Source organism: Dendrobates tinctorius, unplaced genomic scaffold (genome assembly GCF_039654945.1).
Source record: "Dendrobates tinctorius isolate UK_male_01 unplaced genomic scaffold, ASM3965494v1 ptg000011l, whole genome shotgun sequence".
Taxonomy (NCBI): Eukaryota; Metazoa; Chordata; class Amphibia; order Anura; family Dendrobatidae; genus Dendrobates; species Dendrobates tinctorius.
The window spans coordinates 7,611,599-8,157,694 of record NW_027361679.1 but is presented as its reverse complement, the minus strand read 5'-3'; the positions used below and the strand labels follow the sequence as shown (position 1 = coordinate 8,157,694).

At 44.8% G+C, this 546,096-nt stretch overlaps 2 protein-coding genes and 1 pseudogene across 3 annotated transcripts; 2 read left to right on the top strand and 1 right to left on the bottom strand.

Annotated features, from left to right (window-relative positions):
- Window positions 1–50,368: 50,368 nt before the first annotated feature.
- On the bottom strand, window positions 50,369–51,719 carry LOC141051270 (piwi-like protein 1 pseudogene; annotated as a pseudogene).
- An 8,400-nt stretch (window positions 51,720–60,119) lies between these two features.
- On the top strand, window positions 60,120–542,077 carry LOC141100922 (venom factor-like). Of its 2 annotated transcripts, XM_073589701.1 has the most exons (42): window positions 60,120–60,248; window positions 88,261–88,456; window positions 99,115–99,280; window positions 100,103–100,173; window positions 134,891–134,979; window positions 149,013–149,095; window positions 168,198–168,285; window positions 168,396–168,495; window positions 215,691–215,808; window positions 231,618–231,733; window positions 236,197–236,337; window positions 238,560–238,760; window positions 244,685–244,891; window positions 261,779–261,937; window positions 289,614–289,743; window positions 304,480–304,554; window positions 313,417–313,608; window positions 313,793–313,898; window positions 318,464–318,549; window positions 327,443–327,582; window positions 328,107–328,316; window positions 340,837–340,891; window positions 341,676–341,762; window positions 357,272–357,475; window positions 392,153–392,207; window positions 403,319–403,481; window positions 407,816–407,899; window positions 410,086–410,239; window positions 410,431–410,600; window positions 411,451–411,609; window positions 412,098–412,157; window positions 416,136–416,217; window positions 420,031–420,070; window positions 421,278–421,365; window positions 485,050–485,136; window positions 485,218–485,323; window positions 492,731–492,820; window positions 517,301–517,379; window positions 526,078–526,112; window positions 534,947–535,030; window positions 541,591–541,732; window positions 541,838–542,077. In XM_073589701.1, the coding sequence occupies exons 1-42, from the start codon at window positions 60,166–60,168 to the stop codon at window positions 541,944–541,946; spliced, it is 4,890 nt and encodes a 1,629-aa protein (XP_073445802.1). In that variant the 5' UTR covers window positions 60,120–60,165; the 3' UTR covers window positions 541,947–542,077. The 2 variants fall into 2 exon arrangements, with proteins under 2 accessions (XP_073445802.1, XP_073445804.1); XM_073589703.1 differs by lacking the exon at window positions 526,078–526,112 and having other exon boundaries at window positions 517,301–517,378.
- LOC141051181 (uncharacterized) lies at window positions 334,334–335,989 on the top strand. Its single transcript, XM_073548048.1, has 2 exons — window positions 334,334–334,498; window positions 334,609–335,989. The coding sequence occupies exon 2, from the start codon at window positions 334,844–334,846 to the stop codon at window positions 335,987–335,989; it is 1,146 nt and encodes a 381-aa protein (XP_073404149.1). The 5' UTR covers window positions 334,334–334,498; window positions 334,609–334,843.
- Window positions 542,078–546,096: the final 4,019 nt, after the last annotated feature.

The following is a 546,096-nucleotide window of genomic DNA, read 5'->3' as shown; positions in this document are numbered from 1 at the left end:
ATGTCTTGAAGGGCTAGGCCTATGTACTGATGCTAGCCTTAAGCTTACATGCTGATGCTAGGCCTAGAGCCTCATGTTTTGAGGTATGACTTCAGATACGTAGGTAGGCCTCTGACCTCTAGGCTGTCGTTAGGCCTCATGTCTGGATTTAACTTCAGTTAGTTGCATGTCATGGTTTCACAGGGCTTTAGGATTGGGCTTGGGAGAGTGCCTCATGGTGCCTCTGGCTTTGTCCCTCTGGCTTTGTGCCTCGGGACGCCGGCAGTGTACCTTGTGTCTCCGGCCTACCACTTTTACACTTGCCTCAATTCTGGTTAAAGTCTTCATGTTTCTGTAACCAGGTTCAGCTTCTCAAAACAAGATTCACTAAATCATCCCAGACAGATGTCTATTCAGCCTCTTTTTTAAAACTTCTATTGAAGGAGAACGCACCACCACTCGTGGCAGACTTTTCCACTCATTGATCACCCTAACTGTCAAAGTTTTTCTAATATCTAACTGTCTCCTCCCATTCAGTTTCATCCCATTGCATCTAGTCTTTCGTTATGCAAATGAAAATAAAAATGAACCCTCTTCAATGTGACAGCCCTTCAAATATTTGTAGACCGCTATTACGCCTCCTCTCAATCTTTTTTGCAAGTTAAACATTCCCAAATCCTGCATCCGTTCCTCATAGGCCTTTTTTTGCTGCTGCATCACACTGTTGACTCCTGTTCAGTCTGTGATCTATTAGTATACCCAAGTCTTTTTCACATGTGCTGTTGCTTAGCCCTATTCCTCCCATTATGTATATGCTTTTTTATTTTTATTGCCCAGATGTAGTACTTTGCATTTTTCCCTGTTAAAAACCATTTTGTTAGTTGCTGCCCACTGCTCCCGTTTACTTGTCTTTTTGAATTCTCTCTTCTCTAGTATTAGCTGTTATGAATGAGTCACCGTAGGAGGCAAAAACAGAAATATTAGCTAAGTCCAGAAAACCAGAGAAGTTGACAGCTATCGGATTGCAGACCCCTGAACCTATCAACAACAACTAGTAGTAGCCGTGGGGGGTTCCTACGGTGCCCTAGACCCCTCGATCACAGCTGGAGAACTACATAGCCTAAAGACAGAAAGGGAAATCTAAACTGCCCCAGAGCAGACCCCAAAGCAATAGGCAGCTCCCAACATATAATGACGGTGAAGCAAGATGAAAAAACACAGGCTGAGCAAATGATGGGGCCCAAGCTAACTAAATAGGACAGGATAGGAAAGCTGCTGTCTGCAATCCGCCAAAACCCTATCAAAACAAGAGCCCACAGGCTGATAGGGAAAAAGGCCCTGAAGACGCTAGGCTTCAAAAAGACTATATCAGTACTCAGGTATTTTCTGAAGACAGCAAAAAGGAATTCAGCTCACCCCAGCAGGGAATGGCAGAAATCCAGAAAAACAAGGCAAAACAAAACCAAATGCAAAAAGCAGAGCAGAAAACTTAGCTTTTGAGGAGCAGGAATCAGACTGGTCTCCTAGAATCTCTCAGAGAGATCACCAGCAAGGCAGAAGGGCGTCGGCTGCCTTATATCCAGTCAGCAATTCCCGTCACCCAGTCATCATCATCCTGCTCATGTGCTTAGTAATCAGCCTCACTACCTTCCTTCACCAGAAGAGGGAGTTCATCAGACCTCAATGGTGAAGGGGAAAATGAACTCACAACAGTACCTCCCCCATGAGGGGTCACGAACCCTCATCCACGCCACCAGGGCGATCAGGGTGAGCCCGATGAAAGGCACGCACCAATCTTTTGGCATGAATAGCAGAGGCAGAGACCCAGGAATTATCCTCCTGACCATAAACCTTCCATTTAACCAAATACTGGAGTCTCTGTCTAGCCAGACGGGAATCCAGTATCTTCTCTACCTCCTATTCCATGTTACCTTCAACCAATACAGGGTCCGGAGGTGCTACCCCAGGAACTACTGGTTCAACAAACCTCTTCAACAAGGACTTATGAAACACATTATGGATTTTAAATGTGACAGGAAGAGCCAAACGAAAAGAGACCGGATTAATAATCTCCAAAATCTTGTAAGGTCCAATAAATCTAGGCTTAAACTTAGTAGAAGCCACCTTCATAGCGATATTTTTTGATGATAACCAAACCATATCACCAACCTTAAACTGGGGACCAATGGTACTATGTCGGTTGGAAAACCGCTGGGCCTTTTCCTGGGAGAGAGAACTTATCCACCACTTGGTCCCAGATCTGGTGCATTCTCTCCACCACAGTGTCAACACCTGGGCAGGCAGAAGGCTCCACCTGCCCTGAAGAAAATCGAGGATGAAACCCAAAGTTACAAAAAAAAGTGACCTCAAAGTGGCAGAACTATATTATTTAAAGCAAATTCGGCCAAGGGCAAAAATGAAACCCAATCCTGATCAGCGGAAATAAAACATCTCAAATACGACTCCAAGGTCTGGTTTGTTCTCTCTGCCCATTGGTCTGAGGGTGAAAAGCAGAGGAGAAGGACAACTGAATTCCCAGCTTGGAACAGAAAGTTCTCCAAAATCTAGACACAAATTGAACTCCTCTGTCAGATACAATGTTCTCAGGAATCCCGTGCAAGCGAACCACCTGTTGCAAAAACAGGGGCACCAACTCTGAGGAAGATGGCAACTTAGGGAGTGGTACAAGATGAACCATCTTAGAGAACCTATCACAAATCACCCAAATAAGTCATTCTCTGAGAGACAGGCATATCAGAGATGAAATCCACTGAAATATGGGTCCATGGCCTCCTGGGGACCGGCAAAGGCATCAACAACCCACTAGAGCGAGAACAAGGTTTAGACCGGGAGCAAGTCCCACAGGACTGCACAAAATTCCTGACATCACGAGACAAGGCGGGCCACCAAAAAGACTGACTCACCAGATCTCTAGTACCAAAAATACCTGGATGACCAGCCAATGCAGAGCAATGAACTTCAGACCTCACTCTCTTCTTCCACTGGTCAGGAACATACAACTTTCCACTGGGACAACGCTCAGGTTTGTCCTCCTGGAACTTCCAGAGCACGTCTCAAATTGGGCGAGATGGCAGAAAGAACTACCCCTTCACCTAAGATGGTAGCAGGCTTGGTCACCACAGGAGAATCAGCAAAGAAGCTCCTAGAGAGAGTGTCAGCCTTGACATTCTTAGTGCCAGGAAGAAAAGAGACCACAAAATCAAAACGTGTAAAAAACAAGGCCCACCTAGCCTGTCTAGGGTTCAAGCGTTTGGCCGACTCCAGATAAATCAAATTCTTGTGGTCAGTGAGGACCACGACTTGATGTTTAGCTCCCTCCAACCAATGTCTCCACTCCTCAAATGCCCATTTCATGGCTAACAGTTCCGATTCCCCACATCATAGTTACGTTCAGATGGAGAGAACTTTCGGGAAAAGAAAGCACAGGGAATCATTTTAGATGTTACAGGATCCTTTTGGGACAAAACAACTCCTGCACCAATCTCAGAAGCATCCACCTCTACCTGGAACGGGAGTGAGACATCAGGTTGCCGCAAAACCGGGGCAGAAGTGAATCTTCGCTTCAGCTCCTGAAAGGAATAAACAGCCTCCGGAGACCAATTCAACACATCAGCACCCTTCTTAGTCAGATCAGTCAATGGCTTGGCAATACTAGAAAATTTTGCTATAAATTTCTGATAAAAATTAGCAAAGCCCAAAAACTTCTGGAGGGCCTTCAAAGAAGTGGGCTGAACCCAATCATAAATGGCCTGTACCTTGGCCGGGTCCATTTCAATAGATGACTGAAACAAAATAAATCCCAAAAATGAAATCCTCTGTACCCCAAAAAGGCATTTCGATCCTTTGTCATACAGGGAATTCTCCCTCAAGATCCGGAACACAGTCCGAACATGTTCCACATGAGAATCCCAATCCTTGGAGAAGATCAAAATATCATCCAGATAGATAATCAAAAATTTATCCACAAAGTCTCGGAAAATGTCGTTCATGAAGCACTGGAAGACAGAAGGGGCATTAGTGAGCCCAAAAGGCATCACCAGGTACTCAAAATGTCCCTCCAGAGTATTAAACGCCGTCTTCCATTCATCCCCATGCTTAATGCGGATAAGATTATACGCCCCCCTGAGGTCAAGCTTGGTAAACCAGCAAGCACCTTTAACTCTGGAGAATAGATCCGAAATCAGGGGTAACGGATACTGATATTTAATAGTAATTTTGTTGAGGGCACGATAATCAATACAAGGCCTTAAAGAACCATCCTTTTTGGCCACGAAAAAAAACCCAGCACCTAAGGGTGAAGAGGATAGTCTAATATGACCCTTCTCCAACGCCTCCTTAATATAGGATTGCATAGCCTCATGCTCGGGTACAGATAAATTGAAGAGCTGACCCTTAGGAAATTTACACCCCGGGCTCAGTTCAATTGCAGTCATAACTCCTATGAGGAGGCAAAGACGCAGACTCATTCTCACTAAATACATCATAAAAGTCCGCCAAATAGTCAGGAACATCATGTGACTGAGGAGAGGTGGAAAAAAACCGGAGCCTCACTAAGGGCACACCGACAACCCCAACTCACCACACACACAGATTTCCAATCCAAAACTGGATTATGAATTTGCAAACAGGGAAACCCCATAACAATGGTATCATGCAAATTATGCAACACCAAAAATCTGCAATTTTCTTGATGGTCTGGGGCGACCCGCATTACCACCTGGGTCCAAAACTGAGGTTTATTCTTCGCCAACGGAGTAGCATCAATCCCCCTCAAAGGGATAGGCGTCCGCAGAGGTGTCATCGGAAATCCACAACGTTTAGCAAAATCCAAGTCCATTAGGTTCAGGGCTGCTCCTGAATCCACAAAAGCCTTGGCGGAAAATGTGGACAGGGAGCAGGTCAGAGTAATTGCCAGAAGAAACTTAGGTTGAACACCACCCACAGAAAACGTGTGTGCAAAACGTTTCTCTCGTTTAGGACAGACAGAAATAATATGCGAGGCATCTCCACAAAAAAAACACAGCTTATTACGCCTTCTGAACTCCTGACGTTGCTCCCTGGACAAAACGCTATCACATTGCATAGGTTCAGACACTTGTTCAACAGGTAGCAACACCTCTCGTGCAGTCCTGCGTTCACGTAAACGCCGATCAACCTGAATGGCTAATGACATAGAATCGTCAAGACCAGAGGGAACAGGAAATCCCACCATAGTATCTTTTACGGCTTCTGACAAACCCTTCCGAAAGAGAGTTGCCAAGGCATTATCATACCAGGTAGTAAGGACCGCCCACTTTCAAAATTTTTGACAGTACAATTCTGCAGAATCTTGACCCTGGCTCAATGCCAACAGGGTCTTTTCAGTCTGATCAATAGCATTAGGTTCATCATAAAACAACCCCAAGGCTTGAAAAAATGCGTTCACATTAGTCAGAATAGGATCATCTGGTTTCAAAGAAAACTCCCAATCCTGGGGATCGCCACGCAGCAAAGATATGACAATTTTAACCTGCTGCGCGGAGCTCCCTGACGAGTTAGGTTTCAAGGCAAAAAATAATTTACAATTATTTTTTTGGAAATTCAAAAATTTAGGCCGATCCCCAAAAAACACATTAGGAGTAGGGATCTTTGGTTCAGCAGCATGTGAATGAGCAAGGTAGGCGGAAATTCCCCGCACTTCCGCAGCAAGCTGCTCCACACGATCAGACAATTGCTTTATCTCAATTGAGAAAAAAATCAATTCCCTCTACGGCCTCAGAGATATAGAGGAAAAAATATACACACTTTTTTTTTTTTTTTACAATTCTTTCCTGCTATTGAGTACCCTAGGATCTACGGTATCGCTGGTGATTCTGTTATGAATGAGTCACCGTAGGAGGCAAAAACAGAAATACTAGCTAAGTCCAGAAAACCAGAGAAGTTGGCAGCTATCGGATTGCAGACCCCTGAACCTATCAACAACAACTAGCAGTAGCCGTGGGGGGTTCCTACGGTGCCCTAGACCCCTCGATCACAGCTGGAGAACTACATAGCCTAAAGACAGAAAGGGAAATCTAAACTGCCCCAGAGCAGACCCCAAAGCAATAGGCAGCCCCCAACATAATGACAGTGAAGCAAGATGAAAAAACACTCACACAGATAGAAAGCTAGGCTGAGCAAATGATGGGGCCCAAGCTAACTAAATAGGACAGGATAGGAAAGCTGCTGTCTGCAATCTGCCAAAACCCTATCAAAAAAGAGCCAACAGGCTGATAGGGAAAAAGGCCCTGAAGATGCTAGGCTTCAAAAAGACTATATCAGTACTCAGGTATTTTCTGAAGACCGCAAAAAGGAATTCAGCTCACCCCAGCAGGGAATGGCAGAAATCCAGAAAAACAAGGCAAAACAAAACCAAATGCAAAAAGCAGAGCAGAAAACTTAGCTTTTGAGGAGCAGGAATCAGACTGGTCTCCTAGAATCCCTCAGAGAGATCACCAGCAAGGCAGAAGGGCGTCGGCTGCCTTATATCCAGTCAGCAATTCCCATCACCTAGTCATCATCATCCTGCTCATGTGCTTGGTAATCAGCCTCACTACCTTCCTTCACCAGAAGAGGGAGTTTGGTGAAGGGGAAAATGAACTCGCAACAATTAGCTATCCCTCCTAGCTTTGTGTCGTCCGCAAATTTAATCAGTTTACCCTCAATTCCTGTATCTAAATTATTGATAAAGATGTTGAACAATGCAGGGCCCAGGACAGAGCCCTGTGGTACCCCACTTGAGACATTCTTCCAACTGAATGTGCAGCCTTTTACGACCACTCTTTGGGTCCGATCACTAAGCCAGTTATGAATCCACCTAACAGTTGCCTTGTCCATTCCATACTTAGTCATTTTCTTAATAAAGATTGTGTGAGATACTTTGTCAAATGCTTTGCTGAAGTCAAGATATGCTATATCTACAACATTTCCCTGATCCACCCAGTCTGATTCTGTCACAGAAGGAAATTAAGTTAGTCTGACATGACTTATTGGTTATAAACCCATGCTGACACTGGTTAATCATTTCATTCTTATCCAGCTACTTGCATACATGTTTAATAATTTGTTCAAGGATTTTGACTTCTATACCAGTAACTCACTGGCCTATAGTTCCCTGGGTCCACCTTCTTGCCCTTTTTGAAGATAGGAACAACATTTGCTCTTCTCCAGTCTTCTGGGTCTTCTCCTGTTCTCCAAGATTTTTCAAAGCTTGTGGAAGGTGGTTCAAAAATTTCTTCTGCTAGCTCCTTCAGTACTCTGGGGTGTAATTCATCTGGACCTGGAGGCTTGAATTCATTTAGGTTAGCTAAGTGTTTCCTCCCTATCTTTCTGTTTATAGATATCCTGGATTCCTCTATTCCCTTAAAGGGAACCAGTCACCCCCCCCAGGGCGTTTTTAAGTAAAAGAGCCACCTTCAGCAGCACTAAGGCTGCATACTGTGAAGGTGGCTCTTCTGTTTCTGATCCCTAGTAACGCCGCAATATTGACTTTTATAGATTGCTCCCCATACCTGTATTGAATCCCATAGGTATGGTGTGTCGCCCTGTATCAGCCACCTCCCAGCCGTCCATCATGCCCCTATGCGCTGCTGCCTCCTGTGATGTATGCCGATGCTTGCCGATGCTTGTGCTGTGCCAACAGTTCTCGAGCATGCGCAGTGCACGCTGCCCGGGAACTAACATCAGGCTATCGCGCCTGCGTGTTGTGGAGGCCCTAGATCCCGCCCCGCAGTGTGTTATGATGTATTCACACTGCGGGGCTGGGAATCTGGCGCCTGCGCAGTGAGCATCTATAGTTGCGCCTATAAAGAAAGAAGGCGTGATATGGGGCAGGCTACGGACCAGGAGAGACGTAGCGCATCATGTTTGGCACCATTAAATGTCATGAGGCGTCATGACGTCTTGTGCCGGAGTTGGGCGGGAACTGCCAGAAGACAGAGCAGCGGTGAAGCAAAAGAGCAGGAACTTATGAACTTTTTATTTCTATTTCTAACCATACAGGGACTAAAAATGGAGCACATTACTACATGAAAAAGATCAGGATGGGGACATAACTACTGGCTGTGGGACTATTCTAATTGGGCAGTTGCTGAGTACAGTAATTAAAAGATAGTATGTACCTATTACTAGTTTGGCGATTGTTAGCAATCTCAGCACCTGGACCGCCAGCAATCTAAACTTTTGACATGTCCCATTTAAGTTTTTTATATATTTTTTTTTTTTTTTTGGCAAATGTGGAGCTGCAGCAAATATATATAGATACACATATACAGATATATATACTAGAGTCACCTTCCACGACAGCAGCATCGGAGGGCGGTAAGACATCCTAATAGGGAACAGGAAACAAAAAAGGTTAAATACACCTCTCCTTCCTACAACCACAAGTGTTTTTTCCTGACCCCTATAGGGTATGAAGAGGTTTCCTGATGGTGCTGCTGTGGCCTGAAATCTAGAGCACCGAGGCTTACTCAAGGCTGAGCAGCTGAGGTTGGGGGCTCCGCGCCCCCATGTGCTACTCCCATCTCCATGGCCTACATGAGGCAGAATCCGAATGCCGCGCGTACTGAAGTGATGTTATGCGAAACTTCCGGTTCACTTCCAGGTGTGTTCCACGGTGGAACACGCTCTCCCGCCATACATTTTTTTTTTTTGGGGGGGCTTTGGAGCTGCCAGCATGTTGAGATGTTCCCATCAAGGTTCCCCCCTGACCTGGTGGAGGAGGAACATGAACGCTGGGACCTCGATTATTTAATCCTGGTTGGGGGATGCCTCCAGGTAGGATCCATTGTCTGTGTCTCTGTGACCACTGATGGACTAACCATGCAGAGACCAGCGTCCACCCTCCTACTGTATGTAGTGGATGAAGGTCCCTTGCTATCTGGGTTATGTCCTCGTGGAAGGCTTAGTCCACCTCTATCTCTTTAGAGAGATAGGATCACTTCCCCAAGAAGGATAAAGTGTAGTGATGAGCGAGTATACTAGTTGCTCGGGTTTTCCTGAGCATGCTCGGCTGATCGAGTATTTTGGCGTGCTTGGAGATTGTGTTTGACGCAGCTACATAACTTACGGCTGTTTGACAGCCTGAATACATGTGGGGGTTGCCTGTTTGTTAGGAATTCCACACATGTATTCAGGCTGGCTAGCAGCTGTAAATCATGCAGCTGCGTCAACAAACACTAAATCTCCGAGAACGCCCAAATACTCGGAGATCGCTCGAGCAACGGGTATACTCGCTCATCACTAATAATGTGCCCAGCTGCAAGTGGGGTGTTAAGGTCCCGTTACATTTAGCGATGCACCAGCGATCCCGACAACGATACGACCCGGTCAGGATCGCTGGTGCATTGCTAAATGGTCGCTAGTGAGCTGCCCAACAGACAGATCTCACCAGTGATGCAGCAGCGGTCGGTGGTCATTACCTGTCAGATGGCAGCTCTGACTACTTCCTCCCGCGTCCATAGAGTTGCTCGTCGGCGCCAGCAGGAAGCCAACGGCGAGAAATGTACCAGGACGATCTCGCGATCAATGATAGCCAGCAGGGGGGGGGGGGCACGGTCTGAGGTGTTACATGTAGCGATATCGCTGTTGCGTCACAAAATCGGTGACGCTTTAGCGATCTCGCTATGTGTAAAAGGCCCTTAAGTGTACCAAACTTCCCTCAGTGTATAAGAACAATCTTTGCCAGCCCTGCAATGACAATGTGTTGCGGGCCAAACAGCCCTCCCTGTTGGACAGCATTAAATCTCATCAAACAAGAGGTACAGTCCTCTGTCGGCCTTTTTCCAGACTCCAGTACTACAACCCCCTCTTTCCAAGAAAAGGAAAATGGCACCTGTGGAGTCTGATTCAGACTGAGGCTAAATCCATACCTCTGGTTTGGAGGATGTTTGGGAGACTAATGGTTCCACTTCCACCTCCAAGGCTGATAATAAAAAATATTATTTTTCCTCCGATGCGATGGAGGAATTCATTAGTATGTGAGAAGCACCATGGAGGTTGAGGAGAAGGAAGTTAAGCAGTCAGTGCAGGATGAGATGTTTGGGGGGCTGAAACCTAAAAAGCCAAAAGGCTTCCCCATACATGAGAACATTCAAAGCCTTATTCATTATGAATGGGACCTCCCCAAGGAAGGGCTTAGCGTCCCATCAGAATTAAAAACATTGTTATCCCCTGGACAGAGATTGTTCTAAATAGGAGATTCCCAAAGTAGATGTGCAAGTTCCAGGGTGGAAAAAAAGATGACTCTTCAGTTTGAGGACTCGTCTCAGCTCAAAGATCCCATGGATCATAAGATCGAGAGCTTACTAAGAAAATCCTGGGACACCTCTAATCTGCTAAAAACAAATGTGGCTTCCACCTGTGTCACTCTGGCTCCGTACACTAGAAGACCACCTCACTCAGGGTACTTATAGAGAGGAGATACTTGACTCTCTTCCCCTCCTTCATAAAGCAACAGGGTTCCTTGCCGATGCTTCTGCCAAATCTGTACGCATAGCAGTGAAGTCTGCAGTCAAATCCAACTCAGCTACGAGAGCTCTGTGACTGAAATCATGGAGTGGTGATGTTACCTCTAAGGCTAAGCTTCTTGAAACTAGATTTCAAGAGTTTTCCCCCCACTGTGCCACTACAGTCTCTACACCTTCAAGACTCCTTACGGTTAGGTCTTCAAGGTCTGCTTCAAACAAAGGTGATCCCTTGGGTACCCCTACAAGAGATAGGCAGGGGCCACTATTCTCGCCTCTTCCTAGTCGAGAAGCTTTCAGGGAAGCACAGAATTATCATCAATCTGAAAACTCTGAATCAAGTGATCACATACAGACGGTTCAAGATGGAAGCGATCAAATCGGCAATCACACTCATTGGACAGGATTAGGTGATAGCTATAACAGATCGGAGGTTCCTCGGATTCAGTTTCCCATGGTCACCGGGTCAGCTATCACCAATTCAATGTCCTCCCGTTCGGCATTTCATTCGTCATCGGGGGATTTGCATCATTCCGTATTTAGATGCCTTCCTCATCATCGCACCATCTATCCCTCATCTAAATCCAGATGTGACAAAGACCTTGGAAATCCTGGAATTCCTGGGCTGGATTACAAATCTGGAGAAGTCGGATCTTCATCCTTCAAAAAACATAAATTCCTGGGAGTCCTTCTTGCCCAGAGATCATCAACTCGATCTTTTTCAAAGGATCTCCAAGTTCAGAGATCAGAGGGCGCCAACCCTAAGGGACTTAATGTCTATCCTGAGATCACTGACATCATGCATCCAGGCAGTGCTCTTGGCTCAAGCCCATCATACACGAGTCCTTTAGACTCATGTTCTTTCGTCTTGGGACAGGCATCAAAATTCTCTGACCTGGAGAGTTCCCCTTCCCGGTCATGTGAAGTCTTCTCTTGTGTGATGGCTAAACTCCTGGAACCTCATGCGATCAGCTTCCTCTGCAAATACTTCAGATGCCAGTCAGAGGGGCTGGGGTGCTGTGGTAGAGAAAACCCACTTCCAGGGTTTATGGCCCCCAGACATCAGATCCAGTACCTCAAAGCTCAGAAAATGTATGCATTTATTCCGACAATATGATCATAGTTGCCTACCTCCGTCACCATGGAGGCATGAAGTACATCAGACTGAAATCGATCGCTGCAAGAATTTTTTTCATGGGCACAGAAACATCTGTCCATTACAGCAGTCCATCTGAAGGGGTGCGCCAATGTTCTGGTGGACTTCCTCAGCAGAAAGGACGTCCATCCAGGGGAGTGGTGCCTTGATCAATCAATCTTTCTATCCCTTGTGACAAGATGAGGGAATCTGGATGTGAATCTGTTTGCCAATGGCCAGAACGTGAAGGTGAATACTTTCTTCTCCCTGAATCCCACAGACAGGGTATTGGGAATAGGCACCTTTTCTCACCCTTGGAGGTTCAACCTGGCCTTGCCTTCCCACCAATCCTGATTCTAGCAAGGACATTACAGAAGATACGGTCCGATCATGTCACCATGATTCTAATCGCTCCCATGTGGCCGGGAAGAAGTTGGTGCAGCGCTTTGATGGACATGGCCCAGGAAGGTCTGCTACTTCTATCCCAGAAAGACGACCTCCTTCACCAGGGTCCCCTGTTACACCCAACTTTCACAGGTTGATCCTTGCAGCCTGGCTACTAAAGTTAGAATCCTAAGAGCTAAGGAGCTCTCAAATGAAGTGATACAAACTCTCCAGAAGAGTAGGAAACCAGTGACCAACGCCAATTTATGGCAGGGTTTGGAAGAAATTCTCATCCTGGTGTTCTCTGATTATTCCTATATTGTGAAGTTTCCACAATCAGCGATGGTTTGGGGAGCCATGTCATCTGCTGGTATAGGTAAACTGTTTTATCAAAACTTTGAGGAGTCCACTAAGATGGTGAGCAGCGATGACACCATAATTAGCGTCACCATCCAGCTTCTCTATTCTGAAAAGCTCACAATGAAAGAGGATGCATTGCAGGTAGAGCACAATGAGATGGAGCAAGGAGCCATACAGGGTGATTACACACAGCCCAGCTTCATGTCATCCCAACGTGGATTGGTTGAGAATGAGGAAGAAGAGGAGAAAGAACAGGAGCTAGTTTCAGGCACTATAGACAGTACTACAAGCACAACTGTCCTACCCTCTGTTCAGTGTGGATGGCCTAAGGACAGGGAGGAGGAGGACAGCATGATCAGTCGTCCTCTTGGTGAGGACACGGAAGTCTTACCTGTTAGCAATCTGGCACGCATGGCTTACTTTATGTTGCGCTGCCTTTCTCGTGACCCTCGCATTCTCAAAATTTTGGGTGACATTCATTACTGGTTGGAGACACTTCTAGACCCATGCTGCAAGGAGAACTTTCAATCTTATTCCAGAGGCAGACAGGTCTACTAAAATGGTGCAGTACCAGAGGGCCCTTGTTGCGGAATTAAAAAAAATTCCCATCTGAAAACGCTGGCGGCAGAGGTGTCAGTTAGTTGGACAACCAAGGAGTACCAGCGAGAGAGACACAACTCTAATCCAGCAGAGGAAGGGGAACACTGGCAAAGTTCTGGGAGAGTTTTCTCAGACCCTCCCATTGAACTGGCCCTGAGGCGCATGGTACTCACAAGGAGTGCAAAGTTTAAGAAGATGCTGAGGGAGTACCTTGCTGACCGTACCAACATCCTCCGTAATTCCTCTGTGCCTTTTAATTGTTGGGTATCCAAGCTGGACACGTTCCATGAACTGCATGAACTGGCTCTCTATACCTTGGAGGTCCTGGCCTATCCTGCCGCTAGCGTTTTGTCAGAGCCGGTTTTTAGTGCCGCTGGTGGAATTATAACTGATAAGCGCATCCGCTTGTCAACTGAAATTGCTGACAGGCTGACTCTTATAAAAATGAACAGGGGCTGGATTGGGCCAGACTTCTCTACACCACCGAATGATAACAATGAAACATAACCTCAAATCCATTGTCATTTTTAGGGAGATACGGTATATTCCCATGCACCTTTTCACACCCACCCATGGGTATACGCTTCCTGATATTGCTTATTTGCTGTTATCCTCCTCCACCATGGTGACCGTGGTCCATTATGCAACAGCCACGTTGTTGTGTTAAAGGGTGTTTTTGATGCTCGTAAAAACAATTTTTACACATTATGTTGATGTGTATCCCCCAGGGGGAAATGTTTGTCAGCTCATACACTAATTGTATGCGTGTTACAACCATAGGAGACCTGCTCATTTAAAATGGGAAAAGATTTTTAGCAGGCCATCCTCCACGTCTCTTCCGACACCACTAGTGATGAGCGAGCGCTAAAATGCTTGTTGCTTGGGACGAGCACATTGGAATGATCGGGTGCTCAAAACGTTGGAAATCTATGGGAACAGTGCTCAAATGACATGGGAACATCATGGGGAAGACCCTTGGAATCATTTCTGACTCCTAGGTCACTGCTGTGAACAATGTTGTCAGAAAGTTTTTCCACTTTTACAGGCGCACTCTAAAACATACAAAAACAAAACCAAAATGGATTTTCCTGGGAAATATGTTAAGGAACATCCTTTCCAGGGTAATTTGTATGTAAGGCAAAATAAATAAACTCCCCCCAAAAAATGTACTTCTACCACTTGGGCTATGTTCACACGTAGCATTTTTGATGCGGTTTTCAACTTTAGCATTGCTTTCAGCCAATACAAATCCATACACTGGGAAATGTCATTTTAACATTTAAGAACCTTAGCTGGCCATGTGGTGTGTGACGCATCATCAGACACATCCTGTTTCATTTATGAAGGAGAGACTCTGAAAGTCACAAAGCCTATGTTTATAGGGGCATCAGACGGCATTGATATTCTTAAAGGGCTATCAGCCGTCTATCCTTTGTTGTTCCCATAATTAAAGAGAATCTGTCACCTCATTTTTGCCCTACCTTCACCAGAAGAGGGAGATCCTCGGACACAAAAGGTGAATGAAGAGATGAGCTCACAACAGTACCTCCCCCTTGAGGAGGGGTCACCGAACCCTCATCCAAGCCACCAGGCCGATCAGCATGAGCCCGATGAAAAGCACGCACCAATCTTTCGGCATGAATATCAGAGGCAGAGACCCAGGAATTAACCCTTCCACTTAACCAAATACTGGAGTCTCTGTCTAGCCAGACAGGAATCCAGTACCTTCTCTACTTCATATTCCATGTTACCTTCAACCAACACAGGGTCAGGAGGCGCCGCCATAGGAACCACTGGTTCAACAAACCTCTTCAACAAGGACTTATGAAACACATTATGAATCTTAAATGTGACAGGAAGAGCCAACCGAAAAGAGACCGGATTAATAATCTCCAAAATCTTGTAAGGTCCAATAAATCTAGGTTTAAACTTTGGAGAAGCCACCTTCATAGAGATATTCTTTGATGACAACCAGACCATAACACCCACCTTAAACCGGGGACCAATGGTCCTATGCCGGTTAGAAAACCGCTGGGCCTTTTCCTGGGTAAGAGACAACTTATCCACCACTTGGTCCCAAATCTGCTGCATTCTTTCCACCACAGTGTCAACCCCTGGACAGGCAGAAGACTCCACCTGCCCTGAAGAAAATCGAGGATAAAACCCAAAGTTACAGAAAAAGAGTGACATCAAAGTGGCAGAACTAGCTCTATTATTTAAAGCAAATTCGGCCAAGGGTAAAAATCAATCCCAATCATCCTGATCAGCAGATATAAAACATCTCAAATAAGCCTCCAAAGTCTGGTTTGTTTTCTCTGTCTGCCCATTGGTCTGAGGGTGAAATGCAGAGGAGAAGGACAACTGAATTCCCAACTTGGAACAAAAGGTCCTCCAGAATCTAGAGACAAACTGAACTCCTCTGTCCGATACAATGTTCTCAGGAATCCCGTGCAAGCGAACCACCTGTTGCAAAAACAAGGGCACCAACTCTGAGGAAGATGGCAACTTAGGGAGTGGTACGAGATGGAACATCTTAGAGAATCTATCACAAATCACCCAGATAACAGTCATCCTCTGAGAGACAGGCATTGAAATGTGGGTCCATGGCCTCCTGGGCACCGGCAAGGGCATCAACAACCCACTAGAATGAGAACAAGGCTTAGATCGGGAGCAAGTCCCACAGGACTGCACAAAATTTCTGACATCACGAGACAAGGCAGGCCACCAAAAAGACCGACTCACCAAATCTATAGTACCAAAAATACCTGGATGACCAGCCAACGCAGAGCAATGAACCTCAGACATCACTTTCCTCCTCCACTGGTCAGGAACATACAACCTACCACTGGGACAACGCTCAGGCTTATCCTCCTGAAACTTCTCCAGAACACGTCTCAAATCAGGCGAGATGGCAGAAAGAACCACCCCCTCACCTAAGATGGTAGCAGGCTTGGTCACAATAGGAGAATCAGCCAAAAAACTCCTAGAGAGGGCATCAGCCTTAACGTTCTTAGTGCCCGGAAGAAAGGAGACCACAAAATCAAAACGCGTGAAAAACAAGGCCCACCTGGCCTGTCTCGGATTCAAGCGTTTAGCCGACTCAAGGTAGATCAAATTCTTGTGGTCAGTGAGGACCACAACTTGATGTCTAGCTCCCTTCAACCAATGTCTTCACTCCTCAAATGCCCACTTCATGGCCAACAGTTCTCGATTCCCCACATCATAGTTGCGTTTCGAAGGAGAGAACTTTTGGGAAAAGAAGGCACAGGGGTTCATTTTAGATGTTACAGGATCCTTTTGGGACAAAACAGCTCCTGCACCAGTCTCTGAAGCATCCACCTCCACCTGAAATGGAAGTGAGACATCGGGTTGTCGCAAAACCGGAGAATGAAATCCTCTGTACACCAAAAAGACATTTCGATCCCTTAACATACAGGGAGTTTTCCCTCAAAATCCGGAACACAGTCCGAACATGTTCCACATGAGAGTCCCAATCCCTGGAAAAGATCAAAATATCATCCAAATAGATGATCTGAAACTTATCCACAAAGTCCCGGAAAATATCATTCATGAAGCACTGGAAGACAGAAGGGGCGTTAGTGAGTCCAAAAGGCATCACCAGGTACTCAAAATGTCCCTCCAGAGTATTAAACGCTGTCTTCCATTCATCCCCATGCTTAATGCGAATAAGATTATACGCCCCCCTGAGGTCAAGCTTGGTAAACCAGCAAGCACCATCAACTCTAGAAAATAGGTCAGAAATCAGGGGTAACGGATACGGATATTTAACAGTAATTTTGTTAAGGGAGCGATAGTCAATACAGGGCCTTAATGAACCATCCTTTTTGGCCACAAAAAAAAACCCAGCACCCAAGGGTGAAAAGGATGGTCTAATATGACCCTTCTCCAACGACTCCTTAATATAAGAACGCATAGCCTCATGTTCGGGTACAGATAAATTAAAAAGTCGACCCTTGGGTAATTTACACCCCAGACTCAGCTCAATTGCACAGTCATAACTCCTATGAGGAGGCAAAGACGCAGACTTACTCTCACTAAACACATCATAAAAATCAGCCAAATAGTCAGGAACCTCATGCGACTGGGGAGAGGTGGAGAAAACAGGAGTGTCACTAAGAGCACACCGACAACCCCAACTCACCACAGACACAGATTTCCAATCCAAAACTGGATTATGGATTTGCAACCAGGGGAACCCCAGAACGATGGCATCATGCAAATTATGCAACACCAAAAATCTGCAATTTTCTTGATGGTCTGGGGCGACCCGCATTACCACCTGGGTCCAAAACTGAGGTTTATTCTTCGCCAACGGAGTAGCATCAATACCCCTCAAAGGAATAGGCGTCCGCAGGGGTGTCATAGGGAAACCACAATGTTTAGCAAAATCCAAATTCATTAGGTTCAAGGCCGCTCCTGAATCCACAAAGGCTTTAGCGGAAATTGTGGACAGGGAGCAGATCAGAGTATTTGCCAGAAGAAACTTAGGTTGTACACCACCTACAGCAAATGTGTGTGCAAAACGTTTCTCTTGTTTAGGGCAGACAGAAATAACATGAGAGGCATCTCCACAGAAAAAACACAGCTTATTACGTCTTCTAAACTCCTGATGTTGCACCCTAGACAAAACTCTATCACATTGCATAGGTTCAGACATTTGTTCAACAGGTGACAGCATTTCCCGTGTAATTTTACGTTCACGTAAACGCCGATCAACCTGAATGGCTAATGAGATAGAATCGTCAAGACCAGAGGGAACAGGAAATCCCACCATAGTATCTTTTACGGTTTCTGACAAACCCTTCCGAAAGAGAGCTGCCAAGGCACCATCATTCCAAGTGGTAAGGACCACCCACTTTCGGAATTTTTGACAGTACATTTCTGCAGAATCTTGACCCTGGCTCAATGCCAACAGGGTCTTTTCAGCTTGATCAATCGCATTAGGTTCATCATAGAACAACCCCAAGGCCTGAAAAAATGCGTCCACATTTGTTAGAATAGGATCATCTGGTACTAAAGAAAATGCCCAATCCTGGGGATCGCCGCGCAGCAAGGAGATGACAATTTTAAGCTGCTGCGCAGAGTTCCCCGATGAATTAGGCTTCAAGGCAAGAAATAATTTACAATTATTCTTAAAATTCAAAAATTTAGACCGATCCCAAAAAACACATTAGGAGTGGGGATTTTTGGTTCAGCAGTGTGTGAATGAGCAAGATAGGCGGAAATTCCTCGCACTTCAGCAAGATCAGACAATTGCTTAAACTCCATCAGGAAAAAAAAATATTCCTCCTACGGCCTCACAGAAAAAGAGGAAAAAATATACACACACACAAAAAAAAATTCTGACACTTTTTTTTTTTTTTACAATTCTTTCCTGCTATTGAGTACCCTAGAATTTGCGGTATGGCTGATGATTCTGTTATGATTGAGTCACCGAGGAGGAAAAAACAAAAATGCAAGCTCAGCCCAGAAAATCAGAGAGGTTGGAAACTAGCGGATTGCAAGCCCCTAATCCTATCACACAACTAGCAGTAGCCGTGGAGTGTTCCTACGGTGATCATAGACACCTTGTCACAGCTGGAGATCTAAATAAGCCTAAAGAGAGAAAAGGGAAAAACTGACTGCCCCCAGAGCAGACCCCAAAGCAATAGGCAGCCCCAACATATAATGACGGTGAAGCAAGATGAAAACACCAACACAGATAGAAAGATAGGATGAGCAAACGATGGGGCCCAAGCTAACTAAAAAGGACAGGACAGAAAAGCTGCTGTCTGCAATCCGAGAAAACCCTGCTAAAAATATTACCAACACAACTGATAAGCAAAAAGGACCCTCAAGTCACTAGACTTCAAACCCTATATCAGCACTCAGAATATTCTGAAAGCAGAGCAAAAGAGAACACTGATCAAGGAATAAGAATCCAGCACACCCCCAGCCGGGGATGGCTGAACTCCAAAACAAGGTAAACAAAACCAAAACTAATAAGTTCAATAGCAAAGCAAAAACTTATCTTTGGGAAGCAGGAATCAGACTGGTCTCAAAGAATCCAGCAGAGAAATCACCAGCCACTCAGAAGGGCGTCGGCTGCCTTATATCCAGTCGGAAGTTCATCTTACCCAGTCACAATCCACCTGATCAGGTGTTTGGTTTCTTTCATCCAAATCAGCCTCACTACCTTCCTTCACCAGAAGAGGGAGATCCTCGGACACAAAAGTGAATGAACAGATGAGCTCACAACACATTATATTGAGTGCCTCTATGCTTCATATTGCATTATAGTGCTGCTATGCTTTATATTGAGTGCCTCTGTGCATCATATTGCATCTATGCATTACATTGAGTGTCTCAGTGCATCATATTGCCTCTATGCATTATATTGAGTGCCTCTATGCTTCATATGGCATGTGGTACTTCTATGCTTTATGTTGAGTACCTTTATGCATCATATTGCTGCTTCATATGGCATTATAGTGCTATGTTTTATGTTGAGTGCCTTTATGCATCATATTGCTTCGTGGTGCCTCTGCATCATATTGCATCATAGTGCTTCTATGCTTTATATTGAGTGCCTCTATGGATCAGATTGCTTCATGGTGCCTCTGCATTATATTGCATCATAGTGCATCATATTGCATCCATAGTGCCTTGGGGCATCATAGGGTAGCATAGTGCCTCTGTACATCATATTGCGTCAAAGTGCCTCTAAGCATTATATTGAGTGCATCACATTGCATCATATTGCAGCATAGTTCCTCTATGCATCATATTGCATCATAGAGCTTCATAGTCCCTTTGTGCATCATAATGCTTCATGGTGGCTTTGTGCATCATATTGTTTCATAGTGCTTTTGTGCATCATATTGCATCATAGTGCCTCTCTGCATCATATTGCATCATAATGCTTCACAGTGCGACTGCATCATATCGCCTCTTAGTACATCATATTGCATCAGTGCCTCTAGACATTATATTGAGTGCATCAGGTTGCACCATATGGCTTCATAGTGCCTCTATGTATCATATTGCATCATTGTGCCTCTATGCATCATATTGCATCATTGTGCCTCTATGCATCATATTGCATCATTGTGCCTCTATGCATCATATTGCATCATAGTGCCTCTCTGCATCATACCATCATCAGAGTGCTTCACAGTGCCTCTGCATCATATCGCATCATAGTACATCAGATTGCATCATAGTGCCTCTAGGCATTATATTGAGTGCATCAGGTTGCACCATATAGCGTCATAGTGCCTCTATGCATCATATGGCATCATAGGGCCTCTGCGCATCATATTGCATCATAGTGCCTCTGCATATTGAATCATAGTGCTTCACAGTGCCTCGGCATCATATTGCATCAGAGTGCTTCACAGTGACGCTGCATCATATTGCCTTTGTGCATCATATTGCACCATAGTGTTTCGCAGTGCCTCTGCACCATATTGCATCATAGTGCTTCACAGTGCCTCTGTGCATATTTGAATCATAGTGCTTCACAGTGCCTCTGCATCATATTGCATCATAGTGCTTCACAGTGCCTCTGCATCATATTGCATCATAGTGCTTCACAGTGCCTCTGCATCATATTGCATCATAGTGCTTCACAGTGCCTCCGCATCATATTGCATCATAGTGCTTCACAGTGCCACTGCATCATAGTGCTTCACAGTGCCTCTGCATAATATTGCATCATATTGCATCATAGTACCTTCGTGCATCATATTCCATCAGAGTGCTTCATCGAGCCTTTGTGCATCATATTGCATCGGAGTGCTCCCTAGTGGCTTTATGCATCATATTGCATCATAGAGCTTCATAAGTGCCTTTTTGCTTCATATGGCATCATAGTGCTTCATAGCGTCTCTATGCATCAGATTGCGTCATAATGCTTCGGTTCATCAGATGGCATCATAGTGTTTTGGTGCCCCTGTGTCTTATGGTGTATCATTAGTGTTTCATAGTGCTTCATAGTACATCATGGTGCCTCAGTGTTTCATAGTACTTCGGGCGTGGTGGGTTTGTGCCTCTGGCTGGGGCCTCTGGCTTGGACCATCTGACTTGTGCCTTGTTGCGTGTCCGCACCCTATATTGTTGGCCTACCACTTTACATTTTGTCTCGGACCCAGAGTCCTTGAGTTTTGGACCCAGATCCAACTTCTGTTGCTTCATTCTTGGCATCCGGGATAGCCAAAAAAAAACCCACCTATGCTTGAATTGGACTAGTATAATAGCATTTCTTCCGTCTGGAACAGAACTCTCAGGGAGCTACTGCCTTGAGTGCTAAAGGCAAGTCTCTTTCATAATTAGCTTTAAAGGGAGACTACATCTTTGGGTTCATCCTACAAGGAACATACTACTGTTCTGGGAGCAGTAAATCCCAGGAGGGAGAAGGACAGAATCCTTCCCAGCTCCACATACAGCAATCAGACTAGTTGCCTTGATCAACATCCAGTAGACAGATTCTTGTCACATAAGTCTGTTGTATTATGCTTACCGGGGACTGCATCACTGCCTTTGTACCTTGTGGCGAAACAGCAGCACTGCCTCAGGTGGCAGATGATCTCACACCCACTGTTCTTACAGCAGTCAGGGCTCCGAAGATGAAGAATCGGTAACCAGGACTCTTACAGTCCATAGTCCCATTGCCTCATAGTAGGTAAGCCCCCTCTGTGATGGGGAGAAAACTACTCTCTCTAGCTATAGGGTATGGTTACTCCCACCATGGCAGTCTGGGTGTCTAAATATCACTGAGGAGATTGCCTTTTAGGCTATGCGGGTATATATGTGTGTATATATAGATATATAGATAGATATGTTGACTTGTATATAATGTCTGGACTAATGACTCGTATAGAGGCAGTTCGAAATAATCTCTCGTATTAGAGGATTTTTACCAACAACCCCCCACCAACACCACTTTCATCGATTCCAGAGTCCAGACTCCCTGTGTCTAAAATACTGTAAGAGGAGTGATGATCCACGTTTCCCTTTCCGTGCTTCTAATGAGAAGCACGATGTTGGTAATGGCAGGGGATATTACCTGCCAGATAGCGTATTTCCTTAGTTTCTATAATATATAAAACCCTTACTTGGGGGTGGGAGGAACGGCTCCCGTCGAGTGTCCGGGCCGGAACCAAGGGAGTCGTCATCTAGGTTCCGGGGGAAACTATTCCTTGGGGACAGAGTTCGAGGACGGACTGTTGTGACAGACAGCTGGGCTGGGGGAGGGGCCAGTATAAAAGGGGTGAGGAGTTCCTGGGATGATGAATCAGCAGACCAGGACAGAGGCAGCAGGAAACCTTGGAACCGACTGAAAGCTAGAGCGACTTACCAGTACCAGGGAAGACGCTCACTGAGGACTCCAGGGGGACGGCGCCAAGACGAACATCCGAGACTTGCTGACCCGCTCCAGCCCACGGTCACTGCGGCCCCAGTTCAACCCGCGGCCGCTGCCACCTCACCTCAGCCTGCGGCTGCGGCCTGCCCGCGGCTGCTGCCGTCTCGCTCCAGCCCTCAGCTGCGGCCTGTTCCCCGCCACCCGCAACTGCCCTGCTCTCACCAGTGGCTGTGGCAAGTACAACGCTGTCGGTGGCCACCACTGTCCCGCTCCGGTCCGTGGCAAGGGCCGAGCCTCTGCTTGCCGCGGATTCCCCGCCGCAGCCGTTAGCTGCGCAGGTGGCCTGCCCTCCGCCACCCCACATCGCTGCCGCTTGCCCCAGTCCGGGGGCTGCGGCCCAATTGTCCAAGGACTCCGCCGGGGCCTGTGGGGCTCCAGTGTTATCAGAGCGCCGAAGCGTGCGAAGACTTCGTCAACGCTTCAGCAACTGGGCCCAGCGTCTGCTACGCCGAAAGACCACCATCCCGACCGGCGAGGGACGTCTGGACGGCTAAGTTGACTATATAATTAAGGACCCGTAGTCGGCCATACCGCAGCCCTATAGTGACCGGCTATTGCCGGATGTAGTCGTTTTCTACCCCGTTTGTGTTTGCTTGTAAAGAGCCCCTGCGAGGGCAAACCTTGTTACCCCTTTTGATGATCAGGCCGTGACGGAGGAAAGTTCCCTCTAGTCCTTTTAGCCTCTCTGTGATCCTGTCCTGCTATAGGTCAAGGGAGGACTACCTCCTTGGTGCTGTCCTGAGGGACTACTGGAAACAGAATTACCGGTAGGTCTAATTCCCTTTTTCTTATCTTTCAGGTTACATTGGGGGCTTATCTACAGCATTACAGGCACATCTCATATCAGAAAAATGAGGTGACATCTTCCCTTTAAACAGTGGGTCTCCTATACTGTTAATGCCTATGCAGTGAGTGACTGGGCTACCAAAAATTAGGACTCACCCCACTACCACTTTGATGAGATGTACAGGAGGGCCTCAGGAAAAAATGTTCCCATTATAAGAAAGTGAGTCTCCCATAGTGTTTGCCTATGCATTGAATGCAAGGCCTGTCTTGCCCCAAAGTTACACACACCTCAATAACCCTTTGAACCAATGTACTGGATGGCCACATGAAACCAAAATTCCCATTATTATTTATTTGGTACTGCCACACTGTTTGCCTATGCATTGAATGCAAGGCCCAGCTTGCCATAAAGTTAAACGCACCCCAATAACCCTTTGAACCAATGTAGGGGATGGCCACATGAAATCAAAGTTCCCATTATGCTTATTTTTATTAATTTTTTTACTCCCATACAGTTTGCCCATGAGGTGAATGCAAGGCCTGCCCTGCCACAAACTTACATGCACCCCAATAACACTTGGAACACACGTCCTGTATGGCCACATGAAACCAAAGTTCCCATTATTGGAAATTTTTTACTGCCACACTGTTTGCCAGGGCCCGCCTTGCCTCAAAGTTACACACACCCCAATAACCCTTTGAACCGACATACTGGATGGCCACATGAAACCAAAGCTCCCATTATTTTTCATTTGTTACTGCCATACTGTTTGCATATGCATCGACTGCAAGGCCTGCCGTGCCCCAAAGTTACACGCATCTCAATAACCCTTTGAAGTGACGTAGTGGATGGCCACATGAAACCAACGTTCCCATTATTAGAACTTTATTACTCCCATACTGTTTGCCTATATTAGGAAGTTGGTGCTACCATACTGTTTGATGATGCAGTAAATTGCACTGTTAAGCCTGAAGAAACTGCATCGTAGAATTGCAGTGTTTTTGGATGAAGAAACTGCAGTGGAGAATTGCATCGTTGAGGATGAAGAGCCAGCAGTGGAGAATTGAAGTGGTGTCTGAAGAACTTGGAGTGGAGAATTGCAGTGTTGAGGATGAAGAATCTGCAGTGGAGAATTTCAATGTTGAAGTTGAAGAACCTGTAGTGCAGAATCTCAGTGTTGAGGATGAAGACCCAACAGTTGAGAATTGCATTGTTGAAGCAGCTGACCAACCCCTACAGTTCCTACTATTATGAACGGGGTCTCCTATACTCTTTGGCTATGCAGTGAATGCAAGGCCTGCCCCAAATTTGCACGCACTCCAATCCCCCTTGGAAGAAACATTGAGGAGGGCCTCCATAAAATTTTTTTCCCATTACAAAGGAGCGGGCCTCCTATACTTGTTGTAACAAATGGAAGCGGAGGCACAGATGGTGAAGCGAACATTCGTTTAATGAAATTTTCATGGAACCATAAGACCACTATCCGCTGGCTCCGAAGGGGGCGTAACTATGCGAACCCCAGATACCCGTAGCAAGACCACTCAAACAGAGCCAAGTTGGAATGCCCAAGGGACGTGAACCAGACAAATGGGGGCGAACCGGACAAATGGGAGTGAGGCATCTGTTGAAACAGGAAGGAGTTTCCCCAGTGCAGGACTTTGCCATTCCTCCAGTTTGACACGGGCTCGTGTGCTTCTAGCCAAGGTAAACCTTAAAGCAAGGGTGGAGACAAACCAGGCAAAATGTGAAAACAGATTCTCTCAGCATGTGTCAGACCCACCTGAAGTTCCTCTGGCTCAGTTTGGAAATGAACGGGTTCGGTCAGGGCTCTGCCATCCACGGAAGTCACCAACACGGGCTTCTGGAGGCACCAGATCGGAATCTGGTAACGGTCCATCACGGTTTGCTGAATGAAGTTCCTGACCCAGAAACCAGGCAGCCTGCCACAGAAAAACAGACATTGGCAAAGGACACCGAAATGGTCATCAGCAGGGAAGGAGAGAAATGGTCCTCACGCAGGGAAGCCTCTCCTACCGAGCCTAGGCTCTGGAGTTTCCCGACCTCTCAGGACAAACGCGGATCAAATTCTCAGAGCTGCCACAGTAGAAGCACATCTCCTCCGAGCGGCGTACCTTCTGGCGCTGCTTAGCCAAGTCCATATAGTCAACCTGCATAGGCTCTGGGGAAGAAGCAGAGTTATGAAAAACAGTCAGCCTTTGGAAGCTGGGTGCCAGGCGAAAAGGTCTCTTCTCCCGCTTAGTCTCCTTGGAGTGCTCTTGAAATCAGAGATCAATCCAGGTCGCCAGGGATAAGAGGTCATCCAGAGACATAGGGACGTCCTGACCTGCCAGCTCATCCTTAATTCTACCATCCAGACCCTCCCAGAAGGTGCCCACCAATGCCTCATCATTCAAGGACAACTCAGAGGAAAGAGTGCGAAACCAAACAACATACTGGGCCACTGTGAGATCCTCCTGACGCAGGCGAAGAAGAGAGGGAGCTGTCAAACTAGTACGACTGTGCTTGTCAATGATCCTGCCGAAAGCCCCTAGGAAGGACTGGAGGTCATTGACTAACGGATCTCTTCTCTCCCACAACGGATTTAGCCAAGCGAGAGCCTCTCCAGTGAGGTGAGACATAATGAATTCTACCTTAGCCCGATCGGAAGCAAACAGATGGCTCAGAAGTTCAAAGTGCAACATGCACTGATTAATGAACCCCCAGCACTGGGCAGGATCTCCATCGAACTGGGTGGGAGCCGCCAGACGAGGTCCTTTACCTGACACATAGCTGGGAGCCTGGAAACCAGCAGCAGAGGTGGTTGTGGTCGGAACGGATGAGTACACACGGCCGACAAGTTGCGCAAATAAGACGTGATCTTCTCCTGCTGGTCCTTCAAGTGGGTGACCACCTGGTATAACTCTGTGGCGGCCGGTGGCTGGGAGCCAGCGGGTACCATGGCCTGAGCAATCTGTAACAAATGGAAGCGGAGGCACAGAACATTCGTGAAGCGAACATTCGTTTAATGAAATTTTCATGGAACCACAAGACCACTATCCGCTGGCTCTGAAGGGGCGTAACTATGTGAAGCCCAGATACCCATTGCAAGATCCCTCAAACAGGGCCAAGTTGGAATGTCCAAGGGATGCAAGGTGCTATCTCCAGTTAAACCCCAAACATGTGGAAGTTGACCCAGCGGGATAGGCGGGCTGACAGGAACCGCAGGAGGCAGAGAAGTTGGCAGGTGGAAAATGGCTGGAGTGGGTAACGGGCTGTAGCTGGCAGGTACTGGCACAGAAGGTACTGGCATAGTGCAAAGAGATGTGGAGAGACTTGGCGGGCACACTGCGAAGACAACTGGAATTAGCAAGATGCTAGCGGAGCACAGGCATGCAGGCACAGAGAACCTGGGAATAGCAACAGGAAACACTTGTTGCTCAGGCACCTCCCTAAGGGCAGAGGTGCCTAAATTAAACAGGACACTCAGCGATTGGCTGAGACCTATTTTTGAAAAAGGTGTGCTTTTTTTTAAGAGACCGGAGTGCACCTGTGCATGCCCTCAGAGCCACTCCAGTATACCTACGGACCGCGCGCAGTGTCCAGGAAGCAGAGGCAGGAGCCGACATGGGACAGAAACCCCAGAAAACTGGCGTCCCTTGCTGGGCACCGTACTGAAGTGACGACCCTGAGGCACCAGGTAAGTACCGGGAGGTGGACTGGGCATGGGGAAGAGGCGCTACACTTGTAATGCCCATACACCAAGTGTATGGGCTGACAAACATTTCCCCCTGGGGGGGTACACATCAACATAATGTGTAAACATTTTTTTACTGGCATCAAAAACACCCTTTAACACAATAATGTGGCTGTTGCATCACGGACCACGGGCACCATGGTGATCTAGTGGTGCTGGATGATGAGGATGAGGAGAAGGAGGAGGACGACAACATAAAATAGGCAAAGTCAGGAAGCGTATACCCATGTGTGGTTGTGAAGAGGTGCATGGTAATGTAGTTCCCAAAAAAAGACACTGGATTACAGTTTGTTTCGCTGCTATCATTCGGTGGTGTACAGAAGTCTGGCCCAATCCAGTCCTTGTTCATTTTTATAAGAGTCAGACTGTCAGCATTTTCATTTGACAGGCGGATGCGCTTATCAGTTAGAATTACACCAGCGTCACTAAATACCCGCTCTGACCACTAGGCCAGGACCTCCAAGGCGTACAGAGCCAGCTCATGCCACGTGTCCAGCTTGGATACCCATTAATTATAAGGCACAAAGGAATAATAATAATAAATTTTATTTCTAAAGCGCTGACATATTCCGCAGCACTTTACATTTCAGAGGGGACTTGTACAGACAATATACATTACAGCATAACAATAATCACATAGATCATAACAGATACCAAGAGGAATGAGGGCCCTGCTCGCAAGCTTACAATCTATGAGGAAAAAAGGGGAGACACGAAAGGTGGGTGGTAACAGTTGCCCTGATTGTATGGACCAGCCATAATGTTAAGTGTGAAACAGTACGGATGCAGAGGGCTAATGGATGCATAAAGCATGTGGGAACATGATGCGGGGAACCTGGTTATGGTAAAAAACTTTTGGCCGTGCCACATAGGGATAGATTAGGTTAATGTGTTGAGGCGGTAGGCCAGTCTGAATAAATGCATTTTCAGGGCACGCTTAAAATTGTGGGGATTGGGGACTAATCGTATTGACCTGGGAAGTGCATTCCAAAGAATTGGCGCAGCACGTGTATAGTCTTGAAGACGGGAGTGGGAGGTTCTGATTATTGAGGATGCTAACCTCAGGTCATCAGCAGAACGGAGGGCGCGGGTAGGATGGTATACTGAAACAAGGGAGGAGATGTAGGGTGGTGCTGAGCAATGAAGAGCTTTGTGGGTGAGGGTAATAAGTTTGTACTGGATTCTGGAGTGGATGGGTAGCCAGTGTAATGACTGGCACAAGGTAGAGGCATTGGTGTAACGATTGGCGAGGAATATGATCCTGGCAGCTGCATTCAAGACAGATTGGATGGGGGAGAGTTTGGTAAGAGGGAGACCGATTATAAGGGAGTTATAATAGTCGAGACGAGAATGAATAAGAGAAACAGTAAGAGTTTTTGCAGAGTTAAAAGTAAGAAAAGGTCGAATTCTAGAAGTGTTTTTGAGGTGCAGATAACAAGAGCGAGCCAGTGATCGGATGTGGGGGACAAAGGAAAGCTCAGAGTCAAGTATGACCCCCAAGACAGCGGGCATGTTGCTGGGGAGTAATAGTAGAACCACACACGGAAATGGCAATGTCGGGTATAGGTACATTAGTAGCGGGAGGAAACACAAGGAGTTCAGTCTTTGACAGGTTCAGTTTCAGATATAGTGAGGACATGATGTTAACACAGCGTTTAGACAATTGCCGGTGTTTTCTAGAAAGGCTGGCGTGATGTCAGGAGAAAAAGAGTATAATTGGGTGTCATCAGCATAGAGATGGTACTGGAAACCAAATCTACTGATTGTTTGACCAATGCTGCCTAGCCCACGGTATAGGAAACAGTTGGCTGTAGGCGTTCGACCCTCCTCCTCCTCCTCCTCCAGATGCGAAAGCTCGTCCACAGAGCGCAGTCGTACGAGGACTCCATCTGCAGCTGCCACTGTTGCACACGAGGTGTCCCCCTATCGAGCAGCTAGTGGAAAGCGTCAGCAGGCTGTGTTGCAGATGATGTGTTTGGGCGACAGACACACCGCGGAGGTGCTGGCCGAGTACTTTCAGCGACAAACTGAGTCATGGCTGGGCAGTCTACATCTTGAGGCTGGCAATGTAGTTAGTTATAACGGCCGTAATTTTGTGGCAGCCATAGCCCTTTCAAAACTCAGCCACATACCTTGCTTGGCTCACACCTTGAACCTGGTGGTGCAGTGCTTCCTCAACAATTATCCGGAGTTAACAGCCCTGCTCCAGAAGGTGCGAAGACTGTGCGCGCACATCCGCCGGTCGCCTGTACACTCCATTCGTATGCAGAAGCTGCAGCGATTGCTCCACCTTCCCAACCACCACCTCATTATCGACATTGCAACAAGGTGGAACTCCACCCTGCACATGGTTGAGCGGCTGTGCGAACAGAGGCAGGCCATAATGCATTTGTGGGAGGATACACGGCCAGGCACTTTGAGGGCAGACATGGAGTTGACAGGTGTGCAGTGGTCGAAGCTGAAAGACCTCTGTAAAGTCCTTCAGTGTTTTGAGGAATGCACACGGCTGGTAAGCGCAGACGACGCCATCCTAAGCATGAGCATCCCACATATACGTCTGCTCATGCAAACTTTAACGCACCTTAAGGAGCAGGCGTCTGCAGCCAATGTTGACGAGGAGGAAGAGGAGGAGGGAATCCTTGATGACATTCAGCCATTGTCTGCTCAGGGACCTCTCCTGGATGAGGTTGAGGAAGAAGAGGAGGAGGAGGATGATGATGGGGATGATTACTTAGGGGAGGAAGATGCATCTCGTGGGGCAAGTGAAAATGTTGGCGTGGCAAGGTCTGGTACAGGGTTTGTGCATGACTGGAGGGATGTGGATTTGCCAGAAAGTGCTCCTCCAACCAGCACTCGCAGTGCATCATTGACACCGGGAACATTGGCCCACATGTCAGATTATGCCTTGCAGATCCTAAAAAGGGACCCCCGCATTGCCAAAATGATGAACGATGACGACTACTGGTTGGCCAGCATCCTGGATCCACACTATAAAGGCAAATTACAAAACATCATGCCACACAAGAACCTTGACCTAATATTGGCTAATAAACAAGCAACTCTGGTAAACCGGTTGGTTGAGGCATTCCCAGCACACAGCAGCGGTGATGGTTCTCACACGAGCCGTACGGGCCGGGGGCAGCTTGGCAGAGGTGTTCGTGGTGCACACAGCAGAAGTGGCATTGGAGACAGGGGTTTCATGACAATGTTGTGGACTGATTTTTCAAGTACCGCTCACACAACTGGTAATACTGCATCGATTGAAAGTGACAGGAGACAGCAGTTGTCAACTATGGTTACAAACTACTTTTCCTCCCATATCGATGTTCTCCCGCACAGGTCATTCCCCTTTGACTATTGGGCCGCTAAACTGGACACCTGGCCAGGAGCTCGCTTGTCCAGCTGCATGTGTGCTATCGGAAAGAGTCTTCAGTGCAGCTGGATCAATCCTGACAGAAAAATGGACCCGTCTGTCAACCCAAAATGTGGATGATCTAACCTTCATTAAAATGAACCATGCATGGGTTTCCAAGGATTTTGTCCCACCTTCCCTTGATGACACATAGGTTGCCAGAAAAATGGCTTGCTTTGGTCCTCCTCTTATTCCGCGAACTTGACCTATTTCGCCTTTTGCAGCAGCTGAATGTCCCACATCAACATATGCCACTTTGTAAACTGCCCTAACTGGGCTGCCCCCCCCATGGCCGTGGTCACCACCTAGCGCACGAAACCGTGCGAGTGCCGTTGCCCTGGACAGGTGGGTAGGCCGACTCTTGGGCGCGGGCACTGGCACAGGATCCCTCATAGTGCAATCAAGTGTCTCTGACGGTGGTGGTGCACACCCGCCGTCAGACACACCGCCGTACTATGAGGGGCCCAGTGCCAGTGCCGACTCCCACGAGTGTGCCCCCCTTGCTTGGGCATGGCCCCAGCATTTGCAATATTTACCTCTCCCTGCTCCTCCGCTGTGTAGTCTGGGCTGTCAAATCCTTCACTAGGTGTGCCACTACAAATTGATTGAACTGAAAGATGATGGTTAAGATGTAGCTATGCCCTGTCCTGCTGGCCGGGCTCTAGCTCCAGATGATCAATGGCTTCCATTTCTTATGGACGTCGACTCACAATGACATGCAGTGGTGGTTTATCATCAGCTTTCACAGTTTTCCTACTCACAAACGTGTGACATTCCGGTGCACATTTTAAAATGTGCCCTCTCATGCCAATCAAATAGAATCGCCTACGGACTGTGGCTTCTGTCTTTTGCACTCCAAACTTACGTGACAGATCATGATAGCCAGTGAGCACCATGTTTACATCGCTCCCTGTGATAAAAATTTGATTGAGATGAGTAACAGTGATGGAATCAACGGAAGTGCGATACAGCAAGACTTTATTCACAAAAAAATGTTTTCACTGTCTCAACACACAAATTAATTGAGGGTCAGCATCGCCTATGAGAATTGTGACGGAAGTTTTTCCCGTGAATAGTAATTCCTAGATTTCTGCAATCACTAGCCTTTATGTCAGTAATTGTATGCATCTCATTTCCTATTGCGGAGAGGCTGGACTGTATTACTGAGACAGAAATATATATGAAGATTTAAAAATAACACCAAAAGTATATAGTTGTGTACGCCTCAAATGCATTTCCTTTTTTCCACTTTTTAGATTGCTGTGTAATCCATACTGAGAACACGGAGATTTTACAAGTTTAAACTATGCTATATATACCTGCTATCCAGTGATAAAGTCCCTTTCTCAACTTTGTACAATCTGGTCAAATCCATACTGGGCCTGAGAACATCTGAGTCTGCCTCCTGATCTATAGACATATATTTTTAATGTGTTAACTAGGCTACATATATACGTGTTATCCGGTGAAACTGTACCCTTTATCAACTTTCTACAATGTTGTTGAATCTATACTGGGTCTGAGAACAGCTGCCGAGCTGTTAAGCAAGCTACAGCACCGGTGGTTTGGACACGTAATTTTTTCAGGAATGACGGTTAGGCCTAACTCCGGAATTGCGGTTGACCTGAACTTACTGGGAAATCATCGTTCGTTCGCGGGGAATAATCTGAATCCCAGATCCCCTTCACTAACGGAGTTCAGCAGGTTATCTGCACTTGTAAGCGACAAAAGCTGGTCCATTCAGTGTAGCGTGCATGCAGCCCTGGACATGTACGGGAATGCTAGACCTGTTATTGCTCGATCTCACGTGCCAGAGCCTCGCTTATCCCTCTAGTAAGCTTGACGCGTACTGCGGGGGCATGCCGGAGTCTCGGTTCTTAACAGAATAAAGCTGAGAAATCGCTAGCACAACTACAAACACACATACCACACCACACACAGAATCGACAAACCTTTCAAAGTGTGCATCTTTTCTTTAGGTGGCATGGTTGTGGTTTCCCGGGTAGAGTCCAATTAAGGCACAGGCTCCACTCCTGGTGGTGCCCTTTTGGACATTCCTTTAAGGTTCAGCTTTGCAATCATACTGCCCCCGGAAACCAAAAACTTTGCCTTCATGGACGCTGTTTGGAGGTTTGTGGGAATAACGCCGCCCGATCAGCAGTCGGCATATGGGTCGCCCTCCCAGGGCTGTGGGGTACTCGGTACCGGGCCGGTGTCAGTGGGATGTGTCACAGCAGCGGTGACCCGGACGGTGGCCCTGGGCGCCCATTTAAATGGCGTGGTATAATGGTAAAGAGTTTATATAGATAGTTTGACGCCACCTGTGGTGTTCGGCAACATAGATGTTAGGCCGACGCTGCATGCAGATCCTCTGGGACTGATGGTGTTGTGCAGCAAAGATGGTGAAGCTCCCCACAGGTGGAGCTGGAGTCCCAGGGAAGTGTAGATGTAGTGATGGGGCAAAGGCACAGGCGGTGTAGGTGCTGGTACCCAGATGCAGCGGTGCTGGAATAACTGTAGGACACCAGAGCGTGCAGTTCCAAAGCTTTACTCACAGTCTGCAGGTTACACAAATGTCTGCCTCCGTGCTGTGTCCTCCGGGTCAGGACCTCAGCCAACCTCCGGGACCAAAATGGAAAGCTCCCTTCCAACACTCCGCCAACATGTACCTTCCTGAACGTCTCCTTTCTAGCGCTTGTGGGGGAAGCACTCACAGGACCGTGGTTCACTGAAGCACCTCCAGTCTAACAGATGTTCCTCAGACTTTACTTGTATGGCAGACAGCTATAGCCTTTTCCTTCTGGCTCCCACATGTTGATGCTGGGGCCTCCGAGCCTTAGTTGGGTACAGAGCATTTATAGCTGCTACTTCCCCCGGTTTCTGCTGCAGGAACGTCAGTGTCCCTACAAACTCGGAGACCGGAATCGGGACCATGCGCTCCAGCTAGGAGTGAGCCTTAACTCTGCTCATCCTCCAGCTCCCCTTCTCACGTCTACACACTTCCCCTTCCCTGCACAGAGTGCCCTAACTTACCTCCTCCCGACCACAGAGAGCAGCTCCTCAGCAGTCAGGTTCAGAGGTCTCCCTGCTAGCCTGGAGTGGGAAATGTGTTGTGTGTTGGTTTCACTGCTAGAGAGATCCTTCGTTGCTCCCAAGCTTGACAACACACTCCCTAGGAGGAAGGTAATGCCACAGTGGCGACCGTACTCTTGGGGACGCCACAAGTGCACTGAGGCCCAGCCACTGCTGGATGATGCTGCTGGTACATTGACCCAGACCACTACATTCCCCTCGCACTGTACACTGCCAGAATTTGACCCAGAAGAAACTCAGGTTCCCCTTCCCACATACTATACCACCTTACACGGTGACAAAGAGGAAGGTGCAGATGAAAGTCTTAGTTACTCACCGGTTAACGGTGTTTTTCGGAGTCCATGACAGCACCACCTGAGAGAGGGGATCCGCCCTTCAGGAACAGGAAACCTACAGATACAAAAGGGCGGCACCTCTCCCACGCATCAGTTGGATTACAGAGCACAAGAGGACCACAATGGTTAATGGCAAAATTTATATGCAGTACTTTTACACAACTATTCCTTACCAGTGTACATACAAGAGGAAGAAGTGCACACCCAAATTTAAACTAAAGGGAGGGAATATACGGGTGCTGTCATGGACTCCGAAAAACACCGTTAACCGGTGAGTAACTAAGACTTTATCGGTCGTCCATGACAGTACCACCTGAGAGAATTACAGAGAGTAAAACTATTTAGGGAGGGACTACAGCCTGCAGTACCCTTATACCAAAAGAGAGGTTTGTGGAAGCACCCAAGTCTAGCCTATAATGACTATAAAAGGTGCTCGGAGAGGACCAAGTAGCCGCCTTACATATCTGGTCAATGGACACTTCTGATCTTTCGGCCCACGAGGTCGCCATGGCTCTGGTGGAATGCGCCCTCAGCTTCCGGGGTGGCGACCTGCCTTTTGAGGTGTATGCTATTAAGATCGCTTCTCTAACCCACCTGGCTAATGTACTTTTTGACGCTCTACAACCTTTCCTAGGGCCTTGATAAGAGACAAACAGGGCATTATCTTTCTTCCAGGGATCTGTAACTGCCAGATATTCTATGAGGCATTTTCTAACATCCAAGGTGTGAAGTTTCTCTTCCTTCTCATTAGCTGGGTTAGGGAGGAAAGATGGAAGGACTATCTCCTGTGTCCTATGAAAACTGGAAACTACCTTAGGTAAATACGCCGGATCGGGTCTGAGTATTACCCTATCGTCCTTGAACTGTATATAAGGAGGACGTCTAGATAATGCCTGGATGTCGCTTACCCTACGAGCTGAGGTTAGGGCTACCAGGAAGGCTACTTTGAGGGACAGGTTCTTTATGGAAGCTGATGAGATAGGTTCGAATGGGGCTTCTGTCATAGCCGTGAGGACTAGGTTCAAGTCCCATGGCATGAATCTATCTATCGCTATTGGCCTGGATCGACCTGCTGCCTTAATGAATCTACTGATCCAGTAATTACCCGCGATGTTGCAGCTAAAGAGGGCCCCCAAGGCTGATACTTGTACTTTAAGGGTACTAGTGGAGAGCCCCATATCCAGACCTTTCTGAAGAAACTCTAAGATATGGTTTACAGGTGCTGAGGTGCCAGCGACCACTCCAGAGTTCTGCAGGAATTTTTTCCAAATTCTGACATAGATTTTGGTGGTGATGACTTTCCTACTTTTAAGTAGGGTGTTAATCAGGCCTGGGGAGAAGCCTTTTTCTCTCAGCAGTGTCCGTTCAAACTCCACGCCGTCAGATGTAGGCCAGCCACCTGAGGATGGAACACTGGGCCCTGGGATAGGAGATCCGGGATGTCCGGAAGGACCCAAGGGTCGGACACCGACATGGTCCTGAGGCAAGAAAACCAAGCCCTCCTGGGCCAAAATGGAGCGATAACTATCACCCTTGCTCTGTCTCTCCTGATTTTCTTCATAACCGGGGCAGTAGCGATAGGGGAGGGAAGGCGTAGGCTAGCCTGAAGTCCCACTTTACCAGAAAGGCATCTACCGCCAGGGGGTTTTCTCTGGGATTTAGGGAGCAAAATTGTTTTAATTTTCTGTTTTCCCTGGTAGCGAAGTGGTCTACCTCTGGTTGTCCCCATTTTTGTACAATTAGGTCGAAGATGGAGATGTTTAGGGACCATTCTCCTTGTTTTAGTGGATTGCGGCTCAGGAAATCTGCTGTGATATTTTCCTTCCCTTTTATATGTAGAGCTGTTAAAGATTGAAAATGCTGCTCTGCTAGCTGGAATAGCCGCTCTGCCACATTCATCAGGGGTTTGGAACGAGTCCCGCCTGGGTGGTTGATATAAGCCACGGTGACCTGATTGTCGGAGAACACTCGCACATGATGGCCCTGTAGATACATCAGTAGCTCCTTAGCTGCCTGCTCTACTGCTGTCAACTCTTTCAGATTAGATGACATTTCTATCTGATGATGCTCCCATAGGCCCTGTACCAGAATCTCCCCCATATGAGCCCCCCAACCGGAAGGGCTAGCATCCGTGGTGATTATGCGGGATATGTCATACTCCCAGGAGACCCCTTTGGATAAGTTATCCTTGACTAGCCACCACTCTAGGGATTCCCTTGTGTTTCGGGACAAGGTTAGCTGGCCCTCTAAGTAACCCTCAAGGATTCTCTGATGCCTTAAGACCTCGCCCTGCAGTTTTCTTGTATGAAACTGTGCCCACTGGACTGCCGGGATACAGGACGAGAGGGAACCCAGAAGGGACATGGCTTTCCTGAGGGACATGGTAGGGTTATTGGAAGCGTTCAGGACCTGATAGTGTAGGCGAACAAGCTTCTCCGGGGGCAGACGGCATTCCTGTTTCTCAGAGTCTAGGATCAGGCCCAAGAATTGTTGGACTCTCACCGGCTGTAACCGAGACTTTTTAATGTTAAGCAGCCATCCTAACCCCTCTAGGGCAGACATTGCCCTTTGTAGTTGTTCCAGACAATGTTCTGCTGTTTTCCCTACGATCAGGAAATCATCTAAGTAGGGGATCGCCAGAATGTCCGATTCACGTAGATGGGCCATAACTTCCGCTACTACTTTGGTAAACACACGGGGAGCGACTGCCACCCCAAAGGGGAGGGCCGCATATTGGAAATGTTGGACTGACCCATCCAGCTGAACCGCCACTCTGAGAAACCGCTGATGAGCTGCATGAATGGGAATATGGTAGTAAGCGTCTTTTAAATCTAACACCACCATAAAACAGTTTTGAAACAGTAATTTTATTGTTAATTTAATTGTCTCCATCTTAAACGGGCGTATGACCAGGAACTCATTGAGGGATTTAAGGTTTATTATAGTCCTGAAGGACCCGTCTGGTTTGCGGACCAGGAACAGGGGGGAATAAAACCCTTTCCCCGTTTCTCCCTCTGGGACCACCGTTAGGACCCTCTTATGGCAGAGATCATGCACCTCGGCCTCCAGGGCAGCTTGGTGTGGAAGACCTGAGCGGGGTGACTTTAAATCGATCTTGGGGGACCCGGGCGAATTCTAGGCGTAGACCCGCAGCTATCACCCCCAGTATCCATTTACTATTGGAAATCAAGGACCAGGCTGGGTAGAAGGCAGCTAGTCTCCCCCCTACCGGGGCAACTAGTCATTGGGGCGGTTTTTTAGTGTCACGTGCTGGACCTTCTTGACGCCCCCCTCCTCCGAACATGAAACCTGTACCTCTCCTTCTTTTGTCCTACCATCTGCCCTGATCTCTGGATGGCCTTCTACGGAAATAGATTTTCCTGGTAAAGGGACGTCTGTAAGAAGGATTCGGTAGACTGGGGAACTTCTTTTTATCATCCCCGGCTTTCTCTAGGAGTTCATCCAAGACTGGCCCAAACAGATATTCACCCTCACATGGAATGGAGCAGAGTCGTGATCTGGCCTGGATATCTCCCGGCCAGCATTTTAACCAAAGGGCCCTTCGAGCTGCGTTAGATAAACTCGCAGTTCTGGCTGCCATCCTCGCAGAGTCCGCTGAAGCATCCGACAAAAAAGCTGCAGCACTTTGGATGATTGGCAGCGTTTTTCGGATAGAAGCTCTTGAGACTCCTTCCTTTAGTTGGGAATCCAATTGGTCTAGCCAGACCATCATGGATCTGGCCGTACATGTGGCCGCTATCGCTGGTCTTAGAGCACCTGCTGACATCTCCCAAGTTCCTTTCAAAAAGGAGTCTGCTTTCTTATCTAGCGGGTCTTTTAAGGACGCCATGTCGTCGAAGGGAATGGATGATTTTTGGGATGCTTTGGCTACTGCCGCATCCAGTTTAGGGGCTTTATCCCATCTGTCTACCATTGGGTCGTCAAACGGGTACCTCCGCTTGAAGGCCGGAGGTAAGGAGCCTCTTTTTTCAGGTCTCTTCCATTCCTTATCTATTAGGCTCTGGACCTTATCGTTTAATGGAAAGGCCTTCCGCTTCCTGGGATCTAGACCCCCGAACATCACGTCCTGAGCTGAAAGTTCCGTTTTTTTGTCTGCTACCCCCATGGTGGACCTTATTGCTTTAACTAGCTTATCCATCTGGTCTAAGGGGAAGCAGAATCGACTCGAGTCTTCTTCCGAAGAAGCTGAAGTGGAGGCCGGGGAATCTGAAGAGTCATCGATCCTTAGGGTGGTCGAGGACTCTGAACCTGAGAAACTACATTCTCTTCCCCTAGAGGAGTCCTTTTTAGATAGGGCCTTTATCTCTGTCCTGATTATGTCCCTCAGGCTCGTGGTGAAGTCCGGCGTTTCTTCCGCTACCTGTATGGACGGGGGAGAGTGTAAGGGCCTGTCAATCTACCCCAGGGCCAACGTCCCCTTCCACCCCTACCGTTTGTCTCACGCATGGCTGACACAACTTTTTAGGGTGGCCGTCCGGCAAGGGGCAACTACAGAGGGCACATTCCCTGTGCTTCTGTTTTCCCATAGCTTTCCTCCCCTGCGAAAAAAACATAAGGGAACACTGCATCAGGGTACATTCACGAAGATCTCTTACCCATGCAGATGAGGCAGGTACCGGATCACGGAGGGAGGCAGGAGGGTCCTTTGTCCTGGAGGAACTTCTGTGGCTCTGTTCGCTCGGACATTTCTGTTTCTTTTGCTGGCCACTCGCATGTGGTTTCACTGTGGCCTGTTTCTGTGGGTGCTCCTGCACCTCGTCCAGCTGCTCTATGGGGGCTTCTGTCGTATCCATCGCTGGCCTTCAGAAGCGCCCCAGCAGCATCATCTCCTGCCTTTTAAGGCCTCCTTGTCCGGATCAGCAGGGCTCTGGCGCACCTCCCACCCGGGACCCCCTCCCTCCGCAAGCTCCGGTCATCCTCCCCCCCAACCCGGCCACCGCGCGCCGCCCAGCATCGCCGTGCACACGCGGCGCGCGCCGGAAGCCGGCCGGCACCCGACTTCCGGTTTCGGCGTCCCCGGCCCCGCCCCCTCCGCCGCGTCACTTCCGCCGCCCGTCTGAGGCCTGCGGGGACGCGCAGAAGGAGTCGGCACGGCGCCCCCGGCTCAGGCCAGGCCACAGCCCCCGCTCGCGCCGACCTGCGCCCGTCGGCCGGGCGCCACCGCCGGCCCGGCCAGAAGAGGGGAGAACGGACCACAGGGAGAGCGCACCAGGAGGGGCCCGGGACATACTTACCTCTTGGTGCGGCAACATGGAGGCGGCTGTCCACCGGACCCCTGGCTCCACCTGCTCTCACCACCGTCGTGGAGACCTACCCGGCCCCACCGTGGCGCTTCCAGGGACCCGAGCTTGACCGAGGTAGGAGACCCCCTCGCTACCTGGGTCGGTCAGCCGGCCTGGGAATCCCTCGGCGACTCCATGATGGACGATCTGAAGGAAGTCCCGTCCTCTAGGAACAGGAAACCAACTGATGCGTGGGAGAGGTGCCGCCCTTTTGTATCTGTAGGTTTCCTGTTCCTGAAGGGCGGATCCCCTCTCTCAGGTGGTGCTGTCATGGACGACCGATAAAGTGCAGGTTCCTTGAGCAGGTGGGGGGCATACTCATGGGCGATGGCACTGGCACAGGGCACCGCATAGTACGCAAAAGTGTCTCTGCGGGTGGGAGGGCCTAAACAGCCAATTGCAGTGAGATGGAAGATGGGGACAATAAGGAGATCAGAGTAGTGCAGGGATTCCCTAGCAAGGAGACTTATGTAATTGTTTTCAATGTTGGGACAGCAATTTTTGGGGAGCACTATACTCTGGTGAACGATATATGGGGCCCACCATGCACTGGAGCATTCCAAAGGTGGACATCAGACACTGGAGTAGCATTTACAGGGCTCATTATACACTAGAGCAGTAGAAATGGGGCCCATTATATATGGAGCATTATTTGGGCCCATAAGACAGTGGAGCTTCATCCATTGGGACCAACATATACTATAGCATTATGTGGAGCTCATCATATACGGTTTGAAACATTATATGGGATCAATGATTCCATATGGAGAAATATATGGGCCTCATTACTCTGTATAGCGCACTAAGCGCTGGCCATAATACTGTATGGAGTTATATACTGTCCTTTTTTGGAGGTATTGGAGAATTTAAAATGGATATCAGTCATGAGATGTAAGAAGTGAAGTATTTTTCATTGTACTAAACTGCTATTTCTCTGCCGTATCGGAGCATCATGAGTTGTGGTATGTGTTAAAGGGGCGCTCTTTGGCCCTGGGCCCACGAAAACCTGGAGCCATCCCTACCCCCCCACAACTGTAGCCAAATAACCCCCATTTTTCAGTGCGTAACTAGTATTATGAAGTAAATTAAGGTTAACAAGCTTAAGTAATAAGAATTGATGCTTTTGGCATTCAAATGGGCACTGTAGGTGTGTTTCCTGTCCTCCTCTCACTGCCGACTTTAATTCCCCATTGACTTACATTGGGTTTCGTGTTTCAGTCAGAACCCCGACTTTTCCCTATAGTCGGCCGATTTTGCTCGACCCGACTTTTGGAAAAGTCGGGTTTCATGAAACTAAACTCGACCCTAAAAAACCAAAAGTCGCTCAACTCTAGAAATAACTATATACCATTATATATGCTGCAAAGATGAATGATAGAGGTTGAACACATGCAGGATTCAGTGAAGTTGCTGGAAAGAGTTAAATACCATTATATATGCTGCAAAGATGAATGATAGAAGGAATAAAAGAGGACATTGGTACGGTCAGCAAGGTACTCCCTCAGCATCATCTAAAACTTTGCACTCCTTGGCGAGTACCCCACGCCTCAGTTGCGATGGGATGGTCTGAGAAAACTCTCCCCGAACTTTGCCAGTGTTGCCCTGCCTCTGCTGGATTGGAGTTGTCTCTCTCCCTGTTCTCTTTGGTTGTCCAGCGAACTGTAACCTTTGCCACCAGTGTTTTCAGATGGGAATTTTTTTAATAATTCTGCAACAAGGGCCCTCTGGTACTGCACTATTTTAGTAGACCTGTCTGCCGCTGGAATAAGAGACATAAAATTCTCCTGGTAGTGTGGGTCTAGCAGTGTGACCAACCAATAATGACTGACACACAAAATTTTGAGAACGCGAGAGTCACGGGAAAGGCAGCAAAACATAGTGTAAACTCAGCCATGTGTACCAGACTGCTAACAGACAAGACTTCTGTGTCCTCACCAAGAGGAAGACTGATCATGCTCTCCTCCTCCTCTTCCTCCCTGTCCTCAGGCCATCTACACTGAACAGACGGTATGACAGTTGTGCTTGTAGTACCATCTAGAGCGCATGAAAGTAGCTCCTGTTCTTCCTCCTCCTCTTCCTCATTGTCACCCAATCCACGTTGGGATGAGATGAGGCTGGGCTATGTGTGATCACCCTGTATGGTTCCTTGCTCCGTCTCATCGATCTCCGCCTGCAATGCATCCTCTTTGATTGTGAGCAAAGAGCGTTTCAGAACTCAGAGAAGTGGGCTGGTGACGCTAATTATGGCATCATCGCCGCTCATCACCTTGGTGGTGTCCTCAAATGACACAATTATTAGCCCACAGATAGGTGAGGTGTGTAACGAAGATACTACACTTTAAAATATCTGGCCTGTGTGGGCATGGCCTGGACAGCAATGGAGTAGGGTGTGCTGTCCCTGAGCTCTGAGGAGGTATCCTCTCAAATCGGCAAACATCCACTATAAAAATCGTTTTTTTTCTCACTTTATCCTTGGATATCGTTTGCACTACCAGCAAGGAGAAATTTGAGACCTTTATGGACTATCTCGGACAGATTTTGAACTTTTCTGAGATCTGCCGCATGGTAGAGGCCTCATACTCGGCCCAACCACAGGGTATATCCTGAAACCCTGAAGCCCGTATATCTGGGCAGAAGAAACAAAGCTGGTGATTCCCCTCCACTACTCTAAAGGAGCTCCGGTGCTATCTTCGGCTGATCCCCTGCTCCGTCCCCCGACTGCCTGATTGCCTCGTGATCATCGGGCTTCCCCCCCTGCAGGGGCGCATGAGTGCCAGGATATTGCTAAGGCCTGTCATCGTCGCTGCGTGGTGGCTGCAGAGGCTCGTTCACCTGAAGAGCAGGGATCCTACACAGCAACGTGCCGGGAGTAAGTGAAGCCGGCCGTAGAGTGTGACGGCGGGCGTTGGGCTCCGGAGTGCCCGAGCGGCCCCTGCACACTGTTTTACAGCGGAGGAGCCGGACGGAGGGAGGGGGGCCCCCCTCGAGGGTCGCACCAGGAGGCTGAAGGGCTGACTGCAAAACGCGGCCACTGACGTGGAGAATCAGCACGAGTAAGTAGCCCCTGCGAGCCGCTGCGGTGTAACGGTGCCAAAGCACGGGAGGTTTTCCCCGGGGAGAAGGACTGAGGTGGACGAATACTGCAGCGCCATACAGACGTGGAGGTCCCCCTAAGCAAGAAGGCTGTAACCGGAGGTAAGAAGGCATCAGAGGATCAGGGGAGCGAGCAGCACTTAGATAACAGCCTTCATTAAAAGCTGCATTTGCAGGACTGTTTATCGCCCACGCTGTGAAAGCACCGATAATATCAGCGTTTCCCACTCTTTTTCCCTGGGGACTCTGGGAATTTGGGAGAGATCTCAGGGGCTGTTTTTTGTGCGCCAAGTGGGACAGAGACGTATGGTTGCAGCCGCAGACTCTGATCTCTCTATATACTCGCCATCCGTGAACTATTGCATCACTACCTGTGGATTTGGAACACGCTGCTAACTAAAAGTGTGGGCTTCAAAGTTTGTTAACAGACAAAGGGCATCTCTTGCCACTGGTTATCATACAAACCTATAACCCTACAGAACATTTGCTACTTACTATATGTGTGTTCCTAACTGTTAGCTTGGATAATAAGTCACTTTGACTACAAAGTATTTTATTTGATGTTTGTCTCTGACATGATTAAGCGTAAATTATGCTAGACACTCCGTTGCTATTTTGATACAAACCCTCATTCATTGCTATAGGTTGAACTATTTAGGGCGAGCGTGCAATCAGCCTACTGAATTTATTCTGCTTAATCCATATTCCTTCTAACATTTCTAACAATACCTTGCTCTTCTCTTTTCCGGGTTTCGGATCTGGGGCCACTTTTGTGGTGTTTCTACCATCCAATCTGTTGTCTTGGGACCAAACTTGGTGGCGATTACCACCAGTGTAAAATTCATTATCAAGTCTCCAATCTGGGACCACTGTGGTGGTGACCTCTATATCCAGTCTATTGACTAGGGGACCACCTCAGTAGTGATTCTCATAATCAATCCTCTGATCTGGGCCTTCTTCTGGGGTTTTTATTTTATTTTATTCGTTCCTAATCTTGATTTGTCAAAATGAGTCATAACAACTCTAAAAATAACTCCTCAAAGCTTCCTTTACCTAATACCCAAAAGGCCAATAAACCACATATATCATTTCGAAATCCTTCAGAGGACTCGATTAATCTCCCAAGCCCAGGTAGGTCTAGGTCACCAAGGTCACCATCAAAAAATCCTGGCAATAGGGCAGAACCTAAATTTTACTTAACTACCCAGCAGAGTAAAATTCAAAACAAAACCACTCCACTAAAGTCCAAAAAAGAACTGCAATTAACCACCGACAAAATGGATACTACCATTTCTAGGAAGAGGACTGATCCAGAGGATTGGGGGAGAGGCAGTAGGGGCCCGTTAGACTACTCAGGCTCTGAATCAGAGGACCCCTCCCCTAACGCGAGCCCTGCGAGAAGTAGATTCAAAAAGTCACAAACATGTTCAGATGACGTAACATCCCAAATTTCTAGCATAATGGATGCATACATGCAGAAAATAACTAAGCAAATAAATGAAGAAATGCAGACTAACTTCGAAAAACAGACTAATTATATACAAAGGACAATGGAGTCATTTACTAAAAAATTGGAAAAACAAGAAGAAAGGATTATAGGGCTAGAAAAAATTGTAAATAAACATACAACCGAAAACCGAGAACTTAGGTCCGAAATTGACCGTTTGAGAATTAAAATGGCAGATCTGGAGGACCGAAATAGACGCAACAATATTAAAATCCGAGGTATTCCTGAAAACGTTCCTCCTGATAAGCTTCTTGATTATGCCCAATCCTTATTTAAGAAAACAATTCCATCCCTCTCTGATCAAGAGCTCACAATAGATAGAATCCATAGATTGCCTAAGCCTTCTGGCATCGCCACTGACCTTCCAAGAGATACGATTCTTAGGATTCATTTTTTTCATGTCAAAGAGCAGATACAGAACTACATCAAAACTGAGAAAAAATTTCCTGAGCCTTTTGATAATCTTAAACTGTTCGCTGATTTGTCTAAAGAAACCTTAGAGGGCAGGAGGGCTTTTAAAAAGATTACAGCCCCCTTGAGGGACATGGGAATCCCATATAAATGGGGTTTCCCGTTGAAGCTTCTGGTGCAATATAGGGGCAAAACAATCCCCCTTATTACCCCTGCTGAAGGAGAAAAGTTTCTAGCTTCAATCACATAAGTTGAACCCGGAGAATAATGCCTAAAACTTTGTTAATTTAAAGTATATCCTGAAAGAGGTTGCTCATGGGGTTTCGGGAGTACTGTCTTAAACTTTGCTGGATCAAAAGTATAATATAATATTTTGGTAAAGTATGTTTATTTGGTTAAAAGATAGCCTATAAGGTTTTTTGTGTTACATATACTATATTTGTTAATACTTCTGTTTTTCTTCCTCTGAATACTACTTTTTACTTCGGAGGATACCTCAAATTTTGAGCTCATTCACGAACTTTCCCCCGATCAGTGAAGAATCCACTGGAGGGATTCTTCGGAGAGGATTTATTTTGTTTACTTATACACTGTATTAGCGTAAATTGTTCTGTTTTTAGTTGTTCAATAGTTCCACTTTTCGAGTAAAGCTTCCAACACCTGCTAATAACATATTGTTCTGCTTACACTAAACTTGGACATAGTTTACTTTTTGAACGTAATCTCCAACCCCTAAACCGATACTTAAAAATGTCTATTAAAATTATGACATATAACGTGAGGGGCCTCAACAGTCCGAGGAAAAGATTTACTGTTAAGGATGAATTGCGCAAATCCAAATCAGATATCATTTGTATTCAGGAAACTAAGTTTAGAAATATTGACCATCCAAAATTTGAAGACAAAAAATTTCCACACATATTTGAATCAAGTAGTGATAGGAAAAAGGCAGGGGTCATGACATTGATTGGACATAATCTCACCTTTGAGCTTCTGGAAGAACACAGGGATGTAAAAGGAAACTACCACATTCTAATTTGTAGCATCAATAGTCATTTGTATACGATTGTAAATGTCTATGTCCCGAACACAGGTCAGATTAAATTTTTGAATAAATTAGTGAAGAAACTACTAGAAATTAAAAAAGGGGACCTAATAATGATGGGAGATTTTAATGTAGTACCTGATGGCCACCTTGGTTCTTCAGCCAAAAACAGATACAAAGCCTTAACACTAAACAACTGGTTACACCAAAATGAGCTGTATGACGTGTTTAGATGTCTTAATACTACATCCATAGAATATACCCACTTCTCCGATGTGCATAAAACTGCTTCTAGGATTGATCTGATGATTTCCGATGTCTTTTCTCTGCCCAAATTTAAACAAATATCTATAATGCCCAAAACAGTATCTGATCATGCTCCGGTTATTGGTGAACTGATTTCCGGTCCTTCCTCTAAGAAACACTTTCTATGGAAGTGTAATGCAAACATTATTAACAACCCAACCCATAAGAACACAATTATTTCAGCTATTAAGAACTATTTCCGAGAGAACGGGTCAGATACAGTGGACCCATTTATTCTCTGGAATGCCCACAAGGCTGTGATTAGAGGGGCCCTGATTCAAATTTCATCTAAGGTAAAGAAACAAAATAGGGCTAAGATTAAAGAATTGCAATCGACGATAAAACTCAAAGTATCAGAACTAACTAATTCCTCAACTCATTCAACCACAATCCAATCTGAAATTATAAATCTGAGACAGGAATTGAGATCATTGATTTTTTCTTTTTACGATTCAGTTGTCAAATCATCCAAATTTAAACATTACGCCTCTTTAAATAAACCAACTCGTTACATGATGAACAGGTTAAAAAGACAGAGAATTCATAATAGAATTGCTAAAATTTCTTCCCCTAGGGGACAGTTGCTGACTCACCCGCAAGACATTGTGGATACGTTTGCTTCCTTTTACTCCGAGTTATATAATCTTAACCAAAATCCACATCAAATCCAACCAAAAGAATCAGAAATTAAGGCGTTTCTCTCAAATCTCACCTTGCCAAAACTTACGCTTGACAATCTGACTGACCTCACAGCTCCTTTTTCAATAGAAGAAATTATTGAAAACATAAAAGATTTAAAAGCATTCAAATCTCCAGGGCCAGACGGCTTCATTAATGAATATTACAAGTCCTTCAGTGAAATCTTAGCGCCACACCTATCCAAAATTTTCAACATAGCTTCCTCAACTGGCAAATTCCCAAAAGAAATGCTGGAGGCTACAATCATTTTGATCCCAAAATCCAAAGGAGATACAGACCAACTAACAAATTACAGGCCAATATCATTAGTAAACACAGATATTAAACTATACTCAAAAATTCTTGCCAATAGAATCAATAACTTCCTACCTAAATTAATAAACAATGATCAAATAGGCTTTGTTAGGGGTAGACAATCCGTGGATGGAACAAGAAGGATTATTGACTTAATGAAAATTATCAACTCTAGAAAAATCCCTTCAGTTATTGCTTCTTTAGATGCGGAAAAAGCATTCGACCGATTAAATTGGACATATCTAAACTTAACTCTACAAAAATTTGGCTTCAACCCACAGAGTCTTTCTGCAATAATGGCTCTGTACTCGAATCCCTCTGCAAAATTTTTTTCAAATAATCACCTTTCATCATCATTTCTAATCTCGAACGGTACACGACAAGGTTGCCCCCTTTCTCCCTTGTTGTTTGCACTGGCTATTGAGCCTTTAGCTCAAGCAATAAGGGAGGAAAAAAATATTTCAGGAATTCAAACAAAGTGTAGGGACTTTAAAATTGGCCTATTTGCCGATGACGTTGTTCTAACCCTGACAAATCCTTTAATATCCATTTTTGAAACCCAAAACATACTTGATTGGTTTTCTCGATTATCATACTTTAAAATTAATGAGGTCAAGTCTCAGGTAATGCATTTTAATTTGGACCCTTCTCAGATTGATGAGATTAAGAAAGTTATCTCATGGAGCTGGGTGGAAAAAGATTTCACCTATCTTGGGATTAAAATAACTAAAAATATGAACTCGCTTATCCCCACAAATATTGACATTTTAATTAGAAATATCTCACTCGATTTTAATTTTTTTGCGGGGAAAGATTTATCGTGGTGGGGGAAAAATATATCGGTCAAGACCTTCATAATTCCAAAAATTCTATACATTTTTAGATCCATACCTATTCCAATTCCCACATCATACTTAAATAATATTCAGTCATTAATTAACGCCTACCTGTGGAACAACAAAAGAGCGAGAGTTGCTACTGGAACACTTCACAAAAATAAACTCATGGGCGGAATTGGTCTACCTAATATTACGGCTCATTACTACACCAATCTAATTAAGCAAAGTTTCCACTGGTGGTCCAAGGAGGAAGCCCCTGCTTGGTTAGATCTTGAGACCACGCTAAATCTAGATTCTGCTCCTAAAGAACTCATTCTCAAACAATTAATGAACATTAAAAATATTAGTACCAAAACGCACCCAATATTTATAGCGGCTAGCAAGGCCTGGTCTAAATTGGCTAGGCCAAAGAGAGGCTTGGATAGATTTGAATCTCTAAGTAATCTTGCCATTTCTTTCATTTTTGAACTATATAACAAAGTGGTCAACCCTCTATGGACAGAATATAAAATCATAAAATTAAAAGACATATTTGATGGGAAAATTTTTTTACCCTTTAATACTTTAAAAAGTAACTTTGGTGTTCCTTCTTCTGCTTTTTGCGAACATCAGATTGTAAAAGATCAGATACAAAAATTTCTCTCCAATAGACCTTTTTTCTCAGAAGCAGCACAAAATATCATTTGTAACCCTGATCACAAAATCTTTTGGAGCTACAAGTATATATATGGATGGTTCAATCATAACATCGAATTTGCTAAATCCCCGTTTATGTTAAAATGGGAGGAAGAGCTTCAACTAATAATTGATGCAGACGAGTGGGAAAAGGCTCTTGCCCGTACTTATTCCTCTACTATCTCAATGACTCTACAAGAGTCGTATTTTAAGATAGTTTCTCGGTGGTATCTAACTCCCGCAAGGCTGTCTTTGATTGGCAGTCGTAATTCCTCGGACTGTTGGAGAAATTGCGGCCATAGGGGTAATTTACTTCACATTTTCTGGAATTGCCCTAAGATAAAACCGCTATGGAAAAAGATTTCCGATATGATTAACGTTCTAATAGATGGGAATATGTCCTTTCCCCTCAGATGGCATTGCTTTCTGTTGGTCTAAATTTTATACATTTCTCTCTTAGGGCTATTGTTATTCATATCTTACTGATTACAAAAAATGCTATTGCATACAAATGGAAGAGTACTACTCCTCCTTCCGTCCAAGAGATTGTGGAGCAGATTGTTCTTCACAAGACATATGAACAAAAGTTCTCCATTGCTAACGATTGTTTTAAAAAATTTTCTGATAAATGGTCCCGTTGGTCAGAGGCTTTCCCATAACATACTGTAGTTTGAACTACTGTTTCGATTTTCGGAGATTCGTCCGCGTAGAAGTTTAGCTTATGCTGCTAGGCGTTTATGTGGTACTTTGATGTAAATGTGTTTACTTGTGTATGCATATCACAAATGTCTTCTCACTCCTTTTTTTCCCTTTTCTTTCCTTCCCTCTTTCCCATTTCCCCCTCCCACTCTTTCCTTAACTTCCTTATCCTTGTTTTTTCCACCACCTTTCAAATTTAAAATTTCAATAAAGTTAATTTGAAAAAAAAAAAAATATCTGGCCTGTATTTTGCTTTAAAACAGCAAAATAGTGTCTATAACTAGGCTAAGACAGCAAAAAAAAGTTCAATGGAGCAACAAAAATGCCACAATTTTTAGCCCACAGATAGGCGAGTCAGTTACCTCAGTTGTTTTTGTCTTACAGCAAAATTGTTTCAATAAGTAGGCTAAGACACAGCAAAGAAAATCAAACGGAGCCCTCAAATAGCAAAATTTCTAGCCCACAGATAGATGAACCGTGTGACGAAGATACACCATTTTCAAATATCTGGCCTGTATTTTTTTTTTCTCACAGCAAAATTGTGTCAATAAATAAGCTAAGACACATCAAAAAAAGTTCATTGTAGGCCTGAAATGCCACAATTTTTACACAACAGATAGGTGTGCCGTGTGACGGAGATACCAGACTTTAATTTATCTGGCCGGTATTTTTTTTATAAACAGAAAAATAGTGTCACTAATTAGCCAAAGACACAGCGAAAACAGTTCAATATAGTTCTGAAATGCCACAATTTATAGCCCACAGATAAGTGAGGAGTATGACAGAGATACCACACTGTAAAATATGTGGCCAATATTTTTATTTTTCACAGCAAAATAGTGTCACTAAATAGGGTAGTGTGGCGTTCTTGTGTGGTGTATGGCTGAGGGTTGTACTCCTGACAGGGTATGATGTATCCTATGGTGGCCAAGCTTTCTGTCAGGAGAAGGGTCCTTCCTTCTCAAATTAAGCCCCCGTTACACATAACGATGTCCCAGCGATCCCACCAACGATCCGACATGATGGGATCGCTGGGACATCGTTAGGCTGATCGCTGGTGAGCTGTCACAAGACAACCCCAGCGATCAGGATCAGTGACGCTGGTTTCTAATGCAAACATCGGGTATCCAGGAGCCGCTGTTTACCTTGGTAACCGGTGTACACGCTGGTTTCCAAGGTAAACAGCAGGTATTTAAGAGCCGCGCGACTCCTGGATACCCGCTGTTTACCTTGGAAACCAGCGTGTACGCCGGTTTCCAAGGTAAACAGCGGGTATCCAGGAGCCGCGGCTCCTGGATACCCGATGTTTACATTAGAAACCAGCGTCCAGCGTCGCTGATTGCTGGTCTCTCGCTGCCACATGCAGCGATGTGCGCTGGCCAGCGGGAGACCAGCGATCGAAAAACAACCCAGGCCGATGCTGCATGATCAGCGATAACCGGCAGGGTGGAGGGGGGGGCGGTCGCTGATCCCCGTCACACACAGCTATCTCACTAGCGAGATCGCTGTGGCATCACAAAATCAGCGATCTCGCTAGCGAGATCGCTGTGTGAGACGGGGCCTTTACACACACAGGAAACTCCACAATACATTGTTTGCACAGTAACTGCCTCTAGGCAGAAGATGATGATGGTGGCAGTAGTTGGTGTATTTGAGCCCCAGTCATGAAGCAGCAGTAAGAATTTGAAACGGAAGTCTTTTTACAGAAGGTAGAGGGGCAAATTATTATTTATAAACAGCAGTAAACTCCAGTGAAGGACAGAAATTTACTGTCCAAACATAGTCCCCAATCCCAAAGTTCTTTCTGTACATTGTCATCTCTGTGAATATGGTCCAAAAATTTTCCCACTTGTTTTTCTCTCTGTTCTAGTACTAGTCGAGTGTGATTTGCTAGCTCTTTCATTACAGAATAAACAGTTCTCATTCTATCAGTTAAACCTGTTAAATTGCAGAATTCTGGACTCAGAATAATAGGCCCTGTTGGCATTTTTCCTGGACCTATTGCTTTTTAGGATTGTGCATGACAGCAGGCTGTTTCAGGTCTGTGATCTCCTTGTTTTATTGAATTTTGTAATAATCAATAAAACTGATTTCACAGCCATCTGACTGCTTGAAAGTTTCCTCTGGAGTTAAATCCCAGTTGATATCATCAATACTATATGTACAATTGTTGTATTTGATAAGAAATATCTATCCAATCAGTTCTTTACTGCAAGCATCATAGAAGGCATGTGATCCAATTTTCGAGTGCAAATTGTACATTACATCCAGAACAGTTTTATTTCGAAGGACATTGTGGCTCACATCAATGCATGACATGATACTAGTCTCATACTGCAAAATTGAGCTGGTAAATACTTGCCACACAAGTTGTGTGTTCTGACTTCTGTAATATCATTTGGGTGATAATATTTCAGACCTATTTGCTTATTATTCATTATCTTCAAAAGCCTTCATAATATAATGTTGTAAAAGTGAAAGCAGATTGGTGAAGTTAGTGGTAACTCATTTGTCAAAGTAATTGTAATCTTTACTATTTCTCCATTGCGTGTGTGGCTAACCACCTAATTGATCTTATTTAGTTTCTTTGGCAACAAAAGAACAGCACCATCAAAACCACATGCTTTTCCTATTAATTCATCATGCTGGTAAAGTAGAGCTGACCTCAGGGATATAGATTCCATCTGTGGACTATAGTCAACATGGTAGTGGTACAAAATCCACTGGGGTCTAGCAATCAATTTGACATAGTTTGTGCACACCTGAATAGAGTTGCCAGAAAAAAACAGATTTTGATTCTATGACATGTTGGATGGATTGTATAGTGGAAACACCCATATCATGGAAGTCACGTCTGCGACCACCACGCTCACCAATTGACACATCTTGAAATCCAGCCGAAATATCAAAATCTCTAGCTTCTGGTGTAGCAACTGCAGGGGCTCCTTTTGATGTCCTCGTCCAACAAGTTCAGTATTAGTAGGAGATGGCTTGCCAGAATCCGGCCCACGAACACCAGGCTTGGGCGGTTGCGAGTCCTGGCCCCATGCTCTTCCACGTGCTCTTGCTCTTTCTGTCATTATTTAATCTAGAAGCTTTCGCTTTTGTAATACGTTGACTGAGTATAACACCGCCTAAGCATTCATCCTCTGCTCCTCAGACTTTCTATCTACACAGTGACTGCCTCTAGGCAGAAGATGATGATGGTGGTGAGCCCCAGTCATGAAGCAGCCGTCAGAATTTGAAACAGAAGCCGTTTTACTGAAAGTAATGGGGAAAATTATTATTTACAAACAGCAGTAAACTGATGTACAGGATTACACTCACGGTTGATGATTGCTGTGTATCTGCAGACAGGCAGATCTTTGTAACCTCTGTTTTTTTAAGTCAGATTCTCTCTTCTTCAGCACTGTGCTCTGCTTCTGTCCTGAGGTAATTCTTCCTCCAAGAGGTGCAATGGTAGTCTTCCTCATACGAAGACTATTAGCTCCCCTTTTCATGCCAGTCCCCTTTTTAAGTAAAGCCGGCAGTGAGAAAGTAGGTAATTCCTTCACCTACAAAATGGCTTCCTCTTCGCAAGATGTCCGACCACCAACTGCTACTTCAAATTTAAAACTCTTCCCCCAGGACTTGGTTCCTCCCCTTCTATGTGACTGTAGAGCTGCAGTCATTGGCTGACTGGCTGCTCTAAGGCAATTTTACAAAACCTTATGCATATTAAAACAGAGCTGGGTCACCTAATCAAGCCGGGCAGAAGATTAACCCTTTTTGTGTTACCTGTCAGCAGGTCTCACAATGTATTTAAAATGCACAGACCACATAAAAATTCACAGAATTTATATGAAAACATACTATATATACGGTATCCCATAGAAATAGCCACTTTTTGGGATACCACAGTAGCACACAGCAAAAACAGTTCAATATAGGCCTGAAATGCCACAATTTTTAGCCCACAGATAGTTGAGGCATGTGACAAAGATACCACACTGTAAAATATGTGGCCTGTATTTTTATTTCTTTTACAGCAAAATAGTTGTGAGAGATCTCATAGGGGAGGGGGGTGTCGACTTCAGTCACCTCGAGGAAGGGGAGAGAAAGACCCACAGGGATCGGCTCCAGGTCAGTCAGGGAACTGCACCGAGGGCAAATAGTCTCTGGAAAGGCTTCCCTTATAGGTACGAGTTAGTGAGGCGCTCCCAGTGAGGGGCGATATATATCACCAGTCCAGGCTGGGGAGATATATATATATAAACCTCCTGGCTGTTACTGCCAGAGTTCCTCACTAAAATAATATGGCATTCTGCCACCAGTTCCTCGTTCGAAATAAGCCCCGTCCGACAACAGGCTTATATCGGGTCAGAAACCAACCCGGGTAGCGTACCATTGACCAACTGAGCGTGCAGACTTGGGGATTTGCGAATCGAAATAAAAGAGCAGCCCAAGATTAATTTTATATTTAATCACCGAAAAGGCGCACTAGAAATATACAGGTATATATTTACAAGAACAATATTCAGTTATACAGTCAGAAGTGAAGTAAAAGGATAGGGTATAGATAGGTTGCAATTACCGTGTTATGTAGCATGTGACCACAGGGAGGCGTTGATGGATCACAGGTCCAAATCTTAGTTACAGGCTTTTTGGCTGCGTTAACTAACGTATCCTCCGGCCATTAGAAAACTAAGTCCAAAATTAGGGACCGCCAAATATATCTCCTAGGCTGTTCCCTCCCACACTCTGCTGCCACCCCTGTGCTGGACTGCCTCCCTTCTCCCATGTCTGAGAATATGATTTTCTGCCCAGAATCATGGATGGCCCATAACTTTCTGCCTGAAGCTCTAAGTGGGTCGGTGGCGCCGCCAATGGGTTCCGCTGGATTTTTATCTGCGCATAGTGACTAAATATGCCTAATGTATGTAATTCCTGGTAGCTATGCTTTATGACTCAATAACGCAGAGTGCTACAGGTGGCTACCAGGCACGGGCGTGTGGGGGAAAGAACACTGATTCGGATTATGTGCTCGGCTAGGCTCAGAGATATTGCATTCTGTTATTATAGGTCATTTTCCAGATTCAATACCTCAGAGCCTGCTGTGACTTGAACGTTGGTGTTTTCATATGCTTCAGTCAGGCAAAGAGCCAGCTGGCTGCAGCTGCAAAAAAAGTTTGAACCCTTGTGTTAAGAGCTTCAAAGAGTTTTTAATTAAAGAAAAACATTGCTTTGCTTTTTATGGCCTGGGGGAATGCCAAGGTGGGGGCACATTCCAGGAGGGACATCTTCGTTGTCACTCACAATACTGTCAAGAACTAACTAGGGTAACACACAGCACAAACAGTTGAATGGAGGCCTCAAATGCCACAATTTGCAACCCACAGATAGCTGAGTCGTGTGACAGAGATACCTCACGGTAAAATATGTGGCCTGTATTTTTTTTACAGCAAAATAGTGTCACTAACTAGGGTAGCACAAAGCAAAAACAGTTCAATGTAGGCCTGAAATGCCACAAACTTTAGCCCACAGATAGATGAGGCGTGTGACGGAGATACCACACTGTAAAATATGTGGCCTGTATTTTTTTTTTTTACAGCAAAATAGTGTCAACAACTAGGGTAGCACACAGCAAAAACAGTTGAATGGAGGCCTCAAATGCCACAATTTGCAGCCCACAGATAGATGAGGCGTGTAACGGAGATACCACACTTTCAAATATCTGGCCTGTATTTTTTTTGGCCAGTAAAATTGTGTCAATAAGTAGGCTAAGACACAACAAAAACAATTCTATGGAGGCCTGAAATGGCACAATTTTGACTGCAATGATATGCGAGAGGTGTGGTGGAAAAAATCTGCCCTGTAGCTAAATATTTTTTTAGCAGCTAAATATTTTTTTGGCAAGAAAATGGTGTCAAGAAATTGTATATGACACTTCAAAAATTTTTTACAGTACCACAAAAATGGCAGAATTTTCTGCGCACTCAGATGTGATCGCTGGGACTGGCAAACCCGTTTAAAATAGCTGGATTTTCATGCTGTACTATGAAAAGGATCTGGCTGTATTCTGCAGTGTCAACAAGCAAATGGAGAAAAAAAATTTGCTCTGGATTGCTTTTGAATTAAATAATCAGGATTAAGATGCAAAAAAATTATTCCTGGCCACTGATACTTAGGGCTATGTGATATCTATATACCTGCATACACTGCCTGCATGCCTTACACTGATTTGTACAGTGGGGCAAAAAAGTATTTAGTCAGTCAGCAATAGTGAAAGTTCCACCACTTAAAAAGATGAGAGGCCTCTGTAATTTACATCATAGGTAGACCTCAACTATGGGAGACAAACTGAGAAAAAAAAATCCAGAAAATCACATTGTCTGTTTTTTTTTCATTTTATTTGCATATTATGGTGGAAAATAAGTATTTGGTCAGAAACAAGCAATCAAGATTTCTGGCTCTCACAGACCTGTAACTTCTTCTTTAAGAGTCTCCTCTTTCCTCCACTCATTACCTGTAGTAATGGCACCTGTTTAAACTTGTTATCAGTATAAAAAGACACCTGTGCACACCCTCAAACAGTCTGACTCCAAACTCCACTATGGTGAAGACCAAAAAGCTGTCAAAGGACACCAGAAACAAAATTGTAGCCCTGCACCAGGCTGGGAAGACTGAATCTGCAATAGCCAACCAGCTTGGAGTGAAGAAATCAACTGTGGAAGCAATAATTAGAAAATGGAAGACATACAAGACCACTGATAATCTCCCTCGATCTGGTGCTCCACGCAAAATCCCACCCCGTGGGGTCAGAATGATCACAAGAACTGTGAGCAAAAATCCCAGAACCACGCGGGGGGGACCTAGTGAATGAACTGCAGAGAGCTGGGACCAATGTAACAAGGCCTACCATAAGTAACACACTACGCCACCATGGACTCAGATCCTGCAGTGCCAGACATGTCCCACTGCTTAAGCCTGTACATGTCCGGGTCCGTCTGAAGTTTGCTAGAGAGCATTTGGATGATCCAGAGGAGTTTTGGGAGAATGTCCTATGGTCTGATGAAACCAAACTGGAACTGTTTGGTAGAAACACAACTTGTCGTGTTTGGAGGAAAAAGAATACTGAGTTGCATCCATCAAACACCATACCTACTGTAAAGCATGGTGGTGGAAACATCATGCTTTGGGGCTGTTTCTCTGCAAAGGGGCCAGGACGACTGATCCGGGTACATGAAAGAATGAATGGGGCCATGTATCGTGAGATTTTGAGTGCAAACCTCCTTCCATCAGCAAGGGCATTGAATATGAAACGTGGCTGGGTCTTTCAACATGACAATGATCCAAAGCACACCGCCAGGGCAACGAAGGAGTGGCTTCGTAAGAAGCATTTCAAGGTCCTGGAGTGGCCTAGCCAGTCTCCAGATCTCAACCCTATAGAAAACCTTTGGAGGGAGTTGAAAGTCCGTGTTGCCAAGCGAAAAGCCAAAAACATCACTGCTCTAGAGGAGATCTGCATGGAGGAATGGGCCAATATACCAACAACAGTGTGTGGCAATCTTGTGAAGACTTACAGAAAACGTTTGACCTCTGTCATTGCCAACAAAGGATATATCACAAAGTATTGAGATGAAATTTTGTTTCTGACCAAATACTTATTTTCCACCATAATATGCAAATGAAATGAAAAAAAAACAGACAATGTGATTTTCTGGATTTTTTTTTCTCAGTTTGTCTCCCATAGTTGAGGTCTACCTATGATGTAAATTACAGACACCTCTCATCTTTTTAAGTGGTGGAACTTGCACTATTGCTAACTGACTAAATACTTTTTTGCCCCACTGTATATACCCACATACACTCCTTGCCTACCTAGAACTGCAAACTATATACCCCATAATTAGTCCTTAGTGTCAGGATCCTGTCAGCGCCGGCATGCAGCCTCCGCTGAGCAGGGACTTACCCGCACTGTAGGGGGGCCCGGGGTCAGGTACAGCTGGAAAGTACAGATACACAGGACCTGTGGACGCTGAAGTTTAGCAAGCAGTCACAGGACCTACGGTCATGTGACTGCAAGGGGGCGGGGCTTAGCATCCTGCTTTCAGAGATGGCAGGACACTATACAGAAATACTCAGAGTCAGGCAAAACGGAGGTCATACACAGAGATATCAGTAAAGTACCAGGGATGAGACAGAATGGATTGTCAGGGCCAAGCAGAAGTCAAAACCAAACAGACATAGAAGGTACCAAGTGGAATCCAAAGCAATATAAAGAGAACAGACCGAGTCGTACACAGAGAATCAAGCAACCAGAACACAGCACAAACACACTCAGGGGTCACCACACAATGCCAAGGGCGAAAGTATAACTGACAGGGATGGGAGCATCCTGAGGCTATAAGAAGCCTCTCCCAGAACCAGGGAGAGGCCACAATCATAGCCCCAGGTGTGCAGGTAAGCCTGCACTGGGATCACAACCTTTAACCCCAGAAATGCCAGTCATCAGCAATGGTTCCAGACATTAACCCACACATGTGCGAGTCAAACCCGCACTGAGATCATGACACTTAGAAGGACTGTTGATTTAGCTGGATTTGTGTATTCAATTATGGTATACCCACACTAACTTTGAAGCCCCCAAATCTGACCCTATCTTGGCAACAACTCTCCCTACACTATCTGATTCCAGAGCAGGGCAACACCAGGTCTGATTTAGACCTGATGATGCTGTGCGGCCAGCCAATCACTTTTATGCCACAACCAACATGGCAGACAATCACTGCATGTTGATTGGTGCTCTAAAGAGTGCCAAACATGCAGGGAGGGTCCTGAACTTCTGCCAAACTATCACTGAAATGCTCGGTGCTCACCGAGCACCGTGAGTACAGCGATGCTCGGGCAAGCACCGAGCATTACCGAGTATGCTCGCTCATCACTAGACACCACCACTAGATCACCAGGGTGAACGTGTTCCATGATGCAACAGCCAGGTTTTTTTTTCAAGAGTATTTATAATGCCCGTAAAAAAAAGTTTGCACAGTATGTTGATGTGTACCCCCAGGGGGGAAATGTTTGTCAACCCATACACTTAGTGTATGCTCATTTCAACCATAGGAGACCCGCTCCTTTAAATTGGGAAAAGATTTTTAGTATGCCTTCTTCCATGTCTCTTCCAAGGGGTATTGAGGTGCATCCAAATTTGGAGCATAGTGAGGACAAACTGCTGTCCCTTTAAGAAGATTAAAGTCCTCCTGATGGCACTCCTCCTTTAGCAGTCCCTCTTTCAATAAATGAAACAGGATGTGTCTGATGATGTGTCACACACCACATGTCCAGCTAAGGTTGTAAAATGTTAAAATTACATTTCCCAGTGAATACATTTGGCTTGGTTGAAAGCAATGCTAAAGATTAAAAATGCATCAAAAATGCTATGTGTGAGCATAGCCTAAGTGGTGGAGGAACATTTTTGTTTTGGGTTATTTATTTGGCCTTACATACAAATCATTACCCTGGAAATGATGTTCCTTAACATATTTCCCAGGAAAATCAATTTTGGCTTCGTTTTTGTATGTTTTATTGTGCACCTGTAAAAGTGGCGTAAGACTTTGACAACTTTGTTCACAGCAGTGACCTGGGAGTCAGAAATGCTTCCAGGGGTGTTCCCTTGTCATTTCAGCACAGTTCCCATCGATTTTAGACAATTTCAGACCCTAAAAAACCCCGGGGGGTCTCGGCAAAAATGCTCGGGTTTCCCATAGACTTACATTGGGCTTGTTGCTCGGGTTCAGCACCCGAGCATTCCAATTTTCTCGACCCAAGCAACGAGCACCCAAGCATTTTAGTGCTCGCCCATCAGTAGTAATGAGCATTAGGTAAGCAAATAAATTCCTATGCACAAGTATGTAAAATATAGATGTCAATAGTGCCCTAATCCAGAGTTTATAACAGCAATCTAAAAAAGTTACCATCATCCCGTAAAGATGTACCACAAGGAGATTGTTTGCTTTAATGATCTCTCTTCAAACAGATAATGGAGGACCCCATGCGTATCGCCACCACCGTTTGTGGCTTCCTCAGGGGTAATGAAATTGCCCCTGAGGATTAGGACACTATTAGCATCTATATTTTATATACTTGGGCACAGGATTTTATTTGCTTACCTAATTCCAAGAATTCCGATCTTTTTACAAATAAACACGAAAATATTAACCTAAATTTACCATTAACATAAAGCACAACATGTCATGAAAAAACAGTCTCCGAATCACTGGGACCCATTGAAGCATTCCAGAGTTATTACCACATAAAGTTACACTGGTCAGAATTTTTTTAAATTGTCCTGATCAGGAGAGTTAAAACGGACTCTCTCATGAAATCTATATTCACACATCCATGTGATATGTCCTAGTGCTGTATGCTTTTTTCTGACAGCTCATTGCATTTTATTGACCCACACACACACATCAGATTTAGAAACGCATTTGTACCTTTGGTCCGTGAGACTCGGAGCTTGTTCTATTCTCATCCACTTTGCCGATCAGACTCGGACATTTAAGTGAATGGGGATCCATGGTAAACGGATTACGCACTGGCAACACTTACCTCAGTGCTTCAATCATTTTTAACTGATACATTGTAAAGAGTCAATTCTTAAAAAAAAAAATCAGTCTACCTGCTTCAGTGAAGACAAAATGGATGAGAAAAGCAGCTTGGATGTCACTTGAGAAAAAAACCGTTCCTGTTATATCAGATAGTGACACTCACAGATGTGTGATTATAGCCTTATCAATGAATTTGCAACTTTTTGAAATGTTGCAACATTTTTGCACAACTGTAATCCAGTGACCTTATGAAATACCAACTCTGGTTAAATACAATTTTCACAGTTAAAGACTAAAAAGACAAAAAAAAGAGCATTTTTGATTTTAGGTAAAATTCATCAACTTGTGTGCACCATTTTGAAGACTTTGGCACAAAAAACAGCAACTAATACCACTTGGAAAAAAAGAAAAGTCACATAGAAAACAGAACGATAATAGAATGATGAACGATGATGCTGTTAGTTTATGGGGATAACAGCCACATTATATGTGCAAAACCGCACTCATGTTGTACTCATCTGAATCTGGACCTATGGCCACATGCACACATTGAGTATTTGGTGAGTTATTTACCCTAGTATTTGTAAGCCAAAACCAGGAGTGGGTGATAAATACAGAAGTGCTGCAAATGTTTCTATTATGCTTTTCCTCTGACTGTTCCACTCCTGGTTTTGGCTTACAAATACTAGGGTAAAAAACTCCCCAAATACTCAGTGTGTGCACATGGCCTATTAAGCTTAATATTTGCGGGAACAAGATGCTGGTTAATGATTGCCATTTAGAAGAGAAATCACATGATTTTCAGTTTTTCAGTAGAAATGTAAACAACCTTTTGACTTTTGCTCTCCCCCTTACAGTTTGTTTGTATTCATAGTTGATTAATATAAAAGCTATTATTCTACATCAGTAGAAACTGAACAAGATCCTTGGTATAATCATGGGTCAGAATTTGCCAGTCTCAAAGTTGGCGGTTCTACTCCTGGTGCAGTTTTGTGTTGAACTTTCTACATCCAAACAGTTGTGAGTACTATATAGTATTATTTATCATATCATATCATAGAATCATTTATTTTAAATACCCTCAATGTGTATAAATCCCCTTAAATATGTAATATGTGACAGGTATATTGACACTATTATATGAGATATACTGTGAAGAAATGCAGTAAAAATATAGGAAAAAGCTCTGTTCATTCAGACACACCTGCAGTGATCTGGTGGAAGTGAGTGCCAGCCCTTAACGATATGTTCAGAACCTGAGATGCTGAATACACGTACCTTGATTAGATCATTACAGGTTATGTTCATTTTCAAACCAGTTTTTTATTGTACTGATATATCTTGCATGACAGTTACATATTTTTCCGAAATGTCTTTATTAAAATCTCAACAGCTCTGATCCAGCAGCAATCTCCTATCTATTCCTTACTCCTTGCTATCTTATGGAATTTACATTAGCTTGAAGCAGGGGACAGATGAAAATATTACTGCAGGATCAGATTACTGCAATATTACTGCAGGATCAGGTTACACACTGTTTGTTGTCTGTTGCCATAGATATGCATGGCATTTGTCTGCATGGCAGCTGAACATATGAAAAAGATCGGAAATGTAGAATCCTGTTGCGATGATGTTTAATTATTTCAGTGCAATAAAAAATATAGCAAATTTGCATGTAGATTCCAATCTTAATCTATCAGCACAAAATTAGCATGTGTCATTTTGAGATATACCAGTAACCCAGCTGTTTATGCCCATCACGCACTTCATGTTATTGGTTTATAGCCAGTCTACTATGACTACCTATGCCTCATTGCAATTACTATTCAAATTGGATTTAAGTGTCAAACATGTACATTTGTTTTTCACATAAACTCATGGCTGGTATGTGTCTCAGGGATCTTTGGATTAACTAGATGTGTATTTCCTGAAGGAAGTACAGATAGTGCTTTGAAATGGTGCCCGGGCTGCCCCTTTAAGAGAGACTTGCCTGCTGCCCCTGCAAGACTTTGAACTTTGGATCCGTTTTAACTGTGGGTGCCTCTCAGGGGCCACTTTGGCCTCAGGGTCTGATTTGGTGGGTGGGGCCCCTCAGGATCCGATTTGGTGGCCTGGGCTCCTCAGGGCTTGAATTGGTGGCCGGGATCCCTCAGGGTCCGATTTTGTGGGTGGGGCCCCTCAGGGTCCGATTTTGTGGCCGGGGCCCCTCAACATCTGATTTTGTGGGTGGGGCCCCTCAGGGTCCGATTTGGTGGGTGGGGCCCCTCAGGGTCTGATTTGGTGCGCGGGGCCCCTCAGGGTCCGATTTTGTGGCCGGGGCCCCTCAGGGTCTGATTTTGTGGCCGGGGCCCCTCAGGGTCCGATTTTGTGGGTGGGGCCCCTCTGGGTCTAATTTGGTGGATGGGGCCAATCAGGGTCCGATTTGGTGGACGGGGCCCCTCAGGGTCCGATTTGGAGGCCAGGGTGGCTCAGCCTCCGATTTGGAGCCTGGGGTCACTCAGGGTCCGATTTTGTGGCCGGGGCCCCTCAGGGTCCGATTTTGTGGGTGGGGACCCTTAGGGTCTGATTTTATGGGCGGAGCCCCTCTGGGTCCAATTTGGTGGGCGGGCCCACTTTGGGTCCGATTTGGTGGGTGGGGCCCCTCAGGGTCCGATTTGGTGGGCGGGGCCACTCTGGGTCTAATTTGGTGGGCGTGGTCACTCTGGGTCTGATTTGGTGGGCGGGGCCCCTCAGAGTCCGATTTGGTGGGCGGGGCCACTCTGGGTCCGATTTGGTGGGCGGGGCCACTCTGGCTCTGATTTGGTGGGTGGGGCCACTCTGGCTCTGATTTGGTGGGCGGGGCCACTCTGGGTCCGATTTGGTGAGCGGGGCCAGGGTGGCTCAGCCTCCGATTTGTAGGCCAGGGTCGATCAGCCTCCGGTTTGGAGGCCGAGGTGGCTCAGCCTCCGATTTGGAGCCTGGGGTCATTCAGCTTTCGATTTGGCGCGCCGGCCCTTTAACCCCTTCCTGACATGAGACGTACTATCCCGTCCATGGGACCCGGGCCCCTATGCCCATGGACGGGATAGTACGTCTACCGCGATCAATCACAGCTGTGTCAGGGGCAGTCACGGACCGCCCCCGACACGTTAACCCCTTGCACACCGCGATCAAACACGATCGCGGTGTACCGGGGGTTAAAGGGAAGCATCGGCAGGGACGGGGCTCCCTCCGTGCTTCCCTGAGCCCCCCACGGCAGCGCAATGTGCAGCGCTGCTGCGGGGGACTCCTTTCCTCCAGGCCCCCGAATCCAAGATGGCGACGGGGGCCTTCGGGGGCCTGCAGCAAGCTGGCTTCCTCAGTGCCTGCAAAGCGCAGGCAAGAGGAAGTCTTCTTCAATGCCTGTGACAGATTGCTGATCTGTCACAGTGATCTGTGATGTGACAGATCAGCGATCTGTCACAGGACAGTGATGTCCCACCTGGGACTATGTAATAAAGTAAAAAAAAATAAAAAAAAAGTGTAAAAATAATTTTAAAAAAATCGCCAAATAAATTAGTAAAAAAAAAATAAATATTCCCCAATAAATTCATTTTTTGAAAATAAAAAAAAACCAAAACAATAAAAGTACACATATTAGGTATCGCCGCGTCCGTAACGACCCGCCCTATAAAACTGTCCCATTAGTTAACCCCTTTAGCGAACCCCTTAAAAAATAAAAATAAAAAACGAAGCAAAAAATAATGATTTATTATCATACCGCCAAACAAAAAGTGTAATAACACGCGATCAAAAAGACGCATATAAATATCCATGGTACCGCTGAAAACGACATCTTGTCCAGCAAAAAACGAGCTGCGACACAGCATCATCAGCGAAAAAATAAAAAAGTTATAGCTCGCAGAATAAAGCGATGCAAAAATAATTATTTTTTATATAAAATAGTTTTCATTGCATAAAACCGACAAAACATAAAAAAACGACCTAAATGAGGTATCGCTGTAACCGTACTGACCAGAAGAATAAAACCGCTTTATCAATTTTACCGCACGCGGAACGGTGTAAACGCACCCCCCCAAAAGAAATTCATGAAACGCTGGTTTTTGTTCATTCTGCGTCCCAAAAAATCGGAATAAAAAGCGATCAAAAAATGTCACGTGCCCGAAAATGGTACCGATAAAAACGTCAACTTGTCCTGCAAAAAATAAGACCTCACATGACCCAGTGGGTCAAAATACGGAAAAATTATAGCTCTCAATATGTGGTGATGCAAAAACTATTTTTACAATAAAAAGCGTCTTTCAGCGTGCGACAGCCGCCAAACATAAAAACCGCCATAAATAGTAAATCAAACCCCCCGTTATCACCCCCTTAGTTAGGGAAAAATAATAAAATTAAAAAAATGTATTTATTTCCATTTTTCCATTAGGGTTAGGGCTAGGGTTAGGGCTAGGGTTAGGGCTAGGGTTAGGGCTGAGATTAGGGTTAGGGGTGTGTTGGGGTTCGGGTTGGAGTTAGAATTGGGGGTTTCCACTGTTTGGGCACATCAGGGGCTCTTGAAATGCAACATTGCATCTGATCTCAATTCCAGCCAATTCTGAGTTGAAAAAGTCATATGGTGCTCCTTCCCTTCCAAGCTCTGCCATGCGCCCAAACAGTGTTTTACCCCCACATGTAGGGTATCAGCCTACTCAGGACAAATTGCAAAACAATTTTTGGGGTCCAATTTCTCCTGTTACCCTTGGGAAAATAAAAAATTGGGGGCAAAAATATCATTTTTGTGGAAAAAAATGATTTTTTTATTTTCACGTCCGAGCGTTATAAACTTCTGTGAAGCACTTGGGGGTTCAAAGTGCTCATCACACATCTAGATAAGTTCCGTGGGGGGGGTCTAGTGTCCAAAATGGGGTCACTTGTGGGGAGTTTCAATAGTTTAGGTACATCAGGGGCTCTCCAAACGCACATGACACCCGCAGACCACTCCATCAAAGTCGGCATTCCAAAATGGCACTGCTTCACTTCCGAGCCCCGACGTGTGTCCATACAGTAGTTTTCTCCCACATATGGGGTGTCAGCGTACTCATGACAAATTGGACAACAACTTTTGGGGTCCAATTTCTCCTGTTACCCTTGGGAAAATGAAAAAATTGGGGACTAATTGATCATGTTTGTGGAAAAAATACGATTTTTTTATTTTCATGCCCGGGCATTATAAACTTCTGTTAAGCCCTTGGGGGTTCAAAGTGCTCACCACACATCTAGATAAGTTCCTTAGGGGTTCTCATTTCCAAAATGGGGTCATTTGAGGGTGTTTCCACTGTTTAGGTACATTAGGGGCTCTCCAAAGGCAACATGACACCCGCAGACCATTCCATCAAAGTCTGCATTCCAAAACGTCACTACTTCCCTTCCGAGCCCCGACGTGTGCCCATACAGTAGTTTTCTCCCACATATGAGGTATCAGCGTACTCAGGACAAATTGGACAACAACTTTTGGGGTTCAATTTCTCCTGTTACCCTTGGGAAAATAAAAAAATTGGGGACTAATTGATCATGTTTGTGGAAAAAATACGATTTTTTTATTTTCATGCCCTGGCATTATAAACTTCTGTGAAGCCCTTGGGGGTTCAAATTGCTCACTTCACATCTAAATAAGTTCCTTAGGCGGTCTAGTTTTCAAAATGGGGTCATTTGTGGGGGGTTTCTACTGTTTAGGTACATTAGGGGCTCTCCAAAGGCAACATGACACCCGCAGACCATTCCATCAATGTCTGCATTCCAAAACGTCACTACTTCCCTTCCAAGCCCCGACGTGTGCCCATACAGTAGTTTTCTCCCACATATGGGGTATCAGCATACTCAGGACAAATTGCACAACAACTTTTGGGGTCTAATTTCTCCTGTTACCCTTGGGAAAATAAAAAAAATGGTGACTAAAAGATCATGTTTGTGGAAAAAATGCGAATTTTTTATTTTCACGCCCGGGCGTTATAAACTTCTGTGAAGCACTGGGGGGTTCAAAGTTCTCACCACACATCTAGATAAGTTCCTTAGGGGGTCTAGTTTCCAAAATGGTGTCATTTGTGGGGGTTTCCACAGTTTAGGTACATCAGGGGTTTTCCAATCGCGACATGGTGTCCGATCTCAATTCCAGCCAAAAACGTCAAATGGCGCTGCTTCCCTTCCGAGCTCTGCCATGCGCCCAAATAGTGGTTTACCCCCACATGTGGGGTATCAGCGTACTCAGAACAAATTGCACAATAACTTTTAGGGTGCTGTTACCCTTGGAAAATAAGAATTGAGGGTGAAAAGATCATTTTTTGGAAAAAATATGATTTTTTAATTGTACGGCTTTATGTTATAAACTTCTGTGAAGCCCTTGGGGGTTCAAAGTTCTCACCACACATCTAGATAAGTTCCTTAGGGGGTCTAGTTTCCAAAATGGTGTCATTTGTGGGGGGTTTCCACTGTTTTGGTACATCAGGGGTTTTCCAATCGCGACATGATGTCCGATCTCAATTCCAGCCAAAAACGTCAAATGGCGCTGCTTCCCTTCCGAGCTCTGCCATTCGCCCAAATAGTGGTTTACCCCCACATGTGGGGTATCAGCATACTCAAGACAAATTGCACAATAACTTTTAGGGTCCTTTTACCCTTGGGAAAATAAAAATTGGGGTGAAAAGATCATTTTTGTGGTAAAAATATGATTTTTTAATTGTACCGCTGTACGTTATAAACTTCTGTAAAGCCCTTGTGGGTTCAAAGTTCTCACCACAAATCTAGATAAGTTCCTTGGGGGGTCTAGTTTCCAAAATGGGGTCACTTGTAGGGGGTTTTCACTGTTTAGGTACATCAGGGACTCTCCAAACGTGACATGGCGTCCGATCAGAATTCCAGCCAATTTTTTCACAAATAAACGCAAGTTATTTGAATGAAATTTTACCAGTAACATGAAGTACAATATGTCACGAGAAAACAATGTCAGAATCACCGGGATCCATGGAAGCATTCCAGAGTTATGACCTCATAAAGGGACAGTGGTCAGAATTGTAAAAATTGGCCCGGTCATGAACGTGCAAACCACCCTTGGGGGTGAAGGGGTTAAGACTCATTTCGATGCGCCGGCCCTTTAAGAATCACTTTGGTGCGTCGGCCCTTTAAGAGCCAGTTTGGCTCACTGGGCTTCTAAATCCACTTTGGCACACATTCTCTCTCAGGGGCATGCATCATGTGATGAAGCTAGATTTGCATTTGTGCTGTGGGTTTTGCTTTAAGAGCTGATATTATCTGCCAGAAACTCTGTCCTGAGGGGTCATGTGAAGTTCATAGGCGTTGGCATAGTAACTGGGTCTGTCTGCGCATATCAATGAGCTTAACTGCCATTTGAATCGCCTCAGAGCATGTTTTCCCTATGGCAACATTTTCCCATTGAAATGCATTGAGGAAAATGTTTTTTCAAACGCAAATTGCGCAAAAACTACAAATCCGATCTACACGAAAATTACTTAGCACACCACTCGTGGACGCTGGCTTTGAAACGACACCTCAACAGAGTCTGTGCGTGTAGCGGTTTGGGCCGCATTAATTGCGGAAAATCAACTGAATAATAATAAGAAGAAGCAGAAGAACTAGATGTGTATTTCCTGAAGGAAGTACAGATAGTGCTTTGAAATGGTGCCTGGGCTGCCCCTTTAAGAGAGACTTGCCTGCTGCCCCTGCAAGACTTTCAACTCAGGATCTGTTTTAACTGTGGGTGCCTCTCTGGGGCCACTTTGGCCTCAGGGTCTGATTTGGTAGGTGGGGCCCCTCAGGATCCGATTCGGTGGCCTGGGCTCCTCAGGGCTTGAATTGGTGGCCAGGATCCATCAGGGTCCGATATTGTGGGTGGGGCCCCTCAGGGTCCAATTTTATGGGTGGGGCCCCTCAGGGTCCGATTTTGTGGGTGGGGCCCCTCAGGGTCCGATTTTGAGGGTGGGGCCCCTCAGGGTCCGATTTTGAGGGTGGGGCCCCTCAGGGTCCGATTTTGTGGCCGGGGTGCCTCAGGGTCTGACTTTGTGGTTGGGGCCCCTCAGAGTCCGATTTTGTGGCCGGGGCCTTTCAGGGTCCGATTTGGTGGGCGGGGCCCCTCAGGGTCCGATTTGGTGGACGGGGCCCCTCAGGGTCCGATTTGGTGGACAGGGCCCTTCAGGGTCCAATTTGGTGGGCGGGGCCACTCTGAGTCTGATTTGGTGGGCGGGGCCACTCTGGGTCCGATTTGTAGGCCAGGGTGGCTCAGCCTCTGATTTGTAGGCCAGGGTGGCTCAGCCTCCGATTTGTAGGCCAGGGTGGCTCAGCCTCCGATTTGTAGGCCAGGGTCGATCAGCCTCCGATTTGGAGGCCAGGGTGACTCAGCCTCAGATTTGGAGCCTGGGGTCACTCAGCTTTCGATTTGGCGTGCCGGCCCTTTAAGACTCATTTCGGTGTGCCGGCCCTTTAAGAGCCAATTTGGCTCGCTGGGCTTCTAAATCCACTTTGGCGCACATTCTCTCTCAGGGGCATGCGTCATGTGATGAAGCTAGATTTGCATTTGTGCTGTGGGTTTAGCTTTAAGAGCTGAAATTATCGGGCAGAAACTGTGTCCTGCTGGGGTCATGTGAAGTTCGTAGGCGTTGGCATAGTAACTGGGTGTGCCTGCGCATATCAATGAGCTTAACTGCCATTTGAATCGCCTCAGGGCATATTTTCCCTGTGGCAACATTTTCCCATTGAAATGCATTGAGGAAAATGTTTTTTCAAACGCAAATTGCGCAAAAACTACAAATCCGATCGACGCGAAAATTACTTAGCACACCACTCATGGATGCTGGCTTCGAAACAACACCTCAACGGAGTCTGTGCGTGTAGCGGTTTGGGCCGCATTAATTGCTGAAAATCAACTCAATAATAATAATAAGAATAAGTTAGCAGCGTTCGGATTACAAGATAGTGCTTTCTTCAAAGCACTATAAAGAAATCAATCTCAAACTGTCACCGGTGTGTCAGATGCTACAGACAGTCACTCTGCATCTGACTGCAGAAGGTCTCTGTGTTTGGTATTGCAGACGCCTTCTTAATCCTTCTGTCTTTTTGGACCCAGTGGCAAACTCCCTCCTGGTCTAATTGACACATCTGGACCTGAGTGTTTATAGACTCCCAGTCTGCTTCAGGGAGCCGCTGATGATATTCACATTTTCCCCTTGTGAAGGCTTGGTGCTATAGCAGTTGGCTTAGTTACTCTCTGGTGTTACCTCTCTGAGTCTCCTCAAGATAAGTTGCTTCCCCCTCGTTTGTCTTCCTTCTCTTTAGTGTACAGTGGGGACCGACCAGTATTCAGGGCCTAGCTCTAGGGATATACAGGGCTTAGGTTCATGCTTGGCGATTGGTGTGGAGCCAATATAGGGACAGTTGGGGAGGCATGGTACTATTAGATCTGCTTAGGTGTCTCCACCCCTCCTTTCCCTAGCGATTGGGTTTCCTTCCCCTCTTCTCTCGTGTTCCACTTAGTCTTCCCACACTGTGCATGACACAAACACCTGTGGTAAATAATGCCAGGTGAGCACAATTAAAGGAAAACTACTTAAAAGGAGAATCCAATTTATTAAGTATCTACAAGTTTCAATCAAAATGGGAAAAAAGGATCTCTCTGCTGCTGAAAAGCATCAAATAGGGCAACACCATGGGCAATACAGCAATATATCAAAACCTTAGATATTTCACAAAAACTTTAGCGTTGTCATCATATGAAGAGATTTGTGGCTGATTTAGAGCACAGACGGCGTCATGTAGATAAAGGCACAATAAGGACGTTTTCAGCAAGACAAAATCATTGGATAATGAGAGCAACTACTAAAATACCATTACAAAATGTAGCGTTGGCATCCCAGCTTCATCCCTTCCACAGCAGGGATGGTGACTTACTCACCACCATGGTGCCCAGGACCAGCCAGATAGTTTACCTGTCCTGTACCTGTCTGTCTATACTTGCCTTTTGTCCCTGTATTCCTACCTTGCCCACCTGCAACTGCACCAGTCTGCCTGTACATCAGCTGTGCTGGTCTGTATACCAGATGTACCTGCCTGCACTAGCAGGGCTAGTCTGTATAACAACCTCTCCTGCCATGCCAGTCTATATACCAGCCGTACCTGCCTGCACAAAATGTGTCAATCTGTATACCAGCCGTACCAACCTTCATCTGCCGTGTCAGTCTCTATAACATCCGTACCTGCCATGCCAGTCTGTCTACTAGCCGTACCTGAATGCACAAGTCGTTCCAGACTGTATACCATCCATACCTACCTGCATCTGCTGTGCCAGTCTCTATACCAGCCATACCTGCCTGCACCTGTTGTGCTAGTCTGTAAGAATAAGGACAGCTGACTTTGACCCTGTATTGATTACAGGAGACTCAGCCAAATAATGGTCACAAGTAAATATCCTCCCACCGGTCCGACCTGAAGCACAAACATGTTCCTTATCATAGAGACAGAGAGAAAGACACAGACTGTTTGTGCTTTGGGGTGGCCTGTAGGCAGGTCTTTCCTTGGTTTTTCTGGCTTAGAGCAGAAACATAAGACCGTGCCTACAGACCCGCCCCGGAGCATGAGCATCTCATTAACTGAAAACTTCTAACACTGATTACACAAGAACCACAAGATATATTGTTCAGCCCAGGAACCATTTTAATCAGTTTAACACTGCCAAGCTGACAATACCTGTAGTTTATTTAGCAAAATCCTGCTGACAGGCTCGCTTTAAAGTCCCCGTTACATTTAGCGATGCACCAGCGATCCCGACCACGATATGACCCGGTCAGGATCGCTGGTGCATCGCTAAATGGTCGCTAGGGAGCTGCCAAACAGGCAGATCTCACTAGCAATGCAGCAGCGGTCGTACTCACCTGTCAGACGTGGCGAGTGTGACCATCTTCCGCCCGCGTCCATGGCTCGCTCGTCGGCACCAACAGGAAGCCGACAACGAGAAATGGACCAGGCCGATCTCGCGCAATCAGCGATAACCAGCGGGGGAGCTGGTCGTAGGTGAGTATCACATGTAGCGAGATCGCTAGTGATATCACTGCTGCATCACAAAATCTGTGACGCTTTAGCGATATTGCTAGCGATATCGCTATGTGTAAAGGGCCCTTAAGATTGCCCAACTTATACTCACAGCAGACACTAAAACCTGCCGCACCAATTTATAATGCCAATCACGTTGACTGGACTTTATTTTAACAATTTTCACCCACCTGCAGTTCTTATTTTGCTTTAAGTGCAAAGGTTGATTTGCATTAGATTCTTCCAGTCTGTGTAATCATACCTCTTCAAGGCTGATTCTCCTTGTAACTGAGACTACTGTGCAATTCAATGGAAGAATGTAGTGCAAAAAAAAAATCAAATATTAAAATCATCTGGTATTTTTTACTTTTAAGGGGCAGACTGTGAAGATAAATAATAAAAGTAAATACATAAATAAGTTAAATACAAAAATACACATGAAATGCTTCCAATAAAGTGAATACCTTCATCAATCATTGTTGCTTTGATTCAATCAACCTATAATAGACATTCACTATATCACAATTAATTGTAAACAATCACAATCTTGGACAACAACCATATATAATGACCTGAAAATGAAACAAAACGTAGAAAAACTTTACCATATGACTGTAAATTCTAAAAAAAAACCCCAACAATTGTATTATAGTTATTAAACTATGGACTAAAAATTGCTAAGCCATGTGTGACCTAAAATGCCCTGCACCAGTAAGCAGGTTACTTTTTATGTGGGCCCATTTGACCAAAGACATGGATTCCAGTACAAGACTAGCACAGTGATAGACATACAGTTGTGGCCAAAAGTATTGACACCCCTTCAATTCTGTCAGATAATACTCAGTTTCTTACTGAAAATGATTGCAAACACAAATTCTTTGGTATTGTTATCTTCATTTAATTTGTCTTAAATGAAAAAAACACAAAAGAGAATGAAGCAAAAAGCAAAACATTGATCATTTCACACAAAATTCCAAAAATGGGCCAGACAAAAGTATTGGCACCCTCAGCCTAATACTTGGTTGCACAACCTTTAGCCAAAATAACTGCGACCAACCGCTTCCGGTAACCATCAATGAGTTTCTTACAATGCTCTGCTGGAATTTTAGACCACTCTTCTTTGGCAAACTGCTCCAGGTCCCTGATATTTGAAGGGTGCCTTCTCCAAACTGCCATTTTTAGATCTCTCCACATGTGTTCTATGGGATTCAGGTCTGGACTCATTGCTGGCCACCTTAGAAGTCTCCAGTGCTTTCTCTCAAACCATTTTCTAGTGCTTTTTGAAGTGTGTTTTGGGTCATTGTCCTGCTGGAAGACCCATGACCTCTGAGGGAGACCCAGCTTTCTCACACTGGGCTCTACATTATGTTGCAAAATTTGTTGGTAGTCTTCAGACTTCATAATGCCATGCACACAGTCAAGCAGTCCAGTGCCAGAGGCAGCAAAGCAACCCCAAAACATCAGGGAACCTCCGCCATGTTTGACTGTAGGGACTGTGTTCTTTTCTTTGAATGCCTCTTTTTTTCTCCTGTAAACTCTATATTGATGCCTTTGCCCAAAAAGCTCTACTTTTGTCTCATCTGACCAGAGAACATTCTTGCAAAACATTTTAGGCTTTTTCAGGTAAGTTTTGGCAAACTCCAGCCTGGCTTTTTTATGTCTCGGGGTAAGAAGTGGGGTCTTCCTGGGTCTCCTACCATACAGTCCCTTTTCATTCAGACGCCGACGGATAGTACGGGTTGACACTGTTGTACCCTCAGACTGCAGGGCAGCTTGAACTTGTTTGGATGTTAGTCGAGGTTCTTTCTCCAACATCCGCACAATCTTGCATTGAAATCTCTTGTCAATTTTTATTTTCCGTTCACATCTAGGGAGGTTAGCCACAGTGCCATGGGCTTAAAACTTCTTGATGACACTGCGCATGATAGACAGAGGAACTTTCAGGTCTTTAGAGGTGGACTTGTAGCCTTGAGATTGCTTATGCTTCCTCACAATTTGGTTTCTCAAGTCCTCAGACAGTTCTTTGGTCTTCTTTCTTTTCTCCATGCTCAATGTGGTACACACAAGGACACAGGACAGAGGTTGAGTCAACTTTAATCCATGTCAACTGGCTGCAAGTGTGATTTAGTTATTGCCAACACCTGTTAGGTGCCACAGGTAAGTTACAGGTGTTGTTAATTACACAAATTAGAGAAGCATCACATGATTTTTCGAACAGTGCCAATACTTTTGTCCACCCTCTTTTTTATGTTTGATGTGGAATTATATCCAATTTGGCTTTAGGACAATTCTTTTTGTGTTTTTTCATTTAAGACAAATTAAATGAAGATAATAATACCAAAGAATTTGTATTTGCAATCATTTTCAGGAAGAAACTGAGTATTATCTGACAGAATTGCAGGGGTGTCAATACTTTTGGCCACAACTGTAGACGCAGACATTTCAGGATGGAGTCAAAGTTGATTTACTTTTTTTTCATTTTTGTTTGAATTTAACAGAAGTAACGGCAATCAGACATTTATGTAAGAAACCAGAGTTTACTTCAGTTTACATATAGGAACGGTGCATATGATCAACGGAGAGAAAAAGCAGAGACTTATCCTATACCAGGGAGTGACAATTTAAACAAGATAAACAGTTAAGATACACTACATATTATTAAGCATCAACAGATAAAACAGCCCCATCTGCTGACAGTGTGATGTAACTCCTCCAACTTATACAAAGTCTCTAGCTTGTTCAATGTATTTCAGCATTACTTTCTGTGAGGCAGGGAAGTGTATTGGTTACAGACTCCCAGTGAGGTCTCAAACTTAACAGTAGCACAATTTTTAGGCTTCAATTACAATTGAACGTATCATTCCAACTCTGAGCCGCTGTGCTTGGTGGTTACATACCAACAGGAGTAATTTCACAACTTGGCAGTTTTTTGAATGTATGAATGGCCCCATCATAGTCCAGACCTAAATCCCATTGAGAATTTGTGGCAAGACTTGAAAATTGCTGTTCACAGATGCTCTCCATCCAATCTCACTGAGCTAGAGCTAATATGCAAAGAAAAATGGGCAAAAATTTCAGCCTCTAGATGTGCAAAGCTGGTAGAAACAGATCCCACAAGGCTTGCAGCATTAATTGTTGCGAAAGGTGGTCCTATAAAATATTGTCTCAGGTAGGCTGAATATAAATGTACGTCACAATTTTCAAATTTATATCTTTAAAATAATTAGTAAACCATGTATAATTTCCTTTACACTAAACAAATACTACTTTGTGTGAGTATATCACATAGAATGTCAATAAAATGCATTTAAATTTGTGAGTATAAGGTGAAAAAATGTGAAAGTTCACGTGGTATGATTATTTTTTAATGGCACTGTATATTGGTGGTTCAGTGTATTGCGCCATCTGTGTTTTATATGAGTACTCTGTCTATACATGCTGATAGTATACAGCCCTTCTGGGCTAGCTGGGGCCTAGCATACGGCAAAGATACAGTTGAAACTAGAAGTTTACATACACTATATAAAAAGACACATATGCATGTTTTTCTCAATATCTGACATGACATCATAATAAACCTTTCCTGTTTTCAATAGGGTTGAGATCAGGGCTTTGTGATGGCCACTCCAAAACACTGAATTTGTTATCCTTAAGCCACTTTATTACCATTTTGGCAGTATGCTTCGGATCATTGTCCATTTGGAAGACCCATTTCTGCCCAAGCTTTAACTTCCTGGCTACTTATCTTGAGATGTTGCTTCAGTATTGTCACAATCTTCTTTTCTCGTGATGCCATCTATTCTGTGAAGTGCACCAGTCCCTCCTGCAGGAAAACAGCCCCACAACATGATGCTGCCACCCCTGTGCTTCACAGTTGGAATGGTGTTCTTAGGCTTCCAAGCTTCTCCCTTTTTCCACCAAAGGTAACGATGATCATTATGCCTAAAAAGTTCTATTTTAGTTTCATCAGACCACAGGACATGTCTCCAAAAGTTAAGGTCTTTGTTCCTGTGTTCATTTGTAAACATTAATCTGGCTTTTTTATGTTTCTTTTGGAGTAATGGCTTCTTCCTGGCAGAGTGACCTTTCAACCCATGTTGATACAGTACTCGTTTCACTGTGGATATTGATAAAATCTTACCAACTTCCGCCATCATCTTCCCAAGGTCTTTTGCTTTTGTCCTTGGGTTGATATACATATTGTGATGTATACTGACCATGGGTAGGTTACGTCCGAGAGTGGACCCTCTGGATCGCGGCACTGGAGCACCCAGGGGCGAGCGCGCTAGGTGGTGCCGACCCCTATACAGGGACCGTTAGGGGCAGGCCCTCGAAAGGCAGATGCCGCGACTGCTAGACCCAAGAGGGGCGGCTCAAAAGACTGAGTGAGGGGTGCAGGACTGAGCACGGAATGAAGAAGGGGGTAGCAAGTACAGAGTGGGAGCAGGACGGAAACACGGAGTATAGGACTGGGCACTGGAGTACAAAACGGAAACACAGAGTACAGGACTGGGCACTGGAGTACAGGACGGAGACACGGAGTACAGGACTGGGCACTGGAGTACAGGACGGAGACACGGAGTACAGGACAGAGACAGAGAGTGAGAAGGGGAAACCCCTAAACACTGGGCCAGGATACCATAGGAAAGGCACATGATAATCAGGCGTCTCCACCATGTTGGAGATGCCTGATATACCTCGTGCTGCCGGCTGATTGGGCGCCTAGGCTTCTGGGCGGGTGCTCCAGGCTTAAGAGACCTGGAAAGCGCGCACCAGCGGCCTAAGGTGCCCGCAGGAAGCAGGCACGCACCAGACAGAGGAAAAGGAGGAGGTGGGCACAGAGCGGGGAGGCGAGCGCCGGTGAGTAGAGTTGAGCGACTTTAGTTGGATCGGGTTTCATGAAACAAAATTTGTTTCAGATGAAACTGGTCCGACTAGGGCAAAAAAAGTCGGAGTTTCGTCCGAAACCCGACCCCAGTGCAAGTCAATGAGGAATAAAAGTCGGCACTGGGCGGATGACATTCATCCACTCAATGCCGACTTTTATTCCCCATTGACTTGCATTGGGGTCGGGTTTCGGACGAAACTCCGACTTTTTTTGCCCTAGTCGGACCAGTTTCATCTGAAACAAATTTTGTTTCATGAAACCCGATCCGACTAAAGTCGTTCAACTCTACCGGTGAGTATAGGCGGCGGCAGGCCCCGCTGCTGCTGGGGAGGCGGTGGCTACCGGCGCTGACGTGACACACATGTCGGACCAAAACATGTTTATCTCTGGGACACAGAACCCGTCTCCTTCCTCAGTGGAATGATGGCTGGAAATTCCCATCTTGTCTGTACTTGCGTATAATTGTTTGTACAGAGGAATGAGGCACCTTCAGGTATCTTGAAATTGTACCCACGAATGAGCCAAACTTGGGCAAGTCCACAATTCTTTTCCTGATATCTTGGCTGATTTATTTAGACTTTCCCATGATGCTACACAAAGAAGCAGTGTGCTTCAGGTGGGCATTAAAATACATCCACAGGTGTGTCTCTAACTCAAAAAAACAGAAGCTTCTAAACACATGACATCATTATATGAGCAGTCCAGAATTGTTTAAAGGCATAGTAATCTTAGTGTGTCAAATAAATATTCAAAACGAACATAATTGTCACATGTGGCCAGGAACCGGGCTAATACCAATAATGTTCCCCCACCCAAAGAGAGGACCAACAGGTAACAGTAGAGTACTCCCAACAACATGCAAATCAAAAGAAAAATGGAGTAGCCATAAACCACAAAGAAAAGGTGTAATATACATAAAAGTCAAATCTTTATTATAATATATTAAAAATTATCAGACATTTATAAATATACATGAGGTGATTAGGAGAAGCATTCCAGAAAAGAGGCGAGGGGTCACCCTATGGGTAATAGGACAAAAAAAGGGGGGGCAACGCATTCATAAAATAGTATAGCGGCAGAGCAACCCCTAGTGTACAATATATTACAACATGCCCGAGCTATCTCTGTAAACACAACACCACGGTGCTAGATAAGAGAGTCACAGTATCAAATCTGCAGCTGTACGCTACTCAAAGATCAGCACTGGTCACAAAGGGATAATGCCCATAATATTCAAAGTGCTATTGCCACTTACCCATGTTGAAAGTACAAAAAGGGGGACGCCTCGCTCTACCCCGACGCGCATTTCGCCATGGCTTTATCAAGGGGAAGTGTCTGTCTGGCATCACCTAGCCATCTAAAAGTACAGCGTCCCAGGTGCCGGTAATCATAGTGGCACATGCCCAGTGAGGCCAGGTGGCAATCGCGAAGTGACCCATCACCATCATAAAGTCGCACGCATGCGTGGTGAAAACACCAATTAGACGTCATCAAGATGCCTGCGTCTCAGATGGCCGGAACATTGCGTGCCGAAGCCGGATACACTGCACACGTGCACAAGACCAGCCCCATTTTTATGAAGACATGCTGCGGGCAGCCATATTGAAAGTGTCAGTCGGCTTGCAGTACCAAAATAAGACATTAGATACATAATACGCATATGAAAATGAAAAATCAGATAATCAAGGCATTAGTGCACAGTAGGATATACCCACAGCATAAGTATAGTTTGCAACCATAAATAAACATAATTACAATTAATGCATACCACGGAGTTCCTGAAACATAGAACTGATATACATACTGATATACTACATAAGATGGAAAAAGGGAGGGGAGGAGGGAAGAAAGAGGGGGCGGAAAATGTAAATAAGATCGAACAGAGATGTATATACAATTTGGCCATAACATACTAGAATACCTCATTTTACTTACAAGTACATCATCAGTATATTTATTCCTTTTTACCCGCCAAATAACCCATACTACCACTCGCTCATAGTAATTTTCCTCATTCCATCATTAGAGGAGTAGCAAAAAGAAGGGAGGATTTTCCACTCATCAACATCTCTAAATTTCCAGGGCATCGCTAGTCCATCTAATTGCATCCAATATGTTGATATCCAAGTTCTTCACAGTATTTAATGGAAGATAACATCCGCAGCAGGCTACAGGCTTTGGTCCAACGAGCTATAATAAAGGCACCAAGGAGCCAACTAATATAAAAATATGAGTATAAGAAGTATAAATGTGTGCTAACTACAAAAGACAAACACAAAAAACAACTAAAGTCACAGCACAAAAACCCATGCTCATAATGTTGTGTGTGGAACCATAAAACAGGATAAAGTGAGACCCAGAGTTACACAGGAAAAAGACGGGGAGGGGGAAGAAAGGATCACTTTGAGAATACGGTAACACCAAACCGGTCCCACTATTTGAACCTCCTATTTATAAGAAGGACACAAAACTATTAGTTTCATTCAGACCAGCGGGTAACAGAGTATCTAATGTCACAATCCATCTACACTCATGTTGAGCGAGGATTTTCTTGACATTACCCCCACGGATGCCACAATCAATTCCATGGACCATCAAACCCTTTGGGTTAGCATTATAGAATGACTTAAAATGCTTTGGGAGAGTTCTTAAAGTAGAGTCATCCTGGATATCTTTATCCCGAGATGTGAGTCCGACATAGATTTTATCGCACGGGCAGGCAGCATAATATACCACATTAGATGTGTTGCAAGTAATGAAATCCCTTATATGAAAAATTATTTTCACATCCGATGATGAGAAAGACATGGTTTTACAATTAGGGCATGCTACACATCTACCACAAGGAAAACATCCTTGTGTGCGAGCCGAGCTAATAAAAGATGTTATTATTTTTGGTACATAGTGTGACGGACTCAGCTTCTGCTGAGCTCATTTTCCTTTTCAGAGTGGACCCTCTGGGCCGTGGCACCCACCCACCTAGGGCGAGCTGACCTAGTGAGAACCCACCCCCTTTACAGGGAGTGTCAGGGGCAAGACCAAGGGGGTGAGCCACCTCGGCTGCTGGGACCAGACGGCCGGCTCAGGGGGACACTGCAGGAGTGTCTGACAACCAGGGACAGGCAGAAAACAAGACAAGACAAGAGGTAAGTGCAAGGTATCTTCATTAAGATCTTCAGGATCATATTCAGTGTAAAAACGTGAGAACAAGCAAAACGTGCAAAGTGCGTGCGTGGGCACGCCAAGGTCCATAGCATGGTACGTGCCAGGTGGCACACTTAGGTACAGGTAAAGGCACAATGGCATCGGACTCTGGACCGCTGGCAACGATCGACATGATCAAGGCATCAGGCTGTGGACATCAGCTCCGGACATCAGGCCGCAGTCATCCAGCTTACGATCTCTGGCAGCGATCGGCAGGTTCCGGGAATCCGGCAGGCAAACCAGGGTTCAGGCAAGGAGGCACGTCAGATATCCAGGCATGGTGCGTGTTAGGGAACACACCAAGGTTCAAGGCTAGATGCAAGGCAAGGTGCGTGTGTAGGGGACATGCCAGGGTTCACAAAACGAGACAGGGTGCGTGTGTAGAGACACGCCAAAGCACAAGGTAAGACAGAGTGCGTGTGTAGAGGCACGCTAGGGTTCACAAAACGAGACAGGGTGCGTGTGTAGAGACACGCCAAAGCACAAGGTAAGACAGAGTGCGTGTGTAGAGACACGCCAAGGCACAAGGTACTAGACAGAGTCCTGCGCGTGCAAAGGGGCACGCCAAGGTCAGGCGAGGCAGAGTCCTGCGCGTGCAAAGGGGCACGCCAAGGTCAGGTGAGGCAGAGTCCTGTGCGTGCAGAGAGGCACGCCAGGGTCAGGCGAGGCAGAGTCCTGCGCGTGCAGAGAGGCACGCCAGGGTCAGGCGAGGCAGAGTCCTGCGCGTGCAGAGAGGCACGCCAGGGTCAGGGTTCCAGGACAGGGTTAGGGCCCGTGCGTGCAAGAGGGCACGACAGGGGACATGGCAAGGCCTGCGCGTACTTTTACAGAAGCACGGGGAGGTATGCCATGGGCAGGCGAGGGCCTGTGCGTGCTTTAGAGAGCACGCAGAGCACAGTGCGGAAACAGCGTGAAGTGCAAGGGAGCACAGAGGGCACGGCTGGGGCACTGGCTAGCTGATCGGGCTGCGGCACTGACAGCTGGGCAAGACTCCAGCGAACCCGGCTGAGGCACGGCAGGCGACACAGCTGTCACCAACCGACGAGCACGGCTGAGGCACAAGCAGGTGGGCACGGCTAGGGTGGGCACAGCCGAGGCACAAACAGGAGGCCAGGAAGGCCAGGTGCATGCAAAGGGCACACGAAGAAACAGAGCAAGGGAAGACAAGACGAGAAACAAGGCAGAGCTTAAACAGAGTACAGAACCAGGGATGGAAGCATAGGCAGAAACACGGAATCAGGTCAGAGCAAGAACAGAGCTAGGAGCGGAGCGTAGGCCGAAGCCCAGAGCCGGGTCAAGGGAGAACCTTGGGACTAGCCTGGAAACGTGCAAGAGAGCACAATAGGAAAGAGTCTAGCAGCGGAACGTAGGCCGAAGCCCAGAGCCGGGCCAAGGCAGAGCCTTGGGACTAGACATGGAAAAGAGCACGAAAGGAAAGAAAGGAGGGATGGTGCGTGTGCCAGGGAGCACTACAGAGCACCATAGGAGAGAGCGAGGCAGAACAAGCAAAGACTGAGACCATAGGGAGGAACAAGGCAGAGCAAGGCAAGGTACGGAACAAGGCATAGCGAAAACAGGCAAGGCAGAGAATAACAGAAGGACTACAAGTCCAAGCAGGACTAGGACGAATATGGCACAACGGACAAACATAAGACAAGGCACGGGACAAGAGATGGAGTACGAGCACAGAGCATGTGCAGAGACGCACGACAGAGCAGAGTGCAAGGGCACAGAATAGAGGGAGCACCCCACAGACCAAGCAGCCATGCAGGGACACCACACAATACTCAGGCCCTCAGGCATAGCACCTCCTCTTCCGGGTCAGGATCAGGGGAGAACTTCCTAGTTCAGATGCTCCAGGATCGCAGAGCACAGTCACATGATCAGGGTTTCAGACATGATGAGATGATCACAGAACCAGGCAGTGCAGGATCTTAGGAAACGTCACATGATCAAGGTTTCAGACATGACGAGATGATTGCAGAACCAGACAGTGCAGGATCCTAGGAAAGGTCACATGATCAGAGTTTCAGACATGACGAAATGATTGCAGAACCAGACAGTGCAGGATCTTAGGAAACGTCACATGATCAAGGTTTCAGACATGACGAGATGATTGCAGAACCAGACAGTGCAGGATCCTAGGAAAGACACATGATCAGGGTTTCAGACATGACGAGATGATTGCAGAACCAGACAGTGCAGGATCTTAGGAAACGTCACATGATCAAGGTTTCTAGACATGACGAGAAGATCACAGAAGGCAAAGCAGAAACGCAGGCATCTTGCAGCTCAGCAGGCATGAGGTGAGTGTGCACACTGCTCTAGGGAACAAGCAGGATAGCAGACATGGGATGCGCATACACACCGCTCCAGGGTCATGAGGCAAAACAGACATGGCTGACATAGCAGACATGGCGAGCATGACACATAGTGGCTTTTATCCAAATGGTCTTTCAAATTCATGCTACATCTAGGGATTATCCTAGGTTCCATCAAAGTGGCATCAGTATGCAAGACAGGCCAACATTTTACCAGGATGTCTCGAACTCGATCCCATTGATAGTTAGATGTAGATACAACACAAATGGTATCCTCTTTCTTATCCTGCCGGGAAGTGGTGGAATTGGTCAACAAGTTGTTACGTGGAGTCCGTTTGGCCCTCCAATACCCCGCTTGATACATCTATTGCTGTATCCTCTATATCTAAACCCTTGCCCCAAATCTCTTGCCTGCTGCTCAAACATTTCTCCGTGGAACAAATACGTCGGGTTCTTAGAAACTGACCCGTCGGGATGGCGCGAATAACTGGTGGAACATGTGCAGAGGATGCGTGTAGCAAAGAGTTCACTGCTGTCTTTTTATGAAACAAATCGGTCTGAATTAATCCATCGGGGTCAACACATAATAGAACATCCAAAAAAATCAATGCTGAACCTATGCCATTTATACGTAAACTTAAGGTTTAATGTATTAGAATTCAAGTGCAGCATGAATTCCATGAGTTTAGATGTGGACCCCTGCCAGATAACAAAGACATTATCAATGTAGCGGTGCCAGCACTGCACATGGTCAGCGGCACGAGCCTCGTCCCCCTGGAAAACCTGCCTCTCCCAAAAACCAAGAAACAGGTTTGCATAGGACTGGGCACATGCCGCACCCATGGCAGTGCCTCACTTCTGCAAAAAAAAACGGTCCTTAAAAATAAAATTATTATGATATAGGACAAATTCCAAAAGTTCCAAGAGGAATTCACACCAGTGACCATCCCGATTCGTCATCTTCAAATAGAACCGTACTGCTGCCAGTCCTTAATCATGGTCAATGGATGTGTATAAAGATTCTATATCAATGGCCACAAGGACTATGTCATCCTCCAAGGTAATCCCATTGATCTTGTTCAATAAATCAGTGGTATCTCTGACATAGGAGGGCAGCGTCTCAACAATTGGTTTCAAATAGTAATCAATAAACTTACATGTCATATCGCATAACCCCCCCATGCCAGAGAGAATGGCACGGCCCGGAGGATTGACCGGGTCCTTGTGGACTGCAAATAAAAAGTTGGGACCCTTGGGTTTCTGGTCATAAGTCCATCAAGGATCTTCTTTGGGATGAGGCCAGCCTCGAATGCATTATACAGAATCTTTTCCAGAGACTGGGTAAATGTTACAGTGTGGTTGTTTGTCAATTGTTGGTATGACTCCTTATTTCTTAGCTGCCTAAAGGCTTCTTTCTCATATTTATCTATTGGCCAGATCACAACATTTCCGCCCTTACCTACTGCTTTAATCACCACATCATTAATTTTTTGTAGATCCTTAAGTGCTTTTCTCTGCCTAGGTGTAAGATTGTCCCTATGAATGTTTGTGGGAATCTTTTTAAATTCCTCAATCACCATTTTGAAGAATATCTCTACTTGTGGGCATACAGATAGGGCAGGAAATTTCATAGATCTGGGCATGTAAGAACAAAACCGTTGGCACAACCCTGAGAATTGTAGGTGGTGCCCAAGTAGGATCCCAATCCGTGAACTAAATATATATAAACTTGGCACACACCAAAGGTTTCTGATGCAGAAAGGTGATTTTTAATTATACAACAGTACATACATACACAGACGTTTCGGTCTAGGACCTTCATCAATGTACGATATATTGTACTGTGAGATTCTTAGTGACTGGGCTTTGTGAGATAGACCAATCCTGTGAGGAGGCACATGAAGCCATCCCACTGCGTGGTGATTTGTGGAGTGTGGACGCAGTATCCACCGCGAATCCCAAGTATATACTGCGTCCACACTCCACAAATCACCACGCAGTGGGACGGCTTCATGTGCCTCCTCACAGGATTGGTCTATCTCACAAAGCCCAGTCACTAAGAATCTCACAGTACAATATATCGTACATTGATGAAGGTCCTAGACCGAAACGTCTGTGTATGTATGTACTGTTGTATAATTAAAAATCACCTTTCTGCATCAGAAACCTTTGGTGTGTGCCAAGTTTATATATATATAGATCTGGGCATAACAGACTGAGGAAACATACCTGTGGTTTCAACCTGTTGTTCTCTAAGCAAGTCCTCAAGGACCATTAGTGCTTGGTGTTCAGTGTCATCATCCAAATTCGTGTGCAATCGACGCATATTGTGCAACTTGGTAAGTAATAATTTGCGGCGCAAAAGACAAGCCCAATGTCACGATGACCAGTCCTGTGTGACGCGACCCGCAGGCCGGTAACTAAAACAACAAGACGCGGCACGTGATACTGTCCTGTGTGACACAGCCCGCAGGCCGGTAACTAAAACAAGACACGGGGAAAGGGGAAACAGTCAGAACGGTGGGCCCTACGATAGGGAAAGGGGACGTGGAGACCTCCTGCACTCCCCTGAGTCAGTGTCCCTAACGCTCCTAACGTTCCCTATGCCTGTTCCGCACCGGGCGCCGATCAGGAACCTGTCGACCTAGCACACCCTACACCTATCCCTTGCTAGGGAGCAGGGTGGCGCAGGCACTGGCCCACCACTGTACTAATACACACTAAGGAAAAACACAAACAGGGAAACACCACTTAGCTTTACTCTGTTGCACTTTCTCCTGGCAACAGAGTCCACCACCAGAATGCAGCTCTCCTCCTGAATCGCTGCCACCAAGCTCTGTCAGAGCTACAAGGAAATCCCCTATGACTCCTTCCACACCAGGGCTAAGACAGTGCTGCAAGAAAAGCTCTCCAGCTCCTTCCTCCACCAAGGATGGTTGAAATGAACACTATCACCAACACTGATTGCAACACCTGTGACTCTTTTATAGCCGAGCCAGAGCAATCACACCTGCATTATAATCATATGCACTTAACTAAAGAAACCAGAGTGCAATGACGCTCACTACCACCGGGGGCAAACTTAGAACAGACGACTCCACAGTGCAATAATCCTAATGGCCACGGGGGCAAAAACCAAACTTAAGCACAGCTTAAGAAAAAAAAAGGTTACCTGTGCTTTTTATCAGTCCTGATCCAGCATGGCTCATGACACCCAAACCCAGGAGGTCAAGTTGATCATCAATAATAACAAGATTAGAAAGATTAATTACCTCCATGGTTTTGGACTTGGATTTGGCCCCGTGTGGGGATGATGAATTCGCCTTCCTTTTCCCAGCATATCGACTTTTGGTACTATGTGTATTTCTGCTGTAAACATTCCTCTCTTTAACATTCACCCCAAATTTCGATATCTGCCTCGATTCCTCTGCTGAGGTGAAGGATGACATTGATTCAGACCTAACAATAGATGGTGATCGATCATGCTTGGGGGTTGCTTTCCACCTATAGACTCTATTGTTCTGAAAATCGAGGACATCCCTCTGGAATTTCCTTGATTTATTCGTACAAATATCCTGTTCCCATTTAACAAAATCTTCATCCAATTCCTCATGGAGTTTTGTCAAAGCTTCAGTGCATAAATTCTTTTTTAATTCAGATTGGAGAACTTCAATCTCAGCCTCTAGAGTACTGAGTTTAGTACTGTCTAGTTTAGTTAATAATTCCATGTACTCCTTAGAGGATCTGATAGAGATCCTTTCCCAATTCTCTCAAAAAGGCATCATCTACGGGAAAAGCGGGGAATAATTGAATACGTAGCCCCCTAGGTATTAACCCTTTACTCAAATATTTCTCCAAGAAGGCTTTATTCCACCATAGCTTTGTTCTTTTTAATAAAAGACTTTTTAAACGTGTAGTTTGTTCCATGGTGTCCTTAAGCTGTGAATCTAAAAGCACAGGAGACTCCACCTTAAGCACCTCATTGAGCCGCGTAAGCCAAGATTGGTCGTGGGCACGGAAGTCCATCTGTTTTGAATCACCAGCTGTGAATAACAAGGAAATAACAATATCAAAAAAATATTCAAAACAAACATAATTGTCACATGTGGCCAGGAACCGGCTTAATAACAATAATGTTCCCCCACCCAATTTAAGGTCTTTGCTCGTGTGTGCATTTGCAAACATTAATCTGGTTTTTTTATGTTTCTTTTGGAGTAATGGCTTCTTCCTGGCAGAGTGACATTTCAGCCCATGTTGATACAGTACTAGTTTCACTGTGGATATTGATAAAATCTTACCAGCTTCCGCCATCATCTTCCCAAGTTCTTTTGCTTTTGTCCTTGGGTTGATATACACATGTCAGACCAAAGCACGTTCATCTCTGGGACACAGAACCCGTCTTCTTCCTGAGCGGTATGATGGCTGGAAATTCCCATCTTGTCTGTACTTGCGTATAATTGTTTGTACAGATGAATGAGGCACCTTCAAGTATTTTGAAATTGTACCCAAGAATGAGCCAAACTTGGGCAAGTCCACAATTCTCTTCCTGATATTTTGTCTGATTTCTTTAGACTTTCCCATGATGCTACACAAAGAAGCAGTGTGCTTCAGGTGTGCATTAAAATACATTCACAGGTGTGTCTCTAATTAACTAAAAAAACCAGAAGCTTCTAAACACGACATCATTATATGAGCAGTCCAGAATTGTTTAAAGGCATAGTAATCTTAGTGTGTGTAAACTTTTGACTTTTCAGTAAGTAATAAAAATGCTTTATAACATTCTCTATCATTATTCTGGCAATAGGCAAAAATTAATAATTATGGTAATCCTAATTGATCTAAAATGGGAAAGGTTTATTCTGATTTCATGTCAGATATTGAGAAAAACATGCACATGTATCTTTTTAAATAGTGTATGCAAACTTCTGGTTTCAACTGTATCTATGAGGCCACAGCTGGGATCTTGTCTACTAACGACCACCGATATGCCTTTTAACAGCGGCAGTTAAGGGTACTTAAACCACAGCAGCGCTTTTTAACGGCACTGAGGTTTAAATGTATAGTGCCCCCAGAGTCGGAATTTCTCCGGGGTCTTGGCTGCCAAGGGTAGCCAAGACCCCAGAGAACATGATTCGGGTTGGTTTTTATCGACCCCGGGGTTGCGATCGCCGTTATTAACGGTATAACAGCGACCACAAAATAAAGTCCAATTTGCCATTTAATTTCTCTCTCCTCTGATGTACCTCCCGGTGTCCAATAACCCTCCTGCTTCCCCCCACGGCCGCCAACGTCTTCTTCCGGTAAGAAAATGGCGGGCGCATGCGCAATGCTCCTGCCGAGATCTGCCGGCTGGTGGAACCCAGCAACAAAAGGAGATTTTCCTGTTTTTTCATTTTGATCACTGTGATAGACCCTATCCCAAAACTTCACTACTTTCTTGTTGAGCCCTGAAGTGTGCCCAAACAGTAGTTTTCTTCCACATATGGGGTACCAGCATGCTCAGGATAAATTATGGAAAAACAAATTATTTTTTATTTTCACGTCTCTGCGATATAAACTTTAGTGAAACACTTGGGGTTTCAAAGTTCTCACAACATATCTAGATAAGTTCATTGGGGGTCTAGTTTCCAAAATAGGGTCACTTGTGGGGGTTTCTACTGTCTAGGCACATCAGGGGCTCTGCAAATGATACCCACAGATCATTCCGTCAAAGTCTGCATTCCAAAATGTCACTACTTCCCTTCCGAGCCCTGATGTGTGCCCAAAGAGTAGTTTTCTCCCACATATGGTGTATCGGTGTACTCAGGACTAGAGTTGAGCGACTTTGGTCGGATCGGGTTTCGTGAAACCCGAATGAAACAAAATAAGTTTCAGATGAAACTCGTCCGACTAGAGCAAAACAAAGTCGGAGTTTCGTCCGAAACCCGACCCCAATGCAAGTCAATGGGAAATAAAAGTCGGACGAAACTCCGACTTTGTTTTGCTCTAGTCGGACGAGTTTCATCTGAAACTTATTTTGTTTCATTCAGGTTTCACGAAACCCGATCCGACCAAAGTCGCTCAAATCTACTCAGGACTAATTGGACAACATCTTTTGGGGTCCAATTTCTCCTGTTACCCTTGTGAAAATAAAAAAATTGGGGGCTAAAAATCATTTTTGTGGGGAAAATTTTTTTTTATTTTCACGGCTCTGCATTATAAACTTTAGTGAAACACTTGGGTGTTTAAAGTTCTCACAACACATCTAGATAAGTTCCTTGGGGGGTATAGCTTCCAAAAGGAATCACTTGTGGGGAGTTTCTACTGTTTAGGCACATCATAGCTCTGCAAACGCAACATGATGCCCTCAGACCATTCCATCAAAGTCTGCTTTCCAAAACAGCACACCTTCCCTTCCGATCTCTGCCATGCACCCAAACAGTGGTTCCTCCCACATATGGGGAATCAGCGTACTCAGAACAAATTGCAGAACAACTTTTGGGGTCCAATTTTCTCCAGATACCCTTGGGAAAATAAAAAATTGCAGGTTAATGGATCATTTTAGTGGAAAAAAATTATTTTTTATTTTCACAGCTCTACATTATAAACTTAAATTGGAAATAATTGGGGTTCAAAGTGCTCACCACACATCTAGATAAGTTCCTTGGGTGGTTTAGTTTCCAAAATGATGTCACTTGTGGGGGGTTTCCACTTTTTAGGCACATCAGGGGCTCTCCAAATGCGACATGGTGTCCGATCTCAATTCCAGCCAATTCTGCTTTGAAAAAGTCTATTGGCGCTCCTTACCTTCCGAGCTCTGCCGTGCGCCCCAACAGTGGTGCACCCCCACATATGCGGTATTGGCGTATTCAGGAGAAATTGCACAACAAATTTTGTGGATCATTTTCTGCTTTTACATTTGTGCAAAATTAAAAACTTGTTCTGAAGTAAAATATGAAAAAAAGTTAAATGTTCATTTTTTAATTCCACATTGCTTCAGTTCCTGTGAAGCACGTAAAGGGTTAAGTAACTTCTTGAATGTGGTTTTGAGCACCTTGAGGAGTGCTGTTTTTAGAATGGTGTCACGTTTGGGTATTTTCTGTCATGTCCACCCCTCAAAGTGACTTCGAATGTGAGATGGTCGCTAAAAAAAATGGTTTTGTAAATTTTGTGGTAAAAATGAGAAATCGCTGGTCAACTTTTACTTCCTAATAAAATAATTGTTTCCAAAATTGTGCTGATGTAAAGTAGACATGTGGGAAATTTTATTTATTAACTATTTTGTGTGACATATCTCTTTTATTTAAGGGCATAAAATGTAAAAGTTTGAAAACTGTGAAATTTTTAAAATTTTCGCAGTATTTTCGTTTTTTCACGAATAAACGTAAGTCATATCGAAGAAATGGTACCACTAACATAAAGTGAAATATGTCATGAAAAAACAAACTCAGAATCAGTGGGATGCGTTAAAGTGTTCCAGAGTTATTCAGAATTGTAAAAATTGGCCCGGTCATTAAGTAGCAAGTTGGCTCTGTCATTAAGGGGTTAAATTACCTGTTAACTATCCTGACTATCTTTTATTTTTCAGCTTTGTATTGCTTGCTCCCAATATCCTACATACTGGAAATGATGAGAAAATTATCGTCCAATGTCATGAATGTGTAGCTGAGAATTTGCAAGTGAACATCCTGGTGAACAATTTTCCTAAAGATGATAAAAGTCTTCATGAGACAGTCACTAACCTAAATCTGACCAACAATTATCTGGCAACAGCAAACATCAAAGTATGACAAATATTTTTTATTACTTTTTTGCATTTAGATTTCTACTTCTGCTTCACTGTGCTGACAGGCTGTGTAGACATTCAATGGTCTAGACTCAGTACCCTCCTGTAAAAATCAGTTTTCTAAAAGAGAAAAGAAACTAATAAAACTTTATTATTTAGAATTATGCTAAAGGGAATCTGTCACAGCATAATGTAGAGACAGAGATGTTGATTCAGTGAAATGTCACTGGTCTGATTGCTGTAGTTTCGATAAAATCACTGTTTTATAAGCAAATATCACTAAAGGACTAGTAAACCTGCTGCCGTGTAGTCTTCCATATTAATGAGCTCTGTATAGCTCCGCCCCCACCACTGATTGACAGCTGTGTACATTGCAGGCAGAAAACAGCCAATCAGTAGTGTGGGCGGGGTTATACAGAGCTCAGCATTCAGAGAACTGCTAGATCTGCAGCAAAACAAACAGTGATTTTATCAAAATGACAACAAGCAGCCCAATAAGTGGTACATCGCTTAGATCAGGTTCTATGTCTGTACATCATGCTGTTCTCAGATGGGTTAGCAAAAACATGGTGACAGATCCCTTTAATATTTAGGTGTGATGATGGAGGGTGCTGCCATGGATCTGTTCACTGTTTGGGGAATTAAAGTACTGGATGTGAAAGGCCTGAATTTATAAGCTCACACACACAACATTTACATATCCCATTGGTGTATTCATATTTTTTGTTCTTTTTATACAAGTTTTATATCTTCTGTCTTTAGGATACCTTTTTTCAACTATGTCCTTTTCTTATTTTAGAGGGTTTATATGAACCCAGATTGCATCACTTATTTTGTTTCTAGCCCTGTATTGTCAGAATGTACCATGCTGAAGTGCTGCTATAAAGCATATGTTGACTTTATAGCCTGATTCAGTAAAGGAAACCTATCAGCAGGCTTTAATACCCCATCTGATTTAATCTGTGTTAGGTCGCTATAATGCTGATTAATTCTGGATCTTTGTTTTTTTTGGTCATTTATTCTATTCCCGAGTAATTGCTTTTCCAAGTTTTATATAAATAAAAAGCGCAGGGGGATGCATTAAAGGGAATCTGTCACCCATATTTAGTGATATCATGTAAAGAGATCACCCAATTGTGCGTCCCATAAGGATTCTATTAGGGCTTTTGGCTCCCTCGACCCTGCACCTTTGAGGCATAAATACCTTTTTTATCTTGTTTGGGATGTATGCAAATCGCTGCGGTTCGGTCTGGGACCTGAGGTATAGAGATTGGCCCTCCACAGCGAGCCAATGGGGCCATGTTTGCTCTCCACACGACAGGCAAAACAAACGGCATTCACTGGTACCTCTCGTGTCCTGATCCAATCATCCTGGAGGAAGTTACCCCCTTTCTTAGTTATTGGGAATAAGTTCTGCAGGGAACTAAAGGGTGGAGATTATTAGCCCACCCTCTGACACAGGAGGGAGGAACCCAGCATGCTTAAGAACTGGGACCTCATGGCAGACAGTCTCACTCTGACAGAACAACCAGACGATGATGATCTATGAAGGAACTGGGGACAGATCTGCCAAGGGGAGCAGCGGCCCGCGCTTTGGGGTCTGTCCGGCAACTAAGATTCTTGTACCTGTGGACGACAGAGCTCCTGGCATCCACATGCAACCTACAACCTAGTAAATTGACCTACAGCTTAATATCTCTAAGTCTTGTACCCTTATTGTTATATTTTACTCTGACTGCACATCCACTGTAATTCCATTGTATAGCTTACTGTATATTTCTGTAATTATCTAGTGTGCCCTTAAGGCAATTAAACCATAAAATTAATCTTGGGCTGATGCTTTTACTCTGATTACGAATCTTAGAATACCCAGCGGGTAACAGGACATCCTCCCCGGCAGCCATTTGCTCTAGGTGCAGTTGCCTTACTGACCTGAGAGACAAAGGGGGCACCGGAGAGCTGTGCCTGTGTACAGTAGTTACGTCACATTGGTGACGTGGGAGGAACTGGTCTTTCCTCCACATTGGTGGCAGCGGTGGGATCAGAGTAATAGTGTGCGTGGGACCTCTACTCCCAGACACTAAAGACTACCAGCTGTAACTTTCACTGATGGGGTCTTAAGGTCAGCCCAGCACTAGATGGTCAGAGTGCAAATATAATAAGTTGTGTGCGAGGTCAGGGTTGCAGCTGTGTCAGTAACCAGAGTTTCCCAAGATGGCGGAAGGCACCAGGAGTAAGGCAAAGGGGGAGGCCAATGCTATGGTCTATGAGGAGGTGGTGGAGGACAATACCAATGAAGGCGAGGGGGAGCTCAGCCAGGGCTCCCCAAGGAGCCAGACCCCTGTTCTCAGTCCCGCAGTGGACTGTCTACCACCTGCCCGCCCCAGCCTGTCCAGATCGGAGGCCCTTTTCCAAGCGGCTATGGCACAGCTCGAGGCTGGTAACGACGATGCCCATGACAGACTCCTGGTGGCTAAAACTAAAAGAGAAAGAGCGCAATAGGGTCTTACCCAAGTATAAATAGATATAAATCAAGATGTTATACTCACCTTATGTAGGAGAGTTTCAGACACAAAGGAACAAAGGTCAGCCTGCTGCACATCCAAATGGCCACTCCGTGACCATAAATCATCAGATTTAGGGAAAAGAATTTTTGGATTAAACGTGCGCTGCTAGACAAATGACTCCTTCCAGATTGCGTACTTTATACTTTTAATTCCCAACGCGTTTCGAAGTTAACACTTCTTCCTCAGGGGATGATATGTACCCTACATGTACACCCTATGTACATATCATCCCCTGAGGGAAAAGTGTTAACTTCGAAACGCGTTGGGAATTAAAAGTATAAAGTACGCAATCTGGAAGGAGTCATTTGTCTAGCAGCGCACGTTTAATCCAAAAATTCTTTTCCCTAGACTCCTGGTGGCGGCAGAGAAAGCAGCGGAGCGTGAGCATGCCGAACGTGTGCTGCAGGCTGCAGAATGCCGTGAAGCTGCGGAGCGCCTGCACCGACTGGAGATGGCTCAGCACTGGCTCCCGCTGGACGCTCCAGCCCCACCGGGGACCAAGGCTTCCAAGGTCTGGGCGGAGGACTTCCCCCTGCTTGAAAAGGATGGAGACCTGGATTCCTTTCTGCTGGCCTTTGAGAGAACCTGCCTCCAACACCATCTGGCCCTGGATCAGTGGGCAAGGTACCTGACCCCCCGTTTGAGGGATAAGTCCCTGGAGGTTTTGCGGGACTTACCTGCCGGGGAGGAGCAGGACTACAACAGCATCAAGCGGGCCCTGATCCAGCAGTACAACCTCACCCGGGAGTGAGGTTGTAGTACCACAGGAAGTTCCGGCGCCTGCAGCGGGGCTCAAAGGACACCTGGACCGACCACATGCGGGCACTGCTAAGAGCTGCGGAGCACTGGATCTCGGGTCTAGAGCTCACCACCCGCCAGGAGGTTCCAGGAACTGTTCGTCACGGAGCAGTTCTTGTGAAACTGCCCAGAGGACCTCCAGCAGTTCCTCCGTGACTGGAGACCAAAGGGGGCTTCTGCTATAGCCGCCCTGGCAGACGAATATGCCAACAGGGCCTCCAAGCCAAAGAAGCCTGCCAGCAACACCTGGAGAGGGGGTAAGCCCAATCCTGCCCCTGTCCCCCCAGCCCCCAGAGTGCAAGGGGTGTACCCCCTGCTGCCCTCTCCAGGCCAGGAGCAGAACCCAGATGTTGTCATCATTGCAACCAGCCGGGACACTTTAAGGCTGCGTGTCCCCAGCGCCATAAGGCCCCATCCCTGTCCCAGAAACAGTCCACTGTTTTGTGTGTGGGAGGGGGTGGTGGGAGGTCCCTGGTCAATTACCAACCCGTCACCATCGGCCGCTCAGCGCTCATGGGACTGTGGGACACAGGCGCTGAACGAACCCTGGTACGTCCTGAGGTGGTATCCCCTCAAGATTTGGTGCCTGGGAAAACCCTTTCCGTCTCCGGAATTGGAGGCGTTGAACCGGCGCTGCCTGTCGCCAAGGTGTTTTTGGACTGGGGCGCTGGGAGGGGAATGCGGTAGGTGGGAGTAATGCCAAATATTCCTGCCAATGTGTTGCTTGGGACCAATTTGGGGTGGCTAGTGTCTCAGTATGTGGCCACTGAACCCCCTAGTCTGGCTCCCCAAGAATGTCATGACTCTACTGTGAATGCTAATGTTAATGTGTTGAATATGCCTCCAACAGTGGAGGAGGGAGTGAAACCTGATGGTAAGCCATGCACTGACACTACACACACAGGGCTCACAGTGAGGACAGGTGAGAAGACTGCAGGGGAGAGCTCAGAGGTGGAGGGAGGGGTGGCTATGGGCAGTGAAGGGCCCCTAAATGAATCCAGCCTACTGAGTCTAGGGCCTCTGCAGAAAGAGGAACAGGCCATGGGGGAGGGGGCGACCCGGGAGAGGAGCCACCAGGTAAGACCCCAGGGCAGGAGTTCCCCGCATCCAGGATGTCAGGAGGCCAGAGAAGTCTGTCTGACCCGGCGACTTGGTCAGGGGCCGAGGGGAAGCAGGCGCTACCTGTGGTCTCACCGGTCGTTGCCGCTGTTACGAGCGCCGGAGCCCAAGGAGTCTCGCGGAGGTCTGATGGTTTCCCCCTCTCCGACCAAGTGGCTGCCGAGTCAGACAGCGGCCAGAAGACATCCCGGCGAGCTGACAGAGGATGTGGCAGTCTCGTCAATTTTTGCCACATCGAGTCAGGGATTTCAGGCAGCGTTGGAAGCTGACGCTAGCCTGAAAGCTCTCAAGGAGCAGGCGGCACAACCTCCCCTGGAGTCCGACCGTGAGCGAGTGGTCTGAGATCAGGGACAGCTGTACCGAGTAATGGTCCAGCAGGGTTGACCGGATGCGTGGCCCAGGGACCAACAGTTAGTGGTACCCTATCCGTTCAGGGCAGAATTGTTGCGGATCGCACACGAGATTCCCATGGCTGGACACCTAGGGATCACTAAAACCAGGGCCAGTCTAGCTCAGCATTTCTACTGGCCGGGAATGAGGACCGAGGTGATTGCCTACTGCCGTTTATGTGACACCTGTCAGAGGGTGGAGAAGGCGGGGCAGCGCCCCAAAGCCCTACTGGTAACTCTGCCCATCATCGAAGAGCCTTTCTATAGGGCCACTGTGGATCTCATTGGACCTCTGTCCACTCCCAGCCGCTCCGGGAAATGCTTCATACTAACGGTAGTGGACTATACCACCCGGTACCCGGAGGCGGTAGCTTTGTCATCCATTCGGGCCGACAAAGTGGCCTTACTGGAGATTTTCTCCAGAGTGGGGTTTCCCCAGGAAATGCTCACCGACCGAGTGACCCAGTTCATGTCGCAGCTGATGGAGTCTCTCTAGAAGCAGATACAGGTGCAACATCTGGTAGCCAGCCTGTACCACCCACAGACCAATGGTCTGTGTGAGCGGTTCAATGGCACCTTAAAGCAGATGCTGAAGATGTTGGTTGACTCCCACAGGAGAGACTGGGAGCGGTATCTCCCACACCTGCTGTTTGCCTACCGCGAAGGTCCCACAGGCCTCAGCGGGGTTCTCCCCCTTTGAGCTCCTGTATGGGCGACGTGTACGGGGGCCCCTTGCTCTGGTGAAGGAAGCATGGGAAGGGGATTTGGCCACCCCTGGAGTGTCGGTCATTGAGTGTGTTGTGCGCTTCCGGGACAGAATGATGGCCTTGACACGGCTGGTGCATGACAATATGGCCCAAGCCCAGGCTGACCAGAAGCGGTTGTACGACCAGAATCCTTGTGAGCGGACCTATGAGGTGGGTCAAAAGATATGGGTACTGGTCCCCGTACCACAAAACAAGCTTCAGGCGGCCTGGGAGGGCCCATACCTCGTGCACCAGCGGCTCAACACTGTCACCTATCTGGTCACTCTGGACCACGCCCGTGGAAAGAGGAAGGCCTTCCATGTGAACATGATGAAGGCCCATCATGAGCGGGAGGCTTGTGCCCACCCAGTGCGCAACCTTCCCGAGGAGGGAGAGGTAGAAACCCTCCTGGATCTGCTCACCCAAGCCAAGGCGGGTGGATCCATCGAGGATGTGGAGGTTGGCCACCTGCTCTCAGAAGACCAATGTTCCCAGCTGGGGGTCACCCTACACACCTTTCGGGAGCTGTTCAGCAGCCTGCCCGGAAGGGCTGAGACAGCCGTCCTTGACGTGGACACCGGCAATCACCCCGCGATCCGGTGTTCAGCATATTGGGTCTCTCTTGAGGTGCAGCAGCACATGCGCCAAGAGATAGACGAAATGCTGAAGCTGGCAGTGATCCAAGCGTCCAACAGCGTGTGGGCTTCGCCTGTAGTCCTCGTCCCTAAAAAGGACCGAACTACGCGGTTCTGCGTGGACTACCGGGGGCTCAACGCTGTGACGGTCACCGATGTGTACCCAATGCCGCGCATCGATGACCTGCTTGATCAGCTGGCCGGGGCCAAGTACCTGACCATCATGGATCTGAGCAGGGGGTATTGGCAGATTCCCCTGACCCCTGGGGCATGGGAACGCTCTGCCTTTATCACCCCATTTGGACTGTACGAGTCCATGGTGATGCCATTCGGCATGAAGAATGCCCCTGCCACTTTTCAGAGGATGGTCAACACGCTGCTCGAGGGACTGGAAAGGTATGCGACCGCGTACCTGGATGACATTGCCATCTTCAGTCCCACCTGGGAGGATCACCTAGAGCACCTGGTGCAGGTGCTCGGGCAGATCCAGCGAGCAGGCTTGACCATTAAGCCGGAAAAATGCCAGCTGGGTATGAGTGAGGTCCACTACCTGGGGACACCGGGTAGGTGGGGGAGCTCTGAAGCCAGAGCCCGGGAAGGTGGATGCCATCGCATCCTGGCCCACCCCCAGGACCAAGAATCAGGTGATGTCCTTCTTGGGGACTGCCGGGTACTATAGGAGGTTTGTTCCACACTATAGTGCCCTGGCCAAGCCCCTGACGGACCTCACCAAGAAGAAGCTGCCCATCGCAGTCGATTGGACAGTCGCCTGTGAGACAGCTTTCCAGGCGCTCAAGACTGCCCTTTCTAGCTCTCCTGCACTACAGGCAGCTGACTTCACGCGGCCGTTCATAGTGCAGACCGAAGCCGGCAACTTCGGCCTCGGTGCTGTGCTCAGCCAGGTCGACACTACGGGCCATGAACACCCCGTTCTGTACCTGAGCTGGAAGCTCCTGCCGAGGGAAGTGGCCTATTCCACGATGGAGAAGGAATGTCTGGCAATTGTGTGGGCCCTGCAGCGTCTGCTGCCATACTTGAACGGAGGCCAATTCACCATGGAAACAGATCACAACCCCCTCAGCTGGTTACACACGGTCTCTGTGACGAATGGGAGGTTGCTACGCTGGAGCCTCGCTCTCCAGCAGTATCACTTCACCATTCGCCACAAAAGAGGCAGGGACCATGGTAACGCTGATGGGTTGTCCCGGCAAGGAGAGGGTGCGAAAGGGCGCATGGGGGAACACAGGAATGTGATACCCCCCTAGCGCCCTCTAAAGCAGGGAGGTATGATGAAGAATGCAGGATTTAGTGCGCCAATGTTGAATAGCATGCCTTTTAGTATGATAATGAGAGAAGGCCAAAACAGAACTTCAAAGCTTGAGTAGGAGCCACGCCAGCATGGGGCAGGAAGGTGCCTGGGGGCTTCAATTAGAATATATCTGTCAGCTGGACACAGAAATACACATCAGTTGTCTCTCCCAGCCATTCCGACTCCATCCTAGGATCATGGATTATGGGCACACCTTTCGAGTTATAGACTCCTAAAAAATATCCGTGTGACCCTGAGGAAATTGCGCATCTGGCAGTGCGACTCCTGAGTCAGTGAGGGCTCTGGGACCTGAGATATAGAGATTGGCCCTCCACAGCGACCCAATGGGACCATGTTTGCTCTTCACACGACAGGCAAAACAAACCGCATTCACTGGTACCTCTCGTGTCCTGATCCAATCATCCTGGAGGAAGTTACCCCCTTTCTTAGATATTGGGAATAAGTTCTGCAGGAACTAAAGGGTGGAGATTATTAGCCCGCCCTCTGACACAGGGGGGAGGAACCCAGCATGCTTAAGAACTGGGAGCACATGGCAGACAGTCTCACTCTGACAGAAGAACCAGACGATGATGATCTAAGAAGGAACTGGGGACAGATCTGCCAAGGGGAGCAGCGGCCCACGCTTTGGGGTCTGTCCGGCAACTAAGATTCTTGTACCTGTGGACGGCAGAGCTCCCGGCATCCACATGCAACCTACAACCTAGTAAATTGACCTCCAGCTTAATATCTCTAAGTCTTGTACCCTTATTGTTATATCTTACTCTGACTGCAAATCCACTGTAATTCCATTGTATAGCTTACTGTATATTTCTGTAATTATCTAGTGTGCCCTTAAGGCAATTAAACCATAAAATTAATCTTGGGCTGATGCTTTTACTCTGATTACGAATCTTAGAATACCCAGTGGGTAACAGGACATCCTCCCCGGCAGCCATTTGCTCTAGGTGCAGTTCCCTTACTGACCTGAGAGTCAAAGGGGGCACCGGAGAGCTGTGCCTGTGAATTTACGTCACATTGGTGATGTGGGAGGAACTGGTCTTTCCTCCACAGCATGTATGGATGGTTACCTTGTCTGCTTGGCCAAAAATAGAGCCCCGACAAAATAATTAAAAGAGAATGGCTATCATGTGCTACTCTTGCAGCATAACCCAAAAACATTTTTTCTGGTTCTTTTAACTGCCATGTGTTCTGAACAATTGTATAGGATAGGACCAAACCAAATAGGGTTAGGGCTCTTTCAAACGTCACTGATTTTGCTCATACACACAAACAGTCCACGTTTCATCAGTGTTTGTTTGGTCAGTGTGTTAGATTTTACCTTCAGTTTTTCTTGGATGAAAAAATTAACTGATGAAGGTTTCTCAAGCTTCTCATATTAAACAGTCTGTGAAGAACGGACCACAAACGGATAGCATCTGAGTGCTGTCTGATATTTTCAGTGAAAAACATGGATGGAACTTGTCCGAGAATACGTGTCGTCTTAATGAGACCTTACTGTTGACATCATAAGGTACTGTATATACTCGCATATAAGCCAAGATTTTCAGCCCATTTTTTGGGGCTGAAAGTCCCCCTCTTGGCTTATACATGAGCCATATACGCCAGGGGGTCAACCGGGGAGGGGGAGCGGGGGTGTCAGATCATACTCACCCCCCGACACGTCTCTGCAGCCCCCCGCTTCTCCCATGGTCTCAGGCTCTTTCCTTCAGCGGTCACATGGTACCGCTCATTAAAGTCATGAATATGCGCATATTCATGACTTTAATGAGCAGTACCACGTGACCACTGAAGGAAAGAGCCTGAGGCCGTGGGAGAAGCGAGGCTGCAGAGACCGTGCCAGGAGGGAGTAAGTATATGCAATATTCACCTGTCCCCAGTCCACCGCTGTGTGTTGCTCTGTCCTCTGCGTTCTCTGGCTGTGATGTTCAGGTCAGAGGGTGCGGTGACATAGTTAGTGCGCGCCGCGCCCTCTGCTGCCTGAACGTCACTGACAGAGGACCCAGAAGACAGAGCGGCAGCGGTGGACCGGACACAGGTGAATATCTGAGGTGTCGGAACCCTGAGCCAGCGGTGACACCGGCACCTGGCCCCCATAGCATGCTGGTGTCCCCGCCTGCTCAGGACACTGGCACCTGACCCCCAGCAACGAAAGTATGTCATTTTTTTATTTGTAGCAGCATATGGGGGCATAATCTATGGAGCATCTTATGGGGCAGTATATGGGGGCATAATCTATGGAGCATCTTATGGGGTAGCATATGAGGGCATAATCTATGGAACCATCTTAAGGGGCAGCATATGGGGGCATAATCTATGGAGCAGCCTACAGGGCATATTCTATGGAGCATTTTATGGGGCAGCATATGGGGGCACAATCTATGGAACTTCTTATGGGGCAGCATATGGGGGCATAATCTATGGAGCAGCAAATGGGGCATATTCTATGGAACATTTTATGGAGCATAATCTATGGAGCACCTTATGGAGCATCTCATGGGGGCGTATTCTATGGAGCATTTTATGGGGCCATAACCTTTATGGAATAGCATATGGGGCATATTCTATGGAGAATCTTATGGGGCAGCATATGGGGCATATTATTCTATGGAGCATCTTATGGGGCCATTAACCTTTGTGCAGCATTATATGGGGTGTATTTTGTATGGAACATCTTATGGGGCCATCATGAACTGTATGAAGCATTATATGTGGCTCCTGATTCAATATGGATATTCAAAAACATTTAACCTACTTATGTCTCAATTAATTGTACTTTTATTAGTATCTATTTTTATTTTTGATATTTACCCGTAGCTGCTGCATTTTCCACCCTAGGCTTATACGGGAGTCAATAAGTTTTCCCAGTTTTCTGTGGCAAAATTAGGGGGGGCGGCTTATACTCGGATCGGCTTATACACGAGTATATATGATAAATGAAAATCGTAATTTGGTAGTACAATTTTAATTCAGTCTCTGTATTGCACAATAGTCATATATTGTAAACAGTGATTCCCATTTTAATGTGTGGTGATGAAGGCTTGCTTTTAATTTTTTATTTCATTTATTTGTCAGATTCCATACGATTACCTTTCTTCTGACATCAATGAAAAACAATATGTCATTGTACATGCCAGTTCACCACAACTCTTCAATATAGAAAAAGTCATCCTCGTTTCCCCCCACACGGGTTATATATTCATCCAAACAGATAAACCCATCTATACGCCAAACCAAAACGGTAATGTAACAATTTATGATCATATTGGAGTCACTGACATATTATTCAAAATTCTGAATGTTAAAAATGTATATTGTATTTTATGGATTGTCTTGTTTAACACAAGGGTTCACATGATAAAGGTTGTTGTACCTGCTTTGATAGATCTCTTTTAAATTAAACCCTAACAAGTCTGACTAATTCTATTGACTTAAAGGGGTCATCCACCTTTGGGGGTAATTTTTTTTTACTTGGCGCAAAAAAATCATTTATTGCAATTGGGTTTCGTGAAAAATGTTGGACCATTTAGCTTCTATAACCTCTGCCCTGTACCGTCTAGTGCTTCCTGCACAATCAGTTGACTGAGGTTCTCATTAAGATGATGGAAGAATTTGTCTTTTATCTTGGTTTTTCTAAGCTCCCCTTAGTAGATTTATGGCCATAAACTTCATTACAGTTGAAAACACAGGGAAACAAGAAGCCTGTAAAAGGTAAAAAATTTTATGAAACCAAACTGCAAATAAATTTTTTTGCCCCAATTACATGTATTTAAGGAAAAAAAGATGGACAACCCCTTTAAGATGATGTTTGCCACGTTTTATCGCGATACCATTTTTGTTTAACAAAATAAAAACAGCCGGCTAAACTATTTGTACCATATACGGTAAATTGAGAGTACCCTGATAGAATAGAGAGCAACTCTCATGGATGGAGCCTTGAAATCACGGGGGTCTCAGTGATGGGTGGTCAGACAGTAATAACAAGTTTCCTATCCATCAGTGGAAGTAATCTTTTTTAGACAAGACACTAGCTTATGCTCGCTTTACTTTTATTTTGTTCCAGTAAACTACAGGATTTTCTCCACTGATCAAAACTTGGATCCTGCAGAACGAGAAGTCATTGTGTTATTTCAGGTATATATAATAGTAAAACCGAGAACATAAAACTAGTTTGTAAATCACCATTAGAAAGGTATATTTTTCCTTGAAAAAAAAAAACAATGTCAAATTCAATGGGATTTATGCAATTTCTACATAGTTATAAAGGCATAGATAAATTTGCTTTGGTCATTAAAGAGAATCTATATCAGCAGAGTTTTGCTATTTAATCTGAAAGAAGCATAATATAAGTGCAGAGAGCCTGATTTTAGGGATATGTCACTTGCTCAGCAGCTTCTGTAGTCTCAATACAATCAGTGTTTTATTAGCAGGAGATTATCGTTGCAGGAGAAGATGCTTTGTGTCTGGCAGTTCATCTAATCTGTATAACCCCGCCCCCACCGATTGGCAGCTTATTGACTATGGACAGTGTACACAGAAAGCTGCCAATCAGGGGGTGTGGGCGGGTTATATACAGCTCAGCATTCTGACCATCACTACATCTACAGCAGAGGAAACAGAGATTCTATCCAAACTACACTAAGCAGTCCAGTAAGTGAAATACTTTGAATTGGGCTCTCTGCCCCAACACCCTGCTGCTTTTAGATTCCATAGCAAAATTCTGCTGACAGATTCCTTTTGAAAGCAATCAGTCATAAGAACTTCACAATTTCACACCAGAAACTATTTATATGAACCTGTAGCTCTTTCAAAGATAAGTGCATCAGTACCTTACTTGGTCAGTACATTCTTCCATTCCTGAGAAATCAGCGTTTGAATTGAATCATAGAATGTCAGACTTGGAAGGGGCCTCCAGGTCATCATGTTCAACCCCCTGCTCAATGCATCGCAGGATTCGCTAACCATCTAAGACAGATATCATGTGTATCATCCCACCAAGTTTCAATGACGCCTATGACATCATATCTCTCTTCCAGTTAGCAGCTCCAATTCTCATTGTTTGTTTCCCATGCTCTGTGCATTTGTACACCAATATCAAAAGACTGAACGCAACTTTCAAACAGAAATCAGGTGTGAGCAGGTGCTTACTAAGGGTAGCCATCTCCATATATAACAAACAAAGTAGCACTCTGTAATGCTATAGCATGAAAACATGACAGCTATGAAATTTGAATTGCTTTACAGCACTATAAAATATTAAAAATTGAGAATACTTAGCACATAAATTGGCCAATTCATGTGTGCCCGGCAGCCACAATAAGATAATTCTCGTTGCTGAGACCTGCCTAATGTGAATTCTCTCTTAAGGCCCTTTTACATTTAGCGATGCACCAGCGATCCGACCAACGATACGACCCGGTCAGGATCGCTGGTGCATCGCTAAATGATCGCTAGTGAGCATCCACACAGGAAGATCTCACAGCGAAGCAGCAGCGACGCAGCGGACAATACTTACCTTTCACACACAGCGATCCAGATGTCCTCCCGCCCGCGTCCAGCGTCGCTCGTCTCACACAGCAGGAAGCCCAGCAGGAAGCAGACGACGAGAAATGGAGCCGCCTGATCTCGCGCGATGAGCGACAGACAGCAGGGGAGCCGGTCGGAGGTAAGTATCACACATAGCGATATCGCTAGCAATATCGCTATAACGTCACAAAATCAGTGACATTTTAGCGATATTGCTAGCGATATCGCTATAATAATAATAATATAATAATAAATTTTATTTTTATAGCGCCGACATATTCCGCAGCACTTTACATTTCAGAGGGGATTTTTACAGACAATAGACATTACAGCATAACAATAATCACATACAGTAGATTATAACAAATACCAAGAGGAGTGAGGGCCCTGCTCGCAAGCTTACAGTCTATGAGGAAAGAGGGAGACACGAAAGGTGGGTGGTAACAGTTACCCTGATTGTATGGACCAGTCATAATGTTAAGTGTGTAACAGTACAGACACAGAGGGCTAATGGAGGCATAAAGCATGTGGGAACATGATGCGGGGAACCTGGTTATGGTAAAACTTTTGGCTCTGCCACACAGGGATAGATTAGGTTAATGTGTTGGGGTGGTAGGCCAGTCTGAATAAATGCGTTTTCAGGACACGCTTAAAATTGTGGGTATTGGGGACTAATCGTATTGACCTGGGAAGTGCATTCCAAAGAATTGGCGCGGCACGTGTAAAGTCTTGGAGACGGGAGTGGGAGGTTCTGACTATTGAGGATGCTAATCTCAGGTTATCAGCAGAACGGAGGGCGCGGGTAGGGTGGTGTACTGAAACAAGGGAGGAGATGTAGGGTGGTGCTGAGCCATGGAGGGCTTTGTGAGTGAGGGTAATAAGTTTATACTGAATTCTGGAGTGGATGGGTAGCCAGTGTAATGACTGGCACAAGGTAGAGGCATCGGTGTAACGATTGGTGAGGAATATGATCCTGGCTGCAGCATTCAAGACAGATTGGAGGGGGGAGAGTTTGGTAAGAGGGAGACCGATTAGAAGAGAGTTACAATAGTCGAGACGAGAATGAATAAGAGAAACAGTAAGAGTTTTTGCAGAGTCAAAGGTAAGAAAAGGTCAAATTCTAGAAATGTTTTTGAGGTGCAGATGACAAGAGCGAGCCAGTGATCGAATGTGGGGGGCAAAGGAAAGCTCGGAATCAAGTATGACCCCAAGACAGCGGGCCTGTTGCTGGGGAGTAATAGTGGAACCACACACAGAAATGGCAATGTCGGGTATAGGTACATTAGTAGAGGGAAGAAACACCAGGAGTTCAGTCTTTGACAGGTTCAGTTTCAGATATAGTGAGGACATGATATTAGACACAGCGTTTAGACAATCGCCGGTGTTTTCTAGAAAGGCTGGCGTGATGTCAGGAGAAGAAGCGTATAATTGGGTGTCATCAGCATAGAGATGGTACTGGAAATCAAATCTACTGATTGTTTGACCAATAGGGGCAGTGTACAAGGAGAAGAGGAGGGGACCTAGAACCGATCCTTGGGGGACCCCAACAGTAAGGGGAAGATGAGAGGATGAGGAACTGGCAAAAGATACAGTAAAGGAGCGGTCGGAGAGATAGGAGGAGAACCAGGAGAGAACGGTATCCTTGAGGCCAATGGAACGGAGCATAGTGAGGAGGAGCTGATGATCCACAGTGTCGAATGCTGCAGAGAGATCCAAGAGAATTAGCATGGAGTAGTGACCATTTGATTTAGCTGTTAGCAGATCATTAGAGACTTTAGTGAGGGCAGTTTTAGTGGAGTGTAAAGAGTGGAAACCGGATTGGAGAGGGTCGAGAAGAGAGTTTTCTGAGAGATAGCGGATAAGACGGGAGTGGACCAGGTGTTCCAGGAGTTTAGAGATGAAGGGAAGATTAGAGACAGGTCTATAGTTAGCGGCACAGTTTTGGTCGAGGGATGGTTTTTTAAGTAGTGGATGTATGATGGCATGCTTAAATGAGAAGGGAAAAATACCAGAAGAGAGAGAGAGGTTAAATATTTTAGTTAGGTGAGGGGTGACAGCAGGGGAAAGGGACTGAAGGAGCTGTGACGGAAATGGGTCACTGGTGCAAGTAGTTGGGCGAGAAGATGCAAGGAGCCTGCTTACTTCTTCTTCTGTGACTGGTTCAAAATCAGAGAGTGAGTTCGATGCAGTGGGGGAGGGAGGACAGTGCATGGTATGAGGTGATTGGGAGATAATTTCCTGTCGGATCTGGTCAATTTTTTCTTTGAAGTAATTGGCCAGATCGTCAGCTCTGAGCTCCGTGGTTGGGGCCTGTACTCTTGGATTGAGTAGAGAATGAAAAGTGTCAAAGAGACGTTTCGGGTTATTGGACAGTGAGGTGATGAGGGTGTTGAAATAGGTTTGTTTGGAGAGGTGAAGGGCAGTGTTGTATGTTCTAAGCATAAACTTAAAATGGATGAAATCTTCGGGTAGATTGGATTTTCTCCACAGACGTTCGGCGCACCTGGAGCACCGCTGCAGGAAACATGTTTGCACCGTGTGCCAGGGTTGTCGCCGTCTGCGTTGTGGTGTTCTATTTATAGGGGGTGCAAATTCATCCAGGGCACTTTGAAGTGTTTCATTGTAATGCTTCAATGCAGAATCAGGACAGGAGAGGGAGGAGATAGGGGCCAATGAAGACAGCAAGTTCTTCATAAGTTTCTGGGTGTTAATGGCCTGTATGTTTCTATAAGTCTGGACAGTGGGGGTGACCTGAGCAGCCTGGCAGTTCTTGATAGAGAATGAAAGAAGATTGTGGTCAGATAGCGGGAGAGGGGAGTTTGCAAAATCATCCACTGCACAAAGCCGAGAGAAGACCAAGTCGAGGGAGTTTCCGTCTTCATGCGTTGGAGAATTAGTAAGCTGCGAAAGGCCAAATGAGGAGGTTAGAGATAAAAGGTGAGTAGCAGATGGTGAGAGGGGAAGAGCAATGGGGATGTTGAAATCACCCATGATGAGGGTAGGGATGTTACAGGAGAGAAAATGTGGAAGCCAAGTGGCAAAATGATCCAGGAACTGATGGGAGGGGCCGGGAGGACGATACACCACCGCCACTTGCATGGAGAAGGGGGTGTAGAGTCTGACGGCATGGACCTCAAAAGAAGGGAAGACAAGTGAGGGTACTTGAGGGATAACCTGAAAGGTACATTTTGGTGATAGGAGCAGACCAACGCCCCCACCAGCTCTATTGTCTGATCTTGGGGTATGAGAGAAGTGAAGCCCCCCGTATGAAAGAGCAGCAGCAGCGGTAGTGTCTGACTGCTGGATCCAGGTTTCAGTAAGAGCCAGGAGGTTAAGAGAATTAGAAAGGAAAAAGTCATGAATGAAGGAGAGTTTGTTACACACTGAGCGAGAATTCCAAAGTGCACAATTAAGAGAGATAGATGGCATGCAGGGAATATTAATAAGATTAGAGGGGTTTCTGAGTGTAGCAGTCGGGAGGTTTGACTTTCTATAACATGGGGGACCAGGGTTGGGAGCAATGTCTCCTGCGACTAGGAGAAGGAGGATAGAAAGAGTGAGCAGATGGTTAAGTGATTTGTGAGAGCGTCTCTGATGTTGAATGGTGGGACTGACTGGATCTGTGCAGTTTAACAACGTGAAAAGAGCATGAGTGCTATACATAGGAGAGGAAAGAAGCGAGGGGCCAATGTGGATGGAGTGTAGAGAGTTAATGCCAGGGCGGTGGATGTGTGTGAATGCAGTGGCCAGGATTAAAATTACACAAATGCATATGGTATATATTTGTTGTACTCCAAATGTACAGGGAGTAGATGTATATAAATGTCTTACCTGTCTCCTGCCCTGTCTAACTGCCATGTTATAACTGCCAGTACTTTGATAAACTGTACTTGGATAAAGTGTGCATAAATGCCCCCTGCATAAATGCTATCCCAAAGCTATGTCTGAATATATAGGAGGATAAGACTTAGAACTTTTTTTTTTTTTTTTTGGGCTCTCTCTCTTCTCGTTAATCAATCACACTAAATTGAGACACCAGGACCCAATAAAATGTTGTGGTCAAATAAACACATGTCCAGCACTACATGGATCATAAAGCACTTTGAAAAGTTTCTTGACTATCGCTATGTGTAAAACCCCCTTTAGACTGAAGTTTACCTTTTTATGGGTAAGTAGGCTCCTGCTGTAATTAAAAATGTAAATTTTAATGACCGCAGGATCCTACCTTCCCAAACGTAGACTTCAGTCTAAGAGAGGATTCATATTATGCAGGTCCCAGCAACGAGAATCACCTTATCGTGGATGCCGGGCACACATTAATTGACCAATTTATGTGTTAAGTATTCTCAAATTTTTCATATTTTCTAGTGCAGTAAAGCAATTCATGTTTCATATACAGTGGGGCAAAAAAGTATTTAGTCAGTCAGCAATAGTGCAAGTTCCACCACTTAAAAAGATGAGAGGCGTCTGTAATTTACATCATAGGTAGACCTCAACTATGGGAGACAAACTGAGAAAAAAAAATCCAGAAAATCACATTGTCTGTTTTTTTTTCATTTTATTTGCATATTATGGTGGAAAATAAGTATTTGGTCAGAAACAAAATTTCATCTCAATACTTTGTGATATATCCTTTGTTGGCAATGACAGAGGTCAAACGTTTTCTGTAAGTCTTCACAAGGTTGCCACACACTGTTGTTGGTATGTTGGCCCATTCCTCCATGCAGATCTCCTCTAGAGCAGTGATGTTTTTGGCTTTTCGCTTGGCAACATGGACTTTCAACTCCCTCCAAAGGTTTTCTATAGGGTTGAGATCTGGAGACTGGCTAGGCCACTCCAGGACCTTGAAATGCTTCTTACGAAGCCACTCCTTCGTTGCCCTGGCGGTGTGCTTTGGATCATTGTCATGTTGAAAGACCCAGCCACGTTTCATCTTCAATGCCCTTGCTGATGGAAGGAGGTTTGCACTCAAAATCTCACGATACATGGCCCCATTCATTCTTTCATGTACCCGGATCAGTCGTCCTGGCCCCTTTGCAGAGAAACAGCCCCAAAGCATGATGTTTCCACCACCATGCTTTACAGTAGGTATGGTGTTTGATGGATGCAACTCAGTATTCTTTTTCCTCCAAACACGACAAGTTGTGTTTCTACCAAACAGTTCCAGTTTGGTTTCATCAGACCATAGGACATTCTCCCAAAACTCCTCTGGATCATCCAAATGCTCTCTAGCAAACTTCAGACGGGCCCGGACATGTACAGGCTTAAGCAGTGGGACACGTCTGGCACTGCAGGATCTGAGTCCATGGTGGCGTAGTGTGTTACTTATGGTAGGCCTTGTTACATTGGTCCCAGCTCTCTGCAGTTCATTCACTAGGTCCCCCCGCGTGGTTCTGGGATTTTTGCTCACCGTTCTTGTGATCATTCTGACCCCACGGGGTGGGATTTTGCGTGGAGCACCAGATCGAGGGAGATTATCAGTGGTCTTGTATGTCTTCCATTTTCTAATTATTGCTCCCACAGTTGATTTCTTCACTCCAAGCTGGTTGGCTATTGCAGATTCAGTCTTCCCAGCCTGGTGCAGGGCTACAATTTTGTTTCTGGTGTCCTTTGACAGCTCTTTGGTCTTCACCATAGTGGAGTTTGGAGTCAGACTGTTTGAGGGTGTGCACAGGTGTCTTTTTATACTGATAACAAGTTTAAACAGGTGCCATTACTACAGGTAATGAGTGGAGGAAAGAGGAGACTCTTAAAGAAGAAGTTACAGGTCTGTGAGAGCCAGAAATCTTGATTGCTTGTTTCTGACCAAATACTTATTTTCCACCATAATATGCAAATAAAATGAAAAAAAAAACAGACAATGTGATTTTCTGGATTTTTTTTTCTCAGTTTGTCTCCCATAGTTGAGGTCTACCTATGATGTAAATTACAGACGCCTCTCATCTTTTTAAGTGGTGGACCTTGCACTATTGCTGACTGACTAAATACTTTTTTGCCCCACTGTATGTCATATTTTCATGCAATAACGCTATAGAGTGCTACTTTGTTTGCTGTGCATTTTAGTTTGTAGTAGGTTACTCTTGCTCCTCTATTTTCTTTCAGGTTTTTTTTGTTTTTTTATTTCCACTTCTAATAGTGGGGTTCATTAGCTGCATATTTCTTCCTGGCCGTACATTTCCCATCCCATATTGCACTAGTTTAAAGCTCTCCTGATGAGTGTATGAAGGCGTCTACCAAATATGTGTTTTCCTGTTTTCATAAGATGCAACCCATCTCTAGCAAGGAGTCCATCATACTGGTAATTCACTCCATGGACAAGAAACCCAAAACATTGCTCATGGCACCATCGACGTAGCCAGTTGTTGACCTGTAGAATCCTGTTTAATCTCCTTGGGCCATGTTCATCCACAGGGAGGATGGAAGAGAAGACGACCTGCGTTCACAGTAGCTTCACTTTCCTGCCTAGGTCTTCAAAGTCTCTGCATATACAAATGATAAGCTCTGATGTCTCAGCACAGAAGGTGCAATGATATCACTATACAGAGGGTCAGAAGACGCACTGCAGAAACTCCCAAACTACTTCCATTTAAGGTTTATGGAGGCCACTGTGCTTTTAGGAACCTTGAGTTACTGCAGAAATTCTTTTGTAACCTTGGCCAGATCTGTGCCTTGCCACAATTCTGTCTCTGAGCTCCTTGGCCCGTTCCTTTGACCTCATGATTCTCATTTGGTCTGACATGCGCTGTGAGGTATTATATAGACAGGTGTGTACCTTTACAAAAGTCCTATCAGTTCAATTAAACACAGCTGGACTCTAATGAAGGAGTAGAACCATCTCAAGAAGGATCACAAGGAAATGGACAGCATGTGACTTAAATATGAGTGTCTGAGCAAAGGGTCTGAATACTTATGACCACGTGATATTTTAGTTTTTTTTTTTAATAAACTTGCAAAAATGTCTACATTTGTTTTGTACAGTCAAGATGGGGTGCAGAGTGTACATTAATGAGAAAAAAATGAACTTTTTTGAATTTACCAAATAGCTTTAATGAAACAAAGAGTGATAAATTTAAAGGGGTCTGAATAATTTCCTCACCCACTGTAAACATTATGGACCTTGACTACTCAGACACCACTGAGCTAGGTTCATTTCACTCAAACAAAACTGCTGTCATCCATAGCAAATAATGATACTTGCAGTTTGGTGCATCCAAACTGTGTAGACTCTTCTTAAAGAGGTTCTGGCTTGTTTTTCTCTTCAACTTCAAGACTAATCCATTCTGCTCAGCCTCCCCAGCAGACTGACTTAGATGAACACCTAGCTTGTTTATTTACAGAGCTAACCAGGTGTACTAATCAAAGCCTACAGAGCTAGGATTTATCTTAGCCTACCTGGCATTGCTATATATACAGTACAAATAACAGAAAAACAGACGGCACATCAAGAACTAGTCTGAAAAGGTGCATACCAAAAAACAGCTTACATATCAAAATGAGAAAAATGGTTGCACTCAATTGCATTAAGACATGTCAATATGAAATATATGAAGTGTGAACAGCATAATGGCTTTTGAAATTTAGCAAAAACACATGAGATGCTTAACACAAAATTTGGCCAAAAATGTGAGCCCATTCACCTACGTCAAGGTAATCTCATGATCAAATGGGTCCCTAATCTAACTGCTTAGTGTGAACACTTACCTCTGGCTAATAACTTGGTAAAGCCTATATTTATAGGAAGATAGGAACCAAATGTGATTGGATGTAATTAAAATCACAGGTTGGTGAAGGGCGGAGTGCTCAGTCAGAAAGCTAGCATAAAAATATGTATATATACACTCATGGCCGAAAATGTTGGCATCCTTGAAATTGTTCCAGAAAATGAAGTATTTCTTCCAGAACATTATTGAAATTATATAAGTTTTGTTATACACATTCCTTCATTTCCTTTGTGTATTTTAGAACAACACAAAAAAACGGCAAATTGGACATCATTTCACACAAAATCCAAACATGGGTCTGATAAAATTGTTGGCACCCTCAATTTAATATTTGGCTCCACACCCTTTGGAAGAAATAACTGCAAACAATCTGTTGCTATAACCATCAACAAACTTCTTACACCTCTCAACTGGAATTTTAGACAACTAGAGTGAAATATACACGGGCGCTACCCAGCTACAAATTATAGCTCAGATGCAGCTGGTAGGGAGACAGGACTGTGTCGGTTCCTGTTTGAAACTAAAGAACTGTATAATTATGTACCTTACCGCGCTATACTGAGCAGATGTATAAAACAGAAAAAAGGTCTGTAGTGGACAAAAAAAAGGGGGGATTATAAACCAATACTTACTTTTAAATGAAGGGATTGTGGAATATTCTTTATAATATAAGGTGTTTATCTGGCGGATACCTCGCCCGTGGTGTTGTATTCGTGATTTCTTATAGTGGTCAGTGATGCTGATAAAAGAATATATTAATAGAATTAGAATATCAGTAATGTTAATATCCTTTACTAAAACTTAATATGTTAACTGTACTCACTATAGTTTTCTGACTATTGCTATTTCCTTCAGGTTGGTACCATGGTGCTTACTGATAGCCCACTTTCACAGTGCTGAACAAATAAAATTAAATATAATTAATGCTAGTAACCGTGATAATGTGTCACAGCTGTAAAGTTGCCTCTGCACTTATATTTGTATGAAAGAAGTGAGCTGGAACAATATCCTCTCATATAAGCGTTGTAATGGAGCTTTTGGCTGTAAAAACTCTTTCACTGATAGAGTGCTTGTGATATTTCCTGCTAGCTGAATAAAGCAGGAGCAAGGTTTGCTGGTTATGTCAGGCACTAGACAGAAAAAAACCACTTAATATAGTGATGTTAGAGTGATCAGTCAGTCCAAATAGGACTTATTTATCTGGACTTACTTGTACCGCTTGCTGAGTGCCGCAATCAGCCCAGGTGGTGGCTGTTGGCGAAATGATCACTGTACGCGGGGAGGATAAGGCTGCACCGCACGTAGCGGGGGAGCGGGTGAACGCCAGCACCTCGTGTGCTACGGCCGGAAGCAGCAGCGAGGACGCGGCGTGATAGGGGGGCGGAGCTCTGTGACGTCACAAGCTAGGTGAACAAGGACGGGTGCGCAGAGGCCACAAACCAACGCGTTTCGAGGGTCACAGACACTCATCACAGCCCTGACGAAGAGGGAAGCTACATACATACAAATATAAGTAAGTGCAGAGGCAACTTTACAGCTGTGACACATTATCACGGTTACTAGCAATAATTATATTTAATTTTATTTGTTCAGCACTGTGAAAGAGGGCCATCAGTAAGCACCACGGTACCAACCTGAAGGAAATAGCAATATTCAGAAAACTATAGTGAGTACAGTTAACATATTAAGTTTTAGTATAGGATATTAACATTACTGATATTCTAATTCTATTAATATATTCTTTTATCAGCATCACTGACCACTATAAGAAATCACGAATACAACACCACGGGCGAGGTATCCGCCAGATAAACGCCTTATATTATAAAGAATATTCCACAATCCCTTCATTTAAAAGTAAGTATTGGTTTATAATCTCCCCTTTTTTTTTTTTTTTTGTCCACTACAGACCCTTTTTCTGTTTTATACATCTGCTCAGTATAGCGCGGTAAGGTATAGAATTATACAATTTTAGACAACTCTTCTTTACTCTTCTTTTGCAAACTGCTTAAGATCTCTCATATTTGAAGGGTGTCTTCTCCCAACAGCAATTTTCAGATCTACCCACAGGTGTTAAATGAGATTTAGATCCAGACACATTGATGGCCACTTCAGAACTCTCCATGTTTCCGTGCATTTCTGGGTGCTTTTTGAATTATGTTTGGGGTCATTGTCCTGCTGGAAGACCCTTGACTGGAAATGAGCGAACTTTTTAAAGGACTTAGATAAAAACTTGGAAGAAGAGGAAATTCTGCAAATTCACACCCTTGGCAGTAGTGGCACAATCAAGTGGGGAGGACTGCTCTCTACCCAAGTCACTAGGGAGAACTAACGAAGAATGGGGTTGAGTACAAGACAAAGATACAGGTTTGCAGCAAGAGAAAAGCTGAGTGGCCCAGCGAAAAGTACCCAAAAAGGAAGAAAGTGCTGACCTAGGTTGGAAGTTTGAGGAGCTGTTCTGTACCGCAAGTGGCAACAGCCTCCTGAGACAAGGTGGCAAGTAGTAATCCCTATAAATGAGGTATGAGAAATTGCCAAAGAAGTTCATGAATTCGGGGCCCACTTACCATATATTGCCCACGGCTGGAGGCCACGGTTGAGGAGGTTTGCTGACAGTATGCAACCTCACCAAAAGCACAGAAAAGAGGGCACCCGTACACACTTTACAGACCAAAGAACCTCTTGAAATGTTAATGATAGACTACCTCCTTGTTGAACAATCGACTAGAGGTTCACAATACTGCCTGGTCATGACTGACCACTTCTCCAAATTTGCAGTGGTATCTCCAACTGTTGATTAGACAGCTGAGTCTGCTGCCCAAGCCATCTGTCAAGATTTCATCCGGGTCTATGGGTGTCCAAATTGGATCCGCTCAAACCAGAGAGCGTGTTTTCAGAGTAAAGTGATGGAGAAACTGTACCTATTGTATAGCATCGAAAGTTCCAGGACAACCCCGTATCACCCCCAAGGGAATGGGGCTTGGGAGCATTTTAACCAGACTCCAATTCAAATGTTGAGAACATTAGAGGAAGACAAGAAAGCACATTGTCCTGACTATGCTCCTGAATTGGTCTGGACCTATAACAATCGGGTCCACACCACCATGAGTTAAGGCCCCTTTACATTTAGCGATGCACCAGCGATCCCGACCACGATATGACCCTGTCAGGATCGCTGGTGCATCGCTAAATGGTCGCTAGTGAGCTGCCAAACAGGCAGATCTCACTAGCGATGCAGCAGTGGTCGGCGGTCGTCCTTACCTTTCAGATGCAGCAAGGGTGACCGTCTTCCGCCTGCGTCCATGGCTCGCTCATCGGCGCCAGCAGGAAGTCGACGAGAAGAAATGGACCATGGCCGATCTCGCGCGATCAGCGATAGCCAGCGGGGGAGCCAGTCGGAGGTGAGTATCACATGTAGCGATATCGCTAGCAATATCGCTGCTGTCACGAAATCGGTGACGCTTTAGCGATATTGCTAGAGATATCGCTATGTGTAAAGCCCCTTTTACACCCCAAACATGCTGCTGTTTGATAGAGCAAGCTGAGAAATCATTGAACTAAATCTCTAAAAGCCAGAGGAGCTATTGGAAAGATCTACCACCTCACTCGTGAAAGGACATTGTTGACAACTACAGACCATCCACCGGCTAGCAGGTCAATGGTTGCATGAGAAGACGTATAACAGCCGACCTCCAATACAGGAAGTTCCGCTCCAGCCTGGAGACCGGGTGCTGGTGAGGGAAATATGTCCCAAAGGCAAGCTGAGTCAAAGTTGGGAGGTGCAACCATACAAAGTGATCATGAGAGTGAACCCCAGCGGTTCGGTGTACGAAGTACAAGCTGAAAATGAAGAATCTAATTTGATAACGTTACACAGAAATATGTTATGGCCAAGCCGATCCGAAGATCACACACCTTTTGAGAGCTACTCTTCCTGTTCCTACATCAAGACTGGCTTTTACAGACACTGACTTTAGTGATGTAGGCCTTTCCCGAGACTGTGGAAGGTCTTCAGTCCGTGGATGCTGATATTCCTTGACACAGAACCAATGCCAACTGGCAGAGGAGAGGAACCTCCGGCTCTGTTCAATTCTTTAGCTGAAGATGACAGTCCTACTGTTAATGTTCCCATTGAAGACAGCTAAGACCTCCAGAGATCCAGTAGGCCCTTTTAAATCTTCTGCCTGAGCGAGTGTGAACGAGCTGAGTGTGACCTGTGCGTAAGTGCGAACTGTGGTAAGTGTGTGACTTGTGATTCAGTGAAGAGGTATTTGGAAAACCTTTAACAAATACCTGTGTGAGTTGCTGAATTGTGGGTTGCTGAGTGCTTTCTACCTGTTCAATTTTTGGGGGGCTTGTTTAACCTATTTTTTTCTCTCTACAGGGTTAATCTCTTATTTTACTATCAGTGTTTTAACTATATTGCATTTAAATATTGAGGTGTAACTAAATTCACAAGGGGTTAATTAAAGATGGGAGTTCATAATTAAGGGGTTATAAGGGGCAGCTGGTTGGGGCTCAACTCCTTTTGGAAATGCATTGAGCAGCTGGGTGGTGTGCTGGTAAAAGGGAAAAAAAATCTCTTTTAAATCTTCTGCCTGAGCGAGTGTGATCGAGCTGAGTGTGACCTGAGTGTAAGTGCAAACTGTGATAAGTGTGTGATTTGTGATTCAGTGACTTTGGCTTCAGGGAGTTTCCAAGGGAGGTGTTACTGAATTGCTGTTATATTTTATTAATACTTTTTAATTTATTTTTGCTAATCTTTTCTGTCTGGTGCAATCCCCATTAGGATGTGCTCCACTATTGCCAATGCCATCCAGTGCACGTCTTGCCGCATGTATGAAATCCTTGAACAGCCGCTCGAGGGTGCATACTGCTGTGCGAGATGTGAGCACGTTGTGCATTTGGAAGCCCAGATACTGGATCTAAATGTGCAGCTGGCAACACTGAGATCAATAGACAATATGGGAAGGAGTCTTCTGCTCACTGAGCAGACGCTCAATGGGATAGATGAGGGGGGGATGCTAGGTTGGAGCTGCAGGACAATGAAGCAGCTAGCTGGGTGACAGTTAGAAGGCGGGGTAGAGGGAAGAGCACCAGGGAGGCTAGTCCTGATCTGGCACACCCCAACAAGTTTGCTAAATTGGCAGATGAGGGGAGTGTTCGTGCAGGAGTAGCACTGCTGCCACAAGGCATGTCCTCTGAAAGCCGGAGGAGTGTCTGCTCCAGTAAGGTGGGAAATAGAAGAGCAGGGCAGGCCAGACAGGTGCTGGTAGTGGGGGACTCAATTATTAGGGGAACAGATAGGGCAATCTGTCACAAAGACAGGAATCGTTGAACGGTGTGCTGCCTACCTGGCGTTCGAGTCCGACTCATCGCTGATCGGGTTGACAGATTACTGGGAGGGGCTAGTGAGGATCCAGTGGTCATGGTGCACATAGGCACAAATGACAAAGGTAGAGGTAGGTGGAAGGTCCTTAAAGATGCTTTTCAGGGAACTAGGCTGCAAGCTTAAAGCAAGGACCTCCAAGGTGGTATTTTCGGAAATACTTCCTGTACCACGTGCCACGCCAGAGAGGCAACGGGAGAATAGGGAGGTTAATACGTGGCTTAGGAGTTTGTGTAGGAAGGAGGGGTTTGGGTTCCTGGAGAACTGGGCCGACTTCTCAGTTGGCTACAGGTTCTACGCTAGGGATGGGCTGCACCTCAATGGGGAGGGTGCAGCTGTGCTGGGGGAGAAATTGGCTAGAAGGATGGAGGAGTGTTTAAATTAGGGACAGGGGGTAGGGTATTCCTTTTATAGGAGGGGAAGACAGTGCAGATAGAGACCTGGGTACAAATAATGAAATTGGGGGTGGGGTTAGAACAGTTAATTTAAGAAAGAATAGAGGTACAGAGAGACACGCAAAGTACATGTATACTAATGCCAGAAGCTTCGCCAACAAAATGGAGGAATTGGAGTTAATGTTGTTGGAACATAATTATGACATGGTGGGGATATCTGAGACATGGCTGGACGAGAGCCATGACTGGGCGGTTAATTTACAGGGCTATAGTCTGTTCAGAAATGGCCGTACAAATAAGCGAGGGGGAGGCGTGTGTTTATATGTAAAATAATCCTTAAAACCCATCCTGCGTGATAATATACTGTATATGAATCTAATGAAAATGTAGAGTCCCTGTGGGTAGAGATAAGGGGAGGGGGGAAAAATAATAAATTACTGATAAGGGTTTGTTAGAAGTCTCCAAAAATAATGGAAGCAACAGAGAATATCCTCATAAAGCAAATAGATGAAGCTGCGACTCAAGGAGAAGTCATTATTATGGGGGACTTCAACTACCCTGAAATAAATTGGGGAACCGAAACCTGCAGTTCCAGCAACGGTAATAAGTTTTTGACAACAAAGGGTGGTTATTAATGGAGCACACTGGGACTGGGTCACGGTTAGCAGTGGGGTACCACAGGGATCAGTTTTGGGCCCGCTTCTTTTTAACATATTTATTAATGACCTTGTAGGGGGCATAGAGAGTAGTATTTCAATATTTGCAGATGACACTAAACTCTGCAGGGTAATCAATAAAGAGGAGGACAATGTTATATTACAGAAGGATTTATGTAAACTAGAAGCTTGGGCTGATAAATGGCAAATGAGCTTTAATGGGGATAAATGTAAGGTCATGCACTTGGGTAGTACGAAGAAGATGTATAATTATGTGCTTACTTGTAAAACACTGGGCAAAACTGTCACTGAAAAAGACCTGGGTGTATGGGTGGACGACAAACTCACATTTAGTGGCCAGTGTCAGGCAGCTGCTGCAAAGACAAATAAAATAATGGGATGCATTAAAAGAGGTATAGATGCTCATGAGGAGAACATAATTTTACCTCTATGTGTCACTAGTGCGACCACACTTGGAATACCTTGTACAGTTCTGGTCCCCGGTGTATAAGAAAGACATAGCTGAACTGGAGCGAGTGCAGAGAAAGGCGACCAAGGTTATTAGGGAACTAGGGGGTCTGCAATACCAAGACAGGTTATTACACTTGGGGTTACTTAGTTTGGAAAATCGAAGTCTTAGGGGTGATCTTATTACAATGTATAAATATATGCGGGGACAGTACAAAGACCTTTCTAAAGATCTTTTTACTCTTAGACCTGTGATGGGGATGTGGCGCCCCTGAGACTCAGTCACCACAGAGGTACTGCACCTTCTCCTAAGGTGTGGTGCCCCACCATCCAGGTAAGTTGGAGGCTCCTGACCACGCTCCAACACTCGCACCCCACACAATAGAGTAGTTCAGGAAAACCACATTGCGGCTCCATGCTTAGAGAGAAGCAGAGCACCTTTGGTGGTTCCCTGCTTGGAACACTAAACGTGCTGGGAGGTGGGTGGAGTTGAGAACACATATAAAAGAGCGGGAAGGTTTTAGGATTGAGGTCAGTTCAGTCGGAGAGTCAGTCAGACGGGGAGTCAGAGAGAGGAAGCCACTCGGAGAGGAGTGGGGATCCCTGGAAGAGGGATGGAGGAAGGAGTGCTGCAGCTGCCTCAGTGATCTGAGCCAGCTGGCATGGGAAAGGAAAGAAGGACATTGAACCGAAGTCTGAGCTTCCATAGAAGGGAAAGACAAGTACCGAACGTAGGAGTGAAAGGGAATACAGAGGACGTGAGTTAGAGGTAGAACCCTGCCTAGAAGTTCTAAGCGCAAGGCCGGGGCCCGGTCCCCGAGGTTGTATGGACACTAATAGTTCTGCAGCAGACACCGGTGGAGTAGTGGGCTGTAAATGCACTACTCCCATCTAAGACTCGGGGGCACAACAGCAACACGAATAGAGAGCCGGGACTCAGGAGTGGAGAGTCCCCGAAGCAGGCTACAGCTGTCTGCCGTACAAGTAGAGTTCTTGGGAACATCTGTCAGGAGGAACTCCAGTGTAACTCAGTACTAGGAAATCTTCACACTTAAAGGCACTATAGACGAGACGTTCAAAAAAGGCACATAAGTTGGCGGAGTGTTGGAAAGGAGCTTTCCATCTTGCCTGGAGGTTGACTGACCTCTGACCCGGAGGACACGGCACAGAAGCGGGCACTACAGACTGTGAGTAAAGCTTGGAACTACATGCCTATACGATGGACTACTTGCTAGAGATGGGGTGCACCTTACGAAGACTGGAAAACATGTATTTGGAAGTCGCCTTGCTACACTTGGAAGGAGAGCTTTAAACTAGAACAACATGGAAAGGGAAGCAAAAGACCAGAAAAAGCCATACACCTGACAAATGCTATTGAGAACTCTGCTATTCGAAGTGGAAAGGAAGAACAAAGACAAAAGAATCTAATTAATAAAAATATTGGAGAAAGAGAAACCAATCACTAACTAAAATGTTTCTATACTAATGCACAAAGCATGGGCAACAAACAAGGAGAATTGGAACTACTAACACAGGAAAAGAAATATGATGTCATTGTAATCACTGAAACTTGGTGGGACAATACACATGATTGGAATACAAGACTAGAAGGATACAACTTATTTGCAAGAAACAGACTTGATAAACGAGGAGGAGGTGTCGCATTGTATGTTAGAAACGCGTATATCTGCACAGAGATTGAAGCTTCAGAGACTGGGAGTTCTGTGGAAACTGTTTGGGTAAGAATACAAGGACAGAACAATGGAAAGGACACCATTGTAGGCATTTACTACAGGCCGCCTGTGCAAGTTGAAGATATGGATGAACTCTTTATGCATGAAATGGCCAAGTTCTCCAAAAAATATGACAGTTGTCATGGGAGATTTCAACTATCCAGACATTTGTTGGGAATCTCTCTCAGGCAAAACTAACAGGTCAAGGAAATTCTTATCCTCTCTTGCTGACAACTTTATCTTCCAAAAGGTAGGGGAGAAAACAGGGGGAACTGCTACCTTGGATCTAATTCTTATAAACAGGGAGGAAATGGTTGAGGAGGTAAAAGTGGCTGGGACCCTAGGAGGTAGCGACCATGCTATTTTAGAATTTTGGATAACTAGAGGCGGAAGACCTGTGAAGACTCAGACGTCAAGGTTAGATTTCAGAAAGGCAGATTTTAAGGGATTCAGAAAGAGAATTGGAGGGATCCAATGGCTGGATATCCTTAAAGACAAAAATGTCCAGGAAGGATGGGAAATCTTGAAAAATGAAATTCTCAAAGCACAATTGTTAACAATTCTGAAAAGAGGGAAGAATAGGAAGCATTTAAGGAAACCAGGATGGATGAACACAGAACTTAAGCACATGCTAAAAAGGAAGAAAAAAATGTTTACAAAATGGAAAGAGGGAGGCATATCTAAAGAAGAATATAAGGCTGTCTGCAGAACCTGCAGGGCACAAATCAGATTACTAAAGCTGACAATGAATTGAGGCTTGCAAGAGATGTCAAAAGCAATAATAAAGGATTTTGGGGATATGTCAAAAGTAAAAGAAAAGTCAAGGATGCTATAGGATTTTTACAGGATGAAAATGATGAAATGGTAAGACAGGATGTTGAGAAGGCCGAACTTTTAAATTCCTATTTTGCATCTGTTTTCTCTCAGAAAGGAAATGTAACATCAACTGTTCTTCACTGTCCTATTAAGGGAATAGAAGAATCCAGGATATCTATAAACAGAAAGATAGTGAGGAAACACTTAGCTAACCTAAATGAATTCAAGTCTCCAGGTCCAGATGAATTACACCCCAGAGTACTGAAGGAGATAGCAGAAGAAATTTTTGAACCCCTCTCCATAATCTTTGAAAATTCTTGGAGAACAGGAGAAGTCCCAGAAGACTGGAGAAGAGCAAATGTTGTTCCTATCTTCAAAAAGGGGAAGAAGGTGGACCCAGGCAACTATAAGCCGGTGAGTCTGACTTCTATACCAGGAAAGATCTTTGAACAAATTATTAAACATCATGTATGTCAGTACCTGGATAAGAATGAAGTGATTAAACAGAGTCAGCATGGGTTTGTAACTAATAAGTCATGTCAGACTAACTTAATTTCCTTCTATGATGGAATCACTGATTGGGTGGATCAAGGAAATGCTGTAGATATAGTATATCTTGACTTCAACAAAGCATTTGACAAAGTATCTCATACAATCCTTATTGAAAAAATGACTAAGTATGGAATGGACAAGGCAACTGTTAGGTGGATTCATAACTGGCTTAGTGATCGGACCCAAAGAGTGGTCGTAAATGGCTGCACATCCAGTTGGAAGAATGTCTCAAGTGGGGTACCACAGGGCTCTGTCCTGGGCCCTGTATTGTTCAACATCTTTATCAACGATTTAGATGAAGGAATTGAGGGTAAACTGATTAAATTTGCTGATGACACAAAGCTAGGAGGGATAGCTAATACTAGAGAAGAGAGAGAGGATTCAAAAAGATATAAATAAACTGGAGCAGTGGGCAGCAACTAACAGAATGGTTTTTAACAGGGAAAAATGCAAAGTACTGCATCTGGGCAATAAAAATGAAAAAAGCATATACAGAATGGGAGGAATAGGGCTAAGCAACAGCACATGTGAAAAAGACTTGGGAATACTAATAGATCACAGAATATGAATATGAGTCAGCAGTGTGATGCAGCAGCAAAAAAGGCAAATGCAATTCTAGGATGTATTAACAGAAGCATACAGTCTAAATCATGTGAAGTCATTATTTCCCTCTACTCCTCTTTGGTCAGACCTCATCTGGAATATTGTGTCCAGTTTTGGGCACCACATTTTAAAAAAGACATCAACAAACTGGAGCAAGTTCAGAAAAGAGCGACCAGAATGGTGACCGGTCGGCAAACCCTGTCTTATGAGGAAAGGTTGCAGGATTTGGGAATGTTTAGTTTGCAGAAGAGAAGACTGAGAGGAGACTTAATAGCTGTCTACAAATATCTAAAGGGCTGTCACATTGTAGAAGGATCATCTTTATTCTCATTTGCACAAGGAAAGACTAGAAGCAATGGGATGAAACTGAACGGGAGGAGACACAGATTAGATTTTAGAAAAAACTTTTTGACAGAGAGTGATCAATGAGTGGAACAGGCTGCCACGAGAAGTGGTGAGTTCTCCTCCAGTGGAAGTCTTCAAACAGAGGCTGGACAGACATCTGACTGGGATGATTTAGCGAATCCTGCTTTGAGCAGGGGGTTGGACCAGATGGCCCAGGAGGTCCCTTCCAACTCTACGATTCTATGATTCTATGCCCTAATGTCCTCCATTCCTTCCTGCGTCCGTCCGCCTGGCACTGCTACATCCCCTGCGCCAAACACTACACCATCTAAGTGTCTCCACATCTACACTGCCCTGGGACAACAGCCCTGCCTGTGGAGGGCTATAACATCATTGCTGCACCACACCATCTGTCCCGGAGGATCTGTCTGCAGCGTCGGCTTAACACCTCCCTTGCCGAATACCACAGGTGGCGTCACGAACTATTCCATTAACTACATCCCACCATTCACATCATCTCCGCCATTGCTTGGGCGTCCGGGGCCACAGTCCGGGTCACCGCTGCTGTGACACGTCCCGCTGATACCGGCCCGGTACTGAGTACCCCACGGCCCCGGGAGGGCGACCCAGGGACAAGGGGGCATCCTCTACGTCTGGAGGAAAGAACGTTTAAGCATACTCACAGACGCGGATTCTTTATTGTAAGAGCAGTGAGACTATGGAACTCTCTGCCATATGATGTTGTAATGAGTGATTCCCTACTAAAATTTAAGAAGGGGCTGGATGCCTTTCTTAAAAAGTATATTACAGGGTATATACACTAGTTTCCTTAACATTACGTTGATCCAGGGAGCTAGCCTGATTGCCGTATGTGGAGTCGGGAAGACATTTTTTTCCCCAATGTGAAGCTTACGATTTGCCACATGGGTTTTTTTTTGCCTTCCTCTGGATCAACATGTTAGGGCAAGTTAGGATAGGATATGGGTTGAACTAGATGGACTTAAAGTCTTCCTTCAACCTTAATTGCTATGTTACTAATGCAGGGGTTCCACCAAATAGGTATAATGTTGATCAGTTTATTTGGTCCACCTGTACACCTGTATGTATTGTGGGCAACGATGCACTACTGTGTAAACAGTTACATAGAGCCTTTCTCTTATCTTTGACTATACAGTAAGGCTGAGGATGGCCACCTTTAAGTGGGGAGTTATGTAGAGGCTCGGCCCTTGCTAGTTACTAAATTAAACTGTGATTATAAGAGACCATGCTCTACTCTGAGTTGCGTGCACTTTGACTAGTCTTTTCTCCCCTCCAGTTGGCTAGTTGGCTGTGTGTTGGTTTTGGACAAGAAGTGAGGAGAGCCTAATGTCTGAGGAAGTCTGACAGGATAGGTTTTTGCTGTGACAGACTGATAAAAAAGTGAACTAACAGATTCAAGGTAGAAGATAGTGCCTGTCACCTACAGGGTTTATCACCAGGACCATGTATAAGGGGTGATTGGGTATGTCACATGCCTCCCCCTTCTTGATGCTGTTCACATGTGTCTAATATGGCACCTTGATGGTTATTCTTGTACTGTAAAGCAAATGTATTGTGTGTTGCTGTAATGTGTACTGTAATGTACAGTTAGGTCCATATATATTTGAACAGAGACAACAGTCAGCAGGGAGATATAGCAGAAGCATTTCCTGGTTAGTGAGCAGTTCCCGGGCGTTCTGCCTGAAGGCAAGATGCTTGTTACTGTAAGGACTTTTATAGCCAGAAGAATGGGGCGGCTATGGCTGGAGGGAGTCCCAGGATAGGGACCAGTGTGGACGGCCACCGGTGAAACACAGGTCAACTCAAGGAGGATTCGAGGTCTATGACCGGGGCAGGTGGAGCTGAGAGAGCGTACCTAGCACCTTTTTCCTAAGGAAGCCGAGCCTGTGCCTGAGGGGGAATTGGTGAGCCTAGAACATGTGAGGAACAAAGTAAGTGCAGGAGGTAGAAGAAGTTGTCAGGAACAGATCAAAAGCTGATCATAAAAAGGATTTATAGGAACACAGTCCTAAGGATACGCCAGAGTTACTTGTAGCAGTTGGAAAAAGCCTGTCAGATTACCAGGGAAAGGAAGGAAAGTGCCACTGCATGTGATGTATGCTGCCAGAGAAATTACAGTTTTGATGTTCAGTAAAGTTGCACCATTGAACGAATCTGGGAGTACAGAGTGTTTATTGGGACTCTATTGTCAGAGGCTGAAACAGCAGTGACTGAAGTGAGTACAGTATTGCATACTGCATTAAAAAGACTTGTTGTTATTCATGTGAGACATCAGGGTGTGGGAACAGTTCTAACCGTCGCCAGCCACGACTACCACCCTGACTGTCTTACACGTGTCCAAAGAGGAGTCACATCATGCATCCAGGGCAGTTTTCCTGAAACACTTGTAACAGGAGAGGAAAATATCATTGTTCTTCCAGCCATCTCTCCACATTGGAACAGGGAATGAGACTTGAAGGAAGAGCTCAATGTAACCAACTTGGCTCAGCTGCATCAAGACCAAATAACAGCTACCAGACTTTGTTCTAAATCTGCAGACCTGTGAGTGTACACCAGTGTTAACTGTGGTAGGGTGTAGAGCAGGCTCCCTTCTGGAACTCTCTCTGCCTTTTTATATTCCCCTCCCTGGGAATTCCCTTCTAGAGTCCCCGTAACTCCGCCCACCATGACTATGCGGATTCCTAGCCTTAAGCTGCTGTTAAGCCCTTTTCTCACTGCTCTCTGCCCCCATCTTGTGGCCAAACCTTAGTACTGCACCGTCTCCTTTTCCTGATGTTTTTGGTCTCCCCCTAGTGGTCAAAACTCAGTACTTTACCTTCTTTCACTGTCTCTAGCTGTCTCCCCACATACATATACACCAGTTCGTGTCAAGTACTTTTACGGCACATTTTGTATTCACCTTCCTGCTGCAGACATGTCCATAGGTCAGTCCACTTCCCTACAAGTGCATACTCATCCAAACAGATTACAGCCCTTTCTCTTGGAGCAGACATCATATACAGAAAAGGTACGATCCTATCATGTCTGTGTCCCCTTCAGCCCAAGCACCAGCAGCTTCCAGTGCCAAACAGAAGTATTCAACTCCAGACACATTTCACACTGAATGGGCTGCAGTTCCTTAGCTTTCCTAGTTGACCAATGTAGTCTCCTTTTGACAGGTGCATCGAAACTAACCCTGCAGAGCTAGGACTTAAGCCTATCCTACCTGGCTTTACTACTATTTATATACAGGTGCTTCTCACAAAATTAGAATATCATCAAAAAGTTAATTTATTTCAGTTCTTCAATACAAAAAGTGAAAATTATATATTATATAGAGTCATTACAAACCGAGTGATCTATTTCAAGTGTTTATTTCTGTTAATGTTGATGATTATGGCTTACAGGCAATGAAAACCCAAAATTCATTATGTCAGTAAATTAGAATAATTAACAAAACACACTTGCAAAGCCTTACTAGGCATTTAGAAAGGTCCATTAGTCTGTTTCAGTAGGCTCTACAATCATGGGGAAGACTGCTGACCTGACAGATGTCCAGAAGGCAGTCATTGATACACTCCACAAGGAGACTAAACCACAAAAGGTCATTGCTAAAGAAGCTGGCTGTTTAATGAGTGCTGTATCCAAGCATATTAATGAAAATTTGAGTGGAAGGAAAAAGTGTGGTAAAAAAGGTGCACAGGGAAACGGGATAACCACAGCCTTGAAAGGATTGTCACAAAAAGGCCATTCAAAAATTTTGGGGAGATTCACAAGGAGTGGACTGCTGCTGGAGTCATTGCTTCAAGAGCCACCACACACAGACATACTCAGGACATGGGCTACAAGTGTCGCATTATTTGTATAAAGCCACTCATGACCAATAGACAACTCCAGAAGTGTCTTATCTGGGCCAAGGAGAAAAAGAACTGGACTGTTGCTCAGTGGTCCAAGGTGTTGTTTTCAGATGACAGTAAATTTTGCATTTCATTTGGAAATCATAGTCAAAGAGTCTGGTGGAAAAGTGGAGAGCCACAGAATCCAAGCTGCTTGAGGTCTAGTGTGAAGTTTCACCAAAAGACTGTACTGATGCATCACATCAGGGGAAATTCACCTGACACATCTGTTACTATCTGGCCATTGAGGCATCTCAGAAGATGGACACCTACCAGTTATGTACTCCATGATTATACTCCTGATGAACCTTGGAAGAGGATAAACTCTTCAAGTCTTATCATTTTGGGTTTAATTTACAGTTTGGTAATATCAAGTGGTTACCTATTATACTATGCAAAGGCTTTGCCTATATGCTAACCTTGTACATCTATATATGGTCTACTTCTGTGGATTTGTATAAGGTTTGATTTTTGGTATGGTTTTGAGCTATTTGATAGTAAGTGGTCATTAACCCCTTACCTACAATGGACGTAATATTCCGTCCATGTGACCCTGGACCTAATTACCATGGACGGAATATTACGTCCCAGCGATCAGCGGCGCCCACGTGGTGAGCGCCGCTGATCGCGGCCGGGTGTCAGCTGATTATCACAGCTGACACCCGGCACAATGTGTCAGGGGCGGTCACGGACTGCCCCCGACACGTTAACCCCTTGTACACCGCGATCAAACGCGATCGCGGTGTACCGGGGGTTAAAGGGAAGCATCGGCAGGGAGGGGGCTCCCTCCTTGCTTCCCTGAGCCCCCCACAGCAGCGCAATGTGCAGCGCTGCTGCGGGGGTCTCTTTCCCTACAGGCCCCCGGATCCAAGATGGCGACGGGGGCCTTCGGGGGCCTGTAGGGAGCTGACTTCCTCACTGCCTGCAAAGCGCAGGCATGAGGAAGTCTGCAGAACTGCCTGTGACAGATTGCTGATCTGTCACAGTGATCTGTGATGTGACAGATCAGCGATCTGTCACAGGACAGTGATGTCCCACCTGGGACAAGGTAATAAAGTAAAAAAAAAACAAGTGTTAAAAATAATTTTTAAAAAAATCGCTAAATAAATTAGTAAAAAAAAAAAAAAATTCCCCAATTAATCCATTTTTTCAAAAAAAAACAAAAAAACAATAAAAGTACACATATTTGGTATTGCCGCGTCCGTAGTGACCCGCCCTATAAAACTGTCCCATTAGTTAACCCCTTTAGTGAACCCCTTAAAAAATAAAAATAAAAAACGAAGCAAAAAATAATCATTTATTATCATACCACCGAACAAAAAGTGCAATAACGCGCGATCAAAAAGACGCATATAAATATCCATGGTACCGCTGAAAACGTCATCTTGTCCCGCAAAAAACGAGCTGCCATACAGCATCATCCACAAAAAAATAAAAGTTATAGCTCGCAGAATAATGCGATACAAAAATAATTATTTTTTATATAAAATTGTTTTCATTGCAAAAAACTGACATAACATAAAAAAAGACCTAAATGAGGTATCGCTGTAACCGTACTGACCCGAAGAATAAAACCGCTTTATCAATTTTACCGCACGCGGAACGGTGTAAACGCGCCCCCCCAAAAGAAATTCATGAAACGCTGGTTTTTGTTCATTCTGCATCCCAAAAATCAGAATAAAAAGCGATCAAAAAGTGTCATGTGCCCGAAAATGGTACCAATGAAAACGTCAACTCGTCCCGCAAAAAATAAGACCTCACATGACTCGGTGGGTCAAAATACGGAAAAATTATAGCTCACAATATGTGTGATGCAAAAACTATTTTTACAATAAAAAGCGTCTTTTAGCGTCTGACAGCCGCCAAACATAAAAACCGCCATAAATAGTAAATCAAACCCCCAATATCACCCCCTTAGTTAGGGAAAAATAATAAAACTAAAAGAAAATGTATTTATTTCCATTTTCCCATTAGGGTTAGGGTTAGGGCTAGGGTTAGGGTTAGGGTTAGGGCTAGGGTTAGGGCTAGGGCTCAGATTAGGGTTAGGGGTGTGTTGGGGTTAGGGTTGGAGTTATAATTGGGGGGTTTCCACTGTTTGGGCACATCAGGTGCTCTCCAAAGGCAACATGGCGTCTGATCTCAATTCCAGCCAATTCTGCGTTGAAAAAGTCAAATGGTGCTCCTTCCCTTCCAAGCTCTGCCATGCGCCCAAACAGTGTTTTACCCCCACATATGGGGTATCAGCCTACTCAGGACAAATTACAAAACAACTTTTGGGGTCCAATTTCTCCTGTTACCCTTAGGAAAATAAAAAACTGGGGGCAAAAATATCATTTTTGCGGAAAAAAATGATTTTTTTATTTTCACGCCCAGGCGTTATAAAGTTCTGTGAAGCACTTGGGGGTTCAAAGTGCTCACCACACATCTAGATAAGTTCCGTGGGGGGTCTAGTTTCCAAAATTGGGTCACTTGTGGGGAGTTTCAATAGTTTAGGTACATCAGGGGCTCTCCAAACGCACATGACACCCGCAGACCAATCCATCAAAGTCTGCATTCCAAAACGTCACTACTTCCCTTCCGAGCCCCGACGTATCAGCGTACTCAGGACAAATTGGACAACAACTTTTGGGGTCCAATTTCTCCTGTTACCCTTGGGAAAATAAAAAAAATGGGGACTAATTGATCATGTTTGTGGAAAAAATACGATTTTTTTATTTTCATGCCTGGGCATTATAAACTTCTGTGAAGCCCTTGGGGGTTCAAAGTGCTCACCACACATCTAAGTAAGTTCCTCAGGGGGTCTAGTTTCCAAAATGGGGTCATTTGTGGGGGGTTTCCACTGTTTAGGTACATTAGCGGTTCTCCAAAGGCAATATGACACCCGCAGACCATTCCATCAAAGTCTGCATTCCAAAACGTCACTACTTCCCTTCCGAGCCCCGACGTGTCCCCATACAGTAGTTTTCTCCCACATATGGGGTGTCAGCGTACTCAGGACAAATTGGACAACAACTTTTGGGGTCCAATTTCTCCTGTTACCCTTGGGAAAATAAAAAAATGGGGACTAAAAGATGATGTTTGTGGAAAAAATACGATTTTTTTATTTTCACGCCCGGGCGTTATAAACTTCTGTGAAGCACTGGGGGGTTCAAAGTGCTCATCTAGATAAGTTCCTTGGGGGGTCTAGTTTCCAAAATGGTGTCATTTGTGGGGGGTTTCTACTGTTTTGGTACATCAGGGGCTTTCCAAACGCGACATGGTGTCCGATCTCAATTCCAGCCAAAAACGTCAAATGGTGCTGCTTCCCTTCCGAGCTCTGCCATGCGCCCAAATAGTGGTTTACCCCCACATGTGGGGTATCAGCACACTCAGGATAAATTGCACAATATCTTTTAGGGTCTTGTTACTCTTGGAAAAATAAGAATTGAGGGTGAAAAGATAATTTTTGTGGAAAAAATATGATTTTTTAATTGTACGGCTGTATGTTATAAACTTCTGTGAAGCCCTTGGGGGTTCAAAGTTCTCACCACACATCTAGATAAGTTCCTTGGGGGGTCTAGATTCCAAAATGGGGTGACTTGGGGGGGTTTCCACTGTTTCGGTACATCAGGGGCTCTCCAAACGCGACATGGCGTCCGATCAGAATTCCAGCCAATTTTGCATTGAAAAAGTCAAACGGTGCTCCTTCCCTACTGAGGTCTGCCATGCGCCGAAACAGTGGTTCCCCCCCCACATATCAGGTATCAGCGTACTCAGGACAAATTGCACAATAACTTTTGCAGTCCAATTTCTCCTGTTACCCTTGGTAAAATAAAGAAAATTGAACCTGAAGTATTTTTTTTGTGAAAAAAAGTTAAATGTTCATTTTTTTTTTAAATATTCAAAAACTTCCTGTGACGCACCTAAAGGGTTAATAAACTTCTTGAATGTGGTTTTAAGCACCTTAAGGGGTGCAGTTTTTAGAATGGTGTCACTTTTGGGTATTTTCTATCATATAGACCCCTCAAAGTGGCTTCAAATGTGATGTGGTCCCTAAAAATAAAATGGTGTTGCAAAAATGAGAAATCGCTGGTCAATTTTTAACCCTTATAACTTCCTAACAAAAAAAAATTTTGGTTCCAAAATTGTGCTGATGTAAAGTAAACATGTGGGAAATGTTATTTATTAAGTTTTTTGTGTGCCATATCGCTGTGATTTAAGGGCATAAAAATTCAAAGTTGGAAAATTGCGAAATTTTCAAAATTTTCGCCAAATTTCCATTTTTTTCACAAATAAACGCAAGTTATTTGAATGCAATTTCACCACTAACATGAAGTACAATATGTCATGAGAAAGCAATGTCAGAATCACTGGGATCCATGGAAGCGTTTCAGAGTTATGACCTCATAAAGGGACAGTGGTCAGAATTGTAAAAATTGGCCCGGGAGTTAACGTGCAAACCACCCTTGGTAGTGAAGGGGTTAAATACTGCTTGCTTGTTAGACCTTGCCCTTATACCAACTTTTCATTTACACCTTGATGGTGTTAGCCCTCTTTGATTTGTATTAAATGATATTGTGCTAAGAACAACATAGGAATTAGACATATGACAACTGTATCTGGGTACCGATTGTTGATTGGGCACAATTAAAAGACACTTGTCTGCTCCGCAATTTTCCTATGTTTATGTATAGGCACTTGCTCTTCTATAGGCATCAAGGGGCTATATCATCCACCTTATAGGTTCCTCTTTCAAACAAACAACAAGAGGCCACACTGTCTCTCTTATTCTATGTGGCAACTACAATATATTAGGTGTTTTATAGACATCTTATTCGGCACATGTGCATCTATCTTGCTCATCTTTAATCACCTGATTTCTTGCTAATTTGCAACCGCTTGACTTTCTATCCCAAAATATGGAGTAACAATACATATGTTGTTCATTTTTTAGACTGAGCCATTAAAAAGATATTAACAACAAATCAATGCAATTAAGAGCACGAAGCACTTTAGCCCTCTTTTTCTATTGGCCAATTCAGAGAGTGACAGGAGGGATAGCCACCGACGAGTGGGGGTGCCAATCTCGTCCTTGTAGGGTGTCAACCCTCGCAGCCAGGCAGGCGGTCAGAAATATAGGGTCAGATAATAAATATCTTCACGTACTGAACCTAGATTACATCTCTGTAGCCATATTGTACACATTACTGGTTACTTTCTGATCATATTGTTTACATATCAATATATCCAGTACATATCCTGTAAAACCCTCCCTATTTTCTTTCCCCTGCCTCAATTCAGGGCCCAATAGAGCCAAAAGGGCAAGTTGTCGATGAGCGGGGGCGCCACTGAGCAGGTGTTTAGGGTGCCAACCTCCACTGGTAGGTAGGGTGGCTCAGTAAATTACAGGGATAGGCACCTCCCTGTGGTATTTTCATCTCATTTTTTATTGATGAGTAATAAAAGTTATATTTTAATCTTAAACAGTACAGTCTTTCAGTGAAATAGCTTTTTTTTACTGGTTCAAATTTATCCTATTTGATACTGTGAATACTTTATAGTGTGAAGTTTCCACAATCAGTGATGGTTTGGGGAGCCATGTCATCTGCTGGTGTAGGTCCACTGTGTTTTATCAAGACCAAAGTCAGCGCAGCCGTCTACCAGACAATTTTAGAGCACTTCATGCTTCCAAGCTTTTTGGAGATGGAAATTTTATTGTCCAGCAGGACTTGGCACCTGTCCACAATGCCAAAAGTGCCAATACCAGGTTTAAAAACAACAGTATCACTGTGCTTGATTGGCCAGCAAATTCAGCTGACCTTAACCCCATAGAGAATCTAAAGGGTATTGTCAAGAGGAAGATGAGAGACACCAAACCCAACAATGCAGATGAGCTGAAGGCTGCTATCAAAGCAACCTGGGATTCCATAACACCTCATCAGTGCCACATGCTGATCGTCTCCATGCCACGTCGCATCGATGCAGTAATTGATGCAAAAGGAGCCCTGACCAAGAATTGAGTGCATTTACTGAACATACAGTACATTTCAGTAGGCCATCATTTTGAATTTTAAAATAATTTTTCAAGCTGCTGTTATAAAATATTCTAATTTACTGAGATAATGACTTTTGGGTTTTTATTGGCTGTAAACCATAGTCATCAATATTAACAGAAATAAACAAATGAAATAGATCACTCTGTTTGTAATGACTCTATAAAATATGAGTTTTAAATTTTGCATTGAAGAACTGAAAAAAATTAACTTTTTGATGATATTCTAATTTTGTGAGAAACCCTTGTGTGTATATATAGTGTTCACAAGCACCGTTATTTACCAACGTAAAGTAAACTTCATTTGGTTGCCCCCCCTTCCCTCCTTTGTGTTATTGACAGCGCTCACCTGCAACCTAATAAGGGTACCGTTACACCTAGCGATGCACCAGCGATCCCGACCAGCGATATGACGCGGTCAGGATCGCTGGTACATCGCTAAGTGGTCGATAGTGAGCTGCCACACAGGCAGATCTCACCAGCAACATCGCTGGGGACTGGGATCGCTACTTACCTGTCAGACGCGGCGATCCTGCATCCTCGCGCCCGGCTCCACGCGTCACTTGTCGGCGCCACAGGAAGCACCGCAGGAAGTGACCGACGAGGAATGGTCCAGGAGCTTCTCACGCGATCAGCGATAACCAGCGGGGGAGTCGGTCGGAGGTAAGTATCACATGCAGCGATATCGCTAGCAATATCGCTGCAACGTCACAAAATCGGTGAATTTACAGCGATATCGCTAGTGTGTAACAGGGGCTTAAGCTGAGAGGATTGTGTAGGTCAGTATTCATTTAAAGGGTCTGGTGTCACGGTTTCACCCCTCAGGGTGTCTGGGATACAGTTACTGCCAGCTCGACTTTCCAATACAGTACAGGAGCCTGCTGAAGCTGTCAGTACTTTGATTGACAGCATGGCTATCCAGTCTGGTTCAGGGGTGTGCTGAGCTGTCAGTGTGTTTATTGATGGTTTGACTAGCCAATCTGTGACTGGGAGGCGTCGGCTGTCTCCATGTGTTCACTATCCCGGGTAATTGTAATGTCTACTTAACTAAGCAGCTTCTCCCAGATCACTGCCAGACGTACATTCATCTTGTGAGGTTTGTGATTTCCTGTGCCTTGAGTTCTATATGCTTGAACTGTTGCCTGACCTTGGACTTCGTTCTGACAATCCGCCTGTTTATCCCGTTCAGCTCTGATCCGTTATCCTTCCGATACTCTGACCTTGGAACCTTACCTAACTATGCTTTTGTCTCTTTCTTCTGTTTATGACGTACCCTCCTGGCTTCTGACCTTGGACTCTTTGACCACTCTGACTCACAGCTTGGCCATGAGAAGTGACTAGCCTCACATCTTGAATCTGTATTTGTGTAAGGGCATTTCCTTCAAGTCTGTTTTTGTTTAGGGGGTTTGGTCAAAGAGAGTTGGTGGGGTGTGATATGGAGATGACACTTGAGAGCAGCCACTAAAGAGCATGATGGACTGCTGGTGTTTTGATCCCATACTGTATTCACGTATGATGTTTACATAGATGAAAGCAGTTGATTGGCAGGGGTGCTGAGAGACGAAACCCTCACTGATCTGACATTGATGACCCATCCTAAGGGTAGGTTATCAAAATCAGTGTATAGGAAAAATCCTTTGATCCAATGTCTCTGAGAACACAGAATTACGAGGAATTTATTAAAGTTGGTTTGTGTCAAAGTATCTCATGCTAAACTCATTCATATCCATTGGTGTACTGTATGTATTATGTAAACAATTGACTAGGCTCAAGGTATTATTATTATCATGCATTTATATAGCGCAATTTATTCCATGGCGCTTTACATGTGAAAAGGGGAAATATAGACAAGTATAATAAACATGTGTAAGACAAGGGACACACAAGTACACAAGGAGAGGGGACCCTGCCCGTGAGGGCTCACAGTCTACAGGGATCGGTGAGGATACAGTAGGAGAGGGTAGAGCAGGTCGTGCGGTGGATCAGTAGACCGAGGTTCATTGCAGGCTGTAGGCTTGTTGGAACAGTTGGGTCTTCAGGTTCTTCTTGAAGGTTTCCATTGATGGTGAGAGTCTGATGTGTTGCAGCAGGGAGTTACAGAGTATGGGGGAAGCACGGGAGAAGACTTGTATGCGGTTGTGGGAAGAAGAGATAAGGGGGGAGTAGAGAAGGAGATCTTGAGATGATCGAAGGTTGCGTGCGGGTAGGTACCTAGAGACCATGTCACAGATGTATGGAGGGGACAGGTTGTGGATGGCTTTGTATATCATGGTTAGGGTTTTGAATTGGAGCCTCTGGGCAATAGGAAGCCAGTGAAGGGCTTGGCATAGGGGGGAGGCTGTGGAATATCGGGGAGACAGGTGGATTAGTTGGGCAGCAGAGTGTAGGATGGACTGGAGTGGAGCTAGAGTGCTAGAGGGGAGGCCAGAGAGTAGGAGGTTGCAGTAGTCAAGGCGGGAGATAAGAGCATGCACTAGTGTTTTTGTGGTTTCGGGGTTGAGGAATGAGCGGATCCGGGAAATATTTTTGAGTTTGAGGCGGCAGGAGGAGGCGAGTGCTTGGATATGTGGTTTGAAAGAGAGTGCAGAGTCGAGGATCACCCCAAGGCACCGAGCGTGCGGGACTGGGGATAGAAAGCAGCCATTGACATTGATGGATAGGACTGGTTGAGGGGTAGAGTGAGATGGGGGAAAGATGATGAATTCTGTTTTGTCCATGTTCAGTTTGAGAAAACGAGCAGAGGAGAAGGCTGAGATAGCAGACAGACATTGTGGGATTTCAGTCAGTAAGGAGGCGAGGTTTGGTCCAGATAGGTAGATCTGCGTGTTATCGGCATAGAGGTGATACTGCAAACCGTAGGATTCTATGAGCTGTCCCAATCCAAAGGTGTAGATGGAGAATAGTAGGGGTCCTAGGACAGAGCCTTGAGGAACACCAACAGACAGGGGGTGAGGTGAGGAGGTGGTGTGTGAGAGGGAGACACTAAATGTTCGGTCTGTTAGGTATGATGAGATCCAGGATAGGGCCAAGTCTGTGATGCCAAGAGATGAGAGAGTCTGTAGCAGGAGGGAATGGTCTACGGTGTCGAAGGCAGAGGACTGGTCCAGGAGAAGGAGGACAGAGTAGTGTCGCTTGCTCTTGGCTGTTAGTAAGTCATTAGTGACTTTAGCTAGGGCAGTTTCAGTTGAGTGATGCAGTCGGAAGCCAGATTGTAACCGGTCAAAGAGGGAACAGGAGGAGAGGTGGGAGGACAGTTCAAGATATACATGCTGTTCCAGTAGTTTTTAGGCGTAAGGGAGAAGAGATATCGGGCGATAGTTAGACACAGAGGATGGATCAAGGGAGGGCTTTTTGAGGATGGGTGTGATTGAGGCATGTTTGAAGGATGAGGGAAAGACACCATTTGTAAGTGAAAGGTTGAAGAGGTGTGTTAGAGATGGGATGAAGACTGTGGCCAAGTTAGGGAGGAGGTGAGACGGGAGTGGGTCGAGGGCACAAGTGGTGAGGTGTGATCTTGACAGAAGGGTGGAGAGCTGATCTGTCATGGTGGAGAAGCTGACTTTTGCAAAACGGCTGAGCGGCTAAGAGGGGCATTGGGGGCTGCAGGCCAAAGTTTTGTCTGATCTTGTCGATCTTCTGCTTAAAGAAGGAGGCAAAGTCTTCAGCAGAAATGAGAGGAGGGGGAGGAGGTGCTGTGGGACGGAGTAGAGAATTGAAAGTGTTGAAGAGTTGTTTAGGGTTGTGAGACAGGTAGGATATGAGAGATGTGAAGTAAGTTTGTTTAGCTGCAGAGAGCGTGGACTTAAAGCTGGCAAGGGACTGCTTGTATGCGCTGAAGTGCTCAGTAGAATGGGTTCTCTTCCATCTCCGCTCAGTGGCCCTGGAAACCTGTCTCAGTTCTTTGGTCAGGCTGGTCAGCCAGGGCTGCCTGTTGATTGTACGAGTTTTGCTCTGCGTGAGGGGGGCAGCCGAATCAAGTGTTGCTGTTATTGTGGTGTTATAAAAAGTGGCAGCATCATCTGTGTCATGAAGGGAAGCTATGTCTGTAAGAGGCAGAAGGGACTCAGAGAGTGGTTGTAAATTGAGGTGTTTGAGATTCCTGCGAGGGTGAGCGAGTTTATGGAGTGGGGGTTGCGCAGTAGGAGAGGGAAGAGAATGTCAGTAGGTTGTGGTCAGACAGGGGGAGGGGTGAGTTATTGAGATTAGTGAGGGAACAGAGACGGGTGAAGATAAGGTCCAGCGTGTGACCATCTTTGTGAGTGGCCGCAGAGGACCATTGAGTGAGGCCAAGGGAAGCCATGAGCGATAGAAGTTTAGAGGCAGCTGGAGTGAAAGTGTCAATGGGGATGTTGAAGTCACCCATGATGATGGTGGGGATGTCAGCAGAAAGGAAATGGAGTAGCCAGGTGGTGAAGTGGTCGAGAAAGGTGGAGATGGCTAGTTCTGGGGGGCGGTAGATGACAGCCAGTTGGAGGTTGGAGGGGGAATAGATGCGGACAGACTGCATCTCGAACAAGGGAAGAGTAGCGGAGGGTGGCAAAGGAATTGGGATAAAGGAGCAGGTATCGGAGAGGAGCAAGCCAACTCCTCCACCACGTTTGTTGCTGCGGCGATGGGTGTGAGAGAGATGGAATCCGCCATAGGAAAGCGCAGCTGGAGAGGCTGTGTCAGAAGTATTTAAACATTTTTGTCCTTTTTATAGAACCCAAATGGAATAATTGTTCAGAAAGAGGAGAAGATAATTTTGAATGGAGTAACAGGGTTGTCCTTAAGGATTCCAGAGCTGGTCACGTAGGTTTTCTTTCTTTCTTTCTTTTTTTATTTTTTAAGAAATGTTATATCACTCAAAATATATTGTCAAAACACACCACAGAAGTATTGTGGGAAAAGATATACAAATTGGCTCTTGTGAAAGAAAATATTTTGTCGTTTGTCTCCTCTTGGAGTTAACTAATTTTCTTATGAGTCAGTGTCCATGCTTTAATCAGGCTTTACAACAAGTCTAATGATCTACAAGTCTACCATTATTTTCTCAAAAACAAAGAGACCAATGTGGAGGAAGGCTAGTTTGCATATATGATCAATAATCAGGTGAAAGCCACGGCACCTGATTTAATAAAAAGGTCATCTCTGATGGTATAACACCTTTAGGGTATGCTCACACTAGCGTATAACAGGGCCAATGTTATACTATTACAGTGCAGATCTGTGATTTTTTTTTTTCATGCCGATTTGGCATGTCTTCTGAGTGCAGTCCAATGTATGTGCACAGAGACAATGGAGAAGATGGAGAAATTATGTTGTCCATCTTCTCAGCATCGGTGCTGCAATTCTCCTATGCAAGACAATCGGATCACAGTAACATGACACACGGCTCAAACTCTGATAGAGTTTGTTTCATGTGACATTTGTATAATCTGCTCGATCCTCTCACACAAGAGAATATACGGCAGTGTGAGCATACTCTAAAAGTCACAAGCACTATTAGCACAAATTAGTTTTGTATAGCATCAGTTAAACTAAATATTCAAAGCAAGAAAAGACACACAGTATATTCTGAAACACTTTTAAATTGAATTGCTTTTAACTATAGTTAAATTATTAAAATTGCATTATATTTTTTAAATAAATAGTGTATATATGTGCATAGTGTTTACAGAGATGTAGCTCAGCATTTATTCACCTAAGGCTTCCCAACACACCCTAACACACATAAATATATATAGAAAGTTAGTAAATTTGTGTTTCTCATCCATACAATTTAATTTTCTATATGTAACAAATATAGCAAAAGTACAATAAAGAAGTGTGGATAAACAGTAATATATACTGTAAAATATGCTGCTGTCTTGCACACATAAATATTACCATAGCTATGTAGAGAGACCAGTCACTACTGATTCACTGCGGCCATAGTTGATAACCTTGGCAACAATCAGTTATCAACAGAATTAACAATCCGTTAGCAACAAAATCCAGCTGCATACTAGTGCAAGGGAAGGGAACACACAGTGATATGCCTCCCTATAATAAACTTCACCAACTCCAAAATACATGAGGAACCAGAGAAAAGAGGATTGAGAGGTGATAAAAAGTTATGAGAATAGTATGAATTTTATTCAAAAATTTGCTAAAAACATCACACAAAGAACAAGTAACAGAAGAAGTGCACCAAGATTAGTGCCAATAGGAAGGGAAGCACCCCTGCAAAGATACCACCACTATATATATGAAAAAGTCATGGTCAAGTGACAAGAGGACATAGCAAGCACCCTTTTAGAACAAGAAGGTCATTTTAACTAAATAGCTGGGGCGTACCAGAGTAGTGAGGGCATCAGAGAGGTGATCCCGGGGCCAGATGTCCACCCCGACGTGCGTTTCGCTGGCACAACACCGCTTTCTCAAGTGGATGATGTGATCAAGCCACAGGACCTTAAAATAGCCCATGTCACATGGGACACAATAGCCAATGGGAGGCAGTAAGTCGGCGCATGCGCCGTGTGAGCGCCGGGTCCTCAAAGAGGTAAGAGCATCATGTCTCCAGGCGCACGCACGGGCAGGGAACAGCCCGGCGAGCGTCAGAAGCATATAGATATGCTGCAGCAAGGGGAGATGGGGCACAACACGGCGGATGCGCACACCGCCCATGGAGAGCAATGATAAATAACATCCATATGTGGCATATTCAAAGGACATCGCATGTATTACAGAATTAATGAAAGAACATCCCAAGTCCATAAATAAATCAGACTTAGTAAAGAACTCATAATCTATAATGCGGCTCAGCTATAAGGTAACACATAAGAACATAATAAGTATACATGTATACATAATACAGCACATCATATGTCCAAAATACCATCATGTGAATGGCAATACAGAGAATAAGTCATGAAAAATGGCGGTCAATCTTATTTGGAGAAGGGGAGAAATATAAGATATAAACATTTTCAAAAAGTTGCACATGTCCATGACAACATAATAAAGATTTGAACGCATAAGATGGATCCTGAAGTGCGATGTAGATCCATCGTGTATAGCATTCCTGAGAAGGAGATCATTTTTAATAATGAGTGCAATAACTGCAACGTTGCTCGTTTGCATTTAATCTCTTTAAGACGATGCAAATAACCCTTATTCATTATGGTGAGCTATGTTTCCAGGTTCCTTGTTAGTTACAGTAATATATCTCTATATCTTTACAGTACATTGGTACAGAACCCTTTAGATCTTGCTGTGCTGGCTAGTGTAATGCAGCGGTATTCACACTGAGCAGTGATGAGGTAGTGACCCAGCAAAGTTCAAAACAAAAGTCTCTTTAAATCTCAACTCAGCAATACACAACACACAAGATATCCTCCGGATCATAGCCGGGAACCATATCCTCCAGATTGCAGTCACTAAACACACCAGTCCACCTCCGGTTCACAGCCAGGCACAAGACAGTCCACCTCAGGATCACAGCTGGGCACAGGACAGTCTACCTCCGAGACCGGTTGTCATGGGTGACTATACCGCTGTGTACGCTGTGGGTGCCAGGCCTTTCAGCTCCCTTGGCTGTTTGGCTTTGCTTACCTGTGTTGCCGCACACATGGGAAGTTCTGCAGAGCCCTCTACTCTGCACTCCTGCAAACACCAAACTGATACTGAACCTGACACACCCAAACCCTTTACTGCTGGGCTTTTAACTCAAATCTGTCGCCTTTAGCCACATGGAAAACCCGGGCCGGGAATGAAACGGACTTCACCACTACCATCCTGTAGTTTGTTTCAAAACACAAAAGCCCAGAGCAGGTTTTCCCTAAAACTGCCTTGGACAACCAGCATGTCCAAGACCTATACTTATTTTTATTCTGCATTGCAATCACAGAGACCCCTACATGTGACACTGGTCACTGCCTCACACTAGCTATATATATACATACATATTCAATTGTTTGAAAAAGTGTTTGTCCCTTAATGATTTCATAGTCTTTTGCATGTTTCTCACACTTAAATGTTTCAGATCACCAAATAAATGTAAATATTAGACAAATATAAGAAGTAAACACAAAATTCAGTTTTTAAATGAAGGTCTTTATTATTAAGTGAAAAGAAATCAAAATCTACAGGGCTCTGTGTGAAAAAGTGATTGCCCCCTATGCCTTATAACTGGTTGAGGACCCCTTAACAGCAACAGCTGCAATCAAGTGTTTGCTATAATTAGTAATAAGTCTTTTACAACATTATGGAGGAATTTTGTCCCACTCATCTTTGCAGAATTGCTGTAATTTAGCCACATTGGTGGGTTTCTGAGCATGAACTGCCATTTTAAAGTCATGCCACAGCATCTCAATCGGATTAATGTCAGGAGTTTGACTAGACCACTCTAAAGTCTTAATTTTATTTTTCTTAACCAGAGGTGTGCTTGCTGGCATGTTTTGGATCATTGTCCTGCTGCATAACCGAAGTGCGCTTCAGCTTTATGTCTCAAACAGATGGCTGGACATTCTCCTTCAGGATTTTTTTTGGAGACAGCAGAATTCATGGTTCCATTTTTCATAGCAAGTCTTCCAGGTCCTGAAGCAGCAAAAAAGCCCCAGACCATCACACTACCACCACCTTATTTTACTGTTGGTATGATGTTCCTTTTCTGAAATGCTGTGTTACTTTTATGCGAGATGTAATGAGACATACACCTTCCACAACGTTCAATTTTTGTCTCTTCAGTCCACAGCAAATACTCCCAAAAGTCTTGGGATCATCAAGAGGTTTTCTGGCACAACTGAGACGAGCCTTTATGTTCTTATTGCTCAGCAGTAGGTTTCGTATTGGAACTTTGCAATGCAGGCCACATTTATCCAGTCTCTTTCTTATGGTGGAGTCATGAACACTGACCTTAAGTGATGCGAAGAGAGGCCTGCAGTTCTTTGTATGTTGTTGTGGGGTCTTTCGTGATATCTTGGATTAGTCATCGCTGCGCTCCTGGAATAATTTTGGCTGGCTGGTCACTCCTGAGAAGGTTCACCACTAGTGTTAAGCGATACCATCCGATATTGAGAAATATCGGAAAAGATTGGATCGGCCGATACCCAAAAAGTATCGGGTATCGCCGATTCCGATACCGGAAGTCCCATTCAAGTCAATGGGACAGAAATATCGGAATTAAAAAAAACCCTTTCTGTACTTGCACATCCTGTTCGGGAGGGGGGAAGAGTGTGGGCGATGCGTTGGAGGACACTGTGCGTGTCTGTGGGTGCGGGCCTGCCGGGGGTCTGTGCGGGCCTGTCGGGGGTCTGTGCGGGCCTGTCGGGGGTCTGTGCGGGCCTGCCGGGGGTCTGTGCGGACTGCCAGGGGTCTGTACGGGCCTGCCGGGGGTCTGTGCCGGCTGCCGGGGGTTTGTGCCGGCTGCCGGGGGTCTGTGCGGGCCTGCCGGGGGTCTGTGCGGGCCTGCCGGGGGTCTGTACGGGCCTGCCGGAGGTCTGTGCCGGCTGCCGGTGGTTGTGTGTGTGTGCAGGCATCGTCCGATGGGACTACAAGTCCCATCGGGCTATGCCTGCTACAATGACAGTGATTGACACATTAGCCAATGATGGGACAGTAGTAGTCCCATCATCCGGCTAATGTGTTGAATGTAAAAAAAAATAAAAAAATACTACATACATACTACATACATACTACATTTATACAACATTAATACAACATACATGCATACATACTACATTCATACAACATATATACATACTACATATATACAACATTCATACAACATACATACATACATAGTACATACTACATATATACTACATTCATACAACATACATACATACTACATACATACTTCATATATACTACATTCATACATACTACATACATACTTCATATATACTACATTCATACAACATACATACTACATACATACTACATATATACAACATTCATACAGCATACATACATACTACATACATACTACATATATACTACATTCATACAGCATACAGACATACTACATACATACTTCATATATACTACATTCATACAACATACATACATACTACATATATACTACATTCATACAACATACATACATGCATACTACATACATACTACATATATACTACATTCATACAACATACATACATAGATAGTACATACAACATACATACAACATGCTGCAGACATGCAAAATACATACTACATACATATTACATACATACTACAGACATACAACATACATACTACATACAATACATTCATACATTCATACAATACATTCATATAGACATACAGTACATATAACATAGAGTACATACTCACCATCACTTGTCACTTTGTTCCCCGAAGCCAGTGTCATCTCACTGTAAAAAATATTAAAATAACAAGCAAGCAATGTACTCCCTGATCCGCAGAAATCCACGAGGGTCCCACGATGATCTCACGTGGAGAACAGCAGCATCAGCTGATGCGACCGCTCTCTAGGGGCCCCAGGAATACAATGACGGGAGGTAGGTATCCTTCCGCATTGTATTCCTCCGCCACTGTAAAAAAATAGTCCCTAGTCTCACTTTTGGCATTGCTGTGTGAGAAAGTTCCCACGCAGCTTTTGCCATAAAGTGAGACCAGTGAACAATAGTAACCTCTCAGTGATGCAGTGCAGGAGATCGTCGTGGGACACTCGTGGATTTCTGCGGATCAGGGAGTATATTGCTTGTTTGTTATTTTCTATAGATGACACTGGCTTCGGGGAACAAAGTGACAAGTGATGGTGAGTATGTACTCTATGTTATATGTATTGTATGTCTATATGTATTGTATGAATGTATTGTATGTAGTATGTATGTAGTATGTATTTTGTATGTCTGTAGCATGTTGTATGTATGTTGTATGTATGTAGTAAGTATGTAGTATGTATTTTGTATGTCTGTAGCATGTTGTATGTATGTTGTATGTATGTAGTATGTACTATGTATGTTGTATGAATGTAGTATGTATGTAGTATGTAGTATGCATGTATCTATGTTGTATGTATGTAGTATGTATTTTGTATGTCTGTAGCATGTTGTATGTATGTTGTATGTATGTAGTATGCATGTATGTATGTTGTATGAATGTAGTATGCATGTATGTATGTTGTATGAATGTAGTATATATGAAGTATGTATGTAGTATGTATGTATGTTGTATGAATGTAGTATATATGTAGTATGTAGTATGTGTGTATGTTGTATGAATGTAGTATATATGAAATATGTATGTAGTATGTATGTATGTTGTATGAATGTAGTACATACAGTATGTAGTATGTACTATGTATGTATGTATGTTGTATGAATGTAGTATATGTAGTATGTATGTTGTATGAATGTAGTATATACGTAGTATGTATGTAGTATGTATGTTGTATGAATGTTGTATATATGTAGTATGTATGTAGTATGTATGTATGTTGTGTGAATGTAGTATGTATGTATGTTGTATGAATGTTGTATATATGTAGTATGTATGTAGTATGTATGTATGTTGTATGAATGTAGTATATATGTAGTATGTATGTATGCTGTAAGAATGTAGTATATATCTAGTATGTATGTAGTATGTATGTATGTTGTATGAATGTTGTATATATGTAGTATGTATGTAGTATGTATGTTGTATGAATGTAGTATATATGAAGTATGTATGTAGTATGTATGCTGTATGAATGTAGTATATATGTAGTATTTATGTATGTATGCTGTATGAATGTTGTATATATGTAGTATGTATGTAGTATATATGTAGTATGTATGTATGCTGTATGAATGTAGTATATATGTACAGTCATATTTTAAAGTTTGGGCACCCCTGTTAATGTTAACCTTTTTTCTTTCCAACAATTTTGGTTTTTGCAACAGCTATTTCAGTTTCATATATCTAATAACTGATGGACTCAGTTATATTTTGGGATTCAAATGAGGTTTATTGTACTAACAGAAAATGTGCAATCTGCATTTAAACAAAATTTGACCGGTGCAAAAGTATGGGCACCCTTATCATTTTCTTGATTTGAACACTCCTAACTACTTTTTACTGACTTCCTGAAGCACTAAATTGGTTTTGTAACCTCATTGAGCTTTGAACATCATAGCCAGGTGTATCAAATCATGAGAAAAGGTATTTAAGGTGGCCGCTTGCAAGTAGTTCTCCTATTTGATTCTCCTATGAAGAGTGGCATCATGGGCTCCTCAAAACAACTCTCAAATGATCTGAAAGCAAAGATTATTCAACATAGCTTTTCAGGGGAAGGATACAAAAAGTTGTCTCAGAGATTTAACCTGTCAGTTTCCACTGTGAGGAACATAGTAAGGAAATGGAAGAACACAGGTACAGTTCTTGTTAAGCCCAGAAGTGGCAGGCCAAGAAAAATATCAGAAAGGCAGAGAAGAAGAATGGTGAGCACAGTCAAGGACAATCCACAGACCACCTCCAAAGACCTGCAGCATCATCTTGCTGCAGATGGTGTCACTGGGCATCGGTCAACAATACAGCGCACTTTGCACAAGGAGAAGCTTTATGGGTGTTAGGAATCTGGTTTCTGACACGTCTATACAGAAACCCAGATTCTCACATGCTGCAGTCTCTTGCTCATCTGCTGCAGCAGAAGGGATTGCTGAGGAGATTGTCTCACAACAACTGTCTCCAGAGGCTAAGTCCTTTATTCCATCTATTGGGCATGCTCACGGGACGAGCTCCTATTGGACTTCGGGAGTCAGGTGCTCAGGTCCCGCTCCGGATCCTATTGGCTCTTCCTGGACTCCTGGAGATTTCCGGAAGGTCCCGTGCGCAATAAAAAGTGCGCATGGCCGTTCCGCCATGCGCTAGTGTAGCATATTATGCTGTGTGTGTATGGTGATGGATGCATGGACTGGTGACTGACTCATTATGAAACCCCTTTCCTTGGTTAATATGAATGGTGACAGAGTGTCGGTCTAGTCAGTTACAGCGCCAGCGCCCCATTGCATCCCTGCCACAGCAGCCTAGCGTCAATATTGCGCTTGCCTGATAGCAGCGTCCTCTTTGCGGCTGCGTTCCTGCCGTGCTGCGTTTGCAGCACAGTGTACATCCGCAGTTGTGACGTCTCTGCCACAGGCGTATACGGTAGGTCTAGACGGAGTTGGTGCCGTCAGCCTTCACCTCTCCTGTGACCATTTACCGCGTCTGTGTCGCTGAGTCCCTGTGACTTAAACAGACTCAGCGCTTTTCTATTTCTGTTTTTGCTGGCAGCTCTGTGAGTTTAACTGAGCTTGCCCACTGCACGAGGGTGACGTAATAATCCCGTTCATTCTACCGCCTTGTATTCTGCCATCTCCTAGCAGCGGTCTTACCATCTGCCGCACGGTGGACCCCGGGTGGCGAAGGCACTTTATTTATAATTTTTATTTAGTGCCTTCCGCCACTCCTAACAATGGGAGAGTGATGCGAAAGAAGCGGTTTCTGCAAGCACGCCACAAACAGAGTTGCCTGATGTATGCAAAAGCACATTTGGACAAGCCAGTTACATTTTGGAAGAAGGTCCTGTGGACTGATGAAACAAAGGTTGAGTTGTTTGGTCATACAAAAAGGCGTTATGCATGGAGGCTAAAAAACACAGCATTCCAAGAAAAACACTTGCTACCCACAGTAAAATTTGGTGGAGGTTCCATCATGCTTTGGGGCTGTGTGGCCAATGCCGGCACCGGGAATCTTGTTAAAGTTGAGGGTCGCATGGATTCAACTCAGTATCAGCAGATTCTTGACAATAATGTGCAAGAATCAGTGACGAAGTTGAAGTTACGCAGGGGATGGATATTTCAGCAAGACAATGATCCAAAACACCGCTCCAAATTTACTCAGGCATTCATGCAGAGGAACAATTACAATGTTCTGGAATGGCCATCCCAGTCCCCAGACCTGAATATCATTGAACATCTGTGGGATGATTTGAAGCGGGCTGTCCATGCTCGGCGACCATCAAGCTTAACTGAACTGGAATTGTTTTGTAAACAGGAATGGTCACAAATACCTTCATCCAGGATCCAGGAACTCATTAATAGCTACAGGAAGCGACTAGAGGCTGTTATTTTTGCAAAAAGAGGTTCTACGAAATATTAATGTCACTTTTTTGTTGAGGTGCCCATACTTTTGCACTGGTCAAATTTTGTTTAAATGCAGATTGCACATTTTATGTTAGTACAATAAACCTCATATGAATCCAGAAATATAACTGAGTCCATCAGTTATTAGATATATGAAACTGAAATAGCTGTTGCAAAAACCAAAATTGTTATAAAGAAAAAAGGTTAACATTAATAGGGGTGCCCAAACTTTGACATATGACTGTAGTATGCATGTATGTTGTATGTATGTAGTATATATGAAGTATGTATGTAGTATGTATGTATGTTGTATAAATGTTGTATATATGTAGTATGTATATATATATATATATTTTTACATTCAACACATTAGCCGGATGATGGGACTACTACTGTCCCATCATTGGCTAATGTGTCAATCACTGTCATTGTAGCAGGCATAGCCCGATGGGACTTGTAGTCCCATCGGACGATGCCTGCACACAGACACAAAGACCCCCGGCAGGCCCGCACAGACCCCCGGCAGCCGGCACAGACCCCTGGCAGGCCCGCACAGACCCCCGGCAGGCCCGCACAGACCCCCGACAGGCCCGCAGACCCCGGCAGTCTGCACAGAACCCCGGCACCCGGCACAGACCCCCGGCAGGCCCACACAGACCCCCGGCAGTCTGCACAGACCCCCGGCAGGCCCGTACAGACCCCCGGCAGTAGTATATATGTAGTATATATGTAGTATATACTACATATATACTACATTAATACAACATACATACTACATATATACAACATTCATACAACTTACATACATACTACATATATACTACATTCATACAGCATACATACTGTACATACTACGTACATTCTACATACATACTACATTCATACAACATACATACATACTACATACATACTACATTCATACAACATACATACATACTACATATATACTACATTCATACAGCATACATACATTCTACATACATACTACATATATAATACATTCATACAACATACATACATACTACATATATACAACATTCATACAACATACATACATAAATAGTACATACTACATATATACTACATTCATACAACATACATACATACTACATTCATACTTCATATATACTACATTCATACAACATACATACATAATACATACATACTACATATACACTACATTCATACAACATACATACATACATACTACATACATACTACATTCATACAACATACATACATACTACATATATACTACATTCATACAACATACATACATACTACATTCATACTTCATATATACTACATTCATACAACATACATACATACTACATACATACTTCATATATACTACATTCATACAACATACATACATACATAAATACTACATACATACTACATATATACTACATTCATACAATATACATACATTCATAATACATAAATACTTCATATATACTACATTCATACAACATACATACATGCATACTACATACATACAACATATATACTACATTCATGCAACATGCATACATGCATACTACATACATACAACATGCTACAGACATACAAAATACATGCTACATACTTACTACATACATACAACATACATACATGCATATTACATACTACATACATACTACATATATACTACTATACTACATTCATACAACATACATACATACATAGTACATACTACATATATACAACATACATACAACATGCTACAGACATACAAAATACATACTACAGACATACTACATATATGCTACATTCATACAACATACATACATGCATACTACATACATACAACATACATACAACATGCTACAGACATACAAAATACATACTACATACTTAATACATAAATACAACATACATACATGCATACTACATACATACTATATATATACTACATTCATGCAACATACATACATGCATACATACATAGTACATACTACATACAACATGCTACAGACATACTACATACATGCTACATACAATACATTCATACAATACATACATATAGACATACAGTACATATAACATAGAGTACATACTCACCATCAAGTGATGGTGAGTATTTACTCTATGTTATATGTACTGTATGTCTATATGTATGTATTGTATGAATGTATGAATGTATTGTATGTAGTATGTATGTAGTATGTAGTATGTATGTAGCATGTTGTATGTATGTTGTATGTATGTAATATGTGCTATGTATGTATGTTGTATGAATGTAGTATATATGTAGCATGTATGTAGTATGTAGTATGCATGTATGTATGTTGTATGTAGTAAGTATGTAGTATGTATTTTGTATGTCTATAGCATGTTGTATGTATGTTGTATCAGGGAGTATATTGCTTGTTTGTTATTTTAATATTTTTTTACAGTGAGATGACACTGGCTTCGGGGAACAAAGTGACAAGTGATGGTATGTACTTTATGTTATATGTACTGTGTCTATATGTATATATTGTAAGAATGTATGAATGTATTGTATGTAGTATGTACAGTATGTTGTATGTCTGTAGTATGTATGTATTTTGTATGTCTGTAGCATGTTGTATGTATGTAGTATGTACTATGTATGTAGTATATATGTAGTATGTATGTAGTATGTAGTATGCATGTATGTATGTTGTATGAATGTAGTATATATGTAGTATGTATGTAGTATGTATGTATGTTGTATGAATGTAGTATATATGAAGCATGTATGTAGTATGTATGTATGCTGTATGCATGTAGTATATATGTAGTATGTATGTATGCTGTATGAATGTTGTATATATGTAGTATGTATGTATGTTGTATGAATGTAGTATATATGAAGCATGTATGTAGTATGTATGCTGTATGAATGTAGTATATATGTAGTATGTATGTATGCTGTATGAATGTTGTATATATGTAGTATGTATGTTGTATGTATGTTGTATGAATGTAGTATATATGTAGTATGTATGTGTTAGGAATCTGGGTCATTCTATGCATATGCAGCAACCCAGATTCTCACATTTGTCTCCAGAGGCTAAGTCCTTTTTCCCTGCTACTGAGCATGCTCACGGGACGAGCTCTCACTGGAGTTCAGGAGTCAGGTGCTCAGGTTCTGCTCCTGATTTGATTGTTTATGCTTGGGGCTCTGGAGATTTCCGGCAGGTCCCGTACGCTATAAAAAGTGTGCATGGCCGCTATGCCATGCGCTAGTATTTTCTATACTTGCTGCTGTGTGTTTGGTGATGGATGCTTGGTCTGGTGGATGACTTATTATGAAACCCCTTCCCTCTGATATTACGTTTGTGTGAGTGATTGGGTCAGCCAGTATTGCGCTAGCGCCAGCGCGCTCAAGCATCCTCTATTGCAGCAGCCTGCGTCCTGCATTGCGCCTGCTAACTTGCGCCTGCAGTCGTTTTGGCGTCCGCAGTTGCGACGCCGTGCACACGTTCAGTCACGGTAAGTCCTCTCGGCTGTAGTGACGTCTACAACTACTCCGATCCTTGGCTACCGTACGTGTGCCGCTGAGTGTCTGTGAATTTAATACAGACCCAGCGTTTTTGTATTTGTGTTCACGTGTGCAGCTCTGTGAGTCTTTTAACAGAGCTTGCTTTTGTGCATCAGGTGCAGTCCTTCCCTGTGCACATTACCGTCCTTGTGCTCTGCCTATTTAGCAGCGGTTATTACACCTGCCGCACCGTGGACCCCGGGCGGCGAACACGCTTTATTTTTATTTTTTTGAGCATGTTTCGTCGCCGTAACAGTATGTATGTAGTATGTATGTAGTATATATGTATGCTGTATGAATGTTGTATATATGTATGCTGTATGAATGTAGTATATATGTAGTATGTATGTATGTTGTATGAATGTAGTATATATGAAGGATGTATGTAGTATTTTTTTTTTTTTTTTTTACATTCAACACATTAGCCGGATGATGGGACTACTACTGTCCCATCATTGGCTAATGTGTCAATCACTGTCATTGTAGCAGGCATAGCCCGATGGGACTTGTAGTCCCATCGGACGATGCCTGCACAGACCCCCGGCAGTCCGCACAGACCCCCGGCAGGCCCGCACAGACATGCACAGTGTCCGCCCACGCACCGCCCACACTCTTCCGCCCCCTCCCGAACAGGATGTGCAAGTACAGAAAGGGTTTTTTTTAATTCCGATATTTCTGTCCCATTGACTTGAATGGGACTTTCGGAATCGGCGATACCCGATACTTTTTGGGTATCAGCCAATCCAATCCGATCCGATATTTCTCAATATCGGATGGTATCACTCAACACTAGTGTTGAGCATTCCGATACTGCAAATATCGGGTATAGGCCGATATTCACTGTATCGGAATTCCGATACCGAGTACCGATATTTTTACAATATCGGATGCCGGAATTGGAAGTTCCCATAATGCAATGAGCCACTGTTGTGGCTGTGATTGGCTGCTGAAATGATGTCATCATGATGCGCATTAACAGAAATAAACACTTGCAATAGATCATTCTGTTTGTAATGACTCTGTATAATGTGAGTTTCACTTTTTGTATTGAAGAACTGAAATAAATTTAGTGAGAAGCACATATATATATATATATATATATATATAACTTTTAATGTGTTTTACTACAAGCTCTCTGTTGGAGTAAATTATCTCAGACAGGAGACTACATATACTTTGTGGCCAAATGGAGCTTTTTATTATATGTTTTATATTTTCAGCTTTGGCACATGGAAAGTCATTGCAAAATTTAAACATGCACCACAGAGAGAATATACCACACAGTTCGAGGTGCAAGAATATGGTGAGCATCTACTAAATTTAATTAGTAATATGATTGGTCCTGAAAGTAAGAATATTATTTACTTAGTCAACAGATTGTGGACATTATAATTTCTGTATTATTACTCCTAGAGATGGACAAGTCGACCTGCTGCGGAGCGACTTCAAGTCGAATTTACTATAATTCATAAGTCCCCGTGATTTTGAACATTTTAAGATTTCATTCATGAAATCGGCCTCAAAAAAAGTACTTGCCATCTATTTCACATACTGCTGAAGACAGCAGCAGCAGCCAGAGAACAGGCTAATGAGCGGCATCCTCATAATGGCTTACAGCTATGACATCACTTGGTCTAGCGCAGCTAATTAGATGGGACTGGGGGACTATCACAGCAACTATAAAAGATGAACCCTGAGCAAGCAGCACAATTTTCACATTTTAAAGTGTAGGTTTAGCAAGTCATAGTGCACATCTTATTCCAGATAGGGGTAAAAAAAACTAAACCTGATTAAGGTGTACTACTGCAAGGATTCATGTGATATAAGGAGGTGCTGAACCTGCATAGCCATTCAGTGTGACTGTGAATTGATTAATCCAAGATATACCGCATTAACAGTACCTTAATAACAGCATTATTAAAAATCTATCCTTTTAAGGGTGGGGATCGCACAGACATAGATACTCTCATGTGAGTGAATTGGGCTGATTATGCTAATGTCACTATTCTCAAACTCTACCAGAGTTTTTTCCAAGTGTCATGTTAGTGTGATCTGATTCGCTCACATGAGAAAATCGTATCACTATCGTATTTCTCCATATTTTCCATTGCCTTTGTGCAAGTTCATCGGACTGCACTCTGATGACGTTCGAGTGCAGTTCAAATACAATGTTTTACACGTACCCATAGACTTGTACCAATGCACTCACCACATGCTATGATTGTTTTCTCGTGTGTGTGTATGTATGTATATATATATATATATATATATATATAACGCATATTGTGGTAGATCGTCTCACTCAGCTGTACACGGAGGTAGGCACAGCAACACTGTCTCTTTAAGATCTTCCATGGTTTATTATATGTAGCTTAAACCAAGGTGAAGCGAGAAGTAAACACTGCCTTCTGGGCAAAAACAGGCAAAACAATGTGGTATCACAAAGTACAGTCTTTGTGGTGGCAGGGATCAGCCCGCTCAGCGTTAGTGAGATCCATCTTTCAGGTGTTAGCATAAACACAAACACTTCTCTGGAGTGTTCCTCTACAGACACTGAACTTTGAACACCTTAGGAGGCCTTCTATTTAAACCCCAGACCACACCCTGGGGTGGAGATAAGGCGGACAGCCTCCCACCCGCTCTATGGTTGTCCACAAAAACCCATCCCTTAAACAAAATGGTCTGTTAACCCCTCGCAACACTTAATGTGCTGGAGGAAACTTACGGGTTCACATCACTGAAGCTAATAGCCTCCGTGAAACATATCTGCCCTCCAGCACTTTGCCAGTTACTTTGTCACAATATATGTTACCCCTTTGTTTTTACCTGCAAACATCAAAGAAGATGTCCATATGACTTTTAGCCTAAAGGAGTGCATTTCTCTTGTTACTTCATGAATGTATGATACACTTGCAGCTGTGCATCACCCTGATATATTCTATAAAAAGTTGTATGTATTGAAAACATTAACCAGACAAAAATGTGAAAAAAATGGTGCCCCTTTGCTCTTTCTATGTGGTCATGGTAAGCAGTATTCTGTAATTATTGTGGGATGATACAGTCATATGTCAAAGTTTGGGCACCCCTATTAATGTTAACCTTTTTTCTTTATAACAATTTTTTGGTTTTTGCAACAGTTATTTCAGTTTCATATATCTAATAACTGATGGACTCAGTTATATTTCTGGATTCAAATGAGGTTTATTGTACTAACAGAAATTGTGCAATCTGCATTTTAACAAAATTTGACCGGTGCAAAAGTATGGGCACCTCAACATAAAAGTGACATTAATATTTCGTAGATCCTCCTTTTGCAAAAATAACAGCCTCTAGTCGCTTCCTGTAGCTATTAATGTGTTCCTGGATGAAGGTATTTGTGACCATTCCTGTTTACAAAACAATTCCAGTTCAGTTAAGTTTGATGGTCGCTGAGCATGGACAGCCCGCTTCAAATCATCCCACAGATGTTCAATGATATTCAGGTCTGGGGACTGGGATGGCCATTCCAGAACATTGTAATTGTTCCTCTGCATGAATGCCTGAGTAGATTTGGAGCGGTGTTTTGGATCATTGTCTTGCTGAAATATCCATCCCCTGCGTAACTTCAACTTCGTCACTGATTCTTGCACATTATTGTCAAGAATCTGCTGATACTGAGTTGAATCCATGCGACCCTCAACTTTAACAAGATTCCCGGTGCCGGCATTGGCCACACAGGCCCAAAGCATGATGGAACCTCCACCAAATTTTACTGTGGGTAGCAAGTGTTTTTCTTGGAATGCTGTGTTTTTTAGCCTCCATGCATAACGCCTTTTTGTATGACCAAACAACTCAACCTTTGTTTCATCAGTCCACAGGACCTTCTTCCAAAATGTAACTGGCTTGTCCAAATGTGCTTTTGCATACCTCAGGCGACTCTGTTTGTGGCGTGCTTGCAGAAACGGCTTCTTTCGCATCACTCTCCCATACAGCTTCTCCTTGTGCAAAGTGCGCTGTATTGTTGACTGATGCACAGTGACACCATCTGCAGCAAGATGATGCTGCAGGTCTTTGGAGGTGGTCTGTGGATTGTCCTTGACTGTTCTCACCATTCTTCTTCTCTGCCTTTCTGATATTTTTCTTGGCCTGCCACTTCTGGGCTTAACAAGAACTGTACCTGTGTTCTTCCATTTCCTTACTATGTTCCTCACAGTGGAAACTGACAGGTTAAATCTCTGAGACAACTTTTTGTATCCTTCCCCTGAAAAGCTATGTTGAATAATCTTTGTTTTCAGATCATTTGAGAGTTGTTTTGAGGAGCCCATGATGCCATTCTTCATAGGAGAATCAAATAGGAGAACTACTTGCAAGTGGCCACCTTAAATACCTTTTCTCATGATTTGATACACCTGGCTATGAAGTTCAAAGCTCAATGAGGTTACAAAACCAATTTAGTGCTTCAGGAAGTCAGTAAAAAGTAGTTAGGAGTGTTCAAATCAAGAAAATAAGGGTGCCCATACTTTTGCACCGGTCAAATTTTGTTTAAATGCAGATTGCACATTTTCTGTTAGTACAATAAACCTCATTTGAATCCCAAAATATAACTGAGTCCATCAGTTATTAGATATATGAAACTGAAATAGCTGTTGCAAAAACCAAAATTGTTATAAAGAAAAAAGGTTAACATTAATAGGGGTGCCCAAACGTTAAAATATGACTGTATTTTATTAACATAAAGCAAAGCAATAACTATTAGATACCCACACTTTTAGACTCTCAATGTAAAAACAAAATGGGTGAATTTTTTGGGCTTTCAAAAGTGAGTAAAATTGGCTTATTACCGGCATATGCAGTGTTACCTGCTCTGACAAAATTTAGCTGAGTGGACACCTGCATGATTGACCAACAGACTCCTCTGTGATCTCCACAGATACAATGCTTCCCCTTCTGTGCCAGTGCTAGGGCAACAGCCGAGCCAGTAGAAACAGCTAGACTATGGTTATCATGATTGATCAGATGTATTATTTGCCATGTCAACAACCGGAAGCACTTCAGCAAACAGAGACTCTCCAACTGAGTAGCCAGTCCTTTCATTGGCAGATATCTTGAGCCTCGATCCCATAAACTTCTGGGTCAACAGATTGTACCTGTGGTAAGAACTGGGCCAGTTTACCATGAGTATAGTGTTATGTCTATAGAAAACAAAGACATTTTCTCTTAACCGCACTGTACAATTCATGTATTAGTGGATATCCAAGACATATTCAGCAATGAATGCATCAGGTGACTGGTGCTCAGCACTGTTACAGGAGAAAGGATTACAAACCGCTAGGTTCAAAACGCGTCTGCCCTTAGAACTCTTCCCACATCTTCCCACCTCTTCCTAATATTGCATCGATTACAGGAGAAAAATCCATAATATCAAAAAAGACATGGTGGAACGTCCTCCCTTTAAATGCAGTTTTATTTAGTCAAGTATGGTGACCCGCACCATGCAGATGGTGCACTCATCAACTCCACTAATGTCATGTCTGGCTTCCAGCGTATCGCCAGAGAAAGTGTTCAGTGCGGTCGGTTGCTTTATTGCACCCAGTCTGACCAGGTTGGCCACCACAAGAGTGGAAAGCCTAACATTTGTCAAAATGAATCAAGCATAGATCAGTGCTGACTTTTATACATCTTCAGCTCATGCCAATTTTAATCGACCCTACCATCTGTGTGCCTGACTACCCGATGTCTGTGTTCTCCACCGTTCTGCTGCCGCCAGTGCAGATGACCTGCACTTAACTGTGCAACTACCTTCTGTACATCATGTGATCCATACTATAGCACTACTGCTGCTGGGGCTGCCATTGCTAACCTTACACTGCCAGACATCTGTTTGTCTCCTGTGTTAGAATTTGTTACCATGTGGCTTCTGCCAATGCCCAGCCATGCCAGGCACATGCCGCCTGTCTGCCCACTGTGTTTTATAGCACTATACTTTGCTTTTGCTGCCTTAACACTACCAGACAATTCCTTAAGTACAAAAATACCCCAAACACTGGGAAATATAATCAAAGGCTCAACTCACTGAAAATGTAATAGCAAAAAACTCTCATAAATGAGCTATTAAGCATCACAAGAGATCAAAATGGAGTTTTTCAAGCTAAATAATTTATTTAGAATAATAGACAGAGCATAAATGCTAAATGCAAGTTACAGCAGACATAAACAGAATATAATTAAACCAGCACCTTGACAGTTTATAAAGATTTTTTCTGTACAAAACATGCAGTTTTTTTCTTCACAAATAGATTACATAGTAAACAGCAAACTCCCTATTTACATAATATGTATACCCAAATAGGGTGTTGCATACAATAAGTGCCCAGGGTAGGATACTGAATATAAAGTGCATAAGTGCCTTGTACCAATAAGCCTAAAAGGCGTTAAGTGTAAACAGAGTAAAGACTGCCTGTACAAAATCCAAAGTGGAATACAAGGGCTGCATTATAAAGTAACACTTACAGTCATGGCCAAAAGTTTAGAGAATGACACAAATATTATATTTTCACATGATCTGCTGGCCTCTGGTTTTTATGTGTTTGTCAGATTTTTTTGTCACATACAGAAATATAACTGCAATCATATTATGAGTAACAAAAGGTTATATTGACAGTTAGAATGAGTTAATGCAGCAAGTCAATATTTGCAGTGTTGACCCTTCTTCTTCAGGACCTCTGCAATTCTCCCTGGCATGCTCTCAATCAACTTCTGGATCAAATCCTGACTGATAGCAGTCCATTCTTGCAAAATCAATGCTTTTATTTTGTCTGAATTTGAAGGTTTTTGTTTGTCCACCCGTCTCTTGATGATTGACCACAAGTTCTCAATGGGATTAAGATATGGGGAGTTTCCAGGCCATAATCCCAAAATCTCTGTTTTGTTCCCTGAGCCATTTAGTTATCACCTTGGCTTTATGGCAATGTGCTCCATCATGTTGAAAAAGGCATTGTTGATCGCCAAACTGCTCTTGGACGGTTGGGAGAAGTTGCTCTTGGAGGACATTCTGGTATCATTCTTTATTCATGGCTGTGTTTTTAGGCAAGACTAAGAGAGAGCCCATTCCCTTGGCTGAGAAGCAACCCCACACATGAATGGTTTCAGGATGCTTGACAGTTGGCATGAGACAAGTCTGGTGGTAGCGCTCACCTGGTCTTCTCCGAATAAGCCGTTTTCCAGATGTCCCAAACAATCGAAAAGGGGATTCATCAGAGAAAATGACTTTACCCCAGTCCTCAGCAGTCCACTCCCTGTACCTCTTGCAGAATATCAGTCTGTCCATGATGTTTTTTCTGGAGAGAAGTGGCTTCTTTGCTGCCCTCCTTGAGACCAGGCCTTGCTCCAAGAATCTCCGCCTCACAGTGCGTGCAGATGCACTCACACCTGCCTGCTGCCATTCCTGAGCAAGCTCTGCACTGCTGGTAGCCAAATCCCGCAGCTGAAACACTTTTAAGAGACGGTCCTGATGCTTGCTGGTCTTTCTTGGGCGCCCTGGAGCCTTTTTGGCAACAAGGGAACCTCCCTCCTTGAAGTTCTTGATGATGCGATAGATTGTTGACTGAGGTGCAATCTTTCTAGCTGCGATACTCTTCCCTGTTAGGCCATTTTTGTGCAGTGCAATGATGACTGCACGTGTTTCTTTAGAGATAACCATGGTTAATAGAAGAGAAACAATGATGCCAAGCACCAGCCTCCTTTTCAATCAATCAAATCAATCAATCAAATTTATTATTGCCAAGTACATATTACATATATACAAGGAATTCTTTGTGGCAAAGAGGCAACATAATATATAACAGATACAACAAGTAACATCTAACAAGACAGATACAGTATATAGTCTACACATGACGATTTAATTCTTGAACAGAGAGTGGATAGAAGCTGTTCATATGGCGGTTGGTGCTGCATTTGGGGACTCTGGAGCGACGTCCTGAAGGGAGTAGTTGGAATGAGGAGTGTCCCGGGTGAGAGGAATTGAAATTTTCAATGCGTGGGATCGAATACTCTTATCATAGAGATCCTGGATTTTAGGCAGGGGGGAACCTATAATTCTCTCTGCTGTTCTGAAAGTCCTTTGTAAGCGGAGTTTGTCATGCGCAGTGGCTCCCCCATACCAGACTATCAGAGAGGAACAAATCACAGATCTGATGACAGCATTAAAGAATAAGATCGGCAGATTCTTAGACAAACCATATCCTTTCAGCTGACGCAGGAGGAACATCCTCTGTTGTGCTTTCCTTATAACAGCATCCACGTTTTTCCCCCATTTAAGATCCTGAGAGATGATAACACCAAGGAATTTGGTCTCTGTGACCCTAAGAACCACTTCGTCATGGATGTAGATTGGAAGTATCTCATGTTGATCTTTCCTAAAATCCACAACCATCTCAGCAGTTTTTTTAGTGTTGAGTACAAGATTATTGGCTTTACACCAGTCACATATTCTTTCCACCTCACTCCGATACAAGTCTTCAGCATTTCCTGAGTGTCATATCATCGGCAAATTTCAAGATTTTTACTGAGTCTGCTGAAGAGATGCAATCATTCGTATAGAGAGAAAACAGTAACTGGGACAAAACACACCCCTGAGGTGCCCCGATGTTTGTGACCAAGGTGTCCGAAGTGAATGGTCCAACTTTTACACTCTGTATCCTGGCTGTCAGGAGGTTATAAATCCACAAGCATAAGTTGAGAGGGACTCCAAGAGCTACCATTTTCTTATTAAGTAAATTCGGATCAATGGTATTGAACGCTGAGCTAAAGTCCATGAAAAGAATCCGGACTTATGAGTGCAGTTCATCTGTATGATCCAAAATGTACTTCAGTGCCAGATTTACAGTGTCGTTTGTCGAACGATTCTCCTTATAGGCAAACTGAAGCGGGTCCCATAGCTTCTGCGTGAATTTTATCAGGTGGGACATCATAATTCTTTCGAAGACTTTCATAGCTATAGATGTGAGTGCTACTGGACTATAGTCGTTCAACTCAGAGGATCCCACTTTCTTGGGGACAGGGATAATTGTGGAATTTTTCCAACACTGAGGTACAACGCACTCTTTCAGTGACACATTGTATATATTTGTCAGTATAGGGGCAAGCTGGGTAGCACATACTTTCAGACACATTGGAGATACACCATCAGGGCCAGGTGCCTTTTTGACCTTAAGTCCCTTCAGGATGCGTATCACCTCCGCCTTGGAGATCACTACTTGGGTGTTGCACAATGAATGATCTTTATATGAACAGACTGAGGAGCTTAGAGATGAATAGCCACTGTGTGTAGAGCTTGCCTCAAATCTGCAGTAGAATTAATTTAACTCTGCTGCCAGACTTCTGGGGTTCACTATAGTGGGGTGGCTTTTATAATTGGTGACCTCTCTTAATCCTCTCCATGCAGATCTAGTATCTTTTGATGAGAACCTTTCCTCCAGAATCTTTGCATACTCGTGTTTGGCTAACTTGATCTCTTTAGATAGCGAGTTCCGAAGTTTTAAAGTGTCCAGTGGTGTCATTCTTGCTTAATCATGACAGATTGATCTCCAGCCCTGTCCTCATCAACACCCACACCTGTGTTAATGGAGCAATCACTGAAACGATGTTAGCTGGTCCTTTTAACCCCTTCGCACCCGGGCCTGTTTTTGCCTTCGTGACCGGGCCAATTTTTTCAATTCTGACCAGTGTCACTTTATGAGGTCATAACTCTAGAACGCTTCAACGGATCCTACTGATTCTGAAAATGTTTTCTCATGACATATTGTACTTCATGATGGTGGTAAAATTTTTTAGATATGATCTGCGCTTATTTGTTAAAAAAATCAAAATTTGGCAAAAATTTAGAAAATTTTGCAATTTTCAAACTTTTAATTTTTATGCCCTTAAATCAGAGAGTGATATCGCACAAAATAGTTAATAAATAACATTTCCCACATGTCTACTTTACATCTGCACAATTTCGGAAACATAATTTTTTTTTTTTAGGAATTTATAAGGGTTAAAAGTTGACCAGCGATTTCTCATTTTTACAACAAAATTTGCAACACCATTTTTTTTTTTAGGGACCACCTCACATTTGAAGTGAGTTTGGGGGGTCAATATGACAGAAAATACCCAAAAGTGACACCATTCTAAAAACTGCACCTCTCAATGTACTCAAAACCACATTCAAGAAGTTTATTAACCCTTCAGGTGCTTCACATGAATGAATGGAATATGGAAGGAAAAAATAAACATTTAACTTTTTTTCACAAACCTTTTACTTCAAAACCATTTTTTTTTATTTTCACAAGTGTAAAAAGATAAAATGAACCACAACATTTTTTGTGCAATTTCTCCCGAATACACCAATACCCTGTATGTGGGGCTAAACCACTGTTTGAGCACACGGAAGAGCTCAGAACGGAAGGAGTGCCGTTTGACTTTTCAATGCAGAATTGGCTGGAATTGAGATTGGATGCCATGTCGCATTTGGAGAGCCCCTGATGTACCTAAACAGTGGAAACCCCCCACAAGTGACCCCATTTTGGAAACTAGACCCCTTAAAGAACTTATCTAGATGTGTCGTGAACACTTTGAACCCCCAAGTGCTTCACAGAAGTTTATAACGTAGAGCCATGAAAATAAAAAATCATTTTTTTTCCAGAAAATGATCTTTTAGCCCCCAATTTCTTATTTTCAGAAGGGTAACAGAAGAAATTGGACCCCAAAAGTTGTTGTCCAATTTGTTCTGAGTACACTGGTACCCCATATGTGGAAGAAAACTACTGTTTGGACACACGGTGGGGCTCGGAAGGGAAGTAGTGATGTTCTGGAATGCAGACTTTGATGGAATGGTCTGCGGGTGTCATGTCGCGTTGCAGAGCCCCTGATGTACCTAAACAGTGGAAACCCCCCACAAGTGACCCCATTTTGGAAACTAGACCCCCCAAGGAACTTATCTAGATGTGTGGTGAGCACTTTGAACCCCCAAGTGTTTCACTAAAGTTTATAATGTAGAGGCGTGAAAATAAAAAAATCATCTTTTTTCCACAAAAATGATCTTTTAGCCCCCAATTTTTATTTTCACAAGGGTAACAGGAGAAATTGGACTACTGTTTGGGCAAACGGTGGGGCTCGGAAGGGAAGTAGTGACGTTCTGAAATGCAGACTTTGATGGAATGGTCTGCGGGCGTCATATTGCATTTACAGAGCCCCTGATGTACCTAAACAGTGGAAACCCGAATTCTAATTCCAACCGTAACCCCAACACACCCCTAACCCTAATCTCAGCCCTAACCATAACCCTAACCACAAACCTAACACCAATACACCCATAACCTTAATCCCAACCCTAGCCCTAACCCTAACCCTAGCCCTAACCCTAGCCCTAGCCTGTGTACCTGCTTTTTTTTCTTTACTTTTTTTTCTTTTTGTGACAAGATCGCTGCCCTGCGATCTGACTCATAGTAATGCCACTTCTCCTCTGATCTCACACTGACAGATGATCAGAGGTGAAGCAGCGTTACTATGTGACAAGATCGCTGCCTGGCACATAATAACACAACTTCTCCTGTGATCTCACAATGACAGATGATCAGAGGAGAAGCAGTGCTTCTGTGTGACAAGATCGCTGCCTGACACAGCTGTGCCAGGCAGCGATCAGCTGTGCCAGGCAGCAATCTAGTCACACAGTAACGCTGCTTCACCTCTGATCATCTGTCAGTGTGAGATCAGAGGAGAAGCCGCGTTACAATGAGTGAGATCGCCGGGAAACGAGCAGCTTTCCCAGCGATCGCTCCCATTGGCTGCTGTGACGCTGACGTCATCAGGACCTGAACCAATCAGGTCTCGATGACGTCGGGGGTCCCAGCATGCATTGTGCACCAGGATCCCCGCGTTATAAGGTATGTGGGGGTCCCGGGGGGCACACAACCGCCGACAGTAGATAAACGTCGGCGCTGCACAAAGCCCAGCAAGCGCCAACGTTTATCTACAGTGGGCGGTCGGTAAGCGGTTAAGGCAGGGCTGCAATGATGTTGAAATGTGCTTTGGGGGATAAAGTTAATTTTCTAGGCAAATATTGACTTTGCAAGTAATTGCTGTTAAGCTGATCACTCTTTATAACATTCTGGAGTATATGCAAATTGCCATTAGAAAAAATGAAGCAGTAGACTTTGTAAAAATTAATATTTGTGTCATTCTCTAAACTTTTGGCCATGACTGTACATGTACTGTGAATGCCGCTGTCAGACCTGCCGCCCCTACGCGCATTACGCCGCAGCTTCCTCAGGCAATTCCTTGCCTGCTCCGTCATGTTTTTCCACTGTGGGCTTCTCACACTGTGGCTGCACAGTCACACCAGTCACACATCTCCTAAATGCACAATGTTTTATAGTGCAAGGACTTACTGCTGCTGGGAAGCATACTCTCTTGAAGATATACAAACAAGAAACAGCTCTGCAAATAGAGTTCCTTTTTTTATAAGGCCTGTTGACAAGCAATTGCGTCTTCACAATGAAAATAGCTAGTATTTGGAAGGCTTGATAAAAAAGCCTTTGTAAATTTTTAATCATTTTGGGAATAGCAAACCTGTTTTGGATCCCAAAAAGGGATTTTTTTTTTTATTTCTTGTTAAGAAGCCATTACTTTTTCACATTCAAAATATCCTGACTGTTTTTATGCTTAAAAAAGGGATAATGTTTGGACTGCTTATGAAAAAGCTGTTACTTCTTCAGTTAACAAAAAACAAAGCTATTGATACTCCACAAACAAAGATAATTTTTGCACCCCACCCTATGTAAAAAAGCTATGGCTTTTCTGTTTTCACTGCCAGTGTACATGGATAATTTTTAGACCATTTTAACAACTTAAGTAGCCTAAAAAGAATTATATTGCGGTGTGTTGCTAAATGGGCTGTTGTTTACCATCGGACACCATTCATTTACACCTTGCCATATAGATTGAGGATATGTGAGAACCAATAAGGCTTTGTTAGCAATTAAAAGCTCAAAAGGAGTTTAAAGGGAATCTGTCACCAGGTTTTTGCTACCTCATCTGAGAACATGCAAATAAAGTCCGTGGAGCCTCATTTAAGAGTCTCAAACACGTGACTAGCCAGATCTTCCTCCAGGGAAGGTCCCAGCCAAGGAGTGGCTCCTTTCGGAAACCACCATATTAAGTGGCCCTTTAAGTCCATATCCAACTCTTTTCGAGTTTACAGATACGACAAGGGAAATACCAAGGCCAGGTATCCATCCACAGACAGCTGTTTCGGGGTGTTGCCCCTCATCAGTGTGGAGTAGCATTCTGGCAAGATGGGAGCAATGCCTAGTAGACCAACATCACGAAACAATCACTGACCTCAGGGAGACCAGTCAACGAAAACACTGCGACAGCCGGCAAAGGCGCTCAATCAGTGACATCCTAGGTGCAATGCTCCTTGGGAAATACAAATATGCAAATAAAGTCCGTGGAGCCTCATTTAAGAGTCTCAAACATGGGACTAGCCAGATCTTCCTCCAGGGAAGGACCAGCCAAGGAGTGGCTCCTTTCGGAAACCACCTTTACCACCATATTAAGTGGCCCTTTAAGTCAATATCCAGCTCTTTTCGAGTTTACAGATACGACAAGGGAAATACCAAGGCCAGGTATCCATCCACAGACAGCTGTTTCGGGGTGTTGCCCCTCATCAGTGTGGAGTAGGATTCTGGCTAGGTGGGAGCAATGCCTAGTAGACCTTTTCTGTTTTCACTGCCGGTGTACAGGGATAATTTTTAGACCAATTTTACAACTTAAGTAGCCTAAAAAGTCTGATACTGTGGTGTGTTGCTAAATAGACTGTTGTTTACCATCGGACACCATTCATTTACACCTTGCCATATAGATTGAGGATATGTGAGAACTAATAAGACTTTGTTTGCATTTAAAAGCTAAAAAGGAGTTTAAAGGGAATCTGTCACCAGGTTTTTGCTACCTCATCTGAGAACAGCATAATGTAGTCAAAGAGACCCTGATTCCAATGATGTATCATTTAGTTTACTGGGTGCAGCAATTGGGCCACAATCAAATATTTTAGATGTAGCATGTAGCAGATGTCATAAAGCTGACTTCACCCACACCACAGCTTTTTGGGAACATTGTCTATTGGCTCATGAAGAAAAAACTAACTTAAAAAATGCCTTTATTCTCAAATCATTAAAAATTCCTCAAGAGAATCTTAGAACCAAGGCACATTAGATGCTATACACACTCAATTATAAACCAGCCTATACAAAAAGTGTTTTTCACACCACTCAAAAATGGGTAATAATACAGAATTGTCAAATATGGTCCCTAGAAGACCTGAGATCACTTTTCGCAAGGGTCGTTTTATTAGAGACAGACTTGTACATAGTCACTACAAAAGAGCTAAACAAGAAGGCACGTGGCTAGATAGGAAGATCTGTGGTACCTTCAAATGTGGGAACTGCTCATTTTGAGGATATGTGAGTTCTGGAAAAAGCTTTACAAGTGCTTCTAATGGAAGGCAGTGTTTTGCTAGAGATTTTGCGAACTGTAAAACTGTTGGAGTGGTGTATGTGGCAACATGCTCTAGTCCAAAAAATTACATTGGTAAAACCAAAAGGGAATTTAGGAGGAGAATTAGCGAGCATCTGGGGGACATCTGTGGTCCGTCATGTGTGGGAAGAACATGGGGGGATTGGAGATGTTCTTTCCTTCTGTGTTCTGGAGGTGGTTAAGCAAAGTGGGAGACAAGGTGACTGGGATAGGCTAATCTTACAAAAAGAAACGCAATGGATCTTCAAGATGGAATCCATGGCCCCTAAGGGCATTAATGATCGATTAACGTATGGGTGCTTCATTTGAAAATAACCCAACATGACATATACAAATCGTTTGCCTCTATTGTACACAGAGAAGCCTTTGACCTTTCATGGATGTAAGAGATGATCTGTGGGAATCCCAGGGTGAGATATCATTTGGGCCCTGATCGTTGTCATTTTTTGTTGTATTGTTTTTAATAAGGTGTCAAGGGTGTGGTAATTAGTTATAGCTTGTTATTTGGATTGGGGAATGTACAATTCCCCCTTTCTCTCCCCCTTGTTTGTGTAAAAAATTATATAATCCAAACAGGTTTTTGTCATTTAGGGACATAGGTGCTATCTTTTCGTGGCGACAATATGAATGTAAAATCTGTTGCCATATGGGAAACAAACCTAAGAAAGTTTTCTTTTTAGTAATATTTTACATCTGAGATACAGTTTGGGCTTGTTTGAGAGGTTGGTTATTTTTCCAGCGTTTTTCCATCTGAGATATGGTGTGTGTGTATATTTGCCCTTTATAAGATCTGATTGCCAGGCTGCGTAATTTCGAACTGTGTATGCACCTTAAGTGTACTATTACTATTTTTTGGCCCTGAATGATGTAAGGGATTTGACATTTCATTGCGAAATTAGGCTGTACTCAAGTCTAATATGGTCTTATATTTATAATCGTAAAATCAGGCTGTATCTGAGTTTAATATGGCCTTTTGACCTGCTTGATGATGGCTGAGAGTATAACTGTATTGATTTGACTGAAGCCTGGATAACACTTGTGAGTGATGGAGATTTTTATTATGGAGCTTCTGGGCATGCGCGATGTGGTGCGGGAACGCGCACCCGAAAGGTCAATATAGACGCATGAAGGATTTTTTGGCCTTCAGCCAGCGCAAGCGCAGAACCACCATGGAGGGTCCGGGCCTGCGCGATATGTTGTGGTGATGCGCACCCGAGTGTTTGATGCAGGCATAGAGAGAATGACTCGGCCTATAGCCCGCGAGTGCGCGATATGTCCGGGAAGTTCCGGGCATGCATGGTACAGTCATGGGATTGCGACATATTGCTTTACTCTGGACATGCGCACTGCAATTGCGCGAGAACAGTCAACGTAGGTGCAGAAAAGACGGCCTCCTTAGCCAGAGGTAAGCGGTGATAGGAAGCGTAAATGACGGGTTGGTGTACCTTTTGTGTCTGCATTATCGCGCAGGCGCATCTGTGATTATGGAGACATACACTGAACGTTAATGTTATGACTTTGTGCCCTGCTATTTGAGATATGTAGCGGGGCAACTATAAATGACCACTAGTTACCACACTCTGATGGACACCTGCAACCAGGCACCGTATCTGATGCTCGGAGGGAGCATATAATTATATCATGGGCCTCCTGAGGAACTCCCTTTGTGGGAGGGAAACGCGTCGAGGCGTGATGGCATCTAATGAGCATTAAGCTAAGTTCTTTAATTTGTTATATAATGGCTGATCATTCATATCTGGGCATAGTGCAATATGTGGGGAGCTTTTGATATGATTTATGGTGATATTGACTTATACATTGGGGAGCGGATGTAATTATATTCAAGCTGAGACCTCATAAGCTAAGAATTTTTATACTAGGGGACTATGAGGAGGTCACTATTTGATTGATAGAAAAATCGGTAAACATCAAGCCCTTCCACTAGCCCCCATCTATTCTAAAGTTTGACATGTGATGAGATATGGTCAGCACTGAATAAAGTTCTCTTTAATCTGTTATATACTGGCCACAAAATTTATTATTTATTTTGTATTTTTCTGTTGGATATGATGTAATATGAGGAATTTAGAGACATGAGACATGATGACATTAGTGTTTTCATATGGGAGTGGATGTGACTGTAGCTAGAGACGGTATAAATGATTAATCCTCATTATATTATCATAGGATTATAAGGAGGTCAGAGTTATTATGTAAGAGAATCTGACAAACGTCCGGCTCATTAGTCATCCCTCAGTCTCTATAAACCTTATTATGTGATTTTTGATTTTTTGGGGGGTTTTTAGGGACTTTTTTGTATTATCATCGGTTCCCTATCCCAGTTATAGGCCCCTTTGTCTATCTCCCTCAATTTCTGATATTGGGGTGTAATTGTAAGGGATAGCCGACGCGGAGCGGGGGCACCAGTACAAGTTAGGGTGAAAAAGCTCCATTGTCAGGTAGGGATAAATTAATTAGGGACTACCAGTATCCCCTTATCCTTGTTATACCCCATTAAGTAATTTTGTTTTTCAGTTACTGATTGTATCCCTGTTTTTACGGTTTGTATTTTTGGTGGTTTGCTGTGTAATTCTTTAGTATTGCCCTGTTGATCTAAGGCTGGAGTCACACATAGCGACTCACCAGCGATCCTGACAACGATATCAATGTGTCAGGATCGCTGGTGAATCGCTATGTGATCGCTGGTGATCTGTCAAAAAGACAGCTTCACCAGCAATCAGCACAGCGACGCCCAGCGCCCGGCATCGCTGTGCACGTTAGTAACCAGCACGCTGATGCAGGGAGCCGGTAACTAATGTACACATCAGGTATCTAAGGGCCGTGTGTCCCTAGATACCCGATGTGTACGTTAGTTACCAGCTCCCTGCATCAGCGCGCTGGTAACTAACTTACACATCGAGTCCCTTGGATATCCGATGTGTACGTTAGTTACCAAATGATCGCTGGTCTCCCGCCTGTCACACGCAGTGATGCATGCTGGCCAGTGGGAGACCAGCGACCAAAAAAAAGTCCTGGCCTTTCCTGCAGCGATCAGCGATACCGGCAGGGGGGCCGGTCGCTGATCGCTGTCACACACAGCGATCTCGCTGGTGAGATCGCTGTTGTGTCACAAAACTTGTGACTCAGCAGCGATCTCGCTAGCGAGATCACTATGTGTGACGGGGCCTTAATAGGCAACCGGGTTATTGCTTTATCTTATCTTTGTTATCTGGTTGTTAGGACTTGCATAGGGTAAGTAGGGAGAGCCGCCGTGGAGTGGGGGCGCCATTTGCGTTTCAAGAGGGTGCCAACCTCCACTGTTAGGTAGGGGTCAGTTACAGAGCCCTACAGGGACAATTGGATTATTACCCATTTTTGAGTGGTGTGAAAAACACTTTTTGTATAGGCTGGTTTATAATGGAGTGTGTATAACATCTAATGTGCCGTGGGTCTAAGATTTTCTTGAGGAATTTTTTAATGATTTGAGAATAAAGGAATTTTTTAAAAGTTAGTTTTTTCTTTATGAGCCGTTATATAACTAATTTATACATAAAAAAATTTTTTTTTCATTTTTGAACATGGTCTATTGAAAATGAGCTGCTTATCAGAGGAGTGGGCATGATTAGACCACTTGGCACGAGGGAGCTAGCCTGAGCAAAACAACAGCACACAGCCTAATGAGTAACTCAGCCCCTTCCTCATGATGTCATCAGATTACATAGCAAAAATTTGCTGAAAGATTCCCTTTATTCCCTAGGAGACCTCCTGGTGTTATACACATCTTTTCTGGGCATTTAGAAGCTTTGCAGTATTGAGAATAACCGTAAATTTATCACCACAAATAGAATTTTTCAGGAAAATTTGGTGAAGCGCATGCGTTTGAAGTTCAAAAGAGCCGCACACCACTAGTTAATGATACTGCATATAGCATTGCTGTCACACATAATTTCATTTTCATGCATGCATAGGTTACTTCTGGAGTCTTGAGTTAGTAAGTACACCCTTTAGCCACTCCTGTACATGTAAGTTACTAAAGTGGTAGGAAATAAAGAAGTATCAAAGTTTTATAGATATATTTTGAAAGGTTTGCTTTTGAATGATTTACAGTTTGGGCTGGCGACATGGTCGAGTCACTGGTCTGGAATTTGCATTCTCTTATGCAGCACCTGGCTGCCCTGAGATGAACTAATTACCGTGGGAAAGTTTCTGCATTTTTTCCCATGCTCATCAGTTCACCTCAGGTCAGCTGGGGACTCCCGCTGATGTCACTGAGGGTGCGGGGAGTCCCCTGGCTGACCTGAGGTGAACTAATAAGCGTGGGAAAAATGCAGAAACTTTCCCACGGTAATTAGTTTATCTCAGGGCAGCCAGGGAGGCTGCGCAGAGCTGAACTAATTCATTCTGAGGTAGGTTAAAGTGGGGTTGGTCGCATTAGCACCAGTCCTCATTGTAAACTATATAACCCTTGTGACAGATTACAGCATGGGACATGACTGAGTGGCGGAGAGGTAAGGATATTGCTGATTTTTTATGGTTTTTTTTGCAGATCATGGTTTATTTTTGGAATAGCAGAGTAATAAAGATTTGTCAAAATCTTGGTGTCTTAATTTCATTAAAAGACTTTTTAATTAATGTCTGTGTGTGGTTTTTAACCCTTTCATAGTCTGGGGTTAATAATGGATTGGTGTCTTATTAACACCTCTCCATTATTAATCAGCTTAATGTCACCTTACAATCGAATGGTGACATTAACCCTATGTTATTAACCCATTCGCCACGGATACAGGGCAATGGGAATAGAGAGGATAAGTGCCAGAAAAGGCACATCTTATAGATGCGTCTTTTCTGGGGTGTCTGGGGGCAGATTTTTGTAGCCGGGGGGCAGGGCAAAAACAATGGTCCTTCTCATGGCTATTAAAATCTGCCCTCATTCACCTGCTTTACCTCTCTGGTTGACAAATTACCGCGGGAGCCCACGCAATTTTTTACAACGAATTAACCCCTTAAATTAACAACTACACCTCCCAAATTTGACACACAAATCCTCATCTAATTACTAGTGAAATACATATAAAAAAAACATGAAATGAAATGGTTTACTGTATGTAAACCATGTGTCATTTCATGTTGGGTTGGGGAATGATTTTACAGAAGCCGGTAAATGCTTCAGCGGCTATTCGGCTATGTAGAACTATGTGAATTATAAATATATATATATGTGTCTCTATGACATGTATGTGTGTATGTGTGTATATATATATATATATATATATATATAGAATGCATATATATATATATATATATATATATATATATGTCTATATCTATTCTTTCGTTTGTGTTTGAGAACCCGTCATAGGGATCCATTATATGTCCATTTTGCAAGCCTTACATGCTTACATGCGCAAAATACGCGACCACGCCTTGATTACGGATGACATACGGATCACTATTTAGGAGACATTTCTCCATATTACGCATGTAAAATACGGACCGTATTTTGCGTCTGTTTGTATGACCCCGGCCTTATAGTTAAAATGAACGGAATTTTTAATAACATGAAAATTCTGAAATTGTTTTAAAAGCACTTTGAAACTTTAACTATTTAGTAAATGTTGGCAGATCATTTTGATTTTGGCTATCAAAATTATATGTCTAGAAGTAGTTTCAACATGTCAAATACTTTATGTAGGAGATCTGCAAGCACTTTGTTCCTATAAGTAGACATATTAAGCCATTGATAGCAATGTTTGTTAATTTTTCTTTTTTTGCTTTTTGATTATTTTTGTTTTACTATTTGTCTTGACCTTATTAACAAATTTCATTTTTGATTATTTTGGTTACAGTGCTTCCAACTTTCAATGTTGAGCTGGAAACAAAAAAGAAGTTTTTCTATTACAAGGATGAAGAACTAGTTGTAAATATTAAGGCCACGTAAGAACATGTCAATCATCAGTATTAAATCTATCTAATAACTCGTTACTTGGACTTATAGATGATGTATTCAACATTATGCTTAATATTCTCTTATTGTATTAATTTAGGTACCTATTTGGTGAGAATGTAAATGGCTACGCTGTTGCCATATTTGTTTTGTACAAAGATACTTTGAAGACCATACATGGATCTCTGCAACGAGTTGAGGTATAAAATGTTATTCATTAAAATAAACCCCATGCAGTAAACCCATACGTAGTACAAAGATTAAGTGTGGTAGAAAGCAGCAGCAACATTCCTTATTTCCCTTGTAAAGCTGTCCCACAAAAAATGTTGATTCTCTATAGTTACTACTCACTTTATAGTTTTTAAATTGTATCTATCATTTCGTAAGAGTTTTTACATTTTATAGGCACTGCATAGTGTTTCTGATGGGTGGGGGTCCCTTTGTTTAGACCCTCACCAATTGTTCAAAACCCCGATTTGAAGAAGGTAGCTCCTGTAGGAGCTACATGCCCAGTGCATTGTATGTGCTCAATAGTATGTCTGTGGGTTTGTTCATTCATTCATTCATTCTCACAGAGTAGTGTATTGTATGTACCTGCTATTGTTTCTAGATACTGCCATGTGTGTGCCACACTATACGGGACTGATAATATATAAAAACGTTTACTAAATGATAGTTACTAGTGATGAGCCAGTGTGCTCGTTACTTGAGTTTTCCGAGCATGCTCGGGTGTTCTCTGAGTGTTTGGATGTGCTCGTAGATTATGTTTGTGTCTCTGCAGCTGCTTGATTTGCGGCTGCTAGACAGCCTGAACACATGCAGGGTTTGACTGTTTGTTAGGGAATCCCCGCATGTAATCAGGCTGTCTAGCAGCCGCAAATCATGCAGCTGCGGAGACACAAACTAAATCTCATCACAATAGTTACCATGTAACAACAGTCCTTTTCTGTTTACCCTGTTTACAAATATTATTTGATCACTGCTATTTTACCGTACTTTGGAAAACGTCTAGTACAAGGCCATAAATACCTACTTTTTAAATAAAGGCCCCGTCTCACATAGTGAGATCGCTGAAGCGTCACCGATTTTGTGACGCAACAGCAACCTCGCCAGTGATCCCGTTACGTGTGTCCTGGGCCATTTTTTGATCGCTGGTGTCCCGCTAGCCAGCATACATCGCTGTGTTTGACACCGACAAGCGACCTCATTAGCGACCCAGAAATCATGGGCGCAGGCGGGAGTCGTCAGAATCGCTGCTGTGTGACAAGGTCCTAACGACCATCGAGGTCGTTATACGAATCGCTGGATCGTTGCTGCTTCATTGGATAAATCTGTTTGACAACTTACTATCGACCATTTAGCGATGCACCAGCGATCCTTACCAGGTCGTATCATTGTCAGGATCGCTGGTGCGTCGCTAAGTGTAATGGTACCCTTAGAGTTTGCATCTGATTTTTGACTATATATACAGATATTAATAATTTAGCATTTACCTTCGGCCTTGTTCATACTGTGTTTCTATAGTTCATCTGAACCGCTGATGGGCCATAGTGTTAGGCGTCTGGTTTCTGCATCTGCTCTGCAGGAATCCAGAGCCTCACATTCTGCGGTCTCTTGCTGCCCATCTACTGCAGAGAAGATTACTTTGCAGCAGACCGCTCCAGAGACTAAGTTCCTCTGTGCTCCTTCTGGGCATGCTCACGAGACGATCTCCCATTGGAGATCGGGAGTCATGTGCCCAGGTCCTGTTCCAGATCTCATTGGTCCATCTCGGAGATCTGGAAGGTCCCGCACGGCTATATAAAGTGTGCATGGCCGTTCCGCCATGCGCTAGTTTAGACTATACTTGCTATGTGTGAATAGTGACGGATGCATGATTCTGGTGACTGACTCATTTGAAACCCCTTCCCTCTGATAATACGCATGTGGATAGGGAATTAGTTTAGAAGTCAGTTCCAGTCAGTGGCAAGCCTTAAGCCATTGTGCTCACCTCACTGCTACGCTAGCGTCCGACATCGCGCTTTCTGGCTTTGTTGTTGAATGGCAGTGTCCTACGCCGCGCTGCAGTTGCAGCCCTCCTTGGCGTCTGCAGAAGCGACGCCGCACACACGGTAGGTCTAGAGGGACGCAGCTCAGGCCCGGATTGATAATCTGCCCAACCGGGCATTTTCCCGCTGGGCCGGGATGTGTGCGACTCTGTGAGCCGCTGGAGTGGCGGCACCCGCTCATTTGGCCGCCGCCAATGCTGTCACCGGCCTGTTTTAAATTTTTGCCGCCAGCCCTTTAAATCTGTGGGCACGGCGGTTTTACACAGGTTCGCACTGGCAGCAGCAGCTGCATCATCACTCACCACAAGTCAGTGGCACAGGAAGGGGTTAAGAATGTCTGGCGTTGCAGTCAGGACGTTCTTTGTGGGAGGAGAGAGCCGCTCTGCTCTCCTGACTCCTGCTCCAGGCTGAGGCTGCAGCACTGACGTATCAGAAGAGACTCAGGACATCCGGCCTACCTTCGCGTGCCTGCAATAATCACTGGATGCTGCCAGGACTAGAGTGACGGATGGGTCTGGGACCTGGTGAGTGAGTGAATAAAGGTTCTGCTGGGCTGCAGTGGGGTGGCTGGCTGGTATATATACAGTGCTGCTGGGCTGCAGTGGGGTGGCTGGCTGGTATATATACAGTGTTGCTGGGCTGCAGTGGGGTGACTGGCTGGTATATACAGTGCTGCTGGGTTGCAGTGGTGTGGCTGGCATATACATTGCTGCTGGTCCACAGTGGGGTGGCTGGCTGGCATATACAGTGCTGCTGGGCCGCAGTGGGCTGGCTGGTATACAGTGGGGCAAAAAAGTATTTAGTCAGTCAACAATAGTGCAAGTTCCACCACTTAAAAAGATGAGAGGCGTCTGTAATTTACATCATAGGTAGACCTCAACTATGGGAGACAAACTGAGAAAAAAAATCCAGAAAATCACATTGTCTGTTTTTTTTTCATTTTATTTGCATATTATGGTGGAAAATAAGTATTTGGTCAGAAACAAGCAATCAAGATTTCTGTCTCTCACAGACCTGTAACTTCTTCCTTAAGAGTCTCCTCTTTCCTCCACTCATTACCTGTAGTAATGGCACCTGTTTAAACTTGTTATCAGTATAAAAAGACACCTGTACACACCCTCAAACAGTCTGACTCCAAACTCCACTATGGTGAAGACCAAAGAGCTGTCAAAGGACACCAGAAACAAAATTGTAGCCCTGCACCAGGCTGGGAAGACTGAATCTGCAATAGCCAACCAGCTTGGAGTGAAGAAATCAACTGTGGGAGCAATAGTTAGAAAATGGAAGACATACAAGACCACTGATAATCTCCCTCGATCTGGTGCTCCACGCAAAATCCCACCCCGTGGGGTCAGAATGATCACAAGAACGGTGAGCAAAAATCCCAGAACCACGCGGGGGGACCTAGTGAATGAACTGCAGAGAGCTGGGACCAATGTAACAAGGCCTACCATAAGTAACACACTACGCCACCATGGACTCAGATCCTGCAGTGCCAGACGTGTCCCACTGCTTAAGCCTGTACATGTCCGGGCCCGTCTGAAGTTTGCTAGAGAGCATTTGGATGATCCAGAGGAGTTTTGGGAGAATGTCCTATGGTCTGATGAAACCAAACTGGAACTGTTTGGTAGAAACACAACTTGTCGTGTTTGGAGGAAAAAGAATACTGAGTTGCATCCATCAAACACCATACCTACTGTAAAGCATGGTGGTGGAAACATCATGCTTTGGGGCTGTTTCTCTGCAAAGGGGCCAGGACGACTGATCCGGGTACATGAAAGAATGAATGGGGCCATGTATCGTGAGATTTTGAGTGCAAACCTCCTTCCATCAGCAAGGGCATTGAAGATGAAACGTGGCTGGGTCTTTCAACATGACAATGATCCAAAGCACACTGCCAGGGCAATGAAGGAGTGGCTTCGTAAGAAGCATTTCAAGGTCCTGGAGTGGCCTAGCCAGTCTCCAGATCTCAACCCTATAGAAAACCTTTGGAGGGAGTTGAAAGTCCGTGTTGCCAAGTGAAAAGCCAAAAACATCACTGCTCTAGAGGAGATCTGCATGGAGGAATGGGCCAACATACCAACAACAGTGTGTGGCAACCTTGTGAAGACTTACAGAAAACGTTTGACCTCTGTCATTGCCAACAAAGGATATATCACAAAGTATTGAGATGAAATTTTGTTTCTGACCAAATACTTATTTTCCACCATAATATGCAAATAAAATGAAAAAAAAACAGACCATGTGATTTTCTGGATTTTTTTTTTTCTCAGTTTGTCTCCCATAGTTGAGGTCTACCTATGATGTAAATTACAGACGCCTCTCATCTTTTTAAGTGGTGGAACTTGCACTATTGCTGACTGACTAAATACTTTTTTGCCCCACTGTATATAGTGCTGCTGGGCTGAAGTGAGGTGGCTGGCTGGTATATACAGTGCTGCTGGGCTGCAGTGGGGTGGCTGGCTGGTATATATATACAGTGCTGCTGGGCTGCACTGGGGTGGCTGGCTGGCATATACAGTGCTGCTGGGCTGCAGTGAGGTGGCTGGCTGGCATATACAGTGCTGCTGGGCTGCAGTGGGGTGGCTGGCTGGTATATATATACAGTGCTGCTGGGCTGCACTGGGGTGGCTGGCTGGCATATACAGTGCTGCTGGGCTGCAGTGAGGTGGCTGGCTGGCATATACAGTGCTGCTGGGCTGCAGTGGGGTGGCTGGCTGGTATAAATAGGTGCTGCTGGGCTGCAGTGGGGTGGCTGGTATATACAGTGATGCTGGGCTGCAGTGGGGTGGCTGGCTGGTATATACAGGTGTTGCTGGGCTGCAGTGGTGTGGCTGGCTGGTATATACAGTGCTGCTGGGCTGCAGAGAGGTGGCTGGCTGGCATATACAGTGCTGCTGGGCCACAGTGGGGTGGCTGACTGGTATGTACAGGTGCTGCTGGGCCGCAGTGGGGTGGCTGGCTGGTATATACAGTGCTGCTGGGCTGCAGTGAGGTGGCTGGCTGGCATATACAGTGCTGCTGGGCTGCAGTGGGGGGGCTGGCTGGTATAAATAGGTGCTGCTGGGCTGCAGTGGGGTGGCTGGTATATACAGTGCTGCTGGGCTGCAGTGGGGTGGCTGGCTAGTATATACAGTGCTGCTGGGCTGCAGTGGGGTGGCTGGCTGGTATATACAGTGCTCAGGGCTGCAGTGAGGTGGCTGGCTGGTATATATACAGTGCTGCTGAGCTGCAGTGGGGTGGCTGGCTGGTATATACAGTGCTGCTGGGCTGCAGTGGGGTGGCTGGCTGGTATATACAGTGCTCAGGGCTGCAGTGAGGGGGCTGGCTGGAATATACAGTGCTGCTGGGCTGCAGTGGGGAGGCTGGCTGGTATATACAGTGCTGCTGCACTGCAGTTGGGTGGCTGGCTGGTATATAAAGGTGCTGCTGGGCTGCAGTGGGGTGGCTGGCTGGTGTATACAGTGCTGCTGGGCTGCAGTGGGGTGGCTGGCTGGTGTATACAGGTGCTGCAGTGAGTGGTTGGCTGGTGTATACAGGTGCTGCTGGGCTGCAGTGGGGTGGCTAACTGGTATATACAGTGCTGCTGGACTGCAGTGGCATGACTGGCTGGTATATACAGTGCTGCTGGGCTGCATTGGGGTGGCTGGCTGGTATATACAGTGCTGCTGAGCTGCAGTGGGGTGGCTGGCTGGTATATACAGTGCTGCTGGGCTGCAGTGGGGTGGCTGGCTGGTATATACAGTGCTGCTGGGCTGCAGTGAGGTGGCTGGCTGGCATATACAGTGCTGCTGGGCTGCAGTGGGGGGGCTGGCTGGTATAAATAGGTGCTGCTGGGCTGCAGTGGGGTGGCTGGTATATACAGTGCTGCTGGGCTGCAGTGGGGTGGCTGGCTAGTATATACAGTGCTGCTGGGCTGCAGTGGGGTGGCTGGCTGGTATATACAGTGCTCAGGGCTGCAGTGAGGTGGCTGGCTGGTATATATACAGTGCTGCTGAGCTGCAGTGGGGTGGCTGGCTGGTATATACAGTGCTGCTGGGCTGCAGTGGGGAGGCTGGCTGGTATATACAGTGCTCAGGGCTGCAGTGAGGTGGCTGGCTGGAATATACAGTGCTGCTGGGCTGCAGTGGGGAGGCTGGCTGGTATATACAGTGCTGCTGCACTGCAGTTGGGTGGCTGGCTGGTATATAAAGGTGCTGCTGGGCTGCAGTGGGGTGGCTGGCTGGTGTATACAGTGCTGCTGGGCTGCAGTGGGGTGGCTGGCTGGTGTATACAGGTGCTGCAGTGAGTGGTTGGCTGGTGTATACAGGTGCTGCTGGGCTGCAGTGGGGTGGCTAACTGGTATATACAGTGCTGCTGGACTGCAGTGGCGTGACTGGCTGGTATATACAGTGCTGCTGGGCTGCATTGGGGTGGCTGGCTGGTATATACAGTGCTGCTGAGCTGCAGTGGGGTGGCTGGCTGGTATATACAGTGCTGCTTGGCTGCAGTGGGGTGGCTGGCTGGTGTATACAGGTGATGCTGGGCTTCAGTGGGGTGGCTGACTGGTGTATACAGGTGCTGCTGGGCTGCAGTGGGCAGCAAGGCAGATGGTAATGATATATATACAGGTGGTGCTGAGCTCAGTGGGCTGGTGCTGGACCTGGTGATGATATATATATACAGGCGGTGCTAGGCTCAGTCTGCTGGGGCTTTACCTGGTGATGATGTGTATATACAGGTGGTTGTGCTGGGCTCAGTGTGCTGGGGCTTTAACTGGTGATGTATATACAGGATATGCTGGGCTCAGTGGGCTGGTGCTGGACGTGGTGATGTGTGTGTGTATATATAGGTGGTGGTGCTGGGGTCAGTGGGCTGGTGCTGGACCTGGTGATGATATATATACAGGCGGCGCTGGGCTCAGTAGGCTGGTGCTGGACCTTGTGGTGATGATGTATATACAGGTGGTGGTGCTGGGCTCAGTGGGCTGGAGCTGGACCTGGTGATATATATACAGGCGGTGCTGCTGGGCTCAGTGGGCTGGTGCTGGACCTGGTGAAGATGTGTATATACAGGTGGTGGTGCTGGGCTCAGTGGGCTGGGGCTTTACCTGGTGATGTATATACAGGAGGTGCTGGCTCAGTGGGCTGGGGCTTTACCTGGTGATGATATAATGTATATATACAGTTGGTGTTGGGCTAAGTGGGCTGGGGCTTTACAGGTGGTGGTGCTGGGCTCAGTGGGCTTGTGGTGGACCTGGTGAAGATATATATACAGGAGGTGCTGGGCTCAGTGGGCTGGGGCTTTATCTGGTGATGTATATACAGGTGGTGTTGCTGGGCTCAGTGGGCTTGTGGTGGACCTGGTGAAGATATATATACAGGAGATGCTGGTCTCAGTGGGCTGGTGCTGGACCTGGTGATGATTTATATACAGGTGCTGAGGCTGATGTATATACATCAGCCCCCAGCACCTGTATATATCAGCCACAGCACCTGTGTATACACCAGTACCTCCATATACTTATAAAATAAAAAATCCTTTATTATAAATAAAACAAAACAAAACAGTTTTAATTTTTTATTTAAAAATAACAAACACGGTTATGCTCGCCTAACGCCTAATTCCACCAAAGCCCCTGTTCTTCTGTAATAAAACAAAAAAACAATATACCATACCTGTCCATCATTGTGTCACACGCAATCCATGTCGGTGAGAAAGGCCTAGTAGACATCTCAATTGGGGTTTCCCCTTACAAAACTAAAAAATGTCAGTGGGCTCACACTGCAGTCACAGAAGTCTGTATCTCCCAGATAAGCCTAGGGTGGAAAATGCAGCAGCTACTGGTGATTTTAAATAATAAAAATATATACCAATAAAAGTAAAATTAATTGAGATATCAGTAGTTTAAATGTTTTTGAATATCCATTTTGAATCAGGAGCCCCACATAATGTTCCATACAGTTCATGATGGCCCCATAAGATGCTCCATATAAAATACACCCCATATAATGCTGCACAAAGGTTAATAATGGCCCCATTAGATGCTCCATAGAATAATATGCCCCATATGCTGCTCCATAAAGGTTATGGCCCCATAAGATGTTCCATAGATTATGCCTCCATAAGATGCTCCATAGATTATGCCCCCATATGCTGCCCCCATAAGATGCTCCATAGATTATGGCCTCATATGTTGCCACTGCTGCTGCATTTAAAAATAAAAAAAATGATATACTCACCTCTCCGTCACTGCAGGGGGCACGACGCGCACTAACCACGTCACCGTGCCCTCTGCTGTCTGAACGTCACTGACAGATGACGTGCCGGACAGCAGCAAGCAGCCATGGATGCAGGACAGGTGAGTATCGCTATACTTGCCCGTCCTGGCGCTGTCTCTTCAGCCCCCAGCTTCTCCGCGATCTCCCTTCTTGCCTTCAGCGGTCACATGGTACCGCTCATTAAAACTCATGAATATGCACATATTCATGAGTTTAATGAGCGGTACCATGTGACCGCTGAAGGAAGGGAGAGGAGAAGCTGGGGGATGAAGAGACAGCGCCAGGACGTGTAAGTATGACCTGACACCCCCGCCCCCCCTCCCCCTCCGACCCCCTGGTGTATATGACTCTAATATAAGCCGATAGGGGGACTTTCACCCCCCAAAAATGGGCTGAAAATCTCGGCTTATATTCAAGTATATACGGTATATAGCGCCATTGATTCCATGGTGCTGTACATGAGAAGGGGTTACATACAAATTACAGATATCACTTACAGTAAACAAACTTACAATGACAGACTGATACAGAGGGGAGAGGACCCTGCCCTTTCGGGCTTACATGCTACAAGATGGTAGGGAAGGAGACAGTAGGTTGGTGGGCTGCAGCAGTTCCGGTATTTTTTGAGGTGATATCTCTGGTAGTCGTGAAGAGGTAGCGGGGTCACATGACACCCTCACAGTTAATGCCTCAACACTTGTTTTTCCACAATGCTAATATAATTACAAATGGTAGCTTTGTATTATGGTTTATTCAAGTTAGAGCAATCCACCTTGATAGTACTGTAACATGAAGCAGAATTACCGCACGTAAACCTGCAACCAAAAATGTGTTGTGAATTTATCCTGTAGGACCATACTTTAAAGACATCTGCTTTATGGAAAATGTGTTTCTGTGGATCTGTAGAATTTTCCAGATATTTCTGATTAATCAAACTGTAGAGAAGAGGTTGTGTTAAAAAAGACATCCTCACAATTTATTTATTTTATTTTTTTTAAAATGTATGTGGGCTGCTTTGGTTGGTGTGCCAGGGCTGATTTTCAGTCCCAGTCCAGCCCTGACGCAGCTCCTCTGTCTTGGGTCCTGCTCCTGTGACCAGATACCGTGTGTGCATCTACCTGAAGCCTGTGTCACTAACAGGTTCAGCGTTTTGTATGTTTTTTGTTGTGGCACCTCTGTGTGTGAACAGAGGCTGCTCTGCGCACTCCGGGTGAAGGTTAACCCATGTGCATCATATCGCCATATTGCTTGTCTGCCACCACTTAGCAGCAGTTATACCACCTACTGCACGGTGGACCCCGAGCGGCGAACGCACTTTATTATTATTTTATTTAGTGCGTTCCGCCGTTCCTAACACATAGTTTATATTGACAGAGTTCAAATAAAGTGTGAGAAACGCATTGTGAATAAGGCCTTAGTTTGCATGTGTAAGTTATTTTGTCCATTATTTCTGCTTCATGAGACAGTTTACATTATGTATTGGTTATGCATCACTATTCCTATTTAGATGCTGTTAAGTCTGTGCATCTCTGTACACAGCTGGCTGTCTTGCTGCTTCTGACATAGGTCTAGCAGTATAATGCTCCTGGCTTTGCTTATCTCTTGTTCCATCTCACTCTTCTCTTATGTTTAGATAGTAGTTTATACAAAAGGTTGAAAAAGGATCATGGTAATATAGTCTTAGGGAAGTGATAGGATAGGAGACGGGCCATGCATCAAACAGTACAATCCATTCCTTACAAGCTGCAAAACAGTTAAGCCCCCGTTACACACTGCGATATCACTAGCAATATCGCTGTAAAGTCACCGATTTTGTGACTTTGCAGCGATATTGCTAGCGATATCGCTGCATGTGATACTTACCTCCGACCGGCTCCCCCGCTGCCTATCGCTGATCGCGCGAGAAGCTCCTGGACCATTCCTTGTCGGTCACTTCCTGCGGCACTTCCTGCTGTGACGACGAGCGACGCGTGGAGCCGGGCGGGAGGACGCAGGATCGCCGCGTCTGACAGGTAAGTAGCGATCCCCGTCCCCAGCGATGTCGCTAGTGAGATCTGCCTGTGTGGCAGCTCACTAGCGACCACTTAGCGATGCACCAGCAATCCTGACCGCGTCATATCGCTGGTCGGGATCGCTGGTGAGTCGCTAGGTGTAACGGTACCCTTACTGCATTTATACCACTGTCAAAATGTAATGCAAATAATCAATCTTTATTGTAGTATTAGTTATATAATTGAAATCAATTAAAAAATGTTAGAAAATGTCTAAAAGGTATGCATAATTATTATTCATACATGGTAATAAAGCTCATATATCAAGGGCGTCACTGGTAATACATATGATGGAGATATTAGTATAGTTAAGAGCTTCCTCTATGATACATAAGTTATTTAAATAAAGTATAGATGCATTCAAGCAAATTGTTTCAAAATAGTATAATCTATAAGGAAACATATAGAGAATTATGGGTGCCAAGTAGGGATAAGCAAATGTGCTCAGTGACACTTAGATATTACTTGAGTATCTCGGTGCTCGTATATGATCATTATTTGGCGAGCATTGGGCAGTTCTCGATTTATTACTCAAATCCCCACCCCACATGTTTGGTGCCTGTTACACAGTCAATAACCATGAGGGGATTTCCTGTGCGTCACTTTAATGCCATAGCCATTTTGGTAGTCCATATTACATCATCAGGTGTATAAAAGGACAGGCGCCACCACGCTCAACTCACTGATGCCATTGCACCGCTCAGGGACAGTTCACATTGGAGGGAGAGAGCAGTTATCCAGGCCTGTGTGTGCACAGTTTAACTATTCTTAGTCCCCTAGCTTTGATACTAGTGCTGATGCTGGACCATCATACCAACAGCCCTTCAAAGGGTAAATATTGTGCTTTGCAGTTTATCAGATACATTGTGCATTAGGACAGTTGCAGAATCAGGGAAAGTGGTAGAATAGAGGCTCAAGGCATGGCTGAGTGATTCACAGTCCGAGGCTAAATATATAGATGCTGCATGTGACCAAAATATTTTTTGGGGTGCAAAAAAATTTCTATATTGTCACTAATAGAGTATTACATGTTTTGTGCTACCTGGTGTTGTAAAACACTTCCAAAAAGCACTTAATTTTTCTTCTGGATTAAATTAGTTACCCATATTGTATCATGTGCCCTGTGGTACATTTTTGGGTTATAAAATACTTCCAAAATGCATTTAAAAACATTTCTGGGTTAAATTACTCACCCATACAGAATTCCATGGTGTGAGATACATTTCTGTAATACCTAACACTACAAAAAGCATTTAAAACATTTTCTGGCTTCAATTCCTCATCCATACAGTATTGTGTGTTATGTTGTACATTTTGGTGTTTTAAAACATTTCCAAAAAGTGTTTAAAATTTTTTCTGGGTTCAATTACTCACCCATACAGTATTCCATGGTCTGGGGTACATTTCTGTGATATATAACAGTCTAAAAACTGGAGAGCCAAGATCCAGGAACTGGTGAGCAGACTGAGTGTGGTCATAAGAGACAAGCAGGCGAGCCAGAACCATGTCTGGAGAAATGCTATTGGGCCCACTAGCTGCAAGGTACCGATAGTTGGCATCCCGGAGAGTGGTCATTACGTATGACTGGCAGTGGAGAAGGGGGTCCTGTTGTGAATTCTCTTACTTCTGAGTCGGGTCTCCCTCTGGTGGTTACTGCGGGTAGTGGAGTGGGCCGTATTGACAGAAGTCTGCCACCTGACAACGATGCTTGGAAATCAGGGGTTACTGACTGGGAGTATTTAAGTGAGCAGGCTTCCCCTCAGTTGCTGCTGGTGATTTGTTTCTTCCTGTGCATTTTGAGGTCTGCTGTCTCCTGCCTGATCCTGCATTCTTCAGTTAAGTGGTTCTTTTGCTAATCCTTTGCATCTGATCTGGTTTTGCCTTTTTCTGCTTTCTGCTTTGCTGTGAGGGTTCAGCGTGCTCCCTGCTGGGACAGTGCTGGACCCCGCTCCATATGTTACAGCTTGTGTCAGTTTGCTCACTTCTCTGTTATATTAGTCCATTTTGCTTTGCTGCCAGTTCACACCAGAATGCTGATATAGTGGGGGAGAGGTTGTGAGACCTCAGTGTTTTTTGTACATCAGTCGTGTTGGATTTTTTAGGGTTTTTGCGTGATTGCAGACAGTGTCTTTCCTGTCCTATCCTGTCTAGACAGTTTGGGCCCCATCATTTGCTCAGTCTATTTTCTACCTGTGTTTGTGCCTCATCTTGTCTCACCGACAATATATGTTTGGGGGCTATCTATTTCTTTGGGGTTCTACTCTGGGGAAGTTTAGATTTCACCTTTCTTGCTTTAGGCTTAGTTAGCTCTCCGGCTGTGCTGAGGCATCTAGGGCATCGTAGGTACGCCCCACAGCTACTGCTAGTTGTGTTGTTAGGATTAGGGGTCTGCAATCCGCTAAGTTACCAACCTTTCTGGTTTCCTGGTGGCCTAGCCTATTCCTGCCATCCTCCTCGGTGACCAGTTCATAACAGAATCACCAGCCAACACTGTTGACACTAGGGTACTCGAAAGAAGGAAAAAAGTGTAAAAAAAAAAAAAAAAAGTGTCAGAATTTTTTAATATATTTTTTCCTCTTTTTCTCTGAGGCCATAGGAGGATTTTTTCTTTAATGGAGCTAAGCAATTGTCTGATCATGTTCAGCAGCTCGCTGCTGAAGTGCAGGGAATTTCTGCCTATCTCGCTCAATCATCTGCTGTAGAACCAAAGATGATGTGTTTTCTGGAGATCGGTCAAAATTTTTGAATTTTAAGAATAATTGTAAACTATTTCTTGCTTTGAAACCTAACTCATCGGGGAGCTCAGTGCAGCAGATTCAAATTGTCATCTCCCAGCTGCACGGTGATCCCCAGGACTGGGCTTTTTCTCTGACACCTGGAGATCCTATTCTGGCTAATGTGGATGCATTTTTTCAAGCCCTGGGGTTGTTGTATGATGAACTTAATGCTATTGATCAAGCTGAGAAAACCTTATTGGCATTGAACCAGGGTCAGGATGCTGCAGAGTTATATTGTCAAAAATTCCGAAAGTGGGCGGCCCTTACTAAATGGAATGATGATGCCCTAGCAGCTCTCTTTCGGAAAGGTCTGGCAGAAACCGTAAAAGATGTTATGGTGGGATTTCCTGTCCCCTCTGGTCTTAACAACTCTATGTCATTAGCCATTCAAATTGATTGACGTTTACGTGAACGTAAAACTACGCGAGAGGTGGTGCTGCCTTTTGAACAAACTTCTGAACCCATGCAATGTGATAAACACACAGTAATCTCCAGCGATCTCAGGCAGGAAGGTAGTTCTAAAAAATATTCCTTTATTTCTTTTCGTTAAAAGAACATGTTACAGGTAGTGGATACCCCAGTGGATGGTAAAAAATCCAACGCGTTTCAACTCAAAAGAGTCTTAATCATGGATTACAAATTCTGACAAAATGTGACATTTTAAAAGTCTCCAGACAGGAGTGAGGACGTGGTAGGCAATGCCCTCATTAGCATGTTTAATTGATGTATCCAATTATGCACACCCAACCTCCAGGATGAAGAAAAGTTAAAAAGAGAGAGAGTGAAAAAAAAACAAACCTCAAAATTATTTATTTTACATGCAATACCAAAAAGAGAATACATTAAAAGAATATATAAGAGGACTATACACAACATCTGTTTCTAAACAGTTAAATACATGCTTGACACAGCAAAAACATTTATTTTGGCTGTATTATTTTACTTGTACTGCATGATCAAATCTTGTCTGGTGTTCAGACCTGTTAGGACTCTTGTACATAATTTAAATATCCAGTAACATTCCCAATTGAGGGGTTTTCTCCGAAAATTTCCACCTCTTACTGAATTTTTTATTTTTTCTATGCCAATAAATCTGAAATGGGTGAGGTCTCGGTTATGACAATTAATGAAATGTTTGGACACCGCAGAGCCATTCAATGCATCAGGATTAGTAGTGTCGGACAGATGTCTTCTAATGCGTTTCTTTAAGGGAGTAATAGTGCAACCTACATACTGCACCTCACATTCCATGCACTGAATTAAATATATGACACCGGGAGTATTACAGTTTATAAAACTATGAATGGGATAAGAGTTTCCAGTTTGTACCGATGTGAAAGACTTACTTTTAACCCTGCTGTTCTGCTTGCATTTACTATACAATTGTTCTGTTTCGGGTCAATATGACCCGACATATTAAAAAGCTTGATTTTAGCTACTGTGTTTTATTTGAATACCTATTTCATTATTAAACTGTATGTGAACATGGTTGATCATAATCAAATGAAAAATGAAGCTTACATCATGACACAGTAATCAAAAATGGCTTTACAACATGCATTCTAAAGAACAGAATTGAATAATTTGGGAAGAAAATCATAACCTATATGCTACATACTGGTAAAAATGTGCATTTACAGCTCAGTGTCCTATCTCACAGAATTGAAAGAACACTGAAACCTCCACCCTTTTGAATAATGAGATGAAGTACACAGAAAAACAAATTTTGCAGGGAGAAAAAATTAGTTAATGTTTATCGGGTCATATTGACCCGAACAGTACAAGTGTATCAATCAGCATGTAGCAAAAAGTAAACAGAAAAAACAAACAAAAAAAAAACCAACACATAGTGAGAACCCCTCAAATGTGGAAAAGTCAATTAATCACAAGTTTCAGATCTGCATAATAAAAAATCTGCAGGGTCTCAAATTTCATTTCGGGTCATATTGACCCGAACAAAACAGCAGGGTTAAGTGCATAAGAACAAGAGATGCAGCAACTGTGGCCGCATTTAAAAAATCCCCTATATGAGAGCCATGTAGAATTTTGTGAAAAAATATTACTGGTTACCATACTAGGGGATAATTTATCCGCCAAAGTAGGAGCCCGCTTGGCTATATATTGAACTCTGTTATTCTGTAGGACATGTGAAGCAACAAAACAAAGCGGTTTATAGGAGCGCTAAAGGAGAGGCAGAAATCAGAAAAAGGGTAAAAAAAAACCTCAGCTTTTATTCTTCCTCCAATACCCACTCAAAAAGCTGAGTTTTTTTTACTCTTTTTCTGGTTTCTGCCTCTCCTTTAGCACTCCTATTGACCGTTTTTTTTTTGTTGCTTCACATTGAATTTTCCTCTCTGAGGATCAGCGGCAGGAGCAGCTTGGAGGGCAGTTGCTTGTGGGAGAACCTGCATTTGCTGGGTGGTGCTGGGAAGCTCCGGGATCCTTGGTGTTCACTTACGGCTGGGATCAGTCTCAACTTTACATCCGGAAGCCGGTGAGAGATGGACTGACCAGGAGAGCGGTGGTTGCTAACAGCCACATACAGTGCCCCCAACTACCATTCACATTCACACCGTGGTTGTGATAGGGTGGCACAACCCTGTAAGGTAAGCACCCTGTTGATTCAGTTAGAGAATTAATTTAAACACAGGTACACTCATTGCGCCTCTCTTTGCATTTTATTTTTCATTCTGTAGGACATTGCAGAGTTTTTTATCCTTGTATAATAGTAGCACATATTTCTTAATAATATTTGTGATGGTGTGATACTGAGGAGAGAATTCTGTGGAGAAAACTATATTACCACATTGTCTTCCTGAAAATTGAGCACCTTTATTTTTGTTAGATTTTAAAAGTACTTTCCTGTCCATTTTTTCAACAATTTTTTTTGCCCTTTTAAGCTACAATTAGCATATCCCCTGGATTGCAACCTAGATAGAGTTTTTTCCTTCCGCTTCTGTTTCAAACGATTCAGGTCTATAACAATTTCTCTTAACCCTAATTAGTTCTCCTACGGGTATATTCTTAGTTACATGTACTGGGTGACATGATGAGGCCTCTAAGATAGAATTTGAGTCCGTTTCTATCCTATATGGATAAATTTCAATGGTCTCATCATTGCCTACTAAAGTCACATCAAGATAGTTAATTTTATTTTTTTGTGGCAGAAAGTGAAAGACAAATTGAAAGGATTATCATTTAGATAATTAACAAAGTTTGTAACTTCCGTGTCACTACCTTTCCAGATAAAAATCTGGTCATCTATATACCGTCCATAAAAATAAATTTTATCCTTGAAAATATTGTTTTTCCATTCTACATGACGGCACCACGAGAGAGGGGATCCGCCCAGCGAGGACAAGAAACCTTCAAGATAAAAGGGGCGGCTCCTCTCTCCGCATCAGTTGGTTTCCTGTCCTCGATGGGGAACCCTCAAGATGAAAAGCTCTTGAAGATTCTGGAAGAAAGAAGAAAGAAGAGGATGCCTGGGCCTGGGTCGGGTGATTACTGGCAGGCACTGGTCTGCTACACCGTCACCAGGTACCGGTAGTCGCCTCGGGGGCCATATATTCCTATGTCCCCCCTGAGCGAGTGCATGGCCACAGCCCGTGAGGCAGTTGCCCGGGTGAAGTAATGATGCCTCGGTCCAAGATGACCAAAACTTGCCCCATAGAAGTCCACGGAGGCCACTTTCCGTGCTCCCTCCCTGTCGACATATAGTGGCCATGCAGCCTGTGAGACACATCGGTGTCAAGGCAGAATTAAAGCTCCACGGAGGCTATGTGGGTACCCTCCCTGTTGAGACAGGCACTACAGAAACGGCCCTGATGAGGAATTACCTGATTTCAGTGGTGGCAGTGGAGATGCTTCACCTGGTAAGGCTGGACTACAGGTATGACGGGCGATAGCGGGGCTCTCCAATCCAGTACCCGTTGTCAGTGGTGGTAGTGCAGTTGCTTCTCCCGGTAAGACCAGTCGGCAGGTTTGACGGGCGACAGCGGGTCTCTCTGATACGGTACACTGAAACAGTGGTGGCAGTGCAAGGTATGGCTGACAAACTGCGCTATAAGAGAGCTGCTCGGGAGGTCCATGGCGTCGGAACACCGAGAACAGACCGCAAGTACGCACGGGAAGCATTCCAGGCGCATACCGGAAGTGACCCTTGACGCGCACCGGAAGTGAAGGGTGCACGGGTCAGGGGAACGCGCATCGCCTGGTGCGTGCTTCAGCCGTGCTTACGCCTGAAGGGAGCATGGGCACTGGAAGAGAGCGCGCATGCAACCGAAGGGGGCGGGGGCACCGGAGGAGAGCACGCACCGGATGTGATTGCCGGGTGTGCGCATAGGCCAGCTATAGTGCGCAGGCGTGGGGGCATAACCAGGAAGTGCAAGCGGATAGGCAACAGGAAGTGCTGGCAGGCGTCACCACACCATTATTTGGTTAGATGTGACTGCTCTCATCACAAAACAGCAGCAGTTAAGCAGTTTATAAAATGGAGAGCCCTTCGCCAGAGAACTTGCAGCTGCACCAGGAGGCGAAGGAGAGGCGGTTGCGCTCAGAGGAGAAGAGCCAGACACGCTGCAGCAGCAGTGGGAGCCACTCGGGCAGCACACGGACGGATCGTCGCAAAAAGGAGGGGTCCCTAGTCTCTTTGGGAGACAGTGAGAAGACCAGTCAGCCTCCAGATCCGGTATCCGTTCTGTGAAGCGTCCTAGTGGTGAGTGAACTTCGAGAAAGTCCAGCACTCTAATGTCTGTTCTCTTTCTCTCTCTCTTGTCTCCTCTCTCCCCTATTTTACATACATTGGCGGGGTGGAGTATAGGAGGTCCCTAAGAAGAGTGGGAAAAAAAAAAATAAATAAAAATAAAGACTGTCCTTTATGCAATAGTCCCTTAGGAGCATCCTGGAATAAAAGATTGTGCCAGGATTGTATTAACAAGACAGTATCGGAAGAGACACCCTCATTCTCTGACAGTCTGAGATCCCTAATTCAAACAGAGGTTTGCAAATCAGTGAGGGCATTACAATCAGCAGATACGGATAGCTGGTAGATGAGCGAGCAAAAAAGACAGCTCAGGAACTCATGTTTAGTGGACTACAAAAGAAAAAAAACGTAGAGCCTTCCCTATTAATGAACAACTGGACAGACTCATAAAACGGGAATGGGAAAATCCAGAGAAGTCCCAGATAATCAATTCCCTAAAAAGGAGGTACCCCTTTGAGGAAGAGGCATCCTCATCCTGGGATAGAGCTCCAAAAATTGATGTAGTGATATCAAAACTCGCCAGGAAATCCTCCGTACCCTTTGAGGATTTAGGTTCTCTAAAAGAACCTCTGGACTGAAAGACAGACAATTGTCTTAAGATGGCCTGGGAGGTCTCGGCTGGGGCACTAAGGCCCGCCATCACGGCCACTTTTGTGGCTAGGTCCCTGAAAATATGGGTGGAAAACCTGGAAGACCAGAATCTATTCTGGAAGCATTACTGGCCATCAGAGCAGCGGCATTCTTTCTTGCTGAGGCTTCAGGAGATTCAGCCAGGCTAGCAGCAAAGTCAGTGGCCTTAACCAATGTAGGACGCCGGGCAGTATGCTCAAATGCTGGCCAGGGGACACTCAGGCAAAGATGAAACTCTGCTCTCTGCCATGTGAGGGAAATTTCCTGTTTGGACCGCCATTGGATGACGTGTTGGAGAAAGCCGGCGACAAAAAGAAGAATTTCCCAAAACAGCCATTTCAGGCCTTTTGGCGCTCCTTTCAGAAGGGCCGAAAATTCAGAAGACAGCAGTACAGGGATCGAGACAGAAACAATTCTGACAAGCGAGCCAGAGGTGGGAGAGGCTTCTATTTCGGCAAGCCCTCCAAAGACACCAAAAAACCCTCCCAGTGACGGTCCTTCTCAGGTGGGGGGAAGGCCCTCTCACTTCCTCCCAGCCTGGGAGAGGATCTCATCCAGTACCTGGATCCGACAAATAGTAGGGTCGGGTCTGGAATTAAAATTTCACCACTGGCCGCCACGAAGATACATGCAGACTACAGTACAGTCATCTCAAGAAAAACAAAGTCTGGAAGGAGAAGTATTATCACTTCTAGAAAAACAGGTCCTGGAAGAAATTCCGGAAAAAGAGAAGGAAGGTTTTTACTCCCCCCTATTTCTTATAAAAAAGCCAGACAATTCCTGGAGGACGATTATAAATTTGAAAGGCCTCAACAAATATCTGATAGTTCCATCATTCAAGATGGAAGCGATAAGGTCAGTGGTGAAGCTCCTTTATCCTCAGTGCTACATGGCAGTCCTGGATCTCAAGGATGCTTACTATCATGTCACGATCCGGCAACAAGACCGCAAATATCTCAGAGTGGCGGTTCAGATAAGGTCTCAGTGGCGTCACTTTCAATACAGGGCTCTTCCCTTTGGTGTAGCGATAGCTCCCCGAGTCTTCACAAAATTAATTGCAGAGGTCACAGCCCATCTCAGGGAAAAAGACACTCTGGTGATACCATATCTGAACGACTTCTTGATAGTGGGAAGAAATTTCTCTCACTGTCAAGAACAAGTCAAAATAGTGATGGAGACACTACAGACCCTGGGTTGGCAACTGAACCTCAAAAAATCTAAACTGGTACCAGCAATGATCCAAAATTTTTTGGGCCTAACATTGGACTCGGTGGTACAGGAGTGTCGCCTCCCAAAGAAAAAAAAAAAAAAGAGAAGATTAAAAATCTAATCATGGCAACATTAAAAAAAAAAAAAAACTCTGAGAAGGGCCATGTCAGTGTTGGGGTCCCTAACTTCCTGCATACCAGCAGTAAAATGGGCACAGTTTCACACAAGAGAACTTCAGTGGTGTGTTCTAAAAAACGACCTGAGGCTTTAGGGGCAGTTAGAGCAGAAGCTCACCCTCCCGGACCCTGTACTCCAGTCACTCAAGTGGTGGTTACAGATAGAGTCCTCTCCAAGAGGAGTGCCCTGGACATACACAGCCTCCAGAGTAGTCACAACGGACGCCAGTCCATGGGGCTGGGGAGCCCTTCTAGACACACGGTGGCTCCAGGATCCCTGGCTCCAGGAGGAAAGAAATTCTCCTCAAACGAGTGGGAGCTGCTAGCCATCGAAAGAGCGCTGGAGGGATTGTTGACACACCTAAGAGGACATCATGTGAGAGTCCTATCAGACAACCGTACAGCAGTCGCATATGTGAATCACCAGGGGGGGCACCCGTTCTCGGTCCCTGATGCGAATAGCAAAAAGGATCATGAATCTAGCAGGAATGGCGCCTAAGATAATCCATTTTTCAACGGATTGTGCATATGTGGGGGAACCCATCATAGATCTCTTCGCCTCAAAAACCAACAAGAAGGTTCAAAAATTCTGCTCCCTAAGTCCAGCAGACTGGCCGTTGGCAGTAGACGCCTTCAGGATAAAGTGGACACCAGGTCTCATGTATGCCTTCCCTCCAGTGTGCCTCATTCCAGCAGTTCTGAGGAAGATCAGGGAGGACCAAGCAAGAGTAATTATGATAGCTCCCTTTTGGCCGAAAAGACCGTGGTTCTACTGGCTGAGAGTGATGTTGGTGGCGGACCCATGGGTGCTCTCAGAGGACCACGACCTGCTAACACAGGGTCCCTTCAGTTACCCTCCGAAGTCCAGGCTGTATTTTACAGCCTGGAATTTGAAAGGTCACTGTTAGAGAAAAAAGGTTTCTCAGCGGGGTTAATATCCACCTTACTCAGTAGCAGAAAACCAGTAACTACAATATGGAGAAAATTTTTTATCTACCTCAGGCCCGATACAGGAGGGAGAAGTACTGATAGGGGCAGTACTGGAGTTTCTGCAGAAGGGCTTAGAGTTGGGGTTAGCTGTCAGCACCCTCAAAGTTCACGTTTCAGCCCTGGCAGACTTATTCAACTATGACCTGGCAAACAATAGATGGGTGGCCAGATTTATCCGGGCCTGTACTAGAGCTGACTCTGTCCCGTCTCCTATGCCTCCTCCCTGGGATCTAGATTTGGTTCTATCATCTCTGACAGAGAGTCCATTTGAACCACTAAACGCAACATCAGATAAAGTGTTAACTTTAAAGACAGCTTTATTAGTGGCACTCACATCGGCCCGTACGGTTGGGGACTTACACGCACTATCAGCAGACCCGCAATACACTCAGGTCATGGACAATAGAGTTGTGTTAAAATTAGACCCAGCATACCTCCCTAAAGTAGTGTCGAAATTCCACAGGGCTGAGGAGATAGTCCTACCATCTTTTTGTCCTAACCCCGGTAAACAGAAGGAGGAGAGACTTCATTGCTTAGACGTTAGGAGATGTATCCTACAGTATTTAGACATGACAAGACCTTGGAGAAAACAGAGGGCCTTATTTGTCTCATACCAGGGGGCAAGAAAAGGCCTTAAAGCCTCTAAGCAGACTATAGCTAGATGGGTGAGAGATGTCATCATGTTGGCATATAGTAGTGCAGGCAGGGCTGTTCCAGAGGGCCTAAAAGCCCACTCCACGAGGGCCATGGCAACGTCCTGGGTGGAGAGAGCTGACGTCTCCATCGACCAAATCTGTAAGGCCGCCACTTGGTCCTCTCCATCTACCTTTTTCAGACATTACAGATTAGACCTATCTGCTGCCTCTGATCTCACATTTGGGAGAAGAGTGTTACAGGCAGTGATCCCCCCCCTAAAGAGAATACAAATCTCTGTAACTCTCTCGTGGTGCCGTCATGTAGAATGGAAAAACACGGGTATTACATACCTGGTAATGTGTTTTTTCATGATACATGACGGCACCCTTATATTCCCGCCCTATTTGATCACGTCATTAGTTGGGTGTTTTGTTAGTATTATACACTCCCTTGGTGTTGGAAATTTAGCAGTATAAAATATGTATTATTTATGTGCCCACTAACCTGCGGAGTTCCTCTCGTGCTCTGTAAAACAACTGATGCGGAGAGAGGAGCCGCCCCTTTTATCTTGAAGGTTTCCTGTCCTCGCTGGGTGGATCCCCTCTCTCGTGGAGCCGTCATGTATCATGAAAAAACACATTACCAGGTATGTAATACCCGTGTTTTCATCAAAGATAAATTTTTCCTCAAAAACTGCCACTATCAAATTGCCTAGCGAGGGGGAAAATTTCCCCCCCATACTAACTCCCCTTTTCTGTAAGTAATATTTGCCATCAAATTTGAAATAGTTGTGCGTCAATAGATAATATATGGCTGACAGTAAAAAATTTCTCAAATTTACAGGGTATGAGCTGTGTTTTGACATGTAGCTTTGTAATGTTTCCATAGCAATGTGGTAGGGAATAGATGGATATAGTGCCACTATGTCACATGTCAACCATGAATAGTTGGAATTCCAGGAAAGTTCAGTTATATCTGTAATAAGGGCTTTAGTGTCTCTAATATACCCTGGTATAACTACCTTCCTGCCTGAGATCGCTGGAGATTACTGTGTGTTTGGACTTGTATCTGCCATGCCAGGGCGGCTCCGTGCGACGGTGTGGTTCCTGCTATCCGGAGGACGCTAAGGGGTGAGCTGAAACATTTTTTTTCACATGCAATGTGATAGGATTTTGTCTAGTGCACAACGTCAAGAGTTTAGAAGGCGTAATAAGCTGTGCTTCTTTTGTGGGGACGCCTCTCATGCTATTTCTGTCTGCCCTAAACGAGAAAAACGTTTTGCTCACTCATTTGCGGTGGGCAGTGTACAGCCTAAGTTCCTTTTGGCGGTTACCTTGATCTGCTACTTGTCTACATTTTCTGCTAAGGCTTTTGTTGATTCAGGAGCAGCTTTGAATCTGATGGATTTGGACTTTGCTAAACGTTGTGGTTTTCCCATGATACCCCTGCAGACTCCTATCCGTTTGATGGGTTTTGATGCTACCCCATTGGCGGAGAATAAACCCCAGTTTTGGACCCAGGTGATAATGCGGGTCGCCCCGGACCAACAAGAGAATTGTAAATTTTTGGTGTTGCACAATTTACATGATATTATTGTACTGGGTTTTCCTTGGTTGCAAACCCATAATCCTGTTTTGGATTGGAAATCTGTGTCTGTGGTGAGTTGGGGTTGCCAATGTGTTCTTAGTGACCCTCCTGTTTTCTCCACCTCTCCCCAGTCTCATGATGTTATTGACTATTTGGCTGATTTTTCTGATGTATTTAGTGAGAGTAAGTCCATGTCTTTGCCTCCTCATAGGAGTTATGACTGCGCAATTGAGTTAATGCCCGGTTGTAAATTTCCCAAGGGTCGACTTTTCAACTTATCGGTACCTGAACATGATGCTATGCAATCTTATATCAAGGAGTCATTGGAGAAGGGTCATATCAGACCATCCTCTTCACCTTTAGGTGCTGGTTTTTTTGTGGCCAAGAAAGATGGCTCATTAAGGCCATGTATTGATTATCGTTCCCTTAACAAAATCACTGTTGAATATCAGTACCCGTTACCCCTGATTTCTGATTTATTTTCCAGAGTTAAAAGTGCTTGTTGGTTTACCAAACTTGACCTCAGGGGGGCGTATAATCTTATTCGCATCAAGCACGGGGATGAATGGAAGACGGCGTTTAATACTCTGGTGGGACATTTTGAGTACCTGGTGATGCCTTTTGGGCTCACTAATGCCCCTTCCGTCTTCCAATCTTTTATGAACGATATTTTCTGGGACTTTGTGTTTAAGTTTTTGATCATTTATCTGGATGATATTTTGATTTTTTTCCAGTGATTGGGATTCTCATGTGGAACATGTCCGGACTGTGTTCTGGATTTTGAGGGAAATTACTGTATGTTAAGGGATCAAAATGTCTCTTTGGTGTACAGAAGATTTCCTTTTTGGGATTCATTTTGTCCCCGTCTGCTATTGAAATGGACCCGGCCAAGGTACAGGCCATTTATGATTGGGTTCAGCCTACTTCTCTGAAGGCTCTCCAGAAGTTTTTGGGTTTTGCTAATTTCTACTGTAAATTTTTCTGGTATTGTTAAATGACTGACGATTTGACCAAAAAGGGCAATGATGTGGTGAATTGGTCTCCAGAGGCAGTCTCGGCATTTCAGGAGTTTAAGCGGCGATTTACTTCTGCTCCGGTTCTACGGCAACCTGATGTTTCACTCCCATTTCAGGTGGAGATAGATGCTTCTGAGATTGGTGCAGGAGCCATTTGTCCCAAAGAGATCCGGTAACCTCTAAGATGAATCACTGTGCTTTCTTTTCTCAAAAATTTTCCCCATCTGAGCGTAACTATGACGTGGGGAATCGGGAATTGTTGGCCATAAAGTGGGCATTTGAAGAGTGGAGACATTGGTTGGAGGAGCTAGACATCAAGTTGTGGTCCTCACCGACCACAAGATCTTGATCTATCTCGAATCAGCCAAGCGCTTGAATCCTAGACAGGCTAGGTGGGCCTTGTTTTTCACGCGTTTTAATTTTGTGGTCAAACCTGAACGATGCCTTATGGGAGAATTAAAAAAACAAATCAACTACGAAAGAAACCGAACAAAACTGATGTCCAATATTTATAATAAAATAGATATTTTATTCACATTGTTACATCACATACAAAAAATGGTGGGAACACAAATACCAAAATGGAAAGGGCAATACTGGGAATCAAATGGCACCTATATGTTGCACATAGAATAATTTATGTAATCCTATATACTCAGCAGTAATTTATATATGCAAATGTAAAATTGCTGATAAAGTGGCAAAGTGCAATAATAATAATAATTTGCATAAAGTGCAAAATTTAGGGCAAAACACATCCAAAGTAATATCAAATAAAGTGCAAATGCAAAATATCAAAAAGGATCTCACAAATTGAGATCACTAAGTAGGATTTAAATTACATGCATGAAATTTACATATACCCAAATTGACAAGGCGCACAGATGAATAGAAATCTCAGACTATGCTAGGCACACAAAAAGCAGATGGTACCAGTACAAAATATTCTCTCTAACCTAAAATATACCAAAACAATATTGTTGCGACAGGAGCACACAGAGAATATATATGCAATGCCAGTGCAAAACGTGGTATTGTGTGTTATCTCCGTGCCCACACCTGCTGCGGGTTAACATTAATATAGAAAAGTTATAGATTGGTAAATAAATTGTTCATGCACACAGGTGTGCTACAGGCCAAATGGCCATGTGCTACAAAGCTCGCATGTGCTACAGGCTAACAACAATAAAAAAGGTAATGGACTGGTAGCTAAATTATCAATGCACACTAGTGTGCTGTAGGCCAAGTGGCCGCATACTGCTAGCCTCAGTACATTGTGCTATGTGTCAACAATACAAAATAAAGAAACCATGTAATTACCTAATGCCCATGGTGAAAGATTCCTAGGATGCACCCGACCCCGACGCGCATTTCGGCATCTGCCTTCCGATGGGAAAATTGTATGTCCCTGACCAGTGGAGAAGAAGAGTAATGTCTGAAATTCATTACTCCGCATTAGCTGGTCATCCAGGTATTTTTGGTACCAGAGAGTTGGTGAGTCGGTCTTTTTGGTGGCCTGCCTTATCTCGTGATGTCAGGAATTTTGTGCAGTCCTGTGGGACTTGTTCTCGGTCCAAGCCCTGTTCTCATTCTAGTGGTTTGTTGATGCCCCTGCCGGTGCCCAGGAGGCCATGGACCCATATATCAATGGATTTTATTTCTGATCTTCCTGTCTCTCAGAGAATGACTGTTATCTGGGTGATCTGTGATAGATTTTCTAAGATGGTCCATCTTGTACCACTCCCAAAGTTGCCATCTTCTTCTGAGTTGGTGCCCTTGTTTTTACAACAGGTGGTTCATTTGCACGGGATTCCTGAGAACATTATGTCGGACAGAGGAGTCCAGTTTGTTTCCAGATTTTGGAGAGCTTTTTGTTCCAAACTGGGAATTCAGTTATCTTTCTCCTCTGCATTTCATCCTCAGACCAATGGGCAGACTGAGAGAACAAACCAGACTTTATAATCCTATTTGAGATGTTTCATATCTGCTTATCAAGATGACTGGGTCTCATTTTTGCCCTTGGCCGAATTTGCGCTAAACAATAGGGCTAGTTCTGCCACTTTGATGTCTCCTTTTTTCTGTAACTTTGGGTTTCATCCTCGATTTTCTTCGGGGCAGGTGGAAGCTTCGGCCTGCCCAAGTGTGAATTCTGTGGTAGAGAGAATGCAGCAGATTTGGGACCAAGTAGTGGATAAGTTGTCCCACTCTCAGGAAAAGGCCCAATGGTTTTCCAACTGGCATAGGACCATTGGTCCCCGGTTTAAAGTGGGTGATAAGGTTTGGTTGTCCTCAAAAAATATTCCTATGAAGGTTGCATCTCCAAAATTCAAGCCAAGGTTCATTGGACCTTATATGATTTTGGAAATCCTTAACCCTGTTTTTTTCCGTTTGGCTTTTCCAGTTCCGTTTAAGATTCATAACGTTTTTCATAAATCTTTGTTGAAATGGTTTGTGGAGCCAGTAGTTCCCATGGCGTTGCCCCCTGACCCTGTATTGGTTTAAGGGTAATTTGGAGCATGCGGTAGAGAAGATATTGGATTCTCGTCTTGCTAGACAGAGACTCCAGTACTTGGTCAAGTGGAAAGGTTATGGCCAGGAGGATAATTCTTGGGTCTCTGCTTCTGACATTCATGCCGAGAGATTGGTTTGTGCTTTTCACCGGGCCCATCCCGATCGGCATGGTGGCGTGGATGAGGGTTCGGTGACCCCTCCTCAAGGGGGGGTACTGTTGTGAATTCTCTTATTTCTGAGTCGGGGCTCCCTCTGGTGGTTACTGCGGGTAGTGGAGCTGGCCGGATTGACAGAAGTCTGCCACCTGATGACGATGATTGGAAATCAGCGGCTACTGACAGGGAGTTGTAGGGATTCTACTCGCTTAGGTGCGACGGGAGACAGGAGGCAGGGTCCCTTAAAGTTCATGCGGTTTATTACGTCATAAACCAAACAGCATGTCACCAAAATAAACAGCCTTCAGTTCAGGTGACAAAATAACATCAAAATGTCCTTTCCTTCAGGCTCAGTCCGTGAGCCTCAGCGCACACAGGAGGTGTATACCCTCCTCACATACAGATGCCTGGTTCAAGAGCAGGCCACATTATAAGGGTGTAGCCACACCCACGAACCCAGCAGCTGACTGGTCACATGACTGTGACCTCACCACAGGTCCTTCAGACAATAATAATACAGCAATATTTGTTATGCCTTACATTATGGAGACAAGCCATTTATGAGACACATATCTCCCATCAATTACATGACCCTCAGCCCTGCCACATACCTCCCCCCTCTGCTTAAAGCCGTGGGGCTTGGCACTTTCACCTACCAGGCAAGGGATTCTGGAGAGGGCATCGGCATTCCCATGTAGCTTCCCGGCCCTATGCTCTACATGGAAGCTGAAGTCTTGTAGGGCTAAGAACCAGCGGGTGACCCTAGCATTCTTACCTTTTGTTTCCCTCATCCACCTGAGTGGGGCATGGTCGGATATTAATCTAAACTTCCGTCCCACCAGGTAGTACCGTAATGTATCCACTGCCCATTTTATGGCCAAACACTCCTTCTCTACAACTGAGTCATTTCTCTCACAAGCAGTCAACTTCCTACTCAAGTAGAGAACAGGATGCTTCTCCCCACGTATCTCTTGGGAAAGGACTGCTCCTAACCCATCTGAGGCATCTGTCTGGAGGACAAATTCACGTTTAAAGTCTGGGGCCACCAAAACGGGTTGCTTACAAAGAGCTCCCTTCATTTCTTGGAAGGCTGACTTTGCTTCTTCGGACCAGCTGACCATCACTGACTTTGTCCCCTTAAGCAGATCAGTTAGAGGTGCAGCCATTGTGGCGAAGTTTGGGATGAACCTCCTGTAATATCCCACAATCCCCAGGAAGGCTTTAACTTGCTTTTTTGACAGAGGTCTCGGCCATGTTTGAATTGCCTCCTCTTTATTAATTTGAGGTTTGATCTCGCCACGTCCCACTACATATCCGAGGTACTTGGCTTCTTCTTTACCCAAGGCACACTTCTTTGGGTTTATTGGAAACCCCGCCTCTCTTAGCGCATCAAACACTGCTTGAACCTTTTCCAGGTGAGTCTCCCAGTCCGGGGTAAAGATGATGATATCATCCAGGTACGCGCCAGCATATAGTTTATGAGGCGCAAGGATTCTATCCATAGCCCATTGGAATGTTGCCGGAGCTCCCTGCAGGCCAAACGGCATCCGGACATACTGGAAGCACCCGTCTGGTGTGGAAAATGCCATCTTCTCCTTGGCTTCCTGTGCCATAGGGAGCTACCAGTATCCCTTTGTCAGATCCAAGGTGGTTATGTACCTGGCAGGTCCAAGTCTCTTGATGAACTCATCAACGCGTGGCATGGGATAAGCATCGAACTTGGAGACCTCATTCAGCTTCCAGTAATCGTTGCAGAACCTCCATTCACCATCAGGTTTTGGGACCAGGACAATCGGGCCCGACCAGCCACTCTTGGATTCCTCAATGATGCCAAGCTTCAATATACGCTGCACCTCCTTGGAGATTACATCTCACCGGGCCTCAGGAATACGATACGGTTTCACGTTCACCCGTACATGTGGCTCGGTCAGAACTTCGTGCTCCACCACCTTCGTGCACCCCGGCAACTCTGAAAATAGGTCCCTGTTTTTCTGGAGTAACTCCCGGCACTGCTGTTTCTGGGCCTTCGATAGTGTCTCCGCTATGGTAATGGCTCCAACTTCCCCTTCTAGGTTGCCTAGCAAGCACGGAGTTACCGGTGGCTCTCTATCTTGCCACGGCTTGATGAGGTTGACATGGTAAACCTGGTATGGCTTCCGTCTTCTGGGTTGGTGGATCTTGTAGTTTACGTCTCCCAGCTTCTCCACCACCTCATATGGCCCTTGCCACTTGGCCAAGAACTTACTCTCCACCGTCGGGATTAGCACGAGAACTCGGTCTCCCGGATTGAACTGCCTCACTCTCGCTGACCGGTTGTAGACCCTGGCCTGAGCCTCTTGTGCCTGGCGAAGATGTTCTTTAACAATGGGCATCTGTTATGAGCTCATTTTCTGCTCCACCAATTGAGAGTTCTCCTTCCGCTCTCCCTCTGGTGGTGACAGGAGGTAGTGAGGTTGGTTTAAGTGGTTGTGATCTGACACCTGATGAGGAGGATAACGATTGGATCTCTGGAGTATCAGACTGGATATAAGACAGCCGACGCTCTATCCTGGTGCTGGTGATTCAGTCTGCTTCTCAGGTCTTGGACTTCAACACTCTTCCAGTCTTCTCAAGTTAAGTTTGTTTTTTGCTAATGTTCACACTTGCGCTTGTTGGTCAATTCAGTTTCTTGTGTAGTCAGCCTGCCTCTGCTAGGGCTATGCTGAACTTCCTTTCCAATTTATCTTTAATTGCCAATTTGCCTTTTTGTCCCTTATTAGATTGGCCTCTTTTTGCTCTGTTATAACAGGCATCACCTTCGCAACCCTCTGCTGCATCAGTGCCACATGCTCAATGACGCTTCTGTGGGGCGTGACTTCGGCTTCCCAGGTTTCCTTGGCTATATCTAGGAGACCTCACGGATGTCGGCCATACAGAAGCTCGAAGGGCGAGAACCCCGTGGAGGCCTGGGGGACTTCACGGATAGAAAACAGCAAATACGGTAAGAGACAATCCCAGTCTCTACCATCTTTCTCTATGACTTTTCTCAGCATGCTCTTCAGTGTCTTGTTAAACCTCTCAACAAGGCCATCTGACTGTGGATGGTACACTGAAGTCCTCAACTGGGAGATTTGCAAGACTCTGCACAATTCCCTCATCACCTTGCTCATAAAAGGTGTCCACTGGCTGGTCAGGATCTCCTTCGGCAAACCTGTCCGGGAAAACACATGGACCAGCTCGTGGGCTATACTCTTCGCGGAGGAGTTTCTCAGGGGAATGGCCTCAGGATAGCGTGTGGCATAGTCCAGGATGACTAATATATACTAATGGCCCCGAGCTGATTTAACTAAGGGACCGACCAAGTCCATGGCAATTCTCTCAAATGGCACCTCAATAATGGGCAGTGGCACAAGAGGGTTCCGAAAATGAGATGTAGGGGCAGTTAACTGACATGTCGGGCAGGACCTGCAATAGTTTGCTATTTCCCGGTGACACCCAGGCCAATAGAACCTCTGTACAATCCGTTCCTGCGTTTTTTCCACCCCCAGGTATCCCCCCAAGATGTGTGAATGGGCCATGTCCAACACTTTCCGTTTATAGGGGCCTGGTACTATTAACTGCTCTACCACCTCCTCCCTTATTTTCGTGACCCGGTACAACAATTCCCCACTCAACATAAAATAGGGAAACCTTGTGTTTGCTCCCGGCTCTTGTGCAACCCCATTAATGACGGTGACATTGTTAAAGGCTTCCCTCAGCGTGGGGTCCCTATGTTGGGCAATCCCAAAATTCTCCCTGGCCACCCCTAACTTCGGGATGTCAGGTACAGGGGACCCTTCCTCTTCATCCCCAACAAGGACACATAAAGGAAATCCATCTGCCTCTGGTGGTGGCGATACCTCATTGGGTTGGATTGGTTCCCTGCTCTTGCTAGCACACTCAGAACCCTTCCCCCACAGATCCCAAAACAGACAGAAATCCTGGCCAATAATTATAGGATGCAACAAATCTCGAACAACGCCAACTTCATGCGACTCGGTGCCATGCGCCGTTTCAATGTTCACCCTGGCCATAGGGTAGTCCTTTGCATCGCCATGTATGCACCGAACACCAATCTTTTTACCCGGGAGTATGTTGAGAGGAAAACTGGCCCTCACAAGGGTCACCAAGCTCCCGGAGTCTAGAAGCGCCATTGCTGCTCACCCGTTCACCTTCATGGGACATGCATGTGGCCCCTCGTTAGGTGGCGAATTCACTGCAAGCTGGATATGTGTAGTATGAACTACGGTGTCCCATGCTGCAGTCCATCTGCTCGGTGGTCTGGGAAAAACGGGCATCTATATGTCCTGGCCTGTGACACTTCCAGCAAATAATATCACCAGATGGGACCTTGGGCACCGCCTCCCCCGCCCCTTTTGACCATGGACGCACCACCCCTTTTGGGACTCCGCCCCCTGCTGGGACCCCCAATACGGAATGGGCTGCTTCCCCAAGGAACCTTCCATCCCCTGGTATCTCTCGACCAGCCCAACCAGTTCATCGGCATTTTGGGGATCACCCTGGGCCATCCAAGTCTGTAGGAGTCTCGGCAGAGAATGCACAAACCGATCTATGACCACTCGCTCTACCATCTGTGCCGGGGAAGGCGACTCTGGCTGCAGCCATTTCTGGACCAGGTGCAACAGGTCAAACATTTGGGAGTGCAGTGGTTTGTCCCGGTGATAGGCCCAGCGATGAACTCACTGTGCCCTGGTAGTCATTGCTACCCCCAAGCATGTGAGAATTTCCGCTTTTAATTTGGGATACTATCTGGCGTCTTGTACAGTCAGGTCAAAGTACACCTTCTGGGGCTCCCCCATTAGGTATGGGGCCAGTACTTCTGCCCACCGCTCTGGCTGAAGTTTTTCTCTCTCAGCCACCCTCTCAAACACCGTCAGGAAGGCCTCCACATCATCCTCAGGGGTCATTTTTTGCAATGCGCGTCTTACCGCCTTCGTGACGTGGGTGGCATCAGCCAAACCTGGGGTTGGGGCGCTCGTCCTGCCCTCCTGGATGGCGGTTGCAAGAAGCTGCATCAGCTGCCGTTGCTCCTGCTGGCTCTGCTGCCTTTGCTTCTGCTGGCTCTGCTGGAGCTGCTGTAAGAATAGCCTGTTGGCCTCCTGTTGCTGTGTCTGGGCCTGGACCAGGTGTTTCAGCAGGTCCTCCATTATTCTGGGTAGAGCTTGCTGCCTCGCTGAAAATTTTACCCAGGACATGCAGCAACGGTCTCAAGTCTCTGCTGGGAACTCTGCCCGCATTTTCCACCAATTGTAGGGATTCTATTCGCTTAGGTGCGACGGGAGACAGTCAGGAGGCAGGTTCCCTTAAAGTTCATGCGGTTTATTACATCATAAACCAAACAGCATGTCACCTAAATAAACAGCCTTCAGTTCAGGCAACAAAATAACATCAAAATGTTCTTTCCTTCAGGCTCAGTCCACGAGGAGGTGTATACCCTCCTCACATACAGCTGCCTGGTTCAAGAGCAGGCCACATTATAAGGGTGTATCCACACCCACGAACCCAGCAGCTGACTGGTCACATGACTGTGACCTCACCACAGGTTCTTCAAACAATAATAATACAGCAATATTTGTTATGCCTTACATTATGGAGACAAGCCATTTATGAGACACATATCTCCCATCGATTACACGACCCTCAGCCCTGCCACAGAGTATTTAAGTGAGTAGGCTTCCCTCAGTTGCTGCTGGTGATTTGTTTCCTCCTGTGCATTTTGAGGTCTGCTGTCTCCTGCCTGGTCCTGCATTTTTCAGTTAAGTGGTTCTTTTGCTAATCCTTTGCATCTGATCTGGTTTTGCCTTTTTCTGCTTTCTGCTTTGCTGTGAGGGTTCAGCGTGCTCCCTGCTGGGGCAGTGCTGGACCCCGCTACATATGTTACAGATTGTGTCAGTTTGTCCAGTACCCTGTTATATTAGTCCGTTTTGCTTTGCTGCCAGTTCCCACCAGAATGCTGATATAGAGGGGGAGAGGTTGTGAGACCTCAATGTTTTTTGTACATCAGTCGTGTTGGATTTTTTAGGGTTTTTGCCTGATTGCAGACAGTGTCTAGACAGTTTGGGCCCCATCATTTGCTCAGTCTGTTTTCTACCTGTGTTTGTGCCTCATCTTGTCACACCAACAATATGTTTGGGGGCTATCTATTCCTTTGGGGTTCTACTCCGGGGCAGTTTAGATTTCACCTATCTTGCTTTAGGCTTAGTTAGCTCTCCGGCTGTGCTTAGGCATCTAGGGCATCGTAGGTACGCCCCACGGCTACTGCTAGTTGTATTGTTAGGATTAGGGGTCTGCAATCCGCTAAGTTACCAACCTTTCTGGTTTCCTGGTGGCCTAGCCTATTCCTGCCATCCTCCTCGGTGACCAGTTCATAATAGCGTCCATTGAAGAGTTTGGGACCCGTCGTCACATTTCGTTCAACCATCTGGCAGAGGAGACAGAACACTTGCCCCAAAGGCTGCAAGAACTAACAGCTGAAAGCAGGGTCACATTCCTCAAAATGGAGGGTCAACATCGCTGGGGTGCGGTGGGTGTGATCCCAGAAGCAAGGGAGCAGGATGAACCCTTTTTGAGGAATTAATGGGCCTGGGAGCGGCACCTCAAGGTGGCTCGAAATTGGGCTACTACCATCCCTTAGAGATAGTACTGTCCTTGGGGTTCCTCACCTGCTATGCGGCAACAGGCGATGTTGCATGTGACATAAGAGGCTGTCGACCATTTCTATATGTTGGGGACTCTGGGACTACTGGAAGCTGGGTCATTTACAGGCCAGACACCTGGGAATCAGGCTCCGAGAAGCCGGTGGAGGCAGTCCTCCACGCCTCCCGAAGAGGACACCTGAAGCGGTTTACTGTATTACCCTGGTTATAATTTTTTCCTGCTTTGTACTTTGTGCAGTCTTTGAGTGTAGAAGTACATCAAATACATTTTATTATTATTATTATTTATTTATATAGCACCATTGATTCCATGGTGTTGTACATGAGAAGGGGTTACATACAAATTACAGATATCACTTACAGTAAACAAACTAACAATCACAGACTGATATAGAGGGGAGAGAGGACCCTGCCCTTTCGGGCTTACATTCTTACATTCTACAGTATGGTGGGGAAGGAGACAGTAGGTTGGGGGATTGCAGCAGCTTCAGTGATGGTGAGGCGGTAGCTCCAGTAGTGGTGAGGCGGCAGCGGGAATCATTGCAGGCTGTAAGCTTTCCTGAAGAGATGGGTTTTCAGGTTCTGTCTGAAGGATCCGAATGTGGTTGATAGTTGGACGTGTTCGGGCAAAGAATTCCAGAGGATCGGGGCTATACGGGAGAAGTCATGGAGACGGTTGGGTGAGGAGCGAATAAGTGTGGAGGAGAGAAGGAGGTCTTGCGAGGACTGGAGATTATGTGAGGGAAGATATCGGGAGATAAGTTAAGAGACATATGGAGGAGACAGGTTATAGATGGCCTTGTAGGTCAGTATTAGTAATCTGAATTGGATACGCTGAGGGAATGGGAGCCAGTGAAGAGATTTGCAGAGGGGAGAAGTGGAGGAGTAGCGAGGAGAGAGAAGAAATAGTCGGGCAGCAGAGTTAAGGGTGGACTGGAGAGGTGCGAGGATGTTAGCAGAGATGCCACAGAAAAGGATGTTGCAATAGTCGAGGTGGGAGATGATGAGGGCATGCACAAGCATTTTAGTAGATTGAGGGTTGAGGAAGGGACAGATTCTGGTAATATTTTTGAGCTGGAGGTGACAGGAGGTGGAGAGAGTTTGGATGTGCTGTTTGAAAGACAGGGCAGAGTCAAGGGTTACTCCGAGGCAGCAGACCTCCTGTACGGGGGAAAGCATGATGTCATCAATTGTTATAGATAGGTCAGGTAAGGAAGATCTGTGAGATGGGGGAAAGATGATCAGTTCAGATTTGTCCACATTGAGTTTGAGGAAGCGAGAGAAGAAGGAGGATATGGCTGATAGACACGCCGGGATTCTGGAGAGCAGAGAGGTGACGTCTGGGCCAGAGAAGTAGATCTGAGTATCATCGGCATAAAGGTGGTACTGGAATCCATGGGACTTTGAGTTGCCCAGGTCAAGTATATAGATTGAGAAGAGTAGGGGTCCTAGAACAGAGCCTTGGGGGACTCCAACAGAGAGAGGGTGGGATGAGGAGGTAGTGTGGGAATGGGAGATGCTGAATGTGCAGTTGGAAAGGTATGAGGAGATCCAGGATAATGCGAGGTCTTTGATGCCAAAGGAGGAGAGGATCTGTAGTAGGTGACAGTGGTCAACTGTGTCGAAAGCAGAGGACAGGTCTAGAAGGAGGAGTATAGAGTATTGTCCGTTAGCTTTGGCTGTAAGTAGGTCATTGACAATTTTGGTCAGGGCTGTCTCAGAGGAATGTTGGGGACGGAAACCAGATTATAGATTGTCAAAGAGCAAGTTAGATGAGAGGTGGGAGGAAAGTTCAGCGTGGACAATATTTAAAAAATATGTGGATGAGTTGGATCAGTTTTTGCCATTCAGGAGTCTGTGGATGACCCTCCTTATAATTTTTTCCTAGCTTTTCACTTTTTGCAAAGCCTTTATGAGTGTAGAAGTAGAATCACAGATCAAAAGGTGAATAGGCAAAAAAAACAATACAAAACAGCTCACAGTTATCTCTTCTAGCACTACTAAAATTACCAATCTTTATTGCAAAAAGTATCTGTCAGGATCCTGTCAGCATCGGCAACTGCCACGGCTGAGCAGGGTGACTTACCCACACTGCGGGAGAGCACGGGGCCCAATACGGTAGTGAAGGTTTAAGCAGATAGGACGATCATGTGACTGCAGGGGGCGGGGTTTAGCATCCTACTACTGCAGATGATGTAAATACCTACTGCAGGAATACTGTAGTAGAGGAGAGGAAAACGCAGGTCAGACAAGCAGAGGTCATACACGAGAGGGCGGTGTGGTACCAAAGGGACGAGCAGAGAATAGTCAAGTCACAAGCAGAGAGTCAAACACGAGAGAGCGGTGCGGTACAAGAGGGACAGAGACAGAACCGGACCAAAACCAAACAAGCAACAAGTTATCAGGCACAAGGCACACGTATACAAGAGGTCTGTGACGACTCCTGGAGTGGACCCTCTGGGTCGTGACACCAACCCTCCCAGGGCGAGCTGACCTAGTGAAGACCACCCCCTATACAGGGAGTGTCAGGGGCAAGCCCCAGGGGGTGAGGCACCACGACTGCTGGCACCAGGCGGCCGGCTCACAGGAGAGACGAGTGGGTGAGAGTGTCTGCAGGAACGTGTAAAGTGTGGACACAGGAACACGTGGTATACAGAGACTTCGTTCGTCCGGGTGTGAGTGAAGCAGGAAGCGTGCAAGGAGCACGTCAGAGCACTGAGTCAGGCAGCAGGTGTGCCAGGAGGTGTAACAGAGTAAGAGACTGAGTACAGGATCAGAGTGTGTGCCCGGAAGCACAACTGAGTATAAGACAGAGCACGGAATCAGAGTGTGTGCCAGGAGGCACGACTGAGTATAAGACAGAGTACAGGGTAAGAGCGTGTGCCAGGAGGCACAACCGAGCATGAGACGGAGTACAGTGTCAGAGCATGTGCCAGGAGGCACAACCGAGTACGAGACAGAACACAGGGTCAGAGCGTGTGCCAGGAGGCACAACCAAGTACAAAGCAGAGTGCAGATTCAGAGCGTGTGCCAAGAGGCACAACAGAGTGCAAGGCAGAGGACCTGAGTACAGCGCACAGCCAGGCAGGGACACGGCAGACCAAGCCAGGAGCACAACAATAATCAGGCACCTCCCCTAGGGGGAGGTCGTCTGATATAGCACATGACTACTACTGGTTCCGGGTCAGGACCTAGCCAGAAAGCACATGACCACTACAGGTTCCGGGTCAGGTCCTCCATTACCATAGAGAGGACCGAGCCCTATACAGCACTGACAGGAGCGCGCAAGCGCAAACGTGACATGTAGGAGGAGGCCCGGGGACGAGAGCTGCGCGTGCGCACCCTACGGGACCCCCGGAGTGACCGCAGCTCCGGAAGAGATGACGTCGGGACCGAGGTCCCGCCCCCAGGTGAGCACGGCGTGACAGTACCCCCCCCTTTACGCCCCCTCTTTCTAAAACTGGAGAGGAACTTAGACAAAATCTGGGGTGCGTGGATATTCTCCCTGGGTTCCCATGACCTCTCCTCGGGGCCAAAACCCTTCCAATCGACCAGGAACATGGTTCTCCCTCTTACCTTCTTCATGGCCAAAATGTCATTCACCTCAAACTCATCCCCCAAGCCAACAGGCTGGGGTGTGTGGCCTGGAGAAGGATGAAATCGGTTAAGAACCACAGGTTTTAGGAGAGACACATGGAAGGAATTGGGAATACGGAGTGAAGGAGGCAGCTTCAATTTGTAAGCAACATCATTAATCCGCCTGAGGACCTCAAAAGGACCAATGTAACGGGGACCCAGTTTGTAAGATGGTACCTTAAGGCGGACGTATTTGGTGGAGAGCCACACCTTGTCACCAGGGAGAAATGGAGGAACGTCCAGGCGCCTCTTGTCAGCGTGTAATTTCATTCTGTCCCGTGCTTTCTCGAGAGCGGTTTTGGTCTCCTGCCATACCCTGGAGAACTCCACAGACTGAGAATCGGCAGCAGGTACCCCCGAGACAGGAAGTACCGGTAGAGGCACATTGAGATGCTGTCCAAAGACGATGAAGAAAGGAGACTTGGTAGACGATTCACTGGAGTGATTATTGTAGGCGAACTCAGCCCAAGGAAGTAGACCGACCCAGTCATTCTGATGAGCATTAGAAAAATGCCGCAGATAGGATGTAAGGATCTGGTTGGTACGTTCCACCTGCCCATTGGTTTGGGGGTGATAGGGGGAAGAGAAATCCAATGACACTTTCATGAGTCCGCATAGAGCTCTCCAGAACCGGGAGGTGAATTGGACCCCTCTATCCGACACGATGTGCTGGGGGAAGCCGTGAATCCTGAAGATATGGGAAATGAAGATCTTCGCCAAGTCAGGAGCAGAGGGTAGTCCGGGAAGAGGAATGAAGTGAGCCATCTTTGAAAATCGGTCTACAACCACCAAGACCACAGTACAACCGGAAGAACAAGGCAGATCAGTAATGAAATCCATGGCTATGTGCTGCCATGGAGCCGACGGAATGGGAAGCGGGAACAGAAGACCGGAGGGTGGTTGTCTGGGTATCTTGTTCTGGGCACAGGACGGGCAAGATGCTACAAAGTCTTTAACATCCTGAGAGAGTGAAGGCCACCAATAATGGCGAGAGATTAAGTCCAAAGTCTTTTTGACACCAATGTGGCCGGCAATCTTGGACGAATGTCCCCAATTTAGCACTCGTTTTCGGTTATTCTCAGCCACAAAGGTTCTTCCCGGAGGTAACGTGGTTAACTTGACAGGAGCCACAGTAATTACTTTGGATAAATCAATGATATGAGAGGGTTCTTCCTCTGCATCAGACGACAGGAATGATCTTGACAACGCATCCGCTCTAACGTTCTTATCGCCGGGCCGAAAATGTAGCTCAAAGTCAAAGCGGGCGAAGAATAGGGACCACCTGGCTTGCCGAGGATTGAGCCTCTGTGTGGACTGGATGTACGCCAGGTTCTTATGGTCTGTGAAGATCTTGAATGGATGTATGGCACCCTCCAGTAAGTACCTCCACTCCTCCAAGGCCAACTTAATGGCCAATAGCTCTTTGTCGCCAATGGAGTAGTTCTGCTCAGTGGAGGAAAATACTTTAGAAAAGAAGCCACAGGTGACAAAACGTCCAGAAGAGGATTTCTGCAGAAGGACTGCGCCAGCCCCAGTAGAGGATGCGTCTACCTCGAGAGTGAAAGGTCTACTAACCTCAGGTCGGTGAAGCGCCGGAGCAGCGGCGAAGGCTTGTTTCAACGACTGGAAGGCCTCTTCAGCCTCAGAGGGCCAAGCCTTTGGGTTAGCTCCCTTGCAGATAAGGGACGAGATGGGGCGAACCAACGAGGAAAAATGAGGAACGAACTGTCGGTAGTAGTTCGCAAAACCAAGGAAGCGTTGGATTGCCTTCACCCCATGGGGCTGTGGCCAATCGAGGACGGCGGACACTTTTGCCGGATCCATGCATAGACCTGATTCTGAGATAATGTACCCCAAGAATGACAGGGACGTTTGCTTGAAGGCACATTTCTCGAGCTTGGCATAAAGGCAGTTCTCCCTCAGGCGCTGGAGGACTTGACGCACGTTCTTTCTGTGGGCGGAGAGGTCTGGAGAAAAAACGAGGATGTCATCCAGATAGACTACCACGCAGGAGTACAGCATATCCCGGAAGACGTCATTCACGAACTCCTGGAAAACCGCTGGGGCATTGCAGAGGCCGAAGGGCATGACCAAGTACTCGTAGTGACCGTCTCTGGTGTTAAAGGCGGTCTTCCACTCATCCCCGGAACGAATGCGGATCAAGTTGTAGGCCCCACGAAGATCCAGTTTGGTGAAAATTCGAGCTCCTCTAAGTCGGTCAAAGAGCTCCGGGATCAATGGCAATGGGTACTTGTTCTTGACCGTGATATTGTTCAGGCCTCGGTAGTCTATGCAAGGACGGAGGGAGCCGTCCTTCTTTTTTACAAAGAAAAATCCCGCTCCCGCGGGCGAGGAGGACTTACGGATGAAACCTCTAGCAAGGTTCTCCTGGATATAGTCAGACATAGCTTGGGTCTCAGCAGGGGATAGCGGGTATATCCTACCCCTGGGTGGCGTAGAACCAGGAATGAGGTCAATCGGACAGTCATATGGCCGATGGGGGGGCAGAGTCTCGGCCTCCTTCTTGTCGAAAACATCTGCAAAGGACCAGTAAGCCGACGGCAGACCTGTAGGTGCCGGGGATGGGCCGGCAGAGTTCATCAGACGGACGGGCAACAGGCACTTCTCCTGACAGAACGGTCCCCACCGGAGTATCTCGCCCGACCGCCAGTCCAGGGTTGGCTCATGAGTCCGTAGCCTAGGGAGGCCTAGAAGAAGTGCGTGAGACATGGTGGACAAGACGAGGAAGGAGATCTTCTCCAGGTGCAGGGCTCCGATCTGCAGCTCGATCTCTTCGGTGGCCTGGGTAACGGACTCCAGCACGGACGTACCATTGACCGAAACAATCGACCGAGGAGTCTCCAGGGATCTGACAGGAATCCGGTATTTTTTAACCGCCTCGAGTGTGATAAAATTCCCCTCCGCGCCAGAATCCAGGAAAGCCTCCTCAGAATAACGCTTGGCACCGAGATTCAATAATACGGACACGAGCAGGGGAGGAGAGGAATCACGTACACCTAGGGAGGCCTCTCCTATCAACCCTAGGCGGAGAAGTTTCCCGGCTTCTTGGAGCAGGAACGGAGGAGGGGAGAGGAGCTCCTCTCTCTGGCTAATTCACGGGCACGTTCCTGAAACCGCAGGTCGATGCGTGTCGCCAGTGAGATCAGATCCTCTAAAGAGGTGGGAGTATCCCGACCTGCCAGTACGTCTTTGATCCGACTGGACAGGCCACGCCAAAAGATCCCTACGAGAGCCTCGTTGTTCCAACCGAGTTCGGAGGCCAAGGTACGAAAACGGATGGCATACTGTCCTACCGGTAGCGTACCCTGATGGAGGTTAAAGAGGGACTCGGTGATAGAGGCCAGCCGACCCGGCTCATCGAACACCTTGCGGAAGGTGTCCAAAAAGGTGGAAAGCCGAGAGACGAGTGGGTCATTGCGCTCCCAGAGGGGGTTCACCCATGCTAATGCCTCCCCCTCTAAGTGTGAAACAATAAAGGCAATTTGGGTGCGCTCAGTGGGATAGTGCTGCGGCAAAAGCTCAAAATGTAACCGGCATTGGTTCAGAAATCCTCGACAAAACTTAGGGTCCCCGCTATATCGGGGTGGCTTGCCGAGGCGCGGTATCGGGTGCGGGGCCGAGGACTGGGCAGAAACGGATTGTATGGCCGACAAACGAGACTCCATGGATTTCAAAAAGACCATAATCCTGGTCTGACTCTCCCGTAGGCACACCAGTTCCTTTTGGATGGAGGTGGTGGCACCAGCGGGGTCCATGGCCTGATTATACTGTGACGACTCCTGGAGTGGACCCTCTGGGTCGTGACACCAACCCTCCCAGGGCGAGCTGACCTAGTGAAGACCACCCCCTATACAGGGAGTGTCAGGGGCAAGCCCCAGGGGGTGAGGCACCACGACTGCTGGCACCAGGCGGCCGGCTCACAGGAGACACGAGTGGGTGAGAGTGTCTGCAGGAACGTGTAAAGTGTGGACACGGGAACATGTGGTATACAGAGACTTCGTTCGTCCGGGTGTGAGTGAAGCAGGAAGCGTGCAAGGAGCACGTCAGAGCACTGAGTCAGGCAGCAGGTGTGCCAGGAGGTGTAACAGAGTAAGAGACTGAGTACAGGATCAGAGTGTGTGCCCGGAGGCACAACTGAGTATAAGACAGAGCACGGAATCAGAGTGTGTGCCAGGAGGCACGACTGAGTATAAGACAGAGTACAGGGTAAGAGCGTGTGTCAGGAGGCACAACCGAGTATGAGACGGAGTACAGTGTCAGAGCATGTGCCAGGAGGCACAACCGAGTACGAGACAGAACACAGGGTCAGAGCGTGTGCCAGGAGGCACAACCAAATACAAAGCAGAGTGCAGATTCAGAGCGTGTGCCAAGAGGCACAACAGAGTGCAAGGCAGAGGACCTGAGTACAGCGCACAGCCAGGCAGGGACACGGCAGACCAAGCCAGGAGCACAACAATAATCAGGCACCTCCCCTAGGGGGAGGTCGTCTGATATAGCACATGACTACTACTGGTTCCGGGTCAGGACCTAGCCAGAAAGCACATGACCACTACAGGTTCCGGGTCAGGTCCTCCATTACCATAGAGAGGACCGAGCCCTATACAGCACTGACAGGAGCGCGCAAGCGCAAACGTGACATGTAGGAGGAGGCCCGGGGACGAGAGCTGCGCGTGCGCACCCTACGGGACCCCCGGAGTGACCGCAGCTCCGGAAGAGATGACGTCGGGACCGAGGTCCCGCCCCCAGGTGAGCACGGCGTGACAAGGTCAACTAACTCAGCCGAGGGCAGGAGTATAACTGAGACCGGACCTAGGTCCAGAGAGCATTAAATAGCCGTCCTCTGCCAGAGAGAGGCAGAAACAAATAATCCCCTGTCTGACCAGGACGGGCCAAAGCGAAACCCCATCCTGGATCATGACAGTATCTAAACACAAAAAACAATATTAAGATATAAAACCACACTGCATCATACCTTAAAAAAATGAACACCAAAGGGAAGTGCCTATTCCTACGCTGGGGTTATATTGGCTTATATTATGGCTTTTGAATCCATCTTTAATGGGGTTATCTAACCCTTTTTGGTCATGAATTGCATGACCTGGTGCAATTTTTGTTTTATATCCTAATATCTTAATATTGTTTTTTTGTGTTTGGATATTTTTTGTAATAAAGATTGGTAATTTTAGCAGTGCTAGATGAGTGTAGAAGTACATCAACTACACTTTCAAAATATTTACGTCAAATTGTTCTGGATTCAATTAGCTATCAATACAGTTTAACGTGGTTATTGTTACATGATGGTGGTATGTAAAAGTATAAAAAAAAGTGTTGAAAATTATTTTTTGATTCAATTACTCATCCATAGAGTGTTACGTGCTCTGGGATACATTTCGGTGGCGTTATAACCCTCCAAAAAATGTTGAAAAAGTTATCTGTATTCAATAACTCATCCATATACTATTACGTGCTCTGGGGTACATTGCGGTGGTATCTAACCATCAAAAAAAATGGTCAAAAACTTATCGTTATTATATTGCTCATCCATACAGTATTACGTGTTCTGGGTACATTTCGTTGGTATTTAATACACATAAAACATTGGAAAATTATTCTTCTTTGAATTACTTATCCATACAGTATTAAGTGCTCTGTAGTACATTTCGGTGGTATATAACAGTACGAAAAAGCAGTGAGAAACTTGTCTGGATTCACTTACTCATCCATTCAGTTTTATGCGTTTTCTTTTACATTTCAGCATTATATAAAACTCTAAAAAAATTGAACTTTTTTATTGATTCAATTACTGATCCACACAGTATTATGTGCTTTCTGTTAGATTTCGGTGTTATATAAAAATAAAAAAACATTGAAAACATGTTTATGGATTCAATGATTCATCTGTACACTGTAACACAGTTCTTGTTACATTTCGCTGGTATATTAAACTGTAAAAAAAACTTTCAAAACTTTTCATGGATTAAATGATTCATCCATAGACTGTAACGTGCTTCGTTACATTTCGCTGATATATTAAACTCTTAAAATACATTCAAAAACATTTTTTGGATTCAATTAGTCATCCATATTACATGTTTTCTGTTACATTTCGGTGGTATATTAAACACTAAAAAAAACCTTCAAATTTTTTTATGGATTCAATTATTCATCTATACACTGTAACAAATTTTTGTTACATGTCGCTAGCATGTTAAACACTAAAAAAACTTTAAAAACTTTTTACGGCTTCAATGATTCATCCATACACTGTAATGCAGTTCTTGTTACATTTTGCTGGTATATTAAACTCTAAAAAACCTTCCAAAACTTTTATGGATTCAATGATTCATCCACATACTGTAGCGCGGTTTTTGTTACATTTCGGTGGTACATTAAACGCTAAAAAACCTTACAAAACTTTATATGGATTCAATGATTCATCCATACAATCTAATATGCTTTGTGTACAATTATGGCAGGTTAAAATGTTTAAAAACTGATTGGCCTTGTACAGGTTACAAAATATTTTTGATTAAAAAAATGACTTGTCATATAAACTGTAGAACCTGCTTTGTGTGAAATTTCATTGGTTTTAAATAAAAAAACAAAATTGGCCTGCTACAGGTGTACACTTTCTAAATATTTTAATGAGGCCAATGACTTGTTCCCTTCAAGGGTGTATAGATGACCCTGCTTGTAATTTTTGGCAGGCTTTGCACTGTGTAGAATTTTTATGAGTGGAGCAGTACCATAACTATACTTTGCTCACAATATTTGAATGAGGTACTACAGTTGGTGCCTGCGAGGTTGTATGGATGACCCTGCTTGTAATTTTTGGAAGGCTTTGCACTTAGAGCATAGTTTTTATGAGTCTAAGAGTACCACTACATGATAATTTAAACAGAATGTGTATGTGATCCTCCATTATGTCTTATACAGGGTGTATTCTGAGTCACTCTTACATCACATTCTTGGCAGATCTTGCTTCCTTCGTAAATTACATTGAAATTTTCAATTTTTTACTAAAATTTCAATTTTGGCTGACAGATTATCATTTAAAAAAATCCTTTTCAAATTTTGCCTTATATAAAAAGTCATTATACAGGAAATAATGTTTCTTAACATTTCTTTTCATGTAAAGTCCAATTTTTTGTCAATTTTGAATGTTTTATTGTGATTTTGAATGTTTTATTGTCAGTCCTTAAAGTGGAGTAAAGGTGTGACACATTTGTTCTCATCAGTGATCTGGAGATCAGAGATGCTTCCAGGGGTCTTCCCCATGCGGTTCTGCTTTTATTCAGAACTTTTTCACATCCATTTCAACATTTTCACTTCCCTCCAGACCTCTTTGTCTTTGTAGGGTCTGCCAGAAAAATGCTCAGATTGACTTCCATTATACTTGTTACTCGAAACGAGCATTAGCAATTGCTTGGTTCAAGTAACAAGCATCTGAGCGTATTAATGCTCACTCATCTCTAGTGCTAAATGCATACATTTATAGAACCCCATACAAAAGATTCCAGAACTACAAAGATATATGTGCAACAACGGTAGCTTAGTAATAAATCAATATATATGAATGATGTTTGACATCAAACCAGGCACAGAAGACTCACAGGCAAGGAAGATAGAGTATACTGTATAATAATTATATGGGGGCATACATGAGGGAGTATGATCCATAAAGTGGAGAAAATAAGTATTTGATACATTGCCGATTTTGCAAGTTTTCCGACCTACAAAGATTGGAGAGGTTTCCCTTTTATCGCAGGTACACTTCAACTGTGAGAGACGGAATCTAAAAATAAAAAACAGAAAATCACATTGTATGATTTTTAATAATTAAATTGCACATTGTCGTATGAAATAAGTATTTCATCATCTGCCAACCAGCAAGAATTCACAGACTTGTTAGTTTTTCAAGAAGCCTTCCTACTCTGCATTAATTGTACCTGTTTGAACTCATTACCTGTATAGAAGACAATAGTCCACATACTCAATCATTCACACTCCTACATCTCCACTATGGCCATGACCAAAGAGCTGTCTAAGGACACCAGGGACAAAATTGTAGACCTGCACAAGCCTGGGATGGGCTACAGGACAATAGGCAAGCAGCTTAGTGAGAAGGCAACAACTGCTGGCACAATTTTTAGAAAATGGAAGAAACGCAAGATTACTGTCAATCTTCCTAAACAAACACAAAAGTTCAAATTGCCCACTTTACCTCCATGAAAAAAATAAACATAATAAAAATAGAATAAATACACATGTCTGAGCTATCAGAATATAAAAATAATTAATCCAAACCATTAACACAATAAACACAAAAAATATCAAATTGGCAAAATTGTGGAGGGTTTTGGTAGCTGTAACAGTTGCTGTAAGAAATGTATCAATGGTATCAATAAAAACATTGTCTCACCTCACAAAGTAAAATAAGCTATCAGACAGCTCACAGAGCTGTGGAGTCGGAGTTGGAATCCGGTATAAAATGGACCAACTCCGACTCCTAAGATAAATAATAAATTGGGTACAGTAGTTCAGTGCAGGATGTGCTGTATATGTGTTCATAAGAATTTGGGTAAGTTATGAAATATCCTATAAATGTCTGTTCTATTCCTGATCTAATGATCTCGGCTTTTAGTTGAGATGAATCTGTGCTGGACTTTATGTACATGCTCAGTAGTGACCTGTGCGGTGGAGTTGTGGAGTCAAAAGTCAGGGAAACTGAGGAGTCGGAGTCGGTGGTTTGGCTTACTGACTCCACAGCCCTGAGCTCTATCGACCAAAAAATAAAAAATGGAGACACAATCAAAATAATTTTTTTTTTTACAAATTTCTGATTTTATTTTGCACCACATTATACTGATGAAGAAACAATTCACAAAAAACAATGTCAGAATTGCGGTGGGTTTTTTAAACAGTTTAACTGCAAATGGATTTTTTTCCCATTTTCCACTATAGTATGTAGTAAAATGAATGGTGTCACTCAAATGTACAACTTGGCCATCCAAGAACAAACCTTCATAGGTCTATGTGGACACAAAAATAAAATGTATGGCTCTTGGAATAAGAGGAAGAAATAAACAAAAATGTAAATACCTGGAACTGGCCATGTTGGGAAGAAACAAACCTACAAATGGTGTATGCCTTTATGGATTATTTTTGCACACATCATGAGTGGCTCATCTTCATCAGTAACATGTGGATGCTGGACCATAGTGTAAGGCTAAGGCTGTGTGCACACGCTGCGGATTCCGCTGCGGATTAATCCGCACGGATTTTGCAAAAACCGCAGATAATCCGCAGGTCCAAAGACCTGCGGATTATCTGCGGTTTTGCCTGCGGTTTGGTCCTGCGGATTCACTATCTCCACAATGGTGGAGATAGGAACCCGCAGCGGTTTCCGCAGAAAGAATTGACATGCAATTCTTTCTGCGGATTCAAAACCGCAGCAAATCCGCGCGTTTTTTTCCGCAGCGTCGGCACAGCGTTTTTTGTTTTTCCATTCAAATGAATGGTACTGTACACCGCAGCTAAAACTGCTGCGTGTCCGCAGCGGCCAAAACCGCTGCGGAAACGCAGCGGAATCCGCAGCGTGTGCACACAGCCTAAGTGTGCACATAGCAGAAAATTTCTGCTGGAAAACCTGACTCCCTTCCCTGAAACCGTGCGTTTTTACCACGATTTTTGCGTGGTTTTTATGCGTTTTTTTTCATGCGTTTTCTAAACGCATGGAAATAATCAGAAACGCGGAAAAATCTGCGAAATTAATGAGCATGCTGCGTTTTTTACCGCGATGCGGTTTTTTCACGGTAAAAAACACATCAATGTGCACAAAAAGTGGAAAATATATAGAAATGAATGGGAAGCTTATTTTTCGCGTTTTTCCTGCGGATTTTTTGGCAAATCTGCGGGAAAAGCCGTGAAAAAAACGCTGTGTGTGAACACAGCCTAATTGTGCACACAAATGGTGATTAGTGTGGCCGGCACTGTAGTGTGTTGTGTGCATACCTGTATGTGCAGACTGTGTTTATGTTGCCAGTGTACATGTATGCTTATATGCCTATATGATGTGTGTGTATGTCTGGGTGTTTGTAGGACGTGAGGATAGGATCCTAAGGAAAGACACAGAAAATAAAATCAATGAAAACTCCTTTAATTTTTTTTTTTTTCAGTAAATCTACAGAAATATTTATTACAAACAATATTATTCATTATTCTATTTGCAGATAAATAATGGAGAAGGTAGTGTAGAACTTAAAAAGTCGCAACTCTTGGAAGCTGTCAGCAATGAAAATGAGCTACTTGGACATTACATTTATGCAAATGTAACAGTCTTTTCAGCAGGTATATATTTTTGAACACTCATTTTGCTTTATGGTTAAAATATTTTGTCTATTATTTTATTTAATTGCAATTTTTATTAAAAAATAAGTCTCCTGCTAACTGGAGAACCTTGTGCATTACTTGAACAGCTCTTGATTTCAATGTGAATATTTTATTCTTTACTTTACCTGTTGTAGCGCTGTGTAAAAATTGAACACTTGCTGCCAAGTTCCCCTGCTGGTCTGAACATAACATCCTCCGCTCATCTTATTTTCAGGGGTTCTATGACCGAAAAGATTGGTTCACAAAAGATAAACCTCTTGATTAGAGGTGTAGCTAGGGGTTATGTGCAAAGGAGCCAAACCATCTGAGTTGGCCCCTAAACTGGTAACCATGTTTACAACTACCGGTGGGGCACCTTAATTGTGGGTACAGGGGAACTTTAACAGTTGACCATGCTGCTACTGAAAATAAATCACTAAACAAAGCCCAACACCAATATTACCGTCATACAGTGACCACAGAGTAGCAGATACCAGTTGTACAATACTGTTATAGATAGCAACTTAAGGTGATGTTCTTTCTGATGGAGTCATTCATTTTTCCCATCTTTTCCATCTGGCCCAGACCGACATGACAACGTCTTCCAACCACAACTCATCTGCAGAGTTTACAACGAAGACACATTTGACATCTCACATTTCCAACAGCATCCCCAACCTCCACAAACTCCTCATTCAAGTGACCCCAATGCTAAGCCTTCTGATGTAGTATTTGTCCCTGTTACTGGACCTGCTCTGTGGCATGGAAACAGTGCTCGTCATGGTGCCCCACATAATATTGCCCATCACTGTGCCCAGTGGCGGATTATAATGAGGTCAATTTGGGCAGTTGCCCCGGGCCCAGTGGGGTTAAGGGGCCCACAGCCCAGGCCAGTAAATTGCCCCATTATAATCCGCCACCGCGCAGGGCCGGATTATAGGCAGGGCAGGCGGGGCTTCAGCCCCGGGGCCCCAACCACAAGAGCTTCTAAGGGGGCCCCCACCACATTCCTGCTGGCTGCTGCAATGGCACTCCATCTTCTCCCCACCTAAAAGTGAGTGACCGTGGGGGCGGCATTATGTGCTCTGCTACCAGCAGCATCTACAAGTAGCGTGAACACTGATGCTGCTGGTAGTGTGCAAAGGCTTGTGATGAGCTCACAGGAGGTAAGGTGTCAGGGCCCCCGATCATGTGACCCCTGTCTCCTCCCCTCCTGTGACCTCATCACAGGTCCTGTGCGCACAGCACTGAGAGCAGCCATGTATGTGGAGTGCGGCTCTGGAGGCTCCATTATTCTCTATGTGGAGTGCGGCTCTGCGGGTGGAGGTCGGTGCTGGAGGCTCCATTATTCTCTATGTGGAGTGCGGCTCTGCGGGTGGAGGTAGGTGCTGGAGGCCCCATTATTCTCTATGTGGAGTGCGGCTCTGCGGGTGGAGGTCGGTGCTGGAGGCTCCATTATTCTCTATGTGGAGTGCGGCTCTGTGGGTGGAGGTAGGTGCTGGAGGCCCCATTATTCTCTATGTGGAGTGCGGCTCTGCGGGTGGAGGTCGGTGCTGGAGGCTCCATTATTCTCTATGTGGAGTGCGGCTCTGCGGGTGGAGGTCGGTGCTGGAGGCTCCATTATTCTCTATGTGGTGTGCGGCTCTGCGGGTGGAGGTCGGTGCCGGAGGCTCCATTATTCTCTATGTGGAGTGCGGCTCTGCGGGTGGAGGTCGGTGCTGGAGGCTCCATTATTCTCTATGTGGAGTGCGGCTCTGCGGGTGGAGGTAGGTGCTGGAGGCCCCATTATTCTCTATGTGGAGTGCGGCTCTGCGGGTGGAGGTCGGTGCTGGAGGCTCCATTATTCTCTATGTGGAGTGCGGCTCTGCGGGTGGAGGTCGGTGCTGGAGGCTCCATTATTCTCTATGTGGAGTGCGGCTCTGCGGGTGGAGGTCGGTGCTGGAGGCTCCATTATTCTCTATGTGGTGTGCGGCTCTGCGGGTGGAGGTCGGTGCCGGAGGCTCCATTATTCTCTATGTGGAGTGCGGCTCTGCGGGTGGAGGTCGGTGCTGGAGGCTCCATTATTCTCTATGTGGAGTGCGGCTCTGCGGGTGGAGGTCGGTGCTGGAGGCTCCATTATTCTCTATGTGGAGTGTGGCTCTGCGGGTGGAGGTCGGTGCCGGAGGCTCCATTATTCTCTATGTGGAGTGCGGCTCTGCGGGTGGAGGTCGGTGCTGGAGGCTCCATTATTCTCTATGTGGAGTGTGGCTCTGCATGTGGAGGTCGGTGCTGGAGGCTCCATTATTCTCTATGTGGAGTGCGGCTCTGCGGGTGGAGGTCGGTGCTGGAGGCTCCATTATTCTCTATGTGGAGTGAGGCTCTGCGGGTGGAGGTCGGTGCTGGAGGCTCCATTATTCTCTATGTGGAGTGTGGCTCTGCGGGTGGAGGTCGGTGCTGGAGGCTCCATTATTCTCTATGTGGAGTGCGGCTCTGCGGGTGGTGGTCGGTGCTGGAGGCCCCATTATTCTCTATGTGGAGTGTGGCTCTGCGGGTGGAGGTCGGTGCCGGAGGCTCCATTATTCTCTATGTGGAGTGTGGCTCTGCGGGTGGAGGTCGGTGCTGGAGGCTCCATTATTCTCTATGTGGAGTGTGGCTCTGCGGGTGGAGGTCGGTGCTGGAGGCTCCATTATTCTCTATGTGGAGTGCGGCTCTGCGGGTGGAGGTCGGTGCTGGAGGCTCCATTATTCTCTATGTGGAGTGCGGCTCTGCGGGTGGAGGTCGGTGCTGGTGGCTCCATTATTCTCTATGTGGAGTGTGGCTCTGCGGGTGGAGGTCGGTGCTGGAGGCTCCATTATTCTCTATGTGGAGTGAGGCTCTGCGGGTGGAGGTCGGTGCTGGAGGCTCCATTATTCTCTATGTGGAGTGTGGCTCTGCGGGTGGAGGTCGGTGCCGGAGGCTCCATTATTCTCTATGTGGAGTGTGGCTCTGCGGGTGGAGGTCGGTGCTGGAGGCTCCATTATTCTCTATGTGGAGTGCGGCTCTGCGGGTGGAGGTCGGTGCTGGAGGCTCCATTATTCTCTATGTGGAGTGCGGCTCTGCGGGTGGAGGTCAGTGCTGGAGGCTCCATTATTCTCTATGTGGAGTGCGGCTCTGCGGGTGGAGGTCGGTGCTGGAGGCTCCATTATTCTCTGTGGAGTGAGGCTCTGCGGGTGGAGGTCGGTTCCGGAGGCTCCATTATTCTCTATGTGGAGTGCGGCTCTGCGGGTGGAGGTCGGTGCCGGAGGCTCCATTATTCTCTATGTGGAGTGCGGCTCTGCGGGTGGAGGTCGGTGCTGGAGGCTCCATTATTCTCTATGTGGAGTGCGGCTCTGCGGGTGGAGGTCGGTGCTGGAGGCCCCATTATTCTCTATGTGGAGTGCGGCTCTGCGGGTGGAGGTCGGTGCTGGAGGCCCCATTTTTCTCTATGTGGAGTGTGGCTCTGAGGGTGGAGGTCAGTGCTGGAGGCTCCATTATTCTCTATGTGGAGTGCGGCTCTGCGGGTGGAGGTCGGTGCTGGAGGCTCCATTATTCTCTATGTGGAGTGCGGCTCTGTGGGTGGAGGTCGGTGCTGGAGGCCCCATTATTCTCTATGTGGAGTGCGGCTCTGCGGGTGGAGGTCGGTGCTGGAGGCCCCATTATTCTCTATGTGGAGTGTGGCTCTGCGGGTGGAGGTCAGTGCTGGAGGCTCCATTATTCTCTATGTAGAGTGGGGCTCTGCGGGTGGAGGTCGGTGCTGGAGGCCCCATTATTCTCTATGTAGAGTGTGGCTCTACGATTCGTGACCCCCGTCACGTGACGAGGGGGGCCCACAGAGTCTGAACTGCCCCGGGCCCTGGCTACCCTTAATCCACCCCTGACTGTGCCCCTTACAAAGTAAAATGCCTCCTGTTTTGCATTTCGATTTTAAAATTGTAAAATACCCTGTGCAACAACTTCCTTAGAAAAGTGTCCACAGTTTGCTTCCTAGAAAATAATAATGAACCATAATATATATTTATATATACACATATACACATGATGGATACCGCCATAATTTTATCAGCCTGTAGAATAGTTAGCTTGTCAATTATACTGCACAGTAAAATCTATAAAAAAAAATCAAATTAAAAAGTAATATATAATTTTTTAAAATTTATTTATAGATTTGTTAATTAGTCTTCCCCAAAATATCATTAAAACGTGATCAAAAATTCATATTTAAGAAAATAAGTGACAATAACTACAGCTTGTCCCGCAAAGAAACAAACCCACACACAACTTTATCTACAGAAAAATAAAAAAGTTATCGGTACCAAAGCATGGTGACCTGAAGAATTACATGTTTTTTTAAACTCATTTTTTACAGAGAAAAAGCAAAATTTAAATAAACCTATTTAAATTTATTATAATTGACATCTTTATTCTGCACGTCAAATCTGGTATCTTTATTCTGCGGATCAATACGATCACGACAATACCACATGTGAATGTTTAAAAAAAATGAATAAAACGAATTTATAATTGATGTTTTTTATTTATTTTTCCTCCCAGAATGTAAAAATAATTAATCAAAAAGTTGCCTGTACCACTAACTGGTACCAATGAAAAACACAATTTGTCATGCAAAAAATAAACCATGTTACAACTCCAATGAAAAATTGTAAAACTTAGGGCTTTCTGACTATAGTGACACAAAAATTATTGATTTTTTTCACTGTGTATTTATTGTATAGAATATTAATACGTAAATATACCTATATAACTTTGGTATCACCATACTCATCCTGACCTATAGACTAAATTTAAGACTTTATTTGTGCAGCATGGCGATTAGTGTAAAATTGAAAACATAAAAAATCTGTAGCAGAATTGCTGTTTTGTTTATATTCCTCACATCAAAAAGTTAATAAGTTTGTTAATAAATTACATGTACACCTAAATGATTCCACTGAAAAATAAAACTCACCTCCTCCCCCCAAAAAAACCCAAAACATTGTATTGTAAAGGCCAAAAATTGGTTGTGAAGCCTGGGGGTTAAAAAAAAAAAAAAAAGACATTTTCACACTAGCCACCGAGGCTATTCTAGACTCATACTTGTTCTTTCCAGAAATGCACGTTTTTGACCAGCAATAGTCTTACTCAGGCCTTTTTTCTATTAATCATCTATAGAGTAAACTAGCTGAAGAGCCCGGCGCTGCCCGGGCATAGTAACTAACTGTGGTTAGTTATAGCAAATTATAATTATCCTCCATCCCATAGTCCTGTGCCCATATACCCATCATACATATCCACGATCCCATAAGCCCGTGCCCATATACCCATCATACATATCCTCCATCCTATAGTTGAGTGCCCATATACCCATCATACATCCTTCATCTCATAGTCCCATGCCCATATTCCCATCATACATATCCTCCATCCCATAGTCCCGTGCCTATATACCCATCATGCATATCCTCCATCCCATAGTCCCGTGCCCATATACCCGTCATACATATCCTCAATCCCATAGTCCCGTGCCCATATACCCATCATACATATCCGCCATCCCATAGTCCCGTGCTCATATACCCGTCATACATATCCTCCATCCCATAGTCCAGTGCCCATATACCCATCATACAGATCCACCATCCCATAGTCCCATGCCTATATACCCATCATACATATCCTCCATCCCATAGTCCCGTGCCCTTATACCCGTCATACATATCCTCCATCCTATAGTCCCGTGCCCATATACCCATCATACATATCTGCCATCCCATAGTCCCGTGCTCATATATCCGTCATACACCTCGTACACATCCGGCTCCACTTCGTACACCTTGTACACGCGGCTCCGTTCCGAACACCTCATACACACGCGGCTCCTCTCCGTACACCTCGTACACATCCGGCTCCGCTCCGTACACCTTGTACACAAGGCTCCGTTCGGGCGTAGTAACTAACTGTGGTTAGTTATAGCAAATTATAATTGTCCTCCATCCCATAGTCCTGTGCCCATATACCCATCATACATATCCACGATCCCATAGGCCCTTGCCCATATACCCATCATACATATCCTCCATCCCATAGTCCCATGCCCATATACCCATCATACATATTCTCCATCCCATAGTCCCATGCCCATATACCCATCATACATATTTTCCATCCCATAGTCCCATGCCCATATACCCATCATACATATTCTCCATCCCATAGTCCCATGCCCATATACCCATCATACATATCCGCCATCCCATAGTCGAGTGCCCATATACCCATCACACATCCTCCATCCCATAGTCCCGTGTCCATATACATATCCGCCATCCCATAGTCCCGTGCCCATATACCCGTCATACATATCCTCCATCCCATAGTCCAGTGCCCATATACCCATCATACATATCCTCCATCCCATAGTCCAGTGCCCATATACCTATCACACATCCTCCATCCCATAGTCAACCATTATGACATCATAATGAGCGGCGGCAGGGCTTGCAACCTATGACATCAGCGTCGCCATGGCAACCATTGTGACATCATAATGAGGGGCGGGGCTTGATACGCACACACGGTTTCCCCAGTATGCAAATAGGGGCATTATGACATCATAATGAGGGGCGGGGCTTGACACGCACACACTTTTTTCCCAGTATGTAGATGGGGCAAATTTGTTTGGTGAATTGGAATGCGTGGGGTTAAAATTTCACCTCACAACATAGCTTAGGACGCTCTCGGGGTCCAGACGTGCGACTGTGCCAAATTTTGTGGCTGTAGCTGCGACGGTGCGGATGCCTATCCCGGACATACACACACACATACACACACATACATACAGACAGACAGACATACATACATACATACATACACACTTTGAGCTTTATATATTAGATGGAAAGGCCATTGTGAAGGGGGTAGAGCTGTAATATCACCTATGGTGAATGATAGATCCTGTATTATCAGCTCTGTAGAGAGGTGATTCCAGCCTTCTTATACAATCCTGTGATAATAATGAGACTGCTGAGAATTTTTCTGTAATGATCTTGAAGTCTCAAATTTCCTCAGTAGTGTAAAAATTGCAAAAATCCATATTTAAAGGTGTGGTCCAAAGGCAAATAAATTTTCATGTTAAACCCCCTAAAGAGTCTGCATGTTGACTCAGTTCACCTCTTGTTTTGGAGCTGTCCATGTTTTTAGGCATGTACCAAAGCCCAGACTACTATGCTTACACGCACATTTAAAGAAGACGGGCACCATCAGAACAGAGATCAGACGGAGTCCAGTGTGTCTCTGCCACCCTCATTATAGTGAAAGAATCTGTCAGGGGTCCTGTCTCAATTCCTTTTTCCACATATTTATAAGGAAAACCAACATAAGTGCTCAGCGTAGCTGACTGGATAGATGGTTCACCTAGTCTTAACCCCTTCCTGACATAGGATGTATTAGTTCAACAGAGGATATAAAAGAGTTTACACACATGTGTTAAAATGACAGGTTTTTGTCATGTAAAAAATAATACCAAGAAGAATTATTTCAGAATTTCATCCACCTTTAATGTCATCCATAATCTATACCAGTGTTCACCCAACTTCAGTCCTCAAGAGCCACCAACAGATCATGTTTTCAGGATTTCCTTATGTGAGGACACATCATTTTATCTTAATTAATCAGACGTCTATTTTCAGCAAGCCAGGAAGAATAGACTGTTATCTACATGTTGATTTTTGAATTTATGTGTTTCTGGTTTGTCAAGAAAACAGACTTTTGCTCATATAAACCTGTAATATTGACTTGTAAGTTTACAATTTGTTGCAACATATTGTGTTTTTACCCTGGATGACCAGTGTTAAAGCGTCATTGAAGTATGGTGTTTGCACCATGTTGATTGCACATTGTCCAGGCCAGCCAGTTTGTTGACTTGAAAAATAGAGGAGGAAAACTATGCAAATAGATTAAATAATTAAACAATGTGAATTTATATCATCACCAATCCTCCTCTTGACCTCTGGATACTGGCTTGAAGGACAACAGTATGAATGATAAAAAGTGGAATGTATACCTCCATATTAAGAGACAGACAGAGATTGAGCCAATACATCCAGACATTCAAAACATCCAGAGGCTTTCTACAGGACAACAGCTGAGACTTCATGGCTCCATCACGAGGGACACAGATTTGTCATTCTACAGGATGCCAGTTTAGGGGACCACGGCCCCGGCTGGAAGAATACAGTTCTGACTATTGCAAATCCATGGATACATTTGGAGAAAGCCAGGAATGGAACCCGCAGGTCTCCTAGCTCCATGGAGATGTTCGGAGATGCCAGGTTGTGAACATTCGGTCAGCTGGCCTTGTACCTGAATGGACTCTCATCTTCCTAAGCTTGTAGTTAGCTTCTCTCTGTGCGTGCCACAGGTGGGGTAGTCAGCCCTGGAAGCTGAAGCCAGGTTGTCTCCCTCCAGTCAACTGGCCTTGTACCTGAATGGATTGTCATCTTCCTAAACTTGTCATCACCTCCTCTCTTTTTGTATGACAAAGGTGGGATAGTCAGCCCTGGAAGCTCTGAAGTCACTGCTGCTGTTATCCCTGCGAGTCAGCGGAAGGGTGAGACTCTGTAATGTGCACCATCTTGGGTATTTCGTTGGGACTATTCTATGTGTTATCTGCCTGTTTTGTGGTTCAATAAAGTATTGCCACACTGTTTTCCCTCACCCTGTGTTGTCTGAGTAGCGTTATGCGACCCCTGGTGTATGCGGTTTTGGCTAGCGGACTGTGTCTCCAAACCTTAGTATTGCCCAGGTAAAAATTTCATCACCTGGGCAACACTGAGGAAATCCTGCAAACATCATCTGTTAGTGGCTCTTGATAACTAGACTTGGGGAATACTGTTGAGCTAACGCACTCAGATAACGTCTTATCCGAACATTCTCGGATGTTATCTGAGTATCTTAGGCCTGAACATATGTGGGAATTCACTAAGAAACAGGTAATCACTGCATGTGTTAAGGCTGTCTAACAGCCGCAAATCATGCAGCTGCAGGGCCTCGAACATAATATACGGGCACGCCCAAGATACTCGGATAACACCTGAGCATGTTTTTTTTTCTCATGGTGCTAGTGGGGATATCGGTCATGCATGGTGAGGGAAAACCAAGTGTAACATAAAGGGAAATGGGGGAGCGGGCCCAGACACTAAGGAATGGATTTGGAGACCCCTAGGCTAGATCTAATCTCTCCCTAGAACTCCTACCAAGTCCCTATATTGGTTCCTCACCAATCGCCGAGCCAGAACCTGAGGCCCTGAATCTCCCTGGGGCCTAGTCCTGAATAGGGAATGGGAGGGAGATGCGCGCTAGGCAGTCTCCACTAAACTAAAGACGGTAAGGGAGGACAAACAGGGGAACACTTAGCTGAATCGCCAGATATGGATACCAGAAGAGGGATTCCATATACCAAACTGGAGCACTCTGAGAAGGTCCAACACTCTAGCAAGCAGAAGTGGAAATGAAGCTATTACCTGCACTGGGTCACAGCTGAGCCACTAACTAAATAGATCCAAACTTCTCAGGGCAGGAGGAGGTCGACGCTGGGTCCTAGAGGCAGATGGTTCAGGGAGCAGTCTGTATGGACAGGCACTCAGACCTTCTGAGGCCTGATGCAGGATGATAGCCTGTCACCTCCAATGTGCTCGTGACAATATCACCGAAGTCACAGTAGTTCAGCCTGGCTGGGAACGCAGCCTCAGAGACTGGAGGTAACCTCAATGACGTCACCGTCAGTCACTGAGGCTGAGCTCACAGCAGTTCAGTCACCAGTGGTTCTCAGACTGGATGGTCGCATTTTGACACTGTCCAGGTTGAAAACTATTTCTCACCCACACATGGTTTACGGTGTGGGACAGAACAACTGACAGGTGAGGAATATTGTTGTTTTTTATTTTAGTTTTATTACAGGAGAATGAGGGCTTCAGTGGAATAGGCATTTGGTGAGTATAACTGTGTTATTTTTAAATAAAAAAGTACAGCTGTGTTTTGTTTTATTTCTAATAAAAGTGGTGTCTTATAGACATCTCTCCATTACTAAGCCGTGGGCTTGCTGTCACCGGACAATACAAAGTTGACATCATCCCCACAAATATTAACCCCACTTTCCACCGCTACAGGGAAAGTGGGAAGAGCAGCGCAAATGCTAGAATTGGCTGCTATTTTTAGGTTGGAGAGGCCAATATCCATGGCCCCTTACCAGCCTGAGAATATCAGCCCCCCAGCTGTCTGCTTTAGCAAGGCTAGTTGTCAAAAAATGGGGGGACCGCACAATGTTTTTTAAATTATTTAAATAATTAAAAAATACGGTGTGGGGACCCCTCTATTCTTGATAACTTGCCTTGCTGAAGCTGACAACTGAGGGTTGGAGCCCCCAGCTGTGAATTTTGCCTGGCTGGTTAACAAAAATACAGGAGAACCCATGCTGTTTTTTTAAAATATTAATTTATAGCGCAGGAGCCGGCTAATGAATACCCCTATCAGCCGCTCCTATTCTTGCTGTCATTAGCGGCAGCAGGTGTCGGATGATGGGAGCAGTTGTCTCATCAGCTGTCACCAGTGACCGGAAGTGAACTTTATACAGTGGGGAAAAAAAGTATTTAGTCAGTCAGCAATAGTGCAAGTTCCACCACTTAAAAAGATGAGAGGCGTCTGTAATTTACATCATAGGTAGACCTCAACTATGGGAGACAAACTGAGAAAAAAAAATCCAGAAAATCACATTGTCTGTTTTTTTTTTCATTTTATTTGCATATTATGGTGGAAAATAAGTATTTGGTCAGAAACAAAATTTCATCTCAATACTTTGTGATATATCCTTTGTTGGCAATGACAGAGGTCAAACGTTTTCTGTAAGTCTTCACAAGGTTGCCACACACTGTTGTTGGTATGTTGGCCCATTCCTCCATGCAGATCTCCTCTAGAGCAGTGATGTTTTTGGCTTTTCGCTTGGCAACACGGACTTTCAACTCCCTCCAAAGGTTTTCTATAGGGTTGAGATCTGGAGACTGGCTAGGCCACTCCAGGACCTTGAAATGCTTCTTACGAAGCCACTCCTTCGTTGCCCTGGCAGTGTGCTTTGGATCATTGTCATGTTGAAAGACCCAGCCACGTTTCATCTTCAATGCCCTTGCTGATGGAAGGAGGTTTGCACTCAAAATCTCACGATACATGGCCCCATTCATTCTTTCATGTACCCGGATCAGTCGTCCTGGCCCCTTTGCAGAGAAACAGCCCCAAAGCATGATGTTTCCACCACCATGCTTTACAGTAGGTATGGTGTTTGATGGATGCAACTCAGTATTCTTTTTCCTCCAAACATGACAAGTTGTGTTTCTACCACACAGTTCCAGTTTGGTTTCATCAGACCATAGGACATTCTCCCAAAACTCCTCTGGATCATCCAAATGCTCTCTAGCAAACTTCAGACGGGCCCGGACATGTACAGGCTTAAGCAATGGGACACGTCTGGCACTGCAGGATCTGAGTCCATGGTGGCGTAGTGTGTTACTTATGGTAGGCCTTGTTACATTGGTCCCAGCTCTCTGCAGTTCATTCTCTAGGTCCCCCCGCGTGGTTCTGGGATTTTTGCTCACCGTTCTTGTGATCATTCTGACCCCACGGGGTGGGATTTTGCGTGGAGCACCAGATCGAGGGAGATTATCAGTGGTCTTGTATGTCTTCCATTTTCTAATTATTGCTCCCACAGTTGATTTCTTCACTCCAAGCTGGTTGGCTATTGCAGATTCAGTCTTCCCAGCCTGGTGCAGGGCTACAATTTTGTTTCTGGTGTCCTTTGACAGCTCTTTGGTCTTCACCATAGTGGAGTTTGGAGTCAGACTGTTTGAGGGTGTGCACAGGTGTCTTTTTATACTGATAACAAGTTTAAACAGGTGCCATTACTACAGGTAATGAGTGGAGGAAAGAGGAGACTCTTAAAGAAGAAGTTACAGGTCTGTGAGAGCCAGAAATCTTGATTGCTTGTTTCTGACCAAATACTTATTTTCCACCATAATATGCAAATAAAATGAAAAAAAAACAGACAATGTGATTTTCTGGATTTTTTTTTCTCAGTTTGTCTCCCATAGTTGAGGTCTACCTATGATGTAAATTACAGACGCCTCTCATCTTTTTAAGTGGTGGAACTTGCACTATTGCTGACTGACTAAATACTTTTTTTCCCCACTGTACCTCCGATCACAGCTGAGCGCTCACGCTGTCTTTTGAGAACGTAGGAACCACGGCTCTCTGACCGGCAGGGATAATTTCACTGCTGATCAGAAGTGGTGTTTGAAGCATTGCCATGCACATGACAGCGCAACAAACACTCAGGGTTCGGGTAGTCTAACCCGAAAAGTAACATGGACTTCCTGGTGAAGTCCGTTTTCGGTGTCCGTGCCCGAACAGTAGTTGTTTAGTATGGAACTTTATTGTTTGGGTTCGCCAATTTCTAGTTCCAAATATCAATCAACTTTGTATCAAAACCTTCAAGTCTCTGCTAGAAAGCTGAAGATGAAGAGGAAATTCTTTTAGCTCAACAGCGACCCTAAGCATTCATCAACAAATAAATAGTTTTGCAGAACAGAATTGTAGTTTTGGAATGGCCCAGCCAGAGTACAGACCTAAAAATCTGTAGTTACTTGTAATTATTTTTTTACATGACAAAAATTAGTCATTTAGCGGGGGTGTTTAGACTTCTTTTATCTTTTGTATATCTGGTCAGCTGCTGAGCCTGCATCTGTTCTCTCATGGCTGTTTGCTGAAAGAGGAAATGCTTTGGAAAGTGAGAATACCACCCTACATCATAAAAATCCAGCAAAATCCCATTCCTCACCCTCACTTTTGTGCCCTGTAGTTGTGCCTAAATCACAGTTATTGTCAACGTTTATGACAATTTAACTCCAACTGCATGCTTGTTTCTGCTAAACACCTGTGGGTTCAAAATAGTCACTGCAAACTATTGCAGCCACATCTGCACTCCAGAAGTCGAATAGCACTCCTTCCATTCTAAGCCCCGCCATGAGCCCAAACAGAAGTTTCAGACCACACATGGAGAATTGCTGCATTCAAGAGAAATTGTGTAACAAATTGTAAGTCCATTTTCTCCTACTAGTGAAAATGAAAACTCTGAGGCTAGCACAATATTTTAGTGGAAAACATAATGTGTTATCTTTATGGCCTGATTATACAAAATAATATGAAGCACTTGTGGATTTAAAAATTCACTATTAGATGAATTTATTGAGGTGTGCAGTATTCAAAATTGGGTCACTTGGGAATTTTCTGCTGTTTTGGCACAACATGAGCTCTCCAAAAATGGAACATGGCATTCACAATCTATTCTAACTTTTGGAGCCCTGTCATGTGCCCAAACAGTATTTTTCAACCACATATGGAGTATTGCCATATTAGGGAGAAATTGCATAACAAAATTTACCATCCATTTCCTCCTTTTTTACCCTTGTAAAAATGAAACAATTAAGGCTAAATCAACATTTTAATGGAAAAAGTTCAATTATTATTTGTTTCCATGTCCCAGCATTATAACATTTTGTCAAACACTTTTTTCGGTCAAAATGGTCAATACACCCCTGCATTAATTCTTTAATGGTGTAGTTTCAAAAATTAGCTTGCTTTAGGGGGGTGTGGTGCACCCCTTCTTTTATTATTTCCTCTCCTGGAACATCATGTCTCAAGGTGTATATATACAATCATAGCGAAAAGTGTTGGCAACCTTGAAATTATTCCAAAACATTAAGTATTTCTCGCAGAAAATAATTGCAATGACACATTTTTTTTATACACCTGTTTGTTCCAATACACACAAAGGAAATAACACAAATAAACAGAGTAAAGAAGGCAACTGTATATAATTTGACACTAAACCCCCAAAATAACCCAGACAAAATTTTTGGCACCCACAACTTAATATTTCGTTGCATATCCTATGGAATAAATAACTGCAATCACTTAATATAACCTTTAACAAGCTTCTTACATCTCTCAGACGGAATTTTGACCCAAACTTCTTTTGCAAAATGAGCTTCAGGTCTCTCATATTTGAAGGGTGCCTTCTCCCAAAAGCAATTTTAAGATCTAACGACAGGTGTTCAATGGAATTTAGGCCAGGATCACACATGGGAGAAACTCGGACGAGTCTCGCATCTTATTACCTCACCCAGCTGCCGGCACTCAGGAGTGGAGCGTGTGAATGCATAGAAATACATGCAGCCGCATGCTCCGCTCCCGAGTGCCGGCGGCAGTGCCGGGTATTGACGTGCGAGACTTGTCCGAGTTTCTCGCATGTCTGACCCCGGCCTTACATCTGGACTCATTACTGGCCACTTCAGAACTCTTCAGCGCTTTGTTTCCATCCATTTCTGGGTGCTTCTTGAAGTATGTTTGGGGTCATTTTCTAGCTGGAAGACGCATGACCTAGGACCAAACCCAGCTTTCTGTCACTGGACAATAAATTACGAACCAACATCCTTAGGTAATCTTCAGATTTCATGATGCCTTGCACACAGTCAAGACACTCAGTGCCAGAAGCAGCAAAGCATCCACAAAATACCTTTGAACTTCCACCATATTTAACTGTAGGCACTGTTTTCATTTCTTTGTATGTCTCATTCGGGTTTCAGTAAACAGCAGAATGATGTGCTTTACCAAAGAACTTTCATCTGCCCAAAAGATGCTTTCCCAGAATATTGGCTTACTTTTCTACATTTTGGATAACTGCAGTCTAGCTTTTTAATGTCTCTGTGTCAGCAGTGGGGACCTCCTGGATCTCCTGCCATAGCATTTAATTTCATTCAAATGTCACCGGATAGTTCGTACTGACACGGATGCACCTGGAGCCTGCATGACAGCTTGAAATTCTTTTGAACTTGATTGGGGCTGTTCTATCCTGCATTGCAACCTTCAATCAATTTTTCTCTGCCATCCACGTCCAGAGATATTAGCTACAGTGCCATGGGTTGTAAACTTCTTAATTATGTTGTGGACAAAGGAACAACAAGATCTCTAGAGATGGACTTGTAACCTTGAGACTGTTCTCTTCTCCACTTTCTGTTCTCCATGCTAAGTGTGGCACACAACTACACACAAAGCTCTTCTCCACCCGCTGCTGTAAGAGACAGGGGGCTGGCATATGATGTATCAGTATGTCATATGTCAGTAAGGCCAGCTTCACATTTGTGGATGGGCGAGCTGTGGACGTCTGTGGACTTCCTCTGTGAAGCTCCACCCACTGCCGCACCTCCTTCGGTAAGCTCCGTCTACATCCGCATACTTCTTCATGCGGCCTGCGTACCCTATCTTTAACATTCGGTATGCAGGTCGTGCAGATGTATGCGGATGCCTCCACATGTGTCGTTTTGAAAATGTGGAGACCCGCATCAAACGCATCATGTTGGAATTTTATGCGGTCGCCGCATCGCCAAAACGACGCATGCAGAGGTATCAGCATACATCCGCACGACTTGCATACCCAATGTTAAAGCTAGGGTACTCGGGCTGCATGCAGAAGCATGTAGACATAGGCGGAGCTGACCGGAGGAGGTGCGGCAGTTTGCAGAGCTTCACGGAGGAAGTCCATAGCCCTCCGCAGATCCTCCATATGCAAATGTGAACCTAGCCTAAGAGGTTAAATATTTTCAATATGTAAATTCCTATTGAAACATAATGATTGTTTTTTAAACATGTAAGTAAAAAAATGAATAAATAATTTTGTTTTTTTCTTGTACCAGATGGTGACTATGTAGCAGCACATAAAACCAACATCAAGATTGTGTCATCACCATATACTATTGCATTTACTAGGACTCCAAATTATTTTGTACCTGGACTTCCATTTCAAATAACAGTAAGAATAGTTAATAGGGGAAATAATACAATATTATATTTGGATTTTGCTCATTTTAAGCCTTATTAACACCTACTGTAGTTATTTTTTCACACGTGAGTATGTGACTGATTTTTGTCAGTGTGTTGGATCCGATTTCCAACAGTCTTTGGTCACTGTGTCCGATTTTGCCATGAGTGATTTTCTTATACAATCAAAAAATGCAACTATATATAACATGTAGTACTAATTGTTCCATTACAAAAACGGACACAAAATGTAAACCAGAGGAATCCCATTATAATTAATGGGGCCCTTCTTCCTTAGTTTACATCCAGTTTGTATTGGATCCATTTTTCAAAAAAAATTTTTATCTGTTCCTAAAATAGAACAGAGATTTTGATCTCAAAACACGTGTGACTAAAATTTAAAGCAGAATGTAACAGGATGCAAAAACAATTTAGGCTGATTTTTTTCAGTGGTATACAATAGAAGTCAGTGACAATATAATATACCAGGAGTCTCAAACATGTGACCATGTGTATGAGAAGAAAAAATAGTGGCACTCACCGGTCCTGTAAAATCCAGTGTTTTAATTCAGAAAAACATCTTTAAAACTGGTTGTAGAGAGAGAAGGAGCACGTGTGGGACAAACATGTGACCCATAGCGTTTTCTTACAACCTACAGCCTGGAATGTATTGTAATGACGTCAATGGATGCTGAGGTTAAGGCTCCGGTGGGTGGTACATGGCCAGTTTGCCCTCATTAAAGTTTTTTCAACGTTATTGGCAGCATGCTTTGCTGGGCAGGGATCGTTCTTTTAACTCCCTTGCCAGCAATAACAGGTCACAGCACAGCTGTAGGAATCCATTCTTGGCTTCCTGCCCCACTCTTGTTCTGTGGTTCAGTACAGAGGGGGATCATCTTGACAGGTAAGTAATTCCTTTTTTTAACACAGTGGAGGAGAGCATGATGGGATGTGGATGGAAGAAAGGACATGTAATTTTAATGATTTGGGGTAATGGGAGAGAGAATACGGAATTGCAATTAATTGGGGGAGGCTTAGGAGAGAGAACATGCAATTGTAATGAATTGGGGGAGGACATATAATTGTAATAAATTTGGGGAGGACATGTGATTGTAATGAATTGGGGGAGGACATGTAATTGTAATGAATTGGGGAGACGACATGTAATTGTAATGACCTGGGGGACTACATGCAATAGTAATGAACTGGGGGAAGGACATGTAATAATAATAATATCTTTATTCTTATATATCATATAATATCTTTATTTTTATATAGCGCTAACATATTCCGCAGCACTTTACAGTTTGCACACATTATCATCACTGTCCCCGATGGGGCTCACAATCTAAATTCCCTATTAGTATGTCTTTGGAGTGTGGGAGGAAACCCACGCAAACACGGGGAGAACATACAAACTCCTTGCAGATGTTGTCCTTGGTGGGATTTGAACCCAGGGCTCCAGCGCTGCAGTGCTATCCACTGAGCCACCATGCTGCCCATATAATTGTAATGAATTGGGGAGGACATGTAATTGTAATGAATTGGGGAGGACATGTAATTGTAATGAATTGGAGGGAGGATATGTAATTGCAATGCATTGGGGGACTACATGCAATTGTAATGAATTGGGGGAGGACATGTAATTGTAATGAATTGGAGGGAGGATATGACTACATGCAATTGTAATGAATTGGGGGAGGACATGCAGTTGTAATGAATTGGAGGGAGGATATGTAATTGTAATGCATTGGGGGGTGACATGCAGTTGTAATGAATTGGAGGGAGGATATGTAATTGTAATGCATTGGGGGGTGACATGCAATTGTAATGAATTGTAGGGAGGATATGTAATTGTAATGCATTGAGGGGGTGACATGCAGTTGTAATGAATTGGAGGGAGGATATGTAATTGTAATGCATTGGGGGGGTGACATGCAGTTGTAATTGGAGGGAGGATATGTAATTGTAATGCATTGGGGGGTGACATGCAGTTGTAATGAATTGGAGGGAGGGTTTGTACCGTAATTGTAATGAACTGAAGGGAGGACATGTAATTATAATGAATTGGGGAGGATGTGTAATTGTAATGAATTGTGGTTGGTAGAAATGACATGAAATTGTAATGAATTGTAAGGGGAAAGGCATTGCAATGATCTGAGTAGGTGGGGTGGGAGAGAGGACATGTAACTAATGAATTGGGAGATGGGAGAGTGGACATGAGTTTTTTAACCTAAATACTTAAAATGTATTTTGGAATAAAAAATAATTTTAGCAATTCAGTTTTGCAACAAATTTTGCACCGTTTTTCTTCTACAGGCTCTTTGTTTCCTGAACATTCAAATTTAGTGTAGTCTGTGGACATAAACCAGCTGAGAGTTCAGGAAAAGACAGATATAAAAGTACAAACTTTCCTCTTAGAATGTCAGAACAAGATCACTGTAGGATACTCAGGTAAAGAGATCAGCCACTTTCTCTTCTTAGTGCAGCTTTCCTCACAAACTCCCCAGCACTTGTGTCCATAAAATGGCCACTGGTGGAGAAGAGTGTGAACAGATCAGTCCATCAGCCTCCTCACAAGTAAAACATCTCACATGGGAAAGCTACTTCTCTATTGGAGAAGGCTGATATACTGATCTGGTCACATGCTCTTCCACCATCAGACATTTTACGGATAGAAGTGCTGGTGAGTTTGTGTGGAAAGCTGCAACAATAAGAGAAAGTGGCTGACCTCTTTATAGGGGTTGTCCACTACTAGGACAACCCCTTCTTGAACTAAATGTTTGGCCCCAAATAAAATTTGAAAAACTATATTCACTTTTCATGCCAGCTCTTTTACTCGCTCTCCCCAGGGCTCTCGTGTAGTGTTGAGACACGTGACCCTGGCACCCAATCAGAGCTGACATAACTCTTCCCGCATACAGGATTGAACATGAAGTCAGAGAGACTTGCAGACCGGGCGTGCACCCTTCTTTCAAATTGCCTGTACTGCTGCCTTTCCTTAACTTCAAATTGCAAAAATTACTTTTAACCAAGAATACAAGCATTTAAGCAAAACCAAATTGTCCACAGTGGTGGCCAACCACTTTACTTTATATTTTATAAATCAGAGGCAAAGAGGCTATTTCCAGTTACTGAGGGCACTGTGCTTATCAACTTCAATGTTGATTGATAGGTTGCACAGTGGATTATTGTATAGGTGCAGTGTCAACGTTGCATTTTAGCCGTAATCTAAATTTGGCAATTTAGTCCTTGTCCTAATAGGATTTTTTTTAAGTCACCCTGGACCTCATTTTAGTTTGAGAACCTTAAAATATATAATGATAGCCAATGTGTTGTGTCCTGCTTTTCAACAGGATGCAAAATATGGTGTCAATGGAGACTTAGCAAGCCAAATAATCACTTTGCATTTTAGGCACTTTGTTTGGAGTCCATAAACGACTTACTTGGAAGATCTAGTATAAGCAGGGCAAAAAAAACATTGAGCTTACCACTGATTTTTTTCACACAAATTTTGGACAAAATTCCTATGAAAAACATCTACAAAATGCTTCATACATCAATGGGCAAAGCTCATTCAACCATTGTAATGGTTACATTTTTTTTTCTGTGTGGTTTCCAGAATTGTTTCTATCAAGTAGGACTGATCCGCATGTGGCCCTGCAGCATTTTAACCTATAAAACTTAGAACTACATAAGTGATGTTCTTAAATTTATGGTATCTCACTTGGGCTTATTGAGAATTTTGCACAAGATTTTGTCTTGCTTGTGCTTGTAGACTTGTCAAAAAATTGACATGTTATGTGTGAATTCAACTTAAAGAGAACATTTTACTGGATTTTTTTCATATAACCTAAGAAACTCCTATAATTGCTGCTGCTCCACTGATTCTGGAACCGTTTCTCTTTGTATTCTTTGCGCCTCAGTTCCCAAGTTATGCCCCTGGTAATAAAGTTGCACATTTTCCCTTCAACTACCTGTACCTATGTCACAGAACTTCCTTTTGCGCGCAGCAAAGTTTTGATTGGTCAGCATCAGTAGAGAAAAATAAAATGCCCACAGGAGTTCTGTGGTGTATGCTCAGTTGGCTGAAGGGAAAATTTTCATCTTTACAACCAGGGAACAGTTCAAGTATCAGTGGAACAGCGCCAATTGGAGAAGGTACTCACAGTTTAAATAAAACAAAAATGAAAGGTCCTCTTTGAAGTAAACTTGGCTAGTCAGACAGGTGGGTGCCTGGTGACTTCTCTCCGCTGCCCTGGATTTACAGGTATTCAACAGCGTGTACATATAGGCAGAGACCTGTCAATCCAGGGCAGCCATCAGGGAAAAACCAGTATTGGATAGAAAAAGATAACTATTATTCCAATATCTTTTAGTTGTATAAAATGTAAAAAAATGAATAAAAATGAATGTCCTCTCTACTGTGACATAAATTGTAGTTTTATCTGATAGGTTTCCATTAAAAATCCTGATATGACTCCGGCAGGCGGAGTTCATGTACAATGTGGTGAAAACAGAGGAAGGTCAACAAAGGAAGGACTGGCATATGTGACTTACAATACAGAAAGCAATGACAAAGAGATAACAGTAACCGTAAGTTTAATTGATAGAACTGTAACTGTAATCATAACTATTTTGAAAACCTCTTCAGTATTTTGGGGGAAAAATCTGACAGCAATTAAGGACAGAGATACCTACAAAGATTTGCATCATCTTCCCTAATATGGCTCTGAAAGATTGTAAAGGGATCCTGTCCGTTGGCAGCCTGGTGATTTTTTGCAATAAGCATGTGTATTCTGACAAAGGGCTGCAATCAGCATTCTCTCTGCTTCTATATGCTGCTCTGGCCTACCCTTAGAAAAGAGTATAGACCATCAAAGTTCAATAGATTTACCTCATTCTCATATTGGCCCAGTGGTCGCCCTGTACTTACTAAGGAATATTTGTTTAGATGAGTATAATATCCACCAGAAACATCCAAATAGCAGTTTTAGGAAGATCAAGATTTCACTACAGCGAGTTTCTATGCCTTCAGATTTCTGTTTATGTCATACAAGTTCCCATTAGAACAAGTACCCTTTAAATTCCATAGACTTTTTCATTTGCATGATTTACTGAAGACATATCCTATTTATGGATCAAAATTGTCCGTTCAAGTTAAAGGATCAAAACAAACAGCACATAGTTGCCAGCCATCCGTGCTGCATATTGGGGCTTGTGCACACGACCGACTCGGCAATGCAAGTCTATGGGTCTGTGGAAAACATCGGACCACACTCGGATGTCATTACTGACACAACAGAGAAGGAACAGAGAAGGAGGAGGAACCTTTTTTCTGTCTCTCCACCTCTGAGGAAAAACTGATTCCACTCTGATCAAACTCTGATCAGAAAAATTTGACCGTGTCTGCAAATGGAGAGAAAACGGTCGGGTGGCCCTACCCTTGGTAAAAGCTTTAGAAACTTTTTATTTTTATTTTTTCAGAAAAGGATTTTACACTGATGGTAAAAATGAACACACTGACTGTTCTAACGCTGACATTTAATTCATAATCTTTGATTGTCTATCTGATAATATTACTAGTGAATATCCAGAAAGTTCAGTTTCTTCCATAGATTTAATGTTTTCATTGTTTCTGGCTCCATTTAGTGACCAGAGTCATAACCGCAGTGTTATTGTGTTTACTTCCTGAATCTTTTTCCCCCGTTCACAATGTATTCTGGGAAGGTTGCATGGCACCCTGGTAAGTTTTGCAAAGGATTAAGGTTAGTCCAGCCCCCATTTTCCCTCCAGTTCTCCATTTTCTCTCAGCCTTCATCCTAGAAGCATCTCATTTCTCTTCTCCCTTTGTGACAGCATCGCTGGCACGTAATCACGCTTCCTATATCTAATTTCTGTCTCAGTTGAGCTTGTTCAGTTAGTTTCCCCTCCTCAGCTAGTAGTGCAGATGTTTATTCTTAATGTATTATGTATGATATGTATCCCTGATGTACCCTGCCCTGTATTGACTCAGTGTATATATATTTTTTTGTTTGTAGCTTCACAGCATCTATATACCACCACGTTCAATAAAACACAGATTCAACCTACAGTCTCCTTATTGGACCCCAGTATAGTGGTTTAGCTGCCTGTATAAGCTACATGAAGTCTGCTTCAATTAGTGAGGACAGAACACTGACCAAATATGGATGAAAAGCCAATCTAGCACACTAAAGAAAATTGTATGCAAAAAACACTTGCATTTGTATTCAGCCTTAGGTCTCATTCAGAGATCAGTAATTTTTCTGGTGTGCAAAAATAGCACAAGTGTCTTCAATGTTTTAGATCCGGGTTTCATCAGCAGTTTTTCAGTGTGTCAGTTTTTACCGTCAGTGTCTCTTCTTCAGTCATTTTCTGGTATGAAAAAAAATACAATAAATTACAAAGTTTCTCCGATCCATTACATTCTTAAAAACGGATTGCACACAGAAGGCAATGTGTGCTGTCTGTGATGTTCAAGGACCTATCGTTGATTTACATCAGTAATCTTGATCCATGATCAAAAATGAACATGTCTCCGTGATTTTTTTTAAGGAATACATGATCTGCCAGAAACCACAGACATGCAAACAGTCCCATAAATTATATTGTGTATATGTTGTATTAGTGAAAGACATTGACATCTGAATTCTGTCAGCTTTACACAAAAAAGGTGTGATGTTATATAATGCATACAAAAGAAAGAGGGTGGATCTCCAGCGAAGATAATTCCAATTAAAAGTGAAAAAAATCTTCTAATTTAGTCTGAAAATAGTCTTATTTTTATACTTTTAAAGGTCAAAACCAATGTTGAAGGCTGGGAAGATGAACAACAGGCTAATGTAACAATGACTGCAAAAGCATACCGACCTACCTGGCATCCACACTACCTGTATATCGCTGTAAACAGTGAGCATGTAACGGATTATGTCACTATCAATTTGCACATAAAAAACAAGGATAATACAGCACAAAACATTAAATACTTCACCATTCTGGTAAGGAGATTTCTTATGTTCTATATAGTTGTGTTTGTGAATATTTTTATTTTTTTCTTCTGATCATTATTTTGTGCAAAACAACATTTTAATTTCCTGCGAGATAAAACAATATAATGCAACAGTAAAACAGTACGAGCATCCAGAGTTCCTTGGCAAGGATATAAATGCACAATACATGACAAAATCCAAATCAAAAGAACATTTCAAATCCACTTGTAAGAAAATTCTCATGCACTCTAGTGAGGATTAATGGAAAAAATAGACATCATATCTCTCCTTTTTTTCTGAAAATGTGCCAAGTTCACTACCAGATCTTGTTTACGTTCTCACATTGGTAGGCCCTGAGTTGCTGGGGAATTGTTGACTTTCACAAATTTGTAGGGCATTGAATTGGTCACTCACTAATTTAACCCCTTCATGAGCCAGCCTATTTTGACCTTAATGACCTGGCCATTTTTTGCAATTCTGACCAGTGTCCCTTTATGAGGTAATAACTCAGGAACGCTTCAACGCATCCTAGCGATTCTGAGAATGTTTTTTCGTGACATACTGGGCTTCATGTTAGTGGTAAATTTAAGTCGCTAATTTTTGAGTTTATTTGTGAAAAAAACAGAAATTTGGCGAGAATTTTGAAAATTTTGCAATTTTCAAATTTTGAATTTTTATTCTGTTAAACCAGAGAGTTATGTGACACAAAATAGTTAAAAAACAACATTTGTCACATGTCTACTTCACATCAGCACCATTTTGGAAACAACATTTTTTTGTTAGGAAATTATAAGGGTTAAAAGTTGACCAGCAATTTCTCACTTTTACAACAAAATTTACAAAACCATTTTTTTTAGGGACCATCTCACATTTGAAGTCACTTTGAGGGGTCTATATGGCAGAAAAAACCCAAAAGTGACACCATTCTAAAAACTGCACCCCTCAAGCTACTCAAAACTACATTCAAGAAGATTATTAACCCTTCAGGTTCTTCACAGGGACTAAAGCAACATGGAAGGAAAAAATGGACATTTTAATTTTTCCAACAAAAATTTTCTTTTAACATCAATTTTTTCATTTTCACAAGGGTAACAGGATAAAATGGATCCTAAAATTTGTTGTGCAATTTGTCCTGAGTACACCGATATCTCATATGTGGTCATTAACCACTGTTTGGGCGCATGGCAGGGCTCAGAAGGGAAGGAGCGCCATTTGACATTTTGAAAGGAAAATATGCTGGAATATTTAGCGGACACCATGTCGTGTTTGGAGAGCCCCTGTGTGCCTAAACATTGGAGCTCCTCCACAAGTGACCCCATTTTGGAAGCTAGACCCTCCAAGGAACTTATCTAGATGCATAGTGAGTTATTTGAACCCCCAGGTGCTTCCCAAATTGATCCGTAAAAAAAAAGTACTTTTTCACAAAAATGTTCTTTTAGCCTCAGTTTTTTCATTCTCACATGGGCAGCAGGGTAAAATGGATCATAAAATTTGTTGGGCAATTTCTCCTGAGTACACTGATACCTCATATGTGGTCATAAACCTCTGTTTGGGCACACGGCAGGGCTCAGAAGGGAAGGAGCGCCATTTGACTTTTTGAATGGAAAATATGCTGGAATATTTAGCGGACACCATGTCGTGTTTGGAGAGCCCCTGTGTGCCTAAACATTGGAGCTCCCCCACAAGTGACCCCATTTTGGAAACTAGACCACCCAAGGAACTAATCTAGATGTGTGGTGAGCAGTTTAAACCCACAAGTTCTTCATAGAAGTTTATAACGCAGAGCCGTGAAAATAAATTTTTTTTCCTCAAAAAATGATTTTTTAGGCCACAATTTTTTATTTTCACAAAGGTAACAGGAGAAATTGGATCCCAAAAGTTGTTGTCCAGTTTGGCCTGAGTATGCTCGTACCCCATATGTGGGGGTAAACCACTGTTTGGGCACACTTCAAGGCTCGGAAGGGAAGTAGTGACGTTTTGAAATGCTGACTTGATGGAATGGTCTGCGGGTGTCATGTTACTTTTGCAGAGCCCCTGATGTGCCTAAACAGTGGAAACTCCCCACAAGTGACCCCATTTTGGAAACTAGACTGCCCAAGGAACTTATCTAGATGTGTGGTGAGCACTTTGAACCCCCAAGTGCTTCATAGAAGTTTATAACGCAGAGCCATGAAAATAAAAAATCATTTTTTTTCCACAAAAGTAATTATTTTAGCCCCCAATTTTTTTATTTTCCCAAGGGTAACAGAAGAAATTAGACCCCAAAACTTGTGCAATTTTTCCTGAGTACGCTGATACCACATATGCGGGGGTAAACCACTGTTTGGGCACACATTGGGGCTTGGAATGGAGGGACCACTGTTTGATTTTTTGAACGCAAAATTGGCTGGAATAAATGGTGGAGCTATGTCGCGTTTGGAGACCCCCTGATGTGCCTAAACAGTGGAAACCCCTCAATTCTAACTCCAACCCTAACCCCAACACACCCCTAACCCTAATCCCAACCCTAATCATAACCCTAATCACAACCCTAATTCCAACTCTAACCCTAACCACAAGCATAACTCTAATCCCAACCCCATCCCACCCCTAACCCTAATCTTAACCCTAATTCCAACCCTAACCCTAATTACAAGCCTAACCTTAATTCTAACCCTAACCCTAATTCCAACCCTAACCCTATTTCTAACCTTAACCCTAATTCCAACCCTAACCCTAATTCCAACCCTAACCCTAACGGAAAAATAAAAATATTTTCTTTATTTTATTATTTGTGCCTACCTATGGGGGTGATAAACGGGGATTTATTTACTTTTTTTATTTTGATCACTGTGAGAGTTTATCACAGTGATCAAAATACATGAATAAATCTGCAGCCGGCAGATTCGAGTGGGTGCACTGTGCACGCGCCCGCCATTTTCCAAGATGGCTACGCCCATGATGCGGGACGGCCAGAGGGACAGGAGGTACCGGGGAGGGTGAGGGGGGGATCGGAAGGCTGAGGGGAGTGGAGGGAAGGGGGAGGGGAGCTGATGATGACTGCGGCGACCGATCGCTGCCGTCAGTCGGTGGTGGCGACCGATCGGTTCCGTCAGTCAGTGGAGGTCTCATCGGTGTCTGCAGCCATGGCTGATGCTATTGATAGAGTAAAAGCCGGCAAATGATCTGCCGTGTTCAGGATAGAATAGAATAGGTTTTAATAGAATAGTTAGAATAGATATATACACATAGAATAGACGCATATACACTGCTCAAAAAAATAAAGGGAACACTCAAATAACACATCCTAGATCTGAATTACTGAAATATTCTCATTGAATACTTTGTTCTGTACAAAGTTGAATGTGCTGACAACAAATTCACACAGAAATCAATGGAAATCAAATTCATTAACCAATGGACGTCTGGATTTGGAGTCACACACAAAATGAAAGTGGAATGTAATGTCCTTAAAACAAGTCAAAATGAGGCTCAGTATTGTATGTGGCCTCCACGTGCCTGTATGACCTCCCTACAATGCCTGGGCATGCTCCTGATGAGGTTGCAGATGGTCTCCTGAGGGATCTCCTCCCACATCTGGAATAAAGCATCCACCAACTCCTGGACATTCTGTGGTGCAACGTGACGTTGGTGGATGGAGTGAGACATGATGTCCCAGATGTGCTCAATCGGATTCAGGTCTGGGGAATGGGCAGGCCAGTCCATAGCTTCAATGCCTTCATCTTGCAGGAACTGCTGAAACACTCCAGCCACATGAGGTCTGGCATTGTCCTGCATTAGGAGGACTTCAGGGCCAACCGCACCAGCATATGGTCTCACAAGGGGTCTGAGGATCTTATCTCGGTACCTAATGGCACAAAGGTTCAGCCAACAGCACACAGATTATTCAGTTGGATGCACGTTCCAAAGTCCCAGGACCCATTAGGAACAATATTACCAGCAAATATGTAGAAGGAACAGCATCCATTCCGTGTGAAAAAGTTGTAATCCTTTGATTTGAACTTTTTCACCCAGACTGAATGCTGTTCCTTCTACATATTTGCTGGTATCTAATGGCAGTCAGGCTACCTCTGACGAGCACATGGAGGGCTGTGCGGCCCTCCAAAGAAATGCAACCCCACACCATTACTGACCCACTGCCAAACAGGTCATGCTGAAGGATGTTACAGGCAGCAGATCGCTCTCCACAGCGTCTCCAGACTCTGTCACGTCTGTCACATGAGCTCAGTGTGAACCTGCTTTCATCTGTGAAGAGCACAGGGCACCAGTGGCAAATTTGCCAATCCTAGTGATCTGTGGCAAATGCCAAGCGTCCTACACGGTGTTGGGCTGTGAGCAGAACCCCCATCTGTGGACGTCGGGCCCTCAAACCATCCTCATGGAGTCGATTTCTAACCATTTGTGCAGACACATGAACATTTGTGGCCTGCTGGAGATCAGTTTGCAGGGTTCTGGCAGTGCTCCTACTGTTCTTCCCTGCACAAAGGCTGAGGTAGCGGTTCTGCTGTTGGGTTGTTGCCCTCCTACGGCCCCCTCCTTGTCTACTGGCCTGTCTCCTGGTAGTGCCTCCAGCCCCTGGACACTACGCTGACAGACACAGCAAACCATCTTGCCACAAGCTCGCATTGATGTGCCATCCTTGATGAGCTGCACTGCCTGAGCCACTTGTGTGGGTTGTAGAGTCCGTCTCATGCTACCATGAGTGTGAAAGCACAACCAACATTCAAACGTGACCAAAACATCAGCAAGAAAGCATTGGTACTGAGATGTGGTCTGTGGTCCCCACCTGCAGAACCACTCCTTTATTGAGGGTGTCTTGATAATTGCCAATAATTCCCATCTGTTCTCTATTCCATTTACACACCAGCATGTGAAATTGATTGTCAATCAGTGTTGCTTCCTAAGTGGACAGTTTGATTTCACAGAAGTTTGACTTGCTTGGAGTTATATTCTGTTTAAGTGTTCCCATTATTTATTTTTTTGAGCAGTGTATTTATATATGTATTCTATGTATACAGTATATATTTAGTGTTTTGCGAGCTGTCAGTGTGATTTTACAGTAGCTGCATATGAATTGCTGGCTTTTCAAAGGACACCGGTGCATACAAATCGAACAGCACTTGCATGGTCCGAGTGGTGTGCGATTTTTTTCTTGCACTCATTGACTTGTATTGCTGAGTCTCGTCCAAGATAAGCAGCAATACACAGCATGCTGTGATTTTTTTCTCAGTCCGATTTCAGCTGAGAAAAAAAATCACAGATGAGATGTCACTTATTGAATAACATTGGTCCAATTGCAATCCGATTTTTTTATTGGATTGCACTCGTCCGTATTTCTCGCAAATGGGTATGAGCCCTTACTGGGGTGCTGACTTGTCTCGTTCCCAGCAGGGAGGCGGCGCGTTGTTTTGGATCAGTCGTGAACCAATCACTAAACACAAGTGCATAAAGGAGTATATTAATCACACACTAAACAAATGCATCAAATATTAACATATGGAAAATACAGCAATATAACATATATCAGCACTATAAGGTCTTCGGAACGGTGTTTCATCTCTTTCCACACTCTTACAAGCACAAAAAAAAAACATTTTGCGGGATTGGGAGCAAACATTGAATAATACTGCATACTGTGAGAATAAAAACTATTAAGAATATATTGGCTGAAATGGTTAGATTGATGGATGGAGAAGGGATGAAGTGTGTATGTGTGTATGCGTATGTGTGTGTGTATTCACAGACAGTACTCTACCATTCTCGTCAGGTCTAAGAGATGTATGCAGGTTGTATTGTGATGTCTTGTGACAAATCCCCAACTAATTACATATATAAAATATGAACAACTGAACTATTGCTACGTCAGAAATAAATGATGCTGTTAAATGGAAATGTCCTCAGATTCTAATCAGACAACATTTTTCATTTGCTAGATTTTGAGTAGAGGAAAAATTTTGAAGACAATTATTCAGAAAAGGAGTAAAACAGAAACAGTTTCTGCAGTAAGATTTGAAGTGACACGAGACATGCTGCCTTCTTTCAGGATTGTGGCTTACTACTATTTGTTCTACAGCGACCAAATACTTGAATTAGTGTCTGACTCTGTCTGGCTTCATATGAAAAGAACCTGCAAAGGCACAGTAAGGAATATGTATTATATTACAATTTATTCTAATATTTCTAAACACTGTTTTTAGGTGATTCCTTTGTATCCCTGTTCATACTGCACCCACACACACAAATGATACACCATTTGAAAGGTAAACTTGCCCCCTTCAGCAAGAAAATAGCCAAACAAGCCACACATTCATAATGTGATCACAAAATATAGTTTAAACATTAATTTTCATAAACCTGCAGTAAGGAAAAATGACCTGCAGGTGGCACCACAGTACCCCAAAGCACACTACCAACACATTTGTAAACATGCACTGCTTTTTCGATGATTACTTCGCCCTACACACACACAATACACCATTTGAAAGGTAAACTTGCTCCCTTCATCAAGCAAACAGCCAAACAAACCACACATTCGCAATTTTATCACTAAATACAGTTTAAACATTCATTTTCATAAACCTGCAGAAAGATACAATGACCTGCAGATGGCACCTCAACCGGAAAACATTTTTTGACCTCTGCTTATCAAAACAATTTATTGTATTACCAATCTACATACTGTATATAATTACCTGTCTGTGTTCATCAGCTCATGAAATACATTTACATTTGACCAGCTTGCTTTTTCTGAAATTACCTGCGCGCCCGACGACTAATGTGCGAAAATTTTGCACAGGCCAAACTAGTATTATAATATTTAACACTCCAAAGTTTTGATTATTTGAACTATCCTTTTTAGGCATAAAGGGTTGTTGAGATGATCATCATTCTTGCTTTATCATATGCCGACAGCATTTTCAAAATTACTGCATGCCTTATGCATGCTGTATTACAGAACTTTTCCCTCTATTGATATGAATGGGATTAGTGTAAAATAAAATAAGTGCATGTATTTCAATAAAGTGTGTGGTAATATTATCAATTTTGTGGCATATTTTCACTGTATCACCATAAAGTGATTAAACCAAGCCCCCTATAACACTAGCACAAAAATATAAAGCACAGAAGAAACAGAAGACATATCAAACATAAATGGAAAAAACTGTTACAAAATACTGAAAAAAAACTGACAGACTATTCTATATATATGGAAAAGAATGCCATATATTTTTCTCTGTATGATCCAATTTTTAGCATGCATACAAGTGCTTCTCACTAAATTAGAATATCAGAAAGTTAATTTATTTCAGTTCTTTAATACAAAAAGTGAAGCTCATATATAGTCATTACAAACCGAGTGATCTATTTCAAGTGTTTATTTCTGTTAATGTTGATGATTATGGCTTACAGCCAATGAAAACCCAAAAGTCATTATCTCAGTAAATTAGAATACTTTATAAATCCAGCTTGAAAAATGATTTTAAAATCCGAAATGTTGGCCTATTGAAATGTATTTTCAGTAAATGCACTCAATACTTGGTCGGTGCTCCAATTACTGCATCAATGCGGTGTGTCATGGAGACTATCAGCCTGTGGCACTGCTGAGGTTTTATGGAAGCCCAGGTTGCTTTGATAGCAGCCTTCAGCTCATCTGCATTGTTGGGTCTCATATCTCTCATCTTCCTCTTGACAATACCCCATAGATTCTCTATGGGGTTAAGGTCAGGTGAGTTTGCTGGCCAATCAAGCACAGTGATACTGTTGTTTTTAAACCAGGTATTGGTACTTTTGACAGTGTGAACAGGTGCCAAGTCGTGCTGGAGAATGAAATATCTATCTCCAAAAAGCTTCTCGGCAGAGGGAAGCATGAAGTGTTCTAAAATTTCGTGGTAGACGGCTGCGCTGTCTTGATAAAACACAGTGGACCTACATCAGCAGATGACACGGCTCCCCAAACCATCACTGATTGTGGAAATGTCACACTAGACCTCAAGCAGCTTGGATTGTGTGCCTCTCCACTCTTCCTCCAGAATCTAGGACGTTGATCTCCAAATGAAATGCAAAATTTACTTTAATCTGAAAAGAACACCTTGGACCACTGAGCAACAGTCCAGTTCTTTTTTTCTTTGGCCCAGGTAAGACGCTTCTGGGACTGTCTATTGTTCATGAGTGGCTTGAAACAAGGAATGCGACAATTGAGGCCCATGTCCTGGATACGTTTGTGTCATGGGGTTACTGCGACAATGTGGAGCCAGAAGACCGCAGCATCTGATTGCTCCTACTCTGGTGCTGAGAAGAAGCACTTTGCCTTAATTTTAAATCTGTTTATTCCTTCTGGCAGAACAGGGGTTAATAGGACATGTTGGAAATCCCTGTGTAACAATTATATGGGTACTACGGAATCTGATTGCATGGGATAATTTGACACTGAGACCAAAGTTGATGCAAATAAGTATATTAAACAAGCGTAACAAAACTAACAGGGCATATCCTGCAATAATAACGAAAACACAGCACAATATGGAATGATGCAAGTAAAGCAAAACTAACAGAGCACTTCCTGCAATTGTAGCAAAAACACAGCTCAAGATAGAAGTGTCCAGAGTAACTGAAGACTGACCGTTAATATAACCAGTCCAACAGTAATATAACGCAGGTGTGTACAAGGCACTAAACATAGGAGTCCAGCAGAAAGTATGTGAGTAAACACACCGCATTTAATGAAGCAGTCAAGCGATATTAAGAATGAGCACGCACACAGCACTAAAGAAAAAGCTGGGAATGCACTCGGCACTTAAACGTGGAAGTCCAGCTTTATACAGGAGTGGCATTAACTAGAGAGGGTCACTATGTGTACCTTTTGGCCTGTAAGACCTGCACAAGTTCCGCACAGCAACCCACATAAACACAGACCTAGAGAAGAAGAGGATGTTAGTATTCCTTACAGGCCACAGCCGTTCCAGGGGCGAATAGCTCCAACTAGAAGTCCAGACAATAGTTAAGCACAGACAGCATTAGGGAGACACTCAGAGTACTGTAAGCAGCAGAACAAGGAGAGGCAGAGCACCGAGTAATGAGCAGCAGGGAGTCCATCAGCAGAGCAGCAGGAGCTCAGGAGCCAACAGCAACAAAATACTAAGGCAAAGAGGAGCACATGACCTGGACTTAAATAATCAGGACAGACAGGAAGTTCCATAGCAGGGCAAAATACAAGACTCCATCTTGGATCATGGCAAACAGGCACAAAGGAAAGTCCAGAATCCTTACACCCTGTGCTCATAGCTGAGCTTGGTTAGTCACTCCTTTTCCCTTTATAATATGGGCTCTAATACAAATCCTTGTCACAGCTAGCTTTATTGCTGCATGGCTAATGGAGGGAGAGGAATTCTTATGAGAAGGAGAGTTAGAGGTGTTATTAGTGACTGTTGCTTGGTTTGTATGTGTTGCAATTCCTTATCCTTCTCTATTTTGATTTATGCCCCTACCTTCACACCCCAATGCATTCCTCTGTTATATGTGAGTGAATATTTTGTATGCCTGGAGTTTTCTGTTAACCTTTGTTTGCATTGCCTTGTTTGTCGGGTTGGTGTACTATGGTGCACAGTAGCGCCCCTCTTCCCTGGGTGGGGGAAGAGAACAGACGGAGGGCTAACTCAGGAGATAAGGCAAGAGAAGAGGCCCTGGCATCTTCACTTTCGGAAGTATCCTGGGGAGTAGGGCACCCCCTAGTGTTACGGACAGGGAAGAAGCTCCTGTCCCGGGGTCACCTGACAGTTGTGTCGTGACATTAGCTCTGACCGCAACATTTTTCTCTGATCCGTGATGGATCTTATCATTGCTCTCATGGGGCAATTGCAGCAGCTCAGTCTGGAAGTGGCAGATTTATGTACAGTGGTTTGGAGCACCCTAATACACCTGGTGTGGGAATCTTGTCTTTCAGACAAACCATAGTGGAGCCCAAGGTCTTGTTGCCTGACAGGTTCTCTGGGGGGGCGTGACAAGTTTGTTATTTTCAGAGAGGCCTGTAAACTGTACCTCAGGTATTGTGTGGTTTCCTCAGGTACAGAGGAGCAACGTGTGGGGATAGTAATCTAGCTCTTCAGGGGGACCCCAAGGATGGGCGTTTTCTCTCCCGTCTGACTCTCAGTCGCTTCAGATAGTGAAGCAATTTTTTTCAGGCACTGGGCCTTAAATATGATGACCCTTTATTGCATCTCCTTAGCTGAGTCCACTTCAGCAAGGAGACCGAGCGGCGGAGAAATATTACTTGATCGCCGTCTTCGCCAGAGACATAGGATGTCACCTCTGTGTGCTAGAGGTCTGGGATCAAGGGAGTTCAGCACTGATCCTACTGTGGAACCCATGCAGGTGGGTGTGGATTCTCACTCTGGTAAATTGTCTGTTTGGTGTAAGGGGGAGTGTCTTTTGTGGTAAAAAGGGCTATTTCGTGGGCACGTGTTTTTCCCAACCACATAGTAAGCCTCCGCCGGAAAACTAGTACACCCAGGCTGTGGGGAAGTTAGCAACCTGGGTGTACTTATGACCTCTGTGGGCAGGACACAGCTTTCTATACCAGCCATAATCCACATGGCTGGAATTTAGGTGGACGTGTCTGCATTTCTTGACAGTGGGGGCAGGGTTTAATTTCATCAACACTAGATTCATCCAGGTACAAGGCCTCATGTTGTGAGTTCATTTTCCCCTTCACCGTTGATGTCTGATGAACTCCCTCTGCTGGTGAAGAGAGGTAGTGAAATTGATTGGGATGGGAAAAACCTGTCATCTGAACAGGCGGAGCGTGATTGGACACCCAGAATCACTGAGTGGATATAAGGCAGCTGATGCCCTGCAGGGTTGCTGGTGATCCTTTCTGCTCTGAGCTCTTGCAAACCAGTTCAGTACCTGTCTTCTGAAAGCTAAGTTTTTGCTCTCTTATTTTTCCATGAGATTGTGTCTGTTTACTTAGTGTTTGTGTTCTGCCTGCCCTTGTTGGTACAGGCTGAGCTCCATTTTTGTCTCTGGTCAAGTTGATCTTTTGCTCAGTCTTCAGAATATACCTGAGTGCTGATATAGTGATTTTGAAGTCTAGTGACTTCAGGGCCTTTTTTCTATCAGACGTGTTGGACATTATTTTGGCAGAATTTTTGCGGATTGCAGCCAGCATCTTTTCTGTCCTTTAGTTAGTTGGACCCCATCGTTTGCTCAACCTGTCTTTCTGTCTGTGTTTGTGTTTTCATCTGCTTTTCACCGACAATACCTGTTGGGGGCTGTCTATTGCTTTGGGGTCTGCTCTGGGGCAGTTTAGATTTCCCCTTTCTTTCTTTAGGCTTATTTAGTTCTCCGGCTGTGAACGAGGGGTCTAGGGCAGGGTTTCCCAACTCCAGTCCTCAAGGCACACCAACAGATCATGTTTTCAGGATTTCCTTAGTATTGCTCAGGTGATAATTGCTTCACCTGTGCAATACAAAGGAAATCCTGAAAACATGATCTGTTGGTGTGCCTTGAGGACTGGAGTTGGGAAACCCTGGTCTAGGGCACAGTAGGAACCCCCCACGGCTACTGTTAGTTGTGTGAATAGGATCAGGGGTCTGCAATCCGATAGCTACCAACCTCTCCGGTTTTCTGGACTTAGCTTGTATTTTTGTTTTTTCCTCCTTCAGTGACTCAATCATAACAGCCTCATCCCACATACTTTGTCCAGACCCATACCCTTAATTACCATTGACTCTGCCCCCTTGAGACACGGGAACTTTACTCAAGTCGTCCAAGACTTGGGGCTTCAGGTGGGGGCCATGCACACTGAGGTGTTAGACTGTTGTGTGCTCGAGGGGTCTGCCCTCACCTGTGGTACTGGGACTTCCTTGACTCGCTCTGCACAATCCTGTAGTAGATTGGCAGACTCAGGAAGTAGTAAAATGTAGTGTGTATTGTCAAGGACACTGCTTCAGTACCTGGTTGACTAGGGTGGATACCCAGTCTGTGCCTTGTTACCTGTTGCATTTTGGGGATGTGTTCTCGGAGCAGGGGTGCCAAGAGCTTCCTCCCCATCATCCTTATGTTTGCACCATTAATCTTGCTCCTGGTGCCAGACTCTATAATATCTCTGGTCCAGAGAGACAGGTCATGAAGGACTATATCACGAAAAACCTGGCTAAGGATCATATCAGACCATCCTCATCCCCCATTGCCACGGGGTTCTTTTTTGTAAAGAAAAAAGATGGGGGGGGTTACACCCTTGCCTGCATTTCTGTGAATTCAATATGATCACTGTCTGTGATCCTTATCCTCTCCCTCCCATTCCAGACCTTGTAAATCAAATTGTAGGGGCAAAATGGTTCTCTAACATGGACCTCAGGGGGGATGTATAATCTCATCCGCATTAAAGAGGGGGATGCGTGGAAAACAGCATTCAACATGCCTGGGGGACACTATGAGAATCTGGTGATACCTTTCAACACTTTATGACATCTTTAGTCACCTGGTAGGTAGATTCGTGGTTATCTATCTGGATGACATACTAATTTATTCACCTGACCTTGAGTCACACTAGGTACATATCAGGCAGGTCTTACATATACTCCGAGACAATAAATTATATGTCAAATTCGAGAAGTGTATGTTCTCAGTTGAGGAGATCCCTTTCCGGCAAAATTCCAGGCGGTACTGTTTTGGGATCGTCCGGAGGATTTGAAGGCGTTACAAAGGTTTTTAGGCTTCCTCCACTACTACCGTAAGTTCATAAGGAACTTTCCGGTGGTAGTCAAATCTCTTACGAATATGACCGGTGAGTCTGACTTCTATACAAGGCAAGATCTTTGAACAAATTATTAAACAACATGTATGTCAGTACCTCGATAAGAATGAAGTGATTAAACAGAGTCAGCATGGGTTTGTAACTAATAAGTCATGTCAGACTAACTTAATTTCCTTCTATGATGGAATCACTCATTGGGTGGATCAAGGAAATGCTGTAGATATAGTATATCTTGACTTCAGCAAAGCATTTGACAAAGTATCTCATACAATCCTTATTGAAAAAATGGCTAAGTATGGAATGGACAAGGCAACTGTTAGGTGGATTCATAACTGGCTTAGTGATCGGACCCAGAGAGTGGTCGTAAATGGCTGCACATCCAGTTGGAAGAATGTCTCAAGTGGGGTACCACAGGGCTCTGTCCTGGGTCCTGTATTGTTCAACATCTTTATCAACGATTTAGATGAAGGAATTGAGGGTAAACTGATTAAATTTGCTGATGACACAAAGCTAGGAGGGATAGCTAATACTAGAGAAGAGAGAGAGAGGATTCAAAAAGATATAAATAAACTGGAGAAGTGGGCAGCAACTAACAGAATGGTTTTTAACAGGGAAAAATGCAAAGTACTACATCTGGGCAATAAAAATGAAAAAAGCATATACAGAATGGGAGGAATAGGCCTAAGCAACAGCACATGTGAAAAAGACTTGGGTATACTAATAGATCACAGACTGAATGAGTCAACAGTGTGATGCAGCAGCAAAAAAGGCAAATGCAATTCTAGGATGCATTAAGAGAAGCTTACAGTTTAGTTCACGTGAAGTCATTATTTCCCTCTACTCCTCTTTGGTCAGACCACATCTGGAATATTGTGTCCAGTTTTGGGCACCACATTTTAAAAAAGACCTCAACAAACTGGAGCAAGTTCAGGAAAGAGCAACCAGAATGGTGACCGGTCTGCAAACCCTGTCTTATGAGGAAAGGTTGCAGGATTTGGGAATGTTTAGTTTGCAAAAGAGAAGACTGAGAGGAGACTTAATAGCGGTCTACAAATATCTAAAGGGCTGTCACATTGTAGAAGGATCAACTTTATTCTCATTTGCACAAGGAAAGACTAGAAGCAATGGGATGAAACTGAATGGGAGGAGACACAGATTAGATATTAGAAAAAACTTTGAGTGATCAATGAGTGGAACAAGCTGCCACGAGAAGTGGTGAGTTCTCCTTCAATGGAAGTCTTCAAACAGAGGCTGGACAGACATCTGACTGGGATGATTTAGTGAATCCTGCTTTGAGCAGGGGGTTGGACCAGATGGCTCAGGAGGTCCCTTCCAACTCTACGATTCTATGATTCCAGACTCTGGCGTAGATATTTGTCGTGGAGGTTTTCCTGCTTTTTAATAGGGTGTTGACTAGCCCCCGGGAAAACCCCCTCCCCCTTAGCAGTTCCCCCTCAAACTCCATGCCGCTAGGTGTAAGTTGGAAACCCATGGGTGATACACTGGACCCTGGGACAGAAGGTCCGGGAGCTCTGGGAGAATCCATGGCTGGGACACAGACATCTTCCTCAGCCAAGGAAACCATGGCCTTCTGGGCCAGAATGGGGCTACTAAGATAACGTGAGCCCTGTCCTCCGGGATCTTCCTCAGTACCATTGGAATCAGATTTAGTGTGGGGAAGGCATACGCCAGGTCGAAGTTCCACGGGATCAGGAGAGCGTCCACTGCATACGGGTTTTCTCTGGGATCCAGAGAACAAAACATAGGGAGTTGTCTGTTCCTTCTGCTGGCGAACAAATGTGTTTCTGGGAGTCCCCATCTGTGTACGATCTGTCCGAAGATGGCCCTCTTTAGTGCCCACTCTCCCTGTTTGAGCCTGTTGCGACTTAGGAAATCGGCTGTTAGATTTTGTTTTCCTTTTATATAGAGGGCTGTAAGGGATAGAAGGTGAACCTCGGCGATCTGAAAGATACGATTCGCCACTTCCATTAAGGGCCTGGACCGGGTTCCCCCCTGGTGGTTAATGTAGACTACAGTTACCTGGTTGTCTGAGAATATTCTGACGTGTTCGCCCTGTAGGGACATAAGGAAAGCACTTACAGCCCGCTCCACGGCTACCAGCTCCTTAAGGGTATGTGCACACAGTGCGGATTCTGCTGCGGTTCTGCAGCGTTTCTGCACCTGCGGGTCCGCAGCAGATTCTGCTGCGTTGTACAGTACCTTTATTTCCTATGGAAATAAAAAAAAGCTGTGCACATGCTGCGGTTTTTTCCGTGCTGTTTTGCTGCGGTTTACAAACCGCAGCATGTGAATTGTTTGGTGCAGAAACACTGCAGTTTTACACCTCATCCATTATGTAGAGGATTTACCTGCGGTTTCCTCTACAAAATCCGCAGAGGCAAAAAACTACGTGTGCACATAGCCTAAGGTTAGAGGAAAATTTCTGTTCTGATGATGTCCACGTTCCCTGGACCCACCTATCCCCCATATGAGCTCCCCAGCCCCTGGGGCTAGCATCCGTGGTTAGAATTCGGGTGATCTGGTTTATCCAGGGAACTCCCCTACGCAGATTTGGAATTAGTGACCACCAACGTTGGGACTGAACGGTATCGTTGGATAAGGTAACTCTACCCTCGAGGCGACCTTCTAGCTGACGGGTATTGTGTAAAATGTCCCACTGCAGGGTTCTGGTGTGGAATTGGGCCCAGAGTACTGCTGGTATACAGAAGAAACTTCTCACGAGGAGCTTGCTGGAACTCAAACCTCAGTCCTGTTCTGATACTCCGTATCCAAGGACTGTTTGAAATACATGACCAGGCTGGGTAGAAGGACAACAACCTCCCCCAACCTGGTCCGGCAGTCATTTCGGATCATTACGGTCTCGAGGGGTATTAAACATATACCCTCTACCTTTTTCTCCTGGTGTCATATCTGGGTCTCTCTCTTGTTGTTCTCCTACGGTCAAACCACCTTCTGGAGGAGTCTCTTCCTTAAGGCGGTCTTCCTAAATAGGAAAAGCGCTTCTTGCTGTCGCCAGCTTTCTCTAAAAGTTCATCTAGCACTTTACCAAATAAGTAAACCCCTTCGCATGGGATACCACATAACTTTGATCTGGCCTGCATGTCACCCGGCCAACATTTGAGCCACAAGGCCCTACGGGCGGCATTGGATAGGGCCACGGATCTGGCTGCTAACTTCACAGAGTCTGCCGATGCGTCTGAGAGGAAGGCCGCCGCTCCCTGGGCTGTAGAGAGGAAGGAAAGAATGTCCTGTCTTGGGACCTTATCTCTAAGCTGCCCTTCCAACTGGTCCAACCATACCATTAAGGACCTGGCGGTGCACATGGCAGCGATCGCTGGCCGTAGGGCTCCAGCTGATGTTTCCCAGGTTCCCTTGAGGAAAACATCCGCCTTCCTGTCCAGTGGGTCCTTTAAGCTATCAAGGTCCTCAAAGGGACGTCTTTTTTCACGCTTTGGTGATAGCCGCATCCAGTCTTGGGGCTCTGTCCCATGAGGATGAAGCTGTTTCCACAAATGGATACCTTCTTTTGAAGGCAGGAGGCAGGGAGCCTTTCCTCTTGGGCTTTTTCCACTCCCGTGTAATAAGGGCACTAATTTTGTCTACCAACGGGAAGGACCTACGATTTCTTCGCTCCAATCCTCGGAACATCGAATCCTGTACTGACTTCTCTGTCGGGATCTCCTCAATCCCCATCGTGGTGTTTACCGCCTTTACTAGATGATTGACTTGTTCTAGTGGAAAACAGGAGTGGCCCGATCTGGCTTCAGATGATGATGATGAGGATGAATCTGATTTAAACTCCTGCGAGTCGCTATCGGAGACCAGAATGGGGGATCTAGGGGAATTCTCCCTGAACCCTGTGTCCGGAGATAGGGATCTAACCGAACCCCTAACCTCCTGCCTGACTATCTCCCGTATACTGGAGGTAAAGAAAGCGGTCTCTTCTGTGACAAGGCGCTGTATGCATGGTCTACATAGCTTTCTTCCCTGACCTTCCGGGAGGGGAACCCCGCATTCAGCACACTCTCTGTGCTTGCTCTTTCCAGAGCACTTTTTCCCCTGGCAGAATGGAGAGAGGGAACATAAGGGGAACAGAAATTCACGAAAGTGAACTTCCTCGTAGCTCACTTACCCTGGTTCAGAGCAGCGCAGTACCGGGTTCTGTGGGGGGTCCATCGGAGCCGCCGATCCTTTACGGCTCGTGGATTTATCTGGTTTCGCCTTCTGAGTAGACCTATGTTTCTCAGAGCGGCTGCTGCTGCTAGACCGCTGCTGGGGTCTTTCTGAAGGCTGAGGCTGCATCTGTGGATGCTCGTCCAGAGGCTCTGCCCGCTCCTGCGACGCCATTCTCAAACAACACAGGGCCAGAAGCGCCTCGCAGCTGATCTGAGGCAGCTAAGTAGCCTGCCAACCCCCGGAACCATCCCCTATGGGGCTCACAGGTGTCCCTCATCCAGGCCTGCCGAGTACCCCCTGATATCTGGCTCCTCCTCCCCCCACGACCGAGCCCGCGGCGGGGACCGGAAACCCCCGACCAGGCGCACCCCGGCTGCCCAGCCCGCCCCCCAGAGGCGCACACCCCTGACGTCACAGCCGCGGCCCACGGCGCCTGCCCGGCACGTCATACGGCGCGACCAGGCGTCACCGGTCCGCGCCCGCGAGCCAGTGGCCCCCACCTCCGGCGGAAGCAGACGCCCTGGGCCATGCGGCGGATGCCCCCGGGCCCGCTCCCCCCGCCGAAGGCGACCGCCGCCCCCCCGGGATCGGACGAGGGGGGGCTGCCCAGACCTACCTACCGGGTACTGGCATCAGGCCTCCAGAAGCAGGTTCTCCCCCTGAGGGCCTATTCCACCTGCTGCCGCCCGCACCAACAGTCCCCCTGCCATGCTGCGCTTCCAGTACTCCGGACAGACCGAGGCAGGGGACCCCCGCTGCCTGAATCGGCCTGCCGGGCATGGGATTTCATCCGGACTCCCGAAGAGGTATGTTTGAAGGGATCCCCTGTCAGGGACAGGAAACCAACTGAGGCGGGAGAGAGGGCCACCCTTTTTATGTCTGTAGGTTTCCTGTCCCCAAAGGGCGGATCCCCTCTCTCATGGTGCTGTCATGGCGACTGAATAAAATTAAATAAAGATATCATGAATCACATCACCCATAAAACTCAAATCTAGCAAAATTGTTTTAACCATTGTTAAATGTTGTTTAATTGTCAACCTCATCCCGACTTTGGATGTATTCTTACCTCCCAGTTTGCAGGTACCTCCCTCAAATAGACTTAACAATACACCATAGTAATTATATGGGATCAGGAGCTGTGCCTGAACACTTGTCTCTGGGAGTTCGGCTTAACTAATAGCCCAGCTACTGCTATAACAATCAGGGCTGATTCCCACACTGCTCCTGGCACTTTAATCCTCTAAATGTTGCCACCTCAACACCACTGTAGCTACTGCAACCTTCATTTACTGTTTCCTTCCCATCATCCTGTAGAATGTAAGCCTGCAAGGGCAAGGTCTTCTTCCCTCTGTACCAGTCTTTCATTGTTAATTTGTTTACCGTAAGTGATATCTGTATTTTGTATGTAACCCCACCTCATGTACAGCACCATGGAATCAATGGTGCTATATAAATAAATAATAATAATAATAAATGCTGTGATCCATAATGATTGCTGCTTTTAGAAGGATGTTGAAGGGTTGGGGCTCCCTCTCTTTCCGCATTGGTAGTCATGACAACTGATGCGTCTGTCACTTGGGTAATAGTGACCACAAATTAATAAGTTTTCATGTATCCTTTAATAAGATGTGTAGTAGAGGGGTTACAAGGACACTAAACTTCAGGAAAGCAAATTTCCAACGGATGAGAGATGATCTTGGTGCAATTAACTGGGACGATATCCTGAGACATAAAAATACACAAAGAAAATGGGAGACATTTATTAGCATCCTGAATAGGACCTGTGCACAATATATACCGTATGGGAATAAACATGCTAGAAATAGGAGGAAACCACTATGGCTAAATAGAGCTGTAAGGGGTGCAATAACAGATAAAAATAAAGCATTTAAGGAATTAAAGCAAGTAGGTAGTGATGAGGCATTAACTAAATACAGAAGATTAAATAAATTCTGTAAAAAGCAAATCAAAACAGCAAAGATTGAGACAGAGAGACTCATTGCCAGAGAAAGTAAAAATAATCCCAAAATATTCTTTAACTACATAAATAGTAAGAAGCTAAAAAATGATAATGTTGGCCCCCTTAAAAATAGTCTGGGTGAAATGGTGGAGGAGGATGAGGAAAAAGCCAATATGCTAAATGACTTTTTCGACAGTGTTTACACAAGAAAATCCCACGATGGATAACATGATCAGGGATAAAAATTGTCCATTAAATGTCACCTGCTTAACCCAGCAGGAAATACGGCGGCGTCTAAAAATCACTAAAATTGACAAATCCCCGGGCCCGGATGGGATACACCCCCGAGTACTGCAGGAATTAAGCACAGTCATAGATAGACCATTATTTTTAATCTTTAAAGATTCCATAACAGGGTCTGTACCACAGGACTGGCGTATAGCAAATGTGGTGCCAATATTCAAAAAGGGGACAAAAACTGAACTTGGAAATTATAGGCCAGTGAGTTTAACTTCAACTTTGGGTAAAATCCTGGAGGGTTTTCTAAGAGATACTATACTGGAGTATCTGGAGAAGAATAAACTTATGACCCAATATCAACATGGGTTTACAAGGGACCGTTCCTGTCAGACTAATCTGATAAAACTTTTATGAAGAGGTAAGTTCCGGACTGGACCAAGGGAATGCAGTGGACGTGGTGCACATGGACTTTTCAAAAGCTTTTGATACGGTGCCACACAAAAGGTTGATACATAAAATGAGAACAATGGAGATAGGGGAAAATATGTGTAGGTGGGTTAAGAGCTGGCTCAGGGATAGGAAACAAAGGGTGGTTATTAATGGAGCACACTCGGACTGGGTCACGGTTAGCAGTGGGGTACCACAGGGGTCAGTTTTGGGTCCGCTTCTTTTTAACATATTTATTAATGACCTTGTAAGGGGCATAGAGTAGAATTTCAATATTTGCAGATGACACTAAACACTGCAGGGTAATCAATACAGAGGAGGACAATTTTATATTACAGGAGGATTTATGTAAACTAGAAGCTTGGGCTGATAAATGGCAAATGAGCTTTAATGGGGATAAATGTAAGGTCATGCACTTGGGTAGAACGAACAAGATGTATAATTATGTGCTTAATTGTAAAACACTGGGCAAAACTGTCACTGAAAAAGACCTGGGTGTATGGGTGGACGACAAACTCACATTTAGTGGCCAGTGTCAGGCAGCTGCTGCAAAGGCAAATAAAATAATGGGATGCATTAAAAGAGGCATAGATGCTCAGGAGGAGAACATAATTTTACCTCTATATAAGTCACTAGTGCGACCACACTTAGAATACTGTGTACAGTTCTGGTCTCCGGTGTATAAGAAAGACATAGCTGAACTGGAGCGGGTGCAGAGAAGAGCGACCAAGGTTATTAGGGAACTGGGGGGTCTGCAATACCAAGACAGGTTATTACACTTGGGGTTATTTAGTTTGGAGAATCGAAGGCTTAGGGGTGATTTTATTACAATGTATAAATATATGCGGGGACAATACCAAGACCTTTCTAATGATCTTTTTACTCTTAGACCTGTGACGGGGACAAGGGGGCATCCTCTACGTCTGGAGGAAAGAAGGTTTAAGCATAATAACAGACGCGGATTCTTTACTGTACGAGCAGTGAGACTATGGAACTCTCTGCCATATGATGTTGTAATGAGTGATTCCCTACTAAAATTTAAGAGGGGACTGGATGCCTTTCTTGAAAAGTATAATATTACAGGATATATACACTAGTTTCCTTAGTGTTGCGTTGATCCAGGGAGCTAGTCTGATTGCCGTATGTGGAGTCGGGAAGGAATTTTTTTCTCCAATGTGAAGCTTACTGTTTGCCACATGGGTTTTTTTTGTCTTCCTCTGGATCAACAAGTTAGGGCAAGTTAGGATAGGATATGGGTTGAACTAGATGGACTTAAAGTCTCCCTTCAACCTTAATTACTATGTTACTATGTTATGTCAGCTACATTATTCTATTAGACCCTACCAGAAGCAGGGTCTAAGAGGAGTTCTGCCAGTGTAAACTGACAGCTCTAATAGCAATCAGACAAGCACAAGTTAAAGTTCCATAGCGGTACTACAGTGTATCACAAAAGTGAGTCCACCCCTCACGTTTTTGTTTATATTTTATTATATGTTTTCATGGGGCACTACTGAAGATATGACACGTTGATTCAATGTAAAGTAGTCAGTGTACAGCTTGTAGAACAGTGTAAATTTGGTTGTGCCCTTTCAATAACTCAACACACAATCATTGTGTAAACCGCTGGCAACAAAAGCGAGTACACCCCTAAGTGAAAATGGGAAAATTGTGCCCAAAGTGTCAATATTTTGTGTGGCCACCATTATTTTTGAGCACTGCCTTAACTCTCCTGGGCATGAAGTTCAGTAGAGCTTCACAGGTTTCCACTAGAATTCTTTTCCACTCCTCCGCAATGACATCACGGAGCTGTTAGATGTTGAAGACCATGCGTTCCACCAACTTTCATTTGAGGATGCCCCACAGATGCTCAATAGGGTTTCGGTATTGGCCAGTCCCGCACCTTTACTCTGTTTCTTTAGCAAGACAGTGGTCATTTTGGAGGTGTTTAGTGTCCTTATCATGTTTGAATACTGCCCTATGGCACATTTTCTGAAGGAGGAGATCATGCTCTGTTTCAGTATGTCATGTACATGTTGGTATTCATGGTTCCCCCAATGAATTGTAGATCCCCACAGCCGATATCACTCATGCAGCCCCAAACTGTGACACTCCCACCATCAAGCTTGGTTGTAGGCCAGCCACACTTATCTTTGTATGCTTCACCTGGTTGCCAGCACACACGCTTGAGACCAACATAACTTGATTTCATCAGACCGCTGCGTGCGTCAGTGGCTTTGCTTTCTCTAGCTCTGGCCTGTGTTCAATCTCACACAGACCTGACATGCATGGAGCCTCCTTCTCTGATGCTTCCAAACCAAAAGCTGACCCACCCAAACATTATCTAAAAGTTTAAATGTGATTCGTGTACATGGGCTACTCCCAAGACCGCCCCACTACCATCCTGCAGATCTCTCCAAAGATAAAAGTCCATGTCAGGCTTTCCTGAATCTGACTTACTCAAATAGTTTGACCAAATCCACACACTCTTTTATTTTGCATTGTAACCACAGCTGTGGCTATAATTCCAATGCACTCCATCAGATTTAGTATGCTTGTAGAGGCATCTCGGGGGACACGTACTGACGATCATACATGATACCGATCACTGCCTCACACCTATTACCAGGTAATTTTTACCCTACAAGTAACGTAAAGACAAGACCAGAAAAGCAATGTTCGAATTGTGTGTTTTTTTTTTTTTATTTCATCATTTCACCTTTCAGTTTTCTGGTAAATTTTATGGTAAAATGAATGAAAGGACAAAGAAAAGGTCCAGACTTTTGGTAGAAGGGGAGGTGAAAACAAAGATCACACGGCCTTGTAGGAGTTAAAGTTGTAACCTGGGTTTGAAGGCACACAGGTTTGCATAATTCATAAGTGTTTGTTACATACAATAATATTCATTGACATTATACCCTTGTTTATGATCTTTGCTCCGAGGTTCCCTTCAACTCTAGGCAACACTGCACTGGAACGTGACACTGACTAGAACCATCACTTTGCATGTAATGGTGCCTGGAGTTGAAAAGGAGTGAGCAGTAAAATTTACTGGAAGGCAAGATAGCAAGGGAGAGGCTGTGACTTCAGTTAGGCGGTAGGTGGTAGGCTCCATATCTGAGGGTCTTCTTGGGGGCCCCTGACAGAGCCCCTAGATAAGCACTTTATCCTATAATATTTATCATATTCTGTTCATTTTTGCAAATTAACTCCCCAGTTGGAGAAAAAAATTGCAGTAATCATCTTGAAACTTTTATAAATTCCCTAAATGTAATGTTGCTATGTAACTTCATACCTTGACACTTCAGAGAATTTTCCAGAAAATGATTCCAATTTTCATCACGCTATGCCAAGAAGCGTCAACACTCCAGGTCTAGTCATTATTAAACTGCTAGAAAATAAATATCTTGTACCCTGTTTCTGTTTTAACAGCTAACAATACAAGAACCTAAAACAGCAAGAAATTTTTACAAACCTCACGAGATGGTAGAACTTCTTTTGACTGGAGATAACGGAGCATATGTTGGCTTGGTGGCTGTAGACAAGGCAGTGTTTGTCCTAAACAGCAAAAACAGGCTCACCCAGGACAAGGTCTGTATTAAAGAAATATATAATTAGATGTGTCTATAATTGTCTTTTAAAATCTATTAGTTACTAGCATGAAAAATATGCCTTTAAATAACTAAACTATGTCACAATTCCTAGGGATTTGGACTATATGGTACTTTTTATAAAGGGCACCTGTCAGAAATTGTACCCAGTTAAACAAATTAATATGACTGCATAGCTCACTAAAAGTTAAGCCCAATGTATTGAGAACTAAATACAAAGTACAGCTCCATTTTGGAGAAGTGTATGTTCGTGTGTGTATATTCTCGCTGGTATATTGTCCCTCCAAATAGGAACCTGAAGGAAGAGCAATCCTCACCTGGAAATATATACAAATAGCTCTGTCTCCAAAGGAAAAACAATGCCTATCTATCTATCTATCTATCTATCTATCTATCTATCTTTTCTCTCTTTAATCCCTTAACGACCACTGATACACATTAAAACGGCAGTCAAAACGGGGCCTTATTCCCTCATTGCTGTTTTAAAACAACGATCGGGATTAAGAGTGTAATGTCCCCCAGAGTCGGAAACACCCGGGGTAGACGATACCCCTGAGAATATCATCAAGGCCGTTTTTTGGTCCCTGGTGACATGATCACTGTTATTCAATGAATAATGGCGATCACGTAAAAATAAAAACTGTAGCCTGTTAAAACTATTTTCTCTCTCCTCTGACATGAGATAACATGTCAGAGGAGAGAAAAATAGGGTTGCCTGAGCCCCCCACAGTGCCTTTATACTGGATCCACCATCCTCCTGGCACAGATCCTTCTACTGTTGAAGGAAATGGCAACCACTCACATTTTTTTCATTGGCTGTAGGCTTTTGGTTACTGTGAGAGACCCTATCACAGTGATCAAAAGACCCACTATTTGATAAACATGGCAGCACTTGAGCTGTTCCTCTCTCTTCTCTCCTTGTAGTTGTTCTTGGAGAGAAGAGAGATAAACTACGTTCAAGTGCTCTCCTGTCAGTGAAAAAGTAAAAAAAAAATTCTAGCTCCGTTTCTGTAAATCCTTCCGCAATCTCCTAATGACCCCTTTGACCCCCCCATCTCATCCCCCTTGTCAGATTAAATTTTCTTTTATTTTTTTATTTTAATTCTTTGCAGTTAGGGACAGAGTTAAGCTTATTAGGGTTAGGGTTTTCACAAGTAAAAAAAAAAAATAGAAAAAATACCAGTGTAAGATTAGGCTTAGGTCTGGTAGTGTTAGATTATGTTTAGGTCGAGTAGTGTTAGATTAGGCTTTGCTTTTCTGTTAGGCAGGCATATCTAATATATAAAGCTCAAAGTGTGTGTGTATGTATGTATGTATGTATGTGTGTATGTATGTGACCGGGATAGGCATCCGCACCGTGGCAGCTACAGCTACAAAATTTGGCACAGTCACACGTCTGGACCCCGAGAGCGTCCTAGGCTATGTTGTGAGGCGAAATTTTAACCCCGCGCGTTCCAATTCACCAAACAATTTTGCCCCTATCTGCATAATGGGGAAGAAGTGTGTGCGTGTCAAGCCCCGCCCCTCATTATGATGTCATAATGCCCCTATCTACATAATGGGGAAACAGTGTGTGCGTATCAAGCCCCGCCCCTCATGATGTCATAATTGTTGCCATGGCGACGCTGATGTCCTAGGTTGCAAGCCCCGCCGCTCATTATGATGTCATAATGGTTGACTATGGGATGCAGGATGTGTGATGGGTATATGGGCACTGGACTATGGGATGGAGGATATGTATGATGGGTATATGGGCACGGGACTATGGGATGGAGGATGTGTGATGGGTATATGGGCACTGGACTATGGGATGGAGGATGTCTGACGGGTATATGGGCACGGGACTATGGGATGGCGGATATGTATGATGGGTATATGGGCACGGGACTATGGGATGAAGGATATGTATGATGGGTATATGGGCATGGGACTATGAGATGAAGGATGTGTGATGGGTATATGGGCATGGGACTATGGGATGGAGGATATGTATGATGGGTATACGGGCACGGGACTATGGGATGGCGGATATGTATATGGGCACGGGACTATGGGATGGAGGATGTGTGATGGGTATATGGGCATGGGACTATGAGATGAAGGATGTGTAATGGGTATATGGGCACTCGACTATGGGATGGCGAATATGTATAATGGTATATGGGCATGGGACGGAGAATATGTATGATGGGTATATGGGCATGGGACTATGGGATAGAGGATATGTATGATGGGTATATGGGCACGGGCCTATGGGATGGTGGATATGTATGATGGGTATATGGACACTCGACTATGGGATGGAGGATATGTATGATGGGTATATGGGCACGGGCCATTGGGATGGTGGATATGTATGGTGGGTATATGGGCACGGGACTATGGGATGGAGGATAATTATAATTTGCTATAACTAACCACAGTTAGTTACTATGCCCGGGCAGTGCCGGGCTCTTCAGCTAGTCTAATATATAAAGCTTAATGTGTGCGTGCATGTATGTATGTATGTATGTATGTATGTATGTGTGTATGTATGTGTATGTGTGTGTGTGTATGTGTGTGTATGTGTGTGTATGTGTGTGTATGTGTGTGTGTGTGCGTGTCTGGGATAGGCATCCGCACCGTCGCAGCTACAGCCACAAAATTTGGCACAGTCACACGTCTGGACACCGAGAGCGTCCTAGGCTATGTTGTGAGGCAAAATTTTAACCCCGCGCGTTCCAATTCACCAAACAATTTTGCCCCTATCTACATAATGGGGAAAAAGTGTGTGCATGTCAAGCCCCGCCCCTCATTATGATGTCATAATGCCCCTATCTAGATAATGGGGAAACAGTGTGTGCGTATCAAGCCCCGGCCCTCATTATGATGTCATAATGGTTGCCATGGCGACACTGATGTCATCATAGGTTGCAAGCCCCACCGCTCATTATGATGTCATAATGGTTGACTATGGGATGGAGGATGTGTGATGGGTATATGGGCACTGGATACGGGATGGAAGATATGTATGACGGGTATATGGGCACTGGACTATGGGATGGAGGATATGTATGACGGGTATATGGGCACGGGACTATGTGATGGCGGATATGTATATGGGCACGGGACTATGGGATGGATGATATGTATGACGGGTATATGGGCACGGGACTATGTGATGGCGGTAGAGTTAAGCGAAACGGGTCGAAAAAATTCAAAAGTCGCCGACTTTTGGCAAAGTCGGGTTTCATGAAACGAAACCCGACCCTAGGATGAGGTCGGCCACGAGGTCGGCGACTTACGCGCCAAAGTCGCGTTTCAAAAGTTTGTTTTGCGCTCTTTTTCAGCCAATCAGGATCCATGAACACTGTGGGCAACGTGATGACCTAGGCACGGGTCACCACCATCTTTCAGAAGGGCATGCAAGTGATTGGCTTGCTTTGGTGGGCGTCACAGGGGGTATAAAAGGGCGTGCACGCCGACCGCCATCTTACTTCTGCCGATCTTAGTATAGGGAGAGGTTGCTGCTGATTCTGTAGGGAGAGCGTTAGGCAGGGAAGAAGACAAAAAAACTGCTTCTGCTGCTAGCGATTTGGCCTGCACAACACACAAGTCACTGTGTGTGCAGTGCAAGGGGAGGCTATATTGTGGTGTATCAGTGGTGTTGGTTGTTGGGATGCCTTTTAAGCCTTCCTGACACGCTGGCATTGCTGTTTACCCACTGCTCCGCAAACTGCTTTTTTAAAAGCAATCCAATCTCCCTTATCCTCTAGTCACTTTTGTCACAGCTGTGCCATCGAGCCTGTCACATAGCGCTCAGATATCAGTGGGCCTCACACAATCCACAAGTGTCCAGTGTCCAAAAGTGTGCGCAGAGATTCAAAATCTCCATTATCCTCTCGTCACTTTGGTCACAGGCAGCTGTGCCATCGAGCGTGTCACATAGCGCTCAGATATCAGTGGGCCTCACACAATCCACAAGTGTCCAGTGTTCAAAAGTGTGCGCAGAGATTCAAAATCTCCATTATCCTCTCGTCACTTTGGTCACAGGCAGCTGTGCCATCGAGCGTGTCACATAGCGCTCAGATATCAGTGGGCCTCACACAATCCACAAGTGTCCAGTGCCCAAAAGTGTGTGCAGAGATTCAAAATCTCCATTATCCTCTCGTCACTTTGGTCACAGGCAGCTGTGCCATCGAGCCTGTCACATAGCGCTCAGATATCAGTGGGCCTCACACAATCCACAAGTGTCCAGTGTCCAAAAGTGTGCGCAGAGATTCAAAATCTCCATTATCCTCTCGTCACTTTGGTCACAGCTGTGCCATTGAGCCTGTCACATAGCGCTCAGATATCAGTGGGCCTCACACAATCCACAAGTGTCCAGTGTCCAAAAGTGTGCGCAGAGATTCAAAATCTCCATTATCCTCTCGTCACTTTTGTCACAGGCAGCTGTGCCATCGAGCCTGTCACATAGCGCTCAGATATCAGTGGGCCTCACACAATCCACAAGTGTCCAGTGTCCAAAAGTGTGTGCAGAGATTCAAAATCTCCATTATCCTCTCGTCACTTTGGTCACAGCTGTGCCATCGAGCCTGTCACATAGCGCTCAGATATCAGTGGGCCTCACACAATCCACAAGTGTCCAGTGTCCAAAAGTGTGCGCAGAGATTCAAAATCTCCATTATCCTCTCGTCACTTTGGTCACAGCTGTGCCATCGAGCGTGTCACATAGCGCTCAGATATCAGTGGGCCTCACACAATCCACAAGTGTCCAGTGTCCAAAAGTGTGCGCAGAGATTCAAAATCTCCATTATCCTCTCGTCACTTTGGTCACAGGCAGCTGTGCCATCGAGCGTGTCACATAGCGCTCAGATATCAGTGGGCCTCACACAATCCACAAGTGTCCAGTGTCCAAAAGTGTGCGCAGAGATTCAAAATCTCCATTATCCTCTCGTCACTTTGGTCACAGGCAGCTGTGCCATCGAGCGTGTCACATAGCGCTCAGATATCAGTGGGCCTCACACAATCCACAAGTGTCCAGTGTCCAAAAGTGTGCGCAGAGATTCAAAATCTCCATTATCCTCTCGTCACTTTGGTCACAGCTGTGCCATCGAGCCTGTCACATAGCGCTCAGATATCAGTGGGCCTCACACAATCCACAAGTGTCCAGTGTCCAAAAGTGTGCGCAGAGATTCAAAATCTCCATTATCCTCTCGTCACTTTTGTCACAGGCAGCTGTGCCATCGAGCCTGTCACATAGCGCTCAGATATCAGTGGGCCTCACACAATCCACAAGTGTCCAGTGTCCAAAAGTGTGCGCAGAGATTCAAAATCTCCATTATCCTCTCGTCACTTTGGTCACAGCTGTGCCATCGAGCCTGTCACATAGCGCTCAGATATCAGTGGGCCTCACACAATCCACAAGTGTCCAGTGTCCAAAAGTGTGCGCAGAGATTCAAAATCTCCATTATCCTCTCATCACTTTGGTCACAGGCAGCTGTGCCATCGAGCGTGTCACATAGCGCTCAGATATCAGTGGGCCTCACACAATCCACAAGTGTCCAGTGTCCAAAAGTGTGCGCAGAGATTCAAAATCTCCATTATCCTCTCGTCACTTTGGTCACAGGCAGCTGTGCCATCGAGCCTGTCACATAGCGCTCAGATATCAGTGGGTCTCACACAATCCACAAGTGTCCAGTGTCCAAAAGTGTGCGCAGAGATTCAAAATCTCCATTATCCTCTCGTCACTTTGGTCACAGGCAGCTGTGCCATCGAGCCTGTCACATAGCGCTCAGATATCAGTGGGCCTCACACAATCCAAAAGTGTCCACTGTCCACAAGTGTGTGCAGAAATTCTAAATCTCCCCTGTCCTATAGACACCTTGTACCTTGTTTTACATTACTATATAGTTTGTTGGATTTTGTCTACATTTCTACCAAAAATGAGGAAGGCTGGTGGAAGAGGCCGTGGAATTGGGCGGGGGTTGGCAGCTGGTAATGATGGTGTTGGTGGTGGATCTGATGGTAGTGGCAAGAGCAAAATAGGACCGAATGCAGGAGGTGCTGACCCTGCGTCATCGTCTGGCTACATAAGGCCTCGAACGCTTAGTTTTCTAGGAGTTGGCAAACCGCTTTTAAAGGCAGAGCATCAGGAAAAAGTTTTGTCTTACATTGCTGACTCAGCCTCCAGCTCTATCGCCTCCTCTTCTTCAGTTGTAAAAAGTAAAAGCACTGAGTCGTCATTGGAGGCTCATGTTCATGAACCACACCTTTCCTTGTGTCCTTCACCCCAACCAAGATTGAAGGATGACGCAGGCCATACTACTGATTACTCCATGGAGCTGTTTTCACATACCATGCCTGGATTATCAAGTCAAATGGTGAATTACCCAGGCCAAGATGAATCTGACATGGAGTGCACTGATGCACAGCCGCTGATGGATGATTCTGCTGGTACATTCACTCAGAGCACTACATTGTCCTCGCAGTGTACAGAGCCAGATTTTGACCCTGATGAGACTCAGGTGCCCCTTCCCGCACACTATACCACCATACACGGTGACACAGAGAAAGGTGCACATGACATAGAAGAGGAGGTGATGGATGACCCAGTTGTTGACCCAGATTGGCATCCATTGGGGGAAGAGGGTGCTGCTTCCAATAGCTCAGATGAGGAGCATCCACAGCAGACATCGACATCGCAACAGCTGTTATCTGGCAGGCCCGGAGCACTCCAAAGACAGGTTCCAAACATCAAAAGAGTTGCTGGACAGCTTGTCCAGAGGGTCAAAAGATCACAGCGTGCTAGGCCGCAAAATATCTGCCAAAGTAGGAAGAGTGCAGTGTGGCACTTTTTTGAACAAAATCCTCATGATCAGGCCAAGGTTATCTGTAAGAAGTGCGCAAAGACCTTTAGCCGATGGAAAAATCTGAAAAATTTGAATACCAGTTGCATGCTTAGACATTTAACCAGCATGCACTTGCAAGCGTGGACACAACACCAAACCTCAAGTGCCACATGTGCAACTGATCACAACGAAGGTAGTCAGCAACGCTACATTGTTTCCCCCACTGTAAGCCCACCGGTTAGCACAGCAGCAAATGTTGAGGTGTCGTTGCAAGACCACAGCAGTCAGGGAATCCCACTGTTATATCAACGAAAGACTGATTCTAGGCCATCAGAAAGAACACCAACTCCATCACCATCATCAACCCTCTCTCAGTCCGCCCTGTCCACCGCTACTTCCACCATATGCAGCTCTCAAGTCCAGCTCACCCTCCCAGACACTATGAGTAGGTCAAGAAAGTACTCAGTCTCTCATCCGCGTACACTGGGTTTGAACGCCCACATTGCCAAACTAATCTCGTTTGAGATGATGCCCTTTCGGTTGGTGGAAAGCACAGCTTTCCGCGAACTCATGGCCTATGCAGTACCACGCTATGACCTACCCAGTCGCCACTTCTTCTCTCGCAAAGCCATCCCAGCCCTCCACCATCATGTGAAAGACCGCATTGTCCATGCACTCAAGCAGTCAGTGAGCGGAAAGGTGCACCTCACAACTGATGCATGGTCCAGTCGGCATGGCCAGGGCCGTTACGTGTCCATCACTGCGCACTGGGTTAATGTGGTGGATGCAGGGTCCACAGGGGACAGCGGTGGTGGGACAGTGCTGCCTAGCCCATGGTATAGGAAACAGTTGGCTGTAGGCGTTCGACCCTCCTCCTCCTCCTCCTCCAGAAGCGAAAGCTCGTCCACAGAGCGCAGTCGTACGAGCACTCCATCTGCAGCTGCCACTGTTGCACACGATGTGTCCCCCTATCGAGCAGCTAGTGGAAAGCGTCAGCAGGCTGTGTTGCAGATGATGTGTTTGGGCGACAGACACACCGCCGAGGTGCTGGCCGAGCACTTGAAGCGACAAACTGAGTCATGGCTGGGCAGTGTACATCTTGAGGCAGGCAAGGTAGTTAGTGATAACGGCCGTAATTTTGTGGCAGCCATAGCCCTTTCAAAACTCAGCCACATACCTTGCTTGGCTCACACCTTGAACCTGGTGGTGCAGTGCTTCCTCAAAAATTATCCGGAGTTAACAGCCCTGCTCCAGAAGGTGCGAAGACTGTGCGCGCACATCCGCCGGTCGCCTGTACACTCCGTTCGTATGCAGAAGCTGAAGCGATTGCTCCACCTTCCCAACCACCGCCTCATTATCGACATTGCAACAAGGTGGAACTCCACCCTGCACATGGTGGAGCGGCTGTGCGAGCAGAGTCAGGCCATAATGCATTTGTGGGAGGATACACGGCCAGGCACTTTGAGAGCACAAAAGGGGTTGACAGGCGTGCAGTGGTCGAAGCTGAAAGACCTTTGTAAAGTCCTTCAGTGTTTTGAGGAATGCACACGGCTGGTAAGCGCAGACAACGCCATCCTAAGCATGAGCATCCCACTTATGCGTCTGCTCATGCAAACTTTGACGCACCTTAAGGAGCAGGCGTCTGCAGCCAATGTTGATGAGGAGGAAGAGGAGGAGGGAATCCTTGATGACATTCAGCCATTGTCTGCTCAGGGACCTCTCCTGGACGAGGTGGAGGAAGAAGAGGAGGAGGAGGAGGATGATGGGGATGATTACTTAGGGGAGGAGGATGCATCTCGTGGGGCAAGTGAAAATGTTGGCGTGGCAAGGTCTGGTACAGGGTTTGTGCGTGACTGGAGGGATGTGGATTTGCCAGAAAGTGCTCCTCCACCCAGCACTCGCAGTGCATCATTGACACCGGGAACATTGGCCCACATGTCAGATTATGCCTTGCGGATCCTAAAAAGGGACCCCCGCATTGCCAAAATGATGAACGATGACGACTACTGGTTGGCCAGCATCCTGGATCCACGCTATAAAGGCAAATTACAAAACATCATGCCACAGGAGAACCTTGACCTAATATTGGCTAATAAACAAGCAACTCTGGTAAATCGGTTGCTTGAGGCATTCCCAGCACACAGCAGCGGTGATGGTTCTCACACGAGCCGTACGGGCCGGGGGCAGCTTGGCAGAGGTGTTCGTGGTGCACACAGCAGAAGTGGCGTTGGAGACAGGGGTTTCATGACAATGTTGTGGACTGATTTTTCAAATACCGCTCACACAACTGGTAATACTGCATCGATGGAAAGTGACAGGAGACAGCAGTTGTCAACTATGGTTACAAACTACTTTTCCTCCCATATCGATGTTCTCCCACACAGGTCATTCCCCTTTGACTATTGGGCCGCTAAACTGGACACCTGGCCTGAATTGGCCCAATATGCCTTACAGGAGCTCGCTTGCCCAGCTGCAAGTGTGCTATCGGAAAGAGTCTTCAGTGCAGCTGGATCAATCCTGACAGAAAAAAGGACCCGTCTGTCAACCCAAAATGTGGATGATCTAACCTTCATTAAAATGAACCACGCATGGGTTTCCAAGGATTTTGTCCCACCTTCCCCTGATGACACATAGGGTGACAGAAAAATGGCTTGCTTTGGTCCACCTCTTCCTGGTACTTCACCTATTTCGCCTTTTGCATCAGCTGAATGTCCAACATCAACATATGCCACTTTCTAAAACTCCCTAACTGTGCTGCCTCCCCCCCATGGCCGGGGTCACCACCTACCGCACGACACCGTGCGAGTGCCGTTGCCCTGGACAGGTGGGTAGACCGACTCTTGGGCGCGGGCACTGGCACAGGGTCCCTCATAGTGCAATCAAGTGTCTCTGACGGTGGTGGTGCACACCCGCCGTCAGACACACCGCTGTACTATGAGGGGCCCAGTGCCAGTACCGACGCCCACGAGTGGGCCCCCCTTGCTTGGGCAGGGCCCCAGCATTTGCAATCTTTACCTCTCCCTGCTCCTCCGCTGTGTAATCTGGGCCATCAAATCCATACTGTGCCTGACACCGTCTGAGCCTGCCTCCTGAGACATATATTTTGAATGTGTACGCTATCCATACATGTTATCCGGGGATACGGTACCCTTTCTAACCTTTGTGCAATCACGTGCAATCCATACTGGGCCTAACACCGTCTGAGCCTGCCTCCTGAGACATATATTTTGAATGTGTACGCTATCCATACATGTTATCCGGGGATACGGTACCCTTTCTAACCTTTGTGCAATCACGTGCAATCCATACTGTGCCTGACACCGTCTGAGCCTGCCTCCTGAGACATATATTTTGAATGTGTACGCTATCCATACATGTTATCCAGGGATACGGTACCCTTTCTAACCTTTGTGCAATCACGTGCAATCCATACTGGGCCTGACACCGTCTGAGCCTGCCTCCTGAGACATATATTTTGAATGTGTACGCTATCCATACATGTTATCCGGGGATACGGTACCCTTTCTAACCTTTGTGCAATCACGTGCAATCCATACTGGGCGTGAGAACGGCTGGCGAGCTGTTAAGCAAGCTACAGCACCTGTCCAGACAAGTACAGGGATTCCCTAGCGAGGAGACTTATTTGATTGTTTTCAATGTTGGTACAGCAATTTTTGGGGAGCACTATACTCTGGAGAATGATAGATGGGGCCCACCATACACTGGAACATTCCAAAGGTGGACATCAGACACTGGAGCAGCATTTACAGGGCCCATTATACACTAGAGCATTAGAAATGGGGCCCATTATGTTTGGAGCATTATTTGGGCCCATAAGACAGTGGAGCTTCATCCATGGGGACCAACATATACTGTAGCATTATGTGGAGCTCATCATATACTGTTTCAAACATTATATGGGACCAATGATTCTGTATGGAGAAATAGATGGGCCTCGTCATGAGATGTAAAAAGTGAGGTATTTTTCATTGTACTATACCGCTATTTATCTGCCGTATCGGAGCATGATGAGTTGTGGTATGTGTTAAAGGGGTGCTCTTTCGCCCAGGGCACATGAAAACCTGCAGCCAGCCCTCCCCCCCCCCACAACTTTAGCCAAATAACCCCCATTTTTCAGTGCGTAACTTGTATTATGAAGTTAATTAAGGTTGACAAGCTTAAGTAAGAAGAATTGATGCTTTTGGCATTCAAATGGGCACTGTAGGTGTGTTTCCTGTCCTCCTCTCACTGCCGACTTTTATTCCCCATTGACTTACATTGGGTTTCGTGTTTCGGGACGACCCCGACTTTTCCCTATAATCGGACGATCTTGCTCGACCCGACTTTTGGAAAAGTCTGGTTTCACGAAACGAAACGCGACCCTAAAAAACCAAAAGTCGCTCAACTCTAGATGGCGGATATGTATATGGGCACGGGACTATGGGATGGAGGATGTGTGATGGGTACATGGGCACTGGACTATGGGATGGAGGATATGTATGACGGGTATATGGGCACGGGACTATGGGATGGCAGATATGTATGATGGGTATATGGGCACGGGACTATGGGATGGAGAATATATATGATTGGTATATGGGCATGGGACTATGAGATGAAGGATGTGTGATTGGTATATGGGCACTCGACTATGGGATGGCGAATAAAGTATGTATGATGAGTATATGGGCATGGGACTATGGGATGGAGAATATGTATGATGGGTATATGGGCATGGGACTATGGAATGGAGAATATGTATGATGGGTTTATGGGCATGGGACTATGGAATGGAGAATATGTATGATGGGTTTATGGGCATGGGACTATGGGATGGAGGATATGTATGATGGGTATATGGGCACGGGCCTATGGGATGGTGGATCTGTATGATGGGTATATGGGCACGGGACTATGGGATGGAGGATATGTATGATGGGTATATGGGCACGGGCCTATGGGATGGTGGATATGTATGATGGGTATATGGGCACGGGACTATGGGACGGAGGATAATTATAATTTGTTATAACTAACCACAGTTAGTTACTATGCCCGGGCAGCGCCAGGCTCTTCAGCTAGTCTAATATATAAAGCTCAATGTGTGTATGTGTGTGTGTGTGTGTGTGTGTGTGTGTATGTGTGTGTGTATGTCCGGGATAGGCATCCGCACCGTCGCAGCTACAGCCACAAAATTTGGCACAGTCACACGTCTGGACCCCGAGAGTGTCCTAGGCTATGTTGTGAGGCGAAATTTTAACCCCGCGTGTTCCAATTCACCAAACAATTTTGCCCCTATCTACATAATGGGGAAAAAGTGTGTGCATGTCAAGCCCCGCCCCTCATTATGATGTCATAATGCCCCTATCTACATAATGGGGAAACAGTGTGTGCGTATCAAGCCCCGGCCCTCATTATGATATCATAATGGTTGCAATGGCGACGCTGATGTCATCATAGATTGCAAGCCCCGCCGCTCATTATGATGTCATAATGGTTGACTATGGGATGGAGGATGTGTGATGTGTATATGGGCACTGGACTACGGGATGGAGGATATGTATGACGGGTATATGGGCATGGGCCTATGGGATGGTGGATATGTATGATGGGTATATTGGCACGGGACTATGGGATGGAGGATGTGTGATGGGTATATGGGCACTGGACTATGGGATGGAGGATATGTATGACGGGTATATGGGTACGGGACTATGTGATGGCGGATATGTATATGGGCACGGGACTATGGGATGGAGGATGTGTGATGGGTATATGGGCACTGGACTATGGGATGGAGGATATGTATGACGGGTATATGGGCACGGGACTATGGGATGGCAGATATGTATATGGGCACGGGACTATGGGATGGAGGATGTGTGATGGGTATATGGGCACGGGACTATGGGATGGAGGATATGTATGATGGGTATATGGGCACGGGACTATGGGATGGCGGATATATATGATGGGTATATGGGCATGGGACTATGAGATGAAGGATGTGTGATGGGTATATGGGCACTCCACTATGGAATGGCGAATAAAGTATGTATGATGGGTATATGGGCATGGGACTATGGGATGGAGAATATGTATGATGGGTATATGGGCACGGGACTATGGGATGGAGAATATGTATGATGGGTATATGGGCATGGGACTATGGGATGGAGGATATGTATGATGGGTATATGGGCACGGGCCTATGGGATGGTGGATATGTATGATGGGTATATGGGCACGGGACTATGGGATGGAGAATAATTATAATTTGTTATAACTAACCACAGTTAGTTACTATGCCCGGGCAGCGCCGGGCTCTTCAGCTAGTGCAATATAAAAATGGCCGGCAGAACGTTCACCGCAAAGCAGTCATTCACCCTGCTTTGTTCCAGCAGCTCCGACAGTGACACAGAATCTACCTCTGAAGCAGAGAATTTTTTAGACAGCGACAACTTCTTTTCCTCCACTGGATCCCACAGCCTGATGGTAGTAGAGTCGGTAATCACTGCTGAAGCTTCAGAGGCAGGACCAAGATCCACAGTCACCGTTCTCGGCGCCCTCGCTGCATCTCGTTGGTTCCGGCTTCCAGCAGCTCTTCCTGTGCCAAACGATCATTAAGGTAATGAATATGCACAAGGCTCCACTCCCATAGGCGTGGAGGGAATATTCATTATCTTAATGAGCGGGGCCACGTGATCACTCCGCACAGTGAGAGCTGCTGCAAGCCGGAATCAAAGAGATGCTGCGAGGGCGCCGGGACCAACGAGATGCAGGGCGCTTAGGACGGCGAGTAGGATTTTTTTTTGCAATAGGAAGCATGTATACAAGAACAGGAGGGGGGAGCCACACATACCAGGACAGTGACGGGGGAGCCACGCATACCAGTTCAGCGATGGCGGAAGCCATGCATACCAGGACAGGGACGGGGGAGCCACGCATACCAGGACAGGGACGGGGGAGCCCTGCATACCAGGATAGCGGTGGGGGAGCCACACATACAATGACAGCAATGGGGGATCCACTCATACCAGGACAGCAATGGGGGAGCCACACATACCAGGACAGTGATGGGGGGGAGCCACGCATACCAGGACAGTGACGGGTAGCCACGCATACCAAGACAGCGATGGGGGAGCCACGCATACCAGGACAATGACTGGGGGAGCGACGCATACTAGGATAGCGGTGGGGGAGCCACACATACTAGGACAGCAACGGGGATCCACTCATACTAGGAAAGCGACGGGGGGAGCCACGTATACCTGGACAGCGACGGGGGGAGCAACGCATACCAGGACAGTGATGGCAGGAGCCATACATACCAGTACAGGGATGGGGGAGCCACGCATACCAGGACAGGGATGAGGGGACAATGCAGAGAAAATAGATAACATCCGTCAGTAAATCCTCTCCCAGCCACCAAGAGCTGTTGCTCTCGTTCCTCCTTGCATTTCCCCTGGCTCACTCTCCACATTTGATCCAATCACAGAAGAAGGCTCCAGACTCCTGTCTTCTTCTCGTCTGACTACATGCGCCACTGACCCCTTTACCTCACATCTCCTCCAGTCTCCAGTCGTCACAACTCGCCTAACTGCAAGCTTTAATCTCTTTGTCACGTCGGCGGCGGTAGCCGCCGCCCATACTTACCGGCGCTCGCCTCCCCACTCTGTGCCCGCCTCCTCCTCCTTCTCCTCTGTCCGGCGCGTGCCTGCTTCCTGCGGGCGCCTTAGGCCGCGGGCGCGTGCTCTCCAGGTCTCTTAACCCTGGAGCGCCCGCCCAGAAGCCTAGGCGCCCAATCAGCCGGCATCACAGGATATATCAGGCGTCTCCAACATGGTGGAGACGCCTGATTATCGTGTGCCTTTCCTACGGTATCCTGGCCAAGTGTTTAGGGGTTTCCCCTTCACACTCCCTTTCTCAGTCCTGTCCCCGTCCTGTACTCCAGTGCCCTGTCCTATACTCCAGTCTCCGTCCTGCACTCCAGTGCCCTGTCCTGTACTCCATGTCTCCGTCCTGTACTCCAGTGCCCTGTCCTGTACTCCGTGTCTCCGTCCTGTACTCCAGTACCCAGTTCGGTACTCCGTGTCTCCGTCCCGTATTCCCCTCTCGGTGCCTGGTCCTATACTCCGTGTTTCCGTCCTGCTCCCACTCCGTACTTCCTACTCCCTTCTGCATTCTGTGCCTCAGTCCTGCACCCCTCACTCAGTCTTGTGAGCCACCCCTCTTTGGTCTAGCAGTCACGTCATCTGTCTTCTGAGGGCCTGCCCCTAACGGCCCCTGTATAGGGGTCGGCACCACCTGGCGCGCTCGCCCCTGGGAGCTCCAGTGCCGCGACCCAAAGGGTCCACTCTCGGACGTAACCTACCCGTGGTCAGTATACGTCACACTCTCCCTCTCCTCAGAGACATTTTCCCATCCTCCTTCAACCACTCTATCGTTACTCCATTATTAAAGAAACCCGCTCTCAACCCATAATGCACAAACAACTACAGACCAGTGTCCAATCTCCCCTTCATCTATAAAATCTTTGAGTGCCTGGTCTACTTCCGCCTTACCAGATCTCTCCACTCACTCCCTCCTAGACCCTTCACAGTCCGCCTTCTGCCCCCTAACATTCGACAGAAACTACACTCAAAGTGACCAATGACCTTCTGACAGCAAAATGTAACAGTGACCACTCTATGCTCATTCTTCTCGACCTTTCTGCAGCGTTCGACACTGTTGACCACCGCCTAATACTCTCTAGGCTCCAGTCACTAGACATTAAAGACACTGCCCTCTCCTGGTTCTCTTCCGGTCTTTCTGACCGCTCCTTCAGTGTCTTGTTCGCTGGCTCCACTTCATCTCCTCTTCCTCTCATTGTCAGGGTACCTCAGGGCTCAGTCCTTGGCCCCCTTCTTTTCTCTCTCTACACGGCCCCAATTGGACAGAACATCAGCAGATTTGGCTTTCAGTACCATCTTTATGCTGATGACACACAACTATACACATCATCCTCTGACCTTACCCCCGCTGTACTACAGAATGCCAGTGACTGTCTGTCCGTAGTCTCCAACATCATGTCCACTCTCTATCTGAAACTCAACCTCTCCAAAACTGAACTTCTTCTGCTCCCGCCGTCTACTAACCTCCCTAAGGCTAGGTTCACATTTGCATTCAGGAGGGCTGCGGATGGCTGCCTGCTTTCTCCCTTCTTCCTCCCTGAAGCTCTGCCTAATTCTGTAGGCATCCTGTGTTTCCCTGCATACCTATTTCTAACATTGGGTACACAGGGACATGCATTCTATGCGAATGCGTCCACATGTGGCGATTTGACGTGTGCGGCGACCGAACGGAAACACAAAATTAGTACTAACCTGTATACTAATTTTACTAACCTCTATACTAATCCGTATCTCCTGCTCCCGACTCCAAGACTTCTCTCACGCTGCACCAATCCTCTGGAATGCTCTACCCCAAGAAATTAGGACCATCCATAATTTGCAGTTTTAGGCACTCCCTCAAAATATACTTGTTCAGAGTGGCCTATCACAATTCCTAATCAAAGTCATTTTATGCGCAAGTATGTGTGTAGCCCATTCACTATCTTGATCTATCCCCCACTCCCTCAAGATGGCTGGACCATCATTGTAAATACATCATTATAAACACACACCTGTACTTTGTATCTCCCCCACCTCATTGTAGATTGTAAGCATGTCCCTGCATACCCAATTTTAAAAATAAGTACACAGGGAAACGCAGGATGCATATAGAAGTAGGCGGAGCATAGGCAAAGCTTCAGGGAGGAAGAAGGGAGGAAGTAGGCAGCCATCCGCAGCCCTCCTGAACGCAATTGTGAACCTAGCCTAAAACTGACATTTTCCTCTCTGTGGGTGGCACCACAATAACCCCCGGCATCAGGCATGCTGTCTGGGTGTTATGGTTGACACCATTCTCTCCTTCACATCCCATATACAATCTCTTGCCCGCTCTTGCCGCTTAGACCTAAAGAACATCTCTAGAATCCATCCTTTTCTCACCATGGAAACAACAAAAACCCTCACTGTTGCCTTGATCCACTCCCACCTGGACTACTTCAACGCTCTATTATTTGGCCTCCCTGTTGCTCGACTTGCCCCTCTCCAGTCTATCCTTAATGCAGCAGCCAGGGTCATCCATCTAGCTAATCGGTATTAAGACGTGTCCACTCTTTGACAGTCGTTACACTGCCTGCCCATTCATTATAGAATCCAATTCAAAGTGCTTGTTCTCACCCACAAAGCTGTCCACAGTGCGGCATCCCCTTACATCTCCTCCCTCATTTCTGTCTATTGGCCTAACCGACCGCTGCGCTCTGCTAACGTTTGACTAACCTCTATACTAATCCGTATCTCCTGCTCCCGACTCCAAGACTTCTCCCACGCTGCGCCAAACCTCTGGAATGCTCTACCCCAAGAAATTAGGACCATCCATAATTTGCATAGTTTTAGGCACTCCCTCAAAACATACTTGTTCAGAGTGGCCTATCACGATCCCTAATCAAAGTCATTTTATGTGCAAGTGTGTGTGTAGCCCATTCACCATCTTGATCTATCCCCTACTCCTTCAAGATGGCTGGACCATCATTGTAAATACATCATTGTAAATACACACCTGTACTTTGCATCTCCCCCACCTCATTGTAGATTTTAAGCTCTCACAAGAAGGGTCGTCTTATTTTGCTTTAATTATAGTATTGTTAACATTGTTACTTTTGATTGTTGTGTTTGAAACTGTTAAACTGTAAAGCGCTGTGGAATACAGTATGTTGGTGCTATATAAATAAAATTATTATTATTATTATATATTTATATTGGTGATATGGGCATGATCATTTTATTGGAGGATTTCTAACAATGAGGCTGTTCTGTAGTTATACACTATAGGCTTTACTGCATGGTTCTTGCTGAACCTCCTGTACCAGACAATACTTTTAGAATTCTGTAGGGGATTGGTTATTTGTGCACATAGTGGTTCCTACAATGGCGGGTGGGAGCCTGCTATGGTGTACCACGTCCATGGGCACATTCGTCCCACATATAGGGATTGACGGATGTTGTACAACCAGCCAAGCTAAAACAGACAGCTGGGGGCTGGATTTCTGAGGCTGGTAAAGGACCATGGATATTTGTCCCCTCCCAGCCTAAAAATAGCAGCCTGCAACCGCTCCAGAAAAGGCCAGAATTGATGCATCTAATAGATTCTTTCCAGCCTGAGAATACCAGTCCCCAGCTGTCCTTTAAAAATCTAAATTAAACAATACTCACATCATCGCATAGTCTACAGAAGCCAATGTCATCTGTAACAGATTTAAAATAATGAACAATATTCCTCAAATGTCTGCAGAGAAAATAGTAATCCATTTGTTCCATGATGGGTTTAGCTCTGCTACCTAGATGGCAGGCTGCATTGTTGCATGAGGCGACAACACAGCCTGCCATCCAACAGATACACTGATCAGCGTGTCTTGCAGTGAACTCTTTTGCATCTGCGCCGATTCTCATACAGCCTGACATCACTCAGCCATTTATTGTAGAAGTTGACGCTTCTGAAGTGGGGTTGGGAGCTGTATTGTCACAGGGTGCATCTCCTGGTAAATTGCGTCCTTGTGCACACTTTTCTAAAAAACTGTCATCTGTGGAAAAAAATTGGCAACAGGGAACTATTGTCATTCAAGTGGGCATTTGAAGAGTGGCATCATTTTCTGGAGGGAGCAGTTCATCCGGTTATGGTAATTAATTACAGATCATAAGAATCTGGTATATGTCGGGTCCGGGAAACAGCTAACGCCTAGACAGGCAAGATGAGCATTGTTCTTCAGCAGATTTAACTTTTTTGCTACATATAGGCCGGGGAGCAAGAACATTAAGGCGGATGCCTTATCTCGTTGTACTCTTGGGGTTGAGATAATTGTGAACAGATTCCTATACTACAAAAAAGGGAAATAGGTTATTGAGGCTGAGGGGGATGCCTCTGCTGTCTGTCCGTTAGGTAAACTGTTTGTACCTGTAAATCTTCATCTGAGAGTTCTTAGTAAACATCATAATTCGGTTTTGGCTGGACATCCCGTTAATAAAGCCATCACAGATCTTCTTACTCTGTGTTTTTGCAGTCAGGGGTACATCAGGATGTTCAGGAGTATGTAGCCGCCTGCAGTGTCGGTGCACATTCTAAAACCTCTCATACTCGTGCATCTGGGTCTCTCCAACCATTGGCGATTCCCAGTAGACCTTGGACTCATTTATTGGCTGATGTAATCACTGATCTATCTGTGTCAGCAGTAGTGTTGAGCATTCCGATACCGCAAGTATCGGGTATCGGCCGATACTTGCTGTATCGGAATTCCGATACCGACTTCCGATATTTTTTCAATATCGGAATTCGGCATCGGAATCGGAAGTTCAGTTGATTGACGGCCTGACGTCATCATGATGCGCGGTGTGTGCGCATCATGATGCGCCGTCATTTCGGGCCTTCCGGGGGTCTCTGCCGGCCTGCCGGGGGGCTGTGCCGGCCTGCCGGGGGGCTGTGTGGACTGCCCGGGGTCTCTGCCGGCCTGCCGGGGGGCTGTGCCGGCCTGCCGGTGGTCTGTGCACCCTGTGGGGGTCCGTACCGGCCTGCCGGGGGGCTGTGCCGGCCTGCCGGGGGGCTGTGCTGATGTCCGGGGGTCTGTGCAAGCATCGTCCGATGGGACTACAAGTCCCATCGGGCGATGCCTGCTACCATGACAGTGATTGACACATTAGCCAATGATGGGACAGTAGTAGTCCCATCATCCGGCTAATGTGTTAAATGTTAAAAAAAAAAAAAAAAATACTACATACATACTACATGCATGCTACATACATACTACATGCTACATACATACTACATATATACTACATACATACTACATACATGCTACATACATACTACATGCATGCTACATACATACTACATGCTACATACATACTACATGCATGCTACATACATACTACATATATACTACATACATACTACATACATGCTACATACATACTGCATGCTACATACATACTACATACATACTACATACATACTACATGCATGCTACATACATACTACATGCATACTACATATATACTACATGCTACATACATACTGCATGCTACATACATACTACATATATACTACATACATACTACATATATACTACATGCTACATACATACTACATGCTACATACATACTACATGCTACATACATACTACATGCTACATACATACTACATATATACTACATACATACTACATACATGCTACATACATACTGCATGCTACATACATACTACATACATACTACATACATACTACATGCATGCTACATACATACTACATGCTACATACATACCACATACATACTACATGCATGCTACATGCATGCTACATACATACTACATGCTACATACATACCACATACATACTACATACATGCTACATATATACTACATGCATGCTACATACATACTACATATATACTACATGCATGCTACATACATACTACATACATACCACATATATACTACATACATACAATACATACATAGACATACAGTACATATAACATAGAGTAACATACTTACCAATACTTGTCACATTGTTCCCCGAAGCCATTGTCTTTCCGGAATAAATATTAACATAACAAACCACAAAAATACTCACCCACGATCCGAAGCAGTCCACGAGTGTGTCCCACGACGATCTTGGGTAGAGAACTGCAGCATCAGATGATGCTGCCGTTCTCTACGGGCTGCAGGAATCCAATGACGGAAGGTAGGTATCCTTCCGCACTGTATTCCTCCGCCACTTAAAAAAAAAAAAGTCCCTAGTCTCACTTTATGCCATTGCTGCGTGGGAATTTCCCACACAGCAATGGCATAAAGTGAGACTAGGGACTTTTTTTTTTTTTAAGTGGCGGAGGAATACAGTGCGGAAGGATACCTACCTTCCGTCATTGGATTCCTGCAGCCAGTAGAGAACGGCAGCAACAGCTGATGCTGCAGTTCTCTACCCAAGATCGTCGTGGGACACACTCGTGGACTGCTTCGGATCGTGGGTGAGTATTTTTGTGGTTTGTTATGTTAATATTTATTCCGGAAAGACAATGGCTTCGGGGAACAATGTGACAAGTATTGGTAAGTATGTTACTCTATGTTATATGTACTGTATGTCTATGTATGTATTGTATGAATGTATTGTATGTATGTAGTATATATGTGGTATGTATGTAGCATGCATGTAGCATGCATGTAGTATATATGTAGTATGTATGTAGCATGCATGTAGTATATATGTAGTATGTATGTAGCATGTAGTATGTATGTAGCATGCATGTAGTATATATGTAGTATGTATGTAGCATGTAGTATGTATGTAGCATGCATGTAGTATATATGTAGCATGCATGTAGTATGTATGTAGCATGCATGTAGTATGTATATGGTATGTATGTAGCATGTAGTATGTATGTAGCATGCATGTAGTATATATGTGTTATGTATGTGGTATGTATGTAGCATGCATGTAGTATGTATGTAGCATGCATGTAGTATGTATGTAGTATGTATGTAGTATATATGTAGTATGTATGTATGTAGCATGTAGTATGTATGTAGTATGTATGTAGCATGCATGTAGTATATATGTAGTATGTATGTTGCATGTAGTATATATGTAGTATGTATGTAGCATGTAGTATGTAGCATGCATGTAGTATATATGTAGTATGTAGCATGTAGTATGTATGTAGCATGCATGTAGTATATATGTGTTATGTATGATGCATGTAGCATGCATGTAGTATGTATGTAGTATATATGTAGTATGTATGTAGCATGCAGTATGTATGTAGCATGCATGTAGTATATATGTAGTATGTATGTTGCATGTAGTATGAATGTAGCATGTATGTAGTATGTAGTATGAATGTAGCATGTATGTAGTATGCATGTTGTATGTATGTAGCATGTAATTTTTTTTTTTTTTTTTTTTTTTTTTTTTACATTTAACACATTAGCCGGATGATGGGACTACTACTGTCCCATCATTGGCTAATGTGTCAATCACTGTCATGGTAGCAGGCATCGCCCGATGGGACTTGTAGTCCCATCGGACGATGCCTGCACAGACCCCCGGAGCCTGCACAGCCCCCCGGCAGGCCGGCACAGCCCCCCGGCAGGCCGGCACAGCCCCCCGGAGCCTGCACAGCCCCCCGGCAGGCCGGCACAGCCCCCCGGCAGGCCGGCACAGCCCCCCGGAGCCTGCACAGACCACCGGCAGGCCGGCACAGACCACCGGAGCCTGCACAGACCCCCTGGCAGGCCGGCACAGCCCCCCGAAAGGCCCGTACAGACCCCAGAGAGGCTGTACAAGGGCAGGAAAGGGTTTTTCTTATTCCGATACCGGAAGTCCCATAGACTTGAATGGGACTTCCGGTATCGGAATCGGCGATACCGATACTTTTTTTAAAGATCGGCCGATACCATCCGATACGATACTTTGAAGTATCGGACGGTATCGCTCAACTCTAGTCAGCAGGTTACACTGTAATTTTGGTGGTGGTGGACAGATTCAGTAAAATGTCACATTTCATTACGCTACAAACTTTACCTAATGTCAAGACCCAAAGCACAAATTTTCATCAGAGAGTTTGCAAAATTACATGAGATCCCTATCAATATTGTTTCTGATCAGGGGGTACAGTTTAATTCCAAATTTTGGAGGTCGTTTTGCACTCGTTTGGGGATCCATCTGTCGTTTTCTTCAGCATTTCACCCGCAGTCTAATGGGCAAACTGAATAGGTTAACCAGAATCTTGAGACTTACAGTATCTTAGGTGTTTTGTGTCTGAGAATTAGGAGGATTGTTACCTACTTACCTCTAGCTAAGTTTACGATAAATAATCGTTGTCGTTAGTCTACTAGTAAGTCCCTGTTCTTCAGGGCATTCATCCTCATTTAAGTTCATTTAGTAGGAATTGTTCTTCTGGAAGACCTGAAGAAGAATGGTTTTCATCATCAATTACGTTTGTGCATCAAGAGCTTCTTGATAATTTTAGGAAGATGGGGTCCAATTATAAGAGTGTGACTGATTGGAGACGTTTGGTGGGTCCAGACCAGTGTGTTGGTGATTTGACGTGGTTGTCCTCAAGGAACATTAAGTTGAAGGTTTCATCTTGGAAACTGGGTCTCAGGTTCATCGGTCCTTTTAACCCCTTCGCACCCGAGCCTGTTTTTGCCTTCGTGACCGGGCCAATTTTTTCAATTCTGACCAGTGTCACTTTATGAGGTCATAACTCTAGAACGCTTCAACGGATCCTACTGATTCTGACATTGTTTTCTCATGACATATTGTACTTCATGATGGTGGTAAAAATTTTTAGATATGATCTGCACTTATTTGTTAAAAAAATCAAAATTTGGCAAAAATTTAGAAAATTTTGCAATTTTCAAACTTTTAATTTTTATGCCCTTAAATCAGAGAGTGATATTGCACAAAATAGTTAATAAATAACATTTCCCACATGTCTACTTTACATCTGCACAATTTTGGAAACATAATTTTTTTTTTTTAGGAAGTTATAAGGGTTAAAAGTTGACCAGCGATTTCTCATTTTTACAACAAAATTTGCAACACCATTTTTTTTAGGGACCGCCTCACATTTGAAGTGAGTTTGGGGGGTCAATATGACAGAAAATACCCAAAATTGACACCATTCTAAAAACTGCACCTCTCAATGTACTCAAAACCACATTCAAGAAGTTTATTAACCCTTCAGGTGCGTCACATGAATGAATGGAATATGGAAGGAAAAAATAAACATTTAACTTTTTTTCACAAACATTTTACTTCAAAACCATTTTTTTTATTTTCACAAGTGTAAAAAGAGAAAATGAACCACTAAATTTTTTGTGCAATTTCTCCCGAATACGCCAATACCCCGTATGTGGGGCTACACCACTGTTTGAGCACACGGCAGAGCTCAGAACGGAAGGAGTGCCGTTTGACTTTTTCAATGCAGAATTGGCTGGAATTGAGATCGGATGCCATGTCGCATTTGGAGAGCCCCTGATGTACCTAAACAGTGGAAACCCCCCACAAGTGACCCCATTTTGGAAATTAGACCCCCCCAGGGACTTATCTAGATGTGTGGTGAGCACTTTGAACCCCCAAGTGTTTCACTAAAGTTTATAATGTAGAGCCGTGAAAATAAAAAAAAATCATTTTTTTTCCACAAAAATGATATTTTAGCCCCCAATTTTTATTTTCACAAGGGTAACAGGAGAAATTGGACCCTAAGAGTTGTTGTCCAATTTGTCCTGAGTACCCTGGTACGCCATATGTTGGAGAAAACTACTGCTTGAGCACACGGTGGGGCTCGGAAGGGAAGTAGTGACGTTCTGAAATGCAGACTTTGATGGAATGGTCTGTGGGTGTCATGTCGCGTTTGCAGAGCCCCTGATGTACCTAAACAGTGGAAACCCCACACAAGTGACCCCATTTTGGAAACTAGACCCCCCAAGGAACTTATCTAGATGTGTGGTGAGCACTTTGAACCCCCAAGTGTTTCAGTAAAGTTTATAATGTAGAGGCGTGAAAATAAAAAAATCATTTTTTTTTCCACAAAAATGATCTTTTAGCCCCCAATTTTTATTTTCACAAGGGTAACAGGAGAAATTGGACCCTAAGAGTTGTTGTCCAATTTGTCCTGAGTACGCTGGTATGCCATATGTTGGAGAAAACTACTGTTTGGGCACACGGTGGGGCTCGGAAGGGAAGTAGTGACGTTCTGAAATGCAGACTTTGATGGAATGGTCTGTGGGTGTCATGTCGCGTTTGCAGAGCCCCTGATGTAAACAGTGGAAACCCCCCACAAGTGACCCCATTTTGGAAACTAGACCCCCCAAGGAACTTGTATAGATGTGTGGTGAGCACTTTGAACCCCCCAAGTGTTTCAGTAAAGTTTATAATGTAGAGGCGTGAAAATAAAAAAATCATTTTTTTTCCACAAAAATGATCTTTTAGCCCCCAATTTTTATTTTCACAAGGGTAACGGGAGAAATTGGACCCTAAGAGTTGTTGCCCAATTTGTCCTGAGTCCTGAGTACGCTGGTACCCCATATGTGGGAGAAAACTACTGTTTGGGCACACGGTGGGGCTCGGAAGGGAAGTAGTGACGTTCTGAAATGCAGACTTTGATGGAATGGTCTGCGGGCGTCATATTGCATTTACAGAGCCCCTGATGTACCTAAACAGTGGAAACCCCCAATTCTAATTCCAACCCTAACCCCAACACACCCCTAACCCTAATCTCAGCCCTAACCATAACCCTAACCACAAACCTAACACCAACACACCCATAACTTTAATCCCAGCCCTAGCCCTAGCCCTAGCCCTAACCCTAGTCCTAGCCCTAGCCCTAACCCTTGCATTTTTTTTTTTTTACTTTTTTTTTTATTTTTGTCACAAGATCGCTGCACTGCGATCTGACTCATAGTAACGCCACTTCACCTCTGATCATCTGTCAGTGTGAGATCAGAGGAGAAGCAGCGTTACTATGTGACAAGATCGCTGCCTGGCACATAATAACGTGACTTCTCCTCTGATCTCACAATGACAGATGATCAGAGGTGAAGCAGCGTTACTGTGTGACAAGATCGCTGCCTGGCACAGCTGTGCCAGGCAGCGATCTAGTCACACAATAACGCTGCTTCACCTCTGATCAGCTGTCAGTGTTAGATCAGAGGGAGAAGCCGCGTTACAATGAAGGAGATCGCCGGGAAACAAGCAGCTTTCCCAGCGATCACTCCCATTGGCTGCTGTGACGCTGACGTCATCGGGACCTGAACCAATCAGGTCTCGATGACGTCGGGGGTCCCAGCATGCATTGCGCACCGGGATCCCTGCGTTGGAAGGTATGTGGGGGTCCCGGGGGGCACAAAACCGCCGACAGTAGATAAACGTCGGCGCTGCACAAAGCCCAGCAAGCGCCAACGTTTATCTACTGTGGGCGGTCGTGAAGAGGTTAAGATTGTGGCTTTTGTCAATCCTGTAGTATTCCGCCTTGCTTTGCCGCCCACCTTTAGAATCCATAATGTATTTCATCGATCTCTACTCAAAAGATACGTTGCGTCCTCTGTTCCATCACTACTGCCATCTCTGGTCATTGTGGATGGACATTTGGAATTTCAAATAGGTAAGAAAATTGATACTCATTTAGTTTACCAAGTTGCTTCAGTATCTGGTACACTGGAAGGGATATGGTCCTGAACAGAGGATGTGGGTACCAGCATCTGACATCCATTCAGTCAGTATGATCTAGTCTTTTCATATGGCACACCCTGAAAAACCTGGGTCTGAGGTTATGGAGGTCCCTCATAGAAGGAGACTACTGCGACAGGAGCCAGAAGACCACAGTGTCTGATTTCTCCTACTCCTGTGTTTGGTTAATCTTCTCAATTGAAAGCTCTTTGAAGCTTTCCTGCATTAAGGCTCTTAGCTGTTAATTGGTAGCCCCTCCCATCTCCAATATAATCTGGGCCCTAGCTAGCACTAATTGCCAGAGCTAGCTTATGATGCATGGTTAGAAGAAGGTGATTTGTTGTTTGAGAAGGTGTTTGGTGGATTTATCTGAGATTGTTGCAAGCTAGGTTTTGGGTGTGTGCTATTTCTCCTCCTTCGCCTACTTTGGCTTTGCCCTATCCTTTACTCCCCACTGTTTACCTCTGTTGTTTGTGTGAGTATATTTGTATGATTGATATTTTCCTTTATCCCTGTTTGTATTACCTGGTTGGTGTATTATGGTACACTACTACATCCTTCTTCCCTGGGTGGTGAAAGGGTATAGACTATGAGCAGATTTAGGTGCTAGGGCAAGATATGTGGCCCCCGATGTCTTCACCATCAGAAGTAATCAGGAGAACAGGGCTCGTTAGGGCACCCCTAGCATTAGGGACAAGGCTGGCCCGGGACACCCAACAACAGAGTCATGACAATGCTGCTGTCAGTGATTGACAGCGGCATTTAACATTCTAACAGCCGCGGATGAATCGCGATTCCACCAGCTGCTGTTAGAAGCAAATGACAACTGTCATGTGCTGGGAAAAATGCGGGCTCAGCGACGGAGACTGCATCAAAGAGGGGTAGACAACGATGGACGTGCCTATACGTCCAAGGTCGTAAAGGGGTTAAATTAACATGCACCAAAAATTGCTAATTTGTGTGTGAAGACCTAGAATACCCTGCACCACTAAGCAGGTTACATTTTGTGTGCCCTTTGACCAAAGACATAGATCCAAGGACGTAAATACAAGAATAGTGCAGACATTACAGGATGGAGTGAAAACTGGTTTACTCACTGTGAGGCAGGGAAGTATACTGGCAATCTGCTCATCTCTACTGATTAGGCGAAAATTGGTAGTCGCTAGTCAGGATTTGGCCCAAAACTGCTATCCTTCATGCCAGGGTGGATTGCAGAAATCTTTGTATAAACTTCTGTACAACCATCATGCAGAATCATGTCTTTGCAGAAACAGCCGACTAAAAATTCTGAAAACACCGAAGCAGAAAGCATTGTAAAAAACAAAATTTGTCTCGGTCTCTAAATTTTTGGCAGCGACTGCAGTCTGTTATTTATGGAGCAGACCAGTATTTTTTTTCTGTTATTTTCATGTAGATATTGATGGTTTATGGTAGCAGCTAAGGAATCGGAAAACTTGAAAGCTACTAAGATCCCATTTTCTGAGGAGTTAATTTTGTGACATCTGTTTTGTTCAATCTAGGTATGGGATGACGTACAGCAAAATGATATTGGATGCACAGCTGGAAGTGGGGCCAACCCTCTGGGTGTATTTCAAGATGCCGGCCTAGATTTCGCAACTAACTTAGACATGCAAACTCCAGCCAGGAAAGGTAAATGCACAAAAAGATACTGGTAGGTTTTTCTTGGAGAAGCTTTCAAGTGATTTTTTTGCGGTAGTCCCAGAATCCAGAATATTTGATCTCCATTACCAAACTGAACCCATTCATACCTATCCTAGGTCTTTTTCATGTGATAATTGGACAAAGAGATGTTGCTCTATTGTTGTTTGTCACCAAAATGTATCATATGATATGAATTTATTATTCACTAATGTGCTGTTGTAGGGGGTGGACTGACCCATGGACCTGTCTGAGATGGAAAGAACATGTAAAGGATGATGCGCACTATGCTTTATTGTATGTGTATGGTTAACACCTGGGAATTAGTGCAGGATGACGTAGTACCAGGTTTTGGCCACAAGATGGAGACAGAGAGCAGTGAGAAAAGGACTTAACAGCAGGCCTTAGGCTGGGGAAACTGCATAGTCATGGTGGGCAGAGTTACGGGGCTGAGAAGATTTCCAGAGAGAGGAGATAAAAGAGAGAGGAGAGTCCCAGGGCGCAAGGCAGAGAGACATCCTCAGGGGAAGAAAGAAGTGAGAAGAGCACAGGAGATGACGATCAGGAAGGACAGAGGCGAGCCAGAGATGGTTACTCGGAGAGGGGGGTGGCCCTGAGGAGGCAGCCGCAGGAAGGGACGGCAGCGACTGATGGAAGGTTTGGGTACCGAATGGCTGGGACACCGAAGAGTGAGTAGGTGTATGGCGGGCAGACTTAGCCAGGGGGAAGCGCTGTGGCCGTGGGCCTAATGGCAACCATGGTGAAAGAGCCCGGAGGGTCTTCGCCAATTGAAGCAGAAGAAAGTTGACAGGTACCCAGGCCAGGGAGCAGAAGCTGGTGTGTCTGCTGTGGATGTCAAGAGGACACCGAATAAATTTTGGACCTGATTGAACGAATTTCTGCCTCTGCCTCCAGTCTGTTCCTTGGCCGAAAGGGACCACCCCCCAGTCGGCACACGTACTACAATTGGCGTAGTCGTCAGGATCATTACCGCCAATACACCGTCAGCAGTGAGACCGCGCCGAAGATTCAAAGGACCTGAACTGAACAGGTTGAAGATTTACCAAAGTGGATTACAATTTAAGACCTGAGCTGGACAGGTTGAAGATTGTGCCTGAGTGGATTACAATTTGGACTGTGAGTGGAATTGTCGGATTTGACCCAGAGTAATACTGCTGAAAAAGCTGGGTGCCGTTGCAGAAAAGCTGGGTACTTTGCTACATTAACAGACTACAGACCGGATTTGACTAAAAGAATAAAAGAAGAAAAAAGGAGGAATCCTGAAAGAGACTTTTCGCACCTCCAGAGATGGCGACTGTTGGAAAGGAGGAGCTCGGTGCTAAATTGGACCACCAGGGGCAACTAAGCCGAGCCCGCTCCTGGGGGGAGCGGTGCACATCGAGTGACAATCGCCCCGTTGGGAAAGCTGGGCGCCGGCTCAGGAAAGCTGGGCACCCTTCCACGCTAAAGGACTACAGCGGGATCTGGGAGCCATTACGAAAGGAGCAAGCTCTCACCCATCCTGAGGACCTGCCGGGGATGGAGTCCTCGTCATCGGAGTCTGAGGCCTTGGGACGGGATCACCTGGTGGGGGTGCGCCTGCACTCTCCACCGTTCGCGCCGGAGTCAGAGACAGTGCGGGAAGTGGGACCCGGTCTTCAGGCATTAGAGCAGCCATCGCTGACGCGTCCTGCGGAACCATCGGGCCTGGAGGCCGGTTCTGCTGGACGGCGGGATGAAGAACAGCAGCGGACACCAGGCGACGGGACCGGAAGCAGCAGAGGACTGGCGGGGCCCTTCCCGCGGGTGATGGCTGGGGATATCGAGCCCATCCAGCGGAAGGAGACCGCGGTGCCGGGGAAGGTGAGCGATTCTCTGCCCTCATTGGCAACATCGCAGGCAGCCCCCGTCCCCCCGCCCTATTCGGACACAGCCCAAAATCCCCAATAATGATACGTTACCGGCCCAAGGGGGAGTGAGGCCTAAGGTCCGCGCTTCTGAGCCTCAGCCCCCTCACCCGGCCTCCCCTGACTCACCGACATCGGCGTCCAACAATTCCGGGGCCTATGGTGGGCTGGCTGATGTTCGTGCCATCAAACCCTCCAGCCTCCTTGCCTGGCTTCTCACTGTCCTGTGTCACCGGCGCAGAGCGGGTCTGCGGCCTACACTGGGCCATCCGTCTGGATTGCTGACACCAACCCCCAGAAAAAGAGCAAGGAGCAGATCTGCGACATCAGAGGGGGTGAGAGCATCCTTACCCCGGCTGGTGGCGGACCGCGTAGCCTCAATGTTGTCCCACGGCAGGGACACGAGGCCTAAGGCCCACGTCACCGGGCTCCCGCTTGGCATCCCCTGAAACTGCCGTGCTCTCTGGAGAAGATGTCGGTCCCCGTGCGGAGGCAGCTGAAGATGCTTCTGCCCCAGTTTCTTCCCCTCGATTCGGGGGGCTCTGTGGTCGCAGAGTCCTCTTCGGCCCGGGCCAGGGCCCGTGACGTACGCCGCGGAACTCAGCATGGCCCCTTCTTCCCCTTCTAGTGCATGCTTATACCCCCTATGACTGCCTCGCATTCCCTCAGGGTAAGGAACCCTGCAGCGCTCAACTGGAGAGTCGATGACGGTCCATAGGACCCAAGGAGAATTGTCTAGGGGGCGCCTGTTGCGCTTCAGTAGCAGAACTATGGGGGAAGCGGACACTCGTGGCCCAGGGACTTCCAGGTATCCCGGGGGCCTAACGGCTTTGAGGTGCCCTACTGCTGACAAAGAAGAATGGCCGTCAGGAGATGGCCCGGAGCACCGTTGATGTTCACGGACTACCAGGACTGCTACACACTGTTGCGCAGCTCAGGGGACTGTTCCGCATCTCCTTGGGGGTAAAAAGCCCTACTCCTGACGCAGAAGGGATGTGTTGGGGGTACTGCTCATAAAGGAAGGGGGCGCTCTCGCGTTTACAAATGTTTTCGTAATGGTAGATGATAATGTCTATATGAAGATTTGGGGGGTTATTATTGTGACGAAGAATATTAGTAGATATGCTGAATAGTTAACAGGGAAAGAGTTAATTAGTAATAATGGTATAAAAAATAAAGGTCTAAAAGTAGACGTAGTGCACATATATAACAGAGATAATGTAAATGTTGCCAGAAAATTTGATACAATAGTTATGTGAAAAAGGGAGAAAGAAAAAGGTGTTTGAAAATGTTTAACAGAATATTTTGAGATTATAAATGTAGAAGAACAGTGTGCATAAGGTAAATATAGAAAATAGCTTGAAGAATGTGTAGTGAGTAGTGTTGAGCTTTCCGATACCGCAAGTATCGGGTATCGGCCGATATTTGCCGTATCGGAATTCCGATACCGAGTACCGATACTTTTTTCGTATCGGATACCGGAATCGGAAGTCCAAAATGCAATGAGCCACTTTTGTGGCTCTGATTGGCTGCCGAAATGATGTCATCATGATGCGCTGTCTGTGCGCATCATGATGCGCCGTCAGTTCGGGCCTTCGGGGGGGCTGTGCCGACTGTCCGGGGGTCTGTGCCGGCCTGCCGGTGGTCTGTGCAGGCTCCGGGGGTCTGTGCCGGCCTGCCGGGGGGCTGTGCTTGCCTGCCGGTGGTCTGTGCAGGCTCCGGGGGTCTGTGCCGGCCTGCCGGGGGGGCTGTGCCGGCCTGCCGGTGGTCTGTGCAGGCTCCGGGGGGCTGTGCCGGCCTGCCGGGGGGCTGTGCCGGCCTGCCGGTGGTCTGTGCAGGCTCCGGTGGTCTGTGCCGGCCTGCCGGGGGGCTGTGCCGGCCTGCCGGTGGTCTGTGCAGGCTCCGGGGGGCTGTGCCGGCCTGCCGGTGGTCTGTGCAGGCTCCGGGGGTCTGTGCAGGCATCGTCCGATGGGACTACAAGTCCCATTGGGCGATTCCTGCTACCATGACAGTGATTGACACATTAGCCAATGACGGGACAGTAGTAGTCCCATCATCCGGCTAATGTGTTGAATGTAAAAAAAAAAAAAAAAAAAAAAAAATTTACATGCTACATACATACAACATGCATACTACATATATACTACATGCAACATGCATACTACATACTACATGCATGCTACATACATGCTACATACTACATGCATGCAACATACATACTACATATATACTACATGTAACATACATACTACATATATACTACATGTAACATACATACTACATACATGCTACATACTACATGCATGCTACATACTACATACATGCTACATACATACTACATACATAATACATATATACTACATGCATGCAACATACATACAACATATATACTACATGCATGCAACATGCATACTACATATATACTATATATACTACATGTAACATACATACTACATATATACTACATGCTACATACATGCTACATACTACATACATGCTACATACTACATACATAATACATATATACTACATGCATGCAACATACATACAACATATATACTACATGCATGCAACATGCATACTACATATATACTACATGTAACATACTACATATATACTACATGCTACATACATGCAACATACATACTACATACATAATACATATATACTACATACATGCAACATACATACAATATATACTGCATGCATGCAACATGCATACTACATATATACTATATATACTACATGTAACATACATACTACATATATACTACATGCTACATACATGCAACATACATACTACATACATGCTACATACATACTACATACATACTACATACATAATACATATATACTACATGCATGCAACATACATACAACATATATACTACATGCATGCAACATGCATACTACATATATACTATATATACTACATGTAACATACATACTACATGCTACATACATGCAACATACACACTACATGCTACATACATGCAACATACACACTACATGCTACATACATGCAACATACATACTACATACATGCTACATACATACACTACATGCTACATACATGCAACATACATACTACATACATACACACTACATGCTACATACATGCAACATACACACTACATGCTACATACATGCAACATACATACTACATACATGCTACATACATGCACACTACATGCTACATACATGCAACATACATACTACATACATGCTACATACATGCAACATACATACTACATATATACTACATACATACTACATACATGCAACATACATACTACATACATGCAACATACATACTACATACATGCTACATACATGCTACATACATGCTACATACATGCAACATACATGCAACATACATGCTACATACATGCTACATACATGCAACATACATGCAACATACATGCTACATACATGCTACATACATACCACATGCATACAACATGCATACTACATATATACTGCATATATACTACATGCATGCAACATACATATATACTACATACAATACATACATATAGACATACAGTACATATAACATAGAGTACATACTTACCGTCACTTGTCACTTTGATCCCCGAAGCCATTGTCACCTGAGGGATAAATATCAAAATAAAAAAACACCAATATACTTACCCCGATCCGCAGAAGTCCACGAGGGTCCCACGTCCATCTTGCGTGGAGAACAGCAGCATCAGCTGATGCTACCGTTCTCTACCAGCTCCAGGAATACAATGACGGAAGGTAGGTATCCTTCCGCACTGTATTCCTCCACCACTTTAAAAAAAAAAAAAAAAAAAGTCCCTAGTCTCACTTTATGCCATTGCTGCGTGGGAATTTCCCACGCAGCAATGGCATAAAGTGAGACTAGGGACTTTTTTTTTTTTTTTACAGTGGTGGAGGAATACAGTGCGGAAGGATACCTACAGGAATACAGTTTTTTTACAGAAAAAGTGAATACTGTAAATGTTGTATATATTAGTAGAGATAGTGGATAGTTTAAGTGTTGTAGGAATTAAAATAATACAGTAAACAGTAGTGTAGGAAATAGGCTAAGGCTATGTGCCCACGTAGCGTTTTTCAAGCGTTTTTTCTAGAGAAGAAAAGCATGCCCTTGCCAGGGAACACACATGCGCTTTTTGACATGCGTTTTTGACGCGATTGTCAAGCGTTTTGACATGCGTTTTCCTATGCGTTTTTACAATTACAGTGTATATGCGGAATCGCATGCGATTCCGCACAATTAATGAACATGCTGCGTTTTTTTCTCCTAAGCGTTTCCACAGCGGAAAAAATGCACCATTAGCACAACATGTGCGTTTTCCATTCTATTACATTAGATCATAGAATCATAGAATCGTAGAGTTGGAAGGGACCTCCTGGGCCATCTGGTCCAACCCCCTGCTCAAAGCAGGATTCGCTAAATCATCCCAGTCAGATGTCTGTCCAGCCTCTGTTTGAAGACTTCCATTGAAGGAGAACTCACCACTTCTCGTGGCAGCCTGTTCCACTCATTGATCACTCTAACTGTCAAAAAGTTTTTTCTAATATCTAATCTGTGTCTCTTCCCATTCAGTTTCATCCCATTGCTTCTAGTCTTTCCTTGTGCAAATGAGAATAAAGTTGATCCTTCTACAATGTGACAGCCCTTTAGATATTTGTAGACAGCTATTAAGTCTCCTCTCAGTCTTCTCTTTTGCAAACTAAACATTCCCAAATCCTGCAACCTTTCCTCATAAGACAGGGTTTGCAGACCGGTCACCATTCTGGTCGCTCTTTTCTGAACTTGCTCCAGTTTGTTGATGTCTTTTTTAAAATGTGGTGCCCAAAACTGGACACAATATTCCAGATGAGGTCTGACCAAAGAGGAGTAGAGGGAAATAATGACTTCACGTGATCTAGACTGTATGCTTCTGTTAATACATCCTAGAATTGCATTTGCCTTTTTTGCTGCTGCATCACACTGTTGACTCATATTCAGTCTGTGATCTATTAGTATACCCAAGTCTTTTTCACATGTGCTGTCACTTAGCCCTATTCCTCCCATTCTATATATGCTTTTTTCATTTTTATTGCCCAGATGTAGTACTTTGCATTTCTCCCTGTTAAAAACCATTCTGTTAGTTGCTGCCCACTTCTCCAGTTTATTTAAATCTTTTTGAATCCTCTCTCTCTCTTCTCTAGTATTAGCTATCCCTCCTAGCTTTGTGTCATCAGCAAATTTAATCAGTTTACCCTCAATTCCTTCATCTAAATCGTTGATAAAGATGTTGAACAATACAGGGCCCAGGACAGAGCCCTGTGGTACCCCACTTGAGACATTCTTCCAACTGGATGTGCAGCCATTTACGACCACTCTTTGGGTCCGATCACTAAGCCAGTTATGAATCCACCTAACAGTTGCCTTGTCCATTCCATACTTAGTCATTTTTTCAATAAGGATTGTATGAGAGACTTTGTCAAATGCTTTGCTGAAGTCAAGATATACTATATCTACAGCATTTCCTTGATCCACCCAATCAGTGATACCGTCATAGAAGGAAATTAAGTTAGTCTGACATGACTTATTAGTTACAAACCCATGCTGACTCTGTTTAATCACTTCATTCTTATCCAGGTATTGACATACATGTTGTTTAATAATTTGTTCAAAGATCTTTCCTGGTATAGAAGTCAGACTCACCGGCCTATAGTTGCCTGGGTCCACCTTCTTCCCCTTTTTGAAGATAGGAACAACATTTGCTCTTCTCCAGTCTTCTGGCACTTCTCCTGTTCTCCAAGAATTTTCAAAGATTATGGAGAGGGGTTCAAAAATTTCTTCTGCTATCTCCTTCAGTACTCTGGGGTGTAATTCATCTGGACCTGGAGACTTGAATTCATTTAGGTTAGCTAAGTGTTTCCTCACTATCTTTCTGTTTATAGATATCCTGGATTCTTCTATTCCCTTAATAGGACAGTGAATAACAGTTGATGTTGCATTTCCTTTCTGAGAGAAAACAGATGCAAAATAGGAATTTAAAAGTTCAGCCTTCTCAACATCCTGTCTTACCATTTCATCATTTTCATCCTGTAAAAATCCTATAGCATCTTTGACTTTTCTTTTACTTTTGACATATCCCCAAAATCCTTTATTATTGCTTTTGACATCTCTTGCAAGCCTCAGTTCATTTTCAGCTTTAGATAATCTGATTTGTGCCCTGCAGGTTCTGCAGACAGCATTATATTCTTCTTTAGATATGCCTCCCTCTTTCCATTTTATAAACATTTTTTTCTTCCTTTTTAGCATGTGCTTAAGTTCTGTGTTCATCCATCCTGGTTTCCTTAAATGCTTCCTATTCTTCCCTCTTTTCGGAATTGTTAACAACTGTGCTTTGAGAATTTCATTTTTCAAGATTTCCCATCCTTCCTGGACATTTTTGTCTTTAAGGATATCCAGCCATTGGATCCCTCCAATTCGATGCTTTTCTTAAGCGTTTCCGCAGCAGAAACACTTGTCTAAAAGCGCTGCGGAAATGCTTAAAAAACGCAACGTGGGCACACAGCCTAAATGTGTTTATTAGAAATAGTAAATTACTTAGTTAAATATTTTAGAATCTCGAAATGATGTTTAAAGAAAAAATGTTCAACAGGTCCTAGGTGCTAAACTGGAAAAAAAATGCTTACCATGACTAATTATAAAATAAGGTACAGGATGGTTTGTAAATTGGAACAGATAGTGGTCCACAGGTCAGGTCCCAGGTGGAAAAAGTACCCAAAAGAAAAGGAGGGCAAACCGTGACCTGGTAGGCCAGAGCCTCGGTCATGTTGCCATGGAGGTGAGCGCAATTTTGAAAGTGAGAAAAGTGGGGAGAATCCAAGTGATCCCACCCCAATGAATGAAAATTGCACCGGCGAGTAGCCGTCAGCTACTCGGAGTTTAACTACTCACGGTTCTGCCCAGCATCCTGTGTTGAGCTAGAGGGCTCCAGGCACTGCTGAGGCAAACCGGCCACAAGGGCAAAAGAAAGTGGGGAAGTACAAAAAAAGGAAAACGGAAACACGGGATTGTCAGAGACAATGGTTAAAGGAAGGGGGTATGGTAGGGGGTGGACTGACCCATGGACCTGTCTGAGATGGAAAGAACATGTAAAGGATGATGTGCACTATGCTTTATTGTATGTGTATGGTTAACAGCTGGGAATTAGTGCAAGACAACGTAGTACCGGGTTTTGGCCACAAGATGGAGACAGAGAGCTGTGAGAAAAGGACTTAACAGCAGGCCTTAGGCTGGGGAAACTGCATAGTCAGGGTGGGTGGAGTTATGGGACTGAGAAGGGGATTTCCAGAGAGAGGAGATATAAGAGAGGAGAGTCCCAGGGGCAGGGCAGAGAGACACCCACAGTGGAACAAAGAAGTGAGAAGAGCACAGGAGAGGACGGAGAGAGGAGAAGCTCAGGAAGGACAGAGGCAAGCCAGAGACTGGACGTCTGGGACATCGAAGAGTGAGTTGGTGTAGAGTGGGCAGACTTAGCCAGGGGGAAGTGCTGTGGCTGTGGGCCTAGCAGCAGCCATGGTGAAAGAACCCAGAGGGTCTTCGCCAATCGAAGCAGAAGGAAGGTGACAGGTACCCAGGCCAGGGAGCAGAAGCTGGTGTGTCTGCTGTGGATGTCAAGAGGACACCGAATAAACTTTGGACCTGATTGAACGGATTTCTGCCTCTGCCTTCAGTCTGTTCTGCGGCAAAAGGGACAACCCTCCAGTCGGCACACATACTACACTGTAACAAATGAAAAAAATCAAATACTCTTTTTCATTTACCTATAGTGCGCAGAGCACTTTTTTGTGGTTAGTAGCACCACTATCAATCTTCTATACTGTGACAGAACATGACTGAAGGCTCATCCAGATGAGTTGTGCTGCCATATCATTATTGCTCAGGCTGCCACCTTTCCCACAATTGATAGTTTAGATCAGCAGCATGGTCTCGATGCTGGTCTGAACCGTGCGCTCTGATGAAGCTAACAGACAGCATGGGACCACTGAAGCTGGTTGGGTCCAGCGATCTGGCCATCTATGGTTTGTAAACTGCCTAGCAAGCAACTTTCAACTTGCACTCCTTCCCTAAAAGTCGGCCACTGTGGGGTGGCTGGCAACCTAGGCAAATTCTTCAATTTTTAACAGGAGAGGATTTTACTTACTTGCTCTTGCATGCCCCCAAAATTGTGTAAATTACTATAAAAATACAGGCCACCTGATGGCAAAGCACATGATGGTTGTGCATGGTAATTGAAAATGTCCCAAATTCATTAAAGTGGTGCATGCATCTTAATGAATTTGGCACATCTTACTCCAGCACTTTCTTCATTAAGCCTGCCTTGCAAAACGCCAGTCTTAATGAATCAGGCTCATTACATTTATAAGAAAAAAAAGAAAATTTCTCCCAAACTTATCCAAAAAACCATGTGAAAACCCAGATGAACATCTAAGATTCTTGGAATGAGATGCTTTAGATAAGGTATGTAATATGATCAGGGCTACCACTAGGAATTCTGGGGCCCCATACTGGCAAAATTTACAGGGCCCCCTTGAGACTCTGCCCAGGCTCCACCCCTAGCTCTGCCTCCACCCTTGCTCCGCCTCCACCACACAAACCTTCCACAGTCCCTCCATCCTTTCTTGGAAAAACTCCACTTCTGCACCATGCCCTCACCAATTACACATGTGAGGAGTGACAGACTCATCTCTGCTACATGTGAGGAGTGACAGCCTCATCTCTGCTACATGTGAGGAGTGACAGCCTCATCTCTGCTACATGTGACTAGTAACACCCTCAGCTCTGCTGCCTGAGGGTGTTACTTGTCACATGTAGAAGAGCTGAGGGTGTTACTTGTCACATGTAGCAGAGCTGAGGGTGTTACTTGTCACATGTAGCAGAGCTGAGGGTGTAACTCGTCACTTGTAGCAACTAGGAGGCTGTTACTGGGCCAGGGTGAGGCTACTGGTGACTGAGGTCTCGCGCCCAACAGGGCCCAGGGGGAGGATAGTAGTAACTGGAGGCTTGCGACAAACAGGGCCCAGGAGCCCGAGGCCCTGTTGGAATGCGGGCCCTGATGGAATGCAGGCCCTGTTGAATGTGGGCTCTGTTGAATGCGACCCCTTGTTGCCTGGGCCCTGTTGAATGCGGGCTCCCTGCCCTGCTGCCTGGGCCCTGTTGGAATGCGGGCCCCCTGCTGCCTGAGCCCTGTTGGATTGTGGGCCCCCTGCTGCCTGGGCCCTGTTGGATTGTGGGCCCCCTGCTGCCTGGGCCCTGTTGGAATGCGGGCTTCCTGCCCTGCTGCCTTGGCCCTGTTGAATGCGGGTCCTCTTAGAAGGCAGGCCCTGTTGAATGTGGGCCCTGTTGAATGCCGGTCCAATGCTGCCCAGGCCCTGTTGGAATGCGGGCCCCCTGCTGCCTGGGCCCTGTTGGAATGCGGGCCCCCTGCTGCCTGGGCCCTGTTGGAATGCGGGCCCCCTGCTGCCTGGGCCCTGTTGGAATGTGGGCCCCCTGCTGCCTGGGCCCTGTTGGAATGCGGGCCCCCTGCTGCCTGGGCCCTGTTGGATGCTGGCCCCTGCCCCCCAGTCAACATTGAGCCAAGCCTCTTCTCACCGGAGAGAGACTCATGGTACTCACCCTGCTCGCCCGGCGCCTCCACCTGCTCGTCCAGTCCGCCTACCGCATCATCTGGTCTGCCTGGCCATCTGCCCCATGTGGCACACACAGCACGCGCTGCTCTGCTTCGGAATGGGGAAGTGAAGCAGTGTGTGATGTCACACCAGGACGAACCATGATGCATCGGGCCGCAGCGTAAAGCTACAGTGCCCATTTCTGCATTTACAGCACTGTAGGTGTCTCTTTAAAACACCACAGTGTTATTATGCATTGGCATTCAGAATCAGAAGCCGTGGGGCCTGAGCAAGGACTGGGTTGCTGGCGTGCTCGGGTCCCCCTTTTTGCTCCTAATCACCGGGCCCCATACAGTAGTAAGGGCAGTAATGCCCTGATGGCAGCCCTGAATATGATTCCATCATTTAAAGACATTTCCAAAAATATTTTTAATTAAGAGAAAGATGCAAACCAAAAATCACTAATAAAAGTGATTGGAATAAGACAAATATGACAGTTTTCATCCAAAAACAGCATGGCAGGGCCGGACTGGGACTAAAATTCAGCCCTGGTATTTGAAGAAACACAGGCCCACTAGTCACATGTTGACTATATAATATCTTTGTACACTTGTAGGTTACAAGAAGTGAGAGGAGATTAGCACGACAGCTGTGCCCATTATTTCAGCTCAGTCCTATTTATTGCTTTTAGTTGCAGTACTCCTCCCAAAGCTCTGTCCCCTTTTGTACGCACGGTGACAGAATTCCTGGCAGAACTGCTATCCATTGGGCAACCAGACCCCCTGGTCATAGCTGCCCCTATCATACCTCCCAACTTTTGAAGAAGGGAAAGAGGGACAAAGACTATGGCCCATTTAGCACTGCTGATCACACTGACTGGTACTGAGGGCACAGTGGCTGGCATTATGGGCACATTTGCTGGTACTGTGGGCACACTGACTGGTACTAAGGAAGAGAGAAAACAGAGAGAGAAAGAAAGAACAGAGAGAAAGAAGAAAGAACAGAGAGAGAAAGAAAGAAGTAAAGAAAAGAAAGAACAGAGCGAAAGAAAGAGAGGAAAGAAAAAGAAAGAGGGGAAAGAAAGAACAGAGAGAGAGAAAGAAAATGAGGGAAAGAGAACAGAGAATGAGAAAGAAAGAAAGATTGTATAAAGATACTATAGCAGCCCGGCTCCCATTGTAGTGCCCACCTGAGCCTCCCGATGCAGGACATATCATGATCCGCTCACATGGCCGGCATCCCCGATTCCAAGTCGATCCTGCTGTCTGCGCTGTCGGAGGAGGACATGGTGATGGATCTGAAGCATTCCTAGTTCCGTCACAATCTCCTCATGAAATTATCTCATTTCCGGTCAGCTTCCAGCACATCACTTCCGGTGGAACGTCATGTGTGAGTTTTAAAATGCTCCTCGGGGCTCCGCCGTGTACTTCTGTGTCCATGGGAAAAGCCCGCTTTGTATGCTTCGTACACACTTGGCTCCGCTCCGTACACCTCGTACACGCAGCTCAACTCCGTACACCTCATACACACGGCTCCTCTCCGTACACCTCGTACACATCCGGCTCCTCTCCGTACACCTCGTACATGTGCGGCACCGCTCCGTACACCTCGTACACATGGCTCCGCTCCGTACACGCGGCTCCATTCCATACATTTCATACACATGCGGCTCTGCTCTGTACACCTTGTACACATGCTGCTCCACTCCGTACACCTCATACACACACGGCTCCACTCCGTACACCTCATACACACACGGCTCCGCTCCGTACACCTCATACACACACGGCTCTGCTACAGCTACCCTGTAAACCCCTCCTGACCCCACACATACTTCCCTCATTCAGCACCATGACAACCAGCACAGCAGAGTCCTGCAGACACCAAGAGGCAGGGCTGTGCGCACAGGACCTGTGATGAGGTCACAGGAGGGGCGGAGTCAGGGGTCTGGACAAAGACTCCTGATCATGTGACCCCGACTCCTCCCCTCCTGTGCCCTCATCACAGGTCCTGTGTACAGAGAAGAGAGCAGACAAGCGACGCTGAGTGGCTGCGGGGAGGGGGGGGTCTCATGCTAGGGCGAGAATGGGGTGCGTTGGGGGGCGGGGCGTGGCGGCTTATCTTCCTGCAGTGAGGGATAGAAAAATCCCAGGAGGGTTGGAAACTATAACAGAGAGGGCCGGCGGCAGGAACAACAGCCAGGCCAGTGGCCGCATCAGCTGGCAAGTGACCAGATGAGCTGCCGCCCGCGGCCCACATGACAGCAGCCCGGTTGGGCATATTACCAATCCGGGCCTGCAGCATGGCATTTTTTTTACAGGACTAAATCAGTCATATTACTATTATAATCCTGTACAAACTCTTAAATTGTAATCTGTCACCAGCATGATGTAGGGGAAGAGAGTCTGATTCCAGCGGTGTCACTTACTGGGATGTGTTTTAACGTTTTAATACCTTCAGGGCTTTATCAGCAGGAGACTTTCACTACAGGAAAAGCTGCCCACACACCCACCGCCACTGATAAACAGCAGTCGATATGCAGTGTACACAAAAAGCTGCCAATCGGTGATGTGGGTGAGGTTATAAAAACTCAGCATTCCGAGCTCTGCTAGATTGGCAGCAAAGATAACTAATGCCATCTCAACTGCTCCATCCTGTAAACTAAGTGACACATCGCTGGAATCAGGGGCTCTGCCCCTTCATCACATTGCTAACAAATTCCTTTTAACCTAGAGCAACATAATGGTGTGTTCCATGTCCACAGAAAGGAAAACATAGTAAGCGGAAAATGGAACTTTATACGTTTATCTATAACTTAGAGATTGTGATTTTTTTTTTAATGATCGGTACAATTTATAGAAAAATATTGTTCTTCTGCAGTAGTGTAGGTGGAGATCTCATAAACACATTATCCTATTTGAAAAGAGTACAGAGATAAAGTGTTAAATTAAGAAATATAAGTTGTTTCGCAAAATAGCATGTCCTTGTATAGGTATATTGGACGGTAAAGAAAAAAGTACGACTTGAAATGCAACCATGAAAAAAAACTAAAGTTTTGTCCTTAAGATCTAAATGAATGTGAACAAAACGGGGTTACAGTAATATTTTTCTGCTGAGTGGAAGAAGAGCTACCTATGTGCAATAATTTGATGTTTTTCAGATGTTACCTGTCCTTCAGGCCACACTGGACGTAGCCGTCGTTCCATAGAATTGATAGAAGCAAAGCAGAGAAAAGGTGATTATGTGACCCTCCTTAAATTCAGAGTTTACTGTGTAAGGCTAGTTTCACATTTGCGTATGTGACGCGCCCCAGAGGCCATGGGATACTCGGCACCGGGCCCGTTAACTTCAATGGGAAATGTCACAGTGGCAGTGACCCGGTCCGTGGCCTCAGGCGGTCATGTAAAAGGGGTTGAATTGAATGGGGATAAAGTTTATGTATTGATTCGTGACGCCAGTTGGAGTGTTCAACTGTAGTATAGCCGACACTGCAGATGATCCCTGGGGGAGTAGATGTTGATGGCAATGCAGATGTTTATCCCTCCAACCAGGGCTGTCCCCCAGAGATTGTGATGGAAGTAGAAGGCACGGAGTAATCAGGCAGGAGACAAGGAAAGTCACTTAATCATTTACTGTAGTTCAGGTATGTGGGATGTGGGAGAACTGAGAACCCGGATGTTTAGTCGCATGCAGAAAGAGGGGGAAACAGTGACGCAATATATGAATATTTTGCAGGAATTGTTTGTAGCCATTGAAAGGAAGGACAAGATCGGCATGGGGACCGTGGACGTAACATTACATGACCTTTTAGTGACCGGGCTACGAGACACCCTGACGAAACAGGCTCTGCGAGAGCGGGTGCAAGTGGACCCGCATCTGACCTTTTCGGAGATAGGAAAGGAGGCACGCGTTCAGGAACAGGATCAAGGGGTGACGGTCCCTTTGGGTATGGCTCGGAGTATCGAAGCATCTGTAAACGCCCTGGAAGAACCCCACTGGGTACAAGAGATGAGGCAAGAGCTACAAAGTATTAAAGGTGAATTGACCGAAGCAAAGAAAGAGGCCACAAGTAGTCGGCTGGGGCCGGGCAGAGAAGGCAAGGACCATCGCGGCCCTCACCAGAGTCGGTTCCCACGACCACTCGCCTGTTAGGATTGTGGAGGATTGTGACACTATACCCGAGAGTGCCCACGTTGCAGGAGGCACCTGCCCCGCCGGCCATTACCATCAGAGGACCCTGAGCTGGGGGAACACGGCTCGGAGCCAGAGCCCACCACACGGGGTGGTGGAAGTCACGAAGATCTGATTGTGCAGTGTCCAGTAGTATGGGCAGAGGTTGAAGGCCGTGCCGTACAATGCCTAGTAGATACAGGGTAGCAAGTAACGACCATGCCAGAGACTTATTTTCGGCAGCATTTTCCCGAAGCAGTGAGACCTCAGTGGGGGTCAGTGATAAAGTTGGGAGCCGCCTACCAGGTACTGGTTCCTGTCATCGGAGTAGTCTGGATGCAGATTTCGCTATGCAGTAAATCACTCGGCCGCCGGGGAGTGATCCTGGCCCAGGGAGATGCAAACGACAAACATCCAGTTACCCTGGGTATGAACATACTGCAAGAGTTCGGCAACCTACTCCTTAATGAGCCCCACGCAAGAGACTCTGAGCCAGTGGGGCTCTCGCACGCCCCAAGGGTGGGTCTTCCAGCAGTTGGTGCGGGGAGTGCGGGTCCTCCAGGACTGCCAAGAGGGCGAGGTACTGGGGAAGGTGATTGCGCCGGCGGCTCCCCCACTCATGCTGCCGCCCGGGCAGACAGTTGTGGCCTTACCTATCCGGGCCCCGGTGCCCAATGAGGGAGTGAAGATGCAGGTGGAGCCGTGCCTCTTGGAGCGCCTACCCTCTGGAGGCCAGGTGGCCCGCACCTTGGCCACCGTGCGGAAAGGGACCATTCTGGTGCGCTGCATCAACCTAGAAGACCAAGACATCGTCCTGAAGCCACGAGCTGAAATGGCGTTCCCTGCGTTCCAACTAAAAGTGCAGGCAGGGGACCCTTGGGCGGTGTCTATCCGGTCTCTTCAGACCACCGGGACCTCGACCGAAGAAAAGGGCTGAGCCATCCTGGAGAGAATGCGAGCAGAACTCTCTGGCTTTACCCCGGCCCAAATCCTCCAGGTAGAAATGCTTTGGGGCCAGTACCAGGAGGTATTCGCCAACCATGAGGATAATTTTGGATGTACCACAGCCATCACGCACGGCATCCCCACTGCAGGAATGGCTCCCATCAGGGAACGATATCAACAGATTCCCCCGCAACTATATCAGGAGGTAAAAACATTACTGGGCCAAATGCTGCGGAAAGGAGTTATCCAAGAAAGATAGAGTCCCTGGGCGGCCCCCAACGCGTTGGTCCCCAAGAATGATGGCACCTTGTGGTTCTGTGTGGACTATCGAAAATTGAACGCTGGTACCATCAAAGACTCATATCTGCTGCCTCGGATAGAGGAGTCCCTATCCGCCCTGGGGAAGGCGACATACTTCTTGACTTTAGATCTGGCCAGCGGGTACTGGCAGGTGCCAATGTCAGAGGAAGACCGTGCCAAGACCACGTTCATTCTCCCCATGGGACTGTTCGAATTTAATCGTATGCCCCTGGGAACTTCCAACGACTGATAGAGCGGAGTCTGGGAGATGTCAACTTCAAGGCCACATTGATATACTTGTGGCATCTATGCTGCCACATTTGAGGACCACCTGCGGCGGTTGAGGTAGGTGCTCGGGCGGCTGCAGAAGTACAGGTTGAAGGTAAAGCCCCAGAAATGCCACCTGTTTTGTACACAGATTGAATACCTGGGACATACCATCTCTGCAGAAGGAGTTAGACCGTCCATGAAAAAGGTCGCTGCGATCCAAGGGTGACCTACTCCCGAGATGGTAAAAGATGTACGAGCCTTCCTGGGGTTGGCCAGATATTACTGTCGCTTCATAAAGAACTTTGCACGTCGAGCCCAAGCCCTGCAAGACCTGCTGAAGGGGGCCCCTGCCGGAGCGAATGGATGGAAAATTCAGTGGCAAGAACCGCAGGAAGAAGCGTTCCGAGATCTCAAAGCTGCACTCTCGGAAGCCCCGGTGTTAGCTTATGCGGATTTCTCGTAGCCGTTCATACTGCACACTGATAGGAGCCTACACGGGTTAGGAGCTGTATTATCGCAAGTCCAAGACGGCTGGGAAAGAGTGATCGCTTATGGCAGTCGATCACTCCATGACTCCAAACGTAATCCCGACAGTTACAGCTCCTTTAAGCTTGAGCTCCTCGCAGTAGTGTGGGCCATGACGGAGCGGTTCGCAGAGTACCTGGCGGGCTCCGAGGTGGTGGTATGAACTGACAACAATCCGCTGGCCCACCTCGAAAATGCCAAATTAGGGGCCCTGGAGCAATGATGGGTGGCCCAGATGGCCAAGTTCAAGTACAAGATCATCTATAAAAGGGGAGCGGAGAATGTACATGCTGACGCCCTCTTCAGGATTCGACGCACAATCCCAGGGCACAGTCGAGATGATGAACTGGAAGGAAAAGAGACGCCGTTCGCTCTGACCCCCGCTGGACTCCCTGCCATGACCCGAGAACAATCCCACATAGGACTCACTAGAGGCAAGGCATGCTAGAACAATCCTGGGTCAAGTGGATCCAGCAGCAACAAGAAGATGGAGAGATTGGGGCCCTGCGCCAATGGGTGGCCACCGGCAAAATACCTAACGACACTCAGAGACAAACTTTGACTCAGGACACTATGTTAATTCTACCCAATGGGAGAAATTGTTAATCAAAGGAGGACTATTGTACCGCAAGGCGGTATTGCGTACAACGTTAGCAATAGCTTGGCAAGTAGTCATACCAGGAGCCCAACTTAATGAACTAGCTCTAGAAGCCCATGAAAAAGGGGCTCATTTTGGGGCTCAAAAGATACAAGAAATAGCTTACCATCCTCGCTTGCAGACCGCAGTGGAAGAAGCTTGCTGTGCGTGCCGCCTATGTGAGCTAACTAAACCACCCGCACAACGGGCCCCAGTGCAGACCATAGTAACATCAGCACCCCTCGAACTCTTGATGATTGACTATTGGACCATTGGCCCTGCGCACCAGGGGTATGAACATTGTCTCATCATGGTGGACCATTTCACCAAATTTGCCGTGGTAACCCCTACTCGAGATCAAACTGCAGAGTCGGCCAACTACGCGATTTGTAAAAACTTTATCCAAGTGTACGGCTGCCCCCAGCGGATACATTCAGATCAGGGTGCGTGCTTCCTGGGAAAAGTCATGGAAGAACTACACCGTCTGTATGGTATCGATAAATCGCAGACCACTCCGTACCACCCACAAGGGAATGGGGCCTGTGAACGATTTAATCGAACATTGATCCAAATGTTACGCACCCTGGAGAGCGACCGGAAGACCCACTAGCCTGAATACATCCCTGAACTGGTGTGGGTTTATAACAACCGGGTACACCGAGTCACCGGTTATACCCCTTACTCGCTGCTATTTGGCCAGGAAGGCAAGGGGATCACGGAGGTGGAATTAAATCCGGAATAGCAACAACCGTGGACAGGGGTCTCGTCGTGGGTCCGGAACCACCAGCATCGGCTACAAACCCTGCACCGAATCGTCCACACAAAACTCCATTACGTGGAACATCCAGGGGGGACTCTGCCTCAACCCATCGACCTCCGTGCTGGGGATCGGGTACTCGTACGAGATCAGCGCACTCAGAACAAGCTGGAACCCCGCTGGGAAGAAAGTCCATATCGAGTGTGGTGCCGAGTAAGCCACAACGGACCAGTGTACGAAATACAACCTGAGAAATACGGGGAACTCCCTACCCATACCGTGCACCGTAATATGTTACGGCCCTGTACTTCCACTGACCCCACACAACCCGAGACCACGCCTCAGGTCTCAGAACCTCTGCAAGCAGTATGGGATGAGGACGACGAGAAAGACCTCCCTGCAGTACAAAAGGACACTTCAATGAATAATATCCCAGCGGACCCAGTCGACCCACCAGGCCCAACTGACCCGCCACCTTCCACCACTCTAGAAGACTCCACCACCTTCTTCCACTTTTCTTCAAAAAGGGGAAGAAGGTGGACCCAGGCAACTATAGGCCGGTGAGTCTGACTTCTATACCAGGAAAGATCTTTGAACAAATAATTAAACAACATGTATGTCAGTACCTGGATAAGAACGAAGTGATTAAACAGAGTCAGCATGGGTTTGTAACTAATAAGTCATGTCAGACTAACTTAAATTCCTTCTATGACGGAATCACTGATTGGGTGGATCAAGGAAATGCTGTAGATATAGTATATCTTGACTTCAGCAAAGCATTTGACAAAGTATCTCATACAATCCTTATTGAAAAAATGGCTAAGTATGGAATGGACAAGGCAACTGTTAGGTGGATTCATAACTGGCTTAGTGATCGGACCCAAAGAGTGGTCGTAAATGGCTGCACATCCAGTTGGAAGAATGTCTTAAGTGGGGTACCACAGGGCTCTGTCCTGGGCCCTGTATTGTTCAACATCTTTATCAACGATTTAGATGAAGGAATTGAGGGTAAACTGATTAAATTTGCTGATGACACAAAGCTAGGAGGGATAGCTAATACTAGAGAAGAGAGAGAGAGGATTCAAAAAGATATAAATAAACTGGAGAAGTGGGCAGCAACTAACAGAATGGTTTTTAACAGGGAAAAATGCAAAGTACTACATCTGGGCAATAAAAATGAAAAAAGCATATACAGAATGGGAGGAATAGGGCTAAGCAACAGCACATGTGAAAAAGACTTGGGTATACTAATAGATCACAGACTGAATATGAGTCAACAGTGTGATGCAGCAGCAAAAAAGGCAAATGCAATTCTAGGATGTATTAACAGAAGCATACAGTCTAGATCACGTGAAGTCATTATTTCCCTCTACTCCTCTTTGGTCAGACCTCATCTGGAATATTGTGTCCAGTTTTGGGCACCACATTTTAAAAAAGACATCAACAAACTGGAGCAAGTTCAGAAAAGAGCGACCAGAATGGTGACCGGTCTGCAAACCCTGTCTTATGAGGAAAGGTTGCAGGATTTGGGAATGTTTAGTTTGCAAAAGAGAAGACTGAGAGGAGACTTAATAGCTGTCTATAAATATCTAAAGGGCTGTCACATTGTAGAAGGATCAACTTTATTCTCATTTGCACAAGGAAAGACTAGAAGCAATGGGATGAAACTGAATGGGAGGAGACACAGATTAGATATTAGAAAAAACTTTTTGACAGAGTGATCAATGAGTGGAACAAGCTGCCACGAGAAGTGGTGAGTTCTCCTTCAATAGAAGTCTTCAAACAGAGGCTGGACAGATATCTGACTGGGATGATTTAGCAAATCCTGCTTTGAGCAGGGGGTTGGACCAGAAGGCCCAGGAGGTCCCTTCCAACTCTACGATTCTATGATTCTACCACAGTCGAACCAAGACGCTCCGAGCGGTCAACAGCTGGCAAACCCCCCGAACGTTATGAACAGAATCAGTTGGTTTGGCAAAGGAAACTTTCATCTCGAAACACCGACTCAGGCCTCCCCAAGCCCTTGCCCGAGGATTGGCGAGCATACAGGATGGGAGAGTGTAGGAGGAGGAGTCCCCGCTGTGTATCCGGGCCGGGACCAAGGGGGCCTCACCAAGGTTCCTAGGGACTGTTTCCGGGGGACACAATTGGGGGACAGACCGCAGAGACTTCTAGAAAGGTTGGGGGAGGAGCTACTATAAAAGGGGCTGAGGACGCCAGCAGGAGTCAGTCGTAAGGAGAGCAGAGCAGCGACGGGAGAGACTGAAGGGAGACTCACCGCTAACAGAAGGGAGACAGCACTGAGCTGGGCAACGGAGAGACACCGCCCGGCTCCACCCCGCGGGTGTGGCCTGTCCGCTGCCGCCCACGGCCGCCACCGCCCGACTCCACCTCGCAGCAGCTGACGCCCTACTCCATCCCGCGGATGCAGCCCGTCTGCTCCCGCCCTCGGCAGCCGACGCCTGACTCCACCCCGCGGGTGTGGCCCGTCTGCTCCTGCCCGCGGCAGTCGCCGCCCGACTTCACCCCGTGGGTGCGGCCCGACCACTCCTACCCGCAGCAGCCGACATCCGACTCCACCCAGCGGGTGTGGCCCGTCCGCTCCCACCCGCGACAGCCGCCACCCGACTCCAGCCCGCTTGCGGCCTGTCTGCTGCCGCCTGCAGCCCCCGCAGCTCGGCTCAGGCCCGCAGCTGCAGCTTACGCTGTCCGTACCCCGGGCAACGACGTCCCACCTCTGCCGGGAGGTGCAACGCAGAGGAACCCCCACTTCGTCATGGCGTAGGAACGCCCGAAGTCTCCGCCAAATCCTCGTCAGCTGGGCCCAGCGGCTGATACACCAAAGCATCATCGACCATCGCTCTGCCGGATGTCGGGGAGGATAAGTGACACGTTGTAGTTAACATTCTGTACCCGTAGTCGGCCATACTGCGGCCCTATAGTGACTGGTCTTTGCCGGGTTAGTCGTGTTTGTGTCACCAGTGTATTCTTGTTTTGATCCCTGCGAGGATAACTGCTGTTAGCTTGTTTGGTTGCTCGAGATAGCCCCTATAGGCATCTATATTTATATAAAAGTTACATCTTAAAGTTCATCCCGTCTCCCGTCTCGTCACTGCATCCCGCGTACTTGCGATTACTACACAACTCTCACTAGGTCTGTTCCGGAGAATGCGAGTTATCCTTCAATCTGCTTGTGACTCAGTGTAAGTTTCCTGCTATTCTAATCCCTTCTGGGACCAAGGCTTCCCAGAGTCTAAAACTTCCGATATAGCTTCTACTCACTGTGTATTTCTCCTTTGGCAACTTGCAGCATGGATCCTGTGTGTGAGCAGCTCAAGTTCCCACTTGCACTATACTTCACTGATCCTAGTCCGCTACAGTTTTCCCGGGGAAAACACGCTGCTGTTGGTTGTATAAATCCACACAGTCTCTCAGCTTACCACCCTGCTCTGAAAGCATCGATGTCTAGGGGCTGGCACCCTGATGCGTCTTAGCTCTACTCCAGGGTCAAGCACATGTCTAATGGCTCCCAAGAGCGTTCTTCGTTTCCTCCACACTGAAAACAGCTCTGCTCCTCCCCCTCCCATTTAGGGTGTGTCTGCAAAGCTCTAAACTTCAGACAAATGAGGGAGTGAGGTGAATTGTGTGTGTGTTGTGGTCTCTAGCAGAGAAAGCATAACTCCCATTGCTCACAAAACAGTACATATTTAACCCTTTTGTGGCGATAAAGACGCAGGGCGCCACATATGGAGGAGCTGCAAAGGGCTGCGGACTTCCTCCGTGAAGCTCTGCCCACTGCCACACCTCCTCCGGTCAGCTCCGCCTACTTCTGCATGCGGCCTGTGTACCCTATCTTTAACATTGGGTACACAGGTCGTGCGGATGTATGTGGATGCCTCTGCATGTGTCGTTTTGACAATGTGGCAACATGCGTCGAACGCAACATGTTGGAATTTGATGAGGTCGCCGCATCGTCAAAATGACGCATGCGAAGGCATCTGCATACATCCGCATGACCTGCGTACCCAATGTTAAAGATAGGGTACACAGGCCACATTCAGCCATAGGCAGAGCTGACCGGAGGAGGTGCGGCAGTGGGCGGTGCTTCACGGAGGAAGTCCGCAGCCCTCCGCAGCTCCTCCATACGCAAATGTGAAACTAGCCTTAGAAATGTAATAATATTTTTTTTTATTTTTAAGCCTGCATATTAAACTATAGTTTGAGACTAATATGATCAGGGGTGTATGGTGGGAGCAGGGGTTGCAGTTGCATCTGGGACCACAAGCCGAGAGGGTCTGTGCCCAAAAGGTCCAATTGTCCCTTATGAGAAGACCAATACTATACTATTGTTAGGGGATATGTTGGAGATTTTTCATTGGGGTCCATCAGTTTCAAGTTACACCAGAGACTATGATGATATGTTATGTACAATTTGTTTGGTACCCACGGAAATCATATTTTCAAATAACCAATATTACTTTATTGTTCTACAGCAAGTGCAAGTCCTGTACATCTGAAACCATGTTGTCTGGCTGGGTTGCATGAGAGTCCTATGGGGCTTTCTTGTGTTAAGAGGAAAAAGCAGGTTCAGCAGGGGGAGGAATGTGCAGCCATGTTCTTAGAGTGCTGCTTGCATGCAGAGGAACTAAGGAAACGATTCATTGCTGACTTTGGATGGGACAGGGGTAAGTATTTTGTTTCTTTATGTTCTTCTGTATTCTAGCTGTACTACATGATACCTGCACATGACTATCTTCAGCATTTCTATAGGTAATGAAGGGAGTGGTGGTCACATATGTTCACTATTACTTCCATCTCAAGGGTACTCACAGACCCCTTTCCTCATTTGTTTTTTTTTTTTAACTGCAGCTGATAACACTGAGGAAGATTTGGAAGATGAAAGTGCACCACGAAGTAATTTCCCTGAGAGTTGGCGGTGGAATTTGTTTGTACTAAATAAAGAATCAAAAGAAGAGTAAGTGTGAATACTAGAATCAGTGTGCTTAGAGGTCTCATGCCATCTATATCAACATACAGTTGTGCTCAAAAGTTTACATACCCCGGCAGAATTTTTGCTTTCTTGGCCTTTTTTTCAGAAAATATGAATGATAACACCAAAACTTTTTCTCCTACTAAAGGTAACATCCTCACCTGTGACCTGTGACAAATGCCAGGAAAATTGTTCGGGATGCAAAGAAAAACCCACAAATAACATCAGCTTAGATACTGGTCTCTCTGAAAACTAGCTGTATGGCTGTTTCAAGATGCACAATAAGGAGGCACTTGAAGAAAAATGGGCTGCATGGTCGAGTCACCAGAAAAAAGGCATTACTGTGCGAATGCCACAAAATATCTCACCTACAACATGCAAAACAGCACAGAGACAAGTCTCAAAACATCTGGAGCAAGGTAATTTGGAGTGATGAGACCAAAATTTAACTTTTTGGCCACAACCATAAACATTACATTTGGGGAGAGGTCAGCATGGCCTATGATGAACAGAACACCATTCCTACTGTAAAGCACGGAGGTGGATCGCTGATGTTTTGGGGATGTGTGAGTTACAAACGCACAGCAAACATGGTCAAAGTTGAAGGAAGGATGAATGCAGCATTTTATCAGCAAATTCTGCAGGAAAATTTGCAATCATCAGCCCGGAAGCTGCACATGGCACGTACTTGGACATTCCAACATGACAACGATCCAAAACACAAGGCCAAGTCGACCTGTCATTGGCTACAGCAGAACAAAGTGAAGGTTCTGGAGTGGCCGTCTCCTGACCTCAATATCATTGAGCCACTCTGAGGAGATCTCTAGCGTGCAGTTCATGTTAGACAGCCCAGGTATTTACAGGAACTGGGGGCTTTTTGTCAAGAAGAGTGGGCAGCTTTACCATCTGAGAAAATAAAGAACCTCATACACTTACTACCACAAAAGACTTCAAGCTGTCATTGGTGTTAGATGAGGCAATACACGGTATTAAGAAAAGGGGAATATGAACTTTTGATCAGGGTCATTTGGCTTTCTTCTGGCGACTCGACCATGCAGCCCATTTTTCTTCAAATGCCTCTTTATTGTGCATCTTGAAAATGCCACACCGCTAGTTTTCAGAGAGTCCAGCAGTTCAGCTGATGTTATTTTTGGATTTTCTTTGCATCCCAAACAAATGTCCTGCCATTTGACACAGGTCACAGGTGAGGATGTTACCTTTAGTAGCCATTCAAACCCATTTTTGTCAACTTCTGTGCGTGTTATTAGGCCAAAATCACCAAGGTATGTTCGTGAAACCTAGCCATTGGTAGTCACAAATACTATAACACAATAATGACCTAATCTTTATGCTGTTGCCTAATTTCAGCATTTTAAATGACCATAACTATATTTTGACTGATATAAGTGTAAGAGAAACATGTAATTTTTGTGTCACTGTTTAAAGGGATGGATAGCAATAATATTAACTGTACTTTGTTATACAAGTATAAATTATAATCGGATTGTATAGTTGTGTGGATACCTAATATCTATAGAATTTTTGTTGTAATGTAATATATGTTCAGTATCATTTGCTGCATAATAGAGAATTAATATTTTATTGTATTTTTAATATTTTTATTACATTTGTATTGTATTATTTTAATGGAACAGGAAAGGAGCCATAGTTACAGTGAAAAAAACCTCTTGTGAACTGAGTGATAGGCAAAACTTGATATTGGTCAGACAGACATCTGGGCATTGTAAAATCGGGATACGCACCACTGCTCATTATGAAAGTAAAAAGGGGTTGTCTGTGGACAAAAATCATGCAAAACTAGTCTTTGTCATCAAGTAATTTACATATTGAACATATTTTTTCATCATTGTACAGTGTATTAGAGGTTTATTTCTTATGGCAGATTTTCTCACTTAGGCCGGAGTCACACTACAGCGAGATACGGCCGAGTCTCGCAGGTTAAAACCAAGCTCTGGCACCGGCACTCCAGAGCGGAGCGTGCAGCTCCATGTAATGCTATGCGGCTGCACGCTCCACTCCAGAGTGCCGGCGCCAGAGCTTGGTTTTAACCTGCGAGACTCGGCCGTATCTCGCTGTGTGTGATCCCGGCCTGAGGCTGTGTGCCCACAATGAGATTTGGTGAGTAGTTGTGTGTTTTCACTGCATCAAAACAGCAGAATCTAAGGCTATGTGCACATGGTGCGGATTCTGCTGCGGATCCGCAGCAGATTTAGGTGCGTCGTACAGTACCATTGTTTTCAATGGTAAACTGAAAAACGCTGTGCATATGCTGCGGATTTTCTGCGGGTTCAAATCCACAGCATGTCAATTCTTTGTGCGGATTCCGCTGCGGTTTCACACCTTCTCCATTGTACAGGTGTGAAACCGCAGGCTAATCCGCAGGTAAACCGCAGGTCCTTTGACCTGAGATTTTACCTGCAGAGTTTTACAAATCCGCAGGACCAAAATCTACGTGTGCACATAGCCTTACAGTTCCAGCAAAGTGGATGGGATCTATGGAAATCTCATGCCCATCGTGCTTTTTTTTTTTAGCGCCGCATAAACTGACCTGCGGTGTGTATTTCAAATCCGCAACATTTCATTTTCTCTTGTGTGTACGCCTAGTTTTACCTGCAGATTCTTCTCATACACTCGCATTAGGTGTGAAAAATCTGCAGGTAAAAAACACACGTGTTTAGTGAATTTTTGAATAATACTGTATCAATAAAATTTTGTCAAATCCAAATACCAGGATCTATCAAAAACAAAGCAGCTTTGTTTAAAACATGACATATCAACAAGAGAAAAAACATTGGTGCGTCATGCGTTTTTTTTTTCCGCGCTTTTGAATCTTAGGGTATGTGCACACGCTGCGGATTCTGCTGCGGATCTGCAGCAGATTTGGTCCCGTGGATCCAAATACCAGTACCAGTACCATTATAATCAATGAAAATCAAAACGCTGTGCACATGCTGCAGATTTTTCCGCGTGGATTTGCTGCGGTTTCAAATCTGCAGCATGTCAATTCTTTGTGCAGAATCCGCAGCGGTTTCACACCTTCTCCATTGTAGAGGTGATAAACCGCAGGCTAATCAGCAGATAAACCGCAGATCTTTTGACCTGCAGATTTACCTGCGGATTTTGCTAAATCCGTGTGGAAAAATCCGCAGACCAATCCGCAGCGTGTGCACTTACCCTTACTGGTATGACATGTTTTAAATAAAGCTGCTCTATTTTTGATACTTCCTGGTATTCGGATTTGTTAAAACTTTATTGAAATAGTCATGTGCGGATTACGTGCATTTTTTAATGTGTTTCTGCTGCATAAACACACTAAAAACACGTGGTTGGTTTTTATTTGTGGATTTCCATCATCAAATGCAAGTCTATGGGGAAAATATGGAAATAAAACTCAGCGCAGCCATAACAGAAAATTACATCTTGTGGATTTGAAACATGCACCAAAGATGACTTTACTCTGAGTAAAAAAAAAAAGCACATTGGGCCTGAGATTTCTATAAATCCAGTCCACTTTCCTGGAACTGTAAGGGTGTATGCGCACGTTGCGGTTTTTGCTGCGGATCCGCAGCGGTTTTGACCCTGCGGATCCGCAGCAGTTTCCATGCGGCTTACAGTACCATGTAAACCTATGGAAAACCAAATCCGCTGTGCACATGCTGCTGAAATTTCCGCGCAGATTTGCTGCGGTTTATTTTCCGCAGCATGTCACTACTTTTTTGCGGAACCGCAGCTGCAGTTTTCTTTCCAGGAACAACGAACATACAAATCTCTCTCTCTCCACAATCCGCAGAGCCCAAACCGCAATAGAATCTGCATCAATTTCGCTGGGCTAAATATCGCTATCCGCAGGGAAAACTGCACTGCGGTTTCTGCCAAACAATGCAGATGCACGTGTTGCATCCATTTTGTTCATGGATGCCACACATACCCAATAAAACCTACTGGCTACTGAACCCATTCTACACCCGGGTGGCAAGCATTTTTATTGGTACATTTCAGGTGCCATTTTTTTTTAAGACACTGTCTGCGAATTCGTGTCTTCAATTAAACGGTGCCGGATAGTGCAGTATGCGCATGCACGGACTCTGGCGCCATTATATTGACATTTTGTACTACAAAATTAAAATGATCATGTCATCTGAAAAAACCCTATTAACCTGTGGTTAATTTGCAGGTTGATAGCGTTATTATGCTGACTGAAACTGAATGCTTCCCCATCCTGATCCCCCCATCATGTTTTATGTTCCCCCATCCTATTATATGTTTCCCCAGCTTGGTATATGCTCCTCCATCCTGGTCACCCATCCTATTATATGTTCCCTCATCCTGGTATGAGCTCCTAAATCCTGGTATATGATCGTGTAAAAAAAACATGTATTTTACGCTACGTTCTTCCTGTCAACATTCTGGTTTATGGTGCAGATAAATCTACTGTAAATACTCAATGTACGCATATACCTTTAGTCCTGAATATTTAGCCCATTGTAAGTAATCTTCCTGCTAATTTATCAAGACTGTTTCATTTTTAGCATTGTTACTGAGCCATTAGCTCTCACCCTACCAGATTCTATCACGACCTGGATAATACAAGCAATTAGCATTAAAAAAAACAAAGGTAAGATGAAGTAGGACTAAATATTAAAATTATTAATAATTACCAATATTGTGCTTAAAATACTGTGTGTAAGGCGAGAAAGGCTCCTCTAGGAGAGCGGGAGGCAGCAATTTGCCTTAAACAGGTCTTTTTTTGTTCCTGCTCCTCTCTATCTTGGAGACATGGCGTCCTCTTCCTTGGATGGGAATGGTCCAATTGCAGTGATGACTTTAGACAGCCATAGCTTGTCTGCAGACTTCCCTCCTCCCAACTTCTAGAACACATCCAAAAATAGTACCTTTAAAAATAAGAGTGTTATTATAATGCCCTCTGCATAAATATAGCTGTCTATTCTGTGACCCAAATATGCCTTTCAAGGTATGTAGACTCCAGACTGTCCAAACTTATGAGCTATTACTATGACATTTTCCTCTCTTATAAGCTGTAGCTGCAACACTGTCCTCTCTTATGAGCTATAATCACCACACCGTCCACCTTTATCACCTATAACTGCCACACTGACAGTCCATATGAACTGTAACCACCACACTGTCCGCCCTTATGAGCTATAACCACCACACTGTCCGCCCTTATGAGCTATAACCACCACACTGTCTGCCATTATGAACCATGTCCTATACCAAGGCTTTCCCCTCTCCACTGTTTCCCTTTATGTTCTTTATATCTTCACACTGTCTGCCCACCACGCTGACCCCTATCCATACTGTTCCCCCTCTGCACACTATGCCCTCTACCACAATGCTATCTTAAAATTGTGCCCCTCCTCATACTACCCCCACACAGTATGGTGTCCACCACAGCCCCCCATATGCAGTATTTTGCCCGCCACATCCCCCCAAATACAATATACACTATGTACACCACAGCTCCCATACAGAGTAGTAACCACAGCCCCCATATGGTATAATATCCACCACAGGCCTCTCATGTACAGTATAATGTCCACCACAGCTCCCCTAAAATGATATGATGTCCACAACAATCCCCTACATATGGTATGATGATCCTCTCAGTTCTCTATATACAGTATAATGTCCTCCACAGAACCCCTACACAGGACCCCCATACAGTATGATTGCCCCAACAGCCCCTCATTTAGTACGGTCAGTATGGTCACCAGAGCCCCTCAAAGTATTATGTCTCCACAGCTGCCCATACAATAAAATGTTCCCCATTGCCCCCTATACAGTATGATAGCCTCCATAGCCGCCCCATACAGTATGTTATCCCCTACAGCCACTTATACACAGTATAATGTCTCCCACAATACTATATATAGTCATGTGACTCCCCCCAAAAAAACCACAACCTTAAAAAAAAAAAAAGAAAAAAAACTACCCATATGAAGATGTAGTACACCAATATATAAAAAAGATGTATAAGAGAGGATACAATTCCAGCAGCAAAGACTGAATTCTAAATCCTGACTATCATACAGCAGGCAAACAAATAATAAGTAGAGCCATCAACAGCTAAATACATTAAGGTATTAATACACCAATGCAGCTAGAAACCAATGTATACCTGTATGTGAATCTAATTGCGGTTATATAGAAATAGTAAACATGCTAATGATAGCCTTATCAATGAGTATAAAAAGAAAGATGCCAGAAAACACACATATAATGACAGGGAAGAACCCTCCAAATAATTCCTGTGTAGTAGATAGGCAGAGATGATAAAGTGAAATAGGGTCAGGAATAATAAGCAGTGTCCCCACACCCCAACTCGCGTTTCGTCATTAGCTTTCATTCACCTGGCCCTGCCCCACAAGTGGAAGAGATTGAGTGTACTGATGTCCAACCAGTTGTTCTGTTTGAGGATGAGTACGTGGGAGGGGTAGTGCGAACGGTCAGCGGATTACTGCAGCCCATCTCTGATGATGATGATGAAACACAGGTGCTAACTGCTGCGACTTTCTCCTATGTTTAGACTGTCAAGGAAGGCAGGGGTGAGGACTAGGTGGAACATCATGCAGTGGGTTATTATTGTATGTTATGTTTAGATCACAATTGATTCTAAAACACAAATGGAAATTACAATAACCCAACTAATATTGACAGACAATTACAGAGGGGAGAGTACCCTACCCTTCTGGCCTTTCATTCTACAGGATAATGGGGAAGGAGACAGTAGGTTCGGGGGTTGTAGCAACTCCGGTTTTGGTGATGTGGCAGCTCTGGTAGTGGTGAGGTGGCAGTGGGGTCATTACCGGCTGTAAGCTGTTTAGAAGAGATGGGTTTTCAAATTTCCAAATATAGGAGATAATCAGATGTGTTGCGTCACAGAATTCTACAGGATGGGGGATTCTCACGAGAAGTCTTTCAGGTGATTGTATGAGGAATGTATGATTGTGGAGGAGAGAAGGTGGTCTTGGAAGGACCAGAGACTATGCGGTGGGACATATCGAGGGATTAGTTCAGATATATTTGGGGAAGACAGATTATGGACGGCTTTGTAGGTAAGTTTTAGTAGGTTAAAGCAGATCTGTTGTGGAATTGGGAGACAATGAAGGGATTTGCAGAAGGAAGAAATGGAGGTGTAGCGAAGACAGAAATAGATTAGTAGGGCAGCAGAGATCAAGACAGATTGGAGAGGTGCGATGATGCAATGGGGGGAATGATGAGGTCCTAGACCCCACATGGAGTCAAGGCCATCTTTGTGACTTAGGCAGTTCAGAGGAAGAGGTGGTGGTCATGCTGCCCCAGCTGCACAGCAAAAAAGGTAGCAGGGGGCAAAAGCATCACGGACAACTCCTATCCAGTACATTGGCTGTTACTGCACACCGCAAACAGCCACTAGCCAGTACGCTGACTGCTACAGCCTGCTGTGCTGATAAACTGTGTACACCAAAGTCTGCACAAAGGAGTTCTCTGACAAGACATGGGTGGTTTGCACGCAGTGCCGTCAGAGACTGAAACGAGGCATAAATATTTTTAACCTGAGCACCACCTGCATGATGAGACATACTGTATGAATGCATAGCACAAGCTGCAGCGAATTACACACCTGGAAAACCAGGAAATATCTGAGCATCCTCCTGCTCCATCTTCTGCTGCAGTCTTGGCCTCTTCCTCCCGCTCCTGAGTAAGGGTATGTTACCACCGTCAGTAAACGCTGCAGGTTGGACATTGCATACATCCGCAGCGTTCAACCCAGAGCAGCCAGATGTTACAACATAGTGAATGGGATTTCATGAAATCCCATCTCCACTATGCGTGCAGAGATGCCTCCAGCTTCCCTGCGTAGACGCACATGCGGCGGGTCTTTACTGATAAAAATAAAGTCATCTGTACAATGTAGTGGGATGCGGTGATTCCGCACGGTTCAATGAACACATGCAGAATTACTGACAGCGCTTTGGGCGGAACGGATATTGTTATTATTCATTTATATAGCAGCTTTAATTCCATGGTGCTGTACATGAGAAGGGGGTTACACACAAAATTATAGATATCGTTAACAGTAAACAAATTTACAATGACAGACTGGTGCAAAGGAGAGAGGACCCTGTCCTTGCGGACTTACATTCTACGGAATAGTGGGGAAGAGACAGAAGGTCGGGGGTGCGACAGCTCCGATGGTAATGAGGCAGCAGCTCCGGCGGTGGTGAGGCGGCAGAATGGTTATTGGAGGCTGTAAGCTTTCCTGAAAAGATGGGTTTTCAGGTTCCGTTTGAAGGATCCGAGGGTGGTAAGTAACCGGATGTTTTGGGCATGGAGTTCCAGAGGATGGGGGATATTCAGGAGAAATCTTGGAGGCGGTTGTGTGAGGAATGAATAAGTGTGGAGGAGAGTAGGAGGTCTTGGGAGGATCGAAGATTACATGAGGGAAGATATTGGAAGATTAGTTCAGAGATATAGGGAGGGGACAGGTTGTGGATGGCTTTGTAGGTCTGTGTTGGTAGTTTGAACTGGATTCGGTGGGGAATTGGGAGCCAGTGGAGGGATTTGCAAAGGGGAGAGACAGGGGAGTAGCGAGGAGAGAGGTGGATTAGCCGGGCAGCAGAATTGAGGACAGACTGGAGTGGTGCAAGAGAGTTAGCAGGGATGATGAGGGCATGTACAAGAGATTTTGTAGATTGAGGGCTGAGGAAAGGACAGATTCTGGAAATATTTTTGAGTTGGAGGCGACAAGAGGTGGCAAGAGTTTGGACGTGTGGTTTGAAGAACCGGGCAGAGTTGAGAGTTACTCCGATGCAGCGGACTTCAGGTGCGGGAGAAAGCGTGATGGCATTTACCATAATAGATAGATTGGGTATGCGAGATGGAGGAAAGATAATGAGTTTAGTTTTATCTACATTGAGTTTTAGAAAGCGAGAGGTGAAAAAGGAGGATATGGCTGATAGACACTCCGGGATTCTGGACAGCAGAGAGGTGACATCTGGGCCAGAGAGATAGATCTGAGTGTCGTCCGCATACAGGTGGTACTGGAAGCCATGGGACTTTATGAGTTGTCGTAGGCCAAGGGTATAGATGGAAAAAAGTAGGGGCCCCAGGACAGAGCCTTGGGGGACTCCAACAGAGAGAGGGCGGGATGAGGAGGTAGTGTGGGAGTGGGAAACGCTAAATGTGCACTCAATATCTGTGCTGCATCCAAAGCGCTGCCAGTTTCTGCCCATGGGAAAATACCCTAACAGGGTCATCTGGCTCCCCACAAAGGGAGGATATGACAGCATCACCACCAGCAGTGTCAATGAGCATCTTCACACCATCCGATTGACACATTCATCTGTACATCCCCCAAACAATGCATCCCATAGTCTACATGTGGCCTCAGAAGTGGTATCAAAATTCGTTGGTATCACGGGAACCACAATACGTGGTTCCCAGCCGCCACTACTTTTCCAGATGGACCATCCCTGTCCTGCACGATCATGTTTCGGACAAAATCAGGTGTGCACTGCGCAATACCATCAGTGTAAAGGTCAACAAAACCACTGATATGTGGATCAGTAAGCACGGGCAGGGATGTTATATCTCTCTAACTGCCCACTGAGTAAGTGTTATGGTGGCTGGGCCTTAGGCAGAAAGCGTTTTTGGCATAATATACCACCATCAAGGATTGGTGGATTTTTTTTTTTATGTTTCTCTGTCAATGTTGCCTCCTTCTCCTACTTTCCTTCCTCCACCACCTCCTCATCCAGTCAGTGTAACAACTGCACAACCAACTTCAGCAGAGCCAGGGGGAAACACCAGCAGGATGTTCTGAAACTCATCTGTTTGGGAGAAAATCCCACACCGCACAGGAGTTGTGGATGGGGATCAAACAATAGACTGAAGAGTGGTTGGTGACGCTGAACCTCACCAACTGGCTGTGATGTCTACAGAAGTGCCCAGAGCCTAAAAGCGTGTTGATTGGCTGTGCGGCAGCCATTCAACAAACTTTATTAGGCATCTGAACCTAAAAACTAAACCGGACCTTCAGTAAAAAGTCCATGTTCGGGGTTCGGTAATGGACACTAAGTGTTCTGTACGAACCTCGAACTTTACAGTTCGGGATCGCTCATTCCTAGTCATAGGCCTACCGTATATACTCGAGTATAAGCCGACCCGAGTATAAGTCGACCCCCTAATTTTGCCACAAAAAAACTGGGAAAACTTATTGACTCGAGTATAAGCCTAGGGTGGGAAATGCTCCATAGATTATTCCCCCATATGGTGTCCCCAGAAGAAGCTCCATAGATTGTTCCCCCATATGCTGCCCCCATTAGAAGCTCCATATTGTTCCCCCATATACTGCCCCCATAAGCAGCTCCATAGATTATTCCCCCATATACTGCCCCCATAAGAAGCTTCAGATTGTTCCCCCATATACTGCCCCCATTAGAAGCTCCATAGATTGTTCCCCCATATACTGCCCCCATTAGAAGCTCCTTAAGATTATTCCTCCATGTGCTGCCGCTGCATGTAAAAATAAAAAAAAATGACATACTCACCTCTCCGTCGCTGGGTGTCAGATACTCACCTGTCCTGCGTCCATGGCTGCTCACCGCTATCTGCCATGTCATCAGTCAGTGACGTTCAGACTGAAGGGGGCCCGGCGCACACTAATCACGTCACCACGCCCTCTGCTGTTTGAAGTCACTGACCGATGACAGACAGCAGCAAGCAGCCATGGACGCAGGACAGGTGAGTATCGCTATACTTACCCGTCCTGACGCTGTCGCTTGAGCCCCCAGCTTCTCCGTGCTCTCTCTTCCTGCGTTCAGCGGTCATGTGATACCGCTCATTAAAACTCATGAATATGCACATATTCATGAGTTTTAATGAGCGGTACCACGTGACCGCTGAAGGCAGGAACAGAGAGCGCGGAGATGCTGGGGGCTCAAGAGACAGCGTCAGGACGGGTAAGTATGACCTGACACCCCTGCCCCCTCCGACCCCCCGGTGTATATGACTCGAATATAAGCCGAGAGGGGGACTTTCAGCCCCAAAAAAACGGGCTGAAAATCTCGGCTTATATTCGAGTATATACGGTAATTGAAAACAGAAGAATTAACTGGGTGGAAAGGCACAATGAGCAATTGTAAGTACACAGTGCTACAATGGGGAAAAAAAAAAAGTATTTAGTCAGCCACCAATTGTGCAAGTTCTCCCACTTAAGAATATGAGAGAGGCCTATATTTGACGACATGGGTAGACCCCAACTATGAGAGTCAAAATGAGAAAACAAATCCAGAAAATCACCTTGTCTGATTTGATAAGATTTATTTTGCAAATTATGGTGGAAAATAGGTATTTGGTCACCTAAAAACATGCAAGATTTCTGGCTCTCACAGACCTGTAACTTCTTTAAGAGGCTCCTCTGTCCTCCACTCATTGCCTGTAGTAATGACACCTGTTTGAACTTGTTATCAGTAATAAAGACACCTGTCCACAACCTCAAACAGTCACACTCCAAACTCCACTATGGTGAAGACCAAAGAGCTGTCAAAAGACACCAGAAACAAAATTGTAGCCCTGCACCAGGCTGGGAACACTGAATCTGCAATAGGCAAGCAGCTTGGTGGGATGAAATCAACTGTGGGAGCAATAATAAGAAAATGAAAGACATACAAGACCACTCACAATCTCCTTCAATCTGGAGCTCCACACAAGAGCTCACCCCATGGGGTCAAAATGATCAGAAGAACGGTGATCAAAAATCCCAGAACCACATGGCGGGACCTAGTGAATGATTTGCAAAGAGCTGGGACCACTGTAGCAAAGGCTACCATCAGTAACACACTACGCTGCCAGGGACTCAGATCCTGCAGTGCCAGACATGCCCCCCTGCCTAAGCCAGTACATGTCCGGGCCTGTCTGAGCTTTGCTAGAGAGCATTTGGATTATCCAGAAGAGTAATGGGAGAATGTGATATGGTCTGATGAAACCAAAGTAGAACTGTTTGGTAGAAACAAAACTCGTTGTGTTTGGAGGAGACAGAATGCTGAGTTGCATCCAAAGAACACCATACCTACTGTGAAGCATGGGGATGGCAACATCATGCTTGGGACTGTTTCTCTGCAAAGGGACCAGGATGATTGATCCGTGTACGAGAAAGATTGAATGAGGCCATGAATCCTGAGATTTTGAACCTCCTTCCATCAGCAAGGGCATTGAAGATAAAATGTGGATGGGTCTTTCAGCATGATAACGATCCCAACCACACCACCAAGGCAACAAAGGAGTGGCTTCATAAGAGGCATATGAAGGTCCTGGATTGGCTAGCCAGTCTCCAGATCTCAACCCATAGAAAACATTTGGAGGGATTTGAAAGTCCATGTTGCCCAGCGACAGGCCCAAAACATCACTGCTCTAGAGGAGATCTGCATGGAGGAATGGGTCAACATACCACCAACAGTGTGTGCCAACCTTGTGAAGACTTACAGAAAACATTTGACTTCTTTCATTGCCAACAAAGGATATATAACAAAATATTGAGATGAACTTTTGTTAATGACCAAATACTTATTTTTCACCATAATTTGCAAAATAAATCTTGCCAGATCAGACAAGGTGATTTTCTGGACTTGTTTTCTCATTTTGACTCTCATAGTTGTGGTCTACCTATGATATCAGTCACAGGCCTCTCTCATCTTTTTAGGTGGGAGAACTTGCACAATTGGTGGCTGACTAAATACTCTCCACTGTATATAATATGATGATTGCAATATATTAAGGGGATACAAACTTTGATGGTAATGCTTTTTTAAATGAACCCTTGATTTGTTGTTGAGGAATAAGACGATCCAGTATGCTATATCATTGGATCGTGTGAACTAATTTGATTGCTCTTTGTGCCTGGTCAGCCTGTTTCATTTTCTAATGCCATCTCTATTTCACCTTTATGTGACAAATAATTATATCAGAACATGCTTGACCGCCAGTCTATTCATTATGGGACTGCCAGAGAAATCCGAGTACAGCGCTCTGGCAGTCCCACAGACAAAGAACGGAGCTACAGTCGAGCAGGCCCATCGATGCTTTAATCTAAAGGGGATAAAACTACAATGTTTTTGCAAAAAGTGGGGGTCTCAGGTGATAACTTCTTAGAATTGGAATGCCACTTGAAGTAATAATATATGTGATAAGCTAGTGCATGAGACAGAACTTCCTCTGGTTAAGCATACAATATCTGGGCACTGATTCTCTTCTAGGTTTCTGCCACAAATGGAACAATATGCTTGAAGTAAACTGGCTGCTCTGGGAAGAACAAGCAATGTGTTTTCTAAATAGTGTTTTAACCTTTTGGTCTAAAAAACTCTTAACCCACCACTAAAAATGACATATACAGTGCAATGTATATTTACATTAATAGACGGGGGTTGACACAATATATTGTATATACTGTATAGCACAAAATGCTAAAAAACAAAAGTGACTAACAATTGGAATATATTTTTTTTCAGGCATTTGTGTGTCAGAACCATATGAATTGACCACTTATAAAGAATTCTTCATTGATCTGAGAATGCCATACAGTGTTATAAAAAATGAACAAGTACAGATAAGAGCAGTAATTCACAACTACCACACAGCTCAAGCTACGGTTTGTTCTCCCGCTTCACATTCTCCAATCCTGTTATGTTTGACATACTGATACATTTTCTCTTATATTTGTTTTGTCAATTATCTGATATGCTTCTAAGTGCAAAACGAGAAGCTCCAATGAACATGAGTCTCTCTTGGGTGTAGAGGAGCGTGTGTCATATCGCCTGCCCAAAAGAAAAAGAGTACAGTATATCTGCCAGTTATGTTACATTTTGAATGCCATGCACTCCATTTAGGTAAATTTGGTGGAGTTTGCACCATGGCACAATTATGCTTCATATCACAATGTTGAAAAGTCTGTCCAACAGTGGTGTCAAAAGTGTAGAAATATAAAGTATTTTAGCCACCATGGTGTCCACAACGGAAAGGTATAAAACTCAATATTATAAGATTTAACAAAATATCAAAATCATTCGAGCATACAACTGTGAAAATTATTGCTTTGCCCCCAAAACTTAGAATTTTGCTCTTTTTTACTCCCATTACTTATCTTTTATTTTGCTTTATTTTTTCTTTTACCAGGTCAGAGTGAAATTCTTTTATAACGAGAATTTATGCAGTTTGGCTACTAAATCTAAAGATCATCAGGAAACAGTTAGAGTACCTTCAAAATCATCCAAGGTGGTGTACTTTGTTGTAATCCCACTTGAAGCAACAGAAGTCTACATAGATGTTTCAGCTACTGGCAGCGGCAGCCTATCAGATAGAGTGAGGAAGAAGCTCCATGTGTTGGTATGTACATAAGTGTTTTTATAACCAAAATGAAAGACATTTTTTGTGTTAAATTTGTCAAAGTTCAAACACATTGCCATAGGCAAAACAAGATCCCCAGTTCAAGACCCTAAATAAAACATAACTTTTATTGAATTATGAAATGAAGGTCATAGGCTTTAAAAACACATAGAGCCGGGAGGGTATTATTAATCAGGAAATCCTACAGCTGGATATATAATAATACTTATTATGCAGCCTCCTCACTATATAAAAGGTCAGTAGTATTTTTATGTAGGGGATTGATGTGACTAGGCAACAAACTAGCGAGGTTAACTATTAATGACTATTCATATAAATCTAAAGTGCTTATGTTTTATTAGTAATTACACACAACCCTTAATTCAGTGATCAGTCACTAGTGTATATAGTACGAGGCCGGTTCCTAGAATGACAGGAACAATTCCTAACTACCTGTTTCCACTTTCTTAAGATCAAGCTACTTAAACTTTCTCATAACTGTTATTAGCTTAGGTTCCACTAGCTTGCTCAAACAGCTGTCTCATATACTATAAATAGTGCTACTATAGCCTCATTCCCCTGATGTCGCCTTGCGGCGAAACATGTTGTGGAGTCTAATGGCTGTTGATATTAACAGCATGTGCTAGGCAGGGTAAAAGTGGATTAATAGTCAGGGAAGCACTATGTATGGTCTATGAGACAGCTAATTGAGCAAGCTAGTGAAAACTGAACTAACAATAGTTATGAGAAAGTTCAGGTAGAGTAATGTGCATATGATTTCCACTTAATAATTAAATAAAAGATATGTTCTATTAGGGTCTTGAATTAGGCATCTTGGTTTGCCTATGGCAATTTGTGTGAATACTATATAAACCTATGCTGACTCATTACAGTTTTTTGCCACGCGGCAGTTGGGACAAAGCAGGAGACGTGGAACCTGGCCCCTGAACTGCCCTTCAGGCTAAGGAGCTGCTCTGACTTTCCTTAACTTGGGGGTACACTTGAAGGTAGTGAGGCCCAAGTCCCCGACCTGTCCCTATCTCCTGTTTAGCCCTGAGCTAAACCCCCAACCCCCTCCCCAGGAGGTGCGACAGGGAATAAAGTGTACTTCACAACACCCAAAGGAAAAAGGGAAAAACACAAAAACACTTATCTTGCTCTGCTGCAGTCATCAGGCAGCAGAGTGAATCACCGGATAAACTTTTGGCAGTGGCTCAACACCTAAGAGCCAGCTGCCACCTTCACCATCTAACTCTACTGCAGACACCGGGCAGTCAGAGTTCACACCAGTTTCAGCAGTGGCTCTTCACCTCACAGCCCGCTGCTCCCTTCACTGTGGTTCGCATCCAAAAGGAAAATGCTGCTATTACCAACACCTGCTCATAGACCATGTGACCCTATATAGGAAGAGGGAATGGTCAAATCCTCAGGGGCCAAAAGCTGCTATAACCCCAATGACCACTGGGGGGAAAAGGTAAACTAAAGAAAGTATCAGATGTAATGACACTTGTGGCCACCGGGGGCTAAAACCCATATCAAGCTCCCAGAAGCCTGAAAATAAAGGTTTTCATGAGGGAACCCAGACTCTGACACGGATCCAAGAATTGGACCGTGACAATTTTCTCAAATTTATCAAAATGGCACCTCTTCTAAGTTAAAAGTCACACAATCTTCTCAATAAGCTATAAAATGTCCAACAGAGAAGTTAGACAGACTTTGTACATAAATGCAAAGGTTCATATTAAAACCATTTTTATTTCAGAAAAAAAGGTGCAAAGTAATGATGAATCTGCCTCAAATTGTTTACAGGAAAGATGTATATCTTTGTAACGTGTTAGTGGGTCGCCCTCCCAGGGCTGTGGAGTACTCGGTACCGGGCCGGTCTCTCAGAGGGGAATGTCACAGCAGCGGTGACCCGGTCCATGGCCCTGGGCGCCCATGTAAAAGGGAATTAAGTGATGGAATAAAGTTTATGAGTGAATGATTCGTGACGCCATCTGTGGTGTTCGGCAATGAAGATGTTAAGCCGATGCTGCAAACAGATCCTCTGGGACAGATGGTGAGGTGCAGCAATGATGGTGTAGCCCTCCACAGGCAGGGCTATAGTCCCAGGGCAGAGTAGATGCAGAGGGTAGGTGTTGAGGAAGAGGGCGTAGTGTTTGGCACAGAGATGTAGCAGTGCTGGAGAGTTTGCAGGAAGAAGGCAAGGACACAACAGGGTGCAGTTTCTTTACCTTTACTTTGCTTGGCAAATGCAGTCCAGGGTCCAGATTACAGATGGCACAGGAGCTGGCTAGCCTGGAAGCAACTTAGGAATCTCTCTAGGCAGATGGGTTATGTAGTCTCCTTCCTAGCGCTTAGTTTTAGGTACTTGCAGTACATTGTTACACTGAAGTTCCACTTGCTTATTCTCTTTAGAACTCCCTCATATGGCAGACAGCTGTAGCCTTTCTCTTCTGGCTCACATGTTGCTGTTGTGCCTCCGAGTCTTATGTGGGAATAGAGCATTTACAGCTTCCTATTCCTCCGATTTCTGTTGCAGGAACATCAGTATCCATACAACCTTGGAGATCGGGCTCCAGATCATGCGCTATAGCTGGGAATGAGCCTGAACCCTCTGCTCAATCTCCCAGCTCTTCTCCTGACGTCCACACACGTTGTCATCCTCACATGAACTCCTAATTTCCCCTTCCTTGCCCCCAGAGAGCAGCTCTTCCCCCAGTTTTTGGGTTCAGAGCTCCTCTGCTGGCCTGGTGTGGGAGCTGTGTTGTGTGTTGTATTTACCTGACAGAGAGATCCTTTATTGCTTCCAAGCATGACATCACACTCCCTAGGAGGAAGGCAATGCCACTGTGGGGACCATACTCCTGGGGGCGCCACATTAGCCAGTAGATGGAAGAATGTTCAGAAGTGAGAGTCCTCAGAATTGAGAGTCCTCAGTGGAGATACCTTTTAATGTCTAACTGAAAAGATGGTAACAAATTGCAAACTTTCGAGACTACTCAGGTCTCTTCATCAGGCATTGCCTAATACAAAATCTGAAGAATCACATATTTATGCACAACACAGCACAGAAAAAATGCAATAGATAAGACAAGTGACGTGAAGCAGAACTATCATTATGGGAGAGGGATAAACATAAATATTGGACCAGTTCATAGATAGGGAGTGGAAGTTTTATTGTCCTCTGATTGGGGTCTCCTAATGTGTTGTGATTCCCCCACAAAGAATATGAAGGCATTTAATGTGTGAGCACCCTTACTGAGCAGGTATCTGGATGGGTAGAGGGTGTTCTTAAACCACTGGTAAAGGATACACCCAGCTACATTCAGGATACAACTGACCTATTGAATAAACTAACAGCAATAGGTCCTTTACCAGAAGGAACCATCTAGGCCACCATGGATGTGGAGTCTTTGTACTCTAATATCCCACACCAGGATGAATTAAATGCCTGCAAATTCTTCAAGGAAAACACAGGGACTGATGCTGATTCTGTGGTGAAACTTATAAAATTCATCCTCACCCACAATTAGTTTGAATTTGACAACAAGATATATTTACAGGAGACTGGCACAGCTATGGGAAGTAAAATGCAAATCTTTTCATGGCCAAGCTTGAAAGCAACTTTTTGTCCTCATGTCCCATCAGGCCTCTGGCCTACTACCGCTACATTGATGATATTTTAATCATCTGGACGGAGTGTGAACCACAGCTAAAGACGTTCCACGAACAGTTTAATCAATTTCATCCCACCATCAACTTAACACTCAACTACTCCAGCACTGAGATTAACTTTTTGGACACCATCATTAAGCTAAAGGACAATGAAAGAGAGACATCCCTGTATCAGAAGCCAAATGACCGTCCAACATACCTTAAATGGGACAGTTTCCATCCAAAACACATAAAGAACTCTATTATCTACAGCCAATCCATCAGATACAATTGTATATGTTCCAACCCAATGGATAGAGATGAACACCTTGGTCGCTTCAAAAAGACCTTTTTGAATCAGGGCTACCATCCATGAACAATTCAAAACCAAATTACAAGAGCCACCAGAATGTCAAGGAATCACCTGCTACATTACAAAGCTAAAGAAGAAAATAACCGGGTACCTCTAATAGTCACCTACAATCCAAATCTGGATGTGCTAAGGGGAGCAGCATGGAAATTACAACCTTTACTACAAAAAGATGCCCGATTACAATCCATTTTTCTCGACCCCCCACTACTGTGTTTTAGGCTGGTTTCACATTTGCGTTTTTTAGCGCTGGAAAAAAACGCATACGTGCGCATGCGATTTTTCCCCTATATTTAACATGGGTGCGCATACCTGCGCGCTTGTAAGCGCATGTATGCGATTTTCATGCGCTGCGTTTTTTTGGGGTGTGCGTTGGTATTTTCCAGACGCAGCATGTTGCATTTTTTGGCCCTGGAAAAAATCGCATGCGCACGTATGCGCACGTTTTGCGCTAAAAATGGCCATTATAGCCTATGGATGCGCATACGTGCGCACTGGCATGCGCAGGTATGCGTTTTTTTAGTGCTGCGTTTTTTGGGTGGTGTCCACTTTTTATCCTAGTTAGAATCTTCTAAAGTCAAAAAAAAAAAGTCTATATAAAGGAGGTGCCTGCCAAAACTCTGCCACTACTACACTGACAGATTGAAGAGCAGACAGTCAACCAAGAACCCATTATATCAGCGAAGAATGTGAGTATATTACATTATATGCCTGTCCTTTTAAATTATGTATGTACTAATGATTTTTATTATTTTTACATGCAGTATGTCTTCAGAATCCGAGTATTCCCCATCGCGGCAGGAATTGGCGCAAGCAGACCGTGAGGTGATTATTTTCGTGCATCTGGTAAGTATATCTGCTGCTTCTCCAAATCTCTTACGTTTTTTTCAACTTTCTTAAGACATCGTCATCATCATCTGCGGACGGGACTAGTGAGGGCGAAGAGCAGGAGCAGCGAAGCCAAGTCCCGGTGGTGATACGGAATGTAAGTATCAAATGATTTGTAATGTTCTTTATTTTTTATCTTCTATTTTTACTCTTTTTTTTGTTTCTTTTTTTGTAACTTTTTATTCAATTTAAATTTGATTATTCTAATGAATGTGTTTTGTCTAGGTTCCACAACGGGATGAAGACGTCTACCTGGATAATGAGCAGCTCATCAGCCTGGTCCAGGAGCGTTCGCCGTTGTGGGACAGCCGTGACCGGCTGTACAAGGACAATGTGGTGACCCGGCGGCTATGGAATGAGGTGGCCGCAGCGTTGATGGATGGCTGGGACAGCGCCACAGCATCCTCCAAAAAGGCGTTTAGTGAGTATTTCCCTGCTCTGTATTGTGCCGCAGTGACTGTTGTCCTTGACGGCACTGTTGGGTTTCGTGCTAGGTGTATTCTAGCAGGAAACCCAACAGTGTCATCGGGGTCTACAGTGACTGCTTTGAGTATTGTATTGCTACATTGTGCCTCAGTGACTGTTGTCCTTGACGGCACTGTTGGGTTTCGTGCTAGGTGTATTCTAGCAGGAAACCCAACAGTGTCATCGGGGTCTACAGTGACTGCTTTGAGTATTGTATTGCTACATTGTGCCGCAGTGTTGTCCTTGACGGCACTGTTGGGTTTCGTGCTAGGTGTATTCTAGCAGGAAACCCAACAGTGTCATCGGGGTCTACAGTGACTGCTTTGAGTATTGTATTGCTACATTGTGCCGCAGTGACTGTTGTCCTTGACGGCACTGTTGGGTTTCGTGCTAGGTGTATTCTAGCAGGAAACCCAACAGTGTCATCGGGGTCTACAGTGACTGCTTTGAGTATTGTATTGCTACATTGTGCCGCAGTGACTGTTGTCCTTGACGGCACTGTTGGGTTTCGTGCTAGGTGTATTCTAGCAGGAAACCCAACAGTGTCATCGGGGTCTACAGTGACTGCTTTGAGTATTGTATTGCTACATTGTGCCGCAGTGACTGTTGTCCTTGACGGCACTGTTTTTTTTTTATCAACAGTGGACAAAGTCCGAACACGTTGGCGTTCGATCAAGGACCGCTTCAACAGTGATGTTCGTGCTGAGGGCCAGGTTCGCAGTGGATCTGCGTCAAGGACCAGAACTAGATACCGTCACTATCACGCGTTGCAGTTCCTAAGACCGGTCCTTGCCACAAGATCGTAAGTATTATACATTTTGGGTTTTTATTTTTATTAATCTGTGTTTTTCTAATCCACAGCTGATGCTTCTTGTAAAGGCATGGTAGTAATGATTTTCCTTTCTTCCACAGCACCTGGAGCAGCACCCTGCAACCTGGCCCTGGAGCGGTCCTTCCTCGGACGTCCTCTGACCCGTCCCAGCCATCCGACAGCCAGGAAGCACCTTGCAGGTCAACCACACACACAGCTGGTGACCAGGAAGCTGGGCCATCAGGTGTTCCCCTGTCCCAGGTCTCTGCCACTGGTTATGCGGGCACTACCCGCCAGCGGCAGAGGGCCTTGGACAGGAATGTCTTGCCCGAGTTTATGCATTTGAGCGAGACATTTAATTCCAGCCTCAAGTCACTGTCCGACAGAGTTGAAAGCGGTTTTGCACTCATGGAACGTGGTTTTAACCACTTTGAACACCGCTTCAATTCTGTAGAACAGCGCCTTGACCGTCTGGAGGCTGACCTCAACAGACCAGCACACCATTTTTTTAGTAAGATTGAAAAGGGCATGGCGGAACACCTTAGTCCTGATCAACAGCTGAATGTGCTGCAGGCCTGCAACAATGCTTTCTTGCAGGCTATGCAGCATAATCGGTACGGTCAGCAGTCAGTGGTGTCCTTTCCACCTGTGCCACCATTGACTCGCTTCACCTCACTACCTACTTGTGCTGCATACCACTGCACGGACACCTCTATTCAAAGCAAGGACACCCACCGTTACACCACCACAAGTCTGAGTGCAGCTGGTCACTTCACCGACACCACCATGGCAAGCGCTGCTCCTGTCTGGAGCACCACCGCCAATCCCATGCATGCGTGGAGCTCAGCCACCACTAGGCAAACATGGAACAGCCCTGCCGCTACAACAACATGTAGTAGCCCTGCCACCACCACTCTGCAAACCTGGACCATCACTGCCGCCACCAGTCCTCCTGCAAGGACGAGCACTGACAACGAAGAGCAGCAGCAGCCACCTCAGCAGCAGCAGCCACCTCAGCAGCAGCCGCCACCTCAGCAGCAGCAGCAACCACCTCAGCAGCAGCCACCTCAGCAGCAGCCGCCACCTCAGCAGCAGCAGCCACCTCAGCAGCAGCCGCCACCTCAGCAGCAGCCGCCACCTCTGCAGCAGCAGCCGCCACCTCAGCAGCAGCAGCCATACCAGCAGACGGGGGACCTACATTCCATATTTGCCCCTAGTTCAAGGCGAAATCAATCAAGGCGGGCATTGGGCCAAAGTCGGTCCAGGCACACAAGCCTACGGCGACATGCCATTACAACTAATGTACCTGAACAGATTTCCTCTCCTACAAGTGTTCCTAGTTTAATTCCCTTAACTGGACTACCTTCCCCCACAAGTTTTGTTGCCCCTTCCCCTCAAACACCGTCTTCAACTGCAAGTGTTGCATATTCCCTGCACACCCCCAAATTGAAACCATCTGCCCCCAAACGCCGTAAAAAATAATTTTTAGGTTTATTTTTGTGATAAAAAATAAATTTACATTTGTGGTTCACCATTACTAAGTTTCATTAATGTTGTTTGCGCCGCTCACACACACTGATGGGTAAATACATGTTAAAAACCAACCCAAGGCCTAGTATAGTCATATGTGAAATAACATGGACTAGTATAGTCATTCCAAGGCCTAGTGTAATAACTCTAGTTTTACCAACTAGAATATGGTTTCATGAAAAACAAACTGTTGAAACTTGTCTAAAAAATAAGTTTCTTTCTAGTTTCACCAGTTTGTTTTTTGTGAAACAAGATGCTAGTTGTTAAAAATCGAGTTATTACAGTAGGCCTTGGTATGACTATACTAGGCCGTGGTATTTCACATATTACTATACTACTAGCCCCAAGGCCTACTATACTCATATTTGAAATACCACGGCCTAGTATAGTCATTCCAAGGCCTAGTGTAATAACTCTAGTTTTACCAACTAGAATCTGGTTTCATGAAAAACAAACTGTTGAAACTTGTCAAGTTTCACCCGTTTGTTTTTCGTGAAACAAGATCCTAGTTGGCAAAAATCGAGTAGGCCTTGTTATGACTATACTAGGCCGTGGTATTTCACATATGACTATACTAGTAGGCCCAAGGCCTACTATACTCATATTTGAAATACCACGGACTAGTATAGTCATTCCAAGGCCTAGTGTAATAACTTGTAAGTTGGAATGGAGCAGATTACATTCATCCACTCAATGCTGACTTGTATTCCCCATGGACTTTCATTGGGGTTGGGTTTTGAGGGTTGTGTTTTGAGAAAATCACATACTTTGTTTTCAACTAGTTGCACAATTTTCTCTTGAAAAAAAATGGTTTCCTGATTCATGGCCTGCAGCTTTGCTCGTTCCAATATATTTCACGCAGACTAGCAATGCTGCATTTTAACTCATGTGTATTTACCTGCCCAGGTGTGTGAACATCAAAAAATTCAGTTATACATGGGAAGTTTTTTATTTATTTGGAGTTTTAAAAATATAGTGCACTCAGTAATGGTATCAAATAAGGTTTTTTATTACCATAAACAAACAAAAACATTACACCATTTCATCTTGCCAGTGCACCCGTCCTACATCAGAAATAAAGTAGGCCGCAAATTGGTCCCTCATTTGGCCAACTTCAACGGATGACCTGAGAGTGTGCTGAGTGAATTCAGGCAATGGGTTAGGAGCATCATCGTCCAGTTCAAAGGTCGGGTGCTCTTTAGCCATCACAAAGTTATGTAGAACCACACAGGCCTTCACCACCTCATCGACTGTTTCAAGTTTAAGATTAATGGCCGTGCCCAGAATTCGCAATCTGGAAACAAGAATCCCAAAAGCACACTCGACAGTTCTTCTGGCCCTGGTCAGCCTGTAATTAAATATTTTTTTGGTGTGGTCCAAGTCCCGGCTGGAGTAGGGTTTCAGTAAGTTTCCGCAGATTTGAAAAGCCTCATCGCCAACCATTACAAAGGGCAGTGGCGGAGCTTCGGTGTGAGGAAGAGGCCGTGGCATAGGGAAATTAAATTGGTTGCCATACAACCTCCGGCCCATGTCTGAGTTTTTAAAAGCCTGTGAGTCATTACCACGGCCAAATGCTCCAATGTCCACTGCTACAAACATACATCCGGCATCCGCAATGGCCATGAGTACTATTGAAAAGTACTTTTTGTAATTATAGTACTCAGATCCCGTTCTTTGGGGTTTGATGATCCGTATGTGTTTACCATCAACAGCTCCCAAACAGTTGGGAAAATTGCATACTGTCCAGAATTTGTCAGCAATTTCCATCCACTTTTCAGCGGTGGGCAGGGGCATAAATTCTGGGCAAAGAACATTCCAGAGAGCCCGGCAGGTGTCAGCAACAATTCCAGACAAGGTAGAGATTCCAATACGGTACTGGAAGTGTAGTGAAGATAGGGTTTCTCCAGTCGCCAGGAATCTGTGAACAGACAAAGAAGTAAAATTAATATTTATGTATATTATTTTAAAAAACTATAAAATAAAATATTAGTACATTCACGAAAACTAATTACCCAAGGTTTTGAATACTAAATTTAAAAAAAAACCATCAGACCGCACCCCTTGGTTTTTAAAACATACCGTAATGTCACCAGTAGCCGTTCCTCAGGAGGAATCGCACGACGGAGCTGTGTGTCCTGTCTCCGGATGGATTGTTGGACACGAGCAAGCAAATCCAAGAAACTTTCGTGGGACATCCTGATATAATCTGTAAATTTCTCCGGGTTTGCCTGTAGCTCGCTGTAGAGGGTGTGGTATGCCCCACGGCTCTCCCGGAGTTCAACAATCGGATGTATCCACATACGCCGCCGTCTTCGCTGCCTCTCTCTCTTCCTTTGTTCATGGCAAGCAACTGCATACGCCTGAGCCATCGCGATGTCCAAATCCAAGTTGAAGTGAAAACTCTTCCAGCGCAGATCCATGGTCACGAGAAGAATCAAGCAAATGTGAAGAATACTGTAGACAGGGTCTATATATATTAACATACCACACCCACAATGAAGTCCCATTGGTCTTGTGTGTTGTTGAATGGTTGTTTTTTCTTTTTTGTGGGGTTTTTCCAAAATCTGTAAAAAAACGCAAACGCACAAAAAACGCATACAAACGCGCAAAAACGCTGCGTTTTTTTCCTGCATGCGCATTAAAATGCTGGAAAAAAACGCAGCGTTTGTATGCATTTGTATGCGTTTTTTTAATGCGTTTTTTTGCGGGAAAAACGCGCTGCAAAAAAAAGCAAGTGTGAAACTAGCCTTAGGCAGCCCCCAAATCTAAGAAGCATCATTGTCAGAAGCTCCCTGTCCTCTCCGACAGCTGCAGAAACCTTTCCTTGCATCCAGAAAAAATTTAAAATCTGTCCATTTATAATGACCATGGACAAGATAAAGATCCCCAATTCACATCAGGACTACAAGTTCCCAGGTACTTTCAGCTGCATCACATCTAATGTGGTGTACTTAATAATTTGCACTAAATGTCCAACTGGGGGGTCTGTATGTGGGGGAGACTGAGCAAAATCTGAGAACAAGGATGAATTCTCATCGCCACAGAATAACAGAAAAAAGAATGGATCTATCTGTGGCAAAACATTTTTGTATGCCTGATCACAGCACCATTGACATGAAATTACTGGTATTGAAAGGTAACTTCACATCTCAGAGAGACACACAAGTCTGGGAATACAAGCTCATGACGACCCTTGACACTCTCAGTGCAGGAATGAATGTGTCACATGGATTTACCATATATACTCGAGTATAAGTCGAGTTTTTCAGCCCCCTTTTGGGGCTGAAAAAGACCACCCTCGACTTAAATTCGGGTCACGGTGCCAACTTACCTGGTCCCCGTCATCTCCGCGGTCCCAGTCGTCTCCGCGGTCCACGGTGTTTGTCTGCGGTCCCCTGCAGCGTCCTGGCGGCGCGACGGGTGATGATAGGGCGGCGACGGCGTTCAAATCTCTGTGCGCCGCTCTCTCCCGTCCTCCGGCAGTGACGTGCAGGGGGCGCGATGACGTGGAAAGCACATGCCCTCTGCCTGAGTCACTGAAGAGCCGGCGACGCTCAGGAGCAGCTGTCATCAACATAGGTGAGTATATAGTTTTTTTTGTTTTTTTTAAATTCCAGCAGGGGCAGCGGCAGCAACATGATAGGATTACCAGTAATCCTATCACTTTGGGGGCAGCATTACGGTATTTGGGCCACCATTCACTGTGCAGCATTTATGGGGGCATATGTTGTGCAGCGTTATTTGGGCCACCATTCACTGTGCAGCATTTTGGGGGCATACTGTATGTTGTGCAGCATTAAATTTACCAGTATCTTCGGCAATTCCCACCCTAGACTTATACTCGAGTCAATAAGTTTTCCCAGGTTTTTGAGGCAAATTTAGGGGGGTCGACTTATACTCGGATCGACTTATACTCGAGTATATACGGTATGTCTTTTTACATCAATTAAGGAATTTGCTCCTAAGACCTTGTGGGGGCATCACAACACATTAGGAGACCCCAATCAGAGGACAATAAAACTTCCTCTCCTTATCTATGAACTGGTCCAATATTTATGTTTATCCCTCTCCCATAATGATAGTTCTGCTTCACGTCACTTGTCTTATCTGTTGCATTTTTTCTGTGCTGTGTTGTGCATAAATATGTGACTCTTCAGATTTTGTATTAGTCAATGCCTGATGAAGAGACCAGAGTAGTCTCAAAAGCTTGCAATGTGTTACCATCTTTTCAGTTAGCCATTAAAAGGTATCAACCACGGAGGACTCTCAATTCTGAATATTCTTCAAATTGTTTACTAATTTACTTAGATTTCTAATGAATAAAGGAGAATCATGCAAATTCTTTTATTTAGAATTCTGGGGAAAATGTACCAAAAGTAGCTGATTTTAATGATATAAAGTAGGCAAATGCTTTGTAAATTTCATTGATCGGATTTAATTATTGGGACCCCAACAACTTAAAAGAATGAAGTTGGCAGAGGTCAGTCGATTACTGTGCCCCCTAAAGTTTCACCAAACAATAATGCACCTGCCACCATAACACTAACACAGCAAAAGTTTACATGTTGATAGCATATCCTTGAAACTGAACTCAAAGTCATAAAAATGGAATTAAAAAAATATGTGGCTGAACTTGTAATGCCACAATGGTTGTAAATTTGTGATTGCTGGTCTGCTATCTAACAAAAACTGAGCCAATGGTGTAAAAGATTGTACTGGCAAGGTATATATTTAGTTATATATTTATCTTTTTAAATTGTGAATACTTCCAGTTGTCTTTTTTGTCTTTTCTATTTCAGCCAGAAGGAAAACTTGTGAGGAAACAAGCTTACAGTGAAACTATAAACCCCAAAGGTTAGATTCCCATAATGAAAATATCTTGATCCTTATTACTTGTCTAAAATAAACAAATAGTATGTCTAGATGTTATTTATTAGCTCAGTGGCAATCCAAACACAGAGACCACCATCAATCATTAGAACGATGGACTCCAGTTTGCACTGTGGTGGAAAATAGGTTGCGGCTGGCAAGTTGTTAAAGGTGTTGTCCGGGTTTGGCACAAAAGTCAGCAGTCACTATAATGTGACTGTAGACTTATGAATCCTCACATCGTGCATAATGCAGGCAGCCATGATTCTCCGATGCCAACGGCAAGATAGGGTAGTCATGTGTCTGAAAGTATGTGAAATGCATACTCCCAGCCACATTCAGACTAGACATGAGCAGTCCTTGCTCAATACAAATCAATTGAACGAGGCTGTGCACATCTAGTCGGAATGTGGCCACCTACATCAGAGAGTCCTGACAGTGCGCATCGTGTATGATTTGAGGATTTACATGCCTGCTGTCACATACAATGAATTCAGACTTTTGCACCAAACCTAGACAACCCTTTTAATGCTATAAACTTGAATGATCTTTCATGTTCATTTACTGCTTTATTAAAATTTCTACTAGCCTTGTCCCCTGTTCTAGTGACCGGTGGGGATCTAACCACTGCACACATGTGCCCTGTAGATGTCTTTGGAGACTCTTTATTATGGGTCCCAGACATATGCTGCCAATTTGACTGTGTGAGAATTGAATGTAATACATTTGAATACATGCCATTTTTTAACTAAAGAATTGTGATTAACAGGAGAACTTCAGCTGATACAGATAAAGAGGGAAACTTTAGAAGGAATGGTTCCTGACAGCATTGCCACAAACTTCATTAGCATACAAGGTATTACATTTTATTACTGCCAAAGAGAATATATTATTCCCTAAGATTTCCAAAGTCAAGAAAAGTTCTTCAAGATCTTATGCTTTTTTGTGCAATATGTAAAGTGGAGAAAATAAGTATTTGATACACTGCCGATTTTGCAAGTTTTCCCACCTACAAAGAATGGAGACGTCTGTAATTTTATCGTACGTAAACTTCAACTGTGAAAGACAGAATCTAAAAATAAAAAACAGAAAATCATATTGCATGACTTTTATATAATTAAATTGCATTTTATTGTATGAAATAAGTATCTGATCCCCTACCAACCAGCAAGAATTCTGGCTCTCACAGACCTATTAGTTTTTCTTTAAGAAGCCCTCCTACTCTACACTCATTACCTGTATTAATTACACCTGTTTCAACTCATTACCTGTATAAAAGACACCCGTCCATACACTTAATCACACTCCAACGTCTCCACCATGGCCAAGACCAAAGAGTTGTCTAAAGACGCCAGGGACAAAATTGTAGACCTACATAAGGCTGGGATGGACTGTAGGACACAGGACAATAGGCAAGCAGCTTGATGAGAAGGAAACAACTCAAACTGTACTATTAGTAACACACTATGCTGTCATGGATTAAAATCCTGCAGGGCACGCAAGGTCTCCTGCTCACGCCAGGACATGTCCAGGCCCGTTTAAAGTTCATCAATGATCATCTCGATCATCCAGAGCAGGCATGGGAGAAGGTCATGTGGTCAGATGAGACCAAAATAGAACTTTTTGGAATCAACTCCACTCATCATATTTGGAGGAAGAAGGATGAAGCATGGTAGGGGAAACATCAAACTTTGGGCATGCTTTTCTGCAAAGGGGACAAGACAACTGCACTGTATTGAACAAAGGATGGATGGGGTCATGTATTGCGATATTTTGGCCAACAACCTCCTTCCCTCAGTAAGAGCATTAAAGATGGGTCGTGGCTTGGTCTTTCAGCATGACAATGACCCTAAACACACAGCCAGGGCAACTAAGGAGTGGCTCCATGAGAGGCATTTCAAGATCCTGGCGTATCTTAGCTGGTCTCCAGACCTGAACCCAATAGAAAATCTTTGAAGGGAGCTGAAACTCAATGTTGCCCAGCGACAGCCCCAAAACCTGAAAGATCTGAAGCAGATCTGTATGGAGGAGTGGACCAAAATCCCTGCTGCAGTCAATGCATATTTGGTCAAGAACTACAGGAAACGTCTGACCTCTGTAATTAAAAACAAAGGTTTCTGTACCAAATATTAAGTTCTGTTTTTCTTTTGAATCCGACACTAATTTCATGCAATAAAGTGCAAATTAATTATGCAAAACTCATTCATTGTGATTTTCTGGATTTTGTTTTTAAGATTCTATCTCTCAAAATTGCAGTGTACCTACTATAAAAATTGGCAAACCTCTCCATTCTTTGTAGGTGGGACAACTTGCAAAATCAGCAGTGTATCAAATACTTTTCCCACTGTATATTGTTAATAAAAAAGGGAGAGCAATTGGAAGAGTAATGCAAACTTATTTCAAGTTCATTTTTTAATCAGTTTATATGCAATACTAAATTACATTACAGTAGGCGAAGTGTTCTTGAATCCTCAGACCTTTTTCTTTTATCTAAAATGTATAGGCGCCACTAGAAACAATTTACAGGTTTATTGTATACCATTGATAAACTCTATCATAAAACGGTATGCAGTAACCATTTGAGCTTCCTTTAGTGGTGAAGGCTGTACATTTTTTACGCTCCACCCACTTAAATATATTATTTGAAAAATAAAAGGCATCGGTCACTGATTTTGACCTTCATAAACATTTTTCTCCTCTACAAAGGGGTTAAGTAGACCTTTGTAAACATATGAATATAAAACAGAATGCCTAAAAAAAGACTTAGACTTCCTGTGTCTTCTGGGATTATATTCAGCATTCAAGTGTTCTGCTGTCTTGGTGGTAACCAATCTAATCTAAGTTTGATTAACACCTTTGCAAGGGATAGTAGATGATGCAAGAGAAATTAGAGACATCAATAGTGATGAGCGAATACATTTGGCGAGTAATTTGGTATTCGCCTCGGTATATTCGAGTGACTCGCTCAGCATGTTTGGCGCTTTATTTTCAGCCAATGAACATGCTGGGCTGGCTTGCCAATCACAGTAATGCCAACGCCATCTTTGGTGTGGCATTACTGTGATTGGCTGGCCTTACAGTGTCACAGGGAATATTTAATGGCTGCCGGCACCATCTTGCACACATTGCAGCCGGAAACAGCGTAGGGAGGGCATAGGGACAGTGATGAGAGCGTATAGGAAGATTTAGTCATTCCAAAAAGCTCTTTTAAGAGCTGAAAATTGTGAAGATTAGTTCTTTGTTAGGTGGAGTTAGCGTAGGGAGAGATTTAATAGGAAGGAGAGTAAAAGGCAAGCACCTGGGTATTATCATCATTTCAAGTACATGCTGCAGATCTCTTATTTTCACTGTGTGGTATAGTTTAGTATTAATAAGAAATAATAATCTTTATTTATATAGCGCCAACATATTTTGCAGCACTTTACAGTCTAACAGTTTCAAACACAACAGTCAAAAGTAACAACGTTAACAATACAATAATTAAAGCAAAATAAGACAACCCTGCTCATGAGAGCTTACAATCTACAATGAGGTGGGAGAGATACAAAGTACAGGTGTGTATTTACAATGATGGTCCAGCCATCTTGAGGGAGTGGGGGATAGCTAGAGATAGTGAATGTGCTACACACACACACACACACACAAAATGACTTTGATTAGGGAACGTGATAGGCCGCTCTGAACAAATGTGTTTTGAGGGAGCGCCTAAAACTGTGCAAGTTGTGGATGGTCCTAATTTCTTGGGGTAGAGCATTCCAGAGGATTGGCACAGCGTCGGAAAATTCTTGGAGTCGAGAGTGGCAGGTACGGATTAGCGCAGAGGTAGTTGAAAGTCGTTTGCAGAGCACAGTGATCGGCTAGGCTGATAGACAGAAATGAGGGAGGGGATGTAAGGGGATGCCGCACTATGGAGAGCTTTGTGGTTGAGAACAAGTACTTTCAATTGGATCCTGTAGTGAATGGGCAGCCAGTGTAACGACTGGCAAAGAGCGGACACGTCTGACCGATTAGCTAGATGGACCACCCTGGCTGCTGCATTAAGGATGGACTGGAGAGGGGAGAGTCGAGTGAGGAGGAGGCCAATTAATAGAGCGTTATGGTAGTCTAGGCAGGAGTGGATCAAGGTGACAGTGAGGGTTTTGTTTCCATGGTGAGAAAAGGGCGGATTCTAGAGATGTTCTTTAGGTGTAAGCAGCAAGAGCTGGCAAGATATTTAATATGGGAGGTGAAGGAGAGATTGGCGTCAAATGTAACACGCAGACAGCACGCCTGTTGCCGGGGTGTTATTATGATGCCACCCACGGAGAGGGCAATGTCAGATTTAGGCAGATTAGTGGACGGCGGAAGCAGAAGAAGTTCAGTTTTGGAGAGGTTGAGTTTCAGATAGAGAGCAGACATGATGTTGGAGACTGCGGAGAGACAGTCACTGGCGTTCTGTAGTACAGCGGGGGTAAGGTCAGGGGATGACGTGTATAGTTGTTTGTCATCAGCATAAAGATGGTACTGAAAGCCAAATCTGCTGATGGTGTGTCCAATTGGGGCCGTGTAGAGAGAGAAGAGAAGGGGACCAAGGACGGAGCCCTGAGGTACCCCAACAGTGAGAGGAAGAGGAGATGAAGTGGAGCCAGCGAACAAAACACTGAAGGAGCGGTCAGAAAGATAGGAAGGGAACCAGGATAGGGCAGTGTCCTTAATGCCTAGTGACTGGAGCCTAGAGAGTAGGAGACAGTGTTCAACAGTGTCAAAAGCTGCAGAAAGGTTGAGAAGAATGAGCAGAGAGTGGTCACTGTTACATTTTGTTGTCAGAAGGTCATTGGTCACGTTGATGAGTGCAGTTTCTGTCGAATGTAGGTGGCGGAAGCCGGACTGTGAAGGGTTTAGGAGGGATTGAGCAGAGAGGTAACGGGTAAGGCGGGAGTAGACAAGGCGCTCCAAGAGTTTAGAGATGAAGGGGAGATTAGGGACTTCTAGTATAAAAAGTAAAAAAAAAATCACATACCATACAAATGTGGTCTTTCCACAACCCTGTCTGATGAACAAATGCACTATTAGCAGGATGCAGCAATGCAATGTATCTGGTTCACAGCCTATTAATGACGCCCATAGTTTTATCAGGCGGGCTGTCCAGCACTATAATATGCACCATACAGTGTATCGAACTTATCTGTGTGAACGGCGTCCTATGCAAGCCTTATAAGTGTGCATTGTTTTCTACTAGGCAGCCAACCCCTCCAAAATCTGATAGGTGTGTGTTGGCTGTTTTTATCAGTAGCTTGCACCTGTGCTGCCCCTTGCTTTTATTAGTGGAAGCCTGCTGCATCCTGCTAGCAGTGCATTTGTTCATCAGACATGGTTTTGGAAAGGCCGCATCTGTATGGTATGTGACATTGGAGACTGGTCTGTAGTTGTTTGTGCAGGATGGGTCGAAGGCGGGTTTCTTTAACCCCTTTCTGACATATGACGTACTATCCCATCCATGTGCCCTAGGCCTTAATGCCCATGGACAGGATAGTACGTCATACGCAATCAGCCGCTCTCACGGGGGGAGCGCAGCTGATCACGGCTGGGTGTCAGGTGATTATCACAGCTGACACCCGGCGCTAAGTGCCAGGAGTGGTCACGGACCGCTCCCAGCACTTTAACTCCCGTCACACTGTGATCAAATATGATTGCAGCATTCTGGTGGCATAGAGAAGTATCGCGCAGGGAGGGGGCTCCCTGCGTGCTTCCCTCAGACCCTCAGAAGAATCGCGTTGTTCTGAAGTTCTCCCTGCCTGCAGATCCCGGGATCCAGGATGGCCGCTGGGTCCTTCTGGGTCCTGCAGGGAGGTGGCTTCTCAGTGCCTGCTGAGAGCAGGACCTGAGAAGCCTCCTTCACAGTGCTGTGCAAAGTGATAAAGTTATATTGTGATGTCCCACCCTGACACATTGTAAAAAAGTAAAAAAAAAATATATATTATGCAGTGTAAATATATTTAAAAAAATTCCTAAATAAAGAAAAAATAAACATTTTTCCAATAAATACATTTCTTTATGTAAATAAAGAAAAAAAAAGCAATAAAAGTACACATATTTAGTATCGCCGCATCCGTAACGACCCGTCCTATAAAACTTTTCCATTATTTAACCCCTTCAGTGAACGCCGTAAAGGCAAAAAACAATGCTTTATCTTCATACCACCCAACAAAAAAGGGAATAACACACGATCTAAAAGGCGGATAGAAATAGACATTATACCAATGAAAATGTCATCTTGTCCCACAAAAAACAAGCTGCCATAAAACATCATCAGCGAAAAAATAAAAAAGATATAGCTCTCAGAATAAAGTGATTCTAAAATAATTATTTTTTTTATATAAAATAGTTTTTATTGTATAAAAGCGTCAAAACATAAAAAAATATAAATGAGGTATCGCTGTCATCATACTGACCCGAAGAAAGCCTTATCAATTTTACCACACGCGGAACAGTATAAATGCCCCACCCAAAAGAAATTCATGAATTGCTGGTTTTTGTTCATTCTGCCTCCCAAAAATGGCAATAAACGGGGATCAAAAATGTCATGTGCCCGAAAATGGTACCAATGAAAAAGTCAACTCGTCCCGCAAAAAAACAAGACCTCACATGAGACTGTGGGCCAAAATATGGAAAAATTATAGCTCTCAAAATGTGGTGATGCAAAAAACTATTTTTTGCAATAAAAAGCGCCTTTAGCGTGTGACAGCTGCCAAACATAAAAACCCACTATAAATAGTAAATCAAACCCCCCTTTATCAACCCCTTAGTTAGGGAAAAATTATAAAATAAAAAAGTATTTATTTCCATTTTCCCGTTATGGTTGGGGCTGAAGTTAGGGTTAGGGTTGGGGATAAAGTTAGGGTTAGGGGTAGGGTTGGGGCTAAAGTTAGGGTTAGGGATGGGACTAAAGTTAGGTTTAGAGTTAAGGTTAGGGCTAAAGTTAGGATTAGGGTTTGGATTAGAGTTAGGGTTTGGATTAGGCTTAGGGGTGTGTTGGGGTTAGGGTTGAAGTTAGAATTGAGGGCTTTCCACTGTTCAGGCACATCAGGGGCTCTCAAAACGTACATGGATCCAATCTCAGTTCCAGCTAACTCTGCGTTGAAAAAGTCAAACAGTGCTCCTTCCCTTCTGAGCTCTGCTGTGCACCCAAACAGTGATTTACCCCCACATATAGGGTATAGGTGTACTCGGGACAAATTGGACAACTTTTGGGGTCCAATTTCTCCTGTTACCCTTGGGAAAATAGAAAATTGTGGGCAAAAACTAAAATTTTTGTGGAAAAATAAAAAGAAAATTGGATCTGAAGTACATTTTTTGTGAATAAAGTAAAATGTTCATTTTTTTAAACATCCCAAAAATTCTTGTGAAGCACCTGAAGGATTAATAAACTTATTGAATGTGGTTTTGAGCACCTTCAAGGGAGCAGTTTTTAGAATGGTGTCACTTTTAGGTATTTTTTTTATCATATAGACCGCTCAAAGTGACTTCAAATGTGATGTGGTCCCTAAAAAAAAAATGGTGTTGTAAAAATGAGAAATCACTGGTCAACTTTTAACCCTTATAACTTCCTAACAAAAAAAATTTGGTTCCAAAATTGTGCTGATGTAAATAAACATGTGGGAAATGTTACTTATTTTGTTTTTTGTGTGACATATCTCTGTGATTTCAGGGCATAAAAATTCAAAGTTGGAAAATTGCAAAATTTTTGCCAAATTTCCTTTTTTTTCACAAATAAACGCATGTCATATCAAAGAAGTTTTACCACTAACGTGAAGTACAATATGTCACGATAAAACAGTGTCAGAATCACTGGGATCCATTGAAGCGTTTCAGAGTTATTATCTCATAAAGAGACAGTGGTCAGAATTGTAAAAATTGTCTGTCCCGGTCATTAACATGCAAACCACCCTTGGGGGTAAGGGGGTTAATAATGGAGTAATGATAGCGTGCTTGAAAGAGGATGGGAAAATGCCAGAGGAGAGGGAGAGATTAAAGATTGTAGTTAGGTGAGTTGTGACGACTGAAGAGAGAGACTGGGGGAGATGTGAGGGAATGGTGTCAGTAGTGTATGTAGTCGGACGAGAAGAAGAGAGGAGCCTGGAGACTTCGTCTTCTGTGATGGGATCAAATGTGGAGAGTGAGCCAGGGGAGATGCAGGAAGGGATGGGAGTCACAGCACTTGGTGGTTGGGAGCGGATTTCCTGATGGATATTATCTATTTTCTCTATAAAGTGGGAGGCCAGGTCATCAGCACAAATGTCTGTGATAGGTGCTTGTGCTTTTTGCCTGAGGAGGGAGTGAAAGGTGTCAAAATTTTCTTGGGTTGTTGAATAGTGAGGAGATCACGGTGGTGTAGTAGGTCTGTTTGTTGAGGTATTAGGAACAGACTGTGGGATTAGGGGGAAATATTGAGGGTTTCATCCAGTACATAATATATAAATCAGCTCTTTTTAGAGGCAAATAATGTTAAGTAGTACCAGAATATACAGTACAAAACTAATTTTTTGGAGCTACATAATATTCCTGCATAGCAGCCTATAAAAAATATTTTTTTTTTACAGCTAAATAATATTCCTCAGTTCCAGCATATGGTAACATCCTTTTTCAAAACCTCAGCGTGAGGCCCCGCAATTGCAGCTCTGTAATTGTACTGCTCTTTGCAGCAACGCACCTCCCGCAGAGAAGTATTAGTATGGCGCATGTCATGAAGGGTTTAATAGACTATTCCCATCTCCAAGCTGATTTCCCAATATGTAGTAGGTGTAATAATAATAATAGTAAATGCCTCCAATTAGAAATGTAGTATAGTTTTTTTTGGTTCACTATGTGTCTTTCCTCATGTTCAGGCATTGCAGGACCTTAGATATCCATGGTTACGACCACTAGTAACTAGCTAACTAACTATCACATCATCAGTGGATATAACCATGGATACCTAAGGTCCTGCAATGCTTGAAGATCAGGAATGAGACATAGTGAATCAAAAAAACTAAGCTACATTTCTGATTGGAGGTATTTGCTATTATTATTATAATTACACCTGCTACATATTAGGATGAGATCTTGGAGATGGAAATATCCTTTTAATGATAATGTTTACATTAACTATAATCTACATACCGTATTTTTCAGACTTTAAAATGCACTTTTTTCCTCCAAAAATGGGGGGTTCTTTGGTCCCCTCCCCATTTTGGTATGCATGGTCCCATCAGAAAAGATTAAAAAAACCAAACCATTACACTTACCTTCCTGCGCCCCCTCATAGCATCTTGTTTTGATGCCAGCAGCTGCTTTATGCTAGTAAGCAGCGCATGGCAGGGCGAAAACAACTCTTCACTGACCAAGATGACCATCATCTTATTCGAATGTCACTTAGCAACTGTAGAATGACATCAAGTGACCTACAAAAGGAATGGCAAATAGCAGCTGGCGTGAAGTGCACGGCAAGAACAGTACATAACAGGCTCCTAGAGGCAGGGCTCAAGTCATGTAAAGGTAGAAAAAAGCCTTTCATCAATGAGAAGCAAAGGAGAGCCAGGCTGAAGTTTGCCAAAAGACCATAAAGAATTGGACCATAGAGGACTGGAGTAAGGTAATCTTCTCTGATGAGTCTAATTTTCAGCTTTGCCCTACACCTGGTCGACTTATGGTTAGACGGAGACTTGGAGAGGCGTACAAGCCACAGTGTCTTGCACCCACTCTGAAATTTGGTGGAGGATCGGTGATGATCTGCGATGCTTCAGCAAGGCTGGAATTGGGCAGGTTAATCTTCGTGAAGGATGTATGAATCAAGCTGCATACAAGGTTATCCTGGAGAAACAGTTGATTCCTTGTGCTCAGACAATGTTCCCCAACTCTGAGGACTGGTTTTTCCAGCAAGACAATGCACCATGCCACACAGCTAGGTCAATCAATTTGTGGATAAAGGACCACCACATCAAATCCCTGTCATGGCCACCCCAATCTCAGACAATGTTCCCCAACTCTGAGGACTGGTTTTTCCAGCAAGACAATGCACCATGCCACACAGCTAGGTCAATCAATTTGTGGATAAAGGACCACCACATCAAATCCCTGTCATGGCCAGCCCAATCTCCAGACCTGAACCCCATTGAAAACCTCTGGAATGTAATCAGGAGGAAGATGGATAGTCACAAGCCATCAAACAAAAAAGAACTGCTTAAATTTTTGTACCATGAGTGGCATAAGGTCACCAAAAGCAGTGCTATAGACTGGTGGAAAGTGTCATGATCCCAGTGCAGGTTTTTGAGCTGCACGTCAGGGGTTAATGTCTGGAGCTCACTGCAGGTTTTGACCTGCACACCTGGGGTTAATGATTGTGGCCTCTTTCTGGTTCTGGGAGAGCTTCTTAAACCCCTGGGAAGCTCCAATCCCTGCCAGTTATACTTTTGCCTTTGGCCGAGTGTGCTGACCTCTGTGTGCCTGTGCCTGTTCATTGTTATAGCTTGTTTATATGGTTCTGACCCGGTTCTGTTTCCCGTTGTGAGTTTACCTGTTGATTCTGTACTGCGCTATCCTCTCTGTGTATGACTCATTGCCTGTGATCTGACTACGCTCTGCTCGCCCCTCTTGTACCTTGCAACTATCCCTGTGTATGACTCATTGGCTACGTCCTGACTATCCTCCCTGTCTATGCCCCTTGGTAACTTTGTCTCGCAGTTACCCTGCTAGGAGTTCTCTTGCAGCTCCTAGCTCTCTGGAGTTTAGGCCATGCCCCTAGCAGTCACGTGCTTCAGGTCCTGCGGCTCTGAAGTACGCATCTACTCGGCTGCTGCCCGCTCCACAGGTATCTTTGAGCACAGTTCGCTTTACTCAGGACACGCGCACTGGCTCAGTGAGCAAGTTCAGTGCGGTGTTCCTGACAGAAAGCATGCCAAGACGCATAAAAGCTGTGATTAAAAATCATGGTTATTCCACAAAATATAGATTTGTGAACTCTTCCTGAGTTAAAACATTAGTATTATTATTTTTAAATGATTATGAATTAGTTTTTTTTAGCATTATTTGAGGTCTGCAAGCACTGCATTTTTTTTGTTATTTTGACCATTTCTAAGGCTGGTTTCACATTAGCGCTTTTTAAGCGCACGCACGGCCGGGGGTAGCTCCGCCCCCAAGCCGTGCGCGCCAAAATCCGAAAAGTTTGATTTTGGCGCGCACATCGCACCGTCAAAAGTGCGCAGCGCAGGTCAAAGCGCAACTAGCGCACGGCCTGCGCACGATCTGCGCACCCTATGCTAAAGATAGGGTGCGCCGATCGCAGGCGCCGCTGTGCGCTAGGAGGCGGCGCTACAAGCAAGGGGCGGGCACGCCGGGCAGAGAGCCGACTCAGGGGCGGAGCTACCCCCGGCCGTGCGTGCGCTTAAAAAGCGCTAATGTGAAACCAGCCTCATTTTCTGAAAATAAGCACAAAATTTAGAGCTTGGAAATTAGAAGAAATGCTGTCAGTAGTTTATAGAATAAAAGAGCAATTTGCATTTTACTCAAAAATATACTTATAAAGAGAAAAATCAGACAAACTGAAAATTTAGCACTGGTCTCTTAATTTTTGCCAGAGCTGTATAAAAGCAATTTAATGGATCTCTTAGATATGGACCCCGGCGAAAATATTTAATAGAAAGTGCTGAAGATCTAGAGGGACATCTACTCTGAAAAATTTGCTTAGTGAGGAGTTAGACTTTCACCCAAAACGTTTTAATCAGAGGGCAGTCCCAAAAATATGGAAAATAGAGCCTCAAAATAGGGCAGTCCCAAAAAATATGAAAAATAAAACCTCTAGACAAGATGCAAAGCCAGCAAAGGAAAGAAGAGATGGTTTACCATATAAGCCAAGGCCCCTAATTTTGCCACGGAAAACTGGGTAAGCTTAGTGACTCGAGTATAAGCCGGGTATGCATTGTCCCCTCATCCCTGTCCTGCTTTGTATGGCTCTACCCCCTCCCAGTATGCATGGCTCGGCTCTTCCGTCCCTTCCTTCTATGTATGGCTCAGCTCCTTGTCCTCCCCGGGCTTCCCCGTCCTCCTCAGTGCTCCCGCTTCCTCCTCAGTGCTCCCGCTTCCTCCTCAGTGCTTCCACCATCCTCCTCTGTGCTCCCCCGTCGTGCTCTGTGCTCCCCCGTTCTGCTCCATGCTCCTCTGTGCTCCCCCATCCTGCTCCATGCTCCCTCATCCTGCTCTATGCTACCCCGTCCTGCTCCGTGCTCCCCCATCCTGCTCCATGCTCCTATGTGCTCACCTGTCCTGCACCATGCTCCCCCATCCTGCTCCGTGCTCCCTGTCCTCCTCCGTGCTTCCCCCGTCCTCCTCGGTGCTCCCCCGTCTTCCTCCGTGCTTCCTCCCCCATCCTCCTCCGTCATACTCACCCTCCTGTGCCATCGCTGAACGTCCCTGCATCCACCGTTGTCCTGGGGCCGGCAGCTTCTTCCTGTATTGAGCAGTCACGTGGTACCGCTCATTAAGGTCATGAATATGGACGCCGCGCCTATGGGAGTAGAGTTGTGTCCATATTCATTACCTTAATGAGCGGTACCATGTGACCGCTCAACACAGGAAGAAGCTGCCAGCCCTGGGACAACGGAGGATGCAGGGACATTCAGAGATGGCACAGGAGGGTGAGTATGATGTCCCAGCCACTAGCTCCTGCCTCCGCTCCCCCTCCCCCGCTGGTTTCTGCACAATGACTCATGTATAAGCCGAGGGGGCATTTTCAGCATAAAAAAATGTGCTGAAAATCTCGGCTTATACACGAGTATATACGATAATTTTATGTAAAAATTGAGGCATATGGTTCCAGAGGTGAAGAATTTTGTACAGATTTTCTTTGTATGAAATACAAGATGCAGTCTTAACTGCTCTGGTCCAATCATTTCTCCAATCTACCATGGTCAGTGTTTTATCCAGATATTTCTCCCATTTGAGCATATCAGAGTGTCTAGTTAAAGAATCTGTGTCCTGAGTCTGTAGAATATTGTAAATACTAGAAATTAAACCTTTTGCTGAACTATTCTTGCAAAGTCTCTTGAAAGAGGTAGGAATGGAGGCCTGTAGACCGTGGAATAATGATGAGGTAAAGTATTCTTAATCTTAATGTATTGGACTAATGAAAGAGAACTTTGTTTTCAGCTTGTCATAGGAATGTAAAATTTGCATTTTATAGTTGATTATGTCAACGAAGTTAAACAAGCCAGATTGAGTCCATACCCCTGTCATGGAGTGGCTTAGACTTTCAGGGAAATTCAGATGGAAAAGGAAGGAAGTAAGAGTGGAATTCGTTGATGCCAGACGGAATTTTTAGAGCAGACCCTCCATATTTTTCTGGTGTGCATCATTGGACCTAATAGACCAGTGGTCCCCAACCTTTTTTGCACCAGGGACCGGTTTCAAGCAAGACCATTCTTCCATGGCCCGGCAGGGCGGGGATGGAGGTGTGGCAGGGGTGGGGCTTTGGTCATAAGGGGGTGGGGCTATGGACACGGTTGTAGTGTAGCAGTGCATACTTATAATTAAATAACATTTATAATGTGACTCAACTCACCATAGGTTTTGAATAAGTGCTCCATCACCCCCTTCTCCCCATCATTGCCTTCACCCCATCACTCCCTTCTCCCCATCATTGCCTTCACCCCATCACTCCCCTCTCCCCATCATTGCCTTCACCCCATCACTCCCTTCTCCCCATCATTGCCTTCACCCCATCACTCCCTTCTCCCCATCATTGCCTTCACCCCATCACTCCCTTCTCCCCATCATTGCCTTCACCCCATCACTCCCCTCTCTCCATCATTGCCTTCACCCCATCACTCCCTTCTCCCCATCATTGCCTTCACCCCATCACTCCCTTCTCCCCATCATTGCCTTCACCCCATCTCTCCCCTCTCCCCATCATTGCCTTCACCCCATCACTCCCTTCTCCCCATCATTGCCTTCACCCCATCACTCCCTTCTCCCCATCATTGCCTTCACCCCATCACTCCCTTCTCCCCATCATTGCCTTCACCCCATCACTCCCTTCTCCCCATCATTGCCTTCACCCCATCACTCCCTTCTCCCCATCACTGCCATCTCTCCATCATTGCCTTCACCCTATCACTGCTGTCTCCCCATCATTGCCTTCACCCTATCACTGACGTCTCCCCATCATTGCCTTCACCCCATCACTGCCGTCTCTCCATCATGGCCTTCAACCCATCACTCCCCTCTCCCCATCACTCCCTTCTCCCCATCATTGCCTTCACCCCATCACTCCCTTCTCCCCATCACTCCCTTCTCCCCATCACTCCCTTCTCCCCATCACTCCCTTCTCCCCATCATTGCCTTCACCCCATCACTGCCGTCTCTCCATCATGGCCTTCAACCCATCACTCCCTTCTCCCCATCATTGCCTTCACCCCATCACTCCCTTCTCCCCATCACTCCCTTCTCCCCATCACTCCCTTCTCCCCATCATTGCCTTCACCCCATCACTGCTGTCTCTCCATCACTCCCCTCACGGTCTTCTCCTCATGTCCCCATCTCCTCCAGGGCCAGGCTACACAAACACAGACCAACGTACACACACACAGACATACATGTACACACACACAGACAGACACACACACACATACACATTATACGTACACACACACCACCTCTCTCCTCTCACCTGCCGGCCGCCCGCGCTTCCTCGCTCTGACACAGCAGCGGCCGCGCTCTCCTCTCTGTGTCAGTCAGAGACAGGAAGCGTGGGCGGCGGGCAGGAAGCTGGACGGGTCCTTGCAGCTCCGCTCCTGCTATTCCCTCTTGCAGGCAGCGGAGCTGCTTGGATCGCTCCCTGGCCGCCACTAAGAATTGCTGCGCGCCGCCCCAGCCCCCGCTACGCCACTGACCGCCCCTGGCTCCCCTTGTGTCCGCGGACCGGCAAGGGCACTGCAGCGGCCCGGTGCTGGGCCGCAGACCGGCGGTTGGGGACCCCTGTAATAGACCTATTCCATATCTGGGAGTTGGGGTGACCTGGGGCTAACCATAATTTTTCAATCTCCATCCATTTCGTATAGGCAGGTTTAAAAGACCACAATGGGATTGTGCGGAACTGAGATGCTCAATAATATTGAACAAAGATAGGTGCTGCTAGGCCTCCCATCTTTTTATCAGCTAACATTACCGACTTTGGAATTCTATGACTTTTTCCTGCCCATGAGAAATTTAAAGTGACCAATTGAAAAACGTAAATCTCTGAGAGGGAATGATCTGGGTAAACTCTCAAGAATATATAAAAGTTTTGGGAGGATAGTCATTTTTATTGCTTAAATGCATCCAAATAGCTAAAGAGGGAGTGATTCCCATTTCGTCACATGACCTTCTACTTAAATATATATTAATATACAGTATATTCTTCAAAGTTACGGTAAGTAAAGGTGGAGCTTCACTATGTGGTAGGGGCCGGGGTTGGGGGGTGGACCACTGCTTACTCTGTCCGGATGACACAAACACCAGGCGATGCAAGGACGAGGCGGAGACAGATTTCACTAGTAACAGTTCCAGATTTATTTGTCATCCTCCTGACGACCAAAACCATGCACCGCAGCTTCTTTACAGTTCTCTGTCTCCAGGCCCGGGTACCTGCACCTTTGCTCCAGTCGAAGTAACGTCCCTCGCGGATCTTTCGCTGGGGCTGTCCTAAACCAATCTACCACCAGTGCTTCACCTGCCTGAGGTCATCGTCCAATCGGTACCCCCGGGGCCTCGTCTGTCCTGCGGTCTGTCGGGTTGGGCCACCCCCCTGACTGTCTCTTTGCTGTCCGTCCCCTGGTCGAGCTCTTCTCTCTTCACCATCTTCTACCAAGCTCCTCCCTGGACTAGACTGCTTGGAACCCTACCCTGTTCTATTTATCCCCTCTCTCACCGGGAATTCCCCTCCTGGGTTTCTATCTCCCCACCCCCCATGACTAAGCGTTTCTCAAGCCATAAGATGATGTTGAGTCCTAAGCTACTCCCCCTGCCATCTTGTGGTCATTTCCAGGTACTGCACTCTCATATCCACCTTTCCCAGTTGTCACCCTTCTATCCTGTCAATTTCCGTTTCTTGTGCACAAACCGTCCCCTCCTACTACCAGTCACATCTGTCTGTCAAGTCACCTTCCCCACAACTACTACAGAACAAAATATAACACAACATCTCACTAAAAAATTCCTTTATCTTAAACATATAAAAAGCAGGCAAAAGTCAATAGCTATCCAACTAATATTTTACCCAGAGCAGTATGTTAAGTAAATGCTATTACCATTATGACAAACAACCTCTTATTTGATATGTTAATGAAAAACTATGCTTAATTTACCTTTTTTTTTCAGGAGATATCATGGGAGAAACTTTGTTGGGCGCCTTAGATGACACTTATCTTGGATCTCTCATATATATTCCTCATGGCTGCCCAGAACAGAACATGGTCACCACTACACCAAATGTCATCTTGACTAAGTATTTAGATACCACTAAAAGGTGGAATGCTGTTGGAGCCGAAAGGAGAAGCACAGCTATGAAAAATATTCAAAGTGGTAAAGTATTTAATGGGAATCTGTCACTGGGATCAACCCCCTGAAGCCATCTCTATGGGCATTTAGGTCATAGAAAGCTGAATAAAATGATGCATTGATATCTATCTGTAATCCAGTCTTTTAGTCTAGAGTAATCCACATTTTTCTTAACATGTAAATGAGCTGTTAAGATTTATGGCCAGACATATATTTCCCTGAGAACCTGCCTCCAGATCTTATTTTAAATGAAAGATGGAGTGACCAGTTTAATGTCACTTTCTCCATTTGGTAGAAGCCTCCTGGGATAGCACCTGTCTGTACTGATGAGCAAGCACTAAAATGTGGCTAAGCAGTACTGTATAGGCAGATATATGATATTGGCATGTTCAACAGAAATTGTGCTACTAGTTTTGATGCCATTTTTACCCATTTCCCTCTGTGAAAATGTAAAATCTGGGGATATACAAAGTTTTGGTAGTAAAAATGTAATCATTTTTTCTTCACTGCCCAATGGTATAAAATCCTGTGACACACCCATGGTGTCAATAACAACACTGATGAATTTATTGAGGGGTATAGTTTGTAAAATAGAATCACTTTTGTGGGGTTCTGCTGTTCTGACACCAAAGGGGCTCTTCCAGTGGGTTATGGCACCCGCAAACCATAACAGTAAAATCTGCACTACAAAATGGCACTCCTTCTCTTCTGATCTTTCCATTGTGCCTGAAAAGTAGTTCCCGATTACATGTAAGGTATTCGTGCACTCTGGGTGAAATTGCACAACAAACTGTGAGGTCCATTTTTCCTTTATATAAAAATTAAAATATAGAAACCACTGGAGCCATAGGCGGAGGAGGACATGACTTGGGGATGCGTGGGCCTTTACTCCGGCAGCTTTTTTGGTATAGTGGTGTAGATTTTTAAGCACGAGTGATGTTGTTTTCAGAGGAAGAAGCACAGTATGTCTGTGCCTGGCGAGTTACTGTGAGGAGGGTGGGGTTTATATAGAGCAGGAAATCTGTGTCTCTCTCTCTTTCTTACACAGGATGAACAGGAGGAAGCATGTCTGCAGTTTCAGGGAGTATAATACTGGGGTTATCACCTCACATGACAGATGATAGGAGCACATTCACCTCAGAGACATCATGTACCAGTGTAGTATCAGCTCCTACATTATGTATGGGATCAATATTACCTCAGCAATTCATGTAGCTGCCATGTCCCTCATGTGCATGCTACATTTTCCTTACAGTCTGTGAGACAACTTCTGTGTGACCTCCCTGCAGACATGTTTGATATACTACTCTACATTCACCTCAGACATTGTGTAGTGTGTACTAGTGTAGTATCAGCTCCTACATCATATCTCGGATCATGATTACCTCAGAAATTAATTTAGCTGCCATGTTCCTTCACTTATTGTAGAGGCAGCTTTTGTGTGACCTCCCTGCAGACATTTCTGATATACCACATGACCGCATATGGCGACTTCAGTTTTACCTTCTCCTCGATACCTCACCGCCTCCTATCATCCCCCTCTTTCCTTTCTCCTGAGAATAAGACACGGTACAATTTAAATTCTTTGGATAATTTTGGCCACAGCGGCCAATTTTATTAACAAACATTAACAATAAACATTAAATAATAAAATACCTTACCGCGCTATACTGAGCAGATATAAAAGGGAGGGGGGGGGGAAAGGGGGTTTATAAACCAATACTTACTTTTAATTGAAGGAATTTTGAGGAATATTCTTAGTGATATAGAGCGTTTGTCTGGCGGATACCTCGCCTGTGATGTTGTATTCGTGATTTCTTGTAGTGATCAGTGATACTGATAAAAGAATATGTTAATAGGATTAAAATATCAGTAGTGTTAATATCCTGTACTAAAACTTTAATGAATTAACTGTACTCACTATGATTTACTGAATATTGCTATTTCCTTCAGGTTGGTACCGTGGTGTTTACTGTGGTGCTTGCTGATAGCCCACTTTCACAGTGCTGACCAAATAAAATTAAATACAATTAGTATTAATAACCGTGATAAAGAATCACAGCTATGGAGTAGCCGCTGCACTTACTTATATTTGTGTGTAAGAAGTAAGCAGGAACAGTATCCTCTCATGTAAGCATAGTAATGAGGCTTTAGCTGGAAAGAAAACTTTCACTTGTAGAGTGCTTGTGGTAATTCCTGCTAGTTGGATGAAGCAGGAGCAGGGTTTGCTGGTTATGTCAGGCACTAGACAGGAAGAAAACCACTTGATATAGTGATGTTATAATAAACGGTCAGTCCGAACAGGACTTACTTGTACCGCTTGCTGAGTGCCGCAATCAGCCTAGGTGGTGGCTGTTGGCGCAGAAAATCCCTGCACACGGGGAGGATGAAGCTGCACCGCACGTAGCGGGGGAGCGGGAGAACGCCGGCACCTCGTGTGCTCCGGCCGGAAGCAACAGCGAGGACGCGGCGTGATGGGGGGGGCGGAGCTATGTGACGTCACAAGCTAGGTAAACAAGGACGGGAGCACAGAAGGCACAAACCAACGCGTTTCGAGGGTGGCTTCCCTCTTCGTCAGGGCCCTTACTATGCTTACATGAGAGGATACTGTTCCTGCTTACTTCTTACACACAAATATAAGTTAAGTGCAGCGGCTACTCCATAGCTGTGATTCTTTATCACGGTTATTAATACTAATTGTATTTAATTTTATTTGGCCAGCACTGTGAAAGTGGGCTATCAGCAAGCACCACAGTAAACACCACGGTACCAACCTGAAGGAAATAGCAATATTCAGTAAATCATAGTGAGTACAGTTAATTCATTAAAGTTTTAGTACAGGATATTAACACTACTGATATTTTAATCCTATTAACATATTCTTTTATCAGTATCACTGATCACTACAAGAAATCACGAATACAACATCACAGGCGAGGTATCCGCCAGACAAACGCTCTATATCACTAAGAATATTCCTCAAAATTCCTTCAATTAAAAGTAAGTATTGGTTTATAAACCCCCTTTCCCCCCCCCCCCCCTCCCTTTTATATTTGCTCAGTATAGCGCGGTAAGGTATTTTATTATACAATTCTTTGGTTTCAAACAGGAATTGACACAGTCCTGTCTCCCTATCCGCTGCATCTGAGCTATTTTGTGGCCGGGTAGCGCCCGTGTATATTTTACTCTATCCGTAATAAACATTAAATAATTCAAAATTATGAGGGGAGGGTTCTTGGAGCTAGAAAGATCTGGCTATAAACTTATTTCCACCATGTTACCCCCAGCCGTCCAGCCCAGCTCGAGGGCACCGTAACTCCCCTTCTGGGAGACCAACCACCATAGCTCCCGAGGTAAAACCCCGTCCAGAGCCCATACCCAAAAGCCAGATCCCCCATACCATTTTAAACTGTCGGGAATGTTACTTCCGAATCCTTCCCCGACCAATCACCGTCAACTCCAAGAACCCCACCCCCCGCCCCACAGCCACTGTGACAACAGAAACAACGACGCCTCGTATAGACCCTGACAAGAATCTATATACCGATCACCTTTTTTTTTTTTTTTTTTTTATAAAACGTACATCCCCTAGCAGCCCCCAACATGCTACCCAAAACAGGGAGGGTGGGTGGGACTTCTCTCCTCTGCTCCTGGCTGGTGAGTGCGGTTTTTCCCGCACTTTTTCCCTAATACAGGCTGCCCCCACCTTAAACCCCTCCCCCGGCCCCCTTCCCGGCCAACCATTTCAAACTGGCACAACACTAGTTCAAACTTCCCGCCCATAGCAGTCATGGGGGGCTTCCCCTAGGCTGTGCCCTTCCCCAGCCCCGTTCTTGACCGCATATGGCGACTTCAGTTTTACCTTCTCCTCGATACCTCACCGCCTCCTATCATCCCCCTCTTTCCTTTCTCCTGAGAATAAGACACGGTACAATTTAAATTCTTTGGATAATTTTGGCCACAGCGGCCAATTTTATTAACAAACATTAACAATAAACATTAAATAATTCAAAATTATGAGGGGAGGGTTCTTGGAGCTAGAAAGATCTGGCTATAAACTTATTTCCACCATGTTACCCCCAGCCGTCCAGCCCAGCTCGAGGGCACCGTAACTCCCCTTCTGGGAGACCAACCACCATAGCTCCCGAGGTAAAACCCCGTCCAGAGCCCATACCCAAAAGCCAGATCCCCCATACCATTTTAAACTGTCGGGAATGTTACTTCCGAATCCTTCCCCGACCAATCACCGTCAACTCCAAGAACCCCACCCCCCACCAACCACGAACAGCCCTGACCACCTCAGGCTCGTGAGTGCCCCAAAACCACCAAGGCCCTCTCGATCCCCTCCTGTATTGACAGTGCCCATAAATCAATACCAATAGAATTTAAATGAACCCCATCGGCCAACCAAAAATTACCGGCACCTGTCTCCAATTCAAAGTGACGAACACTAATGCCCCCGTTCCTGGACACAAACGCCGACACCGCGCGATTCAATTTCACTCTTGCCCTGTTAATCCCTTTCAACGATCTCGCTTGCCTCCACCTCTGTCTGGGTACCACATCTGACCATACCGTCACCACGTTCGGGAACGATGTCCACAACCTCAAAAAATCGGAACGTATGTCCCTAATTAATTCTCTCACCAGCCTGACCCCTAAATCATTGCCCCCCACATGGAAAACAATAATGTCGGGGGTTCTATCCAAGCGAGCGGACTTGGTTAACTCCAGGAGCACCCTGCTCCATACCATTCCTCGGAAACCCAACCAACGGACCAGCACCTGCTCCCTCCCAAAGCCCAATTGCCTACCATCTGGCCTCGCGTCGGCTCGTAGCGCACCCCAATAAACGTAAGAGTGTCCGAATATCCAGGCAAGAAAGGGGTCGCCACCTGGAAAAAACACAACAGAATATAGGAAAAACACATCGAGGACATGCAAACCACGCAGCTAACGCCGAACATACAGTAAATACCGATCCGACTGCCACCTGCCAATTCTCCTAATCGCATCAGCCCCCAACCCAAGGCTGTCCGCTTCGGTCGCAGCACCAATTCTAAATGAATGAGACCCATACATGTCCTGAGGAAGGCCCAACTCTACCAATCCCTTCTTCAAAACCGCAATGAACTGGAACCGAGACAAATAGGTGCCGTCCGCATGGCACAAGAGAGGACCCGTCCTACCCGCCCATACGCCCCAATATGCTTCCAAACAGCCACTAGGGCACATTAATGCCCCATCAACTCGCCCCAAAACTACACGTCTGCCCCTACCCTGTTGATCAGTTTTTGAACGCCGAATCCAAAAAACAATGCCCCCCGCCCAAAATTCCACATCTTCTGCCAACACCCCTCCCGCCGAAACCCTGCTGCCTGACACCACCTCGCCAATGCGCATTGCCCCAAAAAAGGCCAAAGAAAAAGCCAGCCGAAACAGGGCCAACTCAAAAACTGACGTGCAAATACCCCCAAGGACTCTGCCTAAGCCTTCCAATGTACTAAATGAAATAGGCCTTCGTTTGTCCCCGGCCTTGTTACCCCTCCGAAACCCTTTTAACGCCTGACTCACTAAGAAGCTCTTCGTAACGTCCCCCACCCCTTGCAACTTGAAACCGAAAGCTAAACCCGCTACAAACTTGTTTACCTTAGCAGCAGACCAACCGCTGTCAGCTGCCTTCCCAATTAAAAACAATACCGCCAACATCCTATCCTCATCACTTTCGACCCCACCCCACTCTGCCAACCAGCTCTGCCATACTCGCCACGAAGAATCGTAGGCCGACCATGTCTGCTGCGATAAGGATTCCCGAATCAGTCTTCCTGCTCTTCCGTAATCACCTTCCACAGAAAGGAAGGGCATTCCACGCCCGTGGCATCCGCTCCTGGCGCCAATTCTCGAAAACGGCCCCACTGAAAACGAGACAAAGAGTCTGCTATTGAATTCGTAACCCCGGGCACATGCACTGCAGAAATCCCCGCGTTCAGATCCAGACAGCGAAGAACCAAAACCCTAACCAATCTAACTACGGGGGGAGAGGAGGCCGACAAACTGTTAATGACCGCTACAACACTCGCGTTGTCGCAATGAAAGCACACTCTCCTATTTTCGAACATGGGACCCCACACCAAAACAGCTACCACGATAGGAAACAGCTCCAATAGTGCCAAGTTTTTGGTAAGGCCCAACAACTTCCACTCCTGAGGCCACCGCCCCACACTCCACCTACCCTTACAGTAGGCGCCGTAACCAAAGCCGCCTGCTGCATCCGTAAATATTTCAAAATCAAAATTGCTCAATGTCTCCTCCTGCATCAGCGACCGCCCATTGTAATTCCGCAAAAACCGATGCCAAACCATCAAATCGTCCCTATGCTCCTTCGTCAAGCGAACGTAATGGTGCGGAGCCTTCACTCCCGCCGTCGCGCTAGCCAAACGACGAGAAAAAATTCGACCCATAGGCATGATCCTGCAGGCAAAGTTCAATCTCCCCAATAGGGATTGTAATTCCTTGAGGGTCACTTTGCGCAACTTCGAAATCCTGTCTACCTCCTGTTTCAACAATGCCAACTTGTCCTCTGGTAACCGACACTCCATCCTCTCCGAATCGACAACTATGCCCAAAAAACTTATAACAGCCTTAGGGCCTTCCGTCTTCTCAGATGCCAGCGGCACCCCAAAATGCTCCGCCACCCAAACCATGCCTGCCAACGCATTCCTACACAACGGCGAATCCGGGGGGCCAATAAAAAGAAAATCATCCAGATAATGAATGATCGACTGCATTCCTGTAACATCCCTCACCACCCACTCCAGAAAAGTGCTAAACGTCTCAAACAAGGAACAAGAAATTGCGCAACCCATCGGCAAACACCTATCGAGGTAGAAATTCCCCCTCCAAAAACATCCCAGCAGCGGGATACTATCTGCATGAACCGGTAGTAACCGAAAAGCGGACTCAATGTCTGTCTTTGCCAACAAAGCCCCTGACCCATAACGTCGCACCCACTTAACCGCCGTATCAAAAGAGGTATACTCCACAGAACACAACTCCCTATCGATACCGTCATTAACTGACAAGCCTTTTGGATAAGACAAATGCTGAATCAAACGAAACTTATTCGGCTCCCTCTTAGGCACAACCCCCAACGGGGAAACAATCACGCCCGCAACAGGAGCCGTGGGGAACGGACCGGCCATCCTGCCCAAATCCACTTCCTTTTTTAACTTCTCATCTACTACCTCCGCATGCATTATTGCCGACCGCAAATTTTTAACAGAAAAAGGAACCACATGGCCAGGAGGTGGAATCCTGAAACCGTCAACAAAACCATTCAAAAGCACGCTGGCCTCTGCCCGAGCCGGGTACCTACTTAGAAAGGGGGCCATCTCTTGAACCCTCACCGGGCTCTCCCCCTTGACCGGCACCCACATTTGGCTTTCCTTTCCCTTTCTTAAAACATTTGGAAGCGCCGTGTGAGCTACCGTTGCAGTGGGAGCACACGTGCTTGAACTTGCAGCCCGCCCCGTACTTGCACTGCCCGTCATTAAATTGCCAGCACGCTCCCGACTTCTCTCTTCCTCCCTGGGTTGCCTGAGCACTGCTACCCTGACCTGCTTGCTGACTGCTGCTGCCCCTGCTCCCGTGAAAGGACTGCCCATACCTCACTTGGGCCATCACCTTCAGCCACAGCCCGATATCCTTTTGATCCCACTTTATCTCCGGCCGTACCGCCTTCCTCTGCCTAAACTGCTCGTCGTATCGCAGCCACGCCTGGCCCCCATAAATACGATGCGCCTCCCCGATAGCATCTAAATAACAAAAAAGGCCAGAACAATTATCCGGAGACTTCTCCCCTATGACACTAGCCAAAATAGCGAATGCCTGCATCCAATTCACAAAAGTCTGCGGGATCAGACGCCACCTCCTCTTTTCTTCCTCCTCTTTTTTACTATCGTCCTTCTTCCCCTTATCCAGGTTAAACTTTTCCAACGGCAGCAATGAAAATATCTCCACATACTCGTCCCGCCAAATCTTCTCCTTCACTTCTTTCTTTAAATGGGCCCCCAGCGGCCCCTCAAAGCACACATAAACCTCTCCCTTAGCCCTATCGTCCAGTTTTATCCTATCCCCCTTATCCGTTTCCGTCTGCACTGAAACAGATACTCCTGCCGCAGCTCCTTCATCGCATTCTACCGCGCATAACACGTCACCACCCGACTCTGTGCCCGAACCGCGACTCACTATCCATGCCCCCGCTGGGGACGGAGCTGCCTCCCCAATTACCCCCCCTCCAGTCTCCTCAATATTTGCGACATGTTCGCCAAAATGTCCCTTAGCCCCGGCACCTCAGCCCCGCTAGGCCCATTACGCCTCATCCGCTCCCTACCATCTCCCTGCCTGCCCCCATCATCCTGCAATACAGCCCCTGCGGGCAACAAACACGACATGGAGCCATACTCACATAGCTGCGCGGGTGCTGTGTCCCCGCCAGCTGGAAATCCGGAATCCTGACGTCCTCGAAGATCCTGATGCAGGCACCGCTGCTCCAGGCCCGCGCCCCTGGCCTCCTCGTCACCAGGGGGGACCCGAGCATGCGATACCCGCCGCTCCCGAGAACTCCCCCTTGAGCGGGACCCGTGACAGTCCCTGGACCCATGCCCGACTGGCTGGTCCGTAGCACCCTCCGGGCGACTCCCGGATAAATGCCCCCAGGTGCCTGATGCCTCGTCTGCTGGATAGGGGCCAGGCAGGGCGACCACGCTAAGCCGCCTCCCGCCCGTCGACCGGTCCGGGCTCCACGTGCTGCTGGGACCAGGCAGGGCGTCCCCGCTGAGCCCCCTCCTGTCCGCCAATCGGTCGGGGCTCCACATGCTGCTGGGACCGGGCAGGGCGTCCTCGTGCTGCCCCCACCCGACCGCCGCTCTCACGCTGTGGACTGCAGTGGGGGAAGGCAGGGCGACAGCATCCGGCACCCTCCTGCCCGCCTCACCTCCGGTCCTGCTGACGGTGGGGCCAGGCAGGGCGCTGCCGCAACGCCCCCTCCTGCCCGCCGCACCACGTCTGGCGCCCTGGCTGGCAGACGCCCCCGAGCGGTCCTCATCCCCGGGGGCGCCCTCGATCCTGCCTCCCGCCGCTGTGTTGCCCGGCCCCGGCCGGCGCCGGCCTCGCCGCTGTGAGGGCCTGCCGCGGCCTTCACTCTCCTCCCTGCTGCGCGACTCTTCGGCTCCTGCCCGCGACGTCACTTCCGGTCCGGCCTGCTGTTCCTGTCCAGCTCCCCCACGCTTGCCGCCCGTGTTGACCGGCCGGCTGGGCGGATTCTTGCCGGGACGGGCGCAGGGAGGGGATGCAGCCCCATCTGTTGCGCCGCCCGCAGGGTCCCTGGAGGGGCTCCGCAGCCGCCGCCTGCTGCGGGCTGACACCTCCGGTGACAGCCTTTCGGGGGGATGGGTCCTCCTTCCACGCCGGCTGGTTCCCTGCTCCGCAGCGCTGAGGAGGGAGGAAAGCTGGGTCTGTAGCCATCCTCCCCTCCTGGACCTGGCCACATCCTGCAGCCTGGCGAAAAGTTGCTGCTCGTCGTCCATTGCTTCAGGTGGGACTTCTCTCCTCTGCTCCTGGCTGGTGAGTGCGGTTTTTCCCGCACTTTTTCCCTAATACAGGCTGCCCCCACCTTAAACCCCTCCCCCGGCCCCCGTCCCGGCCAACCATTTCAAACTGGCACAACACTAGTTCAAACTTCCCGCCCATAGCAGTCATGGGGGACTTCCCCTAGGCTGTGCCCTTCCCCAGCCCCCTTCTTTACTGCTGTATTATACAGAGTCTTCATGAATTCTGGGTATATATATGATAGGACAGAGCAGGGACACATACATTGTCTGCCATTACTGTGGTGGAGCTGGGCAGTCACATGTATTAGGCTATGTGCACATGTAGCAGAAAATTTCTGCTGAAAAACCTGACTCCCTTCCCAGAAACCGCGCATTTTTTCTGCGCATTTTCCACGCGTTTTCTGCACGTTTTTTGCGCAGAAAACGCGCGTTTTTTATGTGTTTTTTTCAGCGCGTTTTAAAAACGCATAGAACTAGACAGAAACGCGGAAAAATCCACAAAATTAATGAGCATGCTGCGTTTTTTTACCGCTATGCGTTTTTTTCACGGAAAAAAATGCATCAATATGCACAAAAAGTGCAAAATGCATAGAAATGAATGGGAAGCTTATTTTTAGCAGTTTTATTGGAAAAACCGCTAAAAATACTGCTAAAAAAGCGCTGTGTGTGAACACAGCCTTAGAGACACTGGTGAGAGTGAGAGAGGCGCAGTCGTGGGATGGTATATGTATGATGATGAAAGGCTGCACTTCATGTTAGTGCACTGTATACTGACCCTGCTGTGTGATGATTACCCCCCCTTCCCAGTTATGGAGTCTGATGATCTGTATGTGACCTCTTCTCTGTTGCATACTTTGATGCTGGGTGTACAGATCCAGTGTAACCAGGTTGCTCACTATACAGTGCCTTGCGAAAGTATTCGGCCCCCTGGAACTTTTCAACCTTTTTCCACATATCATGCTTCAAACATAAAGATACCAAATGTAAATTTTTGGTGAAGAATCAACAACAAGTGGGACACAATTGTGAAGTTGAACGAAATGTATTGGTTACTAGATGGTGGCTCGATTCTAACGCATCGGGTAGTCTAGAATATATATATGCAGTTTATTTTTGAAGATTTAATAATAATGCAATAATGCACCCCCCAGTCCTGATATGTATGGTTCTCTCACCCCCAATCCTAATATGCCTGCTACCCCTCAACCCCCTATCCTGGTATGCATGGTCCCTTGACCCCCCAATCCTGGAATACATGGTCCTCTCACCCCCCAATCCTGGTATGCATGGTCCTCTCACCTCTCTTTCCTGGTATTCATAGTCATCTTACTCCCCTTTCGGGGTATGCATAGTCCCCTCACCCCAATCCTGGAATGCATGTTCCTCTCACCCCCCAATCCTGGTATGGCCTCTTTCACACTTCCGTTTTTTACAATCAGTCACAATCCGCCAGGTTTTGAAAAAAACGGATCCTCAAATTTTTTTTGAGGATCCGTTTTTTCCCCATTGACTTGCATTAATGGCGGATTGTGACGGATTGCTGTCCGTTGTATCCGTTTTTTTTGAGGATCCGCCAAAAATTGCTGTCCGTCACCATCCTCAAAGATTTCAAAACGGAGCTTGTAACGTTTTTTTCTGTGGCGGATCCTCCAGACACTCGGATCCGCTTCAATGGCTTTTTGGCGGATTTGAACTGATGCAAAAAAACTGAAGTGTGAAAGAGGCCTATGCATGGTCCTCTCACCCCTCTTTCCTGGTATGCATGGTCCTCTTACCCCCCTTTCGGGGTATGAATGGTCCCCTCACACCCCAATCCTGGTATGTATGCTCACCGTCACCCCCCCTTTCCTGGTATGTATGGTCTCCTCATCCCCCAATCCTGGTATGCATGGTATCCTCACCCCCCTTTCCTGGTATGCATGGTCCCCTCACCCCCTATCCTGGTATGCATGGTCCCCTCACCCCCCTTTCCTGATATGCATGGTCCCCTCACCCCCCAATCCTGGTATGCATGGTCCTCTTACCCTTCTTTTGGGGTATGCATGGTCCCCTCACCCCCCAGTCCTGGTATGTATGGTCCTCTCACCCCCCAATCCTGGTATGCATGGTCCCCTCACCCCCCTATCCTGGTATACATGGTCCCCTCACCCCCCTTTCTTGATATGCATGGTCCACTCACACCCCAATCCTGGAATGTATGCTCACCGTCACCCCCCTTTCCTGCTATATATGGTCCCCTCACCCCCCAATCCTGGTATGCATGGTATCCTCACCCCCCTTTCCTGGTATGCATGGTCCCCTCACCCCCCTTTCCTGATATGCATGGTCCCCTCACCCCCCAATCCGGGTATGCATGGTCCCCTCAACCCCAGTCCTGGTATGCATGGTCCTCTCACCCCCAAATCCTGGTATGCCTGGTCCCCTCACCCCCAATCCTGGTATGCATGGTCCCCTCACCCCCCTTTCCTGGTATGCATGGTCCCCTCACCCCCCTTTCTTGGTATGCATGGTCCCCTTACCCCCCTTTCGTGGTATTCATGGTCCCCTCACCCCCCTTTCTTGGTATGCATGGTCCCCTCACCCCCCAATCCTGGTATGCATGGTCCCCTCAACCCCCTATTCTGGTATGCATGGTCCCCTCACCCCCCAATCCTGGTATGCATGGTCCCCTCACCCCCCAATCCTGGTATGCATGGTCCCCTCACCCCCCAATCCTGGTATGCATGGTCCCCTCACCCCTCAATCCTGGTATGCATGGTCCCCTCACCCCCCTATCCTAGTATGCATGGTTCCCTCACCCCCCTTTCCTGGTATGCATGGTCCCCTCACCCCCCTTTCCGTGTAGCCGCGACCAATCAGCGTCGCGGCCCTCTGTCAGCGACCAATCAGCAACGCGGCCCTGTAGCCGCGACCAATCACTGCCGCGGCCCTGTACAAAAATAATATTAAAAAATAAAAAAAAGGTATTCTCACCTTCCGACGGCCTCCTGTCTTCTTCCACGCGCCCGGCCTCGCGTTCCCAGTAATGCTTTGCGGCTTAGACCGCTGATGACGTCGGTCTTCTTTCTCGCTCTCGCGAGAGTGACGTCGGTCTTTTTTCTTGCTCTTGCAATAGTGACGTCATCAGCAGTCTAAGCCGCAAAGCATTACTGGGAACGTGAGGCCGGGCGCGTGGAAAGAAGACAGGAGGCCGTCAGAAGGTGAGAATAACTTTTTTTTAATTTTAATTCTCTTTTTTACAGATTAAGGCCTGCACCTGCCGCTGATTGGTTGCGGCCTGGCGGCCGCGACCAATCAGCGGCCCGCGATTTCGGTTACAGACAGACACGATAAGGCATTTATATATATATATATAGATTTTACATATTTATGGAAATCCAAAAACTGAAGAGTGGGGCGTGCAATATTATTCGGCCCCTGTAATGTAATACTTTGTTGCGCCACCTTTTGCTGTGATTACAGCTGCAAGTCGCTTCGGGTATGTCTCTATCAGCTTTGTACATCGAGAGACTGAAATTCTTGCCCATTCTTCCTTAGTAAACAGCCCGAGCTCAGTGAGGTTGGATGGAAATCGTTTGTGAACAGCAGTTTTCTGCTCTTTCCACAGATTCTCGATTGGATTCAGGTCTGGACTGTGACTTGGCCATTCTAACATCTGGATACGTTTATTTGTGAACCATTCCATTGTAGATTTTGCTTTATGTTTGGGATCATTGTCTTGTTGGAAGACAAATCTCCGTCCCAGTCTCAGGTCTTTTGCAGACTCCAAGTTTTCTTCAAGAATGGTCCTGTATTTGGCTCCATCCATCTTCCTATCATTTTTAACCATCTTCCCTGTCCCTGCTGAAGAAAAGCAGGCCCAAACCATGATGCTGCCACCACCATGTTTGACAGTGGGGATGGTGTGTTCAGGGTAATGAGCTGTGTTGCCTTTACGCCAAACATATTTTGGTTTCATCTGACCAGAGCACCTTCTTCCACATGTTTGGTGTGTCTCCCAGGTGGCTTGTTGCAAACTTTAAACGACACTTTTTATGGATATCTTTGAGAAATGGCTTTCTTCTTGCCACTCTTCGATAAAGGCCAGATGTGTGCAGTGTACGACTGATTGTTGTCCTATGGACAGACTGTCCCACCTCAGCTGTAGATCTCTGCAGTTCATCCAGAGTGATCATGGGCCTCTTGGCTGCATCTCTGATCAGTCTTCTTCTTGTTTGAGATGAAAGTTTAGAGGGACGGCCGGGTCTTGGTAGATTTGCAGTGGTATGATGCTCCTTCCATTTCAATATGATCTCTTGCACAGTGCTCCTTGGGATGAAAAATGTTTTGGAAATCATTTTGTATCCAAATCCGTCTTTAAACTTCTCCACAACAGTATCACGAACCTGCCTGTTGTGTTCCTTGGTCTTCATGAAGCTCTCTGTGCATCAAACAGAACCTGAGACTATCACAGAGCAGTTGCATTTATACGGAGACTTGATTACACACAGGTGGATTATATTTATCATTATTAGTCATTTAGGACAACATTGGATCATTCAGCGATCCACAATGAACTTCTGGAGTGAGTGTGCTGCACTTAAAGTAAAGGGGCCCAATAATATTGCACACCCCACTTTTCAGTTTTTGAATTTCCACAAAAATTTAAAATAGCCAATAAATTTCGTTCAACTTCACAATTATGTCCCCCTTGTTGTTGATTCTTCACCAAAAATTTACATTTGGTATCTTTATGTTTGAAGCATGATATGTGGGAAAAGGTCGAAAAGTTCCGGGGGGGCGAATACTTTCACAAGGCACTGTATGTGGTATATGTGTAAAGGCTCTATTCCTGTGCTGTATACTTAACCTGTACCACAGGTCTGCATACATGATATCACTCCTCACTCTGCTTTATACGGATCATGCTGTGTATAAATATCCTGTGTCTCCAGGTAATTTTCCTGGCTGTACATATAATCTGGACATGATTTTCAGCTTAGTGCTTGATTTCTGTAGCTATTGCTTCCTTTAGTCCTCCCCCTCGTATACTGCATGATCAGAGTATACCTACCAAGAGCTTATTTTATATTACCTAAGATGGTGGATAGCACAGGCCTGAATAGTTTGTTTGATCATGTGTAAAATAAATAATCGGGGAGTAACTCGGCACATTTGAGTGGGCACTAATAACTCAGCACATGGCGGGCAGGGAGTGGGCACTCCTAGTGTGAGGCTGCACATTGCTCTGAAGGACACATCATGGGCCCAGTTTTCAGCCCTGTCTCTCGTCTATTGTAATTGTATGTAGTAGAGTGACTGACTGGGATACAGAACTTGCAGTTTTCTGCTCACACACCTATGGCTGCAGGCAGCTTATATTAGACCTACATATTTCTTACCATTTATGCGCAGCTGGTGATTAGAGTCTGTCTGTAACTGCTGTAGAGGAGCAGGCGGCTTCTCATTTATGGTTAAAGCATATAACACAGCATTGCCCATCTCTGTCTTTTTCTGGACCTTATGATGGGGTATTTTCTATTATTAACCTGTTGTATACCTTGGTTGTAAACCTGCATGGTTTTCACCCTCACTTATCCCACATCTTGTGCGGATGGAGGGGTCCTTGAAGTTGGTTAAATATGGTCCGGGGGGATCCATTGGGATATGGTTTCCTCCTTTTGGAATTTAATATGGTTCTGGATCTGGTGAAAGGTGGAGGGGAGTTTCGGCAAGGGTTTTTCGGATCCCCAGGAAATTCAAGTGAACATTGGAACCCTTGTGGTTATGGTGCTCCTGAGCTAGTGGGGTAACGGCTGGGAGTAATTGTTGGTACATTTTATGTTCACTTTATGTTTGGTAATCACCAGATTTTGGGAGCTTCGAGGACTCCTACCAGCGTGTTAATATTATTTATGCTTTGATGTTTTATTGTATGTTTGTTTTAATAAAGGCGTGAATAATAATAAAAAAAAGGGATCAGTGTATACCCACCAAGTGCTTATTTTATATTATTTAAAATGGCGGATAGCACAGGCCTGAGTGGATTACCTGGAGCCTGGTGGTTGGGGGGGTCCTTGAAGTTGGTTAGAAATTGGTCTGGGGGATCCATTGGGATATGGATTCCCTCTTTTTGGAAGTTAATATGGTTCTGGACCTGGTGAAATGTGGAGGGGAGTTTCGATAAGGGTTTGTCGGATCCCCAGGAAATTCAAGTGAACATTGGAACCCTTGTGGCTATGGTGCTCCCGAGCTAGTGGGGTAACAGCTGGGAGTAATTGTTGGTACATTTTATGTTTGGTAATCACCAGATTTGGGAGCTTCAAGGACTCCCCCCAGCATGTTAATGTTATTTATGCTTTGATGTTTATTTTATGTTTATTTTAATAAGAACATGAATTAAAAATGTGAAAAAAAACAAACAAACAAAAAAACAGTTATTTGTTTTCCTTTTAGTGGGTCCTTGAAGCTATTTATAAATTGGTCAGTAGGGGTAACCATATCAAGTATGGACCTCTGGTTTGGGGGGGTGTTCATCACAGTATGACCCCCCTGGGTTTGGAAGGGTAACCATTTCAGGTATGGCACCCTGGTTTTGAGGGGTAATCATCTCAGGTATGGTCCCTTGGTGTTGAGGGTAACCATCTCGTGTATGGCCCCCTGGTGTGGAGGGGGTAACCATCTGAGGATGGCCCCTTGGTGTGGAGGCGTGACCATCACGGTATGGCCCCCTGGTCTCCAGAAGCATTTATATTTTATAGGACCCTGTTAGGGTAAAGTCCCTGGGGTCATGGCAATCATATTTTGCATGCCTACAGAATAAATTGGCTCCTCTGAGCCAGGAACCGACTGGAGGGGAGAAGAGAACAAGGTAGGCATGCTTTCAATACAATCTATAGCTTCAAGGACCCTCTCTTTTTTCATGTGACTTGAGAATGCCGAGGCACGGTTTTTGACTGTTTTGTTATTGACCAAACCATGATTCTTTCAAGGTTGTCATCTGGACAATCAAGTTATCTAGTGCATGAAACTGAAGAGCAATGTACCTAATCTATGTGCCCTTGAGTCAGTGGGAGTGTAAAGTTATCAAGTGCATTAACATGAAGGGCAGTATGCCTATTCCCGATGCCCTTGAGCTGGTGGGAGTGGCTAAGGGTATAATCTAGTGCATTAACACAAAAGACAGTATGCCTATTCCTGATGCCCTTGAGCCTATGGGAGCGGCTAAGGGTATAATCAAGTGCATTAACACAAATGGCAGTATGCCTACTCCCGATGCCCTTGAGCCAGTGGGAGCGGCTAAGGGTAAAGTAATCAAGTGCATTAACACGAAGGGCAATATGTCTATTCCCAATGCCTTTGACCCAGTTGGAGAGGTCAACAGTAAATGTTATCAAGTGCATGAAAAACAATTAACAATGGCGTGGCAGGGTTATTAATAATGCCTTTGTAGACTTTTTCTGCTTTAGGTTTATTTAAATTGCTACTTCCAGATATTCTGAACGTTATTTTATGGTCGGTTATAATGTTGATGTTATATTGTGTATAGTTTATAATTACTCCCTATTTATAATATCTTTCTATTGATATGTTCATCACTTTTCGGGTAGTAATAGTAAGTGGGTTTAAGAAATTTTACTGCACAGCTACTGTAAGTAATGGTGGTTTCTAGAACTAAAATCTGTGAATTGGTGAATTATTAGAGCTGACTACATTACATGCAGTATAATAGTTTTTGAGGCATGACAGATGTCATTATGCAGGTATTCAGATTGTAGCTACGACCTTAATTATGGTTTACTTTCCACATTCCCCATTATGGGATCCTCATTGCAGGATGTTTAGCAACTGTTATTTTGCTGTAGGTACCGTATTATTGATCATAACTTGGTAGCATGGCATTGATAAAATTAATCTGTCGGAGCTCTGGAATTTTATTTATTTTTTATTTTATTTTTTTATTACTTGTACAGTATGCACAGTCTTTCCATAGCATGTAGAAATGGTTGATGGGGGTCGAGTCCATTCAAAGTGTCAAATGGCCTCTCTGTTGGCGGTTTAGGAGTCTGGTGGAAGTTGCAGACAAGTTAAGGCCTCTTTCACACATCAGGTTTTCGCCGTCAGGCGCGATCCGGCACTTTTGACAGAAACCGGATCCGGCGAAATGCAATGCCGGATCCGGTTTCCCCCCCATTGACTTGCATTTGCGCCGGATCGCGCCGGATGGCCATGCGTTTCATCCGGTTTTCGCCGGATCCGGCAATGTGTCGCGATCCGGCGTCTGGAAAAAACGGCTACTGTAACGTTTTTTGTCTCCGGCGAAAAAGCCGGACATGCCGGATCCGGCGCGTCCGGCTTTTTCACACAATGAAAGCCTATGAGCGCCGCAATGCGCCGGATCCGGTTTTTTGGTCTGAGCATGCTCAGTAGCTCTGCCCACAGGAGATATATAAAAGCAAGACAATGGGACCCTCAGCCACACCCAACATGCCACCCAAGCCAAGAACCAGGAGCAGGAAAATGCAGCAGACATCTGCAGCAGCAGCACCATCAGCACCACCCCAAATGGAGCAGCAAATGGAACATGCTGAGGAGGGGAGTCCAGCAGCAGATGAGAGACGGTAATTATCAAATCCCCCATTCCTCCAAACTAGGGCCATGGAATATCAAGATATTCATTGGCCCTTTGTTTCTCTTTATTCAACAGCCGCCAAAGAGATGCAGCAGCAGCAGCAGCAGCAATACCCACAGCCATGGAGTCTGGCCATCAACAGGACAGCACATCTTCTTCTGGGAGCCCTCCCTCGCATCGTCAGCGTTTGACGGTAAGTTTTTATTTCCAAAATCCATCATCTCTGTAATATATGTCTATTCATTGCCTTTTATTTCAAAACAGGAATCACAAGATGAAGAGGAGCTCCCAGAAGAAGAAGGAAGGGGTGGACAGACACCTGGAGTGGGCTCACAATTGGTAAGTTTTTTGCATCAAACGCAGAAACACAACATCACACTACACACAACACATAGAAAACAATGTTCTGCAGACCACACACAGCAAACAAATGCCTACATCCAAAGACATAACATTTTTTGTTTTCTTCTCTAGTCTTCCCAATCTGGTGCTCGGCCAAGAGGTCCTCGCAGTGCCTCCCAGGGTGGTCGGCGACAGCAATGCGGCGGTCACCAGCGTGTAAGTATAAATATTTTTGCTTTGTTTTTTTGCACTTTTTATTTCATTTCTTTTGTGGAGGCTAATGTTATTTTTGTCTTTTTCTTTAACAGCCTTCACAGCGTGCTCCCGACTCTGACGGTGAGGATGGAGGACTCGATGTGGACCACCTCATCGATCTCGTCAGACAAAGGGAGCCGCTCTGGAATATGGCTGACCGCCGCCACGCTGACCTTATCGTTACCCGACGACTCTGGGAGGAAATCTGTTCGCTCCTTGTGGGCCGCTGGGAGGACCTCGATGTTCGGGCCCAGATTAAAGAGCGTAAGTATATACAGTACCGGTTGCTTGATGTAAACCAGTGTTTCCCGAACTCCAGTCCTCGTGGTCCCCACGGATCATGTGTTCAGGATTTCTATTTACTATGGAAATCCTGAAAACATGACCCCTGGGGACCATGAGGACTGGAGTTTGTGAAACACTGATGTTGTATACTAACCACTCCTTTCTCGTTTCAGGGAACAGAATTGTGAATCGGTGGCGGTCTGTGAGGGATCGTTTCAAGAAGGAGTTCAATAAAGAGATGCGGGCCCCGAGTGGATCTGGAGGACGCAGGAGCAAGTACAAGTACGCACAAGCCCTGTCGTTCCTCCGGGAAACAATGCTCACCAGAAGGTAAATATTACACACCACATGTGAAAAAAAATGTTAGATGTAACTTTTTTTTTTCAGCCAGGGCCATACCATGTCAGTATTTTAATTGTTTTTTTTTCTCTTTATTCCACAGCACGGTGAGCAGCACTCGGGAGCCTGCACGATTGGACCCTTCTGAGGCGATCCCTGAGGAGACCGGCACCGAGGGACACTTCGACCGCCCCGGTACATCTGCACCTTCCCAGCCTTCCCACACATTCGACCCATCTGTCCCATCCACCAGCACAGGAGCATCGTGGCCGCCTACATTACATGAAGCTGCTGGTGAGGAGATCGCTTTCCCTTTACCCCACCCTTCTGCCCCTGCCACCTCTAGTACACCTGCGGGTACTGGGCGGCAGCGGCAGAGGGGTCAGGAAAAGAGTTATGCGCAAGAGTTCTTGCATCTGAATGCATCTTTCCAGAACTGTCTCAAAGTCTTGTCAGAGCAAATCTCCGCAGGCTTTCAGCAGATCAACTCCAGCATTCTGGAGGTGAAGACACTTCTGCAAACCATGCATTCAGAAGCAAGATCTTCGCCAAACCACACCTTTTTCAGGTCTGTTGTGGAGCGCATGGCAACACTATCTCCTACCCAGCAGATGCATGTAATGCATTCGTGCCACGGTGCTCTACAGCAGGTTACCTCCCAACCTCCACCTCCCACCACTGTAGTTCCTCCACCTGCACCCCCTCCAGCCACTTTCCATCCTCCCCCTCCTATTACATCTGCACCCCCTCCAGCCACTTTCCATCCTCCCCCTCCTATTACATCTGCACCCCCCTCCGGCCACTTTCCATCCTCCCCCTCCTATTACATCTGCACCCCCTCCAGCCACTTTCCATCCTCCCCCTCCTATTACATACCAGCAACCTCACCAGTACCAGCAACCTCCCCAGTACCAGACATCTCCCCACTTCCAGCAACCTGCCCCGTACCAAACTCCTTCGCCGTACCAAACTCCTTCCCCGTACCAAACTCCTTCCCCGTACCAAACTCCTTCCCCGTACCAAACTCCTTCCCCATACAACTTTCCATCAACATCATCTGCTCCTACAGTCCCTGCCCAACCCTCCACTCCACCGCCCACCACCTCTTCTGCCTCCAAAATGTCCACCCATTCTGTAGCTTTTTCCACACCTTCACCTCTAACTGTTCCTTCCCCACCACGATCCCAGTCCTCTCTCCACACACCCAGTGTCGAAGTGTCCCGCAGCCCCTCCAGCAGTATTTCCACCCCACACTACACAGATTTGTAATGTGTGTTTTTTAATAAAAATGCCCATTGGGTTTAAAACCTTTATTAAAAAAGTTTTTTGCACTTTAAAAACATTTTACAAAAAAAAAAAATTTTTTAAATAAAAGTTAAATTATCGTTTCACAATGGTTGTCTGTCTTTTCTTTCTGCGGCGAACTATGTTTAAAAAAAAGGTTAAATACAGGGTATTTCAAAGGTAAAAAGGTATTCAAAACCAGGTATATAACTGTGGGTAAATTTTAGCTTTTTGCCACAGTTGTGTTCCTGGTTGTGTTTGAAGCAAAGTATTTCACCTAAAAAGTTGTGTTTATTGTTGGTGATTTCCTAACAATGTACACAACTTTTGTTAAAAGGTGAAATACTTTGCATAAAACACAACCAGGTACACACCTGTGGCCTAAAGCTAAAAATAGTAGACCATGACAAGATAGCCAACTTTGGTTGGCAAAGGTATATACTGTTGGTCCAGAAGGTACACAAGTTTGGTTAGGGCACAAATCTTTCACACTCTGTCATCCTGCCAGTGTACTCTGCCTTGAGGGGCCACAAGGGTCAATTTTAAAAACCGGATCCGGCGTAATCCGTCGAAAAACGGATAGAAAAACGGATGAACCGGATGAGACGGATCCGGTTTTGTCTGTCAAGAACAAGACGGATCCGGCAGAAAACCGGATCCGGCACATCAGGTTTTACAAAACATTTGCCGGATCCGGCATTCCGGCACGACGCCGGATCGCGCCTGACGCCGAAAACCTGATGTGTGAAAGTAGCCTAAGGTGGACTCATTTTAACTAATAGAGGATGTACAATCTCATGGTGGTGAACAGGCTCGGCTTTGGTGGCCAGCCTCAAGGACTTTGTAATGGTAACGTCAGTCAGGGGCGGGCACAGTGGTTAAGCACAGGAGTGAGGATAATAGGGTCATTGGTGCTCTGAAAGTTTACTGGCTCTGCTTAAATGGCAAGCCAGTGCGTGCCGCCCCTTTATGGCTGTCTGTCCTGGTTCTGTATGTCAGACAGCTGGGGATATCACGGTACTTGTGAATCACAATGTACTAGCACTTCACCTGACTCCTACTGTGATTGTTTTAATCCTGTGATTTAAATAAAGCTGTGGCCATTTTGACAACCAAGATAATGTGTTGTGTATTTATTCTAGTGCCTAGGTTTACTGTAGTTATGGTGGTTTTAAGATGGAGTGGGGGTCTGTCCCATATCCATAAGTCATGGGGTTTTCACATTTTAGTGATCAAAATGTAATTATTTTTTCAGCACCGCCCACTTGTATAAAATTCTGTGGCATATGTGGTGTCAATAAGCTTTCTGCTCCCCTAGATTAATTCATTTAGAAGGTTAGTTTGGTTACTTATAGAGAAGTTATGCTGTTTTGTTACCTCAGGGGCTCTGATAATGTGACATGGCATCTTCAAACCATTCCAGCATAATATGAACTCCAAGATGGCGCTCCTTCCCTTTTGAGCTTTGCACTGTGCCTCAAAACTATTTTTCGATCACATATGGGGTATTGGCGTACTCAGGAGAAATTGTGTAACAAATTGTACTGTTCATTAAGCAACATTTTAGTGGACAAAATGTTAATTTTCCAGTGTTATACAATTCTATGAATCGCCTAAACATGCTTAGTACGTCCCTACATGAATTCATCAAGAGGTGTAGTTTACAAAATGGGATCACTTGTGGGGTGTTCTGCTGTTTTAGCATTTCAGGGGCTCTTCAAATGTGACATGGCATTAGCTATCTATTCCAGACATAATTGCACCCCATAATTCAATTAGAGCTGCTTCTCTTCCGATTCCTGCCATGCGCCCAAACACTAGTTTTCCACCACATATGGGGTATCGGCATACTCAGTAGAAATCACACAACCGATTTTGAGGTCCATTTTCTCCTGTTACCCTTGTGAAAAGGAAAAGTTTGGGTTAAAGCGACATTTTTTGGGGAAAAAAGGTATTTTTTTTCATTTTCTCAGCTCAACATTATAAAATTCAGTAAAGCACCTGTGGTTTCAAAGTGCTTACTAGACATGAGCAAACCCTTTAAGGTTTAGTTTGGTTCGATTCTCCGGACATTTAGACGTTCGCCAAACATATTAACCCATTAAATTCAATGGGAGGCCAAACCAAACGTACAGTTAGGTCCATATATATTTGGACAGAGACAACATTTTTCTAATTTTGGTTCTAGACATTACCACAATGAATTTTAAACAAAACAATTCAGATGCAGTTGAAGTTCAGACTTTCAGCTTTCATTTGAGGGTATCCACATTAAAATTGGATGAAGGGTTTAGGAGTTTCAGCTCCTTAACATGTGCCACCCTGTTTTTAAAGGGACCAAAAGTAATTGGACAGATTAAATAATTTTAAATAAAATGTTCATTTCTAGTACTTGGTTGAAAACCCTTTGTTGGCAATGACTGCCTGAAGTCTTGAACTCGAGGGCATCACCAGACGCTGTGTTTCCTCCTTTTTGATGCTCTGCCAGGCCTTCACTGCAGTGGTTTTCAGTTGCTGTTTGTTTGTGGGCCTTTCTGTCTGAAGTTTAGTCTTTAACAAGTGAAATGCATGCTCAATTGGGTTGAGATCAGGTGACTGACTTGGCCATTCAAGAATATTCCACTTCTTTGCTTTAATAAACTACTGGGTTGCTTTGGCTTTATGTTTTGGGTCATTGTCCATCTGTAGTATGAAACGACGACCAATCAGTTTGGCTGCATTTGGCTGGATCTGAGCACACAGTATGGCTCTGAATACCTCAGAATTCATTCGGCTGCTTCTGTCCTGTGTCACATCATCAATACACACTATTGACCCAGTGCCACTGGCAGCCATGCATGCCCAAGCCATCACACTGCCTCCGCCGTGTTTTACAGATGATGTGGTATGCTTTGGATCATGAGCTGTACCACGCCTTCGCCATACTTTGCTCTTTCCATCATTCTGGTAGAGGTTGAGGTTGATAGAGTCCCAACATTGAGTCTCCACATTTGAAAAAAATTGTTTGTAACATCAGCAGCAGTAGCCACAGCAGGCACAGAAGCCACGACAAAGGTTTCACATACTGCAATAAAGCGAGAACAATGTAGCGCACTAAAAACTACACCATCACCTACTCTGCCCAGTCTGTGACTGGGCTGCAAAAGTCATTGGAGATCCATGACTTATTTATTTTGATGAAAGTTAGGTGGTCTACACCTTCAAGGGACAGCCAAATGCGCTTATCTGTCAGGACACCACTATATTACAGCACAGGTGCAAGAAAAAGAAATGAACGCTGAGGAGGCGGCACCAAATTCAAAAGCTGGACATGACTGACGTATGTGAGGCTATGTGTCCAGGGGGGAAAGCCCTGCCCCCCTGACAAATATCAGGTATGTCTGACCAATTTTAAAAATTATTTTGGCGGTGGAAGGGACGCTAAATAAAAGAGCCACCTTGACAGAATACAGCATTAGTGCTGCACAAGGTGGCTCTTTTACTTAAAAACGCCTGCGGGAGTGACAAGTTCCCTTTAAAAAAAAAATTAACTAACTTTTTTTCACAAAAAATTTACTTCAGATCCAATTTGTTTTATTTTACCAAGGGAGAAATTGGACCCCAAAAGTTGTTGTACAATTTGTCCTGAGTATGCTGATACCCTGTATATGCAGGTAAACCACTGTTTGGGCACATGGCAGAGCACTGAATGGAAGGAGCGCCGTTTAACTTTTCAATGCAAAATTGGCTGGAATTGAGATAGGACGCCATGTCGTGTTTGGAGAGCCCCTGATGTGCCTAAACAGTGGAAACCCTCCACAATTGACACCATTTTGGAAAGTAGAGCCCCTAAGGAACTTATGTTGATGTGTGGTGAGCACTTTGAAACCCCAAATGCTTCACAGAAGTTTATTATGTAGAGTCGTAAAAATTAAAAAAAAAAATTCTCAAAAATTATCTTTTCACCCCGTTTTTAATTTTCCCAAGGGTAACAGGAGAAATTAGACCCCAAACTTTGTTGTGCAATTTGTTCTGAGTATGCTGATACCCTATATGTGGGGGTAAACCACTGTTTGGGCGCATGGCAGAGCTCGGAAGTAAAGGAGCGCCGTTTGACTTTTCAATGCAAAATTGGCTGGAATTGAGATCACACACCATGTCACGTTTGGAGAGCCCCTGATGTGCCTAAACAGTAGAAACCCCCCAAATCTAACTCCAACCCTAACCCCAACACACCCCTAACCCTAATCCCAACCCTAACTCTAATTCCAACCCTAACCCTAATCCCAACCCTAACCTATTTAGCCCTAACCCTAACTTTAGCCCCAACCCTAACCCTAACTCCAACAATAACCCTAACTCTAATGAGAAAATGGAAATAAATACATTTTTTTATTTTATTATTTTTCCCAAACTAAGTGGGTGATAAAGGGGGGTTTGATTTACTATTTATAGCGGGTTTGGCAGTTGTCACACACTAAAAGATGCTTTTTATTGCAAAACATAGTTTTTGCATCACCACATTTTGAGAGCTATAATTTTTCCATATTTTGGCCCACAGAATCATGTGAGATCTTGTTTTTTGTGGGACACGATGACATTTTTATTGGTACCATATTTCGGCACATGACTTTCTTTATCTCTTTTTATTCCGATTTTTGGGAGGTAGAATGAAAAAAAGCCAGCAATTTATGAATTTCTTTTGGGGGAGGGGCGTTTATACCGTTCCGCCTGTGGTAAAATTGATAAAGCAGTTTTATTCTTCAGATCAGTATGATGACAGCAGTGACATTCCCAGACTAAGGCATGTTGATCGTGCATTTTTCCCAGTTCATGCATGTAGTTGTCAATTTTTGCCTCGACTGAGTTTTTATTTTTTGCAAATTTGGCAGTTAACATGAGTTGGGTCATCCTTTGCAATCTTAAAAAAGGCCCAGGCTAGGCAACCCTTGCTGCCCCTTTGAACTGTACAGTGGCTGAGGATGCAGTGCTTGTTGTAGTTGCATTACTTCATGCTTGTGCAGGTTGCCGCAACGTAAACTCTTTGTCTTCCTCCTCCACCTCCTCTGCTGAGCTACTAAGCTGCATACCTCTGGGATCACAACAAGTGGGATCTACAACCTCATCCTTTCTGTTCTCACACTCCTCACCCTTAGAGTCACCCTCCTCCTCTTCCTGCTCAAACACCACAGTACAGTTCGTGTACACCTCTGGTATCTGAGTCTCATTAGGATCACCTCCGTCCCCGTGGTGTTAATGTCTGGTGATGAGGGTCTGGATTCTGATCGTACCCTACTTCATCTGGCCCCAGATCCAACAGGAAAAATTTTGGGCATTGGTGCAGATGCTTTCCTCCTCTGGATTCTGTGAATCTTTGGCGCAGACCTCTGATGTCCAGAGAATAGAATATGTGAACAGCTCTGCAGAATGGCCCATCCCACAGTCAGTTGGGCATTTGTAAATTTGTGACACGGGGGAAACAAGGATGATTGGGGTGCCACCACTGAGGATTTTACTGTGTGTGATTGTTAAGGTGAGGGAAGAGGAGGGAGGCCACTTAATGTAGTGCTTGTCATCCACTGCAGCACATGCTATTTCTGAACCTTATCTACAAGGTGGACCGCTGTGAGGCTGTCAAAGAAAGGGAGTCGAGTAGCCCATCCAACAACAGATGTCAGTGGTCTTTGGATAGGACGAGACGGTGTTTGTTCAGTTGAGCTTTCATTAATATTAACACTCAACCCAGGTACATATTGAACACCAAGCTTATTCCCTCTTCCACCACAACCTTGCTTTTTCCCACTCGTGATGTATGTATGTACCCTTCAACCTTGCAACCTGCTGTTTCACATTCTTAGGTCAACAGCTATCTGTAACTTGTCATTAAATGAACAATCATTATTTATTTTCTTAGATAGTGTGTCTGAAAAACACTGATACCTAACAATTTTAAAGAGGAAATCTGACCTTCTAATTTCTCAATGAAACACAGTTTTATCACAAACCATTTAGATTAGCAAATTGGGCCTCCTGGCTGCTCCCCAATATTATGCTTAGCGATTTTTAAGTGGAAATCTGGTCTTCTGATTTCTCACTGAAACACAGTTTTATGACAAACCATTTGGATTAGCAAATTGTGACTTCTGGCTGCACCCCAATATTAGGCCTAACAATTTTTACTGTGGGTACGGAAAGTATTTGTCATGCTCACATCTTGGCAGGTTGGTGTGAGCGAGGGGGTTGAGGACCCACTGTGCCACAAACCAGACTACCCTGAAAGGGGAGTAACTAATGCAGCTACCTTGGTCTTCTCTGGAGCCTCTGATGGTGAGGTCAGGTTTCTGCGGCAGGCAGCTGCCAGGTGCCACTTCAGGGTGGTGTCTGTCTGTGGCTGTTGATCCAACTGGGGAACAGAATGCTAGGACAGGTGCAGGCAACAGGCAGGACTAGCAGACAGGCAGGTGAGCACGGCAGGCACAGCTGGTACTCTGGCAGGCAGGCACGGCTGAGACACAGGCAGGCGGACACGGCTGAGACGCTGTCAGGCGGGCACGGCTGTGATGCTGGGAGGTGGGCACGGCTGAGACACTGGCAGGCAGGCACGGCTGAGACACTGGCAGGTGGGCACAGCTGAGACACTGGCAGGCGGGCACGGCTGAGACACTGGCAGGCGGGCATGGCTGAGACACTGGCAGGTGAGCACGGCTGAGACACTGGCAGGCAGGCACGGCTGAGACACTGGCATGTGGGCACGGCTGACTGGGAAGGGACATGGACAGGAAGGAGTGGTGTATGGAATAGGTAGAGGCCTGTTCACACAGGAGGTACAGGTACTGGTACGGGAAGGATGGAAATATAGATAGGTATGAAGGAACAGGTTTGGACCTGTTCATACTGGAGAAGAACCGCAAGGCTGTGGAGAGTAGCTGCAGTTATCAGCAAGAGGTTCTGCAGAAGCAGAACAAGGCAGAACCGCAGGAGTGCGGAGCACAGGCAGGACTGCAAGAGTACGGAACAGGCAGAGCCGCAAGAGTATGGAGCAGGCAGAGCCGCAAGAGTGCGGAGCACAGGTAGAGCCGCAAGAGTACAGAGCAGGCAGAGCCGCAAGAGTGTGAAGTACAGGCAAAGCCGCAAGAGTGCGGAGCACAGGCAAAGCCGCAAGAGTGCGGAGCATAGGCAAAGCTGCAAGAGTGCGGAGCACAGGCAGAGCCGCAAGAGTGTGGAGCACAAGCAGAGCCGCAAGAGTGTGGAGCACAAGCAGAGCCGCAAGAGTGTGGAGCACAAGCAGAGCCGCAAGAGTGCAGAGCACAGGCAGACGGAGAAGATGCAAGGAAAGACACAGCAGGGAAAGGAGCCACAGACAAGGAGACCAAGAGACAGAGGTAGGACTGAGACAAGGTAACATTACAAGACAAGGTACAGGAACAAAGACACAGGGACCAGGATATTCTGCCTCCTGGAGGGCAGCAAGGACAGGTACAAGGCAAAGCTAGAACAAAGACACAGAGACCAGGATATTCTGCCTCCTGGAGGGCAGACAGACAGGTACAAAGCAAGGCTAGGAATTAAGCCTCCAGAGAAGGCGAAACACAGGGCAGGATCTGGCAACTCAGTAGCAATACACTAACTGAGTGAAGGCATTGCTTAGGCAGCTTCCACCGGGTGGAGCTGCCCTAAATACTAGAGGCCTCTTGGTGATTGGCCGGGAGCACATTAGGCAGGTGCACACTGATTCCATAAGAACCAGAGAGTGACGGCGCCACCCCCATGCACACAACCAGGAAGCATGCAGAGAGCAGGCAGGAAGCAAGAGGCACACAGCATGGAGCTGGCAGCAGACAGAACTCACAGTATGGCCTGGAGCAGTTAGTAAGTTGGTGTGTGGAGGATGGGAGGCCATGCAGCGATGCTGGCAGGGTTGTTACAGTATTCAAATCCCTTTAAATTTTTCACTCTTTGTGTCATTGCAGCCATTTGGTAAATTCAAAAAAGTTCATTTTTTTCTCATTAATGTACATCTACACCCCATCTTGACTGAAAAAAAACCCAGAAATGTAGACATTTTTTCCAAATTTATTAAAAAAGAAAAACTGACCTGTCACATGGTCATAAGTATTCAGACCCTTTGCTCAGAATTGAGTAGAAGCATCCTTTTGAGCTAGTACATTTATCGAAGACTCATGGCTGTACTAGCTCAAAAGGGTGCTTCTACTCAATACTGAGCAAAGGGTCTGAATATGTCACGATATGTGACTGGCCCCGCGTGACGCGACCCGACGACCGGTCGGTCACCAAACAACAAGACAGAACAAGGGGACATCGGGGAAACAATTACAACGGTGGGCCCTGCGATAGGGAACGGGGAAATGGACACCTCCTGCACTCTCCTGAGGCTGTGCCCTGGTCTATTCTGACGTCCCTATACAGGGTCTTTCAACCTGTCACTGAGCAGGATAGCTTAGCCCTCACCTGCCCTGCACCTATCCCTCAATAGGGAATTGGCAAGTGCGGACACTGGTCCCACCGCTGCACTAATATAACACCAAGGAAAGATAATAGACAAGGTAAGACAAACAACACTTAGCTTTCTCTGCTGCAATGCACTGAGCAGCAGAGTAAGGCACCAGATCAGCATTCAGCAAAAGCACCACTGCTCTCAGCCAGCTCCTGTTTTGACCACGGTTGGTATCCAAAAGGAAGTGTATCACCATCACCAGCTGATGCCTCAGGTGACCTTATATAGGAAAGTGGGAGTGGTCACCACCAGCAGACTAACTAAACATGTAGTAACACTAGCGGCCACCGGGGGTTAAAAACTGACATTAATCCCCGATGGCCAGAAAGGAAAAAAGTTTAAATGTGAGCGTCCCAAACTGACACAGATCCAAAAATGTATAGTGACAATACCTCCCTTACAATGAGGAGCCTCTGGACCCTCAACACTGCACTTCATCAGAAAACCACCTACAGTGAGGGCGCCTAGATCCACCAGAGTTCACCTCAGCAACCACCTGACTCTCAGGTTCATGGCAAACGTGGTTGATGGAGGTGACAACGTATGCTCCGGAGGCACCACAAATCTCCAGAGTGCCGACCTGGGGAATGAGTTGAGTATGGGCATTACTGGGGGTAAATCCAGCTGGTAAGCCCCGGGCTGAGGATGGCCGACACCCGATATGGCCCGATCACCCTAGAACTCTAGACCCCAGCAGCCCACTTCCACTGGATGTTTTTGGTGGACATCCATGCATACTCGTTCACACACAGGTCCCGACTGGAATGTTTATTGCCATGCACACATTTTCCACAAGATGGTGAACTCTTTAAGGAACTGACAACAGAGTCGTCCCCCTGTGTCACAACACCCCCACAATTCAGAGAGGGAACCACCACCCTCCTCTGACCCCTCCTCCTACGGGGTTTCCGCCTCTCAGGATTGGCTAATGGTGCGGGTTGAGACTTGCCCCTACTCCCTGGCAGCACCTCTGCTGCCCCCACTGGAGAAGAAGGGGATGGTTGTAGAATGACGGCAGAGACAGTAGCCCCTGGGCAGCAGCCCTCACACGACTGATCCTAGCTGACTACTTCCCTAGACCACCAATCTATGACCGGGTTGTGTCTTTTTAACCAAGGGAGGCCTAAAACGATAGGTGATGACATTCCCCCCAAGATGTAGCATGATAGGGACTCATCATCATGAGTCCCTATACGCAGATGTATATTATCCACGACTTGGGTCAACCTCCCCTGGCTCAGTTGGACAGAGTCAATGGCCTGGATGCTTAGGGGTTTTGCTAGCATCTTTCACCTCAGGCCATGGGTCTGGACAAAGTGAGCATCCACCAGATTGACTCCTGCTCCACTGTCCACAAGCACCGGCATACCCTCAGTTACCCCGCCAATCACCACTTCTGCTGACAAGGTACACTGAGGGGAAAAAATGAAGGAAGTATACACTCCCTGGTTGCCTCCCTCCACACAACCAGGGAGACGCGGCTTCTTAAGTGGTACAGATGTTTTGGTGCGAGCTGGGCAATATGTCCGCTTTTCATAGCGACATGGGACATGTGACTTCAGCAGCAAGTCACAGAATACCTTGTGTCATGACATTGTCAATGGTTTCTATGCCCTGATTGGCTACCGGAATGTACATTGTGTTATTAAAGGGAAAAAAAAATTACACTCCGCAGCTCCTGTGACCCAGGCACACCCCCTCCCCTCATCAACCACGTCCCCCCAGCTAATCATACAGTACCACTATCCTAGCTAAAGTCTTAAAAAAATTAATAGTTGAAGCACGATGATTTACCAAACCGTGATTGAATCTTGCCGTCTTTGAGTACAAATGCTTGGGAAACCGAACATGAATCCAAATGTGCTACGTTTGTGCTGAACTTGAGATTGGCGAATGTTTTCCGAACAAGTTTGCTCATCTCTAGTGCTCACCACACCTCTAGATAAGTTCCTGGAGTGGTGTGGTTACCAAAATGCAGTCACTTGTGGGGGGTTTTCCACTGTTTAGGCAAATTAAGGGCCCTGCAAACGTGACATGGCATCCGCTATCTATTCCAGTCAATTTTTTGCTCCATAAGTCAAATGGTGTGCTTTCTCTTCCGAGCCTTGCCGTGCACCTAAACAGTAGTTTTTCACCACATATGGGGTAACATGTACTCGGAAAAACTGCATATCAAATTGTATAGTCCATTCTGCACCTCAAAAACATTTCTAGAATTCGACCTTTTCTTACTTTTGACTCTGCAAAAACTCTTACTGTTTCTCTTATTCATTCTCGTCTCGACTATTGTAACTCTCTTCTAATCGGCCTCCCTCTTACCAAACTCTCCCCTCTCCAATCTGTCTTGAATGCTGCAGCCAGGATCATATTCCTCACCAATCGTTACACCGATGCCTCTAACTTGTGCCAGTCATTACACTGGCTACCCATCCACTCCAGAATTCAGTATAAACTTATTACCCTCACCCACAAAGCCCTCCATGGCTCAGCACCACCCTACATCTCCTCCCTTGTTTCAGTATACCACCCTACCCGCGCCCTCCGTTCTGCTGATGACCTGAGGTTAGTATCCTCAATAGTCAGAACCTCCCACTCCCGTCTCCAAGACTTTACACATGCCGCGCCAATTCTTTGGAATGCACTTCCCAGGTCAATACGATTAGTCCCCCATCCCCACAATTTTAAGCGTGTCCTGAAAACGCATTTATTCAGACTGGCCTATCGCCTCAACACATTAACCTAATCTATCCCTGTGTGGCACAGCCAAAAGTTTTACCATAACCAGATTTCCCGCATCATGTTCCCACATGCTTTATGCATCCATTAGCCCTCTGTGTCTGTACTGTCAAACACTTAACATTATGGCTGGTCCTTACAATCAGGGCAACTGTTACCACTAGAGTTGAGCGATACCGTCCGATACTTCAAAGTATCGGATCGGAATGGATCGGCCGATCTTAAAAAAAAAGTATCGGTATCGCCGATTCCGATACCGGAAGTCCCATTCAAGTCTATGGGACTTCCGGTATCGGAATAAGAAAAATCCTGTTTTTCCCTTGTACAGCCTCTCTGGGGTCTGTACGGGCCTTTCGGGGGGCTGTGCCGGCCTGCCAGGGGGTCTGTGCAGGCTCCGGTGGTCTGTGCCGGCCTGCCGGGGGGCTGTGCCGGCCTGCCAGGGGGGCTGTGCAGGCTCCGGTGGGCTGTGCCGGCCTGCCGGGGGGGCTGTTGCTCTATATAACAGAGTAACATACTTACCAATACTTGTCACATTGTTCCCCGAAGCCATTGTCTTTTACGGAATAAATATTAACATAACAAACCACAAAAATACTCACCCACGATCCGAAGCAGTCCACGAGTGTGTCCCACGACGATCTTGGGTAGAGAACTGCAGCATCAGCTGTTGCTGCCTTTCTCTACGGGCTGCAGGAATCCAATGACGGAAGGTAGGTATCCTTCCGCACTGTATTCCTCCGCCACTTAAAAAAAAAAGTCCCTAGTCTCACTAGCATGCATGTAGTATATATGTAGTATGTATGTAGTATGTATGTAGTATATATGTGTTATGTATGTAGTATGTATGTAGTATGTATGTAGTATGTATGTAGCATGTAGTATGTATGTAGCATGCATGTAGTATGTATGTAGTATTTTTTTATTTTTATTTTTTTTAACATTTAACACATTAGCAGGATGATGGGACTACTACTGTCCCATCATTGGCTAATGTGTCAATCACTGTCATGGTAGCAGGCATCGCCAGATGGGACTTGTAGTCCCATCGGACGATGCTTGCACAGACCCCCGGACATCAGCACAGCCCCCCGGCAGGCCGGCACAGCCCCCCGGCAGGCCGGCACAGCCCCCCACAGGGTGCACAGACCACCGGCAGGCCGGCACAGCCCCCCGGCAGGCCGGTACAGACCCCCACAGGGTGCACAGACCACCGGCAGGCCGGCACAGCCCCCCGGCAGGCCGGTACAGACCCCCACAGGGTGCACAGACCACCGGCAGGCCGGCACAGCCCCCCGGCAGGCCGGTACAGACCCCGGGCAGTCCACACAGCCCCCCGGCAGGCCGGCACAGCCCCCCGGCAGGCCGGCAGAGACCTCCGGAAGGCCCGAAATGACGGCGCATCATGATGCGCACACACCGCGCATCATGATGACGTCAGGCTGTCAATCAACTTTGAACTTCCGATTCCGATGCCGACTTCCGATATTGAAAAACTTGCGGTATCGGAATGCTCAACACTAGTTACCACCCACCTTTCGTGTCTACCTCTTTCCTCATAGACTGTAAGCTTGTGAGCAGGGCCCACTTTCCTCTTGGTATTTGTTATAATCTACTGTATGTGATTATTGTTATGCTGTAATGTCTATTGTCTGTACAAATCCCCTCTAAAATGTAAAGTGCTGCGGAATATGTCGGCGCTATAAAAATAAAATTTATTATTATTATTATTATATTTTCTTATGTTACCCTTTTGAAAATGCAAAATTTGGGGCTCAAACAAAATTTTTGCAGGAAAAAGTAAAATTTTCATTTTTTTTACCTTCCACATTGCTTTCATTCCTGTGAAGCCCCTAGAGCAGTGGTTCCCAAACTCCAGTCCTCGCGGACCCCAACAGGTCATGTTTTCAGGTTTTCCATAGTGTTACACATGTAAGAGAATTCCTGATGCCTTGATGATATTTCCCATCACCTGTGAAATACTAAGGAAATCCTGAAAACATGACATGTTGGGAGTTGTGAAGACTGGAGTTTGGGAAACGCTGCCCTAGAGGATTCATAAACTTCTTTAATGTGGTTATGAGGACATTGAGGGGTGTAGATTTTAAAATAGTGCCACTTTCGTGTATTTTCTATCACATAGGTAGGCCCTTCAAAGTCACTTGAAATGTGATGTGGTCCCTAAAAAATGGTTTTGTAAATTTTGCTGTAAAAATGAGAAATTGCTGATAAACTTTCAACCCTTCTAACTTCCTAACAAAAAAAAATGATGTTTCAAAAATGATGCTGATATGCAGTTGAATTTTGGTAAATATTATTTCTTAACTATTTTGTGTGGTATAACTATATGTTTAAGAGAACAAAAATTAAAAGTTTGAAATTTATAAAATTATTATTTTTTTTTTCAAATTATCAGTATTTTCATTAATGCAAATCATATCAACCAAAATTTACCACTAACATGAAGTACAACATGTCATGAAAAATCAGAATCACAGGAGTCTGTTGAAGCATTCCAGAGTTATTACCACATAAAGTGACCCTGGTCAGAATTGAAAAATTGGCCTGGTCATGAAGGTGAAAACTTGTGGGCTACGGGGGTGTTGTAGAAGTTAGAAAGGTTACAAAGTCTCTGTATGAGCTCATTTGCAGTATATAAGAATTTTGAGTTTAGTCAATGATGGAGTCAGTTAAAACTATCATAGTTTTAAAAGACAACCTATAATAACTGTTTTTCTTTCAAACAGGTTATCTGAAACAGTTATCTCATTTATCTGGGAATTCTTTTCAGAAAAGCACATGGTAAGAACTGAATTTTTAGCTGTTTTCTATTCAGCTTTGAATTGCTGATGAAAAGTAACCTAGCCATCAGGAGGTCATACACATAGGTTGCCAGAATGTGGTGGGCAATGGAGTTGTGCCGATGTCAACCGCAGTGGCTTACTATTCAGCTGAACTTCCATTGGAACTCCTTGGTCCAGAGGTATTTTTGATAGAGAGTAGTGATGAGCGAGCATTCCTTAGTCGAATCAAGCTGGTCGGAAGCTCAGACGGGCTCGATTTGAATGACGAGTATAATAGAACTCAATGGGAAACTTGAGCATTTTTCCGGCAGACCCTACCAAGAGGGCTGGGAGACATGAAAATTGCTGAAATGGATGGAAACAGCGTTCAAATGGAATAAGAACTGCATAGGGAAGATGCTTGGACTAGTGATGAGCGAGCATGCTTGAATAAGGTGTTATCCGAGCATACCCGAATGGTAATAGAGCATCTTTGATGTGCTTCTAATACTATATTTCAGTCACCATGGCTGCACCATGGCTGCATGTCTCATTGGCTGTTTCCTAGGCAATCCCTACATGTGTAGTGGCTGTCGAACAGCCTCGAGACATGCAGCCACGGCGACTCAGACATAGTATTAGAGCATGCCAAAGATGCTCTATTAGCACTCGAGCATGCTCGGATAACACTTTACTTGAGCACGCTCCTCATCACTAGCCTGGAAGCATCTTTGACTCCCAGGTTGCTGCTGTGAACAATGTCGTCAGAGTATTATACCACTTTTATGGAATGACAATAAAACATCAATAACCAAAGATAAAATGGATTTTACGGAAAAAAAAATTAGGAAACATTCTTTCTTGTATAATGACTTGATTATAATGCAAAACTAAAAACAGGAAAAGAAGCGCTCCATCCTTCCACTTAGGTTATGTTCACACATAGCGTTTTTTGCTGCTTTTTTGCACCTTCTCAGGCCGGGATCACACATGCGAGGAATAAAGCCGAGTCTCGCATGTTAATACCTGGCACTGCCACCGGCATTCGGATCGGAGCGTGCGCCCTCATAGCACGCTCCACTCCCGAGTGCCGGTGGCAGTGCCGGGTATTAACATGCGAGACTCGGCCATATTCCTTGCATGTGTGATCCCAGCCTCATTGCTTTCAATAGTGTAAAAAGCTGCAAAAATGCTGAAAGAATCGTCATGATGCTTCTTTCATAACTGCAGCAGTTTTTCATTTCAGTCAGTAAAAAAGGAATGGTGTGCATGAGATTTCTGTAATTTTTTGCCAATTGTAAGGAATGGGACTCCTGGATTGGTAAAGCCTTTGCACTAAGTACTGCTGCTGTAACCTAAAACCAAAAGTCCTTTTCAGGGTTACATGCCGTATTTTCTTTTCCCTGTTAAGAACGGCCAAAAATTAGAAGAAAGAGGAATTCCGATACACCGTGTATTAGACATAAAGTAATAATAATAATAATCTTTATATAGTGAAAACATATTCCACAGCACTTTACAGTTTAACAGTTCATAAACAAGTCATAAGTAACAATGTTGAAAATACAATAATTAAAGCAAAATAAGACGACCCTGCTCGTAAGAGCTTATAATCTACAATAAAGTAGGGCTTTATACACATTCTGTAATCTACAATCATAAATGCACATGTAGGGGTTGCCAAAAATTAGAAGTAAGGAACTGCAATATTCCCTGGAAGCATAAAGGAGGGCCTCCAAAAACATGTTTCCATTTCTAAGGAGTGGGACTCCTAGACTGCTAAAGCCTATGTACTAAGTGTAAGGGCTGAAAAGCAATTGTCCCTGGGGGGTATATATTGATGTATGTAAGAGAATTGTTGAGGTATGCGCCATACACATCCTGTAAAAACTATGAACAAGGGCATCATACATACCTTGGAAAAACTAAGAGCAAGGGCCACCTGATGACCCTCTAAAAATTTGGAACAAGGACCGTATGATTACCATCTAAAAATTTGGAGCAAGGGCTGTATGACGATCCTCTAAAAATATGGAGTGAAGACCGCACGATGACCCTCTAAAAATTTAGAGCAAGGACTGCAAGATCACTGTGGCGAAGTTGGTGGTATCAAGCCTTGCCATTGGAAGATTCAAGTGATGCAGGGAAAGCACAAGCTAGATTAAAGATGACAACTGTTGCGTGGTTGGAACAAATCATTGGCTATCTGTGGGACTGACATGTTGTCCTCATCTAAGCCAAGGATGCCCACGGAATCAACTTAAGGAGGGAGAGAGCAGTGTCTGCGGCCTGCGAGCCTCAACTTTGGCTGAGGTCCGTGTACCATCAATATAAAATTGCACTAATCGAATGGATGAAAGGCCCAAAATCTCTTGTGTCAGATGTTTGAAGCTCCATGTTGTGCCAGTTGTACCCTGAGTGGCCTCGAATCCAGGACTCCTTGTTGTTGGCCACAGATGGCTAATGGTTTGGTTTGTGCCTTTGTAGGAGAATGTGGCTTAAAGAACGAGAATCCCCAGTGCTGTGCTGCATTTGTGCATGAGCTCTGCCATTTACTGTCCAAACGAAACACTGAGAACCGTCCGAAAGAGGGAGTTTCCAGAGAGACAAGTTTGGATGAAACACCGGGTCAGGTGACCTCGATGAGGCACTTTCTTCCAAGAAAAGTTCAGAATGCAAAAATAGGAGGAGATTTATCACCTAGACAAGGTATGGTCAGGACTTGTGTTGAGGAAGATGCTGAGGCTGGTGCACCTGGCCATGACATTAGGTGCGAATCAGTGGGTTGGGGTATGCCTGGAAGCAGAACTCAGGTGGCTCCAGACGTGTTCCAGAATTCAGACGCCGCCAGTCAAGTCCCAAAGACCAGACCTACGCTGATCAAGACCCAGAGTCCAGATGACACCAGTCAAAGAGACTAGGCCCAGCCCTCATAATACCAGGTATGGAAGACACCCGCTGTCTTTCAAGCACCGAAGATGAGTGCGAAAACTCCGCTCTGGGGTGGACGTCTATGGTGGTGAATGGGAGGTATGAGTGAGCCGGGCTGTTGCTTTCAGCACTGACAAACGATACAGGGGTTGTCCTGGGCTAGTGCAACAGACAGGGTGGGTGCCAGTACACGAAATGATGGCCCACATCACCACGAAGCCCAAACCAAGGATACAAGGAGCTGGTTCCACTAAATGAGCTGCTGTGGGATCAACTGGTGGCTGAACTGAGAGACACTTACCAACATCAGGTTCTAAAAGGGCTCCTACGCTCTAACCCCAACTCGAGCTTCCTGGAGCTTGGGGTCCTGTCATGTATGGTGTGGAGGCATGAAGTGGCCACCTCTAGAACCACAAATAAGGAGCCTGACTGGACCCGGAAGCTACACTAAGAGATCCGGGACATTAGAGGCAAATTATGTAGTATTAATGGAACCCACCCTGACATCACCATGCCTGGCCCTGCGACCAGATATGAAGAGAAGTCGGATCATGAATGCAACCTCCCTCATGCCCCACCGCCTTGCACCCGTCACCCATCAGAAAAACATGTAGTGTAATGTTGGATGTGCAGCTAAAAGGGGGCACATCTCACGAGATTGCCTAAATGAAGAAAGAAGGAGGAGGGGGTGTCCGTTAAAGTAACATTCCCCAAGCTCGAGGAGCTCACCATGAGGTCCCACACTTCAGAAATGGTGAAGGCTCTGAGGATATTGTTTCTGATAGACCCATTACCTGGGCTAAGTTTAATGGACAATGCATTCGCTGTTTGATGGACAAGGGGTACAAGTGACCACTATGCCTTAAGACTAGTTTCAGATTTGCTAACCAGATGTTGCCAGTTCGAGAAAAGAACCAATCATTCAAATGGTGTCCGCCAACCAGTTGCATTTCCTGGTGGCTGAATTGGTGTGGATGTCTGTGCCAGTGTTTGGGAAAGAGCTGAGCAGGAAAAGAATCATTGTAAGACTTTTGAACAACCAAGCATATCTACCTGGCTATTGTAGACTTTGAAGCGTCTAGTCCGTTCCTGTGACTCTCAGGAAGGACTAACAACGCATCCATCTGACTGAAAGGCGCCATCCGTGAGACGTACCTTCTGAGAGCTCTCACCAGATCCAGTGTGAAGAGCCCTTTCAACCCGGTGTACTGGTGCCGGGCAAAACGAGGTCAGGACAATGTCCTCGTTAAGGTGAAAGGAGGAGACCACTTTGGACAAGTATGGAAACGGCCTGAGAACCACCTTGTCCTGGTAGAATATTAGAAAAGGAGCTCGACAGGACAGAGCGGCCAGCTCTGAAACCTGCCTGATTGATGTCACCGTGACAAGGAAAGCGACCTTCCATGAAAGGTGGGTTAGCAAAATGTTCCGCAGTGGTTCGAAGGGAGTCTACTGTAGAACACCCAGGACCAAGTTAAGGTCCAAGGCATCCAAGAGCATTCTATAGGGAGGTGCCATATGGAAGACCCCCTGAATGTAAGTCCTCACCTGCAGTTTGGAAGCGATCCTGTGCTGGAATAAAACAGATAAAGCTGAAACCTGAACTTTGAGGGAACTAAGCCCTAGACAGGACACAAATGAAGAAACTCCAATATGGTGGGGAAGGAGAAAACAAGAGGAGGATGACCGTGGTCTCTACACCATACAAAAATAGTTTTCCAGGTGTGGTGATAGATACGCACCGATACAGGCTTCCGAGCGCTAATCATGGTGGAAACTACCTCTTTGGAGTACCCAGCTTGGGTTAGGACCCAGGATTCAATGGCCATGCCGTTAAACACAGGGCCCTTGCGTTCTGGTGGCAAATTGGACCCCGGAAGAATAAGTCCGGATGATCCAGTAGTCACCAGGGGACGTCGACAACGAGTTGCTCCAACTCTGCATACCACGCCTGGCGTGGCCAGTCAGGAGCAACCAGGATCACTGGGACTCTCTCCGTCTTGATCTTCCTGATGACCCTCAGGAGTAACAGAAGTGGGGGAAACATGTACGGAAGATGAAACTGACGCCACGGTGGCTTCTGGATCCCGGGACCGAGCTATGAACTCTGGCATCTTGACGTTTAGTCTTGATGCCATCAGATCCACGTCCGGAGTCCCCCAGCGATGACAAATCTGTTGGAAGACCTCCGGATGAAGAGACCACTCTCCCGAGGCGAGGCCCTAACGGCTGAGGAAGTCTGCTGCCCAGTTTTCCAAACCCGGGATGTGAACTGCCGAGATGACTGAGTGGTTTCTCTCAGCCCACCGGAAGATATGTTCCACCTCGCGCATTGCTGTCCTGCTGTGGGTACCCCCTTGATGGTGATATATGCTACAACCGTGGCATTGTCCGATTGAACTCAGGTGGGGGGGGGTCACAATGGAAATGCCGCAGGGACAACCAGATCACCTGGATCTCCAGGACGTTGATTGGAAGGCGCGATTCATGAGGTCACCAGCGCCCCTGGGCAGTTTGGTGATGGAAGACAGCTCTCCAGCTGAGGAGACTGGCGTCGGTAGTGACTACCAGCCCATGAACCAGGAGAAAGGATTTCCCCTGGATGAGGGAGGAATGCAACGTTTATCACCTGAGCACATTCTTGATCTGCGGGGACAGACAGCACTGTTGGTCGAGGGAGAATGGGTTCCTGTCCCAGACTGCCAGAAGCACATGCTGCAGAGGGTGGAGGTGTAGCTGGGCGAAGGGAACAGCTTCCATTGCCACCTCCATCTTGCCCAAGACCCCCATGCCGAAGCGGATGGAGTGACGATAAGGATGACAAAGTGCCCGGGCTCCCTGTTGAAGGGCTAAGACCTTGTTTCAAGGGAGAATCACGAACCCCTGGAAAGTGTCCAGGGTGTTACGAACGTCGGAACGCACTAAATAAAAATATAAATAAAGTGCGTTCGCCGCTCGGGGTCCACCGTGCAGTAGGTGATATAACCGCTGCTAGATGGTGGCAGAGACAATATGGCGATTATGCACATGGGTTAAACTTCACCCGGAGTGTGCAGGACGGGCTCTGTTCACACCCAGAGGTACCGTAACAAAAAACACAAAACACTGAACCTGTTTGTGACACAGGCTTCAGGTAGAATACACACAGGACGGTAAAAGGTCACAGGAGTAGTCCAAGATGGGGGTACTAAATCCTTCTAGACCTACAGTTGATATCAGAGAATATAGCACCGCAGCCGCAAACGCTCAAAGGGCTGCTAAAGCAGCGCGGCGTGGATACTGCCGCTGGATGACACCGCTATAGCGCAAGCGCGATGTTGGACGCTAGCAGCTTTGGTAATGGAACAATAGCGCGCTGGCGCTGGTACTGGTGGTAACTCAATCCCTCACACAGTCGTAATATCAAAGGGTAGGGGTTTCAAATGAGTCATTCACCAGATCATGCATCCATCAACAAACACACAGCAGCAAGTATGACTATACTAGCGCATGGCGGAACGGCCATGCGCACTTTTTATAGCAGCCGGGACCTTCCGTAAGCTTCCAGACCTCCGAGATGGACCAATGAGATCTGGAGCGGGACCTGAGCACATGACTCCAGATCCCCAATGGGAAACCGTCTCATGAGCATGCTCAGAAGGCAGATGGAAGAACTTAGCCTCTGGAGAGATCTGCTGCAAGGCAATCTCTTCTGCAATCTCCTCTGCAGTAGATAATGAGCAGGAGACTGCAGAATGTGAGGGTCTGGATTCCTGCATATTAACCGCAGAAATCTGACTCCCAACACAGGGTCATACCTAAAAAGGATATCTGCTGAGCTGGAACGGGGGAAGACATGCTTAAGTTTATCGTCCAGCCAAGGCGAGAAAGAGTATCCATAGTGATACGCATGCACTCCACGAAGGCTTGGAAAGACGTTCCCTTGATTAAAAGGTCTTCTAGGTAAGGCAACACGACCATGCCCCGAGAGTGCAAAATGAACATGATGGCCACCATGACCTTCGTGAACACTCTTGGAGTGGTAGCGAGGTCGAAGGGCACGGCTGTGAACTGGAAATGTTCCTCTTGGACAGTGAAGTGCAGGAACTTATAATTAGGGGGGGAGATCGGGATGTGAAGGTAAGCATCCCGGATGTCAATGGATCCTATGAACTCCCACTTCTCCAATGAGGAGATGACAGAGGGGAGGGACGCCATCCTGAAGTGTTGGACCTTGACAAATTTTTTTAGGAATTTTAGGTCCAGGATGGGCCTCACTGTTCCATCCTTCTTCGGGACCACAAATAGGTTCAAGTAGAACCCCTCAAACCTCTCATTTTCTGGTCTGGAATAATGACCCCATCTTGACGAAGCAAATCGATGGCCCGGGAAAAGGACCATGTCCTCGCCTTTGCTTTGGGAGGATGAGAGGGGTAGAACCTTGTTGGAGGGCAGGAAGAAAAATCTATCTTGTACCCAAAGGATACCAGGTCCCTGACCCATTTGTCGTGAACAAAAGAGAGCCAGGCATGATGAAAATGGAGTAGACGGCCGTCTACTCTGCTGGTGTCGACTGGATAATGCCACAAGTCATTTAGGCGAGAATCTATGGGACCTGGATCCCTTAGATGTGGATTGCTTAGGTCGGCTCTCTCACGAGTGGTTGGTCTGACACGAAACCTGGGGACCTCTGTCCCCACGAGAGAAGGGCCCCAATCCGGAAGAGGTGGTTGTAGTGGACCAACCGGGATTGCTGTAGAAGGACCAGAAACAAGACTGTTGCAAGTGGCGAAAGGTTGCTTAACCTTCTGCTGTGGTAGGAATTTACTATTCCGACCTGTGGCGTCAGAGATAAGCTTATGCAGCTTCTCTCCGAACAAACGATTGCTCTGGTAAGGCAGGGAGGTTAGCAACTTTTTGGACGCAGAGTCCACTCGCCATTCCCTTTGCTACAGTGCCCGCCTAATAGAGACAGCATTTGAGGCTGCAAGCGCAGCCCAGATAGCCGTGTCCAGAGAAGAGTGTACCAAATAGTCTCCGGCCAAAGCAATCTGATTGGGCAGATCGGTTGCCTCCGGGGGAAGATCACTACCCTGTATGGTTCTGCACAGAGTATCTGCCAGGAGACCATTGCTTTGGCTACCCATGTTGCAGTGAAAGAGGGAGAGAGTGCTGAGCCTGAGGCTTCAAAAACTGAATGGGCAAGGTTCTCTATCAGATGGTCCATGAGATCTGTGTGGTAAGGATAGAAGGGTTTTGGAAGCCAAACAGGATACAGGTGGATCAACTGGAGGGGATTCTGCCCACTGCTTACGCAGATCCGGTGAGAAAGGGTACCTCGCTTTAAGAGACTTCTGACCTGAGAAGCGTTTGTCCGGCCTCTCTCTATGCCCTCGAACTATGTCCTGAAACTCTGGGTAATTGGCAAACACCCTATGGGGACGTTTAGTCCTTTTGAAGGACAATGCATGATCCGGGGTGGGGGTAGAGTCCTCATCAACTCTCAAAGTCTGCCTCTATGAGACTATCCAACGTCGCCTGGTAATCCGGCGAATCAAGGTCGAGGGGCCCATCAGACTCATACTCAGAGTCTTGATCGCTGCAAACCCCTGGTGAGGGGGAGTAAGAAACGGAGCTCACGGATGCTGAGGCACGAGAGAGCCTGGGAGATGCTATGGGTCTGTTTTCTAGATGCCTGTGTATCTTTTGACTGAGAATGATTCCTGCAGGCCGAAGTTTCCCGCGTGATGGAGGAACTCTCTAAGACAGGCAGACGAATGCCCCGTCCCAAGGAGGGGTCTTAGAGGGACCAATCGCTTTAGCTAGTGAAGCCATGTACTGCAACAGTGACGAAGCCCACTCAGGGTGACTAGGTACACTTGGCTCAGTAGCGGCAGAGGGCTCCTGATGCATTCGGGATCACAGGCCTGGCAGAGTGGAGTACTCTGTCCCCATGGCAATGAAGTCTGGAAGGAGGTACATGAAGTAAAAAACACTGTGTTTTTGTGTCTCTCTTAGATGTCTTGGACGATAACATGGTGTACCCCAGTATGTTCTAACTCAGTGGCCAAATAGAGAAAGTGGTGTCTAATCCCTGTGAAATACTGCAGAGAAGGGTCAATAGGTGTTGCAGAACTGCTCTTACCCAGGTCCTGTGGCCCTGTGAAATCCTCCCAGTGTTTGAGGCTGAGAGGTGGCCAGTAAGCAAAAGATGGCTGCTAGGAGCAGGAAAAGGCAGTCTCGCTCTGTACAAGAAGCATCAAGAGGGTGGGCAAAGCCGCCGGCATGATGCAAGCAAGTGGGCGGAGCTTCCAGGTTGCAGCCTAGCTGAAGCCAAAGCCGGGCACTAAATTTTCTGCCCCGGCCGTGACGCACTCGGAGGAAAACTGGGGAAACCACGCGTGCGCTACAGGAGCCCCCCTTTCTGAGCCCGACCTGGGTGCCTACCCATCCTTATCTGGAGGCCCTTTGAAGAAGTGAAGAGCTTAACTGCTTTGCCTGCAGGTCAGGTGCTGTAGCGTTTATGGTGTAGGAACCCTCCATCCACCATCTCTTTTTTAGGGATGTGGAGAGGGACCGTCCGCCTCCTTCCATCACCGCTGTTCTATCAATGGTGATGCAGTGGGGGCCGCTCAGACTCTATCAGTGCCTCTTTACATCCTAGGGGTTAACTCCCCCTGGAACTGGGCTATTGGTCCGGCATTAGTAAGCCTGGTTGCAGAAGGGGCTACATGGAAGCGACACTCCATGTTCCCATATGTTGTTGCATTGAGATCGGTGCCCTGAAGGTACCCGTTGCCCCTAGAACCGACCTCAGGCATGTGAATGGTGCATGAGGGGGTATGTGGAGGTGACACTCCATGTTCCCGCCTGATGTTGGTTGGGGGAGATCGTAACCCTGAAAGGATCCGTCGCCCCTGTAATCCATTAAAAGGAAAAATATTTAAAAAGATGGAAAATAGAATAAAAAATAAAATTGTCGTCTGAATAGCAGACCCATGTGCCTCCTACGGACACTAAGCATGAACTGGTTCGGCTGGAGCCATTGGTAGGTGTATAGTGCAGAGGAGGAGGAGTTAATTTTTATATATTCACTTAGTGTCAGCCTTCTAGTGGCAGCAGCATACACCCATTATTATTATTTATTTATATAGCGCCATTAATTTCATGGTGCTGTACATGAGAAGGGGTTACATACAAAGTTATAGACATCGTTAACAGTAAACAAATTTACAATGACAGACTGGTGCAGAGGGGAGAAGACCCTGTCCTTGCGGACTTAAATTCTATGGGATAGTGGGGAAGAGACAGAAGGTCGGGGGTGCAACAGCTCTGGTGGTGATGAGGCGGCAGCTCAGGCGGTGGTGAGGCGGCAGAATGGTTATTGCAGGCTGTAAGCTTTCCTGAAAAGATGGGTTTTCAGGTTCCGTTAGGTTCCCATGGTGCTGTGTACTCCAATGAGGTGAAGGAGAAAGTTAAATGTTAATTTTTTCCATCCACATTGCTTTAGTTCCTTTGAAGCGTCAGAAACTTCTTGAATGTGGTTTTGAGCACCTTGAGGGGTGCAGTTTTTAGAATGGTATTACTTTTGGATATTTTTTGTCATATAGGCTCCCAAAAAGTCACTTTAAATGTGATGTGGTCCCTAAAAAAATGATTTTTGTAAATTTTGTTGAAAAATGAGAAATTGCTGGTCAACTTTTAACCCTTTTAACTTTCTAGCGAAAAAAAAGTTTCAAAAATGATGTAGATGTAAAGTAGACATGTGGGAAATGTTATTTATTAACTATTTTGTGTGATATACCCCTTTGATTTAAGGCGATAAGAATTAAAATTTTGAAAATTGCAACATTTTGAAAATTTTCACCAAATTTCCAATATTTGCGCAAATAAGCACAAGTTATATCGAAAAATTGTTACCATTATGAAGCACAATATGTCACTAGAATACATTGTCAGAACAAGTGGGATCCGTTGAAGCGATCCAGAGTTATTACCACATAAATTGACACTGGTCAGATATAAATAATTTGGCTTGGTCATTAAGGTCAAAATTTGCTCAGTCACTAAGGGGATCAATGTCTTGGGCCAATGTTATCCAAATTCTAGCCATTGCAGCAGGAAGTCAGTTGTATGTTACATGGGATACGCACTGTGCGTGGTGCGAGCACAGCTCCAGAACACACAATGTTCCTGAATCAAAATTTCTTTTTCTTCCAGGTTAACCGCATATGTAGTAAAAATATTTTCAATGGCTTTACATGCAAATTTACTGGATGTTGATAAAAACATGCTATGTCAAAGTTCCCAATGGCTGGTCAATAATCAAAAACAAAATGGTGAATTTTTGGAGCCTGGAACTGTGTATGCAAAATCAATGCAGGTAAGACATTAACCAGTGCTGAAGAAATAAATGATAATCAAAACCGATGTGTTCAGATGACGTATGCCAAATGTCTGTGAAAACTAAAAAACACCCAAAGAAACCTCCGTCAGAAAACCATTGGGGTGATTTATCAACATTTATTGCTGGGGTGAATTGCAGCAGTTGCCCATGGCAAACAGTCAAGACTTCCCGAAATGGAGATTTTAATTTTTTGCACTTTCATTTTTTCCTCCCCTTTTTCCAAGCCCCGTAACAGTTTTATTTTTCCATTGATAGGCTATGTTCACACTGGGCGTTTTTGCTGCATTTTTTTAATGCAAATTCAGAGCTGCAATTTACAGTACCAGCAAAAGCTATGAGATTTCAGAAGTCTCATCCACACATTGTTTTTTTTCCTGACTGAATTGGAAAACTGCTGTGCTTTTGAAAACTGCAGAATGTCACTTCTTTAAGATTTTTGCAGCTTTTTTTCATCGATAGAAAGCAATGAGTAAGTTCAAAAACGCATGTATCAGGTTTTACTCCGTTTTTGGTGCAGAAAACTCAGAAGCAAGAGGAACTAAACTGTATCAGCATGAAAAATGCAGAAAAAAACATAGCAAAACCTGCTTCTTGTAAGCAGCTTGTTTACTGCCCAGAGAACAGGTTTTGCCTGCAGGAAAAAATGCAGCAAAAACGCAACTTGTTGACATAGCCATAAAGCCATGTTGGAGCTTGTTTTCTGTGGGACGAGTTGTACTTTTGATTGACAATATTAATTTTACCATATAATGTATTGGAAAACAGGAAAAGATTCTGAGTGCAGTGAAATAGTCTATTTTTTGTTTTGTTTTTAGAGAGTTCATTATAGAGTAAAAGTAACTTGGTAATATGATTCTCCAGATCAGTGTGATTACAGCAGTAACAAAAATGCACTGTTTTTTTCTTTATTTAAAAGGAATCTGTCACCTATTTTTTGGCATATAAAATGCGGCCACCGCCATTAGGGGCTTTTCTACAGCAGTCTGTAATGCTGTAGATAAGCCCCCAATGTAACCTGAAAGAGAAGGAAAACGAGTTATATTATACTCACCCTGGGGCGGTCTGGGTCCGATGGGTGTCGCAGTCCAGGTACGGCGCCTCTCATCTTCATACGATGCTGTCCTCTTCTTTGCTTCCCGTCGCAGCTCTGGCGCAGGTGTACTGCTCTGCCCTGTTGAGGGCAGAGCAGAGTACTGCAGTGCGCAGTCGCCGTACCTCTCTGACCTGGTCCGGCGCCTGTGCACTGCAGTACTCTGCTCTGCCCTCAACAGGGCAGAGCAGTGCGCCTGCGCTGGAGCCACAACAGGCAGCAAAGAAGAGGACGTCATCGCTAGAAGAGGGGAGGCGCCGTACCCGGACCGCGACACCCATCGGACCCAGACCACCCTAGCGTGAGTATAATATAACTCGTTTTTCTTCTCTTTCAGGTTACATCGGGGGCTTATCTACAGCATTACAGAATGCTATAGATAAGCCCCTGATGGTGGTGGCCATAGCTTATATGCCAAAAAATAGGTGACAGATTCCCTTTAAGTGGTTAAAATGGTGAAAACACTTTTTGCTTGTGTCACTATTTTCCGAGGTCCATAACATTTCATTCGTCAGTCGATGGTGCTGGGTGAGGGGTTGCTTTTTGCATGGTATGTCGTTTTTATTTATACTATATTAGGATAGATGATGCGATCACTGCTATTTAACCATTTAAATGCCGGTGTAAGTTACCTATACCCGTATTTAAATGACTGACCATTGGGTGCCGATGGGTTGTCATGGCACCATTGGCCTCTGAAGGCCCTTATGGCTGCCATCTTGGTTAATGGCTGATATCTTAGAATGTGATTTTCACAATATACTACAGTAAAAATAAAGTTTATAGAACACATAAGTCTACAAGGGACCTAAAACAAAAATGGATAAAAAATGAAAAAAGTTTTGAAAAATATTAAAAAAAAAAAAAAAAAAAAATGCAATCTTCTACTTTTTTTTAAATGGCAGAATTTCTGTTTTTTCAATCTTTTGACCAATGTAAAGGAATTCAATAAAAGCCATTAATGCATATGGTCTCTAATATGATAAAGGAACTGGGCAGTGGGAAGCATGAATCATCTCTCTGAAATGCTGTGGCGTTTCAGAGAACATATAGTTGGAAGATCAGGTTGGGGACCACAGCTGGAGACGAAACTAGTCCCATGTCAGCATTTTTCTGCATCGCTGTATGTGATTGACAGGTCTCTCAATAGCAAGGGACCTGTCAATCACCTCAAGAAGCACAGGGAAAAGTTGACAGAGGGCAGCTATAATAACCAGAGTTAAAAGGGAATCTAATAGCGGTAGAGATGGGAGTATTGATCTGCAGGACTCGAGTCCATTAGTTAATTCAGTAATCTGTGACCGCTGGGCGGGAGGCCTGTGAATCTCCTTGATTAGCTGGGCTTGTACAATGTCATTAGCGTGTTTGGACATACACATGACATTGCACAAGCCTTGGCTAATCCAAAGAAGAGTTGGGCTTGCAAAGAAGTAATAAGATTCACAGACCTCCCTTCTAGTGGTGACAGATTACTGACATGACTACAATAGACTAGAATCCTGCAAATCCATTATCCGATCTTTTCTTAGCAGGTTTTCATCCTTGGGTTGTTTATATGCACACACAGCTCTTGCAAAGAAAAGTCTATCCATACTTTCTTCTGCTTGACTGTAAGTTCCTTTGCATGAAGTCACACAACAAAAGGAGCTGTCCGTGAAGCAGAAGGTGGCGCTGGGCAGGAAGTACACCTGGGAAGAGTAGAGGCTTGGGGTGTGCTTCCACACACTGAAAGCACTTCAGCATCATTTGATCGTTGATTCAAAGGCAATTCATCGGCAACGGGGGAACCGACTGGCTATGGTTGTACTTGCCAGAGCTACATGTGCATATAAACTGTTTGGGGGGCGAAATTCTTCTGATAAATGCATTTTTATATGGAACCTAAGTGAGCCCATGGCAACAGTCATTATTATGGATTTTTTTTAGTATATTACTGCACAGTAGCTTCCAGGCAACAGAAGTTAAAATTCAGCTGCACTTCAAGCAAACTGACTGGTTTAGTTACAAACCCAGTCCACTAGAGAAGAGTGGATTGCTTTGTGCAACCCTGGTCCATGGTGAAGATCTAAGTTCTCTGATCATGGACAGTGGCTGTGCAAATTTTCTGAGCTTCCATGTTCCCTGGTGCAGCATTTCATTTGCTGGCCTGGCGTAATGTTGTAAGGAGGTGGGGGGACCCTCAGTGCTCCCTCTCTCCTAGATGCTGGTCATGAGTACCCCATGCGATGCCCTGAAGGTTTGCCTATATTTTACTGTTTTATTAATACTATGTGTAATGTGTGATGCTCTTTTATCCTATGCCCTTGTATTGTATATACTGTGTAGTAATGAACATGTTAAATTAGGGATAGCAAGAGTTAATTCAGTGGGCTGGGTTAGCAGCCTCAAAGGAACAGGGAGTTCCTGTCTCCCAGTCAGTGCCCAGGCAGGCTTGTCCATGGCAGGATGCTTCACACAGCCAGGACCAGAAGGAGCCCCAGATAACGGGACAATGCTGCTGCACACCTCTGCCTTAGTCTGCCAGGCAGTGTAGACAGACCCCAGGACCGTCATTAGAAAGACTGTTGTAGCTCTCCAGTTCGGGAGGGAGCCACTGATACTGACTGGCCTCAAGTAGCTGCAGGGACTAAGCAGGAAGCGTTATTTCATGTACAATAAAGTTTTCTCTGTTGGAGCAGAACTCTGCCTGTCATGTTTTTCCTTGATCCTCACTCTCAGTGGCCGCAGTGAGCATGGAAAGAAGGTAGCTGACTGTAGGATTGGGACCGCACCTGTCTTTTTCTTGTGCAAGGGGCTGAGGTTCTTCTGGACTGTGGGTTTAAGAGACTCAGTCATGACTACCACCCAGTGCCACCTTGTTACAATGTCATCTGTGCAGCTTGCAGCGCACAGATGATGTCCCGCCAGCTAATTATAAGCTGAGCCTGTTGTTCCAGAGACTAAAGGACTTCCAGAGGACACTGACCTGGTCCGTGGACTTGGGTTATGCAAAGTCATCGGCTCATCTCTACAGCCCAATTCTTTGTTCATGAATTAGCTGAGAACAGAGAAGAGAGCTGTCCCCTTGATAAACAGCATGCGTAACATCCCAACACAGGAAGCTCTATCCTGTGTCAATTAAAGCGGGAAGTGGAGGCGCATTAAACAATTTTTAAGCTGGATAACCCTCTTTCAAGTAATACATTTTTACCAAATGCATGTTGTGTTCTTGTCTTTCTAGGGTGGCTATACAGAATCAGAGTCCTCACTTACAGCATTTGTGCTTATTGCATTAGCTGAATTAGGAAACATGTGTGATCATTTAGTAAGTACTGGTTACATGGAAAATGGATATGACTATTGTATTATACAGTGCAAGGTTTAATGAATTCTCCAACTTGTGTATAACATGTAATCGCAAAAATCAGCGAAAAAATAATTTCCACAGTACCATAAATCCGTCTACATTTATGACCATTTCTCAAAGTGGTCCTGTCATAATTGTATTCCCCATAATGCAACAATTTTGGAGCATCTTAGTACTCTGTGTTGTGTCGATTCTCACTTATTCTGACTAGATAATTATGAACAACTCTACAACTGTAATTTACCAATATATGGTGTTTCCTTGCACATTCTGAAACTGAATCATTGTTGCTTGCACCAGTCTGCGTGGAGTTATGCTCCTTTGACAAGAGGGATGGTGATACCCAGTTGTTAATTTACTCATAAATTTGTATGATAACAGACAAATGAACATCACGATACAGCGTTATAAAAAAAGACACTTTAGAATACATATATTTGTTGAAACAGACATGATGTAGTGGTGTCAGGTTTAGCTTAAATGTTTGTTGTGACATCAAATAACTCTTGAAAACCTATCTAAGAGTTGACTTTATTGATTGAACTGTGAACAGTCTCATTTAGGAGGTCTATGTACGTTCGGAGTTTTTTTTTTTATGTTCCCATAGACCCCCCATAACAGAGAACCAAAAGTGTGCTCTTTTGACTTTTTTTTCTGACCGGTATAGTATGTGCCTGCATAGCATTTAATTAACTTTATAGGAAGATACATCATACTGCGTTTTCCTTTATAAAGGGAGTGATGAATTTGCCAGCTGGCTCCTAGGTCCTTCCAAGTATCTTACTCGACTGAATCTCCCCTTTTGAAGTGGACCGCATGCATAACAGAGATAGAGACCACATGACCTTACACTAGCCTTTATCAACCTTTGGGACACTCGCCTTCTGCCCACTGGGTTGAACCTAAATCCCCTCACCTTGCCTCTCGCAGATAAAAACTCCAAAACTTAAGATGAGTTATAACTCCTTAATAGACGGTCCTAGGGAGACTGATTTGCACCATCGGATCTAGCTGGGCCCCTGTTATGCACTGAGACTAAACACATCTTGGCTATCTGGTTCCTATTAGCCATTCTACGTATTTCCGCTCCCTGGGGTGCCAGAACGGATTGAGCTCTTGGAACGTGTTCGTCATGTTCTGGAGATCTCGAAAATATACACGATGTACGGCTAGGACATATAGTATCTCCATAACTCCTTATGAAATCATGTTTCTACAATCTTTTTTGCCAACTTCAGCTTGAGTCTCTATTGCAAGCAAGCGTTTGTCCTGCTCTGAGCTGGTTCAAGGTATGAGATCTGTCACAGCCTTTTGAGAGTTGAGCTAGCTGCAAGCTTTCTCCTTGAGGCTTGGAGAATATTGGACTTCCTGTTGAGTCCCTGGTGGATAAAGGCAAAAGGGTTTATAATCCTAGGCCAAATAGGATATAAATGATTGGCATGAAATTATATCTCCAATATTCTTCACAGAAAAATCTATACCAATCAGTATGTGTTTATTACAATGGGTTCCTATAGTGGATAGATGCCTTTTCTTCCATCCTGACTATGGCCAGTGTCAGTTGTATACCTTCTAACCATGGAGCATACGCCTGATAGTCTGTCTAAGGCTGGATTCGTACATCTATAATATATTGCCCATGCACGGTCCACAATACCAGGCTGGAGTTTTCTGACCTGAACTCACTGCCTCACTGTAGGAGACCCAAGGTCAGGTTGGCTATTGTGGACTTTACATAATGGACATGTGAATCCAGCCTCATTCACCCACCTGTGCAAAATGTGACTTTATAGTGTTATTATTCTCATTGCCAAATGTGTGTGTCTCTACATAGTCTGACATGGTCAGCAGTGATTGGACAGTGTCAGATTGTGAAGAGACAAGTCGCTAATGGTCGCAGCCAGTTATCAATTTATTAATAAAATTCAAGAAGAAATAAAAGAGAAACATCACTATATGCAGTTTTCAGAAAAGATGATCCAGAGCTATTACTTCAGGCAAAATACATTTATTTATTAGAACAGACATGCCAGGCGTGCTGACAGATCCTCTTATTATCCCCTAAAATATCCCCTAAGATGGTAGAATGAATAATTATTGGTTGCTTTTTTTAATACACAAAATGTTTTTGATTTGTTTTCTAGGAAATTAAAGAGGCTGTAAAAAAAGCTGAAAAATATCTGGCAGCCGAACTTCCAAATTTACAACATACATATAGTGCTGTTATAACCTCTTATGCCCTTTCTTTAGCAGGAAACACTGAACACAAAGATAATATTGATTTTTTTGCAAGTGAAGGTAAGCAGTTTTTTGTCGATTTTGTGTTTCTATTTTAATACTCTGTTGGGCAAATATCGTCTTACGTTTCAATCCATCAGTGTATACATTTGAGCAATATTTAAAATGATGACGGTAATTTATCTTTGCTTTTTGCTCCTTTTCTGCATTTCTGTGTGCTGCTGTGATTGATGATCTTTCTCTTTTTGAAGATGGGACCCACTGGCCAGTTGAGAATTCAGTTAATTCTTTATTTACTGTGGAGGCCACCGGCTATGCCCTTCTTCAAAAGCTAAAACTTAGAAAATTTGAAGAAGCCCATAAAATTGCAGACTGGCTGGTGAAACAAAGAGATTTTGGCGGTGGATACAAGTCAACACAGGTAGTGCAATACAACAAATATTAATTTACTCGCTTTTTTTTAACTTAGTTTATAGTGTTCCAAAAAATGTTTCAGCATAGTCCCAAACTTACCTTGGGACAAGTGATGAACCCTTTGTGTATGTCACTATTTGATTTGTAAAAATTAGAAGGTGGAATTCTAATGGATTTTTACATTTTAACGCAGGGAATTCCTATAATTGTATAGTTGTGGTGCAGTCTATATGCTAACACACAGAGGCGGACAAAAACACGATAGGGCCCTTGGTCAAGAGCAACATACGGGTCCTTTGCAGGTCACCAGCTCTTTATAATGCACAATTTAGTAGGTAATTCCTTACCTCTTGGGCCCCTGTCTAGCTGCACGGGTAGTACCAATGGATGGTCTGCCTCTGCTAGCACCCATATAGGTGAAGGGAGGCAACAAATTACAGACAAGGTCAAATCTAAATGTAACGAACATAGTAACACACCTTCATAGTGAGTAGAACACTAGCAACCCTGTTCCTCAGTTATAGGTGAGGGCAGGTGGAAGTTGATATGTACTGGACCTTATAGCGAGTTTGTACAGAGCAGTTCTCATAAAGAGGGGCAGTGATGGGATGTCGGCCACAGCATTTGGTAAAATAAAAACCTCTTTGAAACTGCATGCATCATTTTAATGAATATCTTCATCATAACTCTTTTTATTCCTTTCTTAATTGGACGTTTCAGCTATATTCGCTTGAAACACATTAAACAACTTTTTCTCAGGCTAAACAACCCCTTTAGTTAGTTTTACTTTCTAAGAGAGGGCCACAAAATTTATGCCATGTTTTATTTCATACACAAATTCAAGTTTTACATTTTAGGCTACTGTAATTGCTCTTCAAGCCCTGGCACAATACCAAATGGATACCAGTGCTCCCGAAGCTGTCAATTTAGATGTCCAGCTTGTTGTAGAAGGAAAAGAAAGACCAATTAAATATAATATCCAAAATGCTAATATGTACTTGGAAAGAACAAGTAAGGTAAGGGGTGAAGCTTTTCTTATATATCTAATGTACTCTCAGAAATTATACATATTATTATTGTTTTTGGCAAATGCTAAGACCCCCTGAAAACTGAAAAAGTTATGACAAAATGACATTAAAACTAGAATGTAAAAGTAGCGATAGCACAAATTAGTTATGACTTCTGAGATCATGTCCAACTGAAAAATGAAGGTTGAAAATGATAAAAATATAATGTGAAAGAAAGAAAAATTAAAATTTACAAATATAATCCCATACTATGAATACTTCTGCATTGGTGTCATGCACTCGATAATGAATGTATAATTAACCTTTATTGTGAAATGTGATTTTGGCACAATACCACACATTAACTCTTTCCTTTGGGTGAAATGTATGATGACGTCTGCAGGCTTATGTGTATTATGTATATTTCAGAGATCTTTGACAATATTTGCAAAATGAAATCTTATTGTCATTTCTAAACGCTGTTTAACTTCCCTCAGATTTCAGCAAATAAAAATTTTAATATTGAGGTGAGAGGAACTGGAAAAGGTACCATAACGGTAAGTTACATTTATTTTACTTGTGCAACTACCATATTACTCCACATATTAAAATGAAAAGTGATATGTATATTTGAAACTTCTCAGCACAGGTAGGGTGAACACATCTCAGTGAGCCCCTAATCTATGTTGCTATGTTTTTACAACTACAGGGACTCACTCTGGTCATAGCGAGTAACAGGGAACCTCAGCAGATGACAAGACTGTTACTAAAAAAATAAATCACTACACAAAGACATATATTCCTGCTGTCAGGGATGGTGTGAGGGAGGGCAGTGCGATATATGCATTAGTAGCTTGTCATAAGCAGGGGCAGACATGCCGCCAGTGCAGTCCGTGCAGCCGCTCCATGGCCCAGAGGTGTAGGGGGCCTGCCAGTTCCCTGCACTGCAATACAGACAGCCAATCAGCAGCTGAGGCTGATGTTGTTGTACCTATTATGGCCAGCGCAAGGTAGTAACATCATGCACCATGGCAGGAAAGCTGAAATCAGCTACCGGATCCTGCGCTGGCTGTAGAAGAGGATGCCACTGTTCATGGGAGCGGAGAAAGGTAAGAAAATTTATTTAAACGTTTTGGAGAAGAAAAAAAATAGAGAAACGTGTTGGAGCAAAGAAACTTGGATTATTGCTTGAAGAGGCCCAGGATGGGAGACATTATCCCACAAAAAAGCTCAAGATGGGAGACATTATCCCAGGAAGGTGCCAAGGATGCAAGACATTACCACAGTAAGAGGCCAAGGATGGGAGATATTATGCTAAGAAAGGGACCAGGATGGGGGACATTATACCAGGAAGGGACCCAGAACGGGGACATTATACTAGGAAGGGGCCCAAGATGGGGGATATTATACCAGGAAGGGGCTCATGACAGGCAAAGGACTTTATCACTGTATCATCTGAAGGAGTTTGCTGCTACATTCTAAAAGAGCATGGACATTGGCTATTTCCCATCACAATGTGACTTTGCATGTTACATCTAATAAAAAATTTATTTCTATAGCGCCAACATATTCCGCAGCACTTTACATTTCAGAGGGGACTTGTACAAATGATAGACTTTACAGCATAACAATAATCACATAGCTCATAACAGATACCAAGAGGAATGAGGGCTGTGCTCGCAAGCTTACAATCTATGAGGAAAAAGGTAGACCCGAAAGGTAGGTGGTAACAATTGCCCTGATTGTATGGACCAGCCATAATGTTAAATGTGTAACAGTACAGACACAGAGGGCTAATAGATGCATAAAGTATGTGGGAACATGATGCAGGGAACCTGGTTATGGTAAAACTTTTGACTGTGCCACACAGGGATAGATTAGGTTAATGTGTTGAAGTGGTAGGCCAGTCTGAATAAATGCGTTTTCAGGGCACGCTTAAAATTGTAGGGATTGGGGACTAATCGTATTGACCTGGGAAGTGCATTCGAAAGAATTGGCGCCGCACGTGTATAGTCTTGGAGACGAGAGTGGGAGGTTCTGATTATTGAGGATGCTAACCTCCAGTCATCAGCAGAACGGAGGGAGCGGGTAGTGTGGTAGACTGAAACAAGGGAGGAGATGTAGGGTGGTGCTGAGCCATGGAGAGCTTTGTGGGTGAGGGTAATAAGTTTGTACTGGATTCTGGAGTGGATGGGTAGCCAGTGTAATGACTGGCACAAGGTAGAGGCATCAGTGTAATGATTGGTGTGGAATATGATCCTGGCTGCAGCATTCAAGACAGATTGGAGGGGGGAGAGTTTGGTGAGAGGGAGACCGATTAGAAGAGAGTTACAATAGTTCAGACAAGAATGAATAAGAGAAACAGTAAGAGTTTTTGCAGAGTCAAAAGTAAGAAAAGGTCGAATTCTAGAAATGTTTTTGAGGTGCAGATAACAAGAGCGAGCCAGTGATTGGATGTGGGGGGCAAAGGAAAGCTCAGAGTCAAGTATGACCCCAAGACAGCAGGCATGTTGCTGGGGAGTAATAGTGGAACCACACACGGAAATGGTAATGTCGGGTATAGGTACATTAGTAGCGGGAGGAAACACAAGGAGGTCAGTCTTTGACAGGTTCAGTTTCAGATATAGGGAGGACATGAAGTTAGTCACAGCGTTTAGACAATCGCTGGTGTTTTCTAGAAAGGCAGGCGTGATGTCAGGAGAAGAAGCGTATAATTGGGTGTCATCAGCATAGAGATGGTACTGGAAACTAAATCTACTGATTGTTTGACCAATACGGGCAGTATACAAAAAGAAGAGGAGGGGGCCTAGGACTGATCCTTGAGGAACCCCAACAGTAAGGGGAAGATGAGAGGAGGAGGAACCAGCAAAAGATACAGTAAAGGAGCGGTCAGAGAGATAGGAGGAGGACCAGGAGAGAACGGTGTACTTGAGGCCAATGGAACGGAGCATAGTGAGGAGGAGCTGATGATCCACAGTTTCGAATGCTGCAGAGAGGTCCAAGAGAATTAGCATGGAGTAATGACCATTTGATTTAGCTGTTGGTAGATCATTAGAGACTTTAGAGTCATAGAATAGTAGAGTTGGAAGGGACCTCCTGGGCCATCTGGTCCAACCCCCTGCTCAAAGCAGGACTCGCTAAATCTTCCCAGTCAGATGTCTGTCCAGCCTCTGTTTGAAGACTTCCACCTTAGTGAGGGCAGTTTCAGTAGAGTGTAAAGAGCCGAAACCGGATTGGAGAGGGTCGAGAAGAGAGTTATCAAAGAGATAGCGGATAAGACGGGAGTGGACCAGGCATTCCAGGAGTTTAGAGATGAAGGGAAGATTAGAGACAGGTCTATAGTTAGAGGCACAGTTTTGGTCGAGGGATGGTTTTTTAAGTAGTGGATGTATGATGGCATGCTTAAATGAGGAGGGAAAGATACCAGAAGAGAGAGAGGAGAGAGAGGTTAAATATTTTAGTTAGGTGAGTGGTGACAGCAGGGGAAAGGGACTGGAGGAGATGTGACGGAAATGGGTCACTGGTGCAAGTGGTTGGGCGAGAAGATGCAATGAGCCTGCTTACTTCTTCTGTGACTGGTTCAAAATCAGAGAGTGAGTTAGATGCAGTGGGGGAGGGAGGACAGTGCATGGTATGAGGTGATTGGAAGATAATTTCCTGTCGGATCTGGTCAATTTTTTCTTTGAAATAATTGGCCAGATCTTCAGTTTGAAGCTCCGTGGTTGGGGCCTGTACTCTTGGGTTGAGTAGAGAATGAAAAGTGTCAAAGAGACGTTTCGGGTTATTGGACAGTGAGGTGATGAAGGTGTTGAAATAGGTTTGTTTTGAGAGGTGAAGGGCAGTGTTGTATGTTCTAAGCATAAATTTATAATGGATGAAATCTTCGTGTAGATTGGATTTTCTCCACAGACGTTCGGCGCACCTGGAGCACTGCTGCCGGAAACGTGTTTGCAGGGTGTGCCAGGGTTGTCGCTGTCTGTGTTGTGGTGTTCTATGTTTAGGAGGTGCAAATTCATCCAGGGCACTTTGAAGTGTTTCATTGTAATGCTTCAATGCAGAATCAGGACATGAGAGGGAGGAGATAGGGGCCAATGAAGACTGCAAGTTCTTCATAAGTTTCTGGGTGTTAATGGCCTGTATGTTTCTACAAGTCTGGACAGTGGGGGGGACCTGAGTGGCCTGGCAGTTCTTGATAGAGAATGAAATAAGGTTGTGGTCAGAGAGCGGGAGAGGGGAGTTTGCAAAATCATCCACTGCACAAAGCCAAGAGAAGACCAAGTCGAGGGAGTTTCCGTCTTCATGCGTTGGAGAATTAGTAAGCTGCAAAAGATGAAACGAGGAGGTTAGAGATAAAAGGTGAGTAGCAGATGGGGAGAGGGGAAGAGCAATTGAGGATGTTGAAATTGCCCATGATGAGGGTAGGGATGTCACAGGAGAGAAAATACATCTGTTATTAAGTAAAAAAGAAGATCATTTTACAAAACCGATGGGTCAATTTTTATATTTAGAAACTAGTATTTGTGCTTGATTTTTAGGTAATGACAGTTTACCAAGCTTTACTGAATGCAGAAAACAAATGCAATGGATTTTCATTGGAGGCAAAGGTGACATCACACGGTAAGCTCTGGGGTACTAACTTTCCCATAAAGTCAATAGTGAAATACCGTTCATGTTAGCCTGGGTTAATATCTACAATAGCACTCAGCACACTACTATAGATGTAGAAGACCAGAGTAGTCTGTATTATGTTCTCCAACACACTGCCTAAATATGGCCCTTGTGGGTAGCATATTTGTGGTCCCAAATGTGGGATGAGGGCCACTACCTTTAAAAAGTCTCTTTTGAAGACAGTTTTCTTTATGGTATTTTTTTTTACCATGCATTGTACAATATTCTGACTAGTGTTCTGCTACATTATAAGAGCTAGTCAGGAGAATTAGGCATAACTACAAGCCTGTCAAATGTTCATTAAGCAGAAGTTTGAATTCAGCACCGAACTTTTTATCTAGAGCATATACTGTGTGTGTGTGTATGTATGTATGTATGTATGTATGTGTGTGTGTGTGTATATATATATATATATATATATATATATATATATGTGTGTTTGTGTATGTGTGTATATATATATATATATATATATATATACACACACACACAGTTGTGGCCAAAAGTATTGACACCCCTGCAATTTTGTCAGATAATACTCAGTTTCTTCCAGAAAATGATTGCAAACACAAATTCTTTGCTATTATTATCTTCATTTAATTTGTCTTAAATGAAAAAACACAAAAACAATTGTCCTAAAGCCAAATTGGATATAATTCCACACCAAACATAAAAAAGAGGGTGGACAAAAGTATTGGCACTGTTCGAAAAATCATGTGATGCTTCTCTAATTTGTGTAATTAACAGCACCTGTAACTTACCTGTGGCACCTAACAGGTGTTGGCAATAACTAAATCACACTTGCAGCCAGTTGACATGTATTAAAGTTGACTCAACCTCTGTCCTGTGTCCTTGTGTGTACCACATTGAGCAAGGAGAAAAGAAAGAAGACCAAAGAACTGTCTGAGGACTTGAGAAACCAAATTGTGAGGAAGCATGAGCAATCTCAAGGCTACAAGTCCATCTCCAAAGACTTGAATGTTCCTGTGTCTACCTTGCGCAGTGCATCAAGAAGTTTAAAGCCCATGGCACTGTGGCTAACCTCCCTAGATGTGGACGGAAAAGAAAAATTGACAAGATATTTCAACGCAAGATTGTGCGGATGTTGGATAAAGAACCTCGACTAACATCCAAACAAGTTCAAGCTGCCCTGCAGTCCGAGGGTACAACAGTGTCAACCCGTACTATCCGTCGGCGTCTGAATGAAAAGGACTGTATGGTAGGAGACCCAGGAAGACCCCACTTCTTACCCTGAGACATAAAAAAGCCAGGCTGGAGTTTGCCAAAACTTACCTGAAAAAGCCTAAAACATTTTGGAAGAATGTTCTCTGGTTAGATGAGACAAAAGTAGAGCTTTTTGGGCAAAGGCATCAACATAGAGTTTACAGGAGAAAAAAAGAGGCATTCAAAGAAAAAAACACATTCCATACAGTCAAACATGGCAGAGGTTCCCTGATGTTTTGGGGTTGCTTTGCTGCCTCTGGCACTGGACTGCTTGATCGTGTGCATGGCATTATGAAGTCTGAAGACTACCAACAAATTTTGCAGCATAATGTAGGGCCCAGTGTGAGAAAGCTGGTTCTCCCTCAGAGGTCATGGGTCTTCCAGCATGACAATTACCCAAAACACACTTCAAAAAGCACTAGAAAATGGTTTGAGAGAAAGCACTGGAGACTTCTAAGGTGGCCAGCAATGAGTCCAGACCTGAATCCCATAGAACACCTGTGGAGAGATCTAAAATGGCAGTTTGGAGAAGGCACCCTTCAAATATCAGTGACCTGGAGCAGTTTTCCAAAGAAGAATGGTCTAAAATTCCAGCAGAGCATTGTAATTAACTCATTTATGGTTACAGGAAGCGGTTGGTCGCAGTTATTTTGGCTAAAGATTGTGCAACAAAGTATTAGGCTGAGGGTGCCAATACTTTTGTCTGGCCCATTTTTGGAGTTTTGTGTGAAATGATTAATGTTTTGCTTTTTGCTTCATTCTCTTTTGTGTTTTTTCATTTAAGACAAATTAAATGAAGATAATAATACCAAAGAATTTGTGATTGCAATCATTTTCAGGAAGAAACTGAGTATTATCTGACAAAATTGCAGGGGTGTCAATACTTTTGGCCACAACTTTATATACACACTATATATATCCATATACACTGCTCAAAAAAATAACGGGAACAATAAAATACCACATCCTAGGTATCACTGGATGAAATATTCCAGTTCCAAATCTTTATTCATTACATAGAGTGATATGCATTGAGCAAAATAAAACTTAAAAATTATCAATGTAAATCAAAATATTAATATGCCATAGAGGTCTGGATTTGGAAAGATACTTAAAATCAAAGTGGAAAATCAAATTACAGGTTGGTAAAAACTTTAATGGAAATGCCTCAAGGCAAAGAAATGATGCTCAGTAGTGTGTGTGACCTCCACATGCCCGTATGACCTCCTTACAATGCCTGCGCATGCTCCTGATAAGGCACTGGAAGTTCTCCTGAGGAATCTGGACAGTCTGTTGTGCAGCTTGGCGTTAGTGATGGAACGAGACATGATGTCCCAGATGTGCTCGATTGGATTCAGGTCTGGGGAAAGGGCAGGCCAGTCCATAGCATCAGTGCATTCATCATGCAGGAACTGCTGACACACTTCAGCCACATGTGGCCTAGCATTGGCATGCATTAGAAGGAACGTATGGCCCACTGTATCTGCATATGGTCTCATTATGGGTCTAATGGCAGTCAAGGTATCTCTGGCTAGCACATGGAGGGCTGTTACGCCCTCCAAAGAAAGGCCTCTCAACACCTTTACTGACCCATTGCCAAACCAATCATACTGGAGGATGTTGAAGGCAGTAGAACGTTCTCCACAGCATCTCCAAACTCAGTCACGTCTGTTACATGTGCTCAGTGTGAACATACTCATCTGTGAAGAGCACAGGGCGCCAATGTTGAATCTGCCAATCTTGGTGTTTCCTGGCAAATGCCAATCACCAGGCACAGAGTAGGGTTGTAAGCACAACACCCACTTGTGGAAGTCAGGCCCTCATACCTCCCTCGTGGAGTCTGTTTCTGACAGTTTGAGCAGAAACATGGATGTTAGTGGCCTACTTGAGGTCATTTTGCAAAGCTCTGGCACTGCTCCTCCTGTTCCTCCTTGCACAAAGGAGGAGGTAGCGGTCCTGCTGCTGGGTTGTTGCCATCCTATGGCCCCTCCACGTCTCCTGGTGTACTGGCCTGTCTCCTGGTACAGTTTCTGCTTCATGTTCTGGACACTGTCTTGCCACAGCTCTCATTGATGTGCCATCCTGGATGAGCTGCACTACCTGAGCAACTTCTGTGGGTTGTACTGTAGACACCGCCTCATGCTATTGTACCTCTGGGGGTGAGAGCAATGACAAATTGCAAAAGTGACCAAAACAACAGCCAAAAAGGATGAGAACAGAGTAGTGGTCTGTAGTTACCACCTGAAGAACCACTTCTTGCCAGTGGTTGTCTTGCTAATTGCCTATCATTTCTACCTGTTGTCTGTTCCATTTGCACAACAGCAGGCGAAATTGATTTACAATCAGTGTTGCTTCATAACTGGACAGGTTGATTTCACAGAAGTGTGATTGACTTGGAGTTACATTGTGTTGTTTACATGTTCCCTTTATTTTTTTGAGCAATAGATATAACTGTACAAGCTAAACATGTTTTTATACTATTTTTCTCTTTTATATTTTCGTGTTTGATTACACTTATCTAATACTTTCCCACAACAGAAACAAAAGCTGATACATACATTCTCCTCCTGAAAACAAGGTATTATTCATATTTTGCAAATCCCAATTATTATTGTACCAACAATTAAAGTAGCACTCCAGCAAAGTTTAGAGAGAACTCACCAGTAATATTCTAGCTGTGTAACTTTTTCCACCCCAGCTATGTTGTATCCATCCATACGCTTCATAATGGGCAGCTGAGGCAAGAGACTACCAATCCCGTACATACTTTCCTATGTGGACAGGAAGTCAGTCTCTAACATCATTATCACCTATCAAATCCCTCTTAGCCTTCCCTCATCCTCTACATGTCCCCATATAGCTAAAGATATTAGGGGAGATATGAGATATATAAAAGAAAAACTACCCAGTCACAGCACAGCTTTCATTTTGTATTCGGCCTCATGTGAAATGTACCCTGTATTGAGGAATCATATGAAAAGGGAGGAAGCATTAAGATGACTAACGACCTAGAAATGTCATATCAACTAAAACAAGTATACTGTACATAGAAACTCTACATTATTGCTTGATAATAGTCTAGGCTCAACTATATAGGAACAAAAAACCTGGAGTGCTGCATTACCGTAATTAATGCTATTGCAATAAGTTATGCATAAGATCTTGCTCTAAGGTGCAAGAATGATTTTTGCAAGTCATTTTTGTCGCAAATATACTATTGACATGAGCCTTGAATGGGAACCAGTCAGTCGCTTTGTGACGCATGAGTCAGAGCCTGCCTGTGTGATTGCAGCCAGGTATGTTTTTCTCTAAATTACTCCAGCGTTTCAGAGAAAATATTCTATGCAGATCCGGCCGAGGACAATAGCCATAGAGGAGAATAGTACAGCTCTGCCCCAGGTAGGCTCTTCCCACCGCTACTTCAGGTGATTGCCATGGTTCTCTCTATGTACACGTGCTGAAGTGACATTAACCCGCAGGAGCAGCCAAGAGCAGCACCAGATTAGTCTGGTTTCCGGCTATGGTCCCTGACTGGATATTTAGAGAACATTTTTTCTGAAATGCTGGAGCGCTTCAGAGAATAATATACCTGACTGCGATCGTGCCACCAGGCTGCAATTCACGCTGCCCACTGTTTGGGTATGAATCACCTAATAGGTTTTAGGTATTATTTCCACAAGAAATAATGCATGGTACTGATCTGATATATTAATTACCAGATTTAATCACTACATGTTTTTTTTTGTAATCAGTTTAGACCAATAATTTTTATTTTCCTAACACAGGTACCATAGTGATTTACCTGCAACCATGACCCTGATTGAAATCACCATGCTTTCAGGCTTCACACCTAGCACTGAAGATCTAAAATTGGTAGAGTGTTTAAAGCATTTCAATTTTGATTTCCAAAATGTTAATTTGCCTGATATTTGTATCTTCCATTATTAATGATATTGATAAGCAAATGTGATGGGTGATGCTCTGTTATCACTCGAGTATCATGGTGTTCGGATGTGCTCTTTACTTGGTGAGAAATGAGCGGTGCTCGATGTAAAACTCTAATCCCCACCCTACATCTTTGGTGCCTGTTATGCAGCCAATAAGCATGCGGGGATTGCCAGTGAGTCTCTCTAATGACGTAGCCATCTTGGTTGTGGCATTACTGTGATTGGCTGGTCATCTGACATCATCAATCATCAGGGATTATAAAAGGACAGGTGGCACCCAGCTCGGCAGATTAATGCCATTGCATAGCTCTTTGATAGTACATATTGGAGGGAAAGCATGCTTGTCTAGGCCTGTGTGCACAGTATAATAAATCAAAGGCCTGTACTGTTAATACTAGGGCTGAAGCTGAGCCATCATACCAAGAGCCATTGTAAGGGCTAATCAGTTTTAGCACATACAATCTGCATTTTGCCTAGGGAGGGAGAGGGTGTTGCAGGAGCAGGGATAGTGACAGAATCCAGTCTGTAGACAGGAATATGGCCTGTGCAGTCCTTTGATGAATATATAGATGAATTTTTTTTGCACGGGCATAAAAAATGTAATATATTTTGTTCCATAAAGCATTACGTGCTTTGAGATCCTTTTTTGTGTTGTATCACCCACCTAAAAATTGTTGAAACATTTTCCTGGCCTGTATTTCTCAGTCATACACTATACCATAGTGTGGAGTACATTTCTGTGATCTGTAAAACTGCTAAAAAGCTTTTAAAATTTTTGTAGGCTTTTATTTCTCAGATGTACAGTGTTACGTGGTCTGTGAACATTTCTGGGATCTGTAAAACTGCTAAAAAGCTTTTACATTTTTTTTAGGATTCTATTTCTCAACCGTACAGTTTTACGTATTCTGTGAACATTTCAGTTATCTTTAAAACTGAGAAAAAGCATTGAAACATTTTTCTGGATTGAATTTGATTGTGATCCATACACTTTTGCATTCTTTCTATTACATTACGGTTGAGTAAACTCCAAAAAAACACTTTGATTGCTGCAGGTAACACATTTTTTTCTTTGATTACAAATAAACTTGGTTTCAAGAGACCTGGCAATTACAAAATGCATAAGGCATGCATTAAGGGAAGCCTTGTGTTAAGTGTGGATCACTTGATCCTCACCCTGATCCTCTCTCCTCCCACCATGTTAAGTCCTGTCACACTAAGTGATCCCAAATTAGGACACTTGGAGGTGCTCATTACAACATCATTTCTTGAGTGTGTCCTCTCAACCTGCATGCTTGAAGAGAGACAGGAGGACATGCTGTTTAGTGATGCACAAACCTTAGGGCTAGAGTTGAGCGAAACGGGTCGGTCAAATTCATAAGTCGCTGACTTTCGCTAAGGTCGGGTTTCATGAAACGAAACCCGACCATAGCGTGAGGTCGGCCATGAGGTCGGCGACCAGAGCGCCAAAGTCGCGTTTCAAGTGATGCTTCCAGCGCCCTTTTTCAGCCAATGATGGAGGACGCACACTGTGGGCATCGCGATGACATGGGCAGCGGTCACCACCATCTTTGAGAAGGGCATGCAAGTGATTGGCTTGATTTGTGTGATGTCACAGGGGCTATAAAAGGGCGTGCATGCCGACCGCCATCTTACTTCTGCCGATCTTAGCATAAGGAGAGGTTGCTGCTGCTGATTCTGAATAAGGGAGAGCGCTAGGCAGGGAAGAAGAAAAAAAAAAAACTGCTTCTGCTGGTAGCGATTTTCATTGTACAACACAACAGTTTGTGTGCAGTGACAGGGGAGGATGTATTTTTGTGCATCAGCTCTGTTGGTTATTAGGCTGCCTTATAAGGCTCCCTGATAGCTGCATTGCTGTTTGCACACTGCTGTGAAAACTGCTTTTTTAAAAACAAAAATACTTTTCTTCCTCTTTTCTGCACAATTACCAAGCGTTCATTTTTCCACACTTTTGTGTGCAGCCGTCCTGCTTATTAGGCTGCCTGCTGCCATACTTGGACAGAGAGCATCATTGTCAGCCTCCTAAAATCTCTAGGGAGATTCAAATTCTCCCCGATACTAGATACACCTTGTACCTTGTCATACACCAGCCAATTTCAGCCTGTTCAACTGAGGTGTTATCTATAGTGGGCCTGCGAAAATAGTTCAGCCTCCTAAAATCTCTAGGGAGATTCAAATTCTCCCCATACTATATACACCTTGTACCTTGTCATACACCAGCCAATTTCAGCCTGTTAAATTGAGGTGTAATCTATAGTGGGCCTGAGATAGTAGTTCAGCCTCCTAAAATCTCTAAGGAGATTCAAATTCTCCCCAATACTATATACACATTGTACCTTGTCATACACCAGCCTATTTCAGCCTGTTAAATTGAGGTGTAATCTATAGTGGGCCTGAGATAATTGTTCAGCCTCCTAAAATCTCTAGGGAGATTCAAATTCTCCCCAATACTATGTACACCTTGTACCTTGTCATACACCAGCCAATTTCAGCCTGTTAAATTGAGGTGTAATCTATAGTGGGCCTGAGATATTAGGTCAGCCTCCTAAAATCTCTAGGGAGATTCAAATTCTCCCCAATACTATATACACCTTGTACCTTGTCATACACCAGCCAATTTCAGCCTGTTAAATTGAGGTGTAATCTATAGTGGGCCTGAGATAATAGTTCAGCCTCCTTAAATCTCTAAGGAGATTCAAATTCTCCCCAATACTAGATACACCTTGTACCTTGTTATACACTAGGCAATTTCAGCCTGTTAAATTGAGGTGTAATCTATAGTGGGCCTGAAATAATTGTTCAGCCTCCTAAAATCTCTAGGGAGATTTAAATTCTCTCCAGTACTATATACACCTTGTGCCTTGTTTTACAGTACCATATAGCTGGTGGTATTTTGGGTACATTTTCCCAAAAATGAGGAAGTATGGTGGAAGAGGCCGTGGAAGTGGGTGGGGGTTGCCAGCTGGTACTGATGGTGGTGGTGGTGCATCTGCTGGTAGTGGCAAAAGCACCTAAGGCAGGAGGTGTTGAGCCTGCATCATCATCTGGCTCCCCAAGGCCTCGAAGGCTCCCTTTTCTGGGAGTAGGTAAACCGCTTTTAAAGCCGGTGCTTCAGGAACAAGTTTAGGCTTACATTGCTGACACAGTCTCCAGCTCTATCGCCTCCTCTTCTGAAGTTTCAAAAAATAAAAGCACTGAGTCATCAGTGGAGGCTCCTGGTCAGGAACAACACCTTTCCTTGTGTCCTTCACCCCTACCAAAAGTGAAGGATGCGGCAGGCCACACAACAGATTACTCCATGGAGCTCTTTTCACATACCATGCCTTGGTTATCAAGTCAAATCGTGAATTCCCCAGTCCAAGATGAATCGGACATGGAGTGCACTGATGCACAGCCACTGCTAGATTTTTCTGCTGGTACATTCACTCAGAGCACTACATTGTCCTCGCAGTGTACTGAGCCAGAATCTGACCCTGATGAAACTCAGGTGCCCCTTCCCGCATATTATACCACCTTACACAGTGGCTAGAGTTGAGCGAAACGGGTCGAAAAAATTCAAAAGTCACCGACTTTTGGCAAAGTCGGGTTTCATGAAACGAAACCCGACCCTAGGATGAGGTCAGCCACGAGGTCGGCGACTTACGCGCCAAAGTCGCGTTTCAAAAGTTTGTTTTGCGCTCTTTTTCAGCCAATCAGGATCCACGGACACTGTGGGCAACGTGATAACCTAGGCACGGGTCACCACCATCTTTCAGAAGGGCATGCAAGTGATTGGCTTGCTTTGGTGGGCGTCACAGGGGGTATAAAAGGGCGTGCACGCCGACCGCCATCTTACTTCTGCCGATCTTAGTATAGGGAGAGGTTGCTGCTGATTCTGTAGGGAGAGCGTTAGGCAGGGAAGAAGACAAAAAAACTGCTTCTGCTGCTAGCGATTTGGCCTGCACAACACACAAGTCACTGTGTGTGCAGTGCAAGGGGAGGCTATATTGTGGTGTATCAGTGGTGTTGGTTGTTGGGCTGCCTTTTAAGGCTTCCTGACACGCTGGCATTGCTGTTTACCCACTGCTCCGCAAACTGCTTTTTTAAAAGCAATCCAATCTCCCTTATCCTCTAGTCACTTTTGTCACAGCTGTACCATCGAGCCTGTCACATAGCGCTCAGATATCAGTGGGCCTCACACAATCCACAATTGTCCAGTGTCCAAAAGTGTGCGCAGAGATTCAAAATCTCCATTATCCTCTCGTCACTTTGGTCACAGGCAGCTGTGCCATCGAGCGTGTCACATAGCGCTCAGATATCAGTGGGCCTCACACAATCCACAAGTGTCCAGTGTCCAAAAGTGTGCGCAGAGATTCAAAATCTCCATTATCCTCTCGTCACTTTGGTCACAGGCAGCTGTGCCATCGAGCCTGTCACATAGCGCTCAGATATCAGTGGGCCTCACACAATCCACAAGTGTCCAGTGTCCAAAAGTGTGCGCAGAGATTCAAAATCTCCATTATCCTCTCGTCACTTTGGTCACAGGCAGCTGTGCCATTGAGCCTGTCACATAGCGCTCAGATATCAGTGGGCCTCACACAATCCACAAGTGTCCAGTGTCCAAAAGTGTGCGCAGAGATTCAAAATCTCCATTATCCTCTCGTCACTTTGGTCACAGGCAGCTGTGCCATCGAGCGTGTCACATAGCGCTCAGATATCAGTGGGCCTCACACAATCCACAAGTGTCCAGTGTCCAAAAGTGTGCGCAGAGATTCAAAATCTCCATTATCCTCTCGTCACTTTGGTCACAGGCAGCTGTGCCATCGAGCGTGTCACATAGCGCTAAGATATCAGTGGGCCTCACACAATCCACAAGTGTCCAGTGTCCAAAAGAGTGCGCAGAGATTCAAAATCTCCATTATCCTCTCGTCACTTTGGTCACAGGCAGCTGTGCCATCGAGCGTGTCACATAGCGCTCAGATATCAGTGGGCCTCACACAATCCACAAGTGTCCAGTGTCCAAAAGTGTGCGCAGAGATTCAAAATCTCCATTATCCTCTCGTCACTTTGGTCACAGGCAGCTGTGCCATCGAGCCTGTCACATAGCGCTCAGATATCAGTGGGCCTCACACAATCCAAAAGTGTCCACTGTCCACAAGTGTGTGCAGAAATTCTAAATCTCCCCTGTCCTATAGACACCTTGTACCTTGTTTTACTTTACTATATAGTTTGTTGGATTTTGTCTACATTTCTACCAAAAATGAGGAAGGCTGGTGGAAGAGGCCGTGGAATTGGGCGGGGGTTGGCAGCTGGTAATGATGGTGTTGGTGGTGGATCTGATGGTAGTGGCAAGAGCAAAATAGGACCGAATGCAGGAGGTGCTGACCCTGCGTCATCGTCTGGCTACATAAGGCCTCGAACGCTTAGTTTTCTAGGAGTTGGCAAACCGCTTTTAAAGGCAGAGCATCAGGAAAAAGTTTTGTCTTACATTGCTGACTCAGCCTCCAGCTCTATCGCCTCCTCTTCTTCAGTTGTAAAAAGTAAAAGCACTGAGTCGTCATTGGAGGCTCATGTTCATGAACCACACCTTTCCTTGTGTCCTTCACCCCAACCAAGATTGAAGGATGACGCAGGCCATACTACTGATTACTCCATGGAGCTGTTTTCACATACCATGCCTGGATTATCAAGTCAAATGGTGAATTACCCAGGCCAAGATGAATCTGACATGGAGTGCACTGATGCACAGCCGCTGATGGATGATTCTGCTGGTACATTCACTCAGAGCACTACATTGTCCTCGCAGTGTACAGAGCCAGATTTTGACCCTGATGAGACTCAGGTGCCCCTTCCCGCACACTATACCACCATACACGGTGACACAGAGAAAGGTGCACATGACATAGAAGAGGAGGTGATGGATGACCCAGTTGTTGACCCAGATTGGCATCCATTGGGGGAAGAGGGTGCTGCTTCCAATAGCTCAGATGAGGAGCATCCACAGCAGACATCGACATCGCAACAGCTGTTATCTGGCAGGCCCGGAGCACTCCAAAGACAGGTTCCAAACATCAAAAGAGTTGCTGGACAGCTTGTCCAGAGGGTCAAAAGATCACAGCGTGCTAGGCCGCAAAATGTCTGCCAAAGTAGGAAGAGTGCAGTGTGGCACTTTTTTGAACAAAATCCTCATGATCAGGCCAAGGTTATCTGTAAGAAGTGCGCAAAGACCTTTAGCCGAGGGAAAAATCTGAAAAATTTGAATACCAGTTGCATGCTTAGACATTTAACCAGCATGCACTTGCAAGCATGGACACAACACCAAACCTCAAGTGCCACATGTGCAACTGATCACAACGAAGGTAGTCAGCAACGCTACATTGTTTCCCCCACTGTAAGCCCACCGGTTAGCACAGCAGCAAATGTTGAGGTGTCGTTGCAAGACCACAGCAGTCAGGGAATCCCACTGTTATATCAACGAAAGACTGATTCTAGGCCATCAGAAAGAACACCAACTCCATCACCATCATCAACCCTCTCTCAGTCCGCCCTGTCCACCGCTACTTCCACCATATGCAGCTCTCAAGTCCAGCTCACCCTCCCAGACACTATGAGTAGGTCAAGAAAGTACTCAGTCTCTCATCCGCGTACACTGGGTTTGAACGCCCACATTGCCAAACTAATCTCGTTTGAGATGATGCCCTTTCGGTTGGTGGAAAGCACAGCTTTCCGCGAACTCATGGCCTATTCAGTACCACGCTATGACCTACCCAGTCGCCACTTCTTCTCTCGCAAAGCCATCCCAGCCCTCCACCATCATGTGAAAGACCGCATTGTCCATGCACTCAAGCAGTCAGTGAGCGGAAAGGTGCACCTCACAACTGATGCATGGTCCAGTCGGCATGGCCAGGGCCGTTACGTGTCCATCACTGCGCACTGGGTTAATGTGGTGGATGCAGGGTCCACAGGGGACAGCGGTGGTGGGACAGTTCTGCCTAGCCCACGGTATAGGAAACAGTTGGCTGTAGGCGTTCCACCCTCCTCCTCCTCCTCCAGAAGCGAAAGCTCGTCCACAGAGCGCAGTCGTACGAGCACTCCATCTGCAGCTGCCACTGTTGCACACGATGTGTCCCCCTATCGAGCAGCTAGTGGAAAGCGTCAGCAGGCTGTGTTGCAGATGATGTGTTTGGGCGACAGACACACCGCCGAGGTGCTGGCCGAGTACTTGAAGCGACAAACTGAGTCATGGCTGGGCAGTGTACATCTTGAGGCAGGCAAGGTAGTTAGTGATAACGGCCGTAATTTTGTGGCAGCCATAGCCCTTTCAAAACTCAGCCACATACCTTGCTTGGCTCACACCTTGAACCTGGTGGTGCAGTGCTTCCTCAAAAATTATCCGGAGTTAACAGCCCTGCTCCAGAAGGTGCGAAGACTGTGCGCGCACATCCGCCGGTCGCCTGTACACTCCGTTCGTATGCAGAAGCTGCAGCGATTGCTCCACCTTCCCAACCACCGCCTCATTATTGACATTGCAACAAGGTGGAACTCCACCCTGCACATGGTGGAGCGGCTGTGCGAGCAGAGGCAGGCCATAATGCATTTGTGGGAGGATACACGGCCAGGCACTTTGAGAGCAGACATGGAGTTGACAGGCGTGCAGTGGTCGAAGCTGAAAGACCTTTGTAAAGTCCTTCAGTGTTTTGAGGAATGCACATGGCTGGTAAGCGCAGACGACGCCATCCTAAGCATGAGCATCCCACTTATGCGTCTGCTCATGCAAACTTTGACGCACCTTAAGGAGCAGGCGTCTGCAGCCAATGTTGATGAGGAGGAAGAGGAGGAGGGAATCCTTGATGACATTCAGCCATTGTCTGCTCAGGGACCTCTCCTGGATGAGGTGGAGGAAGAAGAGGAGGAGGAGGAGGATGATGGGGATGATTACTTAGGGGAGGAGGATGCATCTCGTGGGGCAAGTGAAAATGTTGGCGTGGCAAGGTCTGGTACAGGGTTTGTGCGTGACTGGAGGGATGTGGATTTGCCAGAAAGTGCTCCTCCACCCAGCACTCGCAGTGCATCATTGACACCGGGAACATTGGCCCACATGTCAGATTATGCCTTGCGGATCCTAAAAAGGGACCCCCGCATTGCCAAAATGATGAACGATGACGACTACTGGTTGGCCAGCATCCTGGATCCACGCTATAAAGGCAAATTACAAAACATCATGCCACAGGAGAACCTTGACCTAATATTGGCTAATAAACAAGCAACTCTGGTAAATCGGTTGCTTGAGGCATTCCCAGCACACAGCAGCGGTGATGGTTCTCACACGAGCCGTACGGGCCGGGGGCAGCTTGGCAGAGGTGTTCGTGGTGCACACAGCAGAAGTGGCGTTGGAGACGGGTTTCATGACAATGTTGTGGACTGATTTTTCAAATACCGCTCACACAACTGGTAATACTGCATCGATGGAAAGTGACAGGAGACAGCAGTTGTCAACTATGGTTACAAACTACTTTTCCTCCCATATTGATGTTCTCCCACACAGGTCATTCCCCTTTGACTATTGGGCCGCTAAACTGGACACCTGGCCTGAATTGGCCCAATATGCCTTACAGGAGCTCGCTTGCCCAGCTGCAAGTGTGCTATCGGAAAGAGTCTTCAGTGCAGCTGGATCAATCCTGACAGAAAAAAGGACCCGTCTGTCAACCCAAAATGTGGATGATCTAACCTTCATTAAAATGAACCACGCATGGGTTTCCAAGGATTTTGTCCCACCTTCCCCTGATGACACATAGGGTGACAGAAAAATGGCTTGCTTTGGTCCACCTCTTCCTGGTACTTCACCTATTTCGCCTTTTGCATCAGCTGAATGTCCAACATCAACATATGCCACTTTCTAAAACTCCCTAACTGTGCTGCCTCCCCCCCATGGCCGGGGTCACCACCTACCGCACGACACGGTGCGAGTGCCGTTGCCCTGGACAGGTGGGTAGGCCGACTCTTGGGCGCGGGCACTGGCACAGGGTCCCTCATAGTGCAATCAAGTGTCTCTGACGGTGGTGGTGCACACCCGCCGTCAGACACACCGCTGTACTATGAGGGGCCCAGTGCCAGTACCGACGCCCACGAGTGGGCCCCCCCTTGTTTGGGCAGGGCCCCAGCATTTGCAATCTTTACCTCTCCCTGCTTCTCCGCTGTGTAATCTGGGCCGTCAAATCCATACTGTGCCTGACACCGTCTGAGCCTGCCTCCTGAGACATATATTTTGAATGTGTACGCTATCCATACATGTTATCCGGGGATACGGTACCCTTTCTAACCTTTGTGCAATCACGTGCAATCCATACTGTGCCTGACACCGTCTGAGCCTGCCTCCTGAGACATATATTTTGAATGTGTACGCTATCCATACATGTTATCCAGGGATACGGTACCCTTTCTAACCTTTGTGCAATCACGTGCAATCCATACTGGGTCTAACACCGTCTGAGCCTGCCTCCTGAGACATATATTTTGAATGTGTACGCTATCCATACATGTTATCTGGGGATACGGTACCCTTTCTAACCTTTGTGCAATCACGTTCAATCCATACTGGGCCTAACACCGTCTGAGCCTGCCTCATGCTGTATAGACATATATTTTGAATGTGTACGCTATCCATACATGTTATCCAGGGATACGGTACCCTTTCTAACCTTTGTGCAATCACGTGCAATCCATACTGGGCCTAACACCGTCTGAGCCTGCCTCATGCTGTATAGACATATATTTTGAATGTGTACGCTATCCATACATGTTATCCAGGGATACGGTACCTTTTCTAACCTTTGTGCAATCACGTGCAATCCATACTGGGCCTAACACCGTCTGAGCCTGCCTCATGCTGTATAGACATATATTTTGAATGTGTACGCTATCCATACATGTTATCCAGGGATACGGTACCCTTTCTAACCTTTGTGCAATCACGTGCAATCCATACTGGGCCTAACACCGTCTGAGCCTGCCTCATGCTGTATAGACATATATTTTGAATGTGTACGCTATCCATACATGTTATCCAGGGATACGGTACCCTTTCTAACCTTTGTGCAATCACGTGCAATCCATACTGGGCCTAACACCGTCTGAGCCTGCCTCATGCTGTATAGACATATATTTTGAATGTGTACGCTATCCATACATGTTATCCGGGGATACGGTACCCTTTCTAACCTTTGTGCAATCACGTGCAATCCATACTGGGCCTAACACCGTCTGAGCCTGCCTCCTGAGACATATATTTTGAATGTGTACGCTATCCATACATGTTATCCAGGGATACGGTACCCTTTCTAACCTTTGTGCAATCACGTGCAATCCATACTGGGCCTAACACCGTCTGAGCCTGCCTCATGCTGTATAGACATATATTTTGAATGTGTACGCTATCCATACATGTTATCCGGGGATACGGTACCCTTTCTAACCTTTGTGCAATCACGTGCAATCCATACTGGGCCTAACACCGTCTGAGCCTGCCTCCTGAGACATATATTTTGAATGTGTACGCTATCCATACATGTTATCTGGGGATACGGTACCCTTTCTAACCATTGTGCAATCACGTGCAATCCATACTGGGCCTAACACCGTCTGAGCCTGCCTCCTGAGACATATATTTTGAATGTGTACGCTATCCATACATGTTATCCGGGGATACGGTACCCTTTCTAACCTTTGTGCAATCACGTGCAATCCATACTGGGCCTAACACCGTCTGAGCCTGCCTCCTGAGACATATATTTTGAATGTGTACGCTATCCATACATGTTATCCAGGGATACGGTACCCTTTCTAACCTTTGTGCAATCACGTGCAATCCATACTGGGCCTAACACCGTCTGAGCCTGCCTCATGCTGTATAGACATATATTTTGAATGTGTACGCTATCCATACATGTTATCCGGGGATACGGTACCCTTTCTAACCTTTGTGCAATCCATACTGGGCCTAACACCGTCTGAGCCTGCCTCCTGAGACATATATTTTGAATGTGTACGCTATCCATACATGTTATCTGGGGATACGGTACCCTTTCTAACCATTGTGCAATCACGTGCAATCCATACTGGGCCTAACACCGTCTGAGCCTGCCTCCTGAGACATATATTTTGAATGTGTACGCTATCCATACATGTTATCCGGGGATATGGTACCCTTTCTAACCTTTGTGCAATCACGTGCAATCCATACTGGGCCTAACACCGTCTGAGCCTGCCTCCTGAGACATATATTTTGAATGTGTACGCTATCCATACATGTTATCCGGGGATACGGTACCCTTTCTAACCTTTGTGCAATCACGTGCAATCCATACTGTGCCTGACACAGTCTGAGCCTGCCTCCTGAGACATATATTTTGAATGTGTACGCTATCCATACATGTTATCCAGGGATACGGTACCCTTTCTAACCTTTGTGCAATCACGTGCAATCCATACTGGGCCTAACACCGTCTGAGCCTGCCTCATGCTGTATAGACATATATTTTGAATGTGTACGCTATCCATACATGTTATCCGGGGATACGGTACCCTTTCTAACCTTTGTGCAATCACGTGCAATCCATACTGGGCCTAACACCGTCTGAGCCTGCCTCATGCTGTATAGACATATATTTTGAATGTGTACGCTATCCATACATGTTATCCGGGGATACGGTACCCTTTCTAACCTTTGTGCAATCACGTGCAATCCATACTGGGCCTAACACCGTCTGAGCCTGCCTCCTGAGACATATATTTTGAATGTGTACGCTATCCATACATGTTATCTGGGGATACGGTACCCTTTCTAACCTTTGTGCAATCACGTGCAATCCATACTGGGCCTAACACCGTCTGAGCCTGCCTCATGCTGTATAGACATATATTTTGAATGTGTACGCTATCCATACATGTTATCCAGGGATACGGTACCCTTTCTAACCTTTGTGCAATCACGTGCAATCCATACTGGGCCTAACACCGTCTGAGCCTGCCTCATGCTGTATAGACATATATTTTGAATGTGTACGCTATCCATACATGTTATCTGGGGATACGGTACCCTTTCTAACCTTTGTGCAATCACGTGCAATCCATACTGGGCCTAACACCGTCTGAGCCTGCCTCATGCTGTATAGACATATATTTTGAATGTGTACGCTATCCATACATGTTATCCAGGGATACGGTACCCTTTCTAACCTTTGTGCAATCACGTGCAATCCATACTGGGCCTAACACCGTCTGAGCCTGCCTCATGCTGTATAGACATATATTTTGAATGTGTACGCTATCCATACATGTTATCTGGGGATACGGTACCCTTTCTAACCTTTGTGCAATCACGTGCAATCCATACTGGGCCTAACACCGTCTGAGCCTGCCTCATGCTGTATAGACATATATTTTGAATGTGTACGCTATCCATACATGTTATCCGGGGATACGGTACCCTTTCTAACCTTTGTGCAATCACGTGCAATCCATACTGGGCCTAACACCGTCTGAGCCTGCCTCCTGAGACATATATTTTGAATGTGTACGCTATCCATACATGTTATCTGGGGATACGGTACCCTTTCTAACCTTTGTGCAATCACGTGCAATCCATACTGGGCCTAACACCGTCTGAGCCTGCCTCATGCTGTATAGACATATATATTTTGAATGTGTACGCTATCCATACATGTTATCCGGGGATACGGTACCCTTTCTAACCTTTGTGCAATCACGTGCAATCCATACTGGGCCTAACACCGTCTGAGCCTGCCTCATGCTGTATAGACATATATTTTGAATGTGTACGCTATCCATACATGTTATCCGGGGATACGGTACCCTTTCTAACCTTTGTGCAATCACGTGCAATCCATACTGGGCCTAACACCGTCTGAGCCTGCCTCCTGAGACATATATTTTGAATGTGTACGCTATCCATACATGTTATCTGGGGATACGGTACCCTTTCTAACCTTTGTGCAATCACGTGCAATCCATACTGGGCCTAACACCGTCTGAGCCTGCCTCATGCTGTATAGACATATATATTTTGAATGTGTACGCTATCCATACATGTTATCCGGGGATACGGTACCCTTTCTAACCTTTGTGCAATCACGTGCAATCCATACTGGGCCTAACACCGTCTGAGCCTGCCTCATGCTGTATAGACATATATTTTGAATGTGTACGCTATCCATACATGTTATCCGGGGATACGGTACCCTTTCTAACCTTTGTGCAATCACGTGCAATCCATACTGGGCCTAACACCGTCTGAGCCTGCCTCCTGAGACATATATTTTGAATGTGTACGCTATCCATACATGTTATCCGGGGATACGGTACCCTTTCTAACCTTTGTGCAATCACGTGCAATCCATACTGTGCCTGACACCGTCTGAGCCTGCCTCCTGAGACATATATTTTGAATGTGTACGCTATCCATACATGTTATCCAGGGATACGGTACCCTTTCTAACCTTTGTGCAATCACGTGCAATCCATACTGGGCCTGAGAACGGCTGGCGAGCTGTTAAGCAAGCTACAGCACCTGTCCAGACAAGTACAGGGATTCCCTAGCGAGGAGACTTATTTGATTGTTTTCAATGTTGGGACAGCAATTTTTGGGGAGCACTATACTCTGGAGAATGATAGATGGGGCCCACCATACACTGGAACATTCCAAAGGTGGACATCAGACACTGGAGCAGCATTTACAGGGCCCATTATACACTAGAGCATTAGAAATGGGGTCCATTATGTTTGGAGCATTATTTGGGCCCATAAGACAGTGGAGCTTCATCCATGGGGACCAGCATATACTGTAGCATTATGTGGAGCTCATCATATACTGTTTCAAACATTATATGGGACCAATGATGATTCTGTATGGAGAAATAGATGGGCCTCGTCATGAGATGTAAAAAGTGAGGTATTTTTCATTGTACTATACTGCTATTTATCTGCCGTATCGGAGCATGATGAGTTGTGGTATGTGTTAAAGGGGCGCTCTTTCGCCCAGGGCACATGAAAACCTGCAGCCAGCCCTCCCCCCCCACAACTTTAGCCAAATAACCCCCATTTTTCAGTGCGTAACTTGTATTATGAAGTTAATTAAGGTTGACAAGCTTAATAAGAAGAATTGATGCTTTTGGCATTCAAATGGGCACTGTAGGTGTGTTTCCTGTCCTCCTCTCACTGCCGACTTTTATTCCCCATTGACTTACATTGGGTTTCGTGTTTCGGGATGACCCCGACTTTTCCCTATAATCGGACGATCTTGCTCGACCCGACTTTTGGAAAAGTCGGGTTTCACGAAACGAAACGCGACCCTAAAAAACCAAAAGTCGCTCAACTCTAACAGTGACACAGAGGAAGGTGCTTATGAAATTGAAGAGGAGGTGATGGATGACCCAGTTGTTGACCCAGATTGGCTTCCATTGGGGGAAGAGGATGCCGCTGCCAATAGCTCAGAAGAGGAGGAGGACGATCCACAGCAGGCATCGACATCGCAACAGCTGTTATCTGGCTGGCCCGTAGCAGTCCAAAAACGGGTTACAAAAACCAAAAGAGTTGCAGGACAGCTTGGCCAGACAGTCAAATTAGCACAAGTTGCAAGGCCTCAAAATGTCTTCCATAGTAGGAAGAGTGCAGTGTGGCACTTTTTTGAACAAAATCCTAATGATCAGGCAAAGGTTATCTGTTAGAAGTGTGCAAAGACCTTTAGCCGAGGGAAAAATCTGAAATTTGAATACCAGTTGCATGCTTAGACATTTAACCACCATGCACTTGCAAGCGTGGATGAACTACCAAACCTCACGTATCACATGTGCACCTGCTCCGAATGAAGGTAGTCAGCAACGCTAATTCGCTTCCCCCTCTGTAAGCCCACCAGTTAGCACACCACCAGCAGCAAATGTTGAGGTGTCGTCGCAAGGCCAAAGCAGTCAGGGAATCACAATGTTATTGCTACGAAAGACTGAATCTAGGCCATCAGCAAGACCACCAACACCATCACCAACCCTCTATCAGTCTGCCATGTCCAACGCTCGTTCCACCATATGCAGCTCTCAAGTCCAGCTCACCCTACCAGAGACTCTGAGTAGGACAAGAAAGTACTCATCCTCTCATCCGCGTACACTGTGTTTGAACGCCCACATTGCCAAACTAATCTCGTTAGAGATGATGCCCTACCGGTTGGTTGAAAGCAAAGCTTTCCGCGAGCTCATGGCCTATGCAGTACCACGCTATGACCTACCCAGTCTGCTCTTCTTTTCTCTAAAAGCCATCCCAGCCCTCCACTTCCATGTGAAAGACCGCATTGTCCATGCACTCAAGCAATCAGTGAGTGGAAAGGTGCACCTCACCACAGATGCATGGTCCAGTAGGCATGTCCAGGGCCGTTACGTGTCCATCACTGCGCACTGGGTTAATGTGGTGGATGCAGGGTCCACAGGGGACAGAGGCGGTGGGACAGTGCTGCCTAGCCCGCGGTATAGGAAACAGTTTGCTGTAGGTGTTCGACCCTCCTCCTCCTCCAGAAGCGAAAGCTCATCCACAGAGCGCAGTTGCACAAGCACTCCAGCCGCAGCTGCCATTGTTGCACACGAGGTGTCCCACTATCGAACAGCTAGTGGTAAGCGTCAGCAGGCTGTGTTGGAGATGATGTATTTGGGCGACAACAGACACACCGCAGAGGCACTGGCCGACTACTTGCAGCGACAAACTGAGTCATGCCTGGGCAGTCTACATCTTGAGGCAGGCAAGGTAGTTAGTGATGATGGCTGGAATTTTGTGGCAGCCATAGCCCTTTCAAAACTCAGACACATGCCTTGCCTGGCTCACACCTTGAACCCGGTGGTGCAGTGCTTCCTCAATAATTATCCGGAGTTAACAGCCCTGCTCCATAAGGTGCGAAGACTGAGCTCGCACATCCGCCGGTCGCCCGTACACTCCAGTCGTATGCAGAAGCTGCTGCGATTGCTCCACCTTCCCAAGCACCGCCTAATTATCGATGTTGCAACAAGGTGAAACTTCACCCTGCACATGGTTGAGAGGCTGTGCGAACAGAGGCAGGCTGTAATGCATTTGTGGGAGGATACACAGGCAGGCAGTTTGAGGGCAGACGTGGAGTTGTCGGGTGTGCAGTGGTCGAAGCTGAAAGACCTCTGTAAAGTCCTTCAGTGTTTTGAGGAATGCACACGGCTGGTAAGCGCAGACGACACCATCATAAGCATGAGCATCCCACTTATGCGTCTGCTCATGCAAACTCTGACGCACATTATGGAGCAGGCGTCTGCAGCCGAGGAGGAAGAGGAGGAGGGAAGCCTTGATGACAGTCAGCCATTGTCTGCTCAGGGAACTCTACTGGACGAGGTGGAGGAAGAAGAGGAGGAGGAGGAGGATGATGGGGATGATTATTTAGGGGAGGAGGATGCTTCTCAGGGGGCAAGAGAAAATGTTGGCGTGGCAAGGTCAGGTATAGGGTTTGTGCGTGACTGGAGGGATGTGGATTTGCCAGAAAGTGCTCCTCCACCCAGCACTCGCAGTGCATCATTGACACCTGGAACATTGGCCCATGTGTGATTATGCCTTGCAGATTCTAAAAAGGGACCCCCGCATTGCCAAAATGATGAACGATGATGACTACTGGTTGGCCAGCATCCTGGATCCACACTATAAAGGCAAATTCCAAAACATCATGCCACAGGAGAACCTACAGCTAATATTGGCTAACAAACAAGCAGCTCTGGTAAACCGTTTGTTTGAGGCATTCCCAGCACACAGCGGCGGTGATGGTTCTCCCACGAGCCATAGGGGGCAATGTGGAAGAGGTGTTCGTGGTGCACACATCAGAAGTGGCATTGGAGACGGGTTTCATGACCATGTTGTGGACTGAATTTTCAAGTACCGCTCACACGACTGGTAATACTGCATCGATTGAAAGTGACAGGAGACAGCAGTTGTCAACTATGGTTACAAACTACTTCTCCTCCCATATCGATGTTCTCCCTCACAGGTCATTCCCCTTTGACTATTGGGCCTGAAACTGGACACCTGGCCTGAATTGGCACAATATGCCTTACAGGAGCTCGCTTGCCCTGCTGCTAGTGTGCTATCCGAAAGAGTCTTCAATGCTGCTGGATCAACCCTGACAGAAAAAAGTACCCGTCTGTCGACCCAAAATATTGATGATCTAACCTTCATTAAAATGAAGCATGCATGGGTTTCAAAGGATTTTGTCCCACCTTCCCCTGATGACACATAGGTTGCCAGAAAAATGGCTCACTTTTGTCCTCCTCTTCCTCGGACTTCTCCAATTCCTCCATTTGCAGCTGCTGAATTTCCAACATCAAAATATGCCATTTTTTCAACCTCCCTAACTGGGCTGCCTCCCCCCAGGGTCTGGGGTCACCACCTGGCGCACGCACCCGAGCATGTGCCGTTGCCCTGGACAGGTGAGTGGGCCCACTCTTGGGCGTCGGCACTGGCACAGGGTGCCTCATAGTACAATCAAGTGTCTCTGTTGATGGGGGTGCACACCCACCATCAGACAAACCGGCTTACTATGAGGGGCTCTGTGCCAGTACCGCCGCCCAGGAGTGGGCCCCCCCTGCTTGCTCAGGATCACAGCACTTGCAAGTTGAACTACTTACCTCTCCCTGCTCCACCGCCGTGACGTCTTCTGCATTTCCTGACAGTGACATTCTGGTCAGAGAGCGCGATGACATCACATTTGTATGCCCTCTGCCTAAACAGTCCAAGTGCAGAGAGATGGAAGATGGGGACGACGAGGAGTCCAGAGTACAGGGATTCCCTAGCGAGGAGACTTATTTAATTGTTTTAAAGGTTGGGAGCATTTTTGGGGAGCACTATACTCTGGAGAATGATATATGGGGCCCACCATACGCCAGAGCATTCCAAAGGTGGACATCAGATAATAGAACAGCATTTACAGGGCCCATTATACACTGGAGTATTAGAAATGGGGTCCATTATATATGGAGCATTATTTGGGCCCATAAGACACTGGAGCATCTTCCATGGGGCCCATCATATACTGGAGCATTGTAAATGGGGCAGATTATATATGGAGCATTATTTGGACCAATCGTACACTAGAGCATCATCCGTGAGGCCCATCATATGCTGGAGCTTTCCAAATGGGGGACATCAGACACTGGAGCAGCATTTACAGGGCCCATTATACACTGGAGCATTAGAAATGGGGCCCATTATATATGGAGCATTATTTGGGCCCATAAGACAGTGGAGCTTCATCCATGGGGACCAACATATACTGTAGCATTATGTGGAGCTAATCACATACTCTATCGAACATTATATGGGACCAATGATTCTGTATGGAGAAATATATGGGCCTCATTACTATTTATGGTGCACTATGCGGTGACCATAATACTGTATGGAGTAATATACTGTCCGTTTTTGGAGCTATTGGAGAATTTAAAATGGATATCAGTCATGTGATGTAAGAAGTGAAGTATTTTTCATTGTACTATACCGCTATTTCTCTGCTGTATCAGAGGATCATGAATTGTGGCATGTGTTAAAGGACCCCAGTGACACTCTTTGGCCCTGGGCCCACGAAAATCTGGAGCCAGCCCTACCCCCCCACAACTTTAGCCAAATAACCCCCAGTTTTCAATGCCTAACTATTATTATAAAGTAAATTAAGGTTGACAAGCTTAAGTAATTAATATTGATGTTTTTGGCATTAAAATGGGCACTGTAGGTGTGTTTCCTGTCCTCCACTCAGTGCCAACTTTTCTTCCCCATTGACTTGCATTGGGTTTCGTGATTCAGTCGGCCTTCGACTTTTCACGATAATCGGCCGATTGCGTTCGACCCGACTTTTGTGAAAGTCGGGTTTCATGAAACCCGACTCGACCCGAAAAAAGGCAAAGTCGCTCATCTCTACTTAGGGCAGCTACAGCCACAAGAACATGACAGTGGGGAACCACAAATTTGAGATAAGGAGAAAGATGATGATGAGACACATTTGCTGTTAAGTCTTGCTGTTAAGTCACCAAGTCAGGAGGACCAGTGTGTGGTGGTAGAAGACGAGATGGTGGATGACAAAGTCACCGACCCAACCTGGGAAGCTGACATGCAGAGCGAGGCCAGCAGCAGCACCAAAACAGTATGGAAAAGGCAGTGGGGTGATCAAGACAGGCAATTAATCCACACAGCACTGACACTCTTGAATTTCTCCATCAAAGAGTTGGGTATTCCCCATTCTAGGACTTTTTTTTAGAAAGAGTTCTGAGACAAACAAAATGGCCATTTGCAACCTGTGCAATGCAAACAGCAGGAGCCTGACCAGTAAAAATCTAACCACCACCAGCATGATCCGGAACATGTCATCTAAGCACCCGACTCGGTGGGCCAATCACCTGGGTCCACGATTGGTGCCATTGGGTGACACCCCTGCCTCGTTCCCTGTGCTAGGTGTTTCTTAATGTCCTGTCCACAGCACTGTAGAGTAGATGTCTCCTGCCCTGCACCTATCTTTGCACATTCTAACTTACCATCATTAGGCACTTCCAAATTCTTGTCTCAGCCCAGTGTTCAGTTGTCCCTACCACAGATCTTGGAATGAAAAAGAAAGTTCCCAGCCACCCTCCCACAGGCCCAAATGCTAAATGGTCACATTTACAGGCTTCTTGCAGTGGAAATGTTGTCATTTAGGCTGGTAGACATGGAGGATTTCCACCGACTACTAGCGGCAGCCGTTCCTCGGTACTCAGTCCCCAGCCACCACTTTTTCTCCTGGTGTAGCGTCCCCGTCTTGTACCAGCACATGTTCAGGAACATCCCCCATGACCTTTCCAATGCACTTACTGGCAATCTCTACTTAACAACCGACACGTGGGCAAGCACTTGTGGGCAATGACTCTACATTTCCCTGACGGCACACCAGGTGAACATTGTGGAGGCTGGGGTGGAGTCACGCCCTGGCTGGGCGCCTGTGCTTCTGATGCCAAGGATTGCTGGCCCTACTTCTATCAGGGCTTCTTCCACCTCCTACAGCAGTTCCTGCACCTCCTCCATCTCTGATGTGCTATCTCAGAGCACGTTGTCCACATCAACCGAAAGCTGGAAGCTCTGCAGCACTGCCTCAGCGAAGCGGCGACAGTCTCTGGTAAAGCTAATTTGTGTAGGAGACAAACTGCACACTGTGGCAGAGGTACTTAAAGGAACAGACCAGACAGACCTGTGTTTTTTTCTGCTGAACCTCCAACCAGGCATGGTCTTGTGTGATAATGGGTGTAACCCGGTGGCGGCTGTGAGGCTTGGCAAGCTCACACACATACCATACCATTTGAAAAGAGGTGTATTTCCGGCACCTACTGCTGTCATTATCTCAGCTGAAATTGAAATCTACCTGGGTGTAAGTTGGGCACCAGACAACTGAGGGAATACGGGTGCATGCCAAAAAATGAAGGAATCAATTATAGTCCAAAAACAGAGAAAAAAGGTAGCACGCACCATCCAATAAAACCTTCCTTTATTTAGTCCATGACTCGGGTATAGCGGGAGATGAGTGGATACCTTCGGTGGACGACGGCCATTTCGTGCTAGCCGCACTTCAACGGGTCCTGTGCATATGGTAAATAACAGTAGAAAAAAGAGTTTGTAAATTTTGCTTGCTTGTTCACATTTCTTTTCCCTAAACTATTCCATATTCTGGGGTATATTTTTGTGATGCATAGCACTCAAAAATCTGTTTAAAAATGTTGCTAGCTTACATTTCTCAGCCATACAGTATTATGTGTTCATGAGTACATTTCATTGGTATATTACCCTCAAAAACCATGTTAAAAATGTTATCGTTATTATATTGATCACCCACCCATAGACTATTCTGTGGTCTGGAGTACCAAATTTCCAAAATTTACAGATTTCCCTGGTATGTAACCCTCAAAAATTTGTTCAAAATGTATTGGTATTATATTATATTGCTTATCCGTAGGGTATTACATCTTGTTGGGTAAATTTTTGTTCTATATAAGCCTCAACCAACTTGTTCAAAATTTATCGGTATATATTGCTCATTTATAGACTATTTTGTGGTCTGGAGTCCATTTCGTTGCTAAAAAATCCTCAAAAAACTTGTTCAAAATTTATTGTTATCACATTGCTCACCCAATATGGTATTACATCTTCTTTGGTACATTGCATGTTAAAAAATTTAATTTCCATGGTTTGGAGTACATTTCCTTGGTATATAACACTCAAAACTGCATAGCCTTTATGAGTCTAAGAGAACCAATACATGACAATTTTTTTTTAGTCCCTCCTTTATGTCTAATACAAGGTTGTATCTGAGTCCCTTATTCTTGGCAGTTCTTGCTTCCTTTATAAATTTCACTGAAATTTCCTATTTTTTTTTAATAAAAAAAAAATTTTGGTTTACATAAATTGTATATATTTTTTTAAATCCTTTTAAAATTTTGTCTTAGATACAAGTGTGATGGTGGGATATGTTATGTGGATATCATTTTGTGTGACACCTCCCCTTGTGAAAGCATGGCAGTATAGCAGCGAAACTAGCGTCAGGGTTGTGCTTTATAATTCTGGTGGACTCCAGTACTGGGTAAGAGGACCCTGCTTTATTACCTGTAGGTTTTTGGTACAATTTAGAACAATTGGGTATGGTTCATGCAGTAGCCTAAAGGAAATATCCCTTCTTGATTTCCTTAGCCTCTGTTTATGACAGCAGTTATAAGAGGTCATACTGATACTTATCTTATCTGATGATAGTTATTGTTATTAGTGGATAGAGAGGCATTATGGTTTGAGAGTTTGGATTTATACAACTAAGGGTCTCTTTTAGAGTTGAGCGAAACGGGTCGGTCAAATTAAAAAAATAGCCGACTTTAGCTAAAGTCGGGTTTCGCTGATCGAAACCCGACCATAGCGTGAGGTTGGCCATGAGGTTGCCGATCAGAGCGCCAAAGTCGTGTTTCAAATAATGCTTCCAGCGCCTTTTCTCAGCCAATGAAGTTGGACGCACACTGTGGGCAATGCGATGACATGGGCAGTGGCCACCACCATCCAAGAGAAGGGCATTGAAGTGATTGGCTGGCTTTGTGTGGCATCACAGTGGGTATAAAAGGCTGTGACCGCCGACCGCAATCTTACTTCTGCCGATCTTAGAATAGGGAGAGGTGCTGCTGCTGATTCTGAACAGGGAGAGTGTTAGGCAGGGAAGAAGAAAAAAAAAACTGCTTCTACTGATAGTGCTTTTCACTGTACAGTTAGTGTGCAGTGAAAGGGGAGGATTTTTGTTGTGTGCAGCAGCGCTGGTGGTGATTAGGCTGCCTTTTAAGGCTGCCTGCTAGCTGCATTGCTGTGTGCACACTGCTGTTCAAACTGCTTTTTTCAAAGCACTCCAACTTTTACTGTTTTGACTTGGTGAGTTACTGAGCGTTCATTTTTTCACACACCGTATAGCGGTGTACGCTCCTCACACACTACCGTGTACCGGCTGGTATCACGGACAAATAGAAGCTATCTGGGTGTGACTCTGGAAGAAAAAGCCGAGGAGTTTTTCCGTTTTTCCAGACCTACACCTTAAAGTGCTGCCCGCTTTTCAAACAGTTTCGTATATCTGCTGTTTGATCACGGTCAAAACTAGACGGAGGCAGTGTGTGTCGGTCCGTATACAAATAGACGGAGATTGACAATTTTCCATACAGACACCATATAGAGCTGTCCGATTCTCAAACAGTATTGTATATCTGCCATTCGCATTACAGTCACATCTATACAGAGTCAGCGTGTGTGTGTCACTCCGTAAATACATATACAGAGATTGATAGTTACACAAAAAACGTATACAGCTGTACACTTCTGATACAGTTCCGTATATCTGCTTGTTGGATTACAGTCCAATACATACTGTGAAAGCGTCTGTGACTAACAAAATATATACGTAGATTTAATTTTTCTCTAGTCACCTTCCACGACAGCCACCTTGGAGGTTGTCTCCCCGCCCTAATGGGGGACAGGAACACAAAGAGGTTAAATAACCCTCCCCTTCCTGCTACCTCAGTGTTTTTTCCTGTCCCCTATCGGGGCATGAAGAGGTCACAAGGGGCTGCCGTGGCCAGCAAGCGGAGCCCTAGATACTAACCGAAACTGGGCAGCCGAGGTCGGGGGGTTCGCCTCTCCTCCTCCACATACTGCTCCCGTCTCCACCGCGGTGTGACTCGGGACTTTGCCGCCCCTCCCGCGCCCTCCGGGGTAAAGCGGGGCGGTATGGTGCCTGCGGGGTCCTGCTGCAGGTGGAAGCCGGCGCGCGTGCCAGAGGGGGCGGGCAGTAAACCGGAAGTTGCGGTGACGCGCACTTCCGGTTTGCGTCCTCCGGCGTCCTGCAAGGGGGAAACGCGCGCCGGTACCCGGGGGACCCGGGAAATGCTTCCAATGGCGGCGGGGGTCGACCAGGTCCTCCCCAGGGACAAAGGAGGAGGGAGGAGCACCACAGAATGAACGCCAGGAACACCCTCAAAAGGGTGCAGCAGCTCCAGGTAATCGCAGCGTGTCTGTGGTGTGTACAGCATGGATGGTGACAAACCCTCAACTGCAGCATCTGCGGAGCCCAGCGTTCCCCCTCCTACAGGGAGTAGCAGGGCCGGTCCCCTTTTTTCTGTCAAACTACGGTGGCACGGATCTGAGCGAGCCTCTCTTCTTCTTGCAGGAAGACAAGGCCTCGGTCCCCAAAAATCCTCGCAAGTGTGGTATTTGTGGTGCCAGGTTTCCGTCTGACTACAGGAAGAAGTTATGCCAACCCTGTACGCAAAATATCCTGCGTACCGAGCAACCCTCCCTGTTTGACAGCATAAAAACTCTCATCAGACAGGAAGTGCAGTCCTCCATAGCCGCCCAGACCCCCGCGGCCCAGGGCCCTGCCCCAAAAAAGAGGAAAAGAGCACCTGTGGAAGCTGACTCGGACTCAGGAGAGGTCCGTTCCTCCGGATCGGAGGATATCTGGGAAAATGAGGGCTCCACGTCCACATCCAGTCATGATGCGAAAAAATATTATTTCTCCTCAGAGGATATGGAGGAGTTAGTATCCATGGTGAGAAACACCATGGGATTAGAGGAGGAAGAGGTTAAACTCTCAGTCCAGGATGAGATGTTTGGAGGGTTGAAACCCAAGGGTAGGAAAGGGTTCCCGGTTCATGAGGTCATACAGGATTTAATAGCTCAGGAGTGGTCCTCCCCCGAGAAGGCGCTCACTGTGCCCTCTGAGCTTAAAAATCGGTTCCCCCTAGAGGGTGATAGTTCTATATGGGAGATCCCTAAAATAGACGTCCAGGTGTCTAAGGTCACTAAAAAAATGTCCTTACCCTTTGAGGATGCTTCCCAATTAAAGGATCCGATGGATCGGAAAATAGAGAGCCATCTTAAAAAGTCCTGGGAGGCCTCCACGAACCTGCTCAAGGCGAATATTGCATCCACCTGTGTAGCCAGATCTTTGTTTTTCTGGCTACGCACATTGGAAGACCACCTATCGGGGGGGTACTCCAAGAGAGGAAATCCTAGACTCCCTATCAATTCTCCAGAAGGCAACGGGATATTTAGCGGATGCCTCAGGAGAGACGGTACGGGTGGCAGCAAGGTCTCTTGTCCTTTCAAATTCGGCCAGGAGAGCCTTGTGTCTAAAATCATGGGGGGGTGATATCACCTCCAAGACGAAGCTGTGTGCTATCCCCTTCCAGGGACACCATGTGTTTGGTCCGGTCCTAGAGGACATCCTAGAGAAGTCCTCAGACAAGAATAAGTCGCTGCCAGAACAGAAATCCACCAAAAGGCGTTTTTTTCGTCCCTCAAGAGAGCAGACCTCCCAGAGAGCATTCAGAGGAAAGGGCAAGACGGGTCGATGGAGCTACCCGAAAGGGGGGAAAGGGAGAAACATCCTTGTGCCCCAACAGCAGCAGCCCCGGAGAAACAGTGACTACCGGGTCGGGGGTCGACTCACACAGTTTCTCGCCCAATGGCAGGCCACGACTTCAAACCAGTGGGTCCTGCACACTGTACAATTTGGGCTGAAGCTGGAGTTCGAGCACCCTCCCCCACACACCCTAAGAATTACTCCAACACAGTCCCCAGGTCTACAGAGAATATTGTGGCATCAGATAGAAGAACTCCTACGAGAAGTGGTCTCATATGTGCCTCCGCAAGAGGAGGGCAGGGGGCATTATTCTCGCCTGTTCCTGATAAAAAAAACCTTCAGGAAAACACAGGCTCATAATAAATCTGAAGCCCCTGAACCACTTCATTAAGTACCGAAGGTTCAAAATGGAATCAGTGAAGTTGGCGATTCCGCTGATTGGGCAAAACTGGCAAATGGCCACGATAGATCTGAGGGATGCGTATTACCACGTCCCCATTCATCCAGACCACCGAAAGTTCCTGAGGTTCGCGATTTTCCACGGCCAAGAAATCCGCCACCTCCATTTCAACGCCCTGCCGTTTGACGTATCCCCAGCACCAAGGGTATTCACGAAGATAATGAGGGAAGCAGTCATCTCTATCCGGCTGCAAGGAATATGTATTGTGCCGTATCTAGACGATCTGCTGATCATCGCACCATCGGTAGTCCGGCTGAACCAAGACGTATCAAGGACCCTACAGATACTCGAGGGCTTGGGGTGGATACCGAATCTCCAGAAGTCGGCCCTCTATCCTTCTCCAAGGAGAAAATTCCTGGGAATCCTCTTGGATTCGGAAGAAAGAACCTCCTTTCTCCCCGAAGATAGGCAAAGAGACCTTCGGCAGAAAGTAATCCGGTTCAGAAACCAGAAGGCGCCAACACTAAGGGACGCCATGTCCATCCTGGGTTCTCTGACGGCGTGCATTCAGGCGGTATCTTGGGCACAAGCTCATACGCGAGTCCTCCAATCATATGTCCTGATGAACGCAAAGAGGTATTCAAACAACCTATCAAAAAGAATACCGCTTCCAGGACATGTGAAAACAAGCCTTTGGTGGTGGCTGAATTACCGGAACCTGAGGCGAGGAATAAGTTGGGATCAGCTTCCTCTAAAGTACTATGTACCGATGCCAGCCTGAGAGGCTGGGGGGCGGTGATCGAACACTCATACTTTCAGGGGCAATGGCCCCAGAACATAAGATCTGGATCGTCAAACCTAAGAGAATTGACAGCAGTAGAAGAGTCTCTGAAAGCTGCATCAGCCCTAGTCAAAAACCATCATTTTCGGATATACTCCGACAACATGACCACAGTAGCGTATCTCAGGCACCAGGGGGGCACAAGGTACGCCAGTCTAAAGAATGTAGCAGCAAGGATCTTCCTCTGGGCGGAGAAGAACCTATTATCCGTTTCCGCATACATCTGAAGGGGTCGGAAAACATCCAGGCAGACTTCCTGAGCAGGAAAGACGTCCATCCAGGGGAATGGTGTCTGAACCAAGAGGTCTTCCAGAACCTAGTCTCAAGATGGGGAAACCCGGAAGTCGACCTGTTCGCGAATGCGCAGAATGCAAAGGTGGCGACCTTTTTTTCCCTCAGTCCCACGTATGGAGCCCGGGGGACAGATGCGTTTGCCCATCCATGGATCTTCAGACTGGCCTATGCCTTTCCCCCAATCCCGATGCTGGCAAGAACATTACAGAAGATCAGAGCAGACGGAGTCACAACAATCCTGGTGGCTCCCATGTGGCCAGGACGAAGCTGGTACAGTGCTCTGCTGGACATGGCCCAAGAGGGTCCCTTGCTCTTACCCCAAAACACCGACCTCCTGTTTCAGGGTCCCTTGCTTCACCCGAACCCGACCAGGCTGCGTCTAGCAGCTTGGTTATTGAAGCCAATATTCTAAAGGCTAAAGGGTTGTCGGACAAGGTGATTCGGACCCTTCAAAAAAGCAGAAAGCTGGTGACGAACGCAATTTACGGCAAGATATGGAAGAGGTTTTACTCCTGGTGCCTCCCGGGGGCCCCTGACCCCCTTCATCCAAATATTGCCCAAATACTGGATTTCCTGCAGAAGGGCTTAGAATTAGGGCTTACTCCAAGTACGTTAAAAGTACAGGTATCTGCCCTTAGCTCTTTCTTTGACCAAGTCCTAGCTAGACACCGCTGGATCAAGCGGTTCATGGTAGCAGCAGGCAGGATTCGCCCTTCAGTCCCTGATCGGGTTCCCCCCTGGGATCTTAATTTAGTACTCAATAGCCTAACACAGGCCCCGTTTGAGCCCCTGTCAGAAATCTCATTGAAGGTTCTTACACTCAAAACGGTATTTCTGGTAGCAATCACATCGGCTAGACGGGTGGGGGAGTTACAGGCCCTATCAGTACAGGAACCTTACCTCCTACTCAATTCTGACAGTATAGTACTGCGTCTAGACCCCTCCTTTTTGCCCAAGGTGGTGTCAGATTTTCATAGAAGCCAGGATATCGTGTTGCCCTCATTTTGCCCAAATCCTTCTAATCCGAAAGAGGGAAGGTTTCATACCCTGGACGTTCGCAGGGTGGTTCTCCGCTACCTCGAAGCAACCAAGGATTGGAGAATTGATCAGAACCTGTTCCTTCAGTATTCGGGAAGAAACAAAGGGAAGAAGGCAGCAAAGAGCACAATAGCGGGTTGGATCAAGCAGTCCATCTCCCTGGCATACTCTTCAAGACATCCATCTCCGCCGGAGTCGTTAAAAGCCCACTCCACTCGATCAGTCGCTACGTCCTGGGCAGCAAGAGGAAATACGTCTTCAGAGCAGATATGCAGAGCTGCCACCTGGTCCTCTGTGCACACCTTTACCAGACATTATAGACTGGACTTCAATAGGGATCTGACGTTTGGCAGACGCGTCTTGCAAGCCGTAGTCCCTCCCTAAAAAAATTAACGTTGGCATGACTCCAAGGTGGCTGTCGTGGAAGGTGACTAGAGAAAATAGAATTAGACTTACCGGTAATTCGGTTTCTAGGAACCTTCCACGACAGCACTAATTTCCCTCCCTATATGATGTATTTACCTGATGATTCCTGCTCTACTGGCGGTAACTATTCATGCTAGTATGTCAGAAAAAACACTGAGGTAGCAGGAAGGGGAGGGTTATTTAACCTCTTTGTGTTCCTGTCCCCCATTATGGCTGGGAAGACAACCTCCAAGGTGGCTGTCGTAGAAGGTTCCTAGAAACCGAATTACCGGTAAGTCTGATTCTATTTTTTAATACACCTTACACAGCTGGACACTCCTCATACAGTACCATCTCTCTGCTGGTATTTTTGGTACATTTTCCCAAACATGAGGAAGTATGGTGGAAGAGTCCGCAGATGTGGGCAGGGGGGCACAGCTGGTACTGATGGTGGTGGTGCATCGGCTGGTTCTGGCAAAAGCACAATAGCAGCTAAGGCAGGAGGTGTTGAGCCTGCATCATCGTCTGGCCCAAGAAGGCCTGTAAGGTTGCCCCTTCTTGGAGTAGGAAAACCGTTTTTAAAGCCGGAGCATCAGGAACAGGTTTTGGCGTATAATGCCGAAACAGCCACCAGCTCTATTGCCTCCTCTTCTGAACGTTCGAAACCTGCAAGCACGGAGTCGTCAGTGTAGGGTTCTGGTCAGGAAAAACACCTTTCTTTGTGTCCTTCACCCCCACCAAAAGTTAAGGATGCGGCAGCCCACTCTTCAGATTACTCTATGGAGCTCTTTTCACATACCATGCCTGGGTTATCCAGTCAAATCCAGAATTCCCCAGTCCAAGATGAATCTGACATGGAGTGCACTGATGCACAGCCACTGCTAGATGATTCTGCTGGTACATCGACCCAGAGCACTACATTGCCCTCGCAGTCTATTGAGCCAGAATCTGACCCTGATGAAATTCCCACATACTATACCACCTTACACGGTGACACAGAGGAAGGTAAAGTGGAAGGTGCAGATGACTTTGAAGAGGATTTGACGGATGACCCAGTTCTTGACCCGGATTGGCATCCATTGGGGGAGGAGGGTGGCTCTGGCAATAGTTCAGATAAGGAGAAGGATCTGCAGCAGGCATTGACATCGCAGCAGCAGTTATCTGCCAGGCCCGTAGCTGTCCAAAAACATGGAACAAAAACTAAGAGTTGCAGGACAGCTTGGCCAGACGGTCAACTTAGCACAGTGTGCAAGGCCAGAAAATTTATACCATAGTAGGAAGAATGCAGTGTGGCACTTCTTTGTTCAAAATACTACTGATGAGGCAAAGGTTACCTGTAAGAAGTGCGGAAGGACCTTTAGCCGAGGTAAACAACTCAGAAATTTGAATACCAGTTGCATGCTTACACATTTAATCAACATGCACTTGCAAGCGTGGACGGACTACAAAACCTCAGGTAGCACATGTGCACCTGCTCCGACTGAAGGTAGCCAGCAATGCTCCATCGCTTCCCCCACTGTAAGACCACCGCCACCGTTAAGCACACCACCACCACTAAATGTGGAAGTGTCGTCGCAAGGCCAAAGCACTCAGGGAATCACAATGGTTTTGCAACACAACACTAAATCTAGGCCATCACCACCAATACCATCACCAACCCCCTCTCACTCCGTCCGGTCCACCACTACTTCCCCCATATGCAGCTCTCCAGTCCAGCTCACCCTACCAGACACTCTGAGTAGGACAAGAAAGTACTCATCCTCTCATCCGCATGCACTTTGCTTGAATGCCTACATTGCCAAACTAATCTCATTAGAGATGATGCCCTACCGTTTGGTTGAAAGCGAAGCTTTCCGCGACCTCATGGCCTACGCTGTCCCACGCTATGACCTACCCAGTCGGCACTTCTTTTCTCAAAGCCATCCCTGCCCTCCACCGGCATGTGAAAGACCGCATTGTCCATGCACTAAAACAGTCAGTGAGTGGAAAGGTGCACCTCACAACAGATGCATGGACCAGTAGGCATGGCCAGGGCCGTTATGTGTCCATCACTGCACACTGGGCTAATGTGGTGGTTGCAGGCTCCACTGGGGACAGCGGCTGTGGAACAGTGCTGCCTAGTCCACGGTATAGGAAAGAGTTGGCTGTAGGCTTTCGATCCTCCTCCTCATCCTCCTCTATCAGCGAAAGCTTGTCCTCAGAGCGCAGTCGCACGAGCACTCCATCCGCAGCTGGCAGTGTTGCACACGAGGTGTACCACTATCGAACAGCTAGTGGTAAGCATCAGCAGGCTGTGTTAAAGATGATGTCTTTGGGCGACAACAGATACACCTCAAGAGTTACTGGCTGACTACTTGCAGTGACAAACTGAGTCATGGCTGGGCAGTCTACATCTTGAGGCAGGCAAGGTAGTCAGTGATAACGGCCGCAATTTTGTGGCAGGCATAGCACGTGCAAAACTCACACACATACCTTGCCTGGCTCACACTTTGAACCTGGTGGTGCAGTGCTTCCTTAATAATTATCCGAAGTTAACATCCCTGCTCCATAAGGTGCGAAGACTGTGCTCGCACAGTCATCGCTCAAACGTCCACTCCACTCGTATGCAGAAGCTGCAGCGATTGCTCCACCTCTCCAAGCACCGCCTAATCATAGACGTTGCAACAAGTTGGAACTCCATCCTGCACATGGTTGAGAGGCTGTGCGAACAGAGGCAGGCTGTAATGCATTTGTGGGAGGATACACGGGCAGGCAGTTTGAGGGAAGACATGGAATTGTCGGGTGTGCAGTGTTCAAAGCTGAAAGACCTCTTTAAAGTCCTTCAGTGTTTTGAGGAATGCACACAGCTGGTAAGCACAGACTATGCCATCTGTTGTGAGTTCATTTTCCCCTTCACCATTGAGGTCTGATGAACTCCCTCTTCTGGTGAAGGAAGGTAGTGAGGCTGATTACAAAGCACCTGAGCAGAATGATGATGACTGGGTGACTGGAATTGCTGACTGGATATAAGGCAGCTGACGCCCTTCTGCCTTGCGGGTGATTTCTCTGAGGGATTCTTGGAGACCAGTCTGATTCCTGCTCCTCAAAAGCTAAGTTTTCTGCTCTGCTTTTTGCATTTGTGTTTTGGTTTTGTTTTGCCTTGTTTTTCTGGATTTCTGCCTTTCCCTGCTGGGTGAGCTGAATTCCTTTTTGCTCTGTCTTCAGAAAATACCTGAGTACTGATATAGTCTTTTTGAAGCCTAGCGTCTTCAGGGCTTTTTTCCCGATCAGTCTGTTGGCTCTTGTTTTGAGAGGGTTTTGGGGGATTGCAGACAGCAGCTTTTCTATCCTGTCCTATTTAGTTAGCTTGGGCCCCATCATTTGCTCAGCCTATCTTTCTATCTGTGTGAGTGTTTTTTCATCTTGCTTCACCATCATTATATGTTGGGGGCTGCCTATTGCTTTGGGGTCTGCTCTGGGGCAGTTTAGTTTTCCCTTTCTGTCTTTAGGCTATGTAGTTCTCCGGCTGTGATCGAGGGGTCTAGGGCACCGTAGGAACCCCCCACGGCTACTGCTAGTTGTTGTTAGGTTCAGGGGTCTGCAATCCGATAGCTGCCAACTTCTCTGGTTTTCTGAACTTAGCTAGTATTTCTGTTTTTGCGTCCTACGGTGACTCATTTCATAACAGCCATCCCAAGCATGAGCATCCCACTTATGCGTCTGCTCATGCAAAGTTTGACGCACATTAATGATCAGGCGTCTGCAGCGGAGGAGGAGGGAAGCCTTGATGATAGTCGGCCATTGTCTGGTCAGGGAACTGTCCTGGACGAGGTGGAAGAGGAAGAGGAGAAGGATGAGGGGGATGATTATTTTGGGCAGGAGGATGCTTCTCAGGGGACAAGAGAAAATGTTGGCGTTCCAAGGTCAGGTACAGTGTTTGTGCATGACTGTAGAGATGTGGATTTGCCAGAAAGTGCTCCTCCACTCACCACTGGCAGTGCATCACTGACACCTGGAACATTGACCCACATGTGCGATTATGCCTTGCGGATCCTAAAAACGGACCCCCGCACTGCCAAAATGATGAGGGATGATGACTACTGGCTGGCCAGCATCCTCGATCCACGCTACAAAGGCAAATTACACAACATCATGCCACAGGAGAACCTAGAGATAATATTGGCTAACAAACAAGCAACTCTGGTAAACCGTTTGTTTGAGGCTTTCCCAGCATGCAGCAGTGGTGCTGGTTCTCTCACGATCCATAGTGGGCACAATGGAAGAGGTGATCGTGTTGCACACAGCCGAAGTGGCGTTGGAGACAGGGGTTTAATGACCATGTTGTGAAATGATTTCTCAAGTACCGCTCACACGACTGCTAATACTGCATCGATTAAAAGTAACAAGAGACAGCAGTTGTCAACTATGGTTACAAACTACTGTACTTCTCCTCCCATATCAATGTTCTTCCTCACAGGTCATTCCCCTTTGACTGTTGGGCCTCTAAACTGGACGCCTGGCTTGAATTGGCACAATATGCCTTACAGGAGCTCACTTACCCTGCAGCTAGTGTGTTATCTGAAAGAGTCTTCAGTGCTGCTGCATTAATCCTGACAGAAAAAAGGACCTGTCTACCCAAAATGTTGATGATCTAACCTTCATTAAAATGAACCATGCATGGGTTTCAAAGGATTTTGTCCCACCTTCCCCTGATGACACATAGGTTGCCAGAAAACTGCCTTGCTTTTGTCCTCCTCTTCCTCGGACTTGCTCAATTCTGCCCTTTGCAGCAGCTGAATGTCCAGCCAACACATCAACATATGCCATTTTTTAAACCTCCCTAAGTGGGCTGTCCACCCCCCCAATGGCTCGGGTCAACACCTGGCGCATCTGGGCAAGTGCCGTTGCTCTGAACAGGTGGATGAGCCTACAGATGGCCGACAGCACTGGCACAGGGCCCCTCATAGTACAATACAGTGCCTCTGACGGTGTGGGGGCCCACTTGCCGTCAGACCCACCAGGGTACTATGAGGGGACCTGTGCCAGTACCGTCGACCACGAGTGTGGCCCCCCTGCTTGGTCATGGCCACAGCACTTGCAAGTTGCAATACTTACCTCTCCCTGCTCCACCGCTGTGTAGTCTGGGCAGTTAAATCCTCCACTTGAAATTTGGTTTATTGATTGATGATGGGTAAGATGTAGCTATGGCCTTTCCTGCTGGACTCTACCTTCAGATGATCAATGGCTACCATTTGTAATGGACGTCAACTTACAAGCGGATGCAGTGGTGCTTTATGATCACCTTTCACAGTTGTGATAGTCACAGACGTGTGACATTCCTGCCACCATTTTTCAATGTCTCCTGTCATGCCAATCTAATAGAATCGCCTTTGGTCTGTGGCTTCTGTCTTTTGCACTCCAAAATGGCCAGACACATCATGATAGGCAGTGAGGACCATGTCTACATTTCTCCCTGTGATCACAGTTTGATGGAGACGAGTAACGGTGATGTGATCCACACTACTGCGATAAAGCAATCCTTTCTTCACAAAGAACTGTTTTCGCTGTCTCCACAGATACAGTAATTGAGGGTCTGCATCGCCTCTGCAACATGTACCGGGAGGTTTTCCCACGATGAGTAATTCCCAAATTTCTGCTAACACTCGATTTTCCATCTGTACTTGTATCCATGTAGTTTCCAGTAGTGGAGAGTCTGGACTGGCTTACTGAGATTGAAATATATACGAAGATTTAAAAGTACCACAACACTGTATACTGTTGTACGCTTCGACTACCTTTCCCTTTTTCTACTTGTTAAATTCTGGTGTAATACATACTGAGCCAGTGAGTGTCTGTGTCTGACTCCGGAAGTATAGATGGAAATTTAAAATTACCCCTAGACTTGGATACACCTGGTATGTGCTCATACAGTACCTTTGTTCAAAATTTTGTATTACGGTATAATCCATTGTGAGTGAGCGTGTGTGGTTTACGCCTTCTATATATACGGTGAATCGGAGATACCAATTTTTACCCTATACTCGATACAGCTTGTATCTTGTTATACAGTACCTTTGTTCGACATTTAGTATTACGGTCAAATCCATACTGGGTAAGCGTCTGAGACTGACTACAGGACTATGTATACGGAGATTTCAATTGTACCCTATAATATATATACTTGCTATCTTGTTATCCAGTACCTTTTTTACAAAATTTTTTATTATGGTCAAACCCAGACTAAGTGAGCGTCTGAGGTTGACTCCGGAAATATATACCGAGATTTCAAATTTGGCCAACACTGTATACAGCTGTACGCTTGTGTTACATTACCCATTTACAGCTTTTCATATTCTTGTGTAATCCAAACTGGGCCTGAGAGCGTTTGTGTCTGCCTCCTGAAATGTATACGGAGATTCAGAATGTTTACACTATACTATATATGCCTTGTATCTGGTGATACTGTACCCTTTTTCACCTTTTTATTTTATTGGGTAATCCATACTGAGCCTGTGAGCGTCTGTGTATGACTCATGAAATATATACGGAGATTTACTGTTATCCCTAGACTGTATAGAGCTGTACGCTTCTGATACAGTACCATATATCTGCTGGTATTTTGGGTCAATTTTCTAAAACATGAGAAAGTATGGTGGAAGAGGATGCGGGCGTGGGGGGCCACCTGGTACTGATGGTGGTGATGGTGCATCTGCTGGTAGTGCCAAAAACACAATAGCAGCTAAAGCAGGAGGTCTTGAGCCTGCATCAAGGTGTAGCTCTGGAAGGCCTGTAAGGCTTCGTTTTCTGGGAGTAGGTAGATTGCTTTTAAAGCCGGAGCATCAGGAACTGTTTTTTGCTTACATTGCTGAAACAGCCTCCAGCTCTATCGCCTCCTCTTCTGAAGTTTAATAAAATGCCAGCACTGAGTCGTAAGTGTGGGCTTCTGGTCAGGAGCAACCACTTTCCTTGTGTCCTCCACCCACACCAAAAGTGAAGGATGCGGCAGCACACACTTCAGATTACTCCATGGATCTCTTTTTGCATACCATGCCTGGGTTAATTAAAAATGGGGCCCATCATATACTGGAGCATTCAAAATGGGGAACATCTGACACTGGAGCATCATCCATGAGGCCCATCATATACTGGAGCATTCTAAATGGGGCAGATCAGACACTGGAGCAGCATCTTTGGGGCACATGATACACTGGAGCATTAGAAGTGGGGCCCATTATATATGGAGCATTATTAGGGCCCATAAGACACTGGAGCATCATCCATGAGGCCCATCATATACTGGAGCATTCCAGATAGGGGACATCAGACACTGGAGCAGCATTTATGGGGCCCATTATACACTGGAGCATTAGAAATGGAGCCCATTATATGTGGAGAATTATTTGGGCCCATAACACACTGGAGCATCATCCATGGGGACCATCATATACTGTAGCATTATTTGGAGCTCATCATATACTGTTTGGAACATTATATGTGGCCAGTTATTCTGTATGGAGAAATATATGGGGCTCATTATTCTGTATGGCGCACAATGTGGTGTCCATAATACTGTATGGAGTAATATACTGTCCTTTTTTTGAGCTATTGTACAATTTAAAATAGATCAGTCATGTCATGTAAGCAGTGAAGTATTTGTCATTGTACTATACCTATTTTTCTGTGCCGTATCGGAGCATCATGAGTTGTGGTATGTGTTAAAGGGGCGCACTGAAACTCTTTGGCCCAGGGCACACAAAAACCTGGAGTCAGCCCTACCCCCCCACAACTTTAGCCAAATAACCCCCAGTTTTCAATGCGTAACTATTATTATGAAGTAAATTAAGGTTGACAAGCTTCAGTAATAAGAATTGATGTTTTTGGCATTGAAATGGGCACTGAAGGTGTGTTTACTGTCCTCCACTCCCTGCTGACTTTGCTTCCCCATTGACTTGCATTGGGTTTCGTGTTTCAGTCGGCCTCTGACTTTTCCCTATAGTTGGCCAATTTCGTTCAACCCGACTTTTGAGAAAGTCGGGTTTCATAAAACCCGACTCGACCATAAAAAAGGCAAAGTCGCTCATCTCTAGTCTCTTTCCATATTATTTACATGCGATTTCTATGACTGATATGGTACTGGATGCCACTTATTGGTGTCCTTAATCTGCTCTTTATATGTATGTGTTTTTCTAACTAACTTTTTAGTGTTTGCTAAAGATTGTGTACTTATTTTTAAACACTCCTAGTGTCTTCATTTTTGAAATAGACAGTGAGGTGCCTATCACAAAAGGGGACATGTTGGACTACCAGTCCTGCTGAGTCTGAGCAAAGCTTCTGAGCTTGGAAATTGATATGAGAGGCATTCCTGAAATCTATGTTTTTTCATATATGTGAAAAGATTGTGCATTTTTATTAGACAAATGCCCATTTCGGTCTTTCAGTTCGAGACAAGTGTATGCTACTGTAAGGTACAGTCTCTGTAGTTAACTTTCTATCAAAAGAAATTTCTACAAATAAACTCTAATAGTTCATATATTGCAGCTGGAGAAATATAGAAATATGTATTGTAGCTTTACACAGTCTCCATAATACAATCAACAAATCAATCTTGATGTTGAAGCGTAGTTAGGGGTTCATCACACGGGGAAAAAACACATCTGAGGAGACCCCTTACCAGGTAAGGTAACCATGTTCATAACTACAGTGAAGCATCAATGCTATTCACTTTTCACTCTGGCCCAGACCGAAATGACAACTTTTACAGCAACAACTCTTTTGCAGAGTTTAAAACAAATACACATTTGATTTCTTTTTAGGGCCATCCCCATCAGGGGTCATACCCATCAGCATGGATAAAATCGGTCCAATGTTGTTCCTGAAAAGTCGGACGAGAGTCATGCAAATGTCATGCGAGTATTAATTGTTGGGGGAACCCACATAATTTTTTGGGAGAATCCTCCCATTTTAATAGCCAGTAAAGGCTAAGTATACAGCTGTGAGCTGTTATTAATAACCTGGGAAGCTCCATATGTATTACCCCCTTCCCAGGCTATAGACATCAACCCCCAGCTGCCGCTTTCGCTCAGGTGGTTAATTTAATTTCAGGGAGCTCTACACCATTTTTTTCTTTACTTTATTTAACTATTAGCTAAATGCATGAACATTAGAGATGAGCGAACGTGCTCCGTGATACTTTATCATTTAAGTATCATGGTGCTCGGATGTGCTCATTACTCGGTGAGCAACAGGCGCTGCTCAAATTCAAACTCAAATCCCTGCTCCGCATCTTAGGCACCTGATACTCAGTGAATAAACATGCTGGGATTGCTTGAGAGTTACTGTAATGCCGTAGCCATCTTGGTAGTGGCATTACAGTTATTGGCTGTCTGTCTGACATCATCAGACTTTGCAATAGAGCAGGCGGTGCCCTGCTAACGCCATTGCACAGCTCTGTTTCAGTTTGTATTGGTGGAAGAGAGTTCTTCTATTGGCGTGTGTGCACAGTAAAATGATTCAGAATCCTGTACTGTTGATACTGGTGCTAAAGCTGAACCATAATACTAACAGCCCTTGTTAGTGCTAAACCTATGCTTTGCTGTTTGTATCACATACATTGTGCATTTAGTGATATACAAAAAACAGAGTGCCAACCCCAAAAAACAGATTTTGATAAAAAAAAGTCAATATTTTATTCTATAGGAAAACATCACATAAAATTCATGTTAGCATACAATACAAAAAACAAAAACGAGTTCAAATCAGGGAGCAAACAAGCAGATATGTAACCCGGGCCTTAGATAAACATAAAGAGGTGGGAAGGCAGTTGATATAGCGAATCAATAGTAAATACAGTGTCATTGCAGCCTAAGGCTGGAGTCACACATAGTGACTCACCAGCGATCCTGACAACGATATCAATGTGTCAGGATCGCTGGTGAATCGCTATGTGATCGCTGGTGAGCTGTCAAACAGACAGCTTCACCAGTGAGCAGCACAGCGACGCCCAGCGTCGCTGTGCACGTTAGTAACCAGCGCGCTGATGCAGGAAGCTGGTAACTAACGTACACATCGGGGATCCAAGGGACGTGCGTCCCTAGATACCCGATGTGTACGTTAGTTACCAGCTCCCTGCATCAGCGCGCTGGTAACTAACGTACACATCGGGTATCTAAGGGACGCACGTCCCTTGGATACCCGATGTGTACATTAGTTACCAGCAGATCGCTGGTCTCCCGCCTGTCACACGCAGCGATGCGTGGTGGCCAGCGGGAGACCAGCGACCAAAAAAAAGTCCTGGCCTTTCCTGCAGCGATCAGCGATACTGGCAGGGGGGCTGATCGGTGTCACACACAGCGATCTCGCTGGTGAGATCGCTGTTGTGTCACAAAAATTGTGACTCAGCAGCGATCTCGCTAGCGAGATCGCTCTGTGTGATGTGGCCTTAAAGTGCAAGTGCCTTAATGTAAGCTGGGAACATTGGCCTTACAAGGTCAACCATGCTATACAAAAGATCTCCCAACAATTCACTATTAGCTGCCTATACCTGTAATCATCATTGATAAGTATAAAAGAACATATCATATGAAATGACAATAACCACTCTTTCCCATAGTGGCTCACCAAGGATCCCAGAACACGCAGCCCCAATGCGCATTTCGCGTTGGCTTCCTCGGGGGCCGTTGGGGTTATCCTTGACACTGATCTCTCTTTCAAACCACATATCCAAGCCCTTTCCGCTTCTTGCCAACTTCAACTCAAAAGTATTTCACGGATCCGTACATTCCTCAACCAAGAATCTGCCAAAACCCTAGTCCATGCCCTCATCATCTCCTGCCTTGACTACTGCAACCTCCTGCTCTGTGGCCTCCCCTCTAACACTCTCGCACCCCTCCATTCTATTCTAAACTCTGCTGCCCAAATAATCCACCTGTCCCCCGCTATTCCCCAGCCTCTCCCCTCTGTCAATCCCTGTACTGGCTCCCCATTACCCAAAGACTCCAGTTTAAAACCCTAGCCATGACATACAAAGCCATCCACAACCTGAGTCCTCCATACATCTGTGACCTCGTCTCCAGGTACTTACCTGAACGAAACCTCCGATCCTCACAAGATTGGGGTATTTCCCTGGTCCTTTAATGACTTAACAGAGGATGGTTTGCAATGTATCAATAATGTATTCTGTTCTAATTTGCATATATTGTGCATTTAGTGTAGGGAGGGAGAGAGTCACAGGAGCTGGGAGAGTGACAGAATATAGTCTGAAGACGGAATAGTTCTGTGCAGTCTGTTGGCAAATATATAGCTGAAGCTTTTTTGTTGCAGCTGAAAAAAATAGAATATATTTTGATACATCAAGTATTATGTGCTTGAAGGTCCTGTTTTGTGTTATATAACACTCCCAAAAATCAATGAAACATTTTCCTGGGTTCCATTTTTAGGCCATATATTATTCAGTGGTCTGTGGACATTTCTGTGATCTCTAAAACTGATAAAAGCTGTTAAAAATGTTGTAGTGTTCCTTTTCTCAGACATACAGTGTCTGTTTAATGACAGAAAAACCCACAATGGTCACAGAAATAACTTGAATCTGACAAAAGTACCATATATACTCGCGTATAAGCTGAGATTTTCAGCCCATGTTTTTGGGCTGAAAGTCCCCCTCTCGGCTTATAAGCGAGTCATATACGCCAGGGGGTCAGCGGGGGCAGGGGTGTCAGATCATACTTACCCCCCCCGCCGCATCACTGCAGCACCCCCCGCTTCTCCCGGTCTCAGGCTCCTTCCTTCAGCAGTCACGTGGTAGTGCTCATTAAAGTCATGACTATGCGCATAGTCATGACTTTAATGAGCGCTACCACGTGACCACTGAAGGAAGGAGGCTGAGACTGAGAGAAACAGGGCTGCAGAGACCACGCCAGGAGCTGGTAAGTATATGCAATATTCATCTGTCCCTGGTCTACCACTGCGGATGCTCTGTCCTCCACGTCCTCTGGCTGTGATGTTCAGGTCAGAGGGCGCGGTGATGTGGTTAGTGCGCGCCGCACCCTCTGCTGCCTGAACGTCACTGACAGAGGACCAGGAAGACAGAGCGACAGCGGTGGACCGGGGACAGGTGAATATCTGAGGTGCCGGGGCCCTGAGCCAGCGGTGACACTGGCACCTGGCCCCCAGCGACAAGAGGTGAGTATGTCATTTTTTTGCAGCAGCAGCATATGGGGCATAATATATGGAGCATCTTATGGGGGCGTAATCTATGGAGCATCTTATGGGGCAGCATAAGGGGGCATAATCTATGGAGCATCTTATGGGGCATTTTATGGGGGCATAGTCTATGGAGCAGCATATGGGGCATTTTATGGAGGCATAATCTATGGAGCATCTTATGGGGCATAATCTAGGGAGCATCTTATGGGGGCATAATCTATGGAGTATCTTATGGGGGCATATTCTATGGAGCATCTTATGGGACAGCATATGGGGGCATAATCTATGGAACATCTTATGGGGCCATAACCTTTGTGGAGCAACATATGGGGCATATTAATCTATGGAGCATCTTATGGGGCCATTATTAACCTTTGTGCAGCATGATATGGGGAGTATTTTGTATGGAGAATCTTATGGGGCCATCATGAACTGTATTCAAACAAGAAAAATTATAGCCAGCTCACCCAGTTAGACGTCCTTAGTGGTTCTGCTCACTGCCAGGAAGCCGCACGAAGTTGTAATGGGAGAGGCACACCCATGTTGCAATAGAAGCAAAAACCAGCAAATAATTCCAGTGGATGCTTCCTACTTGGCCATAAAATCCATTTTATTTTTATCTTTTAAAGTAGTTCCATGTGGCAGAAACCCAAATATATACAGGGGGTCAGAAGAAAAAAAGGGCACACTGCTGCTTTATGCGTGCAGACTACGCGTTTCGACCTTACTAGGTCTTCTTCTAGGTTTTAAGTGTGAGCAGTGTTCAAGATAGTAATATACCCTGCTTCCAGGAACTTGATCCAATTCCAAAATTTAACTTAATTAAAATAGGGTGTATACCCTTACACAGGGATAAAACTTTGTTAAATACAAAATGTACTACATATTTAAAGCATATCGCTGCAAAGTGCCCTTATTTTTATCTAATACATTATTATTCACATCTTATATTTATTCTTAGATATCACAAAATTTACCATATGAACAAAAAAAAAAAAAAAAAATTTTTTTTTAAAAACATAAAAAAAAAAAAAAAAAAAAGGAGGAAAAAGGAAGGAAAATTCATTCATATTTAAAAACATTTAACCTACTGATGTCTCAATTAATTTTACTTTTATTGGTATCTATTTTTATTTTTGAAATTTACCAGTAGCTGCTGCATTTTCCACCATAGGCTTATATGCAAGTCAATAAGTTTTCCTATTTTTTTTGTGGCAAAATTAGGGGGTCGGCTTATACATGAATATATACGGTAATTATAAATAAAAAATCTATGAAAATGAAAGTCAGACATTGCTTTTCAACCATGCTTCCACAGAATTTTTTTAAAAATTAAACTCATGAAATAGGCATGGACAGAAATGATGGTACCCCTGAAAATAATGTGAGAAAAGGGACATGTTAAATCAAGGTGTGTCCACTAATTAGCACCACAGGTATCTACAATCTTGGAATCACTGAGTGGGCCTGTATAGAGGGCTACAGGTACTCACTGTGCTGTTTGGTGACATAGTGTGTATCACACTCAACATGGACCAGAGGAAGCGAAGGAAAGAGTTGTCTCAGGAGATTAGAAAGAAAATTATAGACAAACATATTAAAGGTAAAAGTTATAAGACCATCTCCAAGCAGCTTGATGTTCCTGTGACTACAGTTGCACATATTATTCAGAAATTTAAGCTCCATGAGACTCTAGCCAACCTCCCTGGACATGGCCGCAGGAGGAAAATTGATGACAAATCAAAGACACGGATAATATGAATGGTAACAAAAGAACCCAGAAAAACTTCTAAACAGATTAAAGGTGAACTTCAAGCACAAGGAACATCAGTGTCAGATTGCACCATCCGTCGTTGTATGATCCAAAGTGAAGTTCATGGGAGGTGACCAAGGAGGACACCATTGTTGAAGTAAAATCATAAAAAGCCATACTGGAATTTGCCAAACTACTTGTTGACAAGCCACTGGGAGAATGTCCTATGGACAGATGAGACAAAAATGGAACTTTTTGGTAAGGCACATGAGCTCTATGTGCACAAATGGAAAAATGAAGCATATCAAGAAAAGATCACTGTCCCTACTGTGAAAAATGAAGGTGGCTCTGTTATGTACTGGAGCTGCTTTGCTGCATCTGGCACAGGGTGGCTAGAATCTGTGCAGGGTACAATGAAATCTCAAGACTCTCAAGGGATTCTAGAGAGATCTGTGCTGCCCAGTGTCAGAAAGCTTGGTCTCAGTTGCACGTCATGGGTCTTGCAAGAGGATAATGACCCAAAACACACAGCTAAAAACACCAAGAATGGCTAAGAGGAAAACATTGTATTATTCTGAAGTGGACGTCTATGAGCCCTGACCTAAGTCCTAATGAGCATCTTTGGAAAGAGCTGAAACATGCTGTCTGGAAAAGGCAACCTTCAAACACAAGACAACTGGAGCAGCTTGCTCTTGAGGAGTGGGCCAAAATACACTGCAGATCAAATTTCAGGGAAGTTCTTGTCCCCTGAGAAAATTTTATTGTATCTTATAGATTTTGATATGCTGAACACTAGAGTTGAGCGAAACGGGTCGAAAAATTTCAAAAGTCGCCGACTTTTGGCAAAGTCGGATTTCATGAAATGAAACCCGACCCTAGGATGAGGTCGGCCACGAGGTCGGCGACTTACGCGCCAAAGTCGCGTTTCAAAAGTTTAAAAAACCAAAAGTCGCTCAACTCTACTGAACACGAATAAGTGCTCCAAAAGTCTGTATTACGTAAGGCTTTTAACCTTCATGACCGGAGCTTTTTCGATTTTTCATTTTCGTTTTTCGCTCCCCTTCTTTCCAGAGCCATAACTTTTTTATTTTTCTGTCTCTATGGCCGTGTGAGGGCTTATTTTTTGTGGGACGAGCTCATGTTTTTAATGATACCGCTTTTGTGCAGATATGTTCTTTTGATTGTCCGTTATTACATTTTAATGCAATGTTGCGGCAACCAAAAAAGCGTAATTCTGGCATTTTGATTTTTTTTTTATCGCTACGCCGTTTAGCGATCAGGTTAATTATTTTTTTATTGATATAGTGGGCAAATCTGAACACGGCGATACCAAATATATGTAGGTTTGATTTTTTATCGTTTTATTTTGATTGGGGCGAAAGGGGATGATTTGAACGTTTATGTTTTTTTATTTTTTTATATTTTTAAACTTTTTTTTTTACTTTTGGCATGCTTCAATAGCCTTCATAGGAGCCTAGAAGCTGCCATAGCGTGATCGCCTCTGCTACATAGAGGTGATGCTCAGATCACCTCTATGCATTAGAATTACAGGCTTGCTATGAGCGCCAACCACAGGGTGGAGCTCATAGCAATCTGCCATCAACAACCATAGAGGTCTCGAGGAGACCTCTGGATGTGATGGCAATGCAGCGATGACGCCCGATCATGTGACGGAGTCGTCGCTGCTCATATTTCCGGACCGGCATCTGGAAGTGCATTTAAATGCTCGCTGTCAGAGTTTGACAGCGGCATTTGTTGTGAATTCGCTTTCTGGTCCTACCTCTGGTTACTAGTGAAGGTAGTGGAGCTTGTTATATTGATAGAGGGGTCGCGAGTAGTGTTGAGCATTCCGATACCGCAAGTATCGGGTATCGGCCGATACTTGCTGTATCGGAATTCCGATACCGACTTCCGATATTTTTTCAATATCGGAAGTCGGCATCGGAATCGGAAGTTCAAAGTTGATTGACAGCCTGACGTCATCATGATGCGCGGTGTGTGCGCATCATGATGCGCCGTCATTTCGGGCCTTCCGGGGGTCTCTGCCGGCCTGCCGGGGGGCTGTGCCGGCCTGCCGGGGGGCTGTGTGGACTGCCCGGGGTCTGTACCGGCCTGCCGGGGGGCTGTGCTGGCCTGCCGGTGGTCTGTGCACCCTGTGGGGGTCTGTACCGGCCTGCCGGGGGGCTGTGCCGGCCTGCCGGTGGTCTGTGCACCCTGTGGGGGGCTGTGCCGGCCTGCCGGGGGGCTGTGCTGATGTCCGGGGGTCTGTGCAAGCATCGTCCGATGGGACTACAAGTCCCATCTGGCGATGCCTGCTACCATGACAGTGATTGACACATTAGCCAATGATGGGACAGTAGTAGTCCCATCATCCGGCTAATGTGTTGAATGTAAAAAAAAAAAAAAAAAATTACATGCTACATACATACAACATGCATACTACATACATGCTACATTCATACTACATACATGCTACATTCATACTACATATATACTACATGCAACATACATACTACATACATACTACATGCAACATACATACTACATATATACTACATGCATGCAACATGCATACTACATATATACTACATGCTACATACATACTACATATATGCTACATACATACTACATATATACTACATGCATGCTACATATATACTACATGCATGCTACATACATGCTACATACATACTACATATATACTACATGCATGCTATATACATACTGCATGCTACATGCATGCTACATACATACTACATACATACTACATGCTACATACATACCACATATATACTACATACATACTACATACAATACATTCATACAATACATACATAGACATACAGTACATATAACATAGAGTAACATACTTACCAATACTTGTCACATTGTTCCCCGAAGCCATTGTCTTTTACGGAATAAATATTAACATAACAAACCACAAAAATACTCACCCACGATCCGAAGCAGTCCACGAGTGTGTCCCACGACGATCTTGGGTAGAGAACTGCAGCATCAGCTGTTGCTGCCGTTCTCTACGGGCTGCAGGAATCCAATGACGGAAGGTAGGTATCCTTCCGCACTGTATTCCTCCGCCACTTAAAAAAAAAAAAAAGTCCCTAGTCTCACTTTATGCCATTGCTGCGTGGGAATTTGAGGTCTTAGTTTCCAGCTCAGTCCCTGCATGCTCAAGCTAAGTGTTCTTTTGCTATTGTTCACATTTGATTTGGTTTTGTCTATTTCAGTTTTGTGTGGTCAGCCAGCTCCGGCTGGGGCTGTGCTGAATCTCTATCCTTATGTTACTGTTTGTGCCAGTTTGTTTTTGTCCCTTAATAGATTGGCCTCTTTTTGCTCTGCTTTCAGAATATACTAGAGTGCTGATATAGTGGGCGAAGTCTATTGACTTCAGTATTTTTTCTATCAGACGTGTTGGGCATTTTTTGCAGGGTTTTTTGCGTGATTGCAGACAGAGTCTTTCCTTTCCTGTCCTGTCTAGTTAGTGTGGGCCCCATCGTTTGCTCAGTCTATTTTCCTACCTGCGTTTGCGTTTTCATCTTGTCTCACTGACAATATATGTTTGGGGGCTAGCTATTCCTTTGGGTTCTGCTCTGGGGCAGTTTAGATTTCCCATTTCTTGCTTTAGGCTTATTTAGTTCTGCGGCTGCGTTGAGGCATCTAGGATCATTGTAGGTACGCTCCACGGCTACTGTTAGTTGTGTAGATAGGATCAGGGGTCTGCAATCTGCTTAGTTACCAACCTCTCTGGTTTCCTGTGGCTTAGCTTGGTCTTGCTTTCCTCCTCGGTGACCCAATCATAACAGGCATTTATCTACTTAATAGGCATGGGCAGATCGCGATTCCGCTCGCGCCTATTGTGAGCACATGTCAGTTGTTAAAAACAGCTGACATGTCGCAGCTTTGAGGTGGGCTCACCACCGAAGCCCACCTCAAAGCGGGGGATACTGCCAGCTGACATAATATTCCATCAGCTGGCAGTAAGTGAATAAGAAACAACAGTTTATAGTCTATTGATGTCAGTAGCAAAAGCAATTGTTCAAAAGTGTTTTGCAGATGACTTTCATTTATAATCCGTGTCAGATGCTTCTCGAATAAGATTATAGCAATAGCGAGCCAGCATTGACGTACTCCACTTTCCCTAAATAAAATTCAAATGAGTGGGCACCATCCAGCTATATCTGAACAGTATACTAATGCAGGGATCACCACATGCAAGTAAATTAGATCAATAAACAAAAGAAGAAAACAGACTCTGCATATATGTGGGATCACCACGCATGAAACAATTATGTGAAAATATAAATTTTTATTTATTGCACAAAAGCAGCAAAAAACACCACACGTTAAAAACAATTAAAAACAGTCTAATCAGCATGTACACCGCTGGCTGCAGAATATAATGGCACTTAATATGGATCAATCAAGCTGTTAATGAAGCTCCATATAATACAGACAATACAGTGGGAGCAATAGAAAGAGACAATCAAAAATGACTGGACAAGTTATTATAACCCCGTAGTGAAATAATGTGCTAAATGCATAACAAGCAGCAAGGAAAACCAATCAATAATCCCTGATAAGACCCTGCAGTGTTTGGTAGATACCTGATGGAAAGAGGTAAAGAAAAACCTGGGTAGCAAATAGAGCTCCTCATGGAGTGAAATCACTTATTCAAAAGAGCCACTGAAGCTCAAAAAATGAAAGAGCTAATAAAGTGCGGTAATTCCACACCCCAGACTGGAGTGCAATACATCACCCAGAAGCAGAACAGTCAAAGAGTCCAGTCAAAGTCGCCCCAACGTCTGTGTAAAGAGCCAGCAGCCACAGCGGGATACAGTAACCCACGCGTTCCGACACCACAGGTGTCTTTCTCAAGGTGAGTGCTAATGTTGTTTAGGAGAGCAGCTATTTAAGTCAAAATAATCACTGATAAATCCTTGCCAGGTGGCAGCTAGTAGCGTGCAGACGCACAGGTAGGCGGATGTGGCGTCATGAGTTTCGAGTGTAATGCGCAGGCGCCGTCACAGCATAACAAACAAACATTAAGGTATAAGTGAAGATCTCATGAGAGTTAGATGTCCCGCGCATGCGCGCTACAATCAAGCGAGTAACCATAGCGCTGTTTGTAAGCGCCATCACAGACTGCAAGGCGGCTTTTGTTGTAAGTCAAGATCTCGTGAGATTTGCAGATCTCACACATGCGCAAATAAGCCCTAAGATAACCATAGCAATACAGACACGTCATACAAGGCGGTAAACCAAGATCTCATAGGGCCCATACATCACATATGGGCACAATTCGGCTGAACATATGACTAAAGCAATAAAGGCTAGACACATATGTTTAAAATGTGAGCGCTGTCATAGTGTCCGCTATGTTGCAGAAAACGATGGCTAATACACACATATTAATGTGACAAAATGGCAGCGCTTGATAGAGATTGAGTCTCATGGACTTAATACAGCCCGTACATACGTTGTGTATTTATAACTATGGATCAGCATCTTATTGAAAAGTCCCGCGCAAACGTACTGCAATCAGGCGGGTAACCATAGTGCTGTTTGTCAACATTATCACAGGCGTTTGTTGTAAGTCAAAGTCTCGTGAGATTTACAGATCTCACACATGCGCAATTAAGCCCTAAGGTAACCATAGCAATACAGACAAGTGCTAACACGTCATACAAGGCGGTAAACCAAGATCTCATAGGGCCCATACATCACATATAGGCACAATTCGGCTGGACATATGACTAAACCAATAAAGGCTAGACACATATGTTTAAAATGTGAGCGCTGTCATAGTATCCGCTATGTTGCGGGAAACGATGGCTAAGAATAATAAAAGACGATTTAATACACACATGTTAATGTGACAAAAGGGCGGCGCTTGATAGAGATTGAGTCTCATGGACTTAATATAGCCCGTACATACGTTGTATATTTATAACTATGAGTCAGAATCTTATTAAAACGTCCCGCGCAAATGCACTGTAACCATAGTGCTGTTTGTCAGCATTATCACGGGCTGCAGAGCGGTGCTTAGTGTAAGTCAAAGTCTCATGCGGTTTAAAAATCACACGCATGCGCAATCCAGCCCTGAGAAAACCATTGCAATACAATACATGCGGGTACTATCATAGTATACAAGGCGCCATTTGATGTAAGCCAAAAACTCATATGGCCTAAACAGCACGTGTAGGCACAGTATAACTAAGCAAATGGCCAAGATGAATACTAGACACACATGCTTGATATACCAACGCTAATGCGACAAAAGGGCGGCGCTTAGTACAAACTAGTTCTTATAAGGCTTACACAACCCATACAAACATAGTATGGCTGTAGCAATGAGCGGTAATGTAGCCCATATACCAACAGCTCAAATGATCAAATAATCATAGCAGTCAGAGATACATCTCATAAATATGCATCAACCATAGACAAGACCGTGTATATTAATACTTGAGATATGTTGTCGCTGTATCTGCTGAAAAAGGTCGACATTTAATGGACAACTTGCATGAAAACAGCCTATAACAATGATGTTAGATGAAATTAAATCAAATATAAGTAAAGGTTCTAGTTTGATATAACAAAGGCCAGGCCTAATGCTGTAATAGAAACATATAGATCCCCCACTTGAGATTGTCTTGTTGTTGAACTTATACCATCAGACTGCAGGTATAACAGTACCAGATAGCACACCAGAATTTTATGAGAAGTCAAGACAATGGTAAAATTGAGGCACATTATAATGACCCATATGCAGATCGGTGTAGCAAAATATAAGGGAAAAATGCACACCAGAGCCATCAATGATGATACTAGAGTCTGAAGATATACAAATGTTTTTAAGTCAGACTTGGTGTCAAATTACTAAACATATATAAAGTAAATGCAAGGCATAGATAAACAAATGCCAAAACAATGCAGGTATAGACCAAACACTGCTGATGACCCATTGAACCCAAATATGGGAAAAAATGGAACCAATTTGAGTACCAACAAGTCAGAGTTTACTGACATAACCATAAGTATCTAACAACAAATGTTATGCATTTAGCACATTATTTCACTACAGGGTTATAATAACTTGTCCAGTCATTTTTGATTGTCTCTTTCTATTGCTCCCTCTGTATTGTCTGTATTATATGGAGCTTCATTAACAGCTTGATTGATCCATATTAAGTGCCATTATATTCTGCAGCCAGCGGTGTACATGCTGATTAGACTGTTTTTAATTGTTTTTAACGTGTGGTGTTTTTTGCTGCTTTTGTGCAATAAATAAAAATGTATATTTTCACATAATTGTTTCATGCGTGGTGATCCCACATATATGCAGAGTCTGTTTTCTTCTTTTGTACTCCACTTTCCCTGTTACCTTTTCTACATCAGCGCAATGTTTTGGTGAAATCTTTCACCGTGTTCATCGCTAACGGCACCAAGATTGGCTGGAAAAAAGTCCAAGTGAGAATGTAGAAAATGCATTTTTAGTGACATATTGCATTTCATCAAATGATATACTGTGAGCATATTGTCGACGAGTTGTTCAAAGTTCGGTGCCCTGCTGTTGCCAAGGAAGTTGACGGTCACATCTTTAATGGCTCTCCATGCCACTTTTTTGGCACCGTGCAAAAGACCATCAAAGCTGCTGTTATTCATTATGTCTCTGATCTGTGGGCCAATAAAAATACCTTCTTTAATCTTCGCATCACTTATTCTTGGAAATTTCTGTTGCAAGTAAGAAAAGGCTTCCGATTCTTTGTTCATTGCTTTGACAAAATTCTTCATAAGCCTAAGTTTAATATGCAAAGGAGGGAGAAATATCTTTGCTGGATCAACGTGAGGATTATGTTTAATATTCTGTCCAGCAACCCGGTTTTTGCGGAGTGGCCAGTCATTTCTGAAATAGTGCATTTGTCATGCACAACTGTCCCACTCACAAATAAAACAACAATACTTGATATATCCAAGCTGTAGTCCAAGAAGAAGTGCAACAACTTTTGGATTACCACATATGTTCCAGTTATAATTTCTATAATGTGGGTCAACAGTAACTCCATATTCTCATACGTTTCTTTCATGTGTACGGCATGTCCAATAAGTATAGAAGGATAGATATTTTTGTTGTATAGTAACATAGCCTTCAGACTTAAAACTGATGAGTCAATGAACAGACGCCATTCCTTCTGGTCATGTTCGCATCCAAGAGTGCCAAACAACCCCAAGATGTCATTGCAAAAGGTTAAACTGTCGACATAGTTGAAAAATTGATTAAGGTCTTCTTGACGACTGCGAAAAACAGAAACTCTTGTTCCTGGTAATAAAAGACTCCGTTCTTGTAGCCTTGATCCCAATAATTCTGCCTGCCTCTTTGACAATTTCAAATCTCTGACCAAGTCACTCAAATCAGCTTGACTGAACAGATGTGTATTAGATGTAGAAGGCTCAAAGTCTGGGTCTGCAGAATGTTTCATTTTCCACTGACATTGTTAGTTCATCTTCGTTGTCCTCCATTGTCCATACTTTTGGGCGGCTTTGGAACATGAAGACTTTCATTGTGTGGTACTGGTCTTATGGCTGAAATAAGATTAGAATATTCTATTGATTGCTTGCTCTTTGCTGAATATCCTGTTACATTTGTAAGGCAGAAGTAGCAATCTGTTATATGATCTCTCTGCTCTCTCCATATTATCGGGACAGCGAATGGCATTGAAGGTTGTGATCCATTCAGCCATTCTCTAAGTATGTCAGTATTGTTTTTTGATTCCTCCCCTGCCCAAGAGATGTAGTATGCTCCGTACACGGTCAGTCGAATGATTCACTGCGCCTGCGCTGAATTCGCATAAGTGCTTGCATAGGTGTAGATCAGCGATTTGTGTTATTTCAGTGGAAAATTCAGAATATACTGTTTCAGAAAAAGTTCATATATGAGTTTTTAGAATTATAACAGAATATTATAACGTTTCGTATCATTTCTCAAAAACCTTACGTGATAGGAAAAATATGAAGTCATTTCTGAAATCAGCATGAAAAAATCTATCAGGAACATTCAAAATTGTCCGAGGGACAAAACCTTTGTAACACGGTGATACCTGTCGAGAGGTGCAGAAGTCTCATTGACAGTAACAGGAATAGTTTGATTGCAGTGATTGCCTCAAAAGGTTGTGCAACAAAATATTAAGTTAAGGGTACCATCATTTCTGCCAAGGCCTATTTCATGAGTTTTATTTTTTTTTAAATTCTGTGAAAGCATTGTTGAAAAGCAATGTCTGATTTTCATTTGTTCATTTTCATAGATTTTTTATTTATTATTACTTTTGTCAGATTCAAGTTATTTCTGTGACCATTGTGGGTTTTTCTGTCATTAAACGAGGGGTACCAACAGTTTTGACCACGTGTGTACATTGTCTGTGAACATTTCTGTGACCTCTGAAACTGGTCAAAAGCTTGTAAAAAAATTGTTTTAAGTTTCCATTTCTCATCCATACAGTGTTATATGGTCTGTAAACATTTCTGTGATTTCTAAAACTGATCAAAAGCTGTAAAAAAATTAGTAGGGTTTCATTTCTCAGCCATAGTGAGCTACGTGGTCTGTGAACATTTCTGTGATCTCTAAAACTGATCAAAAGCTTGTAAAAATTGTTTTAGGGTTCCATTTCTCAGCCATACAGTGTTATGTGTTCTGAGAACATTTCTGTTATCTCTTAAACAGATAAAAAGCTTGCAAAAAAAAGTTTAGGGTTCCATTTCTTAGCCATACAGTGTTGTGTGGTCTGTGAACATCTCTGTAATCTCAAAAGCTGACAAAAAGCTGCAAAAATCCTTTAGGGTTCCATTTATCAGTCATAAAAGTGTTTCATGGTCTGTGAACATTTTTATCATCTCTAAAACTGATCAAACATTTTTAAAAAATTGTTTTAGGGTTCCATTTCTCAGCCATACAGTGTTACATGGCTAGTGAACATTTCTGTGATCTCTAAAACTGAGAAAAAGCATTAAAACATTTTTTTTTGGATCAAACTTGATTTTCATCCATTCACTTTTCCATTATTTCTGTTACATTACAGTGGAGTAAACTCCCAAAAAACGCTTTGATTGCTGCAGGTGACCAATTTTTTTATTTTATTAAAATTAAACTTGATTTCAAGAGACCTAGCAAAATGTGTAAGGCATGTGTTAAGGCACGGAGAAATGCAAGTGTGAAGATGGTGCACGCAGATGCCGAGAATGTGGGGCAAGTGCAACAATGTCTATTGCTGGAGCACAAGAAACACGCTCATCCATGACACATGGGTTCCTGTCGCACTTTGCAGGGAGGCACGATACACCACTTCTAAAGCCAAAGCAGTGCAAACAGGTAGTCGGTTGGATATCAGATAAAGTTTCCAATAGGATGGCGACATCACCCAGTCTTCCACGAAGCCCAGTGTCACCAGCCTAAAGTCTGGATAACTTAATCCCCACCTTGATCCTCTTTCCTCCCACCATGTTGAGTCACAGGAGACTAGGGATCCCACACTAGGAGACTCCGAGGAGGTCTTTACAACATAATTTCTTGATTGTGGCCTCTCAAAATGCATGCACCAAGAGGAACAGGATGACATGCTGTGTAGAGATGCACAAACCATAGAGCAGCCACGGCCACAAGAATAAGATCATGGGGAATTTTGGATAAGGAGGAAGATGATGATGAGAGACAGTTGCCGCTAAGTCTTGTTGTTGTTAAGTCACGAAGTTAGGAGGACCAGGAAGCGGTGGTGGAAGACGAGGTGGTGGATGACGAAGTCACCGACCCAACCTGGGAAGCTGGCATGCAGAGTGAGGCCAGCAGTTCTGAGGAGGGGAGATCAGCAGAACAGCACAGATAGGAAGCGGCAGTGGGGTGACCAGAGGGAGAAGGCAGGAAACTGCTCCAAACAGCATTGATACTCGTAAAGAGTTAGGTGTTCCCCAGTCTGGGACTTATTTAAAGATAGCTCATAGAGTAACAATATGACAAGTTGCAACCTGTGCCATGCCAAGATCAGCAAGGGCCTGAATACTAAGAACCTAACAACCACCAGCATGATCAGTTATATTTAATCTAAGCACCCGACTCGGTGGGCCAAATGTCTGAGTCGATTGGTGCCAGCAGGTGAAACAACTGCCTCTTCCCCTTGTGCTAGGTGCTTTCCAATCCCTTGTCCATCACACTAGCATCAGTGCCTCTCACCCTGCTCCTGTCCTTGCACATTCTGAGGTACTTTCATCATGCACTTCCAAATCGTTGTCCCAGCAGATCATTCAGCTCTTCCTACCCCAGGCCCTGGAATGAAAAAGAAAGTTAACACTCACCCACAGGCTCAAACGCTAAACGGGCACATTTCCATGCTGCTTGCCATGGAAATGTTGCCATGTAGGCTCATAGACAAAGAGGATTTCCAACTACTCATTGCGGCAGCTGTCCCTCAGTACTTGGTTCCCAACTGCCACTTTTTCTCCTGGTGTGGCGTCCCCACCTTGTACCTGTACGTGTCCAGGAACATCACATGTCCCATTACCAAGACACTTACTAGCATTGTCCACTTAACTACCAACACGTGGACAAGCGCTTGTGGACAGGGATGCTACATTTCCCTGATGGCACACTGGGTGAACATTGTGGAGACTGGGGCCGAGTCACACCGTGGCACAGCACATGTGCTTCCGACCCTGAGTATTTCTGGCCCTACTTCTATTTGGGTTTCCTCCACCTCCTACACTAGTTCGAGCACCCTCTTTTTCTTGTCCTCATCTTTCATCTCCGATGTGCTATCTCAGAGCACACCATCCACATCAGCCGGAAGCTGGAAGTTCTGCAGCACTGCCTTAGCGAAGCAGCAACAGGCTTTGCTGAAGCTAATTTGTCTATGAGATAAACAGCACACCACGGCAAAGGTACTAAGGCCGGGATCACACATGCAAGGAATACGGCCGAGTCTCACATGTTAATTCCCATCACTGCCGCCGGCACTCAGGAGCGGAGCGTGCGGCTCCATGTATTTCTATGCAGCCGCACGCTCCGCTCCGAGTGCCGGCGGCAGTGCCAGGTATTATTTTTTTTCTCGGTCCAATCTGAGCTGAGAAAAAAACGCATATGAGCAGGGAATCATTGAATAACATTAGTCAGAATGCAATACAATTTTTTATTAGTTTGCACTCATCCGTTTTTCACACAGACAAGTATGAGCCCTTATGCTGATACTACAATGCCGAGCCCTCTAACTCTGTATTTGTCCCTGTTACTGGATTTGCTTTGTGGCATGAGAACAGTGTTCCTCTTAGTACTCCTTATTGTGACAGTTCCCATCATTGTGCCTTATAAATGGTAATATTTCTCCCTAAAATATTCATGCCTGTTTGCACCCAAGAATGTAACAGTTTGTTCTTTTTGCCCCTTACAAAGTAATAAAGCCCCTTGAATACCCCTATAATGATGTAATAGTGCCAGCTGAGTGTTACCTTAACTTTTAACAGTGCCCCTAAAGAGTAATAATGGTATGTCAGTGCCCCAAACAAAATAATATAAGGAAAGAGAAGTACGGCTGATTAGGGCGCTCAGTCCAAGACAGACACTTGTTTTGGATGGAAAAGAAACTTCTTTACTTGGTCATTATGTCCTCACAAAGCTTTTCAGCGGTGAATGCGTCTTCATCAGGTGACGTCCCTTGTGACCAGCTAACCTTGAAACCTGGAAGCCGGGATGACGAATGGTGCACGATAAGCACTGCAGGCTCTGCAAACGTGGTTATGCCGGCAGCATAATCACGGCAGGTTAGTGTACTCTGTTCCTAACCTACTCTATTTGACCACCGGGTATCACACCAGGAGCGCCCCCTCCTCTCTCCTATTTTGTTTAAACAAAATAATATAGCCTTCTGAACAACAATACAATAACAATAATGCCCTTACTCACAAAATGTAATATTGACCCAAGTAACCCACAGTTATAATTCTCTCTGATACCCTCCCTTATATATAGCAATAATATCCACTGATTACCCTCTGTAAGGTGGCTGCCTGACAATGTAGTGGATGGAAGATATGTATCACAAAGGTGCATGTCCTCTGATATACACTTGAAATAATGCTCTAGTATTCTAGTATGCATAGTTCTAAGAGAGGCTAATTGGACACCAAAGCTCCAGCTCTAATTGTGAGAAGAGTCAGGGTGGGTAGGCTGCTCACGATTTCTCCATACCTGGTTGTGGTTCACATTGTAGAATGGGATCTGTTTATCTGACACATGGTGCTGTGTATGGAGGTGGTTAGACCTATGGGATTTTGTGGCTTTGCAAAAGACTAAGAAGTTGCATTATGAGTAAAGCAGGCGAAGCCGCACTTTTTCTGTGAACTCTTTTACTTTATGTTTTACTTTGTGCCAAAAAAAAGGCTGTAATTAAGTTTCGTGGGTCCACTTCATAATGGGGATCCTATCAGGTGGCAGAGGCTAAAAAGGGGATGGGGCATCAAAGTCCAAGGGGTCGGTGGAGGTCATGCCAAGTGTCTTATCATGGGATGTTGCTGGAAACGTCATGGCCCAGGTCATATACCTGTCCGTTGTCCCCTGACCACTGAGAAAATGGACTGTAACATGGGATGCCGATGTTTATACAACTCATATCCGACCTGCAGTGTGGACTGTCCTCCTAGCGAAGAGCCAGAGGCTAGTCCCGTAAAAGTGAATGGTCTGCAAGTAACTGGACTACTAGTCTCAGGGAGTTTGGTGACAGTTGTGAGGGCCACACTCCTTCTCCAGCTGACCCCTGGAAAGAAGGTGGGCATCTGCTACATTCACGGGGGTGCTAAAGACTATCCAGTGCTCCTTGAGATGGATGGAGGTACTGAGTCCCATGAGATCGGTTTCCCTTCTGTGTAGTGGTGTGGGATGAGGAGGTAGGAATGTTGGCCTCAGGGGATACTGTCATAGGGGTGACCAGAGAAAATGTTGGGTCTGCCCAATATAGGGACCTAACTCTAAAAGAAACATTCAATAATGTAACCATTATAAATGGCATAGCGCAGGAGCCGGGGGCTGACACCAGATTTCCTTATTTTATGATGAGTGGGGACTTACTATACTGGGTTACTAAGGTCAGAGGGGAAATAGTGGAACAATTGTTGGCACCAGGACTCTATAGACGGAGGGTGTTGAACATGTCCCATTCACATGTTTTGGTTAGCCATCAGGGTGTCGACAAAAGCCAAGAACAGGTTATGCGGAGGTTCTATTGGCCCTGATGTCACTGTGAAATCCTAATGTTTTGCAAGTACTGTCCCACTTGTCAGTTAACCGCTCCCACTTCTCATTTCCCAAATCCCCTCTTGCTGTTACCCATCATAGTTGTACCATTTGAGGTAATTGCCATGGACCTGGCTGGGCCCCCATGTTAAGTCATGCTCATGGGCATCAAGATATATTGGTTGTCCTCGACTATGCTACGCAGTACTCAGAAGCGGTTCCCCTGAGAAACTGTGAAAAGTATAGCCTGTGAGTTGGTCCACATCTTTGCCTGAACAGTACTACCGAGGGAGATCTTGGCCGACCAAGGAGCACTCTTTGTGAGTAAGGTGATGAGGGATCTGTGTAAGAATTTGCAAATTACACAACTAAAGACATTGGCTTACCATCGCAGACGGACAGCCTTGTGGAAAGGTTGAATAAAACCCTAAAGAGTATGCTTAAGAAGGTCATAGAAAAGGATGGGCGAGACTGGGGCTGTCTCCACCCCAAATCTGCCATTTTCTGTCTGTCAGGATTCACAAGCTTCTACCGGATTCTCATCGTTTGAACTCCAGTATGGTCAACATCCACGGGGTCTCCTTGATATTACACCTGGCGCTATGTTTGCACCAAGAATTTGTTGAAATTTCATTGAATCCATTCTTTTCTCTACCTGTGAAATGTTTCCCTTGCCATTGGCTGCAACACAACCCTAAAGCATTAATGATCCACCCCATGCTTAATGATTGGTAAGATGTTCTTTTCTTGAAATTCTGTGCCCTTTTTTCTCAACACATTCCTTTCATTATTGTTGCCAAAGAGTTCTATTTTAATCTCATCGGTCCACAGGACTTGTTTCCAAAATGCATCAGGCTTATTTAGATGTTCTTTTGCATACTTCTGACGCTTAATTTCATGGTGAGAACGCAGGAGAGGTTTTCTTCTGATGACTGTTCAATGGTAGGATTGCTTTCTAATTACTGATCGATTTCAGCTGATGTCATGACTTTCCATGGCTTTTTACACCTCTCTTTCTTCATATGTTCAATATTTTTTCACTGTGACATTTTGCATTATTACACAAAACAATTTATGGACATCTATGGTTTGATTTCCTTGCCCATGTGGATTGGATGAGCTGTTATCGACATCTGGTGAGAATTTCATGTCAATAGCACCTTTAGAAATATATTTACTTATAAAATTGATGACGTGTTCAATACTTATTTCATCCGCTGTATATTAGTAATGCTTACCGATCCCCCAAATATACTAATAATGGATCCTGACACTTCATATACAGTATACTGTACTAATAATGCCCCCTAATCTCCAATGATTTACTGATAATGTACTTTAATGCACCTTATTTAGTAATAATGCTCCTTGATCTCCTATAAATACTAATAATGCGCTTTGTTGGTCCACCTATGTATACTAATGGCACCTGATCAACCTTTCATAGCAATAATGCCACTTGATACCCATATATATTAATAACGCCTCCTGCTCCACCCGTATATGCTAATAATGCCTCCTGATTCTCCCTCATCCAGTAATGACTCCTAGTTCCCCCATACATTCTAATGATGCCCTCTGACCCCCCCATATGTACTAATAATGACCCAAGATCCCTATATATATATATATATATATATATATATATATATATATATACACAGCTCTGGAAAAAATAAAGAGACCACCACATCAAAACCCTGTCATGGGCAGACCATTCTACTAAACCCCATTGAAAACCTCTGGAATGTAATCAAGGGGATGATGGATAGTCACAAGGCATCAAACAAAGAACTGCTTACATTTTTGAGCCAGAGGCAGTGTTAAAGACTGGTGGAAAGCATGCCAAGACGCATGAAAGCTGTTTTTAAAAATCATGGTTCCACAAAATATTGATTTCAGAACTCTTCCTGAGTTAAAACATTAGTATTGTTGTTTCTAAATGATTATTAACTTGTTTTCTTTGCATTATTTGAGGTCTGAAAGCACTGAGTTTTGTTTTTTGTTTTTTAATTCTGACCATTTTTCTTTGTCAGAAAAAAAATGCAAAATTTATTGCTTGGTATTTCAGAGACATGTTGCCAGAAGTTTATAGACTAAAAGAACAATTTACATTTTACTCAAAAATATACCTATAAAGAGAAAAATCAGACAAACTGAACATTTGAAAGTGGTCTCTTAATTTTTGCCAGAGCTGTATACATTTTTCACTCTTTGTTTCATTGCAGCCAGTTGATAAATTCAAAAAAGTTAATTTATTTTCTCATTAATGTACACTCTGAGCCCCATCTTGAATGAAAAAGACAGAAATGTAGAAATTTTTGCAAATTTATTAAAAAAAGAAAAACTTAAATATCACATGGTCATAAGTATTCAGACCCTTTGCTTAGTATTGAGTAGACGCACCCTTTTGAGCTAGTACAGCCATGAGTCTTCTTGGAAATGATGCAACAAGTTTTTCACACCTGGATTTGGGGATCCTCTGCCACTTTTCCTTGCAGATCCTCTCCAGTTCCCTCAGGTTGGATGGTGAACATTGGTGGACAGCCATTTTCAGGTCTCTCCAGAGCTGCTCAATTGGGTTTAGGTCAGGTCTCTAGCTGGGCCAGTCAAGAATGGTCACAGAGTTGTTCTGAAGTCACTCCTTTGTTATTTTAGCTGTGTGCTTAGGGTCATTGCCTTGTTGGAAGGTGAACCTTTGGCCAAGTCTGAGGTCCAGAGCACTCTGGAAGAGGTTGTCATCTAGGATATCTCTGTACTTGGCCTCATTCATGTTTCCTTCAATGGCAACCAGTCATCCTGTCCCTGCAGCTGAAAGACACCCCCATAACATGATGCTGCTACCACCATGTTTCACTGTTTGGATTGTATTGGGCAGGTGATGAGCAGTGCCTGGTTTTCTACACACACCGCTTAGAATTATCACCAAAAAGGTGTATCTTCATCTCATCAGACCAGAGAATCTTATTTCTCATAGTCTGGGAGTCCTTCATGTGTTTTTTAGCAAACTATGCAGGTTTTCATATGTCTTGCACTGAGGAGAGGCTTCCGTCAGGTCACTATGCCATAAAGGTCCAACTGGTTGAGGGCTGCAGTGATAGTTGACTTTGTGGAACTTTCTCCCATCTCCTTACTGCATCTCTGGAGCTCAGCCACAGTGATCTTGGGGTTCATCTTTACCTTTCTCACCAAGGCTCTTCTCTCACGATTGCACAGTTTGGCTGGACGACCAGGTCTAGGAAGACTTCTGGTTGTCCCAAACTTCTTCCATTAAAGATTATGGAGGCCACTGTGCTCTTAGGAAGCTTTAGTACTTCAGAAATTCTTTTGTAACCTTGGCCTTGCAACAATTCTGTCTCTTAGCTCCTTGGCACTTGGAAAAAAAGATCCAGCTCAGAAGAATAAAATCTAAAAACTTTATTCAGTTCCATAAAACATGAACAGGCTTGTGACACACCCGACCGGTTTGCCCGGAGGAAAGGTTGCTAGTGGGAGACTGGATGCATTTCAAACAGCTAGTGTTCTTAGACTTAGAATAGCTCCCAAGTGTAAGAGGTGAGTATAAAAATCACACACACAGGTGTTAATCATTAATGACAATTGCACACAAGAAGACAAAAACTTGGAAAAAAAAGAAATAAAATAAAAAACATATATAAAAGACATTGAATGAATTCAATCAACAATATAAAATGAACTCTTTTTTAACCCCTTAACGGCCGCCGATTCGCCTTTTAACGGCGGTAATTAAGGGTACTAAAACCACAGCGCCGTTAATTCACGGCGCTGTGATTTAAGTGAATAGCGCCCCCCAGTGTCGGATTTTCTCCGGGGCCTCGGCTGCCAGGGGTAGCCGAGACCCCAGAGAACATGAATTGGTCGGTTTTTACCGACCCCCGCTTTTGCGATCGCCGTTATTAACCCTATAACGGCGACCGCAAAAAAAAAAAGCCGCGATTTTACATTTAATTTCTCTCTCCTCTGATGTGATCGCACATCAGAGGAGAGAGAAATAGGGTCCCCGATCCCCCCCCGGTACCTCTCTGTGGCCCTCCGTCCCCTCCCGGTGGTCCCACGTCCCGCCGGCATCCTCCGATGGGCGCCGCCATCTTGAAAATGGCGGGCGCATGCGCAGTGCGCCCGCCGGGAATCTGCCGGCTCCGGCTGGAAGATTCCATTCATTATTTTGATCACTATGATAAATGATCATAGTGATCAAAATAAAAAAAATAGTACATAACCCCCCCGTTTATCACTCCCTTATATAGGCCAATATAATGAAATAAAGAAAATATTTTTTTTTTTCAGTTTTCCATTAGGGTTAGGGTTAGGGTAGGGTTAGGGCTAGGGTTAGGGTTAGGGTAGGGTTAGGGTTAGGGTCACGACTAGGGTTAGAATTAGGGTTAGGGCGAACTAGAATTAGGGTTAGAATTAGGATTAGGGATTAGGGTTGGGAGTGTGTTGGGGTTAGGGTTGGAGCAAGAATTGAGGGGTTTCCACTATTTGCCAACTTTGGGGGTCTAAAAAATCACTTTTGTGGAAATAAAAAAAGACTTTTTATTTTCACGGCTCTGCATTTATAAACTTTTGTGAAGCGCTTGGGGGTTCAAAGTGCTCACCACACATCTAGATAAGTTCATTAGGGGGTCTAATTTCCAAAATGGGGTCACTTGTGGGGGGTTTCCACTGTTTAGGCCCATCAGGGGCTCTGCAAGCGCAACATGATGCCCGCAGACCATTCCATCAAAGTCTGCATTCCAAAATGGCACTCCTTCCCTTCCGAGCTCTCCCATGCGCCCAAACAGTGGTTCCCCCCCACATATGGGGTATCGGCGTACTCAGGACAAATCGCATAACAACTGTGCAGGTATGATTTCTCCTGTTACCCTTGTAAAAATAAACATTTGGGGGCGAAAAGATCATTTTTGTGGAAAAAAAATGGATTTTTTTATTTTCACGGCTCTACGTTATAAACTTCTGTGAAGCACTTGAAGGTTCAAAGTGCTCACCACACATCTAGATAAGTTCCTTAATGGGTCTAGTTTCCAAAATGGGGTCACTTGTGGGGGGTTTCCACTGTTTAGGCCCATCAGGGGCTCTGCAAGCGCAACATGATGTCCGCAGACCATTCCATCAAAGTCTGCATTCCAAAATGGCCCTCCTTCCCTTCCGAGCTCTCCCATGCGCCCAAACAGTGGTTCCCCCCCACATATGGGGTATCGGCGTACTCAGGACTAATCGCATAACAACTGTGCGGGTATGATTTCTCCTGTTACCCTTGTAAAAAATAAAAATTTGGGGGCGAAAAGATCATCTTTGTGGAAAAAAATAGATTTCTTATTTTCACGGCTCTACGTTATAAACTTCTGTGAAGCCCTTGGGGGTTCAAAGTGCTCACCACACATCTAGATAAGTTCCTTAATGGGTCTAGTTTCCAAAATGGGGTCACTTGTTGGAGGTTTCCACTGTTTAGGCACATTAAGGGCTCTCCGAACGCAACATGGCATCCGATCTCAATTCCAGCCAATTCTGCGTTGAAAAAGTCAAACGGCGCTCCATCCCTTGCGAGCTCTGCTGTGTGCTGAAATAGTGGTTTACCCCCACATATAGGGTATCGGCGTATTCATGAGAAATTGTACAACAAATTTTGTGGTTGATTTTCTCTTTTAACACTTGTGAAAATAAAAAAAATTGGTTCTGAAGTAAATTTTTTGCAAAAAAAAGTTAAATATTCATTTTTTCCTTCCACATTGCTTTAGTTCCTGTGAAGCACTTAAAGGGTTAATAAACTTCTTGAATGTGGTTTTGAGCACCTTGAGGGGTCTAGTGTTTAGAATGGTGCCACTTTTGGGTATTCTGTCATGTACACCCCTCAAAATGACTTTAAATATGATGTGGTCCCTAAAAAAAATGGTTTTGTAAATTTTGTTGTAAAAATTAGAAATCGCTGGTCAACTTTTAACCCTTATAACTTCCTAACAAAAAAAAATAATTTTGCTTCCAAAATTGTGCTGATGTAAAGTAGACATGTGGGAAATGTTATTTATTAAGAAATTTGTGTGACACATCTCTCTGATTTGAGGGCATAAAAATTTAAAGTTTTAAAATTGCAAAATTTTCTAAATTTTCGCCATATTTCCATTTTTTTCATAAATAAACACAAGGTTTTTCACTGATGTAGTCAATTTCCCTGCAAGACTTGTTTACATTGTACCAAAACTATAATGCTTTCTAATTCTATTACGAATAAAACTTTCAAGATAAATGAATTTTTGAATTGCAATTCAGACCATGTTGTTTACATCATTGAGTGCAAACAGTGTAATCTCAAATACGTGGGTGCCACCATTAGAAGATTAAAAGATTGCATACGCGAACATATTTTTGACATTATACATCCAACTATTCGTAACATTTCTAATGTCTCCAAGCATTTCATAGCATAATAGAGATACCTCATATTTTAGCGCTTTTGCCATTGAGTACACTGTAAAACATCCACGTGGGGGCAACAGGGAGAAACATTTGTGTGACAGAGAAGCCCTGTGGATTCTTCTCTTGGACACCCGTGTGCCCACAGGGTTGAATCTTAAAAAAAGAGTTCATGTTATATTATCGCTTGAATTCATTCACACTCTTAGTAAATGGGATCTGTCACCATGGTTTGCCACCTAAACTGAGAGCAGCATAATGTAGAGACAGAGACCCTAATTAGATGGATGTATCACTTACTGGGCTGCTTTGTGTAGTCTTTATAAAATCACTGTTTTATCAGCACTTGAATCTTTGGAGTATTACAGAATGAGACTATGACTCCCATTTTAAATGTTCTTCAGTACTGCAGTACCACATCACAATCACATTAGACCTTTTTCGATGCCTATGTGGAATGAGCTGTGCGCTATGCCCTCCTGTCACTACTTTGTATAAGTATAAAATGGAGCTCTCTGGCCAGCCCCATCTTTCACCCGCACTGTGATATCTGACTTGATCGGCAGCACTACAACCATGTGAAGCCATAGCTACAGAGCAGTAAGGGGTAGAATCATTAGCCCGCTTGCTGATGCTTAAGTAGTGTGTGAAATAGCACCGGCATTTTATTTTATCGATCCTGTGAAATAGGAAAGTGATTGAATCTGAGGGGACCTGCGAATTTCAAGAAATGTGAGTCGAAGTTGATTCTCATTGGATGGATTTGCTCATCTCTAGGAGACACCTTTGCCAGCCTCGCAGTGATTTAGGGTCCAAACCTCATATGGGCAGGCATCATTTGGTCCATTGAATTGTCTGATTATGTTCCTGTTGTGAGGGAATGCTTACAAAATATGCATGTACCAAAAAAGCAAAATAACAAGTTGTCTAATAAAAAGGTTGTACAGTTACTGTATATAGAAAATTAAATATCATGGCTGCTGCAATGCAAAAGGCAAAATATTAAATACTTAAACTTTTTGTTTTAGTTGGCAAATAATGTAGAAAATTACATTATGAAGTTTGAAACCTACACCACTGCATCTAACGCAACCGTTGTACTGTACCTTACAAAGGTAACATACTTTTTATTCTTTCCCATTCCTGAACCTCTATCGCTTATTACTTACATATGCTACTTACAAATTCAATTACAGGTTCCTAATAATGACGTTCTTGAAATTGGATTTCGGATACATAAGAATTTTGAAATAGGACTGCTCCAACCAGCCGACATTTCCATATATGAGTATTACGATCTTGGTAATAAATGGTTCCCCTTACATCGCTATAAATTGCATTCTTCTCTAGTCATTTGTTATGGTAAAACATATTTGAAGGGTGTGCTTGCTTTAGATAACATCTTTAGATGGATTCTGTTAGGGTATATTAAGGAAAGCCTAGGTGCAGACTAGCGTACTTTTTTCATTCGAGAAAGTCTTAGTTACTCACCGGTTAACGGTATTTTTCGGAGTCCATGACAGCACCACCTGAGAGAGGGGATCCGCCCTTCAGGAACAGGAAACCTACAGATACAAAAGGGCGGCACCTCTCCCACGCATCAGTTGGATTACAGAGCACAGAGGACCACAATGGTTAATAGCATAACTTATATACAATACTATACACAACTATTTAAATTACCCGTGTACGTATAAGAGGAAGAAGTGCACACCCAAAATAGACTAAAAGGGAGGGAATATACGGGTGCTGTCATGGACTCCGAAAAATACCGTTAACCGGTGAGTAACTAAGACTTTATCGGTCGTCCATGACAGCACCACCTGAGAGAATTACAGAGAGTAATAACTATTTAGGGAGGGACTACAGCCTGCAGCACCCTTATACCAAAAGAGAGGTCTGTGGAAGCACCCAGGTCTAGCCTATAATGACTATAAAAGGTGCTCGGAGAGGACCAAGTAGCCGCCTTACATATCTGGTCGATGGAGACTTCTGATCTCTCGGCTCAAGAGGTCGCCATGGCTCTGGTGGAATGCGCCCTCAGCTTCCCAGGTGGCGACCTGCCTTTTGAAGTGTATGCTACAGGAATTGCTTCTCTAATCCACCTGGCTAGTGTATTTTTTGACACTCTACAACCTTTCCTAGGGCCTTGGTGGGAAATAAATAGGGCATTATCTTTCTTCCAAGGATCGGTAGCTGCCAGATATTCTATGAGGCATTTCCTAACATCCAGGGTATGTAGTTTTTCTTCCTTCTCATTAGCTGGATTAGGGAGGAAGGATGGAAGGACTATTTCCTGAGTCCTATGAAAGTTAGAAACCACTTTAGGTAAGTACGCCGGATCAGGTCTGAGTATTACCCGTCCTTAACCTGTATATAAGGAGGACGCCTAAATAATGCCTGGATGTCGCTTACTCTGCGAGCTGAGGTTAGAGCTACCAGGAAGGCTACTTTGAGGGACAGATTTTTAATGGAAGCTGATGAAATAGGTTCGAATGGAGCTTCCGTCATGGCCGTAAGGACTAGATTCAAGTCCCATGGCATGAATCTATCCTTCACTACTGGCCTGGACCTACCTGCTGCCTTAATGAACCTACTGATCCAGTAATTACCTGCGATGTTGCAGCTAAAGAGAGCCCCCAAAGCTGATACTTGTACTTTAAGAGTACTAGTGGAAAGTCCCATATCCAGACCTTTCTGAAGAAACTCTAAGATCTGATTTATTGGAGTTGAACCCCCAGCAACTATTTCAGAGCGCTGCAGGAACTTCTTCCAAATTCTAGCATAGATCTTGGTAGTAATGGCCTTCCTACTCTTAAGTAGGGTGTTAATCAAGTCTGGGGAGAAGTCATTTTCTTTTAAGAGTGCCCGCTCAAACTCCACGCCGTCAGATGTAGGCCAGCCACCTGAGGGTGGAAGACTGGGCCGTGGGATAGGAGATCCGGGATGTCCGGAAGAACCCAAGGATCGGACACCGACATGGTCCTGAGGCATGAGAACCATGCCCTCCTGGGCCAAAATGGAGCAATGACTATGACCCTTGCTCTGTCTCTCTTGATTTTTCTCAACACCAAGGGTAGTTGCGATAGGGGAGGGAAGGCGTATGCTAGCCTGAAGTCACACTTTATCAGAAAGGCATCTACCGCCAGGGGGTTCTCTCTGGGATTTAGGGAGAATAGTCTTAATTTCCTGTTTTCCTTGGTGGCGAAGAGATCTACCTCTGGCTGTCTCCATTTTTGTATAATCAGGTCGAAGATCGAATTGTTTAGGGACCATTCTCCTTGTTTTAGTAGGTTGCGGCATCATATTTTCTTTCCCTTTTATGTGTAGTGCTGTCAAAGATAGAAAATGCTGCTCTGCTAGTTGGAACAACCGTTCTGCCACATTCCTCAGGGGTTTGGAACGAGTCCCACCTTGGTGGTTGACATAAGCCACTGTGACCTGATTGTCGGAGAACACTCACACATGATGGCCCTGCAGATACATAAGTAACTTCTTAGCTGCCTGCTCTACTGCTGTCAGTTCTTTCAAATTAGATGACATTTTTATCTGGTGATGGTCCCATAGGTCCTGGACTAGGACTTCACCCATATGAGCCCCCCAACCGGAAGGGCTAGCATCAGTAGTGACTATGGGGGATATGTCACACTCCCAGGGAACCCCTCTGGACAAATTATCCTTTTCTAGCCACCACTCTAGGGACTCCCTTGTGCTTCGGGACAAGGTTAGCTGGCCCTCCAAGTAACCTCCAAGGATTTTTTGATGCAGTAAGACCTCGCCCTGTAGTGTTCTTAAATGAAACTGGGCCCACTGGACCGCCGGATACAGGAGGAAAGGGAACCCAGAAGGGACATGGCTTTCCTGAGGGACATGGAGGGGTTATTGGCAGCGTTTAGGATCTGATAGTGTAGGCGAACAAGCTTCTCCGGAGGCAGACGGCATTCCTGTTTCTCAGAATCTAGAATCAGGCCTAAAAATTGCTGAATTCTCATCGGCTGTAACCGAGATTTTTTGATATTAAACAGCCAACCTAACCGCTCTAGGGCCGACATTGCCCTCTGTAGCTGTTCCTTACAATGTTTTGCCGTTTTCCCTATAATCAGGAAGTCATCTAATTAGGGGACTACTAGAATGTTAGATTCACGTAGATGGGCCATAACTTCCGCCACCACTTTAGTAAACACCCGGGGAGCGACTGCCACCCCAAAAGGGAGGGCCGCATATTGGAAATGTTCAACTGACCCATTTAACTGAACCGCTACTCTGAGGAAGCGCTGATGGGCTGTATGAATGGGTATATGGTAGTATGCATCTTTTAAATCTAACACCACCATAAAGCAGTTTTGAAACAACAACTTTATTGTTGAATTGATTGTTTCCATTTTGAACGGCCGTATAACCAAGAAATCGTTTGAGGGACTTGAGATTAATTATAGTCCTAAAGGAGCCGTCTGGCTTGCGGACCAGGAACAGAGGGGAGTAGAACCCTTTCCCCCTTTCTCCCTCTGGAACCATAGTCAGGACTTTCTTGTGGCAAAGCTCATGAACCTTGGCCTCCAGGGCAGCTTGTTCTGATGTGGAAGACCTGAGAGGGGTGACCTTAAATCGATCTAGGGGAACCCGGGTGAACTCTAGTCGTAAACCCGCAGCTATCACCCCCAGTATCCAGTTGCTGCTAGAGATCAGCGACCAGGCTGGGTAGAAGGAAGCTAGTCTCCCCCAACAGCATCTAGTCATTGGGGCGGTTTTTTAGTGTCACGTGATGGACATTCCTGGCGCCCCCCTCCTCCGAACATGAAACCTGTACCTCTCCTTCTTTTGTCGTCCCATCTGCCCTGATCTCTGGACGGCCTTCTATGGAAATATCCTTTCCTGGTGAAGGGGCGTCTATAAGAAGGATTTGGGAGGCTGGGGAACTTCTCTTTATCGTTCCCAGCTTTCTCTAAAAGTTCATCCAGGACGGGGCCAAACAGATATTCCCCTCATATGGAATGGAGCAGAGTCGTGACCTGGCCAGGATATCTCCTGGCCAGCATTTTAACCAGAGGGCCCTTCGAGCTGCGTTTGATAACCCAGATGATCTAGCCGCCATCCTTGCCGAGTCTGCTGAGGCATCAGCCAAGAAAGCCGCAGCACTCTGGATGATCGGTAGAGTTTTCCGAATGGATGCTCTTGGGGCTCCGTCCTTCAGATGGGAATCTAGTTGATCTAGCCAGACCATCACGGATCTGGCTATACAAGTGGCAGCTATCGCTGGTCTTAGGGCGTCTGCTGACATCTCCCATGTTCCCTTTTAGAAAGGAATCCGCTTTTTTATCCAGCGGGTCTTTTAAGGAGGCCATATCATCGAACGGTATGGAGGACTTTTTGGAGGCTTTGGCTACTGCCGCGTCCAGCTTAGGGGCCTTATCCCATCTGTTTACCACTGGGTCATCAAATGGGTACCTCCGTCTGAAGGCAGGTGGTAAGGAGCCCCTTTTTTCGGGTCTCTTCCATTCCCTTTCTATCAGGCTCTGGACCTTATCATTTAATGGAAAAGCTTTGTGTTTCCTGGGATCTAGACCTCCGAACATTACCTGTGCCGAAAGCTCTGGCTTTGAGTCTGCTACTGCCATGGTGGACCTTATTGCTTTAACTAGCTTGTCCATCTGGTCTAATGGGAAGCAGAATCGGCTTGAGTCTTCATCCGAAGAGGATGAAGTGGAGGCCGGGGATTCCGAGGAGTAATTGTTCCTAGGGGCAGCTGAGGACTCCGACCCTGAGAAACTAAATTCTCTCCCCCTAGAAGAGTCCCTTTTAGATAGGGCTTTCATCTCTGTCCCTGTAAGGATGGGGGAGAGTGTAAGGGCCTGTCAGTCTATGCCTGGGCCCCCGTCCCCTTCCAACCCCTACCGTCTGTCGCACACATGGCTGACATAGTCTTTTGGGGTGGCCGTCTGGTAAGGGGCAACTACAGAGCGCACATTCCCTGTGCTTCTGTTTTACCGTAGCTTTCCTCCCCTGCGAAACCAGCATAAGGGAACACTGCATCAGGGTACATTCGCGGAGATCTCTTACCCATGCAGATGAGGCAGGTACCGGATCACGGAGGGAGGCAGGGGGAATCCTTTAGACTGGAGGAACTTCTGCAGCTCTGCTCACTCGTCCGCTTTCTGCTGGCCACTCGTATGAGGCTTCACCGAGGCCTCCTTCTGTGGGCGCTCCTGCACGTCCTGCTGCTCTATGGGGGTTCTGTCATATCCATCGCTGGGCCTTCAGAAGCACCCCGGCAGCATCACCTCCTGCCCTTTAAGGCCTCCCAGTATCCGGTCAGCAGGGCACTGGCGCGGCACCTCCCCCAGGAACCCTCCCGCGACCTTCCCCCGCATGATCCGTCCCCCCCACCGCCTCGGGTACCACGCGTCCCCCCGGATCGCCGCGCACACTAGGAAGGTGGCTGGCACCCGACTTCCGGTTTTGGCGTTCCCGGCCCCGCCCCTTCCGCCGCGTCACTTCCGCGCGTCAGAGGCCGCGGGAGCGCGCGGAAAGGAGCCGGCACGGCGCCCCCGGCTCTGGAATGCCCGCCGCCCCCATGCGCGCCAGCCTGCGCTTGCCGACCGGACGCAACCACCGACCCGGCCGGAGGGGGTTTGAGACCGGACCCCGGGGGGAGACTCATCAGGAGGGGCCTGCATACATACCTGGTGCCCGCATTCTGGAGACGGCTGTCCACCGGACCCTTTGCTCCGCCTGCTCTAACCACTGCCGTGGCGACCTACCCGGCCCCACCGTGGCGCTTCCAGGTACCCCGAGCTTGACCGAGGTAGGAGATCCCCCCGCTACCTGAGTCGGTCAGCCGGCCTGGGAATCCCTCGACGACTCCATGATGGACGATCTGAAGGAAGTCCCGTCCTCTAGGAACAGGAAACCAACTGATGCGTGGGAGAGGTGCCGCCTTTTGTATCTGTAGGTTTCCTGTTCCTGAAGGGCGGATCCCCTCTCTCAGGTGGTGCTGTCATGGACGACTGATAAAATCTGGTCTATTATGCTAATCAAGTCAGAGTTTGACCAGAGTGTGATCATAGTGTGATCTGATTCTCTCGGATATGGAGAATGTCACTTCAAAGAGTGCATATTGCTCTGGGGGACGCCTTGTGATTTTACAGTGGGCATATACCCTGAGATCAACTAGTTTTGCATATGGAAAAAAATGGAAAGTAATTGTGAAAAGTGGACAAACCCTTTAACAGTTTTCTTTAGTTTCCACCTATTTCTTATTGGGATTAACTGAATGTCCATTTTTTTGAGGACCAATGCAGTAGGTTTATGACTGTACACTTTGTCCAAAGAAGCTTTTTGGTTTGTAGTTTAGCAAAACTAACCATGAAATTATGATATGTTACCTATGGTCTTATGAACAGTAGTCATAGCTCTACTAAATCTTGAAATATGATTACAGTTGAAACACCAAATTTCGGTTCTAGCAGTCATTCCCTATCCAGCTTCTCAATCGCTTGGAGTTTAACTACCAAATTTGGTACAACCCTTTTAATGACCTTTCTAACAGTAGGTGTAAATAACAAGGGGTGTAATTTTGGTCCTAAATACATCTTACCTATAGTAAGGCTGGGGTCACATTGCGTTATGGCAGTTCGTTAGACAGACTGCGTTACACCGCGGCATAACGCGGTGTAACGCAGTCCGTTAACGCTGCCATTGACCCCCATTATCGGGCGCATTGTGACGCATGCCGTAAAGTGTCATGCATTTGCGATGTGCCATCATTCAGTGATGGAGTCTCGGACGCGGGCTGCAGCGTCTGAGGCTCTGTCACCGCTAGCGCAGATGAATCATCTGCACTAGCGGGTATAGCATAACGCGATCGCGTTATGCTATACCGTTAACGCAGCCCGTCAACGCTATGCGTTGAACGGGCTGGTTAAATGCAATGTGAACCTAGCCTAAGACATATTGCGCTGATTGACCAATATAGATTTATAGCGCTCCCATTTATCATAAGTATACTGTAACTATCGCTGTCTGACTACAGCTGCTCCTAGTCAATGTCCTGAAATACAGTTTTCAAACTGGGAAAACTGGCCTTTTTAAAATAATTTTTTCCCTCCACATCCAGGTATGTTTTTTTTTTTTGTTTTTTTTTACAGTTTGAGCAAAATGAAATGATAACTAATGTCAAGTTATATATTTTATATTTACACATATATTTATTTGTTAGGCAATGTGTTACCCAAAAGAATATAAAAGTACTCAGGGAGACTTTCCATCTTTTTTCATTGCTCAGCTTGTTACTGTAACTGGGGACACCATAGCAGCTCCAGTTACAGGAAAACCAGCACTCTGCCATGGCACAAATTCTTCATACAGCCCAGCTAGGTGTACTAATACCCAAGAGCTTTGTTTTTTCCTGGAGACACCCTATGGCTATGTGATCATTGCGTCCAACAGAAGCACTTGCTGTGCCAATACTTTTATTCAAAAGACAAGATAAAAGAAATGATCTGCTTCTGTTGGATGCAAAATGTCAAAGAACACTGCTGCAAACTCATGACCCATATCATGGGTAATCGGGTGGTTACAGTTCACCTTGTAAACAATCATTTTATTTGAAAAATTAATTTTCAATGCATATCACCTCTTTTATTCATACAGAATAAATACCTATAGAACATCTGCTTTTGCTTTTTTTCATTATCAATTTCTTTTGTGCAGATAAAAAGTGCAGTATATTTTATAACCTTCCTGAGGAGAGTGGCGAATTAAAGAAAATCTGCAAAGGGTCTTTATGCAAGTGTGCTACAGGTAAAAATATAGCATTAGAAACGCTATATATTGTAATAAGTTTCTTTTACCTTTTAATGTACAGCAAATATTAGAACAATCATACTTCTTACGTATCCAAGCACCAAGATGTTAGGGCCCGTGTCGGTTACACCCCCTTACCCAATGTTTCCACCACCTGACCATACTGAGAAGAAGAGCCATCAACAAACATCTATCATTGCTGGTCAGGATTGTAACTAGCAACAATCAAAAGCTATAGCTCTAGTCTAGACCAAATCCATAGTGTATTGAATTTCTGTGAGAACTTTAGCTATCAAGAATAGTGTTTGAAAAGCATAGACAGAATTTAGAAACTGGTCGTATTCTCATGTGGGTTATAACCAGGGAACCTTTGGTCAGGAGCTGACTAGAAATCCACGTTCAACATGCAAGTGAAAACCGTTTAGGACTTGTGCACACGTTGCAGATTTGCTGCGTTTTTTCTTTGCAGATTTGCTACCCAAGCCTGAACCAAAGTGAATGAGAAATCTGTATTATCATGCACACGTTGAGTATTTTTGATTTGGAGATTTAGTGCAGAAAATAATCTGTAGCATGTCAATACTCTGTGCATTTTTGCCAGCGTTTTTCACCATTGACCTCACTCAAATCGATCAAAAAACGCATTAAAAAAGCAAGTTTTTGCAGCTGCATTTTTCCTGTTAAGAGATGCAGAAATGGTGCAGAAATTTCTGCATACATTTGCTCAACGTGTGCACATAGCCTTAACTTTTTTAATTAGTCTAATTTTTAACTTAAAGGGAATGTCAGGTGATTTTTTCATTCGATACTTATGGTATCCTGAAACAGAGCTAGGGCATGTAACTTTTGTTGCTGTAGCTTCTCCAGTTTTCTTGCTGTATGCCTAGTAAAGCATATGTAAATCCAAGCTAAATACGCACTGCTCCTCACACCTATAATTGTGCCCACCCCTCTGCACTGATGTTGTATATAGTAAATCCAAGCTGAATGCACTGCTCCCCACCCCATATTCTCACCCACCTCTCTTTGCTGATGTCAGTGATAGTAAAAATCTTCACTGTCACTTAATACCACTTTAGTCTGCACAGAAGGGCTGGTGGGATTATGGGTGTGGGGAGCAGTCCACATTCAGTTTGGATTTACTATCTGGAATGTTGGTGCAGAGGGCTGGGCAGGATTATGGGTGTGGGGAGCAGTGTATATTCAGTAAGGATTTACTACCTGTGACATCGGTGCAGAAGAGTGGGCGGGGGGAGCAGTGCATATTCTTTTTGGATTTACATATGCTTTACTAGATGGTTTATGGCTGTGAATTCTCCGGTGCTTACAGCAAGAAAACCGGGGAAGCTACAGCAAAAAAATACTACAGATTCTGAAAGGGCTGCCTAAGTCTTATCTCCTGATACAATTAGTATCGTACTAAAAAAAATCACATGACAGATTTCTTTTTAATGTTTGCGATAACAATATCATAAGACAAAAGAACATCTTCATGTTTAGAATCATAGAATCATAGAATCATAGAATCATAGAATCGTAGAGTTGGAAGGGACCTCCTGGGCCATCTGGTCCAACCCCCTGCTCAAAGCAGGATTCGCTAAATCATCCCAGTCAGATGTCTGTCCAGCCTCTGTTTGAAGACTTCCATTGAAGGAGAACTCACCACTTCTCGTGGCAGCCTGTTCCACTCATTGATCACTCTAACTGTCAAAAAGTTTTTTCTAATATCTAATCTGTGTCTCCTCCCATTCAGTTTCATCCCATTGCTTCTAGTCTTTCCTTGTGCAAATGAGAATAAAGTTGATCCTTCTACAATGTGACAGCCCTTTAGATATTTGTAGACAGCTATTAAGTCTCCTCTCAGTCTTCTCTTTTGCAAACTAAACATTCCCAAATCCTGCAACCTTTCCTCATAAGACAGGGTTTGCAGACCGGTCACCATTCTGGTCGCTCTTTTCTGAACTTGCTCCAGTTTGTTGATGTCTTTTTTAAAATGTGGTGCCCAAAACTGGACACAATATTCCAGATGAGGTCTGACCAAAGAGGAGTAGAGGGAAATAATGACTTCACGTGATCTAGACTGTATGCTTCTGTTAATACATCCTAGAATTGCATTTGCCTTTTTTGCTGCTGCATCACACTGTTGACTCATATTCAGTCTGTGATCTATTAGTATACCCAAGTCTTTTTCACATGTGCTGTCACTTAGCCCTATTCCTCCCATTCTATATATGCTTTTTCCATTTTTATTGCCCAGATGTAGTACTTTGCATTTCTCCCTGTTAAAAACCATTCTGTTAGTTGCTGCCCACTTCTCCAGTTTATTTAAATCTTTTTGAATCCTCTCTCTCTCTTCTCTAGTATTAGCTATCCCTCCTAGCTTTGTGTCATCAGCAAATTTAATCAGTTTACCCTCAATTCCTTCATCTAAATCGTTGATAAAGATGTTGAACAATACAGGGCCCAGGACAGAGCCCTGTGGTACCCCACTTGAGACATTCTTCCAACTGGATGTGCAGCCATTTACGACCACTCTTTGGGTCCGATCACTAAGCCAGTTATGAATCCAACTAACAGTTGCCTTGTCCATTCCATACTTAATCATTTTTTCAATAAGGATTGTATGAGAGACTTTGTCAAATGCTTTGCTGAAGTCAAGATATACTATATCTACAGCATTTCCTTGATCCACCCAATCAGTGATACCGTCATAGAAGGAAATTAAGTTAGTCTGACATGACTTATTAGTTACAAACCCATGCTGACTCTGTTTAATCACTTCATTCTTATCCAGGTATTGACATACATGTTGTTTAATAATTTGTTCAAAGATCTTTCCTGGTATAGAAGTCAGACTCACTGGCCTATAGTTACCTGGGTCCACCTTCTTCCCCTTTTTGAAGATAGGAACAACATTTGCTCTTCTCCAGTCTTCTGGCACTTCTCCTGTTCTCCAAGAATTTTCAAAGATTATAGAGAGGGGTTCAAAAATTTCTTCTGCTATCTCCTTCAGCACTCTGGGGTGTAATTCATCTGGACCTGGAGACTTGAATTCATTTAGGCTAGCTAAGTGTTTCCTCACTATCTTTCTGTTTATAGATATCCTGGATTCTTCTATTCCCTTAATAGGACAGTGAATAACAGTTGATGTTACATTTCCTTTCTGAGAGAAAACAGATGCAAAATAGGAATTTAAAAGTTCAGCCTTCTCAACATCCTGTCTTACCATTTCATCATTTTCATCCTGTAAAAATCCTATAGCATCTTTGACTTTTCTTTTACTTTTGACATATCCCCAAAATCCTTTATTATTGCTTTTGACATCTCTTGCAAGCCTCAATTCATTTTCAGCTTTAGCTAATCTGATTTGTGCCCTGCAGGTTCTGCAGACAGCATTATATTCTTCTTTAGATATGCCTCCCTCTTTCCATTTTATAAACATTTTTTTCTTCCTTTTTAGCATGTGCTTAAGTTCTGTGTTCATCCATCCTGGTTTCCTTAACTGCTTCCTATTCTTCCCTCTTTTCGGAATTGTTAACAACTGTGCTTTGAGAATTTCATTTTTCAAGATTTCCCATCCTTCCTGGACATTTTTGTCTTTAAGGATATCCAGCCATTGGATCCCTCCAATTCTCTTTCTGAATCCCTTAAAATCTGCCTTTCTGAAATCTAACCTTGACGTCTGAGTCTTCACAGGTCTTCCGCCTCTAGTTATCCAAAATTCTAAAATAGCATGGTCGCTACCTCCTAGGGTCCCAGCCACTTTTACCTCCTCAACCATTTCCTCCCTGTTTATAAGGATTAGATCCAAGGTAGCAGTTCCCCTTGTTTTCTCCCTTACCTTTTGGAAGATAAAGTTGTCAGCAAGAGAGGATAAGAATTTCCTTGACCTGTTAGTTTTGCCTGAGAGAGATTCCCAACAAATGTCTGGATAGTTGAAATCTCCCATGACAACTATGTCATATTTTTTGGAGAACTTGGCCATTTGATGCATAAAGAGTTCATCCATGTAGAATATCCTAACTCAACACTTAACTCCTTCCTGACCTTGAACCTACCCAGTGCGTCATGGAAGGCAGTGACTTCCTGACCTTGGACGTACTGGATACATCATGGCTAAATCATGATCACATTAGGGTGCATGCTGTTTCTAACAACAGGGCACCTGGGCTCGTCTTCAGTGGCTTTTGTCAACCCTTTTCCCCCCTGTAACTACAATAGTTGTGATTGGCTGTTCAATTTTGAACAGCCAGTCATAGTGATTTCAGTGCCGAAAACACTGATATCCAGCTTATTATCGGTAACAGCACTGACCATGGGCTGGAGCCTTGCAATGCCAGCGTCACCAGACTCAGCACTGATTGGTGTGATTGGACAATGACGTTGATTGCACCAACCAGAGTGCACAGACTCATTCTGACCCCACAATGAGGTCATTCTGTCGCGCCGTGCTGGGTCTTGTGGTGCTACTGACTTTTTCAAGCCTATGCCGTCACTGCTGCTGATGCTACTGCAATTCCTGAAAGAAAAGACAAGACGTTCCTGATCCGCACTTGATCTTTGATTTTTCCTAATCCATCCAATCTCCCTCAACTCCTCTTTCACACCTCTCCCTAACCCACTCTCCACCCCCTCTTCTGCCGCCAAGCACTGATCAGTACTTGATTGCTGATCGCTTGTTTTTAGGCAGTTTTTTCTTGTTCATGCATCCTGCAGCTGCTGAGCACTGATCAATTATGCAAATTACTGATTGGTGCCCATGCTCACTGTTTTTTCAGGACTTTTTTTTCCCTACTACTTTTTCTAATTTAAATTAGTTGATTGGACTAGATTAGGGACATTAAAAATATACTGTAGTAATTGACTTCTAGTACAAAAATGTTTAACTGAATATATTCAGGGTTAGTGTCAGATAGTTGCGGGTGCTCAGTAATTTTTTTTATTGATGTCTGTTTAGTAAGTTTTTTGTTTTTTTTACCACATTTTTATACACTTTTTTTATTATTTTTTTCTTTCCAGGTTATGTTTCTTTAATAAATAAAAAAAAGTTTACACCAAACACTCACACAATGCCGCTAGGGCATTGGCCGGTGCGGAAACTAATCCCACCACTGCACTAGATCACACATAAGGAAAGTCACAAACAGGGGAAATAGAAAACTTAGCTCTCTCTGTGCAAATGCTCCAGCACAGAGTCCAGCAACCGACTGCAGCCTTCCTCCTGAATAGCTGCCACCAAGTTCAGTAAGCGCTGCAAAGAACTCCCTTCGGTGACTCCTTCCACATCAGAACACAGATTGAGCTGAGCAATCTCTCCAGCTCCTTCCACCACCAAGGTTGGTTGCAAATGAACAACTATCACCAACAATGATTGAATACCCTGAGACTCATTTATAGAGCCCCACACCTGATTTATAATTACAATTAAACCTACCACTAAGGTGCGATACCACTCCCCACCACCGGGCGACTATGAATGAAAAACACCACGTGTGATAATTCCAATGGCCACCGGGAGCAATCACATCACACATTGCACTTGACAAAGTAAAAAAAATTCACTTTGTCCAATTTAAAACTGTCAGACCATGACAAGGGGTATAGTTTCCAAAATGGGGTTCTCCATACGTGACATGGCATCTGCTCTTAATTGCAGTTAATTTTGCATTCAAAAAGTCAAATGGTGCTCCTTGCCTTCTGAGCCTTGCCATGCGGCCAAAAAGTATTTTTCCCCCATGTATGAGCTATTCTCATATTCAGGAGAAATTGCACCACAAAATATGGGGGTCATTTTCTCCTGTTGCCTTCATGAAAATAAAAAAATTTGGGTCTAAAATAAAATTTTTGGGAAAAAAGTTAAATGTTCATTTTTTCCTTCCACATTGCTTCAGTTCCTGTAAAGCAACTGAAGGGTTAATAAACTTACTGAATATGGTTTTGAGCACCTTGAGGGATTCAGTTTTTAGAATGGTGTCACTTTTGATATTTTCTGTCGCATTGACCCCTCAAAGTCACCTCAAATGATGTGATGTGGTCCCTAAAAACAATGGTTTTGTTTTTGTAAATTTTGCTAAAAAAATTAGAAATTTTTGACCATCTAACTTTCTAACAAAAATTTTGTTTTAAAAAATTAGTAGATAGAGAAAGGCACCGCGCTCACAGGACGATTCAAAGATGATAACGTAAAAGTAAAAGTGAAAGTCCTGCCTTTCACACATAAGCCCAATACTCAAAGTGTGCAGGAGATACAAATCTACCACAGCAGGATACACTGATGAATGGTAAAGGACTTATACAAACTTACCCTAGCTCTGCTGAATGAAGGTGCTGTGCTGATCACAGTGAATGATCCACAGAAATGCTGGATAAGCAGGTGAGAAGCTGGGAGGATGAAGTGAATGAGCTGGCTGACTGGGGTGCAAGTAAAGAAGAGAGCTGGGCAGAGCCAGGATAGCTCCAGCCGGTAGCGTCCTGGATGCACAGCTGAGGGGGACCGACACTGTCCTGCACTGACAGCGTGTGACGTCACAGGCTAAGGAGCCTAGCTGGGGCCAAAAACCTACGCGTTTCAAAGCAAAACGTGCTTCTTCATCAGGGTACTTATTTTAAAAATTGTAGTGATGTAAAGTAGGCATGTGGAAAATGTTATTTATTAACTATTTTGTATGACATAACACTCTGGTTTAAGGGCATTAAAATTTAAAATTTGAAAATTGCAACATATTCAAAATTTTCATCAATTTTCAAATTTGTTCTCAAATAATTGCAAGTCATATCAAACAAAATTTACCACTATCATGAAGTACAATATGTCACTAAAGAACAGTTTCAGAGGGGGCGGTGGCCTAGGACACAGCACATGTGAGCCACAGAAAGACAATCAAAACTCAATTTTTCTTTTGGATCCTACTAAGGATTTGATAGAGAACATTTTGAGCCCAATTTGGACTGTTTCGGATATTTACAAGCAGAGATTTTTTACTTGGAACTGGAGAGAGAATTCAGGACTGAGGCCTAGGCCTCTTCTCACTGCTACAGGCCTCATCTAGGCCCTGCCGACTAATGGATTATATACAGAACTCATACATTTGTGCTATAATTACCTAGGCATTGCCATAGTAACCGGACGTAAAGCTTTCCTTCCGGCACCACAGGAACGGCGTGAGACATAAGAGACACCGCTCTGGATTGAAAAACAACAGGGACAACCATCTGCTTCACTGGAGGCCCCACCAGGCCACAACAGGAAAATTGCCTCAGGCACAGAGCACTGGACCCTCCAGCAGACAGGTACTTAACCTTAACAAATAGGGGAAAATTTAATTTAATTAATAGCGGGAAGGACAGCAGGAGCCAGGTTGTGGACCACTTGTAGGATCCTCCCTGCTCAGCAGAGCACCTGAGGGGATTGCAGGAGCCTTACTGTCTCCCAGCCCTGGCTGTTGGACGGCTGTGTGTTGGAGAAGCTACGAGTCTGTAAGAGTTAATACAATCTCCATAGATACCTTATTTTATGTATAAAGGTGTGGGACTCCCTCTGCTGGCCATTTGACGCAATTGCCCATACCTAAAAAGGAAGAGAGAGTTTTTTTTCCTTTCCCCTGTTTTGGGTTGTTGCTCTGACTTATAGGTTCACGCGCCCCCTTGCTCTTGTGATATTAAATGGGTATTGCAGCAGAACTGCACCAGAGGCATACTCTGTCCTATAAAATTTACCCCATATCTTGCTAAAATCCAACACGGAGGGCATGGACGATCCTGGTGGACTATAATTATGGAACACTAGATCTGTCACCATGGGCACAAATATGCACCCACCTATATGAGTAATTGTTATGCGATAACTTTCAGAACGCAGGAGGTCTCTGAGCAATGCGTCCCAAAAAGTCTGTTTCGTCAGAAAACAATACCCGTCCGATCACACAACTGATGACTCAACGTACAAAATCAGCTAGTCACACTATGTCAGCGTCACAATCAACCTCACTGAACACCGGGAGCTCCCCCCAGAGGTCAGAGGTCACAGCAAACTAACTTGACTACTCCAACAAACATGATTCCAATGACAATGGAGGATCTCCTGACTACCATTCAGAAAACGTTCAGAGCCGAATTATCCTCTGCTGTAAGCAACTTCACGCAGCAAATCCAGGATATTGCTCAAAGAACCAACGATTTGGAAAGAAGAATGGATGACACAACAGATGCCGCTGAATATAATAGTGAACAACTACAGGAACAAGATGCTAGACTCGCGTTCCTAGAGCTAAAGTGTGAAGACTTGGAAAATCGATCTCGCCGAGGTAATATCAACATTAAAGGACTACCGGAAAGTAGCTCCAATCTAATGGAGGTTGCCTCAAACCTCTTCTGTTCCCTCCTGCCCCAAGCACATCCTAATTCTTTAAAAATAACCAGAATTCACAGGGCTTTGGGAGGTCCCAAATCTGATGCCTCACCTAGGGACGTTGTCCTTAAAATGCATCATGAGGAATCCAGAGACCTGATTCTATCCACAGCTCGTAAACTGAACAATTTACCAGGTGTCCCAGATACTGTATCTCTGTTCCCTGACATCTGCCCGGCAACCTTGATAAGGAGAAAAGCCATGAAAGACATAACTCTGGCCTTAATAAAAGCAAAGATTAAGTACAGGTGGGGTTTCCCACATGCTTTAATTTTCTCCTGTGGCAACACCACCTATTCTCCAAGAAATCTGGAGGAAGGGAGAAAAGCACTGGAGAAGGCAGGCATCCCGATTTCTGATTCGGGAGCCCTACCACAGTGACAGAGACCGCGCAGAGAGTGGATGGAAGTTCGCCATACCAGACTCAATAAATCACAGCACAACAAATATCCCATTTCTTGAGTCCACTATCGATGAATGTGCTGGAATATTCTCAAACAATGACCAAAATGCTAAGTTATCGTTTTGATAGTATTGCTATTTGATGTTTCTAATGACAATTTATGAATAATATTGTTTTCTTTTTCTACTAGTGGAGTGTTATGCCCCTGGAGTAAGTATGCCACTCCATTTTGGGCTATTACTGCCTCTGGTCCTACTGATAGTAGACCAGCACATTATAGCCCACAAATTGGTCATTGGTTGTGACCATTTTTCTTGTTGTATTTTTTGTTACCCTCCCTTCCCTCTTTTTTTTAACTACAAGAGTGTCGATGAGATGTAAAAATATTTTTGGATATGTGACTAAGGTAAAAATGCCTGTTCCAGGCTGTAGTTTAATTAGAAATTTCATTAGAGTCTCTTTATGCATACTTAATGTATAAGGTACTATCACACAATGTTAGGGGATTCAATTCCCCGATAAAAAGAAAACGCGCCTTTATTGATTACCAGAAATATTCCCCTGATGTGCTATTCCTACAGGAAACTCATTTCTCTAATAACTCATCTTCCAAATTTTTCCATAAGCTCTACTCGAGATTTTTTCTTGCTACTCATGATAAAAAAACGAAAGGTGTCGCCATATTGCTGCATAATTCTTTTCCATTTGTGCAGGAGGGTTTGGTTGCAGACACAGAAGGTAGATATGTAATCCTTTGGGGCACGGTCCAGGAGAAGCGATTCTGTCTTGTTAACTGCTATGCACCCCCGACACTTCAAATGAAAACAATTAAATCTATTGCAAGATCCCTAAGGTCTATTCCCTATGATACTATTATATGGGGGGGGGGGCGATTTTAACCTGACTCTAAACCCAACCCTTGATAGATCTAATAAGGGGAGGCCTGACATGATGAGGAGGGGAAAAAAAACTATCTTTGATGGTATCTTGCAAGCTCATCATCTGGTGGATACATGGAGAGAGTCTCATGGACAATCCAGAGGTTATACCTATTTTTCTAGAGCTTTCCAATCATACTCCAGGATTAACTGGATTCTAACTAATTCAGAAAACATACCATCATTGATGTATTCCAGACATGTCCTTTCCTCTTGGTCCGACCATGAGAGCGTACTCTGTGTTTAAATTAGGCATGAAGACTGCACGCCTGTATACGTGGAGACTGAATGAATCCTTGCTTTCTGACCCTCAAACGCGAATAATGGTCGAACAAGACCTCAAGGCCTTCTTCCACTCTAATTTCACCCCGGACACCTCTATGGGTAATATATGGATGGCCCCTAAAAAATATATCACTGGTGTACTCATTAGGATAGCATCCCAAAAAAAGAGGAATCGTCTTAAGGAGCAATTGACTCTCGAGAATGAACTTTATACATTAGAAACCGCCAATCAGTCACACCCCTCCCTATACTTAACTAAACTAATCTATGACTTAAAACTATGACTAAATACTTTGCTAACAACTCGTACGGAAAGAGCAATCAGATGGACGCAAGTGACATTCTGTCGGTTCTCTAATAAAATGGACCGAATGCTTGCCCGAAAATTAAAACAGAAAGAGCGATTAAACTCTATCTTCTCCATAAAAGACCAACAGTCCCAAACTACTTTTAACCTGAACAAAACAACAAAATATTTCAAACTTATTATCAAAAACTATACACTGATAGCACAAATTTTTCATTGCCCAAATTTGATGACTTCCTAACTAATGTACCACTACCTTCCCTAACTCCGTCTTACGCTGCTACATTGCATTCTCCTATCACTGAAGAGGAAATCACATCTACTATAAATCATCTAAAAGCTGGGAAGGCTCCGGGCCCCGACGGGCTCACCGCATTATACTAATAAAAAGTTTTCAAATATTTTCTTAAAGCATATACAAACATACTGCAATAATATGCTAGCTGGCCAAACAATGCCGCCGGAATTCTATACGGCGCATATCACTGTCATCCCAAAACAAGGGAGAGACCCATTGCTCACAAAAAACTACAGGCCAATATCCCTTTTGAATGTGGACCTCAAGATTTTCTCCTTCATAATAGCCAATAGAATTAATAAATGTCTGCCTGGTCTTGTCCATAAAGATCAGGTTGGATTCATCCCAACTAGACAAGCCCCGGATAATATCCGTAAAAACCTAAACCTCATACATAATGCCAACAAACGTAAAACCCCCTTAACTTTCCTAGCTTTAGATATAGAAAAAGCTTTCGATACTGTCACTTGGACATACATGTTTAATATCTTGCGTAAAATGGGGATTTCACAACAATTAATCGATTCACTTAAACTTCTATATAATACCCCGGTTGCTTATTTAAAATTACCTTCGACCACTCCAGAGCCAATAATTATCAGCAGAGGAACCAGGCAAGGGTGCCCCCTATCTCCGGCCCTATTCGCTTTGGTGATGGAGCCACTGGCGCAGAACATCCGTCTGCACCCCGATATCACAGGCCAAACAATAGGTAGACATGAATACAGGGTCAGTCTGTTTGCCGACGACCTTCTTTTGACTTTGACAAATCCACAAAAATCCCTGCCTAATCTTTTAAACACATAAATCCTTTGAGGAAATCTCAGGCTTAAAGGTCAATATCGATAAATCAGAGATTATGTTTCTGAACACCCCTCCTGCTGAACAAAGCTCAATAGTAGAGAACTTTTATTTCCGACATGCAAAACATTATATTACATACCTAGGAATTAACCTTACATTATCTAAATCCACGCTATTTAAATATAATTATACTCCCCTTCTCCAAAAACTAACACAATCTTTGTCAAAATGGTCCTCCCCATCTCTTTCCTTTTTGGGAAGGGTGCACTCGATTAAAATGGTTACTTTACCTCAATTTCTATATCTGTTCCGATCCTTGCCTATTTCAATACCTCTGATGATATTCAAATTGATACATTCGCACGTGGTACGTTTTATCTGGAATAATAAAAAGCCCCGCATCTCTCAGCAAATCCTGTTTAGACACAAAAGACAGGGAGAAGTTTCGCTACCAAACTTTACTCTCTATTATAGGGCAGCTCAGATTGCCCAGCTGGCAGGGGTAAACGCGGAACAACACACACCCATATGGCCACAAATAGAAAACTCCCAAATAGCACCTTACTCCTTGGAGAGTCTAATTTGGGCCACGGGGCCTTTACCGAAAGATCTGGCTCTACATTCTCCGTATACCTTTCACTCCCTACGAATCTGGAGAGCGAATAGATTACAATTTGCGTTGCAGTCTCATCCCTCTCCTCTCCTGAACCTGTTTAATAATCCCATGTTCACGCCAGGAGTTACATCTCAAAATCACGTATGGTGGCAGCAGAATAAGCTAACTAGGCTACAAAATCTAACTACCCACATTAAGCTAACGTCAAAACAAGAGTTCATCGCAAAATATCAAGTCCCAAGGTCTGAAACATTCTGACTTGAACAAATTTTTCATTTTCTGCAAAGCCTAACGGTTGGTTCTTCAAACGTACAACCTACAACATACGAATTAAAATGTCTATATGACCCATTGGGCAATGGTCTCATATCTCATCTTTGTTCTATATTTAACAAACCCAGGGATGGCTCGAAACTGAAGACCATGGAACAATGGGAGGCAGATCTACGAATCTCCCTCACACCTCAAAGGTGGTTCAGGTGTTATGAAAATGTAATGAGGGGTAGTAATCAAGTTTCACTTACTGAGACATCTCTTAAATTATTCTTTAGAATACACTATGTACCTGGCTTCCTGCACAATAGTTACCATTCAGTCCCTGGCAATTGTTTTAGAGGGTGCACTGACGATGGAGACACTCTCCATATTTGGTGGACATGTCCGATAGTAAAGTCACTGTGGAAAGATGTAGTAAATTTAATTGATAATATCTTGGCTAGGAAACTACCTCTGTCACCCTCAGTTGTTCTGCTGGGGGACAAACCAACCAATGCCAACAATAAAACTTGCCGTCTCGTTGATTTTATTGCTATGGCGACGAGAAACCACATAGCTAGCAGATGGAAAGCCAGTGCGCTCTCTTTAACACAGGTGAAGAATAGGGTCAATTTGATAATGTTATACGAGAAAATAGAAGCTATCTATCTGATTCTTTCGATAGCTTTCGAGGTATCTGGGACCTTTGGATTCAGGCACATAAAGACGATGATCTTTCCAAAATGATATCTTTATATAATATATTGGCATGGTAGTAGCTCCTTACAATTAGAGACTCTGAAACAGGTACACTGGTGCCCTACGTTTGTGTATCTCGCATTATCGACACTCACTTTGAACCCCCCACTTTCCCTTCCCATCCCATTAAGTCTAACTTAGTTGTGTTATAATTGTTTTTCTACACATATTCTAAGCGAAGATTTTGTAGTCAAGGATACCGTATGACCTTAAGTGCCTTTTTTTCTATGTATTTCCCCCTGCGAGGGGATCCTTGTACTTTAGTATGAATGTATCTCATGTTAAATGATGCTTTCATTTCAATAAAACTGTTGAAACTAAAGAACAGTTTCAGAATCAGTGGGATCTGTTGACGCATTCCAGAGTTATTACCACATAAAGTGACAATGGGCAAAAATGTAAAATTTGGCCAGGTGATGAAGTTCAAAACAGGCTTTGGGGATAAGGTGTCTACTTTTTGACCTTAGTTCATTTTTGCTGCTTCCCTTAGTATACTTTGTTGTTTTGTTTGTTTTTTTAATCCAGCACTCAGTCCCAGATAGAAAGACCTTTATATTTATATTTTTATGAATTTACCAAGAGAGTGCTGTTCACAGGCTAATTGTACAGAACAGTCTAAATACATGCCCTCAGGGAATCATGTTCGTCTTGGTAAAGACCATAAAAATTTGTACCAAAGGTCCACTTTTACACAGTACAAGCCATTGTCAAAATAGGTCTTTAGTTACAATTTTCTAGATCAAGACATCTTTCTGCATCTTGGTATACTATATATATCTATGCATGTTTTTCTCAATATCCGACATGAAATCAGACTAAACTTTTCCCGTTTTAGGTCAATTAGGGTTACTATAATTATTAATATTTTCCAAATGCCAGAACACTAAGAGAGAGAGAGAGAGAGAATGTTTTAAGGCATTTTTATTACTTACTGCAAAGTCAAAAGTTTTACATGCATTTCATTAGTATTTGGTTCCATTGCCCTTAAACTGAATGATTTGGGTCAAACGTTTGGGATATGATTCCACAAGCTTCTCACAATAGTTGGTCAGAATTTGGGCCCATTCCTTTCCAATATGAGAATAAACAAACATTTACCGGCCCCATACGACCACATCAAAATATTCGCAGACCTATCAAAAGATACCATCCAGACGAGGAAAAGCTTCCAAGATATCACAACACTCTTGGGCAAAAAAGTCATAATGTATAGGTGGGGATTCCCAACTAAGTTGCTTGTCAATTATAAAGGGAAAATAATCTCTATCCTGTCTCCTAAAGAGGGAACTTCATTTCTAACCTCCCTGGGCAAAGAGGAGGGTCAGCCAGGATAAAATTTATGAATGAAATATCTTGAAATATACTGTTATCTTGTTATCTTTTTTTCCGTATTTCTTTCAAACGAAACAGGTGGATGTCTGACGTTTAATCACGAACTGTTCCCGTGGAGAAGACTAGCCACCAAGGCTGTGGTTTCTTTTGATATATAAACTGTATTGTGGTTAATTACTTGTTTATTTCTATTTTTATTTGTTTTTGTTTGATTTAGTTTGTTGAATATACCTCATGAGCATAAAAATCCTGACTTTTAATGTTAGAGATCTCAATAGCCCAAAAAAGAGGCACATCACATGGAGGGAAATCAAAAATTGCAAAGCAGATATTGTATGCCTACAAAAGGTTAAGTTGTCCAGAGAAAAGCATCCACAAATAAGAAACAAAAATTTTCCACTTATATTCAAATCTCTTAACGAAAAAAAGAAAGCAGGAGTAATCACACTAATAAAAAATAACATTTCCTTCAAATTAATCAATGAATACCCAGACAAAGAAGGCAGATTCTTAATCATAACATGCTAACATGCCTTATCAATAACCACCTAACAACCCTGGTCAATGTCTATGCACCTAGCAAATCTCAGATGCGCTTCTTTGACGTTCTAGACAAAAAAATCCAGGAGGTCAGAAGAGGCACAACAATTTTAGTAGGAGACTTTAACATTGTACCAGACAGCCAGATTGACTCTACTTCCCAATCTAGAGGATCCTTTCCAACTTTAAAAAACTGGCTACAAAAGCAAGAATACTTAGATTTCTTCAGATGTCTAAATACATCTTCAAGGGAGTATACATTTTACACCGACGTCCTCAAAACCTTTTCTAGGATTGATATTTTTTAACAGACTCTCTATCAATCTCTAAATTCAGAAAGATAGAAATTTTACCCAAATCTTTCTCCGACCATTCCCCTATGATCGGCGAGATTTTACTAGGTAGATCAATGGACATTAGATCCCTTTGGAAGTGTAGCACATTCATACTACAATCCCCTAAATTTAAAAAAAGAGATCGAAACCACCATATCTAACTACTTTAAAGAGAACAAAACAGAAGATATGTGCCCATTTACAATATGGAATGCCCATAAGGTGGTTATCAGAGGACTCCTAATGAACATTGCATCTAAAAGTAAAGAACAAAACAAAGAAAAAATTAATAAAATACAACTAGAGCTAAAGAATGAAGAAGATGCCCAACAAAAGTTACATACCCCCTCTACAGCTCTACATGTAGAAATTCTCAAACTGAGAATTGAATTGAGGACAGCCCTTTTCAACGAATATGACCAATACGCTAAAAGTATGAAGTCAAATTATTACTCCTCCTACAACAAACCCATAAAATTAATGGCCTAAAAATTTAAAGCAGAGTCAAAAATAGAATAAATAAAATAAAACAGAGACTCTCTTCTAGAGCATCCTAGAGACATTGCGGATGTGTTTGCAGAATACTACTCATCCTTATACAACCTTAAATTTGGGGATGGCACCCAACAACTCAGCAAACAAGACATCAATGACTTTCTCTCATGCATAAATCTTCCTAAAATATCAGGTAAACACTTAACTACTCTAAATTCTCCTGAAATGTTACAAGCCACAATAGCCCTAATCCCGAAGCCCAAGGGGGACCTAAAGCTGGTGAAAAATTACAGACCTACAGTATATCGCTAATCAACACCGATGTCAAAATATATTCCAAGATTATTGCGAATAGGCTACAAAACATCTTACCAGAGATTATCCATGGGGACCAATTGGGCTTTGTGAAAGGCCGACAAACAGTGGATGGCACGAGAAGAACTCTCAGTCTAATTGATGTCATTAAACGCCAAAAAATTCCCTCCATCTTACTAGCCTTAGGGTACCGTTACACTAAGCGACGCACCAGCGATCCCGACAACGATACGACCTGGTAAAGATCGCTGATGCGTCACTACATGATCGCTTGTAAGCTGTCAAACAGGCAGATCTACGCAGCAACGATGCGGCGATCAGTATAACGACCTCAGCGGTCATTGCGACCTTGTCACACAGCAGCTATTCTGACGACTCACGCCTGCATCCATGAGTTCTGCGTCGCCAACGAGGTTGCTCTTCGGCGTCAAACACAGCGTATAATACGATCCACAGCACTCAGGAACGAAGGATGGAAGCGCTACTACGTTGTCTTCTTTTATGATGAGGTCGCCCAATCAGAGAATGATAGTGCAGTAGTGGCCACCATTCGGAGCTGAGGTGGCGTTGAAAAGACAAAGCAAAATCACGCCTGCGTCCCTGAGTTCTGAGTCACCAACGAGGTCGCTCGTTGTTGTTATGGGCAATAAAAATGGAAAAAGCATATATAGAATGGGAGGAATAGGGCTAAGTGACAGCACATGTGAAAAAGACTTGGGTATACTAATAGATCACAGACTGAATATGAGTCAACAGTGTGATGCAGCAGCAAAAAAGGCAAATGCAATTCTAGGATGTATTAACAGAAGCATACAGTCTAGATCACGTGAAGTCATTATTTCCCTCTACTCCTCTTTGGTCAGACCTCATCTGGAATATTGTGTCCAGTTTTGGGCACCACATTTTAAAAAAGACATCAACAAACTGGAGCAAGTTCAGAAAAGAGCGACCAGAATGGTGACCGGTCTGCAAACCCTGTCTTATGAGGAAAGGTTGCAGGATTTGGGAATGTTTAGTTTGCAAAAGAGAAGACTGAGAGGAGACTTAATAGCTGTCTACAAATATCTAAAGGGCTGTCACATTGTAGAAGGATCAACTTTATTCTCATTTGCACAAGGAAAGACTAGAAGCAATGGGATGAAACTGAATGGGAGGAGACACAGATTAGATATTAGAAAAAACTTTTTGACAGTTAGAGTGATCAATGAGTGGAACAGGCTGCCACGAGAAGTGGTGAGTTCTCCTTCAATGGAAGTCTTCAAACAGAGGCTGGACAGACATCTGACTGGGATGATTTAGCGAATCCTGCTTTGAGCAGGGGGTTGGACCAGATGGCCCAGGAGGTCCCTTCCAACTCTACGATTCTATGATTCTATGGCGTCAAACACAGCGATGCATGCTGGCCAGCAGCATGCCAACAATCAAAAAATGGCCCAGGACATTCGAGCATGATCAGCGATATCCAGCGGGGGGGGCGGGCGCCGCTATGTGTCACACGTAGCGAGATCGCTGTTGCATCACAAAATCGGTGACTTTCCAGCGATCTCGCTAACGATCTCGCTATGTGAGATGAGGCCTTTAGATGCAGAGGCCTTTGACAGGATTAATTGGGACTTCTTAATTGCCACTCTGTCAAAATTCGGTTTTAACACCCAACTAATTAGGATGATTACAGCTTTTTACGCCTATCCATCCGCCAAAATATATGTAAACAATCACTTGTCAAAACAAATATTAATCACAAATGGAACCAGACAAGGCTGTCCACTCTCACCATTACTTTTCGCCTTAGTTATGGAACCACTGGCTGAACTTATAAGAGCAAACAATATGATAAAAGGTATACAAATAGGCCCTAATCAGCATAAGATAGGATTGTTTGCTGATGACATCATTCTCATGCCTCTTTCACACTTCTCTCAGCATTTGATTGGGAAAAAGAAGCCATCACATATCTGGGCATCCTTATCTCTAGAAATTTTAAAAGAACAATAGAATTAAATTTGACAAAAACCATTAAAGATACCCAAACAGAGTTGAATAACCTATCTAAACACGAAATCTCATGGGTAAGGAGATTCATTACTTTTAAGTTATTTATGCTTCCTAAAATACTTTATATATTTAGAACTGTCCCTTTGGTCCTCCCATTGAAGCTCCTGAAAAAACTACAGACTCTACTAAACAGTTTTATTTGGAACAAAAAAAGGGCCAGGATCGCCTCTAAAACTCTGGTCAAAAACAAATTAAAGTGGGGATTGTCCCTCCCAAATCTAATTAATTACTATTATATTAACCTTCTCAAGCAGTCTATTAGTTGGATTAAAGGGGATAATGTCCCACTATGGACAGAAATGGAAAGGAACGTTAATAAAGATGTCCCCCTTTCCAAATTATTACTTGATCACTTGCTCATCCCTGAATCAATGGTTGTATCATCCCCCACCTCGTTGGCCATGTTAACGGCATGGAAACATTTGGCAAGCACTCAAGTTCAGGGAAAAAAAAAGAGGAAAAAAAAGATCAAGTTAAAGAAGTGTCCTTAAAATTTATTAGCCTGATTATAGAAAAAAACACCCCAGACTCCGGGAGAAATAAAAAAATCACTAAAATCAAAGATTTACACGATGGTAACAAATTTAAAACTAATGAAATCCTAGTAGAACAACATGATTTTGATAGACAAGACTTTGAGTACCTGGCCCTGTGGTGCCCCCAGAAGTATGGTCACCACAGTGACCTTACCTCCCTCCTAGGGAGAGTGATGTCATGCTTGGAAGCAATGAACGGGTCTCTTTATCAGGTAGTTCGATCACACAACACAGTTCCTACTCCAGATCAGCAGAGGGAGCTTTAAACCTAACAGCAGAGGAGCTGCTCTCTGTGGTTAGGAATAGGAAATTAATGAGTTAGAGTGTAGACAGGGAAGAAGGTGGATGTGGGAAAGGAGCTGGGGGCTTGGAGCTATAGAAGAGCTCACCCCTAAGCTGAAGCGCAGAGGACGGACGCCGGAGTCCGAGGTTATGTGGATATTAAAGGTCCCACAGCAGAAACCGGAGGAATAGAGGCTGTAAATGCTCTGTTCCCAACTGATACTCGACGACACAGTAGCAACTTGTGAGCCAGAGACGCCATTAAGGGCAGTTCATGAAGGAGGCTACAGATACCTGTCATGCGAGTGGAGTTCTAAGTAACAGACAGAGAAAGGAACTTGTGTGGAGTTCAGAACTGCAAGTACTTCAGATTAGCGCTAGAAAAGGAGACCTCACAACCCACCTGCCTAGAGAGATTCCCAAATTTCTTCCAGGCTGATCAACTCCTGTACCATCTGTAATCTGAATCCTGGACTGTACCTACATAGCTCCTTAAAAAGTGAAGGAAACTGCACTCTGTTGTCTCCCTTGAATTCTTACTGCATCACCTTCCCAGCACTGCTACATCTCTTGCTACCTACTACATCACCATCTATTCCTCAACATCTTTCTCATCTGCCGTGGGACTCACCTCTGCCTGTGGTGAGCTATTCCACCTATGCTGCATCACACCATCTGTTCCAGAGGATCTGCACTGCAGCGCTGGTCGCCTCTGACCAGATACCGCAGGTGGTGTCACAAACTCTTATCTTTATCATCCCCCATTCATTGGAAGCCCAGGGCCACAGACCGGGTCACCGCCGCTGTGACACTGCCCCAAAAGAAGCGACCCGGTACCGAGTACCCAACTGCCCTGGCGGGTGCTCAAGACCGAATACAGCCATATATTTCACACCTCCTAAAGGAGAAATCCGTTGGTAACAGAAATGACCTGTCAACTAATATACATCCCGAACAATAAAATTTACTGGAAATCCAAAAATTTATATGAGGCTTTCAACTCAGATGCAATCTTTGAAAAACCACCGACTATGCTAAATTGGGAGAAAGACCTCAATATTTCGGTTACCAATGAACAATGGCAAATAGCTTTGAAAAAACACATATTTATCCAATATATGTGCTTCCCTACATGAGTCCTATTATAAGATGGTATCTAGGTGGTACTTTACCCCTGCAAAACTAGCCAAGATATTCCCAGGTAAATCATACGCATGCTGGAGAGGCTGCGGCCTCACAGGTGACTTGGTACATATTTTTCTGGAATGTCCTAAAATTGCCCCGCTGTGGAAAGAAATCTCCACGTTAATAAATTCAATCACCAAACAAAAAATAACTCTGACACACCAAAAGACATTACTGTCTCTGGAATTAGAAGAAATCGCAATACAACACAAAGCTCTAATAATCCACATATTTCTAATCACTAAAAATGCAATTGCAGCTTTATGGAAAGAAAAGAGTATCCCAGTCATACAAGACATTATCGATAATATCTCTCTTCACAACTCCTTCGAAAAATCCCATGCAATTGCCAACAACTATTATGCAAGTTGTTTTAAAAGGTGGAACTCCTGGAACAGCTTTACTCCCGAGTAGGTATCAGAAACATCTATTCAAACTGTCTCTAATAAACTTGTAATCATTAAATGCATTTACAGGTTTATAAATACTACTGTTAAGTGTACTGCCCTTTCCTTTTCCCTTCCCCATATTTCCCAATGTATTGTTCCCTTAAGCGTGTATATCGACTTATACATACTAAATATGACCTTATTCCATTACCTTTTACCATTTACCATTGTTATGATCAAAATGTTAATAAAATTATTTGAAAAAAAAAATAACTAGTGTAACTGATCAAGGTTTGTAGGTTGCCTTGCTCGCACCTGCCTTTTCAGCTTTGCCCATACTTTTTCAATTGGATTGAGATCAGGGCTTTGTGATGCCTACTCCAAAACATTGACTTTGTTATCCTTTATCCACTTTGTTACCATTTTGGCAGTATGCTTTGGGTCTTTGTCCATTTGGAAAACCCATTTCGGCCTAAGCTTTAACTTCCTGGCTGATGTCTTGAGATGTTGCTTCAGTATTGCCCTATAATCTTCTTTTCTCATGATGCCATCTATTTTGTAAAGTGCAACAGTCCCTCCTGCAGCAAAACAACCCCACAACATGATGCTGCCACCCTCGTGTTTCACAGTTACGATGTTGTTCTTAGGCTTCCAAGCTTCTGCCTTTTTCTTCCAAACATAATGATGGTCATTATGCCCAAAAAGTTCCATTTTAGTTTCGTCAGTCCACAGAACATGTCTCCAAAATTAGGGTATTTGTTCCGGTGTGCATTTGCAAATATTAGTCTGGCTTTTTTATGTTCCCTTGGAGTAATAGCAGAGTGACCTCTCAGCCAATGTTGATACAATACCTGTTTCACTGTGGATATTGACACAATCTTATCAGCTTCCGCCATCATAATCACAAGGTCTTTTGCTTTTGTCCTTGGGTTGATATGCACATGTCGGACCAAAGCACGTTCATCTCTGTGATATAGAACCCATCTCCTTCCTGAGGGGTATGATGGCTGGACATTCCAATCTTGTTTGTACTTGCGTATAATTGTCTGTACAGATGAACGAGGCACCTTCAGATATATTGAAATTGTACCCAAGGAAGAGCCAGACTTGTGCAAGTCCACAATTCCCTTCCTGATATCATGGCTGATTTTAAACTTTCCCATTATGCTACACAAAGAAGCAGTGTGTTTCAGATGTGCATTAAAAGACATCCACAGGTGTGTCTCTAATTAAAGGGTACTTCACACATATCGAGATCATTATCAAGATCGCTGAAACGTTACAGGTTTTGTGATGCAACAGCGACCTCGCCAGCAATCTCGCTACGTGTGACACATAGCGGCGACCGTCCCCCCCGCTGCGATATCGCTGATCGAGCTCGAATGTCCTAGGCCATTTTTTGATCATTGGTGTCCCGCTGGCCAGCATGCATCGCTGTGTTTGACGCCATAACAACAACGAGCGTTCTCGTTGGTGACTCAGAACTCAGGGACGCAGGCGTGATTTTGCTTTGTCTTTTCAACGCCACCTCAGCTCCGAATGGTGGCCACTACTGCACTATCATTCTCTGATTGGGCAACCTCGTCATAAAAGAAGACAACGTAGTAGCGCTTCCATCCTTCGTTCATGAGTGCTGTGGATCGTATTATACGGTTTCAGATAGGGACGCTGAAGCAAACCGCGTAGTGAAATCCACAAATAATAATGCACTAGCGACCCCGTGTCAGTGACTGTGGATCCACGAATAAATAGCGCACTAGCGACTCAGACACGGACGCTGAAGCAAACCACGTAGTGATAGCGCAGTAGTGGCCACCAATTGGAGCAGAGGGGCGTGGAAGAGGCAACGCTGAAGCACGCCTATCGAGGTCTGAGTCATCAAAATAGCTGCTGTGTGACAAGGTCCCAACAACTGCCGAGGTCGTTATACGGATCGCCCTATCATTGCTGCATCATTGAGTAGATCTGCGTGTTTGACATCTTACTAGCAACCATGTAGCGACGTACCAGCGATCCTTACCAGGTCGTATCATTGTCGGGATTGCTGGAGCATCGCTATGTGTAACGGGACCCTTACTCAGGTGTTGGCCAAAAAACTCAGAAGCTTCCAAACACATAATATCATTGTATTCGCAGTTCAGAATTGTTTAAAGGCATAATAATCCTAGTGTATGTAAACTTTTGACTTTACAGTTAGTAATAAAAATGCCTTAAAATATTATCTCTCATTATTCTGGTATTTGGCAAATTATAATTATGGTATTCCTAATTGACCTAAAATGAGAATGGTTAATTCTGATTTCATGTCAGATATTGAGAAAAAAAATGCATATGTGTCTTTTTATATAGTGTATGTAAACTTCTGGTTTCAACTGTATAAATATATTGTGACAAGGTCACTGGCGCCGTATGTGAGAGGAGATATGTATCACAAAGGTTGTTATCCTGAGTGATGTGAAACCCACAAGTTTCCCTCCAGCATGATATGTGCTGAGAGTAAACCAGTCGTTACCAGGGTCTGGGTTTCATAGTGAGTAGGTGTAAGAGATGGGTGGGATGTCTACTCACCATATCTCCACCTCAAGGGTGTGGTTGGAGGGAGCTAAATCTCTAGCCAATGTTTTTTTACCTGTCTCATCTGTTAGGAGGAAGGAAGCCTTCAGGTTGAAGCTCCAGTGAGAGCTACTGTGTTTGTCCCAGAAGGCTGGAGCCATACTGGGGAGGACATTTGTATGGACTTTTTATTTTCATTTGCGCCAGAAAGGCTGTTTTGTGTCCATTCACTTTATGCTCTATGAAGCATTTAACCACCCAGAGACTTGAATACAAAGTGCTCCTGTGTCTACCTTGGGAAGCAGCTGAGTGAGCCGACCTTCATATATATATATATATATATATATATATATATATATATACTGTATATACTTGTGTATAAGCCGACCCCCCTAATTTTGTCACAAAAAACTGGGAAAACTTATTGACTCACATATACGTAAGCCGAAGGTGCACAGTGTGTGGCCCCAGATAATGCTGCACAGTGTGTGGCCCCAAATAATGCTGCACAGTGTGTGGCCCCAGATAATGTGGACAGTGAGTGGCCCCAGCTTTGCTGCAGTGTGTGGCCCCAGCTTTGCTGCACAGTAATTGGCCCCAGTTATCTGCACAGCGAGTGGCCCCAGTTATGCTGCACAGTGAGTGGCCCCGTCATATTCCTGCTGCAGCTGCCGCTGCCTCTGTTACAAAAAAAAAACCTGTATACTCACCTCCATCGCTGCCCCCTGCTCATCAGCGTTGCGGGCTCTGCAGTGACTGTGCAGGCAGAGGGCACGATCACGCCCTCTGACCTGAATGTCACTGCAGAGGATGCAAGACAGCAGAGCACAGGGACGAGTGACCGTGCCTCCCCCCCCGGTCATACTCGGTCCTGGCGCTTGTCTCTGCAGCTCCCCTGTTTGTTCCATGTTGTCAGCGCTGCTCTCTTCCTGCTTCAGCAGTCACGTGGTACCCGCTCATTAAATATGCGCATATTTAATGAGCGGGTACCATTTGACAGCTGAAGCAGGAAGAGAGCAGCGCCAACAACATGGAACAAGCAGGGGAGCTGCAGAGAAGGGTGAGTATGATCTGACACCCCCGCTCCCCCTCCCCCTCCGATCCCCCCGGTATACGACTCGTGTATTAGCCGAGAGGGGGACTTTCAGCCCAAAAAAATGGGCTAAAAATCTCGGCTTATACACGAGTATATACGGGGTGTATATATATATATATATATATATATATATATATATATACACACGTCATATCAATTTACAGGATATTGCATCAGTATGTAAAATTGTGTTTTCAATTACTGTGTAACTCCACAAAGTCATTCTACATACTATTATATAACTATACCATAAACTAGTTACATAAACAACTTTGTTTTCTTTTATGTTCAGGAAAGTGTGCAACTCTAGGCAAAATGACTGGCACAGATACTCTAAAACGCAAGGCATGTGAAGAAGGAGTTAACTTTGGTATGTTTTATGTATAACTTGCTACATTTATTACTTTTATTCAATTGCATATGACTATTATTACCACTGTTATGACATTAAGGGTATGTGCACACAGTGCGGATTGTCCTGCGGATTTTTCCCCGCAGATTTGGCTAAATCCGCAGGTAAAATGACCTTGGTTTTACCTGAGGATTTAACTGTGGATTTCGTGCAGAATTTGTGCGGATTTCCCCTGCGTTTTGACACCTGCAGATTCCTATAATGGAGCAGGTAATAATAATCATTATTTACAGTGGGGCAAAAAAGTATTTAGTCAGTCAGCAATAGTGCAAGTTCCACCACTTAAAAAGATGAGAGGCGTCTGTAATTTACATCATAGGTAGACCTCAACTATGGGATACAAACTGAGAAAAAAAAATCCAGAAAATCACATTGTCTGTTTTTTTTTTTCATTTTATTTGCATATTATGGTGGAAAATAAGTATTTGGTCAGAAACAAGCAATCAAGATTTCTGGCTCTCATAGACCTGTAACTTCTTCTTTAAGAGTCTCCTCTTTCCTCCACTCATTACCTGTAGTAATGGCACCTGTTTAAACTTGTTATCAGTATAAAAAGACACCTGTGCACACCCTCAAACAGTCTGACTCCAAACTCCACTATGGTGAAGACCAAAGAGCTGTCAAAGGACACCAGAAACAAAATTGTAGCCCTGCACCAGGCTGGGAAGACTGAATCTGCAATAGCCAACCAGCTTGGAGTGAAGAAATCAACTGTGGGAGCAATAATTAGAAAATGGAAGACATACAAGACCACTGATAATCTCCCTCGATCTGGTGCTCCACGCAAAATCACACCCCGTGGGGTCAGAATGATCACAAGAACGGTGAGCAAAAATCCCAGAACCACGCGGGGGGACCTAGTGAATGAACTGCAGAGAGCTGGGACCAATGTAACAAGGCCTACCATAAGTAACACACTACGCCACCATGGACTCAGATCCTGCAGTGCCAGACGTGTCCCACTGCTTAAGCCTGTACATGTCCGGGCCCGTCTGAAGTTTGCTAGAGAGCATTTGGATGATCCAGAGGAGTTTTGGGAGAATGTCCTATGGTCTGATGAAACCAAACTGGAACTGTTTGGTAGAAACACAACTTGTCGTGTTTGGAGGAAAAAGAATACTGAGTTGCATCCATCAAACACCATACCTACTGTAAAGCATGGTGGTGGAAACATCATGCTTTGGGGCTGTTTCTCTGCAAAGGGGCCAGGACGACTGATCCGGGTACATGAAAGAATGAATGGGGCCATGTATCGTGAGATTTTGAGTGCAAACCTCCTTCCATCAGCAAGGGCATTGATGATGAAACGTGGCTGGGTCTTTCAACATGACAATGATCCAAAGCACAGCGCCAGGGCAACGAAGGAGTGGCTTCGTAAGAAGCATTTCAAGGTCCTGGAGTGGCCTAGCCAGTCTCCAGATCTCAACCCTATAGAAAACCTTTGGAGGGAGTTGAAAGTCTGTGTTGCCAAGCGAAAAGCCAAAAACATCACTGCTCTAGAGGAGATCTGCATGGAGGAATGGGCCAACATACCAACAACAGTGTGTGGCAACCTTGTGAAGACTTACAGAAAACGTTTGACCTCTGTCATTGCCAACAAAGGATATATCACAAAGTATTGAGATGAAATTTTGTTTCTGACCAAATACTTATTTTCCACCATAATATGCAAATAAAATGAAAAAAAACCAGACAATGTGATTTTCTGGATTTTTTTTTCTCAGTTTGTCTCCCATAGTTGAGGTCTACCTATGATGTAAATTACAGACGCCGCTCATCTTTTTAAGTGGTGGAACTTGCACTATTGCTGACTGACTAAATACTTTTTTGCCCCACTGTATATAGCGCCAACATATACCGCATAAGTAACAACGTTAACAATGCAATAATTAAAGTAAAATAAGACGACCCTGCTCGTGAGAGCTTACAATCTACAATGCGGTGGGGGAGATACAAAGTACAGGTGTGTATTTACAATAATGCATTTACAATGATGGTCCAGCCGTCTTGAGGGATGGATGGAGATAGTGAATGGGCTACACACACACACTTACACATAGAATGACTTTGATTAGTGAACGTGATAGGCCAGGAGCGGACACTGACAGCTTGGGGCCCCTGTGCAAGAAATGTGTCTGCGCCCCCTTCCTTTTATGGCAACAAAGCTATATATATATATATATATATATATATATATATATATATATAGTGCCACACACATACATGTATATATTACATAGTCTCCTTTATTATGTATATTGCCGTCCCTTATTATGCAGTGCCCTCTCTTGCTATGTACAGCACTGTTCCCTACATATTGGATTATATAGAGCCCAGTTTTTATTATACATCGTCCTGTCCTGTTAGCTGTATAATGCAATGATGGCTAGGAAAGCTTCCTTTCTAATAGAGGAGATAATGGACTGGTCGTCTGGTCACTGGCTCCTCCATCAGCAGTCATTTTATATCTAAAAAGAGAGGGGACTATGTAATAAAAGAGGGCGCTGTTAATAACAAAATTAACAAGAATACACTATGTAAGAGACAGCACTGTACATAACAGCAGAGGAAGCTATGTAATAAGGGACGGCACCGTATATAACTAGAGAGGATGGCACATAATTAGGGACAGTGTTATACATAATAAAAGCCGAAACTATGTAAGGATGGTGTTAAACAGAATTAGTGAGTACACTATATGCTAAGGGACTGTGTTATACATAATAAGTGAGTACACTATATACTAAGGGACTGTGTTAGACATAATAAGTGATAATGTCTTCCTCCACCTCCCCCTGTTCCTAAGTCCATTATAAGTCCCCCTTCCTCCCATCCCAATCCCCTACACCCATTATTGTCCTCCTCTCTCCGCATCCCATTATTGTCCTCTCCCCCACCCCATCATTGCCCTCTTTCCCACCTCCATCATTGCCTTCTCCCCTGCCACCCCATCATTGCTTTCTCCCCTGCCACCCCATCATTGCCCTTTCCACCACCTCCATCATTGCCTCCTTCCCCATCACTCCCATCGTTGTCTTTTCCACTACCACCATCATTGCCTTCTCCTCCACCCCATTATTGCCCTTTCCACCACTTCCATCATCTCCCCTACCCCCACCATTCCCATCATTGCCCTCTGTCACCCCCATCATGGCCTTCTCACCATCACCTCCATCATGGCCTTCTCCCCATCACCTCCATCTTGGCCTTTTCCCCATCACCTCCATCAAGGCATTCTCCCCATCACGGCCTTCTCCCCATCACGGCCATCATGGCCTTCTCCTCATCACCCCATCATGGCCTTCTCCCCATCATGGCCTTCTCCCCATCACGGTCTTCTCCCTATCACCCCATCATTGCCTCTCATTCACCCTATCATGGTCTTTTCACCATCACCCCATCATTGCCTCTCATTCACCCTATCATGGTCTTCTCCCCATCACCCCATCATGGTCTTCTCCCCATCACCCCATCATGGCCTTCTCCCCATCACCCCATCATGGCCTTCTGCCCATCATGGCCTTCTCCCCATCACCCCATCATGGTCTTCTCCCTGTCACCCCATCATGGCCTTCTCCCCATCATGGCCTTCTCCCCATCACCTCCTTCTTGGCCTTCTCCCCATCACCTCCATCATGGCCTTTTCCCCATCACCTCCATCACGGCCTTCTCCCCATCACCCCATCATGGCCTTCTCCCCATCATGGCCTTCTCCCCATCACCCCATCATTGCCTTCTCCACCTACACACATACAAATCGATCCACACACACACACGTACACATGACACATACATACATACAACAAATATAAACCTAGCACTCAACTTAGAGGTATATGCAAGGCGGATTATTGTAGTACACGAAAAAAGACGTTTCGGTCAATGTGACCTTCTTCAGTTATGAGGAGAATGATCTCTCTAAGATAATGAGCTTGTCAGTATATAGGAGAGGGGCAAACGTGCTTCCAGATGCGGTGACCATGGCCGGAGGACACCGGATCTGGAGGCATGTATGCCCCTCTCCTATATACTGACAAGCTCATTATCTTAGAGAGATCATTCTCCTCATAACTGAAGAAGGTCACATTGACCAAAACATCTTTTTTTGTGTACTACAATAAACCGCCTTGCAAATACCTTTAAGTTGAGTGCTAGGTTTATATTTGTTGCTTTAACGGTTTGGGAACCTAACCTTAGCACCATCTTGAGTTGTGCTCACGGTGGTCTTTCTATACATACATACACACACACACACACACATCCACTGTTAGGCGTTGGGTTCCTGCCACTGCACATCAGGAATCCATAGCCTTGCATTCAGAGGTCTCCCATTCTTATTCAGCCGCACAGGAGCCTGCTCAGCAGTCTCGTCGTTCCCGACGCTCTGCTCAGACTAGCTCTGTGGGTCTGGCTGTTGCTGCCACCTCTGGGCCAGCAATAGCAATGCAGGCTGCTCAGCAGCAAACCACTCCTGAGGCTAAGTCCTTCCGTCGGTTCACTGAGCATGCTCACGGGACGATCTCCCATTGGAGATCGGGAGTCACATGCACAGGTCCTTCTCCAGATCTGATTGGTCCATCACAGGGATCTGGAAGCTTCCGGAAGGTCTTGGTTACAAAAGGTTTGCATGACCGCTCGGCCATGCACTAGTATAGACTCTAGTTGCTACTTGTGTGAATGATAACGAATGCATGGAACTGCGAATGACTCATTAAGATTCCCCTCCCTCTGATATTACGTGTGTGGACAGGGAACTAGAGATAGAGTCAGCGCCAGTCAGTGGCAAGCTTCAGACCACGGTACATATCATTCCACTGTAGTAGCGTCCGATAGTGTGGCCCATTACAGGGCATTATCGTACTGCGGCAGTGTCTGTCGCCTCGCTGCAGTCTGCAGCATTTATTGGCATTCTCGGCTGCGAAGCCGCTTGCACGGTAGATCTAGAGGGACGCTGACCCTGTGACTTGGGCCAGAGTCCTGTGACCGTATACCGGGAGTGCATCTCGCTGAGCTCTGAGCTTGAACAGGCTCAGTATTTGTGTTTAGTGCTTCGGCGACTCTGTGATGAAACAGAGCCCGCCCAGCGCACAATAATCTGGTGACATTCGACCCGCGTGTGTTATACCGCCATATTGTGCGTCCGCTTAGCAGCAGCATAACACCTCTGCACGATGGACCCCGGGCGGCGAACGCATCTACTATTATTTTATAATTTGGTGCGTTCCGCCAACCCTAACATCCACTCCACACACATGCTACATCATTGCCTTCTCCCCATCACTCCCATCATCATACTACATACATACACAGTCACACGCACACACACAGCAGCAGTGACAGGCAGCACAGTACCTCACATGTCCGCTCCGCAGCATCACCTCCTCCGCCCTCCGGTTGCTTCCTGTGTCTCTGGCACAGCGGCCGCGCCGCTGAATGATGACGTCATTCAGCGGCGCTGCTCTCTGTGTCAGAGAGACACAGGAGGCGCTGGCGCCGGGCAGGAAGGATCCTTGCAGCTCTGCTCCTGCTGTTTTCTCTTGCAGGCAGCGGAGCTGTTGGGATCTCTCCCTGCCCGCCGCTACACAATCTGGCCAGGAGCCTCGGGCCCAGAGAAACTGACCAGATTGCCCTCATCATTAGCTGCCCTGCAGGGGCCCTCTGGAGCCTCTGGGCCCCGGTGCAACGCAGCGGTTGAACCGGCGGTATGTCCACCCATGTGATGGGCCGCTCTGAACAAATGTGTTTTGAGGGAATGCCTGAAACTATGCAAATTGTGGATAGTCCTAATTTCTTGGGGTAGAGCATTCCAACGTATTGGCGCAGCGCAGGAGAAGTCTTGGAGTCGGGAGTGGGAGGTATGGATTAGTGCAGAGGTTAGTCGAAAGTCATTTGCAGAGCGAAGCGGTCAGTTAGGCCGATAGACAGAAATGAGGGAGGAGACGTAGAGGGGGGGGCGCACTGTGGAGAGCTTTCTGGGTGAGAGAAAGTTCTTTGAATTGGATCCTATAATGAATGGGCAGCCAATGTAAGGACTGGCGAAGAGCGGATGCGTCCGAGTACCGATTAGCCAGATGGATTTCCCTGGCTGCTGCATTAAGGATGGTGTGAAAACACTACGGATCCGCACAAAAGAATTGACATGCTGCGGATTTAAAACCGCAGCTAATCCGCGTGGAAAAATCCGCATGTGCACAGTGTTTTTCATTGATTATAATGGTACTGTACACTGCAGCAGATTCTGCTGTGCATCTGCAGGGCCAAATCCGCTGTGGATCCGCAGTAGAATCCACAACGTGTGCACATACCCTAAGATGCTGCATTTTTTATCCAATATTATTATGTTTATGTATTATATTTAAGCTTTTACAGACAGATGAAGTACTGGTATGTCATATGCCAGCATATGCCGGCTTGCTGATATTGGTGCTTCTTTCCTGGTTCATGATCACTGATTTAATGAGCCATCATGTGCCGTTAACCCATTCATGACTTTTGACATACATTTACATCAAAGATTGTGTCCCTGCCTTTGATCCGGGCTGAATAAATGGTGATTTTGAAGGGAGAAGAGCACAATAGGGTAAAACCCTAATATAGGAGACAGTAAAAACATTAAGCTTGCTCACCTTGGGTGGTTGTGTGAGGACACAACCACTACTAAAGTTTAGATAGCCAGCTGCTGCTGCTCCGTGTCTGGGGAAGGATCCACCTAAGGGAAATTACCAAAACACGTTTAAAAATTGGCTGTGCTGCTGAAAAGAAGTCTCTTGCTCCGAATCTCATTAGATGCCTAAACCAACTTGTTGTTTTTTTCTTACACTTGATAAAGATGCCAGTATGGCATTGAAACGCATAGTGAACAATAAAGAACCTTCTAATGAATATCGCAGCAAGAGACTTCTTTCCTGTAACGCTGCCAGTTTTTAAATGTGTTTTGATGTGGGCTGTCACGCCTCACCCACATCTTTCTCCACATACAATGAGGAAAATAACTTTTTGATACAGTGTTGATTTTGCAAGTTTTCCCACATCCAAAGCATGGGGAGGTCTGTAATTTTTATCGTAGGTACACTTCAACTGTGAGAAATAAACTAAAAAAATCCAGAGAATCACATTGTATGATTTTTACTCAATTATTTTGCACTTTATTGCATGAAATAAGTATTGGATACAATAGAAAAACAGAACTTAACGTTTGGTACAGAACCCTTTGTTTGCAATTACAGAGGTCAGATGTTTCCTGTAGTTCTTGACCAAGTTTGCACACACTGCAGCAGGGATTTTGCCCCACTCCACTCCTCTTTACAGATCTTCTCCCGATCTTTCAGGTTTCGGAGTAGTCATTGAGTTTCAGCTTCCTCCAAAGATTTTCTATTGTATTCAGGTCTTGAGGCTGGCTAGGTCACTCCTGGACCTTGAAATGCTTCTTAACGAGCCACTCCTTAATTGCCCTGGCTGTGTGTTTCGGGTCATTGTCATGCTGGAAGACCCAGCCATGACCCATCTTCAATGCTCTTACTGAGGAATGGAGGTTGTTGGACAAAATCTCAGGATACTTGACCCCATCCATCCTCCCTTCAATACAGTGCAGTAGTCCTCTCCCCTTTGCAGAAACGCACCCCCAAAGTAAAATGTTTCCGCCACCATGTGTCACGGTTGGGATGGTGTTCTGGGGGTTGTACTCATCCATCTTCTTCTTCCAAACACAGGGAGTGGAGTTGATACCAAAAAGTTCTATTTTTGTCTCATCTGACCACATGACCTTCTCCCATGCATCCTCTGGATCATCAAGATGGTCATTGTTGAACTTCAAATGGGCCTGTACACGTGCTGGCATGAGCAGGGGGAACTTGTGTGCCCTGCAGGATTTTAATCCATAATGGCATATCGTGTTACTAACAGTAATGTTTGAGACTGTGGTCCCAGCTCTCAAACATGACAGTCATCTTGTGTTTCTTCCATTTTCTAATAATTGTGCCAACAGTTGTGGCCTTCTCACCAAGCTGTTTGCCTATTAGGACAATAGGCAAACAGCTTGGTGAGAAGGCCATCCCAGCCTTGTACAGGTGTACAATTTTGTACCTGGTATCCTTAGAAAGCTCTTGGGTCTTGGCCATGGTGGAGAGGTTGGAGTGTGATTGAGTGTATGGACAGGTGTCTTTTATATAGGTAACAAGTTCAAACGGGGCAATTAATACAGGTAATGAGTACAGAGTAGGATGGCTTCTTAAAGGGAATCTGTCACCCCATTTTTGGCCTATAAGATGCGGCCACAGCCATCAGGGGCTTATCTAGAGCATTGTGTAATGCTGTAGATAAGCCCCCGATGTAACCTTAAAGATAAGAAGAAAGAGAGATTATACTAACCCGGGGATCCGGTCTGGTCCGATGGGTTTCGTGGTCCGGTCCATCGCCTCCCATCTTCATGCAATGATGTCCTCCTTCTTACTTCTGCCGCGGCTCCTGCGCAGACGTACTTTCTCTGCCCTGTTGAGGGAAGAGTAAAGTACTGCAGTGCGCAGGCACCGGACCTCTCTAACCTTTCCCGGCGCCTGCGCACTGCAGTACATTACTCTGCCCTCAACAGGGCAGAGTAAGTACGCCTGCACAGGAGCCATGGCAGAAGTAAGGAGGAGGACGTCATCTCTAGAAGATGGGAGGCACTGGAACGCGACACCCACCGCACTCCCCGGTGAGTATAATCTAACTTGTTTTTCTTCTCTTTCAGGTTACATTGGGGGCTTATCTACAGCATTACAGAATTCTGTAGATAAGCCCCTGATGGCGGTGGCCGCAGCTTATAGGCCAAAATGGGGTGATAGATTCCTTTCAAAGGAAAACTAACAGGTCTGTGAGAGCCAGAATTCTTGCTGGATGGTAGGTGATCAAATACTTATTTCATGCAATTTCATTATGTAAAAATCATACAATGTGATTTTCTAGCTTTTATTTTTAGATTCTATCTCTCACAGTTGAAGTGTAACTACGATTAGAATTACCGACCTCTCCATTCTTTGTAGGTGGGAAAAAGTCATTGTATCAAATAATTATTTTCCCCACTGTATGATGACTGATTTAATCAAAAGGCAATCAAAACATTGTATCTACTCCAAAATCTTATCATTAATAACGTCAGCTCAGGGTGCAAATAATAAGCCCACAGAGCCTCCAATCCCAAAAAATAAAAACATTACGGGTCTTGGAAAATTTTGACACCAGCAACGTTTTTTTTTTTTACACCTATACAATTTTTTTTGTATATATGTTTATTATCTGCATACTTGTACTGACCTGGAGAAGCATACTGCCAGTTTTAGCATATAATGAACATGGTAACCCCTCCCCCACAAAAAAAATATGCAAAAATTGTGGAATAGCACTTTTTCTGCAATTTCAACGCACTTGGAATTTTTTTCCTCTTTCCAGTACATCACATGAGTAAATAAATGAGGTAATTCCAGTAAGTGCAAATCACCCCAGAAAAAAACAAGCCCTCAAACGATTGTGGATTGAAATACAAAAAAGTTGTGGCTCTAGGAATAAAAGGAAGAAACACCAAAAATGAAAAAACTGGAAATAGCCCCATCAGGAAGGGGTTAAATGATGCCTGTCAGCAGTTATGAACCAAAAGCTGCTGACGGCACATGACAGGAGAATCATGTAAACATACCTGGTAAGATGATCATACAAGCTGAATGACCCAGAAATTTGCAGGTTAGGCTAAGTTCACGCTTGCGTTTGGCTGGTCTGCGTACGTCCTCCCTTAAGCTCCGCCTACTTCCGCATGTGTCCTGTCTTGTTGTCCTGCGTACCTATCTTTAACATTGGGTACATAGGGACATGTGTTGTATGCATACGCGTCGGCATGCGGCATTTGACATGCCTGCAGATTGAATGGGAACGCAACATGTTTCATTTTCTTCCATTTGGCGGGCACGTCAAAACACCACATGCGGACGCATCCGCATACAATGCATGTCCCGCCGTACCCAATGTTAAAGATAGGTACGCAGGACAACGGAGGGCGCATGCAGAAGTAGGCGGAGATTAAGGGAGGGCGTACCCAGCCATACGCAGGCCAGCCAAACGCAAGTGTGAATTTAGCCTTAGAGCTCGCTCACACTGTCGTGTAATACATAGGAGTGCAATACGAGAAAACAATTTTTTTTTCCAGTGTTATTAAATGAGTCAGTGCTGTTCTGCAAATTTTTCCTCTAATCGGACTGAGGAAAAAAATTCAACGTGTTGTGAGTGGTCGTGTATATTGAGCAAGTCTATGGTTGCGAGGAAAAAAAAAATAAGACGGCACACAGGACATGTGTATGCCGCCTGATTACACACACACACACACATCTCAAAAGGAAGCCCAACATTTCATCAACAAAGAACAGTAAATTCACAGCCGGGACCGACATATAGATAGATCCTGTAGCTATTTAATGTCATAAGCCCCCTACATATAATAAACTTGAACCCATTAGTGCCTTTCATTTGTTAATAATGGTGGTTTATCCTTATTTAACCTATTACATAATAAAGTAATTAAAAAAATGATGTTGTGTTCCACCTATTTTTGATAACCATCCAAGGTAAAGCAGCCAGCTATGAGCTGATATTATCAGGTTGGGAAGGTCCCTGGTTATTGGACCCTTCCCAGCCTAAAAATCAAGCCCGCAGCCACCCCAGTATTGGTGCTTCACAGGAGATATGACCAGCTTTTACCGATTGCCCTGGTGTGTTGGCAATCAGGGTAATGCTATTTGGGGATGATGACAGCTGTGAGATGCCAAAAATCACAGCTTCCATCAACCCCTGGGATTAGTAATGAAGAGATGCCTATCAGACACCCCCATCACTAACCCGGTAATAAAAAAAAAAAACATATATATGGAAAAAAAACACTTTATTTGAAAAATACTCCCCCATACTATCCCTTGTTCACCAATTTAGTTAAAAAAAAAATCCCACGCAGGTCCAAAGTAATCCAACAAATCTGAAGTAGTCCAGAAAAAGATACCTGAAATACATAAAAAGGCAGAAATAAAAACGAGAGACAGTCCCTCGTTCACCAATTTATTCAATAAAAATGTTCCCACGCAGGTTCGACGTAGTCCATGGGGATCCCCAAATTCGGCTCCAGTGATTGTGAATAGCAGTAAGTTAAGTTACTGTTATTCACAGGCGCCGGGTGCTGACATCACCAATCAGAGTTGCCGGCTCCTGTGCCGTTCCACAAGACCCAGTGGCTCTAAACAGGGGTGACATCAATTACTGCACTACTTATCAGAGCCGCCGATTTTTGACAAATCACAGCTGTCATCAACCCCAATTACCATTACCCTGATTGCCAACACACCAGGGCAATCAAGAAGAGACGGAAAAAGCACCAGAATTGGCATATATCATGTGATGCGCCACTTCTGGGGCAGTTGCAGGCTTGTATTTTTAGGCAGTAAAGGACCCAATACCCAGTGACATTCCAGCTGTCTGCTTTACCTTTGCAGGTTATCAAAAATAGAAGAGACCCCACATCGTTTATATAAATTTAATTGGTTAAATTAGGATAAAAACGCTATAGTTCCATATGAAAGGCACTAATGGATGAAAGTTCATGATGTGTATAGGGCTTGTGGCATTCTATATCTACAGGATATCTGTCTAGTGTCTATGTATTTATTATATTATCTAATCTATTTCTATCTATATCTTTTTATTAGATTGTTTTATTAGGTTTGTAAACTAGCTTTTAATACACAGAGAATTACAGTATGTAAAAGATGATGTTAAAAACGCATTGCATACGCATGTCATATGGATGTTAGGTGATAAAAATATGACACTCGTCCAACCTCTCAGGAGCAACATGAGAGCTATTTTTTAAGTGCAAATGTGAGCGAGCCTTAAATGAGAGAGCTGTAAGAAAGTCAAGATGCCTTAGTAATAAGTGCTACTGAGTTCATACCCTCTGCCCCAAATGACAGCTCTAGCTACTTCCTTCCCAATAGGAAATGCAATTCAAATTCAAGTTTATACTCTGTGCTGTACACATATTATATACAGTGCCTTGAAAAAGTATTCATACCCCATTAACGTTTTCACACATTTCATGTTACAATCAGAAACTTAAATATGTTTATTGGGATGCTATGTGACATACCAACACAAAGTAGCACGTATTTTGGAAGTGTAAAGGAAATTATACATGGATTCCTAAATATTTTACAAATATATATCTGAAAATTGTGACATAGATTTATATTCAGCTCCCTATATTTCGGTTCAATTACTGCTGCAAGTCTTTTGGGATATATCTCTATCAGTTTTATACTTCTGAAGGAGGAATATTTTTGGCCATTTATCTTTCCAAACTGGCTCTAGCTCAGTGAGATAGGATGGAGAGCATCTGTGAACAGCAATTTTCAAGTCTTGTCACAGATTCTCAATGGATTTAGGTCTGAACTGTGACTGGGCCATCCACACATGAATATGCTTTGATCTAAACAATTCAATTAAAAAATAAAGTTTAATTAAAAAAAAGTTAAGTTTGAACCATCAAAAAATATTACCGGAAATATATAACTATTTTGCCTCACTGCAATTATAACAACTTATATTGTTAGGAGAAAAAAAAAAAAAAAAAAAGAAAAAGAGACACAGAAAAAGCGCACTCACAGCCAAATGTGGATATGCAAAAAGGACAAATCAAAAATTAAAGCGCACTCACAGCCAGATGTGGATATGCAAAAAGGACAAATCAAAAATCAAACAAATGCCAGGAAGGCCGAATACATGATAAAAACAATTAAAAAACACCAAAATGGAGAGGGTGGGCAGGTGGAATAAGAGCATGCGTATGTAAATAAAGCATACAAGACATGATGTAACAAGTAATATTAAATCTCAACAATGCTCTTTTCTCCCAGCAAGTGTGAAAGTTGATATATTGGATTACTTTAATTTATTTATTTGTATCTTATCTCCAAAAGAAGGTCCAAACTATAGCGAATATATAATATGATTTCACAATAAAGTGAACAATTATGCCAAGTGGACCTGAATCTTAATACACAAGAGGCAATGTGCCTGATACACATATGTGGGTGAGAAGAGACAATGTCAATTTTACATAGTAAGGCCGGTTTCACACTAGCGCATTTTCAACGCGCGCACGGCCGGGGGTAGCTCCGCCCCCGATCCGGCTCTCTGCCCGGCGTGCCCGCCCCTTCCTTGTAGCGCCGCCTCCTAGCGGACAGCGGCGCCTGCGATCGGCGCACCCTATCTTTAGCATAGGGTGCGCCGATCGTGCGCAGGCCGTGCGCTAGTTGCGCTTTGACCTGCGCTGCGCACTTTTGACGGTGCGCCGTGCGCGCCAAAATCAAACTTTTCGGATTTTGGCGCGCACGGCGCACCGTCAAAAGTGCGCAGCGCAGGTCAAAGCGCAACTAGCGCACGGCCTGCGCACGATCGGCGCACCCTATGCTAAAGATAGGGTGCGCCGATCGCAGGCGCCGCTGTCCGCTAGGAGGCGGCGCTACAAGGAAGGGGCGGGCACGCCGGGCAGAGAGCCGGATCGGGGGCGGAGCTACCCCCGGCCGTGCGCGCGTTGAAAATGCGCTAGTGTGAAACCGGCCTAATGTGTTCAGACAGCGCCATGTAATGAACAAAAATCATTCCATCCATGTAAAAAAAAAAAAAAAAAAGAGAACAAAAAGTAAGAATCACATAATATTTACCGAGGGAGATCACACTGCCCGCCAGCAACCAACACGTGTCGCTGCAACCTGCAGCCTCGTCAGGGGAAGTAGCCAGTTGTATCCACAAGCCCCTTATGTAGTGCAATTGCAATCACAACAGCAAGCGCCGTCACCTGGGTGCGGCGTCTGCTGTGTGATGAGGGTAATGTGTGTATGTATCAGGTTACTGCACATACGCAGAGAATAGAACCAGGTTCCAAGCACAGGAGGATGACGCGCTTAAATAATGAAAGCAATATATGTACGTACTAAATTGCCGCGCATGCGCAGTAAACAAACCTGCGTGTCAGGCCCTGAAAGATGATGGCCTGCGGTCCAGGCACAAAAGGATGACGCGCTAGCATAATAAAAGCAATAGATACAGGCAGCGAATTATTGCGCAAACGCTGAAGACAAACCTACATATCAAGCCTTAAAAAATAATAATAAATAAAGCGCTTGAGATCCGAAAATAAGACAATGATGTGCTTACAAAGTTATTGCGCATGTTCAAAGGACAAACCTGCTCGTCAAATCATGAGTTTATAGTATGCTTGCAATACAAATAAGCAGGAGGACATATATTCCAACAAATGCAATGACATGTCCACACATAACGCTACACATAATAATGCCAAAGTTCCACATCACAAATAGGGGGACACACTACTATATCATTTCAATATGCAAAACCCATGTGTAGTCACATAAACAAGTCTGTCCATACAAAGATGGATTAGCGTATTCAAACCCAAAACACACCTATGGAAATTACCCCCCATATATATGTGCAATTGAAAAACTCAAAACTAAGGTCACATGCCAATACAATGATCCAAGTACCACATTTAAAATCAGTGAGAGAGACACGTTAATTGCAAACACAGCACAATGTATCTTAATGAGGAGCCAAAAGGTGGAATATTTTCAAAAAACATGGTCAACAATAAAAATAGAAAAAAAAATTCTATTAAAAAAAAATGTTTCCTTTTCTTTCTCCTTTTCCCCTTTTTCTCTTCCTTCCCCTTTTTCTTTCCTCTTTCTTCCTCCTTCCCTTTTCCTTCCCTTTTTTTTTTTTTTTTTCTTCCTTCTCTATCCTTCTCTTTAAGTCATGAGAAAACTAGTAAAAGACAAATCCTCATTTATGCCCCCAGGTGTGACCGAATTCAGTTGAAAGATCCACATAGATTCCATGCGCAAAAGTTCCCCCTGGCGATCTGACTTTCGAATATTCGGTTTGACCCTCTGCAATCCCACAACTGTGAGATCCCTGAACTGTCCATTGTGGCACTCCAAAAAATGGGAGGCCACTGAGGTCAAGGTCTTACCCTTAGCCAAGTCTGTCCTTGCCAAATTGACATTGGAAGTGTGCGCAATTCTTGAGAGGTCTGTCCAATGTATAATTTAGAAATATGCAAAACACAAGCCACAGAGGCACCATCATATGTTTCTCAACGCAAGCAATGACTAGCCAGGTCTTTCCCCGGGAAGGAACAACCACGGGAAGGGCAGTCTCCAATGAAGGAAACCACCTATGCCAAAACATGGTATCCATCCACAGACAGCTGTTTTGGGGTATTGCCCCTCATCAGTGTGGAATAGGAAACTGGCCAGTAGGAGCAATGCCTAGTAAAAGACTGTGAAAAATGAGGATGAATGAACTCATGGAGATCAACATCCAACACTGCGGAGACACCATCACATGTTTCTCAACGCAGTGATTCTAGAGCAAAGCCCCCATCCCTTATGGGAAATATGTAAAAATATGCAAAACACAAGCCGTGGAGACACCATCACATGTTTCTCAACGCAAGCAATGACTAGCCAGGTCTTTCCCCGGGAAGGAACAACCACGGGAAGGGCAGTCTCCAATGAAGAAAACCACCTATGCCAAAACATGGTATCCATCCACAGACAGCTGTTTCGGGGTACCATGTTTTGGCATAGGTGGTTTCCTTCATTGGAGACAGCCCTTCCCGTTGTTGTTCCTTCCCGGGGAAAGACCAGGCTAGTCATTGCTTGCGTTGAGAAACATGTGATGGTGTCTCTGCAGCTTGTGTTTTGCATATTTTTACATATTTCCCATAAGGGATGGGGGCTTTGCTCTAGAATCACTGCGTTGAGAAACATGTGATGGTGTCTCCGCAGTGTTGGATGTTGATCTCCATGAGTTCATTCATCCTCATTTTTCACAATGTATAATTTAGGACATGGACACACCAACGCATAAACAACATTATGGGTTTTACAGTTGATGTAATCCTTCAACTTATATTCCCGCCTGTCCTGTGGATTTGTAAAGCAATTGGTACGTACTATAAAGCCACACACATTACATCCCCACTTGGAAAAGAGCACCGTATGCGAACACCTGACTGGATTCTAACAGTTGGTTTCACAAAGTGACTTCTCATTAGAGAGTCACGAAGATTCGGGGCCCTCCGGGCAGTGAGTAAAGGACTCTCTGGTAGCAAATTTGAAATACGCACATCCATTTTCAAAATAGGCCAATGGGTTTCAAAAAGTTTTTTAACCCTGTCCCACTGGTTATGAAACATAGTGATAAATCTAATATGATCATTCACAACACGCGGGGTAGGCTTCAAAAGATCATCACGAGTGACAGTCGTGACCCTGCGATAAGCTTGACCTATTGTGGATCATGGATAGTGCCATTCACGTAAACGTCTAGAAAGATCCTTAGAATGAGTCCTAAAGTCCTCAAATTCTGTACAATTACTGCGCAATCTCGCGAACTGTCCGTAGGGTATATCCCTCTTTAGATGTTCCGGGTGGAAACTTCTATAGTCCAAAAGACTATTCGTTGCCGTTGCTTTACGAAAAAGATCGGTGCAAATCTGGTTGCCACGGAGAGAGAGCCTGAGATCCAGAAAATCTACAGCAGAAACAGAAACATGATGAGTCAAGTGGATGTTAAAAGGATTCTGATTCAGTGAACCAATGTAACTCTCAAAGTCTTGAACAGTGCCCGTCCAAATCAAAAAAATATCATCAATGAAACAAACCCATAAAAATACATGTTCCTTGAAAACTGATGATGGGTACACATGCTCCGCCTCCCACCAATCCAGTAAAAGGTTAGCGAAAGACGGAACACAACGAGCACCCATCGTGGTACCGGATATCTGTCGAAAAAAGTCAAATCAAATAAAAAATAATTGTGTGTTAAAATAAATTTTAATATACACAAGGGAAAATCATTGTGACCTGAATCAGAATTATCCTGTCAACTCAAAAAATACTCAACGGCCCTTAGTCCCAGATGTTGCGGAATGTTCGTATAGAGGGATTCAACATCAATAGTTATCAATAGTACTGACTCAGGTATTTGAATTGAACTTATTTTATGGATTAAATCTAAAGAATCCCTCAAATATGATGGTAATTCCAACGCCAAGGGTTGAAGGAAAAAATCTAGGTACAAACAGGCTTTCTCACCGAGGCCCCCAATACCAGCCACAATGGGCCTACTAGGTGGACACGATAAATTTTTTATTGTTAGCATGTCAAACGTAAACTTTTTTACAAACTGCTTTATTAATATATCAAAGGAATAAAGTAAAGAGTTAGGAACCCTGTTGTCAGAACGAGCTCACTGACAGGTTTCACTGTTAACTTAACTGCAGTCTTCTGTGTAGAGTTATTTGTAGGTACTTCATATGCTAAATTGTGCTTACAAATGTATTCGGACCCCACTGGAAAGGTTACCTTTAGAAAGAAATAGAAAGTTTTATGTAAAAATCCTTTTAAATGTATTTTTTATATTGTTTAGTTGTGAAAGTTCAACTGACTGACTCAAGGACACAAGCCAACTTTGAGTTCCACAATTTCACCATTTTGGATGTAATCAAAGAAGGTAAGAAAGAAAAAAGTCACAGATGCTGTTAGTTCTCGAGTCTCCTGTTCAGTGGGCAGAATTTACTATCGTGATCAAAGCACTTTATCTGTGCTGCGTAATACACAAGGACATCACATATTGTGGCTGATAAAAAATAATAATCTGTATGCAGTAAATGTCAGACTCCTGGCATTAGGTGGTGTAAGTGTTTGTTTTGCCTATAGGGATACATTAGTGACTGAATTCACCATGTTTGTAATTTTCTTTTGGTAAATTTATGAGCAAATTAGGTAAACCGATTCTCCCATTGTACTCTATGTACCAACAAAAGAGGTCGGTTCTTGCCAGAGCTGAGCTCTTTGTCATTGAGCTGCTCTATAGACTCAGCTTCCCCGAACACCCAGAAACAAGTCTCCCCAGATTTTTCACTCACTCTGGTAAACCCTTAGTGTTCCAGCCTATCGCACCTCTTCGACACAATTGCTTGGTGCTGATGTGTTGTCATGGTATCCGGCTGCCTAATAGTGTTCCACATGGGGTGCAATCTTAGTCTTTAGTTTAATATCACCAGAGGCTCAGCCTGGTTGAATGTCAGAATGCCTGTCACATCTATATTGACAGGTATAGTACAATGTAAGTGCAGTTGTAGTGTATTTTATCAAGATCATTTAAGTTGAAGTCACTATTGAGACTAAAATAAAAAGGTAACACAGTTTAATAAAATGTAAGAAAAAATATAGAAAATATTTTAAAAAAGTGAAATAATAAGGCTGCTAGTGATGGGTGAGCATACTCTTATCCGGGCATGCTCGGGTGTTATCCAAGTATCTTGGGCGTGCTTGTATATCATGTTTGGGTCCCTGTGGCTGTATGATTTGTGGCTGTTAGACAGCCTAAGCCCATGTGAGGATTCCCTAACAGGCAGGCAACCCCTGCATATGTTCAGGCTGTCTAACAGACGAAAACATACAGTTGTAGAGACCCGAACATAATATATGAGCACTCCCAGATGCTCAGCTAACACCCAGGCATGCTAAGATAAGATGTTACCAGAGCACGATCGTCCATCACTGAAGGCTGTACATTAGGGTGACCGGATCTCATATGGGGGGGAAAAAATGTCAGAATCTTGTTCGTCTGGACCCCACAAAACGATTCCCCTTTCCAGATATTGAGAGAGCCAAAATTTGAGCTCGATCAAACGACGTTAACCCGTGCCGCTCGTCGCTCAAAGTTTGAAAAAATCCAAATTGAGGTATTTTAAGATTTAGGTATTTTGCATAGTCTGTTAGACTATAAAGAATGTGACAACAACATTGCAGAAATAGCCCTGACCAAATTTTCGAACCATTTGTGGTATTTGAATGCAGAGTTGGTGGGATTATCGTTTTTTGATCCCACCATTACAGACAATGAAAAGTTGTTAATGGCTAATAAATTGCTCAGTAGCACAGATGAACCATCAGAGCACGCTAACCTACATGAGTTGATAATTTTACATAGTTATCTAATCTATTCTAGAGCTTTTGTTAAAGTAGTTTTTGAAACGTCAGAATATAATGCTCGGCATTTGCTTACAACTTGCAGGACATATTGCTTTTGTTCTTCATCTTTTGTCAGAAGGTCGTTAAAGTCGGTTACTTCCTACCTCTTTTAATTTTTCTTTCCTAACTTTTGGATTTACAACCCTAGCGTGCTCTGATGGTTCATCTGTGCTACTGAGCAATTTATTAGCCATTAACAACTTTTCATTGTCTCTAATGGTGGGATCAAAAAACGATAATCCCACCAACTCTGCATTCAAATACCACAAATGGTTCGAAAATTTGGTCAGGGCTATTTCTGCAATGTTGTTGTCACATGCTTTATAGTCTAACAGACTATGCAAAATACCTAAATCTTAAAATACCTCAATTTGGATTTTTTTCAAACTTTGAGCGATGAGCGGCACGGGTTAACGTCGTTTGATCGAGCTCAAATTTTGGCTATCTCAATATCTGGAAAGGGGAATCGTTTTGTGGGGTCCAGACGGACAAAATTCCGACATCGATTTTTTGCGGTCACCCTACTGTACATGCTTGGTAACATATTTGTAACAACCCCATCTATGTAAATTTCATGTTCTTTGACCCATACAGTGAATAACAGGAAAGAGCTTCAAACTTAAAATACATTTTTCATTCATCCGTCTCCCCCCAAAAAAAACTGAATGAAAAGCAATAAATAAAATAGAATAAAATCAATGAGTCCCAAATTGATACCAATGAAAACATCAACTGATCGACCCAAAACCAAGCCCTCAAAAAGTTGTATTGACAGAAAAATAAAAAGAAGCTCAATAAAGGAGAGTAATAAAAGACATTTGAAATTTTACAACCCCTGACTATTGGAGTTTTGAGCCGGGTTTACACCAGCAGCGTTAAACGATAGCCATAGGCCGATGTTTGCCAGTCTACGGTTGTTTGATAGGCTGCTTAGACAGGCAGACTGATCGATATCGATTGTTCTCTGCCTAGACTTCTACTGTTCTTGGCAGCACATACTGTATATTGCTTCCACAGGATGATGTGCTGTCGAGAGCAATGAGCATTTAAGAAAGCTTAAAAATAATTTCACCCAATGACCAAGTGTTTTGCTAGTTTATCAGGTGACTAGCAGACTATTTACACTGCATTCATAAGAACAATCTTTCCTGATTAATTGTGGCATCTATAGTTATGTGCAAAATAATGGCAGTCTAACATTACTGTGTTTTTATTTACAGTTTTTGGCATTAAAGATCATACAACGTAGGAAAAAAATGAATGACTAGGTGTAGGCGAGTAATGGGCAACCAACAGAATCAACAGTCATGACATGCATGCAGCCAGTTTGGTATAGTTGACTCATTTAATGAGAGGTGTTCTAATTAATAGCAGTGTGGAGTTCAGTTAGGGAGGTTATTCATTCTGTGAAGAAACAAGTGTCTATTATGGCCCTTATTTAAAGATGGAGGGCAGCAAATGTTTTACCTGCTGGTTTTAGCCCTCGCTTAATAAGGTGAGTTGTTCCAGACACTGTATCGAAGGAGAAAGAATTTTGATCAAGAAGGTACGGTAATTGGAAATGAGAAATCATATAAAGACGTGCAGAAAATAATTGGCTGCTCAACTAAAGAGATATCCAATGCTTTAAAATAGCAAAGAAAACCCAAAATATGTGGCAGGAGAAGAAATACTACCGTCCGCATAGATCATAGAAGACAAGAATAGCAAAGAAGCATCCAATGATCAGCTCCAGGGAGATCAAAGAAGATCTTCAGTTTCCTGGGAGTCCTGAAACCATCAGAAGATGCCTAAGTTAAGCCACACTATTTGCAGGAAACCCTTGTAAAGTACCATTGCTGGAAAAAAAAGATGTGTTGAAAATGTTACAGATTTCCAGAGAACACATTAACAAGCCTAAAGAGAAGTGGTGCAATATTCTATGGACAGATGAGAGCAAGATTGTTCTTATTGGGTCTAAAGGCAGCGGTTTGTGAGACAACACATGAACACTGAATTTAAGCCACAGTACATTGTGAAGACTGTAAAACATGGAGGAGTATGGATAATGGTTTGGGGATGTTTCTCATATTATGGATCTGGGACAATTTATTGCATGCCAGGTACCATGGACCAGTTTGAATATATCAAAATACTGGTCATGTTGCGTGATGCTGAAGAAGAAATGCCCTTGACATTGGCGTTTCTGCAGGACAACGACCCCAAACACACCAGCAAGTTAGCAACAGCCTGGATCCAAACCAAGAAGATTGTTGTTATGAAGTGACAAGCCCAATCCCTGAACCTCAATCCGACTGACAATTTGTGGAGTGACATCATAAATGCTGATTTTCATATCAAACCTAAGAATGCAAAATAACTGTGGAATGTAGTCCTGTCAGCTTGGGCTGAAATATCTGTTTGCAGGTGTTAGATGTTAGTTGACTCTACGCAACACAGATGTAATGCAGTTATCCAATATAAGGATTAGACAACTAAATATTAGTTTAGTATTTAACGGAAAAGCGAAATCTGCAAACAAATTTCAGTTAATACTGTAAATATTCGAGTTTGTAAAAGAAAATGCAGATGCTGCTATTTTATGAGCAGCCTATTATTCTTTTTTCTTCACTTTTAGTATAAAATGTGATATTTTTTTTGTTCATGTTTTCATTTGGAATTGAATGTGCAGTGCTCCCAGTGCCTTTGTACATATGGAAGTAAATGCTACTATGAGGATTGAGCTTTTTCCCAGTTGTTTTAAACACACTGCTATTATTTTACAGATAACTCTAAATGGCCCCAAAGTTGCTTATATCCTTTACAAATGATGAGCCTTGGTGCAAATTTTCGTGTGCCCACCACCTACAACAAAAACAAAATGTCACACTGTATACCTTCAAACTGTAACATATTACTATTTACAGCTGTACATTAGCATCTTTGAAGCTGTGATATGGCTTCCATTGCGCTATTTGGGGTCCTGCTGTACTGCCATGTCTCTGACTATAATATCGAGATATTCACAGTTTCTTTTTCCTGTTAGCTTCTATATGAATCCAAAATGGAACAAAAAAAAAAGCCAAATTGTTGCTTCTCCATCATCAAATAGCTCAGTAATACAAAATAGAAAACGTTCTAGGGAAGGCTGCTGTGTCAGTTCCGCCATTCATTTGCGCTCTCTTTTGTGGTGACTTTCACAAAAATCCAGACCCCAAAACGAATTCAATGCCCTAAATCTATCCAGACCCTATATCACATGCATAATTAATTTAGATCCAAGGCCAGACCCCTACATTAGTTTGAACCACAGACCAGATACCATAATTAACCTAGACCATATCCTAAAATTCATCCGGACCCTAAATCTGAAATAAAAATTAAACCCTACTTGAAATCCGCCGTACATGAACGGTGCAAAGGGGGAGTGGGCGCAAAGGCTGATCCCAAACTATACCTGCAGATAATGGCTGTATGTCACAATCAGGAACTGCCTCTAAGGGGAAGAGTCAGATGGCCGTATAACTTGGATGACGATCGCAACGCAATGCTGAAACTCGCTGTCGGCTCTCCAGACCAGAGAGTGTCAGCATGTATTTCCATTCAGTTGTCATGCTTGGGTTAGGAGAGCAAACGGCCAGTCCGAGCATTGCCATCTGACTCTTACCTAACAATCCCGGGTGGACTGTTAACGTTAAATACCGTCAGTGAGTAAAGCACTGGCATGGGGGCATGTCACGCTAAGCACCTATCAGTTGCCCCGTGACGTGACTGAGGGGCGCTGATAGGTTGTTATGACAGCCGGGGTTCTGGTGAAGACCCCCATGTCTGCCATAATGTAATGGAGCTCTGTTGTCTGGGCTTCAAAATAGACTGTGAATTTTACTGTATTCAGCAATAGTGTGGTATTTCTATTTATACTATAGGATATCTGCCAATCAACAGGTTCAACTTCCTTAGAGGACTAACAAATACACTAAAAAGAAAAAAAATTGAAAATATGGAAACCCACCCCCCAAAAATGCAACACTCACTTTTATCATGACAAAAAAGATATATCAAAAATATACATTTATGGGTTAACTGCATCTATAAATAGTCCAATTTAACAAATTGGTATAACTAAAAACGTCTTGTGCTCAAAGGATAAGCTCTTACCCGGTTACATCGACCAAAAAAAGAAAATGTTATTGATTTTTTTTTTTTAACCACTAAAATACGGTACTTTTTTTTCCTGTTTTCTAGTATACCATGTAGTAAAATGAATGTCATCATTCAAATGTACAACCCTTAATGCAAAAAATCAAGCCCTTATTTGTCTATGTGGAAGGAATATGACAAAATATGACATTTGAAAAAAGGGGAGAAAAAAACAAAATGCAAAAATGGAAATTGGCCATGTTGGGGAGGGGCTTATATAAATCTCCCAGTTAGACCCTTACATTTAGGCCGAGGTCACACTTGTGAGTGCACTGCGAGAAACTCACCCCAATACCCAGCACTGCCGCCGGCACTTGGACCGGAGCGTTCAGCTGCATAGAAATACATGCAGCCGCTCACTCCAGTCCCGAGTGCCGGCGGCAGTGCTGGGTTTTAAGGTGCGAGTTTCTCGCATTGCACTAGCAAGTGTGACCCCGGCCTTACTTTCCCACTCCTGGCCCAGATTCTTCTTAGCTCTGGGCAGTGCTGCACTAGATCCTGAGCATCAGACAGGTTTTTCACAGAGAACCTAAACTGTATAGAGGAGCTGCAAGTGTATGGCAAAGCATTGACCCATGTAGGTTTATCTTCAGTAAACACAGTCCCGAGCTCAACTGTTCCTGGCAGTGGCAGAGCAATAAAGAGGATTGGCGACTGGTGGATTTCTCAGAGTGAGGCACAAGGATCCAATCATTATCACCAATCTTAGGCTGCAATAGCCCTGTATTTAATATAAGCCGGGTTGGCTGCATGAACATTATTCCACAACAACATGGTTACCCAATGCCCCGTGTTTATGCAAACCTACGAACAGGCTGTGTTTTTTGTTTGTTGATAAACTTTCATCTTTTTCAGGAGCAGACATCCAATACGTGACTACTGGTCAGCAAAGAGAATTTCTTAATCACGTGGCTTGTAACCAGATACTTGAATTGAAAACAAATATGGCTTACCTTCTAATGAATCACTACTCTAATGTATGGGAGAGTTCATCATCGTAAGTATCATAAAATCCCACTATGTCAAATAACCTCCATGTGTAGCATTGTATGACCTACAACGATCTCCCCCCAATTACTTATTTCTCGCCTCTTCTCTGCAGGGCAAGTTATATGTTTGGCAGTAACACATTCATACTCGCTTGGCCAGAAGACGATAATACGCTAAAAGAGTTTACAGAAACCATGAAAGAACAAGGATGCGATAGTTAAAGCCTCTTTAAAAAGTTATTTAGTAGCAAACGGACACAAATGAATTAATGCATATATATTTTATTATATATACTGTAAATATACAGTATATATAAAATAAAAAAATCTGAATAAACATTTTAACAAATTGATGTCAACAGTCCTTTATTTGCAGGGTGTTCACCAGGCGTAAGCTGTCGGCTAATATATTATCCATACTATTTGAGTGATGCCCATTTTCTTTGACTATGTAGAATTAAATTGATCCATGTGAACAGGTGGCAACTAGTGATCAGTATTGATGAGCGAGTGTGCTGCTCGTTACTTGAGTTTTCCGAGCATACTTGGGTGTCCTCCAAGTATTTTGGGTGTGCTCAGAGATTATGTTTGAGTTCCCGCTGCTGCATGATTTGCAGCTGCTAGACAGCCTGAATACATGCAGGGATTGCCTGTTTGTTAGGGAATCCCCACATGGAAAACTTGAGTAACGCGCACACTCGCTCATCACTAGTGATGAGCGAACGTGCTGGGATAAGGTGTTATCACTCGAGTGCTAACCGAGTGACTTTGGCATTCTCGAAAAATATGTTCGAGTTCCCCCAGCTGCATGTCTCGCGACTGTTAGCCAATCCCTGCATGTCTCATGTTGCGGCTGTCGAATAGCCGTCAGACATGCAGTCACAGGGACTTGAACATATTATTTGAGCACGCTGAAGACACTTGGTTAGCACCTGAATATGCGAAGAAAACACCTTGTCCAAGCAAGTTCGCTCATCACTAGTGGCAGCGTTTCGGTGAAAACAATTCTTATTCAAGGGCTCACTTGCTCTTGAGCTAATCCGCTGCCACATGTTCACATTTTCTTTTGCGTGGTGCTCACTTACTTTGCTTTGTTTTGTACCATAGGTTTGTAGGTTGCAACATGTGGGCTTGCGGCTATGCCTGTTTTGCTTTATTTTTTTTTTAAATGAACTAATATTATATACACACACTGTATATATAAATGCTATACTGCAGCATGACGATTTAATATGTACCCCAAAATGGAGCGAAGAAAAACTACATCTAGGGTCGAAAAAAATCAAGCCCTTGCACAGCTCTGCTAACAGGAAAAAAAAATGCGAATCTTGAAAAATGTCAACACGAGCCAAATTTATTTTTGTTCTCAGATATTTTTTCTTTAATCATCTAAAATAGTAATGAAAAGAAAACCTAGTTTGGTATCACTATAATCATATTGATTTGGAGAACCACATTCCCAGGTAATCTTTACCGTAATATTAATGTAAAAACAAAACTAAGAAAAATTTAGTTTCCAATTTGAAAACATTGCAATGTAGCCATAAAAAATCAGAAAACCAATGCTATACTGTGGCTCCGTATGACATTTGATTTTTTTTTGGCGCACCCATAGACTTGGAAAGGTAAGTCTCATCCGTCACTCGCTGTGATTTTTTTTCACATGCAGATTTGTTCATTGAAAAAAAATCTCTCATCTGCACTTCCCCATTGAATCACATTGGTCTGTGTACTGTCCGTTTTTGGGCAGTACTTGGACCGAAAATATGCTTGTGCGAACTTCTCCTTAAGGGGAGAATACGTAGTCCTCATTCAGACATCCAATTTTTTACGTGCGAGTTTCATCTCTATTTTTAACAGACAAAACATGCACGTAGCATAAGAGGATATTCAAATGTTTGCAAAAAAAAAATAAAAAAAATACTTCTGTTTTGATTTAAGTCACGGATCAAAATTCCCCATACAAGTCTATGAGTCTGTAACAAGGCTTGGCTAGCACGCAGATGTGCTGTGTGGTGTATTTTTAACATTGTAATGCGTACTAGAAGCTTTTCAACTTTGTTTGTTTGCATTAGGAAAATCACTGATCATAAAACCGGACACTGATAAAAGAAAATGGACAGATTTTCCAAGAACAAGGAAAAAAACTGCTGTTTTAAAAATGCTTTACATGGGTTTACCTACAATGGACCATTATTATATACAGTATAGTGGTGACGAGATTCAATGTAGCTGCGCTCAAGGATATATGCTACTGCCCAATTCACAGTTTATGGAACTGACAGCCCTCTGTCGTTTTCATCAGTCCAATTGCGATGAAAGATCGGATTGAATTTGGACCAATGTTAATCTATGATTGTGTGCTCATCTGCATCACGATAGGGCTGGAAAAAAATCGCAGCATGCTGCGATTGTAATCAGAAAACGGATGGCATCCCACAATAGAAGTCAATGAGTGCGATAGAAAATCTTTTTTACGCATCGGTGTCCTTTGAAGTCTGCAATTCATATGCGGCTACTGTAAAAACACACTGACAGTTTAGCATAGAAAAGATAGATTACATATATACACATAGAATAGGTGTATATATTTATATGTATGTCAGTGACACACATGTACAGTGTGTGTATATATATATATATATATATATATATATATATTGCATAGAGATATAGATTAGCCATTAATTAATTCATTTATCGGCATCTGTAAAATCAATGCAGGAGCCGACAGGATAGGAGACATGGTTTACATATAGTAAACACATGCATAATAGTTTGATATATAGATGTCAGTAACCAATATAATTAGTATAGTGTGTGTGAATTATGGGACATGTGTGTATTTAATAAAAGAATCTTTTCGGGGAAAAAAATGGCGTGAGCCCCCACACAATTTTCTGCGCCAGAGAGGGAAAGCCAGCGACTGGGGGCAGATATTCGTAGCATGGAAGGGGACCATGGTTATTGGCCACCCCGACTACAAACATCTGCCCTCAGCCACCCCAGAAATGGCGCATCTCTAAGATGCCCTAACCTGTAGTGGTGGCATATGGGGTAATAGTTGGGGGTTGATGCCACCTTTCTATTGTAAGGTGACATCAAGTCCAGCTTAGTAATGGAGAGGTGTCAATAAGACACCTCTCCATTACTAATCCTATAGTAGTGAAAATAGGGTTAAATAAAGACACACAGCCAGAATAAAGTCTTTTAATGAAATACAACAATAAACACAGTTTGCCATCTTTATTGTTCTGCTAATCCAAGCGACGCCCTTGTTCTGAAATTAAAAAAAAAAACAAAACAATATGCCATACCTGTCTGGCGTTCAGTCCCACGCCGTAATCCATATCTGGGGACTGAACAGATTACAACGGGGAGCAGTGCTAATGCGTCCGCCCCAGCTGTAAACCAGTGATGAATGACTGAGATGATGCCAGTGCTTGCTTCAGAGAAAAGCGCTGACGTCACTGAGTCTGCACTGGCTGCAGCACTGACCCGCGCTGTACTCTGGAGCATGGGAGAAAGCCTGTTCATTTTCCCCATGCTGCAGAGTTCAGCACGGGTTAGGCCGGCAGGGAGGGCAGACTCAGTGACATCAGAGCTCGTCTCTGAAGCAAGCACTGGCATCATCTCATCTATACTATTATAACTTATGCTATACTGTTCCTGGCAGATCATTTGCTGGCTTTTAATCTATCATATGTATCTATGTATCTATCTATATGTGTGTGTTTTGAAGAATATTTTGTTTTCAAACAATGTGTAAATGACTTAGAACATTTCCCTATGTTAAATCTCATGTTAAAATTGCATTGCAGGCTGATAGCAATCGCACTGCGTTCAGATGTAAATCAGATGCCAGGTGTGAAAAATCGGATTGTACTTGCATAAAAAACACATGACAATTGCATTACACTTGTCTGACTCTCCTGCATCAAAATCTGCCTGATTTTTAAATCGCTAGTGTGTCTCCAACATAAGGCCTCTTTGACACGTCCTGATATTTCCAGTACTGGACAAAACAGCACTGGTGCTGTCCATGTGTTTGATCCATGGGTCCATATATACCACATGTGTGCACATACTGAAATAGAATGCACAACAGAAATGACAGATGTTTAAGTGTTAGATTTCCAGAGACAGAGATAGATATCAGTGAGATACACAATTAGTGCCATGCATGTGTAGATGTACTTTAGTGTACATGTATATAGCAAAAAAATAAAAAAATAGTGTGAGGTCTCTAATATTTGTAATTACCAGCTAAGGGAAAGCAGACAGCTGCGAGCTGATCTTATTAGTTTGGGAAGGATCCAATAACCATGTAGCTTCCCAGCTTTTTCATGTCAGCTCACAGATGTCTGCTTAA

What these genes read in the sequence shown, in the direction of transcription:
- LOC141100922 (XM_073589701.1), top strand. Translation starts at nt 60,166, where the DNA reads ATGGGTCAGAATTTGCCAGTCTCAAAGTTGGCGGTTCTACTCCTGGTG. An exon ending in AGGATTCCAGAGCTGGTCAC is followed by an intron (nt 134,980 to 149,012) that starts GTAGGTTTTCTT and finishes TTATATTTTCAG; the next exon opens with CTTTGGCACATGGAAAGTCA. An exon ending in TTAAATACTTCACCATTCTG is followed by an intron (nt 238,761 to 244,684) that starts GTAAGGAGATTT and finishes TTCATTTGCTAG; the next exon opens with ATTTTGAGTAGAGGAAAAAT.
- LOC141051181 (XM_073548048.1), top strand. Translation starts at nt 334,844, where the DNA reads ATGCATTTGAGCGAGACATTTAATTCCAGCCTCAAGTCACTGTCCGAC.